Here is a 576,716-nt window from a genome sequence, read left to right as displayed (position 1 = left end):
CTGGTAATGTAGTTTTATACTATGCTACTTCTATTAAAGAGCTTGTTATCACCCATCCTGCGACTCCTCCATGCGTAGAACCCACTATACAATAGGTTGGATCTTGGTGGGGTGAGAAGGGTCCATTGGGAGTAGAGGAGGAAAATGGGAACTTCAAACCAGACTGAATAATATCCTCTGTGATGGACAGGATATCCTGCCTCTTAAAGGTAAGACAGCCATTCAGCTGTTTTGATACCTGAGAGGTTGAGGGCTGCTGGAAGGAGAGTGCAGAGACAAAAGGGAAATTGTCTCAGCAAGGCAGCAGACAATTTCATGTGTCACTCTGCCTAGTAGGGGGGCAGGGTGGTTTAACTCTACTGTGGGAAAGGATAGAGTTGTGAGGCCTGTATAGTTTTGTTTAATTGTGTGTTGTTTCTATTTCATTTTCTAAGTGTCTTTTGAGTTCCACAGTCTGGGACAAAGGTGGAATAAAACTATTTAAATATAATAAATAATCTTTGTCTAGGTGTCTGTGATGACTCTCTGTAGTAAGAGCAACTCCTGATATGCAAGTAGGAAAGAAAGGAACAAATGGGAGACAGACAGAAAAAACCAGAGTGCTTCATTTTCCATGTCTACAATGGGCTTAAATGCAAAAAGCCAGTCTAAGTCAACCATAGGTCATCTACAACTGCTTCACACACAGGTCAGCCAATACTTAAAACGCCCATGTCTTTGGAGATGTGCAGCCACGGTGAAAACTAAGAGGTCTGCCTGAGGAGCAGCTGCCCACAAATGACACATTGACCAATTTCGCGCTCACCCTTACGCCGCTCTCATGTTTGTCTTCCCAGCGCGGCGTCCTCCCGATTTCCCACTATTTGTGCCGGGGCCGCAGCAAACATCACGGTTTTGGCACAGCAAATGGAAACCACTAAAAACCACTTTCCACTTACTGCACAAAAACTGCAATGTTTGCTGCAGCCTCAACACAAATAGTGGGAAATCAGGAGGACGCTGCGCTGAGAAGATGGAGGTGAGAGCAGCATAAGGTGAGTGTGAAATCGGCCATTGTCATTTTGTGGAGGAATGTAGCTCCCACCAAGAATCAACCATAAGATGTTAACCAAGTCCTTTAGACTTTGATGAAGATGGTCCACTAAATAGACTACTATTTAGATGAGCAGGAAAGATTCTCATTTTGCCCCATAGCGAGTGTGATGGAAGCAGGGCAGAAGCAGTAGAGGAAGCATGGAGTGAAAGAGGCTGTCACTGGAGCTGCTGAGGTTAGTCATTATATTATGCAGAAATAGGTCAGGTGCTGCCTACCTATTTTGCCTGCCCAGGAAAAGTTCACCTGTTCTATTTGTGCAGTTCTACAGCTCTCACAGGTACAAAAACTTTGCTAGGAAACAAATGGCAATCCTAAGAAATCAGCAATTGCTATTCATAAAGCAATTCTTTACCCATGCTTCTAATGCCACTTCACTATTTTCAGAAATTAGTTGAAATAATTTTAACAGCAAAAGTTGGAAGGTAAATGAAATGTTAATGTCTTATGTTTTCCCCCCAATGGGTCTAATATACTATTAGATTTGGAAATTGAAGCTGGTGAAGAAATATTCCATTAATGAGAGAATCTGCTGGCAACAGCCGACTTTGAAGGCAGATGATTCTTAAAGGCAATTATGCCCCGTAATTGCCCCATGAGAGGAAATCATCTGCTGCTGAGAAACAAAAAAACCCTCAGTTTTGCTAGGACCAGCTCTAGGATTTGATGTGAGGGGCACGGAAAAGCTTTCCCAGAGGTTTACATAAGTGTTTTTGCTAATATGAATTGTGGGCACACTTATGTTTTCATTTCAATAAACAAGGTGGCCATGGCCAATTAAAACCTTACAGCAAAAGCTGGATCAAGTGGCTTTCAGTCTTTTAAAATAACAGCACAGGTTTTCTACTGATTTGTTCCCCTCTGACAGAATGAAATTTGAGTTTTCTAAATCCCTGTGAGGCAGCCTACCTGAGGGACTTATAGCCCAGCCATAAGATAGCTGCCAAGGGAGGAGGGACCAGTCCTGCCAGGGCTGGCTGAGACAAAGGGGTGAGCCACTATGGAGACTGTCTCGTATGTCAGATCTAGTCAGATACCATGAATGTAGGCCAAGGGCAATTGGCTTGTCAGCTGCTCTGGATAATGAAGGCACCCCATTAGTTTTCAGCAGGCGCAGCTAGGGAAGACCAGAGAGAGGTCGGGCATGGCTCCAGTAGTGGGTCCCTTTACTCGAGTGGGCCTTAAAGACTGTAGTGAACTGGATCTGCAAGATCACCAATAGTGAGAGTGAGTGTGGCAATGTGAGAGACAACATGTGCAAAATTGAATTCTTGGTGCTGAGACACTGACCGATTTTGCACTCACCCTACACCGTTTTGAAGTTCCTCTTTTCAGCACAGCATCCTTCCGATTTCCCACTATCTGCCCTGGGGCTTCAGCTTAAATTGCCGTTTTTGCGAGGCAAAGAGAAACCGCTAAAAACCAGTTTTTCTTTGCGGCGCAAAAATGGTGACACAAGGTGAAGCCCCAAGGCAGATAGTGGGAAATTGAAAGGACATTGCGCTGAAAAAAGGAACATCAGAGCAGCATAGGAAGTGAAATCGGTCCCTATCACCTGAGTTGTGGCAATCAAGACATGTTTGTTGGCCAACCAAGCCTCTTATGCCTTCTTTGACTATGATGACTGGACAAAAGCATGTGCACCCCTGAGGCACCAGTGCTTGAAGCACTGTAGTGTATATGATGCCTGCTGCCATAGTGGGGGACACAGTCCCCAACACTCTCCCATTGAAATTTGTTTCCCATGCAGATTCATTAAGGAGTGGCTGGAGAATTTGTCAGCATAAGCCACATGTACACCTAGCATACAGTGTGTGCAGTAACCTCAATATCCACCTACAGAAGAGGCTCTTGGACTTGATTTCCCTCGCACCAGCCATTGGTGTGAGCCCCGAAAGCAAGAAGAGAAGTCCACTTTAATGTGTGGATCTTTTCACAGATGAAAATGTATTTGATCATAGCATATAACCAGAGCTTTTTTTGTAGCAGGAACTCCTATGCATATTAGGCCACATGCCCCTGAAGAAGCCAATCCTCCAAGAGCTTACAAAGCTTTTAGTGCAGGGCCTACTGTAAGCACCAGGAGGTTTGGCTACATCGGGGATGTGTGGCCTAATATGCAAAGGAGTTCCTGCTACAAAAAAGCCCTGCATATAACTCTTCCAATGTCCAGTGAAAGATACTAATGTTTCAGTAGCATGCTACAAAATTGACATGTTTATTTATATAAGGCACAATGTACACATACAGTGTCACTCAAACATCAGATCACATCGGAGAACAGTAGTAAATTTGTTGTTTTTTAAAAAAAATCTGTATTTTCACAGTAAGGCTGAAATCCCCAAAGAACCGGTGGCATTGACTTATGAGTAAAAATAGATGGGATTGGACCACAAATGTCTGTCTTCTCTTGTGTCTTCCCTAGTTAGTCTAGCCCTACAACATCAAATGATGACTTCCTTATGTAAAATAGCCATCAGAGGCCAACCATCACATAGCCAGCAGTTTTTAGGCAGAACTTATCAATAAATGTCATTCCCATGTACATCTAATGAGGGGACTGTAAGAGATGTTCCTCTGAGTTATAAGTATGCATGTGTGAATACGGTCCTCCCTATGGTAACAAAGTTCTAACAAGGCTTTGTTATATGGATTTGACAGGGAAAAGATCTGTTTCCTGTTCATTTATTTGTTGGTTTGAAAGCTTTCTCCCACTTTTGGGTCAAAAAGACCTCAAAATCTGCAGTAAAATAGCAATGTAAAATACATTTGAAATATATGACCATACCATAAACTAAGTGCAACCATCAACAGAGGGCCTGTGTAGCAAATGAGAAAAAAATAACACTGAAAAGGAAAAAGAACAACTCAGCAACAACAGGCACAAATCAATTTATAACCAATTTTCACTTGGCTCAAAAAATCCCTGCAGAACAAGATTGTCTCTCCCAACCTCCTGAAGACTATGGGGCAAAACAAACCAGGGGGGGGGTGCTCCTACTAACAACATATTGTTAAAGTACAGGTCATTCCATTTTCCCAGTCAAATGATTCAACCTGTGTCTTATGTAAGGTTAAACTAAGGTGTGAATAGAAGTGACTGATTCTTAATTCAGAAGATACACTGTGCACTACAACAGGCCGTTATAAACTAATAATTTAGAGCAATCTGTATGATTGAAGTCATTGCTTTTTAAAAAAATCTCCTAGCTATTTGAAACAATGTAACTTTGTATGTCTCCAGTCAAAAGGATACTCCTGTTCAATAAAGTTAGGAGCAGTGGGCGGCCAGCAGGGCCCTATGACAGTGTTCTGGTTTGACCTGTCAGTTTGTTCACTATTTGTTAAGAGCTCAACTCCAAACAGTTGGCATCTTACTTAAAGTCACTGGTCTAAACAGTAGGATGGTCATAAAGTGCTCCTGAGGTCCTCGAAATGTACTGAACATAAACTTCATATGTTGTGTTAGCAAAGTAAAAGAGACTGAAGTTTTCCAGAGTGCCAGTCAAGTTTTCTTTTATTAAAGGACCCATGGGGCAAGTCTTAGCAAGTCTACTCAGAAGTAAGTCCTATTTTATACAGTGGAGCTAACTCCCAGGAAAGAGTTCCTAGGATTGCAGCCATATAGAGCAAAAGGGAAATGGGCCTTTTCAATGAATAGCTCAGTGATGACTCAGGAAATAACTAGGCTCAGCATTAATTTGTGGGACCAAATTACCCTGATTTTCCCACTAGTGCTTACTAGGAAAGTGTTGGATATTCTGGGCATAGAGCAGGGGTCACTGGGGGTGTGAGGGGGAGGTATTTATGAGTTTCCTGCATTGTGAAGGGGGTTAAACTAGATGACCCTGGAGGTCCCTTCTAACGCTATGATTCTATGATTTCAGGGTGCTTCTACAAGGCCACAGAGCTGCTGCCAATGTGGAAGTATTCGCAGTGATAATGATGCATCCACATGGCAGGCTGGCCCTGATTTTTCCTGCCCCAGTTCCCCTTCATCCACCACTACTACCACTTCACATGACACTGGAGGGCTTTTCCCCCTTAATCGGTAATTAACAATTTCTATAGTGTCAAGGAAACAAAAAGGACCTCCAGTAAAAGGGAATGGCACTACATAGAACTGAGACAGGAAAGATCTGCACTTTCCAGGCCACATGGTATCCACCTGCTTTGAGTGCAAGTTTCTAAAAACATCATAGCAGAGCAGGTTTAAGACACATCACAGCAAAACCAGAGAAAAGCCCAAAGATGCAAGAATGTCATGAAGCTACAAAAAACCACAAACCTGCACAATAAGATCAAAGTGGGTTAAAATACCTGGGTTGGAAGGGATCCCATGCTGTTTTTGCAAAGATTAAGGGAATACAAGAGACCTATCAGCTCCCAATTTTTTTTCCACACCTGAAATTGTGGCAAATGTGAAACAGGATGTTGGACTAGATGGACCACTAGTCTGATCCAGCAGCACTCTTCTTATATTCTTATGGTGACAGCCAAAGGGAAAAAAGCTGGAACTAATGTCAAGAGTGACCAAGTAGCCTGCAGGTGGATATGAAACTTGGAAAGCAAGGACACAAAAAGTAGGAAGTATTACAGGATTGGAGGCAGGCAGGACAAATAGATGTATGAGATAAACAAGACTGTTACTTATTAGCAATTAATAACAATCTACAAAACAAGTTCCAAAATCAAAATTACCCTGCTCACAATGCCTGTTTCCTCACAAGTTGAACATCCCATATGATTGCATTGATAATATGGTCACAATTAAAAATGAGGAGTACTTGGAAAGGCTTTTTGTCAGTGCAGTTGGAGTCATTCAGCATGACATCTGGCCAGGTAACTGCTATTGGTGCATGCTCACAATTTACTGGATTGCTTGGATTATTAAACCTCATATGACCATATGTGCTGCTTTCATGCTTTTACAGTCAGTGGCATTCCATCTTGCTAGTTTATGCTTAGATTTACTGGATCAAACTACAGTTCCCAGGCAGCAAAGCAGCAGTGCACAAGGTATTTGCAACCCTGTTTTGAATACTTAGTAAACACACTTTTTAGGCAACATGGGCAAGGGTGAAACAGTAGAAAGGTGATTCATGTAGAAAGACAATTCATGTAGGTTTCTTTCATTCCAGCAGAACTGGGGGGAGGGGAGAAAATGCATCTTTGGAAAATGCACCGGACAGACACAGCACAGAAAAACAGCAAGAAAGTGCATGCACAAAATGTTTGCAATACAGTTTAGAAATATGTCAAGTGGCTAAGAAAAAAAAAACAGATGTGAGGGCGATCTGGCTGTGACATCTGTCACCCCATCAATTGCCAGGGTTGATTCAGCTGATCCAGCTGGCTAGGCATGGCAGGTGTCTCCTGCCTCTATCACTGCTTCATGCTACACACTCAGTGGAAGAGGGTGATCATCCCAGATAGAAGGAGTATACCTTTCTTCGGTAAAGGGTATACAATATCTGTGCTCCCCTGCTAGAACCTCCAAACAAGGCTAAGAAAAAGTAATCTTTTTTTTTTTTACAAATATAAACTTTATTTACAAACAAACAAACAATACATACAAACATTATAAAACCAACACAACAAACGAACACAATTTACATCTAAAAGAGCTCTGGAATTAAATGCATAAATCTTATCCCATCATTTCTATTCCCAAACGTTTTGCCCAGACATACATAGGCTTCCAGGTTTTCTCACATTCTATTATATTTCCATCTCTCAATTTAGTAGTTAATAAATCCATTTCTGCTGCTTCTAACAATTTTAGCACAAATTCCTCTCTACTTGGTATTTTACACATTTTCCAGTGTTTGCCATATAAAATTCTGGCTACTGTCACAATATGGAGTAAAAGCTTTTTTCCTATTTTAGATATCGGCATTTTACAAACATTTAATAGGTATAACTCTGGAACATGAGGGATTTGCATTTTAATTTTTTTTTTTTTTTACTCCATAGAGATACTTGTACCCAGTACTTCTTAGCCAAGTCACATTTCACCACATATGATACAATGACCTTTTAGTCTTTTTACACTTCCAACATTTATCTAAAGCATTTTGGGTAAGCTCTAGATAATCTTTCAGGAGTAAAATACCAACGGTACATTATTTTATACAAATTTTCTTTGAAATGAGAAGACTTGGTCAGCTTTAGGTTTCCCTTCCAGATCTTTTCCCATTCCATTATTTTGATATTATAGCCAAAATCTTGCATCCATCTTATCCAGGTTTCTTTTACAATTTCATCTTGCATTTTAGATTCTAGTAACCAACTATAAATTCTGGATATAAGTTTTTGACCTCACTCTATAATTCATTTAATTATTCATTTAATTTTTTTGAGAAACCTACTTCTTTATCCCTTTTAAATCTTGACTTAATTTGTATCTTAAGCCACCAATCCAATTTAGGATTTTCATCCAATTTTAAATCACCCTTAACATTCAATAAACATTCATAAGCAAAATTCTCTTCCCAACAGTAAAGATTTGGGTGAATCGACGCTTCTACAGGAGAAAGCCAGTTAGGAGTTTATCTATACACTTGAGTTTTGGTTTCCATACATATTTTAAATAGAGATTTCCTTATTTCATGCCTAAAGAAGATACTATCTTTTGCTGGAGCCTTATACCATATATAGGAGTGCCAACCTCTTGTTAAATCAGCCCCTTCCAATATTAACAATCTCTTATTTCTTAGTAGTAACCAATCTTTTACCCAGGTCAGGGCGCAAGCTTTATAGTAAAGCTGCCAATCAGGTAGTGCGAATCCTCCTAACTTACTATCTTGCATGATCTTTAGTTTTATCCTGGTTTTCCTAAATAAATTTAGCCACCATTTTATTCAATTGCTGAAAAAAATTTTTAGAGAGTGTAATTGGGATCATTTGAAACAAAAATAGGACTCTTGGTAAGATATTCATTTTAACTGAAGCGACCCTTTCTAGCAAAGAAATTTGCATATCACACCACCTTTCGAGATCTATTTTTATTTCCCTCAGAATTTTCTCATAATTATCTCTTTGCAGGGTCTTCAATTCTGCTGTTAAGTAATTACCTAAATATTTAATCTTTTTCTCATGACTGAATCCTGATTTAGTTTCCAATTCCAAAACTTGATCATTTGTCATATTTTTTGTTAAGAACTTAGTTTTCTGATAATTTACTTTAAACCTCGCTACTTCTCCATATTGTCTTAATCTGCTTTTTAATTTTTCAATCGAGTTATTGGGATCTTCAAGAACAAACAATACATCATCTGCAAAAGCTTAAACTTTAAAGACCTCCTTCCTCACTTTAACACCTTTAATCTCTTGATCCTCTCTTATCATTTTTAACAAGGGCTCTAGGGTCAATACAAAAAGTATAGGTGATAGTGGGCATCATTGTCTAGTGCCTTGTTCTATTTTTATCAAGTTTGACAAGGATCCATTTATATTTATCCTGGCTTTTTGGCTTGTATATATTGATTTAATTAATTTCACAAAATTTTCTCCACATCCAATTGCTACTAGGGTTTTTAGAATAAAATTCCAGTTGACATTATCAAATGCTTTTTCAGCATCTAAGGTTATAGCCGCAAATTGCTTTTCAGGGTGCTCTTTATAATATTCCAGGATATTCAAAATAACTCTTAAATTCTGTCTTATTATTCTTCCAGGTATAAATCCCATCTGGTCTTCATGTAGTATATCTGGTATAATTTTCTTTAGCCCATTTGTTAAGATGGTTGCAAAAATTTTATAATTTGCATTTACTAAAGAGATTGGTCTATAATTTCTATAGAAATTCTAATTAGAAATTAGAAAAAGTAATCATTTTCAATGAGTTCCAGGATGCTGTTCACAATTTAGGGTATTCACGCACCAATGTTGCTCATGACACAGGCCATTCTAAATGTGGCAGATCAGCCAAGGAATCCATAGGTGGGGTGATCACCAATGCATCTTACAGTAAACAAAGTCTTCTGTTGGTAAAATATCTACAGTTCCTGATAACTCAGTATGGGAAGCACAGAGTGGCTGAGACCCCAGATTCTAATTCAAGAAAGCCCTAGGACTGGCAAGCACCACCTCCCTGTGAGAGCAAGTAACTGCCAGTACCAGATTAATCTGTAGCAAGGAAAGTATTAATGTTTGAGATTGTGTCCAAATAGGAAGGGAGGAGAACAGAATAAGCAATAGTTTTGATTACTGTTTTCCCTCTGGTCTATGCATGTGTGATGGGAGTAGGACAGTGGGAGTGTATTGCACATATAAAAGCAACTGTATAAAGGGGCATTATTACATGATGACTATATCATTCTTTTCCATTGCAAAAGTATGTGTGATATGTGAGTGGATAAAATTGACACATGCCTCTAAAAGAGTTTGTGATTCCTCACCACAGCATACTTTTATGTTTACCAGACTGGGCAGCCACCAATAAACCTAGATATGGCATCATACATGTCTTGTAGTTCATGAATACATAAAGTACCACTGAACCCACTGAACTTAATGGAATTTTCTTCTATGTATACATGTTTAGAACCACATAGTAAGACTATCCAACACTAATAGACAAAACTACACCTTCAGTGTTCTCGGGCAATGGATCTGCAAGATCTGATTGCTCTCCATTTAAAAAAAAAGAAATTACTGCACATAGACAGGGACAAAGAAATTCCAAAGTAACAACAGAGTTAGTCAGTTGTAGCAAAAACAAGAAGAAATATTGTGGAATCTTAAAGACTAACAGATTTCTTGAGGAAGAAACTTTCATGGGCTAGAACCCCTGATGCATCCTCAGTTGAGAGATAACTATACATTCTAAAGAAAACATCTATATCAGGTAGAAAAAGTGGAAATAAATATTCTAAATAAATAAAAATGTAAACTGTGAGTTCAAAAGGGAATGAAATGCAAGAGGAACAGTTTACAGCTTTTCAATGCTGGGTTGAATCATTTATAAAAAACAACAGTGTCAATAGAGGATATTTCTAGACATGGTAGACTCATAGAACACTCTTTGTATGATAAGAGTCCAAACCAAGGGCTAATGTCAAGTCTTTTAAGTCAGCAATTTCCCATTGAAATTCTTTTGTTAAAGAATAGCACATTTCAGGTCATAGATCCAGGTGGGCAGCCATGTTGGTATCACAAACACTAAACTTGGTGAAGGCAGGAACATTCAAACAAGTTCCAATTTCCCTTCTTAACCTCCCTTCTCTAGGAGTTATTTCCCTCAGACCAAATAAGGATAACCCTCCCATCCCGCTTTTCAAGAAGTTATTTCTCTCAGATTTGAATGAGGAATCCTTCTTGATTTTCTCAGCCTTTCTTCCCAGTCCACTGTCAGTTCCTAACTGCCACTCCTGACTGCCACTCTCGGCTGAAGGATTCCATCTAATCACCTGTCACTCAAGGTTCTCAGACGGGGGTTACAACATTAACCATTTACTGTCTGTCACAGCAGCATATAGATATTTAAAATAAATTAACTAAATAAACAATTTAGTTTGCAGATCTGTAGTGGAAAGAAATAAAACAGTTTGCACATTGGACAGTGCCACAGAAATTATAAATATTAACATATAATCAATAGGTTGATCCAGGCTTTTCCTTGGTCATAGTATTTTCTTTGATGACAGAGAATATAGAATCTGACACATTTGCTTATACTTTGAAAAATAAAAGGAATATATAATACTGGATTTCTTGATGTTGAATGCATCTATGCTAAGATTACAATTTGCAGACAGTAACCACTCCATCTCATTCCTGACTGTACATATCATGGGACAGGCTTTCAGTGATATCATGTATCCTGAACTCAAGACACTATGTAATCTGACTGCACATTGCTGCTGACATTCAATGACAGGGGGATTTGAGTAAACATTGGTTAGCAAGTAACATGGTGAACCTAACCTAGTCTCTTTCACCTGCTTGAACATAGACTTCTAGAATACATCTGGGCATGCCTCCTCAACATTTGGGGATTCTGAGAGAAGTGGGCATCACCACAAAATGAGAGCCACAGGAACCCTGAATTTAACTTCCCAAATACATATAAAATTTTAGGTGTTCAGAGTGGGAAATTTCACATTTTTGTAGGAAGTCTAGCAATAATGTAGCCACCTAAACTTGCTAAGATTCATCCAGTTGAAATAAATTTTGGTAGGTAGCCTTGGCAAGCACCAAAGTTTTTGTGGGAAGTTTTTGTGGCATCAGGAACCTTGATTGTGGTTTCCATTTGAAGCCAATAATGGAGAAATAAGCCTATGAACGAAGGATTGCATTTAGGAGGGAGTATAGATATTCTGTATGTGACAGGTGTTAGGAAGGTGAAGGGGGTTTCCCTGGTCAAGACCTGTTGAGGAATATATTTCCCCCCTCTTTGATTATTCTCTCCTTTGATTATATCCCGCCCTACCCCACCTACCCTCGGTGGGGTAGGGCGGGATATAAATCGAATGAAATAATGATAAATAATAAAATAAATAGTTTCCTTTCACTTCTTATAGGGATGGCCCCTCTCCCACCCAATTCAAAGTGGTTTCACACAAACATGTACCCCTAACGAAGCCGAGCCAAACTGTGATTTTAGGCACCCATTATCCCTTAAGCTGTAGCTATTGCCTGGACTTTGCAGGAAATGGCCTGAAGCTTGGGTCTCCTCGTGTTCCCCTGCCAATGCCATTGCTGCCACCACAACAATCATCCCTGCATCTTCCCTTCAATTTTAGCATACCTTGACTCCAGGTGAAAATAGGAGGCAAGGGGCAGACAAATAGGAAAGAAGTAATATGAAAGTCAACAAAGGTATGAGAAGAAAGCAAAAGGCATGGATGGGACAAAGGACAAACAAGGAAGAAAAAGAAAGGACGTGTGTAGATTGTGTCAAAAAGTGGGGTAGTGAGCAGGTTCCAGAAAAATCTGTGGGTGACACATTGAGAATCAATGGATTAGCCATTATACCAAGGAAAAGTCCACACTCTGCTCCAGCAGACCAGACATTAATCTCATGTACACACACATATCAAATAGGGTTATGCACACACACCTTGATGTACATGCACCTCACCCACACAATGTATCTCTCTCTTTTGGGATGCATATAGGCTCCAGGATACACATGGCATTTTATAGAACGGCCTGAGGCTTGATTGCATATCTTGCCCTGTGAAAACCTACACAATATCCAAAGTATGAACAGCCCTATATCATAAGACTTCAGCAAAATCATGTATCATGCTATGATGAAAGTCACCCCGGTTCTGCTAAAGAACACTACATGCATTATCCAAGTTTTTGGATTATGAAAGCACATATAAACTGGACACATATTCTTGTTTGCATTTAAATGTACAGTGTGCAGTCAATCTGCATTACAGTGATCAGAATAGAACAAGTGGGAACCTGCAAGGACTAGCAGGAGACATCTAATTTCTCCCCTGCCTATTTCCTCTTTTTCTTTCCTAAAGGCCCCACAGCCTCTCACCTTTTCCTGCTTGTTTCTCTCTTCCTATGGTTGCTAACCTCCAGGTGGAGGCTGAAGATCTCCTGGAATCACAACAGATCTCCCAGCCACACATGTCAGTTTCCCTTAAAGTTGCCAGATTGAGGTTGGAAAATCCCTGGAGATTTGGGGCTGGTGCCTTTGGAGACCAAGGTCTGAGGATGGAAGCAACCTCAGCAGGGTATAATGCCATAAAGTCTCCAAAGCATCTGTTTTCTCCAGGGGAACTGGTCTCTGTCATCTGGAGAAGAGCTGTTATCCTAGTCCAGTAATCTAACCATCATATCATGTGATCAAATAACAACATATACACCCCACATGCACCTTTGGATAGCTAAAAATAAGAACTTTCCCCTAAACTTTAATCTGCAAATTACATTACATCCCCTAATTCCACATTCTAATTACCGTACTCATTGAGTAAGGGATTATTTCCTTTTGTCCATCCTGGATCTATTGTGAAAGACAGGAGGCCATCCTGCCCCTGAGAGCTTGGACACCTGAACCTATGGGAGTCCTGCTCCAGCATTGAGTCTCCTTCCAGATGGGAGGCTGAGGGCTGCTGCTGGCAAATACAGAGACAAGGAGAGAATTGTCTCATCAAGGGAGCAGACAATCTCATGTGTTGCTGTGCCTGGAAATGTGACAAGGTGGTTATTTTATATATATATATATATACACACACACACATATATACACTTTGTTGTTTTATAAAGTCTCCTGCTTCAGTGATCTTCTGCATTTGTCTTGCTCAAGACAAAACTTGGCCAAAATCTTTACACTCACTGCCCTAAGAACATCTTGTAACAGAGGAGGTTTGTGTAACAAAACCAATCAGGTTTCTCAGATTCATCAGAGAGGCAGTGTGGGTCCCCACAATTGCAAGAAGGACTGTTACATTCATCAGCTTTATTAGCTGTCCCTGAATTGTAGTGTTATGGATAGGAGAAGTTCTCCATATCCACTTTCTCCACCCCATGCATAATTTTATAAACTCCTACAATGAGTTTACATTGCTTCAGTGACAACAGAGCCACAGGCAGAGACACAGCACTGAGCAGCTGGAGGGAGTATCACAGTGTTATGACACATGAACTGTTTGTGCACTGTTGCAACTATGCACACCCACAGGATCAGGGAGCCAGCTTGTTACCATAAAAGCTCAACTAATAGGACTGATTTTATCATGCTACTGTTTAAAACAATTTTATTCCAGTAACATATGGTAACAATCAATTCTTGCATTATTAATTACTTCTTTTTAAGTATCCCATATATTACTTTTCTAACCCCCGTTACTTGATCCCCACTGGTGTTATATACTTAAAATTCTAATATTTAAAGGTACCCTTAACTAATAAAACAAAAATTTCTATTTTTCTTTCTTTTAAGACTTACCGGTAATCATTATCAAAAATTGTCCAATGTCCTTTTATTTTCCACTCTATTTCTATATAACTTCTAAACTTCTTCCACTCCAACTTAAAAGTGTCTATATCATAGTCTCTTAAAATTCTTGTCAATTTATCCATTTCACTCCATGCTATAACTTTTATAATCCAATCCCATTTCTCTGGTATTCTTTCTTGCTTCCACAACTGTGCACACAATGTACTAGCAGCTGAGAGCAAGTACCAAATTATAGTTCTATCATCTTTTGGAAATTTTTCCATATATAATCCCAACAGAAAAGTCTCTGCAACTTTCTTGATTTCATATCCCAAGATCCTAGATATTTCTTGTTGAATCATCTGCCAATACTTTTTTGCTCTTTCACAAGTCCACCACATATGGTAAAAAAACCCATGATTTTTACACTTTCAACATCTATCTGGCATCTTATTGTTCATCTTTGCCAACTTTTTAGGAGTTATATACCATCTGTACATCATTTTAAAACAGTTCTCTTTAATACTTTGACATGTTGAAAGCTTTATAGAATTCTTCAAAGATATTCCCAAGTTTCCATCTGTATTTCTTTATTTACATTAATTGCCCACTTAATCATTTGAGATTTCACTATTTCGTCTTCTGTAGACCATTTCAAAAGCAGTTTATATAGTTTTGAAATAAATTTTTCATTATCTCCAAGCAGAACTATTTCCATTTCTGTTTGTTCTTTTCTTATTCCTTCAGTTTTAATGTCTTTTCCCACCAAACTCTTTATTTATTGCATTTGAAACCAATCATATTTACCGCCTTGTATTTTTAATAGCTGATTATGTGACAACCACTTTTCTTCACCCACTTCAGCCGTTATTTTAATCACTTCTGGCACTATCCATAACAGTTTCCTTTCATCACCATATTTCTTATATTTCATCCATGTATTCAACAAATTATTTCTTATATAATGGTGAGAAAAAAACCCATCCATCTTCTTTTTTCCATAGTACATATAAGCCAGCCGAATTTATTTCCATGACCTTCCAACGCCAGAAGTTTTCTGTTTAGTAACATCACCCATTCTTTTATCCACACTAAGCAGACTGCTTCATGATATAGTTTTAAATCTGGTACTTGGAATCCTCCTCTCTCTTTTGCATCTGTTAAAATTTTCATTTTGATCCTTGGTTTCTTCCCCGCCCACACAAATTCTGAGATCTTTCTCTGCCATCTGTTAAACTGTTTGCTGTCCTTCACAATCGGAATAGTTTGAAATAAATACATTATTCTTGGTAAAATGTTCATTGTAATTGCAGCTATTCTTCCCAGCAATGACAAATTAAGTTTATTCCATTTTATCATGTCTTCATCCATTTTACGTCATAGCTTCTCATAATTATTTTTAAATAAATCAATATTCTTCATTCTTATCTCCACACCTAAATATTTTACCTTTGAGGTAACTTCACAACCCGTTAGCTTTTGTAACTCCTTTTGCTTACTTACTTGCATATTCTTACATAAAATTTTTGGTTTTTCTTTATTTATATAAAATCCCACCAATTCTCCATATTCTTGTATTTTAGCTAACAGCAAGGGTGTTACTTGAGTTGGATTTTCATTTATAAACATGATATCATCTGCAAATGCTCTATATTTATAAGTAAATCCTTTTATTTTTAATCCTTCTATTTCTTTGTCTTCTTGAATTTGCATCAGCAACATTTCAAGTGTCATTATAACCACAGTGGAGAGAGTGGACACCCTTGTCTTGTACCTTTACTAATTATCATATCTTCTGTAAGGTCTGCATTTATACATAGCCTTGCACGTTGTTCAGTATATATTGCTTTTATCATCCTTATAAATTCTTCTCCCAACTCCATTTTCTTCATTACTGCAAACATAAAGTCCCAGTTTAGATTATCAAATGCTTTCTCTGCATCCGCAAAGAATAATGCTACTTCCTTTTCTGGATGTCTTTCGTAATATTCTACAATATTTACAACAGTTCTAATATTGTCTCTTATCTGTCTTTTAGGGAGAAATCCTGCTTGATCTTCCTTTATAAAATTTATCAAATATTGCTTAAGTCGTTGTGCCAGTATTCTTGTATATATTTTATAGTCATTATTCAATAATGAAATCTGTCTATAATTTTTTACATTCGTGACATCTCTATCTTCTTTTGGAATTAACGAAATCACTGCTTCCTTCCATGTATTTGGCATTTTACCTTTTAATCTTATCATGTTCATCAATTTTTGGAGCTTTGGTATTACTTCCTCTTTAAATGTTTTAAAAAATTTAGCTGTATATCCATCTGGCCCAGGAGCTTTTCCAATTTTCATTGCATTGATTGCTGCTTCAATCTCTATTCTTTCAATTGGCACATTCAAAACCTTTTTCATATTTTCTGTTAAGGGTGCTATTTTAATATTTTATAAATATAGTTCCATCTTTTCTTTCTTTATTTTAACACCCTTAAATAGTTTAGCATAATATTTTAAAAATTCTCTTTTTATTCCTTTTTGATCCACCATCTCTCTTCCTTCCACCACAATCTTACTAATAATTTTACTTTCTCTCTTTTTTTTTTTCACTTGCCAGGCCAGGTACTTTCCAGGTTTATTTGCTCCTTCAAAAGACTTTTGCTGTAATTTTTTCAAATTCTATTCCAATTCTTTATTTAACAAATGTCTCATTTGTGTTTGTAATATTGTGATCTCCCTCATAATTTTCTTTTCCCCTGGCCTTTTCCTTAATTCACCTTCTTTTTTCTTTATTTCATTTTAAATGTCCAACATCTGTTTATCTTTTGCCCTCTTATCTTTGTTGTTCAATGTTATCAATATTCCTCTCATTACTGCCTTATAGGCATCCCACGCCATCTGGAATTCAATATCTTCTCTATCGTTTATTTGGAAGAAAGCTTTGGTCTCGTTTTCTAGAGATGTCACTATTTCTTTATTCTGTAATAAATCTTCATTTAATCTCCATCTTCTTGATTTTTTCAACGAATTTGTAATCCACATTATTGGGTTATGATCAGCTCCTATTTTAGGCAAAATCTCAATTTTCTTTGTTATAAGGCCCAAATCCTTAGTGCCCCACAACATGTCAATTCTAGAAAAAGAATTATGTCTTGCTAAAAAAAATGTATAGTCCCATACATCAGGATTAAATTTCCTCCATATATCTTCCAGATTTTCTTGTTTAACCAGTTCAAAAAAAAAAGATTTTGGCAATTTTCCTTCTTTATTAATTTTTTTGTCCAGATCTATCCAATGCATTCTGAATTGTTCCATTAAAGTCCCCCATTATCAAAACTTGATCATATGTCAATTCATCAAGTTGTTGTGTAATATCCTTAAAAAATACATCTTTCGCTCCATTTGGCGCATACACTCCCAATAACAATGGTTTTTTCCCATTCAAATTAATTTCTACTGCTACAAATCTTCCATTTTTATCTCTAAGTATTAATTTCGGATCCAATTCCTGTTTAACATAAAAAATCCCTCCCCTTTTCTTCTGCTCAGTCAGGGAATAAAATTCTAATCCCAATTGTTTATTCCATAAAAATTTATAATCCTTCTGTTTTATATGTACTTCTTGTAGACAAACTATATTACTATTTTGCTTTTTAATCCAATGAAATGTTGCCCTTCTTTTTTGTGGTGAATTTAGTCCATTAACATTCCAAGGTAATAATTTGTAATCCATCATGGTGCAAATTCTTTATGTTCTTCATAAAATCTACACAGTTCCTGTTCATTTGTAATTGTGGTTCTTTTCCCCTGAAGTTCAAAGCTCAAAGCTTCAGGTATTATCCATCTATACCTCATTTCATTGCCCCGTAATTTCTCTGTGAGTTTTTTGTATGTTCTTCTGCCATTTATCACTTGCCTTGGTAATTCCTTCATGATTCTTACTCTGCTACCTGCCACAATCAATGTCTTTTCAAAATTTTTGTTCATAATCTTTCCCACCATTTCTTTTGTCATATATTTTATGACCACATCTCTTGGTAGATTTTTTTTTTTGCATAGAATGAGTTCACTCTATACATATAGGCATACATATTTTTAGACTCTTCAGGATCTTCCTCCAAAAATTCTGCAATTGTTTTTATTATATATTCTTTCAAGTCATTCTCTTCCTTTTCAGGTACTCCTCCCAGACATATCTGAGTTTCCATCAATTTGCAGTCATTGATTGCCACTTTTTCCTATATTTTCAACAAGGTGGAACCATGTACTTTCATTCTCCCTTCTACCTCCTGCACTTTCTTAGATGTTTCCTCAGTCTCATTTTTGAGATCCTCAGTATCTTTTTTAATCTCTTCTATAATTTCTTTCTTAGAGGCAGTTATCATGTCTTTTATACCTTTCATCATTCTATCCTCTATTGCCTCTAATTGTTCCTGCATTTTCTTCAGAGAGGTAGTCCTTATACAGGTTTGCTTATGCTCTGACATTTAAAAAAACCAAAAATTTTGTTCTCACCAAATTAAAATTCAACTATCAAATTCAAAAGATTAGACCTTGCTTTTTCCAACAAGCCTAATTTCGCCATCCTCAGAGCCTCCTAGGCTGAGATATTAATTTTTAAAATGTTTATTTCTTTCAAAATGGCGGTCGTGACTTTCTACTTCTCTTTAAAAAAAAATTTCCTTTAAAAGCTTCTAAACAATATTGACAATAATGTCGATAGTATTTATCCTTTCATCAACATCTCAATTGTTTCCAACAATTATTGTCCCGAACACCTTAAAATTATTATTTTAATTTTGACCTCCTTGCAATGGCCGCTGATGTTGTTCTATGGTATTATAGTCCTAGAGTAGGCTTTTCATCTAATGCTTCCTGCTTTACTTGCCACCAAATCCCGTTTTCGCTGGTAGAGAGATCTCACAATACTTGACGCACTTCCTGTGTTGACTGTGTATGCTGCAGGTCTGTGACAATGGTGCTTTTTTTTCAAAACCACAAGTAGACCAAACAATAAATTCCTTCTCACTTTTTAGCACTGTCCTTTAAATTTAAAAAGTCCAAATTTCACCTCTTCATCCCTTCTTCTTCCAAGCTTTCTATATTTCCATTTCCCACCTTTTGAATTTATTCTGTTTAACTTTAAATAGTCCCGGAATGAAAGATAGTAATCTGTACCTTTTCTGCAAATTATCCAGATCCACACCGGTCTTGTGTAGCTTTAGATGTTTAGCAATGTCCAAGAAGGTTAGGATTCTGTCGAGTTTATGTCAAATAAAAGACTCTGGAAACTTCTGCAGATGATGAAAATGCAACTCTTCTCCAGAGACCCCTCAAAGGAACCCCCCCCCCCCAGGACTCCCTTTTAGCCAAGGTAAATCTCCTCAAAGTTTTCTGTGCATATCTTGGACTAATCTCTGACTGAGAAAAGTAGGCAGTAGGCATTAATTTGCCTTCCACTACCCCGAACAGAAGTTCCAGCCTGCTCCCTTTATGAGAAGCAGCTCAGCTCGGCAATTTCCTACCCCGGAAGTCCAGGACTGATTTTATCATGTTAAACTTGTATGCCATTCTTCCTTCAAAAGCTGCCAGGAAGATGAGACTCAGGACTGCTGAGTTTTGGACATAACTGTATATAAGAGACTTCATACCATTCTCTGTATTTCCTACCCCAGAAGGTACTAAAATCAGAGTACATAAGCAAAACCTTTTGGCGTAAGTTATGTAGAAAGGCAAGCACTAATCTGATCTTTCTTTGGGCATGTTTTTAAGATGTGTCATTTCAGGGCAATTAGTTCTTGGAATGTTGTTTTGTTTTCCTATTTAGAAGAATAAAGTTAAAACTTTTTTCCTTGATAATTCTGTTGGGTATGCAATATTTTGCACAAACTGGCCAAAGTAGTTCTCCAGTTACAACAATATATATGTTTGTTTAAAGGACTTGGTTCCACCTTATCAGCTCAAGAATTTAGTAAGACTCATACTTTGCATGAAAATAGGTTCAGGTGGGTGGCCGTGCTGGTCTGAAGCAGCAGAACAAAGTTTGAGTGGCACCTTTAAGACTAACAAAGTTTTTTTTCTGGGTATAAACTTGTGTGCATGCACACTTCTTCAGATACATTGAAACATGGACTCAAACTCTGTATGAATGTTATTCCAGGATAGGATTTTTCCCCCACATGGTTTTATGCTGCCAGAGGTAAAATACGCAATGTACACTGAAAGCTCACTGAAGCTTTAGATATCTTTCATAATGCACATATGCATGTTTGCTGATCTAAATAATCTAGTTGTATTTATTTACACCATACTTTTCTCTCTGATGGTGACCCAAAGTAGCTTACAGCATCCTTTTTTCTTCCATTTACACTTGATCATGCAGAGTAATCTATCATGGCCTCCTCTAGGGCTGGGGGCAAGGTTCCCCAGAGCAATCCTAAGCATGTGCATGGGTGAATCATCACCTGCTATAAACTGGGAAATTAGTAACGTGGTGTTAATACCAATACCTGGAATTTGAACCTGTAAAACCAGATGTGTTTGAGCACCAGGGCCCTCTCACCACAAAAAGTCACCAAGTGCCCAAATCACTACACAAAAACACAATTCAGTAATAGCTGTTTACAGTATAGTTTAAGATCACCATTCCACTGGTCAACATGGCCTTCATTACAGTGACGCTATTCTACTGATGTAAATGACTCCTGTTGCCATCACATGGTTACTTCTTAAGGAACAGTTGAAGTAATAAACACACTAGAAGTTGTTTACTAAGCCAGCTCTTGGCTGTATGCTTCCATGTATATGAGACTCTAGCCTACCCATTAGATCAATTACAACACCATGAGTTTGGTCCATGTTGCCTGTCGTAATCTAACAGCAAGTCTGTGGAATGTATTCTATGTACCCAGGCGAGAAACATGGGGCAGCTTCAGATTCCATTGTCTGCAAATGCTTTTTTATTAGCAATAACCCAGACTTCCAGCCCTAACCACCAGACAAAAGCATGGCCGTGCATTAATGTTGTAACTCTCAGGCATCTTTATCATAGTGTTCTCCATAAAAGAAAGGGTTAAGGAGATCATTGTGCTGCTAAGGCTACAGGGATGGCCCTGGGGGGGATCGGCTACCACTTGCCAGCCAATTTCCCTTTCCTCCCTGTTGCAGAATATGCTATTATACTGATGTTGCCCTAAAATGAAAATTCTGGGCACATCTTTGGTTTCTGTAGTAGGATTCTTTTTGCTAGAAAAAAAGGGTGCTCAGAGCTCCAATGTTATAGAGAACAGTATTTTATTCAAAACATTACACCAAGTATATGGACTTAAAAAAAATTCTTTTGCTTTATTTGTAGGAACAGAGATTAGGGATGTTAGCTGCTTTTATAAACTACAAAAATGCTTTCTATTTTACTCATTGAATTAGTGCTTGTAGACAATTGAGGATCCAAAATGACAGCTTCTATTGTTCTAGCATATGGCAGACAGGCAACCCACCGACAGCTTGAAGCAGATGCAAGCTACTGACACTCCATCTGCATATTTCCAAGGCAATCATGTCTGGAGCTTTCAGGCTTAAGTCCTGGTTGGATCTCTTAGCAGACATGAAATATGTAAGTTTTACAGGCTGGGATGTGACTGAGTGAAAACATTAAGGACTTGCTAAAGTAATTGTTTTGGTAAAAGTTATACAACTACCCGCACCAAGGATTAGCAGTGTAGTGTTAATACCAATGCCTGGCATCTGAGCCTCTAAAACCATTTTAATTTTTCATCCTTCATTTCTAAAAGTTCAGCTGGCTGTGCCACCTCCTTTTAATGCCTGACAAAGGCCACCTACTGTAAGACAGCTCATTATCTATGCAGCTCTTCAGTTCTGCAAGCTGTTGCCATAGGCTGGGTGAAAGGTCAGTTCATCAATTCAAAGAGGAGACATACCCTTTGTCCAGCCACCATCACTGTATAGTCCAAACAGCTAAGGACACGCATCTGTAAGCCACTTCACATATCAGTTTTAATGTATATTGAAACTGTGACTTTCTAAATCACTGAAGGTTGAAGCATATGCCTATATCTACAAATTGTGAAACTGCACAAACTTGTAAGCCATTCTGTTTAGCTCCAACTCATTGCAATGGTGCATTCAAGGCACACAATGCATGTGCTTTTATAGGTACACAAAGTAATTTGAAGTAACTGTGCACTCACAGCTTATCACAGCTTTACATTTTGCATCAGGAAACAAATCTAAGCAAATCTACTCAAAACCAGTTCATTCAATGGGCTCACTTTAATGGACTTACTCCAAGGGAAGTTTAGAATTGCAAAGTTAAGTCCATTTTGCCCTGTTTAGCTGTGGCTTAAAGTAGCAATTTCTTACATTACTTTTAGAGGAGGTGCCCCTTATCCTGTTAATTTAATGCTGATTCACAGCTTCAGTTTGCTTAAAAATCCCCCCCTTCACAAGCAAAACCACCGCCACGTGAAGTTAGTTTTCAATACGTTTATTACAAAATGCAGAAGATCCTCCATAGCAGCATGAATTCAGTTTTTAAAAGATTATTGCAAAATTAGTTATCAATGCAGAACATAGTCCACAAGTTCTTCAGTACATTGATCAGCATCAAAGTCTCTGTAAAAGTACCAAAGAGTACTACAGTTCCAGTCTCTCTTGTTGTGGGGCTCTGGACACCCCCAGGAGCAGTTCTTAATTACAATATTGTGTCCATACCTTCCCATGCCACCTGTGTCCAGTTTCCAATTTTTCTTCCCTGCTTTCTAACACAACATTCCACCTGACCTGGAAACCTACAGGGGTTTTTTTCCTTCTGCACTTAACAACTTGCAGTTCTTCCAACTCCATGAGCTTTTCCAGCACTGCAGCATAGTAAGGATTCTCTGTTGGCATGAGCCATTCCCCCTTGTCTCCTTTGCTTCTCTCCTTTCTCCACAAGAACACACCACGTGTTGTTCCAGCGACTTAATCCAAGCTGTTGACTTGGCTAATCCACAGAATCAGCCACTGGCCGGGTTTCCCGGGTGTGCAACTCCACGATGAGAATGCAAAAAGGCTTCAACCTCTCCCATGCACTGGATTTTCATCACTCAGGTAGGGTGATATTGGGCACCCAGTCATTGACATTCCGACTCTCCTCACAAAACAAATTTAGCTTTTCCAAGGCTGGATCTTTCCAGGCATCCTCATTAGGATTCTACAACACAAAACCAAAGAACAAGGATTTATGAGTAACAATTGTTGCAGAACGAAAAGTAACCACATCTGACTTTTTCTTAAATTATGGCAAGAAATAATATTCTTCCTTAATAATAACGTCACTAGCTGTGACAATCCCAGAAACCTTAGCATTATTTTTGCACATAGTTTAATGCTCAGTGTAGCATCAGGACTCCCATTACATTAAAAAACTATGCAAAATTGACTTGGAAACTAACCCGGGGCCAAATTTGATCTGTCTTAATGTTTTACTTGAGGATATTTCAGCCTGTCACTGTCAAGTGACGCTCTATTCAAGGGGGTCATATCCTATCCCTGACTTCCTGTATTTTGCATAAGTTAAAAGGCCAGCAGTACCCAAGCCTTGTCAACACTGAAATGGTGCCCCCCCCCCCCACACTCTTCCAGAGGAAAAGCAAAGCAGCCCGGAGATGCCTGCTCAAAGCAGCCAAAGGTGCCTGCCAGAAGGGGGACAGGAGGCTCACCGTGATGAGGATGCAGTGGAGGTCTCGCGGCTCCCCAGCGTCCTCGCTGGCCCCCACAACGCTGGCCAGCTTTTGGACATCACTCACTCTCACAATGTCAATATCGTTTTCGCAGCAGAAAGCCTGGATGAGGGTGAAGTGGATCTGGAGGGCAATGTCCCCCTCGTCCTCCTCATCTGCTGCCAGCAGACAGAAGGCCACAGTGTCAGGATCGCTGCAGAAAAAGAAGCACCAACTGTTAGTCCCCCAAGTTAGGATTGCCAGGCCCTTTTGAATCCCGCTGTCCGCTCCCCCGCCGAAAGTGATGGCTTCCCGGGCCAGATACTCACACATTCATCAGCTTGGCCGACTCGTAGACGCCCGCCGTCAGGCAGCCCCGGCGCTGCGAGGAGACCAGCAACTCCTGGAGGGCTTTGCCGGCGCTCTGCATTCTGCTGCCGCTCGTGGCGCTGCTAGCGCTGCTGCAAGCGAAAAAGGGAGAAGCGCGTCAGTCGCGGAAGTCTCATCACCGGCAGCCCCTCGCCTCCCCTTTGGCTACGGCCGGCCGGCCACTCGCCCTGCGCTCGCTTCCACACGAGAGACCTTCCCTTCGCGGCCCCTGGTCACCCAGTGACCCTCCGCCTCTTTCCTTTCTTCCTTCCCCGCACCGAGTCATGAAAGGCAAGCCAAGCAGCTCTTTCCTTCCTTACCTGGCGCTAGTCTCAGGCATCGGCTCCTGTCCGTGAGTTTCCTCCAGAGTCATAATGGTCCAAACGGGCAGGAAGCAAAGACAGCAAAACACGACGATTTATCCACACAAGGCTCGCTCGGAGGTTAAAGAGACGCCCCTACAAAAATCGCAGGTCTTCTCCAGTTAGCTCTAGAATTCCCAAGCGGAGTATGACAGGAAGAGAGCCGCGCTCGCCTTTTTATAGGCTGCCGAACTTCTTTGCCGGCAGCTGCCGGAGACTCCGCAGCACTGATTGGCCAGGCTATGAGTGTATTGTTATGCTAAGCAGGCAGTAGGTAGAGCTGGCTCGTGCCGGGAGACCACGTGGGAGGAGGCAGGGGGAGTTCGGGGGAGGGGAGCGGGGGATTACAATACTTCAAATCTGCTACTGCTGCTTTTGTTGTGATGTTACTAGGCAGACCACTGCCTGGCTATTTGATCGGGGGAAGGAGAGGAGATCAAAGAGGGTGGGTTGCTTTAGATCTGCAACTTGTGATTTTTGTTTATTTTCAAAAGTTCTTTGTAAACTGCGCTAAATGCATTGCTTTGAGCTAAGAACAATAAACCAGCTTCCCTTTATTGTTGGTGGGGGCGTTATTAAAAGAGTTTGGAAACCCACATCATTCATAGGAAAGCTCTGTCTGCATTGCTCTCTGCCTTCTTCTCTACTTTTGCAGAGTTTTCATTTTGCACATATTACCCAACTTCGGTTTCGCCAAAGAAATCCCGAAGTGTGCCTGCCTGCCTGCCCTCGAAAACGTCCGTGCAAAGTTCACCAGAAGGAGGGCACCGCCAGGCCCGCATGCCTAATGAGCGGCTGTGCGGAGCAGATTGCGGATGGCACACGCGGCTCGTTTGCATTTCTATGGCTGGCGCACAATAGGGGAGGTCTGGCGTGTGGCAGTTTGGCCTTCAAACAATCGGACCTTTCTCCTCATAGCAGCACTGTCCACCTGCCGCTGGGCTGTGGATTTGCTGCTGGCCGGAGGGGGGAGGGGGAACAATGGGAGGCCTCTCGAGCGGCGGCCAAGCTGTTCTGCCTGACGAATGTCTCCACTCGCGCACGCTTCTCTAGTGCGGCTGAATGGGCGGCCTTTCCAAGCACGTGATTGTCCCCGGCTGCTTCCCAAAGACCCCATTCTTCGCTCTTTGTTCCAGCCCTGTCTTCAGCCACGCTTCCAGACATTGCATGTGGCCAGCTTCGCCCAGCCAACATCAAGAAGTTTCGCCAGGGGGGGGGGGGTGCGGAGGGCCCAGGGAGGCAGCGAGGATGCGGCTCGTGCTCATTCCGCTCAGCAATAGAGAGACCCCTCCCCTTTCCCAATCCTGCCGCAAACATGGAAACGTGGACATACAAACAGCACATATTGGGCAAAATGAGGATTCCCCCAGCCCCGTCTTGAACGACAGTCGGTCGAGCATGATCGAGCATAAAAGACAAAACACCCAAACCTTTTGTCTATTTTAATGTTTAATGCTTGACAAGCAGCGCTACCTGCTGGATGCCGACCGGCATCCTTCCCAACACATGTTATTGTTCAGGCACGCTTTAAAGATTTCCGGGCGGGGGGGAGGGGAGGAGATCTTTCCAGAAAACGCTGGAAAGAAGATTGGGGGGCGGATTCCGGTAATCCTGCGCACATTCTTGTTCTTCGTCTGAAAACCCGAAACCGGCTCCTTCTGGCATACGGAGACAGCTGCTGCTGAGAATTTTACTACGGTCTTTGAAACAAGGAGAATCGCCTTGCATGTCAAAGCGGGGTCGCGCCACCTAGTGGTGACCTAAGCAAAACGCAGTCGAAAAAAGGTACGAGGCTCTCCTAAGTAAGCAATATAAGCGCGGGGGGGGGGGTGAAATGAAATTCAGTGACCTAAATAATATTGAAGGGAGTTTTTTATTCTTCAAAACATGCCTTCAACTCATTCATTTGAATTATATAATGTTTAGTCTGGAGACTGAATGCCACAGGTTAATACAGTTAATAATTTATATATGTATTCACTGGTCAGTTGTGTTACAATATCATACTTTGGAAAAATTAAGCATTCAGAAAAATTATCCATCTCAACTCTAACCAAAGAAATCCCACATCAGCCTGACCACATTTTTGCCACAAACTTCAAGAATGTGGTTGACTGAGGGGGAATGACCAGTTGCATGTGTCTCCAAAATATTTTTGACTCCCATTTGTCAGTATCAAGTCCGGGAGCTCACTGGCAGATCTTCCCGCCACGCGCTCCTCTCCCTAACAAATTAGTTGTGCGAGGCCAGAGCAGAAGTATTTCTAGGAGGGGGGAGACCGTGATTGGGTGCTGGGGAGGGGCTCGTCAGCCCAAGGCATGAGGGGATTGGTGAGGCAATCACGCCACTCCCTATGGGGTTTCCAAGCTTCAGCAGTGGCGGAGGCAACCTTTGTTTTTGGTTTCAACAAGTGCTTATTGGGCACGCCGCCATTTTTGCAGGTGTAAAGTTGCACCTCTCGGGGAGGGCGTGTCATGGGCCAAACTGTTCAGGAAGCTGTCTAAGCCTGGCCGCACCCCAACCCCACCCCCTCCTCCACCTGAACGCCGCACTCCACTTCCGCCCACACTTGGGCGCAACTCTCAGGCGCCACTGCCCTCGGACGGAGCAACGCTCAGGCAGCCCCCCGCCCATGGATCTCCCCTCTGCTGTGGCGGCGCCGGTCGTACGTTGGCGCAAACCCTTCCTACGCCCATGTAGCGGCTCATCTGCTCCCAAAAGACTTTCCACCACCACCCCCTTGGATTGCGCTCTTAAAGAATGGGAAGTGGGACCTTATACCAAAAGAGAATTTATGAATGAGGGAGAAGAAGAAATGTGCATGTTTACTTCTGATCAAAAGTTGGTGTAAAGTTGTGGGAGAAAAGAACCCTGTTCAAATGTTACCTTCACCATAAATTCATTAGATAGTGTTTAGTAAGCAATTCCTTCTATTACCCCTCCCTCCTGAGTCCTGCCCCAATTGGCAATATGCAGGAAAGAACAGTATTGTTGTGAGGATTATAAATACATAGAAACATGGAGCTGGAAGGGACCTCAAAGGTAATCTAGTTCAATCCCCTGCACAACACAGAAAATTCACAACTACCTCCCTCTCTCCCCCAGTGACCCCTGCTCTGTGCCCAGAGCAAGACAAAAAAACCTCCAGGATCCCTGCGCCAATGGACTCAGTGCATGAGTTTTGCTACTTGCTTTACTGTATCTTCAGGGTCATGAAGGCACTTTTCCTCAATGAACCCAGAGATAATGTAGTTTTTGCTTTCCCCCATAGTCAGCAGGATACTTAGCAAAGTATGGCCTGATTCACCTGCATGAGTCATTTCCAGGAATGCACCTTTTCAGCAGTACACCTGTTCTTTCCTTGTGGTTTATCTCCTGGATTATATCAATTTATATCAAGGTTAGTTGGAGAACTATGGAATGGGCATGTCTGCTTTGGAGCATGGAATTGACGTTGGTGGCCTGTGACACATTCTGATGTTATGATTTGAGGGCTGCAATCTTAAACAATACAAGATGATCCATTAGCATCACTACAGAGAAGTAAATCTCTCAATGTTCCATTGAATTTATTTATTAATAAGACTGTTTAGGAATGCAGCATCACTCCAACAATATTTCCATGCTTTGTCTGGGCTTTCAAGCTGCAATATAAACAGATGGGTGAAAAGCTATAGGACTTATGGAGTAAACATTGTTATGATTAGTTTGAGAGTACCTCCTCATTTCTATTTGATCTCTATCAAATTTCAGAATAGGTAGTTCCTTGAAACATGTTTTATAATAGAGTACAAAGTATCTTTCAAGCTAGGCTTGTAAGGGACAGTAGCAATTCAAAGGCTTCATAGTGGCCTCTTCATTGATTCCCAGTTGTTTGTTTGTTTGTTTTCTTAGAAGACTTTTGAGCCACCTTTCTGCTTTAAAATATGCAAAGTAGTCCACAAGTTTTCCTTATCAGTACTGTAGGTCAGCTGCTGACTAAATCAACTTTAACTCAGCTCCTTTCAATGCAGAGAAACAGAGTTGATTTCTGCATGTTGCTATTTATAGCTGTTCAAAAAGCCATCTGAGTGGAGACTCTTCTGTTCTTGGAGACAACTGAAGTAATATGGCACAGAGCCCACTGGTCTTTTTTTCAAAAAGCGCTTCTGTAGGGCAAACTCTGTTCCAGGCAGGCTTCATGTGTACAGCTTCAGTCTGGCAGCATTAGCAACTTAAAACTGCTTTCTTATCATTTAAAACAAATTGTACCTAACCCTAAAAGATTTGAAATTTTCATTTATTATTTATTTAGAATTTTTTTATGCCTCCTTTCCTGGAACCCTTCTGAGGCAACCTACAAAATAAAAATAGCAATAAAATATTAAAACATGCTAATAAAAACCTAGCATTAAAAACCCAGCCCTTAATAAAAACCATAGACCATTTAAACAGAAAACTGACAGCTTAAAACAATAAGAACATAAGAGAAGCCATGTTGGATCAGGCCAATGGCCCATCCAGTCTAACACTCTGTGTCACACATTGGCAAAAAAAAACAGGTGGTCCATCAGTGGGGCCAGGACACTAGAAGCCCTCCCACTGCGCCCCCCTCCCCCAAGAATACAGAGCATCACTGCCCCAGAAAGAGTTCCAACAATAACCTGTAGCAAATAGCCACTGATGGACCTCTGCTCCATATGTTTATCCAATCTCCTCTTGAAGCTCGCTATGCTTGCAGCCACCGGCATCTCCTGTGGCAGTGAATTCCATATGTTAATCACCCTTTGGGTGAACAAGTACTTCCTTTTATCTGTTCTAACCCGACTGCTCAGCAATTTCATCGAATGTCCATGAGTTCTCATATTGTGAGAAAGGGAGAAAAGTACATCTTTCTCTACCTTCTCTATCCCATGCATAATCTTGTAAACCTCTATCATGTCAGTCCTCAGTCAACACTTCTTCAAGCTAAAGAGCCTCAAGCATTTTAACCTTTCTTCATACAGAAAGTATTCCAACCCTTTAATCATTTTAGTTGCCTTTTCTGTACTTTTTCTAATGCTATAATATCTTTTTTGATGTGCGGTGACTAGAATTGTACACAGTTTTCCAAATGAGACCGCGCCATCCATTTATACAGGAGCATTATGATACTGACTGATTTGTTTTCAATTCCATTCCTAATAACTCCCAGCATAGTGTTGTCCTTTTTTATCGCAGACATGCACTGTTTCAACATTTTCAGTGAGTTATCTACCATGATCCCAAGATCAGAGAGCCAGTTTGGGGTAGTGGTTAAGTGTGTGGACTCTTATCTGGGAGAACTGGGTTTGATTCCCCACTCCTCCACTTGAACCTGCTGAAATTGCCTTGGGTCAGCCATAGCTCAAGCAGAGGTTGTCCTTGAAAGGGCAGCTGCTGTGAGAGCCCTCTCAGCCCTCCCACACACCTCACAGGGTTTCTGTTGTGGGGGAGGAAGATAAAGGAGATTGTGAGCTGCTCTGAGACTCTGAGATTCGGAGTTGAGGGCAGGATATAAATCCAATATCTTCTTCTTCATCATCATCATCATCTCTCTCTTGGTCAGTCTCCACTAGTTCACACCCCATCAACTTGTATTTATAGTTAGGATTTTTGGCCCCAATGTGTATTACCTTGCACTTGGTCATGTTGAACCTCATTTGCCATGTTGATGCCCACTCGCCCAGCCTCGACAGATCCCTTTGGAGTGCCTCACAATCCTCTCTGGTTCTTACCACCCTGAACAATTTAGTGTCATCCACACACTTAGCCACTTCACTGCTTACTCCCAACTCCAAATCATTAATGAACAAGTTAAAAAGCATCGAACCCAGTTCTGAGCCCTGCAGTACCCCACTCCTTACCACGCTCCACTGTGAAAATTGCCCATTTATATTCACTCTCTGTTTCCTATTAATTAGCCAGTTTTTGATCTACAAGATGACGTGTCCTTTTACCCCATGACTCTTGAGTGTACTAAGGAGCCCTTGTTGAGGTTTTATCAAAAGCTTTCTGGAAGTCAAGGTAAACAACATCTATTGGGTCCTCTTTGTTCACCCCCTCAAAGAACTTTTCTTTTCTGTTTTAAAATATTTAATATTTTTATAAAATAGTATTTTTAAAAATCAACCTCTTAATTAGAAACCTGAGGGAACAGAAATGTTTAGGCTTAGCATCCAAAAGAAAGCAAAATACCAGGCAAGACTCAAAGGGGAAGGGGCATTCCACAAGCAAGGTGCAATGACTGACAAAGCACTGTGTTTGCTTGCCACCCACCTCACCACTGAGAGTGGGGGCAAAGAGAGCAGCTCTTACAAGGCAGAACTGAACTGGTGGTCTGGACAATATGGGAGGAGGCGGTTCTTCAAGTATCCTGACCCTAAGCCATTCAGGGCTTTAGAGTTTAGAAAAAGCATTTAGAAGAGTGCTCAGAAAAAATGGGCAATCAGTGTCGATCCAGCTCATTTTCAATGACAGCCCCAAGTAAAACACATCACAATAATCTAACCTAGATGCAATCAGAGCATGGATCAGAATGGCCAGATCACACTGTTTGAGGAATGGCCATAGCTGATGGATCATCCAAAGCTGATAAAAGGCACTATGTGCCACAGAGGACATCTAAGCCTCCAAACTGTAGGCCAGGATCCAGCAGTACCCCCAAGCTATAAACCTGTTCCTTCAGGGGGAGAGTGAGAGCAGCCTGTCCAGGGCAGGCTGACTTCTTCACCCCCTAATAACTTTTCCATTGACCAATATCACCTCTTTCTTGTCTGGAATGAACTTCAATTTATTGCCCCCCTCCCCAGTATAGGGTTTGCCCATATAGGGTAGCTGGAGATATCCTGCTAATACAACTGATCTCCAGGCAACAGAGATCAGTTCACCTGGAGAAAATGGCTGCTTTGGCAATAGGCAGGTGGACTCTAAGGCATTATACCCCTTTGAAGTCCCTCCCCTCCCCAAATCCTCCCCTCCTCAGGCTCCATCCCCAAAATCTCCAAGTATTCCCCAACCTGGAGCTGACAACCCTACCAATCCATCCCATTACCATCTCCAGGCATCTCTTCAGAACTTCTACAGACCCACCTCACTCAGCTGTAACGGGGAAGTACAGCTGGGTGCCATCCACAAATTTGTGGCACCACACTCCAAATCCCCTGATGATCTTTCCCAGTGGTTTCAAGTAGATGTTAAATAGCACTTGGGGCAAGATGCTGCCAAGCAGCAGTTCCTCAGTACTACCTTCTGGAATCAGTGGATCAGGTAAGAGCAGAACCACCAAAGCATGGTATCCTCTCCACTCTCAACTCAGCCAGTATCTCCAGAAGAATACTATGGTTGATTGTACTGAACACTGCAAAGAGGTTCAGGAGAATCAACAGGGATGTTCTTCCTTGTTTCTCTCTTGATGCCTATCAGGGCAACCAAGGCTGTTTCTGTTCCAGATTCAAATAGGCCCAGATAATCCATCTCGTTCAAGACTATCCAAAACTGCATGGCCACTACCTATTCAAGCGCTTTGCACAATTTTTTAAGGGGAAAAAAAATATTTTAACAATTTTTGCCTGAGCAATTAGTTTATAACAGCAGGACACCTTCTTGTGCTCAGAAGGAAAATTGCTCCTTACCCTTTTTATTTTTGTGAAACCACCTTCATTTTTATGTTTTTTAAAAAACTAACTACATTTCTTTCATATAGGAAACACAGGGCAATTTCCCACACAGCTTACCGAGGAGCAAAGTCCCTCCTCACCGCGCAGCGTCTGCTCGGATTTCCCACCAACTGCTCCGCGGAATCAGGAAGTGCCGGACCTTTTGCGTCTCAAATGGAAATCGTTAAAACCCTAGTTTACGTTAGCAACGCAAAAGGTCTGGCACTTCCTGAATCCACGGAGCAGTTGGTGGGAAATCCGAGCAGACGCTGCGCGGTGAGGAGGGACTTCGCTCCTCGGTAAGCTGTGTGGGAAATCGCCCACAGTCAGAATTTATAAAATATTTAAAAAACTGTTTCACTGTCCTCTAGAGCATTATTTATATGTTGATCATGAAAACAAAATGTACATAAAATGGTGTTTCATGCCATTACTCCACTTTAAGCTAGCCTGTAGGATGCTACTGGAATATGTTCAACATTTTTAGAACAGAATTTGCTTAGGAAGTGAACACCAAGAGACACATCCTGCCGACATTATACCATTTTAGGTCCCACAGGTTTAACTGGGGAATTAGGGGAAAGTCATAAAAGTTATCATGCAAGTTTCTTAGAAGAGCAAGGAGCCTCTTACCAGAGTGATGTGGAGGTTCACTGGTATAATTCAGAGGCCTGCTGGCATGTGTAAAATTTCACCCACAAGGTAAATAAGCATAGTACCCTCACTGCATATGAAGATCTGCTGACATGCTATTTTACCATCAGTCTCTTCTTTTGTGCCCTTCAGTTGTTTTTAAATCCTCACTCATTTTTGTGATTGTTTTTCCTTTATTCCCATTTGCAGTGTGTTATATCTGAGACCCATTTTATTCCATTTATGCCAACTTTCAAGCAACTTTTACCTAGAAAGTGCCATAAATAGTTGATACTGTATGCTTTCATAATGTTCCCTTAATTGCTTCAACAGAATGACTAAATGAGGGAGTGGGTGAGTTATTTATATATTACTTCACTGATATGCCCTGCCTTTTTCTCCAATGGGGTCCTGAAGCAACTTACAAAATTCTTGCTTCTCCATTTTATTCTCACAACAATCCTGGCTAGGCTGAGAATGTGTGACTGTCCCAAGGTCATCCTGCCAAGCTTCCATAGCAGAATGGAAATTCGAACCTGTGTCTCCCAGATCCTAGCACTCTAACCACTGGCACACTAGCTAGAATGAAACACTTGATCCTCTAAAGCAGTGGCCCCCAACCTTTTTTGTCCCAGGGACCAGTCCCAGGGCTGGCTGGCTCACCGTGGCCCCAGAACTGGCAGCCGCCCCCCACCCCTATGGCACTTACTCCTCCCCACGTTTCCTCCTCCCTCCTCTGTCCCACCCCCCGCAACCTTGCCGCCCGCCCTCGCACAGCCTCACCGCCCCCTGTTCTTACCACTTTAAGGCCAGGGAAGGTGAAGCGCCTTCCAGACCAACCTCTCCCGCTGCTAATCAGCTGATCCAATCGGTTGGGAAAACCACAGCGCGCAGCTATTTCAGCAGTCGCTTGCTGCTGCGGTTTCCCCCGCTGATTGGATCAGCTGATCAGCAGGGGGCGGGGGGAGGTCGGCCTGGAAAGCACTTCATGGCACCTTCCCTTGTTTTAAAGAGATATAAATGGGGGATGGCAAGGCTGCGCGGGGGGGGGGGGCAGCAAGGTTGTGCAGGGGGACGGCGAGGCTGCATGGGGGGGGCGGCCGGGTGTTGGGGACCCCTGCTCTAAAGTCCAGCTATATGTTTGATGACAAATGATGCATTACTTGTACTATATTCATGGGAACATTTGCTGTTAGGAAAAGATGAATGTCAGGAAGCTGAAACTTTTAATTATATAGTGAAACTCAGAAAGCTTATATCCAGCTGTTCTATCAAGGAACTCCTGAAAATTTGCAAAGAGCGATCCCAGTTTTCCTGTCAACACCTCTGTGAAATGATTTGTCTAAGATCACCAATGAATTACATGACTGAACAAGATTGGAATCCAGATCTCCCTAGCTGTAGCCCAGCTTCAGTGCTCAATATATTACATCACACTGTCTTTCATTCACCAAACCAATAAATCTTTTCAGTCATGTTTTATATATTGTGTATATTATGTCATACAAACATGTTTAGCAAATTATGCTCTTAATATGGACAGCTTTTAAATCTGGAAATAGCCTTTTTTTATGCTGTTCTGTTATTTAGATACATCTTATTATTTAGAGAAGGCAAGGAAAGAATAATTTAAGCTTGTAGGGATGGTGTCCTGTGTTTCTGCAGTGGTTTTTAAATAGCTGATTGCAGGCACAACTGGCCATTAAGGGCACCAGGAACAATCCTGATAGACTGATTATGACCGAGGGGTGTAACTGCACTAGGTGAGAGGGAGCCAGCCATACTGTAAGCTGGAGGCCTAAGTCCTGCACAAGACAGGTGCAAGTTGCTGCTACCACCCCCAAAAGTCAAAGGCCCAGCCTAGGGCTGCCAGCCTCCAGATGGCACCAGGAGATCTCCCACTATTACAATTGATCTCCGGCTGTTTTGGAGGGTGGACTCCGTGGCATTATGACCTACTGAGGTCTCTCCCCACAGATCTCTAGGTGTTTCCCAGCACAGAGTTGACCACCCTAGCCCTGCCACCCACAAGGAAAGCCTTCTGTGCAAGGCAGGCTCAAGTGTGCTCTCCCTCCTTCCCCTCTGTTGGGGGAGGGGCTCCTTTCCAGGGCTGCTTTTGCATCCCAGTCTGTTTTTCCATGATTGCTTCTAGATCAGTAATTCAGGCTGGCATAACATTGATGTGCGCTGCATTTTCCTTATAACATAACGTGTGAATTGCAAACATTTAAATTCCTTTATATATTCATAGAATGGGAATATGAGCCATGTTATTAACATTTAGGGGACTTTAAATGGTCTCTTTAAATAGATGGTGTGTTGCAGATTTTAAAATAAGAATGCAAACAAAGCAAGAACTCTCCCCTTTCTTTCATTCAGATGTTGAAAGACTGGCAGTATTAAACAGAGAAGGAAAATGTGTCACCCTGTCTAAACCTCTAGCCCCTCTCATCTCTCCACAAGACATTCTGTAATGGAATTTGTGTAGAGAAAGATGTGACCAACTGAGCAAAAATAATCTGGTGACCTTTGCCAGCTGTCTTTTGTATTGTCTGTTTTAGGTCAGACAAAGTGCGCTGTCTCAGACCAATCAGGTAGCTGCTCAAGTGAAATTGAAACATGCCTTGTAAATCAGAACTGCCACCCAGATTTTTACCATTGAGGGGAAGAAAAATATCTAACCCATTTTATCATTATGTTTGAACAAGACAGAAATTAACATTTAATTTAGCTTAACTGCTGACTAGACACAGAGTAATGTGGCACACAATCACTGCTAATTCAGAGCTATTGAATGCTTTGGAGCTCATTGCTAAAGAAGCAGTAGACACGGTTTCCTGTATTAGCACCAGAAAAACTTGGCCTCTGCACAAGAACCGGTGGCTTTCTGGTGCCCACCTCCAGCTGATTCTGTGGCAGTTGCCTCTGGAGGACAAACCATTTGTCTGGAACAAAGTCTAATTTTAAACAAGGCAGTACTAAGAACATAAGAACATAAGAGAAGCCATGTTGGATCAGGCCAATGGCCCATCCAGTCCAACACTCTGTGTCACACAGTGGCAAAAAATTTTATATATACACACACACTGTGGCTAATAGCCACTGATGGACCTCTGCTCCATATTTTTATCTAACCCCCTCTTGAAGGTGGCTATGCCTGTGGCCGCCGCCACCTCCTGTGGCAGTGAATTCCACATGTTAATCACCCTTTGGGTGAAGAAGTACTTCCTTTTATCCATTATACTATGCACTGTATTTCAAGGGACTGCTCCCATTTTTTACCCCATAGGGTGAAACTGCTTAGGGATGACTTTTATTCAGCAGTATGGGAGGAAGGTGTTAATGAATTTCTCTCGGGGCCACTCTCCCCCTTAACAAGGCAATCCCAACAGCTGCATTGGAAAAGAAAAGAACCCACAAAACTAATCATAACACATCATAATATGTCAGAATCTCCATTATGGTCTGGCTGAAGTATCTGTGGGAGTCTGGGAAGAAAAGAACATAAGAGAAGTAATGTTGGATCAGGCCAATGGCCCATCCAGTCTAACACTCTGTGTCACACAGTGGCCAAAAAAACCAGGTGCCATCAGGAGGTTCATCAGTGGGGCCAGGACACTAGAAGCCCTCACACTGTCCCCCACCCCCCCCCCAAGCACCAAGAATACAGAGCATCACCATCCCAGACGAGGGTTGCCAAGTCCAATTCAAGAAATATCTGGGGACTTTGGGGGTGGAGCCAGGAGCAAGGTTGTGCCAAATATAATTGAACTCCAAAGGGAGTTCTGGCCATCACATTTAAAGGGACCGTGCACCTATTAAGTGTCTTCCCTCCTTTGGAAATAATGAAGGATAGGGGCACCTTCTTTGGGGGCTCATAGAGGGTATTTTAGGGAGAGACTGGATGCTATGCTGCAGATTTGTTGCCTCTAACTCAAAAAACAGCCCCTCCAGAGTCCCAGATACTCGCAGATCAGTTCTCCATTATAGTTTATGGGAATTGGTCTCCCTAGGGAATAATGGAGTGCCCAGCAGTCATTTCCCTACCCCCCCCCCCGGCTTTCTGATGATCCTGAAGTGGGGGGAGGGCCTCCAAACTGGGGAATCCCCTGCCCCCATTTGGGGATTGGCAGCCCTACCCTAGACAGGGAGTTCCATCAATTACGCTGTGGCTAATAGCCACTGATGGATCTCTGCTCCATATGTTTATTCAATCCCCTCTTGAAGCTGGCTATGCTTGTAGCCGCAACCACCTCCTGTGGCAGTGAATTCCATGTGTTACTTCCTTTTATTAATTCTAACCTGACTGCTCAGCAATTTCATTGAGTGCCCGTGAGTTCTTGTATTGTGAGAAAGGGAGAAAAGTACCTCTTTTTCTACCTTCTCTATTCCATATATGATCTTGTGAACATCTATCATGTCACTCCTCAGTTGACATTTCTCCAAAGAACCCCAAGCGTTTTAACCTTTCTTCATAGGGAAAGTGTTCTGACCCTTTAATCATTCTAGTTGCCCTTTTCTGCAATTTTTCCAATGGTATAATATCTTTTTTTTGAGGTGCAGTGACCAGAACTGCACACAGTACTCCAAATGATCCCCACTATCGATTTATATAGAAGCATTATGATACTGACTGATTTGTTTTCAATTCCCTCCCTGATAATTCCCAGCATAGTGTTGGCCTTTTTTATTGCAGTTGCACACTGTCTCAACATTTTCAGTGAGTTATCTACCAGAACCCCAAGACTCTTGGTCAATCTCCGCCAGTTCACACCCATCAATGTGTATTTATAGCTAGGAGTTTTGGCCCCAACATACATTACTTCGCACTCGGCCATGTTGAACCTCGTTTGCCACATTGACGCCCACTCGTCCAGCCTCGATGGATCCCTTTGGAGTGCCTCACACCCTGAACAATTTAGTGTCATCCACAAACTTAGCCACTTCACTGCTTACCCTACTCCAAATCATTAATGAACAAGTTAAAAAGCATTGGAGCCAGTACTGAGCCTTATGGCACCCCAGTGCTTACCACCCTCCACTGGGAAAATTGCCCATTTACACTCACTGTCTGTTTCCTATTAATTAGCTCATTTTAATCCATAAGAGGACTTGTCATTTTACCCCATGAGTCTTGAGCTTACTTAGGAGCCTTTGGTGAGGAACTTTATCAGAAGCTTTCTAGAAGTCAAGGTAAACAACATCCAGGTTTCAGATTCAGCAGGAGCTCACAGGAGCACAGCTCCTGCACCTTTCTTCCTCCCCACCTACCTTGTCCATTGAATAGTAGGTGCAGCTGCATATAGGGTTGCCAAGTCCAATTCAAGAAATATCTGGGGACTTTGGGGGAGGAGCCAGGAGACTTTGGGGGTGGAGCCAGGAGACATTGGGGCGGAGCCAAGAACAAGGGTGTGACAAGCATAATTGAACTCCAAGAGAGTTCTGGCCATCACATTTAAAGGGACAGCACACTTTTTAAAATGTCTTCCTTCTATAGGAAATAACAAAGAATAGGGGCACCTTCTTTTGGGGCTCATAGAATTGGACCCCCTGGTCCAATCGTTTTGAAACTTGGAGGGTACTTTGGGGAGAGGCACTAGATACTATATTGAAAATTTGGTGCCTCTACCTCAAAAAACAGCTCCCCCAGAGCCCCCAAAACCTCCAGATTAATTCCCCATTATACCCTATGAGAATTGATCTCCACATAGGGAATAATGAAGACGTTTCCCTCTCCTCCTCCCTCCCCCCCCCCCTTTCTGGCAACTGAAGCGAGGGACTGGCCTTTCTACTCACGAGTTGCTGCCAGCTTCTTTACAGCAGCAGTCACACCATCCCAAAGTGGAGCCTTGCAATCAAGCCTCCGGAGGTGCAAAGGCACATGGTCCTTTGCAGGCGGGGCTTCTCTCCTCCCCCCCCCCAGCCAGCTGACTGGGCGCGGGAAGCAGCTTGCGAAAAGGAAGAACAGCTGCTGCAACGGGGCTGGGTGGGAAGGGAAGGGAGGAGGAGAAGCATCGGGCATTGGAGTCCGTCAAGACCCGCCTGCGTTCGGCAGCCACCTCCACCCGCTCGCTGGCGAGCCAGCCTCCCTTCTCAAGATTTCCCTTGCCAGGCTCAGCACCTCCTCCCCGGACGACGCAAATGCTCCTTGGCGCCATTCCCCCCTCCTCCCCCCCGCTTCCAGAGTTATGGAAAGCGGGAAAAGAGGCTGAAAATCCAGTATTCTCCCGCCAGGGCGGGAGGCTTGGGAAGGCTAGCTGCATAACAATCCCTGGGTTAGGAGAGCTGGCAGCCAGACAGCCACCAGGAAATTTGCCATGCCCCCAGTACCCCTCATTAACCCCTGGAGAAGCCATATGCCACCCTTTCTCAACTTCTTATGTGATTTTGGGCAGTGGGTGGCTTGCTGACCTTTTGGCTGGGGGGATCCCAGAAGAGCGAGGCCTGCTTGGGCTGGCTGGATCTCTAACCAGCCCAAGCAGGCCTCACTCCCCCGGGGCTCTCCTTTCTTCTGTCAGGTTGCTTTTGGCTGGGGGGGCATATGCTAATGAGCTCCACCAGCTACAAAACAACCCCTGAATCTATTGGGTCCCCTTTGTCCACATGTTTGTTCACCTCCTCAAAGAACTCTAACAGGTTAGTGAGACAAGATCTTCTTACAGAACCCATGCTGAGTCCTCAATCACTTTTGTTCATAAATGTGCCTATTAATTCTCTCATTAATAACGGTTTCCACTAACTTTCCCAGTATTGAAGTCAGACTGACTGGTCTGTAATTTCCCAGATCTCCTCTGGAATCCTTTTTAAAGATGGGGGTGACATTAGCTACCTTCCTCAGGAACAGAGACAGATTTTAATGAAAGATTACATATTTTTGTCAGGAGATCCATGAGTTCACATTTGAGTTCTTTCAGACCTCTTGAATGTATGCCATCTGGGTCTGGTGACTTGCCAGTTTTTAAATTGTCTATCAGATCCCATTTGAACTTATGGACACTATTCTTTCTGGCCCAGTGTTCTTTACACCTCCTGCTGCCAGGTCCAATGGCCAGTTTTTATATGATTATTATTATTATTTTGTTTATTTATATTCCACCCATTCCCCCATAGGGGCTCAGGGCGGAGTACAACATAACTAATAAAATCACAGCAGCATGATAATAAAAAAGACCAATTACAATATTCAATACAACGGAATAATCCAGCAGAACAATATAATAAGATGGTGTAGCAGAACAGTACAGCAAATCAGCGCAGTAGGATAGTACAGTAGGGGAGGCCAACTGATCTAATGGATAGATGCCCACCGCCTCACCCGAAGACCTGGTGGAACAGCTCCATTTTACAGGCCCTACAAAAGGCTAGCAAGCCAGGTAGGGCCTGGATCTCCATAGGGAGCTGATTCCACCAGGTTGGGGCCAGGACCGAGAAGGACCTGGCCCTGGTAGAGGCAAGACGGGCATCTCTTGGGCCGGGGACAGTCAGCCTATCTTGGGAGGCCAAATAAAAAACCTCCGAGGCATATATGGGAAGAGTTGGTCCCACAGGTATGTTGGTCCCAAGCCGCATAAGGCTTTAAAAGTCAAAACTAATACCTTGAAACAGATCCAGTACTCTATATGCAGCCAGTGCAGGCCATGGAGCACCAGCCGCATGCTCACCCGTACAGGTAATGCAGTCAGCATGCAAGCTGCTGCGTTCTGCACCTGCTGCAGTTTCCAGATCAGATTCAAGGGCAAGCCAGCATAGAGCAAGTTACAGTAATCTAGTCTAGACGTGACCACTGCATGGGTTACTGTGGCCAGGACATAATCACATCCTAGCTTAAATGGCAAAACTGTTGTAGGAAGGTTCCTGGTGGAGCTTCCTGCATGAAGGGGCTTTGTATTGGGATGTAAGGATATACCTGGGGTTTCAGACTTTCCAGGACATCTATGACACAGTAATATACACATGCTGTGGGGGGGAGGGGAGGTTGCTCTTCATACATGGAGGACAGGTTCATGACATTTCAAAGAAGAGAGAAAGGTAAATTTTTTAGAAAAGAAGCTGCCTTGGTGATTGCATCATGCTACAGTGCCAGGGTTGTCAAACATGCAGCCCGTGGGCCAGATCAGGCCCCCAGAGAGCTCCTATCAGGCCCATGAGCAACTCACTTTTGCCTGCTTCCTTCTCCCTTTCTTGCTTCCTTCTGCATCACAGCTTGCTTTGCCAGACTTGCTCAATCAAGCTATAGAGCAAAGCCTCTATTTTCTCAATTGACTGACCAGTGCATGAAGCAACTTATGTACAAAAGCTTGCAATGCCCAACCATTTCATGTTTTCCTCTTAGGCTCAAAGCACTGACCATGAAATTTCTGCAATGAATGTCAATAAATCAAAAGTCGGTTTGCAACTTACAGATACACACCTGAACAACATGCTCAAGATTGCTACAGCACAGACATTGTCTCCAGCTTTAGATGCAATAATTCAGAGCAAGAGGCCTCAGTTATCAGAGACTGCTAAATAAACAAAATATTGCAAGAGTGCTAATTTAAAGATTTTTTTAAAGATTTTTTAAAAAAATCTTTAATTGTGTTTGTCTGTGTCCTTTATAAAGTGTGTATCTCTGCTACGTGGCATTACATTTTATGACACACATGGCCTTAACAAGGTCTCATTTATGTCAGATCTGGCCCTCATGAGTTTGACACCCCTGGACTACACTAATATTACAATAATATGAAAGGGGGATTCACAAGAAATCTGAGGTGTGTTTCTCTGCCCTCTCCTCAACACTGGCTCAACCTCCAGCTTCCTTTCTACTTTCACTTTTAGTACTAGCTCTTCATCTTGTCCTAATGTGGGTATATTATTGCTATTTTGCAACATTTATTTATTTATTTGATTTATATCCCGCCCTCCCCACCAAAGCAGGCTCAGGGCAGCATGTATAGACCTCGCACATTGTGCATGCACAGACTCATTAGCATATTAGGCCATATTATCTGGGATAATCATGTGCAAATTGAACTGGTGGTAGCTGGCTCCCACCCCTCTCACCCATCCCATCCTCCCTTCATGTGGAAACTGCAGCTGTTCACAGCAGACCTTTAAAAGCACCCACATACCCCAGCAGTAGTCCTTCGCAATGCCCACCACCCAGGTTCCACAGAGAGGGAAGAAGGGAGGGAAAGAAATGGAGGGAAGAAAGGGTAATAAAGAAAATAAAGAAATGGGGGGAAGAGAAAGAAAAGGAAATAAAGAAAGGGGGGAAGAAAGGGGGATAAAGGGAAATAAATGTGGGGAAGAAATGGAAAGAAAGGGAAATAAAGAAATGGGGGGAAGAAAGGGAAATAAAGAAAGGAGGAAGGGGAAATTAAAGGAAACAAAGAAATGGGGGGAAGCAATAGTAAGAAAAGGAAATAAAGAAATGAGGGGAAAACTTATTTGAACTGTGTCAGTGACTTTTCCAGGCCCTGCAGCAATTCTGGGTGGCCAGCCAAGCCCCAGGGAAGCTGCAGCATGGCTGGACACCACAATCCCTGCTAGCCAGCCGGGCCCTGGGGAAGCTGCTGCAGTGCGGCAGAGCCACACAATCCTCACCAGTGAGCCAGGCCCCAGGGAGGCCACCTCATGGCTCGGCTTGGCCCAGCAATCCCCGAGGGCCAGACCAAGTGATACAGCCCTCGGGCCTGATGTTCCCCACCGATGGCTTATATGAACAGATGTGAGAGAAATGTGAAACATTGTATGTTTGATATATATTGATGTATAAATACCGGCTCCACAGGTACAGCTATTAAATAACAGATCTTGTGGTTGGAATTGAGGCATCATCACTTTCTGAAAAGGAAAATTGTGTGAAAGTGATCTTTCCTGGCCATGCTGAGAATTTCTTCAATTTAATTTGACAGATTGAGATAACCCAGGCTAACACAATCTCTTCAGATTTCAGAAGCTAAGCAGGGTCAGCCATGAGAATGAGAGATCACCAAGGAATACCAGAGTTGTGATGCAAAGGCAGACAATGGCAAACCACTCCTGAACATCTCTTGTCTTGCAAACCCTATAGGGTTGCCATAAATTAACAATGACTTGATGGCACTTTACACCAGCATCTTAATGCTCATTGATTTTCATTGCCATCCTGAGTGGAGTTACAAACTTCCCTGACAGGGTTTAGACAGGGCTTTTTTGGTAGAAAAAGTGCAGCAGGAACTCATTTGCATATTAGGTCACACCTCCTGATGCCAAGCCAGCCAGAACTGTATTCCAGAACCGTGTTCCTGTGTGTTTGTGCTAAAAAAAAAGAAAAGAAAAAACCATTGGGTTTAAAAGGGTTTGACTCTGTTTAGGACTGCACTGTTAGTGTGATATATTGCTCTTCAGATCAATACTCCCTCTAAGCTGTCGAGTCATGTGAGCAAAAATTCTGCTTTGTGAGCTGCTGGCATTAAAGTTGTGAGCTACAGAATAAATTAGTTTGCTATGGGGTGATTTCTCTTGAGCTAAGACAAAAAAATGTGAGCTGGCTCACACTAGCTCAGCTTAGAGGGAACACTGCTTCAGATGTATTGTAATCCTCATTACTTTAATCACTTCTAGTCCATAAGAGAAAAAAAATCATCCTAGGCAACTGTTATTCCATTTCTTTAATTGGATTTGATGGACCTGTAGGAATGGGCACAAACGTCATCACAAATCTAAATTTGTCATGAAAATTGCCCAGTTCATAGTTTGTGAGCCAAGGGTTGTGCAATCACATCTGCAATGAACCTCACGAAACTCAGAAAGCCACCCAGAAAAGGATAGTTGTTCGTTGCCTAATCTCACTTCTAAGAACCTTCTAGGCATCTGGAGGTAGGTTTCACCATTCTCAGGAAGATCATTCCTCAGTGCAGGAGCCAGAAAGCTCTGTGTGAAGGCACTGAGAGGAAAACTGACAAGACATTGCTGTAGTACCCAGTAGGGGTGTGCATTTGGTTGGGCTGAACCGAATCAACCGCCGAATCACCCCTGATTCGACTGTATACGGAATCACATACAGCCGAATCCAATTGGGGCCCATTATGTGGGAGCCGAGTATGGCTCCCCATATACTTCCGTATAGATATTCGGAAGTATACGGAAATCCATGGAAAAGGTGGGAAAGGGGCTTCTGCAGCCTGAAGGGAGCTGCTTGCCTCCTTTCCCGCCGTTGGTAGCCTTTTCCCGCCTCTCCCATAGCCTCCCTGGGATCAGGAAGAAGGGGAAGAGGAGCTCCAGCAGCCAATCCAAAGCATGCACTTGCAAAATGCATTGCAAATGCATGCTTTGCAGGGCTGTTGTGTAGCTGATCCCCCAGCCATCAGCAACATTGTTGTTCTTTTGATCTTTTGCTTACTTGGGTAAGCAAAAGATCAAAAGTAAGCACTGTTGTCTGGCCAATCACAGAGCAGTGCTATTTTTTGAAACTGCTCTCTGTAGGGCCAGAGAACCTTTTTAAGGAGTCTGCCTGGCTAGACTCCTCCATTGCTGCTGTGTTGGTGTGTGTTGGTGTGTGAGAGAGATTGTGCTGTGCTGGCCCTTGGCCTCAGCTGCTGCTGCTCTCTCTCAGCCTTACCAGACTTGCCTGGAGTAGAGAAGACATCTAAGGTAAGACAGTCTTGGGGTTCTTGTTTTTATTTTAGTTGGTAAAAGGACTTTTCAAGACTCAGAGTCCCTTTACTTATCCAGATTTGGGTGGTGGGTAGCTTATTTGGGGTTAGGTTTAGGGGGTTCTGCTGGGGGAGGGGGCCTGGGGTGGGGGAGGGTTTGCCAATTTGCCCATATCTTACTTTAGTGAGAGGACTTTAAAAGTGCAGTGTCCTTTTACTTTTCCTGATTTGGGTGGCTTGGATTTCTTGGGGTTAGGGTGAAGGTTTTTTTTGGGGGGGAGGGGTTGGTAAAGTTCCTGTATTGTTAAAAGTTAAGTTTTTACTGTTTTAAAAGGATTCTGTGTTTGATTTGTTGCTGCTGTGTTGTGCTGCTGTTGTTCCTTTTCTTTTCTGGTCCTGGTTCTTGGGGGGGCACTGTTTGGCCTAATTTTCATTGTTTAAAAGGTCACTTTTTTAACAGTTGAGTTTCTTGGCCTTCTCCTGTTGTCCCTTTTCCTGGTTCTGGTTTTTTTTTGGGGGGGGGGGGAAGCTGGCACCTGGGTGGGAGCCCCAGAACCAGCAGGCTTGTTGTGCTTGGCCAGCTCTCCCCATGTTGTTTGGGGCAGGGCTGGAGAGCTGGCATCTGTAGATTGTGTGTTCTGTGGCAGGGAAGCTGGAATCTGCGTGAGAGACCCGGAACCAGCAGGCTTGTTGTGCTTGGCCAGCTCTCCCCGTGTTGTTTGGGGCAGGGCTGGAGAGCTGGCATCTGTAGATTGTGTGTTCTGTGGCAGGGAAGCTGGCACCTGGGTGAGAGACCCAGAGCCAGCATGCTTGTTGTGCTTAGCCAGCTCTCCCCGCGTTCTTTGGGACAGGGCTGGAGAGCTGGCATCTGGGTTTGCTGCAGCCAGGTCTGCAGAGCAGACCTTGAGCAGATTGTGTTTTCTGTGACAGGGTTCATAGAGTAGATAGATGTATATAGTGCATTTGGGTCCTATAGAGATTCTCTGGTGTGAAGTTAGGTTTGGCTTTGGGTGCCCAGGAATTGGACCCCCTGGCCCAATCTTTTTGGGACTTGGGGGGTTTGTAGGGGAGAGTCCCCTGCAGGTCCCCTGAAAATTTGGGGGCTTTCCCTCAAACCCCCTCCCCTTCAGGCGGCTTCAAATATATCCTATTTGCCATTGATTTCAATGGCCCATAGGGTATAATGGGGCCGTATATTCGGAAATAGCCGCGCATCCACCGTATATGCGGCTATTCCGACTACAGAATTCAGAAATATACGGGATTTTGTATTTTTTTCCCCGTATATTTCCGAATCTGTTTACTACCAATTTTTTTTTTTTTTTTTGCACATCCCTAGTACCCAGTCCAAGTCCATTGGATAACATTAGCAAGGACTGAAGTCCAAGAGGTTTGTGTTGTCCATCACACTGCTGTTCAGACACGTAACAGAAAAGTCTGGTCTGGATTTTCCTGGGGTGAAGTCTTTGGCATTTGCTCCTGGAGATGTGGCAGAAATATTTATAGTGCATAAAGCTTAACTGGAAAAAATATATTGGACTAAGCCAATGTCTTTAGCATGAATTTTATAACAGAGCTAGTGTGAGTAAGCTTTGTTTATTTAGATATCTATACCACACTTTTCTCTCCAATAAGGACCAAAAGCAGCTTACATAATTTTCTCTTCTCCTCCATTATCCTCACAACAACAGCACAATGAAATAGGTTAGGATGAGTACGTGTGACTGGCCGAAGGTCACCCAGCCAGCTTCCATGGCAGAGGGGGGGGATCTGAAACTAGGTCTCCCACATCCTACTCTGACACTCTGACCATGCTGGTTCTTCTGACATAAATTGTAATGCACATAGAAGAAGAAAATATCAATGCAGAATCATATTGTGGATTCTTACTTCTTTATGGCATTTCTAGAATGCATTTTAGCTAGCTAGCTTTGGAAAGAAGTGCTGGACTTGTCTTTTAAAAATATTGACTGATACTTTTCACCATTAGATGGCACAAGAGTCCCAACATTATGTTTCCACCAAACTGTATTGTGTGTCAGTACCTACTGAGTACTCTGAGGAGCTCAACTTCACTTAGTGGCATTCATATGCAATATTTGGTTTAATCATGTCTTCCTCTTTTATAAACCTTTATGTATTCAATCACATCTTATTTTAATCAGTTTGTTTTCCACAATATGACATGAAATATTGAGATTCCCCTTATATTCCCCCCATTAAAAAGACTGAATATAATCTATTTAGAATTTAGTTTTCAAATACTGTTTGCATTACATCTTCATCTTTTTTCCTCAGTCATTCCTGTTGCAAATTGCATAAGGGGAGGTGTGCTACAGTGCTATCCTATGGAGAATGACACCCTTCTAAGCGTCAATGCTTGGTGGTGGAGAGTGTTGACAAGTTGCAGCCGATTTATGGCAACCCCATGGAGTTTTCAAGGCAAGAAATGTTCAGAGTGGGTTGGCCAATGTGTGTCAATGTATCATAACACTGGACTTCCTTGGCAGTTTCCCATGTCCCATCCAAGTACTAGCCAGGGCTGACCCTGCTTAGCTTCTGGGATCTGATAAGACTGAGCTAGCCTGGGCTGTCCAGGTGAGGGCAGTGGTCAGGAGGCTGTAACTCTGCTTACGATGGTGCTGTCAGTCTTTTACTGTAAACTAAGGAAGAGTGGTGTCTCTATCATATTTAGTATGGCAAATTTTAGTGGACTTCAGAACACTTCATCAGATGTAAGATAAATCTCCACAGTTGGCAGGAAAAAATACTTGTGCATAGAAACAGGATTCTGAGCTAGCTAGCCCCAGGGCCATAGCTAGGGTTTTCTTTTTTGGGAAGGGGGGGCTTTTTAAAAATTCAGGGGGCAGCTGAATTTTTAAAAAGCCCTCTCTCACTTAAAAAATCTATGCCACCCCTGCCAGCAATTCAAATCACGCGGGAGGGCCAGCAGAAGCAGCCATAGCCTCCCCGTGCGATTTAAAGACCCTGCCGACCAGGAACAAAAAGAATAAACTGTACAGTCAGAAGTCAGTCCCATACAAAAATCTGCAACATTTCTATGTAAAACTCAAATATAGGCACAACAATCTTGTGGCAGCAGTAACAGATGATCACAATCTTGCTAGACTATGCCTCTGATCACACACACTAAATAATGCACTTTCAATCCACTTTCAATGCACTTTCCAACTGAATTTTGCCAGTTCACACAGTGAAATCCAATTGGAAAGTGCCTGGAAAGTGAGTTATTTAGTGTGTGTGATCACAGCTTTGCTAAATGAATTTAACACCTGTAGTGTGAGAGAAAACATTCAGTGGGAGACAGGAAGGCTGCGTATTTGATGTTAGTGGGGGAAACAGCCCTGGGACTCTGCCGCCATCTAATGGTGAAAAGTATATAGTTGCTAAGAGCTCCATGGCATAAAGTGGTAAAGCTGCACTACTGCAGTCAGAGCCGTCTGCTCACGACCTGAGTTCAATCCCAGCGGAAGCTGGTTCAGGTAGCCAGCTCCAGGTTGACTCAGCCTTCCATCCTTCCAAGGTCAGTAAAATGAGTACCCAGCTTGCTGGGGGGAAAGTGTAGATGACTGGGGAAGGCAATGGCAAACCACCCCATAAAAAGTCTGCCGTGAAAATATGTGAAAGCAACGTCACCCCAGAGTCGACTGGTGCTTGCACAGGGGACTACCTTTACCCTTATATACTTGCTATCATTCCTGCCTCATATCGAATCAGGATTCAGCTAAAGTCAAGAAGATAGATTCAGGTGACTAGCATTTGGTCTGAAGCAATAGAACAAAATTTGAGTCCAGTGACACCTTTAAGACCAACAAAGTTTAATTCTGGGGGCATGCACATGAAAGCTGATACCCAGAATTAAACTTTGTTGGTCATATAGGTGCCATTGGACTCAAAATTTTGTTCTGAGATCAGGCAGATGAAACATAAGTGCTCAGGATATTTGGGTTTAGAAAGCTATTCTCCCTGTCTCTTAGCATTCCCTTAGCAGTTTTGTGGTCCCTGCTTCATGTGGAATTCTTAATACGTCTATCGGGTTGTTTTTTTTTTGTCTCATGTTTCTATTTGAATTATTTATGTACTTCATTTATTCTCCATGTTTCTCCCCAATGGGAAGCCAAAGTGGCTTGCATTGTTTTCCTCTCCTCCATTCTATTCTCATAACAACCCACTCTGCCATGGAAGTCTTCTGAGTGACCTTGGGCTAGTCACACACACTCAACCTAACCTACCTCACAGGGCTTTTGTGAGAATTCAACGGAGAAGAGGAGAATGATGTATGCTGCTTTGGGGCTGCTTTGGGTCCCCACTGAGGAGGGGAAAGGGGATAGTATAAGTGAAATAAAGAAACAAATATAAGACAAAACATACAAGAGAAAAGGAGCGTAATGAGACAGTTGTAGAAGGAGAAGGAGATCTATTTTATGTTGATAATCAGATGGCATCAGACTGATCTTCTGTTGCTAGCATTCTTCTCAGCTGGAAGTGGTACAACTGTCTTGCAATCCTTAGCCCTCTAGCTGGTGACAGTCCTATCCATTCCTGTCTGTGGTCTCAGAGCAACTGAGTATTTGTGAAAGAGAAAAACTGCTCTCTGTATATCTGCTTCTTCTCTAGCCAATGGCCATACTGTTTTCAGAAGGCAGTTTAATATAAAGTGCATTAGGGGGATGTTATTTAGGAATGCACAATGGTGACCAGATCTGTCCGCTCATGGAAAATCCACAGCTGGTGAACCAATCTAAGTGGAAGAGGGCACTCATAGCCTCTTCTGCGGACTGTTTTCCAGAAACAGAAGTGAATCAAGAAGCAGAGCTGATCGGAAGATTTACAACTCATTTAAAGAAGGCTGTATACCCAGGGCTTTGTTTGTACAAAAAGTCCAGCAGGAACTCATTTGCATATTAGGTCACACCCCCTGACACCGAGTCAGCCAGAACTGCGTTCCTGTGTGTTCCTGCTCAAAAAAAGCCCTGTGTATACCAAATCCTAGATCAGTTTCACCATTAATCAGCAGATTTTTCATTGGCTGGATTAAGTTTTGTTTTGTTTGTCCACATCTGGGTCTTCACTGATTCCAGATACTAGTTTAGGGTTTCTACCACTTTCCTGAATTCTCATCAAAAGGAGAAATAGAAATGAGTGTCAACAGCATATTCATAGCACTGCATTGCAGTTCTCTGGGTGATCTCTCTTAGCAGTTCATGTACATGTTAAATACCATGGTAGAAGAAGAAGAAGAAGAAGAATTGCATATTTATACCCTGCCCTTCTCCCTGAATCAGAGACTCAGAGCAGCTTACAATCTCCTTTATCTTCTCCCCCCCACAACAGACACCCTGTGAGGTGGGTGGGGCTGAGAGGGCTCTCACAGCAGCTGCCCTTTCAAGGACACGTCCTGCGATAGCTATGGCTAATCCAAGGCCATTCCAGCAGGTGCAAGTGGAGGAGTGGGGAATCAAACCCGGTTCTCCCAGATAAGAGTCAGCACACTTAACCACTACACCAAACTGGCTCTCTTAGATAAACCTTAACCCCATGCAACCCCATGAGCCAAAGTCCATGAGGAAGAACAGCTGTCTCCCAGCACTACACCCTCAGTTCTGCCTACCAGAACTACTGAACAGCACCCCCCCACACATATACACACACACATCAACAAGGCCTTCCCCAGCGAGGCAGTACAGAAGAGTACCATGGTGGGTGGTATAAAAATTAATAAACTGAAAACACTGAAAAGTCCAGACGAGCTTACAAGGATGCCTAGCATACGTTAATACAATTCTGTGCACCAAACAACTAAGAACAAAAGATCACTTTTCCCACCCTCTCTCTTAACATTCACCACGAGGAAGGTGAGGCAAGACTAGGGCAGTAGAGATGAGGTAGTGGCTGATGGGATGGGAAGCCAATGATGGGCAGGCAGCTGCAGTAGGAAATTGGCATTCACCTCAAATTCACCACCTGAGGCAACTGCCCAGCTAGTTTCATGTTAGAGCCAGCCCGGAGAATATAACAAGACTGCAGCATTTTTTACTAACAGTCTCTATAACCTTCTTCTTAACATCTCTTCAGTTAGTGCTACCTAGTCAGCAGGGCTTTTTTTGTAGCAGGAACTCCTTTGCATATTAGGCCACACCGCCCTGATGTAGCCAATCCTCCTGGAGCTTATAGGAGGCCCTATAATAAGGGCCCTGTAATAACAGCCCTGTAAGCTCTTGGAGGATTGGCTGCATCAGGGGTGTGTGACCTAATATGCAAAGGAGTTCCTGCTGCAAAAAAAGTTCTGCTAGTCAGTACTTGGACACAGTGGCAACCAACCCAAGATCTGCCTTTTCCCTCATATCTCTGCAACAGAAAGGACTAGAAACATACTTTTAAAAAATGAAAGCTAGGAATTCATAGGCGCTAGTAAATTGTTGCAGCAGATCATTATAACATATCTCTATAGTGATCTAGCAGTTGCTGGTTTTTTTAAAAAAAGAAATTTGCACAGTCCTCTAGTGGTAGAAGGTAAACACCTGCTGTGGAGGGCTGAGGAAAGTGAAATGGTGGCAGTGTGGGTGGGGCCTTCAAATATGTAACCTTCCCAACAATGTGGCACACAAAGGCAGTTTTTACTGCAATATTTCCCAATAGACTATATCAAAGTGGGTTTGGGAATGATCACGTCACAGCAGGGGGAAACTCAGTATTAGGAGACAACATTGTGAGGATGTTAAAAAACAAATCCCACTCCCATTTGGATACCTACTAAAGCAAAGCTTCAGTTTGGAAGCAGCCCAGGCCTCTGGAGAGTATTGCCAGTCAGAAAAGATAATACTAGATGGACTAATGAACAGGCTCAACAGCAGGCTGCTTCAAATGTTTTGAAAACAGTATGCCAGACCCTACACATGTATTTACTTAGAAGTTAGTCCCATATTAATCAATGGGGCTTAAGTGTCCTTAGGATTGTTGTCTAAATCAAATTAGACAAGGCTGGTTCACTCATACAGACAGAAATATATACTGTCCCTCATAGCCAAACCGTTGTTTTAAAATTATTCAAGTCTATTAAGTTTCTTTTATATGGTGAGTCTGTGACATAATGCAGATGGACAAAATAGAAAGTTTGATGCATTGTGAAAGTTGCCTCTGTGTAACTGTCCAAAAGTCATTAGATCAACATTGTGTGTGTGGACTCTTATGTATGTTCCTCACTAGTGTTCCCACCTGGCGCATTGGCGTCTTGAGGGCTGAGCTTGGGGACTCTAGAACAATGGGCAGTAGGATCCAAATCCCTGCTGCCCTGGCCAATCAGAAGCCCCCTGATGGTTCAAACAATCCAATGGCGTCCTAGCATGGGAACCCAGGACTGTATATAGTTGGCCTCGTTGGCCCAGTTTGGCAGTCTTCTTTAGCTACTAGTTACCATGCCATAACTCAATAAAGAGCTATGATCACTGCAGCAGCGTCTCCACTATGCATTGAACCACTATATTATAATCAGATAAATATTCACCAGTTGCCAGGATCAAAAATTAAAACTTTGTGCCTTGTAAGAACTTTCTTTTTGCAAGGAAGCTTTGGGCAATTTTCAGACACATTGTGTCAAAGTCATTAGCTGTATCTTCACATCCCAAGAGCAGTCAGAAAGTCTCAGATCCCTACAATTATATGCAGTCATCGAATTTAGGGTAATAAAAATGTCTGAAAGATTCTATGATTTCATCTTTTGTTCTGGCAAACCCAGTGTAAAATTATACCATGTTACAAGATTATAAATGAACTGAAAAATGTGTTAATATCTTTGAACGGCTAGTTTTACAATTTAAAAAGGAAAAAAAAAGTGCAAATTTTAGAAAACATGCTATTGTTTAGAGGGTGAAGACATCTTTATAAATAGCAGCCATTATGTTTTACAGTTTCCACTAGGGGAAGAAAACTTAAAAGACTAATGTCATTTGGTTCTTTTCTCCCTCAGGCTTCCCACTTTTTATTTTCTGTTCTGAATGGTACTAATGTCTGCAGCTTAACACCAACCAGTTCCTAAGAGAAACACCACAGCCTATAAACTAAAACTATAATCCTAGAAGCTCAGATAAAATACATACCACAAGTTAGGAAAGGCACAAACAGGCATAAGAAAAGGAATGCATGGTTAACAAACAAAGTAATGGAAGCTGTAAAAGGTAAGAAGGACTCCTTTAAGCGGTGGAAAACCAGTCCACGTGAGATTAGTAAAAGGGAACACAGGCTGTGGCAAATCAAATGCAAGACTGTGATCAGGCAGGCAAAAAGGGACTATGAGGAGCATATTGCAAAAAACATAAAGACCAACAATAAAAATTTCTTCAAATATATTAGAAGTAGGAAACCAGCCAGGGAGGCAGTGGGGCCGTTGGATGACCATGGGGTAAAAGGATTACTGAAGGAGGATAAGGAAATGGCTGAGAAGCTGAATGAATTTTTTGCCTCCGTCTTCACTGTGGAAGGTGAGAACTTTTTGCCCGCCCCAGAACCACTAATTTTGGAAGGGGTGTTGAAAGACCTGAGTCAGATTGAGGTGACAAAAGAGGAGGTCCTACAACTGATAGACAAATAAAAAACTAATAAGTCACCGGGTCCAGTGGCATACATCCGAGAGTTCTGAAAGAATTCAAAGTTGAACTTGAGGACTGGAAGGTAGCAAATGTCACCCCCATCTTTAAAAAGGGTTCCAGAGGAGATCCGGGAAATTACAGGCCAGTCAGTCTGACTTCAATACCGGGAAAGTTGGTAAAAACCATTCTCAAGGACAGAATGAGTAGGCACATTGATGAACACGGGTTATTGAGGAAGACTCAGCATGGGTTCTGTAAGGGAAGATCTTGCCTCACTAACCTGTTACATTTCTTTGAGGGGGTGAACAAACATGTGGACAAAGGAGACCTGATAGATGTTGTTTACCTTGGCTTTCAAAAAGCTTTTGATAAAGTTCCTCATCAAAGGCTCCTTAGAAAGCTTGAAAGTCATGGAGTAAAAGGACAGGTCCTCTTGTGGATCAAAAACTGGCTAATTAATAGGAAGCAGAGAGTGAGTATAAATGGGCAGTCTTCACAGTGGAGGACGATAAGCAGTGGGGTGCTGCAGGGCTCGGTACTGGGTCCCATGCTCTTTAACGTGTTCATAAATGATTTAGAGTTGGGAGTGAGCAGTGAAGTGGCCAAGTTTGCGGATGACACTAAATTGTTCAGGGTGGTGAGAACCAGAGAGGATTGTGAGGAACTCCAAAGGGATCTGTTGAGGCTGGGTGAGTGGGCGTCAACGTGGCAGATGCGGTTCAATGTGGCCAAGTGCAAAGTAATGCACATTGGGGCCAAGAATCCCAGCTACAAATACAAGTTGTTGGGGTGTGAACTGGCAGAGACTGACCAAGAGAGAGATCTTGGGGTCGTGGTAGATAACTCACTGAAAATGTCAAGACAGTGTGCGTTTGCAATAAAAAAGGCCAACGCCATGCTTGGAATTATTAGGAAGGGAATTGAAAACAAATCAGCCAGTATCATAATGCCCCTGTATAAATCGATGGTGCGGTCTCATTTGGAGTACTGTGTGCAGTTCTGGTCGCCGCACCTCAAAAAGGATATTATAGCATTGGAGAAAGTCCAGAAAAGGGCAACTAGAATGATTAAAGGGCTGGAACACTTTCCCTATGAAGAAAGGTTGAAACGCTTAGGACTCTTTAGCTTCGAGAAATGTCGACTACGGGGTGACATGATAGAGGTTTACAAGATAATGCATGGGATGGAGAAAGTAGAGAAAGAGGTACTTTTCTCCCTTTCTCACAATACAAGAACTCGTGGGCATTTGATGAAATTGCTGAGTAGACAGGTTAAAATGGTTAAAAGGAAGTACTTCTTCACCCATGTGGAATTCACTGCCACAGGAGGTGGTGGCGGCCACAAGCATAGCCATCTTCAAGAGGGGTTTAGATAAAAATATGGAGCAGAGGTCCATCAGTGGCTATTAGCCACAGTGTGTGTGTGTGTGTGTGTGTGTGTATGTGTATATATATATATATATATAAGTGTTGGACTGGATGGGCCATTGGCCTGATCTAACATGGCTTTTCTTATGTTCTTAGCCATTTTCACTTTAGCACTCTGGCTATCTTTCTTATATAGAAATTCCTTTATCCAAAGGAAACAATCTTGCTTATTGCCATTTTAAGCTAAACCAACCCAATTGTAGTATAAGCCTGCTGGAAAAGGACAGAAATGCTTCTCTTGCAGCAGAGACCAAAGATAAATTGGCATCAGCATAGTACCACTGTTGTTGCACCAACTGTACCCATCAGCAATGGAAGTTTTATGGCAATGAACACTTGCAGCACAAGGGCGAAAAGTGGGCAGAGTGGTGCATGGCAAGGGGGTGAAGACTAGGTGAGATCTCATGCTCTCTTACAGTTCATCAATCTATATTCTAAAAGTCAAGTCAGGCACATCTGAGGATATTTGAATCTGGGGACTGGACCCATGAACAGATGAAAAAGATATTTCTACAAACCAGAAAAAGACCCAGGTTTGCAGAAAAATTTGAAATATTAAGCAGAGGAGTTAAAAACCTCCAGATGATAAAATGAGCACCTGTAGGTTTAAAATCAGTACCCTCAGTGGCTATTGCTAGGCTACCATAACAGGGTTGGTTTCTGACAGCAAAAGGGAGGGGAGAGTGCTTTCCAGGGCTGCTTTGGCCTTTGAGGCCAGACCCAGCAACAACCACTGGATGACTTGATATCACATTACTTACATGATTCACCTAGGTCTTGCTGCTTGCTGTTGTCCACCTCTGGGCCTTCACTACACTACAAACACTAGGACCTCAGTTTCCCCATTCTGGCCTGGAAACTTTCTGGGCAACCTTGGGACAGTTATGCATTCTAAGCCAAACTCATCTCACAGGGAAAGCAGAGTGACCAGATGTCTCCTAGTGGGCTGATGGCCTCCACTCTGCTTGGGTTGGGCCAGGCCTGTGACCAAAGTGCTGAACCTGGCCTGCCCAAGCCCCATAAAAGGTGAGAGAGGTGACATCAGACCCACCCTGCCTGAAACAAGATGGAGGAGATGGGGCCCCCCCACACTCAATGTGAGATGAAAAAGAGGAGGCAGCCCCCACCCCTGAGGTGAGACGTGAAAAGTGGCAAGATAGGAGCCACAAGGAGAGGCAATTCCCCACCTGCCGGAGCCCTGTGCAAAACCAGGGGAGCAGAACCTACCTGCTTGAGGCATGGGAAGTGGCACTCAGCCCTTTTGCGAAGTAAGGAAAGTGGCACCCAGCAAAGTTGGTAGGCAGCTGCATACTCCTCCCTCCGTTTTCTGCTTTGGGAGGCAAACAGGGGCAGGCAGACTGCTATTACCTCTCTCTCTCTCTCTTTCCTTTGGGAGGATCAGACCATGGTGGTCAGGGGAAGGGGTACTTATTCCAGGGTTTCTCATTTCCAGTCCACCACTGCTAACAGGTTTTTTTCTGAGGATAAAATGGAGGAGAGGTGAATGATGTAAGCTGTTTTGGGTTTCTGTTGTGGAGAAAGGTGAGGTTTTAATGAGGCAAATAAACAATAAATATAGTTGAAGATGGAGTAAAATAAAAGTTGGATTGATGTGTGTGTAGAAAGCAGAGAAAGATATGGGGGTTGCCAGCAGGAAAGAAAGAGAAAATAGTGTAGGGAAGGTGACATGGGAAAATGAGATTCTGCCCTTGTAAGGAAGGATGGGCATGAACCAAAAAATTTTGGCCAGTTCATGGTTCACGAAGCATTATTTATTTATTACCTTATATTTCTATCCTGCCCTCTCCGCAAGCGGATTCATGGTGGGGTGACTAGCATGAACATTTTACCAAATTTTCATTCTGTTTGTGACAATCTGTGAATACTTCCAAGCAGACTGTCACCATTCAGTTAAACTGTTGACAAAACTTCAAAGCAACAGGGGGCAGAATTCTACAATAGGGGACCTCCAAAGCTTAACAGGCACTGCTGGCTGCCAATAACAGACTTCCCATTCTGCTCTATGGGATCAGAATGGTATGTATCAGCTCAGCTCTGCAGCCTCTCCTCTTTTGGCTGATGGCGGTTAGACAGAAAGTCAGAGAACTGGTTAAAAGCAGAGCACATTCACCATTTATTTCTGATGGTGTACATCTCTCCCTGCTGGGGTTTGAGTGTTAAGTGGATTCAGGGCTCTGAGCCATCTGTTTCTCTGGTCATGCCAAGCAGAGGGACTTTGCTACTGGGTGCCTTGGCTGAGGACCCTTTATACCCTATTGATGGTGAATGCCTCTTCCCTGCTGGGGTTTGGGTGTTAGGTAGACTCAGGGCTCATCGCCAGTTGGCCAGAGAGGCTGAGCAAGATTACAACCTTGCATGACCAGTACTCCAGGGGATTGGTATTGGCTGACTTAAGGAACTTGGCAAGGTACCATCACTTCTGCCAAATTCTTCACCATCACACACCTGGCATCCTCATCACTGCTGAACTCCCAGTTCACTACTAACAACCAGTAATGGGGCTTCTTCCTAGTTGAGCTCTTTGAGGCAGAGCTGCTGGGCTGTGGCTCCTCCCCAGCCTCTTCCAGCTGCTGTTCCTTCTGGCCATGTCAGTTGGCCTATAGCCTCCACACTTTGCAGAACTCACACTTCCATTGCAAGAGCTCTGCATTCAGGAGAGCAATGCTGCTTTTTATCTGAGAATCACAGAGACAGGTCAGCTTGTACTCCTCTTTATTGCAGAGATAATGCACCCTAGTAGTGATGTTCACTTGCAATCTATCTGCCAAGGCCCTGACCCATGGTCATGGGAAGAACAGCTGGCTCCAGTGCAGAGGTCAGAGCTCAGTCTAGCCCTTGAATCAGGGGTTGACTTGCTCCAGGTGGGCTGTATGGGCACAGAGCACATTGGTGGGCTTGAGGACAAGCACAATTTGGAAAAGGGTCAGCTCCTCTTCTTTGTACAGGATGGACCTGGAGGAGATGACATCTTGTGTGGTACTCTTCTGCTTCACCAGATGCAAAATCATAGCATAGGTGGAGTTCCTCATCCCCCTCTCCCACCTCTCATGCAGCAGACATGCTGATTCTGCGCAAGGAGTGGGCAGCCAGGCACTGGCAGGTCTTGAGCTGCATCTTGAGGGGGACAGCATCCCAGGTGGCCTTGACAGTTCTCTCCAGTCCCAGAGCATCCCTCACCATGAGCTGAAGTGTGTGTGCCAGGCAGACAGTGTCCTTGAGGCACACACTTCACCTCTGCCAGCATGTTGGTGCTGGAGTCTGTGACCATGTAACCATGGATAATGCTGCCGCCACCCACCCACTCCCTCAGGCTACTCTGTATCACACAGCAGCAATGTTTTGTGTCATGTGGTCTGCATCCATCTCCTGCATATGAAGTAGAACCACTTTGTAGTCTGGTGGCAGGACTATCTCCTGCTGGGACCTGGCCCATGCCCTGTCAGTCCTGCTGGCTGAAAAGAAAAAAGAAGAAGAAAATGAAATTATACCCCACCCTTCACTTGGAGTCTCAGAGTGGCTAACAATCTCCTTTCCCTTCCCCACAACAGAGACCCTGGGGGGAATGAGAGAGCTCTGACAGAAACTGCTTTTGCAAACAGCAAACAGCAAGCCTTTATTGGCATAAAACAGATTTAGCAATAAAATAGCAATATAAATAATATAAAATCCTAGATTATAGTGTACATAGGGAGCTAAAATACATAAAATAAGTAATATATATATTAGTCGAGTTTAGCCAAATTAAATAATTAAAACAAATAAAATGTGGTCATTCTAGAACCATTCTCTGTCGTATTTCCATGGCCTGTTGGAGAAATCTAGCCACCATTAAAGTTACCTCAGCGCAAGTGTCATTTAAAAGTTTGTGGACTTTGCCTGAATCAGCACAGCCCAACATATCTGCTAAGATATCTTTCAAGTATATACAACGAATATCATCATAAAGAGGACAGTTCAATGATACATGGGAAACAGTTTTAATACACTTGGAATTACAAAGACAGTGTCTTTGACAGAGTACTCAATCCTGTTAAATCTACCAAATAGGATAGCAGATGGTAATGCACTACATCTCGTTAACGAGAACGCACACTGTTGCTGTGGAGCTTGTAGAGAGGAGAAATACGACGCTAATTTCCCTACTGAGAGAGGAAGTTCGAAATTCAGCGGGGAGCAAGACTTGTTGGCCAGGCTATATAACATTTGCATTTCAATATCTAGAATTCTGAGCTTAAGTTTCAAAAAAGCATCTTTTAAGGATAGCATAAGAAGTGAATCTAAATCAATGCCCATAGATTTCATTTTCCTCTCAATAAATACTAGCCAGTTTGACAAATTAGATTCTGAGAGCAGTTGATATAAAAGGCTCTCTGAGTCAGAGTGGAAATGTAGCAGTAGCCAGTATTTAAGTGACATTAGCTATGCTTGTGTTTCCACAAGATTCGTCCCTGTTTCTAAACACAAAACTGCATATGGTACACACTTTGGGAATCCCAGAATTTTCCGTAGGAATTTTGATTGGACACCTTCAATGTTATTATCCAAGGCTGTGATCCACACTGGGTGTCATGGGTGCTGGGGACCTTTCAGAGGAAGTTGAGTCTGATGAGGAAACTGTGCCCCTGCCACCTGCACCAGTGCCCCTGCCTCCTGCTGGAGAAGATCCCAGCCCCCCTGCCTCGCCCTCTCGGGTGGCTCGTGTGCGTGACCGCCTCCGGCAGGACCTCAGGGATCGGAGGAGGGCGGCACGCTCACAAGCAAGACGCTCCCTGAGCCCTGAGTTCTGAGAGGATTCTGGCCCTTCTAAGAGCAAGGATGCTTGAGTGGTAACAGGATCCTGGCTGCCTCCCTGAGCCAGCAATTAGCCCAAACGGGCAACAGCCAGCAGAGGGCTATATAGCTGTGGGCTTTGGGAGGAAGCTTTGTGGAAGCAACTAGTCATCTCCCTGACATTCTAGCATCCACGCCGGCTTGACTTTGGTTCCTGACTCCCTGACTTTGGCTTTGGACTTCTGGACTCCCTGACCTCGGCTTCTGGACCTCAGACCTACGATACTTCTACAGTGATTCGGATTTGGCGCCTCGGACCCTCCTGCTTACTGGCTACAGACCTCGGACTGCCTCTGGACTTTGCCTGACCCGGCCCCAGCCGTGACAGATTGCTTCCACCGACAAACACCCACTCCACAGGATGGATGCTGAAGCAAGTGAAACCACAGAACTACTGGCTGCGCTCCAAGCCCAGGTACAGCAGCTAACACAGGCAGTAGTGCACTTGCAGCAACAACCTGCGGCCAGTGCTCCAGCCAAGTGCCCAGTTCCCCCACCTGACAGATTTGGGGGTGCCGTGGAAGAATTTCCTGCCTTCCTAGCACAGTGTCGGCTGTACTTTGAACTGAGAGCACGGGACTTCCTCAATGACAAAACCAAGGTGTGTTTCGTCATCAGTCTGTTAAAGGGGCAGGCGGCCAAATGGGCCACACCCTTGCTGGTCGCGTCCTCTCCCCTACTGACTGATTACCAGGGGTTTGAGGCCCACCTGTCTGCTGCTTTCTCAAACCCAGTCCAAGCAGCCACAGCCAACCGGAAGATCAGGGCACTGAAACAAGGCAACTCCTCGGTGGCTCAATATGCCACTGAATTCAAGCTCCTGACCCAGGACTTGGCGTGGAATGAGGCTGCCCAGATGGACCAGTTTACTGAGGGGTTGGCAGAGGAGGTCCTGGATGAACTGGCCAGGGTGGAGCAGCCACCCACGCTCCAAGAACTTATCACCCTCTGCCTCCGCATCGATGGCCGCCTGGAAAGTCGCCGCCAAGCCAAGACCAGGGGGCGCCAGCTCCCTGCGCCGTGCTACCTGGCTCCTCGCCCGTCCCCAGCTAGTACCAGCACCAAGGATGAGCCTATGCAGCTTGGAGCTGCTCGACCCCGCCTGACCCCAGAGGAAAAGACCAGACGCCGCACGCAGAATCTGTGCCTCTACTGCGGCACGGCAGGCCACTATGCCTCTGGCTGCCCTGCTAAGCATCGGATACCTGGACCTTCGCTGCCACCGCCGCCAAAAGGGCAGCCCCAGGCGTAAGTGGACCCCCCAGCCTGGGGCGACTAGCTGGGTCCTCCGAACAGCGGGCTGATACCCCAGGGCCATTCCTGCTACCAGTCAAACTCCGTCTGCCTGACGAACACTGGCTGTTCGTGTATGCCATGCTGGACTCGGGAGCGGCCCACTGTTTTATAGATGCCGCCTTTGTGAAGCAGCACCAGATCCCTGTGCAGACAAAAGGGATTCCGTCGCTGGTGGAGGCTATTGATGGGCGCCTCCTCCGTTCTGGCCCCGTCACCCAGGAGACCTGTCCCATCACCTTCCACGTCCAGCAGCACCAAGAACAGCTGCGGTTTGATGTCGCCCGCATGCCTCGCTTCCCGCTGATTCTAGGCCTTTCCTGGCTGAAGCTGCACAACCCCATCGTGGACTGGGCCCAGCAGGAACTACGCTTCCGAGACCCATGCCCCCATCTGACTCCTCCCACCACTCTAGCAGCCGGCATCCCGAGTGGTGGTCCTCAGCTCCCTCAGAAGTATGTGGACTTTGCTGATGTCTTCGAAGAGACAGGAGCTGATCAGCTTCCCCCTCACCGGCCCTACGACTGTGCCATTGATTTGGTACCTGGGGCACCACTCCCGGTGGGGCGTCTGTACCCAATGTCGGAGCCGGAGTTGGCAGCTCTGCGAGACTTCCTGGACAAGAACCTGAAACGCGGATTCATCCGACCCTCAACCTCTCCCCTATCTGCTCCAGTGCTCTTCGTGAAGAAGAAAAGTGGGGAGCTCCGGCTGTGCAATGACTACCGGGCCCTGAACAAGATCACCATCCGCGACCGGTACCCTCTACCACTGATCCCTGAACTCTTGGATCGCCTAAATGGGGCCCAAATCTACACCAAGCTGGACCTCCGCGGAGCGTACAATTTGGTGCGCATACGGCCCGGAGACGAATGGAAGACCGCGTTTGGGACCCGATACGGGCAGTACGAGCACCTGGTAATGCCCTTCGGACTGACCAACGCCCCCGCTGTCTTCCAGAGGTTCATGAATGACATATTCCGGGACCTGCTCGACCGCTTCGCGATCATATACCTGGATGACATCCTAATTTACTCCCGCAATCCTGCCCAGCACGCCGAGCACGTCCGCCAGGTCCTGCAGCGCCTACGAGCCCATGGTCTCTACGCCAAGCTGGAGAAGTGCGACTTCGACCTGCGCTCCGTCGAGTTCCTTGGGCACATTGTGTCACCGCAGGGGATCCTCATGGACCCGAAAAAAGTAGAAGCGGTCCTGACCTGGCAGGCTCCTCAGAATCGCAAAGACCTGCAGCGGTTCCTCGGTTTTGCCAACTACTATCGGCAATTCATCCCGGCCTACGCATCCCTGACCACACCCCTGACTCAACTACTCCGCCCCAAAGAACCCTTCCACTGGTCCCCAGAGGCCGATAACGCCTTCTCCACCCTGAAGACTCGCTTTGCCACCGGGCCACTCCTGAGATACCCCGACCCCCAGCTTCCCTTTACGGTGGAAGCTGATGCCTCCAACGTGGCCCTGGGAGCAGTGCTGTCCCAGCGCGAGGAGCCGTCCCAGCCACTCCAGCCCTGCGCCTATTACTCGCGGCAGCTCACTGCTGCAGAGAGGAACTATACCATCTGGGAGAGGGAGTTGCTCGCGATCAAGGCGGCGTTTGAGGTTTGGCGACATTACCTCGAAGGGGCTCGCCACCCTGTTCAAGTGCTCACCGATCACCGGAACTTGGAACACCTCCAGACCACCCGCCGTCTCAACCAGCGCCAGATCCGGTGGTCCCTATTCTTCTCTCGCTTCGACTTCCGGATCTCCTACATCCCCCATACCCAGAACCGGAAAGCAGACGCGCTCTCCCGGAAACCAGAATACGCCCCTGCCTCAACTGAGACCGCGCCCGCTGCTCCAATCCTGCCGCCCTCAGTATTTGCAGCCACCTCCACTTCACCAGCACTCGTGGAGGACATTCGGGCTAGCCAGGCCAATGATCCCTGGGTCCAGCAACACCTCCAGGCTCTCCAAGATGACCCAACAGGGGAGTTCACGACTCAAGGCGGCCTCTTGCTACACCGTGAACGCCTCTATGTGCCGCCCGGGCCCTTGCGGGCAGAAGTGCTACGCCTGACCCACGACTCGTTACCCGCCGGGCACTTTGGACAGCATAAGACCACCCACTTGCTGACAAGGGAATTCTGGTGGCCACGAGTTCGCGCTGATGTTGCCCGCTATGTCAGCTCCTGTGACGTCTGCCGACGGGCCAAAGACATCCCAGCCAAACCCTCAGGGTTGCTGCAGCCCTTGCCCACATCTTCAGGACCCTGGGATACCATCTCGATGGACTTCATCACGGAACTTCCACGCTCCAAGGGTCAGACTTGTATCTGGGTGGTCGTCGACCTATTTACCAAGATGGCCCACTTCGTTCCGTGCCCGAAACTCCCCACAGCTCAGGAGACGGCCCAGCTTTACCTGCAACACATCTTTCATCTGCATGGACTCCCAGCCCATCTGATCTCCGATCGGGGCCCTCAGTTCTCCTCTCGGTTCTGGCAAGCCCTCCATTCCAGCCTGGGTACTCGAGTGCACCTGTCCTCAGCCTACCACCCACAGACAGATGGCCAGACAGAGCGCACCAATGCCACGCTAGAGCAATATCTCCGCTGTTACACCTGTTACCAGCAGGATGACTGGACCACTCTATTGCCCCTAGCGGAGTTTGCATACAACAACGCGGTCCATGCATCCACCCAAATGACCCCGTTTGCTGCAACCTACGGGTACCACCCTCGGTTCTTCCCAGCGATCCTACCACCCACGAATGTCCCCGCCGTCGATGCCTACCTGCAAGAACTCCGTGCCAGCCAAGACTTGCTCCGAGAGCAGCTACAGCAAGCCAAGGAGGCATATAAACGGGCTGCGGACCGAAAGAGGCAAGAAGGCCCTCCAGTGCAGCCGGGGGACCAGGTGTGGCTCTCAACTCGCTACCTGCGCCGGCCTGGTCGGTCTCACAAGCTGGATGCACGGTTCATTGGACCCTACCCCGTCGTTGAACAAATAAACCCCGTCGCCTTCAGGCTCCAGTTGCCACCCCACCTCCGCATTCACCCCGTGTTTCATCGCTCCCTCCTTGTTCCGGCTGCACCCCCTGACCCAGCTCGGACTCCTTCCCCACCGCCGCCACCACCAGTGTTGGTGGATGACGAGGAAGAATATGAGGTGCGCCAGATCCTGGACTCCCGGTACCATCGTGGAGGCCTCCAGTACCTGGTGGACTGGGAGGGATACGGCCCAGAAGACCGGTCTTGGGAGCCCGAGGACAATCTTCATGCCCCGGACTTGGTGCACCAGTTCCACAACGACCACCCCGACCTTCCAGGTCCCTCGACGGAGGGGGGCCCTGGGGGGGGGGATAGTGTCATGGGTGCTGGGGACCTTTCAGAGGAAGTTGAGTCTGATGAGGAAACTGTGCCCCTGCCACCTGCACCAGTGCCCCTGCCTCCTGCTGGAGAAGATCCCAGCCCCCCTGCCTCGCCCTCTCGGGTGGCTCGTGTGCGTGACCGCCTCCGGCAGGACCTCAGGGATCGGAGGAGGGCGGCACGCTCACAAGCAAGACGCTCCCTGAGCCCTGAGTTCTGAGAGGATTCTGGCCCTTCTAAGAGCAAGGATGCTTGAGTGGTAACAGGATCCTGGCTGCCTCCCTGAGCCAGCAATTAGCCCAAACGGGCAACAGCCAGCAGAGGGCTATATAGCTGTGGGCTTTGGGAGGAAGCTTTGTGGAAGCAACTAGTCATCTCCCTGACATTCTAGCATCCACGCCGGCTTGACTTTGGTTCCTGACTCCCTGACTTTGGCTTTGGACTTCTGGACTCCCTGACCTCGGCTTCTGGACCTCAGACCTACGATACTTCTACAGTGATTCGGATTTGGCGCCTCGGACCCTCCTGCTTACTGGCTACAGACCTCGGACTGCCTCTGGACTTTGCCTGACCCGGCCCCAGCCGTGACACTGGGACCCCATATAAAAGCTGCGGTATCACTTTAGCCTTAAAGATTTTTAGCGCGGCTGGGATAAACTGATTGCCTCTGCTGTAAAAGAAGCGCTGGATAGCTGCAACGTTAACATTGATTGACTTAATTATACAGTTACAATGATTAGTCCAAAGTGTGTTATATTGAAAATGAATTCCTAGGTATTTGTAGTATTTTACTTGTTCTATCTCTTTGCCGCCTATTGACCATTTAGTTGGTTTCCAAGATTTGGAAAAAACAACAATTTTAGATTTGTCATAGTTCAATAGGAGCTTATTGTTGTTAAGGAAGGTGATACAGTGAACAAGCAAATGCTTTAATCCAATTCTGGAACAAGATAGTAAGACTGTATCGTCCACATATAACAGTAAGGGAACATGTCTGGCACCAAGTTTTGGACTATAATGGTCAGTATCTGACAAAAAGGGAGCAAGATCATTAAGAAAGAGGTTAAACAAAAAGGGGGCCAACACACAACCTTGTTTAACCTCCTTTCTTAATGAGATTTTTGACGTAAGATTGCCTGATAAAGAGCATTTGACTTGACAAAAGTTGAAAGTATATAATTTTTTAATGAGCATAAGAAGACTTTTATCAATACTTTTGTTCCAGTTTATCCCACAACAGGTCTCTGTCAATTGAATCAAATGCTCCCTTTAAGTCTAAAAAGGCTACATAGAATTTCATCTTTTTCCCAATAGTGTATATGGAAATTAGATGGGACAAAGTATTACAATGATCGAGAATAGTTTTGCTTTTACAAAAACCCAGCTGTTCCGGACCAAGAATTTTTTCTCGTGTCATCCATTGTTCAAGTTTCCTCAGCAGATATTTAGAATATAATTTACCAATGGTGGATAGGAGACTAATCAGCCTGTAATTATTTGGAATGCGGGATCTCCTTTTTTATAAATTGGAACCACTATTGAATTAAGCCAGGCTTTAGGAATTATGCCTGTTCTGTCAATACTAGTAAAGAGAGATGCGAGTGGAGTAGCCCACCAATCTGGGTCTAACTTTAGGATTTCAGAGGGAATAACATCTGGTCCTGCAGCTTTACCTGATTTCAATTGCAAAATTATATCTTTAACTTCATCAGAAGTCACAGAGGGCCACTCCGGAAGATCTACCTAAGAAAGTTCGAAAGGTCTAGAAGTGTATAGTTTACTTTGGGAGAACATAGAGAAGAAATATTGGTACCAGACATTGGGGAAAATGGCAGATATAGAAGGGGCATCAACTCTATGGGCACCTGATACAATAGACCAGAATTTTTTAGAGTTCTTTAAGATTATGGCCTGGTATAGCTCCTCCTATTGAAGTTTAGCATAATCATTCTTTTTGCTTATAATAACCTGGGACAGCTGATTTTTAAGATCAAAGTACTCTGATGGTAAAGACAAAGCCCCAGAGTCACGGTAACATCTGTAGGTGTTACGCAACAGAGTTTTAATGGCTCTACATTCTTCATCAAACCAGGGCTGCAGAGATTTTGTTTCTTTCCTTTTTTACATTTTTAGGTTTAGCATTTAGTGAACTAAGAATGTTAGATACTAGAGAATCATAGGCTATTGTTAGCACTGAAGAATTCGCTGCGGCGGTTAAAACCCTTCTAAGATTCAAAAGGGAATGAGAATTTAAAAGTAACTGAGCTGCTTTTTTAGTCTGACTATTCCAGCAGATTTTTGGTAAGGACGTAGACTCCAACAAGTGTATAGAGGGATTAAGGGAAGAGTCTGGGGAAGACTATGTATGAAGGGTCAAGATAAGTGGAAGGTGATCACTAACAATGAGATCACCTATACAGAAATCTTTTATGTAAAATTCTAGTGAGAAAGGGACAGTAATATAATCAATTATACTGCAACCTTTCTTAGAAATGAATGTAAAATCCCCCGAATGAGAAAATCTTTCCAAACCATTTAACTAGACCCTATTGTGTTGGATACAAAATTTGGCAAAGCAAATGCCTGCCAAATTTGAATAGCTATCTTTAGATTGCCTCCTATAGGAAGGAAAAGTGGTAAGGTATCATTCTAGATTGAGGTTAAGAGCCTTAAAAAAGATTTTATCATCATTGCCCACTCTTGCATTAAAATCTCCTGCTATTATTATTTCAAAAGAGGGAAATTTGGTTTCAAATTCACTCACAATTACATTTAAACATTCCCAATGATGTAAAAGGGCCAATTTATCTAGGGCAGGAGGGATATATATGTTTACCAAAATCATAGAAAGATTCCCATAAACAAGCTTGATAGCTTGTTCCATAACACTTCCAGCCTGTAGGGAGATGCCTACAGAATTATGAAGAAGAGACACAAATATAGACAAACCCATTTGAAAACGGCCTCTTGAGTTGGTTCTAAAGGCTGGGAGTGAATAGGACTTACAACCTTCAAGATGAATCGGACTTTGGGACCAAGTCTCTTGGAGTAAGATGACATCAAAGTTCTGGAGGTAACTAATAAATTCAGCATCTTTGGATTTATTCCACCAACCAGCCACATTCCACAAGATGATCTTAATGTCCGATAATGGAGAAGTATTTGGAATTGAAGACAATGAAGAGGATCTCAGTCAGTCATCTTGGGAAAATTGGTTTGGCAAGCAGGAAGAAACAAAAATCATACCTTCATTTTTGAAGCCCCTAGAAATATTTTTGCTAAGTTCACAAAGGCTTGGCCAGATGAAATTATCCTTAGGATTGATTCCCTTCCCCACAACAGAGACCCTGGGGGGACTGAGAGAGCTCTGACAGAAACTGCTTTTGAGAGGAATAGCTCTGAGAGAGTTACGACTGACCCAAGGTCATACCATCAGGCACAGGAGGAGGAGTGGGGAATCAAACCCCATTCTCTCAGATTAGAGTCCACGCACTTAACCACTGCACCAAACTGGCTCTGCCAACAGAGATCTGCCATGACATGCACAGTTCTGCATTGCACTTTGGAGAGCTGAGCACTGGCTATCACTACTGCAGCTGATGCAAAGTTACATCCTCCACAAGGGAGAAGTGTTGACCATCCGCAACAGTCATTTCACCAACGTGGTGAATGACTGTTTCCTGGGCCCTCCACAAAACCCTTTTTAACCTCCTGGAGGGTGGCCCAACTTGATGGCCCACCCACAGCAGCCCAAGTGTAGAGAGTCTTTCTTAGAAGGTCCTCCTGCTCCTTCTGCTTCCCCCTGCTCAAAGGGAGTGGGTCCCTTCTTCCTCCCACTGGCTGCCACTCTTTCCTCCAGTGACAACATAGTTGGGTCATAGTTGCAAGGGCATGTGAAGGACGGAGGAAGACGAAGGGTTTGCACCCCTTCAAACATGGGTGTGGCACTCCTGGCACTTTGCCACACAGGGGTCACTGAAGATAGTGCAGAAATATTTCCAAACTATGGGCTTCCCCCACTCCACCCTCTGAATCACTGCTGTCAGATTCCTCCTCTACAACTGCTAATGTCTCTGGGCAGTGCTAAAAATTCTTTTGCCTCTATGGAGAGCCCCACAAACAGATCAGAGGAAGGAAGCTCCAGGACCCCTGGTGATGCCTTTTAGGGCCAGGCTCCAGTGGGCTTGCAGGATGGATTTGGTGCCCAGGGACAGGAGCCTGTTGTACACAGTGGGTGGAGCACCCTTTGCAATGCCTTTCACCCTCACGGCACACAGAGTTGTTCACTGAGGAGGAGTGGGAGGGCATAAATGTGGGAGACATTGGGGCTGTCCATTACTGGGACCCCAGAAATGTAATTCACCCACAACTTGGAGAGATTGTAAAGAAGTGGGTGACAAGGTGAGGTTTCCTGTGCCTTTGATGTGTGTAGCTTGCAGGGGGTCCATTCTATACACTTTTGGACCTGCACCTGACATTTCCCCCAAAAGCGTTTTCCTGATTTGGCCTTAGTCCTGGTTCTGCTGGGCTTGCAAAAATGCCCCCCATCACCAACACCTTCAGTTTCTACTGAAAGATTTTCTGACTTGACCTTAGTCCTGTTGGGATTGCACTGCCACAGTGGAACTGGTTCTGCTAGGCACACTGCACTGCTTCTGCTGTGCTTGCCTTTACACTCTTGCTACCTTTAGAACACCTGGTAACTGAGGGTGAGGTTCATAGTTTAAAACAAATCTAGTTCCCCCAAAATCACAGGAGACTGTGTGATTCCCTTGGTAGATTTAAAAAATAAATAAATAAAAGGCCTGTCACAGTCCCCTGTGCAAGCGCCAGTCGTTTCCAACTCTGGTGTGACGTTGCTTTCACAACATTTTCACGGCAGACTTTTTACAGGGTGGGTTGCCATTGCCTTCCCCACTCATCTACACTTTCCCCCCCAGCAAACTGGGTACTCATTTTACCGACCTCGGAAGGATGGAAGGCTAAGTCAACCTTGGGCCGGCTACCTGAATCCAGCTTCTGCCGGAATCTAACTCAGGTCGTGAGCAGAGAGTTCAGACCACAGTACTGCAGTACTGCTGCTTTACCACTCTGTGCCATGGGGCCACTTCATTGGATTATGAGGAGTCTATAAATAAAGAAAAATCACTAAATTACCATCATTCAGGGCTTTTTTGGTATAAAAAGTCCAGCAGAAACTCATTTATCTATTAGGCCACGCCCCCTGATGCCAAGCCAGCCAGAATGGCGTTCCTCTGTGTTCCTGCTCAAAAAAAGCCCTGCCATCACTAAATTACCAGCTTGACAGAGTTTAGGGCCTAAGCATGTCTTAATCTAACCTTGCAAGTAGTTGAACTGTCAATCCCATGTTCACAGAATGTCTTCCCTTCCAGCAATGACTCATGGGTTGCAGAAAATATTCCAGCCTCACCACTGGGCATCAATGAAGATGGAGGTGGTGCCATTACCACTGGGTACTGGGAAGTGATGAGGAAACTGCAAGGATGACATCTGTAGCACCATGCAACCATGCAGCAGCAGAATAGCTAGTGGGATCTGTGGCAGCCCAAAGTTCCATTACCAAGATATCTTCCTCTTGCCTTTCAGGATCATCTTTTGATCCACCTTGTAAACCACCAGTTCTCCACGCTCTTCTGTAATACGGGGAAATCAAATGCCAGCTTAGTAACCCAAATGTACTGCACAGAGGGATGGTTAATCATTGTAGACTGCAGATCTCTTTGGCCAGAAAACCATGGCTGTAGTAACCTCCCACCATCCCTGGTAAATAGGACCTGACCAAGGCTTTTAGGTGTTATAGACTAGAGCCTCCAAGGCACCCCACCCACCCCCTCAGCACCTGCCCCATAAGGGAAATGCAGGGAATGAGAGAAATGCAAGGAATGAGGGAAATGCAGAAGATGGCATCCACCCTCCTAGTGGGCAGGTGGTAACAATAGGGAGAAGTTAATCAACATTATCATCTTCAGATTATCATCATTGTCTAGTATGGCTTCCCAGAGTTGTGTGGCAGAATGCATAACAGATAGGAATGTCACAGAAGCACCCAACAGTGATGGAGAAAGTTGTGCCTATTATTTTGCTGTCTGTCATGCTGCTGTCAAAACCAGAAAAATTCTACAAAAACAGAAAACCTGACAACCGAATTTGAACACATACACTGAATCAGAATTAGATCACTGGCCTTTCAAGTTCAGTACTATCTACACTGATTGACCACAGCCCTCCAGTATCAGGTTGCAATCTTTCTCATCACCTATTACCTGATATTTTAAATGGAGATGCCAGAAAGTGAATCTGGAATCTTCTGCATGCAAAGCAGATACTCTACCACTCATCCATGGCCCATCACCATGTGTGGATTGCAGAACTTAGTACAGCTCTGATCTTGATCAGTAGATGCTATCAGGGCTTTTTTGTATCAGGAACTCCTTTACATATTAGGCCACACATCCCTGATGTAGCCAATCCTCCAAGAGCTTACAGTAAGCTGTACAAAGAGCCCTGTAAGTACTTGGGGGATTGGCTACATCAGGGGTGTTTGGCCTAATATGCAAAGGAGTTCCTGCTACACAAAAAGCCCTGGATGCAATAACTAGCTTCAATTATCTAAACACATATTAGATGGAGGGACACAAAAATAAAGATATGTTTCCTGGTCAGGGCCCTGCCACTTAAAATATGAGTGGGCGGAGAAGGGGTTTCCAATAGCTTGTACGTGCATGTAAAACGCCATCAAGCTGCAGCTGATTTATGGCAACTCCATGGGATTTTCAAAGCAAATGATTAAGCAGATCTGGTTTGCCATTGTCTTCCTCTACAAAATCTTCCTTGGTAGACTCCCATCCAGTATTAACCCTGCTTACCTTCTGGGATCTGAGATTGGGCTAAACCATACCATTCCACATCCAACTGCTCAATATGCTCTGTACTCCACCCAGTATTGGAATTCAGGTTATTTATATGTCAGCCATTATGGGGTTAACAAATGTTATTTGCTAGTAAACAGGAAATAATGTATTGTAGTTTGTATTCAATTAGAAACTGTCTGTAGTGAGCCTGGGAAAATCCAAAAGGAAATTATTTGACCTGTAACCTCAACTATTGGTTAGTTAGCACCTTTTGTGTAAGAATGCTTTGATCTTGTATGCAAGCTTAACAGCTGTCCTTCTTGTCTCTGTGCTTGCTGGGAAGAAGAAAGCATCAATGACCACCATTGTAAAATAGCTATGTAGCCATTAGAATGTACTTAGCAAGGTGGAATGCGTTGTTTATTTTCTTTTATCCCAAGTGCCTTTCCCTAATGTTTTCCAGTAAATGTTTATCTTTTATAAAAGCATATATCTCATCTTCAGTCTGTCTGAATATCACCTCTGATTTTAAACAACTATCTCAACACCCACCTCAGTTGATGCTGGAGTGATAATAATTCAAGCACTGTTGGCACTCTGAAAAGTGGGAGAATAAGACTGATAACAAGGGTGATTGTTTATAGACTTATCTACGGGTAGCTGGGAGATGTAAACCCATGACTGAAGGAAATCATGGCATCTGTTCCTGTATGTAAACCTTGACTCTTCCTCCTGCTATACCATAATGAGCAGCACTAGGGGAATATTCTATGTTTTAGATTGCATATTGTGCATATGGGTGATGCCACAGAATCATTTGGCCATCAACTGTGTGATTGATGGATGGTGGCACACTTACCAAAAACTGTGAGACTCTTGTTTTCTGTACACTAATACTCATTTCTGTTGCTATTAGATCCAAGTAGGCAGCCGTGTTGGTCTGAAGTAGTAGAACAAAATAGAAGTCGATTGCACCTTTAAGACCAACTTAGCTTTATTCAGAACGTAAGCTTTCGTGTGCATTCACACTTCTTCAGATCCCTCGTCTGAAGAAGTGTGCATGCACACAAAAGCTTACGTTCTGAATAAAACTAAGTTGGTCTTAAAGGTGCAATTGACTCCTATTTTGTTCTGTTGCTATTGTTATACTTGGCTTCTAGTTACGCATAGGTTTCCAGACATTATTCTGGATTAGCAATAGCACCATTCTAATAGGACTATGTGATTTCCCTGAAATAATAAAAACAGAGCTCCTTCAAAGACTGGGGACATATGTCTTCAATGAGACTGTACTATCCTTGACCCTACTGCCATTTTGCTGGTCTACATTGGCCCTTTGAAGTTACTATAAGACCCATAAAAGAAAGAAAGATATACATTTCTGAATGTGTACATTAATGTTCTTAGAATTTTTTGTGACGTACTAGTGGGCCTGCTTGGCAGATCTCACTGTCAAAAAGACACTGCAAGTACAGAAAGTTTGAAAACTCATTTTGACCCTAAGAACAAACCATGTGTTATGGAACGTATCAAATACTCTCTTGCAGCTTTGCATTGTTGAGAAGTCCAGCTGTGGTGACCAAACTATCTTTCAGAGAAGACTCTACTGTTACTGACTTTCTCACTGAGGAACTGATAAATGTCTCAGGAAGTGATAGAGATAAGTAGTGATAGAATATACAGCTTAAAGGCATTCCCTTATATGTTACAGTGTTCAGGAATTCATAATTTTTGGGTTTGACCTAAGATTTGTTTATTTGTTTGCTTGTTTGTTTCCATTTATATCCCACCCTCCCCATTGAAGCAGGCTCAGGGTGGCAAACAAGGCCAATGGGCAAACTAAAGCATTAAAATCAATTAAACATTAAAACCAATTAAACAATCATTACAAAACATTAAAGTGCTATTTCAGTGATGGCAGTCCTGCAAGTCATCTTCATTAGAGCATTCATGACCTCCAATACATATCAGGTCTGAGGGTCAAATTCCATGGTGACCAAATTGATTTGTCCAGGCAAGTACTAGGTTTAACCATCAAAGGCCTGGTGGAAAAGCTCTGTCTTACAGGCCCTGCAGAAGTGTAAGAGGTTCTGCAGGGCCCTAACATTTTCAGGAAGCTCATTCCACCAGTACAGGGCAGTAGTAAGAAGAAGAAGATATTGGATTTATATCCCGCCCTCCACTCCGAAGAGTCTCGGAGCGGCTCACAATCTCCTTTACCTTCCACCCCCACAACAGACACCCTGTGAGGTGGGTGGGGCTGGAGAGGGCTCTCCCAGCAGCTGCCCTTTCAAGGACAACCTCTGCCAGAGCTATGGCTGACCCAAGGCCATGCTAGCAGGTGCAAGTGGAGGAGTGGGGAATCAAACCCGGTTCTCCCAGATAAGAGTCTGCACACTTAACCACTACACCAAACTGGCTCTCCTACACCAAACTGGCTCTCCTAGTAGATAGGAGTACCCTATCATCATCAAGCCACATACCAAAGTGAGAGTTGCCCTCCCACAAACACACAAAATGAATACCGGCTGTTTCCTATGAGGGACTGAGGCAACTGTCCCTGATGGGAGGCTAGGGAACCAGCCACCCAATGAATGCCAGATGTTTCCTATGTGGGGAAAAAGAGGGGTCAGCCTATGCTTTTGGTGTAGCCTGCTTCATATTGTTTGGGGAAAGCATGTTTTGCAACACAGATGTTATTTAGAGAATTGTGGAGAAGCAACTGTTCTAAGCTGACATAGTTTGGAGAGGAGACATACCCAATGGATAAAATGATGGATTTAAACTGAACACAGCTAACCTCATACCAGTAACATGTCCCTTTAACATCAGGTTGCATGTCGATACAACTCTCTGGGGACTCAGTAATGCCATAGAGTTTTTCATGAATCCTAGATCCTTGGTTTGCCAGCCCCCAGTTATTTGTTGAGAGGATGCTGTTGTGTGTGTAAAAATGGTTGTTATTTTGCACTGGTTTGTGTTTGCAACAGGTGAGCTTTTCAAAAACAGGTGCGTTGTAATTCTAGGAGATCCCCACCCGGAGGTTAGCAATCCTAATGCTGGGCATCTGTGCAAAAGCTGTGCTTTGGGGAAAAAACTATGTTGGGGGTGTTAAAGGTTTTTCAGTGTCTCTCTGTGTGCTTTACCCAGTGGGGGGTGGGGGGAGAATGTTTCAAGACAAGCATGACTAGTACTGCCATCCATTCTAATAACACTGCCCCATTAACCGGCAACATTTGAAATATATTCTACAACATTTCTCTAGCATTCTGGCACCCGTACTCCCCACCCTGTAAAACCATTGATCTAGGGCCCCTGACCTTTTAGGACTGTTTGCGGGTCAAATGCTGTTTGTCTCACAAATAGCAAAATATAAGATCGATCAAATTAGAAGGCAGTTATCAAAACATCATGAAGCTGAAAAGCTCTAGTAGATAGACTGATAGACAGTGCTGGGGAGGAGCCAGTGGTTGTGGTGCATGTTGGCACCAATGATGTGGGGAAAATGCAGTCATGAGGTCCTGGAGGAAAAATTTAGGCAGCTAGGCAGGAGACTTAAGGCCAGGACCTCCAAGGTAGCCTTCTCAGAAGTGCTACCTATTCCACATGCAGGGCTGGAGAGACAGGCACAAATTAGAAGTCTCAATGTGTGGATGAGACGGTGGTGTAGGGAGGAAGGGTTTAAATTTGATAGGCAGTGGGATAATCTCTGGAACAAGCGGGAACTGTACAAAAGAGACAGTCTCCACTTATCCCCAGATGGAACCAGGCTGCTGGCGCTTAAAATCAAAAAGATGGCAGAGCAGTTTTTAAACTAAATCTTGGGGGAAAGCCAACAGGAGATTAAATGTCTCTGGTTCGGGAGGACTCATCTCAAAGAGATGAAGGGTTAGCTGTTACTTTTCTACCAGGTAATGGTCAGTGTTGTCCACTGAGGTGGTGAAAAACAGTATGGACTGTCTGCCAAAGCCTCGAGGTGGCAGGAGGAAGGTTGCGGGCCTAGCTTGCCTGGGAAATTATAGATGTTTGTATACAAATGCTAGAAGTGTTCAAAGTAAAATTGGTGAGTTGGAATGTTTAGTGTTGGGAGAAAACAGACATTGTGGGAATTTCAGAAACTTGGTGGAATGAGGAGAATCAGTGGGACATGGTGATTCCTGGATATAAGTTATATCGGAATGATAGGGAGGAAAGGGATGGAGGTGGGGTGGCTCTGTATATCAGAGAGGGTATACAGTCCAGTAAGACTGAGGTCAGAGAATTAAATTCCCTTCTAGAAATGCTTTGGGTTGAAATTGAGGGCCCAAAAAGAAATTTAACTATGGGAGTTTGTTATCACCCACCAAATCAAAAGATAGAGGACGATTATAATATGATGGAAGGATTAAAAATAGTGGCTAAACATAAAAACTGTGTCGTAATAGGTAATTTTAACTACCTGCAGATTGATTGGGTCAATATGTGTTCAGGTCAAGAGAAAGAGATTGAGTTTCTTGATGCTCTCAATGACTGTGCTATGGAGCAGATGGTAACAGAACTCACCAAGGGTGGGGCAATCATGGATTTGGTCCTAAGTAATGCCCAAGACTTGGTGAAAGATGTAAAAGTGATCACACCGCTTGGGAGCAGTGACCATAACGTTATTGATTTCACCATTTGTATAAATAGAAAGTTGCCCCAAAAGACCAGCACAACTACATTTAACTCTAAAAGGGGTAAATTCTCTGAGATGAGGAGGCACGTGAAGAGGAAACTGAAAGGAAAGGTAAATACCGTCAAAACCCTTGGGGAAGCTTGGAGGCTATTTAAAACTACAATCCTAGAAGCTCAGATAAAATATATACCACAAGTTAGGAAAGGCACAACAGGTATAAGAAAAGGCCTGCATGGTTAACAAACAAAGTAATGGAAGCTGTAAAAAGTAAGAAGGACTCCTTTAAGTGGTGGAGAGCTAGTCCAAGTGAGATTAATAAAAGGGAACACAGGCTGTAGCAAATCAAATGCAAGACTGTGATCAGGCAGGCAAAAAGGGACTATGAGGAGCATATTGCAAAAAACCATAAAGACTAACAATAAAAATTTCTTCAAGTATATTAGAAGCAGGAAATCAGCCAGGGAGGCAGTGGGGCACTTGGATGACCAAGGGGAAAAAGGAGGATAGATGGCTGAAAAGCTGAATGCATTTTTTGCCTCCATCTTCACTATGGAAGATGAGAAGTGTTTGCCTGCTCCAGAACCACTTATTTTGGAAGGGGTGTTGAAAGACCTGAGTCAGATTGAGGTGACAAGAGAAGAGGTCCTACAACTGATAGATGAATTAAAATCTAATAAGTCACCAGGTCCAGATGGCATATATCCAAGAGTTCTGAAAGAACTCAAAGTTGAACTTGTGGACCTTCTGACAAAAATATGTAATCTTTCATTGAAATCTGCCTCCGTTCCCGAGGACTGCAAGGTAACAAATGACACCCCCATCTTTAAAAAGGGTTCCAGAGGAGATCTGGGAAATTACAGACCAGTCAGTCTGACTTCAATACTGGGAAAGTTGGTAGAAACCATTATCAAAGACAGAATGAGTAGGCACATTGATGAACACGAGTTATTGAGGAAGACTCAGCATGGGTTCTGTAAGGGAAGATCTTGCCTCACTAACCTGTTACATTTCTTTGAGTGGGTGAACAAACGTGGACAAAGGAGACCCAATAGATGTTGTTTACCTTGACTTCCAGAAACCTTTTGATAAAGTTCCTCATCAAAGGCTCCTCAGTAAGCTCGAGAGCAATGGAGTAAAAGGACAGATCCTCTTTTGGATCAAAAACTGGCTAATTAATAGGGAGATGAGAGTGAATATAAATGGGCAGTCTTCGCAGTGGAGGGTGGTAAGCAGTAGGGTGCCACAGGGCTCAGTACTGGGTCCCATGCTTTTTAATTTGTTCATAAATGATTTGGAATTGAGAGTAAGCAGTGAAGTGGCCAAGTTTGCAGATGACACTAAATTGTTCAGGGTGGTAAGAACCAGAGAGGATTGTGAGGAATTCCAAAGGGATCTGTTGAGGCTGGGTGAGTGGGCGTCAACGTGGCAGATGAGGTTCAATGTGGCCAAGTGCAAATTAATGCACATTGGAGCCAAGAATCCCAACTACAAATACAAGTTGATGGGGTGTGAACTGGCAGAGACTGACCAAGAGAGAGATCTTGGGGTAGTGGTAGATAACTCACTGAAAATGTCAAGACAGTGTGCGATTGCAATAAAAAAGGCCAACGCCATGCTGGGTATTATTAGGAAGGGAATTGAAAACAAATCAGCCAGTATCATAATGCCCCTATATAAATTGATGGTGCAGTCTCATTTGGAATACTGTGTACAATTCTGGTCACCGCACCTTAAAAAGGATATTATAGCATTGGAAAAAGTGCAGAAAAGGGCAACTAGAATGATTAAAGGTTTGGAACACTTTCCCTATGAAGAAAGGTTAAAATGCTTGGGGCTTTTTAGCTTGGAGAAACGTCAACCGCGGGGTGACGTGATAGAGGTTTACAAAATTATGCATGGGATGGAGAAAGAAGTACTTTTCTCCCTTTCTCACAATACAAGAACTCATGGGCATTCAATGAAATTGCTGAGCAGTCAGGTTAAAATGGATAGAAGGAAGTACTTCTTCACCCAAAGGGGGATTAACATGTGGAATTCACTGCCACAGGAGGTGGTGGCAGCTACAAGCATAGCCAGCTTTAAGAGGGGGTTAGATAAAAATATGGAGCAGAGGTCCATCAGTGGCTATTAGCCACGTTTGTGTGTGTGTGTGTATATTTGGCCACTGTGTGACACAGAGTGTTGAACTGTATGGGCCATTGGCCTGATCCAACATGGCTTCTCTTATGTTCTTATGATTTTCAACAAATTTGGCAATTTTCCCTCTTTCAAAATGGTGATCGTATTTTCTCTATGGTTAAAAATTCCTAGCAAGGACCTCCTTCTTGGTCTTGGTCTTCTCTCCTTCCTGGTTCACGTTCACCAGTTATCGCGGTCTTTGTAATCCTTGTTACATTGGCTATCAAAACACCATCAGCTTTCACTTCCTGGGTCACGAGACTCAGCTCTCGTTCTCCAAATATAGCAGTCTTTGAATGCTTGTTATGTTGATTGCAAGTACAGAGCGAAAACACAGAAGCCTACTTCACTGACCACAGGTATTCATAACAATTTCCTTCTTTTCCAAATTCTATTAAAGCTTTTAAATTAACAGAGTCCAAATTAAACAGCCTCTTCTCTCCGTCTTATTTTGTCCCTGCTCAGGCTTTTTTCCAGCTTCTACTGTTATTTAGATTAGCTTAGAAATGTCCCGGAGTGGAGATAAAGATCAAAGTACCTTAGCAGCTATGTTCTTTCACCTTCGGTCTTCCTGTTCTTTTAAATGCATATCAGTTCCAAAAGAGAATGAGATCCAAACATGCTTAAGCCAATTTAATGGCTCTTAATCCTTTGTAGATGCTGAAAGACGCTCCCCTTCCTTGCCGGCTCTACAAAGCCTCAAAAAGACAACCTTCATTGTCAATTTTAAGCTGAGATCAACGGCTCCAAGAATTCTGGCGTCATCTTGGTCAAATCTCTGACTGAGAGTTGTGGGCAGAGAACCCCCAAAAGGTTCTTTACTACCCTGAACAAAGGATTAAGTTCCCCCCTTATTCAGAGGGCTGCAGCTCTGTTGAAAACTCAGACCGGAAGCCTCTTATGTACCTTGTTTGTTTGTTTTTAAAAAAACTGTGTTCCAAAGTCCCTTGGAAGAAATCACTTTCCCAGTCATGGGCCTGTGAGAACTCTTTTTGCAAGGATGTGCTTTTTTGTTTTGGCAACCAAAGTTAGATTCTCCAGTCTGGAGACTGGCAAGCCACCTGAGTGCTTGCAGAGAACAAGAGGCTGTCTTCATAATCGTCTGAGAACAGGCCACTGAAGATGCTAGAAAAATAGGATTTAATGTTGGAAAGGCGTGAATAAGAAACTATAGGTGTTTACAATTTATAATTAATGGGGCAGTGTTATTAGAATGGACAGCAGAACTAGTCATGCTTGTCTTGCAACACTTTCGCCTCCTGTAAAACACAGAGAGAGACACAGAAAAACCTTTAACACCCCCAACATAGTTTTTTCCCCAAAGCACAGCTTTTGCACAGATGCCCAGCATTAGCATTGCCAACCTCCGGGTGGGGATCTCCTAGAATTACAACACACCTGTTTTTGAAAAGCTCATCCATTGCAAATACAAACCAGTGCAAAATAACAACAATTTTTACACACACAACAGCATCCTCTCAAAAAATAACTGTGGGGACTGGCAAACCAAGGATCTAGGATTCATGTAAAACTCTATGGCATTACTGAGTCCCCAGAGAGTTGTATCAACACTCAACCTGATGTTAAAAGGACATGTTACTGGTATAAGATTAGCTGTGTTCAGTTTAAATCCATCATTTTATCCATTGGGTATGTCTCCTCTCCAAACTATGTCAGCTTAGAACAGTTGCTTCTCCACATTTCTCTAAATAACGTCTGTATTGCAAAACATGCTTTCCTCAAACAATATGAAGAAGGCTACACCAAAAGCATAGGCTGACTCCTCTTTTTCCCCACATAGAAAACATCTTGCATTCGTTGGATGGGTGGATCAGGAGATCACTAGCCTCCCATCAGGGACAGTTGCCTCAGTCCCCCATAGGAAACAGCCAGTATTCATTTTGTGGGGGGGGGGGGAGGGTAGCTGTCACTTTGGTATGCGGCTTAATGATGATAGGGTACCCCTATCTACTACTCAGGGCTGTAACCAAGAAGGCCCTTGCTCAAGTTGCAGCCAGCCTGGCATCTCTGGGACCGGGGATTGAGAGGAGTTTTTGAGACCCTGACCGTGATACTCTCTGGGGCAGATATGGGGAAAGGCAGTCTCATAGGTATGCAAGTCTCTGGCCATATAGGACTTTTAAGGAAATAACCAGCACCTTGAAATGAATCTGGTATGCAATAGGTAGCCAATGCAGTGCTTTCAGTGCAGGCTGAATGTGTTCCCACAAGGAAAGGCCCAATAGCAGCCTGGCTGCAGCATTCTGCACCAGTTGAAGCTTCCAGATTTGAGACAAGGGCAGCCCCATGTAAAGGCCATTGCAGTAGTCTAGTCTCAAGGTGACCATAGTCTGGATCACTCTTGCAAGGTTGTAGTGGTTGAGGAATGGAACCAACTGCCTAGCTAGCCAAAGGTGGTAAAAGGCCAATTTGGCAGTGGCTGCTACGTGGGCCTCCATTGTTAGGGAGGGATCCAGGAGCACTCCCAAACTCCTAACCCTCAATGCTGGCTGCAAATGAGCCCCATTGAACATCAGGAGTTGCATCCTTTTCCCCATGACTCAAGTACAGGACCTCTGTCTTGGTCTGATTCAATTTCAGTAGACTCAGCCTGCACCAGCCAGCCATGGCTTGTTAACAACAGGTCCAGATTTTCCAGGTTGTAACCAGACTGGCTGCCTAACAACATATAGAACTGTTGAGTGTTGTCCACATATTGGTGACATCCCAGCCCAAACCTCTGGGCAATCTGAGCAAGGGGGCACATGTAGATGCTAAACAACATCAGGGAGAGAACAGCCCCTTGTGGCACTCCACATAATAATGGATGCTGTTGGAACAGCTGCTCTCCTATCACCACCCTTTGTCCCCAACCCTGGCAAAAAGAGGAAAGCCACTGTAAGGCAGACCCCTGAATCCCAGCATCAGCAGGGCAGTGGATCAGTAACTGATGGTTGACTGTGTTGAATGCTGCCGACTGTCAAAAAGCAGTATTGCCAATCTGCCCCAATCCACATGCCTTTGGAGGTCATCTGTGAGAGCAACTAGTACCTAAGATCACAAAATCTTTTTGGTTTAGAACAAGGCTTAGTAGAGTTGCTAACCTCCAGGTGGTGGCTGCAGATCTCCCGGGATTACAACTGATCTCCAGGTGACAAAGATCAATTCACCAGGAGAAAATGGCGACTTTGGAAGGTAGATTCAGTGGTGTTATACTCCACTGAAATCCTTCCCCTCCCCCAACCCTGCTCTCTTTGGTCTCTATTCCTCCAAATCTCCAGGTATCTTCCCAACCCAAAGCTGACAATCCTAGGGCTTAGAGCACTGCTACATGAAATATTTTAGTTGCTGTTCATATTAAAGTAGTAGTCTTTTTTGTGAGGACAAAGGGTTCCTGGAACACAGTTTGAAAAACCTTAGCTTAAGAAAAAAATATTAATGGATTTGTATACTGACGAGTAATAAGCAGACATCATCTGCTGTCTTATGCCTTGTAGAAGCTGAATCAGGCTCTCAGTACAATGCAAGTGCTGGAAAAGGAGCAAGTATACACTTGCCTGAGGCAGGCACACAATTTATTGGAAGCAGTAAAGTCTTTTAGTACCAAGTCAGTGAGGAACCAAATTGTATTATTAAAATCATTTCCTACCCCACCCACTGGTTGTCCATCACTTTACAGCCAGATGACATGCAATTACCAAATTTATTGCCAGCAGTATCAGCCACACCTTGGCTAAATCAAGCAGAGTTTTCTGTGAATGCAAATGTAAATGTGTATGGGCTTGTGTTCTGAAAATGGTTGCTGCTGCTGCTGCGGTCCCTGGAGAATCTTTACATTTCAAAGAGTTTTAGCTGCTCTGTGTTACATATGCAAAGGATCTTCAATTCATATCAATAAAGCCCCATTTGCTTTACAATAGGAAGATAAAGTTTGTACCAGCTCAACATTTTTCTGCTACTTTGATCAATCTACATCTAGAAGCAAGCAAGCAAGAGGCAAGCTCAGATCCCAGGAGAGGTGTCTGTTTATTTTATGTTGTATTGGTATTAATTGCACTGTCCTTAACCTGTAATCTGCCTTGACTCTCAAGAAAGGAAAACAAAAAAATGAAATAGCCCCCTATGTGAAAAATACAAAATATTCCCTGTCAGACACAACTTTATTGAAAACAGCCTGGTGTCTAGAGGATAGCAATTTAGGGGTGTGGGTACCATTACCCAGTGGGCAGCTCCCAAAGGTTTTTGCAATCTGCTTTTGGCTGCAATCACACACACTTTCCAACTGGAGTTTGCCAGTTCACACAGTAAAATCCAGTTGGAAAGTGGATTGATAGGGCAATATTTAGTGTGTTTTATTGCAGCCTTTATATCAACAACCTCAGATATGCAGATGATACCACTCTAATGGCAAAAGTGAGGAGGACCTAAAGAATCTCTTATTGAGGGTGAAAGAGGAGACACAAAAGTAGACTTGAAGCTCAACATCATAAAAACTAAGATCATGACATCCAGCCCCATCACACCTTGGCAAATAGAAGGGGAAGACATGGAAGTAGTGATAGACTTCACATTTCTGGGATCCAAGATCACTGCAGATGGTGAAATTAAAAGAAGTTTGTTCCTTGGGAAGACAGCTATGGCAAACCTGGGCAGTATAATAAAAAGTAGAGACATCACCCTGCCAACAAAAGTCCATATAGTAAAACCGATGGCATTCCCAGTAGTAATGTATGGCTGTGAGAGCTGGACCATAAGGAAGGCCAAGCACAAAAGAATAGATGCTTTTGAGATGTGGTGCTGGAGAAGAATCTTGAGAGTCTCTTGGACTACAAGAAGATCAAATCAGTCAGTCCTAAGGGAAATCAACCCAGACTGTTCCCTGGAAGATCAGATGCTGCAGCTGAAGCTCAAATACTTTGGCCACCAAATGAGGAGGAAGCACTCACTGGAGAAGAACCTGATGCTGGGAAAGACAGAAGGCAAAAGAAGAAGGGGACGGCAAAAGATGAGATGGCTGGACAGCGTTACTGATGTAACAAACACGAATTTGAGCAGACTTCGGAGGATGGTGGAAAACAGGACGGCCTGGCATGACCTTCTCCATGGGGTTGCAAAGAGTCGGACTCAACTGTGCAACTGAACAACAAAATTGCAGCCTTTGTTTTACTAGCGGAGTGTAAACCCAGACACCTGGTAGGATTCCTGCATCTCAACCCTGCAGTGACTCTTCCCTACCACTAGAGGCCACTGTGGGTTTAGCCTTAACTCCCTCAAAGAGCAGAGGTCAGATTCAGAGCAGCACCAACCATTTGGCCTGGGGTGCTAATCAAGACTTTCAAACTGCTCCTGGCAACAGGGACCTGCAGTCCACCCAGCATCTTTGTCCCAGGACAGGCTTCCTTGTATTGGCCTAGGCTTTTGTTTATTTTTTTTAAATTACTTTGGTTCTGATGCTACAGGTTTATCTTGAAATGGTTTTAAAGCCGGTTTTATTAGTTTTATAAGGTCACTGAGAGGTTTTTATTACCTATGTGATTATTTGTTTTCTTTTGTAATACTTTAATTTTAAATATAAGCTTGCTCACTGTGATTATAAATTGGAAGCTGCCTCTGGTGTTTCTATTATTTATTGTTTATAAAGGTTTGGTTAATTAAGAAATAACCTGTCTTGACAACTGCCTGGGTTTGTAGGCCCAGGCAGGAAGCAAAGACAGAACATTCTTCAAGCCTCTGATAGGACACACCATCAGTGTTTCCTCTAAGCTTAGTGTGAGTTAGCTCACAGGTTTTTTTGCTTCCAGCTCACACATTTTTGTCTTAGCTCAGGAAAAATGGCTCCAAATCAAACTAATTTATGCAGTAGCTCACAACTTTAATGTCAGTAGCTCATGAAGTTGCTCACAAAACTCCACAGCTTACTGCACATGAGAGCCAGTTTGGTGCAGTGGTTAAGTGTGTGGACTCTTATCTGGGAGAACCGGGTTTGATTCCCCACTCCTCCACTTGCACCTGCTGGAATGGCCTTGGGTTAGCCATAGCCCTGGCAGAGGTTGTCCTTGAAAGGGCAGCTGCTGTAAGAGCTCTCTTAGCCCCACCCACCTCACAGGGTATCTGTTGTGGGGGAGGAAGGTAAAGGAGATTGTGAGCTGCTCTGAGACTCTTCGGAGTGGGGGGCGGGATATCTTCTTCTTCTTCACATCATACAGGCCTCCGGGGCTGGATTTGGCTGGAGAGGAGCGAGTCCTTGATTATGCAGGCTTCCTTGATTCTGAGTGTCATCAGCTTCAAATAGGGATATTAGTCTCCATGTGGGACTTGGGAATCCCCCAGAATTACTGCTGATCTCTAGACTACTGAGAAAAGTTCCCCTGGAGAAAATGGCTGCTTTGGAGGGTGGCCTCTGTGGCATTGTAGCCCACTGAGGTTTCTGTCCTCCTCCACCTCCAAATATCCAGGAGTTTCCCAACCTGGAGGTGGCAACCCTACCCCTTTCTACCCACCCCCTAATGAACAGAAGGAGCCTGGCAACCCTATCTTCACACTACACTCAAAGCTACATTTTTTGCATAGCAAAATGTTATAGATTAGTTATTATCTGTTATTAACACAGCATGTGATTATTGTTATACCTGTTACTGGAGTTGGCTTTCCTTGAATGCCAAAAAGAAAGAATAGAGTTGATGTGGGAGAGCATACAGTGGGAGGAAAAACATAGGTAAGTTGTATAAATTAATCCTGCTTTTTTTAAAAAAAAGCAAAAAAATATTTCCCAACTCCGCCCTCAATGGGTATGAATTGAAAGCTGTGAATGTGAGTGGCCCTCATAGTGCCAACTGATACATTTCCAGCCAATGCCCTGGAGAGGGTGGAAACCTTTCCCTTTAACAGATGTTTAATGGGATGTTATTTACTAGGTGATATAAGGAGATTTCCCATCTGCAACTGAAAGGATTCTTTGGAGAGAAGAGAATAGATTCTGCTATCTAATAATAATAATAATAATAATAATAATAATAATAATAATAGATTTTATTTATATCCCGCCCTCCCCGCCTAGGCGGCTCAGGGTGGATAACAACATTTCACACAATTAACATAAATAGATAAAACTTTAAATTTAACAATTAAAAAGAAATTAAGCATAAAAACCAGTTAGTTGAGTTAAAATACATAATTCAAATTACATTAAATATATCTGGCAGCAATAAAATTGTTTGGCGCTGGTTCTGCCAGTTTAGATAGTTCCGTGATCGTATTATAGGTGGCGGTTCTTTATTCTTAGCAACTCAGCATTCGATGTCAGCATAGGCTCATCTGAAAAGGGCAGTCTTGCAGGTGCTGCGGAACTGGTCAAGGTTCCGCAGGGCCCGCACTTCCTCCAGAAGTTGGTTCCACAGTGTCGGAGCCGCGACTGAAAAGGTGTTTTTAAGTTTGACCTCTCTCGGCCCAGGGATGGTCACTTTATTTTTACCCATTGACCTCAGTGCCCTCTGGGGTTCATATGGGGAGAGACGGTCCCTTAGGTAGGCTGGTCCTCGGCCATATAGGGCTTTAAAGGTAATAACCAACACTTTGTACTGGACTCGGTAGGTAATCGGCAGCCAGTGCAGTTCGCGCAGCCCCGGCCGTATGTGCTCCCATTTCGAGAGCCCCAATAGTAGCCTGGCCGACGCATTCTGCACCAGCTGCAACTTCCGGGTCCGGCACAGAGGTAGCCCCAAGTAGAGGGCATTACAGTAGTCCAATCTTGAGGTGACCGTTGCATGGATCACTGTTGCAAGGTCGCGGCGTTCCAGAAAGGGGGCCTTCTGCCTCGCCCGCTTCAGGTGGAAGAATGCTAACTTGGCAGTGGCTGCTATCTGGGCCTCCATTGATAATGAAGGCTCCAGTAAAACGCCCAAACTCTTTACCTGGCGCACTGGTTTCAATGGTGCACCGTCGAAGGTTGGGAGAGCTATTTCCCCTCCTAGAGTGCCGCGACCCACACAAAGGACCTCTGTCTTCGCTGGGTTCAATTTCAGCCCACTCAATCTGAGCCCGATCTAGATTCCCTGGGGCGAAGCCGGGCCGGCCGTCCATTAGCATATAGAGCTGGGTGTCATCTGCATATTGATGGCAACCCAGCCCAAACCTCCGGACAATCTGGGCAAGGGGGCGCATATAAATGTTAAATAACATTGGGGAGAGAACTGCCCCCTGAGGCACCCCACAATCAAGTGTGTGCCTTTGGGATCGCTCACCCCCAATAGCCACCCTTTGTCCCCGACCAGAGAGGAAGGAGGAAAGCCATTGTAAGGCCAGCCCCCCAACCCCTATGTCAGCGAGGCGGCGCTTTAGCAACTGATGGTCGACTGTGTCAAATGCCGCCGACAGGTCTAATAACATCAGTACCGCAGTGCCGCCCCGATCCAGATGTTGCTGAAGGTCATCTACCAAGGCGACCAGCACCGTCTCAGTCCCATGGCCCGGTCGGAACCCAGACTGGCACGGGTCGAGAACGGAAGCGTCATCTAGGAACCTCTGCAGCTGCAACGCCGCTGCCCTCTCAATGATTTTACCTAAAAACGGTAAATTAGACACCGGACGGTAGTTCGCCAATTCGGCCGGGTCTGCTGTGCATTTTTTTAAGAGAGGAAAATGCCCCTAAGTGAGGGATCTATTTATGATGTCCCGTAAAGGACATCTAAGCTCCCTCTGGCAAGATTTAATCAGCCAAGAGGGGCAAGGATCCAAATCGCAAGTTGTTGGGCGAGCAGCGGAGAGGATCCCATCGACTTCCTCCAGGTTGAGTGGGTCAAAGTGATCCAGTACCAAATCTGAAGACAGGAACGGAGCCTCAATTTCGCTCACTGTATCCAAGGTGGTAGGCAGGTCTTGGCGGAGCAATGAGATTTTATCTGCAAAGTATTTCGCAAATGCCTCACAGCCAATCTCCAATTCTCTAATGTTTGGTTTGCCTTGTGGCAATGTTATCAGGTCCCCGATTATTCTAAACAATTGTGCTGGGCGCGAATTTGCAGATGCAATCTTGGTTGCAAAGTAGTCTTTCTTTGCAGCCTTGACTGCCATCTCATAAGACTTCATAAACGTTCTGTAGGATGTTCTCATTGCTTCATCCCGAGTATGTCTCTACTGCCTCTCTAGTCGTCTGAGCCCTTGTTTCAGCTGGCGCAATTCCAAGGTGTACCATGGAGCCAGCTTCATACGAGGGCGCAGAGGGCGCCGGGGTGCTATTTCATCGATGGCCCTGGTTAGCCGGTCTTGCCAGGTCTCCACAAGGCCATCGAGGGAATTGCTAGTGGGCCAAGGATCCCTCAGGGCCGTTTGGAACCGTTCCAGGTCCATCAGGCTCCGAGGGCGAGCCAAAATAGGCTCTCCGCCCATACAGGGTTGGGGTGGCATCCCCACACGGGCCTTAAGGGCTAGGTGATCTGACCATGGTACCGCTTCTACCGCGATATCGTTCACCAAAATCCCGGACGCAAAGATTAGGTCTAGTGTGTGCCCGGCCTGATGTGTGGGAGTCGTGACAAATTGAGAGAGTCCCAGTGTCGCCATGGAAGACACTAGGTCCATCGCCTGAGTGGAGGCCGTGTCGTCAGCATGGACGTTGAAGTCACCCAGGACCATAAGCCCCGGGAACCTCAACGCCCAGCCCGCCACTGCCTCCAATAGTGATGGTAAGGTGCTGGTTGGTGCGTTAGGCGGACGGTACACCAACCAGACTGCCAACCTCTCTCCGACATCCCACACCAGACCGGCACATTCAATGCCATCAATCTTTGGGTCGGGGAGGGCCCGAAAGGAGTAACCCTCCCATATGAGTAGCGCCACTCCTCCCCCCCGCCCGCTAATCCGTGATTGGTGAAAGACCGAGTATCCCGGGGGGGGGCATTTGGGAGAGAGCTACTGTCTCCCCGTCCCTCACCCAGGTCTCGGTCACACAAGCCAGGTCCACGTCCTGCTGGAGCAAAAACTCCCTCAGGGTCGCGGTCTTGTTGTTTATGGACCTGGCGTTGCATAACACCAATGACAGAGGCGAGCAATTCCTCTTGGTCCCACTACCTGCCACCGTTGGGATGGGAAGCAGACTGGAAGGTGACCGAGCCCTTTTTTGTCTCTGTCTCCTTCCTTTATATAACTGTCTACTCCCACCGTCATACCTTCTCCTCCCCAGGAGCACTGGAATCCCTTGGCCGGCCATCGCGGCTGCACTAAGTAGAGTTCTCAGATCTTAGTCACCGACTCTCTCCCGGTCTGTCGTTTTAGCTTGTCCTCTTACCAACCCCTCCGACTCCAACCGCTAGACCCACTTCCTATATCTTAAATTAATTAATTTAGTTGCCCTCCCCAATCCGTTTCAGTCAATTGTTACAAAATCTCTATAAATTTATTCTTCCCAGCATTAATAAAAAATATCGTCCCTCCCACCCCGTCCTTATTAATAAGCTAAGAATCAAATATAAATACTTTCATATATATATATATATATATATATATATATATATATATATATATATATATATATATATATATATATATATATATATATATATATATAAAAATCTAATTAGCAATTGATTGAATAAAATTTCCTAATAAATTAATTAACAGTGAATTATAATGATTTCTATTTGTGGTCAGGCTGTTGGTCAGTCATTAGAGTGTGAGTCCAAGTTGCACATTGCCCATTCTCCGCCTGGTAATCCATAGCCACGATTTTATTTAGGCTTAGCTGTGAATGGCCAATGTTTCTCATAGTTTAAAGAAACTCTAGAGAAGGGTGTAGAATTAGGTTTAAAGAACCTGTACCAAACAGTTCTCTCCAAGTAGAAGGAAAATAAGCAGTAAGCCAAACTCCAAGAAATGACTTACGGAGAGGGTTGCCAACAGCCTTAGAGAAAAATCTCTAACACAGACTTTACGTGTGTAAATCATGGGTAGTCGAAGGTCTTCATGTCATGGAGGTAAATTTTCCTTTTAAACAATTGTGGAGGGGGAAGCAGTTTGTTTTGGAGGAGGTATACATTCACACAGATGTTCTCTAAGCCCACTTTCTTACACCCCACTTTAAATTGTAAGGAGAAAAATCTCCTCATCACTAAAGAATCCAGAGTATATTAGAAAAACATCCTTATGAACATCCAAATGGAAAAACAACATATCTATTCAATGGAATGTGAAAATGTGCATGTGAATATGCTTCCAAGGGCACACTGGACTTCATGCATGTACATACACACAGATACCCACTTGCTGCCCCTCTTAGATTTGTGGTTCTTTACTTTAGCTGATAAGTGGGCAGACAGTTGTTTCTATGCATGGCTCTATTTGAGGAGTTTATTTGGGGGGGGGGATGGGAACAGTTGCAAAGTATTTTATTTCATCATAGAAAATTGCCTGATCAGGCCTATTCTTGCAAATGATCTTTTGTATCCTGAACCTTTACCAGTAAGGTTGCACTTAGAAATTGATTGGAAAGGTGTCACAGTCTCTCTCTCTCTCTCCCCCTCACTCTCTCCCCCCCCCCCCCACTAAAAACACCTTCTTTTTAAAAAGAAGGTGGCCTCAAAAAGGGAAGGGCTTGACATATAAGAGAAATTACAAGACCTACCAAACTGATCTTGCTGTCTTTGATCTTATAGCAGTTCTACCTGTATGTGTACATACAGTAGAAATAAAAGCAGGTTCTCATCTGTCATCACAGGTATGGGTTAGTGGGATGGTATTTAAGGTGGGGGTATAATAACTGCTTACAAATATATGGCATGATGAAGAAGAAGTGGGGGGAGAGTTTAGTGGGGGGAAAGAGCAGACTTGGAAATAAAGAGTAGGAACAGAACAGAGGAAAATGTGTCATCGGCGGAAAGGCAAGCTCTCAGCATTTTAACAAGGTCCTGTAAATCTAGTCTAGACAAAGCCCTCAACATTATGCTGTAAAAAATGATCCTATAAAGGCACAGGATCAAGAAAATTATTTAATGGGCATTATCCATTGCTCCTCTTTTGTGACTCTGCATTTTATTGTTACTGGCTTTTAGGGGAGAAAATTCAGCTTCAACTTGAAGGCACTTTCCTCCATTAGGATGGAAAAATTCACAATATTCCTGGATACCAGCATGTGAAATTTTATTTATTTATTTAAAAGATCTCTATCCTATTTTCTTCTCACCTTGGACTCATGGCAGCTAACAATGCACCAAGCAGGTTGCTTGACACTCAGTCCAAATTAGCAAACCTCTATTTATCAAGTCCTTTTACAATGTATCACACATATGACTGTATAACAGTTACAATAGCCACATTCCAAAGTTCATACAGGCAACATCTACTTAAGACCTCTTGCTCTACTCCTTCAACAATGTCCAAAGTAGCTTCTTAAGAGCTGGGTGCAGAACTTTCAAGAAATTGCATTGATCCATGCATAAGAAGGTATTATCTGTAGCTCCATTAGAAATTATTTGTATGAGAGACTGAGCAGAAGAAGAGCACTGAAACCACCTTAAGTTCTGGAAGAGGCAAGTTCTCTTTCTCTCTTTGTGTGGACTTTTGTTGACATTCCTCAAAGTGCACGGCTCTGGATCAATACTGACTAAGACGCTACTTTGGACATTGTCATTGAAATTTACAAAGGAGTAGAGCAAGAGGTCTTAAGTAGATGTTGCCTGTATGAACTTTGGAATGTGGCTATTACATTTGTTTACAGTCATATGTGTGATACATTGTAAAAGGACTTGATAAATACATATTTTTAGTGCTTCAAGATAAAAAATTTACACATTACTGTATTTTTTTTAGTGCATAGTCTGTTTCAAGAGTGAAAGGAGCAAAATCTAGTTGTGCGCTTCTTTAGAAAGCAGTGATTGTTCACACAGACGGAGCCACAGCGTCCTTGGGGACATCTCCCATTCAGAAATTATTGCTAAAGTAGATACAGAGGAGGAAATGGTTGTTGTTGTTTTTTAATACACAGCTGACTTTGCTACCAAACTGTGCCATTTTGTTCTCACCCATAACTACTTCAGATTTGGCAATGAACTTTTCCTACAGATCAATGGTACAGCCATGGGCACCCGCATGGCCCCACAATATGCTAACATCTTCATGGCTGACTTGGAGCAATGCTTCTTAGACTCCCACCCACTCCTACCTACCTTATACCTGCGTTACATTGATGACATTTTTCTGGTCTGGACACATGGTAAAGAAGCCCTGGATTCTTCTAGGCATTCAATGACTTTCACCCCATCATCAACCTGACAATGAACCAGTCTACGCAAGAAATACATTTTCTGGACACCACTATACACAATAGATGTATAGACACTACCTTATACCGGAAACCTACTGACTGAAAAACATATCTGCATGCCTCCAGCTACCATCCCAAACATACCAAACGATCCATTGTATACAGCCAAGCTCTATGCTACAGCCGCATTTGCTCCAATCCTGCTGACAGAGATTCTCACCTGAGGGATCTACAACAAACCCTTTTGGAACTAAAGTACCCACCTGATGAAGTCAGGAAACAGATTAACAAAGCCAGAATGATACCCAGAGAAAACCTGTTACAAGACAAACCCCAAGAAGACAATAACAGAACACCACTGGTGGTCACACACAACTCTCAACTGAAAACAATTCAATGCATCATCAACAACTTACAACCTATTGAATAGTGACAGCCCTCTTTCTAAAGTACTGGGGGGTAAACCTTTTCTTGCACACTCTCAAACAACTCCTCACCCACAATGATACAACATCTCATCTGAGCATGGACACTGGTACCAGAGCTTGCAATAAACCCAAGTGCCAACTTTGCTGCCACATACACCCAGACAACACAATCACTGGACCTAACAGCATTAACTACACCATCTCAGGCTCAGTCACTTGCTCATCTTCCAACATTATATATGCCATTAAATGCCAACAATACCCTTCGGTTCTCTACATAGGGCAAACAGGACAAACCCTCCTCCAAAGGATAAATGGACACAAATCTGACATCAGGAATTACAGAACTGAGAAACCTGTGGGGGAACACTTTAACCTTCCAAAGTATTCAATGGGTGACCTCAAAGTAGCTGTTTTACTGCAAAGGAACTTCAAGAAAGAATGGAGAGAGAAATTGCTGAATTACAAATTATTATGAAACTTGGAACAAACACCTCCCCAGGACTGAACAGGGATATTGGTTTTTTATCTCATTACAGATGCTAAACCCCCTCTCACTGAGTATAGTTATACATTCATAGTATTCTAATGTGTTTCTCTTTTAGAATTGTGTATCAGAATAATTTTCTTTATTGACATACTCAAAATAGGGATATTGGCTGTTTATCTCATTACGTATACTTTACCCATTTTCACTATATTTTATTGTATTCTTTTTTTCTATGGCAAACTAGAATGATGTTTAGATGTTAAAAAGTAAATTAGGTGGACTAGAACATCACTATCCAATGTATTTCTCGTTTAGCTGTATTGACACACTCAAACAGGGATATTGGTTGCTTATCCCATTACATATAATGAACCCATCTTCCACTAAATTTTAATGTATTTTTCTCCTAATGACAAACTATACGTATGTTGCATGTTTAAAGGTGGGTTAGTTGGATGAGAAAACATAATAATTCCTTCCTTTTGGCCCAGATTCATAGCAATAGAGTCACTGACAGACACTCTCACATTTTGACATACTACTGTTTTGTTGCTTTCGCATGCTCATGCTACTCAGATCAGAGGTTTGCTCAATTTGTTAATTTTACTATTCTAAATCACTGCCTACCAGATAATTTTACTTCACTGTCATTGGTTCTTCAATCTGTACCATTTTGCATTCTGGGCCACTGCCTACCAGCTATGTATGGCTCTGCTCACTGTGCCAGATTCCTCATCTGATGAAGTGTGCTTAGAGAGCACCCGAAAGCTTATATTCTGAAATGGTCTTAAAGGTGCAATCAACTCCAATTTTGTTAACAACCTTGTTGTTAACATCTGGAACTTAAACTTACCTTTGGAACTTACTGACATTTCATCTTGGGTGATGTTGATATTGCTGTCTATACTGTCCATGTTTATCATCTCTCTCTGAAGATGGTTAGGACTCCATTTCAAGCTGATCACATGGCACTGTATGGTTTACTCCATGGATGAGCTGTTCTGGTTCCTGAATAAATCATGTGGAAGATTAATCTTCCTCTTTACATAGTTACATCGAAACCAGTTCAATTAATGAATCATTAATGAAATATACACATCAAATGAAACTGAAGTTTTATTATTAATATTCCAATTTTCAGTACATTCATAGATGGAGATTGAGTTGGTCCACCGACACAAATAGAGCTCAGATGAAATCTTAAGTACGGTAAGTCCAGAAGAATTTGCCTTAGACCTCATTGAATCTTTAATGGTAACCATAGCCCTACACAATTTCCTATCTGAATTCATCCCCCTTTCCTTATCCAGCACCAGGAGTATAAGCAGTGAGCTAGTCATAGGGAGGACGATAGCAAATTTATATGCTCCACTACAGAATTTCGCCATCTTTAGTTCTTTTCAGGCTTGATCTGAAGATTCATCCCTATACATGGGAATAGAATTGTGATTAGAATCACCAGACAACCCAAATCTTTTCCAACCAGTTAACATGCACACACACACACACACACACACACACACAACCTACTCTTACCCAGCCACTTGGCTCCTTCTTAGGTCACAAAATTAAAGACATGTTTGAGGTTTACCTTGAAGCCAACAACCTTTACATTTTAGAGTATCAAATACTTTAATTCTTGTAGAAGAGCTACTTAAAGATGGATATGCATTTTGAAAATCAGTTTTCCCATCACTCAGTGTTCCTTTCTACCCTTGAGTGCTGAATGAATGAAGGGTAGATAGAATACAATTCTAGTTTTCTGGGAAACTGCCCATATTCTGAACACTAAAGTGTGATAGAAAAGTCAGCACCTTGGCCGACGTAAGTGGAGATTTGCTTAAACAGAGTTAGACGGGTTTCCATTAGCAAAGGATCTGCCCTGCTGCAATTAGTCTAATAGAATCAGAGAAACACTAATAGACTCTTAGGTCATCTTGTCCATCCTAAGGGACTACTGCATCATCAGAGTGCTTTGTGCTTTGACCAGCCTGATTTCTAGCAGTTTCAGACATCCCATTTCTGATCTGCTCATTCTTTTGTCCTTTGATTAATGTCCTTTGAGTGAATAATTTATGCTTGTGATATTTAAAGGAGGAAGATCCTAAAATCCTTCATTCATTAAATGTGCAGACCAAGCAAACTGAGCATTAGCAGTCAGAGCAGCCCAGGTCCATTCACTCCCCCCCCCCGTCTCCCCTCCCGATGTTTCACTGCTAGAGACCTGATGGCAGTGGTACCCTCCCCAAGGAGAAGCAAAGTAGTTATTACAGACCAGATGACAGCCCTGTGTTAAAGCACAGTTGTTTAACATGGTAGAATACTGACTATCCTCCAGCATATATTGTGGTCTTGTGTGCAGGTTATAATCACGTTAGGGAAAGATGATGTCGGTTTGGCAAAGACAACTGCTTGCTGCTCAGGCATTCCCCTTGCTGCCTCTTCAGTTTCTTATCTACATCTGGTGCCATCTGGCCAAATCCACAGGGGCTGAGCTCACACTACCAACAACATTTCCTTGCATACCACAGCAAGAGCAGGGGATTATGCTTACATTTCCTCAGAAGTGTGGAATTTATTTTGAATGCTAACCCACACTGTTACCTATTGTCAACAGGGGAGGGGAAAAAGAAGGAAGGCAGGGTCTAGCTTCTTGGAACTGATGCTGTGGGCATTGCTAGGGCTACTAACTGGCCAAAAGAGTAGCATAGCATTGCCCCTGTACCATTAACATTCAGAAATCATGGTGTAGTAGTTAAAGTGTCAGATTAGAATTCTTTGCTTAAGCTATTGGTATCTGGCAGATTTTACAAACTGCTGCACAAAACCTGTTTTCAAATCCCCACTCTGCCATGAAAGCTTGCTGGGTGACCTTGGGCCAGTCACACACTTTCAGCCTAACCTACCTCACAGACTCGTTGTGAGAATGACACAAAGGAGAGGTAAGCCACTTTGGGTCTCCATTGGGGAGAAAGATGTGATATAAATAAACCAGCAAATGAAGCATTGAATGGCAGGAAAATAAGCATGATCATGATCAGTGTTCCCTCTAAGCTGAGTTAGCGTGAGCTAGCTCACAGATTTTTAGCCTCCAAATCACACATTTTTGCCTTAGCTCAGGAAAAATAGCCCCAGAGCATAATAATTTATGCAGTAGCTCACAACTTTAATGCCAGTGGCTCACAGCTTTAATACCAGTAGCTCACAAAGTAGAATTTTTGCTCACAAGATTCTGCAGTTTAGAGGGAACATTGATCATGATTATGTTAGTGTAGATAATAAGTTGCAGAAGCAGAAGAACAGGGGCTGACAAAAAACAAAATGCTGACAACCGTTGGCATGAAATTAATGTAGTTATAAAGGGCAGCATTGCATGTTCTGTACTTCCAGCATATTTTTTTAAAAAAAACCTGTCATGGAACATAATAAAGCCTATGGCTAAAATAATATAGAGAAATGCTTATTTTCAAAATTATGATTTAATTTTTGGTATCATTTTTACATATCTGTACTTGTATAAGATTTCTGCCTTCCAGTGCAATTTTATGAACTTATTCTTATGAATTAGTATTATCAATTTATAAATCTGAGCTGTTAATTTACACACCACTGAAGTCACTGATTGGTGAAACAAATGGCCAAACTGAAAAGAGTCCTTTGAGTAATCCCATAGGGCAGAAGATGTATTTGTTAAAAGGACAATTGTGCAATTCTGCCAGAATAATTGGTAATCATCCCCTTTTCCTGTAATGTTACAGATTTCAGAAAAAAAGTAGGAGTCAAGTAGCACCTTTAAGAAGTTTTATTCAGAATGTAAGCTTTCATATGCATGCATACTTCTTTCAGAAAGGCATTGATTAATCACAGTGCCTTTAAAGATAACACCTTTATGGGTCTGAAATGGAAGCAAATTCTTCAGCAAGCCTGTCAATTGCCTTTCAAGTTCCTTTTAACAGTCTCTGTTGTGTGGGATATTCCTTTCCCAACTCAAGGGAATGATTGCTCTAATTGGAAGGGAGACTTCCTTGTTTTTCTTAAGTACTGATAAAGTCCAGTTGATTACTTTAATGTATCTTATTCAATTGCTTTGTGCACTTACACCGGTGATTCCACAGGTTCAGCTGCATGCACAGGAGGGTTTTCCACATGGCTTCAATGAAAATCCAGGAAATGTGTATCTTACACCCCCAAAAAGTTCTAAGTAGCACATAATAATAATAATAAATAATAATAAATTTATTCTTATATCCCGCCCTCCCCCGCCAAAGCGGGCTCAGGGCGGCTCACATGACATGGTTTACACCGTGATTAATTTTATCAAGTATAAATTAAAGTGCCACAGTTCAGAATGTGTATAGGATTGCTAGGTGTCATCTCCGGGTGCCATCTTAAATGCGAGTTGACAGAGGGTGGTTTTGCAATTATTATTACCATTTAATAACAAAAAATGCCATGTTTCAAAATGTATTAAAATATTTAAAAATAACAATTCAATGGATTTTTTAAGATAAAGATACAGAACCAATAAAATATATTATCAAGAATTACATCACTCTGAAGAGTTAATTTCAAAAACACCAAAAGAAAAAAGTACATTTCCCATTTGTTTTTTATATAAAACACCTGCAGAGGGTAGCCCTGAGCTTTAAAGGACAGACTGACCCCTCTCTAAGACAGATCTTTCCTCTTCCAACTGGTCAGCTTCCCCATTATCATAACTTCTAATTTGTTGAGAGTGCATTCACCCTCACCTAGTCCAGGCCATTCTGGTGTTCTTTCCCATCAACATTAAGCTTCCAGTTGGAGAAATAAAAAACAACTGAATATTGGCTAGGACAGGAGTGGGCAGAGATACACAGTTTCTGGGGAAATTGAAACCATTAAAAACAAAGCCTGTTTTGTTGTTGATGATGTTTTAATTTTTTGCTGTTTGTTTGTTTTAAGAAAAATGGAAATGTGGGGAAGTGGAAATAAATGCAGTGCTTGCTTTTCTATCAGACCTAAACTTATTTTACTCTTTAATAATATTGAATGCATCATTTAGCTAGCACCCACAATTGTACCGTTTGTCATATGTATGGAATTTTAATATACAAAATGTTCTAGTTTTCTAAAGCAAACCAGATATGTGACGAGCTGCAAACTGCTGCATCTTAAACAATCCTGTCACATTTCTTAGTTTGCGCTGGGAGGTAGGGGAAAATATAAAAGTTGACATTAAAAACAAATAACTATAGCAAATAAAACTTGTCATATAGTTACAGCATGGCTACCAGCAGAGCTGGATATTATTAAACTTTGTAACATTGAAGAGAGCAGGGCTTTTTTGTAGCAGGAACTCCTTTGCATGTTAGGCCACAAACCCCTGATATAGCCAATCCTCCAAGAGCTTACAGGGCTCTTCTTACAGGGTCTACTGTAAGCTCTTGGAGGACTGGCTACATCAGGGGTGTGTGACCTAATATGCAAAGGAGTCCCTGCTACAAAAAAAAGCCCTGGAAGAGACTGAACTGTTTTAGAAAGAATATTCAACTATAGCATAACATAAATTGCTGCCAAAATTATTCACATTTAAGCAGTAGCCACATCCCTGAAAACATGCCATATATATGTACAGTATACATGTGATATGGTTTAAGTTATTTATTTATTTACTTGCTTTCTTAATTTATATCCTACCTTTCTCTCTACTGGGAACCTAAAGGGCTTATATTATTGTTCTTTATTCCACTGTATCATCACAACAACTCTGAGAGCAAGCTTAGGTTGGGAGACAGTGATGCTTCCAAGGTCACCTGGCAAACATCTGTGGCAGAGTGGGAATTTGAACCTGGTTCTCCCAGATTTTAGTCCAGCGCTTTAGCCACAACACTACATAGGCATCACTCCAAGAAAAACAGCATCTTCAGCATCTGAGTCATTCCAAAGGAGAAAACATTTCATAGGAGATTCTTCCAGCGTTTCCCCAAATTTTCCACTGGAAAAATTATGAGAGGAGTGGAAAGTCCTAGGGCACTCCCATTTTTAATGTCCCTGGGCCTTCATATTTCTAAGAGTGTAAAACCTTTTGTGATGGTTTCTGGCTGAACTAAGTAATGCACACACATATAAAGGACTACCTTAGATTACAGGCATGCATCTCCAAGCATAAACCTAGTTACACCCTTCAGCACAAGTAAACACCCCTTTCTTCCCTTATAAGCACTGCCTTGGTTGTGGCAGGATGTGTACAGAGCAACTTCAGTGGTGCAGTGAAGCTCACATCCTGCTTTGTTTTCATCCTTCTTAGACAGATTTACAATGCCATGCTGAGTTCACACTGGGACCTCAAAAGCAAGGCATGGCTGACAAGAAAAAACAGAAGGAAACTATAAGGGGACTGATGGAAATGAGGAAATGGTATGTCATGCTGTCTCCAACCCAATCCTTAATACTCTGACTGATTCACAATGGCAGCAGACAACAGATTCTGTTGTTACAACAGATAGCAGTTTCATAAAAGGAGAATTTTCACATTTACGCTAGCTTGAATTCAAATTTCCTCTCTCTTTGCTACCTAGAAGTAGTAGACATGGGGGTAAAAATGATAGGCTTGGGGAAACATGAACCAAACTTACCACCTCCTTCTAAGCATCCTCAAAGCTAAACAGTTCTTCCTCCTCCCTTGCTGTATGTAAGAATTTTGTATGTATGAATTTTGGTTGCAAGTCATAGAAGAGGAGCAGGATTTTGTGCAGAGTGCTTGCAAAAGAACATCTAAGAAGTTAACATCCTCCACCTATGGATTCTTGGGAAGTGATGAACATATGCAGATTTCCTCATTCTTTATGCCACCACAAGGTCCCTTTGAGAATATGTTGTACTGCTGATCATTAATACTTTCCCTAAAGGCAGCATTTTGTTCATTTAATGTTTGTCTTTTATTTAGAGGCAATAGTTCTGTTTTATTCATTAGAAAATGAATTCAGCATTTGCACACATGCTTTGTCCTTCTTCAGTTCCTTCCTTAGCCTTAAGGTATTTGATTTAATTTTGTACAGAAATATGTTTAATTTTGTAAAGCCTTTGAGGATATCACCAAGATTGAGGTACAGTTTCTCAGAAGCCCAAGCTCCATTTGACAGCAGCAGACCACATGCTTTAAATGTGTTTGTGCCCCATCACATCAGAAGTGAGGAACAGAGTTTAAAGCCCTAAGGAGTATCTGGGCACTCTCCCATTTGGCATTTTCCTTTGTAGTTCCTCCCCTGACTCATTTCCCATATAGCAGTATAATGGAGGGGAAAGGGCTTTGGAGGATTCACTACATTTCTTATCAAATCAATAGCTGTAAGTAGGTTGGTCAAATTGTTTTGGTTTATTGGGCTGATATTTATATTTTAATGCCTCACTTATAAGTGCTAGAAGATTCTCGTAATTGGATTCTGCTTCAGAGTGGTCAATAGATTTATTAGCCTATCCCTTCAATTCAGAATAGAAGACTGATTCAATATTGATGGAATGGACAACCTTGTTTCTACAGACCAAAAGATCCTAGTGGGTGGATCTGGTTCATGGGTCATAGGTTGTGAACTGTTGTTATTATTGTTATGGGCAGTTTTTACTTTACCAAATAACTCCCAGACAAGGGTGGTTTCAGCAACAAGCAGTTTTATTGAAATACATGTTTGCAAAGCATGGAGAGAGGGCAACACCCAAGGCAGGGGCCGTCTCTGAGGTCTGAGGTGCAACCCCAGCTCAATTTAAGGCTTCCCAATGTTAAGTCCCTCATCTGTCCTTTTGGCCAATCAGGCCTGGAGACGAAAGGCTCACAATCTGTCTTGTGACCGACGCTGTTTTTTCATCCTACCCCTATATGGACATTTCCCCCATGCGTCTTGACGCTGAGAGAGAAAAATAGTTAATTGCAGGCATAGCATTTTTAGCAAGACTTGGGACTTTCCAGGAATGAGTAATTTGCTGGCCAAGTTTTTCTACCGCTTGGTCTGAGCTCGAGCAATTGCTGTCTGTTTTGTATCACATGTTCAAGCAATTGCTGACATGGCCTGTATTATAGTCTGAAGGGGCTTTTCCTAGGTATGGTGGGCAAGAGATCTGTATTTATCCATATCATTATCTAACTCAGGTGTAAGGACCAAGGGCAAATGGTCGCTGTAAAGCTGATCTTGAATAGAGAAATCACAAATGAAGGATTGAAGAGTTGGTGAAACTAGAATATAATCAATTATACTGCAACCTCTAGTGGAGATAAAGGTATAATAGTCTTCAAAGACTGTTAAACTTTTCAACCAGAATAAATTAAATTGGGCCATGACTGTAGCCAGGGTTTGGAAGGTCAGGGGGCATTTACATTTTCCGGGGGGGCACTGATGCCCCACACGGCCTTCCCTCTAGTCGCTCCCCCACCACCACCAAATTGCTTTCAGGCCAGGGGCAGAAGCAGCAGGGCCGGATCTACATATTTTTGAGGGGGAGGGAGTAAAAACTGGCACTTCTTTTTCCCTTTCCCAGCACGAGAGGCTCTGCGCAGGAAGCAGATACACTAAGGAATGAGCAGAAACATGGCCAACCATCCTCAGTTGCTCACAACCCACACACACACACCACACCCTGCCCCAAGTACAAACAATTTTGCACAGTGCACAAGGAGCTAACATACTAGAGCAATTGCCCCCCTCCACCGAAGCACAAAGTAGTTGGATAAACATTTCCCCTCCTCATCTTCTCCCCCACCCCCACTTGCAAAAGAAGTTGATGCACAGGAAGTTGATGCATCAAGGGCAGGAGTAGAAGCAAGAATAATCATCCCAATGCAAGGGGCTTTGCACAGAAAGTTGAATACATCAAAGCAGCAGGCACACAATCATCCTTCACCTAATATATGGGGTTTTGCACAGGAAGCTGACATAGTGGAGGAGGGAAAGGTGTGTGTTAAATAGTGGGTTCAATGCATGGAGAGGCGAGTTGCAGTGATCAAAGCTCTTCTATGCACAACAGGGTGTGAGAAAGAAAAATATCATCATCCCAAAGTGAGGAGCTTTGCACAGGAAGTTGATGCAACAGGGAGCAAGCGGGTGGGGGGGGGGGCAAAATAACTATACATACCAGCCTAACAATAAAAAGAGCTTTTCTTATATGGCAGGAGGACTTTAGAGCAAAAAGAGTGCTTGACATTCCATCCTACAGTCTGATGAATTGTGATTCTAGCACCCGAAAGATTACATTCTGAATAAAACTTCGTTGGTCTTAAAGATGCTACTGCACTGTTTTGTTCTACTGCTTCAGACCAACACGGCTGCCCACATGGATCTATCTTAGTGGAAATATAAACACCACTAAAATTAATTGAACTTACTATGTTACAAAGGTGCTTGGCAGAAATTAAACCATGGGGCGGGATCTGAAGAGTCATATTAAACCAATGTGAGGCAAGAAGGAAGGAAAGGAGAGAAAGGAAGGAAAGGAAACATACAGAGAGAAAGAGAAGAGGGGGGAGGGGGAGAGAGAAGTGAAATGAAGGAAAGGAGATCCAGAAAGAAAAGGAGACAAAGAGAAGGGAGGGGGGAGAAGTGAAATTAAGGAAAGGAGAGATGGAAGGAAAGGAAACAGAAAGAGGAGAGAGAGATGGAGGGTGGGCCCTCCTTACCAGTAGGTCGGGGCATCAGGAGTAGGAAGTGGTGAAGGAGAAAGGAAGGAAATAGCTGCCTCTCTCTTTCTCCCATCAAGTCTTTGCAAGGCACAAGTCCTGCATGAAGGACAGGAGAGGAAAGGAAAGCCCCAGAGTGAGACCCTAACCAGGAGATGAAACCAGAACTGAACCGGACAGTTTTAAAGAGCAATAGGAGAGAAGGGGGAAAGGAAGAGGTTTGATACAGCTCTGGAGGAGAAGGGATGGGGGTGAGAGATGAACTAAGGATGAGGTGGGAAAAGAGGAGAGGCAGATCATGGTGGTGCTTCAGCAGCCTCATCCAGGGGAGAAGGCAGAGCGGCTGCCAAGGTGGCTGGTGCATGGTGGCCGCGAAATTTAACCCCTCATATGGTGGAGTCACTCCAGCTGCCAGAGGAGAGGGGAAAACACTTGGAGGGCTCGCAGCAGCCCCAGGAACCATTGCAGAAGACTCGGGGGGCTGGTTGGGGGCCCCGAGTCAGGAGGCCTCGCTCAGAAGTCGGGGGGCTGTGCCCCCACAGCCCCCCTTGTAGCCTGAATTGGGCACATAGTTTTATAAGGTATTGTCCAGCTAAATTAAATATTTTATTTTATTTATTTATATCCCGCCCTACCCCACCGAAGCGGGCTCAGGGCGGCTCACAGCATAAAAGTTCTAACAATAAAATTCAGAATTAAAATACAATAATTTACATAATTAAAACAACTAATATATCAATACATCAGTCAATGTCAGTGTGCTATCTTATAGACTTCCTTCAGAGTATTTCAATGCCGGTCAGTTATAAGTCAACTGGAAGAGGACTGTCTTACAGGCCCTGCAGAACTGTCCAATGTCTCGCAGGGCCCTGACCTCTTCCGGTAACTGGTTCCATCAGCAAGGGGCTGTGATTGAGAAGGCCCTGTCCCTAGTTGACTTCAACCGGGCCTCCTTTGGCCCGGGGACTACAAGCAGATTTCGAGAGCCAGATCGCAGCACTCTCTGGGGGGCATATGGGAAAAGATGGTCCCTAAGGTAGGCAGGTCCTAGGCCATATAGGGCTTTAAAGGTAATAACCAGCACCTTGTATTGGACTCGGTATATTATTGGCAGCCAGTGCAGTCCCTGAAGGCCTGGCTGAATGTGCTCCCGTCTAGGGAGCCCTAATAACAGCCGAGTGGCGGCGTTCTGCAATAGCTGCAACTTCCGGGTTCAGCACAGTGGCAGCCGCATGTAGAGGGCATTACAGTAATCCAACCTTGAGGCGACCGTTGCATGGATCACTGTTGCTAGAGCGTCCTGCTCCAGGAAAGGAGCCAACTGCCTCGCCCACCTAAGATGAAAAAATGCAGACTTAGCAGTGGCTGCTACCTGGGCCTCCATGGTTAAGGCAGGCTCAAGTAGTACCTCCAAGCTCCTGACCTGTGCGCCATTATCCTGGGAATATCTATTGCCAGGTAATAATAGAGCATTAAATGTCTTCATATCAAGGCCGGACTTGGTAGCAAGATCCTGAATATTATTACCCACCCATGCATTAAAATCCCCAGCTAGGATAATATCACTCTGAGGAAATAATTGGGTCAGCTGTTCTATAAGGACCATCAGTCTGTCCACTGGTTAGCCAGAGCTTTTCTATCTTTTGAAGGAGATAAGTAAACATTAATTATTATAATAGAGACTCGATCAAAAGTGAGCAAGGTTACAAGAGCTAGGTCCTGGCAGTCCTGCCATTCCTGCAAACCAATGAGATTTACATCAAAAATTGTGGAAACAAATGTAGTAAGGCCAGCATGAGTACAGCCATTATTATTGGTTGCTGGCTGAGAAAAGGCTTTATACCCCTCAAGATACAGTGGCATGGTTGACCAAGTCTCTTGCAGAAGAATAATATCATGGGTTCTAAGGTAGTCTAAGAACTCTTGGCCATCAGTTTTGCTTCTCCATCCTGCAATATTCCAGGAACTCAATTTGATTCTTTGAGCAACAAGATTGTTTAGTCAATCTGTCTCTATGGGCTGGTGAAGGGATCCATTGAGATCAGGATTTACACAGTCATTATCCACAACTGAGATGTGATTCTGCAGAGTTGTAGGAGCAGAAGATCTACAATGGGAGGCCTTAAAGACAGGTACTGGTGTAAGAAAAAGCCCCCCTACTTTTCATACACATGGACATTGTGATCACCAGTATGGTTGCCAGGGTGCCTGGAGTTTTAACTCGCACACATCTGCTCTAAGAAGTGGACTTTGCCCACGGTTTCTAAAGCTTATGTGGATACTATAAGCCTCAGCTTTGCAGCAGCATTCTACATCTCTGGATGGGTGTTAGCTAGAACTACAAACGAGCCTCCAGCTGCTCCTTGCATGCACAATCTCGGCCGCTGCAGTGGAAGAAGCCACGCCTCCATGAACTGTACAGGCAAACAGTTTCCAGCCTGTTTCCATGAACCAAAGGCTAACACCACCAGAATCCATCTTGTTTTCCTGACTCCATTACAGCAAAGCAAGAGACTCATGTATCCAACAGCTGCTTCAACTTCTGCATAAGGCAATCAAGCTTATCTTAGGAGTGGATCCTGTGAGACTGCCTAAGCCTTTGTCCAACGGAACCCAAGACAAAGGATGGTGCCAGTACAGAAGTAAAGAAGAGGAAGAACAGCTTCACTCAGAGCCATAGTTATTGTATAAATCAGGTGTCACCTTAGGTATCTATTTGACCTTCTATTGTCACTTATAGATAAGTTTGGATAGCTTGTTTAATCACCTCCACCCAATACCTCCACCCGTGCCTTGCCCTAACTGTCACACTGGAGCCTCCCCCTGCCCATTGTTACCTGGAAATCCAATCAGGTAACCAGGGCCAGGTCCGCTCATTGGCTGGATATGGGCATCCAATCAGGTGTTCCTAATAAACTGGCCATTGGCCACCGCATAAGTCCAGCACTTATGGTTATTGCGGAGCCTCCCCTTTTTCTAAGGTCACGTACCAGCTGACCACCTGTCATCCGCCCCTGCACCTCCTACTTCCTAAGGGCTCATGGTAGTCCTTATAACCTCTGACCCAACTCCCCACAGGTGTGCATCTTACAGTACCCCAATCCTGCTGTTTAGATACAGTCCTGATACCTGATCAGTTGACGGTCCCTCCCCCCACCTCCCTAATTTGTCGCCATTGGAGCCTTCCTCAAAGACTACGATCAATAATTATCACCCTGTTTGTCCATCCTTGTGTTACCTCTGTATATCTCTCTCTATTTTTATTAGGTCTGTATGTATGTATCATTACCTTGTATGTGTGTGTTCTATAGTTTTCTGTTGCCGGGAAGGTTATCTGTGAGCTTACAGGCAACACTGCACTACACACTTAGAAAGGGCTCTTAGCCTGACAGGTTGGTACCCTCTTTGCCTGCTTCTTCACTTCCAGGATTATACTAGTTGGGGTGGTGTATTTTTGATCAGTAACACTATATTGGAGGGGACAGGAGAGGAATGTTTAAACTTTTTCTGCCAGCAGAATAAGGGCTGCAATTTCCATTTTAAAAGTACTTGAAGTTCCATTCACTTCCCTCCCACTCCCTTGTCTAGTTTTGACTTAAGCTAGTGTCTTGACCACCTCTTGTGATAATTAATTCTGTAATTATCACCTCTTGTGATAATTAAATCTGTAATTCTACATTGTGTGGAGAAGTATTGTATTTTGTCTGTTCCTCCTGAGTCTGCTTCCAGTCAATTTCATGTTGTAATCACTAGATCAAGGATAGGGTTGCCAGCAGGAGACTCAGGGGAGTGGGGGGATGGATAGGGGCAGCCATCCGTGATTGCATGATATTACTTCCAGGAAAAATCAGGAGTGATGATGCCACACCTCTCTAGGAATCACTTGTAAGCCAAAATGCCCTCAATAGAGGTTGGGGAATTGACAGATGGGCAAATTTGGCTCAAAAGGATCTATCTATATATACAGGATTCCACTTCCAGAAATTATTGCTAAATTTACCAAGGACACTAATTAAGTAAAACAATTATGCTTTTGTTACAGAAACTTATAGAACACACATACAAGGTAATACATATAACACACATATAGACATAATAAAAATAGAGAGAAATGCACAGAGGTAACACAGGAATAGACAAACAGGGTGATAATTACCGATCATAGTCTTCGAGGAAGGCTCCAATGGTGACAAACTAGGGCGATGGGGGAAGGGACCCTCAACTGATCAGGAATTGGCAATGTATCTAAGCAGCAGGAATGGGGTACTGCTAGATGCACACCTGTGGGGAGTTGGGTCAGAGGTTATAAGGACTACCTTGAGCCCTTAGGGGGTAGGAGGTGCAGGGCAGATGACAGGTGGTCAGCTGGTATGTGACCTCAGAGAAAGGGGAGGCTCCGCAATGACCATAAGAGCTGGACTTATGTGGTGGCCAATGGCCAGTTTATTAGGGACACCTGTTAGGATACCCATACCTGGCCAATGAGTGGACCTGGCCCTGGTTACCTGTTTGGGCTTCCAGGTAACAATGGGCAAAAGGGGGAGGCTCCAGGGTGACCATTAGGGTAGAGAATGGGTGAGATTATTGGGGTGGAAGTGATTAGCAAGCTATCAAACTTATCTATAGGTGACAATAGAGAGTTTAATTGATACCTATGGTGACACCCGATTTATACAATAACTATGGCCCTGAGTGAAGCTGTTCTTCCTCTTCTTTTATCCTCTCCTGGCACCATCTTCTCTCTTGGGTTCCGTTGGACAAAAGCTTAGGCAGTCTGATAGGATCCATGCCTAAAATAAGCTTGATTGCCTTATGCGTAAGAGACAGCTGTTGAGTACATGAACCTCTCGCTTCACTGTTATGGAGTCTGGTACTGCAGGAAGATAGTTGCTGATGATGTTAGCCTACCAACATGGATTTCATGGTCAAGATTGGAAGCTGCTTGCCCGGACAGTTCCTGGCAGCGCAACTTTTCCGCTGCAACGACTGAGATGGTGCGCGCACTGAGCAGCTGAAAACCCATCTGTCCTCCTGGCTAGCACTCCTCCAGAGATACAGCGTGCTGCTGCAATGTTGTGGCTGTTAGTACTCACATAAGTTGCTTACATTCTGGTAGACAGAACCCACGCTTCCCTGGCAGATGTGTGTGAGTTGAATCTCCAGGCACTCTGGCAACCAAACGGGTGATTACGATGTCTGTATATTACTGAATTTAGGGGTCTTTTTCTCACACACTTGATGGAAAAAACATAGCATTTCCCAGAGAGGACTAATGTTTCTAGGTTCTCCCTGGAAGTTTCATCACATCATGGGTCCTTTAAAACAAACAAACAAAATCTTTCCCCACTGCTGCTCAAAGCAGTGTAGGAGATAAGCGTCAGGTGTAGGAGATTCCCCACCCCCACTGTGGGGGGCTGGCAAGCCTATCTAAAGATGTGTAATGAGGAGTGCAGGAAGCTCTTGTGCAACAGTGCAAGTGGACCTCCTCACTCATTTCAATAGAGAGATGGAGCAAATTGCCCCCACACAGTTAACTTTGCTGCCAGTGCGATATTCCAAGGAACTTTTCCTTATACAGAATAGAAATATATAATAGAAATGCTCATGGAATTGATGTCTCTTTTTTATCTACTTCCTCTATATCTCTCCTTCCTCGCCATCTTACATCATCTTCACCCCTTCCATTTTATCCTCACAACAACTCTGTGAGGAGGGTTAGGCTGAGAGCATGTGACTGGGCTAAGGTGACTCAGCAAGCTTCCATGGTGCAGGAGGAATTCAAACCTGGGCCTCCCAAATCCTAGTCCACTACACTACATTTGACCACTACACTACATTGTTGAAAAAGAACAGATGCACCACAGCTGCAAAAAGTCAATGCAATTTTATACATCACAAGTATAAAACAGTGAAATAAAATATTATTTATGTTCTGTCATACATAAGATGCCATGGCGATCTTATAACATGTTCCTTATTTTAGAGTTCCTCAGGTGACAGTTTCTAATGTTTTGAATTAGATTTTTTAAAATGTACATAGAGTCATTGACTTGGGCAAGAGATGTATGTGAAGCAGTCTGTAATTCTTGGTAGACTATTTTCATATTAGATGCTTTTTAATAAGCGTCTTTTGCATTTGCTATGGGGCTTCTTATTGTGGAATCTAATCTAGTAATCTTTTGCAATAATGCATATTAATAAACAAGAAAGAAAATGGCAAAACAACTCCTTTGGAACAGTGTGTGGGCATGTGCATTAGAAACAAATAGAATATTTCAGGCTCAGCTCCTCCCATGAGTTCCAGTTCAAATGTCTGAGTAGAGAAATTTTTCATATCACACAAACAGAGAAAGGTGTTAACAATGTTTGGCATAGAAACATGGCCCAATATCACATCAGCACCAATTACCAGATTTGTTTTCCACACAGATGACAGAGTCCGAAGTGAAGACGTCTCAGATTGCCCTTGATGTAATGTACACTGTATGAAATGCAAACTAGATTCAAGGACACTACCTCAAACTATCCATGCTAGACCTGTTCTTTAAACAGCTCTAACTTCTTATTTTCTGTTTCACTTTCAAATAAGTGCTTCATGTGGCCTCTCTGTTTCACTTTCAAATTAGTGTCTCATGTGAACTTGTGCATCTTCTGCCTTGATATCTGCCTCCGTTCCTGAGGACTGGAAGGTAGCAAATGTCACCCCCATCTTTAAAAAGGGTTCCAGAGGAGATCCGGGAAATTTCAGGCGAGTCAGTCTGACTTCAATACCAGGAAAGTTGGTAGAGAGCATTATCAAGGACAGAATGAGTAGGCACATTGATGAACACGAGTTATTGAGGAAGACTCAGCATGGGTTCCGTAAGGGAAGATCTTGCCTCACTAACCTGTTACATTTCTTTGAGGGGGTGAACAAACATGTGGACAAAGGAGACCCGATAGATGTTGTTTACCTTGACTTCCAGAAAGCTTTTGATCAAGTTCCTCATCAAAGGATCCTTAGAAAGCTCGAGAGCCATGGAGTAAAAGGACAGGTCCTCTTGTGGATCAAAAACTGGCTAATTAATAGGAAGCAGAGAGTGAGTATAAATGGGCGTCCTTGCAGTGGAGGATGGTAAGCAGTGGGGTACCGCAGGGCTCAGTACTGGGTCCCATGTTCTTTAACTTGTTCACAAATGATTTGGAGTTGGGAGTGAGCAGTGAAGTGGCCAAGTTTGCAGATGATACTAAATTGTTCAGGATGGTGAGAACCAGAGAGGATTGTGAAGCACTCCAAAGGGATCTGTTGAGGCTGAGTGAGTGGGCGTCAACATGGCAGATGAGGTTCAATGTGGCCAAGTGCAAAGTAATGCACATCGTGGCCAAGAATCCCAGCTACAAATACAAGTTGATGGGGTGTGAACTGGCAAAGACTGACCAAGAGAGAGATCTTGGGGTCATGGTAGATAACTCACTGAAAATGTCAAGACAGTGTGCGATTGCAATAAAAACGGCCAACGCCATGCTGGGAATTATTAGGAAGGGAATTTAGAACAAATCAGCCAGTATCATAATGCCCCTGTATAAATCGATGGTGCTGTCTCATTTGGAATACTGTATGCAATTCTGGTCACCGCACCTCAAAAAGGATATTATAGCATTGGGAAAAGTCCAGAAAAGGGCAACTAGGATGATTAAAGGGTTGGAACACTTTTCCTATGAAGAAAGGTTAAAACGCTTGGGGCTCTTTAGCTTGGAGAAACGTCGAATGCGGGGTGACATGATAGAGGTTTACAAGATAATGCATGGGATGGAGAAAGTAGAGAAAGAAGTACTTTTCTCTCTTTCTCACAATACAAGAACTGTGGGCATTTGATGAAATTGCTGAGCAGTCAGGTTAAAATGGATAAAAGGAAGTACTTCTTCGCCCAAAGGGTGATTAATATGTGGAATTAACTGCCACAGGAGGTGGTGCTGGCTACAAGCATGGAAAGCTTCAAGAGGGGGTTAGATAAAAATATGGAGCAGAGGTCCATCAGTGGCTATTAGCCACAGTGTGTATATATGTGTGTGTGTGTATAATTTTTTTGGCCACTGTGTGACACAGAGTGTTGGTCTGGATGGGCCATTGGCCTGATCCAACATGGCTTCTCTTATGTTCTTATGTTCTCTCAGTTTCAGTGTTTATCCTGGTGGTTTGGAAAACCAGCCAGATCTACAAAGAACAGAGCTAAACAGTAGGACAGAACAGAGACAGAATTTAGAAACTTCTTGCTATCTGATGGTGGTTTTATGGATGCAATGTAGGGTGCAGTAGCTAAAATGTGTATTTGCAGCATCCATTTACATCTCAGGACAAATTTCAAGAGGTTTTTCTCTGCCTTGGCTTCCAGTCCACAGTGGAGGTTTGGAAACGCCCACATGAGATCATTGTCTAATTGTCCACTTTCCAGACTTTCACCATCCTTGGTATATTCTTTCTCATACCTGGTTTGGTCTGATCATTCTATTAAAAATGCAACCCAAGCATGTTAGCAAACTATCTGGACAGGAGAGTGTAAGTTTCAGAAGGCGTGGTCTATACCAGCCCTGTTCACCTTGCCTCAGCCTCCAAAGCTCTTTCTCCCACTTTTAAAATTGCAACAGCAGCAAGGCTACTTATGCCTCATGATTACTTCAGTGTTTTGCTTTGTTTTTATTTTAGCAAGATTTCTTATTAGGGTTGCTGATGTTGGGTTGGGAAATTCCATAAGCTTTGGAGGTAGAACCAGGAAGGACAGGGTTTGGGGAACTGAACTCTGCAATCTGGAAAGCAACTGTAATTCCAGGAGATCTCCAGGCCCCACCTAGAGGCTGGCAACTCTATTGCTTGTTTGTCTATTGGAGCACATATCTTATACTCATTTAAAATAGGCCAAGTAGCATGCCTGCCAGCAACACTATGTGGATAGTTAAAAACAACCGTTAAAAACAACTGTTTTTAACTTGGGGAACAATTGTGCAAAGGATAAAATGCAGTCGGGACACTCACTCCCTGATTGTCTGGATAAACCTGGTGTGCTTTGAGGCCTACAGGCAGCCAATAATGCAGGTAACAGCATATCTCAGTATTATGTAATAGTTCTCTCTATGCAACAGAACTGTTCTAACGCGAAAGGCGTGAGACCTTTGCAAGATCCTTTACTATAGATACAAATACAAACAGCAGTTTCATATGTCAGTTTGATTCACAGTCAGCCACCTGCTCATGGAAATTCCCAGTTTACACTGGTAACTGTGATACTATCTCCTGGCGCTTAAGAAAGCAACAAAGTATATTGCTTTCAAAACAATCATTTTATTTCTTTAATGGAATTCATGGGAGTTTCCCATAAATGTGATTTAATTGTTCTGTGCAGTTTGGCGATTCTGCTGGCAGCGCTATCATCCCATTGCCACACACTGATTGCCACTCCTCATTCCCTCCCGTCCCCCTTCCATATAGTGTTCTTCTCAGATCTTTGCAAAGTTTTATATATGCTGTGTGTATGATCCTTTGATAAAGTTAAAATGACAATGGAAGCACATTACTTTGTAAATTAAAACTAAGTAGTACTTAAAACTGAAACAGAGGGATTGCAAAAAGTGTGAGATGGGCGAGTGGGAGTCACTATAGCAAGGCTGTTAGATAGCACTGACCAAAGAAGGAAATAGGACAAGTTAATATTGCTTTATTTGCAAGGATTTTCTTCTGTTCCATAACCAGGGCTTAATTTGAATGGAGGCTCTTGGACTTAGACCAAACCTTTGCACTGCACATGGAGATTTCTTAACTTCTGCTGCCATGTTTCCCTCAGAACTTCTGCTTTGTAGGAGTTATACACAAATGCAGACTAGTGTATGTGTTATAAAGTACTGGTCCTGTCAAAATCCCTGGGATGGATCTAGCCGGTCTTCAGTAAAACTTCTCCATTCTCAGTACTGGATACATTCTTCACAAATTTGAACCTGACAAGAGCAGCACACCCAAAGTGCTGGCCTTTTACAAATGAATCACCACAGCCAAGTCCAGTCATCTGGGGTCAGATAACATGGTTTGGGGGTCAGGGATGAAGCGGCAATGGTAGGCTGTCTGGCTTGAGCCACACAACTGTTGTTCAGATAAACTAAGTGTATGTATGTAAAATATTTTACCCCACATTTCCTAATAGCCCAATGTGGCTTACAGATAGTCAGAGACCAAAAGAAGAAGAAAAAACATCAGATAATATCAAGCAGTGAAAAAAATAATAAACCAACAATTAACAGACAAGCACAGTCAGAATGCTCTATAAAGAGAAAGGCTGGTGAAAACTAATGCCTAATGGAAGCAATGAAGAGGTCTTCTAAACTTCAGGAAGCCAGTTTCACAATAGGAAAGGCTTTCAAATGGGATGAGACTGAGTGAGCAACAGTGGGAAGAAACTGTGAGGAGGAGCTGAAGAATGAAAATGATGAACATATTCATAAGGAATGACAGTTCTCAGATACATTGGTCTCAAGCCAAGAAGAATCAGCACCTTTAATTGAGCTCAGAAGTAAACAGCTGCCCAAGTGCAACTACTTCAAAGAGGTGGAATATGAACACAGTGTTTGGATCCAGTAAGCAAATGGGCAGACACATTCTATGCAGTGCTGGATTAAACCCTATGCAGGTCCCTAGGCAGTCAAAATCTTGAGGACCCCCTTGCAAATTATCTCAGAGTTGGAGCGCTTGCCCCGCTGCCCGTGTCCCCTCACTGCAGGCACCGTCTCAATAGCGCCTTTAACAAAGCTGTGGGGGAGAAGTAGAGAGAGGCAAACTTGGAGATGCCAGCAGCCACACCAGGCAAGTTGGGCAAAGAGCAGCTCAGTTGCTGGCTGCATGTGCAGACTGGGAGGGGGCCCATAGGCCAGTGCCTACTTTGCCTAACTGTTAATCCAGCCCAGATTCTGTGCCAGTTGAAACTTCAAATTGATCTTCAAGGACACTGCTGCACAGAGTGTGTTATAGAAACCTGGGTCATAATGGCCAGTGATGAATCTAGAAAGATAATTTCTGAATCAAGTGCAGATTTGTAAATAGCTCCTGTGTCAACTTTCTCTCTGTAAGTGAAGTAGAAACCAGAGTAGTTTTTCCCTATCCAACCTACAACTATTAGTTTTTTCCCCCTGTAAGAACCTTTTGGATCTGATTATGCAAGCTTCCAAATGACAGGAGATCTCTTCTGGCAAATGGAAAAGCAGCTAATTTTCTTCTATACATAGAGCAAGTTGGCTTATTTATGCAAATATAAGACAATGGTCCAATAAAAGATATCATCTTGCAGTTACAACAACAGCTGTCTATGCCAGACAGAGTGTTGAAACAGCCTTATTCCATCACCAGCCTCACCCTATTTCTTTCTTCTCTTAATATTTGATATCAAGAAGAGTGTGGGAACACTTTAAGTGTCACAGAAAGAAAACAAAGTGTGATATAAAGACCACAGAATGTTGGCCCCAGCATCAGCAAGCCCCCTCTTCTGTCAATCAGTTGAACTCTGCTTTCTGCCTAGAGTGGGCATGGATGTTCTCAAGTCTGCATCTGGAAATGAAATATGACAAGAAAAGCTGTCCTAGTAATATTTTTGAACTTATCAGAAACAGAAAGAAGTCCACAGTGAATATTCAAAGCTGCCCTGAGAACTGGGATCCCAACCTCCAGGTGGAACCTGGAAAACGCCAAGAATTACAACTGGTCTCCAGACTACAGCGATCAATTCACTTGGGAGGAGGAAATTGTTGTCTTGGCGACTGGGATGTATGGCATTATACCTGCTGAGCTCCTTTCCCTCCCCAAACCACACTGTACTCCCAGATTTCCAGGAATAAGTTCCCCTGTAGAAAAAGGCTGCTTTGATGGATGGTTTCTATGACATTATACCATGTTGAGGTATCCCTTATCCAAATCCCACCTTCCCCAAGCTCTGCCCTCAAATCTTCTGGAATTTTGCAACCCGGAGTTGGTATTCCTACCTGAGAATGGTATAACTCTAAGACCATGAAACATAGATGCACAAAAACCACTTTTGGTTACAAATCTCAAATTGCTTACATAATTGCAAAAAAATGTATTTTGCTTTTCAACTGTGGAAACAGTCATATAATTAAGAAGACAAAGAATTACAAAGTCATAATAAACTGGCTCTGAATCTTGGTGTTTTTTATACTGATTTTGGAGGAGATAAACTGTGTTTTTATTATAACTTTAAACAACAAAAAATTGACTGTTCCATTTTTTTTTTACCCTGGGAGAACTGAGATATAAATAGCAATGTCTCAAGACCACCTCCTAAATCTACAGCAACCAGGCACAACTTGTATGCCACACCAAGCTGAATGAAACGTCCCTCTTCCCCACCCATCCCCATCCGACTTGTGATCTGCTTACACTCTTGACAGCATCTTGCTTTTACAGTTCCAAACAAACATTGTAGATGAGGCTTACAGAGTCCCTGATGAGCCCTTATACCTTGGGCCACAAGTTGTGTAGATCTGGTCTCTAGCTAAGTAGATATGAACTCCCATTATTAAAGACTGTTCTCACTGAACATTCTCAATAGCTTAGCATTTCCAAAATTTAGATTAATATGTGGCTTGAAGGATTAACTAGGAGCCCCGTGGTGCAGAGTGTTAAAGCTGCAGTACTGCAGTCCTAAACTCTGCTCACGACCTGAGTTTGATCCCAGCGAAAGCTGGTTCAGGTAGCCAGTTCCAGGTTGACTCAGCCTTTCATTCTTCCGAGGCCGGTAAAATGAGTACCCAGTTTGCTGGGGGGGAAAGCATAGATGACTAGGGAAGGCAATGGCAAACCATCCTGTAAAAAGTCTGCCGTGAAAACGTTGTGAAAGCAATGTCACCCCAGAGTCAGAAACAACTGGTGCTTGCACAGGGGACCTTTCCTTTCCTGAAGGATTAACTACTACACCTAATTATGAAATAGTGAATGTTTTAATGCTTTCATCAAACAGTGGTCCCACAAGGAGTCCCCAGCACAGTGCCTGGGAGTACCATGGTGCCTATCAATACCTTTCCTGGTGCCTGCCAAGTGTTTTTAGAAAGTGGTCAGGGCTAGGCAGGACTTTTGCCCAGTAGGCTTGTTAGTGACAAAAACATTGTTTTTGGTAGCAGCTGCCGCGGCCACCACCACACAAGGATCTTCACTGCATGACTGAAGGTATATGCATGGAAATATTTTTAAACAATATGTTCGTTTTAAGAGGCATCCTGTTAAACTGAAATCTTGAAAAGTTCCTATTGGAGTTCTGCATTAACTCACTCTCTTGGCATTTTGTGGTTGGCTCCATCTCTTGTGGCAGCTATATGATGCTTCATATCAGGATTCCAAGGGAGCTTGTTGGCTCAGAAAGGTTGGGGACCCTGAATTAGAAACATTTCTTTACCTGGGAGTTGTGTTAACCCAAAGTAATGAAAGAATGCTTTGGAATTTGGATGCAAAATTAGGAAGATATTGCATGTGTCCTGTTTATTGCCACTGGCCTTTAACAGGTCTCTTGATGAAATAACTGTTTGAATACAGCCTTTTGCTCCATCAGGGATCAGTTTAGCCCCTGCTGTGTTGGGCTAGGAATAAATTGAGCATTTGGTAATGTTAGACATGGTTCAAGCTGCATTTGTTCAGCTGTGCATAAGATTTTATAGTGACATTATACTATATAGACCTCAGGGCAGGGATTATTCATTTGAATGACTGTATGGTCCTCTGATGTTTCACAAATGTCAAACAGAACTTTTCATAATGCATGCATCCTGACTCCCCAAAACTTATAGGTGCTTAATGAAGAAGCACTGTACTATGGGCCATGGCTCAGTAGCGGAGCATCTGCTCAGCGTAGAGAAGGACCAGGTTCAATTCTTGCCATCTGCAGTGAAAAGGATCAGGTAGTAGGTGATGTGAAAGACCTCTGCTTGTGACCTTAGAGAACCCCTGCCAGTCTAACAATACTGACCTTGATCAAGTATGAGGCAGCTTCATGTGCTCATGTACTTACTGTACCTCATGTGTACTTATCAGGTGATTCATATCCTTTCTGTGGCAGGGGATTAAATGTGTGGTAGTGTATGATCACCTTTGCTTAAGTGTAAGTACATTCCTTTTTGGGTAAAATTGTAGTAGCAAACCAACTGGCAGGATTTGGCATTGTGTAAAATATCTAATGGGCTTCAGTGTCTAGTCAAAGTATTTACAGAAGCTATAATTCTGGAAAAGGCAGCAGAGATGGGGATATGGGAGAGGACAGGGAAATTGCACAACACTGCAAGATATTCAGAACTGCAAGAGAGGAAAGGTCACAAAATAAGTTTTATAGTTGTATTTTTATTGTATTGCCATTTTGAAAATCAATCAAATGTGGAAACAGAAAATGAATAGTGGAGAAAGCTGGGGAAGCTGTGGTTTTATTAAAAAACTGCTCGCATATACAGAATAAAAAGGAATGTTGGCAGCATTTATCTTGTTGGCAAATGTTGCTTGCTTGATACAATGCAGCTGGATTATACAAAACACATTTACTGCAGATGAAAGCCTAATTTGGGGACATTTTTTTAAAAATCACTGTGAAAATTATAGTAATTACTGTTTGGTACTGTTCAGGCTTCTTAGCTTTTTGTGTTGTTGTTTTTTTCTACCTTGTTTCCTCACCCATATGCTTTACTTGTGAACTCTGCACGTGGATAATAGGGTTGCCAATTCTGTTTTGGGAAATTCCTGGAGACTTGGGGGTTGTGCTTGAGGAGGGTGCTGTTTGGTGAGAGAAGGGAACGCAAAATGTGATCACATAGCACCTGGCCTCCAAAACTGCCAGGGGAACTTATCTCTATAATCTGGAGATCAGCTGTAATTCTGGAAGAGCTCCAGACCCCACTTGGAGGTTGGTAACCCCAATAAGAGCTCCCAGCCACAAAGTGTACATGTCTCTACAAACTGAGGAGTCTGGTTGTCCAGCCTTCAATAAATTATTTTATTTTATCAGTGATGAAAATGTACACACAGCTCCAGGCCACCTTAAGAAAACAGGAGGCCTGAGTTTTTCATCTTATGGAAATATCACTTTTAAACTTTCCATAGCTCCTGGTTCTCATCTATGGACCTAAGGTGTTGTTAGGCTTCCCAACCCTCCCGCCCTGGCGGGGGACCCCAGGATTTCCAGCCTCTTCCCCCGCTCCCCAAAAAAACGGAAGCGGGGGGAGGGGAAACGGCGCCAAGGAGCGTGGCCCGGTGAGTGGCAGGGGTGGCGGGACCGCAGCGATTGTCCTGGGCTGGCCACCCTCTGGCTGCTTTTGGCCTTGCTCCCCCCCCCTTCGGCGGCTCCCGCGGGGAGGAGGGGGCGTCTGGGCCAGGCTGGGCTCCGAGCCCCCTTCAGCCGCGGCTGACCGGGCTGCCCCCTTTCTGAAGTTGGCCCCGTCCCCACTGGACCGGCAAGAGCTGCTATGCTGACTGGCTGGCTGTCCCCCCGAGGGGCTGGGTGGGCGGGCGGCCAATGACTGGCAGCAGCAGCCGGCCCGGGGCTGGGGTGGGGGGGACGCGGGCAGTGTGCGTCATGGCGCCGCCAGAGAGAACATGGCCCGGTGAGTGGCAGGGGTAGCGGGGCGCTGTGGGCCGGCAGGCTGGCTGGCGGGGCTGGCCGCTTTTGGCCTTGCTCCCCCCCTCCGGTGGCTCCCGTGGGGAGGAGGGGGCGTCTGGGCCAAGCTGGGCTCCGAGCCCCCTTTGGCCAGAATTCCCTTCGGAGTTCAGTTATGCTTGTCACACCCTTGCTCCTGGCTCTGCCCCCAAAGTCTCCTGGCTCCACCCCCAAAGTCCCCAGATATTTCTTGAATTGGACTTGGCAACCCTAGGTGTTGTCCTGGTGCACAGCTTTAAGCTCCTTGCACACTGCCATCATAGGAGCTGAACATGAATGTGTGTGTGTGTGTGTGGAGAAGAACCATGTGAAATAGCGACAAGCCTTCATGTCATTACGGAGTTCTGGCCAAAGGAGAGAACAGTAGGAGCCAGCCAGCCTAACCTTAGACTGGTTGGGTCAGGGTATGGAATAGCCTTGCCTTAATATAAGGATTCTTAATCGATTCAACAGGGAAAGTATAGTTACTGAGGGGTTAACATTAGGATGTATTTATTATTATTACTTCATTTATATACAACCTTTCTCCCTGCAGAGACTCAAAGTGGCTTACATTGCTCTCTTCCATTTTATTCTCACAGTAACCCTGTGAGAATGTCTGACTAGCTCAAGGTCACCCAGCAAGTGGGGGATTAAAACTGGGTCTCTCAGATCCTAGTATGATACTTCAACCACTACACCATACTGGCTTTCAGAATTATGGCATTAATTTTAGAATTTCCTGATATTATGGACTGGAACAAAATTTTACATGGAGACTTTTCTTTCTAGTTCAATCCAGGTTTTGCCCAGTGTAATAAACAGACTATTTTATTATCTTGCAATATAAGGTCATATTGAAAAACAAGAAAATTTCACCTGATGAATTTTTAACAAATAGAGAGGAAGGACAACACCAGTGAGGGGGGAAGGAGGGAAAGGGGGAGCAAGCTGTTACTCCAAAATGCCAGTTTAATGATGCATGTAAATGGTTTGCAGTATTTGATTTTTATCTCCTTTGCAGGCTGCATCATATGCTATAATTCAGCAATATATAGAGGAAAGACTTTCTGTTGTAGGTACTGCAATGTGAGAAATGCTCTCTTAAGATAGTCAGGACATCCCCATTAGAAGCGGTAGTAAGCTGAGCCAGAGCTAGGAAATCATCAAGGGTTGCTGGCTGCCCACAGATAATATAAGTAATACAGTAAGCTTCAGACAACTTTGCCATTGAGCAACCAAAAAGGTAGAGAATTGGATATCTGTTCTGAGGCTTTCATTTTGCAGATAAAATCTTGACTCTTCAGCAGGATCTCCCAGCCACGGTTGATTCAGTATGGCTAGAAGCTCCTTGGCCATTGGAGGGTCTGGTATTGGACTGCTTCAGTTGACTCACATTGGAGGATGTAGACAGGATCCTGGCTGCAGTGAGGCCTACCACCTGCCCCCTGGACCCCTGTCCATCCTGGCTGGTGAAGATGATTGAGAAAGCGGTAGCTGCAGCTGCAGGTTTTCCTGGATGAAACATCTGCCCTGTACCCATTCCAGTCCAATTCCTGCCCGGGCCATGGGGATGGAGATGGTATTAGTCGCCCTCACAGACAACCTAAGAAGACATCTGGACTGAGCCGGGTCAGCGCTGCTGATTCTTCTTGATCTATCAGCAGCATTTGACACAGTCAATTATGATCTATTGACCCACTGCCTTCCTGTTGCCGGGGTGCAGGGGGTAGCCTAGCAATGTTTTTCCTCCTTTCTCTGGGGACGGGGACAAAGAGTGATGCTTGACAAGCAGACCTCCCTGCGACACCCACTTATATGTGAAGTGCTGCAGGGAGCCATCCTCTTGCCCATATTATTTAACATCTAGATGTGTCCCCTTGCCCAGATTGCCCGAGGTTTTGGATTGGGTTGTCACCAATACGCTGATGACACCCAGATCTATTTGTTGATGGATGGCAGACCATCTTCCGCCCCTGAACAACTGTCCAAGGCGCTATAAGTTGTGGCTGGATGGCTACAGCTGAGTTGACTGAAGTTAAAACCAACTAAGATGGAGGTCTGTATCTGAGTCGAGGGGGATTGGATCCGTGCACCCAGCTCCCAGCCTTGGTGTAAGCCAAAATGCCCTCAAAACGAGGTTGGGAAATTGACAGGTGGACACCTGGCTTAAAAAGGATCTTTGAATCTATGTATACAGGATACACGTCCAGAAATTATTGCTTAAATTTGCCAAGGACACTAATTAAGTAAAACAATTAAAATTTATTGTAGAAAAATATAGACACACATACAAGGTAATAAATTCATAAAACATACATACAGTCCTAAGAAAAATAGAGAGAGATTCAGAGATAACACAAGGATGGACAAACAGGGTGATAATTACAGATTGTAGTCTTCAAGGAAGGCTCCAATGGCGATGAATGAGGACTAGGGGAAGGGGACCCTCAACTGGCCAAGAATCGAGGATGTATTTAGACAGCGGAACTGGGGTACTGGTAGATGCACACCTGTGTGGAGCTGGGTCATAGATTATAAGGACTACCTTGAGCCCTTAGGGGATGGGAGATACAGGGGCAGATGACAGGTGGTCAGCTGGTACATGACCTCAGAAAAGGAGAGGCTCTGCAATGACCATAAGAGCTGGACTTATGCAGTAGCCAATAGCCAGTTAATTGGCAGTCCCTGATTGGATGCTCATATCTAGCCAATGAGCAGACTTGGCCTTAGTTACCTGATTGGACTTCCAGGTAACAATGGGCCAAGGGGGAAGCTCCAGGATGACCATTAAGGGAAAGAATGGGACAAATTATTAAGGTGGGGGTACTTAAGTCTATCAAACTTATCTAAAAAGGTGACAATGGATGCCCAAATTGCTACTTAGGTAACACCTGGTCTATACAAAGAAACTTGGCTCTGGGTGAAGATGTTCTTCCTCCAGTCCTCTTCGATCTTCTATTGGCACCAGTCTTTGTCTTGAGTTCTGTTGGACAAAGGCTTAGGCGGTCTGACAGGATCCACGCCTAAGATAAGCTTGATGGCTTTATGCATAGGTGACATCTGTTGAGTACGTGAGCCTCCCGCTTCACTGTTATGGAGTCTGGAACTGCAGGAAGATAGCTGCTGGTGGTGTTAGCCTCCCAAAATGGATTCTATGGTTAAGGCTGGAAACTGCTTGCCTGGACAGTTCCTGGTGGTGCACCTTCTTCCGCTACAACAGCCGAGATGGGGATCACACAGAGCAACTGGGAACCATCTATTCTCCTGGTTAGCACTCCTCAAGAGACATGGAGTGCTGCTGCAACGTTGTGGCTGTTAATACTCATAAGTCCCTTCCAGTTTGGTAGACAAAACCCACGTTCTCCTGGCAGATGTGTGTGAGTTGAGTCTCCAGGCACCCTGGCAACCAAGCAGGTGACTACGATGTTCTGGAATTAGGGGTATTTTTCTCACATTGGGGAGTGCCACTCTGGTGCCAGCCCAACAGGTGAAGAGTCTGGGGGGTGATTCTGGATGCCTCCTTCTCCATGGAGGCCCAGATCACAGTGGCTGCTGGGTCTGCCTTTTTCCATCTACAGCAGATCAGGCAGCTAGCACCATACCTATCCCCCCAAGACCTGGCTACAGTGACCCAGGTCTGTAACTCGTTCTACGCTGGCCTACCCCTGAAACTGATCCAGAAATTGCAGTGGGTGCAGAATGCGGCAGCTCGCTTGCTGTCTGCATCACCTATACGGGTGAGCATATGGCCGGCGCTCCGCGGTCTGCACTGGCTGCCTATAGAGTGCCAGATCTGCTTCAAGGTGTTAGTCTTAACTTTTAAGGCCTTGCGCAGCCTGGGACCAACATATCTGCGGGACCATCTCCTCCCATATATTCCCCAGAGGTCACTTCATTTGGCCTCCCAAGAACTTCTGATAGTCCCCGGCCCAAGAGATGCAGGGTGAAATTCTTCAGTATATCCCTCAATAGCCATATTTCACACTGGCCTGACATAGGAGATGAAGAAGATGAAGATATTGGATTTATATCCCGCTTTCCACTCCGAAGAGTCTCAGAGCGGCTTACAATCTCCTTTACCTTCCTCCCCCACAACAGACACCCTGTGAGGTGGGTGGGGCTGGAGAGGGCTCTCACAGCAGCTGCCCTTTCAAGGACAACCTCTGCCAGAGCTATGGCTGACCCAAGGCCATTCCAGCAGGTGCAAGTGGAGGAGTGGGGAATCAAACCAGGTTCTCCCAGATAAGAGTCCGCACACTTAACCACTACACCAAACTGGCTCTCCACATGACATGCTCTGAAGAGATTTCCACATACCCCAGGACACTACTTAGGCCAACTTCTCATGATGCATGCATTCTCTCGGCCACAAGGAACCTCTCTGTGTGCCTGGGAAGGATTCCATCTTTGTTGCTAGTGTTAAATGTAGTGTTACCAATCCCCAGGTGGGGCAATGGGATCATAGTGGAGATAAATTACAAAAAACAAACAACAAACTGTGATGTAAATAGGCTACTACACTTTTTAATATATTTTAATGATATACAGTACATATTTTTAAATATAAAACTACTTTTAGATTGACAAATGTCTTAGATGCAAAAATCCACAAAAACAATCATAAAAGACATTTAAACCAATTTCATTTAAACCAATTTCAACAGAGCCCATAGTGATTTTTAAGTGGTACAACATACAATACGTTTCATACTACATTTCATCAGTATTCTAAAAGTCCTTGTCTTGTTAATTATAAACGTCCTTGTCTTGCCTTGCACTGAGGCTTCCTGTAGAACCACCCAGGGTTGCAATGTTTTTATCTATAAGGAGCAAGCCTATTATCTGGTTCCAACCTTCAATTTAATATTGGCATAATGCTCTCAAGTTGTAAGCTATGCAGCAATGAGATAATTCTATATAAATTTATTGAAAAAGCCATTCTTCATATTGAGCAGGAACAAAGTCCTTGCTTCTTTTTGCTGGCCAGGAAGCCTCAGTGTTTGTATGGGAAGTGTTTTGGCCAGCAATAAATTGGAAGATTTTGCACTTGCTTTGAGTGAAGGAAGCTGGCTTACTCTTTTATCATATGCAATACAACAAGACAAGGACTTTTATAATACTGATGAAGTGTAATATGAAACGTGTTTATTGTAACTAGTTGGAGACCGATTCCCATAGGGCAGGAGTGGCCAACAGTAGCTCTCCAGATGTTTTTTGTTTACAACTCCCATCAGCCCCAGCCATTGGCCATGCTGGCTGGGGCTGATGGGAGTTGTAGGCAAAAAATCTGGAGAGATACCGTTGGCCACCCCTGCCATTGGGCATAGAGGAGAATTGATCTGTGCGTAACTGGGGCTCCTTTACCTTCCTCCCCCACAACAGACACTTGGAGTTATTTCTTAATATATAGGAAACTGAAGTACAAAGTACATTTCACAAATAAAAATATGAGCAAAGAGAGAAAATGAATAATCCTCAATGTTATGAGTACAGCTATGATCAGCGGTAGGGCCTAGTCAAACCAGATGTGATAAGAAAGACTGTTGAGTCGTCTCTTGTTTTTATAAAATCTAATTGGTGGAAGTACATTAGTTTCCTGTGCCTGAATCCATATATTTTCCTGCAAAAAAATAAAATAAATAAACACGCTTGTTTGACTGTAATGCATAGTAGATTGAGGAGGATAGACATGGAACAAATAACATTTAAAATACGTTATACATAAAGTCAGTATTTTTAACCTTTTTCCTGCTCATCTGTTATGCATAATTTGCTCTGCATTTTATGCCTCAATAAAATGCTCTTTTATGCTTTTTAATAGGGCTTTATCAAAGGACTTCCCTGATCTTTATCCTTTCCAGCTTGCTCTTTATGGGTCTGTGTCTCCTTCTTTAGAAGACAAAATTGTGTTCTCAATAGAGTTGTTTGTTGAAAATGTTTCTTCGAAAAACCCACCCTTTACCACACTGTCACGTAGCCTTTTGTTTAATTGATGCTTGAGAAGAAATCAGATCTTCTGCTATTGTTTGCCTTTTGAAATGCCAGAAATCCAATAGGAGCAAGTGGAGAGAAAGTGAAATCTCCCTTCATGGCAAGAAGAAGAAAGAAAGCCTGTGTAACCCCATACTCAGAAAACGATGCCCTGGTTTCACTTTGGCAAAAGCGATACAGTTAATGGAGCAGCAAGTTACATCAGGTTTTTGCATGCCTTTAAACTGAAGAGGACAAAGATCACAGGCAAGTGACATCTTGCCAATAAAACAAAAGCTGGTTACGAGGGAGAAGCAGATGAAGAGGAAGTGTATTTTTATTATTTCATCACAGGATTGTTTTAGCTGATGACTTCTCATTTTGTGGGTCAGTGGCTGGCTGGACATATTCATTCCGGGAACTGTGTTCCCCTCCCTCCTCCAATGCCTTGCAGCAGTTCAAATGCTGTGAGAGAAAGAGCTAGAAGAAAACATGACATTTAATAGATTCACACACACACACCTTGATCCTAAGGAGCCTACAGAGTGACTGTAGCAACAGGGCAGTTTCACATAATGCTGTGTTAGCTGCTAATCCCACAGCATGTCCAAGTAAGGTACCATTTCAACTGATGGATATTTAGAAATGTGTTATAACATGTCTGCTCAAAAAATGTCCTCCCCATAACAATGAAGGAATAGAAATGGTGTAAGGTAAATGATGCATGGGGCAAAAGACTGAAAGCCTGTGGCCATAAAAAAATCACACGGGGGGGGGGTGTCCTTTAGATTCTCAGAGGATTTCTCTTTCTCACTTATTACTGTGCTTGCTCTAATGGGCCTCATTCATGATACAGAACTGAACTTGTATAGAATGGCAGTGCTTAACATTGTCATAACAACAGCTAAATTCCTAATTAATTTTGCTTCTGTTCTAGAATAGGATCAGGATGGATCAGATACCTTCAAGGGGAACAGGAGCCTAGTCAGTCCTTATCCATTCTTTCAATCCACTACTTCCAACCCACCCATAATACAGCCTACCCAGGGGTCGTTTTGTACAAAAATAGGTGGTGGAGCTTATCCAGAGATTGCAGCTGCAATACTATTCAATGGACAAGGAGGTGGAACTCTCAGAATGAGGAGATGGAACTCTCAGAAAGGTTCAGGAGCTGCACTCCTGTAAGCTCCCACTGAATCTGAGGCCTGAGGCCACCCATCCATTTTGGCACTTTTGTCCAGTGTCTTTTCTTCTCATCCAGTTTGACCCGCTGATTTTACCCAAGTCCCTGTCATATATGCAATGGCATTGGTGGGCAGACAAGCTTCCTGCAGTTTAGGGCATCCTTGAGGCTGGAGGAGGAGGGGGAGATTGAATTTCTTCCAAGCCCTTCCCTCAGAATGCCTTACAATCTCCTTCCCTTTCTCTTCCCATAACAGACACCCTATGAGGAAGGTGGGGCTGAAAGAGCTCTCAGAGAACTGTTCTTGACAGAACAAGTCTGAGAGAACTGTGCCTAACCCAAGGTCACCCAGCAGCTGTATGTGGAGGAGTGAGGAACCAAAACCAGTTTTCCCAGATTAAAGTCCGCACACTTAATCGCTATACCAAACCACTACACCAAACTGAGGAACAGGGGGCTGCTAATGTAAGCAGTGTAGCATGAAATGGCAACTGACACAATATAGCAGGAACTGCCTTTCTCAAATGCATAAGGTATTATATGGCAAGCCTATAGATTTGTAGCTTCCTGTAACCTGAGATCAAATAGCACTGGCTTTCTTTGTATACTTGCCTTGAGTGAGGTTGCCAATGCCAGTTTGGAAAATTCCTCTAGATTCAGAGGTAGAGCCTTGTGAGGGCAAGGGTTGGGATGTGGAGGTGTTGCCAGCCCCTCCTTCATCTGCACACCCTTTCCTCCCAGCCTGACTGTTTGCACTGTATATGTAACACCATAAGCATGTTCCCTGAGGCACACGAAGAACATGGGGGACAACTGCCATGGTTTGTGTCTCACAAAGAACCTCGAAGTGGTGAACAAACAGAGGCTCTTGTGACAATGATCAGAGCAGATGCCTTCAAGGAAGCCTTTCTGAGAAAAATCAGGGAGTGCCAACAGGACAATTAGTAAGCCAAGCCAAGTGTCATGTATTAAATTCAGGTGGGTAGCTGTGTTGGCCTGAACAGCAGAACAAAGTTTAAGTCCAGTGTCACTTTTAAGACCAACAAAGTGTTATTCTAGGTACAAACTTTCATGTGCATGCACACTTCTTCAGATACACTGAAACACAAATCATCAACCATTACATATAAGTGAAGAAGCTGTTGCCAGGAGCAATTGGAAAATTAAGTTTATACCTAGAATAAAACTTCGTTGCTCTTAAAGATGCCACTGGACTCAAACTTTGTTCTGCTGCTTCATGTATTGTCTTTTTTCTGTTTTAAAGTTTTTTCCGTTTTAAAGTTTTATTAAGTTTCATACAAATAGAAATAAGGGGCAAAGAGAAAAGATGGGTATAGAAAACAAATAATACATAGATAATCAGAAAAGTAGTCTATTCTGCATGACAAATTATTTATCATATAAAAGGTTATAACCCGTTTTCATATTTTCAATATAAAAATCTCACTGTTCATTGTTATATAGACATCATTGATGTTCACTTAAACTTTCCTAATTTGGATCATAGTATCAAAATACAAACAATGATGAATAGTAATGATAGGTTAAAAAAATAGCTAGATTTCACATCAGTCACTCTTAGTCAGAAACTTAGTTAAGCGTATCAAACCAAACATATAATGGTCTTTTACATGATATGCAGTCAGTGACCATTAACACAATTTGAATGTTACGTGTCTTGTGACAGTCTGGAACTTCCAATTCAAATCTTCCCATTTTACCCAAACATCCCACCAAATGTATGACTCAGCTTCACATTTCCAGTTCTGTATCCTTGAATTATAATTCAGTCAAGAACTTCTCTTCCCGTTGTCCTTCACTGGTGCTGTTCAGGCAGTTCTATAGTTTTCTTCTGGTAAGTTCCTATCTCTCAAGTATTCCTTTATCTTCTGTTATAATCTTTTTTTTCTTGAAAAAATGTAGGCAAAGAACCTAATAAAACTTAATATTTTATGCTATGGGCCAAAAAACAGTACAACTGGCCTAGCTTTAGAGCCCGTAATGAGAGGCTGATCCTGGATACTAGCTGAACTGTAACACTACCAGCACACACACTGGATCTCTCCTTCTTCTATCTGATTTAGTTGCAGAATAGGACAGGTAAACTTTGTTCTCCCTCTTGATTTATTCTCCCCTGCAGTTTGGTGCCCTAGGCGAGTACCCACCGGCTTCCACCCTGCCAACAGCGCCCCCCCCCCGGCCTCAACTTCCTGCCTTGCCGCCCTACTGAGGCTGCACCCTTCCTTCACCCCCCTTCCATGGAGAAGTGGCAGCTTCCAGAGCAGCTGCATCTAACTGAAAGAGCCAGGACTGGAGAGGAAAAGAGCTGGTATGCACACAAATGGAAGGAGGTTTAAAGCAAAAGGTGATCCAGAATTTAGCCTCAGCAGAGCTGCGGCATGTGAAAGGAGCAAACATGAGCTGCTGCCAGGCCTGGCTATATGAGAGGAGGAGGCAGGCCCTGCACATGGGAGCAGGCAATAGGGGGCAAGGGCGGGTGCAGCCCCCCTCCCTGCCCACACCATCCCTGAGCCTCAGCGCTGAGGAACTCCCCTGGCCCCTCAGCGCCCAGAAACAATGGTGCTTTCAGTCCTCCGCGCTCTTCGAACTCGGAGAGTGCCAAGGACTGCAAGTCCTGCACATTCTATCTGGGTGCTAAGGGGTCAGAGGAACTCTCCCGACCCCTCAGCACCCAGAAACAATGGCGCTTCAGTGAAATGACGTGATGATGATGTCATCACGTCATGCCCGCACACACAAACTGTTCCCAGGTGGGAGGGGGTGGGCATACATTGGGGTTCTGCCTTTGGCGGCAGAACCCCACATGCCAGCCCTGGGAGGAGAAGAAAGAATGTGACCAACAGGGAAGGAGCAAGGGGGGGCAAGAGAGAGAGGGTTGTGCCAGGCTGCCATGTGCGTTCAGGGACTTACCTAGCTGGCTCTTGTGCTCCCGCCTCCTCCTTCATGGTGGTACTGCTGGTGGCTCCTCATTGGGTGGGAGTGGGCACCGGGGTGGAGCCAGCAGTGCTGCTGGGAAGACAAAGGGGCGAGGGTGACTGCCACCATATTGGGCACTGGCATGTGGGGAGGGCCCAATTCAGTGCTCCTCGAGGGCTGCCGCCCTAGGCAACAGCCTAAGGTTGCCTAACAGGTGCACTGGCCCTGCTCCCTTGCCCTTATTTTCCAACCCACATGTACACATTTAGCTCAAAGAGTAACTCCTGCTTCAGTTTGGAGTAGCTCTGCTGAATGGTTGTGTAACGTACTGAGACAGGAGACGTTGGTAGGGCAACATGCTTTAATGGAGGCACGTTACAAGGGGCGAACACGCGGGCCGGGTCCCACTTATATACAATCCCCGGAACAACCTTCTGGCTGGCCAGCCCAATCCTGGCCAGTTAAACTTCCCGCCACAGCTGGTGATTGGCGGGGTGTTTCGCGCTCTGTGCGGAGTCGCCTGGGGACCGCCCAGTCGCCTCTGCCCAGGGCCGCGGGTGTCTGATCTAACGTCATTGCATTACATCGTAATGGCATCCTAGTGATACACTACACCCCTCCCCCCTAGTCTCTGTACATAGTCCCTTAGGTAGGTGGGTGGCCAGCGCTCCCGGGTGGATCGTCTAGGGGCGGCTTGTGGTGTAGGCGCTGCTTCGGCGGCGGGAGTCTCTCCGGGAAGTGATGCTGCTGCGGGCTGGAGGTCGATCTCTGGGGGTCACTCGGGCTCTGCCGGTCCTGATTGTTCGCGAGTGTGCGGGGTCGGTGCCGGCACTGTGGTCTCCGGCAGACCCCTAGCCGGCTCTCCCCCGGGTACTGCTTCCTCCACGTCCGCTGGCGCTTCCGGTAAGGTGCGGCGGCGCAGTTGTTCGATGTGCCGCCGAAGGGTCTGGCCCCCCTCTGTGGATACCTCGTAATGGTGGGTCCCAATTACCTGGCACACCCTACCCGCCAGCCACATGGGTTCCTGGGCGTAGTTGCGGGCGAACACGGGGTCCCCCGCGAAGAAACCCCTGGCTGCGTCCCTGATCTCAGGGGACCCTCGGAGGTCAGAGGCTCAGTCAGGGTGTAACCTGTCGAGCCTCGTAATGAGTTTGCGCCCCATGAGGAGCTCTGCCGGGCTTACTCCCGTGACTGGGTTTGGGGTTACCCTGTTGTCAAACAGGAAGGCAGCTAGTCTGTGGTCCCAGTCGCCCTGCACTATCCGACCCAGGGCTTCCTTGGTCGTTCGGACCATGCGCTCTGCCTGTCCGTTGGTGGCTGGGTGGAAGGGGGCTGACCTTATGTGCTTGATCAGGTACCTCTGTAGGAATGCCTGAAAATCCCCCGAGGTGAAGGCTGCCCCATTATCCGAGACAATAGTGTCTGGAACGCCGTGGGTACTAAGGGCCCTGCGCAGTGCCCGGATTGCGGCAGCTGCGGACGTGGACGCTACTGGAATGACCTCCAGCCATTTGGTGTAGGCGTCCACCATGATCAAAAAAGTCTGTCCCTGGAAGGGCCCCGCGAAGTCTAGGTGGAGCCTCGACCAAGGCTTCCTAGTGGTTTCCCATCGGGTAACTGGGGCACTGGGTGGCTCGGGGTGTGACTCCTGACACACGCTGCACCTCCGCACCCAGTTCTCGATCTCCTCATCCATCCCCGGCCACCAGACGTAGCTCCTGGCTAAAGCCTTCATCCGGACTATGCCGGGGTGGGTCTCGTGAAGCGACTCCAGAACTCGCTTCTGTAGCGGGGGGGGACCACCACCCTGCTACCCCATAAGATGCACCCTTTGTGGGCTGCTAGCTCCTCTCTCCTCATTTTGTAGGGCCTAAACTCTTCCCCCATGTTGCCTTCCGGCCACCCCCTCACCACCCAGTCGAGAACTCTTGCCAGTGTTTTGTTCTTCCCGGTAGCCTTTGCAACCTCCGTGGCGTGGAGGGGCTGCTCCGGGAGGGATTCGACCAACATGACCAGGTGTGCTGGGGCTGGGGCTGGTTCTGTGTCGGGTAGTGGCAAATGGCTGAGCGCGTCCGCGTGGCCCATAGCCTTGCCGGCCTGGTGGACTAGTGTGTACATGTAAGAGTTGAGGAATTGGTTCCACCTCAACACGCGCTGTGAAAGTATTTGGGGGGTTTGGCGATCTGGGGCCAGCAGACCTAAGAGTGGCTTGTGATCAGTGGCTATTGTGAACCTCCGCCCATACAGATAGTCATGAAACTTGTGGAACCCCGCCACGATTGCCAGAGCCTCCTTATCTATCTGCGTGTAATTGCACTCGGCCGGTGTGAGTGTACGGAAGTAGTACGCCACCGGGACCTCCCTCCCGTCCAGGAGTTGGTGCCCCAGGACTGCGCCCACCCCATAAGGCGACGCATCGCAAGCCAGGATGACCGGGAGGCCCTCGTCAAAATGGTGGAGCACCGCATTGGACACCAGGATGTCCTTGACCGCCTGAAATGCGGCGGCTTGTCGTTTGCCCCAAACCCAAGGGGCTTGTTTGTCCAGCAGCCGGTGTAGGGGTTCAGCCAGGGCTGCCTTGTGGGGGAGGAACGAGTGGTAAAAATTGAGCACCCCCAATAAGCTTTGTAGCTCCGCTTTGCAGGTGGGGTCGGGGCTTGCACGATGGCACGGGTCTTTTCCTCCGTTGGGTGGATTCCCTCTGCGTCTACGGCGAATCCCAGGAACTCCACCCGTGGTACCCCCAGCAAGCATTTTTCCCTCTTGACCTTGAGCCCCGCTGCCTGAAACCGGCGGAGCACTTCTCTTAGGCAGTTGCCGAATTCTTCGGGGTCCAGGGCGGCGATTAAAACGTCATCGAAGAACGGTTGGACTCCGGGGATCCCTTTAAGGAGAGCGTCCATTATACTTTGGAAGATCCCCGGAGCAACGCTAACCCCAAACTGTAGCCTCCGCACTCGGAAGGCCCCCCTGTGTGTCACAATAGTTTGGGCCTCCGCAGTTTTAGCATCTACCGGGAGCTGTTGGTAGGCTTGTGCCAGATCCAGCTTCCCGAAGATCTTAGACCCCGCTAGGGCTGCCAAGACGTGGCTCACCACCGGCACGGGGTAGGGGTTGTCTTACAGTGCCTTATTTATTGTGCACTTATAGTCGGCACAAATCTGCACCTCCCCGTTTGGCTTGATCGGGGTTACGATGGGGGTCTCCCATGTGGTGTAGTCCACTGGTTCCAGGACCCCTTGGGCAGTGAGGCGGTCTAGTTCGGCCTCTATTTTTGGTTTCAGGGCGAACGGGACCCGCCTAGCCTTGAGCCGGATCGGCCTGACCGTCAGGTCGAGCGGTAGGGAGATGGCTGGTCCTTTGTAGCTCCCCAGGGAACCATCAAACACGTCGGGGAACTCTTGGCATACCTCCCCGAACCCCCTGGGTGTTAGGGTTTGCCCCACCCCCTCCAAGCGGATCCCCAAGGGTTTGAACCACGCCAGTCCTAGCAGGGTGGTAAGCTGGCACTTTACCACCAGGATGTCCAGCGGGCTGCAGAAGGACCCCCTCTCAACTTGCACCCGGGCCCACCCCACGATTTGCACCGGGTTCTTCTGAAAGTCCCGCAATATGAAGTCCGCCGGCCTTATTTGAAGCTGCTGGCGGGGGCACAGTTTCCTCAGGGTCTCCTCTGCTATAATGGAAATGGAGGAACCCCAGTCCACATCCATTTGGCAGGGGTTCCCTTCAATGAGGACCGCCATTTTGATCTTGTCGGGGGTAGTGAGGGGCAAGTTCAGTACCTGTAGGATTGTGGAGGCCGTGGAGTGGAACTCCGCCGACTCATGGTGCGTGGTCGGCCTCCGGCGGTTGGGCTTGGCTCGGCAAGCCCTTGCAATGTGGCCGGTCTTTCCACAGCTCCAGCAGTCCCAGGTCCAGTATGGGCAGTCCCTTCTGTCGTGGAGGTCGTCGCAGCTGGCGCACTTGGTGGCCGGCGGTCTCTCCGTCGCTGGTGGTCGTTCTGCCGCTCGGGGCCGTTGTGGCGCGTGGTTGGTTGCCCCTGCTGGGCGGTGCAGCTGGAACGCTTCTCCTTCGTCCTGACGGTTGGGGTCCAGCTCCTCGTGGTGGACCGTGTCGGCCCTCGCCTTGGGGAAAGTTCGAGGTTCTCTCGAACGCTACGGCTTCGCTGAAGGCGCTCTGAAGGGTGAGCTCTTCCTTTGCGAAGAGCCTCTGTTGGAGCCTCTCATTGCGGAGGCCCCACGTGAACCGATCGGCCAGGGTCTCTTCCAGCCGAGGAAAGTTGCAGTTTCCCGCGATCTGGCGTAGGGCCGCCAGATAGTCGGCTGCCGATTCTCCTGCGGCTTGGTCCCGCCGGTGGAAAAGGAACCGGCGGGCCACCCGAGATGGTTGGGGAAGGAAGTGGCCAGTGAGGAGCCTGATAATCTCCTTGAAGGACTTCTCGGTGAGTCTTGCGGGGGCCGAGAGACCCTTGGCAATCTCAAACGTGGCCGCCCCGCAGACGCTCAGGAGAACGTCCCTCTTCATGCTGTCCTCGGTGACTCGGTTGGCTCTCAAGTAGCATTCAACCCGTTCCGCGTAGGACTCCCAGCCCTCGGGATTCGCGGGGTTGAACGGCTCGATGTGACCGGTGGTACCGCTCTGGGTAGCCATGGTGGCTGTGGCGGCGGTCGGGGCCCGTGGGTTGCCCTGTCTCCGACGTAGCCGACGTGGCTAGAATCCCATCCTCGTCGCCACTGTAACATACTGAGACAGGAGACGTTGGTAGGGCAACATGCTTTAATGGAGGCACGTTACAAGGGGCGAACACGCGGGCCGGGTCCCACTTATATACAATCCCCGGAACAACCTTCTGGCTGGCCAGCCCAATCCTGGCCAGTTAAACTTCCCGCCACAGCTGGTGATTGGCGGGGTGTTTTGCGCTCTGTGCGGAGTCGCCTGGGGACCGCCCAGTCGCCTCTGCCCAGGGCCGCGGGTGTCTGATCTAACGTCATTGCGTTACATCGTAATGGCATCCTAGTGATACACTACAGGTTGGTTGTTGTTGCTATATTAATTAGGATAAAGAATGTGTCTGTATTTTGATTTCGTACTGCTAGTATTTGGTTAGAGTTATCCCTGCATTACACCACCTCCCTGAATAAACTCTGTATTCCATTTAAACCTCTTCCTACTGTTATCCTTTTCCTACTGAAAGCTCACTACTCACAGTCACATCTTTAGGTCAGAGATCCTGGTTTTCTGCACTCCACACAAATACACAAGCTAATTCCCCATGTTAATCTGAATGTTTGTGTTTGTGGGGGGTGACCTCAGCATTGTATAATTCATGGAGTGCCCCATCTAAAGGAACTGTTTTCCCCAAGGAAACTGGTCTCTGTAGTCTGGAGATGTTGTCATGCCAAGAGATCTCCAGGCCCCACCTGGAGGCTGGCAACACTACAAAGGAGCTTGGTGTTCCTAGGATAGCGTTATCTCAGCCACGGCCCCTGGGCTGTGGAACCGAAATTAGTCTCCCACTGTTGCCCTATCAGTTGATGGTGAAGACAGTTCTTTTTCAAAGGGCCTTTGAGGGATATTGGCCTCATTTTTTTTTTTTTTTAGTGCTAGGTTTTGTTTTCTGTTTCAGTCTTTGTTGTCTTTCTGGGCTTTATAGTTGTAAGATTTTATCTACTTAGTTTAACGTGTTTTTATTCATTTATTTATCTGAGATTTATATCCCGCCCTTCCCACTAGGTGGCTCAGGGCGGTTTACAACATGTAAAACTAACATAAAATATAAAATTAAGCATTAAAATTAACATTACATAATTTATAGTTAAAAATCTAATCATTTGTTATATACATAAAACATTAAAATCATTCAGCGGTCTTAAGTTACGCTCAATTCAAATTCGATGTTCAGTGTTCAGTACTCAGTGCCAGTCAGTTGTGGGCCAGCCGGAAGAGGGCTGTCTTACAGGCCCTGCGGAATTGGGTAAGGTTCCGCAGGGCCCTTACCTCTTCCGGCAGCTGGTTCCACCAAGATGGAGCCATTATGGAGAAGGCCCTGTCCCTTGTAGCTTTCAAACGGGCTTCTTTTGGCCCGGGGACAACCAGGAGATTTTGAGTTCCCGATCTCAGTGCTTGCTGAGGAACGTGTGGGAAGAGACGGTCCCTCAGGTAGGCAGGTCCTAGGCCATATAGGGCTTTAAAGGTAATAACCAGCACCTTGTACCGAACTCGGTAGGATATTGGCAGCCAGTGCAGAGCCCGAAGTCCCGGCTGGATGTGCTCCCACCTTGGGAGCCCCAATAACAACCAGGCGGCGGCGTTCTGCACCAGCTGCAATTTCCGGGTTCGGCACAGGGGCAGCCCCATGTAGAGGGCATTGCAGTAGTCCAACCTCGAGGTGACCGTAGCATGGATCACCGTTGCTAGATCGTCGCGCTCCAGGAAGGGAGCCAGCTGCCTTGCCCACGTAAGATGGAAGAATGCGGACTTGGCAGTGGCTGCTATCTGGGCCTCCATTGTTAAGGAAGGCTCCAGAAGTACCCCCAGGCTCCTGACTCTATGCGTCGCAATCAGCGGCACACCGTCAAAAACCGGAAGGGGTATTTCCCTTCCCGGACCCCGACGGCCCAAGCAAAGGACCTCTGTCTTCGCCGGATTTAGCCTCAGCCCGCTCTGCTTGAGCCACCCAGCCACAGCCTGGGTATATTTTGTTTTAAATATATCTGTTGATTGGTTAAGAAATATTGTAGTGCAAGGAAATCTTGCTAGCCTGTACCAATTAAATTGCAGGCGTGAGAACTGGCTGTTTTAATTCTTCTCCATCTGTTAAAAAAATAGACTTTAAACATGTTAAGCAAGCATGTCTGGGAGGATTCTAGCTTAGCATTTGCCCTCACATAGCTAGTTTCCCACACTCCCCTCTTTAATTTAAGGGAGCTTTCAAACATGATTTCTCTCACCAGTAGTTGGAACAGTAGAATCTTGATAAGCTGTGTCTCAAGGCTCTCTGGATCACGTGCTTCAGCTTTTAGCCCTTATTACCTCCAGGAAATATGGCACCCTTGATTTTCAGTTCACTGAGCTGTTTAAGAAAGTGACTGAATCTTATACTCTCATAATCTGTGCTTCAGAATTAGAAATGGCTAGGAAATGGAAAACAAGAAACCTTTGTGCTGAATCCTGGTACAAGAGAGTGTAATGAGATGTTGACTTTACAGTTATGGTACCTAAAAAGTTGCTCACAGTCTGATAAATTAATTGAAAAACTGATATTATTAGTATTGTTGTGTGTAAATGAAAACCCTAATATTGTTGGACATTCTTTCATTACCTAATTGGAATTGCCAAATGCTTTAAATTTCTTTTCTTACTGTTTTAAATGTAGATAATGGTCATATATTTCATGCTGTATATGTTTTACATAGCAATATCTTTTTCTCACTTACTGACTTATTTTCATAACTTTCAACAATTATTAGTTGTGTGTGGGCGTGTTTGTCTTTGACTTACCTAGAAAACACCTAATAAAAATATAAGAGAAAAAGGAAGTGATCCAACATAGCCCCCTCTGCTAGGCTGGCATTTCACAATTTTTTGTACTTTTTAAAGCACTTGTGTGCTTAAACTTCTTATCCAGTCATCCAGTCTCAGAGCCAGTGTAATGGAGTTGTTAAAGTAACAGAGTAGGGTCCGAGAGACCCAGAGTAGACTCTTCCCTCTACCATGGAATCTTGCCAGGTGGCCTTGGGTCAGTCACATCATGCTAACCTACCTCACAGGATTATTGTGAGGATAAAATGGAGATGGAGATAATCTTGCAAACCACTTTAGGTCCCCACTGAGAAGAAAAGTAGGATACAAATGAAATAATATCCTCATTGGTTCTTCCTTGATGTCCATTTAGATGATCTACTGATTATATTATCTGCCAGCAACACCCTTCTTGAGTATTATGCAAAACTTACCTCTCTATAGTTGGGATTTATGTTAATCAGTTTGGCATACTACCAAAGTCCAGAGGTTTTCACTACTGAAGCATATTTTTAAACAAATCTTTTATCTAACAGCTGTGTGGGGATTTTGGGTGAGTACAATCAGTCTTTACAGTTCATTTTTAATTCAGTTTTCCATTCTTAATACCTTTTGTTTCTGATGTTTTTGTAGAAGCACAGTCTTTAATTAAAACTATCTTCTTATTCTGCCATGCCTTGAGGTGTAAGACTCTTCTGAGCCTTGTATCAGATTAGTAGATACGTTCAAACCGAACTAGACTTGAACATTTCTTTGCCTACTTAAAAGCGATATGTTAAGTCATAAAAGTGTTTAATTATCTCTCTTGTGCCTCTGACTTAAAATCACTCCATAAGCATTCTGGTTGTAGCTGAAATTAACCAAGCTGACTTTAAGTATATGGAACTAGATGACTCGGCAGAAAAAGAAATTACTTGTGGCCGCTTCTGCCTCTCTCTGACTGGTCTGGTCTAGATTCACCCACCTCTTGAAAGTTTTGTGGCTTGTAAAAAAGGTAAGTCTACATCACAAATTATTACTGAATCCTACTAAGTTGTAATTAGGCAGAGTTCGCTGGATCATGGAGTTGTTTAAGATTGTATACAGCCATTGTATACAGATAGACTCTATGCTACAGCCACATCTGCTCCAGTCCTATAGCCAGAGATTCCCACCTGAGGGATCTACAATAAACTCTTTTGAAACTAAAATATCTATCTGATTAAGTCAAGAAACTGATTAACCAAGCCAGAATGGTACCCACAAAAATCTGTTGTAAGATAGGCCCAAAAGAGACAATAATAGAACACAACTAGTGGTCACATACAGCTCTCAACTCAAAACAGTGTGATGCATCATTAGCAACTTACAACCTCTACTGATAATGACAGTTTTCTTTCACAAGTACTGGGAAGGAGCATTTTCTTGCCCACAGACAACCCCACAATTTCAAACAACTCCTCACCCACAGTAATACAACATGTAATTTGAACATGGACACTGGTATGAGGACTTGCAGTAAACCCAGATGTCAGCTTTGCTGCGATATAAGACAAGACAATCCCTGGACCTAACAGCATAACTACCATCTCAGGTTCATTCATTTGCTCATTTTCTAACATAGTATATGCCATTAAATGCCAACAATGCCCTTCAGTTCTCTACATAAGGCAAACAGGTCAAACCCTGCACCAAAGGATAAATGGACACAGATCTGACATCAAGAATCACAAAATTGAGAAACCTGTGTAGGAGAACATTTCAGCCTCCCAGGACATTCAGTGGGGGACCTCAAAGTAGTTGTTTAATTGCAAAGGAATTTCAGAAACAAACTAGAACTAGAAACTAGAACAAGGGATTGCTGAATTACAAGTTATTACAACACTCAGAACAATAGAAACCTCAGGGCTTAATAGAGATAACAGGTTCTTATCTCACTACACATGCTAAGTCACTCAGTTCTCTTCTGTTAACTCTTCTGTTATGCTAATTTGTTGCTGTTCACAAGTTTTACCAACTGCTTTAATCCAATCTTAGCTATACTTATTGCTCAGTTACTTATATATCTTGACTCCAATTAGCCCTTTCTGACAACTAACTCCCTCCCACACCTATATGTAATGGTTAGTAAAATCTGTTTCAATGTATCTAAAGAAGTGTGCTAATTTATACCCAGAATTAAACTTGGTTGGTTTTAAAGGTGCCACTGGAATCAAACTTTAAGAATGAATGAAGACTGATGTAGTTGGAATATACATTTGGAATGTAAATAACCAAATTCTAATCCAAACATCCTCTGCTTGTTAACTTCAGAAGGGTAATGAATTGAAATTAATTGTCCTCAAACTGACTAGATCTGATTTGGATGTAAGGTATCTGTGGCTATATTCTGTTTTCAGTTTCCATTTCCCATGTCTTATTTAAGTTTTCATGTACTGGGATGATGAGCTGTAGAAGAAGGGCATCAGTGGGACAGAATGATTCAGCAGATACCATGTGTGTCTGATAAGCACAGCATCCAGCCTCTGGTTGCACTCAACAGCGTTGCCTTTGCCATTTTTGCACACAGTGTTTCCCCCACTGGCTTGGGGAAGGGTCACATGCTATATAAGCAGATGTGCTCCTTGATGGTATTAGTCTAGATATCACAGAATTATAGCAGGAGTGGGCAGATGTTTTACTTGTACTAGCTTGGGAGAAGCTGTTTGTGGGGGGGGTGGCAGACAAGGCATAGGTTTCAGGCTTATCTCTTTTTCTCCTCCCAAGTTACAGCCAGGTGCCTTTGAGAAAAAAGCAAAAGCTTTGCTTGTGTAGTGCAAAAATAGGAAGGCATCTGTGCTGCTTACTCCTTGCCAGAGGACAAGCAAACAGCCAGAGGTCTGTCTTGACATGGTCCATTCTTAAACACTGCTGTCCCTTCAGTATGACAGGCAGCCTGTTTTGCAGGTTGGAAGCCAATATGTCCATTCTTAGACACAGGACCATGTAAAGTGTGCAAGTTGTGATCAGATCAGATCTGTGTATGAGACAAAACTCTATAGAAGATCTGATCTCTTTTCTCCTTGTTAAAAACAGCTATGTGAGGACTGGTTAAGGCACAAGAGATGAGATTTCACATTTGCATTTAAAACTGTGGAGATCCCCCCCCCCACCCCTCTGTCTCTCTCTTTGTTTTTTATGGTAGTGGAGTATGTGGACAAGGGGAGGCAAACTTCCTCCCTTCCCTTTTATTTCATGGAAAGTTTCGTTGTTTAAAGCATTTTCTTGCTCCCAAGCTGGCCTACAAAGAGGAATTGTAATTGCATCTACAATAGGGAGGCTTTGTCCTAAATTCCTAAAAGTTAAGAGAAAGGATTCCTTGGGTGAGGGGTATAATCCCTTGTAATTTTATGTGAATTGGTTGCAAAAAGGTTGCAAATGGAAATATGGTTCTCATTTAAATCAGTCTGTATCACCTCACAGCTTGTTCTATTGTGCAGCTAGGCACATTTTGTACAGTGTCATAGTTTTCTGCACTGTGATAATTTGTGTATAATGGGGCAGATGAGAAAAAGATAAAAAGAAAATGAGAAATACTATTTCCTTTCAAGCTCATATATTACGACACTGCTCACCTGACTAGGTTGTGCAATCCTAAGAACCAAACAAGTCCTACTGAGTAGACTTGTGTCTGATTCTGAGTTGACCTCCTTAGGACAGCTCTGAAAGGCATTTATTGATTCATACTGAATACTACTTAAAACAGTGGCTTGTATCCTACCATGATTCTAAACAAAATATGAAGCCTTCTTCTCATCTGAGGAGTCTTTGGATGGAAGTAGCTTTTAGACCAGAAAAACAGGCACTTCTGTTGGACGAAATCTTCTTACCCTGAAAGGACACACGTAGGCAAACAGCCATTACATGGTAGTGAAAAACACACAAAAAGTGTCCTCCAATTCTCTCATTCATTTAAAGGCATTTTCATTTTCCTGTTCCCTCTCAGTCTTTTCCTTTACTTCACATTTTTCAAACTTTTCTGTCTCTTTCTTCTTGCCTTTATTTCATCAACTTGCCTGCCTGCTTGTCTTGTTCTCTGTTCATTTTCATCTTACCTGCCCTCACTTTGCTTTTTTGGTTTCAGAAAGTTCAGGAACAGGAGGCAGGCAAGCATGCCAACTGTAAAAAACAAAGCTTAAAACACACTCAACATCATTGCATTAAAAATATGAAATTGTGACTTCTACGCTGAACTTAGCATAAGCAATAGAATTTCCACAATGGAGTGTCATTTTGTTGTCTTCCCTGTTCTGCTGCAGCCCATAATGCTCCCCAAATGCTGCTCCCTTGATGGATCCAACCATATAAGAGGTTGGAGTATCTTCCCATGAGAAAAGGCTGAAGTCTGGGACTTCTTGGTTTAGAAAAGAGATGACTAAGGGGGAACATGATAGAGGTTATCATTATGCATGGGATAAGAGAGATTGGATAGAAGTCACTTTTCCTCCCTCTTGCAAAATACTAGAACTCAAAGGCATCTGATGAAATTGGACAATGGGAAACACTTCTTTACACAAGTGATTAAAATGTGGAATTTGCTGCCAGAGTATGTAGTCATGGCCACAGGCACAGATTACTTTAAAAGGAAATTAGACAGATTCATAGAGGACAGGACTATCAACAGCTACCAGCCCTGATGACTAAGGGGAGCCTCCATATTCAGAGGCAGCAAAGCTCTAAATCTCAGTGCCAGGAGGCAACATCTGGGGAAGGTCTTGGCCTGTATACTGTTTTTGGCCCTCAATGGTAACTAGGTGGCCACCGTGTGAGATAGGGTGTTGGACTAGATGGATCACTGGTCTGATCCGGCAAACTCTTCTTATGTTCTTCTTTTTTAAAACAAATGAACGGAGCCAAATCTAAACAAAAACTTCTGTGCATACCCCTAATTCACAGGCCATGAAGGACTCCATTCCAACTCCCATAATCTGACTCAAAGATTCTTTTGTTGTTGTTCAGTCGCACAGTCGAGTCCAACTCTTTGCAACCCCATGGACAAAGTCACACCAGGCCCTCCTGTCTTCTACTATTCTCCGAAGTCTGCTCAAATCTGTGTTGGCTATTTCATTTATATGCAGAATACATCATGTGGAATGCTGACCTGGATGAAGCAGAAACTGGAATTAAGAGTGCCGGGGAAAACATCAACAACCTCAGATATGCAGATGATACCACTCTAATGGCAGAAAGTGAGGAGGACCTAAGGAACCTCTTGTTGAGGTTGAAAGAGGAGAGCACAAAAGTAGGCTTGAAACTCAACATCAAAAAAACTAAGATCATGGCATCCAGCCCCATCACACCTTGGGAAATAGAAGACCCTCAAAATGCTGGTCTCTGAAAGGGGTAAACATGGAAATCCTAACTGTGGAAGTGGCTTTCAAACCAAGGAAAATCCACCAGCATATCAGAACAAATACACAGAAGAAATCTCCAAGAGATCCTTGATTTAAGTTGAAGCTTTGAAAGATAAGCATTGATTAAATCAGACTATCCACACATGGAAGAAGTTTTGTCTTTTGGTGAGGGGAAGGGAAGAGGAGTTTATAAAATGATTGGATGTCAAATAACATAAGAAAAAAAGGCTTAGAAGGTTATTATGGGTGGGAGAATTACCTCCAGGTTAAGTGTAACTGGGCAAAGATGTATTCATTTAATGTTGCTTTTAAATTGCTTTTGCATTTCAGTTCTCCTTTCACAGTTTCTGCATTTGGTAGTTTTATTTAGCCAGTTGAACTAGGCTCTGGTATAACTGCTTTAAAAATAAAACGATGAAAGCTCCCACACTTCTGTGTTGTTGTTCAGTCGCACAGTCGAGTCTGACTCTTTGTGACCCTATGGACAAAGTCACCTCATTCCACAAACTGTGTAGGACGTTTTTATGAAAGGCATTTGTATATATTTGTTATATATATTATGAGAAAATGGTACAGGACAGCACTTCCATAAAGGAAACCGGACTGTGAACTATGTTGTTGTTGTTCAGTTACACAGTCGAGTCCGACTCTTTGGGACCCCATGGACAAAGTCACGCCAGGCCCTCCTATCTTCCACCATTCTCCAAAGTCTGCTCAAATTTGTGTTTGTTACATCAGTAATGCTGTGCAGCCATCTCATCTTTTGCCATCCCCTTCTTCTTTTGCCTTCTGTCTTTCCCAGCATTAGGATCTTCTTCAGTGAGTGCTCCCTTCTCATTTGGTGGCCAAAGTATTTGAGCTTCAGCTTCAGCATCTGACCTTCCAGGGAACAGTCAGGGTTCATTTCGCTTAGGACTGACTGATTTGATCTTCTTACAGTCCAAAGGACTCTCAAGATTCTTCTCCAGTACCACATCTCAAATGCATCTATTCTTCTGTGCTCGGCCTTTCTTATGGTCCAGCTCTCACAGCCATACATTGCTACTGGGAATACCATCGCTTTGACTATATGGACTTTTGTTGGCAGGGTGATGTCTCTAATTTTTATTATACTGCCCAGGTTTGCCATAGCTGTCCTCCCAAGGAGCAAACATCTTTTAATTTCAGGGCTACAGTCACCATCTGCAGGGATCTTGGATCCCAGAAATGTGAAGTCTGTCACTACTTCCATGTCTTCCCCTTCTAATTGTCAAGGTGTGATGGGGCTGGATGCCATGATCTTAGTTTTTTTGAAGTTGAGTTTCAAGCTTACTTTTGTGTCTCCTCTTTCACCCTCAACAAGAGATTCTTTAGGTCCTCTTCACTTTTTGCCATTAGAGTGGTATCATCTGCATATCTGAGGTTGTTGATGTTTTTCCCAGCAATCTTAATTCCGGCTTCTGCTTCATCCAGGCCAGCATTCTAGATGATGTACTCTGCATATAAATTAAATAAGCAGGGTGACAATATACATCCTTGTTGAACTCCTTTTTCTATTCTAAACCAATCACTTATTCCATATCCTGTTCTGACTGTTGCTTCTTGACCCTTATGGAGGTTTCTCAGGAGACATGTGAGGTTGCTCCCATCTCTTTAAGGACTTGCCGCAGTTTGTTGTGATCCACACATTCAAAGGCTTTAGCGTAGTCAATGAAGCAGAAACAGACGTTTTTCTGATACTCCCGTGCTTTCTTCATAATCCAGCGAATGTTGGCAATTTGATCTCTAGTTCTTCTACCTCTCTGAAACCCAGCTTGAACTTCTGGTAGTTCCTGATCTATATATTGCTGAAGCCTAGCTTGTAGGATCTTAAACATGATCTTGCTGGCATGTGAAATGAGTGCAATGATGCAATAGTTTGAACATTCTTTGGCATTACCCTTCTTTGGGATTGGAATATAAACTGATCTTTTCCAATCCTGCAACCACTGTTGAGTTTTCCAAATTTGTTGACATAATGTGTGCATCACTTTAGCAGCAGCATCTTTTAGGACTTTTAATAGTGTAAGCCAAAATGCCCTCAAAAGAGGTTGGGGAATTCACAGGTGGGCAACTTTGGCTCAAAATGACCTAGAATCTATGTATACAGGATTCCATTTCCAGAAATTATTGTTAAATTTACCAAGGACACTAATTAAGTAAAACAATTATGTTTTTATTACAGAAACTTATACAACACACATATAAGGTAATGGATACATATAACACACATACAGACCTAATAAAAATAGAGAGAAATGCACAGAGGTAACACAGGGATTTATTTATTTATTTATTACTTTCAATTTATATCCCGCCCTCTCCGCAAGCGGACTCAGGGCGGCTTACAACATCATAAAATACAATCCATCCAATAAAACTTATAAAACCATAATTTACTTATATCAATTTTAAAACCATTCTATAGCGCTGTTTCAGTACAGTATAGGCGGTATTGAATTCTCGACTGTGATCACCAGCATTCTATAAGATGTCCAGTGGCAGCCCTTTTTCAGTCAAACAGCAAAGGCCTGTTTAAACAGTTCGGTCTTACAGGCCCTGTGGATAGACAAACAGGGTGATAATTACCGATCGTAGTCTTCGAGGAAGGCTCCAATGGTGACAAACTAGGGCGATGGGGGAAGGGACCCTCAACTGATCAGGAATCGGCAATGTATCTAAACAGCAGGAATGGGGTACTGCTAGATGCACACCTGTGGGGAACTGGGTCAGAGGTTATAAGGACTACCTTGAGCCCTTAGGGGGTAGGAGGTGCAGGGGCGGATGACAGGTGGTCAGCTGGTACGTGACCTCAGAGAAAGGGGAGGCTCCGCAATGACCATAAGGGCTGGACTTATGCAGTGGCCAATGGCCAGTTTATTAGGGACACCTGATAGGATACCCATACCTGGCCAATGAGTGGAGCTGGCCCTGGTTACCTGATTGGGCTTCCAAGTAACAATGGGCAAAAGGGGGAGGCTCCAGGGTGACCATTAGGGTAAGAATGGGTGAGATTATTGGGGTGGAAGTATTAGCAAGCTATCAAACTTATCTATAGGTGACAATAGAGAGTTTAATTGATACCTATGATGATACCCAATTTATACAATAACTATGGCCCTGAGTGAAGCTGTTCTTCCTCTTCTTTACTCCTCTACTGGCACCATCTTTTGTCTTGGGTTCCGTTGGACAAAAGTTTAGGCAGTCTGATAGGATCCACGCCTAAGATAAGCTTGATTGCCTTATGCATAAGTGACAGCTGTTGAGTACGTGAGCTTCTCGCTTTGCTGTTATGGAGTCTGGCACTGCAGGAAGATAGTATATAGCGGGACTAATTCTTTGTATGATTGGGACTGGACCCTGTCACTTAGCCGCCAAGGAATGCTCGTCTTGTGAGAATTTCCTGTACAGTACCAGTTGCCCGGTGTCCCACACAGGAGGATTTTTAACCCAGTCCAGCATTTGGTCCATGCTGAGCTGTGCCTTTCCTAGCTGTTTGGCTACTTCCATATGGATGTTGTGGATTTTAGCAATTAAGGATTGCACCCGTGCATCATTCACTACCACTGGCACCAGATCAGATGGAAGTTGTTTTTTAAGCCAGAATGCTTCCGGCAACACCATCTTTCTTCCTGTCATGACCATGTGCAGTGTGTGGCCGTGAACAGCAATAGTTCCCCTTATAGCCATGAGGATAATTGGGAGCTTGTCATCCCAATCCCTGTCCAAGGATTTAACTACTTTGCGTAAAGCTTCATTGATGGTTCTATTAGTCCGTTTAATGGCACTGGATGCTTGCAGGTGCCCAGCAATGTGAAATCACTGCTCTAATCCAAGGGTTTTACAGAGTTCCTTGGTCACTTCCCCAATGAAGTGTGAGATTAAATTGGAGTCCATGACTCAGGGGGCATTTTGAGCTCTACAAACTTGTTCTGCTACTCAGGCCCCCTGTGCCAAGTCACATCCTTCTTCAATAATTCATAAAGAGGACGTGCTTTCTCTGAAAACAGTTCAATGAAATCCCTGAAAAAATTGAAAGTTCCCAGAAGGTCTCTCAGTGAATGGGTATCTGTGGGGGTGGGGAGCTTGGGAATTACTTCTACCCTTTGGGAATCTGGTGTCCTTCCTTCTGCCCCTAGAGTTATTCAAAGGTATTTCACCTCAGTTTGTACCAATTGAGCTTTGTCACGGCTTGTCTTGAACCCAGTCTCTTGAATGATACTGAGCACTTCTGTGACTTCCTGGACCGTTTGTTCTGTTTCTGGATGTATAACGACGTCGACTACGTAACTTAACATGTGGTCCTTTGAATCAGGTTGTAAGTGGTCCCACATCTGCACCACATGTGCATGGCAAATGCTGGGACTTGAGTGGAAGCCCTGGGGTGTTTGCTTAAAGACGTACTGCTGGCCACGAAAAGTGAATGCGAATTTGTACCAGCAGGACTCATGTAAGTGTATAGAATGAAAGGCATTGGCCAGGTCCAAAACGCTATAGAATTTGGACCCTGCAACGATGGCAGCCACGATTTCATTGTGTTTGGCAACCACGGGAGCTACCGGAGGAGTGACGGTTTTTAAAGCCCTGAAATCTACTGTCATTCGCCATGTAACCCCATCTGCTTTCAAAACTGGCCACAAGGGGGCATTGCAGATGGATTGCATCGGGAGAATGACATCCCATTTTAAGAGTCCTTCAATGGTTTTCCCTATGCCTGTTTCTGCTTCGGCTGGGTATTTGTATTGGCATTGCGGAGGGGGATCCTTGTCTTCTATTAAGACTCAAGCTTTCTTTACGGTCCCACACTCGGCTTTGTCCGTGATCCATACCCCGAGGTACTTTTGGACCCATTCATCACTGGTGAGGGGTGCTGGTGGGAAAGGTGCCTTTAGAGCTGAGCACTGGTGGATAGCATTAATGAATTCTGGCCCTCCTGGGATCTGCCAGAGGAGACAGTTGGCCAGATCAATAGTTAGCTTATTTCTTTTTAGAAAAGGGGCCCCTATCATGCCATCATCTTCGCCCTGATTGCTACAGGATTTCATGACAGCTTGGAGCTTGCCTCTGACTACTGGGATGTTTTTCCAGATAGGCAAGGAGTGGCTACTGCCTGCATATCCTGATAGTTCCATTGTCTTTTCAGTTTGAGTCCCTTGTGATACTAGTCTAGGATGGAGCACATTAATGGAGGCTCCAGTATCCACTAGCAAAGTGGCAGGTTTACTATTCCCTGGAGCTCCAATCCCTGCCTTTATCATTGGTCTCCCCCACACATCAGGCTCTAATTTAGCTATGATTCTGCTGGGGAGTTCAGAGGGCTCCGGGCATCCCTAGCACAAATCCGGATTTTGGGAAAAGGGGTTGTGTAGGCAGTTCTGTGTTTGCACAGCAGCCATGGGATTATGAGGGGTTGGAGACAGAGGGAGAGGAGGTACTGATGGTGTTAGGCTTCCTCTTTCTTTTAGTATTTGTGCTTGGCGCCAGAGCAATACTGAAGTAGCAGCCTTGTCATATGGCTCCATATATTCTCCAGCATTAACCAGAAATCTCCAAACTTCCCATCTCTTATCCCTTTCAGCCTGATTTTGCTGACGGAATCCGCTTAAGTCTGGGTACAGACTTTGCTGTGATCCAGGTTGATTGTTTCCTTCCTGGAGGGTTTTTGGGGACCCCGGGTTTGGTGCTTCTCCGTTCTGGGGTGCACTGCCATTGTTCACAAAGAGATTATTGCGCTGAACGTTAGCAAGCTGCTTATGTTTCCCTGTCTTTCCTCCTTGTTTTGCTTGGCTCCCCCCGCTCTTATGCCTCCCCAGTGCTGGGCAAGGGGCTTTGCATGTTGGCTTGCCACTTTTGGTACTGGGAATGAGGTCCATTGTTGGCATACGTTACGGTGTGGACAGTCTCCTCTCCTTTCTCCTTCTTACCAATCTTACCGGACCTCTTCGATTTATTCATGAACTTGCTAACATGTATTATGTTAGCCTCCAGATTTTTCCACTCAGGGTCTCTAACATTCCCTAGACCTAGTAGCTGCTGCGTGGGCATGTTAAGACCCATTATGACATCGCTGACAAACCCTTCGTTATGGTAGTCAGGATCTGCACTTTCGGTAGGGAATATTATATCCGCTGCCGCTTCTAGGAACTTTTTCTTTGTTAGATAATCAACTGGGTCCTCTTCAAAACTTTGTACAGTATGATGGTAAAGGTATTTTATAGTATCTCCATCTCACATGGCAGATATTATTTCAGCCATCCATTCAAGGGTTGTGAGGACGTTAGCATCCCTACGATCTATGGTTTGTTCTATGGCAGTCAATTCCTGGCCTGTTGTAGCTATTTTTAGGACCTGATTCAATTCATTAATAGAGATGCCCGGATATTGCTTCCGAGCCCAAGCCATCCACATAATTGATGTGTCTCGGCTATATGGTCCTACAAACTGGTGTGCCATTTTGATATCTTCCAAATCACCAGGCTCTAGTTTCCCTCACCACTTTTACTGACTCAGATCCATCCTCCTTCCTAGTGGTAGTTTTTCTAGTAACTACTAGACAGACTGGGGTTGCTTTTTCTATGTTGTGAAACTCAACCTCATCATCCTCCCCAGATTCCTCGTCAGATGAGAAATCATGAAGTGAAGAGGGTGAAATTGCTGAGATCAGAGCTCCCTTCACTTCTAATTGTTGTTTGAGTTCAGCTATTTCCTTTTTACATGCCTTGTGACTAACCGCGTCACGTGTTTTCTTATTTTTTTCTGCCAAATACTCAGCAGCATGCTGCAGCTTGCTGACTTGTGCTTGGCTATCTTTGAATTTATGCTCAAATTTAGCTACTTGCTTTTGTACCCTTTTTAATGCCAGCAACGTATCTTGTTGAACAATGGTTAAGGTGCGCTTGTCCAATTTAAGCTGGGTCACCTCTTCTTTCAAGTCCTGATTCTCTATCTCTAAGCTGTTATTCTCTTGCATAATTTCTTGGATGTAAATTTCATGGGCCCTTTCCAGGTCTGGTATCTTATTCTGGGCTTGGGTCACTTTCATTTCACATGTTTTACGCATGTTCTCTTTCTCAGCTTCATGACTTTTAAGCATTTGTTCTGCCACTTGTTCTTTCTGCTCCAGCTGCTCCTGCATGTATCTAAACAGCAGGAATGGTATACTGCTAGATGCACACCTGTGGGGAGCTGGGTCAGAGGTTATAAGGACTACCTCGAGCCCTTAAGGGATGGGAGGTGCAGGGGCGGATGACAGGTGGTGACCTCAGAAAAGTGGGAGATTCTGCAATGACCATTAGGGCTAGACTTTTGCAGTGTCCAATGGCCAGTTTATTGAGGGCACCCAGGTATTGATTGGGTACCCATACCTGGCCAATGAGCATACCTGGCCCTGGTTACCTGATTGGGCCTTCAGGTAACAATAGGAAGAAGGGGAAGGCTCCAGGGTGACCATTAGGGAAAAGAATGAGTAAAATTATTGGGGTGGAAGGGATTAACAAGCTATCAAAACTTATCTAAAAGGTGACAATAGATGGCCAAATTATTACCTAAGGTAACACCCGATCTATACAAAGAAGCTTGGCTCTAGATGAGGATGTTCTTCCTCTTCTTCATTCCTCTACTGGCACCATCCTTTGTCTTTGGTTCCGTTAGACAAAAACTTAGACAGTCTGGCAGGATCCATGCCTAACATAAGCTTGATTGCCTTATGCATAAGTGACAGCTGTTGAGTACATGAGCTTCTCGCTTTGCTGTTATGGAGTCTGGCACTGAGGAAGATAGTTGCTGATGATGTTAGCCTGCCAACATGGATTTTATGGTCAAGGCTGAAAGCCACTTGCCCGGACGGCTCCTGGCAGTGCAATTTCTTCTGCTAGAATGGCCGAGATGGTGCGCGCACAGAGCGGCTGACAATCCATTTGTCCTCCTGGTTAGTACTCTCCCAACGATATGAATGCTGCTGTAACATTATGGCTGATAGTATTCACATAAGTCTCTTATATTCGGGTAGACAAACTCACGTTTCCCTGGCAGATGTGTGTGAGTTGAGTTTCCCAGTACCTTGGCAACCAAACAGGTGATTACAATCTGTATAGCCATGAAATTAGGGGTCTTTTCTCACAATAGCTCAGCTGGGATACCATTATCTCCACTTGCTTTCTAAGGCCCATTTGACTTCTCACTCCAGGATGTCTGGCTCAAGGTCAGAAATTTCACTGTCATGGTTATCAAGGACATTGAGATCCTTCTTGTATAATTCTTCTGTGTATTCCTGCCACCTTTATATCACTGTGTAAAGTCTTTATTATCTGTTTACTATACGGCATTGTTTTATATTTTTATGTTCTGCAATATTTATTAAACACTTTATGCTTTCTTTCAGATTTCTGTAATCCAGGTTTTGTTACATGGTTTATTAGATATCTTGTCCTATTGATGCAGTGATTTCCATTCTGTGATCCACCTTGAGTCTCAGTGAGTAAGGTAGACAATAGATAAAATTTTAAAATAAACACAATGTTCTAGGAAATGTATGGCAAATGATATGAGCTGAGTGACCATGACTGCCCACCAACACTGAATTTGTAGTAGGTTGCATAATCTGCAGAAAACTCTGTTCTTTTTGTTTGTTTGTTTGTTTGTTTTAATGTCTAAAATTTCCAGCCATAATATTTACAAAATTAAGCCTGGGAAAGCTTTCCAGTGATACATTGGAAGACATTCCATTATTTCCAGTTCACCCTCAGTTTCAAATGTCTGGCCTCTTTCTGTCACAGTGCCATCTATCACCCATCCATTCTTCCTCTCTGATCATATTATTTAGCAGGCAGGTCTGAGGATCTAAACTGGCATGGGTGTTGAGTTTGTGTTTCATAAACCACAGTGGTGCAAATGTGGGATACCTGCCTTGAAAATTTCTGCACGGCCAATTCACTAGGCAGATTTGTATAATTCACTCAGCCACAGTATAAACTATTTTACTAAACTGCTTTGATAACACTGTAACAAAATTTGTGGTAATGTATGAGCTTCCATGAGTCACTCACAAAAGCTCATACCCTGATACAAATTTTGTTAAGTCTTTAATGTGCTACTGGATTCTTGGACCAATTTTGCACTAGGGCTTGTTCTGGGTGGAGAGTCCTTTTGGCCCCGATGCAGAAACTGCTTGTAAGAGGATCTTGCTATGGGAAAGCGACACACCAACTTGCAGCTCTGTGGCAGCTTGTGCGAAAATGGAGAAGAGCGCTGAGGGCAAAAAGGGCTCTCCACCTGAAACTAGCCTAGCGCAAAATCAGTCTTGCTTTTTTCTACTAATACCAAATTGATTATTAAAAAGAGCGAAAAGGTATATGTCAAGCTGGAAACAAGAGGAAGTCAGAAACTACTTTAGCTCTGCGCTTTCACATCCCTTCCCCCGAGATCACAGACAACTGCAGTAAGAAATTATTATGCATACTTTATCTGATCAAATAAGTAAATCAAAACTGGTTTTCTTTTCATACTGCCTTAGTCTATTGTCAAAGCAGCTTTGTAAAATTTCTCTTTTCTACTGCTACAGACAAATATGACTACCCATCATGATCAATTTGATATACAATTCATTGTTGTGATTTCTGTATCCTGAATGCAAATGTCCGCTATTTTCAAACCAAGAAGTCAAACTAGGCTAGTCATTGGTGCTGGTATTTTATTCCACTGTGATAAAAAAAAATTTAGGCTTATAAAGCAGCTGTTAAGTAATCTATAATGCAAATAAGTGCTCACCACAGTCCTGCAAAGAGAGTATGATGGTAATCAATAGCTCATCAGTGACTCAACAGAAGTGGCTAGGGTCATAAATGCAGATTGTCACAGTGCAGCACCCACACATTGTCTGTCTGACCCCTGCAAATAAGGCTCTCTCAACAGTAGTCCTACTACTAAATATCCTCCAAAACTGCTATCATAAATCAGATTCACCTGAGTACAGTTTTGGTGTTATTTACTAAATAAGACAGAGGCTATAGTTAGTTTGCTCTTTGCTCTTATATACATATGTAAGTAGGGAGGAGAGAGGGAGGGAAGAACAAGGACAGAAACTGATTGCTTTTCTTCGCATAATGGAATTTGTGTTAGACACTGAATATTTATCTCAGGGTGCACTGTATGTGTGTGGAAATAACATATGTATGATTGTAAGACTGCATGTGTATAGTCAATGCATGTAGAGAAAACAAACATGAAAGGAAATGGAATCTGGAAATTTGCTTCAGAAAATAAAAAAAATCTCAGTGCACCCTGAGTCATATAATTAATTGAATGATGATACAACTAACAGCAGCTCCATGCTAAATAGATAGGCTGTAATTTTGTGGTCTCTTTTCAAGCCACCTTACAAAAATGGAATTGGGGTAGCTAACAGATAACTTCCTTTGCCCTAAATACCTAAAGAGAAACACTGGCACTTTAAATTATTGGAAATTGCTAAATTACTGAGTTATTTTGTGGAGGCTAATAGTGTACCAGGCCCAGGAGAATTTATGCAGCATAGGACTTGCCAGTTTTTCTGTGTATTTAACAGCTGTATGACAGGTAAGGCTGCCAGCGCTATTGTTCCTGTATGAGTGACCCAGAAGGGTTTCCATTATTTTGTACTCTGTAGTACTGTCATTATTAATCATTGTTTAGTATTATTAATATTATTTCATTTTTATAAAACTTATTTACTTCATTTATATTCCCAAAGTGACTTACATTAAGTACCCCTCCTCTATATTATCTTCACAGTCACTCACTCTGTGAAGTACTTTATGCTGGGAGATAGTAACTGGTCCAACTGGACACCCAACAAGCTTCCATGGCAAAATGGGGATTTGAACAGCTAAAAATTTAAGTGAACATTTTACCATTCTAGGAGAGAATATTCAGAAACAAGTGTGGATTAGATTTAGATGAAGGTGGAGCAAAAACTGGTGGAAAGAATGTTAACAATTTGAGATATGTAGATCAGGGGTGGCCAACAGTAGCTCTCCAGATGTTTTTTGCCTACAACTCCCATCAGCCCCAACCAGCATGGCTAATGGCTGGGGCTGATGGGAGCTGTAGGCAAAAAACATCTGGAGAGCTACCATTGGCCACCCCTGATGTAGATGATACCACATTACTGGCAGAAAACAGTGAAGACTTGAAATGACTCCGGATGAATGTTAAAGCAGAAAGTGCCAAAGCAGGATTACAGCTAAATGTCAAGCTGGGGAATTACACAACTTTAAGGTTGACAATTAAGAAACTGAAATAGTTCACATTTTCTATTCCTTAGCTCCATCATCAACCAAAAGGGTGACTACACCCAAGAAATCAGAAAGAGAGTGAGACTGGGAATGGTAGCTGTGAAGCAGCTAGAAAAAATTCTTAAGTGTAAGGATATATTGCTGGCAACCAAAATCAAGTTAATATTAAGGTATTCTCAGGACTTCTGGAGTTGGAACATGAAGAGTCGAGCCACTTCTCTCAAGAGGAGCAGACCTGGTAGAGAAGGCGAGGGAAAAGGCCAAGACGTGCTCTGGAAAATTCTGAGGGGATTTACTTTGTCTGACGAGGAGTCCCAGTGGGGTTCCTTGTAGGCTTTGAACAGTCCCCAGTGAAGAATCGCATTCCAGCATCTACAGAGGATTTCCGTGGTCATTAAATTGACTTAAATTCATCATGTTTCAAGCTTTCTTTGGAATATTTTGATATCTAAACATTTATCTCTGGCAAGAACGGTGTTAACAAGGATATACTGGGTTGTAAGGTAAGAAGATCTTTATCATTCTGGGACTAAAATCAATCTTATTTGAGATAAAGATTAAGATTTGTACTTAACTTCAATACTCTAAAGTTGTAAAGAAGAGAAGGGGGTAATTTCGGGACTTTTGGAATTTAAGAAGCAAAGTTAAAAGTCGAAAAACAATTATTGTTTGGAATACTTGCGGTTTCTGCAAAAAAAACACATCGTCACTGAGTTGCTGAACTGGAAGATGTCACAGGAAGTGCCATCATACAAGTATCATGAAATCTCTCAACCATTGAGAATGTGACTTCGTGGCAAGAAAAGCAGGAAGCAGGAAGGAGCCATTAGAAGAAGGGAACTTTCAAACCTCCTGGCCTTCACCAGGACTTGAAAACCATAGAGAAATTGTGGTGGCCATTAAAGGAAGGTCAAAAATTTAAATATTCAAGAAAAAAGAATGAGACTTTAAAAATCAGTGGAGCCGGCAGATATCATGATTACAAAGTGAAACATATTGGATTATAACATTGGAACTAATATTGGTGGCTTTTTGGTGAAAAAGGAAAAAAACTTTCAAAAGGGTCTGAAAAATCGCGGATGCCATTTTGTGCATTTTTAAAACTTTAAAAAATAATATTTCGTCTTAGGAAGCCCTGAGAATGGCGATTTTGGGCTTATTGAAAAGGGCATTTCCTAATCTATAAAATCCTATGGTTTAATTTGAATTTGGTGAGATCAATTTAAGAGCCGATTTTGGTAGTGGGAAAACAGCAATGTCTGATCATAAGCAGGCACCAAAACAGACATGTGCAAGGACTGGTTCACTTGAGGAAGGCATAATGCCTAAAATACAAGATCAACTGGATGCTATGGAGGCAAGATTAGTCAAAGTGATGAAAGATCTATTAATGGACAATAAGAAGCAATTAATTAAAGAACTAAAAAAAGATATTGAAACAAGTGCAGAAGTGGTGAAGACAAACTAAAAAAGAAATTGAGGATCCCAGAAAGGATTCACAAGCAACATTAAATAAAGTACATGTGGTTGAAAATAAGGTGAAGGATCAAGATTCCATGATGAACAAATTGCGGGAGAAAGTAGTTCTGCAAGACTGTAAGTTAATGGAAACTCAGATACGTCTGAGAGAAATACCTGAGAATGAAGGTGCTGATTTAAAGACATATATAATAAGTACTATTGCTGAGTTTTTGGAGACAGAACCTGATGAATCTAGCTATCTTTATGATTACACATACAGGGTCAATTCATTGTTTGCCAAGAAAAATAAATTACCAAGAGATGTGGTAATAAAATTTATTTCAAGAGACATCGTGGGAAAGATCTTAAGAAAACAATTTGAAAAAACATTGGAAATTGATGGAAGCAGAGTAAGAATCATGAAAGAGTTGCCAAGAAAGGTTATAAATGACAGAAGATTGTACAAAAAATTAACTGACAAGCTGCAGGAGAATGAAGTGAGATACAGATGGATACTGCCTGAAGGTCTAAGTTTTGAACATGGAGGAAAGAGGATTACAATTAAAAATGTACAGGAATTGAGGAGATTTTTTGAAGAAAATGTGGACTTTGGGGATACAGAATAAAAGAAGAATTGTTATGAATTACAAATTAATATCTTGGAATGTAAATGGACTAAATTCACCAAAAAAAGAAAGGCTACATTTCACTGGATCAAGAAGCAAAAATGTAATATAATTTGTTTACAAAAAGTACATATTAAACAATTGGATTATAAATTTTTATGGAACAAACAATTGAGTAAGGAATTTTTTTCCTTGGCTAAGAACAAAAGGGAGTGATTTTTTATGTTAAACAGGAGCTGGATCCAAAATTGATTTTTAAAGACAATGAAGGAAGATATCTAGCTGTGGAAGTGATGATGAATGATAAAAGGACATTGTTGTTGGGATTATATGCCCCAAATGGGGCAAAAGACTCCTTCTTCAAAGACATTGTGCAACAATTAGAACAAGTGACTTATGAACAAATAATGGTAATGGGAAACTTCAATGGAAGAATTATTAATGATTTTGACAGATCAGGGAAAAGAAATAAGGAGGGGAAATTACCAAAGTCATTTTTTTTACTTAGTGAAACAAGAAAGCTTAGAAGATATATGGAGGAAATTTAATCCTAAGGTGCGTGATTACACATTTTTTTCAGCTAGGCATAACTCTTTCTCAAGAATTGATATGTTATGGACTACAAAAGATCTTAGACTTATGACGAAAAAAATAGAGATTCTTCCTAAAGTTGGGCCTGATCACAATACATTGATGTGGTCAGCAAAGAGTGTGAAAAAGACTAGGAGATGGAGAATAAATGAAGATTTGCTACAGAAAACTGAGATAGTAGTGTCTCTAGAAAAGGAAACTAAGGCTTTCTTTCAAATAAATGAAAAGGAGGACATTCAATTCCAAACTGTGTGGGACACGTACAAAGCAGTAATGAGAGGTATTTTAATTACAATGAATAATAAAAATAAGAGAGCCAAAGAGAAACAAATGTTGGACATTCAAAAAGAGATTGGGAAAAAAGAAAAGGAACTTTAAAAAAGACCAGGAAAAAAGAAAATAATAAGGAAAATTACAATATTGCAGAATCAATTGAGACATTTGTTAAATAAAGAAGTGGAATGGAATCTTAAAAGATTGTAACAGAAATCTTTTGAAAAAGCAAATAAGTCTGGAAAATACCTGGCTTGGCAAATGAAAAAAAAAAGGGAAAATAAATTTGTGAACAAAATTGTATCGGGAGGTAAAGAAATTGTTGACCAAGCAGGAATTAAAAGGGAATTTTATAAATATTACGCTAAGTTATTTCAAGCTCAAAAGTTGGAGAAAAGAAAAATAGATGCATATTTACAGAAAATTCAAGTAAATCCCTTAACAGAAAATATGGAAAAGGTATTAAATGAACTAACTGAAAAAACTGAAGTTGAAGCAGCTATAAATTCAATGAAAATGGGAAAGGCACCGGGTCCAGATGGTTTTACAGCAAAATTTACAAAGTCCTCGTAGAGACATTAGTACCGAAACTTCAGAAGTTGATTAATATTATAAGGATTGATGGGATAATACGAAATACATGGAAGGAAGCAACAATTTCGTTGATACCAAAAGAAGATAGAGATACAACAAATGTAAAAAAAATTACAGACCAATTTTATTACTTAACAATGACTACAAAATATACGCTAGGATACTAGCAGAACGTCTCAAACACCATTTGAATAATTTTATCAAAGAGGAACAATCAGGATTTCTTCCCAGGTTACAAATTAGAGATAATATCAGAAGTGTTATAGATATTGTTGAATATTATGAGAAGCATCCTAAAAAAAGTGGCACTATTTTTTGCAGATGCAGAGAAGGCCTTTGACAATCTGAATTGGGATTTTATGTTTGCAGTGATGGAGAAATTGGAATTAGGAGAAGATTTTATAAGAATGGTTAAGGCGATATATACTGAGCAACAAGCAAGACTCTGTATAAATGCGGATTTGACAGAAAAAAATGATAATCAGTAAAGGAATGAGACAAGGTTGCCCTCTATCTCCACTGATATTTATAATGACATTAGAGATTTTGCTTAGGCAAATACAGGACGATAGAGAAATAGAGGGGTTAAAGTTGAAAGGTTTTTCTTATAAATACAGAGCGTTTGCTGATGATGTAATGTTTATCAATGAAAATCCCTTATATGTGACACCATTGCTGCTTCGTAAAATACAGGAGTATGGCGAATTGGCAGGCTTTTATATAAATAAAGAAAAATCAAAAATTTTGTGTAAAAATATGACAAAGAGTCAACAGGAGGAACTGCAAAGGGCAACAGAGTGTGAGATAACTTCAAAAGTAAAATATTTAGTTGTGGAAGTTACCATGAAAAATATAGATTTGTATAACAATAATTATGAAAAGCTTTGGCGGAAAATTGATAAAGATTTGATAAAATGGAACAAATTGAACCTGTCTATGCAGGGCAGAATCACTGCAATTAAAATGAATGTTCTACTGAGAATTATGTTTTTATTTCAAACAATTCGAATCGTGAAGGATAATAAACAATTTAGTAAATGGCAAAGGAAAGTTTCAGAATTTGTATGGGCTGAGAGAAAACCAAGGATCAAAATGAAAATTTTAACCAATGCAAAAGAAAGGGGAGGTTTCCAGTTACCGGATCTAAAATTGTATCATGATGCAGTGTGTTTTGTATGGATTAAAGAATGGATGACGTTGTTAAATAAGAAACTGTTGGTTTTAGAAGGCCATGGAAATATTTTTGGTTGGCATGCTTATATGTTTTATGGGGAAAATAAGATGGATGGTTTTTTCTCACACCATTATATAAGAAGAAATCTGCTAAGTACTTGGTTAAAATATAAAAAAATATGGTGATGAGAAAAAGCCGCTATGGATTGTGCCAACTGAAGTAATAAAATTATCCTCAGAAACAGATGAAGGGATGTGGTTAACGTATAACCAACTGTTAAAAATACATGGAGGAAAGGTGGAATTAAAATCAGCTGAAGAATTACAATATAAATATAATTGGTTTCAACTACAACAAATTAAGAGCTTGGTGGAACAGGACATTAAAAATGAAAGTATAAGACAGGAGCAAACAAAATTGGAAAGAATGCTGTTGGACGATAATGAAAAGTTGATTTCAAGGATTTATAAATTACTATTGAAGTGGTATACAGAAGATGAAGTAGTTAAATCTCAAATGATAAAATGGGCAATCAATTTTAACAAAGAAATACAAATGGAATCTTGGGAGTACTTATGGAAGAACTCTATGAAGATATCGACATGTTATAACATTAAAGAAAATTGTTTTAAAATGCTGTATAGATGGTACATGACACTTAAGAAACTGGCAAAAATGAATAATCAGGTGTCAGACAGATTTTGGAAATGTAAAAAACATGAAGGCTCTTTCTACCATATGTGGTGGACTTGTGAAAAAGCAAATCAATTTTGGCAAATGTTTCAGAAAGAAATATCAAAAAATTGTGGTTCTGACATCAAGAGGTCTCCAGACTCTTTTTTGTTGGGATTACAAATTGAAAGTTTTCCTAAACAAGATAGAATGATGGTGTGGTATCTGCTTTCAGCTGCAAGGACGTTATATGAGCAGTTATGGATGCAAGATAAAATACCAGAAAAATGGGACTGGATTTTAAAAGTTATGTCATGGAGTGAAATGGACAAACTTACAAGAATCTTAAAAGATTATGATTTGGAGAAGTTTAGAAAGGAATGGGAGAAATTTCAAAGTTACATTGAAAAACAATAGAAAGTAAATGGACATTTAGTGATTTTCGATAATAGTTTAAGTGGTGGAATAATGAACTAAAGTTTATGAAGGGGTTATTTCTTCTTTCTTAGAGTTTAAGGAGAAAAATGAAGATGAACTTACAGAGTTAACTTTTCTTATTTCTTGTTTTTATTTTTTCCTTATTGTTATAAAGTTTTAAAATAGAGATTTTTGATATATTAAGTTACCTTGGTTTTTTTTATATATAATTTTAAGTAAACACCAGCAGGGGTCAAGAAAAGGGGAGGGAGAAGAAGGGGGGGGAAGTGTGATGTATTGTTTTCAATTTGTATTATTTAAAAAAAAATTAAGGAATACTATAACAATATATTGCAAACTAATAAAATTGTTTTAACCACAATATTAAGGTATTCTCCATTAGCATGTCTGGAGGTGAAAGTCGGACAATGGAGAAAACTGACAGAAAGAACATTGATTCATTTGCAAATGTGGTACTGGATGAGAGTTTTATGGACACATTGGTTCACCAAAAAGACAAATAAATGGGTTCTAGAGCAAATTAAACCTGAACTCTCCCTAGAAGCTAAAATGACAAATATGAGGCTATCATACTTTGGTCACATTATGAGAAAACAAGAGAAACTGGAAAAGACTATAATGCTATGAAAAGATGAAGACAGCAGGAAAAGAGGAAGACCCAACTTGAAATCAACTAACTGTATAAAGGAACAAATGGCCCAGAGAGCCAGAAGTATAGGTGGGGGCCAGAACAGAGACTGTATGGGTACGGGCAGTTGACGATGTTACAAAACAAGAACCTGCAAAAGACCCTGCTCAGATAAATTTTGAAGGTATAGAAGTGTTAGAAAAAAATGTCAACCTGATTAATAGATTCTTCATAGATTAAACATTGAACCTACCTGAAGGTTTCTTTTCTTCTGTGGGGTGAAGTCATTCAAACTGGTTAAGTTATGCAAATTTTGTATGAGTCTCCTGGGACAAAGTGGGGCTGCCCTTCCAGTCATCAAATAGCTCAGCTCCAAAGGTATAATTCTTACTAAGTTATTTTTCTTTTTTGTGGTGGGAAAAATTGGATTACTTTGCCTCCCTGAAAAGAAGAAGCCTTAAGGTAAGCCCAGTGTTTTTGTTTTCCTTCAGTGGGGGTAACCATGCAAGTGGATTATGTAACTAAGCTAAGTAAAGGGAGGGAGAAATGCAACATCTTTTCAGCCCAACACTCGTTGAAGGACACTCCTCCTGAACATGGCCTCAGCAGAGTTCAGGTGATCAGTTCTGTAGTGCTTTATTAAAATAGAAAAAGTTGACCAGGTTGCTGCCCTACAGATCTCATCAACTGGAGTTCTGGTAGAAAAAGCTGCTGATGCTGCTGTAGTCCTGGTGGAAAACGTGGTAATGTTTTGAGGTACCCCGAGATACAGGATTTCATATGCCTTGAAAGTGCAAAGCTTAACCCAAAGGACAATAGTCAATTTAGGTACCTTTCCCCCCAGGTTTGCAGTGCTGTGTGACACAAAACGCACATCTGTTAGTCTAAGAGATGCATTTTTTTAATGTATGTATGCAGAGCCCTGCAAACATCTAGTTTGTGCCAGTTTGGTGTAGTGGTTAAGTGCGTGGACTCTTATCTGAGAGAACCGGATTTGATTCCCCACTCCTCCACTTGCACCTGCTAGCATGGCCTTTGGTCAGCCATAGTTCTGGCAGAGGTTGTCCTTGAAAGGGCAGCTGCTGTGAGAGCCCTCTCCAGCCACACCCACCTCACAGGGTGTCTGTTGTGGGGTAAGAACGTAAAGGAGATTGTGAGCCACTCTGAGACTCTTCGGAGTGGAAAGCGGGATATAAATCCAATATCATCTTCTTTTGGGGGGGGGGATGTGATGGTCTGGGGTAGAACAAAGAAAGGGCCAGCTGCTGATTTAAATGATAGGATGAGTTAACTTTTGGTATAAAGGACAGATCTATTTTTAGAACCACAGAATCTTTAGTAAAAGTACACAACTCCTTTCTAACTAATAAGACAAGCTCTGAAATTCATCTAGCAGAGGTAACTGCAATGAGGAAGGCAACTTTCCCAGAAAGAAACTTTAACTCTATTGATTTTAATGGCTCAAAAGGCATCTTTGCCAGATTCTGCAAAACTTTAACATAAACGCTAGGTTGGGAACCTGTGGTTCACAGGTGGGGCTAGCTGCATAGTACCTTTCAAAACTGTCTGACATTTATTAGCTGAGATGCTACCCAGGCCCATGTCCCAGGACTGCTGTGAGGGCAGCCACCTTCAAGCTGTTCATCCTCAGTCATTGTTTCCACTTCTCATTCAGGAAGGCAATCACATCCATGTCAGTCAGCCTAGCATTTTGTTAATGGCTTGTTTTTTAAAGGTAGACCTGATATAGATATAAATATGCCTGGTTGCTGGCCTCCTTGCTTGGACCATTATGTCCACAATTTCTTTTGAGAAGCTCTCTAGGTCTTCCTGCTCAACCTCCCTGCTGTTAACTGGATCAATTCTGGATCTGAGTGTAGAATGGAGCCCTGATTCAGGAGGTCCTTCCTGGGAGGAAGCTACCATGGAGTGCCTACCAACATCACCATGGTCATCTTGGCCTAAAAAGTGCAATGAAAATCCCCTCCCCACCCTCTCTCTCTATATATAATCAGCAACTTGTTGGTCAGAGGGAAGGCATCTAGAAGCCCAAGTGGCCACTGATGAAAGAGAGAATCTTTACCCTCTTCTTGGAGCTTGAAGTACCTCAACAGGAATCCTTGCTCAATGATGCAAATATGTCCATTATAGGAGTCCCATAGCAACTTGTGAGTTCTTGAAAGGCATTCCTGTTCAGCGACCATTTTCCCTGGTCGATATCCTTTCAACTCAGGCAGCCTGCTTGAACACTTGAGAAGACCTTGCACGTGTTTCGCTTTTAGACCCTTCAGGTGCAACTTCATCCTCTGGAACATTGTACTGCTTCTTGATGGAGTGGAGCAGCTCTGGTGCCCCCTTGGCAGTTGATTTGGGTGTTTGTGGTTGCGTTGTCAGTCCTCACCAGAATGTACTTGTGCCACATTAATCTGTGAAATGAGAACAGGGCTAGTTTGATTGCCCTTAGTTTTTAATCAGTTTATGGTGTTGGAGCTCTCTGCCGGTGACTATTTTCCTTGCACCACCTGATCCAGGCAGTGTGCTCCCCATCCCCGTGTGCTGATATCTGTGGTAACCAGAATGTGGGAAGTTGGTAGGAAGCTGACTCCTCTCAAGTTTTCCTGAAGAAACCATCATTTCAGAGATTTCTTTAGAGACAAAGTCACCATGATCTTTTTGTGAATTCTTTTGAAGATATCCTTCTGATAAGATAACAGTGCCCACTGTAAGGGTCTTGCATGGAGATGTGCCCAAGGGACAAGATATATGGCTGATGTCACTAAACCCAATACTTGTGATAGGCACATGAAACCTGCACATCTTTGCTTGTAAGTCTTGTTTATTGCCTTGACCACTTTTGTCTGCTTCTCTTTGGGAAGAAACCTTTGGTCTGGCAGGTGTCTATCCTGGCACCCAAATCAACCAGATTCCTGGATGGAGTGAGGTGGCTCTTCTGGAGGTTTATTAAAAAGCTGTATGCTTGCAGAAGCTGGATTGTAGTACTAGTGTCACTGATGGATATCTCCAAATCCTGGGCCCTGATTGGAATATAATCTAAGTAGGGCTAAGCATGGTTCCTTGTTGTCTCAGGACACCTATGAGTCACCATAACATTGGTGAACACCCATAGAGAAGAAGAAAGGCCAAATGATAGGATCTTGTATTTGTAATATTGATCCCCATTATAGAAGTTTAGGTACTGTCTGAAAGACTGATGGATAAATTTGTGCAGGTAAGCTTCTTTGAAATCTAGTGAAGAGAAGAGGAGGAGGAGATTGGATTTATACCCTGTCCTTCTCTTGGAGTCTCAGAGCAGTTTACAATCTCTTTTCCCTTCCCTTCCCCACAACAGACACCCTGTGAGGTAGGTGTAGCTGAGAGAGCTCTTTCAAGAACTGTGAGTTACCCATGACCACTCAGCAGGTTCATGTGGAGGAGTGGGGAATCAAACCCGGAGCAGTAGTGGTTAAATCCATGCATTTAATCACTACATCAAACTTAACCACTACACCAAACAGCAAACATTCTATTGTAAAATTTGGAGTGTAGATTGGAGTTACTCCATATGAAACTTGCACTTCAATACCCACAGGATGAGCTCCTTCAAGTTTGGGATCACTTTCCAGTTACTGGATTTCTTGAAAATGTTGGTGTACACTCCCTGAAAACATTGATGAGAGTGATCTGGCTTGATTGGTCCAATGGCAAGGAGATGCTGGATCACTTCCTGCAGTATGAGCTGTTTTTGTTCTGATGTTGGAATTGGAGACGGGTATGAAATGATGTGATGTGGGGAAGATAAGAATTCTATTTTGTACCCTGTTCTGAAACTGAAAGGTCCCAGCGATTGGTAGTTGACTCCTTCCAGATATGGGAGATAGTGTTTAATGAATTGCCATTGCCAGGAATAGCCCACTCTGTTCTTAGGAACTCATCAAAGAAGTCAGGGAAGGGGCGAACTGATAAGCTTTTTGATGGCTTCTTGAAACTTACTATCTAGATTGGAAGAGGTTGAAGAGCTAGGTTTCTCTGAAGCTTCTACTGGATAGTTTAAAGTGGTCATAACTATTTTCAAGGGTCACTGGTAATGGTCAAGTTGGAAGAGTCTAGAAGAGCTGTCCTTAGACTCAAGAATACTCCTCAGACCATTCCCCTTCTTTGGCAGTTTGCAACTACATTGGTATTGATGAAATGAATTTCCTCTACTTCAGATCAGATTATGCTGTATGAAGACACTTTTTTTAGACTGCTCTGAACCTCTGCCTTATGGAGTTTCTAGAAAATGATCCTCTTCTTTCATCTGACTATGTTGTGAGTGTCTTGTACTTAGAGGCTGTTTGGGACATTTTGATCTAGCATGCAAATTTTCCTCCAAGAAGGGCAATCCAGGAGAAGCTAAAGGAGAGAATCTCTTCCTTTCTCTATGCCTTTTCTGCACCTCAAAATCAAAAGGTTCTCTTTGGACTTTTTCCTGTGTCCTGCTTGCTGTTTCATTTCCTGGACATTCAGCTACCCCAAATGTTGAGTGTCCTGCATGCCTGCAGGTGAAAACACTGCTTGGCAGGGTGGGGGGCATCCATGATTATCTCCAGGCCTGCAGTATCCAGTCTACTGAAGCATGGGTGAAAAGCATGGGGGGAAATGGTGCACCCACCATCTTGTGAGAAGGGCTTGTAAGGGCTGGAGTGGCCTGCACAAAATGAAAGGTTCCAGGGAAAATCCCGCCTTATTAGGTGGCCTGGCCAGCCAAGTCCTGTCTATTAGCTCCTTGCGAACCCTGGAGGAGATTTAGCTCACTACTGATGACCCTGGAAGGTCCCTTTGAGAACCCAGCAGCCTCTGAATCTGCACAGTAGGGATCTGAAGTTAAAGCTTGAAGACATTTGGCCTAGTCCAAAGGAGTCCGACACCACCAGTGTCATGGCATCTAAGAAAGGGTCCAAAGTCTTGGACCTTCTTGTTCGGCCAGAAGCCGCATCCACAATATTCACTGGTTGATCTGGAGAGGTTTCTGAACTGTTGGGTGTTTTGTTAGCCACAGAAGCACAGCTAGACTCTGTTGGGTTTCTATTGCAATTTCACTTCCTGTTGTCATGAGTTAATTAAATGAATATGCATGCTAATGCTTAGCCAGTGAGGTATAGCCAATGAGAATGTGTGCACGTATTTCCCACTCAGGCTATGTGTCAATATGTATAGTGACCACTGAAGCAAAGCCCTAATTGGCTAATCCATATATTTGGGAGGTGGTCTGGGTGAAACCATTTGGTCAGTTTTATTGCCCTTTGTGTAAAGCCCTCAAATCTCCATGCAGTTAGTTTGGACTCAAGAAGAGTCGAGATGTAGTCTAGAGACTAGATAGGATAATGAATCCTTCATTTGTTTTCTAGAAATCCCAGTAACCCTTTCCTCATAGTAAAAGTAAACTACTTTATTCTTAAGTTAAAACGTCTGCCTGGCTTGTTTATTGTGGTTCTCTCCACACAACTCTGCTAAAGTAAACCCCAACAGACTCGAGTGACCTGCTGGAGTGGCAGGGCTTATCCAAACTGGAAGGGCAGCCTCACTGTCCCTGGAGAGTCATACAAAATTTGCATAGCCCTGCCTGGAGTGAGAAGAGGTATAACCTAACCAGTTTGGATGACTTCCCCCACTGACAAATGTTATGGGTTTGTAATCCTCTGGAAGTTATCATTTTTGTTTAAGAAAAAATATGAGTTCCAGAAGTAAAAGGGTTAACTCTACTTCTGACATAGCAGCCTCTGAAAATATGTTTGTAGGAAATGTCATATCAATAGTGCTCATCATGTGAAGTTTCCAGTCATATGAAGATGGTGCAAACCCCAAGACCTTCATTTTTTTTTTCAAGTAGGCTTTCCCACATGACTTTACCCCTTAACAGAAATGATCAGTGAAATAATAACCCTACAGGATTCTGATTCTTGATGGATTCTGTATGGATAAACAAAACTTTGACAAAGCACTATTCTCTCCCACTAATACTGTGAGCAACAGTTAGCTTATTTTACAAGGATTCTGATGACTTTATGAGTGGCTGCTTCTGTTGAATAAGTTTCCTTAATATATTTTCGGTATTTTCTTCCTCCACTACCCTCAAAAAGAGGCTGAAGTTGGTTCTCAGTTTCTTATTTGTGACCAGTGTTCCCTCTAAGCTGAGTTAGTGTGAGCTAGCTCACAATTTTTTAGACTCTGGCTCACATGTTTTTGTCTTAGCTAAGGAAAAATGGCCCCAGGGCAAACTAATTTATGCAGTAGCTCACAAATTTAATGCTAGTAGCTCACAAAGTAGAATTTTTGCTCACAAAACTCCTAAGCTTAGAGGGAGCATTGTTTGTGACTCCATCAAAAACATTCAAGATAGTTTAAAAGAATTGCACCAATGTTTCCTCTAAGCTGAGTTAGCGTGATTTTTAGCCTCCAGCTCACACATTTTTGTCTTAGCTCAGGAAAATTGACCCCAGAGCACAATAATTTATGCAGTAGCTCACAACTTTAATACCAGTAGCTCACAAAGTAGAATTTTGCTCACAAGGCTCTGCAGTTTAGATGGAACATTGCACTGCACCACCACAATAAAGTTTGGACCACCACACATCATACACCCTCAGGATTAGGGAACTCTGGCCTCTAAGGGACATATGCTATTTCCTGGTCCAAAGTCCACTTTCCATACCTGCTGCTCCAAAGCGAGGTGTCCTCAGGACAATCTCACAGGCAGACACTAGGGCCAGGCTGCACCCCAAAATAATCTTTGGACCACCCCAAAGGACACAAAAAGCCACACTTGCTTATTGGGTTAGTTTTCTGACAATGTGAACAGGTTTGTTAGGGGAAACCTTTCAGGATGAGTGGCTTTCCTTAGAAACTCCACATTTGTCATGCGTGTAGATGCATTAATTTTTCTCTTTCAAAAACGGCACAGATGATTTAAAGGATTTTAAAGATATACCCATATGTGAAGTCTGTACATTCAGAATATATGTGTTTTAAAAAAGCTTTAAAGAACTGGGAACTCGTCCTCCACCTCAAAAACCAACCTATCTTGCAGACATTCCTGTGCAACAGATATTGGGTAATGTGGGTCCTGTTCCCAGAATTCTGTGTCCTGTTCCCAGAAAGACCAACCAGACAGGAGCAACATGTGGACGGGACCGCTACCCGATTTCTCTGTACAAGCAGGTTGGGCCCAATCTCTGTTAGGGGGAACAGAAGTGCGGGGAGGTTCTTGCTTTCCAGCGCCAGGGTTTTTCCCTCTCTCTCTCTATTGTGCCGCGGGGGGCTTTGGTGCAGCTCTCAACTGGAGGGGGGAGCAGCCTTTCCAGCTCCAGTGCGGTTTTCTCCGGCTTTTTGAATATCCCCGCCCCCAACTACAGCCCAGGGCATCTCTTCTCCCAAGAGCCTGCAGCCAGGCAATACAGCGGCTGGCCGTTGCAGCGAGAGCTTTTCCTCCACCGCCGCCGCCATAACTGTGGGGCAACCCAAACTTGTTACACCCTGGCACCAACTCCTCCTCCTGCGGTCGCCGCCGCCGCCGCTGCCACCGCCCCCATTTCTGTTCCCTTCAGCGGTTGCTGGGTTCGCAGGGAGGTCCACGGAACCTGCTCCCGGGAGAGAGGGGAGGACCCGAAAAGCGACCAGACACGGTGAAGGACGCAGGGCCAGCAGGTAAGCGAGCGGTCCCTCTGTCTGCCTGCCTGCTGCAGAGAAAGGAGGCGCCCTGCTGCTGCTGCCGCGGCGGATCTGGGCTCCAGCCTCTGGCTGCAGGTTGGGTTTGGCTTGTTTGCTGCTGGGGGAGGGGGCGGCTGCTGCTGGGGGAATGTGCAGAGGCTGGGGTTGGGGGGACTTGGAGGCAGAGGCGGCAGCTTGCTGGGAGAGGGCAGCGCGGCGCCGGAAAGCAGCACCCCTCTGAGAAACAGGGTGCTGAGCTGCCAGGCTAACCCTTCCGGAAAGACCTTGCAAAGGCGGAGGGGGGATCTGTGGCGTGCTGCCTAAGGCAACCAGCGGTCTCCTCTTCTCGGGGGCTCTGGTCGCCTGATAATCGAGGGCGGCTGCCTCTGCCCCTCCTCGCCCGTCGAGGGCTTTGCGGTTTATAGTGTTCTGCAAGTGTTCATTCTGTTTATAGTGTTCTGCTAGGTTTGTGGGCGGGGGGGGGGCACCAAAATGTGCCTTCAAATGATACAGAACGATTCCTCGGTGCCGCTGGCGGCTTAAGGACGTTTATCGCGGGGCTGTGATTTCTGGTGAGAACAAGGACCGCGGGGTATCCGGGTAGTGTTGCGGCCGCCTTGATTGCTGGGGAGGCTGCGTGCTGCATGTCTCCGTTGATTTCTCTCCACTCCTTCCCAATAAAGCAGTAGCAGCAGCCGCCACCGCCTCCCTCTGCCCTTCCCTCTGCAGTTTCCAGCAGTAAGGGTTCGTGAAGTGACCCAGCTAGAGACTCCAGGCTTTCTTCCTTTGCAACCGGTGTTAATATGCTCACCTGCCTCCATAAACCTACCATAATCTCCCCAGCCGCCCTATTTATAATCTGGCTAACGACATCTTTGTGTGGAGCCTTCAACGGCAGAGGTGGGTTCCTGTGCTGCTCTGTCAAGCTTTAAGGAATATTTGTGTTCTCCAACTTGTCACGTGGCTGTTCTTAGACGTTTAAAAGACCTTTTCTGCTTTCCCCGTGAGACTTTGTGTAAGGAAGAGGAGTCTGTCTGGGGAAGGGGGCTTTGTGATGACGGAGATCCTCTGAAGAAAAGTCGAACAAATGAATGGAGGAAAAAAAATCTTTCAAAAATCTCTGAAACTCTTCGCTTGGAAGAGATGCATAGTTTTCGTTTGTATGGGGGACTGGCATCCAATTTTTACATACATGAAAAATGCTATAATTGGTAAAGGAATACAAATAAAATTGTAATATTTTTTGTTGATGGGCATGAACTTGTGTGGTTGGTGAGTTCCCTCAGTGAGGCTATTGACTAACCCCCCTAGACAATATTCCGCAGAGAGTAGCCCAAAACAAATCAGAGTAGTTTGACAAGTTGCTATCTTTGGTCTCCAAATCCTGTTGACTCATCCTTCCTGATAGGGCTACTTTCAAATCTTGGAAGTCTTGACAGCTTTTTTGAGGTGTGTATGTGGTACATTGTGTTCAGCGGAGGCTGGCAGTATTTGGAATAGTATTAATAACCTCAGGAAGTTGGGATGAGTTCAGACCTGGAATGTCTCCTTGTGTCTATGTAGCTTCAGGTCACAAGCACAGAGAAATTGCCATCCCAAATAGAGATGGGGATGGAGAGTGGGAACTGGATTGCACCTGTTGTAACTGTTTGCCTGCCTTGAGCTGGGCTCTGGTTATTGCCAGTATAAACATGTAAAAGATACAGGAGCTGGCTGTTGTCCCTTTTTGATAAATATAAAACAGCAAAGAGTTCACAGGGGTTATTTTGATCATAAACTGAACTCTGACTTTAATCCATCTAAAACTTCATTCTGTGTATCTGTGGTTGTTTTAATACTGAGACCTTATTCTCATCCCACCCCTGCCATGTAAATTAACTTAAAAAGAAGTTATTTGAAGATGTTAATTGGCTGGAATGAAATAACATCATATCCCTTAACAGACCTCATTGCCTTTCAGCTGATTATAAATGGAAAGCATGACTGCTGTCTTGGCATTGTATGAGTAGGGTAATCTGAATCTGATGCTCTCATGTTGTGGTTGTGTGCATCTTCAATGAGCATGTTCAAAGCAGAGTAATGCTACACAATGTTTTATACCACAATAAAAAGAATGCACAGTAAAGGGTTTTTTCATGTGGTTAACACTGTAATGTAAGCACTTTTGTGCTATGGGATGGGTGGAAGATAAGAGAACCTTTCTTGAGGTTCCAGAAGACTCTCAAAATGTGTTGACTGTGCACTGAGACAGTTGGGTTGCTGGTCTGCCAGGTAGCCTTGGGATGGGCTGCTTGACGGTTCCTCAATTCTATAACTGTTCCTACTGTCATTACTACTACCTATTTGGATGGAACAGCCTCCCCTTAAAGGGTTCACTGTATGTTTACAGGTATACAGGGCAACCCTTCCTCATTGCAAGGTTCTATTTGTCTTGTAGTCTAGAAGTTATTCTGATTTAGTTCAAATTTATTTTCTTTACTGTGAAAGTTATGTTCAGACTAAATTTCCAGATAAAACTAATATTTTGAGCTGGTTATGGATTTCTGATTAGGTTTGACATAATTTCCAGGACGTCCAGCTCTGTAGTGAAACATTTCACTTTTAGAAGAGCATCTGCAATGGACTTTTCTGATGGTTAGAGTAATTAATCTAGCTCTTTGGATAACTATACATTTGTATTTTGCATGGCATGATGAGTTAGTTGTGGACCCCTGCCCATGTAATCCAAATAGACTCTGTTCAAGAAGTTGTAGATCACTATATGGAGAAGAAACCAAGAGTGCACTGTTGTTGTTTTCTAGTGGTACTTGTTTTGAGATCTTTTGTATTTTATACGTTTTAAGCATTTTCTGTTAGGTCAGCTACAAGATTTAATATATGAAGTGTAACTGCACTGGTGCTGAATTTCAGCAGAATACATGGAAATTTAAAAAAACAAAAACAAATACCCTTGTGCTCTTCTCTCATCTTACTGTTCTATGTTGTTGAAATTTTGTTCAGTTAATCTTTTCTATTTGTTTTCATGTTATCACTGCTCTCTAGTCTTTTCATTTCTGAATTCGAGACTCACTTTTCTCTTTTTGCATCACCTTTTCTTCAGCTGTTATTCTGTGTAATTTTAATGTTCATTTTGACTGTTCTCTGGCCCAACTAAGCGTGTGATATGTTTATTTAATCTGTTGTTATTAATGTTCCCATCCATTGGGCTGGCCATACTTTTGATCTCTTCTATGTGTTCTCCATTATCTTTTTTAGCTACCCTTTTTACTCCCTCTGATCACTTTCTTCATTTTCACCCTTTTTATTCTCAACTTTTCTTGTTTTCCATTCAGTTAATACTGATTCCTTCATACATTCTTGCCTTCTAGCCTTTATTATGTTTTGTCCTGATTTTTCTGCCACTCTTATTGTCATTAGTAGTCAAGTCTCTTTGCTCATCCTCTTCTGTGCTATCAAGAGCTTCTTCCTACTCTTCCTGGGTTAACTCTTTTTTTTTTCTTTTTGCTCCTGTCCTCATGCTGTGAAGAGTACACTATGATCTTGTTAATTTCATATTTATGTTTTGTTCTTTTATTGTTTTCATTTGGTCCTGTTTTCTTCAAATGAAATTAAGTTTGTTTTGTTATTATTCTATGTTTATTTCTCCCTACTTTTAATACACTTACTACCCATCTTTTTCTCCATGTTCAATTTTGTGGATAAAACTACTATTTGTGTTTCTTTGTTTGGTCCTCTAATTATTATACTGGGTGTGTGCTTTTTTTCTTTATGCATTTAGATTACCTTGTTTTCTCTTTCTTAAAACTATTTATATGCTTGATCATCTTCCAGTCTTCTTATATATAGTTCTTATTTGCATATTTTGTAAAAAAAGGTTTTGTTTTCAACATAGTCAAGGCATTTCTCACTCTGTTTTAATGTTTGCTCTTTGTGCGATATACATTGATGTTTCATATTCAGAAAAAAAACCTTCTCTTGGTCCTCTTTTCATAGTCTAATTATTATTATTTCTCTCAGTTATCTTTTACTTTGAAAATTTGGGGGCATATTATTGTGACTCATTGTCATAATTTTTTCTGCAAATCCACTACTAACTCCTTTTTAATATTCTTTTTTTCATTCTTGGGACTTCACTAAATCTATTCTTACATTTTCGCTGGTCTTTTCCTAAGTAATAAGGTAAATTCTTTTTCTTTTATTGATTTATTTTCAGCTTTTAATACTATTACAATTTTTATCTTTTTCCTATGCTCTGTAAATTTTGATGGAAACGTTTTCTTGGTTTCTCCTTATCTTCTATTTTCATTAATGGCCATTCTGCATTTTAAAAACCATTTCTGCTGGAGTTCTTTAAGGTTCTATCTTGGGTCCTTTCTCCTTGTTTCCCTTTTTTAATCCTGTAATTTGCTCTTTTATCATTCAATGTAACTTCTTCTCCTAAAACAGGTATGTCCAACAGGTAGATCGTGATCTACCAGTAGATCACGGAGGGGTCAGAGGTAGATCACCAGCCCCACTTGGTCTCATGGTTTGCTCATGGTGTTTGGGGTTTTTTGATGATTGTTTGGTGTGGTGGTATTTGATTATTGGTGCCAGTATGATGAATTCTTATTTTTATTTTTAGAACTGCATGTGTGGTTTGGCATCATCCAGAGGTCTTCAGTTCCTGTTGATCTTTAATACTTTGGGACACTGACAGTTTTGGACCAGATCAGCCAGTGTTAACTTAGCACCCCAGCCACCCCAGTATAATGAAGATGAGTGTTCCTAAAGAGCAAAACCTACCTCTTTTTGATGATGAATGGGAAATGGACTACTTCATCATGGTGAAAGACAAGTGTTGTTGCCTACTTTGTAATGCCACTGTATCCTTGCCCAAAAAGGGTAATCTGGAGCGTCATTATAAGGCTCTGCATAGCAATAAGTTTGATGCTGATTTTCCACCCAAAAGTGAAATTTGTAAACTGAAACTCAAAAAACTTAAATCTAAATTGGCTGCACAGCAACAGTCGATGGCGAAGCCAAGGTCACATTCGGTCAATGCAACCATGGCATCCTTCAAGGTCAGCAAACTGATCACAAAGAAATACAAACCTTTTAATGAAGGAGAATTTGTGAAAGATAGTTTTCTTGAAGCAGCAGACAATCTTTTTGAAGGATTTAAGAATAAGAAAGAGATCAAGATGTACAATTGTCAAGAAACACTGTCGTGCGGCGAATAGAAAAGATGTGTGCAGACACAACTGAACAATTGTTGGAGGATGTTTCAGTTTGTGTTGCTTTCTCACTCCAACTGAATGAATCTACAGACATAAGAGACATAGCCCAGTTATTAGTCTTTATCCGGATGGTTTTTGAAGACTTCAGTGTTAACGAAGAACTACTTGGAATGATTTCTTTAAAAGGGAGAACTACCGGTCAGGAAATATTCAACTCTGTCCATTCTTTTGTGAAAAAATGTAATCTTCCATTGCATAAACTTGTTTCCATCACTACTGATGGAGTAAGAGCAATGACAGGTGAGGTTAATGGTTTCATAGGCCTCTGTAGACAGATTTCCTTTCTTACCACTGCATAATTCACCAGCAAGTTTTGGCAAGCACGAGACTCAATACAAAGACTATCATGGATGTCACTTTCAAAATTGTAAATTCAGTTTGTGGAAGATCACTTCAAAGACGGCTTTTCAATTTTACTCTTGATGAAGGGGCAGCGAAAATCATTTTGCACACAGATGTAAGGTGGCTAAGTAGGTACAAATTTCTGCAAAGGTTTCATGATTTACTGAATGAAATAAGGTTTTTGAAGGAGAGGGGAGATGACAAAGCAGAGTTGGAAGATGAGGAGTGGTTATGTGATCTGGCATTTCTCACTGACTTTACAGGTGAACTAAGTGATATGAACATTGAACTAAAAGGTAAAAACAAATGCATTGGCAAGATGATGAGTACAGTTTCATTCTACAAGAGCAAATTTGAGCTAATGATGACTGACCTCGCAAACATGAATTTCTACATACTGCAATGCTTTAATCATAGAATCTTAGATGGTGCTGTTGTTAAGAAAGAGAAGGACTCTGCTATTGATGGAATCTCTGCTTGAGTTCAAGTGATCAGTTTTTTTACTATTTTGTTTTATAGTCACTGAGTTTGAGATCCATGTAGAGCTTGGTAGCAAAGAAAGGCTAGAACACAAAGCTGATCTTCTGAATGAAAAGTTCAGAAACATTTCTGATTGTCATAAATATAGTAGCTTTCAACTATTTAAAAAATACAATATGTACTCTCCCAATATGAAATAATGAATCTTTTTTCTTGAGTAAGAAATACAGCATGGTCCCTCTGTACATTGAAAGAGACCATTCTTGTGCTGTGTAGTCACAGATCACGTCTCACTCCCTGATAACATTTTCAACAAAACAAAAGGTGTTGCAATCTTGAGGCCTTTAAAAAAAATTGTTGCGCCAGAACATTCTATTCCATTCCTTAGTCAGAGTTTTCTGTTCTTTCCAGCAGTATGTTTTGACTGTACAAATCAGTCATAGTATACTCCTCAGTATCAAATAACATTAGACTCATGGCTAATAAAGACAGCATTAAAGTAGAACAAAGTGTGAGTCAAGTGGCACCCTTAAGACCAATAAAGATTAACTCTGGGTATAAGCTTTCATGTGCATGCATACTTCTCAAACTTTGTTCTGTTGCTTCAAACCACCTGAATCTAACATTAAAGTAATTTGACTGAAATGAAGATAGGTAGTTGCTGCAAGAGACAAATCTAAAGGAGCTTGAAATCTGTTCAGCAACTTAACCTCTGGACTACATCTGTGTCATTGCATGGGTTCAGTTTATAGTGTTGCATATCTTTTGTTAATGAAACCATCTCTCTTTATTTGCTGTGAAATAGGAACTAATTGCCCAACCCCAATTTATTATTACAGTCCAAAACCAGGAAGCAAAATACAATAGGGTAAGTGGACCAGTTCAATGAAGATCTATAACAACTTCTAGAATTAGCACCATAAGAAAGATGTCCTCGTCATCATAGGGAACTGGAATACCAAAGTAGGAAGTCAAAAGGTAACCAGAACAACTGACAAGTTTGGCCTTGGAGAACAAAATGAAGGCAGGCAAAGGCTAATAGAGTTTTGTCAAGAGAACAAATTGATCACAGCGAATACCCTCTAACTCTACACATGGGCATCACCTGGTGAGCAACACAGAAATCAGATTGATTGTATACTCTGTAGTCAAAGATGGAGAAGCTCCTTACAGTCACCAAAAACATGACCTGGAGCTGACTGTGGCTCAGATCATGAGCTACTCATTGCAAAATTCAGGCTTAAACTGAAGAAAAGCGGGGAAGCCATTAGATCACATCCCTTATGAATATACAGTGGAGGTGAAGAATAGGCTTAAGGAACTAGAGTTGATAGACAGAGTGCCTGAAGAACTATGGATGGAGGTTCGTGACATTGTACAGAAGGCAGCAATCAGCACCATCCCAAAGAAAAAGAAATGCAAGAAAGCAAAGTGGCTGTCTGATGAGGCTTTACAGATAGCTGAGGAAACAAGGAAAGCGAAAGGCAAAGGTGAAAAGGAAAGATTCCAGAGAACAGCAAGGAGAGATAAGGAGGCCTTCCTGAAGGAACAATGCAAAGCAATAGAGGAAAATAACAGAATGGGAAGGACAAGAGATCTCTTCAAGAAAATTGGAGAAATCAAGGGAACGTTTCATGCACAAGAATATACAGAAGAATTATACAAGAAGGATCTCAATGTCCTTGACAACCATGACAGTGAAATCGCTGACCCTCAGCCAGACATCCTGGAGTGTGAAGTCAAATGGGCCTTAGATAGCATTACTAACAACAAAGCGAGCGGAGATGACGGTATCCCAGTTAAGTTATTCAAAGTCCTAAAAGATGATGCTGTTAAAGTGATGCACACATTATGTTAACAAATTTGGAAAACGCAACAGTGGCCACAGGAGTGGAAAAGATCAGTTTATATTTCAATCCCAAAGAAGGGTAATGCCAACATTCGCTGGATTATGAAGAAAGCACAGGAGTATCAGAAAAACGTCTATTTCTGTTTCATTAACTATGCTAAAGCGTTTGATTGTGTGGATCACAACAAACTGTGGCAAATCCTTAAAGAGATGGGAGTACCAGACCACCTCACATGTCTCCTGAGAAACCTCCATAAGGGTCAAGAAGCAACGGTCAGAACGGGATATGGAACAACTGACTGGTTTAGAATAGAAAAAGGAGTTTGACAAGGATGTATATTGTCACCCTGCTTATTTAATTTATATGCAGAGTACATCAAGCGGAATGATGGCCTGGATGAAGCAGAAGCCAGAATTAAGATTGCCGGGAAAAACATCAACAACCTCAGATATGCAGATGATACCACTCTAATGGCAGAAAGTGAGGAGGTCCTAAAGAACTCTTGTTGAGGGTGAAAGAGGAGAGCACAAAAGTAGGCTTGAAACTCAACATCAAAAAAACTAAGATCATGGCATCCGGCCCCATCACACTTTGACAAATAGAAGGGGAAGACATGGAAGTAGTGACAGACTTCACATTTCTGGGATCTGCGAATGGTGACTTTAGCCATGAAATTAAAAGACGTCTGCTCCATGGGAGGACAGCTATGGCGATCCCGGACAGTATAATAAAAAGTAGAGACATCAGCCTGCCAACAAAAGTCCGTATAGTCAAAGTGATGGTATTCCCAGTAGCAATGTATGGCTGTGAGAGCTGGACCATAAGGAAGGCTGAGCGCAGAAGAATAGATGCTTTTGAGATGTGCTGGAGAAGAATCTTGAGAGTCCCTTGGTCTGCAAGAAGATCAAATCAGTCAGTCCTAAGGGAAATCAACCCAGACTGTTCCCTGGAAGGTTAGATGCTGAAGCTGAAGCTCAAATACTTTGGCCACCAGATGAGAAGGGAGCACTCACTGGAGAAGATCCTGATGCTGGAAAAGGCAAAAGAAGAAGGGGATGGCAAAAGATAAGATGGTTGGACAGCATTACTGATGTAACAAACACAAATTTGAGAATACTTTGGTGGATGGTGGAAGATAGGAGGGCCTGGCGTGACTTTGTCTATGGGGTCCCAAAGAGCAAGTGAACAACGAGAAAGATAAAACACATAAATGCATAAAATTCCAGAATCATAAAACAAAATTCAGTGTTAAAAAATGCAGAGACTTAGTTCTCATAGATAACAGAATTAGGGAGCTTCCTCTCTATATTAGTGATCTTCTACACTTTAATGCCAACCATCCATATTTAGCAACCTTATATGTTATGTCCTGGCTCTTATCAGAAAGCATTTTGGAGAGAAGTAGGGCTCTGTGTCTCCCCATATAGGCTGAAAGTATGGGCATTATGTAAACTTCACATATCTGATTAGAACTATTTGCCTTTCAAACTGCCACTAACTTGTGGATTATTGGCTGGGAATGTGTGCTCATGTATCAACAGTTGACATATACTGGTGGCCTCAACCACACTGAACTCTGGGATTGGAGTGTGGCTAGTGGGGTAACTGTGTAGATGCTGTTGATCTTGCAATTTTCGTAAAACTGATGCAGAAATTTAGCTTGGGAAAGAGAAGGTAAATAGATTTTTAAAAAAAATGAATAATCCCATTCCATATTTTGCTTTGGGTACTGAATAATCTTAAAATATTCTACTTTTTGAAACTAAGATTAATTTTAAAAAATTTCACTGTATTTCACATTTGTATAGTGCTATCCCTGGAAGGAGTTTAGGTGGGCTTCAGTGATTCTTCCCTTCCTCACAGCAGCCTTGTGAGCCAGTGGGCCATGGACATCTAGTGAGGTTCGTAGCTGAATAGGGATTTGAACGTGGTTCATTCTCTTGGTTCACTTTTCGTTCTTCATTCTTTGTCCTCTCAGTGTCTCAGTTTTTCTTCATTCTCTCTCTTAAAACAGCAACAATCCTTTTTTTAAAAAAAACCTTAAGATAGTTAAAGTGTGATGTTGCTGCCTTTGTTTGAGACATTGAGTTGTTGGTTCTTACCCATCAGTTGAACCAATGTGCCAAATTCATCAGTGAGCATACCGAGAACATGCAGTGTAAAAGTGCCCTGAGGCAAACAGAGGAGAGGAGAGAAGGCAGCTCTGTTCTTCTGAACTGACCTTTCCTATGTCCAGTAAGGAATTTCAGGCTTCACTGAGGCTTAAAAAAAAAACGTGGGTGTGTTGGGAGGCACTGGTTCTGAAGACCTTAGTAAGATTTCAAAAACATAACTCTAGTCTCACATCTAAATGTATTTATTAAGTAAGTTCCGTTGAACTTGGTGGACCTTAGTTCTGAGTAAATGTGTAAGCTTTAGTTTTATATTCAGACAATGACATTAGGTCATTCTGTATGGACTATTCAGAAATAATTACAAAAGTTTGGCGGACACTGTGTTTTAAAAAGGCACTTATTGGTTTTCGTTCTCATTTTACACCATCTGAGTTAACTGAAGTTGTCAGAATACTTAATTTATGGATAACTTGTGTGTATGCATGTCTGTAATTCATGTTCTGTGTTGGATAAAGTGCAGTTTTGCTTCTGTTTTGTGCTTAACTCTTGCACAATAATGGGTTTGATACCCTCTTGTAACAACAGGACAATCAGTAGTACAGCTTTGACTTTTGCTTCTCTGGCCCTTAGGTAGTGACAAGTTGCTAGTCCACTGGTATGGGTTTGGAAGGGCTTCCTGCTCAAGTGATTGAGGCATGCCAGTTTGTTTATTTGAGTCCTTCACATAAGATACACAAGTGAAAGCTGCATGTTGAGAAGTTTATTGGATTATTCTAATTCCTGCTGAATGTGTAGCAGGAAAATAACGGAGCCCCACACATTGCTGGTATGAAACGATTTTACTCTGGCACCAAAGCAGAACTTAGCCGGCATAAGCCCCAAAATGACTAAGTTATTTTCATACAAGCCATGTTTATTCAACCCCAAAACAAGCAGCCAAGCCTCCAGCCTTATCTACTCAACATGCCCCACCTCCTTGCTTTCCTTCCAGTATTTTTTCCATTCCTTGTCCCTCTGCGTTATCAGTTTTAACAAGAAGCTTCTCAGAGGGGCCTCTTTTATCTACTTTTTACAACCTTGAATTCACACCCATTTGGACTGTGTGGCCTCTAACAGTTACTTTAAAGATTGCATCAGACATTCTCTTCTGAAGGCAAAAAAACATATTTTTATTTATTATTATAGGGGTATTCATTAATTATTAAGGGGTCCGTCTTCAAACGTCTGGGAATGTTTTTTTTAGTTCTTGGTGTGTGTGCTATTAGAATCAAAATGCACATGAGAGGGGACTTCCTGTTTGGCTGGGAAGACAGGCTGCAGCTCCCTAGTAAGGGAGATTTTATTTTCACTGTTCAGGGTATGAAAGACCTCTCGGGGGGGGGGGGGTCTATGCCCATTAATCTTAGTCAAAGATTAATCCAAGACGACGTTAAATCTCTTTAGCTGTTGATTTCGATCTAGGGGGAGGCAGGGAGCTGCCTTCTTCAGATCTTGAGATCCAGCGACAGAGGGACCGCCTTCCATTCGTCTACAGTGGAATTAACGTCATTAATTTGACTTAAGCCTGTCGGAATCCAAACACTTAAAGACTGACTGACTTTAATTGCAAGATAACAAAGCTAAATTAAAGCCGGAGTGCCGAAAGAACATCTATTGAAGGTATTTGGATTTATTTTCATTTCTACTCCAAAAGTCCTTGAACTTTATTTAAACGTTGTGTGGACTATAAACAGACGGAGCTGAAGCGAAATTGAATAAAGATAATTACCTTGTCAAGTTTGAACTTTGAAACTTTGAAAGTAAAAAGGCTTTAGCAGAATCTGAAAATAAAAGAGGGAGTTGTTTTGACGGACTGTGGTCTGCGGTTGGGGACGTGTGAGGAAGAATGCTTCTTGTTGTGTATACTACAAACTGCTGGAATTTACACAGACTGAACTGAACTGAACTAAGGCATAACTGAAAAGGAAATTCAGCCTGTGAAAATTGGATGTTATTAACTCAATAGCCTCAAAGAAACTAAAGAAAAGGAAAAATTGTTTTGAATACCTGTTGCTGTGGATTTGGCTGTGGACTTGGCTGATGACGAAGACTAATTCCATACTTTCCCACAAATCTTAAAGGCTGCGATACTAGACACGAGATCAGAGCAATCTGCACCAGGAAGTAAAAGGGACTGGCCAATTATACAAAGTCTGTAAGGATTACAAAAGCTGTGACATTTGACATTTGAACTAGGAAGGAATTAAAACCAAGATCAAGAAAGACCTCTCTATGAACTGAATTTAACCATAGAGAAATAACGATTGCCATTTTAAAAGGGAGAAAAACTGCCAAATTTGTTAAAAATCAATATCTCTGCCTAGGAAGATAGGAGGAAAACGAAATTAGTCTTATTTGAAAAAGCTTGTTTTAAGCTATTGGACTAGGTGTTGAATATTAATTGGAAAACTTTTTTAAGGTTTGGTGAATTTTTATATGTCAGAGGGGAGAGTAACCCGGGCAAGGGCTCACTCATTTGACAAGATGCAATCCCAATTTGACTCTCTGGAATCGAAAATGTTAAAAGCTATGGATAAAATGCAAATGGCAATGAAAAAAGAATTTAAAAAAGAAGTTGGAGATCTTAGAAAAGATATAGAGGGTTTCAAAGATGAGGTTAAAAATAGAGTTAAAGAGGTAGAAGGAAAAGTGGACACACATGCCTCTATCTTGTTAAAACTTCAAGAGAAGGTTACAATATATGACTGCAAGTTGATGGAAACACAAGTTCGTCTGAGAGGCATACCTGAGAAGGAAGAGGCAGATTTAATGGGATATATGGTGAACATTATCATTGAATATTTAGAGGAAGACCCTGACAAATTTAGGAGTATGCTGGATGGGGCCTACAGAGTTAACTCAGCATATGCAAAGGATAAAGACCTGCCAAGAGACATTGTTATAAGACTAAGATCAAAAGATCTGGCAGGAAAAATTTTGAGCAAAGGTTTCCAAAAAACTTGGACCATAGAAGGGAGCAAAATTAAAATAATGAAAGAGCTACCAAGACAAGTGATCAGCGATAGGAAGAAATACAAGAAGTTAACCGACCAGCTGCGTGCAGAGGGCACAAGATATAGATGGATAATACCTGAAGGTCTTGGATTTGAACAACATGGAAAAAGGATCACAATAAGGAGTGAACAAGAGATGCATAGCTTTTTTGAAGAGAACAAAAAAACAACATTATAATGGAGTACAAGCTACTATCTTGGAATATAAATGGACTAAATTCACCACAGAAAAGAAGAACAATATTTCATTGGATTAAAAAACAAAAATGCAACATAATTTGTTTACAGGAAGTTCATATACAATGTAAAGACAGTGAATTTTTGTGGAATAGAAATTTGGGATTGGAATTTTTTTCATTAGCAGAACAAAAGAAAAGAGCGGTAGTTTTTTATATCAAAGAACAACTTGAGCCAAAACTAATATTTAAAGATAAAGAAGGAAGATATATTGCTGTAGAAGTGACAATTGAGGCGAAAAAAAACGTTATTATTAGGATTATATGTGCCCAATGGAGCGAAAGATAATTTTTTTAAAGATATAAATCAGCAATTGGATGAAAAGACATATGATCAGATTTTGATGATGGGCGATTTTAATGGGACAATACAAAATAATATTGACAGATCAAGCCAAAAGAAGAATGACAAAGAAGGAAAACTACCAAATTCTTTTTTTGAATTGATTAAACAGGAGAATTTAGAAGATATCTGGAGAAAATTCAACCCTGAATAAGAGACTATACATTCTTTTCAGCGAGACATAAACTCTTTCTCTAGAATAGACATGTTATGGGGTTCTAAAAGTTTGGGCCTCATAACAAAAAAGATTGAGATTCTACCAAAGGTTTGGGCGGACCATAATCCAATATGTTGGTCTACAAAATTGCAAAAGAAAACAAGAAGATGGAGAATTAATGAGGACTTGCTACAGGACAAAGACATTGTGACATTTTTAGAAAAGGAGACTGCAGCATTTTTCCAAGTAAATGAAACTGACGATATGGAATTTCAAACAGTGTGGGACACTTACAAAGCAGTAATGAGAGGACTATTAATCACACTGAACAATAAAGATAAGAGAGACAAAGAAGAAAGGTTGTCAGCATTACAAAATGAAATAAATAAAAAAGAAAGGGATTTGAAAAAAAGGCCAGGAAAAAAGAAATTAATAAAATAAATTACGATATTACAATCCCAAGTCAAACATTTGTTGAACAAAGAATTAGAATGGAATTTAAAAAGTTTGAAACAGAAATAGTTTGAAAGTGCGAATAAACCAGGAAAATATTTGGCCTGGCAATTGAAGAAAAAGAAAGAAAATAAAACCATAAATAAAATTATGGTAAATGGGAAAGCAATAGTAGATCAAGAAGGAATCAAAAGAGAATTTTTAAAATATTATGCAAATTTTTTAAAGGTGTGAACATTAGGAAAGAAAAAGTGGAAGAGTATCTACGGAATATTCAAGTGGCACCTTTGACTGAGTATATGAAAAAGACTTTAAATGACCCAATAGACAAGATCGAAATAGAAGCAGCAATGAAAGCAATGAAAGAAGGTAAAGCCCCGGGGCCAGATGGATTTACATCAAAATTTTCCAAAACTCTTAAGGATGAGATAACACCCAAACTGATGAAATTGTTAAATACGATAAGAGAAGAAGGAAAAATTCCAAATACTTGGAGGGAATCTGTAATTTCTTTGATTCCTAAAGAAGACAAAGATACCACAAATGTAAAGAATTATAGACCAATTTCATTGTTGAATAATGATTATAAGATTTATACAAGAATCTTAGCAGAACGATTGAAGCAATATCTGATCAACTTTATAAATAAAGACCAAGCCGGATTTCTTCCTAAAAGACAAATAAGAGACAATGTAAGAGCTGTTATTAATGTGGAATACTATGAGAAACATCCAGAAAAGGAAGCGGCCTTATTCTTTGAAGATGCAGAAAAAGCCTTTGATAATTTGAATTGGGACTTTATGTTTGCAGTAATGGAAAAAATAAACTTAGGGGAACAATTTATAAAAATGACGAGAGCAATATATATGGATCAACAAGCAAAATTGTGCATAAATGCGGATCTTACTAAAGAATTAAAAGTAAGTAAAGGAACAAGACAAGGATGTCCGTTATCACCATTGTTGTTTATAATGACCCTTGGAATTTTGCTACAGCAAATACAAAAGGATAAAGAAATAGAAGGACTAAAAATCAAAAGATTCTCATATAAATATAAAGCTTTTGCAGATGACATTGTGTTCATATTAGAGAATCCGATTCAAGTGTTACCATTGCTGTTAGACAAGATAAAAGAATATGGAGAGTTAGCAGGACTATATATAAATAAAGAGAAATCGAAATTTTTATGTAAAAACATGCAACCAAATAAAATAAAAGAATTGCAAAAGAAGACGGGCTGCGAGGTTACTACTAAAGTCAAATATCTTGGAATTGAGATAACAATGAAGAATATTGATTTATTCAAAAATAATTATGAAAAACTGTGGTGTAAGATGGACATTTGATGAAATGGAATAGACTTAACTTGTCCTTACTGGGTAGGATAGCTGCAATTAAGATGAATATTTTGCCAAGAATAATGTATTTGTTCCAAACGATCCCGATTGTAAAAAATGCCAAACAATTTAACAAATGGCAAAGGAAGATTTCTGATTTTGTATGGGCCGGAAAGAGACCAAGGATTAAGATGAAGATTTTAATAGATGCAAAAGAGAGAGGTGGTTTTCAACTCCCGGATTTAAGGTTGTATCATGATGCGGTTTGTTTGACATGGATCAAAGATTGGATAATGCTGTTAGATAAAAAAACCTTTATGGTTAGAAGCGCATGGGAATAAATTCGGCTAGCACGCGTATATGTGTTATGGGAAGAATAAAATGAACGTTTTTTTCTCTCACCATTATATCAGAAACAGTTTATTAAATACCTGGATAAAATACAAGAAATATGGAGACGAGAGAAAACCGCTGTGGATAGTGCCAGCAGAAGTAATAAAAATAACAGCTGAATCCGATGAAGAAAGAGAGATGTCATATAATCAACTGCTCAAGATTCAAGGAGACAAAATTGAATTAAAATCCTCAGAAGAGCTAAATAATAAGTACGATTGGTTTCAAATGCAACAAATCAAAAGCTCGATGGAAAATGATATTAAACTGAAAGGAATTAGACGAGAGCAAACAGAACCGGAAAGGGTCCTGCTTGGAGATAATGAAAAAATGATATCGAAAGTATACAAATTATTATTGAAATGGTCTACAGAAGAAAAAGTAGTAAAGTCTCAAATGGTTAAACGGGCAATCAATGTGAATAGAGAAATTCAAATGGATACGTGGGAGCACCTTTGGAAGAACTCGATGAAGATCTCAACTTGTCAGAGTATCAAAGAGAACTGTTTCAAGATGATGTATAGGTGGTATATGACTCCGAAAAAGCTGGCTAAGATGAGTAAAAAGATGTCGGATAGATGTTGGAAATGTAAAAAACATGAAGGTTCTTTCTTTCATATGTGGTGGACTTGTGAAAAAGCGAAAGTTTACTGGAAGATGATACATCAAGAAATCTCCAAAATTTTGGGTTACGACTTCAAGAAAACTGCAGAGACTTTTTTGCTTAGATTACAATTAGAAAAATCTCCAAAGGAAGACAGGACTTTAATCTGGTACTTGCTCTCAGCTGCTAGGACATTGTATGCGCAGCTGTGGAAACAAGAAAAAATACTAGAGAAATGGGACTGGATTATGAAAGTGTTATTGTGGAGTGAGATGGACAAACTAACTAGAACTCTAAGAGAATATGATTTAGATATATTCAAAAAGGAGTGGAAGAAATTTAAAGGATATATGGAGAAAGAGTGGAATGTAAAAAGACATTGGACAATCTTTTAGTATTGAGAAAAAAAATATATATTGAACTTTGATCGGTTAGTAGTACCTTTAGTATTGAACTGAAATCTATAACTTCGGGGAAGTCAACATTGGAGGGAGGGGGGAGTGAAATATCATATGGGGTAGTATAGAAAATTTTAAGTTTTGTAACCATATGTTATCAATAAATTGTTAAAACACAAAAATGCACGTGAGAGCAGGGATTTGAAAAGCCTTTGGCAGATTTATGTTTTTGCCTTTCTATTGGGTTGTCTTATATAGATGTTGAAGAACAGAATCCAAAATAAGGCTTGTCTAACAGGACTTTTAGGTAGTTTTATTCTTCCCTTAAGGCCCTTCTTATTTTGAAGAGTGTTTTGACCCATTTTGTTTGCTAATTCATGTTAGTTAAAGTTCAGTAATCTCCCATTAATTAAAATGTACTTTGAATAACTCATTCTAAAATAATATTTTTAAATAGTGAGATGCTTCCAAAGGGTGGGAATGTGAGTGGATTGCCTCACTGGCTGCTTTTGCCGTCTTTTGGTTCTTTAAGACTTTTGTCTCTGTCCCATTCCCTACTTTTAGTTGCTCCCTTTTCTTCTGTCCTTTCAGCTGCAGCTCATCTCTATGGCCATATGAATGAGGTGTTCACCAGGTTCTCCAGACCTTGAGAATGTTCCCTCTGCAACAGCTGAGTTGTATTCCGGACTTTACTGGTTCTGGTTGTTGCTCAACTTTAATAAATATATATCTTGAACCTAATGTAGAGTGTTTGTTCACATGTTTTGTGTAGGGGACCCCCCAAAAATATTTCTCTCAGGTTTTTTTTTCTTCTGTTCAGGATATACATTATTTCAAGATCAAGAAATATTTTTGCTAAAAATAAAATAAAATCAGCCCAAATTTAACTGTTGTGATTTCTGTCAATTAATAGTACTGAAATTCTGCATGAAAATTATATTTGGACTAGATTAATGAATAGGGGTACTTCAAACAACAATAACTTCTGATGTAAGAACAAAAGCCTGAAATTCCCATGTCCATTCTTACATTTAGTGTAGGCATTGGTTTATATTTTTTCCCATATGATCTTTCTGTATAGAAAAATGTGTAAAGGGTAGTCAAGGTAGTCAAGGGCTTTTCCAACCCTTGTCTGCCAAAATTTCTCTACTTGTGTTTTTTAAAAAAAGTGTATGCAAGAGAACAGAAAATGCCTGTTAGATTACCTTTGAACATTTGGTAATGTATATACAGGTAAAATTAAATACTTATTTGTCGAGTATGTCATCAGTTCAACAATGAAAAAAAACGTATTCATTGATTAGGGACTTCAGTGAAGTATTTATAGTAACTTTAAATATGAGTGAATTATGAGAGTGTATTCTGCATGTTGACACACGTAATCAGGTTACCTCTAGGGCTGGCAGTACATCTATTTTGGGCAAGCTTTATTTTTGTGTCACCTCTTGTTTCAGTTAGCATGACAAGTGAAAATCTGTGCTACATGGTTTTTTTTGTGCAAGTTGTTGGGAAGGTGAAGTATATTTATTTCCTATATACTCGTTTCTCAAGTTTGGCCTCCCCATCTGCGGATAGCTAAAACTGTGGTTGGGGAACACACTGACACTAAGCAGATTTTTCTGCAAACTTTCAGGACACTCCATGTTTGCAGAAAATCTGACATATTAAAAAATACATTTGGGGATTTAAGTTTCTCCCCAAATAGAAAAGCGCTGTTTGTATATGGACAGACGGTGCACTTAACTTTTCTTACTACAGCTGGTGGAATTGGTGTATGGGGCCTCTCCAAGCATAGCTGTGGGAGTATCTGGGAACCTTTCCATGTCTGGCCATGACGGCAAGCCTCTTTCGGCCTGAAGAAGCTCTCAGATGCTGATGCCAGGCCTTGGGGCCTGGGGTTGAGCCTAGCTAAATGACAGGGGAGCTGCTCTGGAGCTTGCAGATGCTGCAGCTGCCACAGCTGGTAAGGTAAGGAAGGGGAGATATTGAAAAAAGAGAAGGAAGAAAGGGGGGGCTGTCAGAAAAGGGGAAGAGGGACAAATAGAGAGGGGAAAGATTGGCAGATAAGGGAAGGGGAGAAATAGAGGGTGAGGAAGATTGAGAGAAAGAGAAGGTTGAGAAAGAGCAGGGCTTTTTTCTATAGCAAGAACTCCTTTGCATATTAGGCCACACACCCCTGTAATAAGAGCCCTGTAAGCTCTTGGAAGAATGTGTGATCTAATATGCAGTGGAGTTCCTGCTACAAAAAAAAAAAAGCCCTGAAAAAGAGGAGGAAGATTGTTAGAGAAGGAGGGAGAGGGAGTGAAGCAAAGGGAAGGGATGCACCCTCCTTGCAAGTTTCTTGCGGGTCTCCACTTCTGTATTTTAAGTGTAAAGAGTTATACTGTAAATTGAGATTACAGCAATTTGAATACTTTAACTGCATTCCTGGGCCTTTTTTTTAAACCAGAGCAGACAATTGTTTCAGATCACTGCTGCACCTAGAATGTGATCAAAATGGTTTTCTGCCCTGAAAACAAATGGACCAGAATATAGCAAATGTGTGCCAAAAGCACTTCACTATGTCTTATGTTTCCTATAGTATGCTAGATGCTAAATGTCTGCAAGACTGGTAAAGCTCAGCTGCAGACATTTCCCTCACGTTTACTTAGTTCTTGCCAATATTGGATATAAGTAGTTGTTTCAACCATTGGAATGACTGTTCCTGGATTTTCAGGTTTCCCCCTAACTAGTGGCTTGTGTGAGTAAAATTGATTTATGACCCTTCAGGAATCACAAGAAATATCCAAAGCCACTCTTGTTCAAAGCATTTGTATATAGTCTTAAGGTTATGGTAATATTGACAGATGAAACACTAAGCATCTTAATGGTTGTAATGTTTTGCTTCAAGGATATACATGCAATGTAGTCACAGCTTTAAAAATAGGGTATACTAACAAATGAGGTTTTGTGTGTGTGTCTGCACCTGAAAGTCATGGCAACCTCTGGGGACTAACCCCTACTAGGGGCCTGAAGGTGGCTGAATAAGCCTGCCCCCACCTCTCAACTGGATATTTCAAGGACCATCTCCCATCCAAGTACTAACCACAGACTCTGCTTAGCTTCTGAGATCTGATGAAATCGGGCTTGCCTGGGCTAGCCAACCTAGGGTGTAAGTGAGGGTTTTGAGGGTTTTTTTATATTGTGGTAGAGATATTTCAACTCTACCAAGTCAGCTGTAGCTGGGACTTTTCTTCTCTCTCTTTTTTTAGTCACATAGGCTGAAGCTGGCGAAAGAAGAATAGCATTCCCTTAGCTTGAGGCTGAGGAACTACTTAATATAGGACTTATGTCAATAGTTAGTTAAGCTTAGGTTGTATGTTTGACCTTGGGTCAATAGTCATTATACCTGTATAGGTATACGAGTCTTTAAAGCCGCCCTCCCTTTCTCCAAGAGTTTTACTTCCTTCCAGCAGTGGTTTGAATCTGTTAATGTCTGCAATAAGTTAAAGTAAGAGGCCAATTCGTTTGAGCCATCTGGAGTTTTTTAAAAAACAAAACTGTTTCCCTTTCAGGGATTTACAACACTTTCTACTTCCTCCAAGACTAGCACTTACTCAAAATGCATTCATTCTTCTAAATTGACCTCTTTCCAGGAGATCTTTTGGTCAATCATTGTAGGACTCATTAATCTGGGGGACAAAACTACATATTATTGGAATGCTGAGTAAGTATAGAATTGCGGTTGAAAACTAGATAGGCTGTGACAGTTATTTTAGTTCTTCTTGGAATATGCTGCAGTGCTTTTGCTGAGGATGTTCAGAAAAGGTAAAACTGTTGTTTAGGAAGCAGCATGGATCATTTCAATTGTAATGAAAATATTGGGCATTGATCCCCAGTGTTTTGCATATAGATAAAAGTATTGCTGTCTTTAAATGATACGAAAATATAACTGAAGTAGTCCAAGCCAAACATTTCTGATCTTGTGGTTTGTCTGGACTGCTAAGCCCTCAAGTATCCAGGTGTGTGGAAAAAAATAAAGGTGGAGCTTCAAGTCCACCTTTGGTCTGTTTGGTCATTGAATGAAACCATATTTTGTTGGATTTGTGAAAAAAGACAGATTGCTTGTGGATATGATGACATGGCTACTCTTAACATTACTGATCCCTGCCATCATTCTAGACATATCCATACTGTAGCCCAATGGGGCTATGCTGTCTTCTTAACGAAGTCTTAGAAACAAGAAAAGTGTTTGCTTTTATTAAGGCTGTCAGCTTACATTTGGGTACAATAAGACAAGGCCAGGAGCCTGGGAATCTGCCTGCTGATGTGTGATTTAAATCTTTGCAGGGAAGATTAAGGTTTATATATCTCCAAGGTGAGTCTAATTTTAAAGTTCTTGGTACATGAAGACTGACGCCACTTGAGTGTTCTAGCAATTTAGCAGGTTTACAAGAAAGTTTAAAGAAAACAATGTATTTGCTAATTATAATGTCATGAATTAAACAGAAATCAAGGCAGGAGTAGGAGTAAAATGTAGGATACTGGGGGAATTTATCAAGTATGTGTTTCGAGAAATATGAGGAAATATGAACACCCAGAGGCATATGATTTGCAAAATTATTTGTATGATGACGCTAACTTCTCTTTGGAAAAAAAATCTTTCCAGTTATGGTTTATGTTGCTTTTTTTCCTGTCTGCTGACTCCTGTTCCCAGTATTGCCTTGAGTTTAAAACAATAGTTCAAAACTGTCCAATCAAAACTGTAGCTCACCCTGTCTTGAGCTGGTAAAATAATAGGGAGCAATGACTTCTTCAAGGTTCATCTTTATCTTTGTGTCTCAGTGTGAGGAAGAGCATATGCAACTCTAAACACGCAGGATTAACTGTTTCCAGTATTGCTGAGAGGTACAACCTCTGTAAGAGCCCCGTGGCACAGAGTGGCAAAACCGTAGTACTGCAGTCGGAGCCCTCTGCTCACGACCTGAGTTCGATCCCAGTGCAAGCAGGTTCAGGTAGCCGGCTCCAGGTTGACTCAGCCTTCCATCCTTCCAAGGTTGGTAAAATGAGTACTCAGCTTCCTGGGGGGAAAGTGTAGATGACCGGGGAAGGCAATGGCAAACCACCCCGTTAAAAGTCTGCCATGAAAATGATGTGAAAGCAACGTCACCCCAGAGTCGAAAATGACTGGTGCCTTTTTAGAACCTCTGTGGAAGTGAATTCTGATTTAGATTTTACAAACAAGGGACAAAAAAACAGCTGCTTGGGGGCATTTTTGAATCTGTTCTGAAATTGTTTGTTTGATATAGCAGACTTTATCCAGAGAGAACCTCTGGGAAACAACCTAAGATATGGGTCTGCTGCCTGGATATTTCATTAAAAACTGATTTTGCTCCATGAATTGTCTAGAGGTAGCTAGATCCTACCTACCTGAATAACACTGGAATGAAGAACAATCTAGAAAACCTACTGTAGTATTTAATAGATGATTCTTCTGTTCTATAAATCAGCTTCTTCTATTTTACAGGATTTTGAATGCAGCTAACTATATCCATTACAGCTACTTTCCTACAGCTGTAATGTAGATGATGTCAGCTACACAGCTTCTGTAGATGATGTCAGCTACACAGAAGCAGAAAGGTACCGGATGTGCACTAACCATCCTTATGGGCATGTCCTCACAGGAGTTTTTCTAAACTCTTCATTTGGTAGCTTAGTTTACAGTCTCTGTGGCTTGCAGTGACCTTTGTTTATTTGGTTACAGAGTACTAGTTTAGTGTCCCTGAAGCAAGCAAGTAAATAAAATAACCTTGTGAGCATACGCCCCAGTTTCCTGTTTATTTTGCCATTCTATAATGTGAAGCAGTCTTAATAATCTGGGAATACAAACTGAATTTGAACACAATATATTGGGGATACCAGGTCTGAATTCAGGCAATTGTTTTGAAATTTAGGAGGTTTTTTTGCATCAAAATTGTTAGAGTTGAGAAGAGATGTGAAATATTCCCCTTTTTACAGCTTGTAAACATGTAGGAGCCAGAGCCCAGTTAATAATCTAGGACTGTCTGTGTCTACAGCAGTGCTGAAAAGTAAGCAGGTATAGACTTGACCAGTTTCTTGGATGGAGAGCCCCATGGAGGAGTGAGACATCAATATAACAACTAATTTGAACACAGACATGCAGAGGAATCATTTAGTGGTGTGTACCTGGTAATCTTCCATATAAAAAGGTATGCGAGACTGTTAGAATTACATTCAACTGAGTAACTGTTGGTCTGAAGCACCAGGACAGAGTGTGAGTCCAGTGGCACCCTTAAGATCAAGACATACTTCCTCAGATGGATGAAATGGAAATTACCAGTCCATATATATAGGAAGAAGTTGAGTGTAGCAGTAGAATAACGAGGCCACACACTTACTGATTGAAAACGAGGTATTTTACTATTTGGCACCAATAGCAAGGTTCATTTGAGCAGCAAAGCTCCCCCCAAAAATGAACCCCGCACACTTCTCAGACCATCCGCTTTAAGCAAAGCAAGCCTGCGGGCTGGCCCTCACAGTTATCAGATTCACTTCCCCCCTCCCCTTTCTCCCTGGTAGTTTTCCAGTGTGTCTGCTTATCTATTCAGCAAGGAGTTTCCTTATAGAAACGTGTCTGCCATCAATACACATTTGTGACTCACACCCACTGAAGGCCTGTCTGGTTTCTTATCACATTGCAACTTCTTCAATATTACATCAGACGCCCTTTTTACTTTTTAAAGACAAGAGCATATTTTCATTTATTACTTTATAGAGTTATTCATTAATTATTCAGGGGTCTCCTATTCATGAGCAGTAAATTATCATAGATCTGAGTCCAGTAGCTCCCTACAGACCAACAAGATTTTGGGGGTATAAGCTTTTTCAGGGCTTTTTTTTGGTAGCAGGAACTCATTTGCATATTAGACCCCCCCCCCCCCCCCCGATTAAGCCAATCCTCCTGGAGCTTACAGTAGGCCCTGTACTAAGAGTTCTGTAAGATCTTAGAACCAAAGCTCCCTTCATCAGACACGAGGGGACATTAACTTTTGATAACTTGAAAATCTTGTTGGACTCTAAGGTGCTGCTGGTCTTGAATCTAGCTGATCTACTACAGACCAACATGGCCACCCTCTGAAATTATTTTATTACAATGACATGAATCTTGCAGTAGCTCATCAGGCTTCTTTTATATGCACCAGAGACTTAAAAAAAAAGTTGGCAACTTTGTCAGAATTAATTTTTGCTACTGTGCATTTCTCTTGTCAAGTAAAGTAAGGCTTAGTTGGCTTACACCTAGTTTTGTTTTTAACAAGCTTAATTTAACGCTTTTCTGTGTTATCAGATAGTACGTGTTGGCACCTAACCACTTTTGAAAGACTTTTATTAACACATTTCCTATGTAAGAACTTTCTGCAGGAAATGGAAAAAAAAACCTCCTCAATAGACAGTTGAATGCCTTCTGTTCTTTAATTGCTGTCTTTATTATCATTGAATCCCTCTGGCTGCATGGCTGTGTCCACTTCCTTTTCTGGCTCAGTCCATATGATATGCAAGAGAACTGGGCTGGCCCGTGGGTCCCTGGAGCCCTAGGTAGGCATCCCCCCACTGCTCCTGTGACGCAGTGCCCCTCCGCCTCCTCCCTCCCTCTGCCCACTTCCTTTCCCATTTGCCCCCCGGTGCCCCAGGCAAGCATTTAGTTTTCCTTCCTTCCCCCCCCCACGCTGCCACTGCCGCTGCTGTGGCTGCCACTGCAGCCACTATTTCCATCTGGCCTGCTGCTGCTGCCCCCCATGCCCTCCGGCCAATGGCCGAGTTCTATTTGCTCTCCCTCCTGCGTCATTTGCCGCTCGCCAAACTGAGGCCTGTAGGCTACTCACAGCCTGCACCTGCGTATTTTGACTCAACAAAATGCGCAGGTGCAAACTGTGAGTAGCCGACAGGCCTTAGTTTGGTGAGTGGCGAGTGGCATGGGAGGGGGAGCGAGTAGAGCTTGGCTATCAGCCAGAGGGCACAGGGGGTGGCGGCGGGCCAGAGGGGGATAGTGACTGCAGCCATGCCCACGGCAGCGTGGTGGGGGGAAAGGAAGGCAAACTAAGTGTTTGCCTGGGGTGCCGGGAGGGGCCCAATTTGCCGTCCCCTGCCTCACGGTGCCCTAGGCAACCACCTAGTTTGCCTAGCAGCAGGGCCGGCCCTGTAAGAGAATATCAGCTATTTTTATTGCTGTATCAAAAACAGGTTGTGTAGGTTTTTGTAGGAATATGGAACAATCTATTGCTGTGAGCTTATTTTGTAGAAAACTATTCCACTGAATGTGTATATGTACAAAAGTAGCCCTGAGCAATGAATGGAAGAACAGTAATTATGTATAATGCAGCATTGAACTTGGAACCTAAGGGCTGGTTCACAGGTTCTTGTTCATTGCTACGTATGCTGTCCTTTAATTACTGTATATTGATTATTTTGACTTCAATCTGTGAATGGTTTTCATTGAAAACTGTTGTGCTTAAATGTATAAATGGGCAGTCTGCACAGTGTAGGACGGTAAGCAGTGGGGTGCCGCAGGGCCCAGTACTGGGTACCATGCTCTTTAACTTGTTCATAAATAATTTGGAGTTAGGAGTAAGCAGTGAAGTGGCCAAGTTTGCAGATGACAATAAATTGTTCAGGGTGGTGAGTACCAAAGAGGATTGTGAGGCACTCCAAAGGGATCTGTTGAGGCTGGGTGAGTGGGCATCAACGTGGCAGATGAGGTTCAATGTGGCCAAGTGTAAAGTAATGCACATTGGGGCCAAGAATCCCAGCTACAAATACAAGTTGATGGGGTATGAACTGGCAGAGACTGACCAAGAGAGAGATCTTGGGGTCGTGGTAGATAACTCACTGAAAATGTCAAGACAGTGTGCGATTGCAATAAAAAGGCCAACTCCATGCTGGGAGTTATTAGGAAGGGAATTGAAAACAAATCAGCCAGTATCATAATGCCCCTGTATAAATCGATGGTGCGGTCTCATTTGGAATACTGTGTACAATTCTGGTCACCGTACCTCAAAAAGGATATTATAGCATTGGGAAAAGACCATGAAAAGGGCAACTAGAATGATTAAGGGTTTGGAACACTTTCCCTATGAAGAAAGGTTAAAACACTTGGGGCTCTTTAGCTTGGAGAAACGTCAACTGTGGGATGACATGATAGAGGTTTACAAGATTATGCATGGGATGGAAAAAGTAGAGAAAGAAGTACTTTTCTCCCTTTCTTACAATACAAGAACTCGTGGGCATTCAATGAAATTGCTGAGCAATTGGGTTAAAACGTATAAAATGAAGTACTTCTTCACCCAAAGGGTGATTAACATGTGGAATTCACTGCCACAGGAGGTGGTGGCGGCTACAAGCATAGCCAGCTTTAAGGGGGGATTGGATAAAAATATGGAGCAAAGGTCCATCAGTGGCTGTTAGCCACGGTATATATATGTGTGTGTGCATATACATATACACACATATGTATGTATATGTATGTATACACATATATATGTGCATATGTGTGTATATGTATGTGTGTGTGTGTGTGTGTGTATATATATACACACACACACACACACACACACACACACATATATTGGCCACTGTGTGACACAGAGTGTTGGACTGGATGGGCCATTGGCCTGATCCAACATGGCTTCTCTTATGTTCTTATGCTTTGTATTGCCACTGGATAGACAAACATTCTGTTTGAGACTTTTAATGATGGATAGCTCATTTATATGCTATTGTTTGATTATGTTTTTTAAGTGAACTTGTATTTGAACTGGCCTATGTACTGGTATTTGTGTGTATTTTCCCATTATAGACCTCATAAAAGAGCATCAGTTTACAACAAGATCTGATTTTTTTAATCATAACTGGAACAGGCTCCTATTTCTCGCTACTCTTTTCTGGATATTGTAAACAAAAGGTTTGAATGCAGGGAGATGGAATGGATTTTCCAGCATGTCATTCAGTAGTCAAGATAGAAAGAGAAGAGTTTCTTGAAACAGTTATTTTAAGGTGTATGTCTAAAAGAACCAGACATCAGGTTACATGTTTAGTCTCAGGAATGGCATAACAAGAACACGGTATCGCAAGAAAAGTGCTTACACATAAAAGCTTATACCTTTAATAAAACTTTGTTGGTCTTAAAGTTGCCGCTGGACTTATTTCAAGGACAAGAATTCTTAGACTTTAGAACTTCCTTTTCCTTCTCTGGTATGTTCTTGCCCCCTTGCCCAGACTCCATAGTAGTCTATAATACCATCTGCTCTCTGCTACACCATGCATGCTACTACTGTGCAAGCAGATGGCATTTTGGTGCACAAGAAGAAACATCAGTGTGCTGATGTGCTTATGAATGGGAAGCAAAGATGAGCGCTGTCTTTTGAGACGTCTCTTCTCTCTGACTTGGTTGCCATGACTAACAAAGCTTTTTAAGCAACAGGACATGAGCACTTGGATTAGGAGTATCAGACATTGCTCTGCCAGACTGGCCATTGAGCTGTTTAGGTGTGCCATTTGTGGCACAAGTGCTGCAGGCCAGCGTTTGCAGATTCAGTTGATTTTTCTGTAAGGCTCCTCCCACCTCTTTCCTGGAGATGCTGGAGACAGTTTTGACCAGCCTGGATAGTCTTCATTTTTACAAATGCTGTTTCTTCATAGCTGGCAGGTTTTCAGTTGTGGGAGTAATGTTGCAGGTGCTAATCTAGAGAATTTGCGTAACTTTGCAAATGCAAAGAGAGTATAGAGCAACTGTCTTTCCTTCCACTGTTCCAAGAGTCCTTTTGTTCTTTCTTGCCCTGGGGGTCCTTCCCTCTAACCACCCGCCATGAATTCTTATTGTTCTTTTTATGTTTAAAACAATTTATTATGCTGTAATATTGTAATAATACTTATCATTCGTTATTAAAAATTAATACATATACATTACATTTCCTCCACTCTCCCCCTCCCTTTTGGTGACTCCCACCAGTGTATTTTAATTAAATTGCTAAAAAAAGATAATCAATTTAATCTGTTAAAGAATCTTCATAAAAAAGAAAGCATCATAAAGCAAAAAGAGAAAAGGAAAGAAAAACCATATGTTATGATTATAATCCATCTTCATAGTAGTCCTTTAGTCATTGTCAAAAGAACGAAAAAAGATATATTCCAACAGTCTTGCTTTTTTACTATAATCCATTTATAATTCCTTTAGAATTTAATCATTGTCAAAGATTGCCAAATATTCCTTAACATTTCATTGTTTTTCAACATATTTTTGAAATTTTCCCCACTCATTTTTGAACTTCTCTAAGTCATGTTCTTTTAAGATTCTTGTAAGCTTGTCCATTTCACTCCAATGCATAACTTTCAAAGTCCACTCCCACATTACTAGTATTTTGTCTTGTTTCCACATTTGCGCATATAATGTCCGTGCAGCTGAAAGCATATACCAAATTATCATTCTATCTTGTTTTTGAAATGTTTCCATTTGTAATCCCAACAAAAAAATGTCTGCCGCCTTCTTAATATTATATCCCAAAACTTTCGAAATCTCTTGCTGAATCATTTGCCAACATTGTTTTGCCTTTTCACAAGTTCACCACATATGGTAGAAAGATCCTTCTTGTCTTTTACATTTCCAACATCTATCTGACACCTGATTGTTCATTTTTGCCAATTTCTTAGGTGTCATGTACCACCTGTATAGCATTTTGAAGCAATTTTCTTTAATGTTATAACATGTAGATATTTTCATAGAGTTCTTCCATACATGTTCCCATGACTCCAACTGTATTTCTTTATTTATATTTATCACCCAGTTTATCATTTGTGATTTAACTACTTCATCTTCCGTAGACCATTTTAATAATAGTTTATATGTCTTTGAAATCAGCTTTTCACTTTCACCCAACAGCGTTCTCTCCAGTTCTGTTTGTTCTTGTCTTATTCCATAATTCTTAATGTCCTGTTTAAGCAAACTCTTTATTTGTTGCAATTGAAACCAATTGCATTTATATTGTATATCTTCAGCCGACTTTAATTCCACCTTTCTTCCTTGAATTTTTAACAATTGTTTGTATGATAACCACTTCTCTTTTTGGTATCTGAATACAGTTTTATTACTTCTGTTGGTACAATCCAAAGCGGTTTCCTCTCATCACCATATCTTTTATATTTTGACCGTGTATTTAACAGATTACTTCTGATATAGTGATGTACGAAGAAGCCATCCATTTTATCTTTCCCATAATACATATAAGCATGCCATCCAAAAACATTACCATGTCCTTCTAATGCTAGTAACTTTCTATTTGATAATGTCATCCATTCCTTAATTCCCACCAAGCATACTGCATCATGATACAACTTTAAATTGGGCAGTTGAAACCCACCCCTTTCTTTCACATCTGTCAAAATTTTCATTTTAATTCTTGGTTTTTTTCCGGCCCATACAAATTCTGAAAGTTTCCTTTGCCATTTGATTGTTGTCTTTCACTATTGGAATTGTTTGAAACAGGAACATAATTCTCGGTAAGACATTCATCAATTGCAGAAATTCTGCCCAACATAGACAGATTCAATTTGTTCCATTTTATCGTATCTCCATCGATCTTATTGTTCTGCCTTGGTTCTGATTTGTATTTATGTATGCAGTGCACAAATATGATTAGTTTGCTTCAAGATCATGTGGCCATATAAGTACTGAAATACAAAATTAAAATATTCACTTTGATAAAGAATAAGCCTTAACTTGCATTTTTAAAAAGTAAATAGAAAATCTGCTGCAATGATTAAAAGGCATCTTATGTAAAACTGAGCAGCTCTGCTGCTCTTGCCTTATAAAAATTATTCTGTCCCTTGTTGCTGCAGCTTTTCATTGACTCAGAAATTTCAGTGCATTTGTGTATGTATAGATACATACATGGGTGGGAGGGGGGGAGGTGGTGAAGAACAAAGGAGTCCATTATTTGCTTTTATAATGTAGCTGACACAACCAGTCTTCATTAGAATTAAATTAACTATTTTTATATGTTCAGAAGTATGCTCATGGTAAGTACACATCAAATATCATTAGTTCTACCTTAAGCTTTGTGTTATAGAGCATGTGGACTTTGACCTTAATGCTCAGCTTAGCTCTCTGGCAGGCAGACAAAACAACTGTACTAAAAGCCTGAAGTTCAAGCACTTGAAATCCTACCAGTCATGAGTGTAGTTCCAGAGATCTAAATGAAAGAAGGGTATAAAAAACAGTAGTGGAGGTGGGGACAATAAACTACTTCACTTCTAGATCTTATGTTTCAGCTAACTGTAGAATTTCTTGTATTTTGATGACAATTATTTTTTCATATTCTGCAATATGCTGATTTCTTTAAAACAGAATATACTTAGAAAAATATGTTCCTGTTTATTGGAAATCTTTTGGAGTACTTTGCTATTTGCTCATGCTAAGTCTTGATGCTAGGTTTGCCAAGTCCAATTCAAGAAATATCTGGGGACTTTGGGGGTGTAGCCAGGAGACATTGAGGCGGAGCCAGGAACAAGGGTGTGACAAGCATAATTGAACTCCAAGGGAGTTCTGGCCATCACATTTAAAGGGACAGCACACCTTTTTAAATGTCTTCCTTCCATAGGAAATAATGAAGGATATGGGCACCTTCTTTGGGGCTCATAAAATTGGACCCCCTGATCCAATCGTTTTGAAACTTGGGGGGTACTTTGGGAAGAGGCACTAGATACTATACTGAAAATTTGGTGCCTCTACCTCAAAACACAGCTCCCCCAGAGCCTCCGAAACCTCCAGATCAATTCCCCATTACAAGCTATGAGAATCGATCTCCACCTAGGGAATAATGAAGTGCTCAGCAGATGTTTCCCCCCCCCCCACCCCGTTCTGGTGACTCTGAAGCGAGGAATTGGCCTCTCTACTCATGAGTTGCTGCCAACTTCTTCAAAGTAACACAGACACACCATCCCAAGAGGAAGCCTTTCAATCAGAGCCTGAAGCCTCCAGAGGTAGAAAGGCACATGGTCCTCTGGGGGTGGGGCTTCCCCCTGCTGGCCAGCTGACTGGGGGCGGGAAGGAGCCTGGGAAAGCGGAAGAACACCGCTGGGACCTGGGGATTGGCAAGCCTACTTAATGCTTTGTTGGCTACTGTGAGAAAGAGGATATAGACCTTTCAGTCTGATCCAACAGAGCTTTTGCATTCTTATTTTTTCCAGGAGCCTGTCAAGTTGATTGTAGTTTTTGTAAGGCTATTTCAAAAGGACAGGACAGTCAGAAATCTGACCATCATAGCCTTCTTGGTATGGAGATGATAGAAAAAGTTTAATCTGCTGACTTCCAGTGTCACACACAGTTGCTATGCTCATGGACACTGTAGGACTGGAGTGTGTGTGAATGGCTCAGAGGAAAGCATATTCTGCTGTTACCCCAAGATAACTGTAAACAGACTCATTGTTGAGACTTCACTAGTTCATTGTTTTCTACAAGATTCCTCAGCCCCATTTGTATGCTCGACTGCTTTTTTATAGCATGACGAAGGCTCTTTCATTTGCTCTCATTAAGTTTATGAGGAATCTTGTCTGGTCATTTGTACAAAGTTGGCTCATTGTCAGAAATTACCTGGTCTCTTAAGTAAGCTAGACCATATTAAAAGAACATTTTTCTTCAAATTTTTGAGTGACAATTGTATCTCTCAGTTTTTGCTCTAATGTGATTAGAGGTATTTGGTGAAAGCCTTCACACTTTACTATTAGTATTTGCTAATGAATAAACATTATAATTATTAGATAACAAGATACTGCAAGGCAAAAAGCTTAGATATGGAATTTCATAGAACAGTTTTCAGAATCCTACTTTAACCATACTCATCATGGTATGTTTTAGGAACCGATTCAATCGAACTTTAGCCTGAGATTTAGTACTGGGATGGTTTTTGTGGTTGTATATGCTCACTGTCTTCATGATTCTTCTGAATCACTCAGCAGCTTTAGACACCATTAGCCATAGGATCCTTCTGGATTGACTGGCTGAACTGGAGATTTTCTTGCTGAGAATTCCAAGCAGATCCTGTTGTTCATTCAAAGGGGATCTCTCTTGTTGGATCCTGCAGTGGTTCTTATTGTCACCTGTATTAATTTATAAGAAACAATACAGGAAGGTTGTCTGGTATTATGAACAGCTGAATTTTAGTTAAATAGCACCTTGGAGACCAATAAGATTTGGGGGGATATGAAGAAGATGATATTGGATTTATATCCCGCCCTCCACTCTGAATCTCAGAGTGGCTCACAATCTCCTTTATCTTCCGCCTCCACAACAGACACCCTGTGAGGTGGGTGGGGCTGAGAGGACTCTCACAGCAGCTGCCCTTTCAAGGACAACCTCTGCCAGAGCTATGGCTGACCCAAGGCCATTCCAGCAACTGCAAGTAGAGGAGTGGGGAATCAAATCCAGATAAGAGATTGCACACTTAACCACTACACCAAACTGGCTCTTGAGCTTTTGAGAGTTCCAGCTCCCTTCATCTGACATACTTGACTCTCAAAAGCTTATACCCCAAAAATCTTGTTGGTTTGTAAGGTGCCACTGGACTTGTCTCTCTGTTTTACTGCAGACTAACATGGCTACTCTCTGAGACTATTTAGAGGATTTTCATTATGCTGGGGATACCCAACTCCTTTCCTTCATCACCTTTGATCTAGATGTGGCAATTTTGTCCTGGAATGGCTGTCTGAGATCAGTAATTACTTGGGTAAGGGTGACTGAGTTGAAACTTAATCTGTTCAAATATGGAATTGCTCATAAAGAATTGTCCCAGGAACAGTGGGAATTCTGATCCTAAATGGGGCCACATTCAAAGAAAGAACAAGTTTGTAGAGCCCTAGGATCCAGGCATAATGCTAATTTTGGAAAGAAGGAAAGATGGGAATGGTATGGGTGGTGGGGGGGGGGGAGAAATGATTCAGGTGTGCAGCCTGCCCCCAATCATGGTTAAGATATCAATCAGAACAAAATTATTCAATTAATTAATTACATTTAATAGAGATCTTTTTAACCCCTTCCTTTTAGTGATTTGCTTCCAAGTGTCTTATGCAAATACACAAAACAAATGGCTAGTTGACAGTTGGGTCTGGTGGGTCATTGGGGAAAAAAAAGAGTTGGCACGATGAAAATTGAAAAGCAGGACCCCTCCGCCCCCGATTTTTTGCACTTTAAATGTTTGACAAATTTCACAACCATGAATTCAAGAGAATCCCTCAATTTGTAACTTGCTCAAAAGCCACATTGCCTAGCTGCCCCAAAATCTGATGCCGATGCATACAAGTCATATATTAGAATTGATGATGGAACATAGGAATATATTCAGTTGAATACAAGTATGTAAGCTTATTGTAGATTTATTACATTGAGTGTGAAGTGCATATTAAATATACGTACATTACCTTTGTTTCTATAGTCTTCATTGCACAGCATCTTATACAAGCTCATGTCCTGGCCTGATGGAGAACATAGCTTGTACTTGCTGTGTTACAACCTCCTTTTCACTCTGCATTTGTGCATGCATTTATGTACATTAGCATGGATTTGGATAATCTTTACTAATAGAGGTTAAACAATTGAGCTGTCTTTTAAATTCATTGTAAACATTTCTTTTTTTGCCCATTGTCTTGTTGTTTTCCATAGAGATGCATGCAATATTAAGCATTCATTTGAATTCTAGGCACGTACATCAGTGTCATGAAGACAGTGTTCTTGCTCAAGGGAAAAGGTGAAAGTGCTTCCCATCACTCACCTTTCCTGCAAGTGATTAAGGACTGACATTGACAACTTCCAAAGGGAATCCCAAGGAATAATTTTCATCCAGAAAATTGTGACATGTAGCATGGAAGGAAAAAATTGACAGAAGCCCAATTAAACTTTTCTTTGCTTTCTTTTCCTATAGGAATATGGTGGATTCCATAATGCATCTTCTGATGGTCATGGTGAGTTGTTTAATGGTTATTTCCCTGTTCAGATTTAACACTGTGATTCTGGCTACACTGAGTTGGACGAAACACTGGAGGCTTTTTTCCAAGTAAATATATTTGAGAACACTAAGGTTTAGTAGACACACATGAATTGTAATATTAACTTTGAACTGTTTGTTTAAGTAAAAAAATGGTTGTGTTTCATCAGATGTTATGTAAAAATACGAACAGCTACTTCATACTGCAGATGTCCTTGAAGTCACATTGTGTCTTTGCCCTTTCTCCACAGTTTTGGATTTATTGTGCTTTAAAGAAAGTATTATTGATTCTAAATCCAGTTTAGGCTGCATGGGATTTAAAATGCAGCAGGATTTAGAATGCTGTCATTCTTCTCTCAGTGGACTTCCCACTTGGCAGCAGATGCCACTGCTCCCTGGATCGAAGGAAGACCTTTGCCTGAGTTTTTGCACAATCTACAGATTTCTACTGAAAAGAAACTGAAAGCACTGGTATTTGTGCAATATTGCTTGAACAAGAAGATGACAAGAAGTTATTTCTCTTTTCAAATAAATCAGACAAGAAAATAGGCAGGTGTTATCAATTAAAGGATGCTGAATCTGTCAGTACATAAAAATCCTAGTGTGACTTCTTTTAAACATTTTGATTCTCACTTTTAGTGCATTTTAGTGTATTTAGGCCACTTTAGCAAAGTAAGCCTAAACATGAGACTCTAAATTAAAATAAATTACCTTTTCAAAAAAGTTCAGTACAGACTAGAAATGATTGGTTTCATCTGCACTCCATTCCCAGAATAAGATGTTTTATTCATTCCCCTGCATGTGGGAATGATCTTTACTTTCTGTTCCCCACAATATATACAAGCACCTGGAACATAAGAGAAGCCATGTTGGATCAGGCCAATGGCCCATCCAGTCCAACATTCTGTGTCACACAGTGGCCCAAAAAATTATATACACATTGTGGCTAATAGCCACTGATGGACCTCTGCTCCATATTTTTATCTAACCCCCTCTTAAAGCTGGCTATGCTTGTAGCCGCCATCACCTCCTGTGGCAGTGAATTCCACATGTTAATCACCCTTTGGGTGAAGAAGCCAGTTTGGTGTAGTGGTTAAGTGTGTGGACTCTTATCTGGGAGAACCGGGTTTGATTCCCCACTCCTCCACTTGCACCTGCTGGAATGGCCTTGGGTCAGCCATAGCTCTGGCAGAGGTTGTCCTTGAAAGGGCAGCTGCTGTGAGAGTCCTCTCAGCCCCACCCACCTCACAGGGTGTCTGTTGTGGGGGAGGGAGATAAAGGAGATTGTGAGCTGCTCTGAGATTCGGAGTGGAGGGTGTCGGTGCGGACGCTAGCAGAGTGAGCAGTGTGATGAGCCCGACACTGAGCTCCAGGAAAGAAATCAGCCAGACACCTGCAACTAGTGCCAAAGTAGTGTATTTACATTATATACAGTACGTGCTCTCTAGTGCAGTCCAATATATTGATCACAGGAACAAAACGCTCCGCCAGCAAGTCAATTCTCAGAAAGAGACCTGTGCATTGCAGACACAGTTCATTTATAGTCCAGTCAGCCAATCCTGGCAGTGCATTGTCATGCTGACTCAGCAGGTTCCTTCACCTGTCCTCAGCCGGCTCAAACCAGCCTGCTGATAAGGTCACTGACCTAGCATGCCGGCTAGATCACCAGCTGTCATTACAGAGCTGTCAACCTGGGTCAAGATAGATTCTTTATCCAACACACCTCCTAATCTATCGAACCCAGTGCACCCAACCACAGTGAATATTAACATTGGACACAGTTTACATTCATACCTGGTAACTGTACAACACTCACAATGTTTTGCATTGTTATACACACATGCCTTCACCTTTGGTTCACAGACAGCAACATTGCATTATCATATTTACAGATTTACAATTTCCAATCCAGGAATTCATTGTCACTGTCCTGGTCAGCCAGTTCCCTCTGGCGTTTGGCTTCAGCCTCCCTATTCCGTGCCTCGCACTCTGCCACCCAGACCTTCCACGCCTCAGCCTTTTTCCTGAGCGTTTCCTGGAACCCTGGTGGGTCTGGTTTAACTGTCAGTGTAACATAAGGCACCTTGTACCTGACAGGAGGTATACCCTTTGTGGCCCTAGCAGATACTCGTGGCCCTGTGCTCTGACCGGGCTCATCTCCTTCGAGCTGATTTGTTGCCACCTCCTGGCCTGGTTCCTCCTGTTGATTTAGAGGTTGCACCTGCTGACTTTCAAGTTCCACCTCCTGACTCTGCACCTGAGGCTCTGTGCCAACTTTGAGCTCACCTTCCTCTGCTTGTCTGCTTACCAGTTCCCGGTTGGGAGATTGCTGTTCCTGCTTAATTACCCTTGGCAGGACTCCAGCACCGTTATCAGTGCTTGGCAGCAGTACAAGTTCCTTCTCAGTAGAAAGTAATTGCGGCCAGCTGGCGCTTTCATTAAACTGGGCAGTCTTACTGAGCGTTATCTTCGCTTCCTTATCGCAAAAGCAATAACACCTGGCTTCTGGCTTGTAGCCCAGAAAAGTTAGGCTCTCTGCCCGGCCATCCCCCTCCCTCCTGTCCTCGGAGGGGATGCCAACCCAGGCTTTTGTCCCAAAGACTCTCAGAAACTTTAAGTCTGGACACTTATTGTACAGCCTTCTGTAAGGCAAGTCATTCACAGCTTTGGACCAAATGCGATTATACACAAAAACTGCTGAATGTATGGCCTCGGCCCAATAAGCAATTGGCAACTTTGCATCTTCTAACATACAGTACATCAAATTTTGCAGTACAGCTCCATGCCCATTTTCTTGGGGTGTGGCTGGGTTCACTAAACGGTGAGCAATGCCCTTGCTCGCCAGCCAACGTTTAAATTCATTAGACAAGAATTCACCCCCGCGGTGGGTCTAAATAGCTTTGACACGCGTATCCAACTCCCTCTCCACCGCTTTGACCCATCTTGTGAATACCTTGTACACCTCGGACTTATGCATCATAGTAAACACCCAAGAGTACCTTGTGTGGTCGTCGGTGGCCACTAAGCAGTATCTCCTCCCCGACAGACTTTTTGGCAATGGGCCTATAACATCTAAATGAATGAGTTCTAGGGCACGCTTACTCTCTCTTTTGCTTTGCTTAGCAACAGCACAAGCCCTGCTCTTGGTCTTTTTGCAGACCTGGCAGTCTAGATAACACCTGCAGGGCTTTACTTTCAGACTTGGCACCAACTGCAGGGTCTTTTTCAACGCTCTAAACCCACAGTGCCCGAGTCTCCTGTGGAGCAGATGTATACACTGATTGTGCACTGGCACATTTGACACCTGTGCCACCTGGGCACAATGACTCTGAACCACATATATATTTCCCTCTCTTTTCCCAGTTGCAAGCAGCTTCCCCCCACCTCCTAGGATTTTACAACAGGCTTTTTCAAACTTCACCTGATAACCTTGGTCAATTAACATGCTCACACTTAGCAAATTCGACCTTAATGAGGGTACACACAGAACATGCTGCAAAGTGCAATTTAACACAGGAAATTCAATACTGCCTGAGCATATAACAGCTGCGGAGGTCCCGTCAGCTAATCTGACATGACTGTGCTCAGGAATGTCAACATTACTCAGCAGCTCCTTGTCGCAGCAGAGATGGCTCGTTGCACCAGAGTCTAAAATCCAGGCAGACCCTGTGCTCTCTCCTGCAGATGTGACCAGCCGGGCTTCTTCCTCACACGGGCTGGTGGTCCTCTGCTCTCGCTGCCTCCGTCCACGCCGCTTCCCCTTCCCTGGGCAAGCTCGGAGCAGGTGCAAGGACGATCCACAACCATAGCAATGTCGGACAGCCAGTGGAGTCGGCTCCTCTTCAGCTTTTGGTTGCCTGCCAGCAGCAGAAGCCGGCTCGCTCTTGGACGCCTTCCCAGACGAGCCGATAGCCACACGCTCCTCAGCCGACACCTCCGGACAGCTCACTGCCGCAATCCTCTCTTGGAAATCAAGCAGGTGGGCACACACGTACTCCATTGTCAGTGTCGCCACATCAACCGTCTCCAGGGATGCTATCAGGGGAGTAAACTCAGGCGGCAACGACGACAGCAAAATATAAACTCTGTCGTCGGGAGCTACAGTTTTGCCCCTGGCCTCAAGCTCAACGAAGCAGTCCGTTAGCTTCTTGATGTGCTGCCTTACACACCCTCCGGCCGGCATTACAGTGCGGAACATCTTCCTGGTCAAGGCCATAAGGGAGCCAGCAGTGGTACTAACATGAACCCCACTGAGCGCGTCCCAGGCAGCCTTGGGAGTGTCCTTCCCACGCACATATACTAGTTGGTCATCTCCTACTGCTAGCACGATGTTTGCCAGCGCCTTATCGGCTAACACAGTCTGGGCAGGAGATAACACGGCAGGGGGATTACTTACAAGCAGCCATTGCCCCTCACGCTTAAGGTAGTGTTCCATTCTCAGGCTCCACACCGCGTAGTTGGCTGAGTTAAGCTTCTCGATGGCCACTGCAAGCTGCTGCTGAGCCATGATGCCGACTCCTCCACACAGCTGGCTGCCGTCCTCCCTCTGGCTCTCAAAATGAGATAGCTGGTGCTTTTTTGTCCTTCAACCGGCGTTCCTCACCTCAGGCTCCTTCCGAACTCACGGTCAGCTCAACTCTCACGGTGCTCCTCCGCGCAGCGGAACCGCTCTGGGCCCATAACCCTGTCGGTGCGGACGCTAGCAGAGTGAGCGGTGTGATGAGCCCGACACTGAGCTCCAGGAAAGAAATCAGCCAGACACCTGCAACTAGTGCCAAAGTAGTGTATTTACATTATATACAGTACGTGCTCTCTAGTGCAGTCCAATATATTGATCACAGGAACAAAATGCTCCGCCAGCAAGTCAATTCTCAGAAAGAGACCTGTGCATTGCAGACACAGTTCATTTATAGTCCAGTCAGCCAATCCTGGCAGTGCATTGTCATGCTGACTCAGCAGGTTCCTTCACCTGTCCTCAGCCGGCTCAAACCAGCCTGCTGATAAGGTCACTGTGACCTAGCATGCCGGCTAGATCACCAGCTGTCATTACAGAGCTGTCAACCTGGGTCAAGATAGATTCTTTATCCAACAGAGGGCGGGATATAAATCCAATATCTTCTTCTTATCTGTTTTAACCTGACTGCTCAGCAATTTCATCGAATGCCCACAAGTTCTTGTATTGTGAGAAAGGGAGAAAAGTACTTCTTTCTACTTTCTCTACTTTCTCCATCCCATGCATAATCTTGTAAACCTCTATCATGTCACCCCGCAGTCGACGTTTCTCCAAGCTAAAGAGCCCAAGCGTTTCAACCTTTCTTCATAGGGCAAGTGTTCCAACCCTTTAATCATTCTAGTTGCCTTTTTCTGGACTTTTTCCAATGCTATAATATCCTTTTTGAGGTGCAGTGACGAGAATTGCACACAGTATTCCAAATGAGACCGCACCATCGATTTATACAGGGGCATTATGATACTGGCTGATTTGTTTCAATTCTCTTCCTAATAATTCCCAGCATGGCGTTGGTTTTTTTATTCCAATCGCACACTGTCTTGACATTTTCAGTGAGTTATCTACCACGACCCCAAGATCTCTCTCTTGGTCAGTCTCTGCCAGTTCATACCCCATCAACTTGTATTTGTAGCTGGGATTCTTGGCCCCAATGTGCATTACTTTACACTTGGCCACATTGAACCTCATCTGCCACGTTGATGCCCACTCACCCAGCCTCAACAGATCCCTTTGGAGTGCCTCACAATCCTCTTTGGTACTCACCACCCTGAACAATTTATTGTCATCTGCAAACTTGGCCACTTCACTGCTTACTCCTAACTCCAAATTATTTATGAACAAGTTAAAGAGCATGGTACCCAGTACTGGGCCCTGCGGCACCCCACTGCTTACCATCCTCCACTGCAAAGATTGCCCATTTATACTCACTCTCTGCTTCCCATTAATTAGCCAGTTTTTGATCCAAAAGAGGACCTGTCCTTTTACTCCATGATTCTCGAGCTTACTAAAGAGCCTTTGATGAGGAAGTGACTGGAAGCTGAGAGTAAGAGCAAATGGAAGGAAGTAACTGATGGGTCTCACAAGGGTTGATATTGGGACTGTTGCTAATTTAATGTGATTATAAATGGTTCGATCCTGGTGGAAGCTGGGTTCAGGTTGACTCGGCCTTCCATCCTTCCGAGGTTGGTAAAATGAGTAACCAGCTTGCTGGTGGTATAGTGTAGGTTTTAAAAAAAAAAGAGTAGACAAGGAAAGCCAATCTGATTAAGGGCTGGAGTACCTTTTCTAAGAGGAGTTTGGGAGTTCTTAGTTCAGACAAAAGCTGACTATGGATGGATATGATAGAGGTTTATAAAATTATGCACAAGGTTGGATACAGATTGGATACAGAGAACTTTATCCCTCTATGGGGAGGGGGGAGCCGATGAAGTTGATGGTCAATAGATTCAGGATGGACAAAAGGACATACTTCTTACTCAACAATGATTGTGGAATTCACTGCTAGAGAATGTAGTGAGGGGGTTAGACAGATTCATAGAGGAAAGTCCCATCATTTGCTACTAGCCACGGTACTAATGTCTGAATACTAATATTAGGAGGGAATCTCAGGGGAAGGAATTGCCCTGTATGCTCTATTGTTGAACCTCAAGAGAAACTGGTTGGCCATTCTATGAGATGGGATGCAGGAACAGATGGACCAGTGGTCTGATGCAGCAGTTTTTTGCATGTTCTTTTTTCATGTGTTAAGTGGGTTGCTTTAATGGAGATGCAAAGAGTGGCCCAAGGCAGAAGCACAACATGTGCCCACCCCCCCCCATCCTCCGAGTTCAGAGGATTTTCGGGAGGGAAAGCACCATTCTTTCTTGATTCTGAGGGATCGGGAAAGCTCCTTAAAGCTGAGAAAGAATGCTCAGTGTGTCTCCTCGCCAGTGCTCTCCAAGTTCAGAGGGTGCTGGGGAGGGGAAGCACAGTTCCTTCTTGGCTCTGAGGGATCAGGGGAAGCTCCTCTGACCCCTCAGAGCTGAGAAAAAATTCCAGAGGCTCAGAGACAGCGCAAGTGGGGAGAGGGCACCCACCCCCTATTTCTGCTGGGAGCTGGCACCCTAGGCGGCTACCTAATTCACCTACTCCCACACACCAGCCCTGCTAGAGGATGGAGGAGAATGAGATTAAGCGGCTCCCCAACCTTTGTGACATCTATGGTGGCTGCCTAAAAATTTATTAGATAGTGATTCTAATCACATGGAGAATAGGCTGAGTGTTTAGTTTTTCTTAAATCATTTTTGCATTTTTTGATGCTGTGACATAACAGTGGTGCTCTGACCTGTAGGCCCTGTTCCACTCTGTGCTCCTGGGTTTTCCCAACACCTGCAAGAGCTTTTCTCTCCCTCTGTTCATTTGCCACCAGCACTTGACCTTTGTAGGAAGTGCCCAATGGAAGGGTCAGGACTCCCAGCTTCTGAGTCCTTGCCCACTACCCAGAGTCTGGTTACCGCAGGAACAGCTTGCTACCTAGTGCATCACTATGGGAGTAGCCCTTGCCAACTGATGGCCTTCCCCTTCCTCCCTGTGCTCCTTTTAAAATAGTGTGCCCAGGACAAGGGAGGTCTATGTGGTACAGAGAACCACTACCGGGGTCAAAAGTTATAAAGTATTTATTAAAAAGAAAGTCTTCACAAACATACTTTTAGCATAGCACCAAAATGAGCAAAGGGTTCAAAAGAAAAGGGTAAAATACAGTTCTTCTGTCTTTCCTTCTATACGTGCCCTATCAGTTTATATTTAAGGCAAGCTGCTTATCTAAAAATTACATATTTTTACAAGGCCGGCGTTACCTTCAAGCTTCTTCCAGCTGTGCAGGCCAGCAGATGGCAAGGGCATCCTCCTCCAGACCTCAGTTGAGTTCTGTCTGCTTTGATAGAATCAGCATCAGAGGGACTTTCTACCTTACTCACAGGACTTTTATCTTCTCTCTTTTCCCTACCAACTGACCTGGTCAGGCTGGGTCAAAGAAGATTTTTCTTTAGAAGTTTCTTCCTGAAGTCCTTCTGAACGTAATACCTTCAAATCTCTGTTCCCTGCTTGGGGGTGGGGAGACCTTGACTATCCAATTTTCTGTTGCTAGACTGAGCCCCGTGGCACAGAGTGGTAAAGCTGTAGTACTGCAGTCGGAGCCCTCTGCTCACAACCTGATTTTGATCCCAGCAGAAGCTGGTTCAGGTAGCCGGTTCCAGGTTGACTCAGGCTTCCATCCTTCCGAGGTTGGTAAAATGAATACGCAGCTTGCTGGGGGGGAAATGTAGATGACTGGGGAAGGTGATGGCAAACCACCCCGTAAAAAGTCTGCTGTGAAAACGTTGTGAAAGCAACATCACCCCAGTGTTGCAAATGACTGGTTCTTGCACAAGGGACTACCTTTACCTTTTAGACTTAATTGCATTCATAAAAAGGGTGGCTGAGGCTTGAGGCTGGAAAGCAGTTTAACTGTCTTCCCTTTTCCTGCCTGTTCTCTGCCCAGAGAGAAAACTTTAAAAAAAACTCCTGGTGAAGGTTTTAACTTAGTTCAGACTCAAAAATGCATATCTTCACAGATGCTATAGAAAAAACTGAGAAAATAGCTCTAATTTATAGAAGCACACATTAGTCCTTCTAGGTTCATATCTGTGCTAGAAGGCTTCCAGGCTTCCATTTCAAATGTTCTAGTAGGCAGGCACACAGGATTGTTCTAATCTATGTGTTAGAAAGTAGAATCCTAAGAGCAAATGTAAATAGTATTTTAATGCTTATCTATACAGTTCTCCCCTACCTTGTTTGTCTATCTTTGTTTCCTGATTTTTGCTTATAACTCTCATAGCAACTGGTAGGACCCATACTAAGAATCAAGAGTCTAGTTTAATATAGGAACTATTAAGGTGTATATGTTCTAACAAAAGGTTAATTCAAATTGGGAGTGACTATGGGATGTACATTGCCATTAGCAGTAAGAGGGTATTCATGCCACTCATTGTTGTGAGTAGGACTCACACTTTGATTACTTGCAACTTTGAAGAGGTGGTGATATGTTGCCATGGTAAGTAACCATGTATTCCACACACCCCTCCCCCCAAGATTTCAACTGTCTTCAAATTTTACTGAGAAAAATGTGGGAAGAGCCATTTTGCAGCAGCTTCCATGCTGCTCCTAGTGACATACATGTTGGTCCTTGATAGATGTATGACTTGCCTTTGGCTCATGCATGATGATTGATCTCTCTCTTTATCTTACTCAAGGAAAATTGCCCATGTGTCATTATTGACCTTCAATCATGTAGATCTGTGGAAGGTGTTGCTACAGGTTTATGTAGGAGCTCACACTGCATTTGCAAATACGTAGTTGAGTAAGCAGGATATGTCTGTCTATTTTTAAATGTGATAATTTTAGTATACCTTGGCTTGTGTGTGTGCTGTTGAAACATATCCCTTAAGCAGTGCTTGACCTGAGGTTGTAACATTACAAATATAGCCGTGCTGTAGTATTTTTTTCCTGAAGGGTAATACTAAAGAGTACAGCTTAGAAATACCATACATGTTTCTTTATAATGTTGTTGTTTCTAGAAAAGTATATCAAACTAACCAGAGATGGGGAAATTAAAGTTTTGTAAGTAAAAAGGGCTAATTTGCTTTTGGACTATAGCTTTGTATTTGGTTAATATTAATATTTAACTCCTTAATTAATTGTACAGCACTTTGGTAGGATTTCCCACCCTTAACAGGAAAACATTGAGGCACATCAAAGGTGTGTGTTTGGGGGGTCAGCCTTACTATCCTTTGATTCAGTTAAAGTATGAGAAAGTGGTGAAGGACAATTAACATTCAAGAACTCTTAAAATATTTTCTTTCCAGAGCCCTATTAGTACCTCTTCTCAGATCTACAGTGCTGTATGGCAAAATGTATTCTGATAGTTTCTGTGGACCTGTGATTTCTTCCTGGGAAGGAAGCAGAAGAAAAGCCACTTCCATTCACTTTCTGACTTCTTTTTGTTTCAGCCGCTATTTACAGTCTGTGTAACCCCAATATCTGAAAAAGGCAGAAGCTACAAGCTCCCATTATGAGAGCTAGGGAAGGCTTTCTCTGGCTCTTTCCCTCCTCTTCTCTCCCCTCAGCCAAGTGAGGAAAGGGTTTGTTTCTTTCCTCTGCAAAGCAGTGGCTCAATCCTTGTCTGTCCTGGAACTGGAGGGTGGGTGTTGCCCTCCATTGAGATTGAGTGACAGGCAGCTCAGCCAATGGGTGGAGTGTGAAGGATGCTCTCCATTGAGATTGAGCAACAGGCAGCTCAGCCAATGGGAGATTGGGTGAACTATGATCAGTCTGTCTGGAGAATTATATAAGAGGAGCCATATCGGACCAGTGGCCAAAACTCAGGTACTATCAGGAGGTCCACCAGTGGGGCCAGAACTCCAGAAATCCTCTCACTGTGGCCCACAAGCATCAAGAATACAGAGCATCGCTGCCCCAGACATAGTTTTCCATCTATACATTGTGGCTAATATTTACTGATGGACCTCTGCTTCGTATGTCTGTCCAGTCTCCTCTTGAAGCTGTCTATGCTTGTAGCTGCCACCACTTCCTGTGGCAGTGATTTCCATGTGTTAATCTGTTTTAAGCCTACTGCTCACTAATTTCATTGAGCACTCACAAGTTCTTGGATTGTGAAAAAGGGAGAAAAGTACTTTTTTCTCTGCCCTCTCTATCCCATGCTTCTATAGTAATAATTCTCTTATCACCATGGCCAAATCGAGGATGGCCATTTGCTAATATTTCCGGAAAAAAACAATTGGCCAATCACATGTCGGTTAGTGTCTCTGGTATCCCATTGGTCGACTTCCCTGCCCTGCCTATTCAGGCCCAGGAATGCCTCAGAGGCAGCCACATCTCTTAGCTCTTCTCTGTCAACCAGCCTCAGAAAGGGCTGCAGAGCTCCTGCAGCCTCATGAAAGGCACTTTCAACAGCCCACACAGATGGCCTCCCAGCACACGCAGTGTCCAAAGGGCATTGCACCACATCAGAGGGCATGGTTGTCCCACCTTTACTGTCTTTCATTTCCTCTCTCCCTCTTCCCCTCAGACTCACCCCAGGATGGTTGCCTGAGAAGGAAATAGGGAAGCCTCACAGGGTTGTTGTTCTGATCAAAAGGGGGCGAGGAATGGTGAGCTAACCCTAACCTTCCACACACACACAGTGTGAAGGAAGACTGTTCTTTTCCTTAGAGGCTGCAGGGTTTCCAACTCTAGGTTAGGAAATTGCAGATGGCAAAGATCACCTCCCCTTGAGGAGGGTGGGGGAATGAATGCCTTCACTTGGATGGGTGGAAAGACAGCAAGGCTGCGGGACCCCTCGCCCAGAGGCCTTTAGTGATACCTTTCCAGGTTAGTGGGAAATTCCTAAGGTATCACTACAGGCCTCTGAAGGAGAGGTCTCTCATCCTGGGGTACCACTGTTGCCACTCTCCATGTAAGGGCTGAAGATCTCTCAGAATTACAGCTGCTATCCAGATAGATGGCAGACATCAGCTCCCCTTGAGATGGGGGGGGGGGAGTGAATGCTTTACTTGGGTGGGTTGGAAGACAGCAAGACTGGGGGGAGGCACTCACCCAAAGGTCTTTAGTGGTACCTTTCCAGGTTGGTGGGAAATTCCTGGAGATTCTGTGGTGGAGTTTGAGTAGGGCATACAAATTAGGACTTTAGAGTGGATCTGCGAGGCCCAGGTTCTTGCTGTGGAAGTTGACTGGGTGATTTCGAATCAGTCATATAATTCCAGCCTATCCTGTCTCACAGGGTTGTTCAGATCACATGGGGGGAGAGGAGAATGATGTAAACTGCTTGACAGATAGCGAGTGTTAGCAGAGAGCTGTCTGAATAGGCTGATAAGAATGGGCACTGACAAGAAGAGACTCCACACCAGTTCTTCCAGAACTATTAGTGTATTTATAGATATTCACACAGAAGTGTAGTATATATACAATATTCACAATTCAGAGCTTCATAATGCTTCACCAGACTACCAGTAATAGAGAGGAAAAAGACTCTGGCATTCAGCTCCTTTTATAGTTCAGCCCACCTATCGGTGAATATGCTGACTCATTGTGACTTCCAGGCATTGCATCAGCCTGCCTTGTGATCCTTATCACATGACTTCAGTACTTCGACATTAGATGGTCTATCGTGCTTAACTTGTAAGCTATCCAGTCACTGACACACCTCCTTAGGTTATAAGTTAATGCATGCCAAACAACATTGTTAGTTTGACATGTTTTTCTGTGCACAAACATTTGGCATACAGGTCTGCAGTATTATTGTCTGTGGAACATTTTACCAATGACATAACACCATGACTGATTGCCTCCTTCACATTGTAATACCTTATTAATATATGTTTGCTCCTCCGCTTTGCACAGAGGTTCTCAGCCAATTGTTTGGCAGCAGAACTATCACTCATTACAGATATTGGCAATTTACAATGCATATTCATATCTTGTAACATTTGTACAATCCACTCAATACTGAGTACACAGTCATTCAGCGTGCAGACCTGTCAGCTAGTTGTTTTATTCTAAACAACCATCAACATGAAAGTATGTTTTTCCCTTCAGGCTTGCTTGTTTGCGAAAATACATTATTTTCATACAGGGAACAATACTCCCTTTTCATGGCTGTCAGCCAAGCTTCCTTCTCCTCCTCCGGCAGTGATAAAACCTCATTATAACTTTCAGGCTCAGTTATATATACATGATTAACACTGTTATTGTATCCATATCGGACAGGAGGAACTTCCTTTGTGCTTCGGGAAGACACTCTCGGCATTTGATCAGTACTCTGCTCATGCTTAGGCACCTCCTGTTTTACATTAATAGGCACTTGCTCAGTTTCTGGCTTAATCTCTAACTCAGAACTATTATCAGTTAATGGCAACCACACATGAGTCTTTCCTTCAGTCCCATGAATTCTTTGCCAATTTCCATGCTCGCTGAAATTTGCTGATCTGCTTAACGTTTTTTTTTTATCTGAATCACTGAATCTGTATGATTTCATGTGTGTCTGATACCCTAGGAATACTAGTTTCTTGGACCTTGCACCACCTTTCCTTCTTAGTTGTAAAGGGATGTTAACCCAAGCTTTAGAGCCAAACACTTTTAGAAATTCTAAGCTTGGTTCCTTATTATACAGAGCTAGATAAGGAATATTATCTGTAGCTTTGGTCCATAGTCTGTTATGCAGAAATGTAGCCACCAAAATTGCTTCAGCCCAATAAGCTATAGGTAAATCTGCATCAGACAACATGGCATACATCATTTGTTGAAGCACTGCACCCCCCCCTTTCCGCAATTCCATTCTCTGCGGGAGTTGCTGGGTTTGCTACTCTGTGCACAACACCCTGTTTTTCCAGCCATGTGTTAAACTGATTAGACATAAACTCTCCGCCTTTATCTGATTGTACAGCTTTCAGCTGCACCCCAAGTTGTTTTTGCACTTTCATTGCCCACAACTTGAAACAATTGAATACTTCAGACTTCTGTTTAAGCACAAATGACCAACAATATCTGGTACAGTCGTCAGTTATCAATAACAGATATTTGTTTGATGAGTGGCTCTTTGGGAATGGTCCCACTATGTCGGTATGGACCAACTCTAGTGGCCCTTTAGACACTCTCAGACTTTCTTTAGTGACAGGGAATGCTTTACTTTTCACCTGTTTACATATTTGGCAGTCTAAATATGCCTTGCAGTTCTTCGCTGATGCATGTGGTAGCAGTGGCAAAGTTTTATTTATTGTGTGAAAGCTAGAATGACCAAGTCTGCGGTGCAGAAAATGGACACATGAATCATGTGGACATATATTGGACACTTGCTCTGCTTTTGCAGACACACTTTCCACTACATATACACCATCAATCATTCTCCCCCGGGAATGAACCTTTCCGTTTCTAGACACTTCGCAGTCTGTAACAGTGAAAGACACATCAAACCCTGCTTTTGCTAATGCACTTACACTTAGCAAATTAGACTTCAGCTCTGGCACGCAGAGCACCTCCTCCAGCTCACACCCCAGAGCTGGAAAACTTACCCAGCCTTTGCACACTACCTCTGACCCATCTGCGAGGTTTACATGTGTTAGAACAGGCGTTTGGGCATTTTTAATCAAAGCTTTATCAGTACATATATGACTGGTTGCACCAGAGTCCACCAGCCAAACAGACTGTAGTCCAGCCGCTCCTGTAGTCACCAGTCTTGCTTGCTCACGGCTCCCAGATGACGACGGCGATGTCTTCTTCCACTGCTTTCCAGCCTCAGTGCAAAACCGTCTGATATGAACTGTAGATCCACACCGATAGCACTTTCGTACATGAAGAGCAACCGGGCCGACCTCCTGCTGCTGCCTCGCAACAGGCTCCAAACTTGGCACAGAGCTCTGCTTGCTCTCACTGGCAGGTGCACTGGCTCCGTTCCCAGAATGGGATGCTGCAGTCATCCTGTCCTGATAATCGTAGAGTCGAGCACATACATATTCCATAGTCAGCATTGTACTATCCACAGCCTCTAACGATGTAATTAGCTGCAAATATTCACCCGGCAACGATGAAAGTAAAATATAAACACGATCATCAGCTGTTTTTCCTCTTGTCTCCAACTCCACGAAACAATCGGTCAGAGCCTTGATATGCTCCTTTACACAACTGCCTGGGCTCATCAGTGTATGGTACATTCTTCGTGTCAAGGCCATAAGCGAACCAGCGGTTGTGCGCACATACATACCACGCAGTGCGTTCCAAGCCTTGCTGGCGGTGGGTTTGCCTCTAACGTAGATAAGTTGATCATCTCCCACGCAAAGAATAATATGGGCAAGAGCCTTCTGCTCTTGTGCTGCCTCATTAGCTGTAGGATTCACAGGAGGGTTAGAAACAAACAGCCACAGTCCTTCCCTTCGTAGAAAATATTCCATCTGGAGAGACCACACAGCATAATTATTTGAGGCTAGCTTCCCCACCGGCACAGCCTGCAGTTGCACCATATCACCAACCTCCACTGATAGCTGGACTTCGTCCTCCCCCTTGTTACTCACCGACAAGGATAACGAGATGTCCTCGGCACTTTCCTCGGACTCGCTCATACACTTCTGCCCTGCACGCCTCTTCTCCGCATGAACCTTCACAGCCAAAAATAGCCTCAACAGCAAAGCTCGCGGTCTGGGCCCATAACCCTGACGGATAGCGAGTGTTAGCAGAGAGCTGTCCAAATAGGCTGATAAGAATAGGCACGCTGACAAGAAAAGACTCCACACCAGTTCTTCCAGAACTATTAGTGTATTTACAGGTATTCACACAGAAGTGTAGTATATATACAATATTCACAATTCAGAGCTTCAAAATGCTTCGCCAGACTACCAATAATACAGAGAGGAAAAAGACTTTGGCATTCAGCTCCTTTTATAGTTCAGCCCACCTATTGGTGAATATGCTGACTCATTGTGACTTCAGTGACTTCCAGGCATTGCATCAGCCTGCCTTGTGATCCTTATCACATGACTTCAGTACTGTGACATTAGATGATCTACCATGCTTAACTTGTAAGCTATCCAGTCACTGACATTGCTTTGGTTCCCCCACACACTGTGATTTCCCTATGTAGAAGCTGCAGGGAGGGATAAGGCAATGGAAAACTGAAGTCAGGGGGGCAGATAAAGGGAAGGAGATAGGGTTGCTAATTCCAGGTTATGAAATTCCTGGAGATTTAAGGGGTGGGGCCTGGAGAGGGTAGGATTAGAGGAGGGATAGGATCTCAGACAAGTACAATGCCATTTCCTCAAGAGGAACCACTGGAGAGCTCTCAGATTTACAATTGCTCTCTAGATGGCAGAGATCAGCTCCCAAGGGTGGCCTTCACTTGGGAGGGTGGAAAGACAGCAGGGGTGGCGGGCACTCACCCAGAGCCTCCTTCTAGAGCCTATTGTATTTTTCTTTACAACAGGCTTTACTCCTAGTAATTTTATAAACCTGTATCATGTCACCTCTCAATAATTCTTTCTTCAAGCTAAAAAGCCTTAACCTTTTTCACCTTTCTCCATAGGGAAGGTGTTCTGTCCCTTTAATCATTTTACTTGCCCTTTTATGCACCTTTTCCAATGCTATAATCTTATTTGAGGTGCAGTGACCAAACTTTCCACAGTATTCCAAATGAGGCCATATCAATGATTTATACAGAGGCATTATGATACTGGCTGATTTGTTTTCAATCCCCTTCCTAATAATCCTTTTTTATTGCAGTCACACACTGAGTTCACATCTTCAGTGAGTTATCTGCCACGATTCCAAGATCTGGTCAAGTTACTGCTAGTTTGGACCCATCAACGGATATTTATAGTTAAGATTTTTTGCTCCATTATGCATTACTTTGCACTTGCCCATGTTGAACCTCATTTGCCACATTAATGCCCACTCTCCCAACCTCGAAAGTTCCCTCTGGAGCGCCTCACGGTCTTCCCTGGTTATCACTGCCCAGTGAGGTTCCAAAGCAGCTTACATCATTCCTCTGTTTACATCACTCTCCTTTTTGTCCTCACAACAACCCTATGAGGTAGTTTAGGCTGAGAGTTTATGACTGGCCTGAGATCACTGAAGAGGCTTTCATGGCAGAGTAGAGATTGAAACCTGGGTCTTCCAGATCCTAGTTCAATGCTCTAATAATTCCTCTCAATTATTAACAATTAACAATAATTAACAATTATTAACAGCTTTTTTAAAAATGTCAGTTATATTCAAGCATTGCTTTTTAAAATGTTTTGGTTTAAATTGGAATCTTAATTTAATACAAAGATGTTAAGTTCTGCTCATCTGAATTAAAAACTGCTTTTCAGCATTCAAGTACCTGCCTTCTATGATCAGGACATATACTGTATTCAACCAAACAGCATACTATTTTTCTTTATGTTGTTGATGATTACAGCCATTGGTTATGGAAAACTCTGGGCACTTGTATCACTGTCTTGCACATCCAGCACAACACTAGATTGTAGCCATTGTTTTAAAGCAAATGATCTCTTCAGGCAAATTAATTGATTGGTTTCACACTCTCACTCACACACAGCTAGTCTGTAAGGAGATATATAATTCTGTGTGCCTTTAAGCTGCGTAACTAGAAAGTTTGGATTATTTTCCTTGATAATACAGATATAGTATATACAGATATAGTTTATACAGTTGCTGTTGTTTAGTTGTTGTAACAACCAAAATGTAGTGTTCATGCAGAAAACCCAAGAATTTAAAAATGGAAAAATTGATTTAAATTAGTCTTTTCTATGTCACTGATATAAATTGTCTTAATTTTCATTGCATTGATTTAAACCAACACAGTTGGAGTCATCTTGGGTTGCTGGACATCTGTTCTCAATAAAAGGACAGCAATCAAGAGCTCCACTTTGCAATGCATATGTGCCTGTACATCCACCTCAATGTCTCTGCTGTGTTACGAATTTCATCTGTTTTAATCCAGGGGAATAGTAGGCCATTTGTTGCTTTTGATTAAATCATTAACAAATTTGACTGGATTGATGTGTTCAGGCTTAACATATATAAGCGTAGGCTAGTGAAGAATAAATAAACTTCAGCTGAGGCATAAAAAGATGCAAACCAGGAGCTAGTATATTAAGTGAAATGTGTAACATCTGTTTAGAAGGCAAGCAAGATGAATCACTTGAGCAAAATATACCCCAAGTTTAGAAATGGGGTTGGGTGGTGGTGTTTTTGTAAAGTTGAATATGACTAGCAGGAAATAAGTCTACTTCTCCTGCTGTTTGTCACTTGACTTATTCAAACAATATCACCTACGGCAGAATTCATATTTTGATTTAAAAGACTGTTAGCTTCATAGTCAGTAATGCTCACGGTCCAAAAAGGGTACTTGATAGCTCATAGCTTTCATGACCAGAGAGCTGACTTTCACCCTGCCCCCAGCCATTGAAATGAATCTCTGTCCCTGCTTATGAATGCATCATGCAGCTGTTCATTTTTCTGTCTGAAAGCCAGGAATATAGTTGAAAACAAGCTACAGTGTGTGATCTAAGTCTTCTGAGGCTCAGACATTTTATAATCAGGTTGAAAGTCTTTAGAATTTGAATTCTTGCATTTGTGTTAGGCTGCATAGATATGGGAGTGCTGATTTTCTGCAGAAGAACATTTCTCATTACTTTTCTTCTTATAAATGGGCCAGTTTGTGTGAGACATTTTGCTTACATGGGAGTAATTTCCATCCATCATGCAAGAAGAGCATGATGGTGTACAGCTACTATGTATGTTAAGAAGTTAATGCATTAACTTGCAGCAAAATAGCACATGTCCTTTTCACATGTGACACTTGACATATCTTGTACTCAAATAATGGTCTGTGCTTGTGTTGAGGGTCCCTGGCTGATTTTCCAAAAGTATGGTAACAGTGGAAGAAGCTGTTTATAAATATGTAGTCCCATTCATCTGTGAGTACAGAGGACTACTGTGTGAGCAGAGCTGTTGCCCTTACATTTTCCTATTTATGGGTATTCCCTTTGCAGAGTCTTCATTGTAAGGGTAAAAAGGTATGTGACACTGGAGTTCCACGACTGAGAGTTTCAGTAGGTTTATTAGCTGAAAAGTAATTGTGATAGGGTTCAATATATCTGGGGGTCATGGTACAGGTAAAGGGAATATTTACTTTTTCCCTTCCCTCTTTTCTCCATTCAGAAATGACCTCAGACAAAAAACAGGCACGATATGGGCATGTGCATGGGAGGCTACCAAGGAAGACTGGGGCTGCAGTACGGAGGAAAGCAATGGCACTGACTCATCTTTGGCCTTGAAAGCCCCATGAGGTGGGACTTTGTGAGGTCGCCATGAGTCAGCTTGACAGCACAGACGCTGCACTCTGTACTTCTGTGTTTAAACTCTGGATGTCTGTATGGGGAGGGGAGAAGGTCACATTGCCCTAAAAAGCATAGGATTTACTCTTCAGTCTCTGCTGTATGTGTGTGTACTAAGTAGCAGTGGTTGAAGAGATAAATCCCATGCTTTTTAGGGCAATGTGGACTTCCCTCCATACAGACATCCAGAGTTTAAACACAGTATTCCACTGTCACTTGCAGTTTGACCTTGATTCTGGTGTCTACTGTAGTCAGATGTTACTAATGCTTTTTTCTAGAATTCATTGGAATCAATGGGATTTTAGAACATCTTTATTTTACCAGTTACCACTGTGTTTTCTAAAGTGTTATATAAATTGTATTACTATAATTTTTTACTCTTTGGTGAAAAAATAAAATATTCTGTCTTTACCTTTAGGGTAGCTTGCCAGATGTACATTTTAAAGGAAGTAAAGGAGGCATAGCCCTTCCTACTGTGCTCTGTGTTTCTCCAGTCTACATCAACAGGAGCTATTCCTGTTGGCAGCAGAGGGGAGGACTTGCAAAAATGGGTTTAAGTTAAGGGCAAGAAGGTACTGGCTGGATATTAGGAAAAACTTTTTTACAGTAAGAGTTGTTCAACAATGGAATCAGCTCCTGAGAGAGGTGGTGACCTCCCCCTCACTGGCAGTCTTTAAGCAGCGGCGGCTGGGCAAGCACTTGTCAGAGATGCTTTAGCTGATCCTGCATTGAGCAGGGGTTGGACTAGATGGCCTGTATGGCCCCTTAAAACTCTGTGATTCTATGGTTCTGTGAATTAATGTTCACAAGAAGTGCTGTGAAACTAATGATTTCCTCTTGAAAGAGTCCCATATATTGGGGACTATTCCAACATTGGTTTAAAAAGAACCAGATGGGTTTGTAAACCTCAGCAAGCCCAAGAAGGATCCACTGCCATGTGCTGGCTTCAGTTATTAAAATGGCTTGTAAAATAGTGCTAATGTTGTCATCCCATCACGCCAGCTTGTACAGATGCAAGCAGTGAAACAGTGTGTGAAGGGGTTTCTCTGTTGGTCTGGCTTGTGTTTTCTTGACCGCTCTGAAAATTATGATACTGAATGACAGGTACTGACAAAATCAGTATAGGCAAAATTAACGCTAACATCTGGAGTCCAGAGACTTTCCAGTCTCAGTCCTCATTTGGAAGCAAGGTCTGTGACTGTACTGTTAGTGGCTATACTTCTAGGAATCAAAACTAGACTGTAGTCCTGAGAACACTGACTTGGAAATAGGTGAAACAACACAGTCTGAGTCTAGTGTCTCATTGAAAACCAACAAAGTTTTATTCTGGGTATAAGCTTTTGTATGTATGCATACTTCAGAAGTTGTATGTTTATGTGTATGTTTATGATCATTCCTTAAGGTTCTTATATCAGAGCATGGTCATAGAATCATTACAACAGGATCTTATCCTCTTAGACTCCTTTAATGTGTCTGTTGATGAAGTTGGGGAGGCATTTAAGGCTAAAGAAGAAGCCAGTCACTGCTGAGACATTTTGTTGGTGGTTAATCTGTTGTGAAGAGCCCCGTGGCGCAGAGTGTTAAAGCTGCAGTACTGCAGTCCTAAACTCTGCTCATGACCTGAGTTCAATCCCCAGCAGTAGCTGAGTTTTCAGGTAGCCGGTTCAAAGTTGACTCAGCCTTCCATCCTTCTGAGGTCGGTAAAATGAGTACCCAGCTTGCTGGGGGTAATGTGTAGATGACTGGGGAAGGCAATGGCAAACCACCCCATAAAAAGTCTGCTGTGAAAACGTGTGAAATCAACGTCACCCCAGAGTTGGAAACGACTGGTGCTTGCACAGGGGACCTTTCCTTAACTAATCTGTTGCAGCAAAATTAAACAGGAATTTAAGGAGCCACGAATATCTAGTGTGAGAACGTTATTATCTTCTTCGTGGTCTCTGTGCAGTCCCACACATGGGTTTTCCCGTCAGGACGAACCCTACCTCGGAGATTTTAAAAGCTAGCCTAGGCGTTATTTTTGGCGCGCACTCCCTTCCGTCCTGGGGAGCAGGCATCCACTGCGCATGCCTGGAACGGGAGGGAGGCGCCCCACCCAGCCAGTTTCTTTCCAACCGTCGCCCGGGATAGTCTTACCTCGTTGCGCTCCTCTTTTACCTCAGATCCTAGCCTTCGCTTCTTCGTCGTTTCCTCTCTTTTATTCCATTTTCCTCTTTATATTCTTATACTCTTCATTACTCTTCAAAAAAAAAAAAAAAAAAAAGCGATCAATACAGAAAATTCAACTGGACAATACAAATTGTATTCTAATCACACCGTGGTGGCCTCGCCAACCATGGTTCACAACGCTCCTTTTCCTATCGGACAATACTTACCATCACTTCCCCCGGGCCAAGAATCTCCTCTCGCAACAGAACGGCAGGGTTCTTCATCACGACCCGGACAGACTCCGCTTGACAGCTTGGAGGATACTTTCTCAGAATTCCCTGAGGGAGTGAGAAACGTCCTATTAAATGCACGAAAACCATCAACGAGAAAGTCATATTCCATGAAATGGAAAAGATTTTCCATCTACGCAACCAAGCATAACTTTAAACCTTTGTCTGCCTCTATGCCTCAAATCTTGGCTTATACATTGTCATTATCTGAAAAGGGGCTAACTCATTCGTCTTTAAAGGTGCACCTGGCAGCAATCTCAGCTTTTCACCCTCACATACAAGGACGGTCTGTATTCTCACACCCCGCTGCGAAATCCTTCTTGAAAGGAATTTTACACCTGCATCCACCATCACGACAACTGTACCCCAGTTGGAGTTTATCTCTAGTATTAAGCCAGCTAATGAAACCACCTTTTGAACCCATGGCTTCAATCCCTTTGCATCTCCTCTCGTGGAAAACGGCGCTGCTAGTCGCACTTACCTCCGCTAAAAGAGCCAGCGATATTTGTGCGTTTAGAGCAGACACGCCTTACACCATTTTTCATCACGATAGGGTAGTGTTACGACCAGATCCTACCTTCTTGCCTAAGGTAGTATCCACGTTTCACCTCCACAGGATCACAACTCTACCCGCTTTCTTTCAACGTCCTACGGATAAGGGCCAAGAAGCCCTACACTGCCTAGATGTTAGACGGGCACTCGCCTATTACATAGATAGAACAGCATCATTCAGGAAGGACTCCAGACTCTTTGTGGCCTATGGACGGCACAATAAAGGACAAAAGATATCTCCGCAGAGACTTTCGAAATGGTTGGTTGCTGCTATAAAGCTGTGTTACAGACTAGCAAAGCAGCCGGTTCCAACTACACTACGAGCTCACTCTACAAGAGCTTTGTCAACATCATCTGCCTTAGCCAGAGGGGTCTCCATGGAAGACGTCTGCGCTGCCGCCGCCTGGTCTTCCACCTCGACCTTTGCTATGCACTACGCTCTGGACGTTCGTGCTAGGCAAGATGCCTCCTTTGGACAGGCAGTACTCCGCTCTATCTTCGACTAAGATACGATCTGGATCCGGTAAGTACCAACTTACCTTGGAGTCCAATACTTGCTTGACTGATTTGCATTAACATTGCATTAATTTTTCTCTCCTACTCTAGTGCCAGCACCCACCACCGTGCAGTTCAGCTTATCAGTCACCCATGTGTGGGACTGCACAGAGACCACGAAGAAGATAAACAGGTTACTCACCTGTAATTGATGATCTTCGAGTGGTCATCTGTGCAGTCACACACGCCCGCCCAACCATCCCCGCTGCTGGCCACTGGTACTCTGCAACCGCTCATCTACTATATCGGCGGCGGGGAAAGAAACTGGCTGGGTGGGGCGCCTCCCTCCCGTTCCAGGCATGCGCAGTGGATGCCTGCTCCCCAGGACGGAAGGGAGTGCGCGCCAAAAATAACGCCTAGGCTAGCTTTTAAAATCTCCGAGGTAGGGTTCGTCCTGACGGGAAAACCCATGTGTGTGACTGCACAGATGACCACTCGAAGATCATCAATTACAGGTGAGTAACCTGTTTTTCTAATGTGCTTCTGAGTACTGGGTGTATTAAGGTTTATAGGCTTTTGTTGGCTGATGAGATTGGCACAGAGCATGTTGGTGAAAGTATCATATTTTGCCCTGCCGCACTGTAGGTCCTTCCTCATAACTTCTGCTGCTGTTGTAGTGCTGAGGATGTGAGTATCCAGGCCTGCTTTTGAGGCTTTGAGTTCAGTCTGCATTCTGCTGGGTTGGAACAAGGGAGTGTATGAAACTGAGGAAGCTTTTAGAAGGTAGGTTAAGTATTTTTATAGGATTATAGGAGACAAGGGGATACTGCAGGAACTCTTGTAGTAAGGACATGACAGGGTAGACTTGAGGTGATATGAGGCAAGGCAAGGGTTGCTTTGTGGCAATGGGTGCCTGTTGTTTGGGTCCACTGTTGTCTTTTTGTAAGTTTCTATTGGAAAGTGCTGTGTTGGGAGGAAAGGAAAGGTCCCCTGTGGAAGCACCAGTCGTTTCCGACTCTGGGGTGACATTGCTTTCACAATATTTTCATGGCAGACTTTTTACGGGGTGATTTGCCATTGCCTTCCCCAGTCTTTTACACTTTCCCAGCAAGCTGGGTACTCACTTTACCGACCTTGGAAGGATGGAAGGCTGAGTCAACCTTGGAATGGCTATCTGAATCCAGCTTCCACCGGAATCAAACTCAGGTCGTGAGCAGAGAGTTCGGACTGCATTACTGCTGCTTTACCATTCTGTGCCACAGGGCAGCTTGTTTTGGAGACAAGAGCATTAGTCACTGAAAAGGCAATGGCTCTTAAAGAACACAATGAAATGAAATGTGAACCCACTCTCACTTTTCTTCCTAATGGCTTGCTTGTTTGCACTATTTATAATTGTAAAAAGGAAAGAGAATGCAGACAGGCCCAGAGACTGGTTCGTTTGTAAAGCATAAAAGTATAAGCTCTTTTTTGATTGAAAGGATTTATCTATAGAAAGAAAATCAGTACACTCCCCCCCTCTCCTTTAAATAAAACCTTTTAAAACAAAAAATACTAGCTGGGTAAATGTGTTTTGGATCCGTCAGAGATGACCATGGATGTGTGTGGAGGTTTGCAGTGGAAGGGAGAGGGGGTTATTAAAATCACATCCCCTCTTCTGTTTGCAAAAATCCCTCTGCTGGGTCAAGGCTGATTTGTTGTTATTGAATGGATACAGGAGCATGTGAGAATTAGTATTTATTTTTATTTATTTATTTTTGTTAATTTCTAGTTTGCCGTATCCTGTGAGCAGGCTCAGGGCAGATTCCAATAAACTTAAACAATTACAATAAGCAATAAAATTAGAAGTAAATTAAACAGTTAAAACAATAAAAAAAATTACTCCATTTCAGGTGGAAGACAGCTAGCTCAGGCCATAGTGCAAACAGAGCTGGAACTGATATCTCAATAGACCCGATAGACAGTGAAATGCTGCAACAAGGGAGGCCAGACTCAATGTACTGTGGGTGTCCACTGCCTCACTTGAAGGCCTGGCAGAACAGCTCTATTTTACAGGCCCTATGAAAAGGTAGTAAATCAGGTAGGGCCCTAATCTCCAATGGAAACATGTTCCGCCAGGCTGGAGCCAGGGCAGAAAAAGCCCTGGCTCTAGTTGAGGCAAGACGGATGTCCTTCAGGCTAGGGACAACCAGCAGACTGTAAAGTCCTTCGGGGCAAATATGGGGAGAGGTGCTCCCTCAGATATATTGGTCCCAGGCCGCACAGGGCTTTAAATGTCAGTATCAAAACTTTGAAGTGAATCCGGTATTCAGTAAGTGGCCAGTGCAATTGGCACAGCGCTGGCCGTATGCTTGCCTGGAAAGGGAATGCAGTTAGCAAATGTGCCACTGCATTTTGTACCAGCTGGTGTTTCTGGATTAGCCCCAAGAGCAAGCCCGCATAGAGTGAGTTATAGTAATCCAACCTGGAAGTGACCATTGCAATGTAGCCAGGTCCTGAGAGGAGAGATAGAGTGCTAGTTGCCTGATCTACCAAAAATGGTAAAAGGCAGACATGGCAACCGCAGTGACCTGGGCCTCCATAGAAAGAGAGGCATCCAATGTCACTCCCAGGGCTTTTTTTGAGCAGGAATGCACAGGAACACAGTTCTGGCTGGCTTGGGATCAGGGGGTGTGGCCTAAAATGCAAATAAGTTCCTGCTGGGCCTTTTCTACAAAAAAGCCCTGTGTGAAACAATGGTGACAGGGGTGTAGCCTAATATGAGTTGCTGCTAGGCTTTTTATACTAAAAAAGCCCTGGTCGCTCCCAAGCTCTTCACCTTCTGGACTGGTGTAAATAGCACACCGTCCAGGCTGGGAGCTGGATACCCGACTCTACTCCACCTCAGCCAAGGTACAAGACCTCAGTTGGCTTAAGCTTCAACCAGCTCTGTTGCAACCACCCAGCCATGGCTCCTAAAGCCTTGGCCAGATGATCTGGGGTGGAGTTTGGATAGCCATTCATTAACAGATAGAGCTGGGTATCATCCACATATTGGTGACAATCCAGCCCAAAACCTCGGGCTAACTGGGGAAGGGGGTGCATATAGATGTTAAACATCATTGGTGAGAGAATTGGAGATAGGAGGAGAACCATTGTAAGACAATCCCCTGAACTCCAATGTCAGTGAGGTGGTGGGTCATAAGATTGTAATCAACCATGTCAAACTCTGCTGAAAGATCAAAAAGCAGGGGACCCAGGGGGTCCCAAATGCCATCCCCACATGCTTTAATAAGTCAGGATGGACATGAGTCAAGGAGGCAGGTGGTGGGCTTCACTGCAGCCAGGATACTATCAACAACTTGCAAAGAGCTGGATGAAGTGGTCCAAAACTGGACCTGAAGATGGACAAAGGGTTTCCAGTTCCCTTATTGTATCAATCATGGCAGGGAGGTCCTGGTGGAGAGACAAGACTTTATCTGCAAAATAGGTCGCAAAAGCCTTGCAGCCAATATCCAATACCCTATCACTTTGTTTGCCAGATCGAATTGTCCTAAACAATTGGGCTGGGTGCGACTTCACAAATGCAATGAAGGCAGAATAAAACTCCCTCTTAGGAGACTTCATTGCCTTTTCATAGAGTTGCTTTGGTGTGACAGCAAAAAGGGCACTGGGGGGCAATGTCATTGATGGCTGCGGAGAGTCACAAATGCAGTCCTCCACTACTGCATCTTAACGATCTGCCAGGGGACATCGGGGCCCACAGAGTTTTCTGAAGCCGCTCAGGGTCCATCTGGCTCTGCAGTCGAGCATAAATACACTTGCTGCCTAAACAGGAAGTGGTGTTAACCAATGTTCCCTCTAAGCTGCAGAGTCTTGTGAGCAAAAATTCTACTTTGTTTAAAAACAATTTATTATACTGTAATATATTGTAATAGCATATTATCATTTGTTATTAAAAGTTAATACACAAACATTACATTTTCTCTACCCCCCCCCCCCTTTCAGTGACTCCCGGCAGTGCCAACCCCCTTAATAAACCCCCTATTGCTATTTTATTTAATTTGTTAAAAGGTAATAAACTCTATCTATTAAAGAATTTTTCTTCATTAAAAAAAACTTCAAAAAGAAAAAAACATAGGTTGTAATTATAATGCATCTTCATAGTAATCCTTTTTAGTCATTCACAAACGAAAAAGATATAATCCAATAATCTCATTTTTTTACTGTAATCCATATAAAGTTTCTTTAGAGATTAACCATTGTCAAAGATCTCCAAATGTCCTTTAACGTTCCATTGTTTTTCAATATACTTTTGAAACTTTCCCCACTCCTTTTTAAACTTCTCTAAATCTTGTTCTTTTAAGATTCTTGTAAGCTTGTCCATTTCACTCCAATGCATAACTTTCAAAGTCCACTCGCACATTTCTGGTATTTTGTCTAGTTTCCACATTTGCGCATATAATGTCCGTGCAGCTGAAAGCATATACCAAATTATCGTTCTATCTTGTTTTTGAAATGTTTCCATTTGTAATCGCAACAAAAAAATGTCTGGCACCTTCTTAATATTATATCCCAAAACTTTCGAAATCTCTTGCTGAATCATTTGCCAACATTGTTTTGCCTTTTCACAAGTCCACCACATATAGTAGAAAGATCCTTCTTGTCTTTTACATTTCCAACATCTATCTGACACCTGATTGTTCATTTTTGCCAATTTCTTAGGTGTCATGTACCACCTGTATAGCATTTTGAAGCAATTTTCTTTAATGTTATAACATGTAGATATTTTCATAGAGTTCTTCCATAAATGTTCCCATGACTCCATCTGTATTTCTTTATTTATATTTATCACCCATTTATCATTTGTGATTTAACTACTTCATCTTCCGTAGACCATTTTAATAATAGTTTATATGTCTTTGAAATCAGCTTTTCACTTTCACCCAACAGCATTCTCTCCAGTTCTGTTTGTTCTTGTCTTATTCCATAATTCTTAATGTCCTGTTTAAGCAAACTCTTTATTTGTTGCAATTGAAACCAATTGCATTTATATTGTATATCTTCAGCCGACTTTAATTCCACCTTTCCTCCTTGAATTTTTAACAATTGTTTGTATGATAACCACTTCTCTTCTTTGGTATCTGAATACAGTTTTATTACTTCTGTTGGTACAATCCAAAGCGGTTTCCTCTCATCACCATATCTTTTATATTTTGACCGTGTATTTAACAGATTACTTCTGATATAGTGATGTACGAAGAAGCCATCCATTTTATCTTTCCCATAATACATATAAGCATGCCATCCAAAAACATTACCATGTCTTTCTAATGCTAGCAACTTTCTATTTGATAATGTCATCCATTCCTTAATTCCCACCAGGCATACTGCATCATGATACAACTTTAAATTGGGCAGTTGAAATCCACCCCTTTCTTTCGCATCTATCAGAATTTTCATTTTAATTATTGGTTTTTTCCCGGCCCATACAAATTCTGAAAGTTTCCTTTGCCATTTATTAAATTTTTTGTTGTCTTTCACTATTGGAATTGTTTGAAACAGGAACATAATTCTCGGTAAGACATTCTTCTTAATTGCAGAAATTCTGCCCAACATAGACAGATTCAATTTGTTCCATTTTATCATATCTCCATCGATCTTACGCCAAAGTTTCTCATAATTATTTTTATACAAATCGATATTTTTCATTGTAATTTCCACCCCTAAATATTTTATTTTGGAGGTAACTCCACACTCTGTTAACCTCTGTAGTTCTTCCTGTTTGTCCTTTAACATGCAGATAATTTTTGATTTTTCTTTGTTTTATGTAAAAACCTGCCAATTCTTCATATTCTTGTATCTTATGAAGGAACAATGGTGTTACATGAGTGGGATTTTCATTTTTTTAAAAAATTGTACTTCGTGAGCTACTGGCATTGAAGTTGTGAGCTACTGCATAAATCAGTGTGGTCTGGGGTCATTCTTCCTGAGCTAAGACAAAAATGTGTTGATGAAGACTAAAAATCTGTGAGCTAGCTCACACTAACTCAGTTTAGAGGGAACACTGGTGTTAACTTGTTGGACTTGGTACAGACTTAAATTCAAATCTTTCACATAAAGCTTGTTGCATGACTGTGCTTGTCACTCCTGGTAATTGATGTTATATAAAATGCACATAATTTCTGGAAATGTATATGCAGTAGGGATGGGCACAGACCAGGGAAATGGCAGTTTCTGGTTTGTTGGGTTCCACAAACCAGGAGCTTTCATTAACTTTTCTGTTTGCCAAACCAATTTGTGGTTTGTGTGGTTCGGGAGTTAGTAGAATAGCCCCCTTGTGAGTTAGAGATGCCAAACTCACAGGAGGTCTTCAGCAGGTTCTCGTCCAGCTGCCCTTCAATTTTGGTGAAAATTAGATTTACCCAGCAGCAGGTAGTTCTTTTAACTCCTCTCTCTTCCTGCTGCAAAGTGAAACAGCTGAGTCAGCGTGTGGTGTATACAGTCTGCTCCCATGGAGCAGAATAGGAGCTTCTTGTTTGCAGAGCCAGTTTGGTGTAGTGGTTAAGTGTGTGGACTCTTATCTGGGAGAACCTGGTTTGATTCCCCACTCCTCCACTTGCACCTGCTGGCGTGGCCTTGGATCAGCCATAGCTCTGGCAGAGGTTGTCCTTGAAAGGGCAGCTGCTGTGAGAGCCCTCTCCAGCCCCACCCATCTCACAGGGTGTCTGTTGTGGGGGAGGAAGGTAAAGGAGATTGTGAGCTGCTCTGAGACTCTTCCAATATCATCATCATTGGCTGCCATAGATAACTGCTATGGGTGTTTCTAGGGCTCTCCACAAGTCCACCCTCAGTGTTGCCTAAGAATTTATTAAATTGGTACCAGGCCAATGAACCACTCTAACTAACCACCTGAACCTCCATGGAAAAACATGGCAGTTAGTTGTTGGTTTGGGAACACTGCAGCCAAATGAACCAGACCATGAACCAGCCTGGTTTGAGTAAAAAATTAGTTTGTTTTGTAGTTTGTGCCCATCCCGAATATGAGAATAAGTTTTGTGGTATTTTACTGAAAAGTTGTACAGAGTTTATGTACTGTATGTCATTTTTGTTTCTTTTACTTTTATTTTTAAAAAGAACTGATCATTTCTGGCATGTAGGCTTAATAGGGCAGCTTTAACCATCACTAAGATAATATGATACACATATTATCTTAGCACTATATAATTTTATTTTGAGAGGGATACACTTGGAGAGAAAATAGATAAGGCAGGATTGTCTTGTATTATATCGTATGTTAATTGTCATAGGTGGAAATAACCCTTTCAAATCTCCTCTGCTAATTGACATCTCACTTCAAAAAGCATGGATGTTTTCCTCAGAGGTGTGCGGGTAGAATACCACCAGTGTAGTAAGTTGTACAGTTTAAAAATTAGAAAGGCCATTATGACGATTTACAATAACATCTGCTGTAACTGATGTCCTGTTGAAACAGTGCCTTTGTCATTTTCTAGTCAGTAATTTCAGCAAGCAGAATTATAAAGCTTCAGATCTTGCAGTTCAGACCTGCTGTTCAAATAGATGATGGTTCCAGTAGTTTCAAAATGTACATTCTCCCCCTAGGTTGATCTTATCTGTCTTTAATTTTCAGGCCTTTATCTAATTATCCATCAGCCTGCTAGCATCAGCTGTCTTCTTCCCATATACATTTAAAAGTCATAATAAATGTGTCAGTTCTGTGTGCAGAAATTTCTAAAATGCAGTAGTATTTCTTTAGTGCAGTTCATTACTGTTGTACAAAAAAAATCAAATAGCTTTGTTGTCAAATTCATGATTTAGACTCATTTATAAAATACTTTGTCTTTATTGTGAGGCTTTGGGATTAATCTGCAAAGCTACTTCTGATAGCTGTGTGGGAAAATAAAATGTAGTCCTGAAGAATTTAAAAAAAACTTTATAGGCACTTTGATCCTACATGCATTAATTCTGAAGAATTAATGTATTTAATGTAGTTGCTATACTTCTAAGCCAGTAAGTTTTGGGTGTGGATTTCATTGTATTTAGTATTGCATTGCTTTTGTTTTCTGGGTTCTTTTGGGGCTAGGGGATTTAGTTTCTCCTTGTTGCATTAATTCTTGTATTGTAAATGTGGTAGTTCGGTTGATGTGGTAGAGTTGTGCATATCATCACCACTTTGGTTGTGTTGTCATGAATTGTGGTAGAGTTGCAACACCTTTAACTCAGGGTATTTTTAGTGATTAGTGTGCTTGATTATGCTTTTTTTCATTGCACACTTGACTTGTAAGCAGGTTTTCAATTATATAACATCTCTTAAGCTTTAAAGTATAGTTTTTAAAAACAGCTGCTTAGTTGTTTCTTATGGAGAAAGGTAGCTTTGTATCCTTATTGTCTGGAAGAAAAAAGGGGATGATTGGTGATATCTTTGGTTTGCACACATCTTCCTTATTAACTTTTCTGCATCTGCATTTTAACATTCAGTGTGTAGCCAGTTTTTCTTAACTCTTGATCTGCTTTTCCTTTTAGTTTGGGGACAGGTTACCAGCATCAAGGAAATCTCTACATAGAAAAAGGTTGTTTATATGTTAGATCAAGGGAATTGAACTCATTTGTTAGGAGGGCCAGATCTGACACAAATGGGACTTTGTGGGGCCATGCCAGTGTGTGTCATAAAATGTAATGTGATGTAGTGGAGATATAAACTTTATAAAGGACACATACAAACACAATTAAATATATTTTAACTTAAAATATAAACATTCTTAAAACTCTTGCAATATTTTGTTTAAAATGGAAAGGTGGGGAAATAGTGGGATTCGGCAATGCAATTTTTAAATAAAACAGCAAGAAAAAGCACAAGGATCACAGCAGAAACTATAAAAATATAGAATGTTCTGAGCCTGGGAAAATGTTGAAATGGCATTGCAAGCTTCTTCCCCTTCCCCCACGGGTCTACTCAGATTGGCCATGGCTCTCCAGTATAGTATTTCTCTTTGGCTGTAGGTTCCCAGGTTAGAGTACTCACTAGGTCAGGTCCACTGAGCAGAGACAAACTGGCCAAAAGCATCAACCCTTTATTTGCAAGGACATAACTCCAGGAAGCCTGAGCTTCAGCTGTCTGTATAGAAACACTGAAACTATCTCCACTCCACTGAAACACACTGCAACACAGACAAAGCTGCAAGAAAAACATAGAATGGAACTTCCATCAAGATCCCTGGGCCCTATCTATCTGGGTACAGAGACCATAATGGAAAATCCACTCCATGTTCTCCCCTCAGCTTTGATGGGGAGTGTATTCAACGTTTTCCTTGCAGGGAACTGAAAGAGCTGGGAACTTGGAGCTTCAAACAGTGAATGGAGGAGGGGAAGAAAAGAGCTCCAGGGGCCTGATTAAAGCCCTGTGCAGGCCAGTTCTGGCCCTTGGGACAGACATTTGACACCCCTGTCCTGTGTTGGATTGTGAGTAAAAGGCAGGGAGAATCTTGCCAAGAGCTGTGCCTGTTAATATTGCATTACATCAACAAGTCTTGCCACTCTAGAAATATATAAGCAAGTCATTCAGTATTTTATGACTGAAGTGTCTGTATGAGTTTGAGCCTCTTCACTACATCAAGTGAGTAGATGTGGCTAGTTTGTGATTGTATTAGAGGTGATTGATGATTATGGTAAAGCCATGCAACTTTTAAAATTGAATAAGAGTTTCTTATTCTGCCATCAAATATATTTACATTAAAATCCTATGCAGAACCACTCCAACCAAAATGTGTTGATTGCATGGGATTGCATGCACTATTGGTCCTTAAAACCCCTGGTATTATTTATCCTTTCCCTCAAAAGCGCATAATTAGCATGGTTAATAGAATGAACTGAAGCTTGTCAATGAATACTAGGATAGTAAAATATATAAAGCTTAAAGAAAACATTGTAAAAGATCTAATCATATTGTAGAGATTAGAGTGCCAGACTAGGAGCTGAGAGGTCCAGATCTGAATCCTCATTCTGTCATGGAAACTCACTGGGTAACCTTGAGCCAGTCACACATACCCAGACTAAGCTGTCTTGCAGATGTAGATAAAGTAAGTAAATAAATAAATGTGCTGATTTGTTTTTCTAACCCATTGTTAATAAGCATGAGTATTTCAGTGCAAAGATTTGCAGTAGGATTTGCTCCAGGGCATAGTAAAGCAGCTTGGTTTGACAGCTGGCCTCTAGACTGAGCTCTGGCAAGGGATGTTGTTAAGTTGGAGGATCATCAATAAGCTTTAGGTTAGAGGTTCCCAACCTTTTTGCATCAGTGGGCAACTTTCAAATTCTGATACATGGTGATGGCACAACCACAAAATGGTACTGCAGGAGGTGGAACCAGTCACACGATGGCTGTCATAAGAGGCACAGCCAAGCACATGAAATTAGGGAGTGAGCTCATACATAAACTAATTGGTCCACATATTAGGCAGGAGCTCTGTTTAGCAAGATACACTATCAAGTATATCCTTTCATATATACAACTTACCTTAAATCATTCAGAGATCTTTGTGCTATGGTGGCAGCTGCTGCCAAAGGAAGTTTCAAAAAAAATCTGCACAGCTAATCAGATCTCCAGTGCCCAATCATAAGCTGTACTGGGCAAAATTCCCACCTGGCCTGTCTAATTTTCTAAAAACATTTGACTGGCAAGAGGAAAATTGTTGGTGGGCTCCACATTGGGGACCCCTCCTCTAGGCATTAATATCTTTTAGACTTCTTGGGAGCAGAGCTATCCACACAATTCTAAAGTAGCATGACCTACAGATAAGATTTTAGAATAGACGCTATGGCAGAAATTACATCAAGATGCTTATGCTTCACTTTCTTGAGAGAGGATGTGGCAGTCGCTAGTATGGCACAAGATGTGTTACTATGGTTAAGTGCAGCCAGCTGCATTTTCATATACATGGTTTCAGAACAGTGTTTTCTGGATTTGGTTTCTTAGTCTTACAAGAGTTTTGCATTTAAATAAGTGGGATTTACTTGTGCATAAATGTTGCAGACTTTCAGATTGAACAAAGAGCTTGATTTTAGAAATGGATGCCCTTTGAAATCAATTAATATTTATTAGTAATAATTAGATGTTACAGTCTTTATTAGTGAGACAATCACAACTTTCTATGTGCAGGCAAACCAGTTGCTGATAAATTGCAGTGTTTGGATGCTTCGCAGCTACTATAAACATTGTCCTGTTGTGTTATATTCTAATGAACAAAAATACCTTAGAACTGTGAATCTTAAGTGCTGAACCCCAGGAGACATTTGTACTCTAAAGTATCCCCTTTCAAAAAGGCTTTTTGTCAAATACATTTCAGTGCCATTTACATTGACAATTACCAGAGCAGACAGTTATATTGAAAAGGAAATTTTATTTTTTTTCATTATGAAATTCACAAAAGAAATTAGCTTAATTGCTCAGGTCAAATTGCTTATTCAAATTTTTGCTGTCAATGGAATGTGCTAATGCTGTTAGAGAGAGAGAGACAGAAAGAGACTTGTGATATATTTTGTTATGCATTGTATTCTTGGAAATAATTCTAAAATAAAAGTTGGGGGTTTTCCCTCACTATTTCCCCTGCAAAATAGATATAAAATAAACTCTTTAACCCACAGTGTTTAAGAGACAATTTTTAAAAGTCTGTATTTCCTATATAAATGGTACAGTGAAAGATCAAACCTGTAGTTGACACATGTGTGAGGCCTTTGGGAGCTTTGTTTTAAATATATCCTGTCAACATTGTAGGCTGTTTCTGGTTGCATATAAGGTAGTTGGGGTTTTTTTTTTGGGGGGGGTGCTTTTTTTTAACAAAAATTATAGTCTGACTTTTTGTCAGCAAAGCATGCCTTATCTGTAGGGATAATTAACTTTGGAGATTAATATACATATGCAAAAATCAATATTGGTTTAGGAGAATTGGAAATATCCTAAATCAATGGCTTCCAACCTTTTTGGTGCCAGGAACTGGTTTCATGGAAGACAATTTTCCCATGGACTGGTGGGGGCAGTGGTTCTGGGGGTTTTGCCACCCCAGGTTGCCCCCCTGCTCATGCCCCATCCCTGCTTCCCAGGGGGCGGTCTTTAAATGAGGGGAAGACTGGGGCTGCTTCTGCCACCTCCCTGCTAGGCAGCCAGGTGGCCAGGCAGCAGAAGTGGCCAATCTGCCTCCCTCTCCCATTTAAAGACCCATGCCAATCTGGGTCACAAGGCAAAAGCCACAACTGGGCCAAGAGGCAGAGGTACCGCACCAACCTTTCCACCTGGGTGGTGTTCCACCTTGGTCCAGCAAGGGGAGGCAGCTTTGGAGCGAGGCTGCACTGCCTCTTTTGTCCACTTGGGTCCCAGGCAGACAAAAGGGGCAGTGTGGTGCCTTTGCCTCGTGGCCCAGTTGCTAACAGGCCACAGACCTGCTCGTGGTACCGGCCTGGGGGTTGGGGACCCCTGTCCTAAATTAATCAGATGGCTTAAGCTGGAATTTATGTCTGCCTCACAGCCCTGTTAGGAACCATGTGCAAATTCTGTGATGATGATGGTGACTGAAAAGTTATCTTTCTTAGTTGTAGTGTCCCCACTTCATATATTACCATGGTAAAGGGTATGTAGTTGGGATTGCATTGCTGGGTGGACATACATTATTGCAGGATGGGAGTCCTTGCTAGATGATTGTGATTAAAAATTGCCCTGTGAAAAATTTAGGTTGTTACAAACTGCGCTACTAGCAATTCATGGGAAATGCTGCATTTTTGAAATAAAGAAAAAAGTTTCCATCCTAGGGTTGCAAGGTATGTGTTGGAAAATACCTGGAAACTTTGGGGGTGGATCTGGAAGAGGGCAGGGTTTGGGACTTCAGCATGGTATAATGCCATAGAGTCCACCCTTCAAGGCAGCCATTTTCTCCAGGGGAGCTGATGTCTGCCAGCTGGAGATAAGTTGTAAAAGCAGGAGATCTCCAGGCCCATCTGGAGGCTGCCAACACTATTCCATCCATAGACCACTGTTTTCTTATGAGAAACAGGTGTACCTTGCTTGGTGACCTGTCCACTACCTATCTGGTTGTTTACCTATCTGGTTGTTTAGGGGAGGGATGGTGGTAGAGCATCTGCTTGGTAAGCAGAAAGTCCCAGGTTCAGTCCCCAGCATCTCCAACTAAAAAGGGTCCAGGCAAGTAGGCATGAAAAACCTCAGCTTGAGACCCTGGAGATTGGCTGCCAGTCTGAGTAGACAATACTGACTTTGATGGACCGAGGGCCTGATTCAGTAGAAGGCAGCTTCATATGTTCATATCTCTTTTCAAACTATGAAGTGGCTGTTTTACCTCTCAGAACACTGCTACAAGTTATGAGGGAAATACTGAGAAAAAGTAGTGTATTGATTTACTTGCTCAACCTCATTAATGCCCACTTGCCTCCTCCATTGGGCTCCCAGAGATGCATTGATAATTTTACTCTTTTCTGTTTCATCCTCACAGCAACCCTGTGAGGTAGGTAAGGCTGAGAGTGTGTGACTTGCCTGAGATTACACAAAATGGGAATTTGAACATGGGTCTTTCAGATAGTAGTTTTACACTTTGGCCACTGTACCATGCTGGAATAGTATTGATGGAATGTTGTATCATTTATCATTCTACTGCTTGCCATCTTGGATGCTTTTGTTTCATTGTTTCAAGTCTTATGTTTTTCTTTAGAAGCTTCTATATTTTCACAACACTCTTCTGTGTTAGCTTCTTCCCTTGAACTAAGTGTCTGTGGTTGATGCCAGTGATAGGGCTTGGTGACTGAGGATAAATTTCTGTTGCTATTATACAATTAGTAAATCTTCACTTGGCCCAGAAGGCATACATTAATGTATATGTTAAGTTTTGGTTTTGCAACAGGCCTAAACGCTTATTAATTGGGGTCATACAGCTATAGTTACAGTAAGGAAGAATTCTGTAAGTATATGGTTAATCTTTTCTTGTCATAGCAGTCAGTAGAAGAACCCAGCCTACATAATGCATAGCCTGAAATAGTGCAAAAAACCAATGTAATCTATCACCTTAATAAATTGGATCCTATCTTTCTGTTATGCATGCGCTCAGGTCAAATTGTGGGGCTCATATTTTCCAGTTGCTATCAATGAGCAAGTAAGCATCCATTACACCTAGACCAAGGTCATGCTGAAATCTCCCAGCTTCCAGCTGACACTGATGAAGCCAACAGAGGCATGAAACACCCTTCCATTGTGCCTGGCCCTTCAACTACTGCTGAGGACCCTCATCCACCTCCATTTACAGTTTTACCCTTTTGAAAAATATAGAACTCTTGGAGGACATTTGTAATGTAAAAAAACTCTGTGGAGTATTAAAGATTAGCATATTTATTGTGGTATGAGGTTCCATTAGAGCCGGATTGGTGTAGTGGTTAAGTGTATAAACTCTAATCTGGGAGAACCGGGTTTGATTCCCCACTTCTCCACCTGCACCTGCTGGTATGATCTTTGTCAGTCATAACTGTCTCAGAGCTGTTCCTCTCAAGAGCAGTTCTGAGAGCTCTCTCAGCCCCACCTAGCTCACAGGGTGTCTGTTGTGGGGAGGGGAAGGGAAAGGAAAGGAGATTGTAAACTGCTCTGAGACTCCAAGTGAAGTGCAGGGTTTAAAAACAATCTGTTCTCTTCTAATTTACCTCATCGCATTTATGGCCACTTCCACACCACTTTATGTATATGATGATTTGTAGTCTGTGCCACTGGAATCTTTGTTGTGTTGCATGTCTGTTGTTTCTCTTCTCAGTGAAGCTGAAGGTAGGTAGTATGTTGTCTAAAGCCACAGTAAACTGATAAAAATGACTCAAACTATATTGTAGTTTTGAAGCAAGAGAGGTGTGTAGATTCAAAGAATCTTCAGAGATTTGCAGATTCTGGCATTTGGGGAAATGGGTAAACAAATATTAAATACTTGAATTGCAAGGCAGCACAAAGGACACTGTGTAACATCAAGTTTCCAGCCTATTTTCTGGGGAGAGGCTATTATGGACATGATGAGGCTTGACTGAATGTAGTGAGAAATGCCTAAAGGAAAAAAATGAACGTGCTTAAGCTGAGTATGTGACGGCGCAGCATTTTAAAACTTTGAAGTATTGTGACCTGTGGAATAAAACCTGGTCTGGAACACAAAATGATGTTTCAACTTGCAGAAATCAAATTGCAGGCTAAGTGTTCAAACTTGCAGTTTTGTGACAGCTGATCAGAGGTTGATAATTTGTATTTGATTCTGTTCCAAATGTTGCTTTCCTTTGTAATGAATCTATCTTTCACAAATCCACTATGAACTTTGTGTTTGGGTAAAGACAAAAAAAGAAGTGATTCAGAGCATTCAGAGTTTGTTTATTAAATTGATTAACCCACCTATTGGCTTCAAGGAAGACTACATTTGCACACAAGTACAAAAAATGCGGACTTGGTATTTAATTTTTCATTTTAAGTAAGTGGTATGGGAAATTCTGGCCTTTCAAGAAAAGTGTTTGGCACATATTTAGAAACTGTGCTTGTCCAAGTGAACTTGTTCATATCCATGTTATGTAATGATTGCTTATTAAACAGTCACTGAAACTTCTCCATTTGTGCTTTCTCCAGGATCTATAGCTTCCTTCAGTTTGGTGTAGTTGTTAAGTACAAATTCTTATCTGGGAGAACCAGGTTTGATTCCCCACTCCTCCACTTGCAGCTACTAGAATGACCTTGGATCAGCCATAGCTCTCCCAGTGCTGTCCTTGAAAGGGCAGCTTCTGTGAGAACTCTCAGCCCCACCTACCTCACAGGCTGTCTGTTGTGGGGGAGGAATGTAAAGGAGATTGTAAGCTGCTCTGAGACTCGAAGTGAAGGGCAGGGTATAAATCCAGTTTCTTCTTCTTCCTCCTCCTCCTCCCAGAAATCCACAAAGGTTATGAATTACTGTTGAATGGGATGTGCACATGTGAAAGACAAAGTATAGTAGAACAGCAGTTGGTGTAGTACAACAGCAGACCAAGAAGCTGAGCCATCGTCTGAATCAGTCCTGGAAGAGCAAATATTTTGCTTCCTGGATCCTCAAAATTATATGCAGTTGTATGCACACATGCCTAAAGAACACTTTTTCTGAAGAAGGCACTTGCCTATGACAGCTGTGTGTTTCTTAAAAGAGATAATAACTTACTTCAGGGGTTTTTTTTCTGGAGGAATGCAGTGGAATGGAATTCCTGAATCTCTTCATGGAAACAAAATTCACAAAAAATGTTTAACAGTTCATGAGGGGCACCCATGTGTTTCTTCTTCATTTCCCTATTGAGAGTTCTGGCACCTTTTTTCCAGAAAAAATGCCCTGGGCTCCTTAATCAAGCTAACTGTGATTGCATGTTCAGCTTGAGTTGCTTCTTAGGGTCTTATTTTGAATAGTTGATATGCTGCTTAAAGCTACAAATAATTTATTCTAGATGCTAGTCCAACCATGCCGCACATACAGAGGGACAGTGTGTTCAGTGCTTCTCCGGTGGTCCCTGGTAGTGGGACGGTCCAAAACTGTTGGGAGTAGGCTCCTCCTCCGGAACAGGGTCGTTGATCGCTTGATCCGGCCTGGGGGAGGGGCCGCTCCCTTAGGAACTCTCCAGTCCAAACGGCCCTGTTGAAAGACAGGACGTGTTCGCTGTGCGTTGGAGCACAATGATCCGAGAGACGGAGTTTTTTCCTAGCGAAAGTCCCTGCCTTCTGACTTAAGCCGCATTGGCGGCGGGCAGGGAGTTTTTGCCGCCAGCGTTAGGTTTTGCCTAACAAAGGCGGCTCAATCACCGGTTGCCGCGGAGAGAGAGCGAGTAGCAAGGTCGCCCCTCCTAGGCCTGTTGAGGCGGGGGCGGGGTGAGCGGCAAGGCCAACGTTCTGGTCCCACGCAGCGCTGGCTGGTGTAGTGCAGACGACCAGGGTCCGCCTCGTTCGGCAGAGGATTTTTGGCGGTGTGATTCCGACAGCGTCTCTACTTGAGAGGTGGTAAGCTGTCTGAGAAACAGAGCGGGAAGCTCTTTGTGAAGCGTGTTCAGTCCTTTATTTCTTGGGACGGGCTCTGCTGTAATGAGGAAAGCCCACCCGGTAGTTTGCAGCTGGCCTTTCCCGCCTTCCTGAATGGGGGCGGGAAGACCATTGTCATAACAGGCCTCTCTCTTTTTCAGGCGCGCGTCACGTGGCCTGGGAGGGGGGGGGTCAGGGTTGTTTTTTACCGCGCAGTAGGGGTTGCCATTTCAGGCAGTTAGCCTGGTAACGGAAGTTCTCCCTTCCCCTTTTTTTTCTTTTTTCACTTTCGTTTCAGCCTCCTGCGGTTGCTGAGATTGCTGACGAAAGGGAACAGGAGACAGGCTCAAACAGCGATTTCTCCATTCCAAAGTACTCAGGATCTGCCTCTGAAAAGGATCGTGAGGAGTCTGATCCGGATTTATCTGGAGAGAATGCCAAGCTGAATTTACTTGCTTGGTTGAAAAGGGAACTTAGCAAGGAATTTGCTCCTGCCAGAGGCGCTGCTGCGCTTGCTCCCTCTCAGAAGAGGAAGAGGCAAGCAGTTTTAGACATTGCCACAGCTCCTACGGACCCAAAGAAAGCAAGATTGAGTAGGAGCTTGGACTCTCCTAGCGATAGTTCGCAGGAGGAAGAGGAGGCTGCTTCCTCGGTGGACTCTTCTGCAAAAGAGGAGGGAGAACTATCTGAGGAGGAGGATGATACTCCCTGTGTGCAGTCTAGGGTTTTCCCAGTGGAGTACTATTCTAAACTCCTTCCTAAGGTCCTTAGGGAACTAGATTTCACGACCACACCCAAAGAGAAAGCAGAGTTAGACCCGGACTTACCTGCAGGTTCGGGAAAAATGATGCCAAAAGTGGGGGTTTCTCAGACTGGCGTGCCCTTGCCCACCCCCTTTTTTAGTTTGATTAAGGCGGAGTGGGAGCACCCGGCTAAGCCAAAATCTAATCCACATTTGTTTTCAAAACTGTATGGGTTGAGCCCAGAGGCTACTAAACGGCTGAAATTGCCCCTAGTGGACAATCCTGTGAATAGTTTATTATCCACATCTGTGTTGCCTATGGATGCGGATGGGCTACCCAAGGATGCTTGTGATAGACGGATGGAACAGGCATTACGAAAAAACTTTGACGCTTCGGCCTGGTCCATCCGGGCTTCTTCAGCGGGCTCGCTGTTTGCACGTGCAGTTTATACATGGGCTTCTAATTTGGCATCCGCAGATAGCGATGCGCCGAAAGAGTTCAAGGATGAGCTCAAGAAAATAGCCCTGGGCACAGCATTTATCGCAGATGCGACTCTGGACGCTATGCAGTTGTCTGCTAGGGCAGTGGCTTGCAGTGAGGCAGCGCGCAGGAACGTCTGGCTTCGGACCTGGGATGCCAATGCAGCTGCACAGGCTAGACTGGCAGCTGTACCATTTAAGGGCGTTAGTCTCTTCGGAGACGAATTGGAACGCTTCCTGATTGAGGGGAAGGACAAGAAGAAAGTCTTGCCTTCCAAGAGGAAGGATTTTAAGCCCAAGAAACCCTTCCAGCCCTTTCGAGACTCTAAAAAATTCTCCCGGCCTGCGTCCTTTAAGCCTTTCCGAGGGAAGTGGCAGTCTCGCAGTAGGGATGCCAAACCCTTCTCTAGCCGCAGTGACAAGGGAAATAAGAGTGACTCCAAAAAGGGAGGGTCACAATGACTATGCCACAAGGCCGGAGCTGCTTCCTATCAGAGGACGGCTACAGTTTTTTGCGGCTCAATGGAGGGCATCGGTTGCAGACCAATGGGTGATCGACACGGTATCCAAGGGCTACGCCTTAGAACTGGAATTCTTCCCACGTCGGAAGTTCCGTCCAGTCCTGAGGAAGCAGGATCCGATCAAGCACCGGGGGATGCTGGGTGCTATCCAGCATCTACTGGACATCAGGGCCATAGAACCGGTACCCTTGACACAGAGGAGTCAAGGGGTGTATTCCATTTTGTTCCTGGTGCCAAAGCAGAATGGCGATACTCGAGCCATTCTGGACCTGAAATGGGTAAACCGATTTGTCAAAACCAAAAAGTTCCGGATGGAGACGTTGCATTCCATTCTTTTGGCAGTGCAGGAGCGAGAGTATCTGATGTCCACCGATCTCTCCGAGGCTTATTTGCACGTACTCATTCGTCCAAGTCACAGGCGGTTTCTCAGGTTCGCCTACGACGGAAGGCACTTCCAGTACCGGGCTTTGCCGTTCGGGCTTAAGTCTTCCCCGCGAGTGTTCACGAAGATCCTGGTGTCGTTGGTTGCTCATTTACGGATGGGGGGCGTGGCTCTTCATCCGTATCTGGACGACCGGATGGTCAGGGCCTCTTCGCACCAGCAGAGTCTGGAGGACACCAAGCGGACTGTTCGAGTTCTGCAGGACCACGGGTTTGTGGTCAACAAGACAAAGAGCAACCTTATTCCCACGCAAGAGATAGTGCATCTGGGTGTCCTGATCGATACTCAGAGACACAGAGTATTTTTGACGGAAGGACGACAGGGGAAACTCAGATCCTTGTTGGAGGAGGTCTTGGCCCTGACTCAGGTTCCTGTGATGACTCTGGCAAAACTGTTAGGGGTTCTAGTATCATGCCAGGATGTGCTGTCTTGGGCGCGTTTCCATCTACGGCCCCTGCAATGCTTTCTGCTCCCTTTTCAGCACGTGATAGCTCGCAAGTTGCACAGGCTAGTGTTGCTTCCACCGGAGCTGCGGCAGCAACTCCAGTGGTGGTTGGAACCATCCTGCTTTCAACTGGGAGTCGCTATGAAGGAACCACAGAGGATAGTGGTGACGACAGATTCCAGTCTCTCCGGCTGGGGAGCGCATTCTCAAGGGGTGATGTGTCAAGGTCAGTGGTCGCGGCTGGAGTCTCGACAGAGTATCAATCTGTTGGAGCTGCGGGCGATTCGCCTAGGGTTGTTATGCTTTCAGACTACGCTGCAGGGGCGTCACGTGTTGGTGAAGACAGACAACGTGACAGCAAAAGCCTACGTCAATCGGCAAGGCGGGACCAGAATCAAGAAACTGTGCAGCGAGGCCAACAGTCTGCTGAATTGGGCAGAGAGGTATCTCTTATCCATAAAGGCGGTGCATGTAGCCGGAAAAGACAACGGGCTGGCGGGCTGGCTCAGCAGACAGCGGCTGGATCAGACGGAGTGGTCTCTGGACACGGGAGTCTTCCAGTCTCTTCAGCGCAGATACGGCAGAGTGGCTGTGGACTTGTTTGCAACCGCGGACAATCGTCAAGTGCGGCGGTTTTTTGCCAAACAGAAGCACGATCAGGCAGAGGGCGTAGACGCTCTCAACTGCGACTGGCCGGACAGGCTACTGTACGCCTTTCCGCCACTGCAACTGATTCCTCGGTTGGTGAACAAGGTTCTTCAACAATCCGCGGAGTTGGTGCTGATTGCCCCCTTCTGGCCGAGACGGGGGTGGTTTCAGGATCTCTTGCGGCTGTCGACAGAGAAGCCTTGGCGTCTTCCAGTATCCGAGATGTTACTGACACAAGGGACAGTACTCCATCCTCAACCGGACATGTTGCACTTAACTGCGTGGAGGTTGAGCGGTCGCAGTTAGTTAGGTTGGGGTTTGACTCAACAGTGATTGACACTATGCTGGCATCTAGGAAGGGTTCTACCATTCGGGTGTATAATAACACTTGGCGGGTCTTTTCCAGTTGGTGTGCAGAAAGGGGCTGGGATCCCTTGAAGTTACCTGTCCAGAAGCTGTTGCTGTTCCTGCAAGAGGGCCTGGATAAGGGGCTGGCCACTAATACGCTTCGTAGGCAGGTGGCAGCTATTTCGGCGGTGCGTGGAACTAAGAAAGGGGGTTCTTTGACACTGCATCCGCACGTTAAACGTTTTTTACGGGGAGTGTCCTTGTTAAATCCCCCTACAGCACATAAGTTTCCTACTTGGAAGTTAAATGTGGTGCTGAAGGCGTTGTGTCATGCACCCTTTGAGCCCATGGCCACCTGTAGTCTGAGAGATCTTACCCTTAAAACGTTGTTTTTGGTGGGGATAACTTCGGCCCGCAGAGTATCCGAGTTGCAGGCCCTGTCCGTGGATAAAGACCTTTGTACCTTCCATAATGACAGGGTGGTGTTGAGACCTGATCCGACGTTTGTTCCTAAAGTAAATTCCGTTTTTCACCGATCACAGGATGTGGTTTTACCCTCATTCTGTCCTAATCCCAAGCATGAGAGGGAAGAGAAGTGGCACCGGTTAGATGTGAGGCGTGCCTTGAGTTTCTATATAGATAGAACCAAGGACTTTAGGAGGTCAGAGTCTTTGTTTGTTTCCTTTAACTCCCCCTCGTTGGGAAAACCAGTTTCTCCTTCAACCCTGAGCAGGTGGTTGGGGCAGTGTATTTCGTCTGCTTATACAGTGTCAGGGCTGGAGCCTCCAGGAGGCGTCACGGCGCATTCCCTACGGGGAGCGGCTACATCTGCAGTATACAAGTCCTTCTCATCTCTAGAAGGCATCTGTAGGGCAGCCACCTGGAGTTCTGTCCATTCCTTCACCAGGCATTATAGGGTGGATAGGTGGGCATCTGCTGAAGCGGCTTTTGGCCGCAGGGTGTTGCAACAGGTTATACGTTGAAAGTAGAGGTTCCCGCCCGGGGTACATATTGCTTTTGTATGTCCCAACAGTTTTGGACCGTCCCACTACCAGGGACCACCGGAGAACGGAAGATTGGAAGCTCTTACCATGAAGCTTCCTTCTCGGTGGTCCTGGAGTGGGACGGTCCATCCCACCCGGTGTAGTACCTTGCTGTAGGTGGATAGCTATGAGAATTTGGTTGTGGGAGGTACTGGGGCACTGGTAGCGGAGGTTTTTCTGTCTGGTTGCCGTTACTCCTGCTGTTTGCAGTTATTAAAATGGAGTTGCATCGTTATGGTCTCCGCGTGGTTTGTTACCATGATGCAGAGTTTGTTTTATAGATTTATGCTGATGGGGGAGCATGGCTGTTCTATGGACTGAAGAGTTCCTAAGGGAGCGGCCCCTCCCCCAGGCCGGATCAAGCGATCAACGACCCTGTTCCGGAGGAGGAGCCTACTCCCAGCAGTTTTGGACCGTCCCACTCCAGGACCACCGAGAAGGAAGCTTCACGGTAAGAGCTTCCAATCTTCCGTTATTTCTTGACCCAATGGACTTCAGTCTTTTGGACTCATGTTCCATTTCACCCCTGTTCCATCCTGCAGCATGGAATCTGTTTTCCCCTTCCCTTTGTACCTTTCTACCTTTGTACAGGGTAACTGGATACAAAGAGCAACAAGGTTCCTTTCTAAGAGAGAATTTGGCAGGTGCCACGTTCCCCGGCCCTGCTTAACCTCCAGCTGCCGCAGCCCCTTCTTCTGTACAGGTTAGAGCAGAGGTGTCAAACATACGGCCCATGGGCCAGATCTGGCTCCTGCAGGGCTCATATTCTTTCCATGAGCAACTGGCTGTCTCCTGCTTCCAGGGCTGCTGCCACCACATCACAGCTCCCTTTTGCCCAGCTCCCCTCTCATGCTTTCTGCTTCAAAAGCCAACCCTCCATTCTGTCCATTGGCTAAGGAGGAAGGGAGGGAGGGGAGAGAGAGGAAGAGAGAGCACGCTCATGGGAGAGAGAACAAAGTCTAAGTCCTGTAATGCCTTTAAGACAAGTATGCATATGTGTACATGTGTGCATACACACCCACCCACACACACCCCTCCAGTTTCCTGCTTCAAAAGCCAAGTCTCCCTTTCCTCCATTGACTGAGGGAAAAGTGAGAAAGAACAAAGTGTCTGAGTACTGTGATACCTTTAAGACTAACGAAGTTTTATTTCAGGTATCAGCATTTGAAGGAGGGTGGATGGGTGCATTAATTCTTCTGACAAGTACAATTTACACTAAAATTGCCATGCTCCACTGTTTTCTTTAAGATCTCTCTCTCACACACATATTCATGCATGCTCACACACACACGTGCGCTCTCGCACACGCGCATGCACACACACACACACATACCTCCCTCAGTTGCTTTTTCCTGCTTGGGAGGGAGGGAAGATTCTGACAAGCACAAGTTTTTGTTTTGTTTTGTAAAAAAGATTAGATTTCTCTATACCAATCTGCAGTGCCACCCAAGGGCGCATGGCATCCCAGCAGGCGCCCCCCCCCCCCGTGGGCCCTCCCCTATGCACTCACTGTGATGCTTAGCCATACCAGCTTTGAGGTCTGTGCATGTTTTGAAGAGACCCGCTGGAGGAAGCTTCTCCTCCCTCCTTTCCGGAACCAGAAGTGAGGGCGGGGAGAAGCTTCCTCTAGTGGTCTCTTCAAAACATGCACAGACCTCAAAGCCGGTATGGCTCAGCATCATTGCAGTGAGCTTCGGGTGGGGGAGTGTGGTGGAAGAGAGGGAGCTGGTGGTGGCAGGGTGAGCTTCTTTCTTGAGTCACTGCTTGCTTCTTCAGATACAGTGAGTCTATTGTGGAGAGTGGAGTGATTTCAGATGCCAAATGACAACAGCTGGCATTGGTAATGAGACAGGAAATCTAAGTCTCAATTCAGTTCTGGAGGATGCATTGAGAAGACTGCAGATTTATACCCCGCCCTTCTCTCTGAATCAGAGACTCAGAGCATCTTATAATATTTTGTATCTTCTCCCCCCACAACAAACACCCTGTGCAGTGGGTGGGGCTGAGAAGGCTCTCACAGCAGCTGCCCTTTCAAAGCAACTCCTGCAAGAGCTATGGCTAACCCAAGGCCATTCCAGCTGGTGCAAGTGGAAGAGTGGGGAATTGCAATTCATTATGAGTTGCAATTCAGCAGTCTATTTCTAATCTCCCTTTGAAATTCCTTTGTAAGAGAACTGCTACTCCTTGGTCAGCAACTGAATGTCCTGGAAGGTTAAATGTTCCCCCACTGGGTTTTGAATGTTGTGGTTTCTAATGTCAGATGTATTGTCCATTTATTCTTCGCATCCTCCTGGACTGAATGCCCCTGAGACCTAGGTGTCAAGCATGCATATTTCTAAGCACAATAGTGAGTTCTTAAACAGAAAGGAGGCCGTTAGCATCCACCCCTCCCTCTCTTTCCCCCAAAGGTTGGGCAAACAGTAATTCCATCTAGTCCAAGGATGTTCTTGCTGCAGCCAGGCTGTGAGGTGCCTCTCCCCAACATTCACACAGACAACTCTTATCATGTCTGGAAGAAGTGTGAGAAACGGAGATGTTTATAATAATCTACATTCCTTAGTAGTAAACTAGATACTATGTACTAACCTTTGAACCCGTGACTCAAAAAGCATCTGTATGTTATCCTTTGAACTAATTCTATATAGTAATAGTATAATCATGTATATGTCATTACTTCCAAGGATTCTGTCCTTGGTAATGCTTCAGAGTTTCTACAAGAAAGCAACTTTTGATTTCACAATAAAAGACTGATTATTGAGAAATATCGATGCTTGACACTAGGTTTCCTATCATTTTCTGGTATCTCCACACCTACTACTCCTCTCTATAATCCAATCTAATCCAATCAAGTGTGCTACTGTCATTCATATGCTATTGCCATTTGGTGTCTGAAATCACCTTTATCAAGTTTATATCTCCAGAACCTTGTGTTATATTTTATGGCATGTGTGACCTGGACCAACAAGATGGCATTTATGTCAAATCCAATTTAGAGGCTTTGATCCCTTTGATTCTTCCTTTCTGCAGCAGACCTCACAGAGTCTCCCTCCCCCACTTTCCTCTGCAGGCCTCTTCTCTTGTGGATGTTCCTGGAGTCTCCTGTTCCATGGAAGAACAGGAATGTATTTTGGGTTGTAGAGGGAGGCGAGAAAAATCACACTTTGCATGGAAACTCCATCCATATGCAGAAATTTCTAATAGACTCAAGCCTGTAAGAGTAAAGGAAGCCTGATTGCCTTTGCATTCATTCTCTGCCTTTTTTGTTTGTTTTGAAAGCAACCTTAAATAATACAAGTAATGGTTATGCCAACTATTGCTGTGTACCTTAGGTCAGGATGCTGTCTACTTTTTGATCCTGATCCACTCTTGAAGACCAATTTGTTAAAAGCAGAAAAAACTTGCAAGAAATCTAATTTTTGTGAAAAATGAAAGAGAGGGAAGAACCAATCAGAAGACAGCAAGCTTAAAATAGTAGTAATACCAGCTGCTATGAAATTAGTATTAAAGTACACTGAAGGCAAGGCAAAAGGGGGGGGGGGAAAGTCAACAAAAACTAAGAGGGAAGACAGAACATGGCAGCACCATGAATTGTATATGGAAGGCCCCATCTTCTCATAGCCTTCTTCTGGAATGTTTGGTAGCATGTCAACAGTGAGCAGGGCTTTGTCAGATGACATTAGTGGCCTCTTAAAACACGGCTCCCCACATTTACACCTCAGATTCCTTGCTGTTAAGTTCACTACCATGGATATTCTTATGTAGCTTGTGGAGAGGTCCATGGTTATGCACTTAACAGTGTGTTATTTATTTATTTATTTATTTTACCATGTTCATCAATGCTTGCCTTCTTTCTTTTTTCATTGCTGAAATTGTTGCTGTTGGAGTAGATGCTGCCAAACCAACTAAAGTTGTGGAGAACAGTTTGCATCCTTTTCAATTGACAAGGGCTTTTGGTTTGGGTGGATAGACACAGTACCTGCAGCAGGCTGGGATAAGGTTCAAGGCTCCATAACAATAAAGAGGTATAGTGTTTATTAGCTGCTTCTGATTTTATAGGGTTCACCAAGTTGGACAGTACTTGACTCCCACCACTACTTAGATAGTTGACAGCACTTCTGAATATGCCCTTCATTCCATACACTCTTTCTCGGTCCTCCATCTCAGTTCTCAGCCACCTCCCAAATTTGCTGTACCAACCCCTTAAGTGCCTGGCCCAGTAAATGGCCTTGTCCTTCCTTCCTGGTCTCTCCTCTCATCAGGACTCTGGTCCCAATGTGCCAGTTCTAATGAAGCTCCTTTCCTTCACACAGCTGCAGTCTGTATTAGCCAGCCATGTCCAGCAGTGGGCATTCTTGGCCAGACACTTCCTACAGGATACCTGTCTGCACTGATGCTGGACTGCCTCCAGTGCATTCTCAATATATATCCCTCCCTTCCTGCAAGCAGGCTCAGGGCGGGTTACATCAAGACTTAAAACAATTTAAAACAAGATTTAAATTACAATTAAAACAAAATTTAGATTACAATATAAACAGCTAAATACCAACTTAAAACTCTGCCTTAAGAGTCACAACCAATCAGGCCTTGTCATTGTGGTCAGATCCCTCAGCTGCCCAATTGGAGAAGAAGATTGTGAGGGTAAAAGGAAGGGAGAAAAATGATGTAAGCCTCTTTGAGTCCCCACTGTAGATAGGTGGGATATAAGTAAATGAATAAATCATCTAGTAGAATTGTATACCATCAGTACCATTAGATAGATAGACATATGCACACATGCAAGTGGGAGACTGCAAGAAACACACATACAAGAAAAATCACTTCTGCCTTCACGTGGCTGTGTCTGCAGATCACGGTCACATGTGGCCTATAGTGGCAGCATAAGATGTTCCCTTGTATGTTACAGTGGAACTGTATCCTGAATAACATAAACTTCATAGGCTGTATACTACAAGCTTCACAGTTCATAATATAGCTATTATGTGAACCTAATATACTATCTAATATACTATACAATATATGTGAACCTAATATAGCTATTATGTGAACCTAATATACTATCTAATATACTATACAATATATGTGAACCTAATATAGCTATTATGTGAACCTAATATACTATCTAATATACTATACAATATATGTGAACCTAATATAGCTATTATGTGAACCTAATATACTGCCATCTTAAAATATTAAACCAAAGGTTCATTAAAATCCAAAATTAGGTCAAGTGGCTGTTGAAATTGACTTTGCTATCCTCATTTCTCTCTTTTGCAGGTTCCACAAGTAGATTCCCTCACCTTGAAGTTGTCAGTTTGGGTAAGGAGGCAGCTTGAGGGCAAAAACACCCCAATACTTCCTTGGAAGTACTGTAACTTTGATCTGACCTGGATAGCCCAGGCAAGCCTGATCTCGTCAAATTTTGGAAGCTAAGCAGGCAAATACTTGGATGGGAGACCTCCTTGGAATACCAGAAGTAGGGGTAGGCGAAATTCAGTTATCTTTCTGAATATCCTATGTGCCCCCAGTAGGGGTCAGTCACCAGAGGTCACCAAGACTTTCAGGTGCACATTTCACACTCATGTGCACACACATGCACATAAAAATACAACCTCCACAAAAAATAATAAAATACTGTACAAAAGTGCCTTTTAAAGAAAACAATATCACATTCTGAAGTGAAGTGGAAAACAGCAACAGGAAAGAGGGAGAGGAAATTATTAAAGCACAAAGAGATTATGAAACAAATTGTATTTATATGTCTCACTCTATGTGGATACTGGAAAAACCCTTCTTACAAAAGCTGGATTCATTTAAATCAGAGAAATGTATTGACTTTTAAAGTGCAATTAACTTTCTTGAGACCAGCTGTCTCTTGCAGCTTATTAATTAAACAAAATATCCTTAAACCACTTTCATAAAGTGGGCTCTGAACCCCCTGACTCATAGAATCACTGCTATTTCTCCCTCCTTCCCTCCCGCAGTTCAGTTTTTATTTCAGCTTTAAATATTCTCCCCCCCCCACACAAAATAAAATCTGAAAGTTGGCTTAATACTTGATTTAGTGATATTACTTTTTTTAAAAAATTCCCCCTTTCAAGGTACAAATAGGAACTGAAAGTAAGACGGGGGGGGGGGGGGGAAGCATTGCTTTCCTCATCTAAAAAAGCTTGAAACGTGACTCTCGAAGCCATCTGGGTAATCAACAGCCAAATGTGAATATATGGAATCCAAGAAGAGGTCACATACTTAACTGAAAGAAGGGTGGAATCAGTGTGGTAGACAAATGACCATATACTTGTTTATTTAAAACATTTATGAGCCCTCACATAACTATGACTGAAGGCAGGTAAATGTACCCTTGGTGTCAGAACAACCAAGAGGCATTGCAGTGCTGAGTGAAACTAGCACACAGGCTCATACCATGAGAGAATCCTCCACATATGGGGTAACAAACCACCAGGCAAAGAGAACAGAACAGATAGAGCAGGGTTTCATGGCTTCTCCTTTCTGTTTCTTTCAGTTCATGATTAGAAGTTTGGAGTAGTATGTTGCATTAAGCTGGTCTTTGTTATAAAAACTATGTAGAGCCAGGGGTGTCAAACATGCAGCCCGAGGGCTGAATCAGGCCCCTGGAGGACTCCTATCAGGCCCCCGAGCAACTGGCTGTAATCTGCTTCTTCTCCCTCTCTCTTAGCTTCCTTCTGCATCACAGCTTGCTTTCCAGGTCTTGCTCAATCACACAAGGGCTACAGGGCAAAACTTCTATTTTCTCTACTGGTTGAGGCTTCTCCCTTGGGGAAGAAAGGGGGGAGGAATAGCTTGCTTTGCCAAGCTCTCTCAGTTGCACAGCAGAGCTATTGAACCAAGCCTCTCTTCCTATTGACTGAGGCTCCTCCCCCTCCTGGTCCCCTGGGGAAGGAAGGAAAAACCCAGAGCTTCCTTTGCCTAGTTCCCTGGCTCCCATGGGAGACATACAAAAAAAGCACCTTTAAGACTAACAAGTGCTAATGTTTTAAGCATGTTTTAAGCTTTTTTTTTTTAAAAAAAAAAATCTTTAATTGTGTTTATTTGTGTCCTTTATAAAGTTTATATCTTTGCTACCTAACCTTAAATAGGTTCACACATGTCCGGCCCGACATGGCCTGGCCCGACAAGGTCTCCTTTATATCTGATCCGGCACTCATTACAAATGAGTTTGACACCCCTGATGTAGAGTCTGTCATTTTTATATAATTCTTACAGTTTGGAAAACACAGTACTGAACATATAACCCAAAGAGTGTGGCTTTTTTGGAAAAAGGGACCCAGCACTGAGAGGATCAGAGTAATGGCATTGACTGGAACTCTGGAAAGCAAAATATGGAGGAGTGCTACTTCTTCATTTTATTGCACTTGCAAAGATCTGTTAGCTAGCCTGAAAGGAGATAATCAATTATGACAGATTTATTTTTGGCTTCTTAACTCTTGGTAACATGCCAGAGAAGATCTTCTATATTTTCCAGATCTTTTTGTTTTGTTTTGTATTGAAGACTGATGAATGTGTTTTTAACTGCTCTACTCTCATTTTTATACATTACTACAAAATGAATATCTAGGGAGTCCAGTAAGAGTACATTGAACAAATAACCTTCTGCTGTTTTCTCATTTTTGCTGTATAGATTGCCTGTGTGCTTGTAATGCTAATCTGCCAACTCTTGATAGATTTATAACCTTTATTAAGAAATAATTCTACTCTTGGTAGTGATCACATTGGAGAGAAAGAAAACTACACATATTTCATTTAAATTCCAAACTTATTCAGAAGGGTCCAACTGGGATTTGGGTTTGGTAGGAGTTAGCTCTTCCCTGAGAGAAATCTTCCCACTTACTACTTACTAGGTGATTACTGGACCCGATATGGTAATATACAGAAGTTGTGTAACAGTTTGGAAGGGGACCAATTTCTATTGGGGAAAACATTCCCCTGTCTTCTTTTGGCTGTAGTTTCTGTTCAGACTAAGTACCCTGTGAAGGCCTTTTAACTTTAAGACACACCCTTGGAAGTACCCATACTGTAACCTTTGGATTTAAGTGGCCTGTTGTCATCAGGAGTTTTGAACAACTTAATCCAACTTCATCCCAAAAAGGATTTGAATAGACACAAGAGCTGAGATTATGTATGGTGGTGATAGGAGTGCTGCCATTGTAGCCAGAAAATGATTTGAAGCCTTGATAGACCTTGATATCTTGATATCTGTAGGAGTAGGCCAATATTGGAGTGAATTAGGAAGAACTTTTCAATTTAAAAGGGATAGGAAAGTATGGTAACTGTTGGCTACATTTATATGAACACAGAATTTGTAATATTTCATCCATGGAGAGAATATTATTTGAGCTATTTCCATCTGTAGTAGCTGATTTTGCCACAGTCAGTTGTGTATTCATTGATAGAATCAGTCCTTCAGGTTGCAAGTAATTCCAGGCAAGGCTGCTTCTGACCATCCATTTAATGGGGAGAGGAATTTTCCTTTTCTATTTGAAGAGAATTCAGAATTTATTTATCATGCAGCTTTAGAACATAGAGTTTAACTGACTTGCATTTTTAAAAATTTAATAGCAAAATAGGCAGCAGTGTTATGTGTATTTAAAATTTTCCTACTGAATTAAGTGGGATTTCTCTCCATAAAATGTATAGGTTTATAAGTGATGTTTATAAAGCTTAGAAAGTAATGTTTTGATTACTCTGTTTAAAAGTGTACATTTCTAGTGTAGGCATAAATTCCTGAAATCCTTTGACCCAGACACTTCATTAGTTACTATTGCTGCAGGAAACAGGGCTTAATTAGAATCAATAAATTCAGCTTTCTGAGAGACAGAGAAGAGGGAGGGGGGGGGAATGACCTTGCATTTTGAAGGTGATGCTTTTGGCCTCATTATTGGGAAATGACTCCATCATCACCCAGATATCTTGGGATGCCTGGTCTGCTGGCAGCTGTCATCTTTTCATAGTGATATGTTCTTAACAAAAGAAGGAAAGGGTATTTAAATGTTTATATTTCTTTAATCTGTTTTGGTAACAATATTTTCAAATCTTGCCTTTCATATCTTATTGAATAGTAATTATAGCCAGTAAATTTATTTTCTTATTATGAAAACAGTTTTGGAGTCAGCGAAACATTGCTGTATTATTTCCAGTGATCCTTGCTCAGGTCCACTTTATATTTGCAAACAGCCTACTTGGAGGCACATCCCCATGACAAGCTACTCCGTTATCACGAAATAAGGGATGCATGTGAGCTTCACACATATATATCCACACCCTAGTATGAGATCTTTTTAGCTTTTGTATGTTTGCAAGCAATATGAAAATGGAAGAGGACAGAATTCTAAATTGAGAAATATTCAGCTTTATTGACTTAAGGGGTAGATCAAATGGCAAATGAGAAAAAAAAATGCAAGAGGAAAAATAGCCGAGTGGAACCAGACCAACAAACACTTGCTGCTATGGATAGCATTTGACAGTGCCCTCCCAATGTGTGGTTCCATTAAACATGTAACCCAAATGTAAGAAAGCAGATAGATCAGGGCTTTTTTTGAGCAGGAACACACAGGAACGCAGTTCCATCTGGCTTGGTGTCAGGGAGTCTGGCCTAATACGCAAATGAGTTCCTGCTAGGCTTTTTCTACCAAAAAAACCTGTGCAAAACAATGGTAATGTAAGGGGTATGGCCTAATATTTAAATGAGTTCCTGCTGGGCTTTTCCCACAAAAAAGCCCTGAGGTTCAAGGTTGACTCAGCCTTCCATCCTTCCGAGGTCGGTAAAATGATTACCCAGCTTGCTGGGGAGAAAGTGTAGATAACTGGGGAAGGCAATGGCAAACCACCCCGTAACAAAGTCTACCATGAAAATGTCATGATGCGACGTCACCCCAGAGTCGAAAACGACTGGTACTTTTATAGGGGACTACCTTTACCTTTAGATTAAGGGATGGGAAGGAGAAATGATATCTCATTAAAACTGGGAGAGACTTAAGAGTAGTTGGCAGGAAGCCACCACAGTTGAGACTGTGAGTGGGAGAGATTTTAGGACAGAGGAGAGAAGAGAGTTTGGGGTAGGACAGGAAAACCAGTTAAGGGAGATGAATCAAGCTGAAGCTGAGTAAGGGTTCAGGGTTGAGACGGAATCCCAGCTGATTGGGAAATAGTAGGAAAGGGAAGATGTGATCATTGTATTATGCTTCTTCCATATCACGGACACTTGAAATGGACATTAACACACTAGCTTATGTATATGAATTGGACAACCATTGCAATGTCTTTATTTGAAATCAGAATTATAGATTTTAGTTGCTGGTCAGAAAGTCCCTCTGAGATTAGAAGCTGTTTTCTGTGTGCACATCTAGTGGGTTTTATCTTTTGTCCACAGAGGTCTAAACTTCATGTTACAGTTTCAAATAAATTGGGTCCTAGTTTCTCCAACCTGGCTCTGTTTCCCCACAGCCTCATAGTGGCTGTGGGAAACTGCACTTTAAAGATCCTCAGAGACCCATTTGGGCTCAGGGCCATATTGTTGAGGGAGAAGAGGCTTCTGCCTCTTCCTAGCACTATTTTGCTGACCTGAAGCAGCCATAGGGAACAGTTCTTCAGTTCCACTTTGGAGCTATACATATATGGAGCACAGCTGTATAGCTGTACAGCTCCAAAATGGGACAAATAACTCTCCCCAGTAGGGTTGCCAGGTATTACCTTGCTGCTGCTGGGGGATGTTTCTCATGTGACTAATATGCCTGGCATGATGATGTCACTTCCAGGTGACATCATCACACTGGGCACATTGGGTGCTGATGGAGCTCTTCAGGGGCAGGCATTCCCCCCACACTAGCCAGCTCCATCCTTGCAGGTTGGGGGCTCCAAGACAGGGGGAACCTCTTCTCCCAGCGGAGGCTGGGAACCCTACTCCCCAGGGACATTTCAACGTAGAAAAACAGTGGGGAAGGCAGGGACCTCTCTTCCTCTCCATACCACAGGCTCAAGCTGACTTGTGTCTTTGAGGACCTCTAAAATATAGTTTCCTGCAACTGTTGTGACTGTGTGGAAAGCACGTAAGGTCTAGAGAACCATGATCTGATTGGTTGGGAAAGCTGACATGTAGTTTGACTCTGAGCTGGTCACTTTTGGTTTAGGGATGTAAATTTTGTTTTTAATTTCATTGTTAAAACATTAACCAGATCACAGTATAGTTTCTGTAAATGCTATTAGCTTTGCTACTGGTTATTGTTAAGAAAAATTAAAATATCAATGTGCTTTTGTCACAGATAATGAACAGTAAGACAAGTGTTGGGAAACATACATTCCATAATCACAAATTAGTCTAGAATGTACAGTTAACCATTCATTCATTCATTCATTCATTCATTCATTCATTCATATTTGTATCCTCCGCTCCCTGCAAACAGAAAAGTATTATTCAGGCTGTGAGCTTTTGTGTGCATGCACACTTTGTCAAACAGGATGGAATCATACTTGCCTGTCCACACACACACACATATATGGCAAAATAAGAAATAAACTAAAAGAGGATTTATAGCCCTTCTTGGTTGGAATACAGATGTAAGGTTGGTTGGAATACTGAATTAGTTTAGCATGTGTAGTAAGATAAAAAACCAATATCCCTGTTGAGCCCTGGAGTGGTGTTTGTTCTAAGTGTTGTGATAATTTGTAGTTTAGCAATTTCTCTTTCCATTCTCTTCTTGATGTTTCTTTGCAGTAAAACAGCAACTTTGAGGTCAGCCATTGAATGTCCTGAAGTGTTCACTTGCAAGTTTCTCAGTTTTGTGAATCCTGATGTCAGATTTGTGTCCATTTAACCTGTTTGTCCTATGTAGATAACTGAAGGGCATTGTTGACACCTAATGGCATATACAATAGCAGAATAGTGATTGTAATTGTAATGCAATGAATCAGAATGGTATTTTGGTATGCACTCATGGTCCGGCAGCGGAGGAGATAACACCAACATCACAGTTAAGTAAAAGATACTATCAGTTACTGAGAGGGGATGTGAACACAGGGTCATATAATCATGCTTAACATTGTTAACACCTTGAGACATTTATTTGCCTGTTTTCTCCTGGAACTGAATCTAAAGTATAATGACCTTATGAACTTAGCTTATTGTTTCTGTTTGCATCTGTTACTCTAGGCATTGTATGGCCCATCAAGTAGCTAGTAATATAAGAAGAAATTTGTGGTGCTTATTTGAAGACAATTAATACCCTGTTTCCCTGGAAATAAGACCTACCCAAAAAATAAGCCCTAGCAGGATTTCTATGCATTTGTTAAATATAAGCCCTACCCCGATAATAAGAACTAGTGATGGGCGTCGCAAAAAATTCAGGATGGAATTCCGGGTCTGGAGAGTTATGACAATGTTCCTGAAGATGACTTAACTGTATTTGAATAAATGTAGATTGTTGTATCATACTTAATAAAAAATAAGACATCCCATGAAAATAAGCCCTAGTGTGTCTTCTTGAGAAAAAACAAATATGACAGTTCCTTATTTTCGGGGAAACGCAGTATACAGATGGAAAGACAGTAACAAATTCCCCCTCCAGTTTTGTACATACACTTAGATCTTACACGGTTCAGTACAAGTTCAGCAGTGACCACTCACCTGGTTCCCTATGCCAGATACAGTTCAAAACTTTACCATTCCCCCCCCCCCCCCCCGTTAAAGCATATATGATTGACATAAGCTTGTGTGACCAGAGGAGCTAATAGCTTCTTGTGAGTTAATAACATTGGTGGACAAGTGCTCTGTGATGGGTAAAAGAGAGTAGAAAATGCAGATTCAGTACGTACATAAAATGATTACAGTCGTTCTTGCTTTTTTTGTAGTTTCGGCAATTTTGTCTAATAAAGGCTGGTAATACTCCTCAGACATCTGGACTAAATTACTGTTAACCAGCTTATATGAATAATCATTTAAACCAGGATACACAGTACAGTTTCAGCTAACAGGCAATGGCCTTCTGTTACAAAGATGAACCACTTACTGCAGTTATGATTAAACAGATTCACTCAGCTTATTCCAACTCTGACATCTGCCCGCAAGTGTGGAAGGGATTACTTTTAGGCAAGGGTGTTTGATTGTGCTCAAAGAAATAATTTGTATTTTCTGTAAGGTATGTCAGTTATACTGGAAATTAGGGTTAGTAGATCCTTCATGGCAACCAGTAAGCGGATTGGAGATATTTACTTGAAGAATGAGAAAGGCCCAGACCTTGTTGCTGGCATCAGCTTGGAAGTGATGTCATCGCACCAGTGACGTCCAGGTGATGCTCTGGTATTTGGGCAAAAACTCTATGGTAAAACCAGTTTCTACCATAGAGTTTTTGCCTAAATATCAGAGTGTTACCTGGATGTCACTTGGTTCTCTAGTGCATATTGTTTGTCTCTCAATTCTCAAAGAGTAGTTGTGGGACAAAAAAATAGTCTGCTCCAGAGGAAGAGGAAGGCAGAAAAATCCCTGCTCTACTAAAACCTTCTGTGGATTTTTCTAGTGCATCCAACCCATAATATTACCTATACTACACTGAAATATTTTTACAATTAACTGTAGTATGTTTTACAAACCGAAGGCGAATAGAGTTAAATATTATTCCCCAAGTATTTCACAATTTGGTGACTTGTAGGTGAAAAACTTTCTTCATTCTAAATCTGCTGTTAGAGTTTTCTCTTTCATGTTTTGGTCGATGTTGGGTTTTTAAAATTAAAAATGCAACTTAGAATCAACTACAGTAAATTACAACAGATCATAGATTGCAGTAGTGAGAAAAATACATGAGGTTTCACACAAGTTATACTTTTATCATTCTTCTGCACAAATAACCAGCATTTTTCATTGACCTTGTGTTGTCATATTTTGGATTAACCTCAAATTCTCATATTTCAGTTTGAGCAGTGCAGCAGTTTTCATACTTTCTGAAACTGAAGATTAAGGAATGTCCAATTTTCCCCAATATATGGATTTTATAGTAAAATAATTACTATACATAAATCAACCTTTTAATCAGAGCCTCTTAAACAATTCAGCAAAATAGCTATTTATGTATTTGTTTATTTATTTTAGTATATTTCTATTTCGCCCATTCCCCTTTGGGCTCAGGTGGAGTAACTTTAGGATCATAAACTCAGATATGTTAAACCATATCCAAATATTTCCATTTAATGCAATCAAACTCCACTTTCGTGTCTTAAAAAAGAGGTGGGGACTTGTTTACTTTCTAATTTAATAGAATCCACAGTTTTTCTGATATGTGAAGATATTCTCTTACCTTTCCTGAAACCTGTTTAATCTGAGTTATTCATTATTATCAGGTTTAGTAATTGACTAGTGTCAATGTAGTTGAACACAAAGAAGTACAAAAATGCAAGAATAAGAATTATATGGAGCAGGGGAAAAAAGGTTTAACCTTTTAGTTGCTTTATATTCTACATATGTTGCCGATTCAATTCCCAGGTGAACACTTCTATCCAAATATACACTCTTTTAATATTTGCAGTAAATATTCTGCTAAACCTATTTTCCACCTATTTTATTATTCCTCTAAATTTTAGATTGTTAATTCTGATTACATTTGTTGCATCTTCTATATCTGCCTCCATTCTGTTTACTTGTGTTTCCATTTTCCCCATTCATTAGTCCAGGGTTGCCAGCCTCCAGATAGGGCCTGGAGATGTCCTGCTTTTACAGCGGATCTTCAGCTGGCAGAGATCAGCTCCCTTGGAGAAAAGGGCTACTTTGAAGGGTCGACTGTGGGCTTTTTTTTGAGCAGGAACGCAGTTTCGGCTGGTTTGATGGCAGCAGGTGTGGCTTAATATGCAAATGAGGCCCTGCTGAGTCTTTTCTACAAAAAGCCCTATGTGAAACAATAGTGATGTCAGAGGGTGTGGCCTAATATGCAAATGAGTTCCTGCTAGGTTTTTTCTACAAAGAAAGCCCTGGTGGACTGTATGGTGTTGTACCATACATTCTATAATTCCTAATAATTAAGAATTTCAAAGACACCAATATGCTTATTGATTATGTTGTATAAACTTTTAGAAAATTTCTTTTGGACCATTTTTTCGCTGCTCTTCACATAAGTCTATGAATTGCTACTTGTCAACCCCAAGTAGTTCACACGATCTGCCTTAGCATCTTGGCGGGGGGGGGGGACCACTCCATATATTAAGCTGTCATATGTCAGTTTAAACCAATGAAATTAAGAGACACTTTTAAATGTGTTATTACTCTTCTGCCTGAAAATAGATAGGCTCAGGTAATCCTTCCCATTCTATGTCTACAGCAGGTTTTTATTTCCTTCTCCCAGTCCCTAATGGGAAGGATCTACCTTCTGCAGTAGTGCTTGACTTGCAAAGATGGTGACCTCTTAGACCTGAGTTATAGCTTTCCAGTTCCCCCAACACTCCCATTTATATCTTATTAAGAAACTGTAAGCCTGTCTGTGAATAGTGAGCCCATTTGAGCACTATATACAGATAATCCGTGATAATTGTAATATTGCAGAATGGGATTTTACTTGAAGGTCCAGTCATTGTCTTTCAGCCTAACCTTTCTCACAGCTTCTGTGAGGATAAAGAGGGAAATTGGATCAATGTAGAGAGCTCCTTGGTTGAAGGATATGATAAAACTGGGAATGAGAATTCCTCACCAAGAAATAAGAGCCAAGCTAGTATTCTTTGCTTCTGAAAGGAAGTGACAGTAAAGCTATGAGTTCAGTAATAAAATCTGGGCCTAGTACTATAAGCTGGTCATCCAAGATTCATTTACCGTTGCTGCTATAATTGCATTGGCGCTCACATATTGCTGACATTATTACTACTGTTATGTTGGTGCTCAGATGTTGTTATAGTGCCAGTCAGGCTCTCAGAACTATGATGTAAATATTATAATGTAGCGGTTGCCTGCTTCAAATGCAAGCCGAAACAATTCAGTCTTGCAGGCCCTGCAGAACCATACCAGGATTCTGCCATTTTTAAAATCTTGAGCTCTTTTTAAAATTTATATGAAAATATTCTAGCTGTTATTTAGTGCAGTTTGTATCTATGTGTTTGACTGATGATGGTGTTTATTGTGAGGGCATCTACTGTAGCGGTAGAGCTTGTTTTATAGGTGTAACATCCCAGTTTAATTTGTGGCATTTTCAGTCAGTAAAGGGTCACCAGTAGCAGGGCTGTAGAAGGTTTCCGCCTAATCCATGGAGAGTCACAGACTGTTCAGTTGACATATCCAGGACAGAAAGAAGGCACATAGAGGGGGACAGGAATTAGAGCAGTGGTCCCAACTCTGACCTCCTGCTCCATTACTGGAATGTGTGCACAGCGTCTTATTTCAATTCATAGACTGTGTCCCTGTGATCGGTAGTAAAACAGTTTGGACACGCTCAGACACTATTCTCATATTTCAGGAATCATTGATAGGCCAAAGCACTCACCCCTGCTCCTTCTATGCATTATAGACAAGTCAGTTGAATAGGCCAGAACATATACTGGTTCTGTTACTTCTGGGAAGACTTAAAGTTTAAACCATTTTTCTCCCAGTGAGAGTAGTCAGGCTGAAAAAGAGACTTCCTAATAACTGTTCAGTGATTTGAATTCAGTCTTTTGTTATCTACTATGCCATACACAATCCAGTAACAGGAGTCATGTGTGCAGCATCCTTTTGTGTACATGAAATCTGATCCATGTATTTTACACATTGCCCTTGGTGTCTAAAAATGAATAATTGATGTTTGCACAGTAATTGAAGAAGTTTTTGGAATGGATTGAAGAAAATTCATTGACCAGTAGATTGCTACATTTGTAGATGCTATTGTTTGTCTTGCATTTCATTTAAATGGTTAGCTTTTAAAGCATGAGTAGCTGGATACCTTCACTAAACTGAGCATGACATTGCTCCCTTTTGCTTTTACAACGTGGTGTCAAGTCACATTATTCACAAAAGGCCTTCCATCCTGTCCTACTAGAAATCCTGAAAATGGGGGTCATCTTAAGTGCAATTGCATAATGGCTGACTGTCAATTATACTTTAGATGCTTTGGGTGGGTTGCTGATCTTTCACACAAATGCTAACCTGTTTTGATTTAAAACAAGCAAACAAATGAGTGCTAGAAAACCAATGGTAGACTAGCATAAATACATGAAGTATTCTACATTCAGAACATTAACTGAGTTTAATAATATGAAGGAACTGAGTATTCATTATAACAAATGTCTTACATATGATATGAAGTGCTGAAGACAAGCTGCTTACTATAAGTTATTTAGTTCTCTACAGGAAAAAGTTTATTGCTCATTCTGACCTCAAGGTGAACCAATAGTCAGATAGGTAATAAATTGTTAAAGGGATCAAGGGTGTTTGTGTGTGTGTGAGAGAGTGCACGTTGTGCACCCACAAGCATTCTGCTTGTGAACAAAACTGAAATGAATCCTGTGTTTTTAAAATGATTTAAACTTGTTTCTAATAAATTATGATCCACAAGCTACCCAGTGGATGAAAGGTTTCCTAGCAACCAGTGCAGGGGTAAATGCGAGTCTGGATTTAGCCGATCTTTGTTTGCTAGGGCAGATTGGTGTCATAGCACAGTTTTTCATGTAGACAAATAAGCTCGGCTCAGCCAAAAGGAAATGGGGAGAATGTGAGAAACTGACTTGTTCACAACATGGCAAAAAGAAATGTAGCTTTTCATGCATCTGGATAGTAAGGTATGCATTTGAAGTGAAAAAAGAAGTGACATTGAATGTGATTGCTATAATTATGCAAGGTTATTTCAGTAAATTTTGGGAATTACCTAGAGGAAAAGTGATTTTGTTTTTAATGCTAGTGGGAGCTGCTTGTCAGTATTTTGGAAGTGTATTTCATCATCATGTATGCACCTAAAAGCTTATACCCGGAGTTAAACTTTGTTGGTCTTAAAGCTGCCGCTGGACTTAGATTTTGTTCTAATGTTGCAAAAGTTGCAGTAGCAGGTTGACTATTTGAGCCTTGTTGGGAAAATACCTTCAAAAATTAAGAGGCAAGTAAAATTGTTTAAAGTTTGTGTGATGTTTGAAGTCAATTTATTCATTATTTATTTAACTATTTACGCAAGGATTTCTTATTACATCATGAAAAACACAAATTAAATAGTGTACAAAGACCAAATTCTCATGGCATTTGCAGAGAACTGTGTTGAAATAGTGTGAACCAAGCCAATATCTGTTGAAAGCCTTCATTTCTTGACTCTTAGGCATGTCTTGATCTTGCAGCTAAACTATATATTCTGTTTTCTGCTTATCTCTCAAATAGCTGGTTTCTATAACAACATCTTGGTTCAGAATGCTAGGGAGAAATACTTGCATAAGAATGCTAACAAGATGTAGCAGTAGGTATTTAATTTTTTTTTTACTCCTGTGCTCACTCAAATTAGACTTATAAAAGACAGCACTTCATATAGTTTATATGTCTTGGTTCCTGAGTCAATATGGCAGAAGCTGTCAAATCTTAGTATTTCCATGGCATGTCAGGGTGATCAGACGGCTGGAAACTGCCATAGAAGTGCTTTGCCGGAAAAGCCACCTGAATTTGCTGGTGGCTATTTAATCGAGTCTTTTTAGGATGAAGTAAGGATGTGTGGGGCACAGGGGTAGGATGTGCACATGTGGACATTTAATCTGGAGGGGAGGGTGGCTATGACAGGGCAAACTACTTGTCTGATGACATCTTATGTGTGGACATATGTGAAAGAGGAAGAGAGTTGCTTATAGGTTGCTTAGCCCATTACAGTTGTGGTGCAACAGTAATTTGATTATCTAATAATGAGATCTAGTGTGGTTAGACTGTTAGTGTTGGACTAGATCTGAGAGACCCAGGTTCAAGTCTGTACAGGGCTTTTTTAGTAGAAAAAGCCCAGCAGGGACTTATTTGCATATTAGACCACATACCCTGATGTCACCATTGTTTCACATCGGGCTTTTTGGTAGAAAAAGTCCAAATTTACATATTAGGCCACACCCCCTGACACCAAGCCAGCCAAAACTGCATTTCTGTGCGTTCCTGCTCTAAAAAAGCCCTGAGTCTGTACTATGTCATGGGAGCTTGCTGGTTGACCTGGGTCCAGCCTAACCTACCTCACAAGGGTGGTGGTTGTAAGGATAAAACAGAGAAAGGGAAACTATATTGTACTCCACTTTGGGTCCCCATTGCAGGAGGAAGTGGGGTATAAATATCTAAATAAACAGTTTTTAATTTATTTATTTATGTGTGCTTTAAGTTTTTTGCAAAAGGCCCAGTTCAGGCCTTTACAATGTGTTATTCTCCCTGGATTGCAGCCCAGTCAAACTTGGTAAATGTCCTATTTTCAGGTCTGTCAAACATCTGGGATGGCTGGTGGCCCATGTTCGCTTTTATGCATAGGCCTGCATTAATTTAACATACTAAGAATTCTGCTTGTATGTTAAGTAGAATATTAAAATAACAAGATATAAATGCATATGGATAGCCATGCTGTTTCCCCAAGCTTGTTCTAAAACAAAATTTGTCTTTCATGGACCATGCAGGGCATTACCACAGCTTGAACCCAAAAGCTGAAGTTTTCCAAATCCATAGCACCTTCTGGCTTTTGAAGAGAGGAGTTGGTGTAGGATCAAAGAACAGGATCAGTCAGGCCTTTTTTGTAGCAGGAACTCTGCATATTGGGCCACAAAACCCTGATGTAGCCAATCCTCCTGGAGTTTACAGTAGGCCCTGCACTAAGAGCCCTGGCTACATCAAGAGTGTGTGGCCTAATATCCAAAGGAGTTCCTACTACAAAAAAAGCCCTGGGATCAGTGTCTGCCATTCTTCTGAGAATCCTGGATCTATGCTATCAACAAACTTTTATATTTTATCTAAAATTATATAATCTTGAATAGTGTTCAGTTTTATTCTTTTGCGTGCTGTAACATTTTTATAACATGCAGTCTACCTTTATGAATGTGACTCCTACGATTATAGCAGAATCTGGAACATGAAAATCCTTGTAATGAATCCAACTTTTCTTATGTGTCTCTTTTCTTTTCATAATGCAGTTGAGCAGCAGCAAAACCGGATTCTGGAAAGTTAATCATCAGCTTGTAATAATAATAGCTCCTTTCACTGTGTCCCATTTAAGCATGGGAAGAAGTTTATTCTAGGCTTGGCAATAGTTAAAATCACAGTAATGCCGAGTATATTTTGCAGGCAGTACTTCTGTTAATCTCTATCCCTAGGTGCATTTGCACCATTTGATATAAAATTAGAAAGTGCACTTATTGAAAGATCTGCACCTGGTTTATGAATAGTGAAGGGAGGCAGGTTACATGCTACAAATACCAGTGGATTTCTGATAACCAGTCATTACCATAAAGATCAAAGTGACCTTCACTTCATTTGTAATAGGAACAGAAAGCTTTTTTGCAGAGGAACTTTTAAAAAATCTAAAATGGACTTGATTTATGTTACTGCTTAATTTTTGACTCATTAGGGAAAGAATGTTTATGAACTGAGAATTATTCATTTCATAAATATGAACTTTTTTTGTAGAAGGAACTGAGTTTATACCTTGAATAAAACATAGTAGGGCTTTTTTTGTAGTAGGAACTGAGAATAGTAGCATATTATTGTTTCAGGAGGACATGGTCTTTAGGATTATGTTTTGCTCAGGGTATGCTACTATTCTATGCTAAATTCCAGTCCTTTGTGTTCATGTTAAAACTGCAGAATCATAGCAATGCATTTGTGTAGCCATTTAAATTGGAAGCTTTTAAAAAATTCTGTGCAGTGTACAGTGCAGTGCACTGATCACTTACTGTGACGATACCTTCTATCTGGAACTTGAGAGCATCATCTTGTTAGCTGAGGGTCTTTCCCATCATCCTTTGGGGCAGGAAACAAATCGCAATCTCGCAACTCTTTTTTCATCTGTTAGCCACTCCTGAGTCTTCCAGAGCCCCAAGAGAACCTACTATCATATATTTAAATAGGAACATATTACCACTATGATAACATAACCATAAAAGGTGGTAAACAGCTCAGAGGCGAAGCCCATGAAAAAGACAATGTACTGAAACAGAGTAACCAACTGGGAAGCAGACATTAGCGCCCCCCCCATTTTGAAACAAAGAAACAAACAAATCAGAATGCCTTTTCTTAATTCAGGGCAGGATAATATGATGCCTTCAAGTTCCAAATAGAAGGAACAGCTCGAACACATCCAGTTAGGGTTGCCAAGTCCAATTCCGGAAATATCTGGGGACTTTGGGGGTGGAGCCAGAAGACTTTGGGGGTGAAGCCAGGAGACACTGGGGTGGAGCTAGGGGGAGGGGGGGGGACGGCTGCCGCCGCCGCCTGTTCTCCGCTCACCGTAGCTGCTCCTCCGAGATGGGCTCAGGCTGAGCCCATCTCGGAGGAGCAGCTAAAATGAAGCCGAGAAGAGGCGGCCCTGCTCTTCCGGCAGTTTCTGCAGGAAACACCGCTGGGCAACTGGGCCTCCGAGGAGGGTGTGGGGCCGCAGAAGCCGCCCACCCCGTCTTGGGGAAGCCACGAAGGCAGCAGAGAAGGGAGGGCGGCAAGGACAACCCACCGGGCCTCGGCAGCTCCATCCCCCCGGCCTCCCTCCCTCCCGTGCTGCGGCGGGGCAGGGCAGGGCGCTTACTCACCTGGGGTTGCTGGGACTTGGGGGGCGGCGGCGGCTGTGCTGCTAGAGGCAGCTGACCACGCGGTCGGTGTAAAGGACGGGCTTGAGGGTGCGCGAGCGCTACGGGCGCAACGGGCGGGGCGTGGAGACCTTCTGCTACGGCTGGCCGCAGCGCTCGCGCACCCTCAAGCCCGTCCTTTACACCGACCGCGTGGTCAGCCGCCTCCAGCAGCACAGCAGCCGATGAGGAGCACATGGAGCGCGAGCGCAGGCGGCCCCCTCAACCCCCGCTGGTGATGCTGTTCACCCCCAGCATCCTCCCCGGCAGCCCCTGACGCCGCCAGCAGCAGCAGCAGGAGGACGCCGCTTCTCCCCCCGCTTCCGTTTTTTGGGGGAGCGGGGGAAGAGGCTCGGAAACCTGGGGTCCCCCGCTAGAGCGGGAGGGTTGGGACCCCTACATCCAGTGCATCATTAGTGACCTGCAAACCATGCTGGATAATGGATACTCCTTTCTCACAAGAATTGGGAGGCAAACTTTTTCTTGTCGACAACCAGCCTCCTAATACACTTCCTAACATGGACTCTGGGCCCATGGCCTGCAATAAACCAGAATGCCAACTCTGTCCCCATGCTCACACTGTCATCAGACCCACCAACACCAGTCATACTGTCTCAGGTTCATTAGCTTGTTCATCTTCTAATGTTATATATGCCATTAATTGTTAACAGTGCCCTTGCACTTTCTGCATAAGTCAACACGTCAGTCCCTACACAGGAATAAATAGGCATAAATCACATCACTCAAAACCCAGTAGGAGAACATTTTAATCTTCCAGGGCATTCCATTGCTGACCTAAGAGTCCTTAAAGAAGCTTCAAGAGGAGATCACAACATGAGATTGTTGTACTTGAATTCAGTTACAAATTCAAAACAATGGACTCACTCAGGGCTGAATGATTGCATAGGATTCTTATCTCACTACAGATGCTAATTTTCTGCTCCTAGGCATTTCTCCCCTGTTCTAATTAAACTGATTACATTCTGTATCTGAGGAAGCGTGCTGGCACACAAAAGCTTATACCTTGAATAAAACGTTGTTGGTCTTAAAGGTGCCACTGGACTCAGACAGTGTTCTGCATTCTGCATTGTACCTTACATCCTGACTCTGTCCTTTGCAACATCCCTTCCACCTTCTGACTGGGAATGTAAGGACTTGGGGATCTCTATTTCTACTTGTGTCTCAAAAGGGAACTTTGACTCTCAAAAACTTATACCCCAAAAATCTTGACTACTCAGAAGGCACTGCAACTGCTTTGCTGCTCCACATTTGTCCTCGTTTTTATCTAGGTACAAGCAATAAGAAATATAGTTAAGCACAGAGGTTGTGCAAAAGCAAAATGTGCAATTCCAACTTCTGTTCATTACCAGCTTTCAAAGCACAAAGTGTCTATTAAAGTTTCACAAGTGTTTGCTTTTTAGAGCTAATAGTTTGGGTTCATTCAGTGCACCTGAACTAATGTCTTGAACAAGGATTTAGCCCCAGGGAATTCAGTTAATTCTGATTAGGGTTGCCAAGTCCAATTAAAGAAAAATCTGGGGACTTTGGGGGCGGAGCCAGGAGACTTTGGGGGTGGAGCCAGGAACAAGGATGTGACAAGCATACTTGAACTCCAAGGGAGTTCTGGCCATCACATTTAAAGGGACAGCACACCTTTTTAAATGCCATTCTTCCATAGGAAATAATTAAGGATAGGGGCACCATCTTTTGGGGCTCATAGAATTGGACCCTCTGGTCCAATCATTTTGTAACTTGGAGGTTATTTTGGGGAGAGGCTAAACTAAAAATTTGGTGCCTCTACCTCAAAAAATAGCTTCCCCAGAGCCCCCAATACCCACGGATCAGTTTCCTATTATTCCCTATGGGAATCGTTCTCCATAGGGAATAATAGAGTGCCCAGTAGACATTTCCCTCCCCCCCACACGCTTTCTAAAGGGGGGGAAGGGCCTCCAAACCAGGGAATCCCCTGCTCCTCCCTCTCTCTCACACACACTTACTAGATCTTCTTCCTGCAGAACTTTCCTTGCTGTGAAAATGAAAGCAAAAGAAAGGGAGGGGCCGTTCTCCATGGAAAGTGTTACTGACCCTTTCCAATGAAGCCCTTCCTGTTTCCTGCGCAGCCTTAAAGGGGCACACATTTTACAAACGGATCAGGAGCTCTACAACAACATGATGCCTACACGTATGTTCTCCCCCCCCCCCCAGCTTCCGGATTTTTTGAGAGCGGGGTAGGAGGCTGCAAATTCGGGAGTCCCCCGCCAGGGCGGGGGGGTTGGGAAACCTAATTCTGATTCAGTGGTATAATTAGATATGACTATTATATAATGTACATTTGACATTGTAAGAGATACTGGTATTTTTCAGCTTTTGGGGCATTATCAGAATATTCTCTTGCAATCAAGTAGTGTTCCTCTCTTTTACCTTACTTTTAAATTTGTTTATTTTAAAGAGACTTAAATTTTCTGATTGCATTCCTCTTTTTTGGTTTATCTGCTTATTCATTGCTTTTGCTTAATAGGAAAAATTCCTTCTGTATTTTTTTTTCTGGACTGGGAGGAAAACCAAGTAAATATAGTTCAAAACTGGTTTTGTTTTCTTTTGGTGATTGCAACTGTACTTTGTGCACTTTTTAATATAGAGAAGAATGTTCTTGCTAAACACTAATGTTTCTTGCTAGAGGATTGGCTCAAGAAACCTTACAAATGAAAAATGTTCTTGTGTGTAGTCGTCTACGGACTGTCTATAGGAAAGATGCATGGACTGTCTTCTCTCATCTCTGCACCCATGCTATTTTTATTTTAAATCCAACTTTTGTACTTGATGTGACTTGCAATACCTAAAACATATTCCATGTGGTGAGGACTGTATTTGTTTTACAGTTGTCCAGGAACCATAATTAAGATGGTCCATACCGTGCAGTTATCTACCTGTATGACAGCCATTTCATAAAATTCTGTCTCTTAAGTCATGCTAATGTTTCTGATGTATCTAATATGCTCAGAGTGTTCATAAGGATATGTTTGTGGGACTAGGAGGAAAGAGTCAATGCATCAGAGGCAATTCCTTCCATACCACCCTCCTGCAGTGGTAAAAATGATGTGTCAGGTCTGACAGCAATAGAGAGGAAGAGATATGCAGTGCTATTTTAAGCACTGGGTGAAGCCATTTTGTAATTTATTTGTTTGCTATATACATGGTGGGTTTTATTATTTTCTTTGGGGGGGGGGGGTCATGTTCATGCATTTAAAATATTAGTAATCTTACCTTTCTCCAAAACTAGGTGTGTTATGGTAGCATTGTCTAAACTACACTGATATGCAATATACAACATTATTTTAAGATGAGCAAGATATGGTTTACAGAAATAAATACGAAAAATTAGGAAGTTCTGCATTTACTGACCATATGTTAAGAAATGACAGTTTATAAGGGTAGGGTGGCCATAATGTCTGAAGGCCAGCCAGGGACACCTTGGGGGGGGGGGGAAGGCAGGATGTGCGCGCGCGCGAAGCGCGCGCGCCGCCGGAAACAGGAAGTGACGTCACTTCCGGCGACGTCACTTCCGGCGACGTCATACCACCGCCGGAAACAGGAAGTGACATCACTTCCTGTGACATCATTTCCCCCGCGCCACCTGCCGGAAACGGGAAGTGACATCACTTCCTGTGACATCATTTCCCCCGCGCCACCTGCCGGAAGCAGGAAGTGACATCACTTCCTGTGACATCATTTCCCCCAAATGGCATCATTTCCCCCAAATGCCACTGCCGGAAACAGGAAGTGACTTCACAGCACTTCCTGTGACGTCCCCAAAAATCCCCCAAATATCACCGCCGGAAACAATTTTGTTCTCAAATCCTGTATATACTTCATCAGTATATGGGATAAGGCACTTTCTCAACTGTGCTGCATAATGCAGCCTATTTATTTTGTCCTGTTGGCTCTGTTGGCTCTATCTGCGCCACCTTCATCACTTTCGGGGTGTGGATCCCCCAGTGGGGTGGGCTCCCGACTCCCTCCGCCGGCTGTTTCTGATAGCCCTGCGCCCCCTCTTTCATTTGATATGTGTCCCGTGCGGGTGCCACCCTCCTGCCGGGAGATGCCGCAAAATGAGCCCCCTTGAGGCTTATGGCGGCAGGGCTCGGGGGAAGCAAGCTAGACTGCTGTTCTTTTGAGGGGTTATAGAGTGTTTCGAGCCCCTCCCTGTGGCATTGGTCCCATCGTCGTGGGACCCAGGGGGCCGGCGCAGCAGCCTGCCGAAGCAGCCTGTCACTAATAACACAGGTCGAGATGCGGAAGTGACTGACAGGCTGCTTCAGCGGGCCGCTGCGCCGGCCCCCTGGGTCCCACAACGATGGGACCGATGCCACAGGGAGGGGCTCGAAACACTCTATAACCCCTCAAAAGAACAGCAGTCTAGCTTGCTTCCCCCGAGCCCTGCCGCCATAAGCCTCAAGGGGGCTCATTTTGCGGCATCTCCCGGCAGGAGGGTGGCACCCGCACGGGACACATATCAAATGAAAGAGGGGGCGCAGGGCTATCAGAAACAGCCGGCAGAGGGAGTCGGGAGCCCACCCCACTGGGGGATCCACACCCCAAAAGTGATGAAGGTGGCGCAGATAGAGCCAACAGAGCCAACAGGACAAAATAAATAGGCTGCATTATGCAGCACAGTTGAGAAAGTGCCTTATCCCATATACTGATGAAGTAAATACAGGATCTGAGAACAAAATTGCACCAGAAGACACAAACACAAAGCTCCCTTACACTGAATCAGTGCTTGGGTCCACCAAAGTCAGTATTGTCCACTCCAGTCACAAACACAAAGCTCCCTTACACTGAATCAGTGCTTGGGTCCACCAAAGTCAGTATTGTCACATAAGAACATAAGAGAAGCCCTGTTGGATCAGGCCAGTGGCCCATCCAGTCCAACACTCTGCGTCACATAAGAACATAAGAGAAGCCCTGTTGGATCAGGCCAGTGGCCCATCCAGTCCAACACTCTGCGTCACATAAGAACATAACAGAAGCCCTGTTGGATCAGGCCAGTGGCCCATCCAGTCCAACACTCTGCGTCACATAAGAACATAAGAGAAGCCCTGTTGGATCAGGCCAGTGGCCCATCCAGTCCAACACTCTGCGTCACATAAGAACATAACAGAAGCCCTGTTGGATCAGGCCAGTGGCCCATCCAGTCCAACACTCTGCGTCACATAAGAACATAACAGAAGACCTGTTGGATCAGGCCAGTCCAACACTCTGCGCCCATCCAGTCCAACACTCTGCGTCACATAAGAACATAACAGAAGCCCTGTTGGATCAGGCCAGTGGCCCATCCAGTCCAACACTCTGTGTCACATAAGAGAAGCCCTGTTGCATCAGGCCAGTGGCCCCTCCAGTCCAACACTCTGCGCCACATAAGAACATAAGGAGGGAAGGAAGGGAGGAGGGAAGGGAGGAGGGAAGGGAGGAGGGAAGGGAAGGGAAGGGAAGGGAAGGGAAGGGAAGGGAAGGGAAGGGAGGAAGGAAGGAAGGAAGGAAGGAAGGAAGGAAGGAAGGAAGGAAGGAAGGAAGGAAGGAAGGAAGGAAGGAAGGAAGGAAGGAAGGAAGGGAGGGAGGGAAGGGAGGGAAGGAAGAAAGAAAGGAAGGGAGGGAGGAGGGAGGGAAGGAAGGGAGGAGGGAAGGGAGGAGGGAAGGGAGGAGGGAAGGGAGGAGGGAAGGGAAGGGAAGGGAGGAAGGAAGGAAGGAAGGAAGGAAGGAAGGAAGGAAGGGAGGGAGGGAAGGAAGAAAGAAAGGAAGGAAGGGAGGAGGGAGGGAGGGAAGGAAGGAAGGGAAGGGAGGGAGGGAAGGAAGGGAGGGAAGGAAGGGAGGAAGAAAGGAAAGAAGGGAAGAGGGAGGGAAGAAAGGAAGGCCGCCCCCCCCCGCTTTCGGCCCCCTTACCTGCGGTGGCGGTCGGCGGCGAGTCGGGCGGCGGCGGCGGGTCGGGCGGCGGCGGCGGGTCCGGCGGCGGCGAGTCCAGCGGCGGGGGCGGCGGCGAGGCCAGGGAGGCGTCGGAGAGGCCTTCCTTGGCCGGCGCTGGCCCGGGAAGGCCTTCCAGAGCCTCTGGAAGGCCTTCCCGGACCAGCGCCGGGTGCTCCGCGGCCTCCCCGCGGCCTCCGCTGGTCGCTGGGGGCCTTCCAGACACTCTGGAAGGCCCCCAGCGACCAGCGGAGGCCGCGGGGAGGCCTTCGCTGGCCGGCGCTGGCCCGGGAAGGCCTTCCAGAGGCTCTGGAAGGCCTTCCCGGACCAGCGCCGGGTGCTCCGCGGCCTCCCCGCGGCCTCCGCTGGTCGCTGGGGGCCTTCCAGACACTCTGGAAGGCCCCCAGCGACCAGCGGAGGCCGCGGGGAGGCCTTCGCTGGCCGGCGCTGGTCCGGGAAGGCCTTCCAGAGGCTCTGGAAGGCCTTCCCGGACCAGCGCCGGGTGCTCCGCGGCCTCCCCGCGGCCTCCGCTGGTCGCTGGGGGCCTTCCAGACACTCTGGAAGGCCCCCAGCGACCAGCGGAGGCCGCGGGGAGGCCTTCGCTGGCCGGCGCTGGCCCGGGAAGGCCTTCCAGAGCCTCTGGAAGGCCTTCCCGGACCAGCGCCGGGTGCTCCGCGGCCTCCCCGCGGCCTCCGCTGGTCGCTGGGGGCCTTCCAGACACTCTGGAAGGCCCCCAGCGACCAGCGGAGGCCGCGGGGAGGCCTTCGCTGGCCGGCGCTGGCCCGGGAAGGCCTTCCAGAGGCTCTGGAAGGCCTTCCCGGACCAGCGCCGGGTGCTCCGCGGCCTCCCCGCGGCCTCCGCTGGTCGCTGGGGGCCTTCCAGACACTCTGGAAGGCCCCCAGCGACCAGCGGAGGCCGCGGGGAGGCCTTTGCTGGCCGGCGCTGGCCCGGGAAGGCCTTCCAGAGGCTCTGGAAGGCCTTCCCGGACCAGCGCCGGGTGCTCCGCGGCCTCCCCGCGGCCTCCGCTGGTCGCTGGGGGCCTTCCAGACACTCTGGAAGGCCCCCAGCGACCAGCGGAGGCCGCGGGGAGGCCTTCGCTGGCCGGCGCTGGCCCGGGAAGGCCTTCCAGAGCCTCTGGAAGGCCTTCCCGGACCAGCGCCGGGTGCTCCGCGGCCTCCCCGCGGCCTCCGCTGGTCGCTGGGGGCCTTCCAGACACTCTGGAAGGCCCCCAGCGACCAGCGGAGGCCGCGGGGAGGCCTTCGCTGGCCGGCGCTGGCCCGGGAAGGCCTTCCAGAGGCTCTGGAAGGCCTTCCCGGACCAGCGCCGGGTGCTCCGCGGCCTCCCCCGCGGCCTCCGCTGGTCGCTGGGGGCCTTCCAGACACTCTGGAAGGCCCCCAGCGACCAGCGGAGGCCGCGGGGAGGCCTTCGCTGGCCGGCGCTGGCCCGGGAAGGCCTTCCAGAGGCTCTGGAAGGCCTTCCCGGACCAGCGCCGGGTGCTCCGCGGCCTCCCCGCGGCCTCCGCTGGTCGCTGGGGGCCTTCCAGACACTCTGGAAGGCCCCCAGCGACCAGCGGAGGCCGCGGGGAGGCCTTCGCTGGCCGGCGCTGGCCCGGGAAGGCCTTCCAGAGGCTCTGGAAGGCCTTCCCGGACCAGCGCCGGGTGCTCCGCGGCCTCCCCGCGGCCTCCGCTGGTCGCTGGGGGCCTTCCAGACACTCTGGAAGGCCCCCAGCGACCAGCGGAGGCCGCGGGGAGGCCTTCGCTGGCCGGCGCTGGCCCGGGAAGGCCTTCCAGAGGCTCTGGAAGGCCTTCCCGGACCAGCGCCGGGTGCTCCGCGGCCTCCCCGCGGCCTCCGCTGGTCGCTGGGGGCCTTCCAGACACTCTGGAAGGCCCCCAGCGACCAGCGGAGGCCGCGGGGAGGCCTTCGCTGGCCGGCGCTGGTCCGGGAAGGCCTTCCAGAGGCTCTGGAAGGCCTTCCCGGACCAGCGCCGGGTGCTCCGCGGCCTCCCCGCGGCCTCCGCTGGTCGCTGGGGGCCTTCCAGACACTCTGGAAGGCCCCCAGCGACCAGCGGAGGCCGCGGAGAGGCCTCCCCCACCGCTGCCGGCCCCGCGCGCGGGCGGGGAAGGCGGGGAGTGAGGGAGGGAGCGTCCCTGCGCGTGCGCAGGGGCCCTGCGCAGGCGCAGGGACGCTCCCTCCCTCACTCCCCGCCTTCCCCGCCCGCGCCCGCGGCCCACCGGCTCCTGGGCTGCCTAAACCGGGACCTTTAATGGTCCCGGTATAGGGAGCCCGGGATCCGGGATTGGGTGGCCAGATCCGGGAATGTCCCGGGAGACCGGGACGGTCTGGCCACCCTATATAAGGGGAAAGGAAGAATCCAAATGAGTAATCCAGATGGGTAAGCGGATTTATCTGCATTATCATATTTTCCCCCAAGATACCGTCTATATCTGTTATTGTTCATTTCATAATCCTGTGAAAGTTAAGATTTGTTTACAATGCTGCCAGAATTTTCATACACAAAGTGGGACATGATCTCTCATTTTGTAGCTCCACTTACCCACTTTGCATTAAATAGAGACTGATTTGACCTGTATGTTGTACTCTTGGAATCCTGCCTCCTGGGGAAAAAAAAGTTTCATGTTACATTATTTCTGCAGAGGAAGACACTTCCCATGTCCCCTAAATAATTCTGAGCCGTGATTATAGAAACCAGGCTACAGAATTTCCAGATATCTGACTACACAACGCATTTTTTTTTTTTTGCACAGTTAATCTGTATTACACATATGATTTGTTATCTAGCTCAGGCCTAGCCAGTCTGCTGCATGCTATCTGAGCTCTATCTTTCCTGTATAATTTTTGTTCTGTGTACTTTATGCTGTGTGCAGTGCTTTGGTGCTGCCTGAGAATAGGTGCTCCATGACCCTACTGATTCTCCAGATCCCTTCCATGTTCCTGCCTATCAGTCACCTCATTGTTTTTGATGTCCGTAGTTCCTGTGTGAGTTTTTAGTGCCTCTTGTCCCTGTCTCAACTCAAGTGTTTCATTTTTGCATCAGACGTTAACCCCCTCCTCCTATATTTTACTCTTAGGTCTCTGCTACTATCAGGCTGTTAGACACTCTGTCCTCTCTTCAGCCTCTATACGTCATCCCCACCCCACCCCCCTTTAAGCTCTTTTACCTTCTGGCTTTCTTCCCAGCTAACAGCTTCATAGCACCCCTGTATGTGTTTTGCTTTTCTGCCAACAGTATATAACCCCTCTTGTCCCAAGGCCTTATGTGAGGCTTTCCCCAAGCTGAAGCCTTTCACTTCCCTCAAAAGAAGTTGCCGTGTCAGGCTTCTCTTGTTCCGTCTTTCTTGTAGCTGTTGAGCTGCTTAACATTCCCTGACATCCCATGACGAAAATCTCTTGGGCAAGAGAAGTGCATTTTTTAAAAAGTTTGCTTGTGACAGCCAAGTGACAGCCAAAATAGCCTCTAGAGTCCAGTGCTTTGCTTAAAGAAGGAAATATACAAGGTGTATACACATACCATGAGTTATTCTAATGGGTCAGCTCATTTAAAATTATACCTACAGTTGAAATGCATGTGTATACATACTGTCTGTATATCTGTATATCTATCTACACATGCACATCTGTCTGCATTGGTTAAAGACGCAAACATCCACATAGGTTTTCTGGTTCAGTTTCTCATTCATAGGAATACGTTTCTTTTTCACTTGATGTTCTTAAAATAGATGTACCCTGGTTAAGTGTACGTTTTTGAGCAGTTTTGTGGCTACATACAGTCACATACGTATTTATAGTTAACAAGGCTCTGGGTTGCAAACCTAAGTTCATGCCGCTTTTAAGCATTGAGCATTTCTTTTTTTAAAATCAAGTCTATTTTTAAGCTTTTAGATTTCTAGAGCTGCCTCCCTAAATGCCTATCTCCCAACCCTCAGCTTTTATTTTACCAGTGGGTTGAAATTAACAAGCAATAGTATCAGGAAGGGCTTGGCTGTTGGGTATATGTCAGTCTTTTCTTACAAAGTGGCATAAACAGGAAGTAAAATGAGTATGGGGTTTTATGAATACTTTAATTGGTTCTTGGAGTTTAATTTACTTGTACACTTTTGTCCTGGCACTCTTTGAACATGGCACAGTAAAGGTGTAATAATTCCTGCTTTTATTACTGGAACTGAAAGGTTGCTTTAATTCATATAGCCAAGCCTTTTTTAAAAACTGAGTTTCCTTTGTTGAGTACTATTATGCTATTCTATTTAAGTTGTTCCAGGCTTTCAGTCATTTATATTCAAATTGATTTCCCCCCCCACAAGCCCTGTTGGTGTAGTCACACTTGCCAAAATAATTAGCAGCATGTTTTGTTCTCCAATGGTAAGATGCAGAGTTCTTAATCACATGACAGTTTGTGTATAAGTGTGGATCAAGCAGATCTGCAGAAGTGAAGAAATAATGTAAGAAAAGCTTCTTGGTACATTTGGACTTCAAAATCATAGATATTGAAAGGAGGAAAAAATATTGCCAGTTAAAAGTTGTCATTGTTTCATTTCTTAAATTCTAAAAATTTAGGAAGAAAAAAGAACGATGATAGAAAAACAAGTGATTGGCAGTTTTTGACGTTACAGTTTGGGTGGGCTATTTTGTGTATATGTGAGTGTTGTATACAGGGGTTGTTTTGTAGAAAAATAGGTGGCAGAGCTCATTAGCATAACTCATTAGCATATGCCCCCCAGCCAAAAGCAACCCAGTGCAAGAAAGGAGAGCCCTGGGCAAGTGAGGCCTGATTGGGCAGGCTAGAGATCCAGCCAGCCCAAACAGGCCTTGCTCACCTGGAGCTCTCCTTGGCTGCCTCCCCCCCCCCACCAGTCAAAAGGCCAGCAAGCCACCTACTGCCCAAAATCACATAGGAAGTGGAGAAAGGGTGGTGTGGGCTTCTCCAGAGGTTAATGAGGGCTGCTGGGGGCGTGGCAAAACTTCTGGTCGCTGGCTGGCTGCCCGCTCTCTTAATCCAGGGATTGTTATGCAGCATCACCTACTATTCAATGGACAAGGTAGGTTGGGAGGAAGAGGGGGGACCCTCAGAAAGGTTCAGGAGCTGCGCTTCTATGAGCTTCTGCTGAATCTGAGGCCTGGTTGTATAAGGGCATCCCACAGACCTGGTATGTCATGTAAATTCAGGAGACCAGTTGTGAAACTCCCTCCTTCCCAGGGGAACTAAATGCCCTTCCTTCTTCTGTAGATTGCACTTTTGGCATTGGTGCTAAAGTCAATCCAATGATATGTGGATTACCTGGAATTCAGTGTAGGCTGGGCATAGAATTATTTGTACAGTTCAGATTTTATAGACATCTTTTGTATTCATGTCTCCTTGTCACAAGGTAGCTGCATAAGCACATCAACCATAAACACAACCTTCATTCTACTTACAGATCTTTCTGTAAGTAAAAACATCATTTCCTTTTAATGTTTCTCAAAAGGGAAATGAGAATGTAATTTGCATTTTATTAAAAATCTGTAAAGTGGGCCAGAGGTTCAGTTCCCATTATGCTAATATGTATAACGGTGCAGTCAGACAACAGGCTTAGCATTGATTGGCTGCACCTTTAATTTGATCCTTGGTTTTTTTTTTTGTGCTGGAGAATGTTGTCCAAATACTAACCCTTAGCCCGCTGCTCTGTACACTCACCCCGTGATTTGACCATTCAGATTATTGCTGTGTGGTAACCACAGAGTGGTTGGGCAGGCAGCATCCTTTTTTGTTTGTTTGTTTTCCCATCATGTGCATAAGCCTTTATCAGAAGCTCTGGCTCTTTAGCAATGGTAAGAATGGCAGTTCTTCATCTAGCTCACTTTGTAACTTTAACAAAAGCTAGTGACTCTGAATGCAGTGAATGTCCAGAAGTGTTTGCCATTCATAACACAACAGTTCATCATAACCACAGGACTAGAAATAATTTATCACACTATGGCAAGAACGTCTGAACAAGTGCAATTTGCTTTCTTGGTTTTTTTTTCTTCCAGTGCATTCATCGTATTATTGTTGTGCTCACTAAACATTTAACCATAATTTAAAATGTATTTAATCCAGTCAGTCACGTTCATGAATAAGAATCAAAGTGTCAAGGAAAGCAGGAATGGAAATCACTCCTTACCGACAGAATTTAAACTTTCACTGTATGCAAAGCTGCTTTTCCCAAATCAAACAGTAAGGAGAAAGCTATCCATTTTCAGGATTTTTTAAAAGGTGCTGCTAGAAAAGAGAAGAGACTAGGACCACCTCCTGTCCTTTCAGTAGGATGCCTAATCAGAATCTTAGATGGGCCAGGTCCTGTTCATCTTCCCAGAACTGGAAGATATCTTGCAGTGACAGTGGATAGTGCTAGCTATTCTGGGGATTTTTAAAGATAGGGTGCTCCTGTTGCATGTTAAAGCAGAAAAAAAATAAGAATAATTTGTTCAGTTGAACCTGAACAGCATAAGCATAGTATTGAAATGAAGTTTGTTTTCTCACACTTCTGGATTTCATCTTTGTGGAACTGATGATACTCAATCTTGAAGACATTTTACATGCTTGGAGAAAATTTACTTGCCAAAGGACTGATTGGAGGACTGGGAGGAAATGGCACAACCTGCTGGAATAAAGGCAAATGTGATCTCTTGTATTTTAATGTTTGGTTTGGTGGCCTTACTGTGTTTAACTTTGAACTTAATTATATTGAATTATAATTTTATATATGTTAGCAGTTTGGGGGATCTGTAGGTCAAAACCAAGATATGAACTGCATACAAATAAATGGTGGTTATATTCTCAAGGAGCAATGGAGACCCTATAGCTCAGAGGTGTCAAACTCATTTGTTATGAGAGCCAGATCTGACATAAATGAGACCTTCTCGGGCCAGGCCATGTTTGTACCTATTTAAGATTAGATAGCAGAGATGCTTTATAAAGGACACAAACACAAATAAAAATCTTTTTTAAAAAAACAACTTAAAATATGCTTAAAATATTAGCACTTGTTGGTCTTAAAAGTGCTTTCATTGTATCTCTCCCATGTGATCCAGGGAACTGGGCAAAGGAAGCTCTGGCTCTTTTCTTCCTTCTCCAGGAGACTAGGAAGGGGAGGAGTCTCAGTGAATAGAAGGAAAAGAGGCTTGGCTGAGTAGTTCTGCTATGCAATTGAGAGAGCCTGGGAAAGCCAGCTATCCCTTTCTCCCAGAGCCGGCTCGCCAACTAGGCAAACTATGCAGTTGCCTAGGGTGCCAAGAGGCGGGGGGTGGCAAATTGGGCTCTCACCCCCCCTCTGGTCCCCCAGGCAAGCGCTTAGCTTGCCTCCCTCCCCATCCTGCTGCTGCTGCGGCTGCCACTAGCTTCCTCCGGGCCGCTGCCCCCCCCGGGGCTCCGCTCACCTGCCCACCGCTGCTTTTAGCAGCGGTGCTCTGCTCGCTCCCTTCCCCCTGCTTGCCACAGCTAAAAGGAGGCTCTGCCGGCTTTGCAGCTCGCTTCCTTCCCCCTGCTCATCGCGGCTAAAAGGAAGCTCTGCCGATTTTGCAACTCACTTCTTCCCCCTGCTCACCACGGCTAAAAGGAAACTCTGCCGACTTTGCAGCTCGTGGCTGAATGTTTTGTTAAGAGACAAAATGCGCAGACTCAAGCTGCGAAGCCGACAGAGCTTCCTTTTAGCTGCGGTGAGCAGGGGGAAGGGAGTGAGTGGAGCGCCACCACTTTTAGTGTCAGCAGGCAGGCAAACAGAGGGGTGGGGGGCGGGTGGGACGCCACGCTAGGGGGGCTGGCAGGAAGCCTGGGGGGCGCTGGTGGCTGCCTGCCTAGGGTGCTGTTCGCCCTAGAGCCGCCCCTGCTCTCTCCCCAAGGGAGCAGCCTCAGCCAATGGAGAAAATAGAGGTAGCTCCTGTGCTGTTGAGCAAGCCTGACAAAGCAAGCTGTGATGCAGAAGGAAGTAAGAGATAGGGAGAAGGAAGCAGACAAAAGCCTGTTGCTTGGGGGCCTGATAGCCCTCTGGGGGTTTGATTCGGCCCCCAGGCTGCATGTTCGACACCCCTGCTATAGCTGCTGCTTTACACATTGCCATTTTGTGGTAAAAATGTAACCTGCTGTTGTTTCAAATCTGTCTTTAAGGGCATACTATATATTGCAGTGGCCATGGGTCCAGTGGTGAGGACCCAATCCTCCATCAGCTCCAAATGCTTTTTCAAGTTCTGAAACTGTTTTGGTACTTGAAAAGGTGGGGAGGGGGAGAAGATTGCCCAATGCTACTGCAGTGCAGTTCAAGATCAGTCCCTTTGGGCAATTTATATAGCGAAATTTTCATGCAAAATGGTGTAGATGGCCATGGGTTGACCTGTGGTTACCATGATCGGTAGTTTGGCTCCTGGACCTAGTTTAATTATTGTGTAGGGCTTGTGATTTTGTGTTTGTGGAGCAAGACATCTCTTTAACAGGGGAGGATAATAATTTACTATGTCCCTTTCATGCTTTTCTTAGTTATAATTTCATTGTTTCATTTCTTAAATACTAAAACTTAGGAAGAACTCAAAAAGAGAATGATAGGCAAAAAAAATTGAATCCATGCATGGGACCTTGTATCAGTGTGTGCTCAGTATTAATACGTTAGTTTTCTTTCTAACTTACTGATGGCACATAACAGAACTCAAAAGTGTAGCATTAGTAACCAGAGCAAAAACTCTCTTAGCAATCACCTTTTCTTCTCTTAAAAGTTTTGACTTGGTTTGAGTCAGTAATCAAATAATGTGTTTCTTTCTTGCCATGGGTTCTGTGTAGCATTGCAGATTTTAGTCCTCTGGCCAACAGCTGTTTCATACCAATTACAACCTATCCTGTCATGAATTAATGCAACCAGATATCACTGTAGACAATCCAGTAAGCCTTGAAGCACTTGGATTATTGCAAAAGCTCTGTTACCTATAAAATAGCTACAAAAATGCTTTGAAAATCTCACTTTATATTTCATTTAAAAGCCCCACCTTGCTGGGGTAACATTAACTGCAGACTTAATTATGAATTAAATAGCTTTAAAAGTGGCTGGCTCTAAAATGGCCTTTTTACATTAGAACATTACGGTAGAACATGACATTTCAACGCCAATCACCACAGTGTCTTGGGCAAGGTACATAAGCCATTAGGAAATGAATTTGAACTGGTAGAACTGTTGTATTTGTCTTATATTGGATTCAGGTTTTTTCCCCCATATATTCATGATGTTGCTGTTTTGCTCACATGACTCTTATTCCCTTGTCGCTACACATTTATATGATATGTCTGTCACAACTTCTTAGGTCTAGCTCAATAGGTCTAGCTCAATTTTCTATTTAACCCCCCCCCCCCCCCGACTAAATAGTGTGGCCTGTTCTTTAGCTCTGTGGTGATTCTGCATTTTTTTTAATGCCAGAGTTGCTCTCCCTGTGTGCCAAGGACAAAGGCTCTTGATTACTGACTGGTTACAGAGAAGCATAGTAAATTATGTGTTTACTTTGAATGAATCACTCCATTATTGAGATCTAGAATGTATTTCAAAAGATATACTACATCTCACAACCTGCACATCACAAATCATGCATTAACTGGGATTGTTTGGTTGTGTCTGCTTGAGATTTCACTGGTTGGGGGTGGGGTGGAGAATGTTTGTGCTGAATGAGCTGCTGTGAATTGAGCCCAAGTTGCCTCCTGCTTATCTCTGCACTAGAATGGGGCCCCTCTGGCAGAACTAGTAAAGACTGCACTTTTCTTTTCTTTGGGCACAACTCAAAGTTTAGCATCTGTTAAAGTTGCTGAACCATGTTGTGACTACTTTATCTGGGAGTTTATCCCAAGCTTCCAGGTTATCTAATTGAATGCAGAGCAGGGTGGCTTCCTTACAGATGCAACCTTATTCTGTATTTTTCAGAATTTCAGCACTGAGTCATCTCAGACAGACATTGTAGGATCTGAGATGTGGCCTCAGAGGGTCAATGAAGTGCAGCTTCAGGCTTGTGTGAACTTTAGAATTTCTTGCTTTAATATGAGACACTAAATTTTGATAGTGATTTGAACTGAAAATTTTGTTAATAGCCATTAAGGTCAGAAAAACTTTACAGATCAAACATTCTATGGTTCTTTTAACATTTGGTTTAGTTTTGGTTTTGAAAGGAACTAATGTGATAATGATTAGTGACGAAAGACTTTTGTCTAGCACTTCCATCAGAAATATTCTATTTCTAAAGTAGAGATCAACTTTGTAATGAGATTTCTGTTGATTTTTTTTAAAATCACAGTACTGAAAATTTCTGGAGTCTGGACTACAGTGTTGAACTATTCAGAAAGAAGATATTTGGGGTAATTAATTCCATGATTTTTTTAAAAAAAATTAAAAGTTCCAAACAGTGACGGATTGTGTTACATTATTCTTCCCTACCCCAACATCCCTCCCTCCTTCCTTCCTTCCTTCCCCTGCCTATCGGCTCTAGTAGTCCAAGGACAGTCTTCCATCTAAGCACTTGCCAGAGTCAACCCTGCTTAGCTTCCAAGATCTGATGAGATCTTGCCTGGACTATCCAAGTCAGGGCATGTTTGCCAAATAAGTGAATTAATTGATAAAGAAATTGTAAGTAGAGGTTCCTAATTTACCCCTGCTGGTGCTGATGAGCTACCTCTATCATAAAGTATGTACTAGACATGGTTCTTGGGTTCGATCTTCCATTTTGAATGACTTAGAGACACCTACAAAGTGATTTTCCCCCATCTCTCTCTCGAAGGGTGATATTTCTTTTGAATATATGCTATTGTAGTGAAAGGGTGTTTATTGTGATTAGGATAAACAGCCAGCTTTATTGTCTTTTGCTGGGGGTGGTGGTGCTTAAATGCTAGCTTTTCCCCTGTGCAAATGACAGATGAACTAAGTTAAACAGTTGAATGAGAATCATAACATAGCAGTGTTAGTCTACATATTATAAAAATGGAAACATTTTGCAGGTCAGTCAGCTTGGATACCTTCATGAGTGCTTGAAATAGTGCAGGTAGTGTTTGCAGAATGCTCCAGTATCTTGAGGCAGTAGCTTTCCACCAATACAGCATGCATTTTGTGCTCCTCTCCCATGTTCTGCCGTTATTTCTCCCATTTCATATATTCCTGCTGACCACTTACTGGCTGCTTACAGACGGGCAGTTTAAGATGTCCGGGGGATGGCAGGCGAGCATCCCCAAAAAACATGCCTACATGCACACATCTGCCTTCCACCCCTGAGCAGTCCCTGACTTACCAGGAGCTGTAAGTGGTGCCTTTCAAAGTGGTGCTTTTTTGCTGGGGTGCCTCTGAGGACAGCCGGGAAGTGGCTGGGGAGCTGTGGATGGAGCGTGTGAGCGCTCTAGATGATCCCCAGGGTGCCTGCGGCCCAACCCTCTTCTGCAGGCCATTGGGACACTCCCGGGTGCTCCTTTTCTGGGTGACACTTCCGGGTTGTCTTGATGCCACCCTGAGCCGGCTGTCTGTTAGCAGCCACTGTCTCCTGCTCCCCTTAGTACAAATTCTGCAAACCCCCCTAATGTTTCTATATTAAGTTTTATCATTCACATTCACCCAAAGTGAGATTGCCTGTGCACACTGTGTTTAATACTGCCTAGCCTTTCTAAAATGTTTATTACTGTCAAGGGTTTGGTGTTCTAAAGACAAACTCCTTGTGTTATAACACGTGCAGTGATCCTCATCCAGTAAAAAAAAGAAGCTTAGCTCCAGATGACCATTATCACTCAGGCATCTGCAATTAAATTTTCAAGTAGTTTACTGTTTTACAGAGTAGATTCTAGCAAACATCCTGTGACCTTATTATACATTTCTTTCCTCACATTTTTGTCTACATGTGTTAAAGTCTTCCATGAATTCTAGTAAGTGCTGTGCTATTTATGAATCAAGCTGTATGTATATGTGTGTGCACCCAACCGCACACTATAAAAATAGTATTAAAATAATTCAAATTAACAAAGCTGAAGCCCCAGTTAAAGCATATGTTTTTAAAATCAGATGCAGCACTTAATTTATTAGTTCTCTTTGACCTTAATGACACAAATGCTTAATTATACAAATACATAAAACTAGTTTAGGAACATTGAGATAAGTTTGAGAATATAAATATAAGGGGCATGATTTTAATTTGTAGTGGTATTTTGTTTGAAATAAAAGTTTCTTTGGTTCTTGCCTGCTAACGTTGATGCTTACATAGTATTTCTGAGCCCAAACAATAGTCTGTTTCTTGTTACCATAGTGCAGATGTTTTATTATTTAATTTTTTCTAAATGTAAACTGGGAAACAAACTTCCCTAGGTTTCTTACTATGTATTCTTATGCAGAGTTAATCCAGAGTTCATCTATGTAGTACCTTGGAGATTCAGAGATGGTAGTGGTACTGTTACAATTCTGTTACAAGAATGTGACCTAATTGTGACTTACAGATTAATGGGTGATGGTTTAGGAAGACTGAAGCAGCAGTAGGAAATGCCCCTCCCCTGCATGCATGGGCACACACAAGAGTACTTTCTATACATTTCGTTTATTCATTTGGATAGGGGCAGTGGCAATACATGTCAGCTGTAAAAACTGTTGGCATCCTGGATATTACACTGTGAAAGTTTGGAAAACATAGCTAAAGCAGCAGAGTAGGGGTGCTTTCCAAACAAATTAACAGTAATTTCTTTTGACAGATGAAAAATAGTGCTGCTTTGCCTGTCAGTGGAACCAATTCAGCTAAAAATCATTAAAACTTGTCTGTGTATATTGAACTTCATACTCTGCAGAGAAGCTATTTGTGGCTTTGACAATCATATAATTAAACAATTATACTTCAGAATTTTACTTAATAAAATAGCCTGCTGTAGAAGAAGAAGATGAAGATATTGGATTTATATCCCGCCCTCCACTCCGAAGAGTCTCAGAGCGGCTCACAATCTCCTTTACCTTCCTCCCACACAACAAACACCCTGTGAGGTGGGTGGGGTTGAAGAGGGCTCTCACAGCAGCTGCCCTTTCAAGGACAACCTCTGCCAGAGCTATGGCTGACCCAAGGCCATGCTAGCAGGTGCAAGTGGAGGAGTGGGGAATCAAACCCGGTTCTCCCAGATAAGAGTCCGCACACTTAACCACTACACCAAACTGGCTCTCCTGTAGTCACTTGTCTGAAAACGCTATAGTACTTGCACAGTAATGCATGGTCTACAGAATATTTCTTGGCACCTATTGACTGCCAGGATGTGATGTTGAGACCCCTTACCCATTTTGACAAACATCTCCCCAAGAATTCTGAGAGTGTCATTATGGGAACATGAAAAGCATAAATTGGTAGAGAACATTTTGTTTTCTGTCAGCTATTCCCAGGCTTCTCTCATAGAACCTGCTGCTCCAAGAACAACCATTGAAATGGTCAGTTAAATCTGGGGAAGGCTCTGTTTTTGGGAATGTTTTAGTAAATTAAGAAGAATTGCAGATTTATACCCTTCCCTTCTCCCTGAATCAGAGACTCAGAGCATCTTACAATCTCCTATATTTTCTCCCCTCACAACAGACACCCTGTGAGGTGGGTAGGGCTGAGAGGGCTCTCACAGCAGCTGCTGTTTCAAGGACAACCTCTGCCGGAACTATGGCTAACCCAAGGCCATTCCAGCAGGTGCAAGTACCCTGCCCTTCTCCCTGAATCAGAGACTCAGAGCGGCTTACAATCTCCTATATTTTCTCCCCTCACAACAGACACCCTGTGAGGTGGGTAGGGCTGAGAGGGCTCTCACAGCAGCTGCCTTTTCAAGGACAACCTCTGCTGGAGCTATGGCTAACCCAAGGCTATTCCAGCAGGTGCAAGTGGAGGAGTGGGAAATCAAACTCAGTTCTCCCAGATAAGAGTCCACGCACTTAACCACTACATCAAACTGGCTCTTAATTGTGTGCTCACAATTTAAGTTACTGCTCTTTTTTTGTAGAAAAAGCCCAGCAGGAACTCATTTGCACATTAGACCACACCCCTTGACACCAATCCAGCCAGAACTGCGTTCCTGTGTGTTCCTGCTCAAAAAGAAAAAACAAAAACCCTGCTGCTGGGTAATCATACATTAGTTGGAACAGTTTCCCTTGAGGTGAATGAAATAAATAGTGGCTTGCACCCAATGACATCTTCAAGGAGACTGGGACTTTCCCACTTTCATTGAATTCCCTAACACTTTCGCCTGGCACAGATGAACCATTTGCACATTGACTGACAGTTCAGAGAGAGCATGGGCATGAGTGAGCTGGCTCATCTCCATGCAATTGCCAGCCACTGAGTGAGCGTATGGAGGAAGTATCTGGTGGAATGCTCTCTCTCCATGATCAGCAACATTTTGAAAGCTGTGTCTCTTGTCATAGATAGGGAAGATTGTATGGGGCTGGTCTTGTTCCCCGTGCAGTCAGTCAATGTGATGAGAGGTCATCTATATAAGGATTTTGTTCTTAGAGATCAGTGAACCCTCATGAATGGTCTTGAGTTAGTGTCTATAATTATTTTAGCCTATGTGGATATAGACAGTTGGGAAGAGTACCATTTTCAACAGTTTGCATATTCAAAATCTGTACGAATAGCATAGTCTCTTATCTTTATGAGAATGGAGAAAAACAGTAGGTTATGTCCATGTTAAACTTCACCAATAAAGCAACCGATCTGTATTGGTGTTGCTGTGCCAGCTCTAGGTTTTTGGGATGTGGTAGGGATGGGGGTGGGGGTAGAATTCAACTCACAATTTGAAAACATTCTGGACTGCCAGTAACTGGGCTGCTGCTGGTCCTCCTGGGTGGCACCCTGTTAGTTAGGCCCACACTTCTTGTGTTAACTTGCTTAGTCCGTCTTGTCTGGCTAGCCTTTTTACTAAACTGTTGGTAGATCAAGGGTGAATGTTGTCTCTTACTGGCTCAAAAGAAAGACCATGCAGCCATGGCAATTTCACAAATTTTGTACAGTGCCCCTATGTGGATTTCTGTTGTAAATGATTTTATTCCTGTGGCAATTGGAAAGTTCCCTAGGTGCATTCATTGGTTCTTTGTTATGGATTTAGTCTTATCTCTATAGAAGCCTGGGTACATGCCTTTAATTTTTGGTTCCTTCCTTCCTTCCTTCCTTCCTTCCTTCCTTCCTTCCTTCCTTCCTTCCTTCCTTCCTTCCTTCCTTCCTTCCTTCCTTCCTTCCTTCCTTCCTTCCTTCCTTCCTTCCTTCCTTCCTTTCCCTGAGGGTAGCTTGGTAAGCCTAACCCTCAGGGACTCTTATAAAGCTTCCTGGCTCCAGTTTTTTTGACAGAGGTTATCTCTTGTAAATCTTAAGGTGGGGGATCTTTTTTCTTCCTTGGTTAATCACTGTAAAAAATGTGACTAAACTGATTTATGCCAGAGGTAAGAGCTATACGCAGTTTGATGCTAGGAGGACATGATCTCCACTTGCTTCAGACCTTCCATCTAAGGGTAAACTCCCTTCCAGTTTGGAATCCTTGGTTTGCCTGAAGTTATATAGGACCTTTATGAATACACAATTTAACTGCCCGTTTTCTAGGGTCACCAATCCCATTTGGGGGCAGGGGATCTCCTGATTTGGAGGCCCTCCCCCTGCTTCAGGGTTATTAGAAAGCAGGAGGTGGGGAAATGTCTGCTGGGCACTTCATTACACCCTATGGAGACCAATTCCCATAGGATATAATGGAGAATTGATCCATGGGTATCTAGGGCTCTGGAATGGCTGTTTTTTTGAGTTGGAGGTGCTGAAGTTTCAGCATAGTATCCAGTGCTTCTTCTCAGAACATCCCCCAAGTTTCAAAAAGATTGGACCAGGGGGTCTAATTCTATGAGAAGAAGGTGCCCCTATCCTCCATTATTTCCAAATAGAGGGAAGACATTTAAAAGGTGTGCAGCCCCTTTAAATGTGATGGCCAGAACTCCCTTTGGAGTTCAATTGTGCTTGTCCCACACTTGCTCCTGGCTCCACCCCCAAAGTCTCCTGGCTCCATCCCCAAAGTCCCCAGATATTTCTTGAGTCGGACCTGGCAACCCTACCCTTTTCAAAGGATATGTTATGTCCCTGTCACCTTCAGTCAGTGGACTTTCTTGCACATATTCTTCTGCAATGCCTTTATGTGAACATAAGAACATAAGAGAAGCCATGTTGGATCAGGCCAACAGCCCATCCAGTCCAACACTCTTTCACACAGTGGCAAAAAATTTTATATATACACACACACTGTGGCTAATAGCCACTGATGGACCTGTGCTCCATATTTTTATCTAAACCCCTCTTGAAGGTGGCTATACTTGTGGCCGCCACCACCTCCTGTGGCAGTGAATTCCACATGTTAATCACCCTTTGGGTGAAGAAGTACTTCCTTTTATCTGTTTATGTGCTCCAGTGTAGGTTAAAATGGATTATGCCTCGTGTTGTTATATGGACTATGTTTCCTCTAGCGACATTAGACCAAAAGGTTCAATTCCTCTTAGAGGATGAAGATTCTAAATGTACTTCTTTTGTTGCTCGCTTTCTAGAGGCTGCAGAGGTGTGTTGAAGGGAGCTGTTTTCAGAAATGGGGTCTATTTTTTCTTCCAGTTTTATTGTTCAAGTCCTTGATGTAAGAACAGGGGAAGAAGAACACCATGCAGCTGACTTTCACTTGCTGTTCAAGAGCACTGCATGCCAACAGCTCTGGAGTAACTGACTATCCTTCAGCTTGTGTTGAAAGTGAATGCTCAGTGATTCAGAGACTGATATTAAGGCTTATTTATCAGACCTGGCACCTGTGGTTGTTTTTGGGTCTACCAGTAATCAGCTGAAAAACGAACTCCTGACATCCGGTTTGTTACAGCCACTTGCCTTGAAGCTAACCATATGAAGTTTAATATAGGAATAAGCTACTGTTGTTTATCAAAGATTTCAGGTTTTCACGGCTGGTAACATCATTAGGGTTTGTAGAGTCTTTCGGGATCAAGTGCCGTGTTCTACTGGAGAAAGTTTTCCTTCCAGACGTTTCGTTCTCAGCTGCGGAGAACATCCTCAGTGGCGTTGCAGCCAGAGCAGGCGCTCAGACCTTCTTGGCTGCTGTGCATTGAGTGGGGCCAGGGCTGCTAGAGAGCTGCTATTTCTAGGCTGGAGGGGGTGTGATGAAAGGGCAATTGGTTTGTGGATGTGCCCATTGTTTGGTGGGGCTTCCTGGAAGGGTAGTGATAAGGAAACTGGCTGTTGAATGTGACCATTGTTCTGTGTTAATTGCTGGGAGGGTTGGAAGGGGTTTGAAGATAAGGAAGATGGTTGTTGACTGTGCTGATTGTTCTGTGGAATTTGCTGGTTGTTCTGAGACTTTCTGCAATTTATAGTCTGTAGGGTGTTTTGCAGAGCTGGATACCAAGATTGGTGGATGAAAATGCCTTCTTCCTTTCTGTTAAAATTGTGCTGGTGTTTGTATATCTCAATAGCTTCTCTGTTCAGGCGGGTATGATAATGTGAGACTGTAGAAAGGACTTCAGTTCTTTCAAAGTGGATGACGTGGTCTCCTTCTTGAAGTGCATGTTCAGCTACAGCTGATTTTTCTGGCTGAAACAAGCGACAGTGTCTCTTGTGTTCGGTGAGACAGGTGTTGATACTGCGTTGGGTAGTGCCAATGTAGACTGCACCACAGGAGCAGGGTATTTTGTAGACTCCAGGGGTTGAAAGTGGATCTCTCATATCTTTGGCTGAGCGCAGCATGTGGCGGATCTGTTGTGTGGGCTTGAAGACTGTGTCAACATTATGGCGTTTGAGAATTTTGCCAATGCGGTTGGTGACAGATTTTATGTAGGGCAGGAAGGCTGTACCCACATTTGTGTGTGGCTTGGGATTTGGTGTGGATGGTCTCCTGGGATGGAGGGCTCTTCTAATTTCTTGTTGGGAGTATTCATTGGCCTGCAGTGACTGAATTCAGTCCATCATCGTATCCAGTTCACCGTGGAGAAAGAAAACAATGGTCAACTTGCCTTTCTTGACATTCTCATTACCAGGAAAGATGACGGAAAACTCGACCACACTGTATTCAGGAAACCCACACACACCGATCACTATCTAAATAAGAATTCCAATCATCATCCTCGCCAAAAACGTACAGTTGTTAAAACCCTCATTCACCGTGCATCACGCATCTGTGAACCAAGCCAACTCCAACAGGAACTACACCACCTCAAACAGCCACTGCAGGCCAATGGATACACCCATCAAGAAATTAGAAGAGTCCTCCATCCCAGGAGACCATCCACACCAAATCCCGAGCCACACACAAATGTGGGTACAGCCTTCCTGCCCTACATAAAATCTGTCACCGACCGCATTGGCAAAATTCTCAAACGCCATAATGTTGACACAGTCTTCAAGCCCACACAACAGATCCGCCACATGCTGCGCTCAGCCAAAGATATGAGAGATCCACTTTCAACCCCTGGAGTCTACAAAATACCCTGCTCCTGTGGTGCAGTCTACATTGGCACTACCCAACGCAGTATCAACACCTGTCTCACCGAACACAAGAGACACTGTCGCTTGTTTCAGCCAGAAAAATCAGCTGTAGCTGAACATGCACTTCAAGAAGGAGACCACGTCATCCACTTTGAAAGAACTGAAGTCCTTTCTATGGTCTCACATTATCATACCCGCCTGAACAGAGAAGCTATTGAGATATACAAACACCAGCACAATTTTAACAGAAAGGAAGAAGGCATTTTCATCCACCAATCTTGGTATCCAGCTCTGCAAAACACCCTACAGACTATAAATTGCAGAAAGTCTCAGAACAACCAGCAAATTCCACAGAACAATAAGCACAGTCAACAACCATCTTCCTTATCTTCAAACCCCTTCCAACCCTCCCAGCAATTAACACAGAACAATGGTCACATTCAACAGCCAGTTTCCTTATCACTACCCTTCCAGGAAGCCCCACCAAACAATGGGCACATCCACAAACCAATTGCCCTTTCATCACACCCCCTCCAGCCTAGAAATAGCAGCTCTCCAGCAGCCCTGGCCCCACTCAATGCACAGCAGCCAAGAAGGTCTGAGCGCCTGCTCTGGCTGCAACGCCACTGAGGATGTTCTCCGCAGCTGAGAACGAAAAGTCTGGAAGGAAAACTTTCTCCAGTAGAACACGGCACTTGATCCCGAAAGACTCTACAAACCCTACTGTTGTTTGTTTGAAAAAGTAGGTTCAAGTGTACTTTCACTTTTTTTTGCCATGAAAAAGGAGTAATCAGCTTTTTGTAGATCTAATGAGATAGGAGCCCCAATGATCATGCAATACTTTTCCAATTATATTATGCCTTATGTTGATATATGGACTATGTTTCCTCTAGCGCAGTGGCCCCCAACCTTTTTGGTACCAGGGACCAGTTTTGTGGAAGACAGTTTTTGCACAGACTGGTGGGGGTGAGGGTGTTAGGGCTTTTACTGCCTCAGGCTGCCCCCATGCCCACACACTGTCCTTGCCCCCCATGGGGGTTTTTAAATGAGGAGTAGGTGGAGGTCTCTACCTCATTCTGCGGCCCGGTTGTTAACAGCCATGGACCGGTACTGGTCTACGGCCCGGGGGTTAGGGACCCCTGCTCTAGCGACATTAGAGCAAAGGGTTCAATTATATTTGTTCAAGTTACATGAAATAATGAGGAGACATTTTCTAGCTATCCTTGTCTCGACATGGTGTTCTTGGTGTGTATATAGGGTTGTCAGGTCCTTTTTGGCCTCCAGCAGGGGAGTTGGGGTACGATGGGGTAGAATTGCCAGATTCAGGTTGGGAAACACCTGGAGATTCGGGGATGGAGGCTGGGAAGGACAGGGACCTCAGTGGGATACAATGCTATAGCATCCACCTTGCAGGGTATCCATTTTCTCCTTGGGAATTGATCTCTATAGTTTGGAGATGAGTTGTAATTCCAGGGGATCCCCAGGTCCCATCCTGGCATCCCTGTGTGTTGATAGTTTTTTTCTTGTGTGGAGGAACTTTGCCATGTGAAACACCCTTCTGCAGTCTGAAGTGGCTCAGACTTAGTCATCACCAAAGAAAATAGGTTGCATCTGGCTCAAACTGTCTAGTTTGAGAAGAATAACCCTGTTGAAGTACAACCATTACCAAGGTATCAAATCCTTTGTATTTTTGTATGAATGCAGCCCAAGTCAGTTGTATGTGGGGTAGGGGAATGCTGTGAGATTAGTGAAGGCAGGACCACCCTAACTCCTGCTTTGTTGCTGGAAGGGAATTGTGTAGCCACAGTGGTACCCCACAGTGTAGAATGTGACTTAAAATATCCACAGGCAAGCAGTTGTGCAGTTACTCCTACTTTACATCAAGCCACAGTTTACTCACCCAAGTAAACTTTAATCATAGGGAAAAGCTTTAATTACATATTGTGTTTCTGATTTCGCTGAATTTTGCATAGTGTTTACACATTTTCTCGTTAGCAAATTCTGAACAGCTGTTTTAAACAGTACAATCCCCTCAGATATATCTGTAGTAACCATTCACTTGGGGGGGGGTGGGGGGTGGGCTCCCTCTGGGAATCCTACCCCCCCAGGGAAAGTGCATGCGCAATACATAGCCTCTCCTCTCCCGGTGTAGTGAACGCCGCGTGGTCACTGTCTGGCTATGCCTGGCAGATGGTCACTGCAATGGCCTCTCCTGCATTACTGCATCCGTAGCAACACCTTCTCGCTGGTCCCCCCCGTTTTCACAGAGTTTGCTACGTCATGGTGCGACCGAATTGTCCGGCGGTATAACCGGATGGGCAGGCTGGGCCCACCAACTTCGCCAGCCTAAGAGAAGGAAAACTCTAACATCAAACCCGGGCAGATAGAGCTCGTTAATGTAACACCTACCACCTGGAGGACTCACTGCCGGCGTCCCGGCTTACTGGGCCATGGCAGATGACCCCCAGGTGAAAGGGTGGAGCCAGTACCGCGCACACTGCGCTTCACCTAAAAAATTCCTCTGCGCAGGCCTGAAGGGCATATCCACACACACAACCCACAACGCATCAAGTCCTGCAGCGATAGGCAAGGGGCGAAACGGCAGGTGGAAGGTGCCACTGGAAGCCGCAGTCCCGATCCTGCATGTAGGCGGTTCAGGATATTGGTCGCCTGATGCTAACCCGGAGACGAAAGCATCTTTCGGCAGCACCCTGAACGACCAAGCAGCCTTATCTAGGGACAGCACTGCTTGCTCCACACGGAGAGGGGCCTAGAAAAGGTGGCCTAAACAAAGCTCGTCTCCCCCACCCCAGTTGGCTAGCCGCGGTCGACGGGCATCCTTACTTGCGGTCGAAAAATAACAACAAAGAAAAGGCATGCACCTGCCTCACAAAGTGTGCAAAGACTAAAGCTTGCGTGTTGGAACATCAGAACCATGCTTGACACAGTAGACAGTGGTCGCCCTGAACGACGCTCTGCTCTAGTTGCCCACGAACTTCTCAGGTTGAATATCGACATAGCAGCTCTCAGTGAGGTCCGTTTCCCTGAGGAAGGTAGTCTTCAAGAACACGGTGCTGGCTATACCCTCTACTGGTCGGGTAAGTCAAAGGCTGAGAGCCGCCTTTCTGGCGTTGGCTTCATGGTCAGGAACTCCATTGCCTCCAAACTCGAAAACCTGCCAACAGGTCACTCAGATCGCATCATGTCCATGCGCCTCCCACTTCAAAACAAGCAGCATGCAACACTCTTCAGTGTGTATGCCCCAACCCTTCAAGCAGATCCTGCAGAAAAGAACAAGTTCTATGCTGATCTACGCAACCTCGTACGGAAGACCCCTACAGAGGACAAGGTGATCATCCTTGGCGACTTCAATGCCAGAGTAGGTAAAGACTCGGAAGCCTGGAAAGGAGTACTTGGAAAACACGGCATTGGCAACTGCAATGACAACGGGCGCCTCCTGCTAGAATTCTGCATGGAGCACCAGCTCACCATCACCAACACTATCTTCCAGCAGAAGAACAGTCTGAAGACAACCTGGATGCACCCACGGTCCAAGCATTGGCACCTTATCGACTACATTCTGGTGCGCCAGAGAGACCTTCGAGATGTCTTACACACCCGAGTAATGCCCAGCGCAGAATGTCATACGGATCATCGTCTTGTACGCTGCAATCTCCGTCTTCACTTTAAACCCACACCCAGGAGAGGAGGTATCCCTCGGAGGAAGTTTCAGGTTGGCAGCCTCCAGTCAGCCGAAGTTAAAGCTGCCTTCCAGGCAAAACTCCAGTCAAGAATTGAGGACCTCAGTTGCCCCACAGACCCTTCTCCAGAAGCACTCTGGGAACACCTAAAAACTACCGTCCTGCAGATCTCTGAAGAAGTCCTCGGGTTCTCCACAAGGAAGAACAAGGACTGGTTTGATGAGAACAATCAAGAGATCCAAGAATTACTGGCAAAAAAGAGATCTGCCTACCAAGCACATCTTGCTCAGCCCTCCTGTCCTGGGAAAAAAGCAACCTTTCGCGCTGCATGTAGCAACCTCCAGCGCAAGCTTCGAGACATTCAGAACGAGTGGTGGACCAAGCTTGCAGAGAGAACCCAGCTGTGTGCAGACACTGGTGATTTAAGAGGGTTCTACGAAGCCCTGAAGGCAGTATATGGTCCATCATATCAGGCTCAGAGTCCCTTGCATAGTGCAGACGGCCAAGTGCTCCTCACAGACAAGGCATCCATACTGAACCGGTGGTCGGAGTATTTTCAGGTTCTCTTCAGTGCCAACCGCGTAGTTCAAGATTCAGCAATCCACCTCACCCCACTTCAACCGGTGAAAACAGAGTTGGATGAGATCCCCACCCTAGAAGAGACTGTTAAAGCCATCAAGCAACTGAAAAGTGGCAAGGCAGCAGGAGTTGATGGAATTCCACCAGAGATCTGGAAACATGGGGGCACAGTACTACATAGCTCACTTCACAAAGTACTTGTCACCTGCTGGGAACAAGGCAAATTACCACAGGACTTTCGCGATGCAATCATCATCACCCTATACAAGAACAAAGGGGAAAAGTCAGACTGCTCCAACTACCGGGGGATAACCCTGCTCTCCATCGCAGGCAAAATCCTTGCCAGAATACTCCTGAACAGACTGGTGCCCACCATTGCAGAAGAACTCCTCCCAGAGAGCCAGTGCGGCTTCAGAGCTAACAGGAGCACCACCGACATGGTATTTGTTCTCAGGCAGCTCCAAGAGAAATGCAGGGAACAGAACAAGGGTCTGTATGTGACTTTTGTCGACCTTACCAAAGCTTTCGATACCGTTAGCAGGAAAGGCCTGTGGCAAATCTTGGAACGTTTAGGATGTCCCCCAAGGTTCCTCAGCATGATCATCCAGCTACACGAAGACCAGCGAGGCCAAGTCAGACACTGCAACGACCTCTCGGAGCCCTTCCCAATAGGCACAGGTGTAAAGCAAGGCTGCGTTCTCGCGCCAACTCTCTTTACGATCTTCTTTAGCATGATGCTTCAAAGAGCCGCAGTAGATCTAGATGAGGACGATGGTGTCTACATCCGCTATCGCACCGATGGCAGCCTGTTCAACCTGAGGCGACTAAAGGCACACTCCAAGACAATGGAAAAACTCATCCGAGAGCTACTGTTTGCTGATGATGCTGCACTCGTCTCCCACTCGGTATCAGCTCTGCAGCATATGACGTCCTGCTTTGCAGAGGCTGCCAAGCTATTCGGCCTAGAAGTTAGTCTGAAGAAGACAGAAGTTCTCCACCAGCCTGCACCCCAGGAAGATTATCAACCTCCCTGCATCACTGTGGGTGAATCAGTTCTGAAGACAGTCCAGCAGTTCAGCTACCTGGGGTGCATCATCTCCTCAGATGCCAAGATCGACAAGGAGATTGACAACAGGCTGGCAAAGGCAAACTGTGCATTTGGCCGACTGCACAAAAAAGTGTGGAGCAACAAGCATCTGAACAAACGCACAAAGATCAATGTTTACAAAGCGGTTGTGATGACAACCCTCATCTATGGCTCCGAATCGTGGGTTTTATACCGTCATCACCTGCGACTCCTTGAGCGCTTTCATCAGCGCTGCCTTCGCACCATCCTCAACATCCACTGGAGTGACTTTGTGACCAACACTGAAGTCCTCAAGTGGGCAGAGGTTACCAGCATCGAGGCACTGCTGTTGAAGACGCAGCTGCGCTGGGCAGGGCATATTTCTAGGATGGAAAACCACCGCCTTCCCAAGATTGCCCTGTATGGCGAACTCTCCACCGGCCATCGAAATAGAGGGGCACCAAAGAAGAGGTACAAGGACTCCTTGAAGAAATCCCTTAGCACCTGTCACATCAACCATCACCAGTGGTCTGACCTAGCCTCAGATCGCAAAGCATGGAGGCACACCATCCACCAGGCTGTCTCTTCCTTTGAGAACACACGCATAGCTGGTCTTGAGGACAAAAGGAGATTGAGGAAGAATCGCACTGCTACAGGACCAACCCTAAATCAGACTTTTCCCTGCAGCCGCTGTGGCCGGACCTGCCTGTCCCACATTGGTCTTGTCAGCCACCAGCGAGCCTGCAGCAAACGTGGACTATTGCACCCTTCTTAAATCTTCGTTCGCGAAGCCAAGCCGAGATTCACTTCCCTCCCATTCACACAACTCAAGCAGAGTTTGCTTTGTTTGCAGTTGCATATAAATAATTGGAAATGACTGGAAAACTTAATTGGAAAATACTAGAAGGATTAATAAGGCATACCCATTATCATAGAAAGTCACACCAACAAAATTATTACTATGGTGTTTAAGGTGTAATGGAAGCTTTCCAGACACTTGTATTAGCATAAGTATAGCAAGCAAAAACTTTTTGCTTAGCAGTCAAGTGGAAGGAGACATGAACTGCACTGTCTTGGCTTCGTGCCCTAGATCACATCAGTTGGGCTTGGTGTGCATACCTGAGAAAAGGTACTCTCCATTCCCAAGGGGCACATTAAATAAGCTCTTGGCAAAGAAAAGGTTGTCAGAGGGATTTCTATTAAGAAGCAGCCAACTGCCAGATTGTGTGCTGCTTCATAAATAAAAACATTAACTCGTACTGTAGCCATGTGGCCATGTGTGCTGAATAAGCAAAAAGAGGTACGTAGGAATCATATTTTGTGCATTAATGAGCTGCCCACAAATCCAATATAAAAGTTCTGGAAAATCAAAATGTATCTATAGAAAAAAATTATGATGCAGCCCTCCTGGAGCTATTTTCTAGTACACCCCTATCAGAAATTCCTTTCAAACTGGTAATTGGCATACATTCAGAACTCTCTTCCTTGATTTACATGGGAAGGGAAATGTTTGCTTGGGAGGAGTATTCTGATGAACTCCCTGCATAATATAGTAATATAATTCCTGGGAAAACTATCAGCAGAACATCTTTTCACTGCCCATATAACCTACTGATATGTGCTTTTCCCTATTTGTCCTACATCTGTATTTACTAGAAGTTCTTCACAGAACTCCTTGAACTTTAGGCAGTATTCTGTTTCCTCACAAAACAAGTCTACATTATCTAACACATTCCCAGTGCTCTGGGCTGGAAAACCAATACCTTATATATTCTTTTGAGGGGAGCTAACTTCCACAACCGGACTATGACAATCTTTAGGAGGATTCAGTGTCTGAAAAGAATGTATGGCAAACTGTAGTATTAGCCTCTCTAAGATGGTATGTTAAGAACAACATTGTTTAGTAAAATTAATTACTCCAGCAAATCCTGTATTTTATGGAACTTTTCCATAAACCTTGGAAGTTGGTAGATTGTCGGCAGTACACAACATTTCTAATGATGGCATCTACTGCATATTCTGGTGACACGTACTGATTTCGGTTGACACAAAGATTATTAGGGCTGCCACTGAACTACTGCACAATAATAACGACAAACATATTTTTGAGGGAACCATGCATCCCACATCCACCTTGGTAACTTCAAATGTGCAGCAGAAAATTACATAATAACATAAAATTTGTGTCATAGAGGCTACTGGGGGGGCAGGGGGTTTGAGGGAGAGCCCCAAAAACTGCAGGGAACCCGCAGGGGACTCTCCCCTACAAAACCTCCAAGTCCCAAAAAGATTGGGCCAGGGGGTCCAATTCCTGGGGCACCCAAAGCCAAACCTAACTTCAAACCAGAGAATCTCTATAGGACCCAAACGTACTACATCCCTCTATCTACTCTATGAACCCTGCTGGCCTGGAACCAATATTAACCCAGTTGCCAACGTCACTGCCACACAAAACACAATCTGCTCAAGGTCTGGCTGCAACAAACCCAGATGCCAGCTCTCCAGCCCTGCCCCAAACAACACAGGGAGAGCTGGCCAAGCACAACAAGCATGCTGGTTCTGAGTCTCTCACCCAGGTGACAGCTTCTCTGCCACAGAACACACAATCTAGAGATGCCAGCTCTCCAGCCGTGCCCCAAACAACACAACTCTCAAACAAACAAGAGAAGTGGTGGATAGATCCAAGCAACAACAACAGTTCCAAGCAAATCACTGAGAAAAGGCCAACAAACTCAAACTCAACTTTTTAACAATGAAAATTAGGCCAAACAGCCCCCCCCCCAAGAACGAGAACCAGAAGAGAAAAGGAACAACAGCAGCACAACACAGCAGCAACAAATCAAACACAGAATCCTTTTACAACAGTAAAAAACTTGACTTTTAACAATACAGGAACTTTACCAACCCCCTCCCCCTAAAAAAAACCTTCACCCTAACCGCAAGAAATCCAAGCCACCCAAATCAGGAAAAGTAAAAGGACACTGCACTTTTAAAAGTCCTCACACTAAAGTAAGATATGGGCAAATTGGCAAACCCCCCCACCCCCAGCAGAACCCCCTAACCCCAAATAAGCTACCCAGTACTCACCCACCCAAATCTGGATAAGTAAAGGGACTGTGAGTCTTAAAAAGTCTTTTTACTAACTAAAATAAAACCAAGAACCCCAAGACTGTCTTACCATAGACGTCTTCTCTTCTCCAGGTCAGGCAAGGCTGAAAGAGAGCAGCAGCAGCCAAGGGCCAGTGCAGCACAATCTCTCACACCAACATACCAACACAGCAGCAATGGAATGGAGTCCAGCCAGTCATACTCCTTAAAAAGGTTCTCTGGCCCTACAGAGAGCAGTTTCAAAAAATAGCACTGCTCTGTGATTGGCCAGAGAACACTGTTTACTTGGATACCCAAGTAAACAAAAGAACAGAAGAGCAACAATGTTGCTGATGGCTGGAGGATTAGCCCAGCCATCAGCTACACAACAGCCCTGAAAAGCATGCATTTGCAAGGCATTTTGCAAATGCATGCTTTGGATTGGCTGCTGGATCTCCTCTCCCCCTCCCTCCCTGATCCCAGGGAGGCTATGAGAGAGGTGGGAAAAGGCTTCCAAAGGTGAGAAAGGAGGCAAGCAGCTCCCCTGAGGCTGCAGAAGCTCCTTTCCCACCTTTTCCATGAACTTCCGTATACTTCTGAATATTTAAGTATATACTATTCGGAAGTATACGGGGAGCCGTATATGGCTCTCCGTATAATGGGTCCCAATTGGATTCGAAGTGTACGGTGCCATATACTTCCGAATCAGGGGTGAATTGGTGGCTTCTTTGATTCAGCCGAACCGAATGCACACCCCTACTTAAGAGTCAGTTAAAAACTCAGGATAAGTACTGGTATTTCCAGAGAAGGAGTTTGGGCACTGGAAAGAGTGTACCAGCCTTCTGGAAACCAAAAGTGTCAGAGAATACTCAAAGAAAGTGTGCTGTGGACTGTTTGGAAAAACACTGGAACAGAAGCCTCTCCACATATAGATTGAAGTAACTGTGAATAGCTTTAAAAAGGTAAAGGTAGTCCCCTGTCCAAGCACCAGTCGTTTCCAACTCTGGGGTGATGTTGCTTTCACACTTTCACAGCAGACTTTTTACGGGGTGGTTTGCCATTGCCTTCCCCAGTCATCTACACTTTTCCCCCAGCAAGCTGGGTACTCATTTTACTGACCTTGGAAGGATGGAAAGGTGAGTCAACCTGGAGCCAGCTACCTGAACGCAGCTTCCACCGGGATCGAACTCAGATCGTGAGTAGAGCTTAGGACTGCAGTACTGCAGCTTTACCACTCAGTGCCATGGGGCTCTTTGTGAATAGCTTAAGAAACTCTAATTAGCCTGGGCTGAGCAGATAGCCAAAGTATCATACTGTGACAGCGTGAGACATCCGGAGTTCTTCAGCAAAGAAGAAAACACATTACTAGGGTGGCTCAGTTCATAAAGGGAAAGGGAAATGGAGGGAAAACCTTGCCTCTTGTCGGCACAGCTAGCCTGAGTTATCCAGGTCAGAAAGATTTGTAGGTGCCCATAGTTTTCTCCCAGAAAGGGTAACAGTGAATTTCATGGCATTATAAGGTTAAAAAATGTTAACCCTCCCCCTTCTCCCTCCTCTGCCCTCCTAACATGCACAAGTCCTCTCCTCTCAATCATGGAACTGTATGAAGTATAGTTCTGCCCTTACACAGTCTATGAGCTCAGCACTCTTTCAGTTCAGTCTTAAGCACAGTTATATTCTCCAAATCCCTTGAAGTCATTTTTGTGTGTGTGTGTTTTTAAAGCTATCAATTTTCATTAGATTAATTTAAATCAGAGTGAAATCATTTAGCTGTGAAATCAAGGAAGTAAAGTTAATAATGTTTCAGCATCACTTCAAGAGACACTAGAACATGGGAGTGTGGAGTCAGTCTGTCCAGGAGGAGGTCGCACTCCCTCTGAAGGTGCAGGTTAGTAGCCTGGGGATGCTACTGGATCCCCCTAGGGTTGAAGGCTTAGTTCCCCTATGTGGCATTTAGTAGTAGTATATCAATTCTGGCTGGTTTGTCAGCTGCAGACTTTCTTTTGAAAGCATGATCTGGCCATGGTGAGCCATGCTTTACTCACATCAGATTATTATAACATGCTCTAGGTGGGACTACCTTTGAAAATAGCTGGTTCAAAATGTTAGCAACCAGGCTATTATCACAAGTTAGTTACTGATTCCACTCCTGTGCTAGGCAAAATTGAACATGCTGTGCTGTTTCTTAGCTTCAAGGCCTAACTGACTTGGGGCCAGGGTAGCTAAACGACTATTTCCTTCCATACTATCCAGTCCACCAGTTAAAATCTGCCTCTCAAGCCCTTTCTCTGTTCTGTTTTCAGAAGTGAGAGGTGCTGAATGGAGACCAGGAGTTTGCTGTGGTGGCACTTGGTCTCTGGAATGTCCCTGCCCCTTGAGGTTTGCCTGCCTATACTTTATCTTCTTTTATGTATCAGGCCACAACACTTTTTAAAAAGAGGTTTAATCTTACCAGCTTTTTAGAACTGCTTCTGTTGTATAGATTATTTTTACACGGTTATATTTTTATATTGTTTTAGTTGTACGTTACCTGGAGGGCAGCTCTAATGAGGTGGCACAGAAATATCCTAAATATATACATTCGTAAGATAGTAATAATAGGAGAAAAATAATTAAGGAAGATTTTTTGGAGGGATAATGTAAATTTTGAGGAAACTGCAATGTAGGCATAGGTGTAAAAGAGCCAGACATAGGTGTAAAAGAGAGCCAAGGAAAGTGGGCAAATTCTACTAAGTAGGAGACACAAAGCCAAACTAATGTGAAGCAGAGAGAAAAAATAACAGTGCAGATGAGATCAAAAGAAAGAAAAGTCAGCAGGAGAAAATATTGGGACTTGAATTTTGGATAGAATTTTTTTACCCTTTAAGCCTCCCCTGCTCCAAGGTACCCACTTCAATGAACATCTTCCTCATTTTAACTGCTGGTTAAAAAGCAAATTAAGCTAAATTCCAGGGTGGTGTAGTGATTAGAGTTTCAGGTTAGGATCTATAAGACCCAAGTTTGATCCCCACTCTGCCATGGAAGCTTGCTGGATGACCTTGGACCACTTGTCTCATAGAGGTTCTGTGAGGATGAACCGGAGAATGATATAAGCTGCTTCAGCTCCCTGTTGGGGAGAAAGGTGAATATAAACAAAGCAAATACTAAATGTATTCATGAAGGGCAAAAATACCATGAAATGCAATAGATGCTAGTCCAGGTAAAGGCCTTGATGCAACATGTCACTTCCAGTGCAGTACAGAACAGGCATGATAAACTCTCTTTAGATTGCAGATCATAGAAAGGTATTGCTAAGTATCTGTCTTGATGTCAGGGCGCCTCAGTTGCCATGGTCACCATCTTCAGCTGGCCCACCTTTCACAGAGTCCAGAAAATGAAATATGAATGTAATTTCTAGAAGAAGGAAACTAGATGTTTTTGCAGATGCAATAACTTAGTTTAGCTGACTCAGTGTTTGGGACTGAAATAGTTAGGAAGCATCTCTGTTTTGAATGGTGAACAGAATGGCAGAATTAAGTCTTACAAGACTATTTAACTAATGTGCAACATTTTGTGCCCATGCTGAATTTTTAAAAGGGCTTTTTGGTACAGAATATGGTACATTTAACTGTTGGGAATTGTGTTCATTTTGAGAGGAGTTGATTAATAGGAAATCCTAATCTCAGCTAACTTTCACTTTTTGAAAAAATCCAATATATTTTTGTGTACTGCCACTCTGACTATCTACAACATAGTTTCCATTTTACCACTTAGTCATTCCCAAAGGATATCATTGAATCAGAATGCAGAGAATTGGTTTTGGGGGGGGGAGGGGAGGAAGCAATCTGACAGCTAGTTTCAGGAAGGGAAAGGATAATATATCTGTATACTTCGCTTTCCTTAACCCAGCTTCAGAAAGAGTAATGAATGAAGTTCAAGTTGCTGGATGGCCTTGATTTTTGTCATGGAGCCTGATTTTTGTCATAGATTAGTTGATAGAAGTGAATTTCACTATGTGGCAAAACCAGCCTGCTTTGCCTTGCAGACTGCGTTCTGCCTGCTTCCTCTGTTGGGTTGCCCACTCTTGGGGGGAGCTATTCCTGCCACTTAGGGTATTGCTGCCACCGCTGTCCTTTTAGGGTCTTCCTGCCAGGAGGGATAGACTCCTGACCCCCTTTCTCAACCTGAGGCTTTTCCTCTGGTCTCCTGTTACCTAGTGCCTGGTTATTCCTTCTTTGGGCTCCCTCCTGGGGATTTGGCAGGAAGAAGAAGAGATTGGTTTTCTGTCCTGCCCTTCACTACCTGAAGGTGTCTTAGAGCAGCTTACAATCTCCTTTCCCTTTCCCTCCCCACAACAGACACCCTGTGAGGTAGGTGAAGCTGAGAGAGCTCTGACAGAAACTGTTCTTGAGAGCAACAGCTCTGCAAGAACTTCTGACTGACTCAAGGTCACATCAGCAGGTGCATGTGGAGGAGTGGGAAATCAAACCCTGTTCTCCTAGATAAGCGTCTGAACACTTAACCACTACAGCTAACTGAGCACTTCCCTCCCAATCTGGGGCCCCCTCTGGCATGTTCAAGTGGTTGGAGAACTATGTCGCGCAGAGAACAGTGCCAGAATCAAAAGGTAATGATATTTATTGATTTGTGTCCTCCAGTTTGCTTTTATTCAAAAAGATGAAATTAACAGCCAAATGTTCAGTTGTGAAAGCAAAACTGCAAAGCATTTTTTGCTTGCATCTTGCTGAGACTACCCATTACTTCAGTAAAGTAGCATCAGGGCTACATCTTCTTCGTGGTCTCTGTGCTTCACACTCATGGGATATAGCGCCTGCACCGATCCCCCAAATCGGTACCTAAAAAGCCCGGGATTTTTTCACGCTTGGCAACAGTGGGCATGCGCGGGCGTCCCAGCATGCTTGCCCATGGGCGCCAGCGTGCGGATCCCGCCAGTTCCTTTTTGACCGCTGCGCTGAGAGGATCTCCTTTCATTTCTCCAGTCAGTACAGTAATCCTTTGGCTTGTTTCTTCTTATTGTATATAGCCCATTTGTTGTTTTCTTAGTGTAGTTAGTTGTTAAGATAGTTATTGTTGTTAAAAAAATTGTTGGACCGTGCCCCTCCCCTCGGGGCTTTGTCCCCCCCCCCTTTTTCCCTCAGAAATTCTTCTGTGTGGTTTTTCTTTGACGCCTATGGAAAGGCGTTGGGAGTTTTTAAAGAGGTGCCACTCGTGTGGTAAGAAGATCGCACCTTCTGACGGTCACTCCCTCTGCTTATTGTGTCTGGGCGAGGGAAACCGAGTTGATTCATGCCTGCACTGCTTAGCCTTCTCTAAGCAAACCCGCAAAAACTGTGCAGTGAGACTATCTGCGGCCCTTGTGGAATTGGCTCTTTGTCCGCCAAAAATGGCAACGGGCCTGTCAGTACTGATGGAAGAGGCTGCATCGGCCCCAACGGTTACATCAGTGGATCCATCATTGGTGCAGACCGATTTGCCGACCGAGCGAGGCCAACCCACTAAATGACCCTCTGAAGGGTCAGTGGTGACTCCAGCCAAGAAGTGTAGGGACGATTCGGGGACCCAATTGTCCCTACCGAAGAAATCGAAGTCAAAGGAGAAGAGAAAGACCAGACACTCCTTCGCTTTCTCGGGAGCAACTCAAGCTGCTCCACCCCGAAAGATCCTGGCGTCTCCACGTCCGAGGAGTCCTTTGGCATCGAGAGGCAGAGAGTCGAAGCAGCTCCACCAGTCAGGATCGGAGCATGAGGTAGACCTGACCCAGCGCACCCACTCATCGGGATTGCTCCATCATAGCGACAGTGTTTCGATCTCGGAGATCAAGGCTTCGGTACCGAACAAACCTCTGGCACCTGCATTGACTACGGTTTGGAGAGAGCTAGAGCCAACGACGATGGTTCGACACTTCCCGACGCTTCCACCATGGGATCAACGTCAGTGGCCTTCTCCTTATGGTTACCCGTACCCACCATACCAATGGTATCCTCCACGTGCCTTTCCTGAGTGGGATCAGCAGTTGGAGGTCTCTCATCTCTCCAGAGTTTCGCATCACTCTAGGCAGCGAGCATCGGCATCGGTGTCGTTCCCTCCCAAGAGATGAAGAGAGAGGGTGGAAGATGTCCAAGCTCAATCGTTGGTATCTCTGCAGTCACCCGAGCAAGCTTCGACCCCGATACTCTCCAAGCACTCGGTAAGAAGGGACTCCTCATCATCGGACTCTGAGGCCGGTACCGATGACCCGGACAGAGCGGTGGAACCTTCACAGAGTCGCATATCGCTGAGGTACCTTCCCATTTCACCATTGGAAGATCTGAAGTCGTATGGGGACCTGGTGAAGCGGATGGCACACTCCCTCTCCCTCACAGTGATGCAACCGCAGCCAGTAGTCGATGACACAGTCTTCGATATTATGCAGTGGGACACATCGACGGCTGTGGCATTGCCTGTAACAAAAGTCATCCTGCAGGCAGTGAAGGAGCCTTGGGCGAAGCCAGCGTCCACCCCTATTTCTTCTAGAAGATTGGATCATATGTATCGAGTCAGGAGGCTGGTGCTGAGTTTCTGTTTGCGCACCCCAAACCCAACTCGGTGGTAGTCTGGGGTGGTGGTTTCTACTCCCGTTATTTCCTGGTTCCCAAACGGGATGGGGGATTGAGACCAATTATGAACCTTCGGAATCTGAACAAGTTTATCGTGTACCAGAAATTCAGAATGTCCATTCTGCAAACAATCCTTCCCCTCATCAACCAAGGGGACTGGATGGCAACGTTGGATCTCAAGAATGTCTGCTTCCACATCAGCATCCATCCTGCGTACAGGCATTTCCTTCGTTTTGCAGTAGGTTCCAACCGTTTCCAGTACAAAGCCCTTCCATTTGGTCTGTCCACTGCACCTTGGGTGTTCACCAAGATGATGAGTGTTGTGGCCGCACATCTCCACCTTCAAGGTATAGTCGTCTTTCCATACATCGACGATTGGCTTCTTGTGGCAGAGTCAAAAGAAAGTCTGTCCAGCCATATTACCATCACTCTTCATCTTCTTCACACCTTAGGTCTGCACGTCAACATTGAAAAGTCTCATCTTACTCCATCATGGACAGTTCAGTTCATAGGGGCTTTGCTGGACACAAACCTTCACCGCGCCTTTCTGCCTCAGCAGAGAGCGATGGACATCATCAATCTCTTCAATCTTTTCCAGAGTTGGAAATGGGGCACAGCACAACAGCTGCAGCGGATGCTGGGGCTGATGGCGGTGACTACAAGCGTGCTGCTGTTTGCAACTGTGGTTTCTCAGACAGTTTCGGCCTTTACGGGGCTCACCTTGGAAGAGGTTTATGATTCCATCCTTGACCCTCCAGACCCTTCAATGGTGGAAATCCAGAGACAATATTTGTCAGGGAACTCCCTTCTACCTACCTGCAACAACAGTGACCATCACCACAGATGTGTCTTTGTGGGGCTGGAGTGCTCACATGGACTCTGTGTGTGAGGGGTCCTTGGCCTCCTCAATTTACTCATTGCCACATAAACTATCTGGAACTGTTGGCAATTCATTTCACCCTTCGGTCTTTCCGTCCCATAGTGGCGGGGAAGGTGGTGGCCCTTTTGACGAACAGCACTACAGCTTTGTGTTATATCAACAGGCAGGGCAGGACAGTCTCTCGACAACTCTGTGCGCTAGCACTAGAGCTGTGGATGGAGTGCTTGGAGCACGACATCTTTGTAAGGGCTGCACACCTTCCAGGGGTGGTCAATCTGCACTCGTTGAGCAGAGGAGCAGCATCTCTGCATGAGTGGGAAATACAGTGGCGCTTCCTTCAAACTGTGTTTCAGCTCTGGGGGTATCCTCAGGTGGCTGTGTTTGCCACAGCCAGGAACTGGAAGTGCCCTCTGTTTTGTTCCAGGGGCGGCACGGATCCAGAGTCATTGGGAGATGGCCTGATGTTCCCGTGGAACGATTGGTTCCTGTACCTGTTTCTGCCTCTGCCATTGCTGACAAGAGTTGTCAACAAAATTGCAAGAGAAAGGCCATGCTGCATCCTAGTGACACCTCGACAGAACTGGTTCCCGATCTTGCTTCAACTAGCGAGGGGGTTTTCTATCAGTTTCCAGCGGAACTGGACCTTCTGTCAGCCCAGGACGGACATGTATTCCATCACAACGTGCCTCACCTGAAGCTGACAGCATGGTTCATTGACCCTGTGGATTCTCCAGCAGAGTCCAGCACATCTTCCTAAATAGTAGGAAGTTGTCTACTCGTGCTTCCTATGATAGGAAGTGGCGGAAGTTTCTTCAGTTCTTAACTGAGCCTACAGTCTCACCCCAACGGGTGGGGCTATCAGTGATTTTTGATTTTTTGTTATCTCTGGTGGGTGCTGGCCTTGCTTTTTCGTCAGTTAAAGTTTATTTAGCAGCGATATCAGTGTACCACAAGCCTGTTGAGGGGCATTCAGTTTTTGCGCACCCTCATTCTAAGAGGTTTCTAAAAGGTCTGCTCAGATTGCATCCTCCATCAAGGTCACCCCCACAGCTGTGGGTCTTGACTTTAGTTTTGGACAGGTTGACTCGGCATCCCTTCGAGCCTATGGCCACATGTTCTTTACAGCTTCTGTCCTGGAAGACTGCTTTTTTGGTAGCAATCACATCAGCATGCCGTGCAGGGGAGCTCATGGCTATGCGTTGTGACTATCCATATCTCGTTTTTCAGGAGTCTGGAGTGTCATTGGCTCCTGATGTTTCTTTTCTTCCCAAGGTGGTTTCCCAGTTTCCTCTTAAGTTAGAAGTTTGGTCACCCACATTTTATCCTAAGCCTTCCTCGGATGAGGAACGTAGGTGTTTGGATATGCTTTGGATGTTAAGATTACTTTATTGTTTTATTTGAGTCGTTCTAAGAGTTTTTGCCAGGACCAGCATCTTTTTGTTTCTTATGCTGCTCCTAAGTTGGGCTCCAGAATCTCATCTCAACAGCTCACTGAGACTATTAAACTGTGCTACTTGTTGACCAAGAAGCCGTTACCTGGGCCCATTCGTGGACACTCTACTAGTGCGATGGCGACATTGGTGGCGTTCCTGAAAGGCGTTTCCCTGACAGCCATGTGCAAGGCTGCCACCTGGTCCTCTCTGCATGCTTTCATGAAGCACTACGCTCTGGATGTGCATGCTTAGCAGAGGACTTGTCTGGGAGCTGCGGTGCTGCAAGCGGTCTCTTCTGGTTGACCGTCTTCCCGCCTCCAGGTATGTCTTGCTTGCTAATCTCCCATGAGTGTGAAGCACAGAGACCACGAAGAAGATAGACAGGTTGCTTACCTGTAACTGTAGATCTTCGAGTGGTCATCTGTGCATTCACACTACCCGCCCTCCTTCCCCACTGCTGATGGTCTTCGTATTTTAGGGGGCTTCCAGCGGTCAAGAAGGAACTGGCGGGATCCGCGCACTGGCGTCGGTGGGCATGCGTGCTGGGACGCCTGCGCATACCCACTGGTGCCGAGCGTGAAAGAATCCCGGGCTTTTTAGGTACCGATTCGGGGGATCGGCGCAGGCACTATATCCCATGAGTGTGAATGCGCAGATGACCACTCGAAGATCTACAGTTACAGGTAAGCAACCTGTCTTTCTGCAGACTCAGTGCTATACTGCATCAAGAGTTGGAGATATTGTAGTGGACTAGATGCAAAAGCTAGAATATGGAGTGGGTGTCTGGATGGACTGAAGCTAGTGAAATGAATGTTTATTAACATAAGAACATAAGAGAAGCCATGTTGGATCAGGCCAACGGCCCATCAAGTCCAACACTCTGTGTCACACAGTTGCCCATTATCCCCCCCACCCCCCGTGAAGTTGCAGTCAGTTTTTGGTGAGGTCTCAGGGGTTTCAAGGCAAGAGATTTAACAGGTGGTTTGCCATTGACTACCTCTGTACAGCAACCCTGGTATTCCTTGATGATTTCCTGCCCAAATACTGACCAGGTTCTACCCTGTTTAGCTTCTGAGATCTGAAGAGGTTGGACTAACGTGGAGGAGAGGGGTGATTCCATTTCCATAGTCCTGTTGTGGCTTTTGATTTCATGTCCTGCTTAGGGGCCTACTGAGGCATCTGGCTGGACAAGATTGGATATTAGGGAGTGGGACTGATTCCACAGTCGCTGTTGCTCCACACCTGGGCTTCTGCTTTCAGTGGATTAAGCAATTGATTCCCCACCAGTTGCTGCACTGGCACATTTTGACCCGAGGCTCCCTGCAGTTCTCCCCTTGCCTCCCCAATCTTATTTTTTAGAGATTGGGAAGGCACGGGAAGAATTGGAGGGAGCTGTGGGTCAAAATGCACCCACACAGCAACTGGTGGGGAATCAGTTGCTGGATTTGAGGAAAGCAGAAGCGCACAGGGGCAGAGCAACAGTGACTGTAGAATCAGTATGAGATTAGATGGACCTGATTTCCAGTGAGGCCCTCTAGAAGTTCTTGTGCAGAAGCGGAGGTAGGGACAGAAGTAGGGGTGCTTCAACACCTTCTAGTTCAACTTTCTTTCTGTTTGTCAATTGCCAGCAGAAACCTGATTTTTTTTTTTTGGTGATCAGTTTGATAGGTCTACAATCTGTTCGTGGGTGCTCATGGAGGTGGGAGTTTCACTATTTTCAGTCGCCTTTTAATGCATGTGTGATTTCACATAGTCTGATGGAGTTCAGTTACCTCCCATCCTTGTGCATGACGTCTCCACTCAGAAGCCAAATCACTCATAAACATATAAATCAGTCATCAATAAATGCTGTGTGTCAGTATCCTTCAGTGATGCTAATGGGCACTGATAAGTTTGAATTGGCAACATCATTTCATGTGCATAGTTTTGGGAAAACTGGTTAAGCAGGTGTTGCTTCTGCTAAGAACAAACCAAACTGATCATGTGATCTGTTCATATCTGGCGAGTATCTCCTGTCACAGTAAGTTTGACAGTCAAACATGTTTACAGTAAAATTTGTAGCATCCGTTTAACAAATGGATGAGAGGCTTGTATTCTCTCACTTCGGCCTCTCATGGACCTTTTTAGCTACAATAGGATAAAAATGACCTGGGAACCTGCAAAACTCACAGAAGAGGGAATCCCATCCTCCCCCCTGCTCTCCTGCTAGCCCAGCCACACATTGGCCAGCCTATCAGCTTATAGTGTGACCACTCCTCCTGCTACTTCTCCCCATTTGCCTGGCTCACATGGCAGGACTCTGGTGTCTTATGTACATCATTGCTGCAGAGGTAAGGCAGTGAGTGGATGGGGTGAACAGAGGTGGAGGGCAGGGCAGCTCCTACTCCTCCTTCCCCACCTGCAAAAAAGAGAAGGCCGTGGCAGGGCTGGCATCATTGAGGCAGCAGTGACTCATGATCCTTCTGTCCTGCTTGCTTGCAGAGGAGTGGGGCAGGAGCAAGTTGGTGTTAGGGGTGCGTTCTCAAGTGGCTCCATTTGGCTGGCTCCTCCCTACCTTCTCTTTCCACTCATGGTCAATTTGCATTGTCTGTGCAAGTACAAGCAGTGTTCCTCTGAAAGGGAGATATAAGCCATCTCCATTCGTGGAGAGGTTCACATGTTTCTGCAAATGTGGGAGGCACCTCAGTTTTCCAGAAAAATGCCCCCTATTTGAACCTGGCCCCATTCTCTGGGTCTTTTGATCTACGGGGGCACCAGGTTCAGCATCAGATGTAGGACAAGTGAGGGCCCACAAGACTCATGGAAGTAGTCTCATTCTCCTCCCCCCATCACCAAACCCAGCACAGCTCCATGTCTCTGCAGCCACCCCTGGACCACAATCCACCACCACAACAGTGGTGTCCAGAAGCCACTCTGTCTGGAGCAGCTCTTGGACATCATCACCACCAGCAGCTCTGTAGAAGGAAAGTCCATTGTCTGTGCATGCACAGATAGCGCTCTTTAATTTGGAGGGAGATTTAAGTTTCCCAATATTTGGGGTTTTTTTTAAAGTTTGCAGAACTATCTGTTTACATTCAATGTGCCCATGATCCATAGATTTAGCTATCTGCAGTTTTGGCCACATTTAATTATTAGATTGCAAGATGAGATTCCAATATATCATTTTACTGTCATGCTGCAACATGATCAAAAAGAACATAGAGATACAACACCTTCTGTAACTCGTGTTGAGTTATATAAGAGGAAATTAATGCTCTGCAACAATAGTTGCCAACAGGCCTGGAGAAAAATGTCCTATCCATGTAATTCATGTGTAGAAACTGGCATCAGAAGCTTTCATGGCAAGAAGGTAAATAACATCCAATTACATCTCTATTAGGAGGGCAGGCCATTTTTCTTTCTTCAGGAAGCTGACAACCTTGAGTATATTTAAGATTCTAGATATTTTACCAGTTCTGGGTAGAGTTTTATTTCTGCAAACACATGGGCTGGAAACTCAGTTAAAAAAGAAGTAGGGATGCACTGAGTTCCTTTAAAAAAAAAGCATCTAGACAACAAAATACCTCAGTGCCAAAACTGTGCTTATTATTTTTCCCTTTTACTAAAATATTAAAATGCACCTTGAATTTTAACAATGCAGCATCTTGATTTTGTTTCTGTAAATGCTTGTTTGTAAATATATGAAAGTTAACACTCTTAATAGTTTATGCTGGAAATTTGCTGTTTCCTTTCATAAAATCATGAAAAGACTTAAAACCATAGGTCTTTAGCATTTGACCACTTCCTTCTTCTTATTGCTGCTCTTGTTCCTGGCAGGTTTTTATAGCATCCTAACTTAGCAGAAGAATGTGCTCAAGAAACAAAAGTGGCGCAGAGGTTCATTCTGAAAGTCCTAGCTGTTCAGTACCGTGGTGAACATATGGTCACTGAGGGAAGTGACCTGTCCAATAGTATAAATTTGGAAACTTCCTTGCAAGACATCTGCTTCGCATTCATTGTTTGACAATGTTGGTATTTTCAGAAACTCTCTGAACTCAATAGGCATTTTCCCATCCAATGAACATTTGCTTCTGAAGTTCCCTATCTACTTTCACAGAACAAGGACACTTAATATGGCTGTTTTGCTGTACACCATTGTGAGTTTATTTATTGGAATGACAATAGCATTTGGTCCAGTGCCCCGGATCACTTGGGACCACAAAGGTAAGCACAATAACGTCAAGTAAAGATGACTGTGATTATGTAGTAGTTCAGTTCTTCACTGGTATGATTTATGAAAACCTTTAATTTAGGGATTTATTTCCAGGTTCAAGGCAACTGGGAGATTTTAGATTCTATTCTATTCTTTAAACTGATTTTTGTTTTGTTTTTTAGTCTTGGACTAGGGTGTTCAGGTTGACTCTCTTATAAGACAATTGTAAGCATTTTATGTCTACAGAATGAAAAGAGAGTTCAGTGGAACTTAATTTAAAAGTTTATTCAGGCTGTTGTAGTTATTAAAGGAAGAAAAGAAATAAAATAGAAAAGCAAAGAACTATATCCAATTGTTGGATATATCATTAAGTTGTTCCATGGGTTTTTCCCTCCCTGAACAGCTGATGAACATTATACTTCTATAAGTTTACTTTTAGCTGGAAAAATTTACTTATGTAATCACTTGCTTTTCTGTGTTGGAGGTTATTGTAAGATCTGTCTTTTGCCCCCAGCTGTTCTTTCTGTCTACACACCATTGCATTTCAGGCCTAATAACAAAATAAATAATAATAGATTTACTTATATCAAATTAACCAAACTTTAATACATAGCAAATAATAGTAATAATAGGAAAAATGCATAAGTCCCTCTTCATTTTTGGAATACATCAGGAGCATCAAATATAATTTTAAATTGAAGGTGTTCCTAATCCAAAAATCCGTATAACTCCAGGTGAGAGTAGCTTGCAACTTTTTGGGTTGTATATCCACATGCAGGTAGCAAATTCCATCCCATTCACCCTGTTCAAGCATTGTGAAAATATGGTTTTAAGTATGGTTAATTCTGCTAATGGGATATTCTACTTCATTCCTAAAGCCTCCTTCTAGTCTATAGTAACAAGATTGTGTTGCTTTAAAAAGATTAGAATAAATTGTCTTGACAGTGTGATAAATTAGACAATCATAGAGGTAATCTTTGTTTGAATTAAAATGTATCCTGAAATTATTGTGTTTTAACAGAAATACATTTAGTACATTTTCAAGAGCCAGAAACGTTTAACTACTCAACTTTATTACTAAGTGAAGACAAAGACATTTTATATGTGGGAGCTAGAGAAGTAATTTTTGCGCTAAGTTCATTAAACATTTCTGAAAAAAAGCAAGAGGTAAGCATGATTTGTTTTAAAACATCATATTCATTCTCCTGACTGTGTCCTTGACCAACACGCCAATCCTAAAATAGTACTCAGAAGTAAAGCTTTCTGAGTTCAATGGAAATTCACTGTAACCCAAGAAAGTGTATTGAAAATACTTTATTTTTATTTTATTTGTTGGATTTATATCCCACCCTTCTCACAAGCCAACTCAATTAGAGCTGCATGTCACAGAGACAGTCTGAATAGGAGGTAAAACACCATGAGATGATAAACCTGGCATGGCAATCTTATATGTGTTTGCTTTTTTGTTACTTATATTGAGAAATGACTGTCAGGACAGAAGGGCAAGCTTAACCCATTTTGTCTTTAGGTTCCAAAGTGTAACAAAGGCTGTGGCCAGTCAACAGACTTGGTTCAGTCAGGCCATGCCTCTAATTACATTGTTTTATTTTGTAATGGGGAGTTTTGATCAGACATCCCACCCTGAACTGGCTTCATTATGCACTCACCCTATGGTGGATCAGTCAGATTATTCCTGCATGTCAACCACAGAGTGGCTGGATGGGTGGCATCCTTTTTTCTTTTCTTTCACACATGTGCATAAGCGCATAGCTGAAGCACTAGTTCCTTTTTGACAGTTCCATGATTCCTCTGCCAAGTACTGTGGCTTTTCAGGCTCCTTCAGTGTGTCTCATTCTTAAAATACATGGGGGGAGGGGAGTGTAAGCATCATGCAGATTTACAGGAATAGCCCGATTGACTTCAGTACATTTATTCTCTCAAGCAGCAACTCTGAAGCCCAATTAATTAATTAATAAGGGATCCTGACTAGGTAATATTTTCATGACTTTCCAACCTCAAGTAATAGGAGAGAGGAGTTGTGGGGAGGGATTTGTCACTCAAAAACTACTCCACCCAGGGCTCCCAACCGTGACAGCGTCTGAGTGCAAGAAATGTACAAGTCGTAGTTCAAAACCCTGGGGTAAAGATCTGCTTACATGAACATCACTGATTTTTTTTTAAAGGCAAAAATGGAACGGAAGGTTCAGAATTCCCAAATGAGTTGACTATGCAACAGGGGAGTTCAGACAGCTGGAAATATGGGGTGGAAGTGCTGACGTCTGTAAAGACCGGATTTCCCCTGATGTCAATAACTCCAGTTTGAAGACTGGTCAGAATGCAGTGCTGAGGGTTGGGGAATGGGAGGCAGACATTGCTGTCTGATCATGCACTTTAAATCCGGAAGGGAACAGCAATCACATTTGATCAAACTGCTTGTCTGACCACAGCCAAAATCAAAGGAGGAAATACAATGAATGATATAAAGTCATTTATTTTATCTTTTGTATTAGTTTAGCAGGTACTGACCAAAAGTATATGCGTTTTAGAAATTTTCTTTCTTAAGAGGGGAAATGAGTAGGAGCTGTTTTGCATCTTACCCTGCATTTACTTCAGAGAGGTCTTGTAATGTATTAATTGCTGTTTTTGGTAACAACAAGGAGACCTTTTGATTTGTAGCTTTTCTTCCTCCCCCCCCCCCAGGTGGTTTGGAAAGTCACTGAAGACAAAAAAACAAAGTGTGCAGAAAAGGGCAAATCTAAACAGGTAGGTTTTCTTAATTTGAAATGCAGTATTAAGAATTCAAGTGGTAAGTGTAATTTTTCTGTTATGCTTAGTTAAATGTCTGCCACTCTGTTCATTCAGTGGGATTATTTATTTATTAATGTAATTTGTATGCCATTTTTAGTCCCAAAGCAGATCACAGAAAAATACTGAATATTTTACCAGTTAAACAAACAAAACAAACTTGTCATGCACAGTTCCTGATCAACACAGGTTTCAGGTTTTTGGCTCTTGTCTTTGAATCGCACTCAAGGACTCTCACACCTAGCTTTGTCCAATCTTTAAATATTTGCAAGGAAAAGGAATAAAATACTTTAAAAAATAAATGTATGTATTTCATTACTGACCACAGAGTAGAGTTAGACAATATGAATCAATGTATCTATTTTTTCTTTCAAAAGCAGCTATATGGGAGCGGGCCAATTAAGCAAGCTGCTGTTTCTGCCCATTTTCTTCTCATTTAGGACTTTGGTTTTTGCTATAATATGTTTGAGGATCTGGGCAAGAGGGGAGAGTCAGCTCTTCTTGGATCTGAGAATTTTCTAATACCAACAACCAAATGGGATTTTAAAACTATCCTTTCAGATAGTGCAACATCAGGGTTTGATCCACAACACAAATATTCTCTGGTAGCTGATTTTCTAGATACTTGACAAACCTAACTTTATCTCAGGGCAGTTTTATCTAAACACTAATCCAATACATGCTATCATGCAGTACTTAGATGAGGAGATTGCCATTGCTAAATGGCTCTCAATCTAGAGGAGGATGAGAAAAGACATAGCAAAAGAAGCAATTCAACAAATGTTGCTTAGATTATGAATTGGTTGCTGGAGGATTTAAATTTGGTGGACTTCACAGTAATTGGATCACCTTATGTTAACTGATGCTGTGAATCAGGGGTGTCAAACATGTGGCCCGGGGGCTGGATCAGGCGCTCGGAGGGCTCCTATCAGGCCCCCGAGCAACTGGCTGTCATCTGCTTTCTTCCCTGTCTCTCTTGCTTCCTCCTGCATCAAAGCTTGCTTTGCCTGGCTTGGTCAGTCACACAGGAGCTACAGAGCAAAGACTCTATTTTCTCCATTGGCTGAGGCTCTGTCACGGGCTGAGGCTGGGTCAGGCAAAGTCCAGGGGCAGTCCAAGGTCTGTAGCTGGTGAGCAAAGAGGGTCCAAGGCGCCAAAACCAAATCGCAGTCCAGGTATCGCAGGTCAGAGGTTCAGAAGCCGAAGTCAGGGGGTCCAGAAGTCAAAGCCAAAGTCAGGGAGTCCAGAAGCCAAAGTCAAAAGCTGAAGTGGCTGCTGGAACATCAGGTAAGTGACTAGTTGCTTCCACAAAGCCTCCTCCCAAAGCCCACAGCTATATAGCCCTCTGCTGGCTGTTGCCCATTTGGGCTAATTGCTGGCTCAGAGAGGCAACCAGGATCCTGCTGAGACTCAAGCATCCTCACTCCAGAAGGGCCAGCATCCTTTCAAAACTCAGGGCTCAGGGAGCGTCTTGCTCGTGAGCGTGCCACCCTCCTCCGATCCCTGAGGTCCTGACGAAGGCGGTCACGCACACGAGCCACCCGAGAGGGCAAGGCAGGGGGGCTTGGATCTTCTCCAGCAGGAGGCAGGGGCACTGGTGCAGGTGGCAGGGGCACAGTTTCTTCTGCAGGCTCAGCTTCTTCTGAAGGGTCCCCAGCACCCATGACAGGCTCGTCCCTTGGGCAGGAAGTGGGAAGAGAGAGCTTGCTTTGTCAGGCTCTCTCAGTTGCACAGCAGAGCTACTGAGCCAAGCCTCTCTTCCTTCTATTGGCTGAAGTTCCTCCCCCTCCTCATTCCCTGGGGAAGGAAGGAAAGAAACAGAGCTTCCTTTGCCCAGTTCCCTGAATCCCTTAGGAGAGATACAAGGAAATCACCTTTAAGAGTAACAACTGCTAATGTTTTAAGCAGGTTTTATTTTAAGTTTTTTTTAAAAAAAAAATCTTTGTCTGTGTGTCCTTTATAAAGTTGATATATCTGCTACCTTATCTTATATAGGTACACAGACAGCCCGGCCTGACATGGCTCGGCCCAACAAGGTCTCATTTATGTCAGATCCAGCCCTCATAACAAATGAGTTTGACACCCCTGCTCTAAATGCTGTTTAAAGGTTGTGGGAAACCCATCAACAAAGCAGTTCTTTGAACAGTAATTATGCTTAGGAAATTTGCTGTCCATCTTGGGATTGTAATACTTAGATCAGAGGGATCACTTAAAGATTTTTCTCTTATCCTATAAAAGCATATTAAATAAACTAGACAGTAAGTGATATATAATAATCTGTGATCAAACTATGTGGTTTATGGAGCCTAGTAAGAATGTTGGATTATTCAGCAATTCTGTACCTACAAATAATACAAATAACATGAGAGCTTATATTATAGAGGGAAGTCCAGTCTTAAGTATTATCACTTCATGCTGCTTCTTTTTATATTGTGTTTGCATTTCTTGGTGAGTGAACAGAAAAGCTTCCAAATTCTGAATGTGTTGTATGATAGTAACTTCTGCACAAAAGTGCATGACCTTGAAGCCGCAGACGTAGCTACTTCTTTATAATAAATACTAGGGAAGCAGTTTATTAAAATTATTGTTTTCTCCTTCCCTTATCTTTTCTGTTTTACAGACAGAATGCCGTAACTATGTTCGTGTCTTACAACAACTGAATGATACTTTCCTTTATGTGTGTGGAACAAATGCATTTCAGCCCATCTGTGATTATCTGGTAAGTCTGAGAATGAAATTTATTTCTGGAATAGCTACAAAAGCATTTGAAATAGTCTGGCTGTGCTGAACTGGGTGATGACATCGAGAAAATCATGTGCAGCTTAAGTATGTATTTCTGTACTTTTATAGTTTATTAATCAATCACCAGGGAGCACTTTGTTTCCATCTCATTTTGTTGATGTGGTTCTCCTGTATATATGTTGTGTGAACATCCTGTGCTTGCTTCCCTTTATGCCTTCCCCTAAACCCTCTGAATTCCTTCTCTGTCTATCTTATCTCTGTCAGCTCCTGACTATTCCATAGCTTCATACTACTGAATGCCTCAGAATGAAGTCCTCCCTGTGCTTAAAAAACTTCCTGTCTGTCTTCCATGTCTTTGACTTTATCATCGCTCTCCTTTTCTGGGATCTTACTTTGTTCTCAGGGACAGAATTCTTGATGTTAGACTGTGACCTTGCTTGTCTCTCTTATCTGTAAGTCTGTCTGTCATCATTTCCAGAACATTGCCAGAAATTCTCCTCTTTTTGCCATGCCCTCGCAGCTGTTGAATCCTTTATTTATGTATTACTAACTTCTCAGTTGCTTTATTATGATTTTACCCTTTCAATGGTGTATCTACTATTAGATTGGATTATTCTGGCAAGTAGGATTATACTGCTTAAATCTGCCCAGAGGTATGTTGACTTGTTGACATCTTCATTTTCCAGGAGTGTGTCCTGGTTCTCAAAATTTTTTTAAAGATATCATCACCTATCTCATTGTCTATCATGCAAACTGCTTCATTTACTTTATTTATTGCACATTCCATTTCTTTGTTCCGTATCAGATGTCTGTCTCTCCCTCCTGAATTTCCTGTTCAGGCATCATTTTCGCTTTTGCTGCCTAACTTGTCATGCTTTTCTTTTTTCTCTTCCTTCCAGTTAGGCATTTAAATAGGGATTTCTAACCTGAGTTCCACAATGTGAAATCCTTGTATGTTTCTGGAAATGACCCCACTAGCATGTGTGCATATAGTGCATGTATGCACGTTGGGGGAATAGCTGAACTCAAAATGGGGATGGGGGGGACTACAGTCTAGGGGTGTGCAAAAAAATGGTATTTCTCAGTTCAAAGCATAAAAGGCTAAAATAAGGTTAAGAATCACAATGAAACCTGATTAAAATAATTTTTGACAATTTCAGCCAAGAATTTGGCAACAGCTCTTGTGATATCAGTTGTCATTTAGTAGGAAGCAATCAGTCCCAATATTCCTGAATCCCAGTATTGGTATCGTATTGGGATTCAGGAAATATTCAGAATTGCCATTTTTTCATAGCTCCAATAATGATCCCCCTAGGGTATACTGGAGAATTGATCTAGAGGTATCTGGGGCTCTGAGGGGCTTTTTTTTGAGGTAGAGGCACCAAATTTGCAGCATTTGCACCTGGTTTCAAAAAGATTGGTTCAGGAGGTCCACCCCAGAAGAAAGTATCCCTTTAAATGCTTTTTGTAAGCTGTAAATGAACTCTGAAGTGGTGAGTTCGCTACTTCAGAATTCACTCATTGTGCAGCTTGAAAAAGGCATGGGGGGAGAAAAGCATTTAAAGAGAACTCCCTTTAAATGTCTTTTGCATGCTGCTTTGCGAGTGAACTCCAAAGCTGTGTGTTCACCTACTTCTGGATGAACTCGCCGCTTCGGAGTTCACCTAAATGCCCTTTTCCCCTTCCATGCCTCCTACCACGCCTTGGTGCCCTGTCTGATCCTGGGTTGGAGGAGCCAGCCCAGCTAGGGTTCTTCTCAAAGGCTCAGCTGGGGCTTTAGACCAGACTGCCCAATAGAGCCCATCCAGGAGCTGACCCTGTGAGTTCTCCCCACAATCTTGGCTGGGGCTCTGCTGGGCAGTCTGGTTTAAATCAGAATGCCCAACAGAGCTGTCCCCATCCATTATTGTTTCCAATGGAGGAGGGAAAATCATTTAAAGGGATTGCTGACCCTTTATATGCTTTTTGCAAGCTGGGAGTGATCTCCAAAGGCATTTAAAGGGCACAGGGTCCCTTTAAATGACATCCTGAAGAGGCAAGTTCACCCAGAACTTCAGCTATCCAATGGTCCCAAAAATCCTGAATATTTTTGGGATTTGGTGGTAGGGAGCTATTTTTTGTGTAATCAAATCATGAGCTCCCTTGGTGATCAATTGAGAAAATACCCAATAACTACTATTAAGGTATTGATCAGGTATTTTTTGGTTCGGTTTATACTTAGCGTACACCCCTACTTACAGACATTGATGTGTTTTTTCTCAATCAATCATTTTATTAGCTCATTTGACCAAAGGTCTTAAGCCAAAATTCCAACAATTAGCATAAACATTTTGTAAATATACAAAACTAGTCATCATAGGATTGTAAAGCATCAAAATCAGAAACAACATTCCAAGATAAAATTCAAAACCTAAAACAGTATAAAATATGGTAATGTGTATTTATTCTACATAATCTAATGATTTGCTATGGTCCTTTGTTAGATGTTTGTATTTATTCATGCAATAATGTAATGGGACTGAGAAAAACTGAATCCATCAAAGATGGAAGTCCTTTGTCTAGGTCAGAAGAGGGTGGGGAGTGGGATCAGGCTCCCATCCTTCAATGGCACCCAATTGCATCCATCAACAGAGCTGAAGAGCCGGGAGGTGTTCCTGGATGCCTCTTTATCTATGGAGGCACAGGTCACTGCCACTTCAAGGGCAGCCTTTTTCTATCTGAGGTGGGCCCGGCAGTTGGTCCCCTACCTTACCTCCCATGATCTAGCCACAGTGATTCATGCAACAGTCACCTCCAGATTAGACTATTGTAACTCTCTCTATGTGAGGCTGCCCTTGACCTTGCTCCAGAAACTCCAGCGGGTGCAGAACGCAGCAGCTCAGTTGTTGGCATCGAGGCCTATGCAGGCGCGGATGTATCTGGTGCTGTGCGAACAGCACTGGCTACCTCAAGTACTGGATCCGGTTCAAAGTGTTGGTCCTTACCTTTAAGGCCCTATACAGTCAGAGGCCTGCATATCTTTGGGACCACCTCTCCCCATATGAACCCCTCCCGCCCGGGCTCTGAGGTCTGCTGCTTAACATCTTCTCATAGTCCCTGGTTCTAAGGCTGTCCAGCTGGCCCCAATGAGGGCCAGGGCCTTTTTGGTCCACGCCCCTACCTGGTGGAATGAGCTCCCACTGGATCCGGGCCCTGTGGGACTTATCAAGGTTTCGCAGGGCCTCTTCCACCAAGCTTTTAATTAATCTAGCAGGTGTCCTTTGAAAGTCATCACTTCTCCCAGCATTTCACCATTATGGTGTTATGTTATGCTATTAGCTATCAGCCACATGCTGTCTACCACCTATGTCTGTAAGATTGTTTACTGTGCTGCTCCTGTTTTGTAATGTCTGTTTTTATGATATTATTTTAACTTTGTTGTTTTATTGTTGTAAGCCACCCTGAGCCCGCTTGCAGGATAGGGTGGGATATAAATCTAAAAATTAAATTAAATTACAATTGAATTATTTAATTTTGAAAAATGCTGTTTGATCCAATCATAATTAAACATTTGGGTTTCTTACTCATTTCTGTAGAAGCACTAAGTGCTTAGTTTCCTCTGCCTGAATTGTTATAGTTTTCACCTGGATCACAATCTTTGTATTTTGCTGTTATTTGTATAGCATAGGCACAATTAAGGACACTGGCTAATTCTGAATTTCTAATGGGTTGCTATGTTCTGAGCTAGCCATATCAATTGCTTCAACATGTCTTAAGGTTGCATTTCACCCTATCATTGTGCAAGTCATTTCTCGAAAATGTGCAGGAGTGTAGTAAATCAAAATCTGGAAACATGTTGAAACAATTACATCTGTTTTACAAAGTTGACTTCAGCAGGTGAAAAACAAGTTGAAAGTGGCTGCATGAATTTGTCCTGTGTAAGAGGTATGCATGTACTTAAATCAGAAAGGTTCCAGTGTCTGCAGCTGTGTGCTGGATGGTGGCTGTTTTATATTTTGAAATGTACAGTGAAATATATGGTTCCATTGTTTTGTAGAATCTGTTATCATTTGAACTTGGGGGTAGAAATGAAGATGGTAAAGGAAGATGTCCATTTGATCCTGCACAAAGTTATACATCAGTTATGGTTGGTAAGTACAAGCCCTAGATCTTGCTTGCCTGTATCTGTTCATAACCATAGCCAGGATCCAGAGGTATGCATGTGCATTGTCCAGACTCTCAAATTGCTCTTTGAAATATCCCAAGATCAAGAAGCAGTTTGGGAACTTTACAAACAGGGGGAGGGGCTTTTAGATTTGAGATAATATCAATACAGTTCAGTTTAAAAAAAAAAGTTGTCCATCCGCCCCATTCCAAAACACATTCTTTTTTTAATGTTTACCATAAACTTCTGTACTTCTGCTTAATTAATAGGAAGTAAATGCCCATTTTTATTTATTTACTTCATTTGTGCCACACCTTTCTCCCCAAAGAGGAATAAAAGTGGCTTATGTTATTCCATTTTTCTTCGCAACAGGTTAGATTGAGATCCTCAAATGTTCCTTGTAAACTGCAGAGTCTTGTGAGCAAAACTTCTACATTGTGAACTACTGGCATTAAAGTTGTGAGCTACTGCATAAATTAGTGTGCTCTGGGATCATTCTGCTTGAGCTAAGACAAAAATGTTTGAGCTGGAGGCTAAAAATCTGTAAGCTAGCTCGTGCTAACTCAGTTTAGAGGGAACATTGGTTGAGAGTCTGTGACTGGCCCAAGTCACCTAGCCAGCTTCCATGGCAGAGTGGGGATTTGAACATGGATCTCCCAGATCCTAGTATGGCATTATACCACATTGGCTGTTGACTACCCCCCCCCCATTTTTTTTTAATTAAATGTTGCTACCAATACTCACGAGCTGCGTTCTATCCTGGCAGAAGCTGGGTTCAGCTAGCTGGCTCATGGTTGACTCAGCCTTCCGAGGTCGGTAAAATGAGTACCCAGCTTGCTGGGGGTAAAGTGTAAATGTTTGGGGAAGGCAATGGCAAACCACCCTGTAAAAAGTCTGCCATGAAAACGTCATGAAAGCAACATCACTCCAGAGTTGGAAACGACTGGTACTTGCACAGGGAATTACCTTTTTAACAATACTTTAGATACTGTGAAGAAAGTTTGTGTGTCCTTTACACAGAGCACTTCCCATCAGTAATATGTAATGAACACAAGTTGAGGAAATTGTAGGAGCTGACTGATGAAGAAAGAAATAGCACAGTAGGTGTGTGTGAACTGGCCTGCTGAGCTAAGGAAAGATATCAGGAAGACATGGAATATGTAATAGGAATAGATCACAGAGTGAAAAATACTGCTTTAAGCTATTACATTACTATATATATTTGAGTCATTCCATTTTTCTGTTTGTTTGTTTTTCTGAAGATGGGGAACTTTATACTGGAACGTCTTACAACTTCTTGGGAAGTGAACCTATTATCTTCAGAAACTCACAACAAAGTCCTCTAAGGACTGAATATGCAATTCCTTGGCTCAATGGTAAGGAGGCTGGAGCTAGAGAAAGAAACACCCTGTTGGCTTACTTGAATATGCAGTCCCATAAACTTCTCTACTAGAATCATATCTCTTGTAGAATGTTTCTTTTAAAAATGTACTTATGTGTTTATTACTTTTTATTTCTATTCTGGCCTTCCTGAATTGGGCTCAAATAAGAAAAAGTATCTCATGCACAACATGGAGAGAAAATCTTGAGACCACCAACATTCTGAACAGTGTTGGCTTATTCATGAAATCATCTAAGCTCACAAATCCTGTGATGCCTTGGTTTATCCATGAGTATTTTGTTTGTGAATAATCAAAACATGGCTGAGCTTCTGAGAAAACTAAGGGAAAATAAATGGCCACAGTATTTATTGTGCTTTATTCATCACTGACAAATCTTTCTTGTTAGTAAGTTTTTATTTGTAGCAGTGGATAGGATCTTTCCACCAGAGCAGCACATAGGATTTCTTCAAGTATTCCTATTCCAGAGAAATGCTGTGGATCTTCTTCATGGTCTCTGTGCTTCACACTCATGGGATAGAGCACCTGCGCCGATCCCCCGAATCGGTACCTAAAAAGCCCGGGATTTTTTGCGCTCGGCACTAGTGGGCATGCGCAGGCATCCCAGTACACATGCTCACCAGAGCCAGCGCGAGGATCCTGCCAGTTCCTTCTTGATTGCCGCGTTGAAAGGATTCTTCTTTGACTGCTCTGGTCGGTACTTGGTAATCCTGTTGGATTTTCTTCCCTTTTTTGCCCATTTTTTGTTTTTCCCTGTTCTTGTTGAAAAAAACAAAAAACAAAACTTTGTGTTGGACTTTGCCCCTCAGGGCCATATTTCCCCCCTTCCCTTGTGGGTTCTGTTTGCCTATGGAAAGGCGTTGGGGGTTCTTCAAGCGCTGTCTGAAGTGTGGTAGCAAAATCGCACCCCCTGATGGTCACTCCCTCTGCTTGTTGTGCCTGAGCGAGGGACACCGCATTGCTCGAGGTTTTCGAGACAAATGCGGAAAAACCAGATGGCAAGGCTATTGGCGGCCTTAGTCGAATCGGCTCTCCGTCTGCGGCAAATGGCAATGGGCTATCGGCATCAATGGGGGACACTACCCAGTCTATGGCTTCGGCATCGATTGATCCATTGTCACCAGCACAGACGGGTATGCCGACTGAGTGGGGTCGATCCACAAAACGACCCCTGAAGGGTTAGTGGAGCCCATGCTGACCAAGAAACATCAGGACGATTTGGCAACCCAATCATCCCTCCCGAAAAAGCTTAAACCGAAGGATAAGCGGAAGAAGGACAGACTTCCCACACTCCTTCCCCTTCTAGGGATGCTTCAATGGAGTTGGCGTTGATGCAAACTGCTTCACCTCGGAGGATTCTGGCTTCTCCCAGTCCCCGAAGTCCATCGGTATCGGGAAGGTGGGGTTCTCAGCCGACCCATTTTTCGGGATTGGAGCAGGAAATCAAACCAACCCAGCGGACTCATTCGTCCAGGTCGGGGTCGCGTCGTCAGAGCGACAGTGGTTCAGTATCGGAGGTCGAGGCTTTGGCACCAAGCAAACCTTTAGCACCGCTTCCACCTACAACAGGACAGAGAGAACTCGAATTGAGTGCTGAGTTGATGGTTCCCGCCACCTCCTATGTGGGACCAAAATCAGTGGCCTTTCTCATTTGGGCCTTACCCATATCCATCGCCAGCCTTTCTCATCACTCCTTCACTCGTCGTGTGCCTTTGGCATTGGTGTTGATTCCTCCTGAAAGATGCAGAGAGCGGTCTGGGGACCTGCAGGCTCATCCGTTGGTATCATTGCGGTCGTCCAAACATGCTTCGACCCCAATGTTATCCGAACACTCTGCAAGAAGAGATTCTTCAACATCAGATTCCAAGGTCGGTACTGATGATCCGTACAGGGCAGTGGAACCTTCTCCAGAATCACATATAGTGGAGGACCTTCGCATATCCCCCTCGGAAGATCTCAAGTCATATGGGGATCTGGTGAAGCGTATGGCACAGTCTCTCTCCCTCTCGGTGGTCCAACCTCAGCCAGTCGTCGATGATACTGTATTTGATATAATGCAGAGAGACACATCGATGGCTGTGGCCCTTCCAGTGACCAAAGTCATTCTGTAGGCAGTGAAGGAGCCTTGGGCAAAGCCGGCATCCACACCAATTTCTTCACAACACCTGGACCACATGTATTGTGTCCAGAAGGCTGGTGCTGAGTTTTTGTTTTCTCACCCCAAACCCAATTCGGTGGTGGTTTCTTCGTCCTCGAAGGCGCGTAAAACCCACTCTTCCCCACCTGATAAGGAGGGCAAGAAGATCGACAATGCTGGCAGATGGTTCTACTCAGCGGGAGCTTTGGGAGTTAAAATCTCCAACTACGCTGCATTTATGACTTGCTACCAGTATTCGGTTTGGGAACAGCTCACACCTTTGATCTCACCTATGAGTGAGGATAAGTGGGCTTCACTGAAGAAGCTGCAAAGAGAGAGATTTGCTGTGGCTAAACAACAGCTTGCTGCCTCAAAACACATGTTGGATGTCTCTGCCAAGACCCTCACTTCTGCCGTCTCCCTGCGCCGACACTCTTGGTTACGGTCTATAGCCCTTCAGCCTGACACCAGGGCCTATGTTGAAGACCTTCCTTTCGAAGGTGAAGGTCTTTTCAGTTCCACAACTGATAGTGTCCTACAGGAGATGGACAAAAGTATTAAGACCTCGAGGAACCTTGGCGTCCCTGCATCTACTCGGGCTGGCAAGCCTAAGCAGTGGGACAAATCTTGGCCCAAGAGGCCTTATCAGAAACTTTCCCCTGACCAATCCTGGAGACCTCGCTCTTCACAGGCAGAGAGTAGATCTCCTTATAGTGGAAATAAGTCCCGGTTTGCTTCGGCTTCTGCGGCCACCAAAAAATCCAAGGATTCCCGCCTTCAGAAGCAGGGCCTTTGACTTCTCTGCCACACACATTACCGTCATTACACATCCGCCTCCTTCATCATCTACCGGCTTGGGAATCCATCTCCACAGACAGATGGGTCCTCTCCATCATCTCAGAAGGTTACAAGATAGACTTTGCTCAGGTTCTGACTCAGTTGGTAATTGTCATCACCACCTCCTTCCCCCCCTCTGCTAGAGGAGGTGAGCAACCTCTTGGAGAAACAAGCCATAGAACCGGTTCCTGTAGCAGCCAGGACGGGAGGGTTCTATCCTCATTATTTCCTGGTTCCCAAACGGGATGGGGGATTGAGAACAATTATGGACCTTAAAAGTCTGAACAAGTTTATTGTGTACCAGAAATTCCAGATGTCTATGCTGCAAACAATCCTTCCTGTCATCAACCAGGGGGACTGGATGGCGACGTTGAATCTAAAGGATGCCTACTTCCATGTCAGCATCCACCTGTCTTACAGGCATTTCCTCAGGTTTGCAATAGGCTCCAACCATTTTCAATTCAAAGCCCTTCCATTTGGCCTGTGCACTGCACGGTGGGTGTTTGCCAAGATGATGAGTGTTGTAGCCGCACATCTCCGGCTTCAGGGCATAGTCGTTTTTCCGTATATAGACTGGCTCCTTGTGGCGGATCGGAAGAGCGTCTGTTCGGCCATATTGCAACCACTCTTCGTCTTCTTCATACCTTAGGTCTACAGGTCAACATGAAAAAGTCCCATCTGATACCATCAAGGACAGTTCAGTGTATTGGGGCTCTGCTAGACACAAATCTTCATCGCACTTTTCTGCCTCAGCAGAGAGCGATGGACATTATCACTCTCATTCATCTTTTTCAAAGCCAGAAATGGGGCACAGCACAACAGCTGTAGCGGATGCTGGGACTGATGGCGGCGACTACCAGTGTGCTGCTGTTCGTGAAACTGCACATGAGGGCTTCAACTTTGGTTCCTCAGAAAGTTTCGGCCTTTACGGGAATCACCTCGAAAGAGGTTCACGATTCCACCCTTGATCCTTCGGGCCATGGAATGGTGGACATCCAAAGACAACATCTGTCAGGGAGCTCCCTTCCATCTGCCTGTAATGACAGTTACGATCACCACAGATGTGTCTTTATGGGGCTGGGGTGCTCACATGGACTCTCTATCTGTGGGGGGTCTGTGGCCTCCACAGCTGACTCGTTGCCATATAAACTATCTTGAACTGTTGGCAATTCATTTCGCCCTTCAGTCCTTCCGTCCCTTGGTGGTGGGGAAGGCTGTGGCCCTGTTGACGGACAATACTACAGCCCTTTGTTATGTCAACAGGCAGGACAGTCTCCCGACGGCTCTGTGCGCTAGCAATAGAGCTGTGGCTAGAGTGTCTGGAGCACGGCACCTATGTAAAGGCTGCACACCTTCCTGGAGTACTCAGTCTCCAGACAGATTCATTGAGCAGAGGAGCAGCATCCCCACACGAATGGGAGATTCAGTGGCGCTTCCTTCAACCTGTGTTCCAGTTCTGGGGGTATTCTCAGGTGGATGTTTTCACCACATCCCTGAATCAAAAGTGTCTCCTGTTCTGCACCAGGGGAGGAATGGATCCGGAGTCCTTGGGAGACAGTCTTATATTCCAGTGGTCAGGCTGGTTCCTGTATCTGTTTCCTCCTCTTCCACTGCTGACAAGAGTTATCAACAAGATAGTGAGAGAGAAACCAAGGTGCATACTAATCACACCGTGGTTGCCTCAGCAAAACTGGTTTCTGATTTTGCTCCATTTAGCAAGGGGAGTTTTCCATCATTTCCTGGAGGAACGAGACCTTCTTTTGGCCCAGGAAGGGCAAGTATTTCACCACAACGTTTCTCACTTGAAGTCGACGGCGTGGCTCATCGACCCTGTGAATTTTCGAGCAGAGTCAAGCACATCTTTCTGAACAGTAGAAAGTTGTCTACCCGTGTTTCCTATGACAGGAAATGGGGGAAATTTCTTCAGTTTTTGGCTGATTCTGCAGTCTCACCCCAACGGGTGGGTCTACTGGCAATTTTTGACTTTCTGTTGTCTTTGGTGGATGCTGGACTTTCCTTTTCTTCTGTTAAAGTTTATTTTTCAGCAATATCAGCTCACCATGAGCCTGTTGAGGGGCATTCGGTGTTTGCTCATCCTCATTCGAAGCAATTCCTGAAAGGTTTGGTCAGATTGCATCCTCCGTCTAAATCACCTCCACAGTTGTGGGATTTGCTGTTAGTATTGGACAGATTGACTCGGCCCTTTCAACCAATGGCAACCTGTTCCCTACAGCTTCTATCCTGGAAGACTGCTTTTTTGGTGGCGATCACGTCGGCACGCTGTGTAGGGGAGCTCATGGCTATGCGGTGTGACCACCCATGCTTAGTGTTTCATGAGTGTGGAGTTTCATTGGCTCCTGATGTTTCATTTCTCCCTAAGGTGGTTTCCCAGTTTCACCTTAAGTTGGATTTTTGGTTGCCTACGTTTTACCCCATGCCTTCTTCGGATGAGGAACATCGGTGGCACACTTTGGATGTCAAGCGTGCATTACTTTTTTACCTGAGTCGTTCTAAGAGTTTTCGTCAGGAGCAACATCTTTTTGTTTCTTATGCTGCTCTGAGGTTGGGTTCAAAAATTTCATTTCAGCGACTTTTTGAAGTGGCTTACTGAGACTATTAAGCTGTGCTACTTGCTGGCAAAGAAGATGTTGCCTGGACCCATTTGTGGACACTCCACTAGGGCGATGACGACGTCGGTGGCATTCCTGAAGGGTGTCTCCTTGACGGATGTATGCAAGGCTGCCACTTGGTTCTCTCCTCATGCTTTCATGAAGCATTACACTTTGGATGTGCATGCTCAGCAGAGGACTCGTCTAGGAGCTGTGGTGCTGCAAGCTGTCTCTTCTGGTTGGCCATCTGTTCCCGCATCCAGGTATGTCTGGTTTGCTAATCTCCCGTGAGTGTGAAGCACAGAGACAACGAAGAAGATAGACAGGTTGCTTACCTGTAACTGTAGATCTTCGAGTGGTCATCTGTGCATTCATACTACCCGCCCTCCTTCCCCACTGCTGACGGTCTTCCTATTTAGGGGCTTCCAGCAGTCAGGAAGGAACTGGCGGGATCCTCGTGCTGGCTCCGGTGAACATACGTACTGGGACATACCGCCCCCCCCCTAAAGTTTTCTCCGGGGTTTGGAAGGATGTTTTGTATAGAATTTTTTAATCAGCTCTGGTGCTCTCACATTTGAGCTATCGATCCACTCGTTGTGGGCTGCAGAAAAATGTTTCCATCTAATCAGAAAATACAATACACCCTGCTTCAGCTTAGCATCTAGGATTTCTTTTACTTCATGGTGATTCTGATCCCCAACTGGAATACGTTCTGGAACTTGGGGTCGGGGATGCCAAGACGTGGCTCCAGGATCCCTCCGAAGTAAACTGCAATGAAGGATGGGGTGTATCTTACTAAACAGTTTCGGTAATTCAAGTTCTACAGTCACTTTATTGATTATGTGTTTAATACGGAACAGTCCCAAAAACTTGTACACCAGTTTTTTTAGATGGTTGCAGTAACGGCAAGTTCTTGGTTGACAGAAACACTGTCTGTGTCCCCCACTTTAAAGTTCCAAGTGGGTGAATGGTGTTTATCATAATGTTTTTTGTAAGTTTCTTTCCCCGCTTCCAGGTTCTCTTGGATGTTATTCCAAGCCTTCCCCAACTTTCCCTACCATTGTTCAAAAATAGATGGTACATCTGGTATCACTCCCGCTGGCACTTATAGGAATGGCTTTCCTTCATACCCATTCACTATCAAAAATGGGGAGGTTTTAGTGGAACTATGTATGCTATTATTATATCCATATTTGGCAAACGGAAGGAGGTCTGCCCAATTTGACTGCTGATAGTTCACAAAGCACCTCAAATATTGCTCCAGTAAACATTCATCCTCTCCGTCTGTCCATCCGTCTGCAGGTGATACGCGGAGCTTAGTCCCTGCTCAATCCCAGTCAGTTTACAAAACTCCCACCAGAAGTTGGCAACGAACTGAATGCCCTGGTCACTAATTAGCTTGTCCAGGAACGAGTGTAGTTTTACCACGTGTTGAAAAAAATAACTGCCAATTTTTTAGCTGTGGGTATTTGAGCACGGAATGAAATGGACATTTAGAAAATGTGTCCACTACTACAAGAATTACGGTCCTTCCCTGAGAAGGAGGAAGTTCTACAATGAAATCCAATGAGACTACCGACCACAACCTGGTGGCTGTCTCTAAAGGCTGTATCAACCCAGGAGTTCCCCCCCCTTCTTTTAGCCATTAAGCATATTGGACATGAAGCAACATAGTCGGAAATATCTTTCTTCGTAGACTGCCACCAAAATCGTCTATTTACTAAGTGTAGGATTTTGGCATATCCAAAGTGCCCAGAGAGTTTACTGTCATGACAAACCTGGAGCACTTCCTTCCAGAGACTCTGTGGCACGTAGAGTTTACTGTCCTTGTACCAGAACCCCGCTTCACCTCTCTTTACCCCTTCGGGTATGGCGTCTCCTTTTTCCACCTCAGCAATCGGTCTCTCTCCCCCCCATTTTTCGTCCAATTTCTCACGCTACGCTTTCGAGCACGTGGTCACAGCTCCCCCCAATTGGCTGGGGGATATAAGGGAATCGATCACCTCCTCCCTTTGGCTATTATGCTGAGGGAGTCTCGATAAGGCATCTGCTAAAAAGTTCTTAGATCCAGGGATGTGTTTTAACTTGAAATCAAATTTGGCGAAGAATCCCGCCCACCTAATTTGTTTCTCAGTTAGCTTCCTGCGTCCCGTTAGGGCTTCCAGGCTTTATGATCTCCATATCTCAAAGGGGACTCTTGCTCCTTCTAGCCAAGACCTCCATGTTTTTAAAGCGAAAGTCACTGCAAAAGCCTTTTTATCCCATACTGACAAATTCCTCTGCTCTTGACAAAACTTTTTGGAAATGTATGCTCATGGTTTGAGGGCCCCCTCCTCATCGAGTTGCATGAGAATTGCCCCCACAGTGACATTGCTGGCGTCACATTGAACCATGAAGGGTTTTAATTCATTGGGGTGAATCAAAATAGGTTTGATGGTAAACAATCTTTTCAGCTTATTGAATGCTTCTTGACACTTGGCTGTCCAATCTAATCTGGCTCCTGGACGCTTGGCTTCTGTACCCTTCCCTTTCATTTTGAGAAGGTTCGTTAAGGGGAGCATGGTGTGGGCGAACCCCTGTATGAAATTACGGTAAAAGTTTGCGAATCCAATGAAGGATTGGAGCTGTCTAGGTGTCTTCGGAGTTCCCAATCTAATACGGCTTGTATTTTGACGGGGTCCATTGTCAATCCTTTCCCAGACACTCTGTAACCCAAGTAATCAAACTCCGTCTGGTGGAATGCACACTTGGACAGTTTGGCATACAATTGATGCTCGTAAAGGGTCTTTAGGACTTCTCTGACCAGTTTCACATGAGATGATAGGTCATTGGAAGAAATAATTATATTATCCAGGTACACCACTACCCCTTTGTACAAGTATTTTCGTAATACTTCATTGATAACGTTCATGAAAACTCTGGGGGCATCTTGTAATCTGAATGGCATGACTAAGTATTCAAACTGTCCCATCGGCATGTTAAACACTGTTTTCCATTCATCCCCCTCCTTTATGCATACCCGGAAGCAGGCATCTCGCAAGTCCAACTTGGTGAAAATCTTTCTCTCTGACACCGTGCTTAGTAAATCCTTTATTAATGGTATGGGGTATGCATTTGAGATTGAAATCACATTGATCCCCCTAAAATCCGTGCAAAGCCTGAGACCCCCATCCTTCTTCTTTCTAAAGAGCATGGGAGCAGCATGAGGTGCCGTGGCCAGCCTTATGAAACCCCACTTTAAGTTTTTGTCCAGAAACTTGCACAGTTCTGCTTTCTCAGCCCACCCCATAGAATACAACTTGGCTCTGGGGAAACTTTGCCCTGGAATCAGTTCTACCGCACAGTCAGTGTCTCGGTGGGGGGAGCTCATTGGCTTCCTCTTCACTAAACACTTGTTTCAAGTCTCCATACTCCTTAGGGATCGATCTCACCTCTTCTATGGTGAGACACAACTTCTCGTTTAATGGGGGTGGCTCCGGGCCTCAATTCTCATTCCAGTGGTGGTGCTCACACCTCCCATCTCTGAAGTCTACAATCTGATCTCACCACTTTATATTGGGCTCATGCTTGGCTAGCCATCCCACCCCCAAGACAATGTCAAAAGATGAAGAGGGGGCCACTACAAAAATTTCCATATTCCAGTGGTCTTCTATTCCCATTGGCACCTCTTGAGTTTGCTCCGTGCATGGTTCCCCTCTCACGACTGTCCCATCCATCTGTTCGAACTGTATGGGGTGCGGTAGTGGACTTGTAGTGAGTCCAAGAGCTGCAACCAGTTTGGGCGTGATTATGTCTCTAGTGCACCCTGAATCTAGTAGGGCCCGGGCCTGTATAAAACGTTTTAAATTAGGGTTCAGTAAAGTCAATGGGATGAAAAACAAAGTCCCAGATATTCTCACCCTCAACAGTGCTGTTAGCTCCACGACCTGCCGCTTGACACCTCTCAGTGCAGGTCGTCCCTGTTTCGTGCCGGCTCGTCTTCTCAGACGTCTTCCCCCAATTCGTTTACCACAATAATCTCTTCCTCCCGAGGAGTTGCTGATGGCGAGCTGCCTTTTGCTGGTTCCTTTGCTTGTCCTTCTGCTTTTTTTGCCTTGGGTACACTGGTCTTCGGAGTAAGGGGGGGGCCTTAAGGCCGCTCTGGGCAATTGGCGGCTAGATGGCTTGGGTAGCCACACCGAAAGCAATGTCTGGGGGTAGGCCAGGATTGCCTCTCTCCGAGCGGGTGCTTCATCCATCAAGCTAGTGGATCTTCTGGACCCCCACACTTTGGGGGTGATGAACAGTCGCTGTATGTGCAGTGGGAACCCTCGCCCTGCCATTCTTTGGGCGTTGAGTACGTGCCATGGAGGTGGCTTAGGGTTGGTACCGGGTCTTTGTTCCGCACCAATTGGTTGTTCTGGGTTGTCAGGGGTTTCTCCATTATCTAGAGCTCTCTCCGCCATAGGGTTAGAAAGTTTCTAGTTCGGCTATGTCCCCAAGTAAGATTACTTCCAAAATGTCAAGCATCGATATTTCTCAATAAACAGTCTTTTGTTGTTGAATCAAAAGTTGCTTTATTGTAGGAACTCAGATGCTTTACCAAGGACACAAGCCTTGGAAGTAATGACATATACTGGGTTACATAGTTACTATATAGGATAACTTCAAAGGGTATCATGCAGATGCAGCTTGAGTCATGGGTTCAAAGGTTCTACATAGTATCTCCTTTATTACTAAGGAATTTAGGCTATTAAAAAATCTCCCTTTCTCACACTTCTCTGGGACCAGATAAGAACTGTCTGTGTGAATCTGGGGGAGAGGCACATCACAGCTTTACCAGCCAGGCTGCAGTGTAAACATCCTTGGGTTAGATGGATTTATTACTTGCCCAAATGTTGTAAAGGAGAGGGGGGCGGTAGAGACTGGTGACCTGCTCTTTGTCTAAGGAACCATCATGGCACACAGAAATATTCATGCTTGACAGGAGCATACTGATAGACATCATAATGCCTAGTTTTGCCATTAGAGGAGATGCTTTCTCATCAGTAGATAAGGTGACTAGGATTACAATTAATGAGGGGAATGAGTGGTTTGCGGAATAACTCAATTTTAAAAGCAAACTTGAATTTATGTTTGTATTTTCCTTGTGCAGAACCAAATTTCATTTTTGCTGATGTGATAAGAGCTGATTCAGACAATGCAGATGACGATGACGACAAAATATATTTCTTTTTCACGGAGGTGTCTGTGGAATATGAATTTCTTGGCAAGCTGATGATTCCAAGGATAGCTAGAGTTTGTAAGGTGGGATAAGCTGAACCATTTTTTCCCATGGGGGAAGGGGAATTATAGGAAGAAGACTTGCTCATATTCCAGCGTTTTCTGTTCTCTCCAGCGCAACTTTGGCCACTATGAGCAATCTTCAGTTGTTGGTTCTTGTTAGAGAGTACAGGAGTGACCCATCAGAGAAAGGGCCTGCTATTCCTCAAGGTTCTTCTTGTGTTTTACAGTACCAGACAATGAAAATATTCTGCATGGATGTGGATTTTATTATCCTAAAATAAACTGTGCTCCAAAATGCTTTCAACAATTGAAAATCTTTTATTTGGATAAAAAGTTTTTCATCTGGTTAATTACTATGGAAATTAAATTATGTCGTTTAAGACTTTTTATTTCCTACTTCCTATATGATTCATAAACTGTCAGCTGGCATTTGACTATAGTAATTTCAAAAGCAAGATATGATGGTGCATGGGCTGTGCCAGACATATTTCTAAGAGATCAGACAAAGCCAGCATCTTTCTCACACCCACAGAATCCTGTAAAGTGATTGGTGGCACTTTTGTGCCAAGCTTCCATAGCTAGAAAAGAACCTATCACAACCCATCTCATTCTGTCACTCTTCATGATGTTTAAGCATAACAGTAGCAGCCTGTACTGGGTGTCTGCCTGACCTGAAACAAGATTAAATTCATTTATAAGCATGCAATGGACTAGCTGTCATATAATTTGTAATCAGGGTGGGGAAGAGGGTAAGGTTTTTTTAGAGGTATGATTTTAAATTGCAAAGTGTAATTAAACAACATAAAGTTACGCATTCTGCAAGATACACGATGTTGCAAAAGTGTGAACCAGATTTACTTTGGCACAATGGCAATAGTCTCTGCCTGCTGGAAGTTTGTCCTTGCTTGAAATTGGCAGTATTGCAGCTATACAACCAGATTTCCATTCATTATAATTTTGTGTAGAGCTATATATAGATAGGGGGAGGAAACTACATGCTTTGCCATTACTTGAGAAAAATATTTGTGGCCTTTCATTTTAGAAACCTCAATGACAGTATTTTACCTGCCTTGAATATATTTCATATTTAAACATTAAATTTTTAGAAAGTGCTGACATAACAGAAATTGGATTTTAAAATTGCTTGTTTTTGGAAGAGCTGCACAGTTAAATCTTTTAGTGTTAGAAATGTTTACAAGGAATTTATACTTTACATTCATTCCCAGGACTAAGATTCCTTTCCACATTATATTTGCAGCAGGGAAGCCATTGAAATACAACTTCTCCTTGCACCAAAGAGGTATCATCAGGAATCCTAAATAATGTAAAGGAGCCCTTATTGCAAATTTTTTCCAAACAGGCAGTGGCTCAGTTTCTGGATGGAGTTGTTCACTGCCCTTTCTGTGCTTGTTTGTGCTGTAATCCTCCTGCTTCTTTCCTCAGTAAACAGCAGTGCATCTTTAGCAGTCCATTTTGTTTATGATGGCTGGTTCATGTTTATCCAATGAAACTCAGAATAGTTTGACTCCTTTGTTATGTACTTAAAAGTAACCGCATTGGTAGCTTACCTAATGTGTCTTCAGAAAAATCACATTTCTTCCTTCTAATCAGCCTATAAATTAGTGGTATTCTTCATTTTAATATAGCATTATTGGTGAACTTCTAGGGAGTGTTACTATATGTTGATGAACATATAGTAACAAGTTGCTTACTCTTTTGAAATTTTTTATTGTTCTGTTTAAAGAGGGACCAAGGAGGACTTCGGACTTTACAAAAAAAATGGACTTCCTATCTCAAGGCCAGGATGCTTTGCTCTGCACCAGATAAGAATTTAATTTTCAATATTGTGAATGATGTCTTTATCCTGAAGTCTCCAAGCTTGAGGGAGCCAATGATTTATGGGGTTTTCTCACCGCAGTTGTAAGTAGCATTTTTTCATTTTCAAGATTTATTACTTCTACAAAATATATATTAAGATTGATTATTTCTTTTCCCTTTTTTAAGGAACAATGTAGGTCTATCTGCTGTGTGTGCCTACAAGATTTCTACAGTGGAGGACGTTTTTGCCAAAGGGAAGTACATGCAAAGTGCCACAGTTGAGCAGTCCCACACAAAGTGGGTGCGATACAATGGAGAGATTCCAAGACCCCGGCCTGGAGCGGTAAGTCTGGATCAGAGCTGACTGCTGTTTGCTGGCTTTTGTTCCTAAAAGATGGGCGTCTATTCTACCAGCTTCTGAAAGTGAAGCTCCACTGCTAGCAGAACAGTTGTAGGATCCAACCAACTCATTGTGTTTTACTTTGCATAATGGTGTTGCCTGTCATGTTTGGTTGCTTGCTTTAGACATTTTGGGCTAAAATGCAAAGCTGAACTCTTCGTTTGTTAAAAAAAAATGGTGCCCACTGACACCTTTCCTGGTGCCCACTGAGTGCTTTTAGACCAGGGGTGGGAACCTCCGTCCCGAGGGCCAAAAACGGCCCTCGAGGTCACTTAGTGTGGCCCTTGGGGATTGCTGGGCCAAACCGAACCATGTGGCAGCCTCCCTGGGGCCTGGCAGGCCAGCGAGGATTGTGGGGCCCAGCCGTGCTGTGCAGCAGCCTCCCCAGGGTCAGGCAGGGATCACAGGGCTCAGATGTACTGTGTGGCAGCCTCCCTGGGGCCTGGCTGGCCAGCCAGAATTGCTGTGGGGCCTGGAAAAGTTACTGTCACAGCTCAGTTTGCACTTGATTATCCCAGATGGTGTGACCTAGTATGCTAATATTAGGAGATGTGGTCTAATATGCTGGGCTTTTTATACAGAAATCCCTGGACCTATGCATTTGCCTAAGGCGGTGCGCCAGGGTGTGTGTGTGCCAGATTAGGCTCTCCCCACATGACTTCAAATAGAAAAACAATTATTTGCATTAATTTTGCTGGCCTGAATCATTCTCCCGTGGTGGAGCACTGTTTTTTAAGTTGATAATTTGTTATGGCCCACGAATCATGTTATAAATATCCATATGGCCCTTGGCAGAAAAAAGGTTCCTTACCCCTGTTTTAGACAGATGGGACTGTTGCCTAGCAAGGCTTCTGGGACTTGATTGGCTGTGCAATTTTTAAAAACATTGCTTTGGGAAGGAGCAGCTACCATCACAGCACAAGGATCTTCATTGTATGACTGAAGGTAAACTGTGGCAGCTGTTTTGTGGCTGGCTTCACCTTCTGCAGCTGTCATTTTGCAACTGTGCCCTCCATGCTGTGTCAGGATTCCAAAGGTGCCCGCAGATTTTAAAAGGTTGGGAACTCCTGATTTAAGGTATCTATAAGTTTCTTGTTGAGATTCAGGGCACTTTTACAAGGAAAACTGAAATCTTCTATGAAGTATGAGTTACATAGTTTGGGCTGACTTTATCCAATTTCAGGAACCCCCAAGATTTGCCAAACATGGTTGTTGATTCACATGTCCTTATAATGTTTTTAAATGAGTGGTAGAAGTGTCCAAAGAAACAATAGCTTACTTAATTGTTGTTACTGTCTATTATCAGTACCCCTGCTTAAAAATAAAATGTCATATAATTGGCTTATTTCTTCATTATTAATAACACTTAGCTTAGTGCTGGCACTAAATAATATTCAGAAATGATAGTAGAGGTAGTGGTTTTACTTTAAAGGATGCATTAATAATTTAACTGCCATTTTATTCTGCTTCAATTCTGTGTTTGTTCCTTTTTAAATTTCTAATGAATCATGTAATTTGTGTTAAAGAAACCTCAACTACTACACCAGTCTGATCTCTCACCCTCCCCTCCTTCTTTTGGGACAGTGCATAAACAAGGAGGTCAGAGCAGACGGTTACCTGAGCACACTCAGCTTACCTGATAAAACGCTACAGTTTGTCAAAGACCATCCTCTGATGGATGATTCTGTGACTCCATTAGGAGACAGACCCAGACTGATCAAGAGGGATGTGAAGTATACACAGATCGTGGTAGACCGAGTCAGAGTCCTGAATGGCACTATGTATGATGTCATGTTCATCAGTACAGGTTTGTTTTCTGCACTCTTAACTGTGTAGTATTGCATTCAGCTTCAGTGGCTTTCTAGCCAGGCTGAACAGTTGAGCCAGTTTTGCAGAGGCTGTGCCCATGTTGTCATTCAGTGCACCCTGAGACTAGCAAGGACTGTCAGTGCAGCGGGCTGAGTAGTTAGATGGTAACATTCAGTTAATTTAGGACTGTGTTTCAGAAATTAACGTCCTGTTCTTCCATACCCCATCAGCCTGTCAATATTTAAGGCAGAAAGGTGGCGCAGAAGCTCCTTCAAAGAAAAAATCCAAACTAAAGCTGTGCAACACTTTTTATTAAGACCAACCCAAATGACACAAAACAGTCTGCAAACTTGCTTGCTTAAGGTAGTTCTGAGGCAGTGGAGTGGGTGGCAGTTGTGTAGCACAATGAAAGGCATTGGAGAGCCAGACAATTTGGAGGGGGGGGGGGTGATAGCTGAAGATCATATCTGCAGAGGCCAACCATAGCTTATGTATTTTATTGAAGTGGTTACATTCATGCATATTGGTTGTTGCAGATCGAGGAGCCCTTCACAAAGCTATCAGCTACGAGAATGGAATGCATATTATTGAAGAAATCCAACTCTTTCCAAATTTTGAGTCCATTCAGACATTGCTGCTTTCTTCCAAAAAGGTACAGTTGACTGAGAGGAACAGCAGGATGGAGGGAAACTACAATAGCCTGCATTATATAAAGTGAGGGAAATGCAGCTGTTGAGCTCAGTAATGTCTGGTGCGAGACTATAATTCTCTGACAAGCTCAAATGCCTCACCAGGTGATGAGGGAGTCTGGATCAGTACTAGGAATGGAGACTTCACAAGAGTACTGCTCTCTTGGGAAAAGTGGTGACTTGAATGCTTAAATTCGGAATGGTTTGGCCTAAGAACTTCAGGCAGCTCACTTAAATCTGTTTTTCTTATTGTGACATTTGCAGCTGAACAGCATTTCAGTGATCACAGTACCCAGGGTGGGGATATTATTACAACCCAAGCACAGCTTTTCATTTCCTGCTCGGTAAAGCCAGGATAGTCCCACCCCCCACCACTGCAGCAGTATGCATGCCTTAAAAATGTTATTTTCTAAAAGAAACAAGCAATATACTACTCTTTCAGGGAATGACATGACTGTCTTTTCTGACTGAAACTAAATCCAACAAAGACAGAGGGCCCTGTACTAGAATAATTGGGATTGGGAATCTAGCTCCCAACCCTCGATGAGACGCCTTTGGTGCCAGCACCATGCGTGAAGAGTCTAGGATCTTGTATCCCTCACTTTCTGTGGAAGCCCAGGTTGCCACCATTGCTAGATCAGCTTTTTATCATCTTCAGCTGGTTAAGCAATTGGCTCTCTATCTCATTTTTCAGGACATAATTACAGTGATCCATGCAGTGGTCACTTCTAGGCTAGATTATTGTAACTCAGTCTATTCAGGGCTGACCCTGAACTTGACCTGGAAACTGCAGCTGGTGCAGAATGTGGCGGTACGCATGCTGGTGCCTACACAGGCGCACATTCAGCCGGTGGTCTGCCAATGCACTGGCTGCCTATAAACCAGTTCAAGGTTCTAGTGCCGACCTTTAAAGCCCTGTCTTGACAGAAACCTTCATATCTCAGGGATCATCTTTCCCCATATGTGTCCTGCAGAGTTTTGCAGTCAATTGATCAACATCTTCTGGTTGTTCCTGGCCCAAAGGATGTCTAACCTGATGGAACAAATTTCCAATTGAGATCAGACCCTGCTGGATCTGTTACAATTCTGCAGGACCTGTAAAACAGCTGTTCTGCCAGGCTTTCAGTTGAGGCATCCAAATTTTTTCACTTGGCCTTCCCTGATAGCTCTGGCCTTGCAGTTAGTGGTTAAATCAACACTGTCCATCTGAGTGTTACTACCAAGGCAACTGACAGACAGTACCCAAGGCTGTTGGTCTTGGGTGACTTTAATGTTCACGCCGATGACACGGCCTCCAGTCAGGCGATGGACTTGGTGTCATCCATGGCGACACTGGCACTCTCCCAAGTTGTCACAACGCCCACTCATCAGGCGGGGCACATGTTAGACCTGGTCTTCGCGGCGGGAGTTTTAGTGAACGATATTACTGCCAGAGCAGTGCCATGGTCGGATCACTATGCCCTTAAGGCTCGCGTGGGTGTACCACCCCAAACCTGTTTAGGCGGAGAGCGTATTTTAGCTTGCCCGCGGAGCCTGATGGACCCGGAACGGTTCCTGACGGCCCTGCGGGATCCCGGGCCCCCTGGCGATTCCTTGGATGGTCTGGTGGAGTCTTGGAATGATAGACTCTCCAGAGCTATCGAAGAAATCGCACCTAGGCGTCCTCTGCGCCCCCGTTTGAAGTCGACACCCTCGTATAACCAGGGGTTGCGACAACTAAAACGGGAACTCAGACGACTAGAGAGGCAATGGCGGCATACTCGAGACGAAGCGACTCGAACATCTTATAGAGAGATTATGAAGTCCTATGAGGTGGCAATCAAAACCGCAAAGAGAACATACTTTGCGGCTGAGATTGCGTCCGCAACATCGCGCCCGGCACAACTATTTAATATAATTCGGAGTTTAACAACACTGCCTCAGGGCAGACCAAATTGTAAAGAATTGGAGATTGGCTGTGAGGCTTTTGCGAACTTCTTTGCAGACAAGATCGCGTCACTCCGCCTCGACCTCCCGGCCATATTGGAGGCAGTTAGCGAAACTGAGGCCCCAGGCCTGTCTTCAGATTATGTTCTGGATGGTTTCAGCCCTCTCAGCTTGGAGGAAGTTGACAGGATCCTCTTATCTGCACGCCCAACAACCTGTAAATTGGACCCGTGCCCCTCCTGGCTTATTAAATCTTGCCAGAGGGAGCTTAGATATCCTGTACGGGATATCATAAATAGATCCCTCACGGAACGGCAATTTCCAACACAGCTTAAAGAGGCGGTGGTCCGTCCCCTCTTGAAATCATTAGACCCGGCCCAATTGGCACATTATCGGCCGGTCTCGAATTTACCCTTTTTGGGCAAACTTATCGAGAGGGCAGTGGCCTACCTGAGGGACTGTCTCTTCCCACACGTTCCCCAGCGAGCACTAAGATCAGGAACCCAAAACCTCCTGGTTGTCCCCGGGCCAAAGGAAGCCCGCTTGAAAGTTACAAGAGACCGGGCCTTCTCCGTAATGGCTCCATCTTGGTGGAACCAGTTGCCGGAAGAGGTAAGGGCCCTGCGTGACCTTACCCAATTCCGCAGGGCCTGTAAGACATCCCTCTTCCAGCTGGCCCACAACTAATCGGCACTGAGCACTGAGTACTGAGTACTGAACATCGAATACTGAACATCAAATACTGAACTTGTAACCGATGAGTGTAGCTGTAGGACCGCCGTTTGATTTTAAAGTGTATGTATATAACAAATGTTTAGATTTTTAACTGTAAATTATGAAATGTTAATTTTAATGCTTAATCTTAGATTTTATGTTAGTTTTATATGTTGTAAGCCGCCCTGAGCCACCTAGTAGGAAGGGCGGGATATAAATCTTAGATAAATAAAAAAATAAAATAAAATAAAGATGCAGCTACAGACTTTCCTGGATGACGCTTCCGTCCTTGATCCCCTTCAGTCCGCCTTTCGCCCAGGCCATGGGACGGAGACGGTGCTGGTCGCCCTAGTAGATGACCTGCAACGGCATCTGGATCGGGGCGGCTCGGCGGTACTGATGCTGTTGGACCTATCGGCAGCGTTCGATACGGTCAACCATCGGTTTCTGGCCCGCCGCCTTGCCGACGCGGGGATTCAGGGTTTGGCCTTGCAATGGCTTTCCTCTTTCCTTGAAGGTCGGGGACAGAGGGTCGCTATTGTGGATGAGCTGTCCCGTAGGCACACGCTTGATTGTGGGGTGCCTCAGGGTGCGGTTCTGTCCCCGATGTTATTTAACATGTATATGCGTCCCCTCGCCCAGATTGCCCGAAGGTACAGGCTGGGCTGTCACCCGTATGCTGATGACACCCAGCTTTATCTGCTTATGGACGACCAGCCGGTCTGCGCCTCACAAAATCTGGACCGGGCATTACAGGCTGTGGCTGGGTGGCTCAAGCAGAGCGGGCTGAGGCTAAATCCAGCGAAGACAGAGGTCCTTTGCTTGGGCCGTCGGGGTCCGGGAAGGGAAATACCCCTTCCGGTTTTTGACGGTGCGCCGCTGACTGTGACGCATAGAGTCAGGAGCCTGGGGGTACTTCTGGAGCCTTCCTTAACAATGGAGGCCCAGATAGCAGCCACTGCCAAGTCTGCATTTTTCCATCTTAGGCGGGCAAGGCAGTTGGCTCCCTTCCTGGAGCGCGACGATCTAGCAACAGTGATCCATGCTACGGTCACCTTGAGGCTGGACTACTGCAATGCCCTCTACATGGGGCTGCCCCTGTGCCGAACCCGGAAATTGCAGCTGGTGCAGAACGCCACCGCCCGGTTGTTATTGGGGCTCCCAAGGTGGGAGCACATTCAGCCGGGACTTCGGGCTCTGCACTGGCTACCAATACCTTACCGAGTTTGGTACAAGGTGCTGGTTATTACCTTTAAAGCCCTATATGGCCTAGGACCTGCCTACCTGAGGGACCGTCTTTTCCCACACGTTCCCCAGCGAGCACTGAGATCGGGAACTCAAAACCTCCTGGTTGTCCCCGGGCCAAAGGAAGCCCGTTTGAAAGCTACAAGGGACAGGGCCTTCTCCGTAATGGCTCCATCTTGGTGGAACCAGCCGCCGGAAGAGGTAAGGGCCCTGCGGGACCTTACCCAATTCCGCAGGGCCTGTAAGACAGCCCTCTTCCGGCTGGCCCACAGCTAACCGGCATCGAACATCGAACACTGAACACCGAAATACTGAATCTGAAATCGAACTTGAATCAAGTGTAGCTTTAAAACCGCTGTATGATTTTAATGTTTATGTATATAATAATTGTTTAGATTTTTAACTATAAATTATGAAATGTTAATTTTAATGCTTAATTTTATATTTTATGTTAGTTTTACATGTTGTAAGCCGCCCTGAGCCACCTAGTGGGAAGGGCGGGATATAAATCTCAGATAAATAAATAAAAATAAATAAATAAAAATAAAATATTTATTGGCATAGTAAAAAGAACTTAGAATAACATTTAAGACTGATAGCTAGCTAAGACTAAGATCATATACAAAGGTTAAATACATGTGATTAATTTTTTTAAAAAAATCAGTTTTTATAACAAAACATAATTGCATTTAATTTTCAGAATATCCTCTAAAAATTGCAACTTTTCTAGCGATTTCCACTACGGAATCATTCAATAGGAGCTGACAATTAATTACCTTCTTTCTTAGATCAATTACATGGGATAAATTTTCAAACGAATTCCTATAGGCTTTCATAGAGCTGACAATCAAAATTATATGCTGGATTGATTTAGGAAGGTTCACTCTGCAGGGACAAAGTCTCTCATGAAAAGGAATGTGTTGGTATCTCCCACAGAGAACATTAGAAGGGAATGCATTCTTTTTAGCCAGCATAAAAACCCTAAGTTGCGAAGGAATCCAAGGTCATATAGATAATGAGACATCTTTCTAGACTGAAAGAGAACATGTATAAGACTGGACAAAATTTGTGGTATTCTAGATCTAAAAGTATCTGTTTGATAAGTCTAAAACAATGTAATTCATCTGACAAAAATAAATCATCTACTGCAATCCCTGTCTGTTTGAGTTTAGTCACAATTCCAGTTGACCATGCTGCATTATAGCGATCACTTGTTAAATAAGTAATCAGGCTACCAGGTTCAGCTCTAAAGTAAATTTATAATCCATGCCTTCGTTTCAAAGATTGAACATTTCTGAACAAAGTGTGAAATATGAGACACACTTAGGCATCCCCAAAATTTGTCTAAAGAATAATGCTTTAATTACCTCCATCTTCCAGTTAAGTTCATTAATCCATATAGGAACACCATAAAAGATTTGTGATAATGTTTTAGTGCTGAATACTTTAATTGCAGCAGAAACACATTGGTTACCCCTCCTAAAATAAAATTGTTTAATTTGAGATAAAGAACATCTGGCCAGGTTAATTGTCCTGTCACGGTGCAACTTTTACTCTGGGTTTCTGGCACAAAATTTTAATTTTTAATTCTCTGGACTTTATATTGCCTGAATTCGATATTATTTATTGTCACAATATTCCCATGTGACCTTGTAACCCACCTTGAGCCTGCTCACTGGGGAGACAGGATACAAACTGAATCAATAAAGAGAAGCATGCTGCAGCAACCATAGTTGTGAGGAAAGATGGCAGTGACCAGGAAGATCAGGTGCCATTTGCCATGTCGCTGTTCACCCAGCAGCCTTTCCCACTCATTCTGTGCCACAAGTGTGTTGAGAGCCAGCATGGTGTAGTGGTTAAAGTGAACTTGGATCTGAGATACCAAGGTATGAATCCCCACTCTGCCATGGAAGCTTGCGGGGTGACCATGGGCCAGTCACATACTCAGTCTAACCTGCCTCACAGGATTGTTGTAAAAACAAAACTGGAGGAAAGAAGAATGAAGTAAACCACTTTGGGTCCACACTGGGGAGAAAGGTGGGATATAAACAAAGTAAATAAATGTTATGCTGCCATTTTGGCCAAATTTTATTTACTTTTAGAAAATCCAAAGTGTGTGTAGGGGTGGATTGCGAGGGCGGTTCATGGAGGCAAGAAGTTCAAAATACTATAAACATTATTCTGGCATATCCGCATAGCCACCACAAACTGGTTCATACAGGTTTATCATTCAGCTTTGTCACTGTCATAGCAAATGGGGCAACAATGGAGTGACAGTATCATCTTTCTTAATGAGAAGTCATTCTGATTTCTGGTGAGACAAAATTACAGATAAAATGGGATGTGGGATTTCATGCCTGACTTTTCTACAAATAGAAACAGCAAAATAATAAGTTGCTGACAGCAGAAAGAAAAAAACCCCCACCAAAACGCAAAGGATTAAAGGAAGATGTGACTTGGAGTTGTCCCTATTTTGAATGTGCATACATAAATGGGAGGAACTGAGTGAAAAGTTTTGCCTCCTAATTTTAACAACTGTTCAAGAAAAAAACTTTAAAATGTCAGCAACCGTGCAATCAGAAAAACAAAATTGTTATCTACGAAGTTAGTTTTATATAGGTAGTCAGTGAATTCAGAAAAACAGGTAGGTAATTTAGCATTATTATGACACAGGAAGAACTGACAATCTTAAGCCAAGTTAACTACAGAGTCCTTCTGACTCTGCTTTGGATCACACTAACTGCCACATTGCACCAGGTGCCATTTAGCAGTCCTCAGCCTGAAAGATGTCTGCCTTGCCTCAACCAGGGCTGGGGCTTTTTCAACCCTGGCCCCAACCTCATGTAACATACTCCCAACTGAGATCAGGACCCTGTGGGATTTGTTGCAATTCTGCGGAGCCTGCAAAATGGAACTTTAGTTAAGATGGTAGACATCAAATAACACTGGCCTCCTCTGCACAAGCGACCATGGCTCTATTTACATCTTGGGAAGATTTTGGATCTATTGGATCGTGGATGATCTTCGCTCTATTACATCTTGGAATGAGTGACCTATTTAATCAGAATCCACCTCGCCTCCCTGGTATGAGCCCAGCAGACATTGAAAGAAGAATTATTCCCTGTGCTGCCAGTGGATATTTAAATTAGTTGACTAAATTTTAATGGTTTGAGTTAATGTCCTAATGAACTGTCCTATTTAATTAATGTATGGTTTTATTGGTGGATTATACATTGTATGCCACCCTGAGCTTGCTTGTGGGGTAAGGCAGGATAAAAGTCCCCAAAATAAAAATAAATAAATTATCTGGACACATTACCTGCCACACTGCACCAAGTATCAAAAGAAGGAAAACTGAGTAACAGCATACTGGTACACTCTTATCTGTGGGTTGCAGAGCAGGTTTGTTGAGAAACTTTGACAGGCTGTGATTATTTCTCTGGCTACTAGACACAACATGCTTAGCTCTTTTAAAAATATCATAGAGCCAGCCTTATGCTCTTTGGGGGTGGAAAGGGATTTAAATCACTGGAGATTCAATAAATCACTAGAGATTCAATACTTCATCATTACTAAGGAGCTGAAAATTATTCCCCAAATTGAATATTTAAGGTACTGAGCACGGTATTTTCCATTATTGTTCAATTCTTGCTTCCTTTTCTTGTTGTAAAGAATCTACCCTATTGAAAATGAAGCCTCTGTCATCTTTTGTTTGTGATGTGTAAGGTGATGTGTTTAGGTTTGCCTTGGGAATTGTAGTAATTCTTAGATTTGACGCTTGAATGAGAACAGTGGCCATCCATCTATGCTGTGTGTCCTTTTCCCCATTACATGTTCTGCAGGGCAAACAGTTCCTCTATGCAGGGTCCAATGCTGGAGTTGTACAGTCCCCTCTAGCCTTTTGTGACAAGTACAGCACATGTGTTGACTGTGTCTTGGCAAGAGATCCATACTGTGCTTGGAATCCCCAAGAATCTGTCTGTGTCATCCTTGGAGAAAATGAGACTGAAAGGTAATGCTTTTCATTTACCATTCATTTACTACAAAGTAGATATTTGTATATATAGTTAATTGGATCAACTGGAACTATGTGCATTCTTCAGCTGTGAGACAAACAGGCTGCAGAAATTAGTTTATACAAACCCCAATGTCCCTTGATTTCTTTTTTCTCTTTAAAAGCAAATTTCTCATTCCTAGAATTGCAGAAATAGGCTTCTAGTTAATGTTCCCTCTAAGCTGCAGTCTTGTGAGCAAAAATTCTATTTAGTGAGCTACTGGCATTCAAGTTGTGAGCTACTGCATAAATTATTGTGCTCTGGGGTCATCCTTCCTGAGCCAAGACAAAAATGTGTGAGCTGGAGGCTAAAAATCTGTGAGCTAGCTCACACTAACTCAGCTTAGAGGGAACACTGCTTGTGTGAGCAACACTTGGGGAGAAAGGGGAGCAGGTTTCTTTTGCACCCCAGTTCAGTGTGTAGCTCCCCATTTTTCTCTGCCGTGTACCCCCTTCCTGCAAACATTTGAAAAACAAAAAGCTGCTCTTAACTATAGGAGAAAAGCAATTTAAAGATTGCTGAAATGTTTAAAAAGATGTGAATATTTCACAAGCTTGGGCCAGGTGAACAGCATCTAAGGGTACTAAAAGAACTTGCAGATGTAATTTCCAAACCTCTGGCCCACAATTTTTGGGAATTCTTGGAGTACATGCAAGGTGCTGGAAGACTGGAGGTGGGCAAATGCTGTCCCCATCTTCAAAAGGGGGAAAAAGGGGATCCAGGTAACTACTAACTCGTCAGCTTGACGTCTATACCTGGAAAAGTTTTAGAACAAATAGTCAGTCCTGGAACATTTAGAAAGGATGACTATGAAGAAAGTCTTATGAAGAAAGGTTAAAGGAGCGGGGTATGTTTAGCCTGGAGAGGAGGCATCTGAGAGGTGATATGATTACCATCTTCAAGTACTTGAAGGGCTGCCAAATAGAGGATGGTGCAGAATTGTTTTCTGTAGGACCAGAACCAGTGGGTTGAAATTAAATCAAAAGAGGTTTTCGCTAGACATTAGGAAGAACTTCTGGACAGAGTGGTTCCTCAGTGAAACAGGCTTCCTTGGGAGGTGGTGGGCTCTCCTTCCTTGGAGATTTTAAACAGAGGCAAGATGGCCATCTGACAGCAATGCTGATGCTGTGAACTTTGGGGGTAGGTATTTGTGAAGTTCCTGCACCGTGCAGGGGGTTGGACTAGTTAATCCTGGGGCCCTTCCAACTCTAATACTCTATGATTTTATGAAATACATATTACCTAGTTTATTTGCCAACCAGAAAACCCCTTTGGACCTCCATCTTTTGAACAATGAAAAGTTGATCACTGCATGCCATACCAAGAAACTCCAAACTGCTATGATGCTTACCAGCATTAGCCCAGTTGGCTCACTTTTGCCTAATGGCCGCTTTCTGAATCTTCATATGCTGCAGTCAGCAAAAAAGAAACTCTCACCCAGCTATTAGTGCACATTTTTCTGTCTCTCTTTTCCTTGCCTTACTTGTCTGAATCATAGTCATGCTTCCTCAAATATTATTGGTGCCACCTATGAATGGTTTTGGGGAATAAAATCTTCTGTTGATCTGTGGGTGTGGAGGGAGGTTGCATATGGAAGGAGAAATGGGCAGAACATAACAATCTTTTCCTATCTATTTACTATTTGTAGGGATTGGATTCAGAACATAGGTGGAGATGCTTCCTCTTGTACTGGTAAGTTTTTTGTTTAAAAAACAACATATTGTAAATTTGTTAAACATTTGTGCACAAATTGTTTTTATATTCAGTATCTCTGAGTTAGAATGTTTAAACTGTGTGGGATTTTGTTGTGTGGTTTGTTTTACTTTACTGCGTACGACTGATTCCCACACTCCAACAACCATTGGGAATATGTGAAGTCTGCTACTGGACTGACTGGTCATCATCAACATTCATGTGGAGGTATCACATGTGAGATTCCTTCACGTGGGGACTGCACACAGAGCTACCATAATGTACATGCCCATGGGAGAGCAACAAAAAACTGTCACACTGGCACAAGTAATGGTGGATGTGTGATCATTCTCACACAGAGATGCTGGTTCTTACAAACAGAACATCTCTTGCGAGTGCTGACCACTGGCAGCTGTTCCTCTACCCAGGGCTGGCCCTGCCACTAGGCAAACTAGGCAATTGCCTAGGGTGCTAGCCTTCTGGGGGTGCTGAATTGGGCGCTCCATGTGACTTGGTGATGTTATCAATGCAGGGCGGGGGGGGGGAGAGATGCCAGAAGTTAGCCTTACCTAGGGTGCCAGACAATCTTGGGCCAGCCCTGCATGTATCCAAAGTGCTCTGGTGGGGACTGCCTATATGTAAATCAGCAATAGGTAATGTTTGCAAAGAACCACTACCATAACCTCTACTGATTTTGTTAACATAAAACTGGTTGTTATACCAGAACTACCTGAGGAAGTTATGTTGGAGAGACTGTCTTTAAAGTTTTGTTCTATTTCTAATGTCATGTAGTGCTCACTTGTAATATTAGCTGATTACAAATAAAGCCAGTGACTTTCAGAGAAAACTTTGAAAGGTAGGTTTTGAAAGGTGACAGGTTTTTTGACATCCAGACATGATGTCATAAACTCCTGAAATACATTTGCTGGTGACACACAGCAGTTCAAATCATAATAGAGCTTGTTTTTACAAGCAATAGATGCTACTGTAAACAGTCTTGAAAAACAGGGTGCAGGTAGACTGATTTGAGACTGTAATCAGGTGTGACCCAAACCACCACAGAAACTTGTGCATTACCAGAGCTCCAAGTGGTCTCTATTGTTTTATAAGAATCTTTGAAAGGCCTGTGCGTGCTGTTGGATTCTATCAGGCAATCACAAGTATTTCTTAACTTAGAAGATGAGTTTTATGCTTCAGGCTCATACAGGACCATGCATAATACAGGGCTAGTTGTGCAGTGGTGCTGATGCTGTATTGGACTGTGAACTTGTGGTGTCCATTGTTGTTGCCAGCAACAATGCTTTAAAGTCAGTTAGTTCAGATGTATAAATTTAGTATTTTATTTGCAAAAAAATGCATGTGTAATATACTACATGTACTTCAGAGAAAATAATGCTGCAGTGAAGTATCTTCTAATTTTTTTCTGATCCTTGGATCTTTCCATCATTTCATCTAACAACTTCAGGGTTTTTGTCCCTTCTCCCCACCCCCCATATTGTCATCTTATTAAGACAAGCCTTAGTACAGCTTTGCATTAGAACCAACTGATATATTCCTGCACAAAAAGTGTTGTGTGTGATTACCACACACAGCTCTTTCCCCAACTCTTTCCCAACCACTTCTTGTGATTATGGCTGTAGCTCAGTGGTAGAGTATTTGTTTTGCATGCAGAAGGTCACAGGTTAAATTCTCAGGTTTTTCAGTTAAAGAATCTGGTAGTTGGTGGTGTGTAAAACCTCTGCCTGAGACCCTGGAGAGCCGCTGCCAGTCTGAGTCGACAATACTGACGTAGATGGATCATATATCTGATTCAGTCAGTATAAGGCAGTTTCATGTGTTCACCTTATTTAGGTGCCATTAGACCTAACAGTTATTTACTGCTAGACAAGTAATTTTTCATACCCATTATATGTGGTATCTTACGACACAAAAGTAAGTGTAATTTAACAGTCTGGCCACTCTTGCTTTGAGCTAGTAGATTTGTTTTCTGTATTTATCTGCATGGCTGAATAGGCCTGTCCCCCCCCCCCCCCCCAAATAATTGCTGATCTCGTTCACATTTATTTTGCTGTTCCAGATAAAGTAAAAGAGCATTCTCTGCAGCACACTTTCAAGCATGGGAGTACTGCAGAGCTAAAATGTTCTCAGAAGTCCAACCTGGCCCAGGTGGTTTGGAAATTCAGAGATGATGTGCTACAGGTGGAAAGCCCCAAATACCGTCTCCTGGAGAAAGCACTACTCATCTTCAATTTGTCTGAAGGAGACAGTGGTATTTATCAGTGCCTGTCAGAAGAAAAAGTGAAGAATCAGAAGTTCTCACAAGTTTTGGCCAAACATGTTTTGGAACTGAAAAAAATCCAGCACACAACTGTGAGCCCAGCCCAGCCAACAACGCGGGCAGAAGGCATTGGAGGAGCACCAAGAAAGTCAGTCATCTTTACCCAGGCTCATCTTTCCACCACTCCCGTTGCAACAGTCACAACTTCCAGGATAGTAACAAATCCCGTCATTCCCATCTTGACAAGTACTGCCTCTGATGAACTCTTGAACTCTGTTGCTGAGGTTCCTGCAAGGACAATGTTTCTCAAGTCAAATGATAACTGCCTTTTAATGTTTCTTTTTCTGTTCTTTTTTGTACTGTTCCTGTGTCTGTTCTCCTACAACTGTTACAAAGGATATTTACCAGACCAATGTTTGAAGTTCCGCTCTGCTTTGTTACTTGGAAAGAAGAAGCCTAAGGCAGATTTTTCTGATTGTGAGCAAAGTGTGAAGGAGACACTGGTAGAGCCTGGCAGTATTCTGACCCAAAGTGGAGAACAGCCAAAGCCATCACATGATACAGGATATGAGACGGAAGCAGACTATGCCAATGGCCACGTTCAACATGATGAGGATCACTCACAGTCTTACAAAGAAGTCAAGAACAAACCTTTTGATGTGAAGTGTGAACTGAAATTTGCTGACTCGGATGCTGAGGGAGATTAAACATCTTCAACATCCATAAGAAAAGTACTCTCATTCTGACACTTTATTTTTGAATGGTTTCAATATGATAATGGGGCCAGAAAGGGCTATGTATTCTCAGTTTTATCATTGACACCATGTCATTTCTCACCTGGCTAGAGACAAATCTTGCATTTTCTGAAAAACATTGTTACACATTTCTTTTCCTTTAAATGGCCAGTTTTCTGTTTCATGTTGTGAATGTCTGTGCTTGTTTCTAATGATAATTTAACACTTTCACATACTGACTGTTTTAATTGATTCCTTTTTATCTTAGAAGGCAAAAATTTTGCAGACTCATGCCAAAAATGAATTTAAGTAGCTCCAGTCTGCACATATTTAACTGCCATTAAAAAATATCTAATTTCAGTTTAATTCCAAATTGGAAATGATGTTTAGTTTATCAGATTGGTAAATTATAGTCTTTTTGTCCAGATTGGGACATTTCTTTGCATCTAGTGAATCTTAATGCTCTGTGTAATGCATTAATTGTATTTGGTAGCTTTAGCTGGCAAAAGAAATGTTGGATCTTTCCAAAACTATTTGTATATCTTTTTAGACTGTGTTGTATTTTGGGATAAAACTGGTTAGATTTGCATAATGTTCTCAGGGATAAACTTGGGTTTTTGTTTTTCTTTATAAAAATGTAAATATAGTAATCAGTTGGATGTTTAATGTTCATTTTGGGGTTGTGGGGAACTTAGATTTTCAAAAAGAAGTCAGACACTGCCCCATTAACTGGATTTTATGGATTTATTTTAAGAATTCTAATGGATTAGTGGGCGAACTGTAATTCCTGTACAACATAAATGTGAGAGGGATGTATTGTGTGGATGTAATGCAGAATTTGTCAAAGATTTATTGACCTTCCCATAAATACTTTTTGAGATTTACTCTTGTTGACGGATGGAAGGTGATCAGGTGAAAGGAAGTTTTTCTTTTCCATTACCAGCGCTGTCAAATGTTGTCATGTCACAGCATTCAGCAACGTTTTTGAAAAACAGCTGGAAAAGGAAAACAGACACTTGAAGAAGAACTGCCCTAAGGGATCAGCCACTTTCTCTCTGCTGGGATTCAGAAGTCCTCTAAGTGTGGTTCACAACAGCACTATTTGTCTGTGAAACTCATTTGTGCTGTACAGTTTTAAATAGTTGTATCTCACTGTCTGCATTTTGCTAACTGTAAATATGGTTAGAAATAGTGAATGTTTGCTCAGTATGCAATTTGTACAAAACTCTTCCCCCCTCCCACGAGTTAAAACAGTCTGTGACCCAGACTGTAGATCATCTTAGTTTAAACAGGTTTTTTTTTATAATTTGCAAGGTTCAGTTTGCTTTTATTTTTCTATTTTGACTTATGTACATAAGAAAATGGTAAAAACAAATATTTGAATAAATTGTATTACTTCCATATCACTGGAGGAAAATGGCAGTGTCTTGAAATGCTAAGCATGACTTTTAAACTGAGTTGTTTTGTCACAGTGAAACCAGACAGGCATATCATCCTTCTTTTATAGTTGCAGACAGAACAGAAGAATGGAAGTCACTCTGGGGTATAATTTGGTGTACTTACTATTATTTCTCTAATATTCCCCGGTTCTGTTCTTTTCTTACATTCTGTCTTTTGCACATTTTTACTTTGGTATGTGAAGTGTTTCTTACAACTTTTTGCCTTAGTGCCTTCTTTTTTTCTTTTCTGTCGTCTTTGATCATCTCATATAGCTTTCCCTCTTCCTGGTACCTCCTTTTTGTCCTGTTTGGAAAGTGATTCAGCTCCTTCACCTATCAATCCCCAGTCTGGCACAGACTGTTCCACAGTCATGTTGATACCACCCTTCTTAAATGACCAGAACTGGCATGTTAATGCCCATAGAACCTTCCTCCTCTTCTGTCAAGCCATGGGTAAGTTGGAGTGTCCTCTCTCCACGAAGGACTACTTTGCTGCTGATAGCATTAATCAAATCTTACTTCTATTCATTTCTGTTAAACTTATTCTGAGGACTTGAATTGGTAAGGAAGAGAGAGATGTTAGCCAACGACTTTGTATGACATAAAGGTAAAACCTCCTTCTTATAACTATTAACTGGCATGGATCCTACAAGACAGTTCCAATGACAAAAGGAATTTCCAGCAGCAGCGCAACTTTTCTTTGTCTGTCACCCCCTTTAGCAGTTCAAAATTCCCCTCCTGAAGAACAGAGGACCCCCTCCCTTGGAACAGCATAGGGATGGAGGTTTGCAGTGAGAGGGAGGAATTAGTGGGCAAAAAACTCCTTCCAGAAGTGGTCCATGGGATTCAACCCAATGTCTGGGATAGAAGTACTTCGCTACATTATGTTTATGAATTGCATGTTCTTGTTTTGTTTTTTTTAAACCAACTTTTAAAAATGTTACTTACACATGAAGATCTATGACATGTTAAGTATGCCTTTAGATTAAAGCTCATGCCAATTAGTAGTGTTCTTGTTTATCTGATTCAAGAACGCTGCTGTCTTGTTATGGGACTACCAGAATAGTCTACAGTTGGTATATGCCATCTCTTCTCATTGTTAAGCTATTACCTAGAGTGTGATTTTGTCTCTGTATGCACTGCGCAAATGAAGTCAAGATTCTGAGGAAAAACAGTCCAAATAAAGCAGTTGCTTAGATTATACAGACTGATAGATGGGCATGCCTTGTAGCAGGATAATCTTGCTGGACAAGATTATCTTTGCCTCTATCAGCTCTGACAATATGATTTAGTAGTATGGATATAGCTAAAATAGTTAGATAATCTAATAAAATTAAAGTAAAAGATTTTTTCCCTATATATATCCTAGGTATTTTTGGTAACTTCTAATTATTTGATTAAAATTCATCTTGAATCTTAACTTAATGTAATACAGTGGGGCTGATAATTTCCTACCTGCATAAAATTATAGACATCCTATTTGCTAATACAGTGTAGGCAGTGTGCATCTTCTAGTTAGAGTTAAAGTTTAGCGCTGTAAATACACCAGTAAGAAGAAGAAGAAAATATTGGATTTATATCCCGCCCTCCACTCCGAAGAGTCTCAGAGCGGCTCACAATCTCCTTTACCTTCCTCCCCCACAGCAGTCACCCTGTGATGTGGGTGGGGCTGGAGAGGGCTCTCACAGCAGCTGCCCTTTCAAGGACAACCTCTGCCAGAGCTATGGCTGACCCAAGGCCATGCTAGCAGGTGCAAGTGGAGGAGTGGGGAATCAAACCCGGTTCTCCCAGATAAGAGTCCGCACACTTAACCACTACACCAAACCGGCTCTCCAGTAAGATCTGGCTGATTTGCTACATTATGCAATTCATTATGGCTAGATGGTCAGGCACTGCTGTGGCTTTGCCCTGGTAGTTATCCAGCTGATCAGATTTAATAATAATAATAAATTTATTTTTGTATCCCGCCCTCCCCCGCCAAAGGCGGGCTCAGGGCAGCTCACAGACATGGAATTTCATGATTCAAGTAAAACAATGTAAACAACAATTTTAAATATAAACAATTACATAATAAATTATTTAAAATAGATAAGATAGGTGCTATAAATTACTATAAGTCATTTATAAGATTTACTATAAGATTTACAAGAATATTGTTCCGGCTGCCAGCATCTTCTTTGCACACACATTAAAATCAGTAATTCAGCTTCTCCAGGCAAACTTCAGGCCTGTTGGGGGTGTTCTTTGTCCTAGATTCACCAGGCATTGTTGGCTGGTTTATCTTTATGGAAGGGGGGAGAGTTTCCCACTCAACATGTTCATTTCCTTTCTTCAGCCCATGATCACATCCTGCTCCCTCCCCACCAGGTCACAGTGTATAAATGTTCCTTAGTCTTTTCTGTCCATAGTCACAAGATGTTTGTCCCACATGTGACAATAATATACTTAAGAATGACTCAGTAAAATGTGGTTACTGATTTAACTATGTCCCAGTCTCTCACCAGGTTCCATTTTCAGCTGTCTGGGGCTAACAGTTTACTCACTCATGACAGTTCCATTGGAAGGTTCCATTGTGTTACTTACCATTTCTTGCTGATCAGCAGGTGATTGTTTTCACATGCTGAAATTCTACTTGAGTATTTTTTTTTCAGTAAATAAGGATGTGCTGAGTGGTTCTTGCAGGATGGTTAAAGCTGTACCTTAGTTATGAAGCCCCATACCCTGACTCACATTTTTAGAATCATCTTGGGATGTAGCAAACCCTCACCCCTGCAAGTGTACTGGCCATTTCTAAAACATTTGAACCATTTCCTATACATCTCATCATATTAAAGGGAACGCTTGTATGAATCTATATTGCTTTAACTCTTAAAGTATTGCAAAATTTTGTGAAGTAGAATAAAAATGCTTTCAATAAAACCAACCTGCATCAGGACAGGGGAGACAGGTTTATTGTACTTGGTTATAACTTCTCTGCATGTTTGGTGTTCTTTTATCTCTGCTTGACATAGAGCCTCTGCCTATGTTAACCCCAGTCCAATCCATGTGGTTTACAGGGATGATCACTGGTCTGTGGGGTGTATGCAGAATCTTCTAGGGTAGGGGCTTGCTAATCCCAGAAACTTCTCTGTGATTTACATAACTACAGCACCACAGCAAGACCCTGGGAATCTACAGTATAGCTGCATAAAGATCTTCTAAAGTGGAATATATTAGTTTCCTATCCTGGGTTACTAGCAGGGCTCTTCCCAGTGTGTTTTCCCTATCTTATCCTGCCAGAGATCTAGTTAATCCTTCCCCTCTCTTATATAGGAACAAAGCCAAGCTTCACATCCAAAGCCAAGCTTCACAAAGCCAAGCTTTCACATCTGAGCACTGCAAAAATATATTGCTGAACAGTATGTATGTATCTGGTCCTCTGACAGCAAAACAACAGAAGTACATTGAGGCTGTGATCACACACCCTAAATAATCCACCTTCAACGCACTTTCCAACTGGATTTTGTCAGTTCACACAGTAAAATCCAGTTGGAAAGTGCACTGAAAGTGGATTGAAAGTAAATTATTTAGGGTGTGTGATTGCAGCATGAGAAGATTATGGCAAGTTGAGTGATCTTCATCTACTTTATTAGACTGCCATAAAGCATAGATGTTGGGGGCATAACATGGTAGTTCTTATATGGGCAATTCAATCAGATATCTGCAAGTTGATATGGTATGTCATAGTGAGTTGGATAGTATGAGGGGGTACCTAAGAAAACCTCTTAGAACTGCTTGGCTAATATAAAGAAAATCATTACAAGGTCTATACAGCAGAATTTTTAAAGGTCAGTAAAGCACAAATTACTAGATGTGTAGCAAAGGTTTTAAAGAATTTAACTGTAAAATTGTTCAACAAAAATATGAAGCATGCTGCTAAATTAATCTTCTTATTGAAGCACTGGAAAATAGTTTAACACCAATTTTTAAAAAAGTTCCAGGAGACTATAGTAGATTACAGGCTCATTAGCCTTACACCTGCTTCTGGTAAAGTGGTGGGAAACAATATTTAAAATAGAACTATTACTCATAGAAGAGCAAACTTTCCTATATACTTTCAGAAAGTCTCACATTTATGCTCTGAGTGAATATAGTAGCCATTGGATAAAGCACAGGTTTTATTAATGTCCAGTAGCTAGTTAAAAGGCTCAAAGCAAGTATTAGGAACAATAGATAATTTTTACATAAAAGAATAATAAGCAGAGGAATTCCTTGAGTGGGTATGGGTCAATAGGCCTTCAATAACAGTTGCTCAGGGGTAAGCAACAGAAGGAAGATGGTTCCTCTGGAATTTGTGAGTTCCCAAGAAATCCTTGCCGGCTATGCTGCAGTAGTTGGATCATAAGGCTCTGTTCACACATTGTAGGAAAGTGTTCTGTTTTAATACCATAGCAGTAATTTGGTAAAGGGGTTGTCTTGCCTGCAGAGAACAATCCAGTAACTACAACAAAAGCGGAGTATCCAGCCATACATTGATACAGCCTAGGACCAATTCAGCAGTTCTCTGGATCAAATCTATGCTTATTCTGTGCATCTAACGAGTGGCATTCCTGGAAGAAAATGTGGCTTGTTTATATGTTTCACAAACAGCATTTTGTGTGCAATGTTGTTTACATCCAAGTCCCATTTTAGAATTGGTAAAATTAATAAGTATTTCAGAAAATAGTCAATTTTTGCAAAATTGAGTTTGTTTTAGTATTTTTAAATGTGATATTAATTGCATAAGGGCATTTTAAGTCTCTCCTGAGTTCCTTTTCATACTAAATGTTTGTTCTATATTTTCTCTGTTGAGTATTTAAGTTTGCTTCCAGACTGGTTGCTTTCCTCTGCTTCTGCCCTCGCCCCTGTTGGTTCTAAGTGAGTGAGCCAGGCATTCCTTTGCATATTGGATCCAGTGAAGGATGGTATTTTAGTCCCATCCTTTCAGAGGTGGCAATGTGCTGCCCCTTTATTTTTCTTTTGCATACACACTATGTTTACAATGCAAAGTAGTGTTTCCAGGGAACAGAGGTCCACCTTTTCTAGACATGATGTTGCTGTTTTAAAGAGTCCCTCCCCAAGAAAGAAGCAGACCTATGTAGGCTTACTGGGACCCATATTAAAGCAGAAGAGTGAGGAGGACCTGGTTCCATATTTTTTCTTTTTCATGCAAACTCACACCTTCCTTCCTGTTTTAACTCCAAACTTCTAATCCCCAGCCAAGGGACCCCACCTCACTTCATTTCCCTGGGTTGAAATTCAGCGTTCCCAGGGAAATGATAGTATGTAAGGTTAAGGAAAAACTGGTATAGTTAAGAAGCCAAGCTGGAACAAAAGCTCCATAAATGGCCATTATTTGGCCAACTTTGCAGTTGTACAAGTCACACTTTTCTCTGTGCTCTTCATTCCATTTTAACTCCCCCTTACCTTTCAGCAGATGCAGGTCTATGCCATACAAACCTGCTTGATTTTCAGGCAAGCGTTTGTTTTGATAGGTTTCATCTTTTAAGGCACACACTGAAAACCCAGTAAATTATGATTAAGAATATATTAACTTTCCATACTTTCTGTTTGCTGGAGCAGTTCTTTAATGCAGGGGTTTCAAACATGCAGTTCGGGGGCTGAATCAGGCCCCCAGAGGGCTCCTATCAGGCCACTGGGCAACTGGCTGTCATCTGTTTCCTTCTCCTTATAACTTGCTTCCTTCTGCATAACAGCTTGCTTTGCTAGGCTTGCTCAATTGCACAGGAGCTACAGAGCAAAACCTCTATTTTCTCCATTGGCTGAGGCTTCTCCTGTGGGGAGGAATAGCTTGCTTTGCCAGGCTTTCTCAATTGCACAGCAGAGCTACTGAGCCAAGCCTCTCTTCCTTCTATTGGCTGAGGTTCCTCGCTCCCCCAATCCCCTGGGGAAGGGGAGAGCCAGAGCTTCCTTTCCCAGTTCCCTGGATCCCATGGAAGAAATACAAAGCATCTTTAAGACCAATGAGTGCTAACGTTTTAAGCATGTTTTAATTTTTTTAAAAATATATATTTGTGTTTGTCTGTGTTCTTTATAAAATTTATATCTCTGCTTAATCTTAAATAGGTACACACATGGCTCAGCCCAACATGGCTTGGCCCAACAAGGTCTCATGTCAGATCCGGCCCTCATAACAAATGAGTTTGACACCCCTGCTTTAATCCATGTTTGCAATTGCAAGTTCTGGCTACATAAAACAGTAGAAAGTACCTTTCATGTGACTCATCCCCATTATATTTGCTGACAGATAATGGCTGTTGGGAGTATGGACTGGTGACATGGAAATCCACATGATAGAGGAGGAGTTATATAGGAAGTGTTTGCAGACACTGTGGTCAGGCACTAATTGCTTACCATGGGAAACTTGTTTCTTGATGTATTTGTGTGGTGACCTTAATGTATTGTGTGCCTGAGTCTTGGGTGTAAGTTGGGTGTAAGTTTTAACTGTTTTGATTGGTTGCTCCTTGGAGGACAGTTTTTTTTAAGCTTGTGGAAATATTGAGTGCCACAATCATGGATGGTAATGTATTTAAAACAACAGAATAATAATGATGTAACTATGGGTGTTATGGATTGTAACATAGTTGAAGATATTGTGCAAACTGTAGATTTGGATTGCAATTCTAAAGGTAATTCCTGGGAATAAGACCCATTAAATAACTTGAGACTTGCTTTCCAGTAACCTGTTTAGGATTGTTCCTGTAAAGAGACCACTGGGTTGGTATTATATAAAAAGTCACCATCACATGAAGGACACTTGAAAGTATGGGGGTTTCTCTTAGGCAGAGCTATTTATTTTCCAGTGGTTTGCCAATGGTGGATCAAGTAGATTCTGCTCTTGGTGGGCACAGCACCCCACAGATACAGACAACTGTATCACGTACAGTTTTTGTGTAGAAAAGAACCTGTCCCCCAAAGAAGGTGCATGTCCAGCGTAACCATGAAACTGAAGTGCACAGTCTTCCTTGGTCACTGGTGCTGCTGTTTTCCCTGTTTGCATGCATTTTATGACAAATCAGTACCACATCTGTTTCTTCAAAAGAAATGCTGGAAGCAGTAGTACTGGTATGGTAATTGACACGTACTTTGATTTTTATGTTAAATCAATTTTGGCCTTTTGATTCTCCAAGCACCCGTGTGGATAAAAGTGAAAGTAAGTAGTCAACATGTTTTGATTCTTGCAGTGATTCATTGCTGTCAGCAAACTAATTAGTTCTGCAGGATGGATGATTTTGTTTTTGCATTACAGTTATGCAAACTCCAAATAGAAAAGGGAGAAATTCAAGGCGTAATATTGTATGATAAACTAGTCTTCAGAAGGCTCACAGCTTCAAGCACCATGGATTTGGTACACTGGGATTACCAACCTTTTAAAATCAACCTTTGCTTATTTAGCTTTAGTGGCAGCCCCTTCTACAGGCATTAGCTGCTGATAATGCTTATTCCTGTGCAATGAAAAAAACACCTCCATATTAAAATGCTATTAAAGGCACAGAAGCAGGTTAGGCTTGTTTTTTGTCTGCATCATACCCACTTCAGATACAAACAGTGCATTGTGACACTTGAGTAGCAAGTAGGTACAAGTATTAGCTAGATGCTGATTGCCAAATTCAGAGGCCACGAGCAAACCAAATAATGGCCTTGGATGTCTTTGGGGTTCATGGTCCTCCCACTCTTGTCTCCATTCTCACACAGCATTGAGACTGAACAATCCCTGCTTTATAGCTAACTGTAATTTGTTGGGAAGTCTAAAACAGGAGCTGTAACAGCTTGCAGTTTATGTTTTGCCTACAAATAATGTTTCTAAATTGTGGTTTCAAAACCTAGTTTGAAGGTAAGAAATGCATCATTTCTTCAAGTATCCCATTTAGCTATCACAACAGATTGCAGTTCTACAGGCAGGAAGTCTTCAGTTTTGGCATGGCACCTGAGAGGAAGTGGGTGGAGCACAGAAATCCAGACTTATTCTCATCACAAATGATTGTGACATCTGAATACAGGCATAGTCTGATGAGGCATTTCTTAAAAGTTTTTGTAAACTGAATAGGCTATATTCAGTTTCTTTTTAAATGTGGAATGTTTATTGCAGTCAAGATATAAAAAGGTAAGACATTTTGCATTTATACTTAATGCAGGTATCTGCTTGCACACAGATGTGCATCCACATACCTAGTCTTATGCAGGACCATCCTTCACCCATAATGCAGGTGTTATCAAAATGTTAATAGCGTTGTGCTGTAACATTCACCAGACCTAATGCATTTTGTAGAGTGCTGCAGCAGAATAATGTAGAACAATGTACATGATCAAAGTAGAAAGGTTGGTTATTTTTTAGTCTTCAGTAATAAGGACCTGAAATACCAAAAAAACAAAGCCATGTAAGATCAGCCAGCCCTTTATCTTGCAACTGAGGTTCAATCTACAAAACAGGCCAGCCTTGTACTCAGAGGTTCCATGGACTACCTAAGGACATAAAAGAAGTCATGTTGGATCAGGCCAATGGCCCATCCAGTCCAACACTGTGTCACACAGTGACCAAAATCCCCAGGTGCCATCAGGAGGTCCATCAGTGGGGCCAGGACATTAGAAGTCCTCACACTGTTGCTCCTTCCAAGCACTAAGAATACAGAGCATCACTTGCCCCAGACAGAGTTCCAACAATAGGCTGTGGCTAATAGCCACTGATGGACCTCTGATCCATATGTTTATTCAATCCCCTCTTGAAGTTGGCTATGCTTGTAGCTGCCGCCACCTCCCATGGCAGTGAATTCCATGTGTTAATCACTGTTGGGGTGAAGAAGTACCTCTGAGACTTCTGAAGTATTCTCTGAGAATAGAGAAAAATACACTATGTTCAGTCACACCAAGATTGCCTAAGATGACCCTCCTTGGGAAGTTACCTAAATCGTGCTGGTTGCAGAAGTTATCTGCAGATCATATCAGAACAGATTGTTTCCAATAATTTGCTTGTAGAAAAATGTGTGTGAATTCTATTTTTGAATGGCCTCCAAGAGCATGATGCTTTGAAAAATATTTGATACTGATGATGGTATTACTACAAAGGAATAGCACGCATGCCCCCTCCCACTTCAAAAGCAGCTTCTGATGCAAATCAGAACTATGGTCCATTTGTGGGTGCTTTCATCTCCCCAGATGTTTCCTGTGGAGTTTGTTGCTACAGGTAGGATATAATTTTATAAAGTTTTGTGCAATCTATTTCCCAAGTGTTCATAACATTTCTAGATGAATAAGTAATCCCTTCCAACAACCATATCAAATTGGCTGGTATTTACCTCTTATATTACACACAAAAGGCTAAGCCAGAGGTCACTTAGAAGATGACTGGATAAGATTTAAAACTAAAAACTTCCCAACTCCAAGATTGCTGTTGTAGCTTGTTGTAGGCTTCAGCCATGCTTTAATGTTTTGTTAAAATGCAAGAGAACACTGAATGGAATGTCCTAAGATTAAGATTGGTGACACTTACCTACCCCAAATCCAATATAACCTGAAAGCTGCACCCACAGGCCTTTGCAATGCCACAGATCTTGGCTGATATATCACATGCTTTCATGTAACCCATGAGTTGCATGACAACTTTTAGCTCCTTCCAAAGGATCCTGCAGTGACTCTGATGGATCACTTATGGCTGCATTGATCACTAGCATAACCATGTTAAGCAATTGTTTGGCTTGTGTTTACATTACTTTACAAGAAATTTAAAGTAATAATAAATAAACAACTGAGTTGGTCCTACTGAGCAGGCTGCATCCTCTTGACAGACCTCACATGATCTTAATGAAAGAGCTCAAATAAAATGACATCTAAGTAGTGGCAGTTAAGTAGAATGTTTACAAATGAAACCAAAGGCTTCCAGTGGAAAAAATGAGTGACAGGATGAAAAAGGAAGATGTATTGTAGTCCTTTCTTTCTTTTGACCAGACTGTTAACTTTTGGCATTTTGAAGCAGAAATTGGTTCCCAGGACCCAGAAAAGGCCCTTTTCCATAACATTTGTCCTGTAAAAATGGGCTGGGAAACCTGCATGACTGCATGAAGCTTTTCTGCTCTCTAAAGGAACCATGGACTGTGTCTTTGTGTTTGACTTAATTGGCAAGCTGCAATTTTCCACAGGCCCCAGAAATGCACGATTTGTTTGGAAAAAGAATGGGCAGAATATAGCAAGTGTGAATGAGCAGTCCCACGCCCTGGCAGATGGGAGAATACATCTTCTAAGCTGGGTGACAGATGCTATAGCACAAGACTCAGAATACTGCTGCCTGGTGCTCTCCAAAGCTGGAAACAGAACATCAAAAGTGCTCATCAATGTAGAAGGTAATGGTGCAAATCTGCGAAGAGTCACAATTTCTGAGGTTTACAGGCAGATAGACCTTCAGAATTTGTGCTGCTCTCAAAGCAGCCAAAGGTTTTTTTTAAAAAAGGTGTACATCAGAATGCTTGCACTCTACAAAAACTACTATTTGGGATGCTGCATTAATGATATTAAACCTGATATGAGCATGCAACTTAGCCAAATTCCCATTGGGGCAAGCAAGCCTCATCTGATTCCCAAGTCTGTTTAGCCCTGGCCCTCAAGCAAAGGGATTCACTGTGGGGGTCTCACACGATAAGTCTGGGATCAGCCCTGTCCCTAGATCACATCCTAACCTGGTTCCAGACATTTATCAATGGGTGATAGCTACTACTTGTTTTCAGTGCTCTTTAGCTGGGCAATGGTGCTTTAGCCCTTTGAAGTTTAAGGCATTTTTCCTTTCCTCCATATAAGCAAAGTGTAATGCCCATAGAAATAATGACCCTTTAAATATTCAAAGGGTCAGGTTACTGACACCCAAAATGCTCTCTCCGATCTACTCCTGCTTCCTGAACAGGACTGCCAATATTATTGGAAGCAGTAATATTGGAAACAGGAATGCCAGGGAACCAGAAGTGGAATCAGATATTGCTAATTTGATCCTCAAAATACTGGGCAGTTTATTGAACATAAGAACGTAGGAGAAGTCATGTTGGATCAGGCCAATGGCCCATGCAGTCCAACACTCTGTGTCACATAGTGGCAAAAAAATTTATATATACACACACACTGGCTAATAGCCACTGATGGACCTCTGCTCCATATTTTTATGCCTCTTGAAGGTGGCTATGCTTGTGGCCATCACCACCTCCTGTGGCAGTGAATTCCACATGTTAATCACCCTTTGGGTGAAGAAGTACTTCCTTTTATCCGTTTTAACCTGTCTGCTCAGCAATTTCATCGAATGCCCACAAGTTCTTGTATTGTGAGAAAGGGAGAAAAGTACTTTCTCTACTTTCTCCATACCATGCATTATCTTGTAAACCTCTGTCATGTCACCCCGCAGTCGACGTTTCTCCAAGCTAAAGAGTCCCAAGCGTTTCAACCTTTCTTCATAGGGAAAGTGTCCCTTTAATCATTCTAGTTGCCCTTTTCTGGACTTTCTCCAATGCTATAATATCCTTTTTGAGGTGCGGCGACCAGAACTGCACACAGTACTCCAAATGAGACCGCACCATCGATTTATATAGGGGCATTATGATACTGATTTGTTTTCAATTCCCTTCCTAATAATTCCCAGCATGGCGTTGGCCTTTTTTATTGCAAATGCACACTGTCTTGACATTTTCAATGTCAATTGGCAATATCCCATTGCATACCCCTAAATACAACTAAAAGCATTAATGCACACTGGTGGTTTTATTCTTCATGTACACATAGCTTTAAACTTCCCGATATCCATTTTAGCACGAGGCACAAGCCCTTCTGCAAAGTTTCTATGCCTCTTCCATTCACTTCAATAAAGTTTTCCGAGGCCTTAACCTGGATAGTCCCAGCAAGCCCAATCTTGGAAGCAAAGCAGAGTTGACTATGGTTAGTACCTGGATGGGAGACTTCCTTGAAATACCAGCAGTTGGAAAGACATGAGCAGGTTCTATTCAGCCACCTCTAAATACCCTTCAGGCCCCCAGTAGGGGTCAGTCACCATGACTTCCATGTGCAAACACACACGCACACACACTAGAAACAAAATTAAAAGTTTTCAGAGAAGCAACATAGGACAGAACATATTTTCTGAGTGTCAAATGTTTGGAATGATATGCTGAATGCATATTCTCATAATCACTTGCTACCAGGTTTTTGAGTTTGATATCTGAAAGGGACCAATTTTCAGAAGAGAGCTGATCAGTGCACAACTTAGACACTTATTCAAAATCCAGCAGCAGGTGTTCATTCCTTTTTATCCCTCCTCCCATTTTGTTTACAGGCAGCAGTCAGGATATCTGGTCAAAGGATCTTGCTAGCTGGGAAACTGTCATCAGTGAACATGAAAAAATGATGAAGAGCTGGAAAAAAACATGGGTCAGTAACATGAGACAATGATTTGTCATGTTCTTTTGGTCAGAGAAATAAAGGCAGTCTTCCCTGTTTGGGCTGTAGGAATGAAAAAGATGGAAGGTGTTTTACTCAGAACTGCTCCTTGGTATTTTAGAACCCTGGCTCAAATATTACAATGGCACATCTGGTCTTGTTTGTCCTTGCTGATGATCAGCATTAGTTTATTGAATCCAGGCACAAAAACTGCATCAACCCACAACCTATTCCCACATTTGCTTTTGCCATCTGGAACCTATTGCTAATCCACATCTAGTATGTTTTGGTTCTAGCCCTGAACAGATGGTTCCTGGGTTACCTGGACACAGAACCACTCCAGGCTTTGCATATCCTTGGTCACAAACATAACACTATCTTTCTTGACCAGCTGTTAAGCCTCTTGTATAAAAGCTGTACGTAAACTAAAGCAGCCCTAAAAAGAGGAAACTTTTTGCAGCCATTGCCTCACAGTATAAGTCTAACAGGAGTCAATAGCACCTTAAAGATTAGCAAACTTATTCCTGTTTAAGCTTTTTGAGAGTCTCAGCTCACTTCATGAGATGCATGCAGCATCCATACAACGCTGCTCAATTTAGAGTGCAAAGAGAAAAGGACTCCACTAGTTCCTTGAAATTGGGAAAGTCACAAAACAAGAGTGGGAAGAAGTCACAAAACAAGAACCAAGCAGAGTGTATTAAGTCCATTCAGTGGGTGGGAACCACTCCCAACAGTTGATAAACAGTAAGATTAACATGAAATCTAATAAAGAGAAATAGTGTGAGATACATGAAGCAGATTCAGTAGGGTGGTACAGAGACCATACAAAAGCTGCTGTTAAACATCTGCAAATATTGGGACATGCTGGGATATTTGCATGTATAATGAGTCAATAAATTAAGGTCCTTATTTAGTTGGGTGAGGGCAGATAATGCAAAATTTCTTGATGAATTTATGTTGAAATAAATTTCAAGGAGCCAGTGGAGTTGTTTAATTCAAACCACTTCTCCCAAAATCTGCTTAGAACCAGTTCAGGCAGAAGCCACAATACAATCATTGTGGTACTAACACTCCCCTCCTCTCCCCCCCAAACTGATTAACAATACTGAGTATTGGTGCAGCAGATTAAAGAATCTTTTCATGTTTCATCATTCTTCAGGAAAGCTGCAACAACAAGGGCATAGTGTAAGAAGCAAAGAGAAAGCAGGAAAGACTGGGAACACGCTGAAGGTTCATCATCCTATGAAAGAGAGACTGGGCAGCAGGTCACTCAACTGCACCTAGACTGGAAGAATCTGGTGAAAGTGGTAACAGACGACCTCTCTTTTAAAGAGTAAGGTCTAGGCTGCCAGCCTGAGTGTTGTCCTTAGAAATTCATTTTTCAGTATTACAAAGGGAGGCAGGGATATTGAGAGACTCATACTGCTAGGTTGAAGTGTATTTGTCACCTGTAGAGCCTGGAGCCTTGGACTTCAGAACTGCTGCCCGTGCTGCTGGGTAGCTGAAAGGTAACAGTGCGTGGAATTGTGCCAGTAGTTACACTGACCGAAATACTATGTGGATTGCTTAGTTCTAAGCAAGTGATGAAGTATGGCCTTTGTTCACTCCAATCCTCTTTACTGGTTTTCAACAGCAGTACTTCTGAGGCCAATGCACTCTAGATGGATATACCACTAGTTATTTATACAGGCACAACAGTCTGATGTCCAAAGTTATTCTGGCATCGAGCTTTTATTATAAATGGCATTATGTGTTAAATTAATTCACTGTCTGTTTACTAAAAGTGACAGAAATGCCAACCAGAACCCATGAAAATTCCTCATTGACTGCAAATTTTTCAGTTTTGTATAAAAATCATATTTAAAGGTGAAGGTTGTCTAAGACTAGTTGCACTTTCTTCTGCCATAAGATATGTGCCAACCAACCCTGTCTGAACAATGAAGGCTACAAATTTAAAGCAAAACCACTAAACTCAAACTGCTTTTAACCCATCTCCAATCATTTTGTATAAACAATACTGAAAAGTGCTTTAGCTTGCAAATGTGTTTATTATAAATTGCTGTATCAGTCATATCTGTAAAAATGCAGCAAATTAGGCTTGTAATCTGATGAAGATCTGCTTTCCATTTATGATGATTCTGTTTTACTAGCTTAAATCACTGGAAATAGGTCAAAGTCCACAAGATTGTTATAGAGCAGATGGCAAGCGCACTGCTTCCTCCCAGTGGTGCTGCTGATGCATTTCGCCCCACAACAATGCCAAAGATTACTAGTTGGTACCGTATAAAAGAGCAGCCAGATATGCAAGCCAGGCCTAGACACTTCCCAATGATCATTATATATTCCTCCTCCCAATTTTAAAACAGCTTTGCATCATTATGCTATCACACAAACAAGAACATAAATTGCTTCATAGTCAGAAACCACTCCTCCCCCCACCCCCTCCATATACAAATTAGGACCTTTTAATACAAACGTTGATTTACACATATCAAATAAAATGAAATTGGAGTAAGAACACTATTTTAACAGTATTCTGGTCCTCCATTTGTGATATTTTTATATCCAGTTCTGAACATGGCTTCAGACCGAAAAACAGAATTATGTACGAATGAGGAAATTTTTCAATAAACCTATGGGAACTCTCAGGTTTGCTGAAAAATATAAAGTAAAACAAAAAAATTCAGGTTTTTAAAAAACCAAATTGTTAAAGAAAAATGAGATGTTATCACAAAACCTCAGCCACTCTCTGGGGGTTGCTCTGCAACCCCAATAAGCATTGCCAGGGCAAGGGGAGGGGAGACCACTGGGAAGGAGAGAGACAGCTGGGTCATTGCTGCTGGGAAGGGCAGACTAATGCTGATTCCACTGCCAGTGTGCAGATGAATGGGGAAGAAAGGACAATGCAGCTGGAAGATAGAAGGGTGTGCTTTCTGCTTCAATCTTCTCCACAGGATCTGGGCTTTCAACAGAATGGTGACCATTGGCTGGCAGTGGTTTGAGGTAAGAAACATCACTTCTGGCACTCTTTCTGCTCCAATCCTCCCCAACATGTCTGCTGAAGGGAGGGTAAAGTAAGTGGGGTACGATTTCTATTCCAAGCCTGGCCTGAGCTGGTGAAGGATCAAAGTGGTAACCATAAGGAACAGTATGGAAGGCAAGATGGCTGTTACCTCTCCAACTTGTCCTCAGAGTTCCCCCTCCCTCACTGCCAGTTGAACCAATTCCTGCGTTTTCCACTCGCTGTGAGGAACAAACTGGTCAACCTACTGAATGGGACTGTAAGGAGGCAGGGATGTAAAACAGCAGCTTTTCAAAAGGGCTAGTAGATTACACCGTTAAGCAGGGTCAGTGGTGTTGTGTAACACATTACCTCATATCATGTTTCTCATCCATCCTGATTGAAGCATCCAAAAATCTGCTGTCCTTACATAATGTATTTTAGTACAGTTTTGTTCCATTGGCCCTACAGAATAACATCTTGAACAGGTGATATATATTTAGCAGGTTTTGTATGGCAAAAATACTTTAGCTTGCTGATAATAATAACCAAGTAGCATAACCTTAGTAGGGTGGAATATTTGATTAAGGTCAAATGCACAATCTAGACTTAAATGCAACACTAAGTCAGGAAAAGAGCAAACCACACTGGGTAGTTAAGGGCAATGAGAAATACTCCACTGTTACTGAATTAGGCAAACAGTAGGAGTGCTAACTAAATGACAAGGATTCCTATCATTAAAAACAAAATCTGACTCTACATAGACAAAAGTGGCACTTTGAACCCTTCTTTCATAAGTTAGCAAAAATACTACACAGAGAACTTCTATGATTTTAGTGCAAGTAGTTGCATGTAAAAAGCTTTGTTTTACAGCTACTGAACCACCTCACACCGCTGAGGACATAGAAAAGTCTGAAAAGGAATAGTGAAAATGACCAACTAATCCTCCATGTCTGTCTGGCAAGATATGAGCAGCTGAGCACATTTTCTAAGTGGGTGCCAAAATCCCACACAACAGTTGGTACTCCTGGCAGAAAACAGACCTCCTACTAAGACGAAAGGCTTTGATGATGGCTCAAACCAACCTTGACTTCCCTCGCCCCACCCACAATGTTCACTCCAGGTCAGAATTGCTACCTTATCAGCAGGGTGTCTCCTCTATACTATATCTCTGTCAGAATGGGACCAGTCTTATAAAATGGCACCAATCCTAGCTTAATTATTTCACTGTTACCCACTTTTCTTCTTTGATACCTGTACACTTCCTATGAGAGAGGTCCCTGAACTTTTTCTAAAGACTACTTTTGAAGACTGCAGTAGAAAAATCGGTTTATCATGCGGAAGTATGGATTTAAGCGTAATCCAGTGAATGACAAAAGTACCCCAGCCTTCCCCATCAGCACTTAAAAGGCAATTGAGGGTTCATTCAGCCAAGCAGCTGAAATGACTCATGGGCACACATCACTTGCTTGACATGAGCTGCCATTAAACACAGCGTGATAAAAAGCTTTGTCCATAGAATCTGATGTCCACCAAGCTACTCCATGAACATGGCAGCACTAAATTTTATAGTACTTACATATAGCCATCTTTTAATGAGGAAGTCTTCACGGTACTCTACCCACTCTGTCAGAAATGGAATGAGTTTTCAAGCATGCCTGAAAACCTTGCTAGGGGTTAAGGAAGATTTACAAAGAAACAGTCACAGCTGTATCTGTTTGTCTACATCTGGGAAATTGCTGTTCCCTCCATGATTTCATACTGATATTTAGTTACATAATCTCATCCAAAGAAAAAGAGCCACCTGCTTTAGATGAAACCATTGTGAGAATACAAAGTTCAAAACTGCAAGAATATCAACCAGTGAGATCTTTTGGGCTATATAGAAGAGAGCAGTAGTACTTTTTTAGGTTCTTGCTGACCTTTTCAGCACACAATAGGGGTGTCTGGCCAAGATACATTTAAAAAGTGTTAGCTCCAGTTCCTGCCTCATGTATTTCCTATAGGGCAGGTCTTTGGGTGCATTAGGAGGACAGACAGTTGACTACTTTATAAACTCTTTGAGTAGTCCCAGGAAGCATGCTGCAGGTCCTAAGATGTCTGGTATCTCTTCAGTCAGCAAACTTCCTGGCATATCAAGCAAGCCAAATGTTGCCAACCTAAGTAACTACCTTGGCTGAGTGCAGCTGAAGAAATTTCAGCATCTAGTTAAGCAGGCAGCTGATGGAACAGTCCAGAGATACAACCAGTGTAATTAATTTGTGAAACAAGGTAATGACATTATTTTGAACAACTTCTTGATTATACACACTATCTTGTCACCTGGATAATCAATTTTTGATAATTTAGTATTTACATCTATCTGCTTACCTACCTACCTATCTACACACACATACACACACAAAACCATTAAGGCCAAAGATGGCAGTCTTGATTTACTGAGGCTCTTCAAAATTCAAAGTGTTCCAGCAGTTGCTCGATTTTCCAGCTCCAGCACATAAGGATTATACTCCTCCTCAAGCTTTCTCTTCCAGATTTTAACTAGAAAACATTAGTAATGAAAGTAACTTTAGTATAGTTGACAGTTAAATCTAAGGACAGCAACTACATATTGCAATGCTTGAAAGTATACATGGTATTTACTCAAATGCAAGACTAGGTTTTTTCCCAAGGCATGCCATCAAAAAGAGCCTTAAGAATTCATCTTAAATTCACATAAAAGTTACAGTGATGTCTTAATAAAAAACTTTGTGAGCACTATTTTTAAGGACCAGGGTTGTCTTACATTCAGGATCATCTTTTCAAGTAAATATGGTAATAAAATATAGGAATTCATAAAAGACTTTTTGTATCAGTCTTGAGGATACTGCATTTTGAAAGGTCTCACCCCCTCAAACTTTGGAACTATTTAAACTATCACAGAGATCCACGAATGTGCAACCATTCAAGGACACAAGAATATGCAGGAAGTTGAAGATAATCTGCCAGTGTAATGGGGCCAATGTTACAGCCAGAGAAGTAAAGCACCCCACTTGTTCAGAATTTTGCTTAGGCTACTGCCAACTGATGGCAAACTACTTCAGCAAATAGCTGGAGGGTTAGCTGAAGGGTTTCAATTACTCTTTTCTATGGCTACCAAAGATAGCCGGACAAAAATAGAGCAAAGCTCATGGCTATATTTACTGACAAATTGATTATATTATCCTATAAAGTTCAGAGAAATAGACATAAAATTTAGCATTCACAAAGTGTGACACACACACACACTCTAGGAGCCAGTGCATCTTGACTCATCATGTAAAAGTTATGGATGTATTTGAGATATAGCCTTTATACCCCAATCGGAATATCCGATGAAGCTTATCTTTGTGAAACGGCCGGTTCCAGCCAATGTTCCCTATGAGCTGCAGTCTTGTGAGCCAAAATTCTACTTTGTGAGCTACCGGCATTAAAGTTGTGAGCTACTGGCATTAAAGCTGTGAGCTACTGCATAAATTAGTGAGCTCTGGGATCATCCTTCCTGAGCTAAGACAAAAATGTGTGAGCTGGAGGCTAAAAATCTGTGAGCTAGCTCATGCTATCTCAGCTTAGAGGGAACACTGGTTCCAGCCTGCGGCCCCATTATTGGAATTTGTGGGATGCTTTGTGCATGATTTGTTTCCACTCATTAAGAAGAGGGCTACGACCCAAGAGGAAATTCACGAATGTGCAGTGGACTTTGATGGAACAAAGATTTTGCTGCTGCCTAGTGCAGACTACAGACAAGTCTGGGTTGAAATGAACTGTTTATTAGGAGTTTTTTTTGTGTGTCACACCTTGTGAATGCTAAATGATTTCATGTCTATTTCTCTGACCTTTTATAGGATAATATAATCAATTCATCAGTAAATACAGCCGTGAGCTTTGCTCTATTTTTGTTCTGCTGTACTCCATGGCTTCCTCTGTGGTTTTCTTTACGAAGGATAGCCAGTATGAGTTACTGCACTATCTTCTTCGTGGTCTCTGTGCATCACACCCATGGGAGAGAGTGTGCCTGCGCTGATCCGATTGGTACTTAACAAGCCAAAGGATTTTCGCACTCAGCTCCAGTGGGCATGCGCAAGAACCCCACCACGCATGCTCACAGAGTGGGCGCGGACATCCCGTCAGTTCTCTTCTGACTGCCGCGCTGATCAGTTGATCTCCTCGCTCTGGCTGGTACTTTTATTTACTTCCCCTTTTCAAATAGCCACTTCTAATCTCATGTTACCTCAAAAGCAAATAATAACAAACCTGGTGAGATGGAGAAAAGTCGAAAACTTTACTCTCTTCAGCCCTTCAGATTCCCCCCCCCCCCTTTTTCCCCCTTCCCCCTTACGGAAAAGCAATGGAGGCGGGCTCTCTTGCCGACTCAAGTGCTGGGATCAAATTTCTCCTCCTGATTCGTTTCCTCCGCTCCTCTCCCTGCCCAGAGGGACTCGCAGCATAGATCTTCACCAATCCTCCTGATTAACGAGGAAAAAGCCAGCAATGTGCCTGTTCAAACTGCTTGCGTCGTCTCCCTAACTGATTCAATGGACTTCGATGTCTTCCAGCCTGGACAACACACGGCCCAACTCGCTATGTTGGTGCCGGAGCCCACTGAGAGCAAGACAAACTCTCATGGCTCTTCCCTTTCCGACGCCGACCACTCTGACCTACGAGCATTCTCGGCATCGAAGTCGGAGTCCTCGCTACCTTTCAGCAACTGCTGTGGGGAGGACAAGGGATTCGAGGTGGAAGCAGGCATGGCAAACATGACTTCTATCGTCATACGCCACTTGCCCACTGAAGGATCGACATCGGAAGGATCAGCGTCAGAATCGGCAACCGCTTCTGTCTGACATTGCCGACTGAGCCCCACGACGCTCAGCTTATTCCTGAGCCGAGTGCTTCCGTGCTCCAGTTCATAGCGCAAACGCACCTCCCATCGATACTTGTGGCTCCAAGCGGCAATGCCCCTCTGCTTGGCCAGTCTCATGGGCACTGGAGCCAAAGCGCTCCCCCATACCGACGTTCGACCTCGAGGGCAGAGGCTCGTCGGCAGCGATGATGCTGACCCCCCCCCTTTCTCGTTTTCACATGGGTTCTTTCTAGTCTTATAAAGACAGACTGCAGGAGGCACACACCGTGTCCGTGTCCCAGCAGCTTTTTGTTGCTCTTGTTCTAAGGACCTCTCAGGTTGGCCCAGCAATATGCAAACTCCCTTAGGTACTGGATGCTTTACCATCCATCATACTACAGTTGGCAACAACGACCTGGCTGCTCTATTATTGGATCAATGCTAGAAGAAGCATCTGCACAACCCTCCAGAGCAGACTCACATGGCTCTGCCATCAGCACCGAATATCAGCATCTCTATCCACCCCCTGGCTGTTTTTGATGCAGATCAAGCCTTGCCTACCTCCACGCTGTTTCTTTACCCTGAGCTTTATGGTCTCTGCCTTTACCATCAGATGACCCTAATTCCTATGGCAACTGCATGAAAGCATTAGACTATACCCTGACGCTTTCTTCTATCAACTTCAACCCTTGACCACTGCAATGGTGTTTAACATCATTTCACTTGGCATTTGCTGTTTTTAGCACTCACCCACCCTCTTTCTAGCAGTAGTGCCATAAAGGAGTAAGAAGTTCGAACTACACCAATCCTTCCTCCAAGTTCCTCTCCTTGGCCGGATCATACGTGTACGATGCATGAACTGGGGACCGAACTCTCTCTTTCTAGCCCCCCTTTTTTTGGGGGGGGGGAGGGAAATTAACACCTTGGGCAAGACATTTTATTCAGTTGGTACCCTGGTTTTAGACCCTCCGCTGCTCCACTCACATCAGCTACTAGCAGTTTATGTTAGAGCAACAACTCTCAGAAGCACTGCCTCCCCCACCCCCAGTATGTTCAGCATTCTGCTGTCAAACTAATTCAAAGGGGGCATGCTCTTGTCCTCACAACAACTCATCATTTGTAGTTGTTATTCCTGGATGCCAATCATGTCTTTGCTCTGCTGCCTCAGTCGGGTATTAGAACATATACTAAAGTTTTCCTGCTCAAGACAGTTGTTGTCCACTCTACTGCAGATACTATTTGGCATGAGATGCTCAGGAGTATCACAATGCCCTGCAATCTGGGTCTGCCTCCAGGTTCTATGCCATCCGGAACACAGCCTAGAACAAACTACAATCCTAGCACCAACCATCTGAACTCTACTAGAAGCAGGGTTCTGCCTCAGTACTAACCAACACCTTTTCTCTCTTACCTGAGAGAATGTAGTGCAGCTGCATTGGCTAACTGCCGATTGAAGGCTCATATTAATATCAACTGTCCTTCTGGCAGAAGTCCCGTTATTCCTGTTCAGGGACTAAGCTCTTCTACCCTTCCAAGTTTCCACCTTCCCTTTCAGCACTTCATGGTATCAAAAACAAGACTGGGAGGCCTCTGCCTCATCAGGATCCACAGAACACTAGATGAAGAAGATGAAATTGGATTTATATCCCGCCCTCCACTCCGAAGAGTCTCAGAGCGGCTCACAATCTCCTTTACCTTCCTCCCCCACAACAGACACCCTGTGAGGTGGGTGGGGCTGGAAAGGACTCTCACAGCAGCTGTCCTTTCAAGGACAACCTCTGCCAGAGTTTTGGGTGACCCAAGGCCATGCTAGCAGGTGCAGGTGGAGTGGGGAATCAAACCTGGTTCTCCCAGATAAGAGTCTGTGCACTTAACCACTACACCAAACTGGCTCTCCAATTGACACTAGTACTAGTCCCTCTAGTACAGTTTTAGCAGGACTGCCCTGCATGATATGCTCCTGCCAACTAATGTGAAGTAGGGATTGGCACCCCTAATTTACTGAGTGTGTATTCCCACTACATTTCAGTTGGACCACTTTACTTCCATTGGGCACTTGAATTCATCATGCATCCCTCTCAAACTATAACTCTCAGCCTGCTCTGCTTCCTAGTTTTAACCACACTCCTGTAACTGTTGGTTGCTAACTCCAAAAAGAAAGAAAGAAAGAAAGAAAGAAAGAAAGAAAGAAAGAAAGAAAGAAAGAAAGAAAGAAAGAAAGAAAGAAAGAAAGAAAGAAAGAAAGAAAGAAAGAAAGAAAGAAAGAAAGAAAGAAAGAAAGAAAGAAAGAAAGAAAGAAAGAAAGAAAGAAAGAAAGAAAGAAAGAAAGAAAGAAAGAAATCCTTTAAACATGGCCCAGTCCACAGGGACAACTATGAATGCTAGCCTGTGGGGTCCACACACGTGCACACATCATACGGGGAGTGCAGAACTTTCTCTTTTGCACATGTGCTCCGAACATGGTAAGAACACACAGTTTTCCATGTCTATCTTCGCTGGGCCTTATGGCCTCAACCACCTTGGTCCGGGTGCTTACCAGCCTCCTCGTGCATGTCCTACATTTCTGGAGTTCTGGTACCTCAGATCTCTCTGACTCTTCAGAGACCCCCTGTTGCTCCACCTCTCCCTACTGCCCGAACCATGGGATTGGTGCATAATGGGAGCTCTTTCTGTTTTTCGGGACATCTCTCCCAACTCCCTGTCCTTCCTTTTGGATCATTACAAACCAGTCTCTGGTTCTGGAAGATGCACATGAATGATCCCGTGTCAAGAGCTTACCAGCCCTGACCTGGATAGCCCAGGCAAACCTGATTTCATTGGATCTCAGAAGCTAAGCAGGGCCAACCCTGTCAAGTGCTTGGATGGGAGACCTCCTTGGAATACCGGGAACAGGAGGCAGGGACAGGCTGTATCAAGTCACTTATAACCTCCCGACCATGCCAACTACCACATCATTTTCTGGGAACGCTGGCGATAAGATCCACTACACACTTCCCTCAGCTATCACTTGCAGAGAGGTCTGTGTTCACCCTTGCATAAATGCCTCATCCCTCATCTTATAGCTGTCACAGATGGACTATTGCCAGGATGCTTATACCCTAGTACTGGGAATGTCGACAGACGGTATGGACTTCCACTCTTCCCACAGGTCATCTGCCCACTTGCGGACCTGAACATACAGGCGATTTCTTGAACCTGCAGGGCGTCATCCCCTCACGTTGAGAGGTTTTTCTCCACCCTCTGTTATGCCTCTGGGGTCACTCACCAATCGACAGCATCTGAGTAAGATAGGAAACATCGGCAGTTCTACCCCAGAGCAGGAGTGGATACCAGATCTTGTCTCCTTTCCTGCGACGCAGCCAATACCTCTACGTGTTCCCATGTGCACCTTGACATTCCAGGGTAGCCAACAAACTCCGAAGCCATGCCCTCACTGCTCTAAGGCATAACTATGATGGCTTTGCCATCACTACTTTCCTCTTCTGCGTCATCTCGTCCCAGAGACTCCCCCTATTTTTCTTCCAAATATGGAACATCCTATTGGCATAATTGTGGGCTGTAGCCTCAACTCCTCTTGGGTTGGACAGCCTCCTGGCCGTCTTGGCACACTGTACCTCCATTGATGGGTACCGGTCATCCTCACACTCTCCTATTACTCACTTCCTAAAGGCCACCTTGGCTTTCATCTTTATGCCAAATGACCACTCCGCCTTGGCATCTGCCTTTCTCTTATCAATCCTGCCAAGGAACCTCTCCAAACCCCTGGCTACTGGTTCAATTCATTTCTTGTCATAGGGAGCCACGTTATTGATGGCTGTCTCTCTCACTGGTTGGATAGCTGGACTACTGGCTCTATGTTATGATAACCTTTGTTTTCATGATGAGAATATACTTCTTCCCCACTCTCCAGCGGTATTCTTTCTCTTGAAAATAGAGTCTGAATTCCCTTTGTAACTCTGACATCTCTTTTGCAAACACTCTTTTTGTGGGTTGGTAAATAAAGAAAGTCTCCTTTCTTTGGATATCAAAAGGGTCCTCCTTTTGTGTTCTTCATTCAACTCTAGAAACAATACTAACTTGTTCTTCTCCACAGTTTCTTCCAAGCTAAACTGTAAGATCTCAGAGACTTCCCGGAGGCCTAACAGGACATCCTGAGCTCTACTGTCCCTTACCATGGGTTGCCTCTTTACCTGCCTTGAGGTCCCTCAACTAGGGCCTTAGCCATGTCTCTGCTGCATCAGGTGATCCACAGAGGTCTATACAGATCTACAGAGCTACGATCTAGGCCAGTCAGCAAGCTGCTATGCCTCTACTGTCTATCTACACTTGTGTTCTTCCTAGTGTGCAGTGTGCTTCTGCTGTCTGCTGTGTCTGAATGACCTCCAGCACCCTCCTCCAGACATAGGCCTAGCTTGCTAATCTCCCATGGGTGTGATGCACAGAGACCACGAAGAAGATAAACAGGTTGCTTACCTGTAACTGATGATCTTCGAGTGGTCATCTGTGCATTCACACCACCCACCTCCTTCCCCACTGCTGTCGGTCCCTTCGGCACTCTTTAGGATCATACAGCGGTCAGAAGGAACTGACGGGATGTCCGCGCCCACTCTGTGAGCATGCGTGGTGGGGTTCTTGCGGCATGCCCACTGGAGCTGAGCACGAAAATCCTTTGGCTTGTTAAGTACCGATCGGATCAGCGCAGGCGCGCTCTCTCCCATGGGTGTGAATGCACAGATGACCACTCGAAGATCATCAGTTACAGGTAAGCAACCTGTTTATCATGCACATCTTTATTGCTCCCAACTTAATAGTAATCCACCTATCATGTAAGGTAAAGTAGTATCAGTTGAAGGAGGAGAAAATAACAGGCCAACACAGAGGGGAGCTTATTTGTGCTATGGGTTGTAACTTTTTCAGAATTACTCTCAGACTGATAGCCTTCCACCATCCAAAATACCAGAGCACTAAATACAAGAGCTCTGAAGATCAGTGCAGAATTTTCCCTATTGTCAAAGTAAATAAAACATCCAACTAGTCTCAGGCAACTAGTTCAGTTCCTTGTATTGTGCAGGAGGTTGGACTAGATGACCCTGGAGATCCCTTCTAACTCTATGATTCTATGAACCACAGAATAAACATGGATACAGGCCTGCATGACTACACACTCACTTATCCTCCTGTAGACTTGCTGGAAAAAGCGAACTGCTTGCAATCAGAAGAAGATATTGGATTTATATCCTGCCCTCCACACCGAATCTCAGTCCCAGAGTGGCTCACAATCTCCTTTATCTTCCTCTCCCACAACAGACATCCTGTGAAGTGGGTGGGGCTGAGAGGATCCTCACAGCAGCTGCCCTTTCAAGGACAACCTCTGCCAGAGCTATGGCTGACCCAAGGCCATTCCAGCAGGTGCAAGTGGAGGAGTGGGGAATCAAACCTGGTTTTCCCAGATAAGAGTCTGCACATTTAACCACTACACCAATGGACAGCAGACTGAAGGACAGCAGACTGAAGAAATTCTGGGTGTAATTCAGTCTAGGGTAATCAGTAAGAACATGGGAAGGGGATGCACAGATCCTAGACATTAAATGAGGACTGTCTTAATTTTGCTTTGGTTGGCAACCAAAAATATAAGCTCCAGAGGCCTGGAAGTATTCACCAATATTCCTACAACTAAGGCACGCATTGTTTCCTTTTGTTCTGCTTGGCTCTTCCAAAAGGCAAGAAACCCTTCTGTGATCTAGTCTCATACACCACAAACACACACACCTTCGCATTTATTCTTTGATATCAGAGCACTTCCATGGGATTTAAAGAGCAATTCTACAGTCACCCATAAGATGACTTCAAACTGCCTCTTGAGTGCTTAGCTGAAGTTATATTTTCCTCATTTTATGAGACCACTTAAATTCACTGCATTTTCCTGCTTGGTAATATGCAAATAGATTCACATAATTGTTTATCAAGACTGGCGTAATCTTGTTTGAAAATCACACCATATCAGAAGTGGCATATCGAATGAACTTATCAACTTAGTTCTAAAACCTAGACAGACTGCCAGGGAGGAGGGGGGAACTCACTGTAATTTGGGACTTCCTCATCCAACTCTGGAGAGGGCGCTTTACTGGCATCTTGTAAATTGCTCTCTCTGTAACTGATTTTAGAGCTGGTACAGTTACTTCCATTTTCTTCACCAGCACACTCCTGTTGTATAGCTGCAATCATTTCCTTATACGCCAACCGTGCTTCCATGGTCAATTCCACCATTTTGTGAAAACAGTCCTAGCAAAAACAAAAAAAACAAAAACCGTTTTAGACTAGTGCTCAGTTGACATGTCGGCAGTTTCTTATTAAAACAGAACAATACAAAATCCATCTAATTTCATTTCCCACTTATGTTCAAGTGTGAGAAAGTAAAAAACTTTAAACATATTAACGGAATTCACTAAGAGAATATTGCTGGAAATCTGCTTGTCAATCTTGTCTGCTGAACAAAAGGCACTACACCTTTGATCCAAGAGGTTCCAGATTCTGTACCTGCTTATGGTTCATAACAGTTGTAGATCCACCACGAACTGAGTACAAAGGGATTGAGATAAGTGGAAGTAAAACTGTCAGCACTGAATGCTGGAAACAGTACAGCCCAGAGAAAAAGATTTGTGGCTTAGACTGTAGGTGTCTGACTGCATCAGCACAAAAAGTGGAAACCACAAATTACAAACATAGCTGGCTGTCCTTGAGTAAGGGGCTGATTCAAACTTAGGTTTCTCATGTATCTGATTTATTACTCAAGGAAAATCAGCATGGTTTGTAGATGCCTGCTTCTCAGGACTGAGGTAAGGCCTGCCTAAAAAGGGTATTTGTCTAGTCTTTGAAGCTACTGGCGAGGGTCTGGCCCAAGCACAAAACCCCCAATGTGTAACCTGCACAGAGACCATGAAGATCAACAGACTGTGCAACTGATTACTTTCAAAGAGATTTTGAAGTGACTACTCAATCAGAACAATGCAGTAACTATTCAGAAAGAGCATTCAGTTGCTCTCCATACTTGGACTGCACATTTTGGGATCCTGGGTACAAGTTGATGTTGCTACAGAAGTGGAATCCTGACAAGCTGATGCAGTTGTTCCACCAATGCAAGATAACAGAATGGTGTTGATATGCTAAACAGCCACTGTTGCTGGATGTAGCAATACACAGAAATGCAGGGCAAGAAATATAATGGGTGCAGGTCCAAACACATCTCGCCTGTGTAACCTAAAAATGTTTCAACTAAAAACAAAGCAATGCAGCACAAGTTTCTAAGAGAAAGACTGAAACAGATTAAGTACTGAGTACAGATCCCCCCCAAGTTGCACTGCAGATTTTAGATCATGTCCAACTGACTAGTAACTGGGGACATCCAGATATGTGCATTTAGCTTCAACCAGAATTGACAGCACTTGGAGCATTGTTTGTGGAAAACTGTTATCTGGTCTGTGTAACAACTGGCAGAAGAATGGATGGGAAACACAGTGGATCTAATGACTTACAGATATGACCCCAAATGAAGCAAATTACTCACAAAGAGATAGAAAAACAAATTTAAACATAAAAACTATCTGTTGCATCTGAGAAAAAGAATGAATGTTAATAACCTAGAAAATTTCACCAGCACTGTCACATAGTTAAAACTTTTTGTTTTGTGTGGTCTAAATCTAAATAAATATTATAAATCAGGGGTGTTGAACTCATTTGTTATGAGGGCCAGATCTGCCATAAATTAGATCTTGAGGGACCAAGCCATGTTGGGTCGGGCCATGTGTGCACCTATTTAAGTAGCGACGATATAAATTTTATAAAGAACACAGACAAACACAAATATATATATATATATATATATTAAACTTAAGACATTAGCACTCATTTGTATAGTGTTTTCTTTGTATTTCTCCCATAGGATCCAGGGAACTGGACAAAGGAAGCTCTGGCTCTTTCCCTCCCTCCCCATGGGACCAGGAGGGGAAGGAGCCTCAACCAATGGAGAAAATTGAAATTTTGCTCTGTAGTTCCTGAGCAATTGAGCAAGCCTTGCAAAACAAGCTGTGATGCAGAAAGTAGGAAGAGAGAGAGGGAGAAGGAAGCAGATGACAGCCAGTTGCTTGGGGGCCTGATGGGAGCCCTCTGGAGGCCTAATTCGGCCCCCAAACTGCATGTTTGACACCCCTGCTATAAATGATGGTGATTTATTTGTGTGTGTAAAACTCACCTGAGCACCATCATAACTGAATATTCCCACCACACTGACAGGCACTGCTTTGTTCAAACAATGCCCTAGAGCTTTGCGATTGAGAGCAAAAACAAACGGGATATTCTGATCACAAGCGAAGTCAATGATGAGATGCAAAGTCTCATCCAAGCCACCTACAGTGAACATACAAGACACAGTTAAAAAAACAAGATCAACACTTTTGACAAAGTGGGGCAGTGTTAGTTATACTTGGGCCATGGGCAAAAGTGCAGGCTGGGGCTCCAGAATCACTGCCAACACCCACTGCCCCTCTCCACTGGGTCCAATAAAGGGATGGCCCTTGCTCTGGGTGGGACATGTGGAAGCCATCTCTGGAAGCCAAAAGCCCAAGCCTCAAATGGAGCAGGCACAAGCTGTCTCTGCTGAACTGACAAAAGAACCATCACTTCTCCTTTCACTATATAATTATCACTGTAGCCATACATTTCCAATAATGGGATTCTTACTCTGTAAAAAATCACTCATTACCCAGGCCACCCTTCATAAATGCACTCTGTGCACATTTTAGTAAAATCAGATGCTCTTTTAACATACAAGCTTCACCTTTTGACTGAATTTTTTCACAGTTTGGAGAAATGATGACACATTTCAATTTTTTCAACTTCAGGTGTTTCAACACTTCTCTCAGCCCCATAACAAGCCTGCGTTTCGTCTTGGCCTTGACTGGGTCTTTCTGATACTGGCGGTCTTGGAAGCGAACCAGCTCTTTCAAAAGATCAGTTACGCAGCTGTCAACCTCTTTACTAAGGACCTGGGTACAGTAACTAAAGAAAGAACCAACTATTTCAGTAATGTGACAGTAATATGAGTTTACCTTCCCTTTTCTTTTTTTCATCTACTCCATCTGAAGAGAGAAACAGTCAGAAAGACAGAGTAGAATATGTTGTGAACAAATTAAAACATTTCATGCATCTACTCCATCTGAAGAGAGAAACAGTTAGAAAGACAGAGAAATAGAATATGTTATGAACAAATTAAAATATTTCATGCACAGAACACATATGCATTTCTAAACGCTGAACAATCAAACTACCTCAAACACTTCAGCAAAACCACACAAAAACTGAAGATCAAAAATATTTATGAAGAACAGCATCCAGCTATAAGGAGGAGAAAACCCCCTAGAAGGTGCGCAATAGAAGCGCTCGTTAAAGATCTGTCTGGAAAAGATGAAGCTCAGTGACTTCTCCAAATAATGTTAAATGAACAAGAGGGTAATAGCTCATTTCCTGCCCAAGCATGAATCCTACCTGGTTACTATGAACAATTAAAATCTGCAATTTTGTAAATATGTAGCACCTTTATACAGCCCAGAAGAATAATCCTAAAATTTTGGTCATACAGCCTCTGGATAGCTTCTTTGCAAGAGAACTGTAAATAAACTGGGGTGCTTATACACAACTAACTAACTGATCAACTTGTGCCCCCCCCCCAATTATCCAGTACCCTCAATATGAACATAATACCATGACCTGGTTAGTTATATTTCTACCATTCAACCATGGAAGTAGCAAACCAAAGCAACCATGGAAGTAGCAAACTTGGCACTAATTAAATAATTTTTACCTAACAGCAAGGACCTTAAGACTTGATTCTGTGCCAAAAGAAGAGTGAAGGGTGAGAGATATGGTGACTGATCTTTCCGATTCTCTGCCACTGTGAGACCTGCTGTTGCAGCCACTGGTGGGGTCTTCTCAGCTTTAAATACTGTAACCTGTGCCTTCATATTCACCTCTAAAGCAAACGTTAACACAAAATTCATACAGTTCACAAAGCCTACCTTCCACTATCCCTCATCTGGGAGCAAAGGACCTATACCCCTGTCAGAACATCCTGCCTTGCATTATGTTAAGAAGCCTCCTAAATTCAGTCTCCTGTCATCAAGAAGCCATAAAACGTTTCAAAGCTAGAAATTAACTAATTCAATAAATATTTATAACCCATTCATTAGTGTGTTTTTAATTCAATAATACATAATCTGCAGCAATCATTTCCTACTCTTTGAATATTGATATAATCCCAAAATTTCAGTATACAGTTCCAAAGTCTCAGTTCCAAATACAAGACTTTAAAACTTTGGAACTGCATACTGAGATTTTGGAATTATATCAAATATTCAGTGAATGTTATAAATATTTATTAAACTTGTAGAAGATATTAGTTGTGGTAATTATTAATTCACAATGTTTCCCTGCACAACTTCCTTTCTGTGAATCTAGAAGTCACAGACCCGTTTTCTAAAGAGATGCAACTTTCTGTAATGCTGGTCAGCATAAGTGATGCAAGAGGAAACACCTAACTAGAGTGTCACATTTGCCATGGGCTCATTATGTGCCTTTTGACAACTCTTAGCCTCAGTCTAGCATTTCCAGCATGAAAATAACGCCACTGGCCCACCTTACAGGGCTTCAAAATTGAAATGTTTTGTACTCAAACGTGATTTATATATTCTAAGTATTACTGTTATTACAGTAATAAACAGACGTCGATGAAATATTTATAATTTTCTTGTATATGAGCCACAGATTTCTGACCTATGTCTACAGGGATAAGGTAGGTTGAAGATCTGAGCACATTTTTCCAGCACCTCTTGCTACACATGTGACTTCAATATGCATCTTATCCAGAGAACAAAACCCATAATTTCACCTCACAATACAGTTCACTCTCACTGCTCACTTATGAAATTAACCAAGATACCTGATTTATTATAAGGGCATTGAAGCTATTGCAAATTGTGTTCTGTTTGTTCTAGTATATTTTTTCATGCATCTTGCTTTGGAAGATAGATATAATAAATGACACACAGGAGAGACTGACAGTGAAATACTTACTCTCTAAACCTTCTGCTGTGGATCTTAGGAAGGGTGGAATTTAGCTGTGTAGGAATGAGGGAATTCTCCAAGGAACCACTGACTTCTATACAGTGCACAGGTACTTCTGTATTACTTTGAGTCACAATTACAGGATCCACAGGCGGCTCTTCTGCAGTCTCTAAAGATAACGGTAAGTTGAATATATAACGGATAATCAAAATATCTGGGGGTTTTTTTGTTTAGTAGGAATGTAAACTCCATATTAGATACTTATCAATTTCATTTCACTTTCTGTCCAGCAACCGGTTGCCAAAATAAAACTGGCATAAAATTAATGTGCATGCAACCATTTAAAATTTATATTGACAAATCTCTGACACATTGTTCTTATAAACTTGGTTTAATTGTTAAACTCTAATGCTTATCTATTGTTTTAGTTTGACTGTTGTGAGCTGCCCTGAGCCTGCTTCAGCGGGGAGGGTGGAACATAAATCCAATAAATAATAATAGGAAGAAGAAGAAGCATCAGCAATGTTCTCAGCACTGGAAGTGAGACAGGCAACTGCAATTGATAATAAAGCTCCAGACAATGCATCCACCTGGACTGAATCAAGACCTAGGTTTCCTGTCTCATTACCAGTACTGATTTCTCCATGCCTACTACCTCTCTGCATATGACACAATTCAATCACACCTTCTATTGTCATTTGGCACCTGAAATCACTCCACTTTCCTATATATAGGACAGATAGCTCACATGTGAAAAAGTGACCTCAGGATATCCTGCCACAAATTTTGTTAATCTTTAAGGTACTACTGGACTCTTACTCTTTTCTGCTTCTCAGGCATTCAGCACTATGCCCTGATACTGAGTGCAGTCAGTAACAGAAACCAGATCATATTTGGCAAGGGGAATGGAAGACCAGACACTGATGATAACAGCTTCCAAGAAAAATAAAAACTACAGTTAAGCTTCGAAGTTATTAACTGTAATTATTATTTATGCATGTGCATTCCAAACTACAACTCTGGAAGAACCAAAGATTCTGAGTTCATAAGTTCTGCTTTATTTCTGACAATAGCACAATCTGGAGAAAATAAGATAGGAAACTATTTCACAAGCTACTAGATTTTAATCTGCGCATGCATACCACTGCAATTATATCTAAAAAAATGCACAATATAACTTTTTAGTGGCATTTCACTTTCTGTGAAAATAAAATGTTCCTTGTCTAGAGGGGAAAGCCAATAGTAACCAAATTCAAAGTATACCTGCTTTGGTGTCTTGAGAAACTAACTGGTCCTCAGGAGAAGATTCTGTACACGACTGATCAGCTTTTTTATCCTTCAGAATCTCTGACTGTTCTAAAAGATGTTGCTGCTTCCGCTGCTCTCTCTCTTTCAAAATAATCTTAAATATAAAAATATAAAAACACTTTGATGTAAGGTAATTTTCTAACAAGCATAATCCTTCCATGAAAATATTTCCGCTCCCACAAAATAACTACTTTTCAGTCTTAAATGCCAGAGTTCCAACAGGGTGCAGGAATGAATATATTTGAAGTGTATGAGAATTCTCAGCTGCCACACATCTAGTTACTAGAGCATCATACACTACTAATGTGGCTACCAAAATTAGGGTGGGTTCTCCCAGAATGACAATTGATATTCAGGCTACAGAGATCAGTTCTCAGAAGAAATGGCAGCTTTACAGAGTGAATTCTATGGCATCACATCCCGGTGGAGCTCCATCCCCTCCAGACAAATCTCCAAGTATTTTCCAGACTGGAGTTGGCAACCCTACCTGCTAACTGCACTTTCATGGTGGGGACAATACAGACTGTACTATCTTAAGAAAAAACAGACTCTGAAAGGCAAAGTAAAAAGTTGTTTACAGGGAAGAACTTGTGTTATAATGGGGAAGCCACAACGTTCAGATAATAATTCAAAACACCTTTGGTCTAATTTAGAAATAGCTTAACCAAAATTTGATTTCCCCATCCCCAAATGCATTTAATATTTGATCTAAGATATCACCCTTAAATTCAACCCAATTTAACCCAATTCAAAGAGCTTTTCATACCAGAAGGTATATTTAGCTAAAAGCGGCTTTAGTTAAATAATGATAACCTGAAATATCAATTAATATTGGTCTCTGTGTCAGACATTAGGCTGACAGGCTTTTCCTCTCATAACTGAATTTAAATAAAGAAAATAGCAAGACACAAATCGAGCATAAGACATGTTGTTGAATCAGAGCAGTAAAAGCAACTCTAGACTTTGCTGAAAGATTTCCTGCGAATGCACCTTTTTCAGTGGCGTTGGCTTTTTTGCCTTAGGGACTTCTCTCTGCTTTCCCTTCTTGACCAAAGGAGAACTGGAGTCCAATGGGTTATGTGGAACCTTTTCTTGGTGTAACAGATGACTTTTTATTACAGGTGAGGATTCCTTTGAAGGCAATGTTACTGCACTACCAACTGAAATAAAAGCAAATTTATTATCAAGAAACAACTCTAACACTGAGCTCATTCTTTAACTGTAAATAAGTTTCATTAATACAGATTAGTTGGTGCAACAATACTTTAGATGATTTATATTTATCAAAACTTATCACGTAAATTACACTGAAACCTAGGAATGTATGATGCGTTTCCATCTTGCTGGTGCTGCATATTACTGTGGGTGTATACAACCACCTAACATGTTCTATCTTTCAAATTTACCTAATCATTAGCTGGAATTTAGTTTAACACTGTTTTGAAGTATGGCAAAATTGGTCTCTGTGAAGCATTTCTGGGCAATGATAAATTCTCCTGGAATTTCTTGCACCGTATGCACAGATTCTCTCCAGCATATACTTAAGCCCTATCTAGAATGGGCTGTACCTCTTTAGACTGCAAGCTGGGAGGGAGGATTACATTTTAAATGTGTTATGGAATACATGTTACTATTCTTAAAAAAACATATCACAGAATTTCCATCAGTATGATTTTATCACGTTCCTAATCAACTCTAACATGGAGTTTCCTTTTTTACTGCTGCAGCACACTGGGCTGGCATTTTCATTGAATTATCGACTATGACTCCAAAATCTTTTCCCCTCTCAGTCTCAGCAAGTTCAGACCCCATAAGTCTATACACAAAGTTGGGATTTTTTGTCTCAATGTGCATCACCTTACACTTACCAACCATGTATTTCATTTGCCACACTGTCAGTTTGTATAGATTCTCTTGGAACTCTTCACAATCAGCCTCAGTTTTTACCATCCTGAATAATTTTGTGTCATCTGCAAACTTGGGCACTACACTATCGCTAGTTCCAGATAATTGATGACTAAATTACATAATACCAGTCCCAGTACCAACCCTTGTGGGACCCCACTACTTACATCTCTGCATTGTGAGAGCTGTCCATTGATTCCTACTCTTTGCTTCTAGACATTTAACCAATTTTTAATCCACAAGAGAACCCATCCTCTTATCCAATGACTGCTAAGTTCAGGAGCCTTGTCAAAAGCCTTTTGAAAGACCTATATGTCTACTGGATCACCGCTGTTTACATGCTTGTTCACTTTCTCAAAGAACTTCAAAAAGCTAGTGAGGCAGGAGCTCCCTTTGCAGAAGCCATGCTGATTTTCCCTCAGTAAGCTTTTTTCCTCTATGTGCCTGTTCTATCTTTGATTACAGTTTCTACTAATTTGCCTGGGACAGACATTAGGCTGACTGGCCTGTAATTTCCTGGTTCTCCTCTGGATCCCTTTTTAGAAATTAGTGTAACATCTGCAGGTCAACATCTGAATTCCTTGAGAACTCTCGGGTATATGCCAACTTCATCTCATTACCTCAATTTGGTTCAGATCTTCAGTCTCCCTTCCTGAAAATAGTGGCTGTGGAAGGGCAGCCATGAAGGGGCTAGAAAAGATCCTTTAGTTTCAGGATGTGTCGTTGGTGACCAAGATCAAGATAACTGATATTACAGTATTCTCCCCTACTACGTATGGGTATGAAAACTGGACAATGAAGAAAGCTGACAGGAAGAAAATAGAGTCACTTGACAAATGGTGTGGGAGGAAAGTTTTCCAGATACCCTGGACTGCCAAAAAAGACAAATAAAATGGGTTCTAGAACAAATTAATGACCAAACTCAGGCTAGTACTGTGATTATATTATAAGAAGACATGATTCACTGAAGAAGACAGTAACACTAGGGAAAGTTGAAGACAAAAGGTTAAAAAGGAAGATTCAACATGGGATGGTTTGACTCAGTTAATAATAATAATAATAAAATTTTATTTATACCCCGCCCTCCCCGCCGGGGCAGGCTCAGGGCGGCTTACAGGGTGTGGCAAAAACCATGTTGAACAATAAAACAATTATACATTTCTATACCATTTAAAATTTACCATTAAGTTTTTGCATAATATAAAAAGTCTAAAATCAATCTAAAATAATCTCATCTGCTGATAACAGGACATTTTGGAGGTAATTAATTCAAAAAAGATTTGCTGTATGGCAAGAGGGACTTGACAGACTGCACTTAACGTTCACACAATGTGTTACAAAAAAAGTACTAGTTCTGAAACCATCAAAAATGAATACATTCTTAAAACTCATACCTGAAAGCACCAGAGGCTTTGGTGACTGTTTTGATTTCTCTGCATATTGTTTTTGTTCCAAAGCAGTCAGTATCCCTCCCAAATCCAGCTGCACAGGAAGCTGGCTTTTCTTCCGACTACTCTTAGAGGATCCCTGAAGGAGAAGTAAGGTATATAAAGTTAAGAACATAAGAGAAGCCATGTTGGATCAGGCTTATATATACACACTGTGGCTAATAGCCACTGATAGACCTCTGCTCCATATTTTTATCTAACCCCCTCTTGAAGTTGGCTATGCCTGTAGCCGCCACCACCTCCTGTGGCAGTGAATTCCACATGTTAATCACCCTTTGGGTGAAGAAGTACCTCCTTTTATCCGTTCTAACCCGACTGCTCAGCAATTTCATTGAATGCCCATGAGTTCTTGTATTGTGAGAAAGGGAGAAAAGTACTTCTTTCTCCACCTTCTCCATCCCATGCATAATCTTGTAAACCTCTATTATGTCATCCTGCAGTCGACGCGTCTCCAAGCTAAAGAGCCCCAAGCGTTTTAACCTTTCTTCATAGGGAAAGTGTTCCAAGCCTGTAATCATTCTAGTTGCCCTTTAATGCACTTTTTCCAATGCTATAATATCCTTTTTGAGGTGCGGTGACCAGAATTGCACACAGTATTCCAAATGAGACCGCACCATCGATTTATACAGGGGCATTATGATACTGGCTGATTTGGTTTCAATTCCCTTTCTAATAATACCCAGCATGGCAGTGTCCTTTTTTATTGCAATCGCACACTGTCTTGACATTTTCAGTGAGTTATCTACCACAACCCCAAGATCTCTCTCTTGGTCACTCTCTGCCAGTTCACACCCCATCAACTTGTATTTGTAGCTGGGATTCTTGGCCCCAATGTGCATTACTTTGCACTTGGCCACACTGAACCTCATCTGCCATGTTGATGCCCACTCACCCAGCCTCAACAGATCCCTTTGGAGTTCCTCACAATCCTCTCTGGTTCTTACCACCCTGAACAATTTAGTGTCATCTGCAAACTTGGCCACTTCACTGCTTACTCTCAACTCCAAATCATTTATGAACAAGTTAAAGAGCATGGGACCCAGTACTGAGCCCTGCAGCACCCCACTGCTTACCGTCCTCCACTGCGAAGACTGCCCATTTATACTCACTCTCTGCTTCCTATTAATTAGCCAGTTTTTGATCCACAAGAGGACCTGTCCTTTTACTCCATGACTCTCGAGCTTACTAAGGAGCCTTTGATGAGAAACTTTATCAAAAGCTTTCTGGAAGTCAAGGTAAACAACATCTATTGAGTCTCCTTTGTCCACATGTTTGTTCACCCCCTCAAAGAAATGTAACAGGTTAGTGAGGCAAGATCTTCCCTTACAGAACCCATGCTGAGTCTTCCTCAATAACTCGTGTTCATCAATGTGCCTACTCATTCTGTCCTTGATAATGCTCTCTACCAACTTTCCTGGTATTGAAGTCAGACTGACTGGCCTGTAATTTCCCAGATCTCCTCTGGAACCCTTTTTAAAGATGGGGGTAAAATTTGCTACCTTCCAGTCCTCAGGAATGGAGGCAGATTTCAATGAAAGATTACATATTTTTGTCAGAAGATTCACAAGTTCAACTTTGAGTTCTTTCAGAACTCTTGGATGTATGCCATCCGGACCTGTTGAATTATTAATTTTTAATTCGTCTATCAGTTGTAGGACCTCCTCTCTTGTCACTTCAATCTGACTCAGGTCTTTCAACACCCCTTCCAAAATAAGTGGTTCTGGAGCAGGCAAACACTTCTCATCTTCCACAGTGAAGACAAGAGGCAAAAAATGCATTCAGCTTCTCAGCCATGTCCCTATCCTCCTTCAGTAATCCTTTTACCCCTTGGTCATCCAAGGGCCCCACTGCTTCCCTGGCTGGTTTCCTGCTTCCAATATATTTGAAGAATTTTTTATTGTTGGTCTTTAAGTTTTTTGCAATATGCTCCTCATAGTCCCTTTTTGCCTGCCTGATCACAGTCTTACATTTGATTTGCCATTGCCTGTGTTCCCTTTTATTAATCTCACTTGGACTAGCTTTCCACTGCTTAAAGGAGTCCTTCTTACCTTTTACAGCTTCCATTACTTTGTTTGTTAACCATGCAGGCCTTCTCTTATACCTGTTTGTACCTTTCCTAACTTGTGGTATATATTTTATCTGTGCTTCTAGGATTGTAGTTTTAAATAGCCTCCAAGCTTCCCCAAGGGTTTTGACCGTATTTACCTTTCCTTTCAGTTTTCTCTTCACATGCCTCCGCATCTCAGAGAATTTACCCCTTTTAAAGTTAAATGTGGTCGTGCTGGTCTTTTGGGGCAACTCCCTATTTATACAAATAGTGAAATCAATAACGTTATGGTCACTGCTCCCAAGCGGTGCGATCACTTTTACATCTCTCACCAGGTCTTGGGCATTACTTAAGACCAAATCCAGGAGCACCCCACCCCTGGTAGGTTCTGTGACCATCCGCTCCATAGCACAGTCATTTGGTAAAAAACAATGTTTGTATCTAGCATGCAATGTCTATGTGATCAGGCTTACAGAAGACAAATCCAAGATGAAAAGAAATGATTACCTGAGGTTTCCTTTTTTCTGTTATATTGGAAGAAGGCTGTCCACTTGCTTTTCCAGGTAGTACATCTGGCTTGAGGGTTACCAACAGATTGTGAGGATAGCCATCATTAGATACACACTCAGATTCCCTTGTTAGGATTACCTTTGAAGTACAAAAATGCAATGAAGCCACCACAAAGAAACAAAGAAGTTACACATATTCACTGTTTTCTACTGAACTTTTTAAAAGTGTAATTTTGCTAGACCAAATTCATAGCCGGAGCCAAGGGAAAATTAATAGTTATCATAAATACTGCTGGGACTTAGAAATATGAAACTCTGTTTAAGATGGCACTATAAAAACTAGAACATATAATATATAACATTCTGTAAGTTAACAAGCCAACATTAATAAGTTATTAAACTGCTCAACACCAAATCATCATAAGTTTTTCATGTGCACCACAGATGTGGAACCAAAGAAATATGGGAACTTCTTGCACAACTGGACTCTCCATTTTCATCTTCTGGCTTTGGATCCCTGATTTCACAAATCCAACACCTGAGGGTGAGGGGAATTCCTAGGTTACACGTAATGTATTATAGGAATGCTATAGTAGCAGAATTGCTGGTTCTCTCTGGCATCAATGAAAGTAAATTCTGCTCTCACTTTCAATTGCTTGGAAGCAGCAGTAGGAAGGGCATCTGGATGGAAACTGAACAATATAGGACACTAAATTAAATGGGTGCTTGGTCGGATCCTCACAAAGATGAATCTGGGACTTTACCTATTTTTCTTTGTGATACAGATAACACTGACGTACTGTAAGCGGGAATACTGTTCAAGCTACAGTGCAAAACATTTGGTTTAGAAGGGGGTTTTTTTTGTTCTAGACTCAAATATTTCATTAGACCAGGAATGGTCCATACTGTTCTCCAGACAGTGTTTTTAATCCAGAACTGTATATACCTATATATACCAACCATTTCAGTGACAGCAAAATTTACAATTATGACCACCAACAATCACTAAGGATTTGGCAGTTAAGGTGGTACATGTACTCAGGCATGCTGAAAGCACCATACACTAACAGAGATATGAAGGCCCAGAAAAAAAATGGAAAATTCAGAAAAAAGCTGAATTTTTTCCAAGCTGAATTTCCCCCAATTTTTCCAATGGAAAAACTGGAAATGTTGCAGAGAACTGAAAAAACTATAAAATATTTTCTATTTTAGAATGAGTGAAATGCTTTTAAAGACAATGTGGGCAAACTGGAGGCATATATAGCTCTTAAACTGAAGATGCATTTCCGTACCTAAGGATATCAAATCTTCATGAGGGGAGCATGCTGGGCATTCACTGCTTCTTAACAACTTATGTGGCTTTGGTTGACCTTTTTAACCTCTCCCTCAAACCACTGTGACACATTTGCCCACAGACTGGGTAAAATTGGGTATCCCTACCTTGCAGGAGGGATAAAAAAAGATGAAAATGGCAGCAACTACACCAAAGAGATAAAAGCTGACAATAAGTATTGCATATATTTCAGTTTTTTCAAAAATGCCTATTTTTTGTCCAAAAGGGGAGAACCATTTTCCCCCCTTGGCTTCAACATTTCTAGAAATTTTAGATCTCTGTACACAAAACCTAAATGAAACATAATATAGATGGTGCAATCCAAAGCAGAGTTGCACTTTTCTAAGTCCAATGAATTCCATGGGTTTAGGAGGGCACAATTCTGCTTAGAGTCACAATAAATATAGAATCTCCCTCTCCAAAACCTTGGAAACAACTTTATTTCTTTACAAGTGAAACTGTCAGCATACCTTCTAAGATGCTTTGATCAAAATTAAAACTATCAAGTCATATATGAAACTATTAGACCATTTATTGCCAGCAAGCCAGAACAAAGAATGTAGAGTTAAATGGCCATCTTACAGTGCACAACCAATGCAAAAGAAAACATCCTACTTCATTTTGCTCCCTGGTAGCAGGTGCTGAAGAGCAGAACTTTGGTGTCCCTAGCCTGTAGTTTTTATCAGTAGCAGCAGCTAAGTCAGGAAATTCTTCATCATCCTGAGTCAATGAAAAATGGTGTTAGCTTGAGCTATATTTTACACACATTTCCCCTAAAGATGATTTACTTTCCCTTATCAATAAAGCATTGGAATTCTATGATGTGCATGCCTTAACTATTGCCAGCCCTACAATCACCACCGAAGTTGCTAAGCACATGTTTTTTCCTTCTTACTGAATCATCTGTGGTGAGTGGAAGAAACTCCCATGTACCTCCTGATCTGGGAGCTAATCTGAACCTTATCTCTGCCACATCCATTCTAAGTATGCCACTGTCTCTTTCACTCCCCCCATTAGTAATAACAATGCTAACCTATTTTATCTCACTGTAATCCTTCTAACAATCTTATAATGTAAGGATGTGGGACTTTCTAAAATGGTACACAAACACTACAAATTAGTTGTCCTTCTCATCTAAACTTTTTTGGCAACTACCAAACCAACCAAAGTTAGGCATTTATGACTATTTCAGTTAAAGGGGTAAGAAGGTACATAACTACTTGAGATTAAAACAATGGGATTCAAAAGTGTACACAACACTGCAAAGACTGTCAAGAAAAGAAATATCCACATATGTAGACCCTTGTCCCATGAAATTTGCAATCTACATTTTAACAGGAGGGAAGACAGCAATAATGTTAGCTCCAAGCACAGAATCTGCTAGTGATGACATCAGTGCAAAACCTTAAAACCCAAATGACTAACAGCAAATTCAGGGTGATTTATCTTATGTGATCCTAAATGACATTATGCTGCTTGAATAGCTGTATGTACTATGGCCAAGCTGAATTATGGATTAGACTTCCTGCCTACTGTACTATATTGAGTGATATATAAAGGCAGGACGGTGTTCTCCTGTCCAGCAAAGTCACTACTATGTTTACATGGATCTGAGGTACCACATCAAAGGTACACACACAAACCTCTGATGTCACTGGATAATGACCTTCAATACCTCAATTCGTGGTGGATCCTGAACTAAAGTGCTTTCATTAAGAAGCTTCTCCAAATCACTGTTTGATTTGGCTTTCTTTTTTTTCTTCTTTTTCTTCTTCTTCTTTTCTGACATGTCTTCAGTCTCACTGTCACTGGCATTCTCTCTTGTTTCTGACTGTTGAAAAATAGAATTTAAGCTAAGTTTGCAAAACAGTATCTGGCCTAAAGTTTAGGCTGTATAAGAAATGCAATTTGATTCCCCAGCAGACAGAATAGAAGCTTTTTCTTGTTTTCTGTTTCTGGTTTCTTGGGACAGATGAAACAGCTTATATCAATCTCATTTTAACTCCTTAGTACCTGGTTTTTCAGAATGAGTCTGATACATCATACGAAACAATGTTCCCACCCTATCACATGGAAAGGGATTTACAAGAGAAACTAGGAAAGAGAAATTTATTACTCTCTGCAAGAAAACTTGAATATGCTGTTGGCCTGATACTTGTTCATATCCCAAGTGCATTTTACACTTGGAAGTATGTGGCTCCACATTAAACAGAATATATATATGCCTCAGATTCGGCAGGAGCTCACAGGAGCACAGCTCCTGAACCTTTCTGAGGGTTCCCTCTCTTCCTCCTCACCTACCTTGTCCATTGAATAGTAGGTGCAGCTGCATAACAATCTCTGGATTAGGAGAGCAGGCAGCCAGCCAGCCACCAAAGGATTTGCCACACTCCCAGCAGCCCTCATTAACCCCTGGAGAAGCCTGCACCACCCTCTCTCCACTTCTTATGTAATTTTGGGAGGCAGGTGACTTTCTGGCCTTTTGACTGGGGGTGGGGTGACCCAGGAGAACCCCAGGCAAGCGAGGCCTACTTGTGCTGGCTGGATCTCTAGCCAGCCCAAGCATGCCTCACTCACCCAGGGGTCTCTCTTCTTGCATCGGGTTGCTTGTGGCTGGGGGGGGGAGCGGCATATGCTAATGAGGTATGCAAATGAGCTCCTCCACTTATTTTTCTACCAAACGACTCCTGTGTATATGTGCGTGTGTGTGTGTGTGTGTGTGTGTGTGTATGAGTTGTGAAAGAATCACAAGAGTCAGAGGTTTTTCTCTCTCTCCCACAATACTTGAATTCTGGGACACAAAAGGAAGTTAATGGGCAACAAGTACAAAACCAACAAAAAAACCTCCTAATGAGTATTACTGTGGAATTCACTGCCAGTGAGCACAGCGATGGCCACAAACACAGCTGGCCAAAGGGAGTTACAGAGAATCATGAACGGTAGATCTGTCAATGGCTACTAGCCATGCTAAGAAAAGAGAACCCTCACGTTCAGAGACAGTAAACCACTGATCCCTCTGCTAGGATGTAACACAAGAACCTCTGTGGCCCGTTCGTTGGCCCTCCAGGGTTACTGTTTGGCCACTGTATGAAACAGGATACTGGACTTGAAGGTCCACTGGCCTAAACCAGCAGGGCTCTGCTTATGTTCTTTATCCCTCATAGTGGAAAAGGAAAAAACAGATGAATCTGCAGTATGCATATCACACAGCAAATAATTGGCTTACTCCACATCAAGCAAGACCATAAAGACGGTGGGAGACAAAAAATTACTCGCAATAAATATAATTCCAAAAGTAAATGCAAAATATCAGAAAGTTCAACAATAGCACAAATGGTATAGTAAGATACAGTGCAGCAAATTAGTTTAAACTGACCAAAAAGTCAAAACGTCTTCCAAGACATCTACTCCAGCCATCAAAGATAAAATCTTTGCAAATAATGTCCTAGGTAGTGGTAATAATCATGTGGCTATGTTTCTTTTCAGGTACCCCAATACATGCATCCAAAAAAGCCAGAGCAAGGACCACAAGCCTGATGATCGTTTCAGATTATTTTTTTCTCAAGAGCGCTGGTCCAGCATATATAGTCTCCCTAACAGAAAGATTCATAGCCGAACAATAAAGCCTTCTCACTATACATGCACAGCAACTGCTCATTTCCAATAGGCTCTGTGTTCATTTCCTATTGGAAATGAACAGTTGCTGTGCATGTATTGTGAGAAGGCTTTACTACCTAGGACATTATTTACAAAGACTTTATCTTTGATGGCTGGAATGCATGCCCTGGAAGATGTTTTGACTTTTTGGACTGTTCAAACTAATTCGCTACACTGTGTCTTACTATGCCATTTGTGATATTGTTGAACTTTCTTATATTTTGTATATACTTTTGGAATTATATTTATTGTAAAAAAATTTTTGCCTCCCATGGTCTTTGCTGCCTTGTTTGTGCAGCTTTTAGACCATGGCTCCCCGTTGCTGGTTATTCCTTTGCTCCACATCAAGGCAATGACAACATTTTAAGTCAATGTAATACAGGTAAAGAACCTGAAATTACAGTATTAAAACTGATAACAAATCACATTCCAGAAGAGTTCATAAATGTTTATACTTAACATATCTTATTATTATGTCGTCTTACAATAATATTGTGCTGTCTGTTACTGACCCATACTATTTCTTACTTACAAGTAAATAAAACACAAAAGAGACAGCATTTTAAATGTACCATGAAATTTGATACAACACTGTTCATTAAAAACTGATCTTGAAATTTGATACAACACTGTTCATTGGAAACTGATCTTGTTACCTTATAATCTTCAGGAACACCAGCTTTTCCTTCACTGCCAGAATGGATGCTGGCAAGAACAGCGGAAGGTGAAGGGGCAATTTTCTGTGGCGTTTGTGCAAGTACAGTGGCCCAAGACACCTGGGACTTGGCACAGGAACTTGAAGACACCTGAGGATCTGACATTTGACAGAACACCATATTCAGAATTGCTCAGAAACTCCAACTAATGAACATCCTTGCAAAAAAAGGTTTTTGTTAAAACAAAATTTGTCCTTTAAAAGGCATCACAATCTATGTCCCATCCTCATATCTCCACCAAAGAACTATTAAAATTGAGTTTTCTTGTTTTGAGAAGAGGAATAGTTTTACAAAAAGCTCCATTTTGTCTCAAATCTAGCATCTATCATATTTGCACATGGCATTCTTCATTGCTGGTGTTCGAACAATCCAACGGCAATTCTATCAAAAGAACAAGCTCTCTGACATTTATGCTTTAAACCATCAGAAAGACAACTCTACAGAAACTAAAAGCATGCCCCAAAACCTTTGCAAATGGAATTTATACTCAGTTCTCTACAGTATCCTCTAGGGTTGGCAGCAGTGAGGAGGAAGGGTTGCAAGCTCTAGGTTGGAAAATTGTAGATTTGGGTTGGAGCCTGGTGAGGACAGGGACCTCAGTGGAGCACAATGCTATAGAGTTCACCCTCTAAAGCAGGGGTGTCAAACATGCAGCCCAGGGGCCAAACCAAGCCCCTGAGCAACTGGCTCTTCTCTGCTTCCTTCACCCTCTCTCTTGCTTCCTTCTGAATATCAATTAGCTTTGCAAGGCTTGCTCAAAACTGCACAGGAGCTACAGAGCAAAATCTCAATTTTCTCCATTGGTTGAGGCTCCTTCCCCTCCTGGTCCCATGGAGAGGGAGGGAAAGAGCCAGAGCTTCCTTTGTCTGGTTTCCTGGATCCCATGGGAGAGATACAAAGAATCACCTTTAAAACCAACAAGTGCTAATGTTTTAAGCATGTTTTATTTTAAGGGCTTTTTTAAAAAAAAATCTTTAGTCATGTTTGTTCATGTCCTTTAAAAAGTTTATATTTCTGCTACCTAATCTTAAATAGGTATACACATGGCCTGGCCCAGCCCAACAAGATCTCATTTATGTCAAATCCGCCCTCATAACAAGTAAGTTTGACACCCTGTTCTAAAGCATCCATTTTCTCAAGGGGAACTGATTTATACTCTGGGGATGCACTATAATTCCAGGGGATCCGCAGGTTCCACCTCGAAGCTCACATCTCTACTATCCTCCAAAATACCAAATCTTAATAGTAAATATAATGGCTTTCTTGCTTAGATACATATTTAACTCTGACAATTATATCTGAGTTCAAGATTCGTAGAAGATTTGAAAAACAGTGTTTCTAAGCATGCTGATGGCTTAATACTGTTTAGTGACTCCAAATACAGAAACAATGCCTTAGACCCTTTAACAAGCTCCAGTGTGATTTGAAAAGTTTTAGCACTTACTTCCAGTAACAGAAGAACTACTTTCTGGGGGCAGCCTTCTCACAGATGCTTCTCCCTACGAAAATAATAACAATAGCAACAACAACAACAATGCTGTAGTCTCAAGTACAAAAAACAGAGTGCCCACCATAATTTACCTAACTTTTTTTTTTAAAGACCACCATTCAGCAATCATTCTTAAAGACAGTTTCGGCTAAAATTAATTTATACAAAGCAACAATAGACAATCAACAATCAAAGCAACAATCTTGGGTGTGACTGAGCCAGAGAGTTGACACTCTGTTAACTCTCCAGTCTAAAAGACTAGAAAATCAGATAAAGAAAAAAGCCAAATAATACCTTTAATTCAGAAGTGAGATGCTGTGGTCATTTTTAAACAAAAGTACTTTCAGAAACTTCAAAATAATTCCATGCTTATAATTCAACTAAATTTTAATTCTAGTTCATCTGTTAACACATCTGTTATAATTCTTTAAAACAATGTTTCCTTCTCTCAGACATGATGATGAAGAAGCTGGGAAGCAAAAAGTATGAATACAAAAAAGGAAGTGGAAATGGACAATGCAATTTAAAAAAATCCCTACTCCCAACTTTCAGGACACAAGCAAAAAGAATTTTCTGAAATAAATAGGCAAATTGTACTTAGTGAAATAATATGAATATGGATTGTCTGTCCTTTCACCAATGCAGTGCAAGGCATTCAAATACCTAGCTTTATCAGATATACCAGAAAGATATCAGATGTTTAGACTGATCACAGTATACTAGTTAGAACCTTCAAAAACTGGGAAGTCACAAAGGCAAGCACAATAGTGGTGGTATATTTCAGCTAATCAAATGGAGCTAATGAAAGAGCTCTTCATCACAGCTGCTAGTTGATGTTTTAAAAACAACAGTGTAAAAATAATCAACTTCAGGGTTTTTTAAAAAATAACCTCATTGAAAATGAAGTGTAAAAATAATTTAAATACTTAATTTCTTCAAACTGAATTTATGACCCATTATTGAGAAAAACTGTCAGTTATCATGCAACATAAAAGTTTATCATATTATAGTTTGATATAGGGAGAGGGTCATAATAAAAAACACTGATAGCAATTTTAAGAAACTTATTTTCTAAGATTGTATAAGGACTCTATTAAGTTTTAAAGTAATGGTTATCACCATAATTGTATTAGCGTTTGGAAGGGATATACCTCATTTTCAAAACTATTTAATATTGATTTATATTGTTCCTTCGTTTAACAAAAAATACAATCCAAGAATTTATGACTTTACAAGATTATGACTATAGATAAACTAGTCCCTAAAATAACAATACAGAAATGCCTATAAGAAATAAAATAAATTAGAAGAAAAAGACAGAGAAAATCTTAATACATTTTCGTCTAAGAAAAATATAAACTGCTTGCTAACCATCTGTCAAGAGAAACGTTATGATAGGAGGGATGGCGGCTCAGTGGTAGAGCATCTGCTTGGTAAGCAGAAGGTCCCAGGTTCAATACCCTGCATCTCCAACTAAAAAGGGTCCAGGCACAAATAGGTGTGAAAAACCTCAGCTTGAGACCCTGGAGAGCCGCTGCCAGTCTGAGTAGACAATACTGACTTTGATGGACCAAAGGTCTGATTCAGTATAAGGCAGCTTCATATGTTCATATGATAGGAATAATCCCCTAAGCTTTCATTCTGCTGTTCTCTGACTTCTCTGAAGGTGTCAGCTGCACCCTTACTGGCAGTTACTCATCAAGGTAATCTATTCAGGCTTGTAAATTAGTTCATACAGTTCAGCTGTGAATCTGCTATGGGGGAGGAGCTCACTCTAACCTGAGAAAATTCTACTGACACAGCTTTATGATTTGTTGGGAAGGTCAGGAGGTTATGGCTGGCAATTTTCTATAAAGTACAGCTTGTGATGGAAAAAAGGAGCCTTACTCTTTAACCTTCTCCTGCCAGAAAATCTGCATTTTGCTCTAGAACTCTATGCTTAAGATGTAAGAATCATGATTGCTGCTATAAGATAGCTTTGTTATTTTTGTACATTAACACTGTACATGAACTATTTTGTACATAAACTGTTCAGCTTGTTCTTAAACTTATTCAATAAAGCCTTCTTTTGCTTTAGTGTGTGTGTTACTCAGGAAATGACTGAGATCAAACTCAGGTGAAGCTTGGTTATGTTACTGCACAAAGGCAGGGTCAGCCTTGACACCATCCTAAGTGATACATTAGAAAGGCAAAAGGCTCCATATTGACTGATTTCTGTACAACTTTGCATCAAATAGCTAACCTCTTTGGTTATTAAAGCAGAAACCTTTGGTTTTCCTGTGGATTTCAAAGGCAGCGTATCTCCTTCAGCTGAACCCAGTGGCCACCAGGTATGTTTTTGAAGATCAAGCAGATCATTACTTCCCAGGCTTTGCAATTTGGGGAAATCAGATAGGGTAATTTCAAAGTCAGGTTCTGGAAGCGACTCCGTATTTGGAATGTGCTTGTATTTATTGTTCACAGCTTTACCATGCCTGTCTAATTAAAAAAAGAACTGTAAGCAAATTATACAAAACAGGGTTTTATATATTTAATAATCTCCTGTACATCACCTATAGAGCTTTTTAGCAGAAAGTTAATGTTTTATAAAATAACCATAATTAATTTACAAACCTAGTCTGAGCCTAAACTTTATATTGCATATACAAAATAAATAGTCTGACTACCAAAATTTAAGCAGACTTTTCATAAAATAGAAACTACCACAAGTTAGTTCTCAATATCTCCCTTTAAAAAAAAAAAAGCTCAAGTCAAGAATGGCACTCAACACACAATAATGAAGAGCAGAATCTAACCAACATATTATTACTAGATTTGTGAAATCTTTGCAGAATAGTGAATCAATAACTGAGATATACCTGATTTAATAAGACTTTTGCCATGCAGAGAAGTATGAAACAACCTCCTTCTTGTTGTGTCACTATATTCAGGCCTTTTACAGTCCAGTTTGGGTTCCTCATGTTTTGGTCGCCTCTGTACAAAAACAATCACCAAAAATTTCCATTGTTTAAATTCAGTGCTTAGTTGCCATATTTGTGTTATATTATTGTCTGCTATAAATAGTAGTAGATGATGTTGCTTTATGTTAAACAGCCAAAAAAAGGGGGAATACTTTGTATTAGTGACATTTGATTTTTTCCTGAATAAAAAAGCCAAAACTCCCACCAGAAACGCAAACAGCAGCCTTCAGAAAAAGTGCAAGGAATTTCTCTCACCAATAAAATCTGGCCCTTAATTTCCTCATGAATTTAAGTGATCTCCTCTTATTTTTATTGTCTGATATTAGTAAAATTCTCTCAGATTGACAGAATCTTTAAAAACATTCCAAAAATCCCTCCAAATAGGAAAGGAACTTCTGTTGTTCTACCACTACTAATGACAGCAACTCCTTAACAGGGATAGAACTTAGTTTAGTATGAGGATTTTTGAATTAGGATCAGGTAGACATCCAGGGTAATCCTGCCATGCCATTCTGCCATGAAGGTCACAACAGTGTTGTGATGATAAACTGAAGGAAAACAGAACCATGCATAGTACCCTGAACTCTTGGAAGAAAGGGATAAACCTACGGATCCTTTTTCCAGTGCTTTTCTCTGTGCACAGTCCAGAAATGAAAATTACCAACTAGAGCCAAACAAGATGCCCCCCTTCTGCAAGGACTTGCAAGAGGGGGGCATCTAATTTTCACTTAACCCATTATTTCTTCTTTCCCATTTCTGCAATCCCCCATAGCAGATTCCTTTTTCCTGCTTCCTTCTCTCCTTTCCAGCCACTAGCCAACCCACCTTTATATGCTCCCATCTTCAGTACTTCCCTCCCTGGTATTTGCTGGTGGGCCTGGCCCTGATGAAAGCCAAACCTGACATGGAAAGGACCCTGCCCCTCCTGCTGCCTTTTACTGACAGTAATCAGAGCTACAACTAGTAATACTGTTACGGTTGCCAAGCAACAGCCACAGAGGGTGAATGTTTTTATCATTTTGAAAGGGTTTAACACCCCGCCCCAAACACTCAATGTGTGTGTAGGCACACAGATTTTTCTGCTAACTTGTTTTTTTTCAAGTTTGTATGAAGATAGGCTTCATTCTCAAATATTCACAGATTTGATCATACTGAGAATTAGATATATTATATTAATCCAACCATGGAATATTTATGATATTCAGCTATTCCACCTTTGTTATTTCCAAATTTTAGAGTCAAAACTAAACCTGCCATTTTAACATGATCTTTATATATGCAATAGGCCATGTAGTTATCCTCTATATACACTCTGGAGGATGTGCAAGTATAGTTGTGGAGGAGCAGGGTACATGACTGATAGTTCTCGCAGACAGGGGAGCAGAAACATGTTTTGAAACAGTTTGATAGCTGGCATAACAACTACATCCAGTACAGAAAACATGTACTCATCACTCACCCTTGGAATGTTTCCAGCCTCGTTTCTGATGAGAGAAGTCTGTTTGACATAGTCTCTGTCTTGTTGAGATGAGCTGCAGCTGGGAACTGTGTATATATTTGGTGTGGCATCAAGTGAACAAGAACTGGAGTATTCCCCAAGAGAACGGCATCCCGTAAGACTCTGAGATGCATATTGGGAAAGAGAAGTGGTAGTATCCCAGGGTGCATCTTGAATACATTCCTGTTGTCTAAATAAACATATTGCTATTTAGCTCAAATATGATGTCTTACAAAAACAACAACAATATTTCTGCTTGAACACATTTTTTACGGGGAGTCCAAACACCATCATATGTGTGACAAATGTTGTTTTAAGCAATAAACAGCCACAAGCAAATTTTGGTTTATGTTGTTAAGTACCCTGGGGAAACAATTGACACAAAGTGACACAGTGTTCAAGATAAAGAACAAAGATGATCTGTTAAACTCAGAGAGGAGAGCCTTAATCTGAAGAATGGAACATCTTCCATAAATTGTAATCACTAGCATACTGAGATAAGGAAGAGCATAAAATTAAAACCTGTAAGCAATATTACAATCACAGGCTGTGTAGTTGGGCTGGAAAAATATTTCCTGTTCTTAGTACGAGTACCAGAGACAGCTACTATCTAGATAACATCCCTGCAAAGAGTTGAGAAACAACTGCTGCGGTTTTCTAAGCAACAGCATCAGTTTTTAGATACAAAGGATTTTTTTGTTGTGTTGCATATAATAATGTAATAAAGGAGCTGTACAACAAACCAGCCCAAGGTCTTCAACTGACAACCCAAGCAACCACAGGAATAAAAAAATTTTAAAAAATGGCCAAAGAAAAAATTAACTGGATGGCTAATCAGAGAGAGAGAACAAAAATGGGGCAATTTTGTAGACTGGAGTTTCAAAATATAAACTGGAAGGAAGGGGGAAGGGACAACAAAAGGGGAGGGATGTTTCCCCTCCCACAGAAGTCTTCCCAAGGTCCCTTCTTAACACTATAGAACTGAAATGCATTCCCCACAGAAAAAAAGATTATTCACGCACAATTCAGAACCCTGTGTTGCAAAAGAATGTTATAATGAGCCAGGTAGGGGGGAAGGACTTGATAGTTTTGTATAATTGCCACATAAAAACACAGGAATGAAAAAAGTAGAGCCTTGAAATACACCCATGAAGGCTATAAGCTACTGGAGCTTTTTAGCAGGCTGCAAAAAACCCGACAGTTCAAAATTTAAAAGGTAAAAGTAGTCCTCTGTGCAAGTACCAGTCATTTCTGACTCTGGGGTGATGTCACATCACGATGTTTTCACAGCAGACTTTTTTACGGGGTTGTTTGCCATTGCTTTCCCCAGTCATCTACTTTTCACACCCAGCAAGCTGGGTACTCATTTTACCAACCTTGGAAGGATGGAAGGCCGAGTCAACCTTGAGCCAGCTATCTGAATCCAGCTTCCGCTGGGATCAAACTCAGGTCATGAGCAGAGCTTAGGACTGCAGTATTGCAGCTTTATCACTCTGCGCACAGGGCTGCTAGTTCAAAATTATTGTGACCCATATGTCATTTCTCTAAATGCATGGGGACCCTTCTTTATGTAGTCTGCAATTTATTTAAAAGAATTAGCATCTAATATATCCTTGGTGGTCATTAAAATATGGTTCATATCTCTCATGGGATAAGAATCCTTATGCTGTGTGTGTGTATGGGCATTTAAAACTGCTCATTTGTAGCGCTGAAATTCAGATTGCGCCCCCCCCCCCAAGCAAACAAAGAGATCAATTTAAATACTGCAAATACTAACTTCCCATGTGAGTTTTAACCAGGTCTCTGAACATGCCTCAAAGACATTGGACTCATACATTCACTTTTATCCTAATGTGCTGAGCCAAGATTGATGACTTCCTGGTTTGTAACGAGCTGCAATTCATTGTGACATCTGAATCAGGTGCTTTAACGAATTGCAGTTTGTTTCTTACCCACAATCAAGGGCTCTGTACACCAAAGTTTAGAATTCTAGTCTGCAGGCAAGAAAAAGAAAGTTTGTTAATTGCCAGGCGTGGATCTCATAATGATCTCATGTTACAATTTTTCAGAAACAGAAATCTTAAATCTCAAATCAGCACACAAGAACTAGGAAAATGTATATGAGCCCAAAGATCTCCTGGCTTGCTCGTATTGTGAATAATCATTTTTGTGATAACTGAAAAACAAATATGTAATGAAACATTTCTTGACGACTGCACAGGAACAAGTCATCAGCGTGAATCCTACTCTATCTACTGAGGAAAGTTTGAAGTCTTCCTCCAAAGAGAAGTGCCACTGAGTTGAAGAAAGGTCCCTTAGACTGCAGGAACTTCCTCAAGCTTAAGTTTGGACCCACCCTACCTTTTTTACTCCTTTTACGATAAAAAGCCAATTTTAGGGCACAGAATCCCAAACTCACGATCATCTGTGAAATTAATTGTTACACAGAAGTTTCCAGGTTGTGAACTAAAATACTGAATGAATATGTCAGTTTATTACCAAAGTACTATACAAATTTTAACTTGCCAAACATCTTAACTTATCTAAATTTAAGCCTTGGTACATTAATAGTCCCCCAAGAAATGAGATGAAGAAGGTACGTACTTATCCAATGGTGGCTCCTGAACATATGGGTAGCATGTTGTATAATATCTAGGAAAGACACATGCTTCTGAGGGTTCTGACCATGCCACTGTTACCGCCGTGTATTTTGGGACAAACGGTTTGACCTCTGCTGATAACTTGATGCCCTGAGAAACAAAAGGGGTTTTGGCTACATGCACTTTAAGATTAACCAGAATATGTGAAAATCCCAATCTATGTGAACAATGTGGTCAGAAGAAGGAAAAACTGGTGCCTGTTCATCTGCTCAACCAAAACAGGGCTGAAGAAATTAAATCTGTAAGAGAACAGTGAGAATTGCACCAACAAGTGTGCATTCAAGCAAACTTATTTGAAATACAGGTTTTAGAAATATCTGACTTCAGATCATAATGTAAAAATTCAAAGTATCTCTACTGCAAGCACTACAGAAATTGTTTTAAGATCAGACAAAAAATATTCTGGCCTTGGAACAGGGGTCACTGTGTGTATGTGTGTGGCAAAAGGCACTTGTGAAATTTTCTGCTTTATGCAGGGGGTTTGGCTAGATGACCGTGGAGATTCCTTCCAACTCTATGATTCTATGACTGATTCTTCAACAAATATTAAGGCTCCACAGCACTTTTAAAAATGGCCAGAATCTGTACACCAAATCTGGCCGCCGGATTATTATCTTTACTTTTCAAAAAGGAAATAATCACAGGATTCTAATATAAAAAGAATGCCCTGATGCACTGCCATATTTTCCCCCCAGATAATTTTAGACATACTATAGCCAGCATCTGAATTCAACACTGTTATAATAAAGCAGCTATTTTCTGTGTTTTAACCCAACATGTACTCTTAATCTGAATTAAAATATTCTGGAAAACTCCATCCACATATATTTGCCTCTTATGACTATAATACAAGACAATAAAGATTTTTTGTTTTCATCTAGGATTTATAGCTAAATGCTATGTTTCACTGCAACAGTCCCATTAAAAATAGAGATTTTGTCAATTCAAATGGAACTGGACTTTTTTGCACTGATGTTAAAAGAGGGATTGAGATTCTTTTGATTGGAGTCAGCAACACAACTCTTGGCTAAATCTCCCAAGACCTGAGAGACGGAGTAAATCTGAGAACTAAACTACAAATTTCACTTCCCACCCCCCCCCCCCCATTTTTGGCCAATAGGGAAAAGTGAAATGTGTAGGTTAGTATTCATATGCACGTTGGCTCTCAGGTCTTGACAGATTTAAATGTTAGAAGTACTCCCTATAATAAAAACAGAACTGGCTTGTTGAAAAAATAAAATTCTTGGAATCTGTTTTGTACATTGTGCAACATGATCTTTACAAAGGAGTTATTTAAAAATAACAAGGTTAAGACAAGCCAGAGAGAGCAATGTAATAACACTTTGTGTGAATAGCAGTGCTAGTATTAACTGCCCTACTTAATTATATGAAAATCACTTAGGGTTGCCAATTTCCAGAATTACAACTGATCTCCAGACTACAGAGATGAGTTCCCCAAACTCTGTCTTTCCCCCAGACCTTCAAGAATTTCCCAAGCCAGAGCTAGCTATCATGAAAACACTCTGCCAGGTTACAGAAAATCCAAGCATAGAATCTTATAGACCAGCAGGCTTTAAGTTTAGAGGCAAACATTTGATGAAACAGCCATTGCCTAAAAACGCAGCTACCACATTATGTACATTGGAGCCTATGTGTAACTGAGCCAACCATAGCTTCCCTGCTCCAAAACACATATACACAGGTTTTTCTTTTTCCCCTAAATAAACAAAATGAAAATTTGTATTTCAAAGAGAAATGTCAGCACCAAACTTCTGGAGTTTAATTTCCACAGAAACAGTTCCTGAACGTTGGAAGACGGGGAAAACTGGAAGGCCAAAACGACCGGGAAGGCTACCTCAGCAAACAGCCCTGAAGGCGAGTGAATTCGTCCAGTCCCACTGGGGTCAGAACGCCACCGTGCCACTCGCCCAGAGCTGGCCGGGCCGGGCCAGGCTTGGCGTCCGCCACTATGCGACTCAGCCAGCCAATCCGCTCAAGAAGGTCGGGCCGGCTTAGTTTCCCAGCCACTCCCCGCCGGCAACAGAGCGCAGTAAAGATCGTGTCCGCGGGGGCTTTTCCCAGGGACCATCAAGGCCAACCGCCCTTTTGAGAAAACAGAGCTATGGGGGGAAAAACTGTAACAAGAGAACTTTTTGAGCTGTAGAGTTCAAGAGAGGAAGCTGATGGCAGCATACACTTTCGCTCCAATCCCAACCGACGCCTCCTGAACACATGATGGAGGCTGTCGATATCCCCCTCCTTGATAATAATAAAAAAGTCCAATACGTGACGTTCAACTGGTGCAACCTGCAGCAGCATGACGCAGGAAAAAACGCCACCTTCTAAATTTCTGTGGGTGAGGATTCTGTTTAAAAAACAGGAAGCGTGCCACAAGAGAGGGATAAGAATGCAGCTGGGAAGTGTGCTTTACGGATCCTGCAGAGAATCCTTTTTGCCCAAGGAAGCCCTTTAGGATTGGGACACGTGACGTAGTTTAGACAGGCGGACTTCCTCGTCCTAGTCCGTTCGAGGATTGTTCTGGGTTGCTCTCCGCCGGCAGCATAACAAGTAGCGGGTAGGATGGTTTAATGAGCCGGCCTTTCAACGGCCCAGGCTCCTCACCGTTCCTTACCTCTTTGCTGGCTTCCCGCTCCGAAGTCATAGCGGGATGAAAAACAAGGTCCGAAAAAAGTCCAGCGCTCCACCAACGATTATTCTCAGGCTATTTTCCACGCCCGCCCCAGCGCGCACAAAAAACTCGTAATAACAGCGCCACTGCGTCTCAACTGTCGCAGCCAATCAACAGCAGGGCAACACTCTGAGCAACCGCCATGACACCGGAGGCAAAGTGGGGACTTTCAGGCAAAATCGTTCGTTTTTTTTAAACAGGCTGTTGATACAGGCTTACCGTTATTTTGAGTGATGGGGTGTAACATACTAATAGGATTCTATTTCCTACTTCATTCCTGGTTAGCTCTACTTTCTGACCACCCCGACATTAATACCTCATGTAGGAATAATTACTTATACAAAAGGATAGGTTCATCCAGCAATACTTTTCCTTACAAGATATAGCCAAGGGTATGTATATTTAATGCTGTTTTCACCTCATGTACATATAAGAGCATCAGTTTGAAAAATGCTTAGCACTTCTACACAACAAGATTGTCTTATCATTTTTGAACTGCTATATTAGGTCAACCCAGTATGTCAATTCAATCATGAAAGTTTATGATCCCTCAAAATCTACAAATTTAATACAAGTTTTCAAACTATCAATACATGTAACTAAAGTAGTTAAACTATATGCATGTTCAGCTCCATAGCACAGAAAATCTGCTTTTGAATTCAGTTTTGTCTACTTCAGCTTGTCTACTTTTGTTTTAACAATGAGCACTTCTGTTCCTTATTAGAGGTTAGGAACAGGGCTTAAATGTCCTTCCTTAGCCTTGCAGATCTGCCTAATTTCCCTAACCCTACAAGCAACATGTTTCTTTGCATTCCTGTTTTATCTACATCTGATCACCCAAAAGAAAACATCACACACTTCAATTTCAGCTAGAACAAAATCTTGGTTAAAACTATAGGTGCATTCACACCAATGTGTTTTGCAACTTGGATTTTTGCTATTAACAGAGTTAAAATCCAGTTGCAAAGCATTTAGTGTAGCGTGAGCACCCCCATGTCTCAATGTGCTCATTAACCACCCAAATACATATTGCTATGGTTCCTTAATACAGATGATTAAAAACCAATACCATACTTCTATATTTTCTAATATGTCTTGACATAGAGCTTCAAAGAAAAAACTACTTGGACTATTTTTCTTTTTATTATGACTAACCCTATCAGCAATTGCAGATTTCCCTCCCATAACTTACTGGACAAGTCATGTCTGTGATTACAGCAGTTAGGCTGTGAAAGACAATATGATAACACTGAGTGATCCTTGTTTTAAATAGTAATAGCTATGGTAAAGTTCCAAAAGCCAAAGGCAAAGTATTGTCAGCAAAAACAATGGCATTCTTTGCTCCCATCCAAGTTCTAATCACCCCACTTAGCTTTCTAATTACGATATTTCACATCACATAGCTGGCCACTATAGATTTTTAAAATTGATGCTCATCCAAGCTTTAATGTCCAGTGTATTCTAGGTTTCACCTATTCAAAGTTCAAAATTAAGTTCTAGTGGTTTGCTACATAGTCCACTATTTATCCATTTTACAACTAGTTAAGAGACTGTACTTATATTCAGACAATCACAACTATTTTACACGTCAGCTGCATAATTTGTGATATTAAAAACAAGTTGGAATCTATTGTACTGTTTGCGTATAAAGTGAAATCTATGAAATATACACAAAGCAAATGATCTAGCATTAAAACAGATTTTATTTCATCAGCCCTATTTCAACAAATCAAAAGCCAAACGATTCTTCAACTGCTATAGAAAGAATAAAAGCATTAGATCTTTGAATATTTGAGAACCTAGTCAACATATTCTGTGTAACTTGTAAACTTTATTGAACACAATGGAGAAATAGGCACTTAACAGTACAAACCATAGCAGCCTACTTTGCATTTTACTGAGCTCTGTTGCTGTGAATAATACAGCTCATGCACAGGTAATTACTTTTGTACTTTTTTCAAGTATTCACTGAATACTATCAACATATATACATCCATATACATAAAGTTCCAGAAGATTTCCAAAGAAGTTTCCAGAAGTTATTCATTTCTGCTGGTCTTTTGGAAGTGGTCTTCGAAAAAGGAGAATATGTGGTTCTGGGAAAGAAAAATGGAAACTTGACAATGAGTATTGCTTAACAATGAACACGAGATACAACATTAAGTGTAAATACTCAGAAGTCATAGGCACTGTTTTCAGCACTTCAGATGTCAACAGTGTTGCTTTTGCTCAAATATCTGCTACCTCTGAAGTAAGCAACCTTATTTCTCCAAAGACTTGAGATATTTTACTATGTTTATGTTGCATATTTTACTGCACGTTTTTATATTGTAAGCCACCCTGAGCTTACACCCTTTGGCAGGAAGGACAGGATAGAAATCCCAAAAATAAGATGTGGAAAAGGACTTGCCAGACACAATTTTCACTTACCTGGCTCATGAATCATATAGTGGACCCAGCCAAGGCTCTGCTGTACACCAAGTCTTCTCCATTCTTCCTCAGACATTAGATGAGTTTTTGGTACTTGTTTTGACAGTTCTCTTGGTAACATTACATGCCTACCAAGAAGAAATTAAGATGTTAAACCCTTGCAGCCATGCATAACTGTACAGCTCAGGAAAAATAATCATTTTCTTATCAGATGCAGGAGTATTAGAAGCACTGCAAAATTAGTAGCATTTGAAGTTTTTAACTATTGTCCGGAACTTATGAGACAGTTGTTCTGAACCCAATGTCTTAATATTAAGAGGAACTTGTTAAATTTATTATACACACACAAGAAAAACTTTTTTGTTGCTATAGGCAACTTAAGCCCAAATATTATGCTTATAACTACTACTTCCATTCAGACAAGAAAGCCTGAACCAAATAATAGTTTCTTTAGACCACAGAAAGTGCACAGGAAAGCTGTATTGAGGACAAGTTGCATGAGGCATTTTGAAATATCCACTCCATTCCTTTACACTTTTATAGATATTGGCAGTTTACCTCCTCAAAGCAGTTCACAATGTTTCCTCCCCAATTTCACCTCATGCACACAACCACCACACCCTGAGGTAGATTAGGCCAAGAGAGTGACAAGGTCACACAGTGAGTGTGAGGAGTTCAACCTACCCCTCCAAAAGTCTAGTTCGACATCTGAACAGTCTTCACGTAAATCAAGGTCTTAGCTCATGAAAAGCGCCACTGCGGCCCAGGATCAATCACCCTCTCTCCGCTAACCCAGCCCGGAGTCGTTGCGAATACAAAACATTTTTTTGGGGGGGGGGGGAGCGAGCATTACGCGCGCCGTCGCTAGTCCCCAAAACACAGCAGCCACAGGCGTCCCTTTCGTAGCCTGCCGGTCTTTCGAAATTTAACAAGCTTCAACTGTAGGGTCACCCGCAGCCATCTTCGTCCTTCTTGTGAAGTAGACTCTCGGGGACAGGGGCTAGAACACCACTGCCAAACAAGAAGGAACGAGGAGGCACAAGGAACAAAAAGACGGCTCAGCAAGAGAAAGAGAAGGGCAGCGTCGTTTTGAAATCGTGAGGCGGGAACGAACGGTACAAAATATAGAAATAAGCCCCAGAAGACGAAGCTGTGGCCACTACAAACAAGCTTTTTAAAAAATCGTCTCTGTGCTTCCTTCCAGATCCTCTTACCGGTACTCGTAGTTCTCGTCGAAGTACTTGTCCGAGTAATAGATCTGCTTGTGGGACATGATGAAGGCGGTTGTTCGTGTGGCTCCCAGCGCCTCTTTCGCCTCCTCTCCCACAGCAACGGCTCCCCCTAGCAAATCAATTGACTCACCCAAAACCAGCGTCCCCGCCCAACTCAATTTGAATCCAACAACTCAATTGTGATTGGAAGGCAGCGCGGGCTAATCGGAGCGCGAACTGCCACGTGACAATCTCCATAGTGATTAAATTTTCTCACCCACTTCAATTCTCCCTTCGCTCGCTCACAGTTTCCACCAATCAGAGGACGCAGTAAACTCTAAACCTAACTTCTGCCTCCAGGCATGCGCATTCTTGCCTTTCAACCGCCAATAAAATTGTCCCGGGGAAGGGACAGTCGCTGGGCAAATTAATAGTTTCTGTCTAGATGTTTTAAAAGAGCCCCGTGGCGCAGTGGTAAAGGTGCAGTACTGCAGTCCTAAGCTCTGCTCGCAACTTGTAAAAAGTCTGCTGTGAAAATGTTGTGAAAGCAATGTCACCCCAGAGTCAGAAACGACTGATGGTTGCCCAGGGGACTACCTTTACCTTTTAGATTTTTTGTTGGGAGGGCGGAATAGGAGAGGGGGGGAATAGGAGTCTACTCGCTTAGGCACAGGCTTGGGCGACTGTTCTGTGTTTGCTTCTTCATAAAGTGGGAGGGAACGTTGCTGGGCTGTTTCTTGGCTCGGATATACTTGTTGTCTTAACGAAGACAACAGCCGTGGTCTGTTACAGTGGGAGCTGTGATATGGTCCCTTGCAAGCTTGTGAAGTAAACTGTATACTTGAGATGGGTGGAGCGTGACATCAGAGTTGGATAATTACTCTTAACACTCCATAATTAACACACCTGACACAGGTATTTGCCTGTTTTCTCCAAAAATTGAATCTAAACAATGATAACCTTATAAACTTCGTTTGTTGTTCTTGTTTGGCTCTTTTAAAGCATTTCAATTTATTGTATGTTTGCATGCCAATTTGCTGTTCAATGTCTGCCTTATATGTATGGCCTGGTAAGTCTCATTCTGTGTTTGTGCACATGAATGCTCACGCTCTCAATAAAATATTGTTGGTCTTAAAGGTACCATTGGACTCTTAACTTTTTTTTATTGCTACAGACCAACACGGCTACCTTCCTGGATCTAAACCCATTAAAGCTTAAGGAAGATAATTAATCATCTCTACCCCCGCCCTCACAATCTGATTTCTGCTCTTTGTGCTCTATTGAAACTGCTGTCTAACAGGAGGTACTAAAACTAGTGATTCCCCACAGATTACACATGAGTGCCAATAGAGAATGCATGATTGCCAATAGAGAATAATGGAGACCATGCTTGCCCATAGGAAATAATGAAGAGCAGGCTTGCCCTAAGGACAGCATAGACCAGGGGTGGCCAACAGTAGCTCCCCAGATGTTTTTTTGCTTACAACTCCCATCAGCCCCAGCCAGCATGGCCAATGGCTGGGGCTGATGGGAGTTGTAGGCAAAAAACATCTGCAGAGCTACCGTTGGCCACCCCTGGCATAGACTATACATGATTGCCAATAGAGAATGCACACTTGTCCATGGGGAATAATGGAAATTAAATGTAAAGGCAGTCCCCTGTGCAAGCACCGAGTTGTTACTGATCCATGGGGTGATGTTACATCACAATGGTTTTTTGGCAGACTTTTTATGGGATGTTTTTTCATTGCATTCCCCAGTTATCTACACTTTACCCCCAGCAAGCTGGATATTCATTTTACTGACCTCAGAAGGATGGAAGGCTGAGTCAACCTTGAGCCGGCTGCATGAACCCACTTTCTGCTAGGACCGAACTCAGGTCATGAGCAGAGCGTGGGCGGCAGTACTGCAGCTTACCACTCTGTGCAACAGGGCTCATATAATGGAATCCATACTTGCCCATTGGGAATAATGAAGACCACGTTGGCCCATAGGGAATAATGAAAAGCAGGCTTGCCCTAAAGACAGCGATTACCCATAAACTATACATTATTACCAATACAGAATCCATGCTTGGAAGCCTAAATTAGCCTTGTGATGTTAGGCTTGACCTAAGGACAGCAATTACCCATAGACTATACATGATTGTCAATAGAGAATCCATGAGTTTGTTAGGCACTGGGGTGCTTTCTGGAACAAGCAGGAGCTGTACAAAAGAGACGGTCTCCACTTGTCCCCAGATGGAACCAAGTCGCTGGCGCTTAAAATCAAAAAGGTGGCAGAGCAGTTTTTAAACTAAATCTTGAGGGAAAGCCGACAGATTAAATGTCTCTGGTTCGGGAAGACTCATCTCAAAGAGATGAAAGGTTAGCTGTTACTTTTCTACCGGGTAATGGATCAGAGTTGTCCACTGAGATGGTGACAAACAGTATGGACTGTCTGCCAAAGTCTCGAGGTGCAGGAGGAAGGTTGCGGGCCTAATTTGCGTGGGAAATTATAGATGTTTGTATACAAATGCTAGAAGTGTTCAAAGTAAAATTGGTGAGTTGGAATGTTTAGTGTTGGGAGAAAACATAGACATTGTGGGAATTTCAGAAACTTGGTGGAATGAGGAGAATCAGTGGGACACGGTGATTCCTGGATATAAGTTATATCAGAAGGATAGGGAGGGAAGGGTTGGAGGTGGGGTGGCTCTGTATGTCAAAGAGGGTATACAGTCCAGTAAGACTGAGGTCAGAAAATTAGATTCCCTTCTAGAAATGCTTTGGGTTGAAATAGAGGGCCCAAAAGGAAATTTAACTATGGGAGTTTGTTATCGCCCACCAAATCAAAAGATAGAAGACGATTATAATATGATGGAAGGATTAAAGATTGCGTCTAAACGTAAAAACTGTGTCGTAATTGGTGATTTTAACTACCCGCAGATTGATTGGGTCAATATGTGTTCAGGTCGAGAGAAAGAGATTAAGTTTCTAGATGCTCTCAATGACTGTGCTATGGAGCAGATGGTCACAAAACCTACCAGGGGTGGGGCGATCCTGGATTTGGTCCTAAGTAATGCCCAAGACTTGGTGAGAGATGTAAAAGTGATCGCACCGCTTGGAAGCAGTGACCATAACGTTATTGATTTCACCATTTGTATAAATAGAAAGTTGCCCCAAAAGACCAGCACAACCACATTTAACTCTAAAAAGGGTAAATTCTCTGAGGTGAGGAGGCATGTGGAGAGGAAATTGAAAGGAAAAGTAAATACAGTCAAAACCCCTGGGGAAGCTTGGAGGCTATTTAAAACTACAATCCTAGAAGCACAGATAAAATATATACCACAAGTTAGGAAAGGCACAAACAGGTATAAGAAAAGGCCTGCATGGTTAACAAACAAAGTAATGGAAGCTGTAAAAGGTAAGAAGGACTCCTTTTAGTGGTGGAAAGCTAATCCAAGTGAGATTAATAAAAGGGAACACAGGCTGTGGCAAATCAAATGCAAGACTGTGATCAGGCAGACAAAAAGGGACTATGAAGAGCATATTGCAAAAAACATAAAGACCAACAATAAAAAATTCTTCAAATATATTAGAAGCAGTAAACCAGCCAGGGAGGCAGTGGGGCCCTTGGATGACCAAGGGGTAAAAGGATTACTGAAGGAGGATAGGGAAATGGCTGAGAAGCTGAATGCATTTTTTGCCTCTTGTCTTCACTGTGGAAGATGAGAAGTGTTTGCCTGCTGCAGAACCACTTATTTTGGAAGGGGGGTTGAAAGACCTGAGTCAGATTGAGGTGACAAGAGAGGAGGTCCTACAACTGATAGACGAATTAAAAACTAATAAGTCACCAGGTCCGGATGGCATTCATCCAAGAGTTCTGAAAGAACTCAAAGTTGAACTTGTGAATCTTCTGACAAAAATATGTAATCTTTTATTGAAATCTGCCTCCGTTCCTGAGGACTGGAAGGTAGCAAATTTTACCCCCATCTTTAAAAAGGGTTCCAGAGGAGATCTGGGAAATTACAGGCCAGTCAGTCTGACTTCAATACCAGGAAAGTTGGTAGAGAGCATTATCAAGGACAGAATGAGTAGGCACATTGATGAACACGAGTTATTGAGGAAGACTCAGCATGGGTTCTGTAAGGGAAGATCTTGCCTCACTAACCTGTTACGTTTCTTTGAGGAGGTGAACAAACATGTGGACAAAGGAGACTCAATAGATGTTGTTTACCTTGACATCCAGAAAGCTTTTGATAAAGTTCCTCATCAAAGGCTCCTTAGTAAGCTCGAGAGTCATGGAGTAAAAGGACAGGTCCTCTTGTGGATCAAAAACTGGCTAATTAATAGGAAGCAGAGAGTGAGGGGTGGTAAGAACCAGAGAGGATTGTAAGGCACTCCAAAGTCCAGAAAAGGGCGACTAGAATGATTAAAGGTTTGGAACACTTTCCCTATGAAGAAAGGTTAAAACGCTTGGGGCTCTTTAGCTTGGAGAAATGTCGACTGCGGGGTGACATGATAGAGGTTTACAAGATTATGCATGGGATGGAGAAAGTAGCGAAAAAAGTACTTTTCTCCCTTTCTCACAATACAAGAACTCGTGGGCATTCAATTAAATTGCTGAGCAGTCAGGTTAAAACGGATAGAAGGAAGTACCTCTTCACCCAAAGGATGATTAACATGTGGAATTCACTGCCACAGGAGGCGGCTACAAGTATAGCCAGCTTCAAGAGGGGGTTAGTTAAAAATATGGAGCAGAGATCCATCAGTGGCTATTAGCCACAATGTGTGTGTGTGTGTGTGTGTCTATATATATGTATATTTGGCCGCTGTGTGACACAGAGTGTTGGACTGAATGGGCCATTGGCCTGATCCAACATGGCTTCTCTTATGTTCTTATGTTCTCATGCTTGCCCATAGGGAATAATGGAAATTAGGCTTAACCTAAGGACAGCGATTGCCCAGACTATACATGATTGCCAATAGAGAATCTACGCTTGCTCATAGGAAATAATGGGGACCACACTTGTCCATAGGGAATAATGGAGACCACACTTGCCTCAAGGACAGCAATTGCTCATAAATTATACATGAATTCCAATAAAGAATTCATGCTTGTCCATAGAGATTAATGGAGATCACAGTTATCCATAGGGACTACTGGGGAGAAACCCAAAAAACCATGAAGCAACAGACACCTGCTCCCAGAGTATACTTGCAGGCATAGTAATTAACTACATATCACAACTGAATTCTGGTTCTACAGCCAACCATGCCCACATAGAGGCTGCCCAGAATCCTGCTTGAGGCAGCTTACAATTAAAATAATGTAACAATGCAAAAACAACAATTGCACATAAATTGCATAAAACTATAAGCACTATCTATTTATTTACTTGTTTTGACAGTTCTCTTGGTAACATTACATGCCTACCAAGAAGAAATTAAGATGTTAAACTATTGCAGCCATGCATAACTGTACAGCTCAGGAAGAATAAACATTTTCCTATCAGATGCAGGAGCATTAGAAGCACTGAAAAATTAGTAGCATTTGAAGTTTTTAACTATTGTCCACAACTTACGAGACAGTTGCTCTGAATCTAATGTCTTAATATTAGGAGGAACGTTGTTAAGTTTATTACACACACACAAGAAAAGCTTTTTTGTTGCTACAGCCAACTTAAGCCCAAATATTATGCTTATAACTACTACTTCCATACATCTGGGAGAACCGGGTTTGATTCCCCACTCCTCCACTTGCAGCTGCTGGAATGGCCTTGGGTCAGCCATAGCTATCGCAGGAGTTGTCCTTGAAAGGGCAGCTGCTGTGAGAGCCTTCTCAGCCCCACCCACCTCACAGGGTGTCTATTGTGAGGGGAAAAGATACAGGAGATTGTAAGCTGGTCTGACACTTTGATTCAGAGAGAAGGGCGGGGTATAAATATGCAGTGTTCTTCAGACAAGAAAGCCAGAACCAAAGAATAGTTTCTTTAGACCAAATTCCCCCCCCCTCCCGCTTTCTGATGACCCTGAAGCAGAGGGCTTCCAAACCGGAGGATCCCCTGACCCCACCTGGGGATTGGCAAAATCTGTTCTAAAAGGCATCAAAAGCCCATTTTTAAAACTTAGGCATTGCTGTGGTCTTTCTTTGTACAGGGGAGGTTTTTCTCAGCCAATGAGTTTGGTTTCCCAGAAGACTTCTCTTCCTGTTGAAATCCAGAGCAGCTCCAACACTTCAAGCAGAGAAGCTGACCCCACACGTCCTCATTTATCAGAAGTTGAGACGGGACTATTAATGGAGACCTGGTTCATAAAATACGCTTCAGCTACTTTTTGCAGAAGGATTGCAATCGAGAGGTGAAGAGCAGGTAGATGGAAAATAGTGAAAGTTTTGGAAGAACTTCTATCTCCCATCTTTGACAAAGGAATCTGAAACAGCGCAGCAAGTATCAGCCAGCTTCGGCCTTTGTTGGAGATGGACCTGTGGAGTCTTCAGAAAATGAATTTTTGATACTTAGTATGCAAGCATTTTTTGCACTCAGCACTTTATTGTAAGAATTATATTCTCTTGAAGTATTGTATGTGCTCAGTTACTGTGAATGGCTTTATATGGCTTTGTATGAATTACTGACCTTGTTGTAAGAATGTTTGAAAAATTGTGACAATATCACTATATTTATAAGATTTCTTGAGGTTAAAACAATTTTTATTGTTAACATAGGGCAGTCATATCTAATACTAATAAAATATTAATAATCACTTAATGCCTTCCCGATACATTACCCTTTTCTCTCCCCCCTCCCCCCCAGTCTTTATAAACATTGGTGACTGTGGAGCAACGCCATCTTAGTTGGGAGGGAACATGAAACTGCTAAGCAGGCTTTGGGGCCTAGCCCTCCTTTCATTCCCCCCTCCCTTCCAGAGCCAAACCAACAACTCTAGGGGGAAAGCCTCCTAGAGCGGCAGGGAGTTCTTTTGTTCTTGGTATGTGAGATGGGCAGGAAGAGAAGCAGTCCTCAACTGGCGCTCAAAGGAGGAGGTTATGAGCATGGGGGCTCCTGACTGTGGGATAGGCCTACAGAGGAAAAGGAGGCCCCCAGGCAGTCAGACCAAGTAAGTCATCCACAAGACAGGGCAAGTTTAGACCAGGGACAGTAGGATGCGTTTATAACCACCTTTTCTTTGCCATGCTGTTTGCTGTGCGGGTGCTGTGCTGTGTTAACCTTTTACATGCAACTGTTTTCGTTGTGCTTTTCTTTTCTTTTTCTCTTTTAAATAAATATTTTTGCTGTTTTGAATGCTGGCAGTCAAACTCTGTACCACATAGATCCCGACCGTTTAGACCACGCTGCTTTATGAAGGGGGCCCCGGGGAAGGGGGAAGGCATGCAGTTGGATAAGGTGCCAGTCCTCCAGGGGTTCCCCAAAGAAGTGCTGAGGTCTCTGTGATACCCAAGTACAGGGTGGCAGAGGACCTTGAGGCCTGGCCTCATAGCTGGAGAGGGGGATTGGGAGTCCTGTTCCTCTCAATCTGAACCCCTAGACTGAGCAGGTGGTGGCAGCGAGCCCAAGTGGCCGGAGGAAAAATAGCTCCCTCCAGGAGTTGGCGACTCAATAGGGAGTTGACGGGACCGGGTCTGAAGGCAGAATCGGGCCGGTTCCGTCACAGTAACATAAGGTAACAATTTCTATTTCTACATCCTTAATCATTTTTCACCACCATCCCCTATATTACTTTCTAATTACCCGCCCCCCGTTACTTGGCTCCCGCTGATGATAATAATTCAAAATAATAATATTTAAAGGTACTCTATTCTAATCTTGAAATAAGATTTCTTGATAAATTGCTGTTATTGATCTTAATGGTTTTTGTAATTGTATCACGGTATTTTGTTTGGTTTGCAATCCTCAGGTGGGGGCAGGGGATCCCCCGGTTAGAAAGCCCTCCCCCCGCTTCAGGATCATCAGAAAGTGGGGGGGGGGCGGATGTCTGCTGGGTACTCCATTATTCCCTATGGAGACCGATTCTCATAGAATATAATGGAGAATTGATCCACAGATATCTGGGACTCTGGGGGAGGGGCTTTTTTCTGAGGTAGAGGCATCAAATTTTCAGCATAGCATCCAGTGCCTTTCCCAAAAATACTTTCCAAGTTTCAAAAAGATTGGACCTGAGGGTCCAATTCTATGAGCCCTCAAAGAAGGTGCCCCTATCCTTCATTACTTCCAATGAAGAGAAGACATTTAAAAGGTGTGCGGTCCCTTGAAATATGATGGCCAGAACTCCCTTTGGAGTTCAACTATGCTTATCACACCCATGCTCCTGGCTCCACCCCCAAAGCCTCCTGGCTTCACCCCCAAAGTCCCCAGATATTTCTTGAATTGCACTTGGCAACCCTAGTGTCTCATCATCATCTTCATTATTTTCTCTCTGTTTCAGTTTTACTAGTGCAGAGGACATCATATATCAATGAATTTCAGAGAAATAGATGCGTTAGTTTATGACAGCTAAAATAGCAAAGAATCTCATGTCACCTTAAAGATAAATTACCTTATTGTGACATAAGCTTTGATGAGCCAAAGCCAATTTTATCATATTCATGCATCCAGTGAAGGGGGCTCAGGCTCATAAAAACTTATTCCACAATACATTCATATAGATTAAATTAATTAATCTATGCCATGAGACCCATTGTGATATTGATAAAGTCTCAAGAAGAGTTTTGTTTTTAAGCAGGCCATCAAGTTATGTAGAAAATACTAGATTTTTAGCAACATGTAGAAGGTATTAAATTTTCCATTTGTAGTCCACATACTTGTGTTGTTGCTTTTTCTTTATTATTTTTAGTTCTGCAAAATATTTTAGAAATTTTAAGTTAGATGTGCTTTTGTTGCAATGCTATTTCCAAACATGCCCACATTATAATTTGGCAAGTAGCACTAAGATTTTTTTTCTCTTCAAAGAGACGAGTAGGATCACAGCCAAAAAGACTTTTTGTTCTGTCCCCTCTTCAGTGAGTCACAACTGCGAAGGCAATTGCTGGTTTGTGAAGAATCTGAGTGTGATTCACATTCTTAACATGTACCAATGACACATAATCATTATTCTGTTATTTATATAGTGCCATATGTGGGCAACAGTTCTTTCCAGCCTTTTAAAAATTATTTTGTCTGAGGGATTTATTAGTAGCCCATTTTTCAATGTCTCCTATTACTGTTGGTGTCAAATAATACAAGTTGACTAGAATCAAGAATATAAACATAATAATGCACTGCAGAATAAATATTAAAATGGCAGAATTAAAGTTCCATGGATCTTCATTTCCATGCACTTCATGCGTTCCTTAATTGCATCTACTATTATTCTAAGGGCTAGGGTAGTGCACACTGAGCCATTTTAAATACTTAAAAGCTTACGGATTAGCTGTTTGATAGAAAAGCGTTAGTAAGAATGGGACTTCCCTCTCTCTCCGGATCAGGAGAATATTAATGTTTTTGAATTCTTTGCCCAGCTTTGAATACACATGCAGACGTTTGCTTTGAATCATGCAGCACTAGATTGCTGCCTTGACGTGGTGAGAGGGCTTGTGCGGTTCAGTGAGGCTGTGGGCTATGCCATGCAGGCCACCCAAGATGGACAGGACACAGCTGAGAATCCAGACAAAATGCAACCCACTGGAGAAGGAAATGGCAATCCACTTCAGTATCCTTGCCAAGAAAACCTCATGTACAGTAACAAAAGGCTAAAAGATATGGTGCTGGAAGATGAGCCCCTCATTAGAAGATGCCCAATATGCTACTGGGAGCGGAGAGCATGTCCAAGTAACCACAGAAAGAGTGAAGCGGCTGGGCCAAAGCCGAAAGGACGTTCAGATGTGTCTGACGGTGAAAGAACTGTTCGATACTGCAAAGAACAGTACTGCATTGGAACATGGAATGTAAGATCTATGAATCAAGGTAAGCTGGATGGTAGTCAAACAAGAGATGGCAAAACTGAACATCGACATATTGGGAATCAGCGAACTAAAATGGACGGGAATGGGTGAATTTAAATCTGCCTGATGAGGCTTTACTCATAGCTGAGGAAAAAAGGAAAGCGAAAGGCAAAAGTGAAAGGAAAGATTCACCCAACTGAATGCAGATTTCCAGAGAACAGCAAGGAGAGAACAAGGAAGGAACAATGCAAAGCAATAGAGGAAAATAATAGAATGGGAAGAACAAGAGATATCTTCAAGAAAACTGGAGAAATCAAGGGAACGTTTCGTGCAAAGATGGCCATGATAAAGGACAAAAACGGTAGGGACCTAATAGAAGCAGAAGAGATCAGGAAGAGGTGGCAAGAATACACAGCAGAATTATACAAGAAGAATCTCAATGTACTTGACAACCATGACGGTGAATAGCTGACCTTGAGCCAGACATTCTGGAGTGTGAAGTCAAATGGGCCTTAGAAAGATTACTAACAACAAAGTGAGCGGAGATGACGGTATCCCAATTGAGCTTTTCAAAGTCCTAAAAGATGATGCTGTTAAAGTTATGCACACATTATGTCAACAAATCTGGAAAACGCAACAGTGGCCACGGGACTGGAAAAGATCAGTTTATATTCCAATCCCAAAGAAGAGTAATGCCAAGGAATGTTCAAACTATTGCACCATTGCACTCATTTCATATGCCAGCTCGATCATGTTAAAGATCCTACAAGCTAGGCTTCAGCAGTATGTCGATCAGGAACTACCAGAAGTTCAAGCTGGGTTTCGGAGAGGTAGAGGAACTAGAGATCAAATTGCCAACATTCGTAGGATTATGGAGAAAACATGGGAGTATCAGAAAAACATCTATTTCTGTTTCATTGACTACGCTGAAGCCTTTGATTGTGTGGATCACAACAAACTGTGGCAAGTCCTTAAAAAGATGGGAGTACTAGACCACCTCACATGTCACCTAATAAACCTGTATAAAGGTCAAGAAGCAACTGTCAGAACAGGATATGGAACAACTGATTGGTTTAGAATAGGAAAAGGAGTTCGACAAGGATGTATATTGTCACCCTGCTTATTTAATTTATATGCAGAGTACATCATGCAGAATGATGGCCTGGATGAAGCACAAGCCGGAATTAAGATTGCCGGAAAAAACATCAACAACCTCAGATATGAAGATGATACCACTCTAATGGCAGAAAGTGAGGAGGACCTAAAGAACCTCTTGTTGAGGGTGAAAGAGGAGAGCACAAAAGTAGGCTTGAAACTCAACATCAAAAAAACTAAGATCATGACATCCAGCCCCATCACACCTTGGCAAATAGAAGGGGAAGACATGGAAATAGTGACAGACTTCACATTTATGGGATCTGTGGATGGTGACTTTAGCCATGAAATTAAAAGACGTTTGCTCCTTGGGAGGACAGCTATGGCGAACCTATGGACAGTATAATAAAAAGTAGAGACATCAGCCTGCCAACAAAAGTCCATATAGTCAAAGCGATGGTATTCCCAGTAGTAATGTATGGCTGTGAGAGCTGGACCATAAGGAAGGCTGAGCGCAGAAGAACAGATGCTTTTGAGATGTGCTGGAGAAGAATCTTGAGAGTCCCTTGGACTGCAAGAAGATCAAATCAGTCAGTTCTAAGGGAAATCAACCCAGACTGTTCCCTGGAAGGTCAGATGCTGAAGCTCAAATACTTTGGCCACCAAATGAGAAGGGAGCACTCACTGGAGAAGATCCTGATGCTGGGGAAGACAGAAGGCAAAAGAAGAAGGGGATGGCAAAAGATGAGATGGCTGGACAGCGTTACTGATGTAACAAACACAAATTTGAGCAGACTTCAGAGGATGCTGGAAGACAGGAGGGCCTGGTGTGATTTTGTCCATGGGGTCGCAAAGAGTCAGACTCGACTGTGCGACTGAACAACAACAGGAAATAAGTTAAATATAACTGCAGATTCACTTGGACACATTCAAATATATAAAATGTTTAATAACTTACAAGTTTGTTTAATAACTCTCAGCTGAGGGGGGGGGGATGATAACGTTTTCAGTGTTATGCAGAATGGAATATGACCTGTAGTATAAATGGTGATGAACAAAGCAACTTCCTTCTGCCAAGACTGTGCTACTTAAGGGTTTTTTTTTTTGGGGGGGGGTCCAATATAGTATTATTAATAGTACATAACAAGATGAGGATCTGCAAGGACTTGCAGGGAGCATCTCTCCACCCCACCCCCCGTATTTTTCTCTACCACTTCCTTCCCTCCTTCCCATAGGATTGCCAGGTGTGGGTTGGAAAATACCTGGAGACTTTGGGGGTGGATCTTGGAGAGTGAAAGGTCTGGGGAGGGGAGGGGCCTCAGCATGGTACAATGCCATAGAGGCCACCCTTCAAAGCAGCCATCATCTCCAGGGGAGCTGATCTCTGCCAGCTGGAGATCAGTTGTAAAAGCTGGAGATCTCCAGGCCCCACCTGGAGGCTGGCAACCCTACCTTCCCACCCACCAGTCAACCTACCTTTAACTGCCCCCCCTGTCTTCAACTATCCCTCCTTCCCAAGCCCTAACAGCCTCTCTCTGGGAACAGAATGGCCAAGTTGCACACTGGCCACCAATGCTCAGGCAGTCCCTGTAGTGCAGTGGCTGCCTGTGCTAGTCCAGTCCCAGTGGCACAGTGGTCACCACTGCTGGACCTTCCTGCTCTCCTTCACACCACCCAGCCAACTAACATTTATCTGTCTCCTAGGGTTGTCAACCTCCAGGTGGTGGCTGGAGATCTCCTGCTATTTTATTTTTTTGAGTGGCAGAGTTACACACTGGAAGCATATAGTAATATAAAATAATAACCAAGTAGATGCAATGGGAATGCAGACACATTAGGCAATCCCCCTACATACTAGTATCTAATTTTTCACTCCACTCAATCATGGCTGGGGAGAGTGCAAAGAGTTTTGTCACATCTCTCTGGAAAGCATGATGCTCACATTCCTGTGACAGATGGATTTTGCAATTTGTAGGTTTGTGGATATATTCTTCAGCAAAGGCATATGCCACATTTACTTTGTTAGCTTTTAAGAAACTGCAAAACTTTTTGTTATTTTATTACCTAGGATGTATTTTCATTTATTTTTATACTATGTCCCACATGGTACAAATAGATCAAAAGATTCTCAAATTGTGCTTTTTAGTATCACATGAGAAAAGGGCATAGCCACAAAGTGGCATAATAGATGCTCAATAACAGGTTGTGATCAGACAGGCTTTTTGGCTTACCATACCTACCTCTGGATTTGCATGTGCACAACTGTCCTCTGTGGCCTGCTTGCCTTACCTTGCTGTAGGTTGGCTCAGGAACAGATTAAAGAGCCACTGGGAACTTCCTGGTGTCAAAGTTGTAACGGTGCTTGCTTCCATGGTATGTTTTTGGCTGTACGACTGGCCCTAGCATGCCATGGAAACACAGGAGCAGTATGAATGCTCCTCTCACCATGTGCATGGTCCGTTCTGGCCTCACAGGGCCACAGCTATGCTGCCGGCACCATTTGATTGCCATGGCACATCTCAAACAAGGCCGGCTTTTTAAAAACCGAGAGACTGCCACGGCAATCAGGTCATCTGATCCCACTCACACTCAGAAAGATTTTATTTATATTTTTTTAAAAATTATTTATACCTTAAATTTTTATCCCGCCCTCTCCACAAGCGGACTCAGGGCGGCTCACAGTCAGTTCAAACCAATTCAGACGTTATATTTACAATTAAAACCAATAAAATACAATTAAAATGAAAACATTTCATGGTGCTGTACAATTTCAATATAGGTAGGCTCTTCTTTCCTGATGGTAATCGTATAGTAAATGTAGCTCTTTAGCAATCTTGGGTGGCAGTCCTCTCCCAGCTTAGCTGTTAAAGGCCTATCGGAACAGTTCAGTTTGGCAGGCCCTTTAAGTGCAGTGGCTGCCTGTGCACTACCTGTGCCACAGACTGTTAAATTGTACTAGACTCAACCAAATTGATAATATTGAATTTAGAATATTATTTCCTTAGCAATTATTGTCATGTCACAAATGCAGAATTCCATGGTAGAAAATTTGGTACTCAGAGATGATGAAGCATAATACTAAGATCTAAGATCAGCTTCCAGAAGAAATGCGGGCCCTGCGGGACTTTGAACAGTTCCGCAGGGCCTGCAAGATTATCCTGTTTCGAATGGCCTTTACTGATTTGAACTGCTAAGTAAAACTTGCCATCTGGGTAATAGCACAAAAATATTAATTTTATTGTTTTTAGAATTTTTAACAGATTTTAATTAATTGTAGTTAAAATGTTATATTGTACAATGTATGTATTGAATTCTTGCTGTTAGCCGCCCTGAGCCTGCTTCGGCGGGGAGGGCGGGATACAAATAAAATGTGATGATGATGTGATGATGATTCCTCAGACAGTTTATTACCCCACTGTCACAGACTTTGCTGAATAATGTAATAAACCCTTTTCATTTTGGTATGAAAATAATGTATACCCATAATTAACTTCAAATGCATGAATAGCTTCACGAATTCATATTGTCAGGATACTTGTATGTATTACATCATGCACATAATATACATCATTATATTAGTAATTTATTTATATTGGTAGTAGAAGTCTTCATATTATTGTGGGACTTTGTTATATGAGGAACACTATAACTGTATGATAGACCAGTTAAATAGGCAAAGTTTGACATTACCAGGCCTCGGATTCAGCAGGAGCTCACAGGAGCACAGCTCCTGAACCTTTCTGAGGGTTCCCTCTCTTTCTCCTCATCTACCTTGTCCATTGAATAGTAGGTGCAGCTGCATAACAATCCCTGGATGAGCTCCACCACCTATTTTTCTACAAAATAACCCCTACATATCACTATTTAGAGTACATTATTTTTTTTAAAGTATTTTTTTCCTACTGAGAATATTTGGTAGTTTTGTTGTACATCTTGTTTGAATTATTTTTCCTAATGAGAAATCAGATGAAAATGAACAGATGACACCAAGGCTGGGATTTTTCTGTCAGCTTCAAACTGATTTTCTATAATGATGCTGCATGAGAACATTGCATTTTCCTAAAATTAAGCAAAACCTACATAAACAGATTCCTTATGTATATTGCCTCTTCTGTATTACACTCTTTCTCATAAAGTGTAGCATCAAAAAATGCCACTGGAGGGCTCATTGATTCCATTTTACATGCTTGGGAAGCAATGTTCCCTCTAAGCTGCAGAGTCTTGTGAGCAAAAATTGTACTTTGTGAGCTAGTGGCATTAAAATTGTGAGTTACTGGCATTAAAGTTGTGAGCTACTATATAAATTAGTGTACTCAGGGGTCATCCTTCCTGAGCGAAGACAAAAATGTGTGAGCTGGAAGCTAAAAATCTGTGAGCTAGCTCATTCCAACTCAGCTTAGAGGGAACACTGTTGGGAAGGTACTTTGGTGTGGGTCAATACAGGTAACAATCACCTATGTTTAGTCCATTGCTGCACAGGTTACTTGAACATTTCAGTGGGACTAACTTCCAAGTAATTATCCATAGGACTGTAGACGTAAGAAGTAATTATTATATCTGCTTGGGTTTTTTTTTAAAATACATGTATCATATCTGTCCCTCTCCCTAATGCTGTGGGTAAACAATAATAAATTACAGGAAAAGAATAACATATTCCATTAGAACCAGGTAAAACACAAAAAATGGCTAACATCTTCTCTCCTCCCTTTTCACTGGCTTACTTCAGGATGCTCTATTTTCAAAGACTTGATCAGCCAGGAAAGCTCATTAGGTTACCTCAGATAAGACATCTGCCTATAGAATTAGTGAGAAGAATGAATTTCCTTTATGGCAGCCTGAGCTTCTTTGGAAAAGAGCTGCGTGAAAATTTTATAAATTCCAACACACAAACACACATGGCAGCCCAGAAAAATGGTCTTACAATGTTTTGGAAATAGATCCAAATAGACAGTTGTGTTGGTCTGAAGTAGTAGAACAAAATAGGAGTTAATTGCACCTTTAAGACCAACTTAGTTTTATTCAGAATGTAAGCTTTTGTGTGCATGCACACTTCTTCAGACGAGGAATGAGGTACAGTAAGCAGAACCACATATAGCTGGTGGGGTTTGGAATGCCAAGTGGTACAAAGTTAAAAACCAATAGCAGAATAGTAAAATTAACAAATTCAGAAAACCTTTGATGTGGGTTGAATTAGCGTGGGAAACCATAAAACAGTAACATGTCTGAATGTGAGAATGTCTGTTAATTATTCTATTGCTAATAAACCTGAGTCAAAAAGAAGGCATTTCTTTCCCAGAAGTTTTTCCTGTCCAACTAATTTGCCTTTTAACATGTAACATAAATATATACATCATTCTAATTTGCCATCAGGAAAAAATACATTAAAATATAGTAGAAAATGAGTTTAATATATGTAATGAGATAAACAGCCAATATCCCTAGTTTGAGTATGTCAATACAAAAGCATTATTCTGATACACTATCCTAAAAGAGAAATACATTGGAATACTATGAATATATCGCCCTACTTGGTGAAAGTGGGTTTAGCATATGTAATGAGATAAAAAACCAAAACAACATCTCTGCTCAATCCTGGGGAGGTGTTTGTTCCAAGTTTCATAATAGTTTGTAATTCAGCAATTCCCCTCTCCATTCTGTTCTTGAAGTTCTGAGAGTGGGTTTAGAATCTGTAATGAGATAAAAAAAACCAATATCCCTGTTCAGTCCTGGGGAGGTGTTTGTTCCAAGTTTCATAATAATTTGTAATTCAGCAATTTCTCTCTCCATTCTGTTCTTGAAGTTCCTTCTGGGAAAGAAATGCCTTCTTTTTGACCCAGGTTTATTAGCAATAGAATAATTATGAACATATGAAGCTGCTTTATACTGAATCAGACCTTTGGTCCATCAAAGTCAGTATTGTCTTCTCAGACTGGCAGCGGCTCTCCAGGGTCTCAAGCTGAGGTTTTTCACACCTATTTGCGTGGACCCTTTTTTGGAGATGCTGGGGATTGAACCTGGGACCTTCTGCTTCCCAAGCAGATGCTCTACCACTGAGCCACCGTCCCTCCCAGGCATTCTCACATTCTGACATGTTACTGTTTTATGGTTTCCCACGCTAATTCAACCCACATCAAAGGTTTTCTGAATTTGTTAATTTTACTATTCTGCTATTGATTTTTAACTTTGTACCACTTGGCATTCCAAACCCACCAAATATATGTGGTTCTGCTTATTGTACCTCATTCCTCGTCTGAAAAAGTGTGCATGCACACAAAAACTTATGTTCTGAATAAAACTAAGTTGGTCTTAAAGGTGCAATTTACTCCTATTTTGTTCTAGTGTTTTGGAAAGATGCTCAATGTAGGGAAAACTTTAAAGAGGAAAGCATGGCACATCCACTAGAAATTTCTCTGCTGTTGTGCAAACGCAGATTGTAAACTTAAGAAAGTGCCAGTTTTTATGATAGGACACATTGTCTCTGTTCTATGTTGGGGTTAGGCTATGAACAGGAAGCCAGTGCAGAAGCTTGGTATGCCAGTATAATATGTTCTTCCTGACGCAGGAATAATTGCCAACTTTGGGTTGGGGGTTCCTGGAGATTTGGGGGGTGGCTGGAGCCTGCGGTGGTGGGGTCTGAAGAGAAGAGGAGTCCAAGTAAAATAATACCATAGATTCTACCCTCCAAAGCAGTCATTTTCTTCAGGGAAATTATCGTCTGTACTCTGGTTGTAACTCTGGGACATCTTCAGGCCCCACCTGGAGGCTGACAGCCCTGTTCATGACTGTCAGGAGGATTGTGTTTTTCATGAGCAGAGGCCATTGTTCACATTGCCAGATTCAGAGGTAGTACTGTTTTCTCAAAAACTAAAAGAGTGTCATTTTGAGTTTTTGTTTTTATGCATGAAGAAATGTCTAAAGCCAGCATTCACCAAGGGAAATACCTGAATGATACAATCCAACGCAAGGTAGCTAAACCAATGAAGGAAAGCATATATTGATTAATATATGTCTTCAGTGTATAATTTGTGCAATGCCAAATTGTACTTTCCCCAAAGACGTCTATTAAGAAAGCCATGGTGAAGTAACCTCCTATAGCAAATCCACAGAGAAAGAGAGAAAGGGAATGCCTACAATGTTAGCTCCAATCTCCCACCCACGGGTCCACATTGCTATGGCAACATTCAAGCCCACTCACATAAATGCAGCAGCAATATCACCTTTGGCAAGAAAGGAGTGTATGTGTGAAATACATTTACCCACCAGCAGCCTGTCATACTGGATTATGGCTGTTTATGGCATAGTTTTCTCACCCCCTAGGTAACAAAAACATTGTTGTAGACACAGAGCAAACATATACAGAGACAGGAAGCCAAAACATAAGCACTTCAGAAAGGAAAAAGAAACCATTGATTGACACCCTAGGGTCATCCTAAACAGAATTACACCCTTCGAACTCCACTGATTTCAAGAATGTAACTCTACTTTGGATGGCACTGGGACCTGCCTACCTGAAGGACCGTCTCTCCCCACATGTTCCCCAGAGAGCACTGAGGTCAGGAACACAAAATCTCCTCACTATCCCTGGGCCAAAAGAAGCCCGTTTAAAAGCCACCAGAGGAAGGGCTTTCTCCGTTATGGCCCCCGTATGGTGGAATCAGCTGCCGGAAGAGGTGAGGGCCCTGCGGGACTTGGCGCAGTTCCGCAGGGCCTGTAAGACGACCCTCTTCCGGCTAGCCTATACTTAGCTAGGACGACAACTCGATGTAACTGGCCAGCCATCTGTTTACAGGAAATTGAAATATTCTGTTTTTAAGGTTTTAACTGTTTAAATATTTAATTGTTTTATACTTGAAATTGTTTAAATTTTATGTTTGATTAATTGTTGGAAGCCGCCCTGAGCCATTCGTGGGAAGGGCGGGATATAAATCTCGAATAAATAAATAAATAAAATAAATAAAATAACACAAAAAATACTCTGGGTGTCAGATTAACCCTTCATCTCAAAAATAAGCGTTCATTCCAACCAGCAATCTCAAGAACTAAACAGATAGCAGAGAGAAGTTTAGAAATTGCTGCTAATTTTATAATTGTAGTACTACCAAGTCAACATAACTTCTTACCATTTGCCCCTCTCATGGGTACAGTTGCTGTTTTAGTATCAAATATGGGCTCAAAAGATAAGGTTCAACAACAAAAAATGTAAAATCAGTCAAGGAGGAGTGGTAGAAAATTGGGTCAGGAACGGGGAGGGGAGCATCCCTTTCCTATGTACCATCTCTCCCATCAAAATCACTCTCTTCAAAAGCTGCTCTTTAGCCACAGCAGCAAGAAAGACTGATACCCATATTGCACCTGTCTTTTCTCTCTCTGGGGCTAGGAGCAGCTTGTGAGCAGCCAGGGTGATTTTGATAAGCAGGGTAGAATTGGTTAGCACATCCCTCTATTGCACCATGGCTTTGATTCAGTTTGTGGCATACTGTGGCTTGCTTTGAAGCCTTAAACAGATTGGGAAATCCAGTTACAGGCCTTCTCTTGTTCATGCAGGTTGACCCTGCAAGTAGCTCAATTGTTTTTGTTCCTACAAGTATGATGAAGATTGATTCAAGGGTGGTTATTTAAAAAAAACCCACTTTTCCATTTTAGAAACACAAAACAAACAAGCAATTATACTTGAAATAATATTTAATTAGAAAGCTTGTCTAAGAATATGTTGATTGAACAAAGATAATTCACAATGTAGTAAATGTAGTACATTTACTAGGAGAATATGAAAACAAGGCCAACTTAGTACCAGACCACTACCATCCCAAGCAGAGTTACACCCTTTTAAGCCCACTGATTCTGCATGGAACGGAATGAAGCGAGAAGCTGCTGAAAGTACTGATGGCAGTAAATAGTACAATTACATTGTTCATGGTTTATAGGGGAGTCCTTGCTGTTTCTGTTTTCAGAGTATGAAATTAATTTTATAGTTATCAGCTTTGGTCATTTGGCATTGCTTTACAATTGTTTATTTCTGGGTGAATTATTCAAGAAGAAGATGATATTGGATTTATATCCCGCCCTCCACTCCGAAGAGTCTCAGAGCAGCTCACAATCTCCTTTACCTTCCTCCCCCACAACAGACACCCTGTGAGGTGGGTGGGGCTGGAGAGGGCTCTCACAGCAGCTGCCCTTTCAAGGACAACCTCTGCCAGAGCGAAGGCTGATCCAAGGCCATGCTAGCAGGTGCAAGTGGAGGAGTGGGGAATCAAACCCGGTTCTCCCAGATAAGAGTCCGCACACTTAACCACTGCACCAAACTGGCTCTCCTGAAGTTGAACAGCATCCCCTCTATTAGCTTTTATTTTTAAAAAAGTCACATATATATTGACATTGCTTAAATTTTCATTGTTAAACATTTAAGGAATAGGATTTTAAACACAGCTTTGATTGTCTTTTATACTGTTTGACGATATAACATGAAAAAAGGAGGACATGAGTGAGGCAAAGGACAGCAACAAGTGCCATGGAACACTTCTATGGTGAAGAAATTCTGCAGAAAAGCTAAAACACTTAACAAGTACACCAGCTTTGTGATGTAAGCTGCTCTGTGGACTTCTAGTGGGTCAAAATGAGAGACAAATATTTAACAGTAAAGTAATAGAACACACAAGGTATGGGGAGAAATGAGCGTAGGGAGCCATACCTTATTGTTATGATGAAAAAAAAAATCAACAAATACTGTATGTTTTCAAAAGTTTGTTTCAGCATTAACCACAGGCTGCATATGCATGAACCATGTAGCATTTTGTTCTTGTATTTGAAACACTGAGCTTGCTACAGTGACAGTCCTTCCCCACCCCCCAATGCAGTTCAGTTGAACACTGGATGCGGCACACTCCCATTGGAGTTCAGGTCACGTACCAGTGAATGAACCATATTACATGAATAATCTGCTCTTTATTCAGTGATTGGATAAAAATGAATGCCTTCTACACCTACGGACATCCAATCTCCACTGTTTCCTGTGAGCTTGTTCTTCCTGAAGCTTTAATTATTTATCCTCAGAGAGAAGTTGACAGTTACGAGTAGTAACGACTCAGCAGGTTAACTCTCCAAATGCCACATTCCATTTTCAAACTCAGCAGATTTCACAAAACCTCATGGAATCAAAATGCTAGCAGTCTGAAAGTGTTGGGCTGTCTCAAAAAACAAACAAACCCTATCATCAATTTGAATTTCCCACCCTAAGAATAAGAGCCAACTGCCTGCTTTTGAGTACATGTAAATGAACATTATTCTTGTTTATTTTAATCTGTAGACTTTAAACATCAGTGTGGACTGTGTGCAATTAATAAATCTTTTGAAATTTGATAGTGAAATGAAACGACTGAAAATGTGACAGATCAAATGCTGACCATTAAATCAAACCCTAAGTTTTCCCTGCAGTTGCTCTCCTTTGTTTCCCTTACACAGCAGAACAGGAAAGAATGAGTTGTTACAGTTTGTGAGGAATAAAGCAAATGTATGGCATTTTGATTTTATAAAATGACACCAGTACATAAAAGCTGCAGAAATATAACAGTTTTTCAAAATTTCTTCATTCGGGGATTATCTATTTGATTTCTTCATTCTCTTGATTGAGTTTAGTACTGCATTTTCTAGTAATTCTCTTTCTGTGTTTTAAATAATGGTAAATACAACAATATCAATACCTATTAAAGAATAAACAAAAACCCTGGCATTCTTCTCAATGCCTGACAGAGGAAAATAGGTGTGGTGGTTTTGCACTACACAAACAAGGAATACACATCAATGGGGAAAAAAACTCCAAGGGTTAGCCCATTGCACAGGATCTAGGGGTTAAGGTTAGGGGGACACCATTAATTGAATTACATTTTGTTAGAAGTTACTGTAGACTACAGGGCCACCAAAAGGTGGAGTACAGAGGTATACAATACCCTAGACCTAGGTTGCTGTGAGGGATTTAAAAGTCTCCCTACCTCATTTTGCTTTAATTCTCACACCAGGTAGGATACCTGTAAGCTTAGAGCTTCAGCAACAGCTACAGGTTTATCTACAAATCTGTAACTGCTCAGTTCATCTCTTTTGTTGACATGCAAAACCTCTTCTGCTGCAAACATTAAGTCAAAGGTTAATGTGGGCAATTATGGATTTCCAGGAAGGCTTTTTGCTCTATTGAGTATTGGTGAACTGTCTCTGTTCTTTAAATATGTGAAGGGAGGAGAACAAACCTTTTTCTAGGAGTTTCTGTTGGCTCTCAGTAGCTTTGCTAGTTTTTTCTTCTGGAATCCATTTTGTTCTAACAGTAATACAATTGAATCATGACAATACGTTCAAATATTTTGGTGCATATGTGTTCTATAGTTTGTAGTAATGTATAATGGTTAATAGTATCTAGGGCTGCCAATCCCCAGTTGGGGGCAGGGGATCCCCCCAGTTTGGAGGCCCTTCCCCTCCTTCAGAGTTATCAGAAAGCTGGGCAGGGGGGAAGGGGAGTTGCTGGGCACTCCATTATACCCTATGGAGACTGATTCCCATAGGGTATGATGGAGAATTGATCCATGGGGATCGGGGGGGGGGGCTGTTTTTTGAGATAGAGGCACCAAATTTTCAGCATAGCATCCAGTGCCTTTCCACTCAAGTTTAAAAAAAAAATTGAACCGGGGGTCCAATTCTATGAACCTCAAAGAATGTGCCCATATCCTTCATTATTTCCAGAGCTCTTTTTTTGTAGAAAAAGCCTAGCAGGAGTTTATTTGCATATTAGGTCTACTGTAGTAAAGCAAAATGGAAGCAGATAATATCCAGCAGAAAAATTTTATACATATATAAAACACAAAATAAAACAGTCAGTTTACAAGTAAGTAAAACAGTTATCAGAGATAAATGCAGCATTAAGCATTTCCTGTTTAGCAGCTGAACATTTGATACTGTACAGCTGAACAATGAGCCTTTCTCAGGAAAGTTCCAACTACTGCTTTATTGTTTCCTACTAATGTGAGAACTATCTGTTTACTCCTTTTTTCTGCTTCCTGCTATTAACCATTTTCTAGTCCATGGGAGAACCCACCTTTCCATCATGATTGCTAAATCCATTTAGGAATCTTTGGTGAGGTGCCTTGTCAAAAACTTTTCAGAAGACCATTTATATAACGTCCACCATATTATCCATCTTGTTAAACCACTTCAGCACACATTCCAAAAGCCTGGTCAGGTAGGACTTCCCTTTATACATCCCTTCGGAAAACAGCAGTTCTGACATGGATCTCTCTGACTAACAGTGAAAACTGTCACAAAGAATTCATTTAGTTTTTCTTATTCTTATTTCACCATGTTTAAAATCATCTACTCACAGCTGACTATAGGGTTTTCAAGGCAAGAGACATTCAGAAATGGTTTATCATTGCCTGCCTCCGTGTCATTATCCTGGTATTCCTTGGACATATCCCATCCAAATATTAGCCAAAGCTGATCTTGATTTGCTTCTCTGATTAGACTGGTCTAGCCTGAGATATCCAGGTCAGGGTCATTCATCATCCAAGAGTGAAATGATCTTCCTGATCAGTGTTCTGCTTATGGTGTATTTAAATACATTAAATAATATTTTTAGAAATATGCACCACAAATTCTCTTTTCACCCACCGTATCATTGCCTTACATTTGTTCTGGAAAAAATTATGCTCCTTCTTGATCAATCTGTTTGTGCAAGACTTGTATCCTTTAAAAGAAGCCTCCTTGCCTTCTGGTTTCCTTAAGTTTGCTCATTAATCACACTGGCATCCTTTCAGATACCGTTGTACTTCAGAATTTAGAATATTAAATCCCTTCCAAGTATCCTGGAGGAATTTGACTACTTTTCAGTGTGTGTGTGTGTTTAACCAGTTCCCTCATTTTTGAAACATTTTAAAATCTTTTAAAATCAAATAGGGTTGCATTGGACTTTTTAGGCAATCGTCCTAAATCAATTTTGTCACTACATGGGTAGATAATCTTAATTACATATGTAATCTTGACCATTTTCTGAGGGAATTGATGGGACTATTCTGAAACCCGGACGAATTTTGGGTAGAGTTGTTATGTACCTTTCAAAGATTTCATAAAATATTCAAATAGATTTTTTCCCCTGCAATCCAGAATACATCACATTTTATATTGACTATTTCACACCTAAAATACTACCGTTTTCATTGCTGAGTATGCACAAGCAAGGTTTGGGGAAACAGTTGCCCTGAAAATTAAGCAACATTCTGCTGGCAAGTGATCTTCAATTCTAGTACATACCTGTAAATTATATGCAAGTAATAGTTATTTATTAGGTATATTTAATATATTGTATTAAAATGGCTTGCAATTACATTAATGGTAGTTTATAATTCAAAATAATATCTACTGTCTATGCACAACACAAAAAAGTGTACAGAAAAGGAAGGGAAAAAAATTCAAGTTAGTCTGTGCCAGTGAAGGAATCTGAATAGTTTCTGTGCAATTATTAGTGACTGATATGCATTTACATCCCATTTTTGAAACGATATAATATTATAGATATCTGAGAGCAACTTTGCAAGTAGCATGGAATCACCAAAACAGGAAAGGGAGGTGAGTTGCACTTGCTATTGTCATATTCTTATTATATTTATGCATTTGTTTTCTACTCTTGTTTTGATTTGACATCTCTGAGGTGGTTTATATAAAATAGTAAAATATGACAATTCAGGTCCTAGGGTTGCCAGCCTCCAGGTGGGGGCTTAAGATCGCCCAGGATTACAACTTCTCCATATAACAGAGATCAGTTTTCCTAGAGAAAACGGCTGCTGTGGAAAGTGTACTGTATTGCATTATATCCTGCTGAGGTCCCACCCCTCTCCAAACCTCATCCTCCCCAGGCTGCATTCCCAAATCTTCAGGTATTTCCCAAGCAGGAGCTGTCAACCTAGCATTCTGTCTAACATGTTGCATAGCATTGTTCCATGTTTCCCTCCTGGGAGAAATTTGGTGGATGGTGGGATCAGCTTTTCCATGTACAGTTCTTCGAGAACCTTGTATTCTATGCAGACCTGTTCAAAGTTCTGCAGGAAGGCCTTGATGTCATCCCCTTCCTTGTAGAGAGGATATTTTCTTCTATCCCCTTGCACAGCAGCATCTGGAGGAAGTGAAGGTGGCTCTTTTCCCATCTTGGCCATTTCAAGCTCATGCACCATCCTCATGCTCTCCAGCTCTCTCTGGGCTGCCATGTCTCTCTCTTGCTCTTCTGCATGAATTTTGGCCATCTGTAGTTGGTGTTCTCTCTCTGCCTGTCTCTCTTCCAGCTCTCACCTGGCTGCCTTCTCTTTCTCCTCTTTTTCAGGTTCCATCTGCTTAATTTGCAGCTGGAGACGCAAGACCTCTTCACTTGGGGTTGCCGTTCCTCCATCTGATACCTTCTTACACATCTGACCAGCAACTCCTACTCGGCTCTTGCTTCTAAGCACAGGTGTGTCCTCTGGCTTCTGTCTCTCAGAATGGAGGAACATACACCGCCTAACTCTAGCCTCTCTGTCCAGTTGACCCAATAGCTAGAAATAAATAAAATCCCTTTACCACACTGTTATTAGACCTTTTGGGTTTTAACGTTTTATTAAGTTTTACAGGGAAAATTGGGGAATTGGGGAAAGGATCAGGGATAGGGTACAGAAAATAAAAGAGTAGATTACAGTTATTGCTACATTTAAAAAGACAAAGGAAAAAGTATAATTCATTATACCTGCAAGTATTCAAAATTAGTACATAGATATTACCTTTAAATTCTACAAGTCTTTTATGACCTTTTAATATTATTATAAAATCCTACTGCTTTACAAACTATTTAATGGCAAATTCCAGATTCTTATCTATCATGTCTCTAATCATACAAAATCATATAATTTACATAGAACAACCAAAGAAAGAAAAAAAGGAAGGGGAAAAAAAGGTTCAGATTCTGGTCTTCAATACAAGCTTATTTACCAAGAGATTTCTGTTTAAAGCAACAGCAGCTGTGTTTCTGTATCTAAGTTACTAAGGAATCTCAAGGCTATTGAAAATAAAACAAGCTTCTCATTAAACATAAAAGGATTTTAAGTTAGCTGGGTACAATTATAGTGTGCATGTCTTATTAGTAAATGTAGATAACTTTAGGCACCTACTTGAAAAGTTAGCTCTCTTAATGAGCAAAAAGGGTTTCCTAAAAGGAGGGGGAAACCGGGACAAGTAAGGAGAGAAGGAAAAAACCCCACCATGGAATGCTGCTTTTACAGCAGCACTCATCTCCAACTACACAAAGCAGAGCAAAAAACAATGGCCATTTCCAATTTGTTCCCATAACATCACACTACGTGGAAAAGAGAACCCTTGCACTAACTTTCCTGGAACACAAAGAAAAAACTTTTAGCAGATTAATTTATTGGCAGACATCTCAATGCATGGGGATAAGCACCAGAACACCTCCTCAACAACCATTATAAAAAGAGCAAAAATAATCAAAAGTATTTACACCCTTTCCTTATATTCACTTTCACAAACCTTCTTGTATATGTGTGCATACCTTTGTTAATAGGTGTGTATAATCTAGCTGTGATACTCCAAATCTCATTTGAACAACGTAACTTTTTAACCTTACATTGGGGTATATTTGAAAATGTTTTGCAGGTTATTAACGTCATTGAAATCCTTCACTTTTAGCAACAATTGCTAAACCTTCATTGTGACTTAAGATTCACAAAAATTCAATATCAAGGCAAAACAAATTCGGCCCTTCCCAGCCGAGCGGCCAATCGGCCGCCCTAGGCTGGGGGCCGTCCATTGCCTCCGCTGAAGGAGGAGAGACAATGGTTTCTCCCGCAACTGCTGGGGGCGGGCAGCCTTATATAGGCTAGCCCAGCCCCTTGTGGCGCAGTTGTGTCCAGGGTTTTGTCGGGGCTTCACTCGGCTGCGTGAGCGTGCAAGGGTAGGCCGAGTGACCGACGGTGGAGCGACCGGCGTGGGATGCTTCTTCTATGGCTCTTGAGATGGGAGCCGGCGGATGCAACGTCGGGAGCGGCGGAGGCTGAGCGACGTTCCAACGCGGTCTGTGGCGGCTCCGTGCTCCCCCCCCCATGCTAGCGTCTTCGTGCGGGCGGGCTCGCCCAGCACAGGGGGCTGTCCGGTGGGAAGTTTTAGCTTCCGCGGCCAGCAGGCGTTTCCCTTCTCTCTCTGGCACAGCTGATCGGCGGTGGGCTGGGGATTGCGGGCGGGCACTGGCTTTGTTCTTGGCCGTTGTGGCGCGGCGCAAGGCTGTTTAGAGCGCCTGCGGGCCTTGTTTCGTGTAACTCGCCTGCTCTACCCCCCCCTCTCCTTTCTTCTGTTAGCTGTCTAGTGGGCCCTTTATGGGTGGGCTGTTTGGGGCCTCATTGGTGGCACCCTTCCCCCGTTTCTTGTTAGTGTTCCCTTGGGCCCATTTTTGAACTGCTGCTGCTGCACAGGTCTGCTTAGCAGCTGCAGTGCTACTTGGGGGTGGCAGCCCACCCCTCCACCCTCCCTGGTTGGCCTTGATTTATTATTGGACTCGTGTTTGTACGTAAATTGGCCATGGGGCCCAAGAAGGGACAGGGCCCATCAAAAGGCAAACAGCCTGCCAGGAAGCCGGTTAAGCGGCCCGCTCCAGCCGAGACGCCGGCTGAAGAGGGCGACGATGCTGGCATGCGGCAGGCCATTTTGGACCGCCTGGCAGCCTTAAAAGGCGAGATGGGTGTTGCTGGGCCCTCTAGGAGGGTCACAGGGCTCACCGGTGTGGGCAGGGCGGCTACTGTTGCATTTCAGAAGGAGGTGCTCGCACGTCTCTCTGCTTTGCAGGGTCGCGAAGGTGACAAGGATCAGGAACCGGAGACCCCCACGGATGAGCCGGGGCAACTCCCTGATGATGTTGCAGTGGTTCCATTGGATCAAGAAGGTAGGTTGCCGAGTCAACCATGGGGGACTGGCTGGCCTTGGGGCCCGTGGGGCCCAGTCATCGGACCGGGCCTTGGTGGGACTGGCCAGCACCAATTGGCTGGCTCCCAGTTCACAGGCTGCTTCCCTTCCTCCAGCCAACAGGCGCTCTTAGGGTGGCCATCTTTGGGTCATTTTTCTCATGGGCAGGCTGGGTTGGGTCCCTCGTGGCAGGCTTCCCAGTTTGGGGCAACACAACTAGGGTCCGCTTGTGGACCGGCGAACCCTCCTATGGGTGTCCCCCCTTGGGGAGCCCAACCAGGGTCCACTCCGGTGTCTGGCCCGCCACAGCAGTGGGGCGGGTGGGGTTTCCCAGCGCCCCCAGCAGTCCCGTATAGTTCAGTGGCGTTCCACGCCATTCCCTTTGGAGATTCGGCCTTGCCTTTGGGTGATCATCTTACCTTGGCCACGAGGGAGAAGATACTAAGGGGTGAATATGTTGATGTATTCAGCCTATTGTTTAGAGAGCTGGAAAAGAAGCCCAAGGAGGAAATGGACGAAAAAGACAAGGAAAAGCTTAAAAAGAGGAAAGTGGACCGATCATGGTCTAATTGGTTACCTGGATTTTTAATTTACGTGGGTGTAATCGCCCGGGCTCAGCCATGGCGCGCCGCCCACTTACTTCAGTATTGTGACATTATTTATCGGGCTTACAGCAATTTTGTGGGTGGGGCTTGGCTTCAGTATGATGAGGCCTTTCGAATGAGGGCTGCTGTTAACCCTGGGCTCCCATGGGACCAAATTAACCAGCAGCTCTGGCTGCAGCTCATGGCGCCGGCCAAACCTAACCTAGGCGATCGATCTGACAGCGGTCATATCGTTCAGAAGTCCACCCATCCTCCTGCCACCCGCGCCCCCGCGGGGCAGTCGGTTCAACCTCGGCTGCTTTGTTGGGAGTTTACCTCCCAAGGGGTGTGCGCCAGGAAAGCCTGTCGCTATAAGCACGAATACCCGCTGTGCGGGGGCCCTCACGCCTTCACGGCATGTAACCGGTCCAAGCCTAAAGGCGGCTTCAAGCGGCCGGGAGGCCCCAATCAACAGCCTGGTAAAGGGTCCCAGCCCCATCAGAGTGATGGTTCTTAGACGGTTGCTTCACGGTTACCAACGTTCTGAAGATAGGAAATTTTTGTTAGAAGGGTTCGAGTTTGGGTTTAGGATCCCATACCAGGGACCGCGGGCCCCGTTCTTGTGCTCCAACTTGAAGTCTGTAAAGGGGTTGGAGCATATTGTTAGGGACAAGATTAAAAAAGAATGTGCGGAAGGACGAGTTTTAGGTCCTTTTTCGGAACCCCCGGTGCCCAATTTGCACGTCTCGCCTTTGGGGGTGGTGCCCAAAAAGGCGCAAGGTGAGTACCGCTTGATTCATCACCTATCATATCCACGGGGTCAGTCTGTTAACGATGCCATCCCATTAGAATTGTGCTCCGTGAGATACACATCCTTTGATAAGGCGGTGGGAATTGTGCGGCGTTGCGGTGTAGGCGCTGAGCTGGCCAAAGCCGACATTAAGTCGGCTTTCCGGTTGCTGCCGGTGCATCCGGCCGATTTTGAGCTCTTGGGCTTTTCTTTCGAGGGTTCCTTTTATATGGACCGGGCTCTGCCCATGGGATGTTCTGTTTCTTGCGCTGCGTTTGAGCGCTTCAGTACTTTTTTAGAGTGGGCATTACAGCGCCAGACGGGGTTGCGCAATACCGCGCACTACCTTGATGACTTTCTTTTCGTAGGCCCGGCGGGTACTGGGCAATGTGCCCATTTGCTCAGAGCTTTTGAGGGCCTAGCCGAGGAACTGGGTGTCCCGTTGGCGGCCGAAAAGACTGAGGGCCCCTCTACGGTTTTGACTTTTTTAGGGATTGAGCTTGACACTGTTCAGCAGCTCTCACGGTTACCTTTGAACAAGTTGCAGTTGTTACGGGAGAAGATCGCCAACGTCAAGAGGAAGCGGAAGGTTACGCTCCTTGAACTCCAGCAGTTAGTCGGCCACTTAAATTTTGCCTGTAAGGTAGTGGCTCCGGGCAGGGCCTTTTTGCGGCAATTTTGCGAAGGCATGACTGCTTTGCGCTTGCCGCACCACTTTACCCGGGTTACCAAGGGTATGCGTGAGGATTTAGAGGTGTGGGAGTCCTTTTTGGAGCGCTTCAATGGTGCATCCTTTTGGCGGGATGTCATGTTGCTGGAGGCGGAGCTGCAGGTTGTTTCAGACGCCGCTGGTACCACTTCGGTGTGAAGGGCGGGGTATAAATTCCAATATAAATAAATAAATAAATAAATAAATTGGGTTTGGAGTGTATTTCCGAGGCCAGTGGTGTGCGGAACCTTGGCCCGCTGAGTGGAGAAACTCCGATTTAATCCGCAACTTGACGTTCTTGGAGTTCTTTCCCATCGTTGTTGCTGTTTTTCTCTGGGGGCACGCCCTCTCTAACCATACGATTCAGTTCTGGTGTGACAACTTGGCGGTTGTTCACATTGTTAATAACCTGACGTCTAAGTCCCCCCCGGTTATGCGCCTGGTTAGGGCATTTACCTTACGTTGTCTTCAGCTGAATGTTTTGTTTGTTGCGCGCCATGTGCCTGGTGCCAGTAATGGAGTGGCAGACGCTTTGTCTCACCAACAGATGGCGCGTTTCCGGCAGCTGGCCCCAGAAGCCGACCCTTGTCCAGTGCGTATGCCGGCAGAACTTTGGCGAATTGGAGGAGTGAAGTAAGCTGGGCCATTCAACTGGCAATTGCGCCCAGCACAAGGAGGACGTATCTTCGGGTGGCCAGCCAGTTTTCCACCTTCCGGTCGGGTGCGGGTTTAGAAGAAACTTGGCCTCTTCCTGTGGAGCATTTGTTGCAATTTTGTGTGCGACAGAGGGAATGCGGCCTTTCTGTAAAATCCATTAAGGGGCAACTTGCTGGGTTGTCATTTATCAGTAAGGCCAGTGGGCACCCTGATCCAGTGAAGGACTTCAGGATTGTTAAGATGCTGGAAGGGTGGTCCCGGGAAGGCGGGAAACAGGCTGACACCAGGCGCCCTATTTCTCCGGTTATCCTCTGGGGACTCTATGCCACTTGGGCCTCGGTTTGTGCCTCAAGTTATGAACAGAAGTTGTTTCATGCTGCCGCACTTACGGCGTTTTTTGGGGCGCTACGTGTCTCCGAGTTAGTGGCTATCTCACGTAGTGACGTCTCAGGCAGGCCCCTCCAAGCCGGGGATGTCAAGTTTCAGGAGGGGCAGGCAGTCATCCTGGTCTGCCGGTCTAAGACGGACCAGCGACAGAGGGGGTGCTCGATAACTCTCGGTCCCTGCGTGGAGGCTGAACTTTGTCCTGTGCGTGCACTCAAGCGTTACGTTTCAGTACGCGGTGCGGCTCAGGGCCTTTTGTTTTGCCACGAGGACTCCTCTCCTCTGTCTAAGTACCAGTTCTGGGCCATCACTAGCAGGGCCTTAGAAAAACTAGGTCTGGGTGGCGCTAAGTTTGGTACCCATTCCTTCCGCATTGGTGCAGCATCCACCGCAGCGGCAATGGGATATGGGAGTGATGCCATTTTCCGGGTGGGCCGATGGAGGTCCGGGGCTTTTCGGACCTATATCCGGCCCCTTTCTGTGTAGCGGGTGCATGTTGCCTCCCTTCGGTTTCAATGTTTATATGTATTCTAAGTTCTTTGTTTTTCTTCCATAGGTGCTGTGGCTGGCCTGAGAAGGAGGAGGATCCTCATTTGCGGCCACAGTATTGTCTTTTGGGCGGCCCACCATGCCCGTCAGACACCAGCGGGAACCCAGTTGGGCCTGAGCGATCGGGCCGTGATTGAGTGGCAGGGCCGACGGGGCATGAGGTGGGCCGGACTCCTTTCCCTGTTGTTCAGGGAGAGGAGGGGCCCTGCGCCTGACATTGTGGGTGATTCACCTGGGGGAGAATGATTCGGGCCTAATGAAGGGTAAGGCCCTATCAATTCAGGCCTGGGATGACATCATCAAGATCAAGAGGAGATGGCCGGGCGTCCTTGTCCTTTGGTCGGCTATGCTGCTGCGCCGCGTTTGGCGGGCGGCTTGGGAGCCGTCAGGCTTGGAGCGGGCCAGAAGAAAGGCCAACAGGGCTCTGTGTTTGGCATTGGAAGCGGGTTTAGGAGTTTACGTTCCCCATCCGGCCATAAAAGCCAGTTGTGCCGAGTTGTACAGGCCGGACGGGGTACATCTTTCAATAAAGGGCAATGAGGCCTTTTTGGCCGACTTGCGGCAGGGATTGGAACATGTTCTTGTTTAGTGGGGGACAGAGGCCTAAGCTGAGGCTTGGCTCTGTCTATGGCAGTTTGTTATGTTGGGAACATGTTCTTCTGGGGTTTCGGTGAGCTCCCTTGGCAACGCACTGTTTGGGTGTTCGGTCTCCCTGGGGTGACCTAAGCTGCACGGCTCAAGGTTGGCTTCAGGAAGCCTCGCGATCCCGCCGCTAGGGAGTTGTCCACATCCCAGGCTGCACGGCTGGGACGGGGTGGAGCTCGGCGAACGGGATCTCGTGCCTGGCTGGCCGGGCCTGAGCCGTTGGTTTGGCTCAGGCTCGGGGCCTTGGGGCTCGCCCAGTTCTCGGGTTGGGGAGGTGGTCAGCGCAATGACCCCTGGCTCAACCTGACCCCAAGTTTTCCCCTGCCGTTAAGTTCTAATAAAGTGGCCCTTTATCCCACCTGTTTGTACGTCTCGTTATTCCGAATGGGGGGCAATTCGGCCCTTCCCAGCCGAGCGGCCAGTCGGCCGCCCTAGGCTGGGGGCCGTCCATTGCCTCCCCTGAAGGAGGAGAGACAATGGTTTCTCCCGCAACTGCCGGGGGCGGGCAGCCTTATATAGGCTAGCCCAGCCCCTTGTGGCGCAGTTGCGTCCAGGGTTTTGTCGGCCCGCCCGCCCGCCCGTCATGCAGTGCAGGCACAGGCTGGTCGCCGATCACGGGGCCAGGTAGGAATTTTTCGCTCCCTAGTTTATTGGCTCGACTTGGGAGTGTTTTCGCCTACCTTGCACTGCAGTAGGAGCGTTGGCAGATTGGCTTGAGGCGGTGTCGTTTAATTTGGTCACTGGCAGTTTGTTATGTTGGGAACATGTTCTTCTGGGGTTTCGGTGAGCTCCCTTGGCAACGCACCGTTTGGGTGTTCGGTCTCCCTGGGGTGACCTAAGCTGCACGGCTCAAGGTTGGCTTCAGGGAGCCTCGCGATCCCGCCGCTAGGGAGTTGTCCACATCCCAGGCTGCACGGCTGGGACGGGGTGGAGCTCGGCGAACGGGATCTCGTGCCTGGCTGGCCGGGCCTGAGCCGTTGGTTTGGCTCAGGCTCGGGGCCTTGGGGCTCGCCCAGTTCTCGGGTTGGGGAGGTGGTCAGCGCAATGACCCCTGGCTCAACCTGACCCCAAGTTTTCCCCTGCCGTTAAGTTCTAATAAAGTGGCCCTTTATCCCACCTGTTTGTACGTCTCGTTATTCCGAATGGGGGGCAATTCGGCCCTTCCCAGCCGAGCGGCCAGTCGGCCGCCCTAGGCTGGGGGCCGTCCATTGCCTCCCCTGAAGGAGGAGAGACAATGGTTTCTCCCGCAACTGCCGGGGGCGGGCAGCCTTATATAGGCTAGCCCAGCCCCTTGTGGCGCAGTTGCGTCCAGGGTTTTGTCGGCCCGCCCGCCCGCCCGTCATGCAGTGCAGGCACAGGCTGGTCGCCGATCACGGGGCCAGGTAGGAATTTTTCGCTCCCTAGTTTATTGGCTCGACTTGGGAGTGTTTTCGCCTACCTTGCACTGCAGTAGGAGCGTTGGCAGATTGGCTTGAGGCGGTGTCGTTTAATTTGGTCACTGGCAGTTTGTTATGTTGGGAACATGTTCTTCTGGGGTTTCGGTGAGCTCCCTTGGCAACGCACCGTTTGGGTGTTCGGTCTCCCTGGGGTGACCTAAGCTGCACGGCTCAAGGTTGGCTTCAGGGAGCCTTGCGATCCCGCCGCTAGGGAGTTGTCCACATCCCAGGCTGCACGGCTGGGACGGGGTGGAGCTCGGCAAACGGGATCTCGTGCCTGGCTGGCCGGGCCTGAGCCGTTGGTTTGGCTCAGGCTCGGGGCCTTGGGGCTCGCCCAGTTCTCGGGTTGGGGACGTGGTCAGCGGAATGACCCCTGGCTCAACCTGACCCCAAATTTTCCCCTGCCATTAAGTTCTAATAAAGTGGCCCTTTATCCCACCTGTTTGTACGTCTCGTTATTCCGAATGAGGGGGGCAATTTCCCATTCCATTTTAAAAAATAAAAACCAAATAGTCCTGCTTTGAGTTTTGAAGGGACCCTTAACAATCAAATTCCAAAAACTAATCCCAAAGTATTATGCCCATTAAAGAACAATTTTCTTCTCCTGAGTTCCAATAGAAGTTAGATCAATCCAGACAGAGCACAAGACAAGTTTATTTCATTAAAAAGTCACATCAAGCCTTTTCTCATAATATTATTATATTGTAAGTCCCAATACTGTGTTGTTTAATTTTGTACCAAATCAATCCATAAGTAAATATTCGCTCCAATTTCTCTTATTTAAAATAATAACAGTTGTTGCAAATTTGTTCTTTTAAGTTTGAAAGCTTGCACTGAACAGTCAAACTTGGTATAATAGTGAAAGTTTAGCTGATAGGTAACATTGCAAGAAAGACTCACTTGCAAGGCAGATTTTTGCTGGTTGTAGTAGCAAAACACTTTAACATCGAGCAGTTCTGTTACCGGTAGCTACAGCTAGTGCCACACAAAATGGCGATTGCAACGGTGAGGCTTCAGGATAAACAAGGAGTCCCATGGCTCTGCTGCCGCTGAAAGTCCTGAGTTTTGTTGCATCCCATGCTTAGAGACTCCTCTTCTGGAGTCTCTTTGGGTATCCGGGTGTCCAAACCCCCTCAACCTGTGCAATTCGAGGAGGATCGCAAGTGCTGTGATTCCCCCTCTGTGAGAAAAAGACCCCTAATTTCAGAACATTGTAGTCACCCGTTTGGTTGTCAGGGTGCCTGGAGACTCAACTCACACACATCTGCCAAGAAAAGGTGGGTTTTGTCTACCAGACTGTAAGGGACGTATGTGAGTACTAACAGCCACAATGTTGCAGTAGCACTCCGTGTCTCTGGAAGAGTGCTAATCAGGAGGAAAGATGGGTTTCCAGCAGCTCCATGAGTGCACCATCTCGGCCATTGCAGCGGAAGAAGTTGCGCCGCCAGGAACTGTCCAGGCAAGCGGATTCCAGCCTTGACCATAGAATCCATATGGGAAGGCTAACATCACCAGCAACTATCTTCCTGCAGTGCCAGTCTCCATTACAGCGAAGCCGGAGGCTCACATACTCAATAGATGTTACCTATGCATAAGGCAATCAAGCTTATCTTAGGCGTGGATCCTGTCAGACTGCCTAAGCCTTTGTCCAATGGAACCCAAGACAAAGGATGGTGCCAGTAGAAGAATGAAGAAGAGGAAGAACATCTTCACCCAGAGCCAAGTTTCTTTGTATAGATCAGGTGTTACCTTAGGTAGCAATTTGGCCATCTATTGTCACCTTTTAGATAAGTTTTGATAGCTTTTAATCACCTCCACCCCAGTAATGTCTCCCATTCTTTCCCTTAATGGTCATCCTGGAGCCTCCCCCTTGGCCCATTGTTACCTGGAAGTCCAATCAGGTAACCAGGGCCATGTCTGCTCATTGGCCAGGTATGGGCATCCAATTAGGTGCTCCCAATAAACTGGCTATTGGCTACCGCATAAGTCCAGCCCTTATGGTCATTGCAGAGCCTCCCCTTTTTCTGAGGACATGTACCAGCTGACCACCTGCCATCCGCCCCGTAGCTCCCATCCCCTAAGGGCTCAAGGTAGTCCTTATAACCTGTGACCCAGCTCCCCACAGGTGTGCATTTAGCAGTACCCCATTCCTGCTGCTTAGATACATCCCTGATTCTTGGCCAGTTGAGGGTCCCCTTCCCCATCGTCCTCGTTTGTCGCCATTGGAGCCATCCTTGAAGACTTCGATCGGTAATTATCACCCTGTTTGTCCATCCTTATGTTACCTCTATGCATTTCTCTCTGTTTTTATTAGGTTTGTATGTATGTTATATGAGTCTATTATCTTGTATGTGTGTGTTCTATATTTTTCTGTAATAAATTCATGATTATTTTACTTAATTAGTGTCTTTGGTAAATTTAGCAATAATTTCTGGAAGTGGAATCCTGTATACATAGATTCTAGATCCTTTTTAAACCAAAGGTGCCCACCTGTCAATTGCCAACCTCTTTTGAGGGCATTTTGGCTTACACCTCGATGTTGCTGCGCTGAAGCCGGAACAGGAATTCATTATTAGACCTTTTACTTGGTCTTACCAGCAGCTTTAAAAATGTGGCTGACTTAAGCCAGACAAAGGAGAGAGAATTTTTTTTTTTTTTTTAGAAAAATAAACCAATTATGCTCTGCCTCTGCAGGTCAAATCTGGCACATCACACCGCTAAAAGACACCATGGTCATGTACCCTGTGTTGCTGCCTTACACTGCCACCACTCTGGATTTATGGTCCCTTGGGAAGGCCCAGAGTATTCTCCCAAGCCCAACCAAAAATCCTGGTTTTAGCCAAGAAAACACAGGCGTAAGGACTAGGCAGAGAACATTAAAAATATAAAAGTTTATTCATATAGAAATGGGCATTTAAACAGGACAAGGTGCTTAATATATAAAACAGTGTATAAAGGTAAATAACTGAGCCCCATTGCTCAGAGTGGTAAAGCTGCAGTACTGCAGTTCTGTGCTCTGCTCACGACCTGAGTTCGATCCCAGCGAAAGCTGGGTTCAGGTAGCCGGCTCGAGGTTGACTCAGCCTTTCATCCTTCCGAGGTCGGTATAAAAAGAGTATAAAAAGAGTATCAGGCGATGGACCTAGTGTCTTCCATGGCGACACTGGGACTCTCCCAAGTAGTTACGACACCCACTCACCAGGCGGGTCACATGCTAGACTTGATCTTCGCGTCGGGAGTTTTAGTGAACGATCTTGCTTCTATAGCAGTGCCATGGTCGGATCACTATACCCTCAAGGCTCGTGTGGACGTCCCACCCCAAACCCGTTTGGGCGGCGAGCTTATTTTAGCTCGCCCGCGGAGCCTGATGGACCCGGAACGGTTCCTGACAGCTCTGCGGGATCCCTGGCCCCCTGGCGATTCCCTCGATGACCTGGTGGAGTCTTGGAATAATAGGCTCGCCGGGGCCATCGACGAGATCGCACCTAGCCGTCCTCTGCGCCCTCGTTCAAGGCCAACACCCTGGTATAACCAGGAGTTGCGGCGGTTGAAACGGGGACTCAGACGACTAGAGAGGCAATGGCGGCGTACTCGAGACGAAGCGACTCGAACATCTTATAGAGAGTTTATGAAGTCCTATGAGATGGCAGTCAAGGCCGCAAAGAAAACATACTTTGCGGCGGAGATTGCGTCCGCAACTTCGCGCCCGGCACAACTGTTCAATACAATTCGGACTCTTACAACACTGCCACAGGGCAGACCAAACTCTAATGAATTGGAAATTGGCTGTGAGGCTTTTGCGAATTTTTTTGCGGATAAAATCGCATCGCTCCGTTCCGACTCCCCTGTCATATTAGATACAGCTAGCGAACCTGAGGCTCCGTGCCTGTCTTCGGACTGTGTACTGGACGGCTTCGGTGCGCTCAGCCTGGAAGAAGTTGACAGGATCCTCCTATCTGCACGCCCAACAACTTGTAAATTGGACCCATGCCCCTCTTGGCTTATTAAGACCTGCCAGAGGGAGCTGAGATATCCTATACGGGATATCATAAATAGATCCCTACTGGAGGGGCGTTTTCCATCAGCGCTCAAGGAGGCGGTGGTCCGTCCCCTCTTGAAGAAAACAACGTTAGATCCGGCCGAATTGGCACACTATCGGCCGGTCTCGAATTTGCCCTTTTTGGGCAAACTTATTGAGAGGGCAGTGGCGTTGCAGCTACAGAGTTTCCTGGAGGATGCTTCTGTCCTTGACCCCTACCAGTCTGGTTTCCGCCCGGGCCATGGGACGGAGACGGTGCTGGTCGCCCTGGTGGATGACCTTCAGCAGCATCTGGATCAAGGCGGCTCGGCGGTGCTGATGTTGTTGGACCTATCGGCAGCGTTCGATACGGTCGACCATCGGCTTCTGGCGTGCCGCCTTGCCGACGCTGGGATTCAGGGGCTGGCCTTGCAATGGCTTTCCTCTTTCCTTGACGGTCGGGGACAAAGGGTGGCGATTGGGGAGGAACTGTCCCAGAGACACACGCTTGACTGCGGGGTGCCTCAAGGGGCAGTACTTTCCCCGATGTTATTCAACATCTATATGCGCCCCCTTGCCCAGATTGCCCGAAGGTATGGGCTGGGTTGTCATCAATATGCTGATGACACCCAGCTCTATCTGCTTATGGACGGCCGGCCCGCCTGCGTCCCAGAAAATCTGGACCGGGCGTTACAGGCAGTGGCTAGGTGGCTTAGGCTGAGCGGGCTGAAGCTGAATCCAGCGAAGACAGAGGTCCTTTGCTTGGGTCGCTGCGGCCCGGGAAGGGAAATCCCCCTGCCAGTTTTTGACGGCGCGCCGCTGACAGCGTCGGGCAGGGTCAAGAGCCTGGGGGTGCTATTGGAGCCTTCTCTGACGATGGAGGCTCAGATAGCAGCCACTGCCAAGTCCGCTTTTTTTCACCTCAGGCGGGCGAGGCAGTTGGCCCCCTTCCTGGAGCGCGACGACCTAGCAACAGTGATCCATGCTACGGTCACCTCGAGGTTGGACTACTGTAATGCCCTCTACATGGGGCTACCCTTGTGCCGGACCCGGAAACTGCAGTTAGTGCAGAATGCTGCTGCCCGGCTGCTACTAGGGCTCCCAAGATGGGAGCACATTCGGCCGGGGCTCCGGGATCTGCACTGGCTGCCAGTAATATTCCAAGTCCAGTACAAGGTGTTGGTCATTACCTTTAAAGCCCTATATGGCCTAGGACCTGCCTACCTTAGGGACCGTCTCTCCCCACACGTTCCCCAGAGAGTACTACGTTCCGGTTCACAAAATCTGCTGGTAGTCCCCGGGCCAAAGGAGGCCCGTCTAAAATCCACCAGGGATCGGGCCTTCTCAACAGCGGCACCTTATTGGTGGAACCAGCTGCTGGAGGAGGTGCGGGCCCTGCGGGACCTAGGGCAGTTCCGCAGGGCCTGTAAGACAGCCCTCTTCCGGCAGGCCTATAACACCTAACTGATAATGAGAACATCCCTGGATGGAACAAAATGCTTTTATAGACCGCTGGTTTTATTTTATCTTGTTTTATTGATTATGGTTTTAATTGTATTTGTAAACGTTTTAAATTGAATTGTATGAACCATTATGTTGTAAGCCGCCCTGAGACACTTCGGTGAGAAGGGTGGGATATAAGTCCATTAAATAAATAAATAAATAAATACCCAGCTTGCTTGGGGGAAAGTGTAGATGACTGGGGAAGGCAATGGCAAACCACCCTGTAAAAAAGTCTGCCGTGAAAACATGATGGGATGTCATCTCAGGGTCGGAAATGACTGCTGCTTGCACAGGGGACTACCTTTACCTTTTTAATAAAGGTAAATAAAAATAAACCCTAATGCGGCTACCTATATTTCTCTTAGCCTGTTAGTCCTCAGGGCCCACAGCCTTCTATAACTGGCCAACTGCCTGTTACTCACTCTACCTCTGAGTGAGGGATCCTTCTTTCAGCCACAGACTGTCCTCTCAGCTTGACTTTGTGAGAGAAAAAGAACACAGTTCCACAGCCCACAAAGTTTAAGCATCAGTCTCCTCACACAACACCTCCATAGTTAAGAGTCAAAGATGGAGAGGGCCAGAGGGGGGCCATGGGGGTGAGAGCAAGAAGTTAGAGAGACTGGGGGCCACCCCTGTCCCTCCTCCCTCCAGTGTGATTTAAATTGTATGTAAGCTCTGATTCCCCTTCTACCTTTCCTGGAGCTCAGCCTGCAGTGATCAACTTCCAGTTCTGAAGTTCAAAAGAAGGCTGATCTGTATCTCTGTGCTCCCTCCCCATTTCCCTGTTGCCCTGTGCCCTTACCCTACCAGAAGCAGCAGGGAATGTGCTCAGCTTGTACATGCTGGCTGGGGGAGAAATGTCCTGGCCATCCTCTCTCCATCCCACCCCAAAAAGACTCTAGCTGCCCTTGCAGCCTGTGCAATTTAGGGGTCTCTCCTCCCACCTACCAACACCTGAACTTACCATTCAGGCTCATGGCAGTGGAAAACAAAGCAGCGGTACATGGAGTGGTACTCAATGCACAGCAGCCAAGAAGGTCAGAGCGCCTGCTCTGGCTGCAATGCCACTGAGGATGTTCTCTGCAGCTGAGAACAAAATGTCTGGAAGGAAAACTTTCTCCAGTAGAACACGGCACTTGAGCCTGAAAGATTCTACAAACCCTAATGATGTTACCAGCCGTGAAAACCTGAAATCTTTGATTTAATATACTGTTTTATTGAAACTGAAAGCTCCTCTGGGAGTCTTAGAATGGAAGAGCTGGGTAGCAATACTTTAAATAAATGGATTATAATGAATGAAGAGCTGTTTATGCAGTCATTAATAATTTGTTAGATCAAAAATGCTGTCTTGGTTGGATTAAAAAAAATTATCCCTTCTGTTTCCTGTATGTAGTTTCCAGAAAGCAATGTTGCAAGACCTACAAAAATGCAGATTTCCAATGTCTAAAGAAATGATTAAATTACCACCTGTTAGCAATTAACAATTTCCTTTCATATCTAGATTTTGTAATAAAAATCTGACTAAGATATTTGTGGAAACTTGTATGTTTGGTATTAAATGGAGCCCATATGATGGAATCTTTTGTTTAAGTATTTGGAATTAAGAATGGTTCATTAAGGTCCACTTTCCCCCATCCTGACATGTTAAGATTTTCTTAGAGAAATGGGGGTGGGGATGGCGGCTTTCCTGTATCCCAATAAACTAGGTTCATGGTTGGCCTAAGGTATGAGGGACCAGACCATGACAGTGGGTTGTTAAAACTTGACATCCAGTTTGATGTAGTAGTTCAGCTAGGTCTAGGGATCAATGTTGCGGAAAGACCAAGTCATAGCTGGCTTACAGTGACCTCATAGGATTTTCAAGGCAAGAGACGTTCAGCAGTGGTTTACCATTGCTTGCCTACTCCATTGGTGTTCTCCTGTTCAAATACTAACCATAGGCAATCCTGCTTGGCTTCTGAGATCTGACAAGATTGTGCTAGCCTGGGCCATCCAGGTCAGGATAGGTGCAGGGATACCTGGGTTCAAATCCACTCTCAGTCACAATGCTTACTAGGTGAATTTCAGAAGAAGTCTAAAATCCCTTCACCTATATGCCACTTTTGATATTAAAGTAGGCCTCTGTTCCTGAATTATGTGGCAAGACAGAAGATACACGAAGAACAAATAAGGGTTCCACTATTATGTCTAATTATTCACAAATACTTGGAAACTGAAAGGAGTGTCAGAGCTTGCTTCTTTGGCTAATTTAAATTGGTTCTTCTTTTGGGTTTTGAGTTCTGGTATCTAGGAATAGGAATTAGTATGCCATTATTATCAATATGAGGTATTAGATAGTACTTCAAATGCAGTTGTTCATTACTTGTTCTTTTTATAGCCAAGTCTTAATCTTTGTCCTCATTTCTTAATAAATAGGGATGGTGTTCATGATGAAGTTCTACTGGTTCATGGTTCATGAACTAAAATTAATAGCAGGTCAACTTGAATGAACTTTTTACAAACTTTCCAGCAGTTTGTGGCAGTTTGTGAATGGATATATTTCCAGATAGACTTTCTCCACTCAAACAAAATGTTCACCAAACTTCAAAGCAACAGGGGTGCAGAATTCTCCAGGTCTGGAAACACCAATAGGTTCCCTGTGTGTAGCTTGCACTTTTGAACCTGTGCCTGACATTTTCCCCAAAAGCACTTTCCTAGGGACATCTTCTTTGGACAGCCATATCTAGAACCCCCTAACTTCAAATTGCACATAATTTCAAGAGCATGTACAGGGGCATCAGGGGGAGGTCCTTTGTGAGTTTGATGTCTCTAGTTTTTACAGGGTCTGTTCTATGAATCTGCTAAGCCTGTACCTGTCATTTCCCCAGAAAACACTTTCCTGGGAACACCTTCTTTGGGTGGCCATAACTTGTACCAATAAACCTAACACTCACCAAACTTGTAGGGCAGGTAGAGGAGAGTCAGCCAGAGATCCCCTATGAGTTTGGTATCTCTAGCATGCCAGGGGGCTGTTCTATTATGTGACAAACCAAACTAATTAATTGGTGAAGGAAGGGTCAACGGTCTGGCACAACAACCTTGATCCGGCTTCATCTATAGACTTAGAAGGCAGCCTTAAGCCTTTATGTAGTTTGCCCTATGCAAGAATACTGAGGGGCTCGGAATGTTCTGCCCTTTCACCTCATTCCTGGAATGCACATTTGGGGTAACAAGCTCAGGTAAACATCGGCCTCCTTGCTCTGCATGCTCCTAGTAAATGATTGTGTATAGAAGAATGTATAAAATAAACGAATGACCACCACTGTCTAGGGTGGCCAGACCGTCCCGGTCTCCCGGGACTTTCCCGGTTCTGGCCACCAATTCCCGGCTCCCGGGCTGCCTATACCGGGACCATTAGAAAGTCCCGGTATAGCCAGCAGGGAGCTGGCGGGCCGCGCGCGCGGGGTGGGGAGTGAGGCAGCCAGCGTCCCTGTGCGTGCGCACGGCGGTGTGCGCATGCGCAGGGACGCTGGCTGCCTCACTCCCCGCCTTCCCCGCCCGCGCGCGGGGTCCGGCGGCGGTGGTAAAGGCCGCGGAGAGGCCACCGCTGGTCCTTGGAGGGCCTCCAGAGGCCAGCGGAGGCCGTGGAGAGGCCGGCGCTGGTCCCTGGAGGCCTCCAGAGGCCAGCGCCGGCAGCGGAGAGGCCGGCGCTGGTCCCTGGAGGCCTCCAGAGACCAGCGGAGGCAGCGTGGAGAGGCCGGCGCTGGTCCCTGGAGGCCCTCCAGAGACCAGCGCCGGCCTCTCCGCCGCCTTCCCGGCCTCCGCAGCCGCCGCCAGCCCTGCCAGCAGCCCAGAGGAGAGGCCGCCACCGCCCTGGATCAAGGTAAGCCGAAAGCGGGGGGGGCGGCTGGCGGAGGGGGGGCGGCTGGCCTTCCTTCTTTCCTTCCCTCCCTCCTTCCTTCCTCCCTCCCTCCTTCCTTTCTTCCTTCCTTCCCTCCCTCCCTCCTCCCTTCCTTTCTTCCTTCCCTCCTTCCCTCCCTCCTTCCTTCCTTCCTTCCCTCCCTCCCTCCTTCCTTCCCTCCTTCCTTCCCTCCCTCCTTCCTTCCTTCCCTCCCTCCCCTCCCTCCCTCCCTCCTTCCTTCCTTCCCTCCCTCCCTCCCTCCTTCCTTCCTTCCTTACCTCCCTCCGCGCAGCGCGGCGGCCTCTGCTCCGCTCGCCGTGGCTGCTTTTCCGAGATGGGCTCAGCCTGAGCCCATCTCGGAGAAGCAGCACAGCGAGCAGAGAAGCCCCGAATCTGGGTCCTTCTAGGACCCTGAGCAGCAACGCTGGAGGAGCAGGAGTGTCATGGGTGCTGGGGACCCTTCAGAGGAAGTTGAGTCTGATGAGGAAACTGTGCCCCTGCCACCTGCACCAGTGCCCCTGCCTCCTGCTGGCTGCCTCACTCCCCGCCTTCCCCGCCCGCGCGCGGGGTCCGGCGGCGGTGGTAAAGGCCGCGGAGAGGCCACCGCTGGTCCTTGGAGGGCCTCCAGAGGCCAGCGGAGGCCGTGGAGAGGCCGGCGCTGGTCCCTGGAGGCCTCCAGAGGCCAGCGCCGGCAGCGGAGAGGCCAGCGCTGGTCCCTGGAGGCCTCCAGAGGCCAGCACCGGCAGCGGAGAGGCCGGCGCTGGTCCCTGGAGGCCTCCAGAGACCAGCGGAGGCAGCGTGGAGAGGCCGGCGCTGGTCCCTGGAGGCCCTCCAGAGACCAGCGCCGGCCTCTCCGCCGCCTTCCCGGCCTCCGCAGCCGCCGCCAGCCCTGCCAGCAGCCCAGAGGAGAGGCCGCCACCGCCCTGGATCAAGGTAAGCCGAAAGCGGGGGGGGCGGCTGGCCTTCCTTCTTTCCTTCCCTCCCTCCTTCCTTCCTCCCTCCCTCCTTCCTTTCTTCCTTCCTTCCTTCCCTCCCTCCCTCCTCCCTTCCTTTCTTCCTTCCCTCCTTCCCTCCCTCCTTCCTTCCTTCCTTCCCTCCCTCCTTCCTTCCTTCCTTCCTTCCCTCCTTCCTTCCCTCCCTCCTTCCTTCCTTCCCTCCCTCCCCTCCCTCCCTCCCTCCCTCCTTCCTTCCTTCCCTCCCTCCCTCCTTCCTTCCTTCCTTACCTCCCTCCGCGCAGCGCGGCGGCCTCTGCTCCGCTCGCCGTGGCTGCTTTTCCGAGATGGGCTCAGCCTGAGCCCATCTCGGAGAAGCAGCACAGCGAGCAGAGAAGCCCCGAATCTGGGTCCTTCTAGGACCCTGAGCAGCAACGCTGGAGGAGCAGGAGTGTCATGGGTGCTGGGGACCCTTCAGAGGAAGTTGAGTCTGATGAGGAAACTGTGCCCCTGCCACCTGCACCAGTGCCCCTGCCTCCTGCTGGAGAAGATCCCAGCCCCCCTGCCTCGCCCTCTCGGGTGGCTCGTGTGCGTGACCGCCTCCGGCAGGACCTCAGGGATCGGAGGAGGGCGGCACGCTCACAAGCAAGACGCTCCCTGAGCCCTGAGTTCTGAGAGGATTCTGGCCCTTCTAAGAGCAAGGATGCTTGAGTGGTAACAGGATCCTGGCTGCCTCCCTGAGCCAGCAATTAGCCCAAACGGGCAACAGCCAGCAGAGGGCTATATAGCTGTGGGCTTTGGGAGGAAGCTTTGTGGAAGCAACTAGTCATCTCCCTGACATTCTAGCATCCACTCCGGCTTGACTTTGGTTCCTGACTCCCTGACTTTGGCTTTGGACTTCTGGACTCCCTGACCTCGGCTTCTGGACCTCAGACCTGCGATACTTCTACAGTGATTCGGATTTGGCGCCTCGGACCCTCCTGCTTACTGGCTACAGACCTCGGACTGCCTCTGGACTTTGCCTGACCCGGCCCCAGCCGTGACAAGGAGCAGGCCCCGCCCCACCACTCCCTGCAGGGGCAGAGAGGCGGCCTGCGTGGGCCTGCTTCACTTCTCCGCCCAGGCCCCAGCCTGCTTCGCCTTGTCCTTGGGGATGGACAGCTGCAAGCACATCATTGGAAACTTCATGGTGGGTAAGTGGGAGTCATGGGGAGGAGGAGAGGGGTGGATGTTCATCCCTCTGTCCTCCTGTCTTTTTGCTTTGTTTCCATGTCACCCACCCACCCTCTCTCTCTCTCATAATATTCCTGTCCTTTCTCTCCATTTCTTCCGTCCACTATCTTTGCTTTCTTTGTTTCTTTGTCTACCCTTCCTCCCTCCATCCTTCCTTCCTTCCCTCCTTCCCTCCTTCCCTCCTTCCCTCCTTCCCTCCTTCCCTCCTTCCCTCCTTCCCTCCTTCCCTCCTTCCCTCCTTCCCTCCTTCCCTCCTTCCCTCCTTCCCTCCTCCCTCCCTTCCCTCCTCCCTCCCTTCCCTTCCCTCCTCCCTCCCTTCCCTTCCCTCCTCCCTCCCTTCCCTCCCTTCCCTCCTCCCTCTCTTCCCTCCCTTCCCTCCCTTCCCTCCCTTCCCTCCCTTCCCTCCCTTCCCTCCCTTCCCTCCCTTCCCTCCCTTCCCTCCCTTCCCTCCCTTCCCTCCCTTCCCTCCCTTCCCTCCCTTCCCTCCCTTCCCTCCCTTCCTTCCTTCCCTTCCCCCCCTCCCTTCCTCCCTTCCCTTCCCCTCCCTCCCTCCCTTCCCTCCCTCCCTCCCTCCCTCCCTCCCTCCTCCCTTCCTGACTGAATGGGCCACTGGCCTGATCCAACAGGGCTTCTCTTATGTTCTTACGTGACACAGAGTGTTGGACTGGATGGGCCACTGGCCTGATCCAACAGGGCTTCTCTTATGTTCTTATGTGACACAGAGTGTTGGACTGGATGGGCCATTGGCCTGATCCAACATGGCTTCTCTTATGTGACGCAGAGTGTTGGGCTGGAGGGGCCATTGGCCTGATCCAACAGGGCTTCTCTTATGTGACACAGAGTGTTGGACTGGATGGGCCACTGGCCTGATCCAACAGGGCTTCTCTTATGTTCTTATGTGACGCAGAGTGTTGGACTGGATGGGTCACTGGCCTGATCCAACAGGGCTTCTCTTATGTTCTTATGTGACAATACTGACTTTGGTGGACCCAAGCACTGATTCAGTGTAAGGGAGCTTTGTGTTTGTGACTGGAGTGGACAATACTGACTTTGGTGGACCCAAACACTGATTCAGTGTAAGGGAGCTTTGTGTTTGTGACTGGAGTGGACAATACTGACTTTGGTGGGCCCAAGCACTGATTCAGTGTAAGGGAGCTTTGTGTTTGTGACTGGAGTGGACAATACTGACTTTGGTGGACCCAAGCACTGATTCAGTGTAAGGGAGCTTTGTGTTTGTGTCTTCTGGTGCAATTTTGTTCTCAGATCCTGTATTTACTTCATCAGTATATGGGATAAGGCACTTTCTCAACTGTGCTGCATAATGCAGCCTATTTATTTTGTCCTGTTTGCTCTGTTGGCTCTATCTGCGCCACCTTCATCACTTTCGGGGTGTGGATCCCCCAGTGGGGTGCTCTCCCGACTCCTTCCGCCGGCTGTTTCTGATAGCCCTGCGCCCCCTCTTTCATTTGATATGTGTCCCGTGCGGATGCCACCCTCCCGCCGGGAGATGCCGCAAAATGAGCCCCCTTGAGGCTTATGGCGGCAGGGCTCGGGGGAAGCGAGCTAGACTGCTGTTCTTTTGAGGTGTTATAGAGTGTTTCGAGCCCGTCCCTGTGGCATCGGTCCCATCGTTGTGGGGCCCAGGGGGCCGGCGCAGTGGCACGCCGAAGCAGCCTGTCACTAATAACACAGGTCGAGATGCAGGACAGGAACCCGGAAGTGACCGACAGGCTGCTTCAGCGTGCCGCTGCGCTGGGGGCTCATTTTGCGGCATCTCCCGGCGGGAGGGTGGCATCCGCACGGGACACATATCAAATGAAAGAGGGGGCGCAGGGCTATCAGAAACAGCCGGCGGAGGGAGTCGGGAGACCACCCCACTGGGGGATCCACACCCCGAAAGTGATGAAGGTGGCGCAGATAGAGCCAACAGAGTAAACAGGACAAAATAAATAGGCTGCATTATGCAGCACAGTTGAGAAAGTGCCTTATCCCATATACTGATGAAGTATATACAGGATTTGAGAACAAAATTGTTTCCGGCAGTGATATTTGGGGGATTTTTGGGGACGTCACAGGAAGTGCTGTGAAGTCACTTCCTGTTTCCGGCAGTGGCATTTGGGGGAAATGATGTCATTTGGGGGAAGTGATATCACAGGAAGTGATGTCACTTCCCGTTTCCGGCAGGTGACGCGGGGAAATGATGTCACAGGAAGTGATGTCACTTCCTGTTTTCGGCGATGGCATGACGTCACCGGAAGTGACGTCACTTCCTGTTTCCGGCGGCGCACGCGCTTCGCGCGCACGCACCCCTACCTCCCCCCCCCAAGGTGTCCCTGGCTGGCCTTCAGACATTATGGTCACCCTACCACTGTCGGGGAGACACAAACAGACTGGTGCGAGATCCTCAACCCTGAGTCGTGTGACATTCCTACAAATTGGGCTGCTAAAGGGTAACAATGGTTTGTGGTTTGTGAACCAGCACACCACAAACTGAATTGAACTGCATTTTCCCAGGTCATGCCCATCCCTACTAATACATTTCAGGTTGGTAACTTTAGCATCTTCTTGTTGGGATTTGAACCATCCCCTTCTGATTAAAATGTTCCTATATCAATTTGGGGGTTTTAAAGTGGGGCTTGTTAAAGTACTTATTTTTTTCAGAAGCAGCTATGGCTGCAGCTTTTCTCTCCTAGGATAGACTTGAAATGTGAGAAAAACTCAGTGTGATTCCTTGACCTGTGTGATCATCATTACAGCTATACAGTAGGCTATATTTGAGTGGCTTGTGCTGTGTTGCTATTGTTGCTGCTATCCTGATCTTCTACAGGAACAACTTACAAATGCAGATAAGGTTGTAATGCATTTTTCACACACACTCAACAACAAGGTTGCCATGGAAACAGTGCATGAAAATGAGAGTTTGTGAGAATTTTTAAAATTGGAATATTGAAGTCTGAATTTGTAAAACAAGGAAAAGCAAAATTATAATTCTGTTCTCCTCTTGCATCTTTCTGTTGTGATAGCTGTGACGGACTGCATCTTTTAATGGACTTAGAAATGCTGTACCAAAAAACAAAAGACTGTGAAAAGACTTCTTCACAAAGCCAGATAGACTTGAGTGACAGGCTGCTCCAGGCAATCTGATTGGTCAGCATCAGCTGAGCAGAAAAGTCCTGAGAGAGCTGGATGCTGAGGAGAATCAGTCAGATTCCTGTCTTAACTGAGAAAAGATTTGTACTGAGACCATCTGAGACTAGCCCTGACAGAAAAAAGGGTTTAGTGCTGACAGTCAGATTTCAGTCTTCTGAGTGCAGTGTGAAGTCAGCATTATCTGAGAGCAGTCTGAACTGGGGGAAAGTTTGGCAAGGGTTTGGGTTATAGAGAACACTCTCATTCAAGCCAAGAAATGGGGATAGATCTAGAGGGAGAAGACGAATCCCTACCCAGTTAAATAGGGAAAGGAGTACAGAGTTCCCTGGTTCAGTATGATTAGAAACTGCCTGCAGAGACCTTAAAAATCACTCAAACTCAAGAAGAGTACTGGTGTTCCAAGAGAAGGGTAATTATTAAGGGTAATAGTGTAAGTATGTGGTTGTGGATTTTGCAACAGACAAGCATTGAACTAATACCAAGTATAAAAAGGTAAAGGTAATCACCTGTGTAAGCACCAGTTGTTTCCGACTCTGGATGATGTCACTTCACGACGTTTTCATGGCAGACTTTTTACAGGGTGGTTTGCCATTGCCTTCCCCAGTCATTTGAGCTTTACCCCCAGCAAGCTGAGTACTGATTTTACTGACCCCAAAAGGATGGAAGGCTGAGTCAACCTTGAGCTGGCTACCTGAACCCAGCTTCCGCCGGCATCAAGGTCATATTGTGAGCAGAGCTTGGACTGCAATACTGCAGCTTACCACTTTGGTGTAGTGGTTAAGTGTGCGGATTCTTATCTGGGAGAACCGGGTTTGATTTTCCACTCCTCCAGTTACAGCTGCTGGAATGGGTTAGCCATAGCTATCACAGTTGTTGTCCTTGAAAGGACGGCTTCTGTGAGAGCCCCACCCACCTCACAGGGTGTCTGTTGTGGGGGGAGAAGATATAGGAGATTGTAAGCCTCTCTGAGTCTCTGATTCAGAGAGAAGGATGGGGTATAAATCTGCAGTCTTCTTCTCCTTCTCTGTGCCACAGGGCTGCTAATATGCAAGTATACAGTAATACAATAATAGCATAGAATACCAGTAACCCATGCCAAGGAGTAGGGTTCCATTTAATCACTCCAGGTTGATACCACTGAAAGTCTTGACCTTCTGATATGGAGAGACTGGGGAGTGAGAGAATAAATGGCCACCGTAAGAGCAATAGTCTTTGAAATTTCCCTTCTGGTACAGATCATAGAGATAAGAGGCAGCCAAGAGTGTTGCCTCAAAGGCTGGCATGCAGTGGGTCCATCCAGTGGAGCTAGAGAGAAGAAGAGGGGGCAGGTAATTGTTCATCTTCCACACCAGGCACCCTGAGGAGTCTATCACACTCCCCTCCCTTTTGCCTTGCTCTATTGAGTAGTGGGAGGTGGTTGCCACAGCTTCAGTCACATCCTTTCTTCCAACCTCTATTTGCAGGTAGGATGGGGTAGGGGCAACTGCTTTGCCACCATCCCCTCTTTTCTTGCAAGCAGGATGTGACAAGACTCAGACTGGAGGCACCTGAAGGTGCACATCCCTCTTGCATCCTACTTGAGCAAAAGATGAGGAGGGGACCCTTAGGATAGAACTAGCCTGAATTCTAAAAAAAGAAAAGACAAGTGCCGACATCCCAAGGAATCCATGTTCTCCAGGCTTCTAAACATTATGTAAGTTCTCCCACTCAAGTGGGGGAAGTGAGGAACTAAACAGAATGAGAAGCAGAGCTATCATCATGCAGTTCCAAATGAAGCAGCTCCATTTACCATGGCAAGAGGCTGAGCAATGTGGCCAGAAAAGAATTCAAAATAAATCCATAGGGGGAGAGAAAAAGAGATATGTATCCACAATGGGTGCCTCAACACATGCATTTTATATGATGCATATATTTTATATGATGTTTATGAAATCCTATAAAGTGGTGGTGAAGGCTGCTAAAAAAGAATTTTATGCAGTCTCCATCGCATCTGCCAGCTCTCACCCAGCACAATTATTTAAGGCATGGCTTTTTTTTGGAGCAGGAATGCACAGGAACGCAGTTCTGGCTGGCTCAGTGTCAGGGGGTGTGGCCTAATATACAAATGAGTCCCCGCTGGGCCTTTTCTACCAAAAAAGCCTTTTGTGAAACAGTGATGACATCAGGGAGTGTGGCCTAATATGCCAATGAGTTCCTGCTGGACTTTTTCTACAAACAAAGCTCTGATTTGGGGTATTTAGATCCTTAACTTATCTCCCTGAGAAAATTCAAAATATTAGGAAGTCAGTCATTAGCTGTGAGGCTTTGATGAGCTTTTTTGCATATGAAGTTTTGTCACTCTGTCATGACCTCCTGGCTGATGTTGATACAGTAAGTGAACTGAAGACCCCTTGCCTGTCTTTGGTTTCTGTATTTTAAAGCTTCAACCAGCTCTCCTGAGCTGATGTTGACAGGATTCTTGGTGCTGTTAGGCCAACCACATGCCTCTTAGACCTATGTCTTTTATGGCTGGTGAAAGCCAGTGGTGAGGGGATATGGAGCCCTTTGGTGGACATTATCAACCTGTCCCCAAGTTCAGGGGTCTACCAAGAGGGATTGGAAGAGGCTGCAGTTGTGCTGCTCTTGAAAAAACAACTTTGGATCCTATGGATCCTTCCAATTATCGCCCAGTCTCAAATCTTTTGTTTCTGGGTAAGGTAATAGAAAGAGCAGCAGCAGAGCAGCTCCAGAAATTTCTGGATAACACATTAGCATTAGATCCATTTCAGTCTGGTTTCTGCCTTGACCAAGGGATGGAGATGGCTCTGGACGCACTCACAGACAATCTCTGTAGGCAATTGGACTAAAGCAGGTTGGCTCCGCTGCTATTGCATAGTCTTACAGCAGTGTTCAACACTGTCAATTATGGTCTTTTGACCCACTGCCTTGTTTCCACTGATGTAGGAGTTCATGGGGTAACCTTACAATGGCTCACCTCATTTCTCCATGGCTGGGGACAGAGACAGTATCAACTAGGCACCCAATGATATGTGGGGTTCCTCAGGGAGCAATCCTCTCCTCGATGTTATTTATCTACACGTGTCCCCTTGCCCAGCTGGCGTAGAGTTTTGGGCTGGGCTGATGCCACCCAGCTATAATTGTTGATGGGCAGCTGCCTGATACTGTTCCTGCACATCTGGCTGAGGGTTTGGAGGCTGTGGTGAGATGGTTAAAGCAGAGTCAGTTGAGACAGAATCTTGATAAGATGGAAGTTCTATAAATGGGTGGGGGAGACATGGATCTGGGAGGCCAACTCCTGTCTCTTGATGGAGTACCTCTACCACTGGCAGGGCTTTTTATAAAAAGGAGGAATGCACAGGAATGCAGTATCAGGGGATATGGCCTGATATGCAAATTAGTTCCTGCTGGGCTTTTTCTACAAAAAAAAATCCCTGACCACTAGCACCGTCAAGAGCCAGGGTGTGATTCTGGATGCCTCCTTGTCAATGGAGGCCCAGATATCAAATGTTGTCAGCCTGGCATTTATCCAGCTGTGCCAAGTCAGGCAACTGGCCCCTTACCTGTCTCACCCTGACCTAGCTATGATGATCCATGCAATGGTCACCTCGAGACTAGATTACTGTAACTTGCACTATGTAGGGCTGCCCTTGAGGCTGACCCAGAAACTCCAGCTGGTCCAGAATTCTGGTCTGTGGATCCTTACAGGGACCCCCCACATGGTACATATTCAACCTGTGCAGCTGCACTGGCTTCCAGTGGAGTACTGAATCAGGTTCAAGTTTCTGGTGTTAGCCTTCAAAGCCTTTAATGGCTTGGGATCCATGTACCTTTGGGACCACATCTCCTGGTATACCCCCAGAAGACCTTTACACTCTGGTGATAAGAACTTCCTGGTGGTCCCAAGCCTGAGTGATATCTGGCTGTCCTCAACTAGGACTGGGGTTTTTTCTACCCTGGCCCCTACCTCATGGAACTCTCTGCCAAACATCCATGCCCTGCAGAACTTGTTGCCATTCCTCAGGGCATGTAAGGCAGAGATGTTCCTCCAGACATTTGGCTGACAGTGATGGTCCTCCTTCTAATCTGGCACTCCTCTTTCTTTCCTCACCCCTCTCCTCTATGAGGCAAGGATATTTCCAGAAAACTTTCATCACCAGACCAGCTAACACTCCTGAAAATTGGATTTTTATGTATCATTTAATTTTGGATTTTTTAATGCTCTAGGTAAGATTTGTACAGTTATTACTATTGTATACCACCCTGACCCCTGTTTTTCAGGGGAGGGAAGATGAAAAGTTTAATAAATAAATCCCCCCTGTCCCCAATGGGTATTTCCCTATCACTGCTCAGTTGGCCAGTGTGGAGAAGGATAGTGGGAAATGGGGGAGAATGTCAGCAGTATGCTGACATGATAATGTCACTCCCCATGCTCCCATAAACACCAGAATTCCTGGCACCCTAGGCCCCACCCCCACCCTGGGCAGACCCAGGAAGGTGAGGGTAGGGGTGGCATTAGTCCATGTGCTCCTTGGAGCCCACCAAACGTAGGTTCTGAGGAAGGCACATGCCACCACTCCAGCCAGCCACTTTCACTTTCCTGAGTGTGTGCAGACTCAGGAAGGTGAGAGCAGCAGGGTGACACATGCTCTTCTGGGAGACCACCTTCCCTGTGCAGACCTGAAGGCAAGAGCAGTGGTGCAAGGGGAGAGAGCACTGGTGGAACCCCTGTAGGACGGGTGGCACCCTAGGAGGTCCCTATCTGGCCTACTCCTATGCACCAGCCAGCCCTATCCAAAGCAATGCCTTTCTGGCAACATCATTATATTGCTGGCAAGGGCTGCCCTTGAAATGACCATTCTCTTCCACTCCACATTACCAGTTTTTTTAAAAAAAAATATCAGCAGTTGAATATTTTTATAATGATCTACCTCAGGGCCTCCCAATGTGGTGCCCATGCTGCCATGGTACCCACCAGCTTTCCTGGTGCTTACCAAGAGTTTTTAGAAAGTGGGCAGGTCCAGGTGGGACTTTTTCCTTGCATGTCTTCTGTTTGGCTACTGGAGTTTTGATTGTGCAGATTAAAAAAAACATTACTTCAGAACTTACCATAGTTTTGAAGTATATGAAAGCAGAATGAATGAGAATTGCAAATATATGAAGTTTTAGTTATAATTTTGGAGTAGTGTATTGACACAGTTCCATTAGTCTTTGTACTTACTCTTACCATGACTACGCTTTGGATAAAGTCCACTAATACCGACAATGGAAATATAGACCTTTTTTTGAGCATTTATGTGAGAGACCTTATTTGAGAGACTTTACTGTATCGACTTTTGCACTTACATTTTGAATATTAATTGTTAATAGATATATGCACTGCGCCACACAATTTATTTTTGTTTTTGCCAGATCTTTAACTGTGTTTTTTCCTCATTTCCTAACAATCCCCAGTTGGGGGCAGGGGGTCCCCCAGTTTGGAGGCCCTTCCCCAACTTCAGGGTCATCAGAAAGTGGGGTAGGGAGAGGGAAATGTCTGCTGGGCACTCCATCATTCCCTATGGAAACTGATTCCCACAGGGTATAATGGAGAATTGATCTGCAGGTAACTGGAGCTCTGGGGGGGGCTGTTTTTTGAGACAGGGGCACCAGATTTTTAGCATAGCATCCAGTGCCTCTCCCCAAAATACCCTCCAAGTTTCAAATCAATTGGACCAGGGAGTCCAATTCTATAAGCCCCCAAAGAAGGTGCTCCAATTCTTCATTATTTCCAAAGGAGGGAAGGCATTTAAAAGGTGTGCAGTCCCTTTAAATGTGATAGCCAGAACTCCCTTTTGAGTTCAGTTATGCTTGTCACAACCTGGCTCCTGGCTCCACCCCCAATGTCTCCTGGCTCCACCGCCAAAGTCCCCAGATATTTCTTGAATTGGACTTGGCAACCCTAACCTGCACTGTTCCAGTGGACTATTAGATTAAGGCAGATCAGCTGATCCTGTGGACTTCTGCTGTGCTGAGACATGGGTGGAACCTTTGTTCCCTGTCCTTTCAGTGCACTGTGCAAGGACAGATTTGTTCCCACTGTACCTAGCATTGTGAATTCATATAACTCGAGGTATGCCTGATCACGTTCTGATCATCAGGATGAACAAACCAACTACAGGAATAAATTCTGTGGGAGGGTGATCCAAGGAATACATCAACAAGCAAACAGCTCTTGCACATTCTCTAAAAACCTCTCTGAAGGAAAAACATCAGAAAAAGTGTGCCTTATTTTTTTGTGATTATGTCTTCATCCTTGATGGCTGTTTTTAAGGGGGGTTTTTTAACTAAAAGAAAATATCCCTGTGTATGAAATGGAACGCTCCACTATTTAGCAAGTCTTTGTTGAATGAGTCATCCAGGCTGTTTCTTATTGGCTGAGATAGTTAGCATCCAAGGGATTGTCTAGCAGAGGCTGCAAGGCCCTGCTTCATTCACAGAAATGCTGGTATGCTAGCCAGCTCTTTCATTCACATATACAGAATTCCATTCACATTTTCCCATTTTTTTATCTGCTTCTAATGAAGGGAATCACTTCTGAATGACAGAGATTTCGGCTTGTTACTGAACACAAGACCAGAAATTATCTATACTATGTATGTTTGCTGTTGCTAGGGTAGCAGAAGGAAAGAAAAAATGAATGCAGTGTGGATGCTGTAGCAGGTTTGCAGTATGATGAAAGGCTACTCTGCAGATCACTAGAAATCAGCTTTTACAATGAATAGGACATTTCCATTCATCACTACTGGGATCAGAGGTGCTACCTTCATTTATGTATCATCAGTTATTCTCATTAAATACCTGCATTGAAAGATGCTTTTGTGTGATTGCATTTTATGTTCTCTAGCCTTTAGCGGGGAAGAAGTGCAGGATACCCTTTGAGTAATTGATTGATTTGTGTGTTGCAATATGATTGCTTTGGTTTTTAAAAAGTTGCAGTGCCATTATGCTGATCAGTCTTCTTGCACTATAGTCATAGATTCATAATTTGCAATGCAGTTAGAGCTCAGTCACTAGGGTATAATTCAGAGTTCACAGACAATGTTAAATTGTGTATTCTTACAACAAATAAATGAACTTAAAATTTTTGATATGTCAGTTTGCCATCTTTTCAAATTAGGGTTTTTAAGTGTACATTATTACCATTGTAATTTTCAGTATCTTTCATTTTCCCTTTTTAAAACAGAGCAGAACATTGCTGCAACATCTTAAACAGACTTCTATCATTAGTGATTTTCAACTTTAAATTAAGCATTGAGAGTTCAAATTAAGGTATCTTGTGTTGTGGCTGGTCAGACTGAAAGGGACCACTTTTCATTGCCAAAGATCAGAAAGTATTTTTCTTCAACCACAAGTGCTTCATGTAATGCAGCATCTTAAAAAACTTACCAATGCAGAGAGGGGAGGGGAGAGAGAAAAATGGGATGGCATTCCCCCACACCCCAGGAAAAAACAGCAATGAAATAAAAATGATGTGAAACACCCTCCAGGGTAAAGCACCTTTTAAAAATAGACTTCAGATTTTCTGAAAGAAAAAGACCAGATTCTTTATTTACGGTATAATTTTATCACCCACAGTTGAATTGGTAATGCTACTAGTTTGGTTGTTTGAAATCCTGGTCGGTGATTTGTGTGCTGAGGTTTACAGGAATGTTTTTCATTAAAATGTTACTGTATTCCTTCCTAAATATGCCATATTTTATAGAGTCATAGGTCTAGAATACAGGCAACCTCCCCATATTTTAATAGAGCTGTCATTTAGGTGGGGAAAAGTTAATACAGCTATTTAAAGCTATCACAGGCATCATATGGTTGTAAAAAAAGTAGGAAGGAAGGATGAGATTCTCTGTCTGTTTAAGAAAAAGAAAATTTGAGAATTGATTGGTGGTGGTGTGCTGTAAGTGGGTGGATTCCCCCCCCCCACAGGAAGTGATTTGCAGCGTTCACTGAGCCTTTTGTTGAAAAGGGTCCTTCTCATTTTTGTGAGTCATGCTTTAACTGTGAACGAGTTGGCAGCTCTGAGCAGGACTGGGATCTTTCTCTTGCATAGAAAAACTACCGCTTTACCTAGCTTGGCCAGGGAATCTTATGCAAAGTTCCTTTAATTTTTTTATTTAAAAGAAATTTCCCAAATAAGCAATTTTTTACCCTCCATTTTTGCTGTTCTGAATCGTTTGCTATGTTAGCACAGGAATTCTTTGATTTGCAGGAACATACCCATGGTTCCAGATAGAAGGGCATGCTTCAACGTACCAAGTATAACCGCTTCAGGAATGATTCGGTAACCTCGGTTGATGATCTTATTCATAATTTGTCCATGAACAGCAAAATTGCAGCAGGTGGGACAGCTTCAGCACCATCACCATACTTGGTCTTGCCTGAGGTTCTGCAAAAGGACCAGGATGGACCCACAACCCTTTGCACTCTTATGCACAAAGTGTCCCACTTGAAACTCTCCAATACAGGCAGTCTTTTGGGTATTAAAAACCTCTCTTCTGCAGTGAAGGAGCTTGCTGTCTCCAAGATGCAGGGTAGCTCAGCAGCAGACGCTTCAGACAACGCATGTAACCTTACCTCTACCGCTCCGTCTTCTCAGCAGGACAAGAGCAAGATGAGTACAGGGAAAAAAAGCTGGCCAGAAGAAATGCACCTGGGAGGTGAAGACTGGCATCAAGGGAGCAATGTTGCCAACAAAGTCTCCCAAGGGTGGCTGCATTCAAATGAGAAGATACTGGGACCTGGAGTGACATACATTGTGAAGGTTGGTCTGCTTTCTTTCCATTCTCTTTTTTTAATCAATGGAAGATCTTTTCTTGTTTCAGCAGCAGGCTAGAGAGGCTGAAAGGACCTCTGTTTGCACATTTCCTTTCTGGGAGTCTTGGGAGGAATGCTAAGTACAGAAATACATTGTCAGAAAACCAGGTTAATTTATTTTAATTAAGGAAACGTGCATGCTGACGTTGGCAGTGAATATGATTTAAAGCAGTGGTAAAGGAATATTTCTAAAACAAAAGGCTATGTCCCCCTCCCACCGGAATATTGCACATCTATTGTACTTATTGGTTTCTAGTGTGTATGCTGTTCCTTATAGTACAAGAGGTGAGAGTAACATCTTTGTGAGGGGTGGTCCTGTGCTTTTCATTTACCATATTTAAAGCTTCAAGTACATCCAGTGAAATCTATATTTGTGTGCATGTCTTTATTTTAAAATGTGTGATGGGCAAAAGCCACAGCTTGCAGTATTTGCCTTATTTTGCAAACATGAAATATTCAGTCTTTGAGCGGTGCAGGCAAAATGCAGTCTTGTTTTACATAACAGACATTCAACTACTTCAACAGCATTTCTTTCAGCACACTGATAGTCTAGTTGCAGAGCAACAACAACAAAAAATTGCATGTTTCTAGGTCAATGTGGCTGAAACATTTGAATGTTCTTAAAGTACGTTCTGAAGAAGGTACAGTGTAAGGTTTGCTGATAAATCTGATGGCTTGCTTGACAGGAATGAAAGATTCCAATGTGTATACAGAGTACCTGGCTGAAACACTGCGTAGTGAATAATAAGTCTTCCTAATGGATTTTTTAATTTACTATAGTGCTAAGCAAAAAAAAAAAACCTTTAAAAGAAGTCTTAATGTCTACAAAATAAGCTGAATGTTGTCAAAAGAAAAGTTACAGTGTTTCAAATCATGCAACAGGGTCCATCTTTAACCTGCACTTAGTGCAAGTTCCCTTGGTTCATATTAAGTATCTTTCCATCTGTCTTAAAAGCCTGCTTTGGTCAAATGTGGCTATGAGATATGGTGATTGTTTAAGGATGGTAATTACAAGGGTTTTGTTAAGAGTAATATTTAGTAAACGCTGAGCCATCCCTCATATCAAACTGACCATTGTGTGTAAAGTGAGATGAGATCATTACTGCAGCCTTAGTTTATGTGCTAAGTGCTATCTGTTCATTAAAGAGGAAAGTAATTTGAGGATGGACCTTAGAGCAGCTATTCTCACCAATTCATATTCACCAAAATTGCTTGTGGTCTACCAAGTCCAGAAACCTGACTATTACTGAGGTGCTATCACTCATGGATACATTAGGAAAGATTTTGTTACCTATGGTTTCTGTAGAATCTAAGTGCACATATTGACTTTTAGACATTTTAGATTTGCTACTATACTCTAAAAGGGCAATGCTCATTGCTGGATACGCACAGAAGCCATTGAGATAACAGGAGTATTATAGGATGTTGCATGGCCCTTTTATTACAAAACAGCAAATACATAAAAATACGATGTAATACATCTGAGCAATATATAAAAAGTCAGCTTAAATGTAAGAGCTGCAGCAAAGGCCTATTGAAAACACAGTGCCAAGGAAACAGGATACCAAGTTAGAAATATTTTTATTGTTCATCTACTAATTACAAATACTTAACTGTCAGTCAGGTCTGTTTTTTCATTGGCTAGTTTTTGAATTTTTATCAATGATCAAAGAATTTATTCCCATGAGAAATGCTGTTGTCATGTTAAGAAACACTTTTTGTCCATTCCAAATATCAAATTTACATAGCATACAATAAAATGATCATAATGGTAACATTGCTTATCTGGAGAACTTCTGCCAATTTTAGACCACCATCTAATTATTCACTGTGACATTAGTTACATTGATTGTTAATCATTACAATTATGTTGATTGTTAGTCATCACAATTACTGTAATTGGTATAAGCCAGTAAAGTATCTTTGGTGGACTGTAGCTAAAAGATTCTGCCCAAAAGAAGGTAGAAAAACCCAAATTCAATAAGCTCAGTCCTAGTCAGTCATGAATCCTCATCCTCAAATGCATGCAAAATGAACATTGCCATAGCACCATAAAATCATCTGATCATTCTCCGCTAGATCTTTGGCCATATTTTCTTGCTTTTTTAAAAAATGTAGATAAGTAGAATTGATACCAGCAGTATCATTTGATATTTGATATTAGATTGGAATGTATATTCCTATTGCAAATAATTTAGCCTGGGAAGACATGTTAAATATAGAGATTCTGTCTCTTCCTTATTTTTATGGAAAGAGGCATACATAAGCATGTTAAAAAAGGAACTATGTCGCTGGTTAAAAAGCCACAGCATAATTACTTTGATATTAATTGAAAAAGGATTGCAGGTCCATTGACTTTGGCACAACTATTAAGTGTATTGCTTCAATATATAGAGAGATCTTAGAAATGGTCATAGTCAACATTGATGGATGTCTATGTGTGAGAGTATGGGATTAAAGAAAACCCCAAAGTGACTATGGATGGTATTAACAAACCATCTCAGTGTTTTATGTGGTTGTCTGCACTTATGTTTCTAGAAGAACATAAGCAAGTGGAAATGTAGTGTGGGGTGCACATAGGGCTAGATGGGGAATGAAACTTAACTTGAGGATCTTTCTTGTCCTTCAGATCAATTGATTTTGTAAAATAAAACAGTTGTTTTATATCTTAAATGATTGGCTTTCTAGTTTTTCAGGAAAATTATGACTTGTTTCCAGTGCCTAATTATTTATTTTGCAGTTAACTGGCAAGGCTCAGTGCTAACAATGAGAAGCAAATAGAGATTTAGTTGAGAGATTGCCTTCATTTCTGAAGCCGCATTGTCTAAAAGCCATAATCTAATATTTTATTATATAGAGCTGTGTTCAATGAAAGACACTAGTCTATATGTACACTATGTGGGAAAATACACCTTGGTCTAAAAAGGGTGTTAGACCTGGATGAGCCAGGCTAGCTTAATCTTGTCAGATCTCACAAACTAAGCAGGATTATCCCTCGTTAGTATTTGGATGAAAGACTACCAAGGAAATCCAGGGTGGCTACATGGAGGCAGGCCATAGCAGACCACCTCTGAACATCTCTTGCCTTGAAAATCCTATGGGGTTGCCATAAGTCGAGTGCAACTTGACAGCACTTTACATACACACACACACACACACAGCAAGAGTGCACATATAATCAGTGCCCCTGAAGTTGTACATCTGCATGTGCATTGCCATCTATATCACAAAGGTCTCATTGCACTGGTTGTATATGCCTTTAGAGAGGAATGTGCAATTCCATTGAGGACCCCTAATTGTTAATCAGTGTAGCTAGATGTCCAAAATCAGATTGCATTTAAAGGCTTGTTTATTTGAAGGAGAGGATAATTAGTTTGGCATGTGCAACATATAAATAACTAAAACAAAAACAAAAATATTAAAGTTTTTTTAGTATTAATATTCTACTCTCTTTCTTTAGCTAATGTCAGCCAATATTCCCTTTACAAACATTACAGCTAAGATATTTTTAAACACTGAAACGTAAACATAACTAGGTATGCATTCAGCCTTCTGATTTCATTTTTTCTTTAGTTTATTTTCAATAAAAATATAGAAATAAAACCAATACAGACGAAAGTCTGAAATATGAATGACAAAGCTATTATAAGACATCAATTAAACAAGCTCAAAATTAATTTCTCATTCTCAACATGAAAGCATTCCATTTTCCAAATACATCAGATGTTTGGCCAAGTAGTTATCAAATTAGTTTACACAGACAAATACATTCTACTCATTTCTCTAATCTTTCTTCGGGATTAAGTTTTTCTTCCATTCTGTATAAAAAATTAGCCTTGCCATTGTTATGACATTAAGTACAAATTTTACATGATTCAACAAAAAACAAAAACACCTCCAGGGACAATGGCAGCTTTTTCCTTATACCTTTAGAGATAACTGTAGTAATCATATTCCAGAATTTGGTTGCTCTCCTACACTCTACTATACTAGAAATGTATAACATTGGCACTGGTAGCCCCACCCAATGAATCCCATTACCGACCAATTCCCACTAACCCCTTGATATATTTTTGCTAATTTATAGGGATATAGGTGCCACATATAGCATTTTCATTAAATTGGCAGACAGGTTTACTGAGGAGTTTAAACTTTTTAACACTGATGCCCAAACCCTTGAGGCTTTAAAATCTTCATCCAGAGTTTTGCAAATGTTTTCTACCTTTTACTACCAGCACTAACAGAAAATTATATATTTTAGAGAATATGTTCCTTTCACCATTTATAGCTAATTTTTCAAAACTTGTCAAATGGCCTATTTCATCTTTACATAGTAATGTTTGTAGAAAATTTTTAACCTGTAGATACTGAAACCAAGGAATTTGCCCACTGATTACAGTTATTTCTGCAAATGTCACAACTTTGCTGATCAGAGATTAAGGATTTACAACAGATTTCCCAGATTTTAAAATTTCCTTCCTTTGTAGTTTGAATAAAGTCTTTAGATCTTAGAAACCAGTGGTGATATTCCAAGAGCTAATTTTGGTCAGACCTTTATCTAGGCATTTTCTAATAATAAAAATAATAATAATAATAAGTTTTTATTTATATCCCGCCCTCCTCGCCGAGGCAGGCTCAGGGCGGCTTACAGAACATGATCTTGTATCATGATATAACAATACAGGTAAAATCAATCAGCAATATAAATACAAATATAAATTAATGTTAAAAAGCTAAAAAACAGTATGGTGGTGCTACAGTCTCTATTTATCCAGGCAGCGTAATATTCAGTCTGGTTACGTCTTGAAGGCTTCTTGGAAGAGGACAGTTTTGCAGGCCCTGCGGAACTGGTTGAGGTCCTGCAGGGCCCGCACCTCCTCCGGCAGCTGATTCCACCATTGGGGCGCTTTTATAGAGAAGGCCAGCTCCCTAGTTGTTTTAAGTTTGGCCTCCTTAGGCCCAGGGATTTCCAAAAGATTTTGTGAACTGGAACGCAGTGCTCTCTGGGGAACATATGGAGAGAGGCGGTCCCTAAGGTAGGCAGGTCCTCGGCCATATAGGGCTTTATAGGTAATAACCAGCACCTTGTAACGAACCCGGTATACAATTGGCAGCCAGTGCAGTTCCCGCAGCCTAGGCCACATGTGTTCCCACCGGGGCAGTCCCACTAGCAGCCTGGCTGCTGCGTTCTGCACTAGCTGTAGTTTCCGCGTTCGGTACAGGGGCAGCCCCATGTAGAGGGCATTACAGTAGTCCAATCTTGAGGTGACCGTTGCATGGATCACTGTTGCCAGGTCGCCTCACTCCAAGAAGGGGGCCAACTGCCTCGCCCGCTTAAGATGAAAAAGGGCGGATTTGGCAGTGGCCGCTATCTGGGCCTCCATTGTCAAGGAGGACTCCAGTAGCACTCCCAAGCTCCTGACTTCACACACTGGTACCAGTGGTGTCCCGTCAAAAGCTGGAAGGGGAATCCCTCCTTCCAGGGCACTGTGGCCTAGGCAAAGGACCTCTGTCTTCGCTGGATTCAATTTCAACCTGCTCAACTTGATCCAGTCAGCATTGATAACAAAATTATCCTTACCATAATAATTATTTTAATATCTTTTATTGAACCAAATCCAGACTTTTAAAGGTATCAAAACAAAAGATTGATCAATTAGAGTAAATGTTGTGTCTTTATCTTCTTTTATCCATTGTTATCCAACCTATTCTAGTTGAATAGTAATACTTTTGAACATTGGGAATTCCCAAACCCCTTTTACAATCTTATCCTGAGTATCTTGAAAATTTATCCTAGGTATCTTATAATTCCAGATAAAGATAGATAGACATATTTATTTATTTATTTATTTTATTTAGAATTTATATCCCGCCCTTCCTACAAGTGGCTCAGGGCGGCTTCCAACATTAGATCCAACATAAATTAAACAATATTTAAACATGTAAGGGAATAACTTTAAAACAGATAAAACCATAAAAATTAATAAATATTCCAATATATACAGAGATCTGGCAGGTTGCATTAAAATTCTCAAGCTAGGTGTAGGCTAACCGGAAGAGGGTTGTTTTACAGGCCCTGCGGAACTGAACAAGGTCCCGCAGGGCCCTCACCTCTTCCAGTAGCTGATTCCACCATGTAGGGGCCATAACAGAGAAGGCCCTTTCTCTTGTGGATTTCAAGCGGGTTTCTTTCAGCCCAGGGACAGTAAGGAAGTTTTGTGATCCCGACCTCAGTACTCTCTGGGGAACATGCGGGGAGAGACGGTCCTTCAGGTAGACAGGTCCCAAGCCATATAGGGCTTTAAAGGGGATAACCAGCACCTTGTACCGGACTCGGTATATCACTGGAAGCCAGTGCAGAGTCCGAAGACCCGGCTGAATGTGCTCCCACTTTGGGAGGCCCAATAACAGCCGGGCCGCGGCATTCTGCACCAGCTGCAATTTCCGAGTTCGGGACAGGGGCAGCCCCATGTAGAGGGCATTACAGTAGTCCAACCTCGAGGTGACCATAGCATGGATCACTGTTGCTAGGTCGTCGCGCTCCAGGAAGGGGGCCAACTGCCTTGCCCGCCTAAGGTGAAAAAACGCGGACTTGGCAGCGGCTGCTATCTGAGCCTCCATCTTTAAGGAAGGCTCCAATAACACCCCCAAGCTCCTGACCTTGTCCGCCGCTATCAGCGGCGCACCGTCAAAGGCTGGTAGGGGGATTCCCCCTCCCGGGCCGCGGCGACCCAAGCAAAGGACCTCTGTCTTCGCAGGGTTAAGCTTCAGCCTGCTCAGTCTGAGCCACTCAGCCACGGCATGCAATGCCCGATCTAGATTTTCCGGGGCGTAGGTCGGCTGGCCGTCCATCAGTAGATAGAGCTGGGTGTCATCAGCATACTGATGACACCCTAGCCCGTACCTTCGGGCAATCTGGGCAAGAGGCCGCATGTAGATGTTAAATAACATTGGGGAGAGAACCGCCCCTTGTGGTACACCACAATCAAGTGTGCACCTCCGGGACAGCTCCCCCCCAACTGCGAACCTTTGTCCCCGACCGTCAAGGAAAGAAGAAAGCCACTGTAAGGCCAACCCCTGAATCCCCGCGTCGGCGAGGCGACCCTTCAGTAGCCGATGGTCGACCGTGTCGAACGCAGCCGACAGGTCTAACAACATCAGCACCGCCGAGCCGCCCCGATCCAGATGCCGTTGAAGGTCATCCACTAGGGCGACCAGCACCGTCTCCGTCCCATGTCCCGGGCGAAAGCCGGACTGAAATGGGTCAAGGATGGAAGCATCCTCCAGGAAGGTCTGTAGCTGCATCGCCACTGCCCTCTCAATAAGTTTGCCCAGAAAAGGCAAATTTGAGACCGGCCGATAGTGTGCCAATTGGGCCGGATCTAAAGATGGTTTCTTTAAGAGGGGGCGGACCACGGCCTCTTTGAGTGGCGTTGGAAAATGCCCTTCCATCAGGGATCTATTTATGATATCCCGTATAGGATATCTAAGGTCACCCTGGCAAGATTTAATAAGCCAGGAAGGGCATGGGTCCAGTTTACAAGTAATTGGGCGAGCAGATAAGAGAATCCTGTCAACTTCCTCCAGGATGAGGGGGCTAAAGCCGTCCAGCATATAGTCCGAAGACAGACTCGGGGCCTCGATTTTGCTAACTGTCTCAAAATTGGCAGGGGGGTCGGGACGGAGTGACGCGATTTTATCCACAAAAAATTTCGCAAAAGCCTCACAGCCTATTTCCAATTCAATAGAATTTAGTCTGCCTTGCGGCAGCGTTGTAAATCCTCTAATTATGTCGAACAATTGTGCCGGGCGCGAAGTTGTGGACGCAATCTTAGCCGCAAAGAACACTTTCTTTGCAGCTTTGATTGCCATCTCATAGGCCTTCAAACTCTCTCTATAAGATGTTCGGGCCACTTCGTCTCGAGTACGCCGCCATTGCCTCTCCAGTCGTCTGAGTCCCCGCTTTTGTTGCCGCAGCTCCTGGTTGAACCAGGGCGACGGCTTCGAGCGGGGACGCAGAGGGCGCTTGGGTGCGACCTCCTCGATGGCCCTGGAGAGCCCATCATTCCAGGACTCTACCAGATCATCCAGGGAGTCGCCAGCGGGCCAGGTGTTCCGAAGGGCCGTTAGGAACCATTCCGGGTCCATCAGGCTCCGCGGGTGAGCAAAAATATGCTCTTCGCCTAAACAGGTTTTGGGTGACACCCCCATACGAGCCTTAAGGGCAAAGTGATCTGACCATGGCACTGCTTCCATTGCAATATCAGTCACTGATATTCCGGCCGCAAAGACCAAGTCCAACATGTGTCCCGCCTGATGAGTGGGCGTTGTAATAACCTGGGAGAGTCCTAGTGTCGCCATGGATGACACCAGGTCCGTCGCCTGGCTGGTATGGGTATGGGTATGTTTTAAAACTGTGCTTCTTGTATCAATACAGGAACATTCCAAAACAGAAAATTCAGTTTAGGTACTACTGATATTTTAATTAAATTTATCTTACCTAGCAACATTACTTTTAGCTGTGATTAAGTTGATAGTAAGTTTTTAATTTTCTTCATGAGTTCCTCAAAGTTCAAGCAATACAAGATATTTAACAACTCTGGTTTGCTTAACGTTTTTTTTTTTTTAAGCAGACACAATAATCACTTTCTTTAACTTTAAGCAAAAAAGTCTTGGTGTCAGCAATGTTAATTTGTAGCTATAAATTCTTTCAGTTTATCTCCTGTTTGTTTGGCTACAAATATTTCTAAATTCATCTGTCATATCTTCTAATATCTTGCTTGAATTCTTAATATTAGTTAAAACATTATACTATAAATTTAGTTTGTAACAATACTCATTTACAGTTTCATTCTTTATATTAGGTGTCTGACAGATTAATGCTACAAAGGGTACTAGACAAATAGTGAATAATAATGCTGATAGAGGGCACCCTCGCCTTACTCCTCTCATTATATTGAACTATTGAGTAATGTCACATCCAGGGCAGAGCCTGGTGCTCTTACTTCACATGGGGTTTCTGGAATACACAGTATAATTGCAATCAACCACTGCAAATATCGCATTTGGGGCAGAGCCTGGTGCTGGGGTCTCTGGGAGGCACAACTTCATTCACAATCAAAAGGCAAAATATGAGCAAGGTTGACAAACCAGAACTGGAAGCTGAAGGTTCAGTCCACAGGTTGGGGGAACAGGAAGGTCTAGAGTCCAGGGTCCAAAGTTTGGAAGTCAAGGCAGGAGATAGGGTCTGGGATTCTAGCTGGAAAAGCAAGAACTGGTTAACAGGACAAGGTGCAACACAGCAAGGAAAGGTAGTAACCTTTTTTGCTGTGTGGATCATCTCACAGAGAAAGTGGTGAGCAGGTTGCTTCCACATCAAGACTTGTTCAGTGTTTGCCTTTTATCTGCCTCATTAGCTGATCCCAAAGCCAGTTGCGGCTACTTACTAGCTTGTCATTCCTGTTCCTGTAATGAATCTGCTCCAGGCATTAGCACTAATTGCTGCTGTGCAATTAAACAGGCATTTCTTTATCTTTCTTGGGCTGTCAAAGGCTCTCTCTGTCTTTTGTGCTCTACTAGCTCAGAAGAAGCCGGCAGTAATTGATGCTCTGATATCTGTCCCATTTCTTTCATCTCCTGTGAGAATGAGCAACTCACACTTCCTCATGCTTCTTCTGCTGGATCTGCTTCTAGACATAGCTGTTCAAGCAGGTATTCCACTGGTGCAGGGCCTGATTCTTCCATTTCCTCATCTGCCTGGCCCATAGCAGGAGCAATGTTCCCTCTAAGCTGCAGAGACTTGTGAGCAAAAATTTCACTTTGTACAGGTATTAAAGTTGTGAGCTACTGGCATTAAAGTTGTGAGCTACTGCATAAATTATTGTGCTCTGGGGTCAATTTTCCTGAGCTAAGACAAAAATGTGTGAGCTGGAGGCTAAAAATCTGTGAACTAGCTCACACTAACTCATCTTAGAGGGAACACTGAACAGGAGAGTGCCCTATGTATACACAATCTGGTGGTAGAACCAGAGTATATTATACCTGCCCAGTTTATAAAGTTTGAATAATTTTGAATATCTTTGTAATTTCAATTTTGTGAACAGTAGAGATTTTTATAATAAGCTACAATTTCTTTCAATATATCTCCTGATTGTGTGGCAAAAGTTCCATTCTGGTTTTTAACAGCTAATATAGTTTTTTTGGCTTTTAAAAAAACTTGGGCGGCCATTAACTTCCCTGATTTCTCACCTAACTCAAAATGTTTTTGTTTAACTTATATTAGATTATTTTGGATTTTTTCCCCAAATCTGAATTCAGCTATTAATTTTTGTCCTCTTTCTGTTCTTTCAGAGCTGATCTGGATTTAATGTATTCATGGATATTTTCTAGATGTTTGATATTTTTTAATGGAATCTTGTCTAATTTTCTCTTTCTTTTTCTTCTGTTCTGATAATAAACTTAAACAGACTCCCCTTATATAAGCTTTGCTGGCTTCCCAGACAGAACTTTTAAGTACTGCATTGGTAGTATTAATATCAAAGAACATTTTCATTTTTAAAAAGTATCCACTATCTCTTTATCTAACGGTATGTTGTTATTAAGCCTCCAGGTATTCAATGTTTTATTTTCAAGATTTATACTCAGGACTAGGGATCGGCATGAACCAGGAAAATTGTGGCTTGTTTTGGTTTGTGGGCCTACACAAATCACGTAACTTCACATTTACCAAACTGATTTGTTTCATGAGTTTTGTGATGAAGAACACCTCCCCTTGCAGACTAGAGATGCCAAACTCACAGCTAGTCTTCAGCTAATTCTCCTCCCTGCATCAAAGCAAAACAAACTTGCCTGCTTATTCACTAGCTCTATCCACCCCACCTCTGGCTGCAGCCAGTTTCCCTCCTCTTGTTCAAAGCTGAAACAGAGATCTCTTCCAACAAATGGTTCCCCAACAACCAGTTGATCCTTTCTCTGCCATTTCCCCTATGTTTGGGGCACTTGTGCTCACAATTTCTTCCCCTGCTTTGCACTTTGGACCCTTAGATCCTTGACGTCTGTGCTTTTGAGTGCCCAGCGCCTGGCTTGGCTTCATCAAGTGGCCTTGTTCTGCCTGTTACTTGTCTTGGTTTTCCAACTTTCCAACTTCCTTATGTGCTAAGCAGTCTTCCCTTTCATACTTTGGACCCTAGGATCCTCAACTTATGCACCTCTGAGCAGCCACCTTCTGGCTTGGCATCATCAGCAAATGACCGTCGGATGCCCCTGTACATGTTCCCCGTAGAGCAGAATGAAAGCTCTCTTATTGGTGGCCAGCACTGCCTGTTAAGCTTTGGAGGGCCACTATTGGTGTTTCCAAGGCTGCAGAAGTCCACCCTCCATTGTTCTGATGATGATTTGATTGGTGCCAGTGTGACTGCTGCATGAACCACCAACATGAGCCACATGAACCTCCATAAAAACCATGGAGGTTTGTGGAAGGTTCATTGCAGATGTGATCGCATGACACATGATGCATGACTCAGCTCATGGACCATAAACTAGGCAATTTTTGTGACAAATTTAGGTTGTGATGTGGTTCATTCCCATCCCTACTCAGGCCAATCAGGATATGATCAGAATATACACTGGGCTCTATGCCAGTGGTATTAACAAATTTACTGAGCTGTTTTGAGATTAGGAAAAGGTCAATTCTAGAATACTTATTAAGAACCTGAGAGTAGAATGTATAATCTTTAACTGATGGGTTTTGCTTTCTCCAAATATCTATCAAATTAAAATGATTGAAAGATCATTTCAACATATTTTTAAGTGAGGGAGTTGCTTTACCATATTTATTTTTGCTACATCTATCCACAGACAACAGACAGCATTAAAATCACCACCTGTTATCTATTATATTGAGGGGGATTTGATCAGCATGCTGCTTTCAATGGTCTTTATGTACAACAGAACAAGCAACCTGCTTTGAGTTTGCTAAAGGAACAGTGGGATAAAAATGATCAAATAGAAAAAAATGAGACAAAATAAACATGTAACTTTGCACAGGCTTGTAACTAAAGCTGGAGTGCTCCATTGTTAAGAACAAAGGCTTTTCAAGGTCCAACACATAGTTGGGAAACGTCAGCTTTTCTGAGACATGTTATATTCAAGACAGATTCAAATGAAGGCATGAATGACACTGCATACTAAAAATCTAAAAAAACCCAAACATATTGCACAAGAAAAATAATAACTACAGTACTTGATTTTTTAAAAAGTAATTGTTGAATGTTAATATCCAGCCTACGCTGAAGAGCAGTGGAGCATTTTTCATCATCATTAATACTGATAATGATGGGTACTTCTGAAAACCACCAGGAGTATATTAACTTTTTAAAAAGAGTATGTTAACTAGATGTGATACATGCACAGTAGTCACTATTCCTTTAAATGCTTTATTTACACAGCTTTAAGGATACTGAGAATGGATCATTTCAAAATGAACATATAAACCTGGTACACTACAGCTACAGTGTCTTCTAATTTGTTTCTGAATTTATTTAAAGGTTCTGTTTGTGACATTTAAAGCCCTAGGCTTCTTTATCAACTTGCCCAAGACCTAAGATCAACAGGTAATGCCTTCCTGCAGTGTCTGAGATGAAATTGGTGGCGACCAGGGCTTTTTTTTAAGGAAAAGCCCAGCAGGAACTCATTTGCATGTTAGTCCACACCCCCTGACATCACCATTTTTCACATAGGGCTTTTTTTGTAGAAAAAGCCCAACAGGAATTCATTTGCATATTAGGCTACATCTTCTGATGCCAAGCAAGCCAGAACTGTGTTACTGTGCATTTCTGCACAAAAAAAGTCCTGGTGGAGACTTGTGGGTGGAGCTGTTGACTGATTCCCTCAGGCCATGGAATTCACTCCCCTTGGAAGTGAGGCCAGCATTATTGTTACAGGCCTTCAAGAGAAAGCGCAAGACATTTATCTTCTAGAAGACCTTTGATTTAACCAAGTCCAGGATGGTACCTTCTTCTCTTTTATTGTATCCTACAGGTTGTTTTATGATTGAAGTTCTAGTGAAGGCACAACTGGAATTACTGATCTCCAGATTACAGGGATCAGTTCCCTTGGAGGAAATGGCAGCTTTGGAGGATGGAGTCTATGGATCACATTCTTGCTGAGCTCCCCTCCCTGGCTAAATTCCACCCACCCTGACATCTTCAGGAATTTACAAATCCAGTTGGCATTTTTCAAACTGGAGAAACAAATTAACAGTAACTTTTCATCATGCTAAACACAGGATGGAAGATCAAGCTAGAAAACCCTACCCCGCCCGCCCCCCCCCCCCAAAAAAATTGTGCTTGTAATATAAAGTCACAATTTAACTAAAGTAACACCCTTAAGATGCTTAGTTCGGAGTTTTTCTCAGTAATAATGATCAAAATTGGTAATTATGGGAGCAATCCTAAACATGTCCGCTCAGAAGTAAATCCCATTAGAACAGAAATAAATCCAGGAAAGTACTTTTAGACTTGTGCTGTGATTCTCCTCAATCTGTCCATCCAGGCTCTAAGTTAAAAAAAAAAAAAAAAAAGCTTGGAACTTAAGGACCACAAATGCTGTTGAACCACTATCTTCTTACAATTCTTTGAGACTAAAAGCCTCAAGTCAGGATGAAAGTTTAAGGATCTTTTTCCTGGTTCTTACCAAGAATAAATGATCTGTGAATATCTCAAGGACTGCTTCATTCAGTATGAAACTACCCTTGCATTCAAGTTAAAATCATTACTAAAGACTTGCACACAGGAAGCAAGAACAGCGTGATATGGAAACATGATCCAAAGAAAAATATTATAATTAGTGAGTGACACATATGTATATTTTTAATAACCGGAAAAACAAATTAACATTAACTTTTCATCATGCTAAACAAATTAGCTATTTCCCCTTTGTTCCCATTCACAGTTGAAATTTTGGCTCTGAGCTACTTTGAAAATGCACCTGTCATTTTTAGCATATATCACTTTGTAAAGCAGCATATATATTCAATAATGCCAATAACAATACTTGAAGTAGTAATAATTGCTGAATTAAACCAGTATATATGTTAAAATATTTTCTTTATCTAGAATATGCCATAATAGATTATTATTCATATGAAATTAATGTGATTAAAAAAAAAAGAAGTACTAGTGTATCCTTGGTATTTTGTCCTCCAAAACGGTTCATATCGCAAACTAATTTCATACAGCAGTAAAGGGTGGAATTATCCAGTTGAATTTTATCCGCAGAAACCTTGGCATATTTTTAATCAGGGAAAAGGTATTGTCAGGGCCTTACTGACAAGTGGTAAAATGAAAGCTGGGCAAGAGATATGCTGAAATGTAAACTCAAAAAATTTACAATCTATTGAGGATTAGACAAAGGCAAGCAAGTGAACAAGATCTAACATCAGAGTGAACCCTGACAGTTCACATTAGAGCAGTCAGCTAAACGGAGCAATCATGTTTGGTGAAGCACATCCAGGGTAAAGACGTAGATGAATGCCAGAAAGGTAAAGGAGAAGCCAGGTCAGTATGGGCACATTTGGAAATCATATTGTTGACCAGTCTGTTCATAGTTATTTTCTGTAGCTCTCTTGGAGGGTTTCTGTCACACTTTCCAAGCAGAATTATAACAAATACTTTGATATGGTGAAAAGTTATATGTGCAAGGGCTGCTGAAAGATGAGTAAAATATACTATTTGAATTAACCTCTGTGATGCTAATGGGAATGTGTTTGACAAATGAATAAAGTGTTTTATAACTGTCATACCTGTAATTCACCAAGTACAGAATAAAGAATAATTGTACTGATTCATAATGCCTGTTTGTGAGGTGCCTCTGCATGTGTATGTGCGGGTGTGTGCACATCTCATAAACTGAGACTTGCTATTACCGTTTTTGTTATCATTCATTTACAGTGGAAACTTAAGAGCCCTTTGAAGTGTAGATCTTTGTGCTACAACCCTAGAAATCTTACGATTGATCAGGAAATTAATTCCAAACAGCTCTGAGCTATTTAAAGAAGAGCCTAAAATAAAATGTACTGACTCACAGCCGAACACTAGAATTCTAAAATATACACTGACCTCTTAGGAATCTATGTGATGCATATAAGACAATGTTTCCCAACATTTCTTTATGGAATTGACATATGTATAAGCCTTTATATTGCAATATTTGTTGAAAACATCACTTACTTTTCTGTAATAATCAAAGTAAGAACTTCTGAAATATCTTTCATTGCTATCACGGATTTGGTAATTATTACAAATAATCTATATAACACATCTTAGTGTATAAATTCCTCAGCAGTCCTCAGCAGCATTATTAGTGTTGGGATCTGGGAGACCCAGGAACAAATCTTAACTCTGTCATGAAAACTTGCTGGGTGACCTTGGGCCAGTCACATTACTCTGAGCCTAACCTACTTCATAGCATTATTGTGAGGAAAAAATGGAGGAGAGGAGAATGATATAAGCTGCTTTGGGTTGCCATTGAGGTGAAATGCATGGGATAGATGAAGAAGACAAATACCTAAGTTGTTACAAAGCTGTAAGGTCAGTCAACCTTTCTCAGGCTTCTCGGTGGCTCCATAGGAGAATGGGGGTCTGACACAATGCCTCTGGGTCCAGCAGCATTTGAGCCAACAGGCCACACTAGCTTGAGCAGTGATCTGAGCAATGACCCAGTTAGTTAAAAGCAGTATCGTTTAAATGAACAAAACGAGCAGAGTTGACCGCCAGCTTTGCAAAATGCCCAACAAAGCCCTAATGCACTGGGGAGGCAAACAAACCAAATCATTACACTATAGGGATTGATTTTTACAAAGTAATTTCTGGAAAGCATCAAACTCCTTCATTAAAGATTGGCATTAGTCTCCTCAATGCTTTTTACTCTAGAGATATGCCCTTGTTAAACAGCAAGGTGAAAACAATAATTGGGATCAGCTATACTGGGACAACATCTCAGCTTCTCAGCTTGTTTGTTCATTCTGTGGGTTGACTGGAACCATTTTGTATGTGTTCAAATGGCAATTGGGGACAAAATGTACAGCTGACTTGTACTTCATACTTCTCCATCACATACAAAATCAAACTTCCTCACATCATCCAGTGGGAGAGTTCCTACTGGACAACTAATTTCTACTGAAAGGAACAAAAAAGTTACAGATAATAGAAAGCTCAATTGTATTCTTCACTGCCATTGTTTATAATTATTATTATTATTTAAACCACCAATTATTTTGTTTGTGTTCCTTTCCTATGAGGATTTTAGGGCAGCAAACATTGATCTCTCCTGCTTCTCTTCCCATTTTTCCTCATTAAAATCTTGTGAAGTTTATTAGGATGGGACCAATGCCACTGGATTAGTTTTATGGTAAGTGGGGATTTAAACTCTGGTATCCCAGCCCAAGACTGTCACTTTATCACAACACAGCACAGGGTTCATATTTCTATGTGGGTAAACTTGGTCTTCTGAATGGCCTGAAACACAGCCCCAGAGCAAATACAACCTTGTTTTTGTTGTCCATTTACATTAAGTTTGTTGATTGGATAACAGACTTGAATTGACACCTTTGGAACAGTTTTGCATGTGTTTGACAGTTACCTTCCATAATGTGAACTGATTGACTAGGTCTGACAGTACCCGTTTGCCAGTGATTGGTTGAAAGATTGTCATGATGTTGATTCGCTGATCAGTTCTTGTACCAAAAAATGCACATTGTAGGAATTGCCATTGACCTCACCAATATAGGAAGGAATAACAAAACCAAAACAACATCATTGTCCTCGTCGTCTTACAAGAGGAGGAAGAAGACAAGGAGGAGGAGATTGAATTTATATACCACACTTCAACCTGAGTCTCAGAGCAGCTTGCAATTTCTCTTCCTTTCCTCTCCCCGCAACAGACACCCTATGAGGTAGGTGAGGTTGAGAGAGCTCTTTGAGAACTGCTCTTGTGAAACAGCTCTGGGAGAACTATGAGTAACTCAAAGTCACCCAGCAGCTGTATGTGGAGGAGTGGGGAATAAAACCTGGTTCTCCAGATTAGAGTCCATTGCTCTTAATTACGACACCAAACTAGCTCTCAAAACAATTTTATGATGAGGAAGATGAAGAGGAGAATGTTAATAATAATAATAGTAATAACAATACAACATTTTTAAGGAGTTGGGAAGGCTTATGAAGAGGCACTTAATCACATCTTATATTGATCATCACTGCCAGGTATGTGTAGGTTTTTAAAACCTTGCCTACACCTGTGGAAGAAAAAAAATTCTTTCCATGATGGTGTAGGGGGAAGGGAATTGGGACAAAGGAGATGAGCATGGAACAGCAATGACCACTCCTGTGCCACCTTATAGCAATATGTTGATAATTAGTGGTATATCACTATAAAAATAGTTTTGAATTGAAAATGTATAAGAATTTTTTTTTAAATTCTGATGTGGAGCATAAGGTGGGATTGTCTTATTGTCATGATGGTCTAGTCAGGGAAAAGAAGACTAGAAGTGGGTGGAGTAAAAGCACAGGAAACATTAAATGCAAGAACAAGCATAATTCAAAACTGGTTGTTAGAAAATGATCTGAGTAAAAAATGGCCCCCAAAAACCCAGTGTGTATGTGTGGGGTGGAGCCCCTTCTCTATATATCCTGATCAAAAGTGGGTCCTTCTTTGCCTGGGAAGCACAACATTTCCAGGGTATGTGTAATCCAAAGATTTATACTCAGAGGTAGGGTTGCCAATCCCCAGGTGGGGGCAGGGAATCCCCCGATTTGGAGGCCCTCCCCCCGCTTAAGGGTCGTCAGAAAGCAGGGGGAGGGGGGGGAATGTCTGCTGGGAACTCTATTATTCCCTATGGAGATTTATTCCCATAGAAAATAATGGATATTTGATCCGCGGGTATCTGGAGCTCTGGGGGGGAAGCTGTATTTTGAGTTAGAGGCACCAGCTTTCTGGTACAGCATCTAGTGCCTCTCCCCAAAATATCCTCCAAGTTTCAAAACGATTGGACCAGGGGGTCCAATTCTATGAGCCCCCAAAAAAGGTGCCCCTATCCTTCATTATTTCCTATGGAAGGAAGGCATTGAAAAGTGTGCTGTTCCTTTAATTGTGATGGCCAGAACTCCCTTTGGAGTTTAATTATGCTTGTCACAGCCTTGATCTTGGCTCCACCCCTAATGTCTCCTGGCTCCACCCCCAAAGTCTCCTGCCTCCACCCCCAAAGTCCCCAGGTATTTCTTAAATTGGACTTGGCAACCCTACTCAGAGGAACCCTATTAAGCAAAAGAAAGCAATGTCTGACTCAGTGTAAAGCATCTTCTTATGTTTATTGATTGTGTTGACAAAGTGGGGGGGAGGAATAGACATGCAAGAGAGATTGTATTAACATTGAAGATTTCCATATTTATGGAGCAGCCATATTTGGGGGGCTTAATGCTGGATCCACCATTGTAAATTGTTTGCTTTTTGTTTGCTTTTTATACTCTGTATTTTATCCTGTTTTAACTGTATTTATTACCTCTATTTTTATACTGCTGTGAACCCCTCTGAGCCTCACTTTGTGGGGGAAGGTTGGTATATAAATTGAAATAATGAAGTAAAGTGAAATAAGGAACTAGGAGCTATGTTCCTCCTCCTCCTTTTTTGGGGACAACCTAATGATTTGGAAGTCCTATCATAATCTGGTTGTACAGGTTTGTATATAACCTAACCAGCTGCTATGATATCATAGCTAGGGCAAAAGAAATTTTCATTGTGTCAAATAAACTGCATGAAAATACAGCCAACATGAATTTGGCTAGAGACTTGACTGCCCTCCCACCAATAGTATCAGGATTATGATTCCAATAACAGCTTAATATTTAAACAATGAATGTCTAGTCCTATTTTAGTTGTAACAACTCTGTAACTTTCTCCCCAAATAATTATTCACAGTTGTTTGGATTCTTTATTCTAGTAAAAGTAAAATGCAACCTTAAACTAGCATGATTGACTGGAGTTCTGCTATACTTAATCCTCCTCCGTTAGGAAGCAATTTGTATACAGGGCTTGCATGAGTCAATCATGCCGTGTGGTCATTCACGACTAATATCTGTATTCATATAGTTCTCATACAATTAACACCATAGATTCCCCCCCCCCCCTAGAAGAAACCATTTCTGTGTTATTGCATTGCTTTACAAATGATCAGTTCAACCTGAATAAATTGTGGCGAGTTTTCAAAGATGGGCTCCTCTTTTCTATTGTAATGCAACAGTGAGACAGATTGCATTCAGATAGCCATGAATTTAAATCTGCCTAAGGCATTTTCTAATTTTGAAGCTTTATTTTTAGAATAGCAAATGACTGGCTGTCAACAAGGCTTTTCAGGGATTTTCTGTGCCAACACTACAAATGATGATTCTGAAAATGCTGCTTATATTGTTTAGAACATATTTCTCTGAGCAGGAGTTTCTGAAAATTGATTGTTAATGTTCTGAAAATGTTAAGATGACAGTTTACTGCACTATTTTTATACTCTTTAGTTTGTCCAGGATGATTCTTCAGATTTCATTGTTAGAGAATGCAGGCTGAACTACTGTTCTACACCTGATAGAGCTGGAGAAGTCAATGATAAACACTATCTGATTATATTTTTCAAAGAAGGAGACTCAGCTTTTATTACATTAGTGTTGTTTTGAGGAATAAGTGGAAAATGCTCAAGAAGGCACGAGATTCTTTTCTGTATAATTATTTACTTTTTTGAAACCAGTGAAAGCCTAGGAAGTAGAAAAACCAAATCAAGCTACTAATTTCTGCTGCAGTGTCCATCAATCACAGCCATATTAATACATTAATTTATTTTATTTACCCCACCTTTCCTTGTTCAAAGTGGAGTATAATAATAGTTTAAAAACTTTCAGTTAAAACTAAAATAAAAAAAAATCCATATCTTTCCCTCCCTCCCCACCTTATTTATTTATTTGAATTTTTGATCACCCTTCCCGAAACCAGACTCAGCGCAGTTCACATCAAGTTATATAACAGTTTTAACAGATTAAATAGAAATAAATAGCATCAAAAACATTACCAACCCCTAAAAAGATAAGATGGCAGCATCCTAGAGGTGCCACTGTCATGTGGGACAAGTGGGAGTGCCAAAATAGAACTGTCACTGCCCTCAACCAAATATGATGGTGGAACATCTCTGCCTTACAGGCTCTGCAGAACAGTAATAAGTCCCACAGGACCTGGATGGAACTTGGCAGAGAGTCCCACCAGGTTGAGGCCAGGGCAGAGAAAGGTAGAGGACAGCTGGATATCTCTTGGGCTGGGAGTATATTTGCAGCATCTCACCTTACCTGGTAATTTGCATTCTAGTATTGAAGTCAACTGTTCATCAGTGCAAAAGACTCTCTTGGGAGTATACCAGGAGAGGCAGCCCCAGAGATATGTGAATCCCTGGCCATTAAGGGTCTTAAAGGTCAACACAAGAATCTTGAACTTGAGCTGGTATTCCACCGGGAACCAATCCAGTTCCCATAGCACGGGGGAAATGTGAGCTGTGTGCAGAGTTCCCATGAGGAAGTCACTGCATTCCACACCAGCTGAAATTTCCAGGTCAGTCTCAAGGGCAGGCCCATGTAGAGCAAGTTACAGTAACCTGGAGGTGACCGTTGCATGGATTATAGTAGCTAGGTGTTGGTGAGACAGATATGGATAAAGCTGCATGACTTGGCAAAGCTGGCAAAATACCATCCTGGTAACATTGGAAACCTGGGCCTCCATTGTCAAAGAGGCATCCAGAAGCACCCCAAATTCTGAGCAGAAGGTGCCAGTTCAAACCCTGTCAAAAGCTCTGACAAAAAAACAACCCCTCTATCATTGGCTAGGAGAACATGATATCAGCCTATTTCCCAACACAACCAGCACCTAGTGGCAAGCCCAAATTTCAGATAAAGCCAGCACTTTGTCTCTCCTTGTTAGATGCGAAAGGAGCAGCTGGTCATCACAATATACTTAGCACTGGGCTCAGCCAAGGGTGAGCAGTAAGCATAAGAGTAGGGCTTAATAAGAGATGGATTGTGGCCTTAGGTTACCTTTTTATATATTTTTTTATAATGTTGCTTTCAATTTTGCTTATAATATATATTTTATATTTTCTTTCTCCCTTTAGTACTTGGGATGTATAGAGGTCCTACGCTCCATGAGATCTCTTGACTTCAATACTAGAACGCAAATTACCAGGTAAGGCGAGATGCTGCAAATATACTCCCACAGCTGTCTTTTGAACCGCTAGTTCAAAATAAACATATTATCTAAATGAGAACTCAAAGGGCAAAGAATATGTGCAGTCTATTATATTTTGCTTTGATTTGCAGGCATGTACATATGATTTCCATACTTCGTTTGGTGTCAAATACACTGGAATTTCATAATTATTTGTAGATAATACAGAAATGACCAGTGATAATTTTAGAATATTGTGGCAAACTCCTGAAGCAGAGGAACTATACCAGGTCAGGTTGTAGATTGAAGATGGCCTTTTTAATGCTCCCCATATAAAAATGAAACCTCTTTGAATTTTTTTTTTTTAAAATGGGTACATTGTTTTAACCCAGCCGGCCTCCTGATGTGATAGTTTTCTACTCATAGTTTTTTTTTTAATTTTAAAAATATGAATCTGCACCTCTAGTCTGAGTGGTACATTGCATTCCTCTTACTCAGCATTGTGTCACTATACCACCTTATCTGCCCTGTCCTGAAAGGCCCAGGCTAGCCCAATCCCATCAGATCTCGGAAACCAAGCAAGGTCTGACCTGATTAGTATTTGGATGGGAGGCAACAAAGGTAGTCTGTGGAGAAACGCCATCTGAGTTAATGGTGGTGCTTGGTTGGGAGGGAACATGAAACTGCTAAGGAAGGCTTTGTGGCCTAGCCTTTCCTTCATTCCCTCCTCCCTTCCGGAGTTAAACCATCAACTCTAAGGGGAAAGCCTCCTAGAGGGGCAGGAAGTTCTTTTTTTTTATTGGAGTGAGGCGGGAAAAGTTCAGTTCTTGGCTGGCACTCAAGGAGAGAGGTTATCAGTCTGTGGGCTCCTGAGGGAGAGGAGGAGTGGACTCCAGGCAGTCTGACCAAGGAAGTCCTTCACAAGGCAGGGCAAGTTTAAACCAGGGATGGGAGGATGCGTTTAAATCCACCTTTTATTTGTCCTTCTGGTTGCTGTTCAGGTGCTGTGCTAAACTTTTACATGCAACTGCTTTTTTTTCCCCCTCTTCTAATTAAATATTTTTACTGTTTTGAATGCTGGCAGTCAAACTTTGTACCACATAGATCCCCAACCGCTTTAGACCATGCTGCTTTATGAAGGGGGCCCCGGGGAAGGGGGAAGGCATGTAGTTGGATAAGGTGCCAGTCCTCCAGGGGTTCCCCGAAGAAGTGCTGTGGTCTCTGTGATACCCAAGTACAGGGTGGCAGAGGACCTTGAGGCCTGGCCTCAGAGCTGGAGAGGGGGATTGGGAGTCCTGTTCCTCTCAATCCAAACCCCTAGACTGAGCAGGTGGTGGCAGCGAGCCCAAGTGGCTGGAGGAGAAATAGCTCTCTCCAAAAAGGGGAACGGGGTCTGGTAGGCAAACCAGGGCTGTTCCGTCACATAGTCCAAGGTCACTATGTAGAGATAGGCAGTGGCAAACCTCCTCTGAACATCTCTTGCCTTAAAAACCTTATGGGGGGGGGGGTCGCCAGAAATCAGCTGTGACTTGAAGGCACTCTCATAGAATCATAGAATTACAGATTTGGAAGAGATCTCAAGGGTCATCTAGCACAGTGCAGGAACTTCACAAATGCCTTCCCTCCCCCACTTCCCCAGTGACCCCTGCTCTATGCCCAGAAGATGGCAGAAACCTCCAGGATACCTTGCCAAACTGGGCTGGAGAAAAAAAATGCTGATTGTTCCCAGAGTGGCAATCAACATTTCCCTGGGCATGTAAGGAAGGGCCACAGATGCAACCCTTCATGCCCTCCTTCTTATGATCTGCCTAAGTTCACAGAATGAGCATTGTTGTCAGATGGCCATCTAGCCTCTGTTTAAAACCTACAAGGAAGGAAAGCCCACCATCTCCCAAGGAAGCCTGTTCCACTGAGGAACCACTCTGTCAGGAAGTTCTTCCTAATATTTAGAAAAAAAGCTCTTTTGATTTAATTGCAACCCACTGGTTTTGGCCCTACCTTCTGGGGCCACAGAAAACAATTATGTACCATCCTCTATTTGACAGCCCTTCAAGCAGGGCTTTTTTGTAGCAGGAACTCCTTTGCATATTAGGCCATGCCCCCTGATATAGCCAGTCCTCCTGGAGCTTACTGTAGACCCTGTACTAAGAGCCCTGTAAGCTCTTGGAGGATTGACTACCTCAGGGGTGTGTGGCCTAATATGCAACAGAGTTTGCCCACCAAGGTCGGAATAACGAGTCGGACACAATGCATTGGATTGAAATTGGGCCACTTTATTAACTTACAACATGAACAGCAAGGGTACCCCACCAGCGGCCTGGCCAGGGCTAGGGGTCACCGCGACCGCTCCCCTGCCATTAACGGGCGAGGACCCAGCCCCCCTTCCGGAGCTGAGCTGCTCAGCTCCCTCCAGGCAGGCCCAGCAGGGAGGCCCGCACCAGAGGGCCCAAACCCAGATGCACGTCTCGGCAGAAAGGCACCCTCTAGCCGAGCCTCCTGGACAGTCTGCATTCTCCAACCCGGGTCTCCAAACCCCAAGGCCGATCATGCCAGACCCCAAATTTCCCCCCAAGGGGGGGGATGCTTCACAGTCCTCCCCTAGCCGCATAGTGTCCTAAACCCCTAAAACCTGCCAACTAAAGTGACCGCCTATTTAAAGGCACCTTCCCAAAGCCAATTCCACAATCCACTGCACTGCTATGCAGGGTAGGCGAAAAACACACCCCAGCACCAGCCAATCAGCTGGGGCGTAAAAAATTCCTACCCGGCTCCCCGAATGAAGCAACCAGCAATGCCCACATAGCAGACAGGGCGGGTGGGAGGGCCGATCGCCGAGGGACTGAGGAAAGGGACGGGGAGCTAGCCGTTGACGCGGCTAAACCCCGCCCCCTGCAAAGCGCGCCCAAACAGGGCGCAGACCAACTCTCCCGCCCTGGAGGGCAAACAGCTCCAAGCAGCCTAGCAGCTACGCTGCAGGCTGCAAGACCACGATCCTGCTACAAAAAAAGCCCTGAATCTTCAAGTATTTGAAGACGGTGATCATATTGCCTCTCAGCCATCTCCTTTCCAGGCTAAACATACCTGGATCCTTCAACCTCTCCTCATAGGACTTGGTCTCCAGACCTCTCACCATCTTCATTGCTCTCCTCTGAACACATTCCAGCTTGTCTATATCCTTCCTAAACTGTGGGGCCCCAAACTGAACACAATACTCCAGGTGAGGTCTAATCAGAGCAAAGTGATATCATCACTTCATGTGATCTGGACATTATACTTCTGTTGATAGAGCCCAAAATTGCATTTGCCTTTTTAGCTACCACATCACACCACTGTCTCATGTTCAGTGCAGAGTCCACTAAGACCACTAGATCCTTTTCACACATACTATTGTCAAGAAAAGTCTCCCCATCCAATAATTATGCATTTGATTTTTCCTACCTAAATGTGGAACTTTATATGATTTATCCCTGTTAAAATTCATTTTATTTGTCTTAACCCAGTGTTCCAGCCTGTCAAGATCATCCTGTATCTTGTCCCCATCTCCTACTGTATTTGCAACCCCTCCCACTTTAGTATCATGCAAATTTAATAAGAGTAAACCCCCCAAACCCCCTTTTCACCATTTATGAACTGTGCTCACTCTGGCCCAGAGCTAGGACGACAGGACTTTAGTCATTGTGGGCTTATGTTATGGATTTATGCCATCAAATAACACTAACACACTGCTTCTATGGACATTCAGTGGCAAGAAGAAAGCAGTGGGTATAATAATAGCCCAAATAATGACTTTGTACTAGTGTGCGCCCAGATAGCAAGCTTTCCAGCCAAGCCCTGCAGAACTTCAATGGCGTCCTTGTCACTAAGCAAAGACAGTGCATAGAGCAACCGCCCTTCAGAAGCCATATTCCTGGAAGATCCTTCAACAACTCTTGTTCCTACCCACCTCCATGGAGGCTAAGCGAGACCATCACATACTCCTGCCACTCACATGGAAATGCAAATGGAAGTAGCCAGCCACTGAACAATAGAGCTTGCTGTTACGCCCACACATGTAACAAAATACTGTTCCTGTTAAAAATTTAGGAGATTGCTGGACAAAAAGAAGAAGCCTAAGAGAGACATCCTTGCCTAAGACTTAATCCTGTCATGCAGACCTTCCCCATTGTGTTTGCTATGGTGTTACAAATAGGAGTCAATTCAAATCTAAATTCCTCACCTATATTTATTTGTTTTAACCAGGGTAAACAATAGATAAGCCCATCAAGTCCCATTAATCCTTTTTCTAAAACTTGGGAACCTGCCCCTCATGTGATATCAAGGGTCATATGTCACAGGTCACATTTAATAGTGTCATGGGTCACCTGATGCTATTGCCTGAGGTCAAGAATGCGGCTATATCTAGACTGGCTTTGAGCCAGCATTATGTGTCTCTACAGTATCCCCACTTTGCTGTCTGAGCCATCCTCAGTTACATAATTCGGCTCCATTACAGCTAGTGATGTTGATCATCTCTGGATCTCCCTTCCCCTTTATAATCTTTGCCACTGGACCATTCCTTCTGCAGTCTTCAAGAGGGTAAAGTATGTAACCTATCTGTGTTTTGTCCCTATCTGTTCCTCTATCCAATTATCCTGCAATTATTCCTAGGACTGTATGTTTGTTGGTGTGATTTTTATTTTTCTGTATGCTTGAACTATTTTTCTAATCAATACCCATTTTTAATTTATCCTCTCCTCATTATTTGGTTTGGGTGTTTGGGAAGCCCCACTCTGGTATACAAAGGCTGTTGACCCCGCTAATTTAGCTATCCTTGCCCACCTAAATAAATCCCCCTACCTCATTTAAGGGCAATTTGGCTTACATAAGCATTCCCTCTATTCCTTCATCCAAATCGTTTATAAAGATGTTGAACAAACCAGGTCCCAGGACGGATCCTTGAGGCACTCCACTTGTCACTTCTCTCCAAGAGGATGAGAAACCATTCACAAGTACACTTTGGGTGTGATCTGTCAACCAGTTACAGATCCACATAACAGTAACAGGATCCAAACCACATTTTAACAACTTGTCAACAAGAATAGTATGTGGAACCTTATCAAAAGCCTTACTGAAATCAAGATCAACTATGTCTACAGCATTTCCCTTATCAAGCAAGGTAGTAACTTTCTCAAAAAGGTGATAAGGTTAGTCTGACATGACTTGTTATTGAGAAACCCATGCTGGCTCTTAGTAATCATAGCCATTCTTTCTAAATGTTCCAGGACTGACTGACTGGTGATTTGTTCTTGAACTTTTCCAGGTATAAACGTCAAGCTGATGGGTTGGTAATTACCCGTATCCTCCTTTTCCCCCTTAGTGAAAACAAGACTATTAAGTCATAGTCTTCTTCCTGTATTAGGACTTCCAGTTCCTCCTGCTTGTTTCCATTCTCTGTGCATTAGTGTAGGGACACCAAAATCCATGTTTTATGCACCCTGAGGTTTTGTTTACTTACATACTTGCAAGTTAATGTTACCTAGTATATGTGCCCCTCCTCACAAAACTTTAGCATTCTTATCACCAGTTATCAGCATCATATTAGGCTTTGAATTATTGAATCACTCCCCCATACAATTTAGTTTAATGCCCTCCAAATTAGGTTAGCAAGGCTTTTACCAAATTCCCTTTCCCCTACCTTTGTGCATACCATCTCCCAATAGAAGAGCTTCATCTTGAAAATGTAAGCTATGGTCCAAAAATCCAAACCTGTCCTGATGACCCCATCTATGTAGCAAGTCATTTATTTGCATTATTCTTCTTTCCCATCCTAACTCATGGCCTTCAACAGGAAGAACCAATGAAAACACAACCTATGCTCCCATCTCCTTTACCTTCTGACCCAGAGCTACATAGTCTCTTTTAATATGTTCAGGGCTGTGTCAGGCAGTATCATTTGTTCCCACATGGATCAGCAAGAAGATAATAATCTGTGAGATTGATGATTCTTCCTATCCTTTCTGTCACATCTTGGATAAGTACACCCAGTAGACAGCATACCTCTTGAGATGACAAGTTCAGACATCACACTTTGTGCTCTACTCCTCTGAGTAAAGAATTTTCAATTACCAGTACCCTCCTCTTCCTATATCGGGGAGCAGAAGCTTGAGTTTTCTCATCCATGGGGGCCTGAGAAACTTCCTTCAATCTTTGTGGAGGCTGGGGAAGTAGCCCTTGTTCCAGTGGTTCAGAATCAGTATCTGTGGGGAGATCATGGAACCAATTGCTTAGCAGCAAAGGCTCAGAATGTCTCCTGAATATCCTGCTTCTGCAGGTTACATTTTTCCACATGCCCTCCTCCTATGTTGGGCACTCCTCCATTTGCTGAGATATCTTTTCTTCTTCCTCGTCCTCTCAAGAGTACTTCATGGGTTCTGTACATGAAGTCCTCACCTTCCCTTATACACTGTAGAGTGGACAAGTGTGCCTCAAGTCCCTGTTTCTTCTCCTCTAGCAGGGCTACCAACTTGCTGCAAGTGTAATTGCTGTTACCTTCAGGTAAGAGTACAAACATCCCACAAACTTTACAGCTCCCTCACCAGCCATGCTGCTGCAATCCATTTCAAAATTGGTTCTGTTTATCTTGAGTTCTCTGAAAATGCCACTGCCAAACTGCCTCTTGAAACTACTTGTGCAGAGTTACTCACCTTCCTACAGAGTCCCCAGGCTAAGAGCCACAGGGCAAGGAGACTTGTAATTTAAAGGCTCAAGTTCACACCTCTGACTCAACAGCCAGAGCAAGAATAGAGTTTTGAATGTGTTATTATATGGACCAATGGCAATAGACTTCAAGAGAAAGATCAACTACTATATACATGGATGATGAAAATGTGTCCATGGAGACTAGCTGTGGTTTATGTCTCGGAAAAGCTCTGGCCTGGATTCATAGTACAGTTATTCAGTGAACAGAGTGAAGTTCAAAGAAGGGGTCTTTACATAGCCCTCTTTTACATGGCAGTCCCAAAAACTGTACCTTGTGAGGGATGCAACTGGGGGTTGGTGGAAATCATCACCAATCACATGAGCTTTGGCATGAATGGAACCAAAGACTGAACAAGCAAAGGTGCTGATTTCTGTCCACCCATCTTCCCCAGGCTGTCACTTCTACTGAATCCCATACAATTTTTGAGGCTTTCCCAACTCTCAGGAGTAGCTTTTTGGGTGGCACATGTGACTGCTGAGGGAAGAGGAGGTATTCAGAAAAGATTCCTTTCATGAAGTTGGCCACTTTGTGGTAATTTGTTTCTCATCCTTTGAGTTTGCTAATAATGAGGCCCACCCCCCCCCCCAAAAAAATCTTGTATATCCTTCTCTGAACCCCCTTTGAAAAATGATGTCTTAAACAAAATTTTGAATTTTGAATTTGAATTCAAAAATCAAATTATTTTGGAATTTGGGGATGGTATGGTTCAAATTCAGAAGAAGACATTTTGTGATTATATTATATGACATACTATTATCCAATATGTGTTTCTTTAACTCAGTGGCTGTCCTTCTCATGAGGAGCTGTTAAAATCAGAGGCCATAATGTTTCTGTTGTATATGTGTTCTTGATCGTATCAGCCAAGACGCTTCAGAGACTCTGCCCAAATGGGGGATACCGTCTCAGGCCAGCCCCCATACTCATAAGGGACTTTCAGAAGCAGGTGGTGGCAGTTAAAGGCATTGACTCTTTTCGAGTAAAATAGGGGCACTTTGAAGGCCACCTGGACTTGGTGGTGGAGGGTCCTTTTACTAGCTTGTTGGGACAGGCTTGGTTCCGGACACTAGGGATCTGCATAACTGGCCTTCACCTAGCCACTGTGAGCCCAAATTTCTCCAATATCTGTAATGAGTTTCCGTCTATATTCAGTGGAACTATGGGTTGTTACACCAGTCTCCCAGTGTCATTACAGCTGAACCCTGCCGTGCTGCCCATAAGACTGAAGGCCCACCGGGTCCCATTTGTGCTGAAGCCTAAAATTGAGGCAGAGTTGGACCACCTTGTAGTGGAAGGGGTCCTGGAACTGGTATCTAATGCATGATGAGAGACCCCTGTGGTAAATCCCATGAAGCAGGATGGCAGCGTCCGTATCTGCATGGACTACAAATTCATGATTAACAAGGCATTGCAGGACCATGTCCCAGTCCCTGTAGTCAGCCATGTTCTTGCTTCACTGGGGGGGTCCAAATATTTGGAAAACTGGACTTAGCTCAGGCGACGAGGCCACAGTGACGAGGCCGCAGTGGAAGCACAGACCATAGTCACCCATTGCAGCACTGTCAAGCCCCTCCATTCTCTCTTTAGTTATTGCTCAGGGTCTCTTGTTACCTTCTGTTATTTACTGCTTAGCTGGTCTGGGAATCTGGCATGGTGTTGTTTATAACCCAGGCCTGTTGTGTCTAATGCCACATATCACCCTCCCTGGTTCTCAGGGACCTTATCTATTCATAGGTCCCTGCTAGAATGCTTTGTAGTGGAAAGTTACGGTGTTTATGTTAACCTGGTAACCTTTGGGTTTGAATGTTGCTGCCATTTGGTAATGGCTTATGTTATCCTATATAGTGAATGTGTAACCTGTATTGCCTCAGTCTTTTCACTGACAAGTGACAGTGAAGCATCTCCTGTTATTCTAATAAATGTATCTATTTGAAATAACAAAGGATCTCATTATTGGAATATCGGGGCTTGACAGGCGCTTTCTGAGTCAAGAGGTTGCAGGTTAGGGTCAGCATGGCACCATTAGGTTCCAAAACTTAATGGACTCTTTGCTTAAAGTCATTCCCGGAACACAGCCATTCTCTGACCATGTGCTGATCACCACCCCCAACAAAGAGGAGTTCATCACTCACCTCCATGCCATCTTGCAATGCATTGAGTCAGCAGGCCTCAAGGTGAAAAAGGAAAAGTGTCTCCTTGGGGTCCCCTGCATTGATTTCCTGGGCTACAGCGTGGACACAAATGAAATCTATCCTGTGACAGAACTCCAGGCATTCCTCAGGCTCCTAAATTTTTACCATGCCTTCCTACCCCACAAGGCAGCTGTCACCGAGCTCCTCCACTGGCTGCTAGATAAAAAAGCACCCTGGATCTGAGGCCACAAGCAAGCAACCACTTTCAAAGCCATTAAGTACTTGCTTACTTCCAACAGCTTGCTGGCCCACTTTGATGAACAGTTGCTTGTCATTTTGGGTTGCGATGCGTCCCACGGGGTTAGTACTGTGTTGAACCTTGTGCTGCCAGATGGCTGTGATGTCCTGGTAGCCTGTTACTCTCCCACATTCTGGACTGAGTGTGGAGGGGATGGCCCACCAGTTGGCTGGGCCAGGATTTTACATTTCGCTTCTCACTGGGAGGCCCTCTCAGCCAACAAGGGGTGTTTACTTTGGGGGAGCAGAGTGGTCATGCTGCAGCTCCTGTGTTGAGTCCTGGCCACCTTACACATGAGGAAGAAAGTACTGGCCTGCAGTTGCATTTGGTGGCCTGGGATTGACAAGAAGATCAAGGCCAGGTTAAGAGATGCCAACCTTGCCAGGAGACCAGACCGGCACCAGTGTATGCTCCCATAATGCACTGGGAGTCCACATGCAACCCTTGGTCATGACTCTATTTTGACTTTGCCAGCCCCTTCCAAGGACAACTTTTCTTTATTATGGTGGACTCATTTTCTAAATGGTTGAAGGCGGCTCCCATGGCATCAACCTCTGCCTGGGCAGCCATTCGGGTGCTCCATAGAGCTTTCGCAATGCACGGCCTCCCAGACAGAGTTGTGATGGACAATGGGATGGCATTCACTTCTGCAGAATTCCAGGATTTTGTTTCCCGGAACCTGATCTGGCACATCAGATTGGTGCCGTTCCATCCAGCAGCCAATGGCCAGGTGGAGCGGATAGTAAGGACCATGAATCGCTCTGTCTCATCGTCCATGGGGACTGGGAAGGCTGCCTAGGGGAATTCCTCCTGGTGTAGAGAGTCATTCCTTGTGCATCCATGGGCTGCAGCTTGGCAGAACTCCTGATGGAACAGCAGTCTACCTTTATTGACCAGCTACACCCAGACTGAGCTCTGGATTTCCAGCCCTCCACAGAAGTCCACCAGGCTTCCTGTGGGTTCGCCCCAGGGGACCTGGTCTATGTGCAGAACTTCATGAGTGGCCCTTCTTGGCTCCCAGCCCAGATTACAGTGGTGATGGGTCTGGTGTACTATGTGGCCATGATGGACAGCGGGGGTCCAGTGGTGCAGTGGTGCAGTGGTACTGAGTGATTAGCTGAGGGCTCTCTGCTTACACTCTGATTGTGAGCCTGAGAGGGGGTTCACATAGCTGAACTCCCCTAAAAGAGTGTCAGAAAGATGCTCTCTAGCAGAAAGAGTTTGCAGAGATATTGGTGGGGAGATGGAGGTCTCTCTACCAGGATCCACTATTTCTCTTGCCAAGGCTTACAAATGTCATTGGTGTGTTAACTGTGACCCCCAGTATCCTGGAGGACTGGAGAGCAAAGGACTGGAAACAGTAAGCGTATCTTATACTTTCTTTTGGAAAAGCTATTGGCACAGTTTGCATGAAATTTCAAATTCACACTGCAGAAATAAACTGCGATAAGCAAAGCACTTAATTTTTACCCACAGCTGGGAGAAGAGACGTGAAGAGTGGTGATAAAGGCGAGGATATTGGAAATTTAATAGAATTCTGGAACTATAAATTTGCATGAAAGTCCGTCTCTGATTATTTTTGCCTGTGCTGCCTGAGTGGAAAGATTGGAAAGGGAAAGGGGGACTCTTAGCGAAGGTGCAGTCAACCCCTTTTGAAGTAATTGGGCTGTCAAAAAGATCTTTAATGAAATGGAGGAATGGCTGTTTTAAATAACAGACTCTGAGGTAAATAAGTTTTGAACTTTAGCTTTGTTTGCGGTACGAAGAAGTGAAAATTGGAAGACAGGAAAAGAAGCCAAGATGCAGAGAACTCCACTTTGGGACTAAAACTTTGTGACGGAAAAGGCTGGGATTTAAGTGTAAAGAGTCACATAATATAAAAGAATAAAGTTTTGACAATAAAAGGGGTAGAGAGTGATTTTTAGCGGAAACGCGGTCCCTCTCTATATAAAAAAAGGGTTTGTGAACATTTTGAAAAATTTACCTGCTGTGTAGCTGTCTTTAAATGGCGGCTTGAAGAAGAGGAGATTGTACTACTGGAAAAGGTGTGATGCAGGAGGATATTGAGTTGGAACTGGAAGCGGACGGCTGCGGGAGAAATAAAATAACTTAGCTATGAAGCCATTAAAAGTAGATTGCCTGAAGGTATAAAGAGGGAGTGCTGGGAAGGCAGCATTCAGAGGCATTAAGAGGTCACTTAGGGAAGGCTATTTATGTGACAATTGATTGATGTGGAGAAGAAGCAGTTGTGAAGGGGAAGGAAGTGACATATCATGGGGTGGCCAGTGGTAGCTCTCCAGATGTTTTTGCCTACAACTCCTATCAGCCCCAGCCAGCATGGCTAATGGCTGGGGCTGATGGGAGTTGTAGGCAAAAACATCTGGAGAGCTACTGTTGGCCACCCCTGACATATCAGGTTGCTGAAAGGAACAGTCTGTAACTGCAACTTGGTGGTTGGGAGGTGCAAAGTTATTTAAGGTGGTTTGGTACTTTTCTCTCTGAAGGTTTTATCTGTTTTATCTGTTTTAAATATGGATCCCTTTATATGTGTAATTTTGATGGATCTACTATTGGAAGCCGCCCTGAGCCACTTGTGGGAAGGGCGGGGTATAAATCTTAAATAAATAAAATAAATAAATAAAAGGTGGTCTGTATAACTGAATGCATTTATAGATTTTCAAGGAATTTTTTATAAAAAGTGTGGTTGCTTTAGAAGCCAATTGAGAGAAATGCCAGTAAGGATAGTAATTAATAAATATTACCATCCGAATTGATTAAATTGTTTAAGTAGAGAAGTAAAACTTTTAAAATGGACACAAAAGAGACAAAGATTAAGAAACCTGGACAAGGCACATCACCAGGAGTGCCAGATCAGTAGCGGCAACAATCAGGATGCTATAAATAAGTTACAAAATATGATGATGGAAGGGTTTAAGCAAAACCAAGATGCCTTGCAGGATATTAAAAATGAGCTTAAAGATTGGGGGGGGGGGGGAAGAATGAAAAAAAAATGGATGAATTTAAAAAACAGCTTTGGTTAATAATCAACAAACACAGAAGGTGGCTTCCAAGGTTGCAGAAATAGAGGGGGAAATGGCAATCATGACTACTAGTCTGCAGGAAGAGAAAAACAAGCTTAGGGAAATAGATGATAGAACCTTAAAATTGTAGATGGAAAAGGCAGTTTATATTCTACACTTCTAAAATGTCCCAGAAGAAAAAGGAGAAGATGTAAGTAAAGACGTTAGTGAGCTCCTGAGTAAAGTAATGGGATCTCCAGTAAAAGAGATTGAACAAGGTATAAATTGGACCCGGAGAGTTGCTTCCTCCTCCAAGAGGAAACAAATTACCTGGAGAGATTCCTGTAAAATTTGTAAGGACTACAGTGTGGGATGCCATCATAAGATATACTCGAGGGGAGGACTTAAGTTGGAAAGGCAACAGAGTAAGAATTCTGAAAGAAGTCCCATGGAGTATGAGGCAAAGAAGAAATTAATATAAAAACCTGACGACCTGGTTAAATAAAATGGGAATCCAATTTCATTGGTTGATACCAGAAGGAGTATTTTTATATATATCTGGATAAAAGATTCAATATTACATCTATATTTAAAGCACAAGATTTTTTAGAAGAAGAAGATCACCAAACAAGAGACTCAGAAAAAGAAGGAGGAGAAAAACAGGAGAAACAAATAGAGAAAAAAAATGCAGAAACCCGAAAGTGATAAACTAGTCAAAACAAGAGCTCAAGTGCAAAGAGAACTGCAAGAGATACAAGGTAATAATGTACAGAAGAAATAAAAGGGAAGAAATAATTAAAATTAACTTCTATTAATGTAAATGGATTAAATGCCCCCGGAAAAACAAGCAAATTTATTTACAACTCAGAAAATTACAAGCAGATATAATTTGTTTACAAGAGACGCATATTATTAAGAAAGATGTAAAATACTTACAAAATAAAAAACTGGGAAAATTATATACAGCGATGGATCAATAGAAAAAAAGAGACTTAGCAATTTATGTTAAAGAAGGAATAGAATCAGGACTCCTCTTTGTCTCAGAGAAGAGCAGAATATTGATAACTGAAATCCAACACAATGGTAAAAAAATACTGTTGTGAACATTTATGCACCAAGTGAAAAACATGAGAAATTTTATGAAAATCTACACAACGAAATAATAGAATTTGATCATCAAGAACATTGTTTAATTGGAGACTTTAACGCTGTATTTGATGGAGATATAGATAGGAAATCTGAAAAAATAACAAAGTAGAAAAAGAAAAGCAATCAATTTCCCAAGACATTTCTGAGATTAGCAGAAGAATTAAACCTAATTGACTGCTGGAGAACAAGGAACATTAAGACTACTCAGAAGCACATAATTCGTGGTCTAGAACTGATATGTGCTGGCTTTCAACATCCTTGATTAAAAAATTAGAAGAAGCTGAGATATTGCCTAGAACATTTGCTGATCATAATCTGCTCCAACTGAAATTTAAAAGTTATAATAAAACATTTAGATGGACTTTGAACTTACAAATATTAAAAGAAGAGGCATTTTTATTAGAAGCTAAAAAAGAAATTACAATTTTTTTGAATAAAATTTGAAGGAAGATACTCCAAGACAAGTAATTTGGGATGTCTTTAAAGCCTTTTTTAGAGGAATTGTGATTCGATATTCAGCAAAAATAAAAAAATAAAATAAAACATGAAATATTGACAGAAAAACTGGAGGTACAAGAAAAAGAATTCGAGACAAACTTGAGACAGGAGATGAAAGCTAAAATACAGATTTTACAACATCAGATAAATTTATTGCTGATGGAGGAAGTAGAGCGGAAGCTGAAATGGACAAAGTAGTCCTTTTTGGAAAATGCAAATAAAGTGAGTAGATGGTTGGCATATAGATTAAAGAAAGAAAGAGAAGAAATTGATAAGAGTCTTGAAAGATGAAAATAATGCAGAACAGTACAAAAGTAATCAAATTGAAAAAATTGTAAAAAAAATTATGAAAACTTATATAAAAAACATGAAAGCTCAGAGTCTCTGCAAGAAGAATATATTAAGTAAGTCAAGAAAGAGGAACTTTCGAAAGAACACCAAATGATACTAAACAATCCAATAATGGTCCAAGAGAAGATTATTGATGTAATAAAGATGCAGAAGAACAATAAAACACCAGGACCAGACAGCTTGCTGGCAGAATTATATAAAAGTTTTGAAGATGTTCTATTGCAGCCATATAAACAACTTTTAGAAAAAATAACACTGATGTCGGAAATACCACCCTCATGGAAAGAAGCAACAATATCCATAATACATAAAGAAGGATGATGGATGGTGGCCTCACGCTTCACCGCCACACTGATCAACTGCGGCCTTGCCTGCCCCAGGAGGATTCAGGGCCTGGGGAATTACACACAGCACAGCCTTCACCTCCCATTGACACAGATGCAACAGAGATGCTGGCTCTCAGCCCCACCAGACCAACCATTGATCCCTGAACCTCCGATGGTGCCTACTGAACAGCAACCACCCCCCACTTCACCACTTGTCATCCCGGACACTGCATACCCGCTTCCAGAGTCTGTTCCAGCAGTACCAACTCCCACACCTCGGCATTCAATGCAGGAACGGCACTGGCCGACCCACCTCGAGGACTATGTATGTTATGGGTTTGCAGACTGGGGGGAGGAGGGGTGTTGTGTATATGACTCTGTATTAAAATGTGGATTGTTAGTTCCATGCCAGGCTCATTAGAGCTTTTAGGACTGAGCTTGGAGATTAGGGAACAATGGGTAGCAGGATTTAAATCTCTGTTTCCGTAGACCAACTGCTAGCCCCTGCTGGTTCAAATGACCCAATGACATTCTAGCATTGGAACTTTGGTGTGTAGGACGGTGTGATTTGAAGAGCGTTGTGACTACAGTGCATCAGTGTTGGCCAGGACAGCGGAAACCACCAGTGGGATATGGCTGGTCTAGGGATCCCAGTGCTCCTGGGGAGGGGGAGGTATGGCGGTGGGAGCAGACGATATAAGGGAGGGAGACTGAGACAGGTCAGTGCTCGCTCTCCCTCCAATCTGTGTCCCATCCCAATGGTGACAGGGAGTAGGGCCAGGAAGAATAACCCGCCTCCGTCATTGGTGTTATGCAATGCCAGGTCCATTAATAATAAGACTTCTGTCCTTCGAGAGTTCCTAATCGAACAGGACATGGACCTGGCATGTGTGACCGAAACTTGGGTCTGAGAGGGAGACACACTAGCCCTCTCGCAAACAGCCCCACCAGGTTATTCGGTCTTTCACCAATCGCGGACTAGCGGGCGGGGGGGAGGAGTGGCATTATTTGTACGTGAGGCTTACTCCCTCAGGGCGCTCCCGGCCACAAAGATCGAAGGCATTGAATGTGCTGGCTTGACATTGGAGGCTGGAGAGGGATTGGCGATCTGGCTGGTGTACCGTACGCCTAACGCACCAGCCGGCGCCTTACCGTCCCTACTTGAGGCGGCGACGGGCTGGGCATTGGAGCACCCAAGGCTGGTGATCCTGGGTGACTTCAATGTCCATGCTGATGACCCGGCCTCTAGTCAGGCGACGGTCCTGGTGTCATCCATGGCAACACTAGGACTCTCTCAGTTTGTTGCATCCCCCACCCACCAGGCTGGTCACATGTTAGACCTGGTCTTTGCGGCCGGGGTTACGGTGGACAATATAACCACTGAAGTGGTGCCGTGGTCGGACCACCTCGCCCTTAGGGCTCATATAGATATGCCACCCCAAACCTGTTTAGGCGACGAGCCTATTATGGCTCGCCCGTGGAGCCAGGTGGACCCAGAACGGTTCCAATCGGCTCTGCGGGATCCCTGGCCCTCTGGCGATTCCCTCAATGGCCTGGTTGAGATATGGAATGCTCAACTATCCAGGGCCATTGACGAGATTGCACCTCGACGCCCTCTACGGCCTCGGAGTAGGCTGGCTCCGTGGTACACCCCAGAGCTGCGCCAGCTGAAACAAGGCCTCAGATGGCTAGAGAGGCAATGGCGACGCACCCGTGACGAAGTGACTAGAACATCTTATAGGACGTTTATGATGTCCTATGAGATGGTAGTCAAGGCCACAAAGAAAACATACTTTGTGACCAAGATTGCTTCTGCAAACTCGTGCCCGGCACAATTGTTTAAGATAATTCAGAATCTTACTACATTGCCACAAGGCAAGCCAAATGTTAAGGAATTGGAAATAGGCTGTGAGGCATTTGCGAAATTTTTTACAGACAAGGTCCAATCACTCCGCCATGACTGCTCGGCCATATTAGATACAGTGAGCAAACTCGAGGCTCCGTGCATGTCTTCTAATTCGACCCTGGACTGCTTTGACCCACTCAGCTTGGAGGAGGTTGACAGAATCCTGGTAACTGCATGCCCTACTACATGCGATTTGGACCCATGTCCCTCCTGGTTAATTAAGGCCTGCCGGGAGGAGTTAGGATGTCCTATACGGGACATCATAAATAGATCTCTTTCAGAGGGCCATTTCCCAACGCCCCTGAAGGAGGCAGTGGTCCGCCCTCTCCTGAAAAAGGCTACATCAGATCCGGCCGTATTGGCTCATTACCGGCCGGTCTCAAATTTGCCCTTTTTGGGCAAAATTATCAAGAGGGCTGTGGCGTTGCAGTTGCAGAGTTTTCTGGATGACACTTCCACCTTGGATCCATATCAGTCCAGCTTCTGTCCGGGCCACGGGGTGGAGGCGGTGTTGGTCGCCCTCATGGATGACCTCCGGCGACATCTGGATCGAGGCAGCTCGGCGGTATTGCTGTTGCTAGACCTATCGGCTGCGTTTTATATGGTCGACCATCGGCTGCTGACCTGCCATCTTGCCGATGCAGGAATTCGGGGGCTAGCCCTACAGTGGCTCTCCTCCTTCCTTGAAGGTCAGGGACAAAGGGTGGCGGTTGGAGGAGAGATGTCCCGGAGACACCTACTTAATTGTGGGGTGCCTCGGGGGGCAGTTCTCTCCCCAATGTTGTTTAATATCTTTATGCGCCCCCTTGCCCAGATTGCCCGGAGACATGGGCTGGGTTGCCATCAGTACGCTGATGACACCCAGCTCTATCTATCGATGGGCGGCCAGACCGCCGACACCCCTATAAACTTGGACCGGGCGCTGCAAGCCATGGCAGACTGGATCAGGCTGAGTGGGCTGAAGCTGAACCCAGTGAAGACAGAGGTTCTTTGCGTGGATCGCTGTGGGCTAGGAGGGGAGATCCCCCTACCGGCCTTTGACGGTGCGTCACTGATACCAGTGCACAGGGTCACAAGCCTGGGAGTGCTACTGGAGTCCTCCCTGACAATGGAGGCACAGATAGCTGCCACTGCGAAATCCGCCTTCTTCCATCTTAGGAGGGCGAGACAGTTGGCCCCCTTCCTAGAATGTAGCGACCTAGCAACAGTGATCCATGCAACGGTCACCTCGAGACTAGACTACTGTAATGCCCTCTACATGGGGCTGCCCTTGTGCCGAACTCGGAAGTTGCAGCTAGTGCAGAATGCGGTGGCCAGGCTGCTACTGGGACTGCCTCGGTGGGAACACGTGCGGCCCGGGCTGAAGGAGCTGCACTGGCTTCCAATTATATTCTGAGTTCGCTATAAGGTGCTGGTTATTACCTTTAAAGCCCTATATGGCCGAGGCCCTGTCTACCAGGGACCGCCTCTCCCCACATGTTCCCCAGAGAGCACTAAGATCTAGCTCCCAAGGCCTTTTAAGGATCCCTGGACCAAAGGAGGCCAAACTGAAAGTAACAAGAGAGCAGGCCTTCTCCGTAATGGCCCCCCACTGGTGGAATCAATTACCGGAGGAAGTGTGAGCCCTGCGGGACTTTAGTCAGTTCTGCAGGGCTTGCAAAACCACCCTCTTTATGCAAGCATATAAGGAGCCCTGAAAACGATACCTAGCCATCGAAATACCTAGCCACTGAAACATAGCACCTTAATTTATTGTAGTTTTAACTTTTATGTAACCGTTTTTAAATGTATGTATCAACTGTATTTTAAAATTGTTTTACGTAAATCATGGGATACCATGTCTTGTTAGCTGCCCTGAGCCTGCTTCGGCGGGGAGGGCGGGATACAAATAAAAGATTATTATTATTATTATTATTATAGTTGGCCTCATTGAGTAGTCCTAGTTTAACTGTTGGTGCCATGTTGTAATCACAATAAAGAGCTTTGATTTACCGCAACCAAGCCTCTTCATGTATCAAACCCACTATTTAACATTTTCTCTGTTATATAAGCCGTTTACTCTCTAGCTCAGGGATGTCAAACATGCAGTTTGGGAGCCGAATCAGGCCCCCGGAGGGCTCCTATCAGGCCCCCGAGCATCTGGCTGTCAGCTGCTTTCTTCTCCCTCTCTCTTGCTTCCTTCCGCATAATAGCTTGCTTTGCAAGGCTTGCTCAATTGCACAGCAAAGCTACTGAGCCAAATCCTTCTATTGACTGAGGCTCCTCCCCTTCCTGGTCCCCTGGGGAAGGAAAGAGCCACAGCTTCCTTTGTCCAGTTCCCTGGATTCCATGGGAGAAATACAAAGAAAGCACCTTTAAGACCAAGGAGTGCTAACATTTTAAGCACAGTTTAAGTTTGTAAAAAATATATTTAATGGTGTTTGTGCCCTTTATAAAGTTTATATCTCTGCTACCTAATCTTAAATAGGTACACACATGGCCCAGCCTGACATGGCCCGGCCCAACAAGGTCTCATTTATGTCAGATCTGGCCCTCATAATAAATGAATTCGACACCCCTGCTCTAGTTCATTTTTTTTAACATGGTATCTCTATGGGCTTTTCTTGTAGTACAATCAGACTGATCAGATGGCTTTAGGAAGAGCAAAAAATACTTCAGAGATGCATCATATTTTGCCAATTATTAGTTTAAGGATGTAGCAACTTGAAAAAAAATGATTATCATCATCATCATGAATTGTCCATTTTGAAAATCAATTGAGACAGATGAAAACCAGATGTAACTTTTTTTTTTGTAACTCTGATCGTCCCACTCATGGCTGAAAGCAACAGTTATGTAACTTGGTGCAGGTCTGCATAAAATTTCATATATGGTTCTATACCTGGTTGATATGTAATTGTCATAATTGTGTGAAAGAATGTGTTGACAAATAAATAAGTGTCCAGATGGCAGATACTGTTACCTGTAGTATATTTGTATGAACTTTTAATACTTGCAAATACTTACCCTGAGCCTTATGGGAGGGCAGGACAGAAATAAAATAAAATAAAAATAAATAAATAAATAAAATAGATCATTGCTTTGCACTCAGAACCATAACTTAAAGCCTATAAATGTAACTGTAGTGGAACAGTAATGCTCTGGCCTGCAGGCCCTGTTCTACTCTGCCCTCCTGGGTTTTCCCAACACCCGGACAGGCTTTTCTCCTTTTAGCTGCCGCAGCCACCTAACCTTTGTAGGAATTGCCCACTGGGAAGGTCAGAACTCCCAGCCTCCCTTCCATTTTTCTGAGGCCTTGCCTCTGTGTCTTCTGCTGCCCAACAGGGACAACTTGCTGCCTTGTGCAGTACTAGGGGAATAGCCACTTTCCAACTGCCTGCCCTCCCCTTCCTTCTGGTGCTCCTTTTAGAATAACATGTCCAAGATGGTGGAGGTCTATGTGGCACAGAGAATCGTTACCAGTATAAGAAGTTATAAAAAGAAAATATTCACAACTTCCGGGGTTGGAAAAATGGAGAGCTGACCCGCTTCTTCCAAGAGGAGTGGACCAGAGCCTTTGTTTTGGGCATAAAAGGCGATTCCAATGCCTGCTGCCTACAATTTCCAGAAAGGGAAATGTCCAAGACATGCTTGAAGAATTTTGAGGGGGTTTAATTTGGCAGACGAGGAGTCCCAGAGGGATTCCTTTTCTGCTTTGAAGAGCCCTCGGTGAAGAATTGCATTCCATCATCTACAAAGGGTCTCCGGGGTCATTAAATTGACATAAGCTCATCAAGATTCCAACTTTCTATGGATTACAATAACATCTGGAAGGGAAGAGATCGGTGTAAATAATAATAATAATAATAATAATAATAATAACAACAACAACTTTTTATTTATATCCCACACTCCCCGCCGAGGCAGGCTCAGGGTGGCTCACAACACATAAATACAATACACAGTAAACCATAATACACAATAATTACAATTAGATAAAACCATTTAAATCAACTTATATTAAAATTAACATTATGCTGCTATAACTCAGATCTTCTATAAAATTCAGTGGCTAAAAACATTTTCAGCGAATCTATCTTGGCTCAGCATTAAGTGAAGGCCATTTTAAAGAGGAAGGTCTTGCAGGCCCTGCGGAATTGGTCCAAACACCGCAGGGCCCGCACTTCCTCCGGAAGCTGGTTCCACATTAGTGGACCTGCAATAGAGAAGGCCCGTTCTCGAGTAATCTTCAATTTGGCCTCCCTTGGCCCAGGGATATTCAGCTGGTTCTTTCCAGCTGACCTCAGCGCTCTCTGGGGTTCATATGGGGAGAGACGGTCCCTCAAGTAGGCAGGGCCTCGGCCATATAGGGCTTTAAAGGTAATAACCAGCACTTTGTAACAAACTCAGTACACCACTGGCAGTCAGTGCAGCCCGCACAGCCCCGGCTGTATGTGTTCCCACCTTGGGAGCCCCAACAACAGCCTAGCCGCTGCATTCTGCACCAGCTGCAGCCGCCGGGTTAGGCACAAGGGCAGCCCCATGTAGAGGGCATTACAGTAATCCAGTCTCGAGGTGACCGTTGCATGGTTCACGGTTGCTAGGTCCTGGCGCTCAAGGAACGGGGCCAACTGCTTCGCCCGTCGAAGATGAAAAAACGCGGACTTGGCAGTGGCCGCTATCTGTGCCTCCATTGATAGTGAAGGCTCCAGAAGAACCCCCAAGCTCTTGACCCTGTGGGCCACTTTCAGCGACACACTGTCAAAAACCAGAAGAGGGATTTCCCTTCCCGGGGCACTGCGACCCAAGTAAAGGACCTCTGTCTTCGTTGGATTCAACTTCAACCCACACAGCCTGAGCCAACCTGCCACGGCCTGCAATGCTAGGTCCAGATTTTCCGGGACGCAGTCAGGCCGACGATCCATTAGTAGATAGAGCTGGGTGTCATCTGCATATTGGTGGCACCCAAGTCCAAACCTCCAAGCAATCTGGACCCAAACGCGGTCTTCCACTCATCTCCGGCCGTATGCGCACCAAATTGTACGCTCCACGGAGGTCCAGCTTGGTGTAGATTTGGCCTCCTTTAAGCGATCCAAGAGTTCAGGGATCAGTGGTAGAGGGTACCGGTCGCGGATGGTGATCTTGTTCAGGGCCCGGTAGTCATTGCACAGCCGGAGCTCCCCACTTTTCTTCTTCACGAAGAGGACTGGGGCAGACAGGGGAGAGGTTGAGAGTCGGATGAATCCGCGTTTCAGGTTCTTGTCCAGGAAGTCTTGCAGAGCTGCCAGCTCAGGCTCCGACATTGGGTACAGACGCCCCACCGGGAGTGGTGCCCCAGGTACCAAATCAATGGCACAGTCATAGGGCCGGTGAGGGGGAAGCTGATCAGCTCCTGTCTCTTCAAAGACATCGGCGAAATCCGCATACTTCTGAGGGAGCTGAGGACCACCACTCGGGATGCCGGCTGCTAGAGTGGTGGGAGGAGTCAGATGGGGGCATGGGTCTCGGAAGCGTAGTTCCTGCTGGGCCCAGTCCACGATGGGGTTGTGCAGCTTCAGCCAGGAAAGGCCTAGAATCAGCAGGAAGCGAGGCATGCGGGCGACATCAAACTGCAGCTGTTCTTGGTGCTGCTGGACGTGGAAGGTGATGGGACAGGTCTCCTGGGTGACGGGGCCAGAACGGAGGAGGCGCCCGTCAATAGCTTCCACCAGCATCGGAATCTCTTTTGTCTGCACTGGGATCTGGTGCTGCTTTACAAAGGCGGCATCTACAAAACAGTGGGCCGCTCCCGAGTCCAGCATGGCATACACGAACAGCCAGTGTCCATCGGGCAGACGGAGTTTGACTGGTAGCAGGAACGGGCCCGGGGTATCAGCCTGCTGTTCGGAGGACCCAGCTAGTCGCCTCAGGCTGGAGGGTCCACTTACGCCTGGGGCTGCCCTTTTGGCGGCGGTGGCAACGAAGGTCCGGGTATCCGACGCTTAGCAGGGCAGCCAGAGGCATAGTGGCTTGCCGTGCCGCAGTAGAGGCACAGATTCTGCGTGCGGCGTCTGGCCTTTTCTTCTGGAGTCAGGTGGGGTCGAGCAGCTCCAAGCTGCATAGGCTCACCCTCGTCTCTGGTACTAGCTGGGGATGGAAGAGGAGCCGAGTGGCACGGCGCAGGGAGCTGGCGCCCTCTGGTCTTGGCTTGGCGGCGACTTTCCAGGCGGCCATCGATGCAGAGGCAGAGGGTGATAAGTCCTTGGAGCGTGGGTGGCTGCTCCACCCTGGCCAGTTCGTCCAGGACTTCCTCCGCCAACCCTTCGGTAAACTGGTCTATCTGGGCAGCCTCATTCCACGCCAAGTCTTGGGCCAGGAGCTTGAATTCGGTGGCGTACTGAGCCACTGAGGATTTGCCTTGTTTCAGGGCCCTGATTTTCCCGTTGGCTGTAGCTGCTTGGACTGGGTTTGAGAAGGCAGCAGACAGGTGGGCCTCGAACCCCTGGTAATCAGTCAGCAGGGGAGAGGACTCAACCAGTAGGGGTGTGGCGCACTTGGCCGCCTGCCCCTTTAACACACTAATGATGAAACACACCTTTGTTTTGTCATTGGGAAAGTCCCGTGCTCTTAGCTCGAAGTACAGCCGACACTGCGCCAGGAAAGCAGGAAATTCTTCCACAGCACCCCCAAATCTGTCAGGTGGGGGAACTGGGCACTTGGCTGGAGCACCGGCTGCAGGTTGTTGCTGCAAGTGCACTACTGCCTGTGTCAGCTGCTGTACCTGGGCTTGGAGAGCAGCCAGTAGTCCTGCGGTTCCACTTGCTTCAGCATCCATCCTGTGGAATGGGTGTTTGTGGTGGTGGAAGCAATCTGTCATGGGCTGGGGCCAGGCCAGGTGAAGTCCAGGGGCAGACCAAGGTCTGTAGCTGGGTAGCAAGGAGGGTCCAAAGCACGAAAACTGAATCACAGTCCAGGTATCGTATGTCAGAGGTTCAGAAGCCGAAGTCAGGGGGTCCAGAAGTCAATGCCAGAGTCAGGGGGTCCAGAAGCCGAAGTGGATGCTAGAACGTCAGGTAAGTGACTAGTTGCTTCCACAAAGCCTTCTCTCAAAGCCCACAGCTATATAGCCCTCTGCTGTCTGTTGCCCATTTGGGCTAATTGCTGACTCAGAGAGCAGCCAGGATCCTGCTGAGACTCAAGCACCCTCACTCCTAGAAGGGCCAGAATCCTTTCAAAACTCAGGGCTCAGGGAGCGTCTTGCTCGTGAGCGTGCCGCCCTCCTCCGATCCCTGAGGTCCTGACGAAGGCGGTCACGCACACGAGCCACCCGAGAGGGCGAGGCAGGGGGGCTTGGATCTTCTCCAGCAGGAGGCAGGGGCACTGGTGCAGGTGGCAGGGGCACAGTTTCTTCTGCAGGCTCGGCTTCTTCTGCAGGGCCCCCCGCACCCATGACAATAAGCAGGAAAATGCAGAAAAATAACTTGTTTGACGTACCTGTGGTTTTGAAAAAAATCCCCCAACATAACAGAGTTGCTGATCTTCAAGACGAAACAGGAAGTGACGTTTTACAAATATCATGAGACTACTAACCATCGAGAATGAGACTTCACAGCCAGAGAGTCAGGAACTAAATACTGGAGGAAGGAAATCTTCAAGCCTCCAGGGGCATCTCTAGAGCCAGAAATCATAAAGAAACATTGGCAGCCATTAAAGAAGGGTCAAAGGTTTTATATTTTTAAATAAAGAACGGGACTTTAAAAGTTTATAAAACCGGCAGGAATCATCCTAAAAACGAGAAAGACGTTGGACTATATGAGCAAAACTAAATTTTAAGCATTATTGCAGAAAGGAAAACTTTTTGAAAAAGTGGCTTGGAAAAGTCGCAGCCGCCATTTTGGATTTTACAAAAACTTTTAAAATTAATATCTTGAGCTAGGAAGCTCAGAGAATGGCAATTTTGGGCTTGTTGGAAAGGGCATGCCCTAATCTATTGAATTCTGTCATTGGTTTGCTGATTGGTGAGGTCAACGTTAGAGCCTATTTTGTGCAATGGGAGGACAGTGATGTCTGATCAAAAGCTGGGAACATGTTTGAGATCAGGCTCATTGGGGGAAGGAAAAATGTCTAAATAAGTTCAAGAGCAATTGGATGTGATGGAGGCAAGATTGGCGAAGGTGATGAAGGACTTAATAACTGGAAGTGAGAAGAAACTAACTAAAGAAATTAATTCTAGTGCTAAGGAAGTCAAGAAAGAAATTAAAAAAGAGATTGAAGATCTCAGGAAAGAGTCACAAGCAACAGAGCAGAAGACACAGGAGATTGAAGCTAAAGTTAAAGACCGAGATGCTATTATCAATAAGATGCAGGAGAAAGCAACACTACAAGATTGCAAGTTAATGGAAAACTTGATTCATTTAAGAGGTGTTCCTGAAAATGAACAAGAGGACTTAAAGAAGTACATTTCAACAATCATTGCTGAGTACATGGGAGAGGACCCTGAGTTGACGGGACATTTGTATGACTATGTTTACAGGGTCAACACAGAATTTGCTAGAAAGCGCAAGCTACCAAGGGATGTGGTAGCAAAATTTACTACAAGAGATATGGTGGGAAGGATTTTAAGTCAGCAATATGAAAAAGAAATGGTGGTGGAGGAAAGCAGAGTAATGAAGGAGCTGCCAAGGAAGGTTATAAGTGACAGAAGACAATTTAAGAAATTGACAGACAAGCTAAGGGTGAAAGGAATAAGATACAGATGGATTCTACCTGAAGGCCTTGGCTTTGAGTACAAAAGACTGAGAATTACAATAATAGATACTCAAGGCATGGAGTGGTTTTTTGCAGACAATAAAGAATTTGGAGATACAGAATAATTGAAGAATCATTATGGATTACAAACTAATTTCTTGGAATGTAAACGGAGTAAATTCACTGGCGATCACAGTCGAGAATTCAATACCGAGAATACTGTACTGAAACAGCGCCATAGAATGGTTTTAAAATCGATATAAGTAAATTATGGTTTTATATGTTTTATTGGATTGATTGTATTTTATGATGTTGTAAGCCGCCCTGAGTCCGCTTGCGGAGAGGGCGGGATATAAATTGAAAGTAATAAATAATAATAATAAATAATTAACAAAAAAGAAAAGCAACGTTTCATTGGATTAAAAAAATGTAATATAATTTGTCTACAAGAAGTACATATTAAACAAATGGATTACAAATTTTTATGGAACAAATCCTTGGGTGAAGAATTTTTTTCATAAAAACAGTGAAGGTAATATGTTGCAGTGGAGGTGTTGATGAATGAGAAAAAAAGTTGTTATTGTGACTATATGCCCCAAATGGGGCAAAGAATGCTTTCTTTAAAGACATTATGCAACAGTTAGACCAACTGACATATGACCAGATATCGTTGATGGGAGACTTTAATGGAACTATTAAGAATTCTTTGGATAGGTCCGGAGGAAAAAAATACAGATGGCAAACTGCCAGTCATTTTTTGAACTAATAAAACAAGAAAGTCTGGAAGATGTATGGAGAAAGTTTAATCCTAATGTATGTGATTACACTTTCTTTTCAGAAAGGCACAGCTCCTTCTCAAGAATTAATATGTTATGGACTACCAAAGATTTGGGACTTATTACAAATAAAATAGAGATTCTTCTGAAAATAGGTGCAGACCATAATCCATTATTGTGGTTGGCAAAAGACAGGAAAGAGGTGAGGAGATGGAGATTAAATGAGGATTTATTGCAAAATGCAGAAATAGTGGCTTCTCTTGAAAAAGAAACTAAAGCCTTCTTCCAAATAAATGAAAATCAGGACGTTCAATATCAAACCGTGTGGGATGCGTATAAAGCTGTAATGAGAGGAATTTTAATTACATTGAACAATAAAAATAGAAGAGACAAAGAAAAGCAAATGGAGGATTTACAAAAAGAAATTGGCAAAAAAGAAAGAAAACTGCGGAAAAGACCGGGGAAGAAGAAAATTTTGAGGGAGATTACAATCTTACAGAGTCGATTGAGGTATTTATTGAATAAGGAGGTGGAATGGAACTTAAAAAGACTGAGACAGAAATCTTTTGAGGGTGATAACGAACCTGGGAAGTATGTGGCATGGCAAAAGAAGAAAAAAAGAGAGAATAAATTTATAAACAGAATTATAGTTGGAGGTAAAGATATTGTGGATCAAGCAGGAATTAAAAGGGAATTTTACAAATACTATGCTAAACTATTCAAAGGTCAACAAGTGGATAAAGAGAAAATAGAAGTGTACCTGCAGAGAATAAAAGTAAAGCCATTAACAGAAACTATGGAAAAACTTTAAATGAACCAATCAAAAAAGTTGAAATAGAAGCAGCAATTAATTCATTGAAATTAGGTAAAGCACCGGGTCCTGACGACTTTTCAACAAAATTTTACAAAGTCCTGGCAGACGTATTAGTACCGAAACTCCAAAAGTTGATGAATAATATTAGACAAGATGGGAAAGTGCCAAATACATGGAAGGAAGCAGTTGTTTCATTGATACCAAAGGAAGACAGAGATGCCACGAGCGTTAAAAATTATAGACCGATTTCATTACTTAACAATGACTATAAAATCTTTGCTAGGATACTAGCAGAATGACTCAAATAGCACTTAAACACCTTTATTCAAGAGGAGCAAGCAGGTTTTCTCCCCAGAAGGCAAATAAGATATAACATCAGTACAGTAATAGATATTGTAGAATATTACGAAAAGCATCCAGAAAGAGAGGTAGCATTGTTTTTGCCGATGCAGAGAAAGCTTTTGACAATCTTAACTGGGACTTTATGTTTGCGGTGATGGAGAAACTGAAATTGGGAAGTGATTTTATAAGAATGGTCAAGGCAATTTATACAGAACAAGCTAAATTTTGTGTGAATGCAGACCTGACAGAGCAAATGATAATTAGCAAATGAACAAGACAAGGTTGTCCTCTATCTCCGTTCTATTTATAATGACTTTAGAGATTTTGCTGATGCAAATCAAAGAGGATAAAGAAATAGTGGGGCTGAAATTGAAAGCTTTTTCTTATAAATATAGGGCATTTGCAGATGATGTGATGTTTATTAATGAAAACCCATTATTTATTTATTTATTTAAATTTCTATCCCGCCCTTTCCGCGAGCGGACTCAGGGCGGCTAACAACATACAAGTGATGCCCTTGTTGTTAAATAAAATTAACATTACAAGTGATGCCCTTGTTGTTAAATAAAATTAACATTACAAGTGATGCCCTTGTTGTTAAATAAAATTAACATTACAAGTGATGCCCTTGTTGTTAAATAAAATTAACATTACAAGTGATGCCCTTGTTGTTAAATAAAATTAAAGAGTACGGAGAATTGGCGGGCTTCTATATAAATTAAAAAAAATTGAAAATTTTAAGTAAGAATCTGTCATTGAGCAAACAGAAAGAACTACAGAGTATAACTGGATGTGAAGTTACCTCAAAGGTAAAATATCTAGGTGTAAAGATTATGATGAGAAACATTGATCTGTATAAAAACAATTATGAAAAGCTTTGGCATAAAATTGAAGAAGATATGTTAAAGTGGAATAAACTGAATATGTCTATGCTGGGTAGGATCTCTGCAATCAAAACAAATGTTCTACCAAGAATTATGTTTCTTTTTCAAACAATTCCAATAGTGAAAAATAACAAACAATTTAATCATTGGCAAAAAAAGATTTCAGAATTTGTATGAGCGGGTAAAAAGCCAAGAATTAAAATGAAAATTCTGATTGATACGAAAAAAAGGGGTGGTTTCCAGTTGCCTGATATTAAGTTATATCATGATGCAGTTTGTTTGGTATGGATTAAAGACCGGATAACTTTGCTTAACAGGAAATTATTGGTTTTAGGCCATGGAAATGTTTTTGGTTGGCATGCTTATATGTATTATGGGAAGGAGAAGATGGATGGATTTTTCTCACATAATTACATAAGAAGAAATCTGTTGAATACAGATTGAATACAAATATGGTGGCGAGAGAAAGCCGTTATGGATTGTGCCAACAGAAGTCATAAAGTTGTCTTCAGATCCACAGGAAGATAAATGGCTATCATATAAACAACTGCTAAAAATACAGGGAGGCAAGATGGAACTAAAACCGGTAGAAGAATTGCAGGACAAACTTAATTGGTATCAACTGCAACAAATTAAAAGCTTGGTGGAGCAAGATATTAGAAATACAGGAATAATACAGGAGCAAACAGATTTGGAAAAAGTGCTGTTGGGCGAAAATGAAAAATTGATTTCAAAAGTTTATAAGTTACTATTGAAATGGTCTACAGAAGATGAAGTAGTGAAACCTCAAATGATAAAATGGGCAATAAATATGAACAAAGAAATACAAATGGAGACATGGGAAGACCTATGGAAGAACTCTATGAAAATATCGACGTGTTACAATATGAAAGAGAACTGTTTTAAAATGTTGTATAGATGATATATAACACCTAAGAAATTAGGAAAAATGAATAATCAAATATCAGACAGGTGTTGGAAGTGTAAAAAACATGAAGGTTCTTTCTACCATATGTGGTGGACTTGTGATAAAGTGAAACAGTTTTGCAAATGATTCAACAAGAGACCTCGAAAATTTTGGGTTATGACATCAAGAGAGCACCAGATATCTTTCTGGTGGGATTACAAATGGAAATATTTCCAAAACAAGATAGGACATTGTTGTGGTTCTTGCTTTCAGCTGCAAGGACATTATATGTGCAAATGTGGAAGCAAAATAAAATACCAGAGAAATGGGACTGGATCTTAAAAGTGTTACACTGGAATGAAATGGATAAATTGACTAGAATCTTAAAAGACTGTAAGTCAGAAAAATTCAAGGATGATTGGAAGAAATTTCAAGAATTCGTTGATAAAAAATGGAAAGTCAAGAGACATTTAGTGGTTTTTGATAATATTTTCTGAACTTTTAAGGGGAAGATAAAGATGTAAAAATGGATTTTTGATTTGACATGCAATTTAGTAGAGGGTTAGATTATGAGATAAATAGAGGGTTAATTTTAATAATAATTAATACATAATCTTGGTTTATTTTGTATTAAGGTAAATTGGAAGTGAAGATTCTATAAGTGTGAATTTTACCTTAAAAAAAATTATTTTAGACACCGGCGGAGGTCTAGAAAAAAGAGGGTTGGGGGGAGGAGGAAACTTTGTAATGTATTGGTTAATATTTTGAAATTTATGGTTGATTAATATTTTTCAATATGTTGCAAAAATAATAAAATTGGTTTAACACAAAAAAGAAAATATTCACAAGCATATTTTTAGCACAGCACCAGATTGAGCAAGGGATTAAAAAGAAAAGGGTAAAATGCAAATCTTCTGTTCCTCTCTCTATACTTGCCCTATCAGATGTTAAACATAAGGCAGGTTCCTTAGCTAAGAAAGTTAGCAGGTGTTTTCAGAAGTGCCTTCTGAAAACCTTCTTCAGGCCAGCACATGGCAATGGCTGACTCCTCCAGACCTCAGTTAAGAGTTCTGTCAGTTTTGATGGAATCAGCATTTGCTCCAAGGAGTTTTTATCAGAGCAAAATGTAGTGTAGTGATTAAGAGTGGGGAATCAGGTTTGATTCCCCACTTTTTCATATGCGGCCAGCTGGGTAGCCTTGGGTCAATCACAGTTCTCTCAGAACTCTCTCAGCCCCACCTATCTCACAGGGTGTCTGTTGTGGAAAGAGTAGGGTTGCCAAGTCTCACTCAGGAAATATCTGGGTGCTTTGGGGGTGGAGTCAGGAGACTTTGGGGGTGGAGCCAGGAGCAAGGATGTGACATCAATTTTGTGATGTCACATCCTGTGATGGCACTTGCAGGTCAAAGGTCAAGTGATGTCACTTCCCGAGTCCCCTTATAATGATGTCACTCTAGGTTTTTAAGCAGTTCAAGTTTAAGCAGAAAATAATCTAAGCAAAATGAAGTTTGATTTAAAGCAGCAATAGAGAACACCAAGAGACTCATTCCACTCAGCTCACACTTAGGGTTGCCAGGTCCTCCCTGAACACTAGGAGGGGAAGGGGCGAGAGATTGTCAGATCCAAGCTGAGAAACTCCTGGAGATGGATGGAGTCTGGGGAGCACAGGAATCTCAGTGGGATCCAAGCATCAGTTTTCGCCAGGGGAATCTGGAGATGAGCTGTAATTCGGAGGGATCCCCATGTCCCACCTGGAGGCTGGCATCCCTATCACACACCATGCATAATTCATAGCTTGTTCCTTCCCACCCCACTATGAAATACAGCTTGCATTTGTGAAAAGGGTCACCCAGGCATTTCTTTTCCCACTCCAACATCTGTAATCAGGGTGGAGAGAGAAATACCATCAAATAACAGACAAGACAAAATGCTGTGATTTTTTGGAAGCAAGGGAGATCTGGTGCCTGGCTTGGCAAGTAGAGAGCCAGCATTTTCTTGGAGATTTATTAGGTTCCAGCCCAGCACCTTGATGCTTGTAGCTACCCCATGCTTTTTACAAACGATATTCCGTCCCGATATCACCTTCCCACCCGTTAACAACACCCTCATTAAACAAATTATAATGATAAAAGCTTGTCCCTTTCCATCCATTACAAAATACAGTTTGCATTTTGTGAAAGGGACACCCAGGCATTCCCTCCCCTGCTCCAACTTTCATGCTCGAGGAGAGAGAAATACTGTCAAGTAGCAAACTGATGAGAACAAAGTAAGAGTCCAGTATCACCTTTAAGATCAACGAAGTTTTATTGAAGAGAAGACTGATGCCTGGCTTTCCTAACCGCTGGTTTCCTGAGTATGTTGGGGCAACAGGGACAAGAGTTGCACCACTCTCCACAGGCTGTTCCTCCCCGCCCCCCCCCCACTCCATCTCCCGGGCCATGCTCTAGAGCTGCCTTTGCTCCCTCTCCAGCAACTTGGTTAAACTATTGCAGGCTAAGCCGCTGATGGCACCAGCTGCCTCCTCTTGCCTTCTCCTCCCACACAGGCAAGTAACAGTTTTCTGGGCGAGTGGAGGGGCCAGCTGCAGCAGGTGGGCCCATGCCAGTATCCTCTCCCCAGAACTAAAGTGCAGCTTCATCCAGGGCCCCCGATGCAAAGTGCAGCCATTGGCAAACAAGTAACCCCCCTCACACACACACACACATTCCACAGAGCATGGCCACAGGTCAGCTCCCCTCCCAGTTCCCAAACTAAGCTGCCTGCCAGCAAAAGGATAACACCATGCCTTAGCATATCTTCCCCTGAGAGCAAAGCGAGCCCGCCCTGTTAGCGCAGCAGGAGAGGGAGCCCTGAGCTCTTCCGAACTGACGGCACCAGCGAGAGTCTGCCAGCCCGCACCCACCCCAACTGTGCTCGTCTCACTTCAGCTGGCAGCACTAGCTAGAGCCCCCACCACCACCCCCATCTTGGCTGACAGCACCAGCGAGAGCCCCCCCCCCCTTCAGCACTTATCTTAGCTACACCAGTTCTTCCCGACCCGGCTGGTTTCCTGGTAAGGAGCAAGCCTAGCAGAGCCCGCTTTTTGGAGCCCCCGCCAATCACAGAACTGAGCACTGGCGCCAACTGGGGAAATCGGGGAACACAGCATATGGTGTGGGTCCTCCGGCTGTGGCACTCTACTGTACCATAGAGATGAATCCTAGAGCGTCACAAATGGCCGCCATTTTGTCCCCCACTGGCTGATTTTTGGAAAGCGGGGGATGAGAACTCAAATCGGGAGATCCCCCAGTGGCGGTTTGGGACCCCTTGGAAAGAGTAAGGGAAGGTGATTGTAAGACTCCTTTGTATAGTGAAGAGTGTAGTATAAATCCTCCTCTTCTTCCACTTCCATGCACTGATCAGGTCAGGCTGGGTAAAAGAACTCTTCCAAGTCTTTTTTGTCTAGGAGTTTGTTCCTGAAGTCCTTCTAGTACTTATTCCTCCAAATCTCTGTTCCCTGCTTGGGGTGAGAAGTAGGCTGGGCCAACCCATTGTCTCTAGCTAGACTTATTAGCATTTCCTAAGAGGTAGCTGAGGTGAAGCTGGAAAGCCATTGCTTGGGGTGAGAAGTAGGCTGGGCCAACCCATTGTCTCTAGCTAGACTTATTAGCATTTCCTAAGAGGTAGCTGAGGTGAAGCTGGAAGGCCATTGGACTGCCTTCCCCCTTTCCTGCCCAGAGATAGAAGGGGAAAAAACCCTTTAAAACTTAGTGAAGGTTTTGCTAATTTCAAACCTCCCCAAAAAATGCATTTCTTCACAGTTAACGTATGGTTCCTACATTCATTTACTTTGATAGCAGATTGGAATATTTTAAAAATATGATTTTTTTCTGTACTTGTGGCATGAAAAACCAGTGGAATTTTTAAATTTCAGAAATACTTTATTTTATCTATCAATATATTGCAGAGTCAGATCTAGGGGGGGCAGAGGGGGGTGCTTACTCCGGGCGCTGACAGAAGGATATGGAGCCCATTGTATTCTATGGGACCATATGATAGAATGGCCCATAAGGGGGCGCCATTTTTTAATTTTGCCCCCCCCTCAAAAAACATGTAGATCCATTCCTGATATATTGTAAAAAAAAGTGAATGTGTAGCTGCAAAACATCTTCATAATTAAGATACCAATTTTGCTAAGAAGCATATGCTCCCTTCTGATCTGATCCGGTATGTTTTTAACAGGGCTTGAAGGAAGACTGACAGCCCATTCTCTCCCCTGCTCAATGCAATTCCATGGTTTCATTGGGCATAGACTGGAAGATATCTGCATAGGATCGCACTGTAATAGCCTTTCTTTCTGCCTTCATTGTCTTTGCAAGGGAATCTGTCAGCAAATTGCATTATTTTGTTACAGACTATTTCCCTCAGCACTTTCCTTGTGTGTTTTGTGTTCCTTCTCTGTCCCATATCTATATACCCTCAAGAAAATCAAATACACTGAGACACAACTCACTTGTTTAATCTTAAAGATTTTTTGTTTATAGATCTCAGTAGTTATTAATCTAGGGGAGTCCACTATAGTAAAGAAGTCTGAGAATTTCCTTACTTTATCACACAATGCAATAGTGAAATATATTGTGAAAGTATAGTGCATTTTATGCCTATGTAATAATGACTATATTATATTTATGATGACAACCATGCCATTTACCTGCAGCTGATAATTTCTGAGTTAAGTAAATTTAGTATTAGACAGTACTTAGCTGAGATCTTAACAATGAAATGTTATAGCATGTAGAATCATTTCACAATATTCCTATAAATCACCTTTCAGTGGAGACAAGATTTACCTTTGATGAAGGGCACAGGAGATATCTGTATCAGACACATTCAGAAAGGTGTCTCTGGGCGTAACTGTACAAAAGCATCTGTCCTGGCTGGGAATGGCTGTGGCAAACTAGTGTCATAAAGCATGGCCAGCATATCTGAGCAAAAAGCAGTCAAAACTGATAAGATGGTCCTAGTTCTTCAGTCTGACATCTTAAGGTGGAATGATCAGCCATCTTTCTGTCCATTTAGCTTGTAGGGAAGCATCTTTCTATATGATTACTCTTAGCTGGCTGACCGTGAGTCAAATCAACATTGGATGCCTGGTAATGCAAGCTGATATCAACACTGAGTGCATGGTAATGCAAGCTGATTAGGCAAACTAATACATGGGGAAATATTTGATTTATTTTAATTTATTAAAATATTTAGACCCCACGTTTCCTCTTAGGTGACTTACAAACAATAATTAAAGCATTGCAGAATAAAACAAACGAAACCTACCTAAATACCCTTTTCAGCTCTTTAAGATCCTTACCATTCATGCCCTTTCAAAAGGTGTGGCAAACAAGCAAACCTTGCAGCACCTTCTAAAGATCTCCAGAATGGGTCTTCTCTCCCCTCCCTTGTGGTAGCCATGATGGAAAAGGTCTAGGGTTTGGTTAGGGCTGGCAACTCTGGATTGGAAAATTCCTGGAAATTTTGGGGGTGGAGCCTGGTGGAAATAGACTTTGGTGAGAGGAAAGACCTTAGTGCAGTACAATGCCATAAAATCCAGCTTCAATCAGCTATTTTCTCCAGCGGAACTAATATCTCTGGAGATCAGTTAAAATTCCTGGAGATCTCCAGACACCACCTATGATTGGCAGCTCCCACTCCAGTCAGTGCCAGATGGGCCACCCTTATTGGTTGAACAGCCTGCAGGTGACAGCCTGTAGTTGGTGCATAGGAATACATGGGAGGAGAAGGTTCTTCAGATATGTAAATCTCAGGCTGTGAAGGTCATAACCAGCATTTAAATGATAATCAGATTCAGTACAGATTTACTTACCCTATATGTTCCAGAGGCAGAGGAGTCTTGTGAATTGCCCAGGATAGTTTGCAGGGTTGCAAATCCCTAGTTGGGGGCAAGAGATCCCCCAGTTTGGAGGTCCTCCCTCGCTGTTCAGCGTTATCAGAAAGCAGGGTGGAGGGAAATGTCTTCTGGGCACTTCTCTATACCCTATGGAGAACAATTCTCATAGGAGAATTGATCCATGGGTATCTGGGGCTCTGGGCTGTTTTTTTGAGGTGGAAGTGCCATATTTTCAGCATAGCATCCAGTGCTTCTTCTCAGAACATCCCCCAAGTTTCAAAATGATCGGACCAGGGGGTCCAATTCTAAGAGCCCCAGAAGGGAAAGGAAAGGTCCCCTGTGCAAGCACCAGTCATTTCTGACTCTGAGATGACGTTGAGCCCCATCAGAAGGTGCCCCTATCCTTCATTATTTCCAAATGCAGGGAAGGCATTTAAAAGGAGTGTGGTCCCTTTAAATGTGATGTCAGTCATGCTTGTTACACCCTTCCTTTGTCTCCACCCCCAAAGTCCCCAAATATTTCTTGAGTTGGACTTGGTAACCCTAATAATTTATTTAAAGACGACATTTAAAGATGTCCTACCAATCAACGACTGTTAAGTGGGAGCTAGTTGAAATAAGACAATCCCTGGCAATGTGTGAAATCTCTTGTTTTCAATTCATTTCGGTGCAATTTCAGTATGGTACATGTATACTTGAAAATGAATCCCGTTGAGCTGTTGTTCAATTGGATTTACTCCCTAGTACGTGAAAAATAATGCTTCAATGAAAATTGGTTACTCTGTATATGCTTATCAATATGGGTAGTATTATTTCACAAGAAATGTTCCTACATTGTCCTGCACTGGGCTATTTATTTTGGAACAATCTGGTGAACACTTGTCAACACAGAGAACATTGGAGAAAATTCTTGCTCTGGTTTAACTTTTTTTAAAAATGTGAATACTGTAATGCTACAATCTAGTTGTAGGTTTTCTATATGAATATGTTCAAGCACCGTTCCAAAAAGTAACAAAGGAGCAAGCATAGCTATTTGATATAAACATTTTCTCTCGTTTTCCAGGGAAGCAATCAGCCTTGTTTGTGAAGCTGTGCCAGGCACCAAAGGAGCCTTCAAAAAAAGAAAGGTATTTTTCTTGTTTCTGTGATAAATTGATTGTATTAGCTTAGCCCAGGAATAGGTAGTTGCAGTTTATGCCAAGTGGAGAGTAGTGTAAACATTTCAAATGTGCTACAATGTTTTAGTTCTGTTTTCAGACTTACATTACACAAATTCAGATGTGAAAAGCAATCTTTCCCCAAACACTTCATATAAATAAAATCTTAGATTTCATCACCTTTTAGCCCAAACTAAATATTATTAGACAAGAGTGATGCCTGAGGCAGAAAATCTAACAGGCAAAATCTCCCCCATCTCACATACTGTGATAAATATTGTTATACTTCTGTCAATATCCTACCCCAAATCCACATCTTCTTCACTCCTCTTGCAGGTCCACCCTAGATGGCCTACATAGAAATGCCATATCTTTGAGTCTGTTTGCGGGAAGAGTGGGCTAAAAATTAAATAAATCAGATCATATCGATACATAGAACTATTATATGCATAGATCTGACTTGTCAAGAGACTTTGGTTCCCCAACCCCTGAGAATCAGATATGCTCCAAAGTAAGGACAGATAACTACAACCGTAGCAGCTATTATTAATTATTTTATACACCACTGTGTATCCCAAATAATTTACAGACTTGATATCTTTCATTATTATAGAAAAACAAATAGCTGTGGGACAGATGATTAAAGAGAATGAGTGGCTGTAATTGCATGACTATGGTCTTAAAGGCCTTACTGATCAGAGATCTGAGTCTGGCTCTTCATGTGCAACTTTCTAGGGCAGATATAATAGGTAATATTCAATTCAACACAAATTTGCAGTATAAATTAAGAATGAGATTTTTCTTTTTTGGATTTTAATAGATAGCCATGATATTATTATTATTAAAAATAAATCAGAAAGAATGCTTTTTCTCAACAATTAAAAGACAATTATACACTGAGAAGAATTGTGTGCTATAACCCTTTGGAACATACCCCCTCATAATGCAGATAGGGAATTACAAAACTGAATGCTCCCCTATGTTCCTCCAGAAATCCTCCCTACACATAAAACCTAATGTCAGAAAGAAGGCTGGGTCAAAACCTTTCTCTCTATCTCACTAGCTTTGAATGAGAAAGATTTTCCCCAAAACTCATAAGGTAGTAGAGTCCCATGTACATGTAAATCGGCTTACTTATAGGTCAACTATTAGTCAATGTGGTATTTTAAATTTTTTTTTATTTTATGGATTTTTACCCTGTCCTACCCTGCAAGTGGGCACAGGGCAGTTTACCTCATTTCATACAACAGTAAGTTAATTCCATAAAAGCATTACAGCATTAAAACTACATCACCTAGTTTCAAATTAGATAACCCAATTAAAATCTATTAGCAGCTCAGTAATTAGTATCTATTCCTGTGACCACTTCACATATGCCAGGGAGGGTGGCAGATAATTTGGTGAAGTAGAATCACTTCTCCAGCATATCTAAATGGCATATGAGCCGATTAGGTGTAATGGGTAGAGCATCAGATTAAGATCTGAGAGATCCTGATTTGAATCCCCATTCTACCATGGAGGCTTCCTGGGTGACTTTGGGTCAGCCACTCTGCCTAAATTACCTTGTAGGATAAAATGGAGGAGAAGAGAATGATGTAAGCAACAATAATAGTGGGCTGTCAAGTTGCAACTGACTCACAGAAACCGCTCATGGAGTTTTCAAGGCCAGAGGTGAGAAGCACAATAACCCCAGTCTTCCTTGATGGTCTTCTGTACTGACTGTGGCTTACTCTGCTTTGCTCCCAAGTTCTGGTAAGACAGGGCTATTAAGGCTGCTACTGGAGAGAAAGGTGGGATATCAATGAAGTAAATAAAAATAAGTAATAAAATAAAAATATGTATACATCTACCATGGCTCATTAACACTTGCTGATTCACAGATTGTTATCCATTTTAATGTATTACATCAGAGATGGAATGAAAACTATCTCCAGTGGCTCCTTCAAATCCATTGCTGTTGCACATAGAGATGAAAATGTGTGTGTGAACTTTGGTCACTGTGATTAAGTCCATATATTATAGTAATGTTGGAATTATCTGTCTGAGATCCTTGTCATAGCTTTGATATTGTTCCTTTATTGTGTTTGCCACAAACACTTTGTTCTGAGCAGGAGCTTTCCTTGTGTTACATTCCCTTATGTCTACAAAACTGTAAAAGTAGCAAGAATCACTTATGGGTCAGGAACTGGCAACTTTACACTCCTTCAGCCTGTACAGCTACCTTTACTTGTCTGACAGCATTCTTTCCACAGGTATCTCTGGAGCTTAAAATTTTGGCTTCAATCTATAATCTAGAACCCAATGAGAGCACATTTCAATTTCATTGGGACAGTCTGTAGCTGACCTATGGGTTGCTATATTTGTGTGAAAAGCGATTGCAGTGAGAGGAATGCATTCATAGATGTGACTGTACTTCTGAAGAAAATTCGCTCATTATAAAAATAAAAACTTGGTCTTCCATTGTACTGTGTTTTGTACTGAGATTTATTGCTCTAGCATCTGTTTAGTGCTTGTGCTGATGCATTGTATTTATAATCTAGCACTCAATATTCCTATTCCCTTTACTTTTCACCTTGTCCAACTAACCTTCTAATCATTTAATTTTTCTCCATGCATTTGGAAATGGCTGCTGATTCCTATGGTTTGTGATGGGTCCAGATGGGAGGTTAAGCAACCCCAGGGATGGCAGTTGAGCAGATCTAAAAAGTGCATCCAAACGCCCACATCTGCCTGCCATCCCTGTCCTGTACTCACCCTGTCCTGGCCCAAAGGAAAGCCGCCTCAGAAAGGTACCACTTCCAAAGTGGTACCTAATTTCTGAGGTGGCTCTGAGGTGCCTCCACGGCCATCTGGACAGCCGGGAAGCACCTGGGGAGCAGCAGATGTATTCTGGACGCTCCTTCAGGATGCATGCAGCCTGTCCCTGTTCTGGGGGCGGGCCATGCACTGTCTGAATGCTCCCGGGTGCTCCTATTTCCACCATCTCACTTCCAGGTTGGCTTCCTGCCACCCCGAGTGGCAGTATAGATCCAGCCAGAGGAAGGCATTTTGGGCTGGTTTAACATGTTTCTTATAGCACATGAAATGAGGACTATTTGACATCTCTGCATGATAGCTGTTATCATTTGGTAACTGTTTACAGGGATCAGCTCACTTTGTGGTTTTCTCAAAGTTTGCAGAAGAAAAAGAAGACTGCAGATTAATACCCCACCCTTCTCTCTGAATCAGAGTCTCAGAGCGACGTACAATCTCCATTATCTCCTTCCCCCACACCATGTGAGGTGGGTGGGGCTGAGAGCTCTCACAGCAGCTGCCCTTTCAAGGACAACTCCTATGAGAGCTATGGTTAACCCAAGGCCATTCCAGCAGTTGCAAGTGGAGGAATGGGGAATCAAACCCAGTTCTCCCAGATAAGAGTCTGAGCACTATCATGTCGCCTGCGGGGTGACATGATAGAGGTTTACAAGATAATGCATGGGATGGAGAAAGTAGAGAAAGAAGTCCTTTTCTCCCTTTCTCACAATACAAGAACTCGTGGGCATTCGATGAAATCGCTGAGCAGTCAGGTTAAAACGGATAAAAGGAAGTACTTTTTCACCCAAAGGATTAACATGTGGAATTCACTGCCACAGGAGGTGGAGGCGGTTACAAGCATAGCCAGCTTCAAGAGGAGATTGGATAAAAATATGGAGCAGAGGTCCATCAGTGGCTATTAGCCACAGTGTGTGTGTGTGTGTGTATATATAAATTTTTTGGCCACTGTGTGACACAGAGTGTTGGACTGGATGGGCCATTGGCCTGATCCAACATGGCTTCTCTTATGTTCTTAACCACTGCACCAAACTGGCTCAAAAAAAGGAAGACCAAAAGGACCAAAATTTCCCTAGCCAGCTGGATAATCTTTCCGATATTGATGGTTTCCCATGTGAAAACAGAGGCTGTTTGGACTGATTTAAAGTGATTTCCAGGGGACAGCTCCTCCCCAATCTTTCCTCACTATGCCACAACACTTCTGGCATTTTCCTTCACAACCCAGCAATGGTATCAGAAGTGAACTAGATTGGAATCAAGTACTAAAAATCAATGAGTACCAGGAGGTAATGCAAGGGAGGAACAGAGTCCAGCTCCCCTCAGTTCCAATTTTATTAACAGATAGACCCTCACTCTACTGTTGATTTAGGTGTCAGCACGATACCTGTGTCCCACTGCTGTCATGTTTAGCTTGACCCTCTGTTTCTTCATTTCTTGTCAAAGCAATCTTCATTTTCTTTGCTGTACTACTTTTCCTCTTTTTCAAATTTACACATGTTCATACAGCTGCATAATGTTGGTTAAAAGGTCACACTTTGGACTAGTAAACACTAGAAACTTCAATTTATCCCATGTGGAGTGAGCCGCCATCAAATGTCAATAGAGTACTCAGATGTGTAATTTCCCTCCCCCCTCTCCTTTTACAGCCACCAAGTAAAGCTCTCTCCAGTATCTTGGGAAAGAGTAACCTTCAGTTTGCAGGAATGAACATAACTCTGAATATATCTACTACCAGCTTAAACCTGATGACACCTGAGTCCAAACAGGTCTGTGATTTTAAGTCATGTCCATCATTATTATAGTTCCATGTTTCTTATTGCTTGTTATCTGCCTGGTTATTTTTGTACAAGTCCTCATTGATTCTGCAAACATTTCATGACAGCAGGTTCATTTGTGTCATATGAACTACTCATAAACTTGCATGTCCTGACTCCTGATCTTAAAGTGTAAAAAATAAAATTAAAATGCATGATTAGCAACAACCAAGGGTTCTTCTATATAGTGAAACTTCAGCCAGTCTTTACCTTCTTTTTCACCAGATTATCTTATTAAAATGTAACAAAGCCATTTCTACTGGATGGTTTTCCCCAGACAGAATTTGTAATTTCCTTTTAGTGTGAGAGTAAAAGTTAAATGATTCCCCAAACTCAGATTAAGCAGGTAAGATGTTCCTTACTTTTTTACAGGACAGGATTGAGCATCCACAAAAATAAGTGTGAGTTTGAAAAATTTTACTTGCCACTCTTCCATCTGTATTTAAAATATGCAGTCTATTAGTTGCTCAGTGGCCTGTCTGACCCTAAAGGGCATCCCAAAAGGAGTGCAAACCATCTCTCAGCACAGCAAGCTACATGTGTGAAAGACTCCAGCTGTGCCCCCAGGTCCTACATCACAGGAGTCGAACTGTGATTGCACAACAAGCCTTTCTGCTGTGCAAAAGCCCAGTATTTCTGGTTTAGCACCTAAGAGCCAACTTGAGAATGTCACGAGTTGCCATCTGGGTATGCTGTGACTGAAAGGTCAGGGATTCATAACTTCAGTCACTCATTATTGATGTTGGGATTTCTTGATTTGGCTTCTGATTTTACTCCACACTACTTATGAGGAGTGTCAAAACCTCTCATTTCATTTTTAATTTTTAATTGATTTTTCTTTTCCTTAACAGTACATTTATTTCTAGCTTTCCTTATACATTTTAATGGAGAACACATACAAGTAATTGTAATGTCTTTGTTTTCCATCTGATTGGTATAAAAGGGAGTATATCCAGGGAATATATCCCACAGGATCCTCCCTGAGAAACTTCTGGCAGAAAAGGGTGCAACTTGTGATGGCATTTTTAACATTTGCTTCCATAACAGACAGAAGCAGATCTTTGGCAGTCCTAAAATGCAGACACTGCTACAGAACTGGCACAAAGAAGCAACCAAGAAAGGCAGAGAACCAGCATAGTATAGTGGTTAGAGCAGGGGGGGGGTTGTAGAAAAAAGCACAGCAGGAACTCATTTGCATAGTAGGCCACACACCCCTGACATAACCATGTTTCACACATGGTTTTAAAGCCCAGCAGGAACTCATTTGCATAGTAGGCCACACCCTCTGGATCCAAGCCAACCAGAATTGCATTCCTGTGCATTCCTGCTAAAACAAAAAAATTCCTATGTTAGAGTATTAGATCAAGATCTGAGATACCCAGGTTTGAATCTCTACTATGCCATGGAAACTTGCTGGATGAAAGTCACACATCATGAGCAATATGCCCTCTAAGCTATGGAGTATAGTGAGCAAAAATTCTACCTCATGAGTTAGTGGCATTAAATTTGTGAGCTAATGCATGAATTAGTTTGCTCTGTGGCCATTTTTCCTGAGCTGACAAAAATGTGTGAGCCAGAGACTAAAAAACTGTGAGCTAGCTCACACTAACTCAGCTTACAGGGAACACTGATCATGAGCCTTACCTACCTTACAGGGTTGTTGTGAGGATAAAGTGCAAGAGAGGAAAATTATGTAAACTGCTATGGGTCCCCACTGAGGAGAAAGTGGGATATGAAATAAACAAATACCAAGGGAGATTGTGGTGAGAATGAGAAAAAAGATCTGACAGGGAGAGATTTCTCCTTTGACAAGTAGGCCATCCTTAGTTGAGAGGCAGAAGTTGATGATGATGAATACCTGCATGTTTTTACCTTATCCATCAGACCCAAAGGCAGCCATCTTCACCAGGAAAGCAGGAGGGCAGGGTTGGATCTTGCCTTTATTTGAAAAGGAAAGAAGATGACAGAATATCTCACAACTTGTAACATAATGTATCATCTAAGGACATGAGAAAACATCAGTATGTGACATCACTCCATGGGTCAGTAATGACTTGGTGCTTGCGCAGGGGACTACGCTTACCTTTTTAAGGACATGTGATAACTGGTGGTGGGAAGACAAACACAGTTTCTATTCTCCACAGTTTGCAGTACTTCCTGACACCGGAAGGGTGCCTGTGTGTGACCAAACAAAATGTTTGCTTCTGCTCTCTCCTCACCCAAGTCTTCATTATTGCTTAGCATCCAGAAAAAGCAAGCAAGCAAAACATTTCCCCATGTGTTCACTTCACACTTACCTCTGGGGGAAAATACTACTGACTTCTAAAGTAAATGGAAATGGAAAAGGGAAAGTCATATTACCTCTTAGTAAGAGTAACAAAGTAATTGAAAATAGCATCCCTCAGGCAGAAGTAACTTCTTAAAGAATCAAGAGAGCCCTCCATAAACTAATGATGATTAGTGAAAACACTGAGAAAGAAACAACTATCAGGAAAAATTGATTCTGGTGCAAGCCCTCTTTGGCTGTAATGATTGGCAAGAGTCACTGTCAGTTTTCCTATCAGTTCATCCTCCCTCCCTCTGAACTCTGCTTGAACTTCTTCAGCTCTAATTCTGTTTCTAGTTCCATTTTGTCTTGCTATAATAAGAAAAGGAAAGGTCCCTTGTGCAAGCACCAGTCGTTTCCGACTCTGGGGTGACGTTGCTTTCACAACGTTTTCACGGCAGACTTCTTATGGGGTGGTTTGCCATTGCCTTCCCCAGTCATCTACACTTCCCCTCCAGCAAGCTGGGTACTCATTTTACCAACCTTGGAAGGATAGAAGGCTGAGTCAACCTCGAGCCAGCTACCTGAAAACCAAGCTTCTGCTGGGGATCGAACTCAGGTCGTGAGCAGAGCTTAGGAGTACAGTACTGCAGCTTTAACACTCTGCACCACTCTTAATAAAGACATTAATAAATAGACTTTTTCTTTTCATTAGTTAATAAGCAAATGTACATCCCTACTATATACATACTTAGGAACATAGTTATAAAGGAAAAAAGGTCACTAGGCAGGTGGCATACTCATGTGAATCTTCTTCTGAACTCTCTACAGATTATAGCAAACCATCATATGCAGTCTATTTCCTTTGCTTCTGGAGTAGATGTGGTAAGTATGTTTGATTGTTGACTTTCCCCCATGGTATTAATGTCAAAGGGTGCTTTATCAGAATATATCGAACACTTAACTTGCTCAAGGAGACATTGCTAGTTTGATATTTGCTATTAAAATCCAAGGGAAGGCACTGAAAATTTAGAGCAAAGTTTTATCCCTTGATTTAACTTGGGCACTTTGGTAACCGTGGGATTGAGCTAATGATAACTTTATGATGTTTGAGGGCAAGGGAAGATCATAAATGGTATAGTGGTCTGAAAATCAGCTAATGGGATCTTATATTGGTAGAGAACAATATCTATACCGGTGGAAATATGATTAAGTACAGCTCATAGCGATGGATGTTTCCTTTTTATGCTTCTCTTTGCCAGGGCTGTAGCCAGAAAAATGTAGGTGATGATGCATTGGGAAATTCAGAGGGACCAGGAGAGTGGGGGCAGTGGGGAGGGAGAGATCCCATCTGCAGCCAAAATCCCCTTGTGGAAGCAGGGGGAAAACCTTCTAGCATACACCTCTCTGACTGTCAGAGAGGCATGGGCTTGTTGGGTATTCTTCCTGCTTCTGCAGCTAACTTTGGCTGTGGAAGCAGGAAGTTGCCGGTGAGCCCATGCTCTCCGACAGTTGGAGAGGCACAGCAGCTTATGCAGACTCCAGAGGGAGGGGAAGGGGGAACTGCGAAGGATGACAAGTGAAGGGTCAGGGCTAAATTGGTGAGGGGCATCACCCCAAAATGCCCCACGGTGGCTACGGTCCTGCTCTTTGCTACCCATATCTGCAGATTTAAAGGCAGCATTGTGAACTGGTGCTTGGTGGGTGTATTATTTGTTGTCTGGCAGAGGAGGCCTGTGTGCCAGATGCAGTAGCATAATGGTAGTGCTTGGGAGGGGGTGTATGGTGATGGTAGGAGTGCTGCTGTAAAAGGACAAGCAAGGACATGTATTGATACTCATCACCAGTCCAGTTTCCATTCTATCTGGAAATATACGCATAGGGAGGCTTTTATTTCCTCTACCTTTAGGTATATGTGTGTGTGTGTTAGAAAGATTTGTGTGTGGGTGTTAATTAGAAAAGCACATAAAAAGCAAGAATGAGAATGAGACACATACTAACACAAAAGCTACATTAAGAGCTGTAAAGATTTCCCCATATCAAATCCAGCCCAACATTTCTTTCCTTATATATTCAAAAGGGGAAAGAAAGGAGGCCATTGGTAAGCCAGACAGTTCTAAGCCTGTATCTTCTTTGATTTTTCATATTTTATCATAGAAATTTTGTCTATAAGTATAATGAACCATAATTTCTGATACCAAGTTCCACTTACCTTGTTGTTTCCAATTTTTTGCAAATATCATTCTTTTTGACACTAATAAATAAAGCACAAAATACCATTGTTTTTCAGAAGCTATTGTAAGTTATAGCTCAATAAATTTATTACTGGTAACCATGGCAATTCTATGCCTGTAATATCTTGAATCCCTTTTTGTATATTTTTTCCAGAATTCTTTTTACAAAATATTTCTTTTGCTTAAACATTGGTGCTAGGGCAGTTCTCATGCAAGTTGTGGCCTGCCTCCATTCACAGGTCCAACTCCTGACCTCCTGTTGGGCAGTGCTAGACTGAGAGAACTGACAGATCAGTGAGAGATAGAGAGAAATAAAGGGTGTGAAATCCCTTCCTCATTGGAAGGGAAATCCCTGTCGTTCCTGTAGGAGAGTTGGGGGAGGATCTAATTATAGCCTTTAATCAGCCAAGGAAAATATATTAATTACCAAAGTTAATTAAGGATTCCAGTGTTTAGATTTGCATGTCACCAACATATTGTCATATGTCTACAAGGTGATAAGGAAACTGCTTTTTGTTGGAATCAGAGGAACATTTTAAATCCATGATAGCTGAGGGCTGAAAACTTCTTATTAAAAAGGAATTTGGAACTAAGAAAATGCTAACTGGAAAAGTATTATTGGCAACAATAACAAGATGAACTCATTTGAGAGCTGGAGAGAAATAATTTATTTTATTTATAACATTTGTTTATTTACAACATATGACAATACTCCTACCTTTCTACTTTCCTTAAGGCCACAAAAGGTGCTAGGGAATATTGCTAGCAAATTATGGTCCCGACTCCCCAGCTATATTCAAGACCATCACCTTGACTTGTGCCCAGAAACAAATTGGGAACCAGTGTAGATGGGTCAAGACTGAAATGATACAGTCTCTACAACTCACTCTAGTCAACATCCTGGCTGCAGCATTCTGAAGTTTCCAAACACCTCGCCTAGGGCATTAGATGCCCACTCCTTGCCACAGCTGCACCCTGCTTATCCAGCAGTAGACCTGGATGTGGGATTACCATCCAAGTGTGGCACAGGGGTCTTCTAGAACTAATCTCCAGACTACAAAGATCACTCCTCTGGAGAAAATGGCTGCTTTGGAGAGTGGGCCATATAACATTATACCCTACTGATTTCTGTCCTCTCCCCCATTCCACTTCCCAAATATCCAGGAATTCTCCAAGCCAGAGTTGGCAAACCTACCTAGATCCAAGAGCACCCCCAAATTACAAACAAAGTCTTTTTCTATGTTGTTTTCTCACATAGGCTAGTGCGGTGATGCGTTGGGTATACACCCAAAGACTGGGATGACAAAGGGCCCCTCCTTTCCTCTATTAATGCAGCAGATCAATGAGCCTGAGAGACTCACTTTAACTATACCAACTGAAAGCTACTGCTGTGATTGCTTAATTTTGTGGACTTAACAGCTGATACTGAAGACGCTGATCCTAAATTTTTCCCCTCTTCTGTTGGATTCAAGTTCAGGTTCTACACAGTCCCTATTGCTTTCTTTGTCTTCCCAAAGCAGTTGCCCTGATTGGAATACAGGATATAGATTGGGAATATTGTTACTGAGCTCCATCCCAAAACACCAAGACTTTGCTAAAGCATACTAATTTTTGTGGACTGCCCAGTAGAGGGAAGTGTCCCCACATCTAATAAGTTTTTTTTTTAAAAAATGTGGAATAGAAATGAAGTCTGTTCGTATAGAAACAAATATATCTCTGAATAGTAAAGACAAACAAGTATTGATCATCAGTTTCATACCCCCTTTATGAGTGCTCACATTCATCTGTCCAGCAGCTATTAGAATCATAGAATCATAGAGTTGGAAGGGATCTCCAGGGTCATCTAGTCCAACCCCCCCTGCACAATGCAAGAAATTCACAAACACCTCCCCCTAAATTCACAGGATCTTCATTGCTGTCAGATGGCCATCTAGCCTCTATTTAAAAACCTCCAATGAAGGAGAGCCCACCACTTCCTGAGGAAGCCTGTTCCACTGTGGAATCACTCTAACAGTCAGGAAGTTCTTCTTAATGTTGAGCCAGAAACTCTTTTGATTTAATTTCAACCTGGTCCAACCTTCTGGGGCCGCAGAAAACAATTCCACACTATCCTCTATATGACAGCCTTCAAGTACTTGAAGATGGTGATCATATCACCTCTCAGCCGCCTCCTCTCCAGGCTAAACATCCCCAGCTCCTTCAACCTTTCCTCATAGGACTTGGTCTCCAGACCCCTCACCATCTTTGTTTCCCTCCTTTGGAGCTGTTCCAGCTTGTCTGTATCCTTCTTAAAATGTGGTGCCCAAAACTGAACACAATACTCTAGGTGAGGTCTTACCAGAGCAGAGTAAAGCGATACCATCAACTCATGTGATCAGGACACTATACTTCTGTTGATACAGCCCAAAATTGATTGCATTTGCCTTTTTAGCCACTGCGTCACACTGCTGACTCATGTTCAGCGTATGATCCACTAAGACCCCTAGATCCTTTTCACACATACTACTGCTGTGGCAAGTCTTCCCCATCCTATAACCATGCATTGCATTTTCTACCTAAATGCAGAACTGTACATTTATCCCCGTTAAAATTCATTTTATTGATCTTAGCCCAGTTTTCCAGCCTGTCAAGGTCATCCTGTATCCTGTTTCTGTCTTCTACTGCATTTGCGACCTCTCCCAATTTAGTATCATCGACAAATTTAATAAGAATTCTCTCTATTCCTTCATCCAAATCATTTATAAAGAAGTTGGACAAAACAGGTCCCAGGATAGATCCTTGAGGCACTCTACTTGTCACTCCTCTCCAAGAGGTTGAGGAACCATTTACAAGCACTCTTTGGGTGAGATCTGTCAACCAGTTACAGATCCACCTATGGTGACAGGATCCAAACCACATTTTATCAACTTGTCAACAAGGATAGTATGTGGAACCTTATCAAAAGCCTTACTGAATTCAAGATAAATAATGTCTACAGCATTCCCCTGATCCAGCAAGGAAGTCACTTTCTCAAAAGAAGAGATCAGATTAGGACATGACTTGTTCTTGAGAAACCCATGCTGGCTCTTAGTAATCACATCCATTCTTTCTAAATGTTCCAGGATTGATTGTTTGATTATTTGTTCTAAAACTTTTCCAGGTATAGACATCAAGCTGACGGGTCAGTAGTTATCCAGATAGTCTTTTTTCCCCTTCTTGAAGATGGGGACAACATTCGCCCACCTCCAATCTTCTGGCTCCTCTCCTGTTCTCCAAGAATTCTCAAAAATAATAGCCAGAGGCTCAGAAATTACATCTGCAAGTTCTTTTAGAACCCTTGGATGCAATTAATCTGGCCCAGAGGACTTAGTTTCATTTAAAGATACTAGGTGTTTATGTACTACCCCTATGCTGATCCTAGGTTGGAACTTCATACCCTCCTTATATGTTCTGTTTTTGCCACGTTGGGCACCGTTTCCCTCAGAAGAGAAGACTGAGGAAAAGTAGGAATTGAGCAGTTCCGCCTTCTCTTCATTACCTGTTCCATTTCACTTTCTTGCCCTCGCAATGGCTCTACCATGTCCTTGCTCTTTTTCTTACTCTGAACATAAGAAAAGAACCCTTTTGTAGTTTTTAGCATCTTTGGCCAGCCTAAGCTCATACTGAGCTTTAGCTTTCCTAACTTTTTCTCTATAAGCACTGGTGATTTGTTTATATTCATCCTTGGTAATAAGGCCCTCCTTCCAATTCCTAAAGGAGTCTTTTTTATTTCTCAAGTCTTTAGAGAGCTGTTTATGGAGCCAACTCGGCTTCTTTAGGCTTTTTCCATTTTTTTCTTCTTATAGGGATTGTCTGTGATTACACTTTCAGTATTTCACTTTTAAGAAACTTCCACCCTTCCTGAACTCCTGCCCTTCCTGAACCATGGGATTTTACCCAGCATGGTTCTAAGTTTATCAAAGTTTGCTTTTCTGAAGTCCAACCTATAAGTCTGACTATGTATAGTTTTTCCCTTCCTTAAGACAGTAAATTCCAAAATCACATGGTCACTACTGCCCAGGGTGCCCACTATTTCCATTTCTTCAATCAATTCTTCCTTGTTGGTGAGAATCGAATCCAAGATAGCAGATCCCCTTGTTTCCTTCTTCAAGTTCTGGAAAAGGAAGTTGTCAGCAAGACAAGTCAGAAATCTATTTGACTTTTCATTTTTATCAGAGTTGGACTTCCAACAGATGTCCGGGTAACTGAAATCTCCCATGATCACTGTATCCCTTCTCTTGGAGAACTTTGCAATCTATTGTAAGAGTATCTCATCCAAGTCCTCTGCCTGGCTTGTTGGTCTATAGCAGACCCCCACAATAATATCACTGTTATTTTTTTACTCCTTTTATTTTTATCCAGAGACTCTCAACTGAGCTTCACATATTTCCTCAAAAGTATATACTTCCTTCACATATACTTCTATGCCTCCACCCTTTCTCATTTGCCTGTCCCTTTTAAATAAATTGTACTCCTGAATCCTAATATTCCAGTTGTGAGTGTCATCCCATCAAGTTTCAGTAAGGCCTATTATGTCATAGTCTCCTTCCTGTATTAGGACTTCCAGTTCCTCCTGTTTGTAAGAACAGAAGAACATAAGAGAAGCCATGTTGGATCAGGCCAACGGCCCATCAAGTCCAACACTCTGTGTCACACAGTGGCAAAAAATGTTATATACACACATACACTGTGGCTAATAGCCACTGATGGACCTGTGCTCCATATTTTTATCTAAACCCCTCTTGAAGGTGGCTATACTTGTGGCCGCCACCACCTCCTGTGGCAGTGAATTCCACATGTTAATCACCCTTTGGGTGAAGAAGTACTTCCTTTTATCAGTTCTAACCTGTCTGCTCAGCAATTTCATCAAATGCCCACGAGTTCTTGTATTGTGAGAAAGGGAGAAAAGTACTTCTTTCTCTACTTTCTCCATCCCATGCATTATCTTGTAAACCTCTATCATGTCACCCCGCAGTCGACATTTCTCCAAGCTAAAGAGTCCCAAGCGTTTCAACCTTTCTTCATAGGGAAAGTGCTCCAGCCCTTTAATCATTCTAGTTGCCCTTCTCTGCACCTTCTCTAAAGCTATAATATCCTTTTTGAGGTGCGGCGACCAGAACTGCACACAGTACTCCAAATGAGACCGCACCATCGATTTATACAGGGGCATTATGATACTGGCTGATTTGTTTTCAATTCCCTTCCTAATAATTCCCAGCATGGCATTGGCCTTTTTTATTGCAAACGCACACTGTCTTGACACTTTCAGTGAGTTATCTATCATGACCCCAAGATCTCTCTCTTGATCAGTCTCTGCCAGTTCACACCCCATCAACTTGTTTTTGTAGCTGGGATTCATAGCCCCAATGTGCATTACTTTGCACTTGGCCACATTGAACCGCATCTGCCACGTTGACGCCCACTCACCCAGCCTCAACAGATCCCTTTGGAGTTCCTCACAATCCTCTCTGGTTCTCACCACCCTGAACAATTTAGTGTCATCCGCAAACTTGGGCACTTCACTGCTCACTCCCAACTCTAAATCATTTATGAACAAGTTAAAGAGCATGGGACCCAGTACCGAGCCCTGTGGCACCCCACTGCTTACCGTCCTCCACTGCGAAGACTGCCCATTTATACTCACTCTCTGCTTCCTATTACTCAGCCAGTTTTTGATCCACAAGAGGACCTGTCCTTTTACTCCATGATTCTCAAGCTTTCTAAGGAGCCTTTGATGAGGAACTTTATCAAAAGCTTTCTGGAAGTCAAGGTAAACAACATCTATCGGGTCTCCTTTGTCCACATGTTTGTTCACCCCCTCAAAGAAATGCAACAGGTTAGTGAGGCAAGATCTTCCCTTGCAGAACCCATGCTGAGTCTTCCTCAATAACCCGTGTTCATCAATGTGCCTACTCATTCTGTCCTTGATAATGCTTTCTACCAACTTTCCCGGTATTGAAGTCAGACTGACTGGCCTGTAATTTCCCGGATCTCCTCTGGAACCTTTTTTAAAGATGGGGGTGACATTTGCTACCTTCCAGTCCTCAGGAACGGAGGCAGATTTCAATAAAAGATTACAGATTTTTGTTAGAAGTTCCACAAGTTCAACTTTGAGTTCCTTCAGAACTCTCGGATGTATGCCATCCGGACCCGGTGACTTATTAGTTTTTAATTTGTCTATCAGTTGTAGGACCTCCTCATTTGTCACCTCAATCTGACTCAGGTCTTTCAACACCCCTTCCAAAATTAGTGGTTCTGGGGCGGGCAAAAAGTTCTCGTCTTCTACAGTGAAGACGGAGGCAAAAAATTCATTTAGCTTCTCAGCCATTTCCCTATCCTCCTTCAGTAATCCTTTTACCCCATGGTCATCCAAGGGCCCCACTGCCTCCCTGGCTGGTTTCCTACTTCTAATATATTTGAAGAAAGTTTTATTGTTGGTCTTTATGTTTTTTGCAATATGTTTGTTTCCCATACTCTGTGCATTAGTGTGGTTTTGGGTCTTCGGTGCCCCTCCCGGTCTCCCGGCGTCGCCGTTGCCCCTCCCGGGCACTCTGGGGCGTTCCCCGGAGGTCTCAGAAACAGGGGGGGTGGGCGCTGGGTTACTTCACCGCAGGCCCCCATTCCCCTCTTGGCTGTGCCGTGGCTCCTGTCCCTCTCTCGCGCGAGGCAGCCTCTTTGCGCATCAGCCAGCTTCCTCAGCGACCTCCTCCCTCCCTCCTTTTATGCTTCCCGACCCAACCTTCCCCCTTCCCGGGTCCTGCCCCTCTCTGGCTCCTCCCCCCTTCAAAGCCCCAGACGCCCGGGAGAGGCGCGCCGGGGCTGGGCTAACTGGGCGTGCCTCGTGCGTCCTAACCCTCGGCTGCGTGCTGCGATGGAGCGTCTCGCGCTGCGGCGAGATGAACGGCTCTCCGCCTCCTGGCTCGGTGCTGGGCTCAGCTTCTCCCTCTTGCTCCCCGGCGTCTTGCCCTGGCCAGACTTCGCGGACTCGAAGCCGGCTTTGCCATCTGGGAGGCGTCGCTCGGGTGGCTGCTGTCGCCCCGTCAGTCGAGGTGAGGGGTGGGGCTGCCACAGGGGCTTGGAGAGGTGGGGAAGGCTCTTGGGGCGACGACGAGGGCTTGGAACGGCTGGCAGGCGCCGGGGGGTCTCCTCCACGCAGTCCCCGCCCGGGCTGGGCGGGACATGTGGAGACATCGGATCCACCTTTTATGCATCCTGAGGGTTTAGTTTCTGTACAAACCTACAAGTTAACATTACCTAGCATATGCATCACTCTCTGAAAATCTTTAATGTTATTATCCCCAGTTTCTGGCATCATATGAGGCTTTGAATTATTGTCTCACTCCCCCGTACAATTTAGTTTAAAGCCCTCCTTATTAGGTTAGCAAGGCTGTTACCAAACACCCTTTTCCCTACCGTTGTAAGGTGCAAACCATCTTCCGATAGAAGACCATTATCTCAAAAGCGTAAGCCATGATTCAGAAATCCGAATCTTTCCTGTCGTTTATTTGAAGTATTCTTTTTTCTCATCCTTCAACAGGAAGAACTGACGAGAACACAACCTGTGCGCCCAGCTCCTTCACCTGAATGTTGAGCTCTGGGACCTTGATATGATTTACTGAGATTTTTAGAGAAAAAGAATGGGTCCAGTTGTCCATCATAGCTGAAGAGAGTCTCTGAATGAATATTGAAACTAAGTCCAATTGTATTTATCAGTCCCCAAATACTGCAGAAAATGGTATTTTAGAGACAGTGGCACAGAATCTTGTATGCCATTGCACTTCCAGCATAGAATGGGCCTTCATTTATTTTGTTGTCCTCTGGAGACAAGCAGCCTCAGACAAGCCTGCCCTCAAGTCCTAACAGCATAACACCAAGGTCTGGTCTAGATACGATGCAGGAGATGGTTGTGATCAAGTGGCCTAATGCTGAAGGGGTAGTATGGATTGTACCAAGTCAGAGTACAGATGGGAGAATCAGACTATTCAAATATTTCTGTTTATCAGTCATTGCCCGTAACAGAAAATCTTGAAAAACATAGGAAGGAGTAGGTTAGAGCCTTTCTCTGATGTGCTAGTCTTTATTTACAGGAAATTAAAAATGTGACATCACCCACCTGCAGTTTGACATAGTACAGTCCTAGGGTTGTCATCTTTGGGTTGGGAAATTCCTGGAGATTTGGGGATGGAGCTTGGGGAGGGGAGGAACCTCAGCAAGGTATAATTCCATAGAACCATTTTCCACAGAAGAATTTATGTCTGTAGTCTGGAGATAAATTGTAATTTCAGGAGATCTCCAGGCCACCCATGGAGGCTGGTAAACCTATCCATTTCTACCCCCTCATTCTGTTACAAGTGGAGAGCAGGACAAAATGCTCAAAGCATAGGGTTGCCAATTTCCAGGTGGACCAACAACATAAACCCAAGGTTACTGTGACCAAAACTGCTAAAATGCATACATAGTTTATTACAATAAGGACAGGCAAAACCACAGACAATAATTCTCAGTCCAATCCTTATAAATACAAATCACAGTACTTCTGTAGAATTCACAATATTCCTGAATTCCTGATATCAATGTATCCCATACATGTAGTAGTGTTCCATCCCCATGTGGAGGCAGGGGATCTCCCAGTTTGGAGGCCTCCCCCCCCTTCTCTTCAGGGTCATCAGAAAGCAGGGGGTGGGGAGACTGGTTCCCATAGGGTATAATGGAGAATTGATCCATGGGTATCTGGGCTTTGGGGGGGCTGGGGTTTTTTTAGGTAGAGGCACTAAATTTTCAGCATAGCATCTGGTGCCTCTCCTCAAAACACCCTCCAAGTTTCAAAAGATTGGACCAGGGACAGAGTCCAATTCTATGAGCCCCCAAATGAAAATGCCCCTATCCTTCATTATTCCAAATGGAGGGAAGGCATTTAAAAGGTGTGTGGTCCCCTTAAATGTGATGGCTAGAACTCCCTCCAGAGTTCAGTCATGCTTGTCACACCCTTGCTCCCGGCTCCACCCCCATAGTCCCAGATATTTCTTGAGTCAGACCTGGCAACTCTACATGTACAAATCCCTCTGCTGACCTCAGAACTTCTACTTTGAGAAGACTCTGAGGCTGCAGTGCCATCCATGCAGTGCACTTGTTTAATCTGGATTTCTTCTTGAGAAAGCAAGCAAAGATTAAGGCACAGAAAGAAGGGTACCCTGTTAGGAGCATTTTTCTTATAATCTCCATGTCTTATTCTTCTAAATGTTAAAAATGGTACTCCAGTGTTGATTGCATCCTTGTTGCAGACAGTGTGCTCTGTTTCATTGTACAGCTGCCTGTTCAAGAGTTTCTGCCTGTCCAACTAATTTAGCTGCTCTAGAATCTAATTTTACTATCTGACTGATATTTATAACACACTCGTCGCCATGGTATCCAAGCACAGGCAATCAGTTGCAAATACTCAAATGAAATGCAATGCATCTTTAATGCAGCATAAAGAGAAATTCACCTAATCCCTACAGATGCTTCTCCTTTTTATTCCCCGCCTCCCCCAGGATACAACAGACTATGTTGCATATGTAGCCAAGGACCCCGTTAATCGCAGAGGTAAAGTTCTACTTTACATTCTGTTTTGATTTTTTAAGAAAAAATACTGTTGCTTTTAATTTTAAGATGCTGCCAGCAGGATTCAGAAGAGGCGGTGTAGAAGTATTCTAAATATATAAATAAACATTTTTTCCTTTAGAAAATATAAACTGCTCAGATTAGGTTACCTCTGTGTTTTATTTATAATGGCTTTATAATGATGTATATCATACTTGATTTATTTGGCTCCTTGCTATCACCCATCTCTAAAGAGCTCAGACCAGCATGCCACAAAGTAGTAGGTGAGGCAGAGAGGCAGCAACTTGCTCAACCCATCTACTGATCTTTGAAGCTGATTTTAACAGTTCAAATTGAACTTCATTTTTCCACATTCAGATTCATCTGAAACAGCATGAAACTGTTGAATTGCTTTTACAGTCTCTGGATATTACTTGTGAGTCCAGACCACCCAGGTATTGCTCACAAGGTTTAATTTGAGGGAAAATGTTCTTTGATCTTAGGATCCAAATGATACAGTTTCCAAAGTTCTCAATATCAGCAAAAGTTGGTAAGGATGTGCAAAAGGGTGGGAATGGCTGTCACTGACAGGTGAGCAAGGCGGGGCGGGGACAGGGGAAAGCATGTGTTATAGCAGGTTAAAGCACTGTGCAAATATGTTCAGAATGTCAGATCAGAGTCAGAGCTGTTATGATGGAAGGCAGCTGAACCAAAGATATCAGCAACATTTCCCCCCATAAGGTTCACATGACTTGGTAGCTCACCATTGAAAACAAAATTCCACATACCACTTCTGTGACTTTCACATTCCATGCTTTATTCTTTTAGCCAAATGTAAAATGAAGGGTGACTCCTCATTACTGAAATCTCTGAGGATATAGTCTTGAATATTTTCTTGGTTCTCCCATCACTTTCAGCATGTCATATATTGGAATGCTGTGACGGCCTAGCCCAGGAGATCATCAGCACCATAGGGCAAGCATTTGAACTCCGTTTTAAGCAATATTTGCAGTGCCCTTCAAAGAGTCCTGCTCTTCATGATAGGTGAGTGATATAGTAGAAGAATGAAATGAAAGTGCTGTTTCCTTTAATGAAAGAGCTGTTTCCTTGATGAACTGGTGAAATAAACGACAATTCCATTTGCAAAAGAGAACAACTGACTACAAAGTTTCTTGGGAAATATGACAGTCCACAGAACTAAGATTGTATGTTTGGAAGCTAACGTGCTGGCTCCAAACCACTCTTACCTGAAGCAGGAAACACAATCATGATCAAAGCTGTTTCATTGCCAAGTACCACTTGAATAGCATCTATTCTATCTCTTCCTCTGTGCACTTTTGTTGGGTCTATGACAGTATTTTGGGGAATGAACAGGTAGATTGCAGGTTCCTGAAAAATTAGATTCCCTCAGTGGGAGATCCTGTTAGGACATTGTTGGTATCAATACATGTTACATAAACTTTGAAGTCATGTTAAGAGTGGGCATTTCTTAAACATTTGTGATGAATGTTGGCTGGTTTGTGGTTTGTGGTCTAAAGTTTGTGACAGATCTTTGGCTGGTTTGTGGTTTATAAAGTCAAATTCAGGGTGGGTCAACCAGCACGAATTATCTATGAACTTTCAGGCTTTTCATGGAAGTTCATGCTGGTTCTTGAGCGTTTCCAGACTGTCTCCACTCAATCAACATCTTTATATAAATTCAAAGCAACAACTTGGAGGGCATACAGAGGAGCATCTGAGGGAGTCTCCTGTGACTTTGAGGTCTCTAGCTTGCACAGGATCCATTCTATACACTCCTGAATCCCCTGCAGCTGCAAAATTACCACCTGACCAGATGGTCATTTCCCCAGAAAGCACTTTCCTGGGAGCACCTTCTTTTTTTTTGTGGGGGTGGCATAACTCAGACCCCGTAAATCCAAACTTGGAAGGTAGGTAGAGGATAGTCAGCTGGAGATCCTCTGAAAGTTTGGTGTTTCTAGCACACCAGAGGGCTGTTGTACTGCCTCATGACCCTTACAAACTGAGCCAGTTTGTGATGGTCTGTGCTTTGAAATGGGGTACAAACTATGCACCAAACAACATTTTTCTTGTTCATGTCTATTCCTAGATATATAGTTAAAGCACCTGATGTCAACTTGCAGAAAAAATACAAATTTGTCTGAGATATATGAGTAGAAAATAGTGAGTTGTAATAGAAGAAGAGTTGGTTTTTATACCCCACTTTTCTCTACCCAAAAGACTCTCAAACTGTTTTACAATCATCTTTCCTTCCTCTCTCACAACAGACACCGTGTGAGGTCAGTGGGGCTGAGAGAGTTCTGACAGAACTGTGACTGAAACAAGGTCACCCAGCTGGCTGCATGTGAAGAAGTGGGGAATCAAACCTGATTCTTCTGAGTCCACTGCTCTTAACCACTACTCTATGCTGGCTCTCCTACCACTATTGTGCAAAGGAAACAGTTACAAATAATGTCCATTATTGTAATTCTGAAGATATATAGGCCAATTGGAAATCTATTAACCCAACTCAAGTAGTCTCACAAAATTTTGGATCAGGCTGATAGGTATGGTTGATATAACAAAGAAGTTATACATTTCAGAAACTGGATATATTTGCCACCATTTGCATGTTCTTATGGTATGGTGAATCTGGGAGAACCAAGAAGCAAAATAACAGAGCTTTTTTTCTCATAGGATGCAAAGTTTGGACGAACTTTGGTTAGAAGAAGAAGGCGAGGCAACAGACCACCCTTATTACAACAGCATTCCAAACAAAGTGCCTCCCACTGGAGGCATGGTTGATGCGAGGCTCAAAACCAAGTTCCCTTCAGATGATGTTCAGGTAGGGAATCTATGATTGCTCCCCAAGGATGGAATAAAGAGTCAGACACAGAGTACTGGTATAAAATTGGGCCACTTTATTCAATATTCTAATAAACAGCAAGGATACCCCTCCAGTGGCCTGGCCAGGGCTAGGGGTCACCGCGACCACTCCCCTGCCATTAACGGGTGAGAGACACAGCCCCCCAGCCAGAGCTGAGTGTTACTCAGCTCCCTCCAGGCAGGCCCAGCAGGGAGGCACGCACCAGAGGGCCCAAACCCAGATGCACGTCTCGCCAGAAAGGCACCCTCTACCTGAGCCTCCCGGACAGTCTGCATTCTCCAAACCCGGGTCTTCAAATCCGAAGGCTGATCATGCCAGACCCCAAATTCCCCAAAATGGGGATGCTTCACAGTCCTCCCCTAGCTGCATAGTGCCCTAAACCCCAAAAACCTGCCACTAAAGTGACCACCTATTTAACAGCGCCTCCTGATAGCCAAATCTTCAATATATATCTTGGTTTATTTTTCAAAAAAATGACCAGATATGATTTAGGGATTCTGAACAATTCTTCATTCTGTATATGATGGAAGAGAGATACTGCAGCTTCCCTAGCTGCCCACTGTCCTACCTCCAAGGATACTGGATTTGCAACTTTTGAATAGGGCATACATGTATAAAATCCAATCAGTATCCTAGAAATGAATCCAGAAATTGTTAGTGTAACCTAGGCCTACACATGTATTTTATGTTCGTGAGCTGTAGTAAAACACTACATCCATTTAACAAGTATTACATCTAGGGACCTCAGAGGCAGAGCAAGCATGGCAGAGAAAATAGACTCTTGCTTTCTGTACTGGATAGCCAAACTTCATTTTGTTACTTCACTAAGTTTAGAAACAGATTCTGATATGAGATCAGTCATTAAAGAACCTCACTGTAAAAATGGTATGCATATAGAAGAGATACATTGGCTGCTTACAGACCGCTGGCTCAGGGCAGCATCAAGCTGACCCAGAAGTGAGCTGATCAGAAAAGGAGCCCCTGGGAGCATGCAAATGTGCGGCCCACCCCCAGAATATTAGCCCATCTGCCGCTGCCCGGGTGTTTTCCGGTTGTCCAGATGGCCAAGGAGGCACCTCAGAGCTGCTTCAGATTTTAGGTATGACTTCAGGCATTGCACCTTTCTGAGGTGGCTCCCAGCCAGACCAGGATGGGGTGAGTACGGGACGGGGACAGCAGGCAAATGTGTGCATTTGGATGCGCTTTTTAGTTCCACTCGCCTGCCGTCCTCAGAGCAGCTTAAACCTCCTGTCTGTAACCAGCAATTGACAGCTTTTGTGCTAAAAGTATATGCCTGGTGGTTTAATGGAAGATGTCAGAAATGTTTATGTCTAGAAGTTTGTCTTGGGCTATTTAGAAACTTGTCTTGGTAAATATTTTCCTTTACAAGTAAATTATGGACATCAGGATGTGGTTTTTTTTTATCATTTATCAGAATTGATCAATTAGTTGAGGTTTACAGATAAACATGAGAAATTTCTGACATTGCCCTTGTAAAATCAGAATATGGGTTGGATCTAGACTATATACAGTGGCAGAATGGAGCTTTCCTGCCTCCCTACTCCCACTGTAGCCCGCTGATCTGCACAAAGTGCTGCTTTTGTGAGGATAGAGGACCCTGAGGAATACATGGAGGGGTCTGCAGCAGGATAGAGGATTGGCAGAAATTTAGTCTGGATTTAACCCTGTGAGAAGAGTCATGATTAATGTTAAATGTTAACTTCCACTCAGTTTCTCACTATTATCAGAAAATTTATGTATATAAAAAACTGGGAAAGTCAGTAATTTTGTATGTATTATTTGTGCAAATTATTAATCATTGCTCATATGATATTGCACTGAAAGAATTAAACTATTTAAACATCAGGGAGACCCAGCTAAAATTATACATGATCAAGCTCTGTTGGCAAAAGTGCTGGAATAAGCCTTGATCCTTTTATGCTTATGCTCAGAGTTTAACCAAGGCATCTGTTATTTCATTGGAAAGCAGTATCATCATCATAGAAGACAAAATTAGTAGAAAGTCCCAACTCTGACATGAGATAATGTCTTATCTTTGGGAAGATATGTGGGATCGCCATTCCTCATTTCTGGGGTTTTTTTAAATTGCATGAAAACACTATTGGATTTATTAGGCTGACAAGTTTATTCCAGAAAAGGATGATTGAACTGGAGGAGTTCGTTTTATAGATGTAATATACCTACTTTGTTATTTAGAATTACAGGGGTTAATAAAACAGGAAAGGAGTGCAATTTCTCTGAAGGTCATCATTACTCTCATCCTCCTATGCAAACTCATTCATAAAAGAATGCTCAATCATAGTGTCATACATGATGAATGAACGAAGACTGGGTTTGGGTAGAATTGCATCTGGACCAATCATAAAACAGACCCACTGAAAATGCATTACAGTTTTTAAAGGTAGAGTTTGCATGAAGAATATTTTTACTACCACCTTAGTCTGCATCTGCAATGGGAAGAGAGCAAATATACTACCAGAGCCATCACATAAGAAACATATTTGGCGAGGATTCACAACAAGGACCCAGCAGGCAAGGTAAGTGGGGTGCCAAAATGTCATCTGGCGTTATGTATGCTGATAGTGAACCTTGGTTAACAGACAAATCCCATGGCTGTGTTTACAAAATTCCTTTCAACAACAGCAGTGGAAAGATTTGGCACACAGATGGGGAGGGGTAAGAAGACAAGGAGAGATGCAAAATTTAAAAAAAGAATTATGTATATGAAACATTTTAGCTTCCTTTTCCTTTGTTATAAATGTATTCTATACAAATGTGCTATTTCTACAACCTATTAAAAGGTGGAAAGTACTATCAAATCACAGCTGAGATGGCTTCTCTAGAGGATTTTCAAGGCAATAGACAGAGGTGGTTTGCCATTAAATACATAGAGAAAATTATCAGGATATAATTCTTTCCTTCTTATTTTGTATGAAGCGTTTTGAGCAGGGGTGGGCATGAACTGGCTCATGAGTCAAAATTTGGGCAAAACATGGATCGGTTTGGCATTTGGGAACTGATGTTCAGGGAAGGCACATTCCCCAAACATTAACCAACTGTTGACTGGTTCAGTATGTCTGTTCAGGGCTAGCTATTTAAACCTAACCACTGAGTGGGGAGCAAAAATAAAGGGTTAAATGAAGCTCCTTTCTGGGTGATCTCTGCTCTCTTTCTCTCAGCCACAGTGAGCTGTGGCCAGGAGAAAGGGGGAAAGGAAGTCCTGTGCTGGGTGATTCCCCCAGCCCCCGCTTTTGCTGGCCATGACGAGCCATGGTTGGGAGAAAGGGGGGACTGAATTTGCTGAACCAGTTCAACTTGTGTGAGCCCATATGGTTTGAATTTGGTCCATGGGCCACCCTGAACCAAACCATCTGTTTTAGGTTCATGCCTATCCCTAATTCTGAGACCTGAAATCAAACATATTTTATTAAACAAAGAAGGTCCAGTTTTTTTAGGAGAGTTTTATGATAGTTGAGGGCTGTCAGGACAAGCTATTGAGTAAGGAGTCAAGAAAAGCCTGATTAGTTCAGGATGCACATGTGACAACCATATCATAGCAATGACAATGACTATGCCTAGGTACGCTATGGACATCATATAGTTTACTGCAGAGCAGTGGCAGCTTTCAGTAGAAGTCCTCTGCAATGGGTAAAAACTTTGTGCAATAGGTGACCTCCAAATTTAACAACCACAATATATTGTCAAAGTGATATGTCCCTGCCCTGATTTGGATAGCCCAGATTAGCCTGATTCCATCAGATCTCAGAAACTAAGTAGGGTTGGCCTTTGTTAGTAGTTGGGTAGGAGACTACCAATGGAACCCAGAGTCATGACATGGAGGCAAGCAATGGCAAAGCATTTCTGAATGTCTCTTGCCTTGAAAACCCCACAAGATGTGTGTCAGATGATTTTGAGGGCTTCAAATGGTCTATGGGACCCGAAAACCTATATCTACCAGTCAGAATATGGAGTTGATGGCCAAAATGTAGTTCCATGCAGCAGTGTGCAGCCTGTTAAAAATGGAAGCAAAAAAAGAGTTGAGTGCTTTGGATATTTTCCTTTCTATTGGGACTTGTTAGTTGTTTCAATGTGATAACTATTGTCTGTGTAGCTCTTATGCAGAGGAATCTACATGACAGTTGTCTATGCCCTTTCCTTGCCTCAGCCAGGGGCCACCATTTACCCTAGTACCCACTCCCCATATCACCGGAAGGTTAAAAAAAATGGTCGTTAAATTGCTATTGTATTGTAATGCCATAGTGATATAGCAATTATTTTTTACAAACCTCCAGTGACTCAGGGGAGGGGGGAATAATGGCTGCAACAAACAAGGAACTAACAAGTGCCAATATGGGAAGGATCTTAAAAATTCACACCCTCCAGTCCACATAAGTCCGCAGGTTTACTTGCACTGAGATCTTTGCAAAAAGATGATATTGAATCAGATTTGGAAAGGCCAAAGAAAAGCAGGGAGAAACTGGTAGGTGGATGATTTAGAGGGCAACGTTGTGTGGATACTAAAATAAATAAATTAATTAAAATTAAAAAACACTCCAGTTTGGAAGCCAAACCAGAACAAACTTCTGTGTAGAAGCACCCCTTATTGTCTATCTTTTTCCAGATGCTGAATGCTGTGTGAAGTGCTGTCAAATTGCTTCCAGTTTATTAATTAATGACCTCTAAGATGCCATATTATTAACAGCCTTGCTCAGGTCTTGCAAATTTAGGGCCATGGCTTCCTTTACTGAGTCAAACCCTCTCATGTTGGGTCTTCCTCTTTTCCTGCTGTCTTCAACTTTTCCTAGCACAATTGTCTTTTCCAGTGAGTCTTGGCTTCTCATAATGCGATCAAAGTATGATAGCCTCAGTCTGGTCATTTTAGCTTCTAGGCAGAGTTCAGGATTGCTATATGCTAGACTGGGATGAGAGGGTGTTTTAATGTTCACAGGATCTTTGGACATCTACAGCACGTCTGAAGGAAAGTCTAATGTCACACCACCAGGAGAGATTGCAACCTATGTGAACACTCAACATATAAATATGGAAGTTCTCCAGGCACTTCAGGCAGATGCTGAAAATCTATTTAGTGGAGCAACAGAAAGCACCAAAGACAGCAATCCAGGAAAAGATCTTTTTGACATGAGTAAGTTCTTTTGAAAATGTCAGTTTGAAGTATGAGTCCTACCTATGACAATTATTACTTTCTGCAGGGCTTTTTTTTTGAGCTGGAATGCACTGAAACACTGTTCTGGCTGACATGAGCAGCATTCCGGCTGACCACGTCAGCGTTCTGGCTCACCCCAGGCAGCTTCCCAGCTGGCTGCCAGGCTCAGGGGACCAAGCTGCACTTGAATGGAGGCCTCCCAACATCCCGCTGGCTGTGAAGCTCAGGGGCCCCAACCGCATTTGCACTTGGGCCTCCTGTTGTCACACCGGCTGGGGGACCACAGGAGGCCAAGCCACGCCTGCGCAGGGGCCTCCCATCATCACACAGGCCAACAGAGCTCAGAGGGCCAAGATGCGCCTGTGCAGGGGCCTCCCATCATTGTGTAGGCTGGTGGAGCTCAGAGGCTGGCCTATGTGATGATGGGAGACCCCAACGCAGGCGCGGCTTGGCCCTCTGAGCTCCACCGGCCTGCGCAATGATGGGAGACCCCCCCACACACACACGTGGCTTGGCCCTATTAGCTTTGTCAGCTTGTGCAACAATGGGAGGCCCCCGCGCAGTCCAAGCTGTGCCTGCACGGGGGTCTCCCATCGTCGCACAGGCCTGCATAGCTCAGAGGGCCAAGCTGTGTGATGCAGATTCAGCAGTTTTTAAAAAGAAGAAGATGATATTGGATTTATATCCCGCCCTCCACTCCGAAGAGTCTCAGAGCGGCTCACAATCTCCTTTACCTTCCTCCCCCACAACAGACACCCTGTGAGGTGGGTGGGGCTGGAGAGGGCTCTCACAGCAGCTGCCCTTTCAAGGACAACCTCTGCCAGAGCTATGGTTGACCCAAGGCCATGCTAGCAGGTGCAAGTGGAGGAGTGGGGAATCAAACCCGATTCTCCCAGATAAGAGTCCGTACACTTAACCACTACACCAAACTGGTGAGTTGCTCCCATCCTCTTTCTGTTCCTTTCTTCCGTTTCCTTTGTTTTCTCTTTCTTTCTCCCTTTTTTCTCTCCTTTCTTTCACTCCTTCCCTCACTTTTCCTTCCTTCCTTTCTCTCTCTCTCTTTCATTCATTTTTTCTTTGTCAGTTTTCTTTTTCTCCATTTGCTTTATTTCCCACTATCTACTCTTTCTTTCTGTCAGTCTTTCTGTCAGATCCGGGAAATTACAGGCCAGTCAGTCTGACTTCAATGCTGGGAAAGTTGGTAGAAAGCATTATCAAGGACAGAATGAGTAGGCACATTGATGAACATGGGTTATTGAGGAAGACTCAGCATGGGTTCTGTAAGGGAAGATCTTGCCTCACTAACCTGCGACATTTCTTTGAGGGGGTGAACAAACATGTGGACAAAGGAGGCCCGATAGATGTTGTTTACCTTGACTTCCAGAAAGCTTTTGATAAAGTTCCTCATCAAAGGCTCCTTAGAAAGCTTGAGAATCATGGAGTAAAAAGACAGGCCCTCTTGTGGATCAAAAACTGGCTGAGTAATAGGAAACAGAGAGTGAGTATAAATGGGCAGTCTTCACAGTGGAGGACGGTAAGCAGTGGGGTGCCGCAGGGCTCGGTACTGGGTCCCATGCTCTTTAACTTGTTCATAAATGATTTAGAGTTGGGAATGAGCAGTGAAGTGGCCAAGTTTGCGGATGACACTAAATTGTCAGGATGGTGAGAACCAGAGAGGATTGTGAGGAACTCCAAAGAGATCTGTTGAGGCTGGGTGAGTGGGCGTCAACATGGCAGATGCGGTTCAATGTGGCTAAGTGCAAAGTAATGCACATTGGGGCCAAGAATCCCAGCTACAAATACAAGTTGATGGGGTGTGAACTGGCAGAGACTGACCAAGAGAGAGATCTTGGGGTCGTGGTAGCTAACTCACTGAAAATGTCAAGACAGTGTGCGTTTGCAATAAAAAAGGCCAACGCCATGCTGGGAATTATTAGGAAGGGAATTGAAAACAAATCAGCCAGTATCATAATGCCCCTGTATAAATCGATGGTGCGGTCTCATTTGGAGTATTGTGTGCAGTTCTGGTCGCCGCACCTCAAAAAGGATATTATAGCATTGGAGAAAGTCCAGAAAAAGGCAACTAGAATGATTAAAGGGCTGGAACACTTTCCCTATGAAGAAAGGTTGAAACGCTTGGGACTCTTTAGCTTGGAGAAATGTCGACTGCGGGGTGACATGATAGAGGTTTACAAGATAATGCATGGGATGGAGAAAGTAGAGAAAGAGGTACTTTTCTCCCTTTCTCACAATACAAGAACTCGTGGGCATTCAATGAAATTGCTGAGCAGACAGGTTAAAACGGATAAAAGGAAGTACTTCTTCACCCAAAGGGTGATTAACATGTGGAATTCACTGCCACAGGAGGTGGTGGCGGCCGCAAGCATGGCCACCTTCAAGAGGGGGTTAGATAAAAATATGGAGCAGAGGTCCATCAGTGGCTATTAGCTATTAGCCACAGTGTGTGTGTGTGTGTGTGTGTATATATATATATATATATATATATATATATAAAATTTTTGCCACTATGTGACACAGAGTGTTGGACTGGATGGGCCATTGGCCTGATCTAACATGGCTTCTCTTATGTTCTTATGTTAATATTTCTTTTTCCCTGTTTGCCTTATTTCCCACTCCCCCCTCCTCTCTCTCTCTCTTTCTGTCAGTCAGTCAGTCTTTTTCCTCTATTCACTTTACTGCTCTTTCTTTAAGCACTACACCATGCTGGCTCTTGTGATCGAGTAGTGTATTGGAATTTGATTTTTTTTTCTGGGTTGCCTATATATTTATGTCTCTCTCTCTCTCTCTCTCTCTCTCTCTGTATATATATATATTTCTGGACTTTTCCCAATGCTAGAATATCTTTTTTGAGGTGTGGTGGTTAGCACACCTCAAAAAAGACCAAACAAACAGGACCAAACAAACAGGCATATAGGTTGAGGCCCTTCCCCTGTCTCCCAGCACTGGTATGTAGAGGTTTGCTGCCCTTTGGTCTGATGGGCTAGACTTATAACTACATTTTCTCTCTGCCCTAACTGCAGTAGCTAGGTCAAATACCACAAGCAGAGTGGACTTCATGGACTGAATCTTTGTAAATTGCCCCCTTTCATTAAATCTCTGCAGTGTTGCTACATCTCTTACGAAGGCTCCCCTAAACTTCAGGAACAGGTTTGGGGCATTGTAGTGACTGCAGTGAGAGGTGGAAAATGGCAAAAATCTGTGCAGTGGACTGTGCTCAACTTACATTACTTTGAACTCAGAGCAATATTTTGTTGTTAGAAACAATGCTCTCTCTCTCTCTCTCTCTCTCTCACACACACACACACACGCACGCACACACACGGTAGCACAGTTAAATTAGTGTTATGCATACTATTCAATGCATGCAATCACTAATGAGTACACAACTTCCCTCCTCAGTCATTGCCACTGTGTATGTACATTTTAATGCTTTCAAAAGAATGAGTTTCCCTGCAATATATTGTTAAAGCATGGGAATACTTTACAGCTTGAAATAAACCAAAGCAGGAAGATAGCTGTGATCATTAGCAAAGGAACCCTGTTTCCCCACAACAGTTCTCTGCCTGGACCTGTTTTCTTTTGCTTTTTGCAACCGAGAGATTCCCTTCTCTGGTACTGATGCTCCAAACATCCCTTAGGAGAATTAAAACAGCAATTGATGGCATAAGGAAGGAATCCACTGGGCTAACTAATCAAACCATTTAGTGCAGGGGTGGCCAACGGTAACTCTCCAGATGTTTTTTGCCTACAACTCCCATCAGTCCCAGCCATTGGCCATGCTGGCTGGGGCTGATGGAAATTGTAGGCAAAAAACATCTGGAGAGCTACCGTTGGCCACCCCTGATTTAGTGTCATCTTCCTTAAAACATTGTATTTTTGTTCCACTTGTATTATGGTTCCACTGTCTTATGTACTCATATGTCATAGTAGGAAGCAGTAGATGAAATCTGTCATAAAACCTCCAGATTCCATCTCCCAGAAATGGGAAGGTGTCACCTCCAGTTCAATTTCTTGTTCTTGCATTAAACATTGATTAAAGCTTAGGCCTGCATTATGGGTGGAGAGGGAACATCTGGTGTTTGTCAGCAAGTTGCTTTTGTACCTTTGGATAAACATTTCAGGAACCAAAACATCAATTGTTTACCAGGATGGCATGCCAGTACCTTCCTACTTCACAACACCCTTGCAATTCATGCTGTAATTTATACTCTATATAAGAATAGGAAAAGATAACTCTCCCTCATAAAATCTGAACCATCTGTTATGATGTGGTCAAGTTAACTAAACTTCAAAGGTCTGGATTTTGTGTTAGCTGGAGGGTTCCCAGCTGATGCAAATTTCAACCCTTTAAGGGGGGGGTATTGTTAGTTGAGCTGTTTGATTCAGCTCTCCTTAAGCATGGGTTATGTCTGGCTTACAATGGGACTTGAAATGATTGCCTGCATTTACTCCAGAAGCATCATGTAGTAACTATGTCTTTGAATATAACTGTGTAGTTAGAACCATGACTGGTAACTCTTTTATTTTTTGTATCACTGCTAAGTTCCTTTGAAAATATTCCATGCTCTTTAATAAATACCCTTTGATTACACTGGGTATTCTGTACTTCAGAAATTACAATTAAATTCAATGTCTTAGGCCAAAGCATCCACCTACTGGTAATTTGTTTTATACAAACTCATTCTGCAAGTGTCCTACCTTGCAGGTTTGACATTCTAGTTCAATCCCAGAAAGATCAGGATTTTGTCCACTGGCTTCTGATCATAGGGAGGCTCTAACGTGATGTTGGCAGTCTATCCACCTGGTTTTGTGAGGACTCGCACTCCAGGTTCATTGTGTAATTTTGAGCTCTGCCCTTCACACCAAGGATCCCCTGGAAAGCTCAGACCTTGAATAAAACTTCGTTGATCTCAAAGGTGGACTCTATTCTGTTGCTTCAGACCAACACAACTACCCACCTGGATCTTCCTTAGAATAAAACATCTAATATGTAAAAATGAGAGATGCAGGTCTTCTAAATAACTTCACAAGGGCTGTGGTAAGACCAGCAGCTTGGGGTGCTCTGGAGGCAGCACTAAGTACTCCATTGCATTTTGTGACAGAGATTTTCCATTAGACTCCCACCCTGATCCAGTCTCACCATGCACTTGTTTTATGGTTGACCATTCAAAATAGTGCTGTGCATCAATCACTGAGCCTGAAGTCTGGTCTTTTTTTAAAACAAACAAATTTGACCTTTTTTTGGAAAACATTTATTGGGTGTTCATGTGTGCTCATGGATTTATGAGCATATGCTCTACCATTTTAAAAAAAAGAATGGTGAAACCGGAACTAAAGGTCCACACCTCCAAATTGGTAAGAGCATGCACCTGGAGAGTTCAGACATCCAGAAACACAGGATGAACACACAGGGATCCATTAGCACTAGAATTCCATTTACTGCATATCCAACTCATCTTATGATGAGGTGAATGTGACTGGGGAATGGCTGCCAGATGCGGCTGTGTGACCAAGCCCTTTTAATCCATTAGGAGAAAAAAACTATATTGGGCCAAAATGCCCATCTGATCACAGCTCTGAAGATGTTTTATAACCCTTCTTAAGCATAAAAAACCATTCTAAAGCAAAGTATGCATCAAAAAGAATGTTTGCACTGGATTTCATCTGCCATGTGGCTCTTTTTTCACTACCTGTATATGTTTGATCTACATTATCACTAGGCCCTTTTGAAGATGCTCTCAAGAACCAAACTCTTGGACCCATTTTGAACAAGGCTACCTCAGTGGAATGTACCAGTCCTCTTATGACCAGAGCAGCTCACATGGCAGTAGCAGGAGAACTGAGCACAGAGCCCTGGTATCAAGGGGAGATGAGTAGGAAAGAAGCAGAGCAGCTCTTAAAAAATGTGGAGACTTTCTGGTTAGGAAAAGCACCTCCAATCCAGGATCCTATGTGCTAACTGGACTACACAATGGACAAGCAAAGCACCTTCTTTTAGTGGATCCTGAAGGAACTGTAAGTATTTGATCCAAAAATGGTCTTCAAATTGAAGTCTGTTAGCATAGACCTTTTCTATGGTAAATACAGTCAAAAGCCTTGGGGAAGCTTGGAGGCTATTTAAAACTACAATCCTAGAAGCTCAGATAAAATATATACCACAAGTTAGGAAAGGCACAAACAGGTATAAGAGAAGGCCTGCATGGTTAACAAACAAAGTAATGGAAGCTGTAAAAGGTAAGAAGGACTCCTTTAAGCGGTGGAAAGCTAGTCCAAGTGAGATTAATAAAAGGGAACACAGGCTGTGGCAAATCAAATGCAAGACTGTGATCAGGCAGGCAAAAAGGGACTATGAGGAGCATATTGCAAAAAACATAAAGACCAACAATAAAAATTTCATAAAATATATTAGAAGCAGGAAACCAGCCAGGGAGGCAGTGGGGCCCGTGGATGACCAAGGAGTCAAAAGATTACTGAAGGAGGATAGGGAAATGGCTGAGAAACTGAATGCATTTTTGCCTCCGTCTTCACTGTGGAAGATGAGAAGTGTTTGCCTGCTCCAGAACCATTTATATTGGAAGGGGTGTTGAAAGACCTGAGTCAGATTGAGGTGACAAGAGAAGAGGTCCTACAACTGATAGACGAATTAAAAACTAATAAGTCACCAGGTCCGGATGGCATACATCCAAGAGTTCTGAAAAAACTCAAAGTTGAACTTGTGGATCTTCTGACAAAAATATGTAATCTTTCATTGAAATCTGCCTCCGTTCCTGAGGACTGGAAGGTAGCAAATGTCACCCCCATCTTTAAAAAAGGTTCCAGAGGAGATCCGGGAAATTACAGGCCAGTCAGTCTGACTTCAATACCGGGAAAGTTGGTAGAAACCATTATCAAGGACAGAATGAGTAGGCACATTGATGAACACGGGTTATTGAGGAAGACTCAGCATGGGTTCTGCAAGGGAAGATCTTGCCTCACTAACCTGTTACATTTCTTTGAGGGGGTGAACAAACATGTGGACAAAGGAGACCCGATAGATGTTGTTTACCTTGACTTCCAGAAAGCTTTTGATAAAGTTCCTCATCAAAGGCTCCTTAGTAAGCTCGAGAGTCATGGAGTAAAAGGACAGGTCCTCTTGTGGATCAAAAACTGGCTGAGTAATAAGAAGCAGAGAATGAGTATAAATGGGCAGTCTTCGCAGTGGAAGACGGTAAGCAGTGGAGTGCCGCAGGGCTCAGTACTGGGTCCCATGCTCTTTAACTTGTTCTTAACTTGTTGAAGACAGGGCCATGTCATGACTGAACTGTGAGCCCCATTCAAACTTAAATTAGAAGCTAGATTGCCATGGAACACACACTGAGATGTAAAAACACAACAATCTTACATTTAAATGCAAACTATGAAGATTTGGGGTGGAGTTTGGAAACCCAAAGGAAAAGTTTTACAATTAAGATTTAGATCTGGAGAAATCTCCAGGCCAAAACAAGATTTGAGAACTGCGGGGCAACAGCAGGGTGAAAGTGGTGTTGATACACATTCCCACAAAACAAATGTAGAAGCTAGAAGAAACCGTGAGGCAAGACCGAACTGAAGGTAGTATGTATTGTAGAAATAGCTTTGGAATGTGCACCAAGAAAGGGTCAAACTGCTAGTGTAGAAAGGGCCTTAGAAAGCCAATATCTTCCCTAATATTGTTTTACTGTTATCTTCACCCACATGATGGGGTATTCAGGTCAATCTAGACAGAATTAGTTTCCCCCTAAGGGAAAATAATATACAGGGTTTGTATAATCATGGGTTTATTTGCCAGTGAGATTGCATAACAGAGGGTCAGCAACAAGAACATGAGCCTCTTGCAAACATGTTCATTCAGGTCCGAATTCCAGCTGGGTCCAGACCTGGTGAGCTTCCAGCTATTTCTGTCAGCAAGCTCCATTAGCCATGTTTAGTCTTTCAGCTCCATCCCATGGCAAGTATGTGTGAGAATCTCAGGTGGTTTGGAACAAAATGAATTCTTGCTGCAGCTAAAAACCATCAAATAAGCTAGTGAATTTTCATGGTATTCAAGAAAGAAGACATTAACTGTAGAAACCTACAGTTAATGAAGTTGTGCTTTTTGCAGATCAAACAGACTTATTTGCAAGGCCAATTTTTCTCAAGTGGAGCATGTCATATACTCAAACTGATGATTTGTTTGTAATTTAAAATTTGCAGTATTTAATAATAATAATAATAATAATAATAATAATAATAATAATAAATATTATTATTTATATCCCGCCCTCCCTGCCTAGGCAGGCTCAGGGCGGCTAACAACATATTCAGATAAAAAGTTATACAGTAAAATACAGTAATTTTAAAACGACATTAAAAGTTATACAATAGTTTAAATCAACAGTGTCTTAAAAAACCATTCCAGTTTACATAATTTAACAGGAACAGTAAAAACATAAGAGAAGCCATGTTAGATCAGGCCAACGGCCCATCAAGTCCAACACTCTGTGTCACACAGTGGCAAAAAATTTTATATATACACATACACTGTGGCTAATAGCCACTGATGGACCTGTGCTCCATATTTTTATCTAAACCCCTCTTGAAGGTGGCTATACTTGTGGCCGCCACCACCTCCCGTGGCAGTGAATTCCACATGTCAATCACCCTTTGGGTGAAGAAGTACTTCCTTTTATCCGTTTTAACCTTTCTGCTCAGCAATTTCATCGAATGCCCACGAGTTCTTGTATTGTGAGAAAGGGAGAAAAGTACTTCTTTCTCTACTTTCTCCATCCCATGCATTATCTTGTAAACCTCTATCATGTCACCCCGCAGTCGACGTTTCTCCAAGCTAAAGAGTCCCAAGCGTTTCAACCTTTCTTCATAGGGAAAGTGTTCCAGCCCTTTAATCATTCTAGTTGCCCTTTTCTGGACTTTCTCCAATGCTATAATATCCTTTTTGAGGTGCGGCGACCAGAACTGCACACAGTACTCCAAATGAGACCGCACCATCGATTTATACAGGGGCATTATGATACTGGCTGATTTGTTTTCAATTCCCTTCCTAATAATTCCCAGCATGGCGTTGGCCTTTTTTATTGCAGACGCACACTGTCTTGACATTTTCAGTGAGTTATCTACCACGATCCCAAGATCTCTCTCTTGGTCAGTCTCTGCCAGTTCACACCCCATCAACTTGTATTTGTAGCTGGGATTCTTGGCCCCAATGTGCATTACTTTGCACTTGGCCACATTGAACCGCATCTGCCACGTTGACGCCCACTCACCCAGCCTCAACAGATCCCTTTGGAGTTCCTCACAATCCTCTCTGGTTCTCACCACCCTGAACAATTTAGTGTCATCCGCAAACTTGGCCACTTCACTGCTCACTCCCAACTCTAAATCATTTATGAACAAGTTAAAGAGCATGGGACCCAGTACCGAGCCCTGTGGCACCCCACTGCTTACCGTTCTCCACTGCGAAGACTGCCCATTTATACTGACTCTCTGCTTCCTATTACTAAGCCAGTTTTTGATCCACAAGAGGACCTGTCCTTTTACTCCATGACTCTCAAGTTTTCTAAGGAGCCTTTGATGAGGAACTTTATCAAAAGCTTTCTGGAAGTCAAGGTAAACAACATCTATCGGGTCGCCTTTGTCCACATGTTTGTTCACCCCCTCAAAGAAATGTAACAGGTTAGTGAGGCAAGATCTTCCCTTGCAGAACCCATGCTGAGTCTTCCTCAATAACCCGTGTTCATCAATGTGCCTACTCATTCTGTCCTTGTTAATGGTTTCTACCAACTTTCCCAGTATTGAAGTCAGACTGACTGGCCTGTAATTTCCCGGATCTCCTCTGGAACCTTTTTTAAAGATGGGGGTGACATTTGCTACCTTCCAGTCCTCAGGAACGGAGGCAGATTTCAATGAAAGATTACATATTTTTGTCAGAAGATCCACAAGTTCAACTTTGAGTTCTTTCAGAACTCTCGGATGTATGCCATCGGGACCCGGTGACTTATTAGTTTTTAATTTGTCTATCAGTTGTAGGACCTGCTCTTTTGTCACCTCAATCTGACTCAGGTCTTTCAACACCCCTTCCAAAATTAGTGGTTCTAGGGCGGGCAAAAAGTTTTCGTCTTCCACAGTGAAGACGGAGGCAAAAAATCATTCAGCTTCTCAGCCATTTTCCTATCCTCCTTCGGTAATCCTTTTACCCCATGGTCATCCAAGGGCCCCACTGCCTCCCTGGCTGGTTTCCTACTTCTAATATATTTGAAGAAAGTTTTATTGTTGGTCTTTATGTTTTTTGCAATATGCTCCTCATAGTCCCTTTTTGCCTGCCTGATCACAGTCTTGCATTTGATTTGCCACAGCCTGTGTTCCCTTTTACTAATTTCACTTGGACTGGTTTTCCACCACTTAAAGGAGTCCTTCTTACCTTTTACAGCTTCCATTACTTTGTTTGTTAACCATGCAGGCCTTTTCTTATGCCTGTTTGTGCCTTTCCTAACTTGTGGTATGTATTTTATCTGAGCTTCTAGGATTATAGTTTTAAATAGCGTCCAAGCTTCCCCAAGGGTTTTGACTGTATGTACCTTTCCTTTCAGTTTCCTCCTCACATGCCTCCTCATCTCAGTGTATTTACCCCTTTTAAAGTTAAACGTGGTTGTGGCGGTCTTTTTAGACAACTCCCTATTTATACAAACGGTGAAATCAATAACATTATGGTCACTGCTCCCAAGCCGCGCAATCACTTTTACATCTCTCACCAAGTGTTGGGCATTACTTAGGACCAAATCCAGGATCGCCCCACCCCTGGTAGGTTCTGAGACCATCTGCTCCATAGCACAGTCATTGAGAGCATCAAGAAACTCAATCTCTTTCTCTCGACCAGAACACATATTGACCCAAGCAATCTGCGGGTAGTTAAAATCACCTATTATGACACAGTTTTTATGTTTAGCCGCTATCTTTAAGCCTTCCATCATATTATAATCGTCCTCTCTCTTTTGATTTGGTGGGCGATAACAAACTCCCATAGTTAAATTTCCTTTTGGGCCCTCTATTTCAACCCAAAGCATTTCTAAAAGTGAATCTAATTCTCTGACCTCAGTCTTACTGGACCGTATATTAGGGATGTGCAAAAAAAAAAAATTCGGAATTACACGGATTCGGAAGTGCACAGGGAAAAAAATTTCGGATTCCCCATGCACTACTGAATACCGTATTCGGAATAGCCGCATATACGGTAGATGCACGGCTATTACCGAATATACGGCCCTATTATACCCTATGGGCCATTGAAATCAATGGCAAATAGGGTATATTTGAAGCCGCCTGGAGGGGGGGGGGTTTGAGGGAGAGCCCCCAAATTTGCAGGGGACCTGAAGGGGACTCTCCCCTCCAACCCCCCCAAGTCCCAAAAAGATTGGGCCAGGGGATCCCATTCCAGGGGCACCCAAAGAGGGTGCCCCTATTCCATCATTATACCCTATGGGCCATTAAAATCAATGGCAAATAGGATATAATTGAAGCCGCCTGGAGGGGAGGGGGTTTGAGGGAGAGCCCCCAAATTTGCAGGAGACCTGAAGGGGACTCTCCCCTCCAACCCCCCCAAGTCCCAAAAAAATTGGACCATGGGGTCCAATTCCTGGGGCACCCAAAGCCAAACCTAACTTCACACCAGAGAATCTCTATAGGCCCCAAATGCACTACATCCCTCTATCTAATCTATGAACCCTGGGCCTGCAGGCCTGGCACCAACATAAACCCAGTTGCCAACCTCACTGCCACACAAAACACAATCTGCTCAAGGTCTGCTCTGCAGACCTGCTTGCAGCAAACCCAGATGCCAGCTCTCCAGCCCTGCCCCAAACAACACGGGGAGAGCTTGTCAACCACAAAAAGCCTGCTGGTTCTGGGTCTCTCACCCAGGTGCCAGCTTCCCTGCCACAGAACACACAATCTACAGATGCCAGCTCTCCAGCCCTGCCCCAAATAACACGGGGAGAGCTTGTCAACCACAAAAAGCCTGCTGGTTCTGGGTCTCTCACCCAGGTGCCAGCTTCCCTGCCACAGAACACACAATCTACAGATGCCAGCTCTCCAGCCCTGCCCCAAATAACAAGGGGAGAGCTGGCAAACCACAAAAAGCCCGCTGGTTCTGGGTCTCTCACCCAGGTGCCAGCTTCCCTGCCACAGAACACACAACCTACTCTATAAAAACAAGAAAGTGACCCAGCCCACACACACCCTCACCAACCCCCACACCAACCAGAGGCAATTTAAAAAACCAAAACAAAACCAGCAGAATCACAAAAGGCCAAGTGTTAAAAAAAAGTGGCCTTTTCACCAACAAGAAAAGGGGGACAAAAGTGGCCTTTTAAACAATGGAAATTAGGCCAAACAGCACCCGCCCCAAGAACCCAAAGAAAAGAGTAACAGCAGCAGCACAACACAGCACAGCAGCAACAAATCAAACACTGAATACTTTTAAAACAGTAAAAAATTAACTTTTAACAATACAGGAACTTTGCCACCCCCTCCCCCCCAAAAAACCCTTCACCCTAACCCCAAGAAATTAAAGCCACCCAAATCAGGAGAAGTAAAAGGACACTGCACTTTTAAAAGTCCTCTCACTAAATTAAGATATGGGCAGATTGTCAAACCCCCCCACCCCAGGCCCCCTCCCCAAGCAGAAACCCCAAATAAGCTACCCCACCACCACCCAAATCTGGATAAGTAAAGGGACTCTAAGTCTTTAAAAAAAGTCCTTTTACCAACAATAAATAAAAACAAGAACCCAAAGAGTGTTTTACCTTGTCTTCCAGGGAAGTCTGAGTGAGAGAGCTGCAGCAGGCAGCAGCTTAAGCAATCTCTTACACACAGCATGGAGGAGTCAGCCAGGAAGTGAAGACTCCTTAGAAAGCCCTTCAAAGCATGCATTTCCAATGTATTTTACAAATGCATGCTTTGGATTGGCTGTTGGGGCTCCTCTTCCCCCTCCCCCCTCCCTGATCCCAGGGATGTTAAGGCAGAGGCGGGAAGGTGCCAAAGGAGCTCCTTTGAAGCTCCAGAAGCTAATTGCCGCCTTTTGTTTTGAATTGACAGCTGTTTGCTTATGAATAGCTATTCGTAACTACACAGGGAGCCTATTCGGCTGCCGTGTAATGGGCGCTTATGGAAGTCGGCTGCAGGCTATTCCGTATGCGGCCGAATCAACACTGGTTCGGCTGTAAATATGGCTCGGCCGAGCCGAATGCACATCCCTACCGTATATCCTCTCTGACATACAGAGCCACCCCACCTCCAACCCTTCCCTCCCTATCCTTACAATATAGCTTATATCCAGGAATCACCGTGTCCCACTGATTCTCCTCATTCCACCAAGTTTCTGAAATTCCCACAATGTCTATGTTTTCTCCCAGCACTAAACATTCCAATTCACCAATTTTACTTCGAACACTTCTAGCATTTGCATACAAACATCTATAATTTCCCAGGTGAGCTAGGCCCGCCACCTTCCTTCTGCCACCTCGAGACTCTGGCAGACAGTCCATATTGTTTGTCGCCTTCACAGTGGACAACTCTGGTCCGTTACCCGGTAGAAAAATAGCAGCTAACCCTTCATCTCTTTGAGACGAGTCCTCCCGAACCAGAGACATTTCATCTCCTGTCGGCTTTCCCCCAAGATTTAGTTTAAAAACTGTTCTGCCACCTTTTTGATTTTAAGCGCCAGCAGCCTGGTTCCATCCGGGGACAAGTGGAGACCGTCTCTTTTGTACAGCTCCCGCTTGTTCCAGAAAGCATCCCAGTGCCTAACAAACTTAAACCCTTCCTCCTTACACCATCGTCTCATCCACACATTGAGATTTCTAATTTGTGCCTGTCTCTCCTGCCCTGCACGTGGAACAGGTAGCACTTCCGAGAAGGCTACCTTGGAGGTCCTGGCCTTAAGTCTCCTGCCTAGCAGCCTAAATTTTTCCTCCAGGACCTCACGACTGCATTTCCCCACATCGTTGGTGCCAACATGCACCACGACCACAGGCTCCTCCCCAGCACTGTCTATCAGTCTATCTACTACACGCGTAATGTCCGCTACCTTCGCACCAGGCAGGCAAGTCACCATACGGTCAGTACGCGGTTTTGCCACCCAGCTGTCTACTTGCCTAAGGATCGAATCACCAACTACCAACCCCCCCCCTCTCCCCCTGCTCAGGGATGGTTCCTTGGCGCGAAAGGATTCCCGCTCACCAACCGAAGAAGAGGTCCCTTCTGAGGGCGCATTCCCCTTGTCCTCAGCACGGTGCCCTGTTCCCTCTCGACCCTCTTGCTCTCTGGCAGCAACGGGGCTGCTACGTTCAGAGCGGGGCTCATCTAATACGCCCCCGAGAGTCTTCCCCAAATGCCTAACTGACCGTCTCTTCTTCTCCAGGGCAGTCACCTCGGTCTCAAGGGTACGAACTCATTCCCTGAGGACCAGGAGCTCCTTGCATCGAGCACACACCCAAGACTTCTGTCCTTTGGGCAGATAGTCATACATGTGACACTCAGTGCAAAACACTGGAAAGCCCCCAACCCCCTGCTGGCATTCTATCTTCATGATATATATATACCTTATTGGGAACTTACCTTATTGGGAGAACAAGGAATTCAGGGATCTGGAACAGTGATGTTCCTGGTGCTATTCTGTCTATTTGCATAATGGCAAAGATCACTGAATAGAGTCACTTTGATAGATCATCAGTTCGGCCATCCGTTGTCAGCAGTCTGCGAAGGCCTGCCTAAAAAGGATGGTCTTGCAGGCCCTGCGGAATTGGTCTAGGCTCCGCAGAGCCCGCACCTCTTCCGGGAGCTGGTTCCACAGGCACGGAGCTGCAATGGAGAAGGCTCATGCGCGAGTGTTCTGCAATTTCGCGTCCTTTGGCCCAGGGATAGTCAGCTTGTTCTTCCCTGCTGACCTCAGTGCTCTTTGGGGCTCGTATGGGGAGAGACGGTCCCTCAGGTAGGCAGGTCCTCGACCATATAGGGCTTTAAAGGTAATGACCAGCACTTTGTAGCGAATCCAGTATGTAACTGGCAGCCAGTGCAGCTCGCGCAGCCTTGGCTGTATATGCTCCCACTTTGGGAGTCCTAGTAACAGTCTGGCCGCTGCGTTCTGCACTAGCTACAGCTTCCGTGTTCGACACAAAGGCAGCCCTATGTACAGGGCATTACAGTAGTCCAATCTTGAGGTGACCGTTGCATGGATCACTGTTGCTAGGTCCCGGCGCTCCAGGAAAGGGGCCAACTGCCTTGCTCACTTCAGATGAAAAAACGCTGACTTGGCAGTGGCAGCTACCTGGGCCTCCATTGATAGTGAAGGCTCCAGTAGAACTCCCAGGCTCTTGACCGGGAGAGGTATTTTCCTCCCCAGAGTGCCGTGGCCCACGCAAAGGACCTCTGTCTTCATCGTGTTCAGCTTCAGCCCAGTCAGCCTAAGCCAGGTTGCCATGGCCTGCAGTGCCCGGTCCAAATTCCCTGGGACGCAGTCAGGCCGGCCATCCATTAGCAGATAGAGCTGGGTGTCATCTGCATATTGATGACAGCCAAGCCCAAACCTCCGGGCAATCTGGGCAAGGGGGCGCATGTAGATGTTAAATAACATCGGAGAGAGAACTGCTCCCTGAGGCACCCCACAATCTAGTGTGCGCCTCCGGGAGAGCTCACCCCCGATTGCCACCCTTTGTCCCCGTCCTTTGAGGAAGGAGGAAAGCCATTGTAAGGCCAGCCCCCTAACCCCTATGTCCGCGAGGCGGCGGGTCAGTAGCTGATGGTCGACCATGTCGAACGCCGCCGACAGATCTAACAGTATCAGCACCGCCACGCCACCTCGATCCAGTTGCCGTTGGAGGTCATCTGCCAACGCGATCAGGACTGTCTCCGTCCCATGGCCCGGGAGGAAGCCAGACTGGCAAGGGTCTAGGATGGAAGCGTCATCCAGAAAACTCTGCAGTTGCAACGCCACTGCCCTCTCAATAATTTTACCTAAAAACGGTAAATTGGAGACCGGTCAGTAGTTTGCCAATTCAGCCGGATCTGCTGTACATTTTTTCAGGAGGGGATGGACCAAAGCCTCTTTCAGAGGTGATGGAAAACGTCCCTCTAAGAGGGATCTATTTATTATGTCCCGTAAAGGACATCTAAGCTCCCTCTGGCAAGATTTAATCAGCCAGGAGGGGCAAGGGACCAAATCACAAGTTGTTGGGTGTGCAACAGAGAGAATTCCGTCGACTTCCTCCAGGCTGAGTGGGTCGAACTGACCCAACACCAAACCAGAAGACAGGCACGGAGCCTCAAGTTCCTGTACTGTATCCAATGTGATAGGCAGGTCTTGGCGAAGCGACGTGATTTTATCTGCAAAGTGTTTCGCAAAAGCCTCACAGCCTATCTCTAATTCTCTAACATTTGGTTTGCCTTGTGGCAATGTGGTAAGATCTCCAATTATTCTAAACAATTGTGCCGGGTGCGAATTTGCAGATGCAATCTTGGCTGCAAAGTAGTCTTTCTTTGCAGCCTTGACTGCCATCTCATAAGACTTCATAAACGTTCTATAGGATGTTCTCGTCGCTTTGTCCCAAGTATGTCACCACTGCCTCTCTAGTCGTCTGAGCACTTGTTTCAGCTGACGTAGCTCCAAGGTATACCATGGAGCCAGCCTCCTGCGAGGGCACAGAGGACGTCGAGGTGCGATCTCGTCGATAGCCCTGGATAGCCAACCTTGCCAGGCCTCCACCAGGTCATCGAGGGAATATTTCAAATGTATTTGCATCTGTGCACTCAGTAGCATTCAGCACAAGGGCAGCTGACCAATGTATTCCTGGAACTTAATGAAGTGCTGGGTCTGATTGTAAGTTGCTGTTTTCTCAGCCTTCCAGATCACTTTGGGAGGCTATGAAAAACTACGATCTTTTTCCCACACAGGTTACCGCGGAGCGAAATCCCTCCTCACCGCGCAGCGTCTGCTCGGATTTCCCACCAACTGCTCCACAGAAGCAGGAAGATCCGCGGCTTTTGCGTCGCTAACATAAACTGGGTTTTAGCGATTTACATTTGCAATGCAAAAGGCCCAGCACTTCCTGCTTCCACGGAGCAGTTGGTGGGAAATCCAAGCAGATGTTGCGCGGTGAGGAGGGACTTCGCTCCGCAGTAAGCTGTGTGGGAGAAAGCTCTACATTTCCAATCAGCTCCAGCAAGTGATCATGGTAGAGATGGCTAGAAAGAGTCATTTTCAGGAAAGTGAGACCTTGATAGATCCATATTTGTGTTTAAAGAGTCATCCACTGTGTCAGATCACTTCCCTACCCCTTCAGAATGGTAACGTTTATGGCATTGAAAGGCATGCACACACACACCACACACACACACACTTTCTGAGTTTTCAATAAGATACATTCAAATGCATGTCAAACTTTTTTTTGTATATTTAACAGAAATGCCTACAATAATGATAGTAATTTAGGGTCAACCATGGGGATATTTACCCAACATTTTTCATTTACTTCATTTATACTCCATTAGTCTCCCCAATGAGAATCCAACACTGCAACATTCCAGTGTGCAACTTTGTTCTCCTCATCTCCATTTAATCCTCATAACAATTCTATGAGGTAAGTTATGTTGAGAGTGGCCCAAGGACATCCAACAAGGTTCTCCCAGATCCAGCAATCTAACCATTGTACATGCTGCCTCTATGGCCTATTATCATAACAATATCTCAATGGAGAATTGGGTTGTCAGGTCCTCCGAGGGTAGGGTTACCATATCCAGGTCGAGAAACTCCTGGAGACTTGGGGATGGAGCCTGGGGAACAGAAGGACCTCAATGGGGTACAATGCCATAGTGGCCACTCTCCCAAGCATCCATTTTCTCCAGGGGAACTGACCTCTGTAGTCTGAAGATGATCCAACAGAGAAACTATCTGCCAAACTCTGTCTCATCTTATTCTGTTTAACTGAAAAACTGCTGCAGTGCAAGTGAAGTTGTGATTTTAAAAACTGGGCCTTAGATTTTGTTTCTGGCCAGTAGCCTGGGGTCAGAAATTAAGCAACAGTCAAACACTGGGAGAGGAATTGATGCAATTCATATATTTAGCACCAGAGGGCAGTTAAATACCATTTTTCTAACAATATAGCTACTCCTAAACTGAATTAGTCTGGGGTTGCTTCCACCTGGGGCAGGCCAAATGCTTCACAAAGAAAAAAAGAGAGTTTCATTTCAAACATTTATTTTATTATATTATAAATAAATAAATATAATATATATTTTATTATATTTTTATTAATATATTAATATATTTTATTATAAATAAAAAATATTATTATTATCTCGCTTTGCCTCACAGATCAAGAAGTGTGCAAGTTTTAGAGCAAGGTTTTCTAATTTAGGATTAAAAACATATAGCTAATGTTCATGGCTCACAGTTTATTTGCCCAAAGGACACCATGCTAATCTGAAACTGATGCTCAACATTGTTGCCTTGGTTCAGAGTACTCATTACTATAAAACTTTTGATGGCTTTCCTATTATAATAGTTTCCAAGGTAGTGTACAATTTTTTAAAAGTATATTTTATTTTATTTTTATTTTAGTATATTTCTATTCTGCCCTTTCCTTATAGGGCTTAGGGCGGAGCACAACATATAATAAAATAATAAAATACAATAAAAAACATTTTATGAACAGACAATTCAGCAGCACTCAGAAAATTTCCAAATCATCACAATATTGCCCAGCCTGGCCATCATACATCATGACAAGATGTTATCCCATAAAGATGGCAGATATTATTCCATTTTATAGCACAGGTGACAATGCCAGCAGGGGAGGCCAACCAGATCAAGAAATAGATGCCCGCAGCCTCAACTAAAAGCCTGGCAGAACAGCTCCGTTTTACAGGCCCTACGGAAAGCTAATAAGCCAGGAATAAGCCCGGATCTCTGTAGGGAGCTGATTCTACCACGTTGGGGCCAGGACTGAAAAAGCCCTGGCCCTGGTTGAGGCAAAGCAGGTGTCTCTTGGGCCAGGGATGACCAACAGATGTTGGGAGGCCAAACGTGACGACCTCCTGGGCATATATGGGAGGAGACAGTCCTGCAAGTACATTGGTCTCAGGTATTCAGCACCTTATAATAGTATTTAGCCACAACTTGTCCATTAGGACTCCTTAATTTTTTTTCCCTTCAAATTATGATGCCCCTCCTATTGGTAACAAAGGAAGGTTGATTCCCTCTCTCTTCACCAGGGATGGGGAGAACTGGAATCATACCAGAGGATTTGTTCTCTTGAAATCCAATTTTTCCCCAAGGTATTCTCTAAGTGATATTGGGTGAACCCTTTCCTAGCATCAACAGGATCATAGAGTGAAAATAATTGAGCTTAGATGTATAAATTATTGCCCCATCTAGCTCCTAAAGCAAATAGGCTGTTTGATCAGAAAAAGCAATATACCAATAAAGTTATTGCTGTTTATATGCATTAAAAACAAATAACATTTAATTGCAGCAGCTATATATTTGCACACAACTAATGTTCTTCTCAGATCAGAATAAATTATACAGAAAAAAAGAAATGCTTACTAGTTTCTACCAAAGACTTATCACGTATAAAAACTCTAGATCCCTTCTTGATCTGTAAATCATCCATGTAAGGCAGCAAATGAGAGTGAATTCATTCTTAAAAGATAACATGGTACCTTAATACTATAGAAATAATATGGTGACTGCTGGTATTGATTGAAGTATGAATATCCAAAGTACATGGGCAAACATATGCACCTCTTCCCTTCCTGAGGACCACACCGTTCTTCCACCACAAGGTGGCTACTAACCAAACTATAAGCACCAGTCTTCCCTAAGGCCAAAAGAGAGCCACAACCCAAACCAAGTGAGTTCAGCTTCTATATCAGCAGATGAACCCACCCAGGTTTAAAATAATTGAATACTGACACTGAGTCTAGTGATTCTTTACTTAATTGCAAGACAATATTTAATAACTATTAACCAGGATATGAGAAACCATCTTCTGCCCAGTTTCAATTAACAGGGGGGGATGAGGCTATACATCTTGGACATGCTAAGTCTGATCTAAGGAAATTTGTCTGGATTATATCTGGACACACTTAGATATATGAAATAACTCCCTTTGGCTGGAGAACCAGGGTTTAGCCCGTTTTCATGCCTGAAATTATTCAGAGGGGGTGAAAAGTAGACTTCAAGTATGTGAGACTTCTGGTGTATGCCCTGAGAGACCAAATACTACCTACAAAGATTCTTTCAGGAGAGCAGTGGAGTCTTTGTCTTCCCAGAGGTTTCCACATCTCATTAATTCTGGAACAGTCAGTGTTTTTATACCCATGTTAGAGATTTTTTTGGGGGGGGGAGGGGGGGATAGAGACTAACAAACACTTATCTAAGGCCACTCTGTGAATTTATTACTGAAATGAGGTTTGAAAAAGTCACTTTCCAGTTTATCTACACGCATCCCCTCACCCGACTAATGTGGAGTTTCAGGCTGGAATGACACCTAGTTTTACCTGTTGATGGGCAGTCAGCTGGCAAATTTGGCTGAGGAGTTGGAGGCTATGGTGAAAACAGAGCCAGCTGAAACCAAATCCTTCTAAGATGGAGGTTCTGTGGCTGGAGCGTGGAGACTCATGTTTGGGGTGCAAACTCCTAGCTCTTGATAGTGTGCCTTTAAGATCAGAACCAACTGTCAGGAGCTTGGTTGTGATCCTAGATGCCTCCATAACAATGGAGGCCTAGGTAGAAAATGTTGCCAGACTGGCATTCTTCCAACTGCACCAGGTCAGGCAACTGGCTCCCTACCTGTCTCATCCTGACCTAGCCACAGTAATCCATGCAACTGTCACCTCCAGATTAGACTACTGTAACTCATTCTACATGGGTCTACCCTTGAGGCTGATCCAGTAACTCCAGCTGAATACAGTGGTGCAGGTTTTTATGGGAACCCTGTGTATAGCACATATGCATCCTGTGCTGCATGAACTGCATTGGCTTCTGATGGAATACCAGATCAGGTTCCAAGGTCATGGTGCTGACCTTTAAGGCCTTTAATGACCTGGGACCCATATATCTAGACTGCTTCTCCCAGTTTACCCCCAAGAAGAGTGTTGCACTCAGTAGATCAGAATCTATTGATGGTTCCTGGCCTGAGGGATGTCCAGCTGTCCTTGAACAGAGCCAGAGTGTTCCCTGCCCTGCCCTGGATCCAACCTGGTAGAACTCTCTGCTGAATAACATCTATGCCCTGTGGGACTTGATGCAGTTCTGCAGGGCCTGTAAAGCAGAGATATTCCGCCAGGTGTTTGGTTGAGGACAGCAATGGTTACATCCTCTGGGCACTCCTACTCCCTGCCTCCCCATGAGGCAAGGTACCTCTGAAATTTTTAGAGTCATCTTATAGGTTAATTACTGTGCTTTTTATTGTTTTTAAATGGTTTTAATTATGGATTATATGAATGTATTGTGTTGTACACCACCCTGAGCTCTGCTTTGGCAGGAGAGGGTGGCTTAAAATCAAATAAATCAAATAAATTGCTTGTTCCCTGCATTCAGAATTCATGGCACTTATCCTTTAGTAATGACCAATGTCCATACTCTGTGCTAAACTTAGCTCTAAATTCACCACTAGAATTTCATCATGACATCTTTTAAAGTAAGGGTCATTTTCATTCTTTTACATGAATCCATTTTACAAGAAAGCAGTCAGCATAGTGAGGGGCAGGCAAGCACAGACAAGGAAACTGGAATGGCAAGCAGGTCAAGTGAAATAGCACAGTAAAGATACCTGTGGTTCTGCCTTCCCATATTTCTGATTTAGGTGCTCAGATATTGAAACAACAGCTAAGGAAATAGTATCTCTTTCAGCTCATATGGAGTATAAGGACAAAGTTGTTATATTTGAGAAATATAAACAGTTTTCCCCTCATACTTGCTCTTTTTTTTCAGGTTCGCACCAAGGACCGAGTATTTGACAGCATTAGCCACCTCATCAACCATCATCTTGAAAACAATTTGCCCATTGTCTCTTCTGGGAGTGAGCTCTGTCTCCATCAGCCAGCGGAGAAAAAACAATGATGAGAACAATGGTTATCTCTGTTGAACTACTGCCAGAGAAAAGCTATAAACTGATTTCCATACTAAAAGATTATCCACCTGTTGTGTTTTCTGTAGGTTAATGAAATGCCATTCCACATAATACCAAGAAAAAGAAAATTCTTGTTCTCTAGGGGCAGTAAAGCATGGTAAAATAGCAGGCAGACCCCCCCCTTAAAATGACTTTAATAAAAATGTTGATTCTTTAATATGAATATTGACCAAACACACACATTATATATAAATACATAGATGTTTATATTTTTAAATCCGTCTGCTGTAAGTATAGAACAAAAATATTCTGCTGTGTGCTTTCTGACTGATGGAAAGATTACAACTCTAATTGTTCAGATTATTGAGTAAATATCAAGGATTTAATTTCCTTGAGAACATGGATACTTTGGTGTCACAAGGATAGTTTTATGATCTAATAAGCACAATAAAAAAGGAGAAAGCAGGCAACCTTCATTTATTAAATATCAGATGAGAGGAAATGAATCCAAAACCAGAATCCCCACAGGACAAGTTAGCTTGAAGCAACTTTGGAAAACAGTCACTGACTTTTAAGTACAAAAGCATTTTCTTTCTGATGTCCCACTGAAATTCTCATATAATGCTACTTCAAATTGTTTGTAACTTGCTTTGACTTGATGTGAACTCTTTGTGTATGAGATACATGCATTAATTTTTCTAATAATATATACCTTAGGATAAGCTTTGATTTATTAAACCCATGTTCGATATTAAGGTTCTTCTCCTTGTTCATTCACTTCTTGCAGAAGGAAATTCTGGCTACTTTTTGGAGGGGGAAATGTGTATTATTTCCTTTTTAATACTTCCTTTTTCTGAGGAACTCATATGTTGCTTTGAAATGAAAACTATAGTCTATGTAATTGGATTCACTTACAGTAAACTGCATGACAGAGGTTTATAAGATTATGAATACTGTGGAAAGAGAGTAGACAGAATTGTTCACTCTTCTTTCTTAGAATGCAAGAACTTGGATTACCCATTTTAAGCTGTAGATTCAGAACGGAGTATTTCTTCACAAAACCCATAATTAATTTACAGAACTTTTCCCATAAGGGAATGGGCATGGCTAGCTGCTTTAAAACAAGAATAAACAAAGTCATGGAGGCTGCCCTAGTTCACTGGCCAAGTAACTCAAATGGCTGCTTGGGGCAGTACAATCTAGTAAGGGTGCCAACCCAATGTTCCCTCTCTAAGCTGCAGATTGTGAGCAAAAACTCTACTTTGTGAGCTACTGGCATTAAAGTTGTGAGCTACTGCAACAATTATTGTGCTCTGGGGTCATTCTTCCTGAGCTAAGACAAAAATGTATGAGCTGGAGGCTAAAAATCTGTTAGCTAGCTCATGTTAACTTAGCTTAGAGGGAACACTGGTGCCAACACAGTTGGTGGTGGAGAAATCACCAGGCATAGTCTATGCCTGTTGCCACCTTCTGCTAACCAACATCTTTTGGCCAGGGCTGGATCTAGGGGTGTGCAGAGTGGGTGATGGGGAGAGGGGGGTCATCAGTGAGCTGCTGTGTGTGAGCATACAGGCAGCAGCAGAGCATGTGCTGCTGGCTCCGGCAAAGGGATCACCTTACTCTGCGCTACGTGGCAGGCACCCCCTCCCCCTAGGACAGCAGCTGTCCCCTCGCCCTCCCAGCGTGCCCCCTCAGCCCTTGCCTCTGCTGGCCTCTCTCACTCTTGGGAGGCCCGTCCTGAGTGTGCCTCTTTCCCTTCCTTCCTTGGAGTGTGGGAAGCCAGAAAGGAGAGCAGGGAGCAGGCAGGGGCGCCCTCTGCTTGGTCTGTTGCTGCCCTCCTCTCTCCCCTCACTATCCAGGAGTGCTGCAGGTGGGTGGCAGGAAAGGGGCTGAGTGGGGACAGCAGCACAGCATAACAGTGGGTGCACTTCCCCTATATCTGGGGCAGGGGGGGG

General features: G+C 43.3%; 5 protein-coding genes across 7 annotated transcripts; 2 read left to right on the top strand and 3 right to left on the bottom strand.

Annotated features, from left to right (window-relative positions):
* Positions 1-22,480: 22,480 nt before the first annotated feature.
* Positions 22,481-24,645, bottom strand: GADD45G (growth arrest and DNA damage inducible gamma). 2 transcript variants are annotated; one of them, XM_060235491.1, is made up of 4 exons: positions 24,402-24,645; positions 24,042-24,173; positions 23,713-23,926; positions 22,481-23,204 (listed from the first exon to the last, which is right to left on the bottom strand). In XM_060235491.1, the coding sequence occupies exons 1-4, from the start codon at positions 24,452-24,454 to the stop codon at positions 23,094-23,096; spliced, it is 510 nt and encodes a 169-aa protein (XP_060091474.1). In that variant the 5' UTR covers positions 24,455-24,645; the 3' UTR covers positions 22,481-23,093. The 2 variants fall into 2 exon arrangements, with proteins under 2 accessions (XP_060091474.1, XP_060091475.1); XM_060235492.1 differs by having other exon boundaries at positions 24,042-24,170; positions 24,402-24,596.
* Positions 24,646-165,276: 140,631 nt separating this feature from the next.
* SEMA4D (semaphorin 4D) lies at positions 165,277-365,753 on the top strand. 2 transcript variants are annotated; one of them, XM_060235490.1, is made up of 19 exons: positions 165,277-165,472; positions 199,476-199,515; positions 310,995-311,381; positions 312,392-312,537; positions 314,071-314,133; positions 316,796-316,894; positions 320,954-321,047; positions 322,324-322,437; positions 333,179-333,330; positions 335,054-335,229; positions 335,314-335,470; positions 337,112-337,334; positions 337,873-337,988; positions 345,753-345,922; positions 347,614-347,657; positions 349,735-350,061; positions 362,281-362,481; positions 364,446-364,540; positions 365,709-365,753. In XM_060235490.1, exons 3-19 carry the CDS (start codon positions 311,291-311,293, stop codon positions 365,736-365,738), a joined length of 2,298 nt encoding a protein of 765 aa, XP_060091473.1. In that variant the 5' UTR covers positions 165,277-165,472; positions 199,476-199,515; positions 310,995-311,290; the 3' UTR covers positions 365,739-365,753. The 2 variants fall into 2 exon arrangements, with proteins under 2 accessions (XP_060091473.1, XP_060091472.1); XM_060235489.1 differs by lacking the exons at positions 362,281-362,481; positions 364,446-364,540; positions 365,709-365,753 and having other exon boundaries at positions 349,735-352,075.
* A 4,031-nt stretch (positions 365,754-369,784) lies between these two features.
* SECISBP2 (SECIS binding protein 2) lies at positions 369,785-407,831 on the bottom strand. Its single transcript, XM_060235488.1, is given in 19 exon segments — positions 369,785-370,008; positions 370,011-370,091; positions 378,492-378,693; positions 380,660-380,814; positions 381,245-381,465; positions 383,536-383,695; positions 384,790-384,928; positions 385,825-385,994; positions 388,134-388,266; positions 390,742-390,882; positions 392,692-392,796; positions 393,752-393,907; positions 396,390-396,547; positions 397,894-397,948; positions 400,181-400,416; positions 400,797-400,911; positions 402,358-402,586; positions 405,001-405,146; positions 407,689-407,831. Coding segments are annotated over 19 exon segments (2,655 nt in total). The 5' UTR covers positions 407,719-407,831; the 3' UTR covers positions 369,785-369,985.
* A 1,599-nt stretch (positions 407,832-409,430) lies between these two features.
* On the bottom strand, positions 409,431-411,788 carry CKS2 (CDC28 protein kinase regulatory subunit 2). The gene is made up of 3 exons (XM_060235487.1): positions 411,390-411,788; positions 410,176-410,303; positions 409,431-409,841 (listed from the first exon to the last, which is right to left on the bottom strand). The coding sequence occupies exons 1-3, from the start codon at positions 411,446-411,448 to the stop codon at positions 409,789-409,791; spliced, it is 240 nt and encodes a 79-aa protein (XP_060091470.1). The 5' UTR covers positions 411,449-411,788; the 3' UTR covers positions 409,431-409,788.
* A 56,193-nt stretch (positions 411,789-467,981) lies between these two features.
* On the top strand, positions 467,982-575,503 carry SHC3 (SHC adaptor protein 3). The gene is given in 13 exon segments (XM_060235485.1): positions 467,982-468,631; positions 489,875-489,945; positions 525,717-525,780; positions 530,268-530,387; positions 533,533-533,586; positions 544,484-544,535; positions 545,450-545,576; positions 547,227-547,374; positions 549,878-549,974; positions 552,386-552,580; positions 558,343-558,513; positions 558,516-558,637; positions 574,623-575,503. Coding segments are annotated over 13 exon segments (1,872 nt in total). The 5' UTR covers positions 467,982-468,109; the 3' UTR covers positions 574,752-575,503.
* Positions 575,504-576,716: the final 1,213 nt, after the last annotated feature.

This window comes from Heteronotia binoei, chromosome 4, assembly GCF_032191835.1.
Source record: "Heteronotia binoei isolate CCM8104 ecotype False Entrance Well chromosome 4, APGP_CSIRO_Hbin_v1, whole genome shotgun sequence".
In the NCBI taxonomy this organism is placed as follows: Eukaryota; Metazoa; Chordata; class Lepidosauria; order Squamata; family Gekkonidae; genus Heteronotia; species Heteronotia binoei.
The sequence above is the reverse complement of the archived record's forward strand: the minus strand, read 5'-3'. Positions and strand labels throughout refer to the sequence as shown.

Bases quoted from the DNA above. Each gene is read 5' to 3' on its own strand.
- GADD45G (XM_060235491.1), bottom strand. From the start codon at position 24,454: ATGACTCTGGAGGAAACTCACGGACAGGAGCCGATGCCTGAGACTAGC. The intron at 24,174-24,401 runs GTAAGGAAGGAA...TTTCGCTTGCAG, and splicing joins ATGCCTGAGACTAGCGCCAG to CAGCGCTAGCAGCGCCACGA. The intron at 23,927-24,041 runs GTGAGTATCTGG...CTTTTTCTGCAG, and splicing joins TCGGCCAAGCTGATGAATGT to CGATCCTGACACTGTGGCCT.
- SEMA4D (XM_060235489.1), top strand. From the start codon at position 311,291: ATGGCTGTTTTGCTGTACACCATTGTGAGTTTATTTATTGGAATGACA. The intron at 314,134-316,795 runs GTAGGTTTTCTT...TCTGTTTTACAG, and splicing joins AAAAGGGCAAATCTAAACAG to ACAGAATGCCGTAACTATGT. The intron at 337,335-337,872 runs GTTTGTTTTCTG...TGGTTGTTGCAG, and splicing joins TGTCATGTTCATCAGTACAG to ATCGAGGAGCCCTTCACAAA.
- CKS2 (XM_060235487.1), bottom strand. From the start codon at position 411,448: ATGTCCCACAAGCAGATCTATTACTCGGACAAGTACTTCGACGAGAAC. The intron at 410,304-411,389 runs GTAAGAGGATCT...TCTTCTTGGTAG, and splicing joins GACGAGAACTACGAGTACCG to GCATGTAATGTTACCAAGAG. The intron at 409,842-410,175 runs GTAAGTGAAAAT...TTTCTTTCCCAG, and splicing joins CTATATGATTCATGAGCCAG to AACCACATATTCTCCTTTTT.